The sequence below is a fragment of the Sparus aurata genome, chromosome 18 (genome assembly GCF_900880675.1).
Source record: "Sparus aurata chromosome 18, fSpaAur1.1, whole genome shotgun sequence".
In the NCBI taxonomy this organism is placed as follows: domain Eukaryota; kingdom Metazoa; phylum Chordata; class Actinopteri; order Spariformes; family Sparidae; genus Sparus; species Sparus aurata.
The window spans coordinates 30,894,576-31,432,010 of record NC_044204.1 but is presented as its reverse complement, the minus strand read 5'-3'; the positions used below and the strand labels follow the sequence as shown (position 1 = coordinate 31,432,010).

Genomic DNA, 537,435 nt, shown 5'->3' with positions numbered 1-537,435 from the left:
AACAACAAATTTATCAGTGCATTTATATGGAACTAAGCATTAGGAGCGGTCCACCTTAACTCTCGTCCAAAAACGTCTTTATCATAATATGAGCCACTCGAGCCAGTGACGTTTGGAAAAGTCTAGAAGAGCCGCGCAGTTAAATTATTCTGTCCCCATTCAAGTTAGCCGGACGCTAAACCGGAAGTTGGCCTGCTATGTCAGCGATTCCAGGTATTTTCAAACCCATAAATTCCAATGGCACGAAAGTCCCAATCCTAGCAGGTTTAAGTGGGATTTTTCACTAGTGGAAAAGAGGTATTATAAACTTAAAAATGCAACGAAGATCTGATTCAGGTTCTTATCCTCATAATTCCATAATTACTTTTTTTGCTTTTAAACACTTTGTTACTTTGAGCTTCGTCTTTGTCCCTGACACTCCGATAACAAGAGGAAACGTTTTTAAAAAAATGAGCTTACAAATTAAACAAATTTGTTCTGCAAAGCACTGATACATTTGTACACTTAAATATATATCTACAATCTATATCTACTATGTTTATGTAGGCTATGTATGCTGCCAAGCCAGAGACTGTCTGACTGGAGCAGAGAACACTGCACAAATCCAGGCGGCGTCAGGCAGGAAGTGCAGTGGAAGAAGTTTATTTCAGGCAAAAACGCAGAGAAACATCAGGGAAACAACAACAACAGCACGATGAGGGGGAACACAACAGATGACTCGACAAGGACTGAACCAAAATACCAACTAAACTAACGAGGGGACGAGGTGCAGGAGGAGTGAGGCGGGGAAACACAGATGAGGTGGAGTGAGTAGAGAACACCAGAACAGGGGAAAGAGCTGATAGGTGTGCTGAAGCGAAACCCAAATTGCCGTGTCTGACTTCCTGCCTGGCACTGACTGTCAGTGGAAGATGTCGTCCTCTGTCAGCAAACTCCGCACTGCTTTAACAAAGCCACAAGATTCATCCCTCCGCGCCGACTGACAGGACTCATAACTCTTGCGGCTACTAGAGGACTTTGTCACTTGATGTAAACACGTGTTGTTATTGAGCGTTCGCGGTAACGACCGAGTCGGGTTCAGGTTCAGAGTTTCCTTTGATGAACTGTGTTTTTTTATGAGGTCATATATCAACAGAATAATCTGGCACGGTCTGATTGAGCAGCTGTCTGGGGCAGGGAAGCGGGCTGTGATGTTTGAACATGAATAATAGCCATGCAAACCAGCACGGATACAGTAAGCGCCCATCTTGACGTCTGAGTAAATGCACCTGAAATTGGTTTAGTTCCGCGTGCTGAGCGCCTCGGACCGAAGTACAAAAAGACGTACGAGTGCTACTCGGGAGGAGACGTCTTTCTTTCCCGGTGACCGAAAGCACAGTAACAAAACTAACAGGGGCATTTGAAACGAACACGTCTGTTTAAAATGTAAATTATTAATCGGAATTCACGACGGACAGGCTCCTTTTTATTCGTATTCCGCCACGGTTGAAAGTGCGCTCGAGTGCACGGATTTTGAAAAATGTTTTCATAATTGATCAGTGACTCTTAAGCTGCAATACAAATTAGGTGCAGAATTAGTCAGGGTGAAAACGGAGCCAATTAACATACAGTTGATTGACCCCTTTGTGCTCCGGCTCCGTGAATCTTTACAGGTTAATTTGTCTGCTCTCAATTGTTATTGATGCGATAGGATCGGGGAAATGTTTCCACGAGTTAATGGGTCTGAGAGGGATTTTTTTTTTTTTTTTCTTCTGTTAAGTAAACAAGGCAGAAGCTCTTGTCAGCTGCCGGCGGTGTCCAGACAAAAGAGGCGATAACCTGCAGAGATCAACAAGAAATCTCCGACATGGAGGCATGATGAAACCGGCAGCAACCGCATCTTGTCTTTTTATAAATTGAAAAGGTTGACATTGTAGCCTCCTACTTAAGGTAACAGACCTGAGAGGTTGCCTTTCACCCCCCCCACACACACTGCACAATATATACCAGGTTGCTTCAGGGTAATGCAGATCCTCAGGGGTGAAAAGAGGCTGTTAACTAAAGCCACTCATCAGAGGGGAAACAGGGGGATAACCGACTGCAACAAGAGAACAAGAAACCGAGAGCAGTAAACGGGGAGGAGAGGATGATTCATGGTGCGGTATCAGGAAACTGCTTACGTGAGGTGGCACGGGATGTACCAGGCCCCTCTGAAGGTTGTAGATATATCGAAAAGGTGTTATATAGCATTCAGGCGATTCATTGTGTTTTATTTGGTCACCTGTGGGGTCATTTCAGTTCAACAGACTATTGCAGAAGTTACATTTCGTTAACGTTTTCCTCTCCGGATGTATCCAGAGGTCAAACAACCCACCCGTCTGAGCCTCGTTAATACTGTACACACACACGTTTCTTGCAGTAATCATCGCTGCATTTCGTAATTACGTATGTGGGACAAACTACATAACAGTTGCATGACTTAAACGTCAACTTCTAAGCATCTAACTCCATTGTACGATACAAACTTTACAGTAAATTGATCGATGTGTAAGTCTTAAAGTTAGAATCGTTAAGACCTCCTGTAAAGACGGATGAGTCTGTATGAGTCTCAGTTTTTGGTGTGATGGCGTTTAACTCCTAGACAACAGCACTGATGTGTTTCACGTGTCGTAACACAAAACTTTGCCGCAATTTCTTATTTAGGCATCTTACCGAAAATCCATTGAAAAAACCCTTTGAGACGCGAAAACCTGAGGTGCAAATATCCCTCAAGTCCAGCCAGATGCGTACGTAAAACATCAACCCAGACGTGGCTCTTTTGCTTGCGTAACATTGCCGTGCTCCCTAAAATCACACACTTGGGTGGCATTTCATTGTTAAACAACAAAAAGGCCACATTGGAAGAGTCTTTGTTGCGGCGACAGCACGATCTATGTGTGAAAATAACTGTTATCTTTCCAAAAAAGCAGGAGGAAGTCTGTCCCTACTGAAGATTAAAAGCTTTGAAAGAAACCGCTTAACATATTCTGTGCAGTACCTCGGTACGAGATAAAGATCTCTCAAGCACACCAGAAAATATTTCATTTTGATAAAGAGCCCGATTGCTTTGTGGGAAGCGCAACAAACAGTTATTGAGTTGTTTTCTTCACTGATCCCGTACTACATCATATCTCAAAAAGTTCAAGGGAGGTGAGATACAGTCGGCCCTTAAAAAGCGTCTTTTAAAAGGCCAACACTGAGCTGTGCACAGACCGAAGTAACAAAAGTTAACGAAGAGACCATCACTTCTTTCTCTCAATCAATGGAAGACAGCGATGATCAGGCGGTGAGCAACCACTTCTGCTGAACACACGCCTTAAATATTCTTTAAGTACTGAAGGGTCCGACCTTCATCCGTCTCGGCTTCATGTTACAGCGTTCTCACTCTGGCAGCCAAATAAGCCCACAGCTGGAAAGCAGCAGGGGATCCAACGGCACTGTAAACAACACAAGTTTGAGGTCTTTTATACTCACGACCTCTGGTATTTTAAAAACAGACGGGAAGAAACCCCTCAAGATGAACCGTCTCGCTAACGGTTCAGCGAAGGCACTCTCCAAAATGAAGGTACAGGAGGAGGAGTACACGTTTGTATCAGGAAGTGTACTTTCACAGAGGATAATGGGACTCCTGGGACCAGATTCATATATCATATAGTAGGGGTGTGCATCTCTCCCTCATAAGACGATTCGATACGCATCTAGATACATGAGCTACGATACGATTCAGGGACGATACATTTTAAATACGGAACGATAGGGAACAATTTGGTGCGATTCGATACGATACGATGCAATCTGACATTTAACGATTATAAATTAAAATAAGCAATTATATAAAAGTGGCATTGTTTACCTCACCATGTCTGGAAAGCCATCACTCTCAACCACACTGTGAGGTCGTAAGTCCTTCGCAATATAACGGGCTATAGATGCCGTGATGACCCAGGACCTCGCTGAGTTGTGGCTGGAAAAAGTCTTTAATAGCCACGTCGTTGTCTTGCGTGTTCTTGCTTGTGCTAGCTGTAACGTTACTAATGTTAGCATCCGCAGACTCGTCGTCGCCCGCATGGTTTCACTTAATAGCTGTTCTACAGACCTTATGACCAGCCTTTTGTACAAATGTCCCTCCTTCTTACAAAATCCAACGCTCTTCCAAACTTTAGATTTCAGATTAGCTGATGCATTGTAAACAGTGTTGGAGTTGTCGGACATGTTGTTGTTGTTGTTGTGGTTTTTCCCTCGGATACGCTAACGTTTTTCTTATGAGAATCTCGCGTTGAACTTTAACCTTTTACAAGAGTTGAGAGACGCTCTGCAGAATTAGCAGCAAAGCTAATGTAACTTTAGAATTTGGCCATCGAGTGGTTAATGGTAAATTTATATCGATACAGGGGTCCGCGTATCGATGTAGTCGCATCTTTAACATTAAAAGCGGTTACCGATTCGAACTGGTGAATCTTTACACCCCTGTCATATAGATTTAGTAAAATCTGTCTGAAAATTGAAATAATCGACAATTGATGGTGTCTGTTATCAGCGAAAACACATCACTTCCTCTATCCAGCTCAGGTTTAACAATTAACGTATGATCAGAATTGTATTTCAACCTGTTTCTCACTCCCAACGCGTCAAATACGGCAGCCTTGTCCCTATGCTTCAGAGTTTGACCCCTGACCCCTAGCTTCACTTGTTGGAGGTGTGGTGGTATAGATAAAAGTTCAAGTCGGGTAATCGGACTTTTCCCCAGGTGACCAGATTTGTATCCTGTATGAAACTAAGAGTCGAGATGGAGTCGTATTAAAAAGCTACGTTACAGCAACATACAGATATTAATAATCAGTATAAGTTATATAATAAGTTACTTGAGTAAAAGTAGTCATTTTGACCCAGAGTATGATCTTTTCCTGAACCTAACCAAATAGTTTTGGTGTTAAATCAAACCAAACTGCAAACAGTTTCACAATGTTCATAACAGTTCAAGAGTTTATCAGCAAGTTTTATCTGCAAAGTGAATGTATTGAACCATTCTCGTGCAAAATTGAAGAAAGAGGGGTCGGTAGAGCATCACAGGTTGAAGCAAAACGCCACTGAGCAACCTGTTGTATTCGACAGTACAAGAAGAGAGAACAAAGAGTCGGCAGATAAACTCAGTTCAGTTGGTCCATAGTGACTGACATATCAATTTTACGCTTATTAGCACATACACAGAAGTTTTTTAAAACATGGATAAATATGCTCAATATAGACAATTGACTTTTTCCAATGCCTGTAACCTTTGACGTCAAAATGCGCCAGAGAGCTGGGAACAGTAGGAAGCAGCATGGAAGCCAGTGGCAAAGATGAAGTGTGTCCTTTTTAAAAAGTAGTGCAATTTTATTATTTCCTTCAGTAACATAGTTTTGAAAGGTACGTTCTGGTTCAAATAGTACACAGAGTACGGTCGTAGCATTGTTTACCGCACTGCTAACAAGTTACAGCCCTGGTGTAGTTTATTTATTTTTTTTACGAGAGTGTGTGAGATTCTTTGCTCTCCTCATCAGTTTCCCCCCCTTTTCCCTCTTTATGAATATTTAAGAGAGGTTCAGACCAACAGCCGGGGGCACATGAGGAAGAGAGGGCGAGAGAGAGAATCATAACGTTACAGTTTGGGACAATGGGGAGAGGAATGCAAAAAAAAAAAAAAAGAATAGTGGGGTGAGGAGTGAAAGTGAAAAGTGATAGATTTGGTTGGTAAGATGTCGTCGTCTTCTCAACCCGACAGTTGGCACGTATAGTGTGCCAGGATCTGTGAACTGGAGTGGCGTTGATCACATGTTGGAGTTCCATTTTTAAACACATTTTTTGCCTCCCTGTAATCATGTAAGTCGTATTAATTTAGCATGTGGTGCCTTTATCAGAGAGTTGAGATGAGAGAGATGACAGGAAGGAAAAGACCAAAAACATTTGTGCTTGTTGAGTCGGTTTTTTGGACTGATATGTTTATTTTAGTCCCGGTGAGACTGTAGAGGTTTGTCCTAATACACTGAGCAGCCGACTGGAAGATACTACCGTTGCACACTTACTGACAAAAGGGGAAAAACACAAACACTATTCTCTTTAAATAAAAAAATAGGCATATAGCAATCTGAATAATTTGCTCCGAGAAAAACATCACATCAGAGTCGCCGTTCCTGTCAACAGACTAGATTGCCACTGACGAACGGCTGGAACAACTGGAAATCACTTTCCGCTGCACTATGAATTGATGAATTCCACCACCTGCATCTCTGCGGCGCAGCACTTTTGACTGCAGCAGCTCTGGAATAATGTAAGCAGTCGCTTCTATTTCTTCTCCTCCTCACATGGAGCTCCAGAGCTGGAGGGGTATGGATGGTAATTGGTTTGACTGGAGGTTTAGTCGGCGGCAGGGAGGGGTTTCTCCAGTGGTGCTAACCGCATCTCTCTCCTGCGACTCCGTCTTCATACATCACTGAGTCAAATTTGAATAATTCATCAGCGTGTTGTGGGTTTATTTTGTCAAAGCATCCCCCCGACGTGATGGAAGGCAGGGTTTGGGATGTGGGAGGAAATGGAAGCGGCAAACTCTCAGGGAATGATCAACACAGTTATTAGTTCTTGTCAGAAACTTGTCCAACATCCATCATGGCTAATTAGGTTTATGACATGCAAAGGCACAACATCTTATTTTGGAAATGAATGGCGAGGCAGAGCAAAACTGTAAATGAGAACAGGTTGTCCGGACCTCAAGAATTACCTCAGCTACACATTTCAGATTCTGTTTTTACTTTGGCTGCTGTCGCTGGATGTATAATTCAACCTGTTGTGTAATATGCATTATACTTCTGGGAGTTTTTGGTATCCGCAGATAAAGTACGATGCTTACTCTGAGAATCCTTCTAAAATCACCCAGTCTATACATTTAGGTCACTTCTATGGATGAGCTGTGCGGTGGTGCCCTGCAGCTGCTGTCTCCATTGTGGGATCCACCACCCACTCAAGAAACATTTTGGCATTTTCCTTTCAGAGGTGCTCATCCTTTGTTTCTTTGCCTCCTGACATGAATGTCTTTGTTAATGTACAAAAAATCACACCGTCCTAGTTCCCTGAATGTTTGCCATTTTGCCTGCATCATAATTAACGATGCCAGTTGCCAGGAAATAATAAGGATTGCAGTTATTATTTCTGCAAACTGCAAATCCAAGTTTGTCATAGGCCATGTAGGACAACCAGTCAGCCAACTCCGGCCGAGTTTGTGGTGACAGAACCAGCACTTAAAGGACACCTGGGGACATATCCAGCCGTCGTTCAGGCGACCAAAACTGGATATTTTCACGGGAGACCTTTGGGACCCTTCCGGCTGTCTTTGTGGCAACCAAACCAGGTATTTTAAGCCAAACCATTAAGTTTTCCTAAACCTAACCAGAGCATAAGCACCGCGTTGTGACGAGAGAGAGATTGAATCGAAGTGAATGCAAAGCTCTAACATATCTGTGGTTTTGCAGAAACGTACCACACTGAGACAAGTCTCTTGTCCCTCTGTAGCCTTTTTCACATTCGCACACAAACGAGAAGAACAAAACACTTCTCGATCTCGAAATTCCAAGAATTTTGCATCTGTATCTCTGCGTCTCTGCGACGCGGCTGGTGAGCCTCGGCCGATTTGGTGTAAAAATACAGCACTATTTTTAATTTCTCACTCCTCTTTGCCTCGATGAACTTTCGTGTCGGCTTCAATTTTTACGGCTCACAAAAAAAAAAAAAAACAACAAAAAAACTGCACCTTCCTTTCAGACCACAGAATCGCAAGATGCTCTGCCTCGATACGACTCTCAGGCAGGGTTTTGCTGGTTTGCGCTCGGCTGTCTTGGACTCGACAGTGTCCTGCTGAGACACCTGTGGGATCTTCCTTTCAAAAAGGCTGACATTCAGTCACGTCTCTCGGGCTCATGGCTGGCTCTCCGGGGGGAAGCTGAAGAGACAAAAGCCCAACGTGGCATGGATCCTAACAAAACCAGCCGCTGCAGATTGGCTCAGGCCTCCCTGCTGAGATCCCCTGATAAGGACACGGAGCTAACTGACAGCATCCTCCTTCTCACAGGGAAAGAGTGGAACTTCCTCCGAGCTGGGAAAAAGATAGACTTTTTAAAAAGACTCGAAATTGGAGACATCAAGTGGCTTTAGATACAGAGCGTGTCATTTTAATCAGAACAATGAAAACAATGATATAGTTTGATGACATTGTGAAAATGTGTGGGATAAAAGGGAGTTGTTGTCCTCAGTGTAAAACCACCACGCTGAAACCTGCACGCACATCATGATGGGTAAAGTTTTCCTTCTCTGAGGTATCATCTGATGTTTCCCCCCAAAATTATACATGCAGTCGACCAAATTAAATGCATTGTTAGCTTTAATAATATTACATATTTGACCATTTGAACAAAAAAGTTAGGATAATGTGAGTTATGCTGCTTCAAGGTTGGCAAAATCCTCTTATTCCCCCTCGTCTGACGGTATCTGTTCAGGCTCGTGAAGTGCTGGACACAGCATTTACTCCCAGCCTCTGTGTCTCTCTAGCAAATAGTTTATTGCCAAAGTTAAAGGGAGTGGCTTTGAGCTTTAGTGAGCAAAGTGGGGAATAGAGCTGAGCTGAGCAGGTGAGGGCTGAGTCTGGGGATTGTTTTAGTTGGTTGGCAGAGAAGACGAGTGGAGGGTAGAGACGGAGACCAGAGCAAACAGAGCACACGTAAGAAAAGAAGGATTAGTGGGACCCGGAAAGCAACAGGAATCAAATCTACAAAAATGGGGATAGAGACGCAGGCTGACTGGAGAGGTGGATGCGGGAGAGCTGAGTGTTTGAAGGAGTGTTGATGACAGGATCAGATGCAGCTGCACCAAACACACACACTCAGGGAAATGTGAAAACTAGGAGGTAGAAGTGGAGGATAATGTTGTGTTGGCTGTTCCAGCTCCTATTAAAGCTACAACGTATGTTCACCATCCTTTCTAGGGCATCTCTGGAAACAATAAAGCTCTGTGGGTTTTAACAATCTTTGGCTGCACAGCCTTATTTGTAATGACTGACCTTCCTGCAGTCATTGGGTCGGTAATTGTGACTGTCAGTGTTGCCAGATTGGGTAGTTTTCCGCCCAGTTGGGCAGTTTTGGGAGAGTTAAAATACGCTTTGGTGGGTCGACAGATTTTGGGCTAGTTTACAATGAGGAGGTTAAATGTTAAAGATGTTATTTCACTGATCATTCTTAAATCGATCACATTATTCATGCAAACACATCCAGTCACTCAACCAAAAGCTATTTATTATTCTCCTGAGAGGTGAGTTACCAGCCATCTGTGGCTTATAAACACACACACGAGCCAATCTGGCAGCTCCAGTGAGTGCGCTTTAAGGGATTAACTGAATTTCACACGTTTTCAACCACAAATTTTAGTCTGTTTCCATGAAATCCTCCACATTAAATGACTAAATACTTAAATCTTTTCAAATTGCACTCCATCACGTTCAGGCACATAAATGACTTTTTCAGGGGGTTGGTAAAGATCATGGTTTGAGCTAAAGTAACTCATTTGCCAGGAAAGCGAGGGGAGTTTTGTCGTCACGGTTGAAATAATAACTACAGAAATATGTTTTGTTGACCGACCCCGTCCGTCACACTACGTCCTCCTTTTCTCCCAACAAACAAGACTCATGATTCCTTCCAGCCACTCCAGTCTTTGTATCTTGAACATAAACACACGTCGCTTTTGGGGATTTTTGGCTGAAAACACTGATAGATGTTCATGTTTGCAAGACATCATGAATTGATTTTGCCACGCAGAACAAGAGAGCCGACGCTGCAGCCTTGTAATTCCCAAAGGGAAGAATTAAAAAAAAACACAGAAGAGCGCAGAATACATCATCATGATTGACAAGCGACCACATGCTTTCTGACCCTGCAGCCAATACACATTTAAAAAAAAAAAAAAAAAAGACGAGAGATGTTTACCTCCCATATGAGCCAGGTCTGGACTGCTGCCATGCCTTCTGTGATGGAGGAAGAGTCGAGAACATTTAGATGGTAATGCACGCAGATACTTTCCAATCAATGCCCAGGCTGGAGATACTTAAACTCTGCGTGGCATTGTTTTTGGATGTCCACCGGCTCTCTCGGTTGCGCCGTGATGAATGCAAACTGCGGCGTAAAATTGAATAAAAGCGAAACAACACAAACGAAAATTCAATAAGAGGAAATGAATGGGGCTTTTCTGCGAGACCAGGGAAGTGTATCTAATCCCTTAATTAGACAGAATGTCCACATAATGTTTTTCTTTTCTTTTTTTTTTCCTTTTTCTGCGATGGCCGTAGAGATGTAGGGAAGAGAAGAAAGAGGGATGGAGTGAAGTGGATAATTAAAATGAAGGAGGATACGGCGGGATGGACGACGCAGGTGCTCTCGGTTTTGACATTCAGCTGAGGGTTCTTAAGAGAAACCATAAAACTCACAATTCCTCCAAACGTATGTTCCCTGCCTTCGCTGATTAATAAAAGCAGTGATTTAAAGCTTTGTTGATATCATCTGTTCTGTTTGGGTCGTGTTACCGCTGCCAAAAAACCAAAGCTCTGCCTTTTTTTTCTCCGCTTCCTATCTCTGTCTCTGTCTGAGAGCAAAAGAAATAGAACTTTTTTTTTTTGGTACCACACCGAGCCAGAACTTCACAAATTAAACCTGCTGCAACAAAGTGCCGCTGCAGCAGAAAATACTTAATCTTAAATCACACTTTCTGCAGGACTTTGAGAAGAAGAGTGGGGGGGGGGATTGTGTGGACGGGGGAGCGAGGGGGGAAAGGAGGGTCACATAACGGGGATTCGCGTTTTTCGCTCGCTGGTGTTGCTACATTATACAATAAAACCAGCCGACGCTAATGGAATGATAGCAAACGACAAACCCGGGCAACACAATATTGCTCCTCCCTGTCTTAAGAGTGAGAAATCACACCAATAAACATGGTTAATGGCAGCGCAAGTAAAAAAAAAAAGAAAAAGAAACGTGTCTGGAAAAAAAGCTGGAGGTGCGCGGATGTTGGAGGAGGAAGAAGACAGTGAAGGAGGGAAGGCAACATATTGAACCAATAACTACACAAACGCCGGCGATGTCTCCCTCAGCGCCTGTTCCACCCCTAATTCTCTATGCCGTCTCCATGGCAACCGTTGGCTTTTGTAGCCCACCTCAACACGAACACGAGCGCCGAAGACAAACACACAGACACACAGACACACACACACACATATGCTTGTACATGGACACAAACCCATGTTGTGTTCCGCGCTGACAGGTGATTTCTGCTGCAGGTAAAAAGGGCAGAAGCCTTCAGTGGTGTTTGTGTTTCGGCAGCAGATATAAAAGATATCTCCAGTTTGACGACGAAAGACATTTTTATTTGATTTAATGAGACTCTGAGGTAGTCTTTTATCATTTCTCCTGCTGCTTGATCTCTGCGGGAAATATCTTCTCCTGTGCTCAATTACGAAAGCAGGAGGGGGAAAAAAAGGTTTGAAGCAAAATTATGCAACTGTTTTACCTTAAAAACGGCAGCTTTAAAGGACGGCCCCTCTTTCATCATCCACTCTGTGCACCAAACATGTCATCTTGCACCGGGTTGAGCGGGTACGCACTCAAAGTCCAAGTAGAATTAACTTTACGTAACAGCTCCATTCGATCTACCAAGCATCTCTTCTCAGATGTTACACACAAGCATGTTTTTAGCTCGCACAATATTGTAATAATGACTTGGAGTCGTGTGCAATCGCGAAATCTCAAATGGCAGCTCGTCTTTGGATTTATATGCGAGGGAATCCAAGACGTGTAGCGCGCTGGCTCAGAGTATCATCACTAGCCTCGTGGGGTGGAACAAGAGGAGCAGCGGTGAGATGTAATCTGGTAATAATTCTGTTACTGTTCGTCCACGTGCCACTCCAGCAATCACACTACAAACACCCCGAGGACGGGTACCCAATAAATATTTGCCCTCAGCAGTCATGAAACGGGACCTGCAGGGACCCAGAGGTGGATAGTAAATAAGGCAACATCCAGAGGTGACGCAGAGGTCGGCCTACTGATGTTTTTGTTTACATCTTTCATATTTTTTTGTCCGGTAAAATGTATTTAATGACTCGGCTTTAACTTTGCAGTAATTAGAGGCCAGTAAAACTCTGGAGTCAAAGTGTTTTTTTAATGTTTTGTTTGAATTTCTAGAGAAGCAAAATGAGCATAAAAGAGGGGGTTATAAAGAACGAAGCAGGAAACAGTTTTTGCTCTGTTGTCTCATCTTTTATAATCCCTATGGGATATGGGCTCTGGTATTATGATAATCATCCCGCTGACAGCTTTATTGCATTATCATTTCACTATGAACGCCTCGAGCCGAGACGGAGCCAAGAAGTCAATACCACAATGTAAAAATGATCAGTGTCATTTTACAGTAAATTCCTGGCTATCAATTGCAGTAAATTCACAGAAGTATGCTGTAATTATCTTACAGTAATATAGAGGAAAATCACAGTGAACGTATTGTGTTTCTACAGTAGCATAGAAACTGTTATAATACAGTGTTGTCATGTAAAATGACACTATGATACTGTAAGAAGCATCTGTTATTGTAAATATGCACATTTACAGTAACATTACAGCAGGGTTGTGTGTTTTTATGTTCACCCAACCATATAGCTTTTTAGCATGCTAGCCTTTTAGCATTCCTACCTTGCTGGACCACTTGTAGGCCTGTTAGCTTGTTGTTAGCCTGTTAGCATGTCTGCTTGTGTGCCTTGATGTAAAACTACTACTGTTAACAACGTTTTATTGCTCAATGTATGGTGCTGTACCCTTATTACATGCATTACATTACGGCAGCGTATTATAAAATTCCAAATAATTTCCCATCATGCATTGCAAAAGCATAGAAACAGTAGTTTACCGTCAGAACTGACTGCGGAAACCTGGCGTTTGTTAACAGTGCAGGTTCGACGCTAGGCTAAGATTTGATGTTAATTCAGCCTTGACTACTGTTCATTTGATGACAAATCAGCCTCTTTGGTTTTGCACTTTGTAACCTGTAGTCCTTTATTCACCCTAAAATACTTTAACAGCTGCCATACACACATTTAAGTGCTCTGTAAAACTCACTTTAAGGTTTAAACTGTCAGGTTTTAGTGGGACATGTAGCCACAAAGCTCTTCTTGGTCCATGAGATGGTTGCAGATACATCGAGTACACTATTTCTCATAAATCAAACGCTATCATTGACAGGTCACCCTATAATAAAAAATGTATACTGTATGTGTTGTGCTGTTTACAGGGGGCCTTGTAAACAATGTTGAAGGAGAATCTCAAGGTTGTTTGTGCCTGTGTTGATGTGGCTGTGAAGATCTTTGTAGATACAGTCTTCATGTGCGAGTGTTTTTCTGCGGGCCCGTGTTTACTGTATATTTTGTGAATCTGCGAAACATCGACGCGTCTGATGTTTACAGTCTCACTCTCACTGCTTCTATCGATCGACTGTGATGTGCAAACATTATGTCCTCCACGAGAGCTGCATGCACAGAGACTCAACTTACAGTTTATGCTTTACAGGTGGCGTGCAGAAGAAGTAAGAATCGCCACGCTGCTGCTGAACGTTGCAGGTTACGGGTGTGCAAATAAGCACAATGAGACATGACGGTAGTGAAAACACAGCATAATCACACACAAACACGCCACGAGAAGCAAACAGTACTTTTCCTGCATGATTTTACAGCCCAGCGGCATGTCTGCAACACCACACACTATTGAAAGTGACACTGGTGACTAAACAGATTGAAAAAAAAACGAAACCAGTCCAACGTGTGCATCGTCCAAATTAACATGGACCTACAGCAAATGCGCCAAGGCTGGTGCACACAATTAAAACACAAACGCTGTGGCAAAAGGAAGTTTTCCCTTTCCTGCTGCCCATTAACTCAGTGCTTACTCGCACAGATGAGCGAGCAGCGAGCGATCCACTTTATGTCACCTTAATTATCACCTGGAACTACACACAGCCTCTCGCACTGCAGGCGAAGTCTGCGCCGCTGCCATCTACGGCTGTGTGCCAAATAAACAGAAAACACAGACCCTGCAAAACACTGATATTGTGCACAGAGCCGGCATTAACTCATAAGTATCTGACTTATTATGGTGGTAGTTAAAAAAAAAAGCTGTCAGAAGAGTTAGAAGACAAGTTAAACGCTGAACTCAGTTTGAACTACATGAATTATTTCACCACTTAACACATTTTCAGTCGCGATCATTTGCAATGTTACGACATAATCTTTGGCTTATACCGCTATTTTATGTTATTAACATAATTCTGGTGTCAAACACAGTCCGGAACCAAAAACAACCCTGAAGCCAATTATCTTTTCTAGGTCATATCTGTAAAGTAAAGTGCATTTTTATGACATGATCTCTTGCTGCCTCCTGTTTCATGTTTTCAGGACTTTTCAGAAGACACACATTTTGTGTGAAGTCAGAATTTCCACAGCATTCTCATTATTTTCTGACCTCAATTAAAACTGAAAAGAAAAAAAAAAAACCTTGCCTGAATGTCTGAATTTCATTTATTAGTAACTTAATGCGGATAAGAAATTTTAAGATGGTGTCCTTGTATTTAATTCTTATGTTAACAGAATATAAATATTCACCAAAATGCACAGAAGTGGATAAGCTATTGGCAAAGTTAAGGCAAATATTAAGCAAAAATGTTTTTAATAGTTTAATACGCCGTTGCTTAATGAGCAAACTCCTTGTCACCTCACTCTGGATGCCAGATATTAAAAACATTTAACATAAATTTGACAATGTTGTGGTTTTGTGTTGTTTGTATGAGAATGAATGGAATCGAACACAATTCTGGCCTATCAAAAATTTAATTAAAATTGAAATTCACCTTTGTTTTCCAGAGACGTTTTCTGATTTTGACATAATAACCCTCCTCGTATTTTTCCTACACCCCCTGAAGTAGGCCTGGATATTTACTGCTGAAGGTATTTAAAGTAAAAAGAAACGGGTCAAAATAATTAATTAAAGTGGGCTTTTTAGCATTTTCAGTAAATTAGTGAGAATTTTTAAAAGCTATAAACATGTGTGATCAGGCAGCGAACAGTAATATCTAGTACATATTAAATCAATGTTTATCAGTCAAGTACAAACACTCAGGGGACAGAAACATGTTGCTGTTTCATCTGTGCTGCAGCTGCTGATTTTCATCGCCTCACGCTCTTATTTTGCTCATAATCGTGTTGCTCTGGGAGCAGCTTCACTCCGGTGTTTACTGTAAGACTGCGCTGTGTGTCAGACTGGAAAAGTGCTCAGCTGAATGCCAAATTTGGAGGTGGGCTGTTAACTTTGCATGACTTTGCAGACTAACCCTTGAAGCAGCAGTTTAACATTTCGGGGAAAGACTTTGTTTCGTGCAGAGAGTTAGATGAGGAGATGACTGGCACTCTTATATCTGTCTGTAGTACATGAAGCTATGGTCAGCAGCTGGAAGAATGACTGCCAGCAATGTACATTTCTGAATTTATTTGTTTTATCATTTATTTATTTGTTATATGTTTCTTTAGGTTTCCCTCAATTTCATGTTTTATGCTGTGCTTATGATCTGCTTAGGTTTAGACACAAAAAAACACTTTTATTACACTCAGGAAAATATCACGATCTGGCTTAAAATACATGTTTTGGTTGCCACAAACACAGCTGGAGATGTTCCTGAAGTCTCTTATGTCACCACAAACTCAGCTGTCGAGGTCTCCATAAAAATATCCCATGGTGTCACACTTACAAATGACCTGGCTGCCTTCTCGCCCGTAACTCCACCACCTCCTGATTTGACAGTGAGGTCATAAACATGTCATGTGCAAATGGCTTCCTGGGATTATGTGAGCCAGGCTAGCAGTTATCACCTGTTTTAAGTCTTTATGCCAAACTAAGCTAATCATCTCCTGGTTCTAGATTTATATTTGACAGACAGAAATCAGGGCCATATATATATCCACAGGATAATCGCAGATCAGGTGGCCTGATCATCAGATTAATATCAAGATTAATAGCGGATGGGATGCGGGTGTGTGAAAGCGATCCTCCAGCAGAAGTGCGTCCCCCGGTGCACATTTGCGCACCAGGCACAGCAGCTTAACTTAACTGATAATCTAAATCTGTCAACAGACTGACAGGATTGGTCAGAATCCAGTGTTAATTAATGTTCTGTGTTCTTCCACACACGGCGAGGGACACGCAAAGTCCAGATTCATACAGTTAAATTGTCAGGAGTAAAGCAGCTGTCCACCCGATGAATCCTGAGCTCCATCACAGCTGTCTAAAAAACATTTATTTCAGAAGCTAGAATCTTAGTTTTTGCATCCTCTGGAGAGTTTCATGTCTCCTCTCAAGTTTAGAACTACAGCTTTTAGTTTTGCTTGCCTTCTTAATAAACATAAACAACTGCTTCTATGTGCCTTTCCAGTTGATTTCTTAGTGGTTATTATGAATACATGTCGATAAATAACTTTGGTTTGGTTTAAAAGTATGACAGTTGGTCGGTTATTAGCCTCCTCAGCCCCAAACGCCGCCTATTACTCTTCTCCGGCAGCGAGAAAGCAAATAAACTTTTTTCCCAGGATGTGGAACTATTGCTTTTACAAGAAACAATGAAAAATTCACTCCATAAAACATCATACATAAAAGCATGAAAGCACTATTGATCTATGTTCTGCTGTTTCTTGTCTTTCTCAAGAGACTCACTGATCTTCAGTCAAGTCTGATGTATATTTTAAAATGTGATTATTTCTGTATTGTAACATAAAGTGTATATATTTTGGTGACTTAACTTGTCAAACAGCAACAAATAACCAAGCAGAAACTGCTCATTTGACACATACTTTAAAATAAGGCTACAGTGGACACTTCTCACCATCATCTGAAATTATCTTTGTTGAAAACAGATGCGTGACTCGACCTTGTCATTCACTTCTCGTGCAGAGATAGATGTTTCAAGCGCCTCTGACTCAACGCTCCGGCACTGAACGAGTTTTATTGCCTCCCTGGGCAGCGTGCAGCTGTGAATAAATATCCACTAATTGAGTCATTTTCTTAATTCCAACTGATTTGGAATCGCACTGGCTCCCGCCGACGTCCCGCCGTGTTGATGAGAAAATTATATTTGACCAGAGGAGTCAAACCCGCAGAGTACGAATGACACAGGCCTCCAATTAAACCGGATCATAATCCCATTCGCCTGCGCTCTCACCACGATACATACATTATCGAGATTGGAATGCTTTAATTCTCCCATACATTCCCAAAGCGTTAACGCCAAGCGAGCTGTAACCTTGAATGGTTGATAAGTAATTTTGTTTTGCCCTCAACCTACCTAAAGCCCAAACAGTGCGCTGGTTTTAATTGCAGAGCAGTCACAAGAGGAGCGGAGAAACAAAAGCTTTACAACATAATGAGAGATGTTCTGTAATTTGATCATCAAATGTCTAGACATGTAGTATAAACAAAAAAGAAGAAGAAGAGATAAAGGCGTACCGCTTATAATCAGATGAAAGGATTTCATCAAATCAGGCCCCCACAACAATGAACAACAAAGCTGTGCATCTTCAAAAGAACACAAGAACTGGAGATGACCCTCAAGTATAACAAATGCATAAATCTTCCTCCTCCCTCAGGCATCAGGTGCTCATGCCTGAGTCAACCGTGATGTTTTCGCTTATTTGAACATTTCATTTTTTACCTGAAATCTGCTGTCTGTTTGCAAATATAAAAAAATGTTTCCCCTTTCTTTTGTACTTACCAGAAACCCTCTAAATGGCCGCTCGTTCAGAGAATGCAGAGAAGCATAATTCTGCTTTATGTAAGCACGACCTGGAGGGCCTGGCAAATTCAGTGGTGGAATGGCGGGCAAAAAAAAGAGAGGTTGCTCGGGGCAGACAGTGATGGATGGGGGAGTGTCTGGACCCATCGGCTTAGTGTTAAGCATACGCTGCATCTCTCTGTCTCGTCGCGCTGCCCTTTAAGGAGCATCAGCAGGTGCTCCATAACTCGGTGGCATATTGGAGGGGAGGAAGGTGGGACACACAGCGCTGGTCAGCCCCGATAAAGGTCCGCGTCCTTGAGAGGTGGATAAAGAGTAAACAGCATGGGATGATCCTCGCCTTTGTCGTGTGGACATGGGAGCGTCTGTGCATGCTGGTGCGCAACCTCTGGGTGTGTTTGTGTTGTGCGACTGAAGGAGAAAGTGTCAGCGGAGGCTAATCAGGCTGCCACTCAACGTGGTCCAGATAGATGTGATCAGGGTGGGCTGCAGATTTTTTTTTAGATCTGACTGACACCATGTACAAAGATTTCTTGGTTCTTAGTTAGTGTGTGTAAATAATTTAAATTTGACACTTTGTATAAAGTCACAGGGTACAAACTCTTCTCTTTTGGAAGTTTAGTGCAGCGGAAAAAAGGCACGAAATAACTTCTCAGGGAGGAGAACGGAGAGACGTCCGATGGCCACCGAGGACCAGATGAACCTGGGGGTAATCGTCCAGGAAATGTTTCATCAACTCCTGCGCTCCCTTCCTCAGCAGATTTGCATCCCCTCCTGTTCGCCTCATCTTTCCAACTTTCTCTTTCCCTCCATCATTTGATGAATGACCCTGAACAGCTGTCACTGTAGCGACATTTAATGGCTTCTGCAATCACCGTGACACGTCTGCAGTAAACAGAGACCCGTTCCTGTCCCTCTGTCGTATAGAGAAAAACAACACAAACGTATAACCAAGTGGGTGAACAAAATGCACGAAACCCTGGGAAGTGTGCATTTCAACACATTTTGAATATATTATAGGGAGGGTGTTTCTTGAATATATCAGATGAAATGTATTTACAAATGTAGTACCTGTGGGGAAAATTCCTCATGATTTATTAAATACGTGAAAAGCAAGCAAGGCTGATTTATTTTTACATCACATTTTGAGATATTTTCAGTTAAAAGCAATAGACTGGAAAAAGTCAGGAAACTAAAGTAAGTAAACTCGAACTAAAGGCAATGTTGCTTTTTAGCTTTAATGTGAACGCCCAGTGTGGAGGATTCAGTGGCATCTAGTGGTGAGATTGGACATTGCAACCAACTGAACATCCCTCCTCTCACCCTCCCACTATAAATGCAAGAAATGTATATTCCGAGCCAGTGTTTGGTTTGTTCGTTCTGGGCTACTGTAGAAACATAACAGGCTCCACGAGCGGATCCTACTGGGATCCGGGCAGCGCAGTCCGAACCCGGCCGGTCCACTCTGTCTTTTCTTGACACGCTCTGGCAGCAAAGAGCGGCTCCAGAGGATGAGTGATCCCGAGAGGAGCAGCAGCAGAACCTCGAAGGAGGCGGAAGAGGTCGGTGTGTTTACTGGGAGAACTACAGCTCATAAATTGCCGTAACAGTGCTGCTACAAAAACAGACATAACAGGAACTGCGCTATTGCCGTCACTGCAATTGCAAGTTGGAAATGGATAGAGAGAACGCGACCAATCGGAGGCAGAGAAGGGCGGGTCCTGAAATAAAAGCGGTGGAGTCAATAATAATACGACCTGCATGATTTAGAGGTTCATGTTAAGGTAACAAAATCACAACAATTCTTAGTTTCAGGGGATTATACATGTTAGATGCCCTTAATTCCACACACTGGACCATTTGAAAGTAATAAGTAAGTAAAAAGGTTTTTACGTGACGTCAGTTTCACCAGAAGATTGTTATTACAAAGTGTCTCTCCGCATTCCACCGAAACCAAACTGGCTCCACACTGAGGGAAGGCCGAGGGACATAATGAGAAACAAAATGGTGCGCGTTTTTGCACTGATGACGATGAAAGCCAAGGGCTGCAAACTGTTTGTTTCTTTTGGCTGTTTTTCTGCATTAAATAAGCATAAATTTGGGAGGGCACACATTCGTCTGCTCCGATTCTGTTTTCATCCTTAAACTTGAGACGGAAAACACAACAGTGTTGCTCCTCAGACTGATGAGCAATGCCAGGAGTGGCTTCAAGCTGTAATTGAGCTTTGATTTTCTGAGTGTTTACCTCCTTGGTATTCACCTGCTCCCCATTCCTAATACTGAGGATATTTGTTAACATTAAAACGAATATACTGATAGAGACAGTTTGTGTGTTTTTTGCTCAAATTCATCCCCACACACTGCTGAAGTGTCATGTTTCCATGCCAGCGAGGGGGAGAAAAAAAAAAATCAATGCACACCTTGCAGAATATGATGAAATCATGACAGCATATAGATCTTTTCGACGCCTCAAGGCTTTCTGGAAAGCTAATAAAATTCTTTTTCATTTCAGTGCTGCTTTATTACCATGTGCTGTATTTCTTTTCAGGGCAGTCTTGGGTCTTGGTGAGCTTTGACACTGAATAACAGCACATAACCTCATGGAGCGCAAGTCATACTGACAACAATTGCTTATGTGTACATCACAACTAAATATGCTGGAGTTTATGGGTACATGAAGAGTCTCCCGTCTTGTGCTCGGCTGCTTTCTCACAGGATTTTATTGAGAATCGAATGGTACACATCCTGGGATTAAAAATAATCAGAGAGCTTTTGTTCAAGTTTGCTGCTAAAAATATCTTAGCTCCTTTGCAGCCCAGCCTCCAGGATTAAATGCTAGGAGCCCACTAATACATTCACATTTGTACGCGTCATATCACGTTCATATTACACATTTATTATCTGACTGTCGTATCAGAAGGTGGAGAGGACGGTGGTGGTGTTAAAGGCGAGAAGGCTGCCAAACCAGTGATCACAGTCCAAGACATATATATATTTTTTAATTTCCAGCAGTTTGTGTTGACCGAAGCAGGTATTTAAAGCTAAAACATAATGTTTTCCTAACCTTAACCAAGAGCATTTTTTTTGCTGGAGCAAAGGGTCTAAAACTGTTGTCAAGTCAGGTGTGCATCATCTGCAGAGATGGAGCTGAGAATAAGTGCACCTTGTTGAGACGGCACATTTTTCACTTGACTGTCACCTTTAAAATCACTAAATCAAGTGAGCAGCTTCAGTTTATGATGTCCCGGAGTTAAATGCAGGGTATACCGATATAGATACCTGTGTCAGCTGGTCAATGAGCCACAGGTCCACCGGTGTGCATCTGCACAGTGTGATGAATTGAGCAGTGACATCTGTCTGGGAATGTTGCGGTGCCATTTTGTCCCACAGCGTGCGGCTCATTGCTCAGTGGAGATGTGGAGTCTGGATGGGCGCAGCAGGAATGGCACCATCTGAGGCCAACAGGCCTCAGGGGCAGAAGGGACGTGTGGGACTCTGTTTAGGGTACATCTGGACAGCCGGCTGTCCTCTATCTGCTGGTGTAAGAGCCAGACTCAGCTGAAAGTCCAGCTGTCACTTCTGCTGCTGCGAAATGCCGGTTTCTCTTCCTCAAGCGCCGACATCTGAGTCAACTGAACTGTTCAAAACTCGAGAAAACTATTCCTCCTCTGTGTTTTGCTTAGCTGCAGTCATTCGGTTGGCGGTGCTCGGTTAAATGTTCCATAGCAAACCAATCGTTGCTGTTACTGCTAATCATAACCAAATGTTGTTTTTTTCACCTAAACCTTGCCAGTGTCAACACAGTGCTGTCACAACGTACAAGAGACAAAGTTGTTCACCATCGCCCTGTACCTATGTGTCTGGACATATGAGAACGCGCTTGCGTGCCAATAAATCTTACAAATTGAGCACCAAAACATAATTTCTCAATATCCCGAAAAACAGCACATATTTTCTTTCAGCAGGATGTCATAGTTTTCCTTCCAAGACTGTACACATCACTGTCTACAGAGTCCTTTTCTGAAATAACACCACTATGGTTTAAGTTTGATTAAGGTTTGGTATAAGGGACGATACAGCTTGAGTTAAAATTACTTCTTTGTTAAAGGTCCATTCTGCAGGATGGAGTGTGACCTAGCGATAATGTGCCCTTCGTCTCACCGTTCCTTATGACGGCTGAAGAAAACCGGCTGTCCATCTGGATTTCTGTAGAAACCTGGCATTGCAACACGACGGACTCCACGGAAGACGATCTGCTTCTTCTGTAGATCTCAAATGCCGATTGTAAAGTCACAAAAACCTAATAGTTATATATAATAATAAACAATAATCAATTCTTGCCAATGGATTGTCCTTCGTCCTGCACACGTTTAGGTTAACCCGGGGTTAAGGTTCAGGGAACAGTCACAACTACAGTCGTCACTCTACGCACTACAACCATCCTGGGAAAGAGATACACACCGACACAATTGTTTTCTTGCGTTATCGCTATTTTTTTTTTTCTTTTAAATAGCGTCGCCATCAAAGACCCAAATAAAACAGAATTGCTCATCTCCCATTCTTTGCACAAGCACAATTTCACCTCTCGAGCGATTTTCTCCCTGTTCCCCGACACAGTCCAAACGAAAATAACAAACGGGCCGCCGTGTATTTAATTTAATTGTGACTGAACGTTTCGAAGTGTCTGCATTAAACATACTGCTGCTGCTGCTGCTGCTGCGTCCTCTCAGGGGCTGAAGTCTCCTGACTGTGTTTCAAAAACAAAACACATCCTAAGGCCATGGAGGTGCTCTGAGATATCATTTCACATTACAGGGCAATCACTTTCTTTTGACCGAGTAAACTGCAATTTAGAAGGGAACTGTTTTATTTATTCAGCGTCCCACCTCTCTCATGAAATAAACACGACCTTCATCACTTTAAAGATGTGAACGAAAATCTCTGGTATGAAAAAAAAAGCTTTCTTGTTACGTCTAATTAAACACTGATTCAGACAGGTTTCATCCTCTGAAAAAAAAAAAAAAAAAAAGGCCCTGAAGATGATGTGTGCTTTAGTATTTGAACGACGGACAAAGTCCACTGACAAATTTAGGGCACAATGAGAGAGAAATCCATTATCCATCTTCCCTCCACGGGACATGCACTCAATTAAAGCAGGCCTTTCTCTTACATTCACAGAACTACAATGTAACATAAATCCCTCACATGTATTTCATCTTCATCCTATGACTCATTTTATCTTACGTAAGGAGCGCTTTCGCCACCAAAGAGAGGCTTACAGTGGGATTTTCAGCCAAGGTCCTGGTGCGAAGAACAACTGACTTTCACACTGAAAGTTTGCCATTAACTTTCCCTTTCAAAGCCACCCGCGGCACCTCGGGTCCAGAATTCCAATTAACGAGTCCTCGCTCTCGTCTGTGTGACTCCTGGGGGTTGTGGGGGGTGCATCCTGTGTAAAGAGATAGGAACGTTTGACCCCTCTGATCTGTACATGTGACAGAATAATGCCACCTTAGCTCCGGGGACGGACAAATGTAAATGGTGATAGTAAGCGCCTTTATCCTCCGACCATCCCCCACCATCTTCCTCCTTCTGTTTGCCCTCATCATTGGACTGGAGAAGGAGGAGTTTACCTTGTTAACTCCGTTGCGGGGTCACTGTTAGTTTTAAAATACAAGTGTTAAGTGTTTCAGGTGGTCACAATTGAAGTAAAATGTAATATTTTTTACTTCTGGCCAGTGGCGTGCGCAGACCTTTTGAAGGGCAGGGGCGAAAAGAAGGGCACTTTAGCGCGCGTTTTGGCTCCCAAGAGGGCACTTTAGCACGCGTTTTGGCTCCCAAGAGGGCACTTTAGCACGTGTTTTGGCTCCCAAGAGGGCAGTTTATCATGTTCTAACCAGCCAAGGGGCAGTTTAGTGTGTTTTGCCAACCAAGAGGGCACTTTGGCATACTTTTTTGGCTCTCAGGAGGGCACTTTAGCGCGCATTTTTCAACAATTGGGCCACTTGGGGGGGCGACCGCCCCCCCTGCCCCCCCTTGTGCACATCACTGCTTCTGGCATTGCAACATTGATTTATCATCACTCCTGTTTCAGGCGAACACATAAGACGCACCGTTACTTTGATTGAACGATGGGTTCTTTCAAACGTCGCTGGAAGCATTTTGGATAACGTAAATACACAACTCAACAATATATTTAAAGGAGAACTTCGGTCGATTTAAACATGCAGCTTCATTGCTCAAGCTACCCTTGACTTGCGAGTACCAAAGACGCGAACAAATTTGGTCCAGCCATTACAGAGCTCCGTGAACGGAGATTTAGCATTGAACGCTAACTGCATGGGGTCAGAACTTCACGCTGTGTTTTAAGCATCTTAACATGCTCTACATCTCACACCAGAAGTTACGCAACATCAGCAGACACCTTAGCACACAGCACTGTAGCGTGTATGACTCAAAATGAATAAAAAAAGTAGTTAAAATAGTGTGTTTGTGCAAGGAGCTACTTACCTGTTTGTTGACATCCGCGTCTTCCGGTAGCTAGACCAAACTAGCGTATCCACCGAGTGTGCACTTAACAGGCTTAACAGGCTATTGTAAGGCTCATGGCTCATGACAGGTTGTAACATGGACATGTACATTATGAACATACACACGAAAATGCTGGAATACGTTTCCGTCTCCGCCAGTGAGGGAGTAAGTGCACGCTCGATGGATTGACTAGTTTGGTCTAGCTACCGGAACACACGGATGTCAACAAACAGGTAAGTAGCTCCTTGCACAAACACACTATTTTAACTACTTTTTTATTCAGTTTGAGTCATACACGCAGGCATAACTTTTGGTGTGAGATGTGGAGCATGTTAAGATGCTTAAAACACAGCGTGAAGTTCTGACCCCATGCTGTTAGCGTTCAATGCTACATCTCCGTTCACGGAGCTCTGTAATGGCTGGACCAAATTTGTTCGCGTCTTCGGTACTCGCAAGTCAAGGGTAGCTTGAGCAATGAAGCTGCATGTTTAAATCGACCGAAGTTCTCCTTTAACAGAGATCTAGTCATATTTAGACAGATTAGGGCCAAATAGACATAGATACTTTAAGTCAGGGACTCTTTTTTAAGGAAAATCTGAGTAAAAGAAAGAAGTTTTGTTTTCTCTTAGTACTATTGTTCAATAATTAGGAGCTGGTCCATTTTTGTGATTGAATATGAGTCAAACCTTCGTGTAAATGCATAATTACGACGAAAGAGGCACTTTTAAGATTTACAGTAGTTTAGTTTTCGAGCAAGCTAATTTTCAATGGGGTGCAGGGGCACTTTGACGATAGCATCAAAATCGCTACCCTGGTGATACGACGAGTGAAGTTTCATGTTGTGTCGAGCCTTCTTAGTGTTTTAAAAATAGCGATTTTGATGCTAGCGTCAAAGTGCCTGTGCACCCCATTGAAAATTAGCTTGCCTGAAAACGAAACTACGGCAAATCTTAAAAGTGTCTCTTTCGTCGTAATTATGCAGGTTTGACTCATATTCAGTCTCAAATAAAGCCTTAATTGCTTTTTGGCGAGAGTTTCACTTTAAAAGCTTGAACAGTGAGAGACAAAAGAAAAGACGATGGAAGGATTTCATTTGTGTTTGTTTGTGGAAGGTAACATCAGATCTGTGCAATGAAGAGACCGTTTAAATCTGCCTCTAGTTTAATTAAAATGTTGCAGTTTTCATCACAATCCTCTAATTCAGTGCTTCAAATTACAAACAAACATTTACCGACGGAAACACAACCGCTGCGGACAAACACAGAAAGCAACCTGAATCAATCATAATTAAGGCGAAACAGACGCAGGAACAAGTCCAAAGAGGCAGCTCTATCCAAAATGTTGCTCAAAACTCAACTCATCATTCATTAATTATCACCCCCTGTTGTCATTAAACTACAAACATAACACTGTTTGGGGAACGGTTTCAGTTTCCCCCCCTTTTTGCATACAAAACAGTTTGCGTGCTAATACAGCGCCACGATTCTTGGTATTAACCGCAGTGTGATTAAGTGCAAAGTAACCCCAGTGAATATGTAGATGAGTGATTCATTAGAAAGACTGCTTTGTGCTCAGGTTTCTTCTTCATGGTCGTAGGGTCGGGGACAGGGAGAAAGGTGGGGGGTGGGGGGTTGCGCTGAGGGAAGAGGAGAAATCAATATCTCACCATTTCAGGTCTCCCTGGGCTTTTTTTAGTAACTCAATGCACAGGTGTTAATCACTGAGTCAATTGTTTCATTAATCAAGTGAGGAGTCCCTGAAGGTGGAGACAGGTATTACAGCTCTCTCTCTCTCTCACTCTCTCTCTCTGTCCTGTCCTCCTCCTGACAAGTAGATAACTATCCCTAAAAGAGAGAGGAGATAGAGGTGACTGTGCTACAGCGGAGCCAAATCTCACCGGGAGGTTGTCAGGCTGAGTTCCAATACCCCAAAGTCTCCCGTCCTGATCGGCTTGTTTCCTCAGCCGGCTGGTTTTTTTTTTGGGGGGGGGGGGGGGGGGGATGACAGCAGAGGAGTTGTGTTTTGACAGTCCCTGTCACGTCCTCAGTCTGCCGAAATCTTACGTAACAGAGCAGATGTGCAGACAAAGGCTTCCCATGAGACCACATTCGAAGGGTTTTTAACTGGATATATTTGAAACAAAGCTCGGGCCTCGTGTGTTTGGTGCATTAATTACTCACGGTAGATCGTTAGACGCGAATGCTTTTCTCATTTTGCGCGTCCTGCAACATCTTCCAACAGGTCAGTAACCTTCAATTAGCTTGCTAAATTAAAGCTTCTTGCTCAGTGAGTCATTTAATTATGATTTTGAGCAAATCATGAGCACGATAGCTTCAAGTGTAGATGTTTTTCTCTCTCCGAATGGCCGTTCACGTCATTTAAGAGCTAAAATTTCCCGTGATAATTACGTGCCTTCGAATTGTGTATCTTTCCCTGCAGACATCTTTTAAAGGTGCAATACGTAAGATCTGGAGAACTGTTGAATTAAAACTCTCAACAACTAGCGACAGCATATCAATCAGAGTAGCTGCTAACTGCTGCTAGCTATATTCTGTTTATAGGTCTACATCTAAAGCTACTGTTAGCTCAGTTAGCTGTGCACCTAGCTGGACTACCTGGGGAGTGTTGGTGTGAACACCTCTAGCACAGGAGTGGGGGACGGCTGGGAGACAAAGGTGGCAGGGCTAGCTGGTTAGCATGCTAACTTCAGTTGATATCTTTGTAAACACAACATGTCTTTGTCAAGACTTCTTTGACATATCATCCAAATCTGTCATTCTATTAGTAGTTTGAGTTATTTTTTATTTTGAAACTGAAATTCTTGCATATTGCACCTTTTAGACACAACAAAACACAATGCAACACAGAAATCTGGAAGGGATGGCATGAAGGAACACTAACAACATAACGCAGATTAATTACCGGTGGAACACGACAGACATTCACAATGGCGGGAAACACACAATGACAGGAAGTGAGGATCTCAAGACAAGATGAGAGGAATGTAACACAAAATAAAACAGGAAGTGAAAACCTGATCTATGAGGCAGGACGAGACATGACACAAGATGCTCCAAACTTCACTGAAAACTACATTTTCAGCTGCATAAAGTTTCACACATTGCATCTGTACTAGTGGGGATTTGGACCGCTATCGGCTTCCAGATTGAGATGCGATGTCCGAAAACATCTTGTCGGTCTGCATGTTGAACTCTTGTTTAAGGTGAGCACAGAAAAATGGCCTTAATCGCGCCATTCTGCACAATGATGGTTAAACATCCGTGTTACGAACTGGTTCTAGTAACTTGTAAATCCGACTTTTCTCCAGCAGAAAGGACGGATCAGTAAACTGTGGCACAACAGTAACTCAATCCGAACGGTACCGAACACAACAAGGCGTAAATTCTCAGGAGGAACGTTTAATTAGGGTTTGTTTTGTTTTTCTGAATCATAAAGAATGAGTCAGACTTCGCTCACAGATCTTATGTCAGCACTAAATCGTTGAATATTGATGAACGGGGCTGCTTGTCATTGAAGGGTTGGAGGCGCTGGTTGAAGGCGCTGGTCAGTGAACGGTCTGAATTTATAAGCAGTCGACTTCAATGGTGGAAAAAAGTCCTCTCATGCTGTAGTAATGCCTCATGAATATGACACTGTTGCGTTAAAGGCGCTTTTCGCTCTCGTTCAGCGCGACTGTGTGTCATCACCGAAAAAAAACGCATCTGGTCCCTCCGACAACTTATTTATGAAGCCGCGCTACACCGGCAGATGTGCCGGGCTCATATTTTACACTTCAAAGCTCATTGTTTCTCTGAAGCCTTGAAAGAAAATAATGAAGGAAAGGGGTCACGCTTTCATGATAGATGCTGGCGTGTACTGTAACACCAGATTGCCAAAAGAGGCGCATGAAAGTCCTGGAAAATAGAACGCATCCACACCCAGATTTATTTTAATACTGTCGGCATTCATCTGAGTTTATTAAGGTCTCTGCATCCTGCCTGACAGAATACCTCACAATGAGAACTTGAACATAAATTCCTTCGCGGATGTTCCTCGTGTCCTTGAAGCCTCCCTGACAGAACGATCTCCTACCTGCTCAAAAAGCACCGACCCTCCTCTCTGACCCCTCATGTACAATGTATACATACATGAACAGTGATGGGGACCGACTGGTAACGTGATGTATGTTTCTGGTAAAAAAAGCTGTAATTATAACGTCCACTCTGTTGCTTTGCATCGTTCCGCAGTGCAGAAACTTATTTTCTTTTTTATGTTTCCAGGCTTTGAGCGCAGTACCGTCAAGGCTATGGTGGCCTACAAAGAGCTGTATAATTCTGCACATTCTCCATTATTCAGAAGTTTTGATCGGCTCTCTTGTTTGAATTTCAACCACATCTGATCTGCAAGTAACGCGCATTGATTGATTTAGCTCAAGAGTTTGTCGGTGTCCCCCCCGGTAGCCTACAAAATGGCTTAAAATGCCTTTATTATCACGGTATAGTCATGTTAGATAATAAAGCATTAAAGGAGAACTTCGGTCGATTTAAACATGCAGCTTCATTGCTCAAGCTACCCTTGACTTGCCAGTACCGAAGACGCGAACAAATTTGGTCCAGCCATTACAGAGCTCCGTGAACGGAGACTTAGCATTGAACGCTAACAGCATGGGGTCAGAACTTTGCACTGTGTTTTAAGCGTCTTAACATGCTCCACATCTCACACCAAAAGTTATGCAACATCAGCAGACACCTTAGCACACAGCACTGTAGCGTGTATGACTCAAACTGAATAAAAAGTAGTTAAAACAGTGTGTTTGTGCAAGGAGCTACTCACCTGTTTGTTGACATCGGCTTCTTCCTCACTGGCGGAGATGGAAACGTATTCCAGCATTTTCGTGCTTATGTTCATAATGTATATGTCCATGTTACAGCCTGTCATGAGCCATGAGCCTTACAATAGCCTGTTAAGCCTGTTAAGTGCACACTCGATGGATATGCTAGTTTGGTCTAGCTACCGGAACACACGGATGTCAACAAAGTAAGTAGCTCCTTGCACAAACACACTGTTTTAACTACTTTTTTATTCATTTTGAGTCTCCATCATGAGACTCCATGCTGTTAGCGTTCAATGCTACATCTCTGTTCACGGAGCTCTGTAATGGCTGGACCAAATTTGTTCGCGTCTTCGGTACTGGCAAGTCAAGGGTAGCTTGAGCAATGAAGCTGCATGTTTAAATCGACCGAAGTTCTCCTTTAAGCCTTCAGGAGGGAGGTCAAAGACAGAGATTTGTTTTAACATAACAAAAAGGGGCGTTTTTGATTTTCGTGGAAAGAGAACGTCCTGGAGTTTTCTTGTAAATTCTTCGAAGGCTACATAGTCATGTTTTAATCAGCTTTTTATTAATTGACAGAAAAGGTGTCACATGTAATAAACTGGTGACAGTAACTGGTAATCTAAAACAGCCCTTTCTCAATCCAAACGCTTCACATACCTACACCTGGACGGTGTCTCCTCACTTATAAGTCTGACACGAAAGTGTCCCGAAGTGTCCTGAAGTGTCCCTCTGGTGCAGTAGAAGGGAAGAGAAAGAGGACCGGAGGTAATGTCCTGTTTGTGATCAGAATTCAAGAGGGATTAGGTTTTAAATTAAAATAAGTGAGTAAGTAATAACGTAGGTAAATGACGTACTTGTATAAGCTGTTGTAATCGAAAGCATGAAGCATTTTTTTGTGCCTAAACTTAACGAGCTGCGTCCGCCAAAAAGCCATAAACTGGACGTTGCATATTACGAATTCCTGCCAACTTGACCGCAGAGCACTTTGGATCCAAAAAAAGTCACTCGAGGGGTGGTGAGAGCGTCAGAGTTTGAGCTGGTGACATGTTGAAAGTTGTCGTTTAAAAGCTTAGAAAAGCCTGACATTACAAAGTTGTGAGACGGCCGTAGACCGCCGTACTCCAAAGGAACAATCAGAGTGTAAGGAGTGAGAGGACTGAGCAATGCGATTCTGTTTCTTATCCCTTCTGGCACAAAACCGCACAGAGAGTCTGAGAAGTGATGATTTTTGATCTGCCATAAGGAAGAGCTCTGCACAGATCTCAGAGACGAATCCTTCAGAGAGAGAGAGAGAGAGATGGCGGGCACAGCTATCAACGTCCTCGCTGGGACCCCAGGTAAGCGATGGGAGGAAGCCTACGGTGCATGCGCGGGAGACAAGTAAAGGTGAGATGCGAAGATTTTTTTTTTTTTTCCTCTCTCCTCGCCGAGATAATCATGTGAACAGATGAGCCCGGCTTGGACCCGTCTCCGAGGCTCGCCAGCAAAACAGAGCTGACAAATACGGCGACTGGGAGAGATGAGGGGAATGATTATGTGCATGGCGGAGAGAGAGAGAGAGAGAGACGGTGAAATCTCTTAATGTTCTTGGATGAGATGGCGAGTCACGCTTTCGAAACTGCATGCATATGTGTGTGTGTGTGTGTGTGTGTGTGTGTGCGTGCGACTAACAAGCCTAGCTGAGTGTCACCTCTGCCTTATCGGCCTGCCACTCATCCGCGCATCATTTGTGTGTTGTGTGCGCAGGCATACATGTTTTAGCATTCATACGCCTGTGTGTGTGTGTGTGTGTGTGTGTCTGTGTGCATACTTACTAATGTATGACCCCCACTCTCATACACACACTTCACCTCTCCACATAAGAAAGGTGTTTGAGGATGAGGCGTGAGCTGCCTTCTAAATAAACAGGGGAGAGACGCCTCTTGTTAGCGGCGTTGCTGTTGTCTGCCTTTCCGATTAAATTTAGGACGAGTAAGATCACTCCGCTCTGCTGTAGGCTTGACGGGCTGGACGCCTTTTCGAGTCTCATGCCCAGAGGAGGAAGAGGAGGAAGAGGAGGAGGAGGGGGAGGGGCATACAGGAAACAGGCTTTGACGGGTCTTTTTAGGTGGCTAATGGCTTCCGAGCCCTCAAATCCTGCTGAGATTATCACGTCGGATTCCGGTGGTGGTCCCAGCTTGGACGTTCGCCCCTGGGGAAAAAAACAGACGCAAAGGAGAAAGAGGACAAAAGAGGGAAAAGGAAGTTAAGATGGAATAACACCTGTATAAAAAATAACACCTCCGTCACATGGAGAGAAAAAAGAGGTAAAATCCCGCTCCGAGGCTTTCCTCTCATCCTTAAAGCCACGTCAGATTTATTTTTTTTCCATTCGCCATGGTTGGTAGGTCATTTAATAACCCTAAATTACATTTATAATTTGAATTAAAGTGACGGTGAAAGGAGTGTGTCCGAGAAAACAGCTTACCCGTGTAGCATATCACTGAAGGGAGGGAGGCCGTAGTCTTGTGGCGATCAGGCTGCATCAAGCCCTTCCCTCCCCCGTCCTCGGGCTCATCCAACAGCTTTGTTTACTGAACAGAAACTCGCCGGTTGATCGAATCTTGACCCAAAAACATCCAGAAACGCAAACTTTGATTGCAGCTGCGGTCGGGGGGGGGGGGGAAATGAAACGAAAGCAGAATGAAGTTCTGGGATGACGCAGCTGCAGCAGATATGATTCCCAATCTTTGATTTTATCGGTTGGTAAATGTCTTTTTTTTTTTTTTTTTTTGCCTACGGTTTTGAAATTCACTTTTTAGTCGTCCCAAATATCTGAGTGGCTTCTCCTCCTCCTCCTCCTCCTCTTCACTAGTTTGAGATGGATTAATAAAATGAAATGTGGTGCTGTTGCCGCGCTCTGCCATCTTTCTGCAGAATTGGCAGAATGTTAAAAAAGCTTCCCCTTTCATTAAGTGTGCAAATGGTTTCTCTGACAGCGAGTGTCCAAAAAATGCGAGGGGTCTATTAATAAGCGGTCGGAGAGAGAGGGCGTCCTCGGCGAAGGTGTTCACCTTAATGGTCATCTCTTTTTTTTTCAGGAATTTCCTCAATTCCTCGTTAAGGTTTTGCCCATTAAAAGTGCGTTTGTTTCACGTGTGAACTATCAAACGGATGACAAATACGTGGAGGTAATGAAACCGCTACATATCCGCACATAGAAAAGCTAGCGGTAGATGAGCGATTTGATAAACGCAGCCTCGGGCAAAACTAGGAGCCATTTGTTGTTGCCTGGAGCCACAGAACTGGATACCAAAAAAACATAATTTCATACGCCAGAGTGAGGAAACCAGCCGGAGAGACTGAATGAAATGTTTTTTTTAATGTTTTTTTTTATCATGTTCTGTAAAGGAGCAAAGGATTAGGAGCACAACACGTAGTGACAATATGTTCTGCTCCACATTGTGCAAGTTTTCTCACCACACAAGGAAAAAAAAAACAAACGGTTCCATTTTTCTCCAGGGTGGAAAATTAAGTGACCTTATTTTTCTCCTTCACTTCGCGTCCCAGCCTAAATGTTGTCTCTCCTGTACGACTACGCTATTGTGATGTAAATGAGATGCATATTTGGCTCATCCTGCTCTGCTCAAGTGGAAAGGTAAATATTTGCATTATGCTGGCTGGCAGGCTGGAGTGCGCGCCACATTGCATTATTCCATTAACCCGCGTCTTCAAGCACAACAGCAGTGTATCTGCGCTAATCGGCCTATAGCTCCATGCATACTAAGGTAGAGGCTTAGTGTGTGTGTGTGTGTGTGTGTGTGTGTGTGTGTGTGTGTGTGTGCTGGTCAATCTGCTCTTGTTATTTCAGTCTAACAGGAGCACTTCACAATACGGGACACGAAAAAGTAAGTAGTGACTAATGAACAGGTGAGGGGCGATCTATTAATTAACAGATCGTTCCATCGGTCCATTGTTATGCTAATTTCCAGGTTCATACTTTCATTTTGTGTGTCTACTAAAACATCTTTCCATGCTTTAATGTTCAAATAACACATTTTTTTTCTTGCTTGCTGCAGCACCTCAATTCTCCCTCAACGTTACACCACCGCCAAATCTGGACACAGCACTGGTTGAACCCATCTGAAGCCAAAAATGACTCGACTGACCGGCTTTGAAACGACCTGGATCTTCTGCAAGGTGGGGCCCATGGAGCGTGCGCACAGGAGACTTCCGCCGACCGCTGACTTCCAGTTTAGCGTCCGGCTAAACTGAATAGAAATAATATGACTTCATCTTGCAGCTCTTCTACGACACTTAAAAACAAGTTTCCACTGTTTTACAGATGCTTCTTTCACAATGCAAGTCTTTTTGGGAACCAGTGCATCATGTGATGTCGTAATTACACGGTTTGGCCACTAGGAGCTTGAAAGCCCAGCCTGCTCTGATTGGCTCTGATATCCCAATTTAGGGTCTGCATCCTTCGGAGGCCGTATTTAAAGGCTAATTACGTCAAAATGTCGCGTAAAGGCTGTCCCAATTCAAAGGTTCCTCCAAATGCTCCTTCTTTTCCCTCTTTTTAGAGGATGCACCGCTACTATACTTCGTGGCTTCCCATATTCCAAGAATCTTTGTGTGCACGAAAAAAAGAAAGAAAGAAAGAAAGAGAGAAAATGGCCACATTGCATGGCATAGATTGTCACTTTTGCAGGCCTGGGCAGCAGAAATCGTGACGTAAGGGCGGGAACATCCGATGACGCAACCAGGAATTGCTCCAAAGGCTTCGAAAAGTTGGCACGGTTAATAAGGTCTCTCTGAAGGACTCGCCTTCGTAGAACGCAAAGGCCGGGTCCTTTGAAGGATGCAGACCCTGAATTGGGATACAGCCATAGTGCACCTTCACAAGTTACTCCAGTTGTACCGCCTCAACTAAAGTGATACATATTAAGTAGTTACTAACCGATCCCTCGTTAATGCATGATTAACTAACCATTACTCAGCCTTTTTTTCACGATTTGGAAGAGGAAGTTTGTTCTCCAGCAACTCCTCATAGCAGCTTCTCATGAACTACTCATTATCGACAGACTAATCAGCAGATCGTTTCTAGCTTGTTCCTTAGTAACCACTCGTACTTCCGTGTACCCTACTTGCCAGTCAAACTCACAAGAAGTCCACTTTATTTCTGTGACGCTGAATATATTCAGTTGTTTTCCATTTTTCTGCTCCGTGTGCTTCTGTGTATATCTAAGCAGTAGTTCAATCTTCAGATGTATCAGTCCGTGCTGCGGGTCAATCAGGTGTAACAAATGAGCTCAGTGTTCTCGCCACAGTCGGCGCCGGAGCTCCTATTGATTTGATCGCGCCGGACGACGAGGTGAAGCTTCGCTCTGCACCGCCGCACCGCCGACATCACACTGTTTTGTTTTCAGGATGGACAATTAACCCCCCTCTCTCCGCGGCCCCATGTTTCAGCGAGTTGTTTTCAGGTCACAAACACTGTGGTTATCGATTCTGCAAAATGACACGAGCGCCGGACTGCACGGGGCATCTGGTGTGTTCGATCAGGCGTGCGTCTCTTCAGTGAGGATGCAAATCCTGATGCTGAGATGAACACATCAAGAGAGGGATGCAGATCAAATGAAGGTCTAACCGGCCGTCGAAATACGATAAACGCAGCGTGACGTTTGGATTGTTGATTTGGAAATGTTTTATTATATAAATGTGGTACAATCTGACAACTATTACAAGAAGGACTGTTTGTCTGCCTCATATATACGAGATCTGAGAGGCATTAATCTGCAGGCTGTGTTGAAGAACTCATCGGCTGCTGGAGAGACGCAGCATCAAGGCTCCTGCTGCACATCAAGGACATTGAAATTGATATTTTTTCGGACGTCATCGTCTCGCAGTGGTTTCCCTTGAAGTGACTGACTCCCTGTTTTTAAACAGCGATGAAGGGAAAAAAAGAAGAAGAAAAAAAAAAGTAGCATGACCAAAGAAAAAAAATCTGACTTGCTTAGTTGGCACCTGATCAAACCAAACCAGCAAAATAAATCACAACTTTATTTCACACTGTTTCACCTCAAACGCTCACCCGATCTGAATAAATAAATATTCCTAAAAAGGACACTACTTTGGTGAATAACATTTCACAGTGCCTGGAACCAGGAGGCACCCCAACCGAGAGGAACTGCGGGGAAAATTGAATTGGACTTGGCAAAAACCACGGCTGCTGAAGTGGCTGGTTTGCCTTTACTCACCGTGGCAGCGTGAGACCGCTCTCTGGCACCGCCGTCTTCTGAATGCAAGCCAAGTCCTCCTGTCTGCCACCGAGGTACAACAAGGTTGCAGCTGCGCAGCACTTTAAAGGGAATATTTAAATGCCTGCTGATAAATTGGGCCCTGTGGTGTGCAGTGTCTGTTTGTTCACTTGGTGTGTTTTGGTGACCTTGTCGGATGATCTGCACAGTCAGCGAGTTAGTCACGCACTCGGATCTCTCTGCAGTGAGACTTGTGTGTTGTTCCTGTCCAACTTTCCCCACTGAAGATGTAACTTAAATATACGCTACATGTACTCAAGGCGGGAGGGGGGCAGGGTCAATCGCTGCCCCTGGTGACCCCATGTTTTAAAAAAATACAGAGAAAGTGCTCTCTCGGATGCTAAAGTACCCGATAAAATCTTATTCGTGACAAAGGTGCTGCGATTACAATCCCACGATTAAAAGTTTCACCACAGATGCATGATTTTTCGTCCGTGCCCCTCAAACGCACCGAGTCTGCCGCTGCTCCGTCTCCAAATTGGATTGACCCAAAGGCACAATCAACCCTCGCAGAGGGCAGGAGATAATGGTCGTATCGATAGCGTAATTATTTGCCTGGCTTCATAGGCCAATTAATATCTTGACGCAGGGATTCAGGAGGCGAAGCTTTGTAACTCATCCCCGCCGCAAACAGGGCTGAGCGCAGATTACAGTATCACCTGAAACCAGAGGCGAGGCTGGAGAAAAAAAGCTTTGACTTTTCGCAGGGGGTGCACAAATGAGGTTCGGGTTGCATCTAGACAGAATAACATGGTAATCCACCTGAAATCCCTCAGGATCAGTTGCTGTCGAGGGAGACTGCACCCACCTATGTTTTTCCAACCCGGTGAGCCCGGAGTACTTTGCAGAGGAGATATTATTCAAATCAACTTGGGGAAGGTATATTCTCGCCGGTATTGCAGGTTTCTGTGTAGCTGGCAAAGGTGTTGTTGCCCGAGCGAGTCAGACTTACTCAGGCAACTTTTGTGGAAAGAATTTTTTTCGCAGCCTTTTATTTGTGTAATTTATCTTTTGCAGTTTTATGGGCTTTTTAAATGCGCTGCATCTTAAGCACACAGCAACACACAGTTAAAACTCCACCATCACCATTAACATGATTCCCGAACTGTACCTCAATACAACTCACAGCTGTCAATGACACTAAATAATTAATGCGGAACATATTACTTGGACTGTAGCCTGGCCTCATTACATCCCTTTGTGAGGCTCTTTTCATTTATGCGGCGGACTAATTCGTCAGGGAGCAGTTTGAGCATTTCTCCGTCCCCTGTAGCACAGTATCCCGTAGCAAAGGCCACTCTCTCTGCTGCAATCAAAAGGAAAATGTGCAGCATGAGCACATTCACTTAGGGCTCGCTAATCTTCAGCTCTGACTGTATTTTTTAAATTTTTTTTCCCAGCGTAAAACCACTGTGGGGACCGGGCGCATGTGTCAGTGCAGTTTCTTGAATGAGGAGGCGAAGTTGACGGCAAAGTGTTTAAGGCGATGGAGCGAGAATTCTCGGTCGGGATCTGAACCTTTTGCAGTTTTTTTCCCCCACCTCCCCTCGTTCCATTGTAACCCTGTTTAATATTTTAAAAAGAGTACTGTAGAAGCGGCTAAAGCGTGGAGCCGCACAGGGAGTCTTACTCGAACCGCTGCCGTGGGCCAGAGGTAAAGTTTAAAGGGATTTTAAAGGAGGAATTCCCTCAGCTGAGGGTGGAGCACTCTCATCCAGTTCACAATCTGAGAGGTTAACCCAATTAAAAAGGATCTTATAGGGGTCGCTTTGGAGAATACATACATAAAACATAGCTGAAAGTTTGAACTGAGTAAACTAACGCTTTTGTTTCCGCTTAAAGTTTAAAAATGTGTGGATTAGCAGAAAAAGAGCAGCCGGAGTACATTCCGGGAGTTTCCTATCTCAACACTGAGAGTTATCACAGAACCAGAGGATTAAAACAGGAGCCGTGATCTTCCGTCCAACCGGCACAATCTGACAGCCTTGATGTGAAACTCCCCGAAGCGCAACAGATTTGGCCCGTGCGATACACTGCTGATCATCACAACATGATAGCCATCGAGTAGAGGCAGCACTTTTTCCTCAATTCTCACTCACAAGTCAGTGTGCGAGGGGGAGTCGGGACTACGTGATGCATTAGTGTAAGATAAGGAAATGGTCAGGGAAGTATTCTGGAGAGTTGAGCTGACGACATCGAACAGTCAACGGTCAAATTGACGGCTTGATTGTAGGAAAGAGGCAACATGTCAGGATTTTAGTTCCTAACGTTCAAAGATGAAAATGAGAAGATCAGATTATGAGGTTTTTGAAGGTATCCCACATGAATCTGAGGCAGTCCATCAACGGATTACACTCCAACATTATAACTGACCTGCACACCTGTCAGCTTTCATTTGTGAATAGGACCACTACCTGCACTGCTAACTGAGCTAACTAGCTAAGGGCAGCCACAGTTTCCAGTAGTTAGCTGCTATGTTATAAACACCCTTATTGGGTATCAATTTGAAGAACGTTTGGAGGAGAAATCACCATCTTTTGACCGATTGACTCAAAATCATGGTCTGCTATACTGGTAGAATGACACACGTCTGTTATAATTAGATTAGGAAACATCTGCCATTTTTTTTCCCTTGGTAAGGGTCAGGGAAGCTCAAATTTTTTGTTGCCACATACACAACCGGAGACAAGCGTCCTTGTCTTTACTCTGCGGTTTAACTCGTTCTGTTGTCTTGTGAAATTTGTCACATTGTGAGCCCCAGTTTTTATAATTATGCTTATTTTGTGAAGACAAATAGACGATACAGGAGTGTGTAACAAACGGCACAGTTCCCTCTGTGTGGCTGCGTATGGTCTCTCTCTTCTTCCCATACGTTTTTGAAAATACAATGAGGATTTTGTGCGTTCAATTACACCTACAGTGTCTTTTTTTTTCTCCCCCCCCGGGGCCCGATGAGACATTTTGAATTTAAGCACATTTGGGGAAGTTAAACTGATGAATTAAAGGTTAAATTAAACACAGTCAACCCTGCTTAGCTCCTGGCCTCAGACCTCATTTTGCGCCGTGTGCCCTCACCGCCCTCACTCTCCAACTTTCCCGTTCCCGTTCACGTCGAAGGCTGACACATTTCTGACCCCAAACAAATAAACAAATCACAGATGAACAGTTTTCCGTTGTGTTCCTTTAAACATCTTAAGGGGTGCGCTATTAAAAAACCTGAATGCTTTTATTTTGTGGCTCTCTGCGAGCATATAGCAAGGCTTGCACTTTCTTTACAAAGCTGATAAATGTAAAATATTGCCCTCGTACCTGAAGGCGGCCGGGTTGCTTTGCATGGCTGCACTTTGTATCTCCGCTCATGACTGAAAGGTTGCGTTGCGTCGAGTAAAACCAAGAGCGGCTCCTGCTTATCTGCATGGGAGAGAAAGCAGAGAGCAAATTCCAGATTTTTTATGTCATGGGCCGGCCATAATGCCGTTTTGAACCTCTCGGAAGAAGTGGAAATGTTGCATCGAGGGTGCTGATGCTGTGCGGTCGTGCCAAATGCTGTCAGACGAATCCTCTACATAGATTTGCCAACATGTGCCAAGACCCAGAGCTTTGCCAGGACATACTGTCACCCAGAACTAATCTAGCACAGACAGGCATGGACAGGCCACAGTTTGAGCTAATTTACTCGCATCCAGTGCAAGCCTCACCGCTGTGTTGTTTTTTTTTTTTGTTGCTGACTCATAGTGAACGTAACCAACATTTCAACACCCAGTCAGAGCTGTTTTCCACCGATATCATGCGCATGAATATTATTATAAAGACACCTGGAAGGGAGGGGGATTTCATTTCCCTCTTAGAACAATATTTAATTTCCATATTTCCAGCTCTTGACCAGGATTCTGCGCAACTGCCAAACATGCCAGGATGCAAATTAAATGAAACAAATACGACACGACTGACGGAATACGACTCTCCTCTCTCTCTCTCTCAAACCTCGCAAACCTGAATCCCCCTCCTCTCCGGCGAGACTCAGCCCGCCGTGTGCTGTAATACCAATGGTTGCCATGTCCACAACCCCGGCCAGAGGGCTCAGCTGGGCTTTGTGTGAGGAAATGGACTGCCGGACCCTGCCAAAAAAAAAGCCCCCCTCAAAGTCATTTCTCCCAACTGTAGTCTTGGGGGATTCTTTGTTAATCCGCCATACCCATCATCTATAAATAAGTGGCACGCTCGTGGAGAGGGCAGTTTAGAGAGAGAGAGCGGTTTTCGAGGCCGGACGCTTACGAGGCCTATCATTCTTCATTTCCACTCGGCTGAGCAAAGCAAATTGGAGGAGGCCGGCAGGAACAGGTAGGGAGTCGCAGGAAGCCCGCGTGTCAGGTGTTGTCGAAAGAACTTTCCTCCCAGTTTCCAAAAACCCCCATCACCCTCTTTGTGGCGAATAAAAAAAAAAAAAAACTGTGCGGCAGCGCGAGTTTGCATTTCAGGAAAAAAGTGTTTCTTATTCCGAGGGTTTTTTTGTTGTTGTTTTTTTTAACCGTCTGCTCCTTCTTCACTGTTGATGAATTAATTTATTTTCGGGGGGCCAATTATGAACGCTGCAAACTTTATTCAGAGTAACTATTTTTTGTTTTTTCCCTCTTAACTTTAGGATGCCAGGGGCTGTTTGACTCCCCAGTCAAAGTCTGCAACTAAACAGCAATAAACCGCAGCTATGAGAGGGGAATGAGTTGTTTGTTTCACGTCACTGCCTTGCCAGATATTTGTTTAATAAATTGCCGAGGGGGTAAGGCGATTAAACAACCCCGATTCTCGTTGTGGCGTTAATTGCCAAGTTAGCTAATTAAAATGCACGGTGATTGGAGTGTACACTGTCCCGCAGGATGTAATGAAGCTGATATTATAAACACTTGATTGTGAGACTGATAGCGTAATATGCGCCATCTCATCTATCAGCATTAATGAGGTCCCGGAAATTAGACTTCCTGTCACCTTTTGTTACCGGCAGTCGTCTCTGAAAACCGTATCTGCCAGCCTCATTTCCTGTCGCTAATAACGCATTAAAAGGACTATCCTCCTTCAAGCGAGAACCACGGACCGTGTTTAGCAATGTAAAACTGCTTATTAGGCTTTTATTGCTGAGGGGCAATGGGGTTAAACGGGCAGGATTAGCAGACTGATTAAAAATATTAGTCGACTAAATTGAAACGTGGAAATGAGCTGAGGCGACGACGGCTGTGCTGTCTGACTTCCTGCCGTCGCTCTTCCGTTCAGATTCTCAGATGTTTATTCGTCGTTATCTCGTGGGCCGTTGTGAAACGGTATTTCGGGGTCTTTGTTCATCCTTCTGGACGCCGGAAGAACATTTTATCGACGTGCATTAATTCCTGACAAAGCGCAACGACGTGTCTGTAGCTGTGAGGAGTTTTTGAGCAGAGGTGTTTCCGTCAAGAGGTGGAAAGCATGACATCATGAAAGGAAACAGGAAGTTACGGCGCTAAAAGTCGTACTTACAGCACCCTAAAACATCCAACTAGAAACTGATTGTTGCTGTTTACATATAAACCACTCATACTTCAGTTGTCTTCACCCTAAAAGGTCGTGAAAGCCGTTCTCTCTCTCTCCAAACATTTAAGCCAGACGCTGATTCCTGCAAAGGTCCGGATTACATTTTATTCACCGCCACGTGTTTTACATTCGCCCACGACGGCTTAAATACTCTCTTTTTTTTTTTTTAACGGCTGTGAAGCGGCTCTGACCAGCTGGCGCGCTCTCTGCCTCCCCTTTTTGAGCGTCGCAGCACTATTAGGTCCGCTGACAGTTGTTTCGTGTCAGTCACATCAGCGAGACGCTGCAGATAATGTCCAATAGCTGTAAAAACAGATGTGCTCCGAGTGTTAACTCCTCACATACGGGCGAGTTTATCATCCGAGCACGCAGAACGGAGGACGATGTGAATTCGGAAAAGTATATTACTGCTATAAAGAGAAATGAATATTCAGTAAGAAAAAAAAAAAAAAAAAGCAGTGCAGGCTGCTGAGACTGTCTTGACTTTAATCTGATTGTGAGGCGCCAAAGATTTTTATTTTTTGTTGTCTGACTCTTTATTATTGGGAGTCGCTTTGTTTCGTTGATATTAAGGAAAGAGCATCAGAAGTAAATTTAATGACAGATGGAGGAAAAAAATAGAATCGCATTTAGTAGAGTGCATACCTCCGCCAAAGCCAAACAGTCACCTTTAATTGAACCTCGCCTGATCAAATATCAAACTCAGTAGTCTTGTATCACTCTAAATTTTCAATTTCTCACAGTGTTCCTCGATCCATCGCTTTGTCTGAATCCGTACTAAAAGTTAACGGGGTCTATTCATGGCATGAGATCCATCCGCCATCCCAGCTTCATGGAAATCTGTTCCGCAATTTTTACTGTCAACGGGCCGACCAACCAGCAAACAGACACGGGTGAAAACAAAACCTCCCAGGCGGAGGTAAATACAGGGGGAAAAGTAGAGCAAGGGAGCGTGAAGCAGAGACACAGAGACAGATATCTTCCTCAGGAGCGGTTGGAGACTAAACCAGAGCTGAAAGAAGAGTGAATACTGGGCTTATATTCAAAAACATGCATCTAAATAGATCATAATGTTGCTGGATGTGAATGTAGTCAATCGCTTGCCAACATGTTCACCATATCAACTTTATAATGTGACAAAAATACAAAAAAAAAAAAGTAACAAAATGAAGCTTTATGGAGATAGATTGTTGATAATGACTCTCAAATGCTGACTCCTCGTGTTGGCGTCAGTGTTCAGTATCAGTATCAGCTATATTTCTCCAGGAAGTTACAATATGCTGCTTAAGATTTCTAGTTTTAGTGCTGAAACATTTTAAAATCATTCCACTGATGTGTTGCTGCCAATCTCTAAATCACCAGAGGGCAGTCTGGCTTTAAACCACGATGTGACGTAAGCTTTGCAATCTCCCAATTAAGGTTGTGCCCACAGTTGCATTAAGCTCTGCAGTTGGAGACCTTGTCAAGGTTATTTAGATTAGATTTGTAGATAAACATTACATCATACAACCATCTTATAAGAGAATGATCACCTCAGAAAGGCGGTTAGTGTCACGTTAGCTTTCCGAAGTAAACTCCTTTATTTACTCTTTTCTGTAGAGATATCTATGTAGATTTTCACAATGATCTCACGAGACGTCCGCCGTGAAACGGATACCACAATGTAGAGCGATTCCTCAAACACCGTCTATATTTAATGGAGGTACACTCTCACATAACTGGCGACATGTAAGTGGAGCAGCTCCATGCTCTCATCGCTCCTCACATGTGAGTTTAAGTGCCTGCGGTCCCTGTTTTTCCCCTTACTCGGGAATGCCATGGGTGTCAAAGCAATCGAGCTTAGAGGCATAAAGTCCGCCGCTTCCCTCCTGCTGCCAGCCTGCTAGCCCACCACGCCGAAGCGCTGATCCAACCTGACACATGGGACTGCACAGTATGTCCTCCAATACCTTTAGGGTCCTTTTTATCCCCCTTTATAGGCCTAATTATCTCTCTTTCTCTGGAAAACAACCCAAAGACGGAACTTTTTGATTTTCTTGCCACGGGCTCGGTACACTTTTTTATAGCAACCAGCCTGTTTTATACAACTTTTGTGAAAACGACCAGCTGCCAGTTTATAAAATGCACCGTTTATGGGTTTTAATCCTGGTTCAGTCAGTTTACCTCTAAACCATCACAGTTATTCATTAAATGAATCAATCCAATTTCATGTAGAAACAACCTTTCAGTTGCAAGGTGGGATCTGTGATCACTTTTTGGCAGGTGAAATACAGCCTTTTATAAGTTGCATTGGCCCTTTAAAGGTATTCCAACAGGTAAAAATGAGTGAGTGGGCTATAATCTGTCGAATGTAACCACCAAAAGTGAAATCAAGTGAATATGTTGCAGAAACAATCTGTCAGTCACAAGGTAGGAGCTGTAATCACTTTTTGGCAGGTGAAATACAGCCTTTTATGAGTTGCATTGGCCCTTTAAAGGTATTTCAACAGGTAAACAGGACTGGATCGGTTATAATCTGTCACACAGACGCAGGTAAACTAATCGACAGTCATAAGGATAACTGCAATCGAGATCAATTCTTTATTTTATACATAACCCATCCGAAAATCACGTTAATAACAGTCAAGTTTCCAGATATCGGCCTAATCAATTACATTAGACATACAAACACATAATAACACTGTAATCAATACTGTTGCCTGTGATCACGTAAGTTTCATTCCCTGATTATGATATGAACTGCAAACACTTTGGCCACAATTGTGATTATCCGGTTACAAGAAACATTACAGACATACGTTTGCTATGACGATGGACAGAAAGTCATTTGTATGTGTAGTTATGACTGTTTCCAGATAAAAGCAGGCTTGCTACAACTGGCTGACTTTAGCGATGTAAGCTTTTGGGGAAAAAAGTGTTCGTACCAGGCTTTAACGTGTCTATTTCTGCTGTAAAGTTGGACATTTTAATACGGCGGCCCGTGAGGATCGACTCCCTTTTGTTCTTCGATTCACGTAGCAGCTAAGCTAAGCTAAGCTAACTGGCTTCTGGGTGTACCGTTGCTTGATTTTTAGTTAACGGTCACGCGAGTGCCGCGGAACAAACTCGCAGCATGAGGGAAATAAGTCTTGTTTCCTGTCATGCTTAACACGCGTGCTAGATTGTCTCGCAAATGGACGAGCGACAATACCAAAAGAGACGCTTGGGGAGCTTCATCTTCAGATTCTCAGAGATGAATTACCCGGGATTCCTCGACTTCAATAAGAAATGGATTGGTGCCACGAGAGAATGGAGTCCATCTACTCTGCAGATGGATATCTGTAATGTGGAAGCCTTTTTGCATGTTAAAGGATCCCCCCTCAGGCTCTCTGGAGTCAAATAGACGTCAGGGCTCAGTGTGCGCTCATGGTTTAAGCATGTCAGCAGCGACTACATGATCACTTGTGCTCGCTGCTTTAATGACACACCCCGTGTTGCACTAATAGCTCGTGTTCCTTGCCCTCCTCCATCCTCGTCCTCGGGGACTTAACAAATGGACCATCCGCTGTATTGGAAAAAGGGATTTCCCCTTGTGACTAATTCTGCAGATCCATTTTTTTTCCCCCCGGGTTTTTACTACCTTCTGCTTTCTGCCTCATTGGTTGATCCATGGTGGTCAATCTAACAGGAAATGTTTTCATGCTTGTGGCCTATAAACAACATGAAGTCGCGAAAAAAAAAAAAAGCATTGTGCGGGTTTTAAAATGACTTCCCTCCACCTTGTTGGCTCAGCACCTTCCGTTTGAATACACACACACGTCAATTTCTCATCTGGCGCTACGTGACGGGAAGCGTTCTCTGATGGTTTACATCTAATTTTCTGTCTGGAAGATCAATAGAGTCGCACACTTGGAGGGAAATAACCCGTGAATTGCTGTGGATACACACCTCTGGCGTTCCCGGCAGCAGGAAATGGATTACACATACATGCATGATAAAAATATTTCTGTGCAACGATGAATGGCCGTAGCTATCGCAGCGGCTGACAGCAGTCAGTGGTCTATAATGACTCCTCTATTGTGTGTCTGAAATGACTCATTCGGTATATTTATGGCTTTCGGATGACACTGTAAATAAGTTTGCACATTACGCAGTTCCTGTGAGTGAATGAGCCAGAGATGTGATTGCATAAAAAGCCATTTTTTCCCCCTGTTATTGTCTGCCGCGCACGCTTCCCAACACCGAAGGCCACGCGCACATTCACATGTAAACATCTGCGCGCACACTTAAGTTGTTATATTTTGTTTTCTGACAGCAGCCGAGGGAGATTAGCAGAGATGGACGGAGCCGCGACGACGAGCGCTTTGTGCGCACGCCTCTCTCCGGGATGAAGAATGACTGCGTTCTGTCTTCTTCTCCTTCCTCTCATTATGATACTCCACTCCATTCAATCGACGGCCGGCCATTCTATTTCCAAGTGTCGTGTTTAATGAACACACGGCTCATTCATTTACAGCCAGAGAAGGGAGGGAGGGAAGGAGGGGCGGTGGGAGACTGACGGAGAGGAAATCAGAAGAAATGAGAGAGCGTAAATGATGGTGGAGGGGAGGAATCAAAGAAAAAGAAGCAGAGTTAAAGGAGGGGGAGGAACATAATCTGCGTTGGGGGTTGGAGTGGAGCAGCGAGATCAGTGCTGTGTCCTCTCATGAGGGTCCTTAGGCTGGAGTCACTACATTTAAACTCACGAATTACAGAATTTCCACTATCTTCGCCCCGGCGCCCCAGGATGGGACTTGACAAATGTTTTTTTCCCCCCTTTGCCTGACCCCCCTCCCCCCCCTCCAACACCCCGCGGTTTCTAATACATATGTAAGCATGAAAAAGAAGACGCGGACGGAAGAACATGAGAAATGCATTTGCTGTCATGTACTGCCCATACAGTGATGGGGCCGGCAGTCAGACATGCCCATTAAAGATAAAACAGCAAACATACACACACACAGACACGGGCTGGAATGCAAAAACCCATCGAAAACCAAACAGGCATATTGTTTGTGCAAGCCGCCGCAGATGTGACACTTTGATTATCATATCACCCGCTGGTGGCTGGCGTGAGTCTTCAGAGGAACGCGCGTCTGGAGGGACGGCGCGTTCTTTACCCCTTTTTTGATTCGTCCGCACGAGCCATATTTTTCTGAGGACAACAGCAATACTTTCAAGGTAAGGATGTGCATCCCCGAGCTGAAAAGAGCCAAGTCAACAATCCCCTTGGAATGCATTAGAGACTCATCAACGTTAGCCTGCCTTAAAAAAAACACATTGGCTCAGCTCTTTCTTTTTTGCCCATCCCTCATGGCGAACGCGTTCTCATTAAACGGCTTCCATAACAAAAGGTGCGGCTGAAGAACAGGTGATGGCGAAATCTTCAGTCGCCTCGAGGGATTTGCGATGCTATGAGCAGAAGACGCCCGCAACTATTGATCCGGCTCAGGTTGGAGAGGAATGATAAATTCATTAGATTCAATTTTTGGCGCTTAATGAGAAGTAGCCTGAAGCTGTTTGAACACTGAAGCAACGCTAATGTGCGTTTCTGCAAACAATGGACATGTTGAAGACGCCTTTTATGTTTCTTTAAGTTCAATTTTATGTGCATGTGGTCTGGTTAGGTTTAGGCACAAACACCACGTGTTAGGGTTGGGAAAAGATGACGTTTTGATTCTACAAATGGCTAACAAATGTTGAAACGCCATCTCAAACAGCGGTCTCTGGCACCGTCCACCATCCACTCTACCTCCTGATATTTAAGTCAGCTCATATCAGACGTGCAACTCAAGTCAGTTTGTTCCTAGCAAAGAAACTTTGGTCCTTATGGACAGTATCCGGCCTTTAGAAAGCGAAAAAGATCAGGTATTAGTGTTTTGGTTGAGCCGGTTCTCTCGCCACAGTCAGGCCTGGAGAATGTCCAATGACTCGCTATGACGTGGCTGACACTCAAGAGTGTGAGACCACTTGGTATTTAAATCATTTAATGATACGCTGGGACATTTTCCAGCTCCAGATTTTTCAGCCAAAAACGTGATCTTTTCCTAACACTGTCACAGGAAACATGAAGCTGCACAAGTACACGGTCAACAATTACTCTGGTGATTGGGGTCCTCGCCTCGCTGACGAAAAGTAAGTGAGCGCGTCATGACACGAATTGTAGAAATGTCATTATGGGGGTGTGTGACATGTAAACAACTAAACGTATCTTGGAACTGCAGAAACATAAAGTGCCAAAAATGTGTTCTGGATGTTGGACTGAGAAAACTGAGTGTAAAACTGAAACGTGTGCAGTGCAGCACTGTAGCCCGACAGCGACCAAAGAAGGAATTTAACTCAAGGCATTTGTAATCTTGAAACATTTCACATCTTCTTTTCAGCCCCGTGAAATTGTCCATCCGCTCCGGCCTCGGGGGCATGAAAGGGCAAAAAAAGAGTGAGATAATTTTAACTCACTGAAGGTCGTTGGTTTTGTGGCCGAGGTCATTCACCGAATGGACCCCGTGGTGTTTTATTCCCCCCTTCCCTCTTACTCTCTCTCTCTCTCTCTCTGCGCCTCTCCTCTTTCTTGTCTTCCCCATCTTTACATTCTTATCTTCCCTTTCTTTCTCCCTCCTCCGCCTTCCTCCCCTCCTCTTCTCTCCCGGCTTTTTTTCCTCATACATTACTTCCCTTCAGCCTTTTTGGATATTTTCATATTATTCCCCTGGCCGGACCGCGATATCGCTCGGCTCTGTGTTGTGTGCTCGGTCAGGGGATCCAGCAGGACACAGTCAAAGAGGTTTTTAGAGATAAGATAGCAGAGGGAGGGGAAAAGAAGAGAGGAAAAATGATGATGACAATCCCCCCCCCCCCCCCAAATGCACACATGTATGAACACACACACACACACACACACACACACATAAAAAAACACACAGTTGGCATCTGTCTTTATTACACAACGAGAAATCCTTGGAGCGGACGACGGGGATACAGAGATAACAAGTCACCTGCACCTCTCCAAACCAGTGGAGCCGGTCCATTTGCGCCGTGCATCTCGTCTTCATTTATCCCCCCTGTCGTCACAAAGTTTACCCACGGGCTCGGCGGAACACATGGCAAGATACAGAGGTGTGTGACTCCCCTTCATATTTTTCCATTTCCACGTTTTCTTCAATCAAGGATTTCTGCCTGATAATCCCGAGGGGGGCCTCGTATTCTTCCAGCTTGCTTATTTGCCTCGCATGTTTCTGTGTTTCCTTCTCCGCCAGAAAGGGATCCGCAGAGGCTGACATCTTCTCAGCTTAACTGAATGCAGTATTCACCTTGGAGTTCAAATATTAAGGTTATTCTGCGTCAGGGTTTTTGACCTCTAGGGGAGCAGGAGGCAGACGCCGCACATTGTCGCCGCCCAGCAAAAAACAGGCATTACCAAATATAGGGGTTTTGCATTTCACGGATAAATAGAAGATGTTTTTTAGTACTCAACATGTAAGGCTTTAAGAGACACACAGTGTGTTTTGTTGAGCAATGATGAACACTAAAGTCCACGTGATGGTGGGTGAGTGTCTCGGGAACTGGTGGGTGTCACTGTGCAACGCCTGGTGTGAAGCTTCGGATGGCCGGGTGGGGAAATTAAATTGTGCAGAGTAAGCTGCCTTCCAAGCAATTTATCAGGAATGCTATGGGAAGGATTAGCCAGTGTGTCTCCAGTGCAGCTAATAGCGGTATAACTAGCTGCTGACTTGTTCACACTGTAATGAGTAGGCTTCCCTGATCGCTTGTTGTTCCAAGTCTGTATATTTAGGTCAGTTTTCATTAAGCTGTGGTTCTTTTTTACAGAGAGAGAGAGAGGAATGATTTTTGATTTTTATCTCTGTTTTGTTTTCTCCCCAAAGCCTTGATTATGCAACTGTTTATGAAAATGGGGACAGCGGGTGCTAAAATAAAAAAAACGCAAACTTGTGTGGCTCGGTGTTTGTGAACTTTTGCCTTGAGACAGAAAATGGAGCTAATCTGAGACTTCCCTTTTTTCCAAAACCAAGTGACCGTGAAAAAAAACAACAACACCTAAACTCCAGCAGCTCCAGTGGAGTCATTTAGCGGTCAACAGCTCCGAGAAGTGTAACTAGTGTACTTCACAAGTGCAGGATTAAGTTTGGTGATTCATGGCTGGGTGCGTTTTTTTTTTGCAAAGGAGCTTTGCAGGAGCTGTCTGGGGACCGGATGGAAACGGGGGAGGAGGGTCCTGGCTGATCCCATTGGGTATTTGTGGGAGCACTTCTGAGGCATCGTGGGAATCACTTTAGGTGTGCATGGGTCATTGGGTTTTGCGTGGGCCGTCCCGACTGATTGAAGTGGGAGGGAGACATGCCGGGTCCTGGCAGATTCCCTTTTTCAATGAATCGGCCTCTCATTCAAATTGTTGAGCTGGCGTTTGCAGTGGAGCGGAATATGCGTACGCATCTGTTTAAGGTCACCTGGAGACACTGTTTCGGATGTTTTTGTGGCGACCAAAATCGTCTATTTTTATGGGAAGTCAGACCATCTCCATCCGTTACCGTGGCAACCAAAACAGATTTTTCTTCCAGGCCGAACCGTGTATTTTTTTTTACAGGTGTTTTTTGTGCGTAAACCCAACCAGAGCATCAGCACAGCGTTGTAACAAAAGAGAATTCAACCTAAAGTTTTAACTTATCGGTAGTTTTGCAGAAACACGCTCAGCTAACACTTATTCTGGTGATTGGGTTGCAGGGCGGGTGAAGGGTGAAGGTGTTTGACTGTTGGTCTCAGACTTTTTGACCCTGACCCTACTGTAAATAAAGCGTTTTTAGTCACGTATACTCATTAGCGCACTTCCCTAGTGTGTATGTGTGTGTCCTTTTATAAGAAGCAACTTGCAGCTTGTTTCTTTCAGAACGACCGCGTGAAAATGTGTTTGTGGAAGTTTTGAATGGTGGTAAACGCTACAGTGCTGCGTTCTTAGGTGTCTGCTCATGCTGCATACCTTTTGGTGTGAGATTTGGAGCATGTTAAGATGCTTAAAACACAGTGTAAAGTTCTGACCCCATGCTGTTAGCTGTCAATGCTAACTCTCCGTTCAAGGAGCTCTGTAATGGTTGGACCAAAAGTGTTTGCGTTTTCGGTACTGGCTAGTCAAGGGTGGCTTGAGCGATAAAGCCGCATGTTGAAATCGACCGAAGTTCTCCTTTAATGTATTTAAGCATCCTTTGATTAGAACAAATTACTATTTGATGTCCATAGATTTGTTGCCATCTTACATTCATCAGTCACTTAAAAGCAAGGCCTCATTGATTCAGCTTTTCTCTCTGTGTAACCCTGACACGTATTGCTGATCGATGAATCGGCGACGCAGCTGAGATGATTTTTCACAAGGTTATCCACAACAAAGATGCTACAGTTCTGCGGAAATGTGCCCGCGAAGATAAGGGGAAACAGACATGTCAGAGAGTGCCTCTCCATCCAGAAGCGAGGCGCATGGGACGTTTTTCAGCGAATAAGTAGGGCAGCCCTAATTCTAATTTGACAGCCTCCTCTAATGCTTTTTTTTTTTCCTTCTTCTCAGACCCTCAGAAAGAGAGGAAGGAGAAGCCCGCAGAGAGACACATGCAGAGAGCAGATGACTGCGCTGTGGCCATGCACACATGTACACGCGTACGCATAAAACACATGCATGCATGAAAACAGCCGAGAGCGGTCCGACGGAATGTCTTGGTCATAACTCCTTTCCTCTCACTCACTGCACAGCGTGGGCAAAGACAGCTACCAGACCGACAGCGTGTCAGTCACACAGGCTCGCTTCCGGTTCATGTTGCCATAGTGGGATCGTATAAATGAACAACCGCGTGTGTGTGTGTGTGAGCGAACGAGTCCCTTTTGCAGCCTCTCCACAGGTGTTTCGTGGGCCATCACCATTTTATTCCTCCGCAAGCTGATTGAGCAGGCAGGAGGGCAGTAAAAACAGGATTTTCATCAGCTGTTTGTAGCCATGATTTCACAGGTGGAGGGACCCCACTCTCGGCCCTGAATGCATTAACCGCGGGCACAGATGGACGCCACGCAGCTTGGCGTGTGACAGTCGGCGCTGTCGTCCTACATCCAAAAGCCCATTTAACAGTTGAGGGGGAAAACACGGGGCGGATTATCCGCCAAGGATGCAGCATCTACTCATTACACACCACTTACCACAGCGGGTTCAAACAGCTCCATGCATACATCCACATTCACATCCGACAGCTGATTATTCCACGAGCAAAAGTTCCCGCCCGTTGAAGCGATGCAAGACTTTTTTTTCTCTCTCTCTCTCTTTCTCTCTTTCCAAAGTGACGTTGACCGCTTTCTTGTGAAACATCACACAGACATCGTGATTGAGTCATCGCCATCATGAGGGTCAACGGGAATCTTGAGTTGAAAAGCAGAACAGCTTCCGAAGCCAAACACGTCAGGTTTGTCTTATTTGTTCTTCCCGTCCGTACCCTCCTTTATTGTGCCATCAAAGGTGTCACTGTGCATGTATTTCTCTCATGTACAACACTCTAATTATGGACTCTCCAGGTGTTGTGTTGTTTTCTCACCGGCCAAGGTTTTGTCGAGCGTCGCGTGGAGGAGTTCTTCATGGTTTTACAGAGGAAGTTATTGTGTGTCTCTGCCTCGGTGAGAGGAGCACTACCAGAACAGGCCCTTTAAACTCTTCAGCTTCCTCAGCCGTCACCTGAAGGAGCTCTCCGACATGTAATAATACAAAACAAAACAACACAGAACCCACGATAGCTTATTATGTCGTGTGCCTTTGAGTGAGACTGTGCTTGTTTTTGGGACCAGACGGGCTCAGTACAGACTTTTACAGGCCTGTCCTGCCCCCATGTGGTAAGCAAGGAAAATACGGTTTCCCACAAACATTCAAATCACTTTCTGAGCAGTTTCTCCTCACTGTCATAATATCAACAGATTAATCTCTCCACTATGGTCATAATTATATTACAGTGATCTTGTCCAGAACATTTTCTCCTGTTGTGTGAAATTTCAGTCCGTTGTAAAAACACCTGATATGAAAAGATGCAAGTTTGACTCACTATTTTGTTTTCTAATTCAAAATAAGTTGTTTGAATCTTTTTCACGATCATGTCATTATTAAAAGTGTGCAGGGAGAGCACAAACACTGCATGTCGATTCATTACACACCAACATATATCACAGTAAAGACAAAAGGACCAAAAGGCTTGGATGGAAAGCTGATCCGAAAACAGAAACTCAGAAAAGAAGCAGAACGAAGGACAAACAAAACATGCAGAAAATAACCAAACACAAAGGTAACAGCAGTGACAGCAAACAGAAGGGGAAACACATGGATTAAATACACAGGTGATACTCAGGTACAGGTGATACTAATCAGGACAATCAGGACAGGAAGTAACACAGCATGAAGGGTGAGGATGCACCTTTCAAAATAAAACAGAAAAACGATGAAACTGAATCCAAACACCGTGACAGTCGAGATGAACATGTTTCAGTGTAATGATTTACTTCCTTCTCGCTCTCATGATGTCGACCGAGCGGCCTTTCCTCATATTTGAAATGATGATCCGTCGTTCTTTGTTGGTAAGTGACTGTGCAGTGTCCCTGATAGAAAACCTGCCATGATGAGTTCATATTTCAGGTTGTCAGCAGTCTTTTGAGGCATTTTTCTCCTCCCCCACCTGCAGCGGCTCATATTATATTCACCACATTTGATGCTGCACAAGGCTACAAGCTTTACACCCCAGACTGTCAGGCAAATCTGGCTTGTACAGGTCGTCTTACGGAGTCTTGCGACCTCCGACCCCGCAGCATCATGGTCATCGCTGTACGTAGTCTCGCTTCTTCTGCCCCAGAGCTAAAATGACCTTCCAGCTAACGCCTCGAGAACAGACTCACAGATATTCTCTGTCAGAGCCGCTGTAACTCGCTGTAACTAAAAAGTACTCTTCCAGTAAAACTCCTCTTTCATCTTCATTTCTCCTCCACGAGTGAACCTGGTTTTTAAACTGCTTTAATATTATTTTAATTGCTTGTTTTGAAAGCAACAAAATGTTAAATCCCAGAGAGAGATAGTTGATTGTTGGTTCTCATCCTTAGATACAGACACAGTTCTGACACTTTGACCCAAAGCATCAGTATTTGAAGATCTGGGGACAAAACCAGAAGGGATTTTCTAAGCCAAACCATGTTTTTTATTCTGTTTTTGTTCTGTCACAATAGTGTTTGATAACCATATTTGAGGCACCAGTGGAAAAAAATATTCTTCTATGGCCGATTTATCGACATTTTTGACTCCCTATTCCTTGGCATCAGCCCCATAAATTGCATATAGGTCGGTCTCTATCTTATTCTAGTTGCAGTAACCTTAATCCTTTTTGTTTCAAGACAGACGTTTTTACAAAAAATGAACAATAAATTAAACATGTTGGCTATTTTTTGACGCAGGCTGCAATATTCTTGCTGCACTGTTGATTTGTTTTTTAATCCTCTTTTGAAAATGCTTCTTTTGGACTGTGTTAGAAACGCCTTTATTGAGGACACATACAAAAGGTCCACAGCACACTCAAAATATCAGACAATACGTACAAATACAAATGGATCACAAACAATAACTCTAATATATATTTGGACTGAAATGACTTCTGTAAAGTTTTACATCCCATTATTTTGCTCATGTGCGTGTTGCTCTGTGCTTTCTTCATCTCATAATCTAGCTTGTGACATTACAATGGCCGAGAAGGCAGCAGGCTAGTTGTGTTCTTGATTGGTGCGCTCTCGTTTGAGTCACGCAGTTGAGCGGGTCGTGGGTCAGTTCAGCGGGTTAATTAGTCATATTTGTCACGCTGTCAGCCCCCCCGAGGACTGTGTACCAACTGCCACTGTTTACGTTCTAATGATTTTCCAACTCATTAATCACGAGGCTCAAAATTTTTTGTCGAATACGGAGCGGTGAAATGTTACATTGGCATTCTCCTCGCCTTCTGCCGGCAGTTCGGTAAATGCATTACAGTCGTAATAACGACAAGGTTTAACAGATCAAGGGCAAAGTAAAGTGCGAGCTTGAAGCCCCTCTTTTCTGCACTGTTACTACTGAAAAAGTGGAGATTCTTGGTCAATTAAAAGTTCATTTGAATGAGAAACAAGTTCTTAAGGGCTTTCAGTAAAAGTGTTTCACTTGAATTCCTTTTGAGGAAATACAGGAACATGCAGACTTATAACTTACTTACAAATCAGGCGGCAATAATGGATGTTTGGACATTTAAAATCTAATCTAATGTCGGCGCTCCGTCAGAAATGCTTTATTTATGGAGAACTAGTCACAAGTCAGTGTCCATCCATCCATTTACTTAATCATCCAAATCAAGAAGGTAACAATAAGTGAATGAAACCTGTTTTATAGTGATATACTTATTTATCCACTTGAAGGTGTACTATGTAAGAAAAAGTCGGAATTCAAACATAGCTCCAAACCTACAGGGGGCAGCAAAACCACCGACTGCTTCTCACTATACCTGCTGTTAGCAAGTAGCTCAGGTGAAGCCGTGAAGCTAAGTGGCCCCCTCGCTGACTGAAGTCTGGCCACACAGCAACCTCAACAGGCCTCAGTCAACCGGCCACCCAGTGAACACCAGACTGGGACTGAACAGTGCACGACTGAAGACTGTCGTGGTGCACAGCGGCTCCGATCAGGACTGAGACTCCGAGGACGGGCAGAAGGGTCAAGCAGCAGAGCACGGAGGGACAGGCGGGCATCAGCAATAACTGAAAAACGGCATGTCGAGAAGAAATACTTTCACATCTTACTCTGAGAATTGAGGGTTGAGGGTTTATTTCTAAGTTTCTTGTGGCAAATTCTCAGCTTTCTCCTCTGAAAGTCTGAAACTAAAGGGGACAATCAGACTACCGGCTCTTGCGGCACCAAACGGTGTTATAAGACGGACTGGGCTGGGGGCTAGCTGGTTAGCATGAGATTATTTATCGAATGTTTTCTTACAAATTGCTCCTTTAAGAGCTCCTTCCAGCAGTGTAGTAGTGCACGTTCAAACAGATAAGGAGCACACAGCAGAGACACTTCCTGACTTTCACTCCCTAGCATGAGTCAAGCTCCGAAAAAACACTTCTTTTCCCCATAATGCAACTTGATACCATCTTTCATCAGACTCTCTTCGCCTAACAAAAGCCCATGTCTTGGATCTTAACACCTGAGAGTGTATCTGGCTTCCTGTTATAGATAAGTAGTCTCTGATATTGAGATGATGTGTTATTTTATTTTCTCAGACTTCAGACTCACAGCGAGCATTATATCACTTTGTTCAGGCTGAATAATCTGACCTTCATGTGTATAATCGATGACGTGCCCATTTTGAGGTGGCTTTAAAGAAAAAAAACCTATCCCTCACATTTTGCCGTTTGGTTTGAAATATCATATTCACGCACGAGTCCTCGCGCTGAACAATGGCAGGAAGGTAGGCTGATGCACTGAGGAGCGAGAGGTGAGACATGACACGGATCTACCACAGGATGGCATTGTGATAAAGGAAATAAGCGTCGCCTCTCCTCCCTCTTGAGTGCTTCTTCGCTGACCTTCAGTGACTCACTCCCCTAAAGAATGCCGTTTTTTAAGGGGTCCATTTATGCCTAGCCTGTTAAATAGAGCTGTTAGTTTGAAAGAAAATCATCTACAGTAGCAGGAGCAGAGTGAATGCCAAACATTGGGTTCGTCCTTCCTTGTGCCTAACAGCAATTTGACGAACTTCCCTCTTAACAACTCCGCGCGGCTCGAAAACAAATGCGTCCTTTATGTCGCAGGCGTCTTAAAGGATCAGACGTTAACAGCTCCGCGAATGTCTCAGAGTTTTTCAAGGGTGCGCGGCACAAAACCTACGTTTTCTTAATTCTGGCCGACGACGGCTGCTGATGTTTGTGCTGCTGCCAAACGTCTGCATGAACTTTCTTGAGAACTCTGAGCCTGGAAACATGCAGTATCTTGACGAATGATGTTTCTGATGAAGGACTGTGAACGGATGATGCTTTCTAGTTTGTTTTTTTGTGCTTTGGCATGTTTTTCACAGGCTCGTTTTCATTTAGTGCAGAGTTACAACCGTTGCTTATTTGTTCCGTATTTCCTTCATGCTGTCAGTACATAAAGGGGTTTATTAGGGGAAATTCACACTGGCGTATACTTTTAATTCACATCCAGGGCTTTCTTTCATTGCTATATTTTCGTACCTGAGGTCTATCGAGTGCAACCAGTATTTTACTGTTGCTCACTGCAACTTTGTGGGTTTTTTTAGACACCTACTGTATCCTGTAGACTCGTAATCGAGCCCCCCTGACCGTATCAAAGAGGTATATGAAGCCATTCTGTATATTTACATCCATGCCAAGACATGCCCAGGCCACATAACCCCCCATTCTTGCAGCGGGAGGCGCCAAAAAGTCTTCTTAAAACAATCAAACAGTCATTTTCCATAATTAATGTGTCATTCTGTTTTAGTTTCCGGCCTTGTCATATTTAATTAAGGGTATCGAGTCTATCGACACATAAAAGCAATGACATCGTCTGACAATATGGTCGAACGCTGTCACAATGCAAATAATCCGGCCTACACTTGCAGGAGGGTGCTGTCATACATCCGGTTTAATCTTCAAGTTTAATGTGAGAAACCTTTTATATTTAATCAATAATTAAACTACACAATACTTGTAAATGTAACTACAGAGCCAGAACTCCGTTTAATGTTAACTGGAAGTATTTTTGCTCTAATTCAGTGAATGTAATGGCAATATTATACCTGAAAGTAACATTTTTAGTAAAAAAAGAAAATGTGGGAAAAAAAACATTTTCTGTAAAGAATGTTCTTGTTATTGTACTTTAGTCATAAATTCACAGGCTATTCATGTATTTTTATGGATTATTTGAATATAAGTCCATAAATTGTTTTTTTTTCTCCAGTTTGTGAAACCAAAACTTGTCATTTTTGAATTTTAGTGACTGTACGGAGGAAACAAAACACATAAGAAATGTTAATTTGTCAGCTTTACAGGTGCCTCGAGGCAGATTTTGTCGAGTCAGGTTAGCTGTTTCCCCTCGTTCCCGGTCTTTCTGCTCAGATATGGTAACCGGCTGCTCGCTGTAGCCTCGTGTTCGCACAGATATGGGAGTGGTAGCGTCTTTTTTTTTTTCTCCACGTAGCTCTCAGCAAGAAAAGCAAATAAGAGTGTTTACAAAAAATTTTAATTATTCCCTCAAGATACAACAGTTGCACCACAAAGCTCTTCGTCGGGAGAGAACTGAGCCTGGTAAATAATGTATTTCAGGGACGCGTGCAAAAAGAAGCGAGCTATTAAAACATTGAATTAATTGCCGGGGTTATTGTGTTGCAGCAAATTTCATCTTTTTCAGTAAATGAGGTTGGTGGGTGAAACCATCAGGAGTGAACTGAAAGGCTGACAGGTAGGTTATAATGGATTCTGTCCCCAAAGTGGGTGTGTGTGTGTCTTCTAGCACATCCTCATTCTGTGTGTGTGTGTGTGTGTGTGTGTGTGTTTCCATCCATTCCTCCAGACTTCTTCAGCGAATTGAACGAGGCAGAATAAATCACAGTGTGATCAAGATGTCATCTTCATGATAATGAAAACATGATGCCTCATAATAAGTTTTCTGATCAAAGGGAGCTGTCGGGGCTTAATAACTTGGCGCCAAGTGGCCGGAGAGTGTGTGGGGCTGTGGAGACAGACTCAGCAGACAGTGCCAGCAATAATCTATTATCTTCAGTCAGAGTTTACATTGTACGTCCAAAAAAAAGCTTCAGAATTCTATATTTTGCAGGTGACGTATTCCTCTACATAGTTATGAAGTGTATTCATAATCTGGGAAACGTTGTTGTTGTTTTGCTGGCAATTAAAATTCAGATCCAGCAGACAGATCATATTCTTTAATATCCAGTTTAATTAGACGCAACTGAGTTGGTTTCTCATTTGAAAACAAACAAAATGTCAAAACTAATTTATCTTTGAGCTACATAGATTTTTAAAGGAGCTAGAAGGAGTCTTTTCTGTGTTGATTCTGGCGCCCCCTGTGGACAAAAGCTGCACAGGCACCACCATTAAAAAAGAGGCGCCACTAATAGGAAACCTATTTTTAATATAAACACGTGGCTAGGCAAGATAAATAACTGTAATATGATGATGACTTTGTTTTAGTGATGTAACACCAGACTACAAGAGCGGCTGTAAGACTTTTTTATTCATCCTCAGCACTCCCAGAAAAATAGTTTTACATAATCTCTTTACATATGTTGTATCATTTTAGGACTATATAAGCATTAATAATAGCACTAATGAACACATTTATTGTTATATTATAAAACACTTATAAGCACTTGTATATCACAGTTTATAGAACCTTGATAAAAACGTTTTGAATTTCTTCTTTTTTGTATGTTATTTTTAAAAAATATTATAGTTCCATGTACGAAGGCTGAACCCTCACTGTAGCAACCAAGGTTCAATTCCAATGCGGAGCCCTTGTTGAATGTCTTGTAATCACAAGAAAGCTGTTAATAATTCACAACAAAGGATTTATTACCCTCCAAATGGACTTGTGAAGGTTTGGAAATGACATGTTATGTTATTTTGTTAATAAGCATCTTATAAGGACATTTAAGGGATACTTGCTGATTACAAGTATCTAAATATTAACCATTGCTGAAGTTCCTTGTAGTCATTTTAAGGCACAGTAACAAAGTACTGTTCAACAGGCTCGTCTCCAAAGTTGGCATGAAAAGCAACGGCAGGACAATTGTTCATTTTCCACGACAGCAGGACAGAAAGGAAAAAAACACAGACAGTAAATGAGTTCAGACCCTATTTTTAACATTCCAGGAAAGTTTTTTTTTGTATACAGTGTGCTGTAACTTCTGTAAATCTGTGTTTATAGCTTCACCTCCTTTATCAATTATTCAACAAAGAGGCTGTGTGCATTTCCATCGCTCCCTTTGTATCTATAACACTCCTCCGAGTTAGAAAAAAAAAAAAAAAAGAGGGCGTGCCTCCTGGAGTAACATCAATGTTGAGCCACAGTTTTTCCAACCCTGCAATTTACGCTATCCGTTTCATTTGATGCGAGATGACATTCATCTTTCCAGGATTGGTGCCTCCGTCGCTTTGATTCAGGCATTTAATGATTCATGAGATAGCAAGACAAACCTGGGAGGGTAGGGGAAAAAAAAAAAAAAAAACGGGTTCAGTGTTTTTGGGAAGTCAGAGCTGTGCTTGTTCTGGAGCCTTCGTGGAGAATAACAATAGCCTCGGTATGACTCGTATGAGATGCGGTGCAACACTCACTGACTTCGGAGCTTGTGGATAAGTCAGGGAGGCTTTAGATGACTAATTTCTGATACACACTTATGTACTGTGAGTGAAAAAATAAAGGCTTGTTCCGCCTTTGTTCTGAAACATTGACAGGTACAGAGGCCTGAGGCAGATTTCACCTGCCTGAGCAAGTCAGCTTGCCAGAAAAAATGTTGGCAATGTGCTGCAATACCCACATTTGTTGAAATTTGACATTCCTTTACGTTGCAGCCTTACGTTTCTTTAGGTTACATCTGCAATTTCATCGTGTGACACTTCTGAGCTATTAGTCTGATAGGAGTAGACAAAAAACACTTGGTTACGGCTAGAAATTAGCATGTTTTAGCGTATGGGGCTGTAAACGGTCCCTCCATCTCATTAGAAGTACTCTGTTGCGGGGTAACAATCATCTGACAATCATCTGCTTTGTTGCCACAAACATGGCTGGAAAATGTCTCTACGTGGGTGAAATTATTCAGTGGTTTATCTCCTGCAAATGTTGAAGTACCGTCCCAAACATCGGTCTCTTGCGCGGCAGCCGTCTCACTGGGCTCGTCTATCTGACACCATTGGGTCGGTGTTGTTCCAAGAACATCATAGTGAATGTTGTTCCAGTGACCATTATTTCTAATAAAGAGAGAAAGTCCACTCTTTGAGCAAGCTGCTTTCTCTTTATGGCTGGAGGACTCTCACCCAGGAGACCGACCAGGCTGTGTATCTCCATCAGAGGATTATTATTATACTGTTCACTTTATGTGCTTTTTTGGGGGGTTTCTTTTCAGATTTCTGTTGCTTTTAATTTGGATTAGGCAACAAAAATACTTGGGTTTGGTTTGGTAAACAAGGTTTTGGTTAAAGGACAGTATGTAGGAATTCAAAGGAGTCGAAATCTGCTGCTAGCTGCTGCTAACACACAGCTAGCTGCTGTTTTTGCCAGTAAGCTCAGTTGATCGTATAGCTAGTGGTTTATATTCTGTTGATGATTTTAATTAACGCTTTAAATAAAAATCTTGAATATAACACCTTTAAAACCTTTCACCCTTTCGCAATGTTTGACAGTCTTTTTTAAATTATGATGTCCCGGGAACAACACCAGCGCGCCGATATCAGATTGTGCGTCATATGACATGTACATTTACAAAGCCGACATCGTTTTCTGGCGACTTCACCGCCTTGACTCTCCCATTTTCCTCTCTTAACTAACAGAATCAGGCGGGTGAATGTTCAGATGAAGTGTCCCAGTGGTCGAAAACTGAAAACGGGACGAGTTGGCTTTTTTAATTTAATCGCGCTCCTCATCCAAATGTTTGTGTCACAGAAATTGGATAATAAACCAAAGGTTTTTTTATTTTTTATTTGATTTTTTTTTGTTTCTTCCACCATGGGCTACCTACACTGTATGTTTTGGCGCTGTAATGAGCTTCCAATTGGCCCATTTGTTTTTCGCCGCTGCTTTACCTGAACTAAAAAGCTCCCCAGACGTGTCGCGTTGTAGTGATGTCCTTCAATTTAAGCCTTAATGAAAGCTTTGTCCCACCGCTGTGAGGCTGTTCCTTGACAACACTTCACATCCCCCGCTCCAAGAAAAGTGCCAAACAAGATGCGCCGGTCTCCTTCGCTCTGAAACGAGCTCCCCTTCTGTGATGAAAAATGCTTCCTGTCTCTTTGCTTATTGCTGTGGCATTTAGGTGGCTCAGTGTGGTGATTTGAAGAGCCTGTAGTGTCAAAGCTATTTCTCCTGCTTTTGGCTTAATGCTCCGACTCAACAAACCTGACCATTGTCATTTCCCCCCATCGGCTTCATGGTGGCCGTGAAGAAAAGCCAAGAAGTGTAGGTAATAACCTTCAAGGAAAAGGGCTGTGATTGCACATCCATTTCACACTGAGGACCTCTCCCTTGCTTCCCCAAAGCTGTAAAATGCTATACGGGGTGAGGAGTGAGAATGGCAGTAAGGTGGACACAGTGGTTTTTCAGTGGCGGGGAGATAAAAGGGGAAGAGGATGGTGTGAGTTTTGAGTGCGGGGAGGCCTGGATGGCAGCTGCTGGAGCTGGTGTGAGTCATAAAAGCAAGGTCTTTCTACTGCTGAACCCACTACTTTGCACACTCAGGAATGCATTTTAGCTCAGGTATGATAGTGCTGACAGCGGACACAAACAGTCTAATCCTAATGGGTTGCTTGGGGGTTCTGTGTGCCCCCTAAACAGCAGCACTCTCCCTGCTGGGAGCGCTGAGTAGAAGCCCAATTCACCAATTTCATTCCCCCCCTTTTGCCAAAACCTGCGCCAAATGGATGATAACAAATGTTGAGTACCATCCTTGACCCGGCTGCTGAAAGGAATTGGATAAATAGGTTGTATTTGCAAAATAAGAAGATTCAGACTTTCAGGGGAAGCTGCGACCTCAACCGAGTGGGTTAGAATTTGAGTCATTTGATTTTGGAAAAAAAAAAACACATTTTGCAAGCTCTAATCATGTGTCCTTGTGTCAGTTATCTCTCGGAACATGCCAAATATTAAGTCATTAAGTCATTTTCGGAGTGTTTTTTTTTATAATTGAATCCAGATTTTTTAATTTCCTGTCAGCATTACAATATTTTTAAAGACTCAGTTTCACTCCTGTTTTACATATAGACTGCAAATAGCGGCCATTTCCCTCTCACGTCAAGCTCGGGCAAACTCAAATGTGGTACTTGGTACAAGTGTTTTGCAATGCAAAGTCCTTTAAATGTAGGACATCTGACAAATTGTTATCATCTCACTGCTTCCTGATTGTTTAGTAACGGTAGCTCAGAGACATCCGAGCGTAGTCCGAGGTAAAACAACGGGTTTGATAACCGATTAGCTTCCATGAGACGATGGCTAACGTTAGCATTCAGTCACATTCCAGCTAACGTTACTGTTTGGATGTGATACGATTAGGAAAGGTGTAATATGTAAAGTGAAACACACCAGTTGTTAATGGCAATGTTAGCTGACAGGTTGTTCAACGCCAGCATCAACTTACGAATGATCAAATATGTTGTTTTACCTTGAAATATGGCTGAACGTGCCTCCATATTTTCACTATCCACCCTCTTTTCTTAGTCGCGGATCAACTGGAAAGCTGTAAAATGAGAGCAATTTTCCAGATTAACTACGTTTATACGACTTGCAACCTGTAACGCGGCAGCGTTACATAATGCAAGCATTCAAGTTTCCCACCGTGAGCGTGACGTCGGAGGAAAATGGCCGCCACGTGAATAAGGTGCATCACAACGAACCATCAGCGTATCAGCAAAGCAGTATCATATTCAAAGGGGATTGTGTTTATCTCCATAGAATGTGTCCGCATCGCCCTCATTTATTCCTGAGGGGATTTTCCTTACCTGCGTTTGTTTAATTGTTGCTATGCCGTGACAAATAACATCTACATTTCTTCGCTTTGCTGCGCTGTTTCTGTGCGATTGTGCGGCAGCTTTAACATTTTCCCGTCTCACCCTAACCCTCCCCACGCAGAGCTGTTGACCTTGCAGAGCAATGCAATTTGATGGTAAATCGCTGTCATTTGGTCCGCCATGCTTCAAGGAGCCATCAGTGTTGTTATGTCTTGCCTCCGAGCTCCCACTGATCACCATATTGCAGTGGCGCATGACTAATTGGATGGCTGCAGCCAGAAGCGAAATTAAACGCGAGCGGATCCGTGTTGCAGAGCTGCAGTTTGAAGTGTTCTTTAAGGAGGTTAACGTACCTGTTTTTCTCTTGTTACGCGCCTTTCAGCTTTCATACTGTACTGAGAGATGTGTTTCGCCCGTGTGGCAAAGGGTATGGCATTGTGTTGAGGTGAAGACGTGTGCAGTTTTATATCCGGCCTCTAGATGTCACTGTTGGCTAGCCGCTAATCCGTTGCCATCCGGCGGGGCGTTTGTATGGATCACGCAGACTGTATCTCAGCAGATGGTGCTGATCATCACAGCTCGTATCATATTTATTCTTCTTTGTTGCTCCTTGTAAAATACCACCCTCCAGATAAATAAACATTACAATCGGCGGTACATGGTGTCTCAATGCAATTATTCCTAATTAAATAAAATAAGACACGGGTACTTGGCTTGACAGTCTGAACCTGCAATTAAGATGCAGCAACTCAGGTGTGTGGTCTTATGTATCGCCCTTGAGGGAGGCTGGTATAAGCCGCAAACAGACAGAAGGGTCCGTTCTCTCCTCAGCCGCACTTCTTCAGATGCCCCTTCACGTATCAGCGTAGATTGTTTTGTCTTCATCTTGTACCGAGACAATTAGTCAGTAATTCTGGAAAGCACTTCATCTTAATACGGTATCCCATGGAAATGAGAAAATCATGCTCGGCGGTGTCCACACTCTGTTGGAGATTGTTATCCATGATCCATCCCAGAGTGTTCACTTTCCCCGGCCTGATTAAAGGATCTCAGAGACAGCGATCACTGATAATTGCACATACTGTATCACGGCCCTCTGCCTGTCTGAAATATTCTCTCGCTTTGTCTCTCTCTCTCTCTCTCTCTCTCTCTCTCTTTCTCTCTTTGTTTCTCTCCCTTGATCTTGACCAAGTTTCGATTGAAAATGCAGCCAACAGCTGATCATCATGAGATGCTATACTGGGTGCCTTGTTGATTACCTCTGTAAACACATGCAATATCTCAACACTGAGGGAGATAGGGAGGCATTCCTTGCATTATCTCTATTAATAAGTGATGGATATGATAATGTTCTCAGAGTGACTCATACGCTTTCCCTCGTCAGAATTAGCTCTATGAGAATGTCAGGGTCAGAGTATTCTGTAACCGTGCTTTGTTTGCCCGGAAGAACCCTCTGGGACCACAGCATGCTAGCGAAGCCAATCAGCACTGTATAATTGAAATGGAGCAGCAGTAAATGACTGCAGATAGGAGCTGAGCTCCACTCCCACTGTAAGATCAGATAGCCAGGGCAATGGTATCTGCTGAAAACCAACTGGTGTACGACACACAGGCGGTCCCACTGGACCTTGCAGATAGGCCAGCATAGAATTGTACTGTATGTGCGCAGGAAGTGTGGTGAATGTGGGAGGAAACTGGCAGTGATGATATGAAAAACGGGGGGCTGGAGAGTTGATGGGGGCATTATTGAGATTTGTCTGTGTAGTCGTGGTTGGTTCTGGTTATTGCTTGTTTGGTCAGCGATGCGATGAGGAAGACCGTCACTGTGTGTAAGTGGTCAGTTAGTTCCTTCAGTCTTTAAAGCTGCCAAATGTTTTGATGTAGAAAAATGTCCTAATAACATGGAATAGGTAGAATGTAACCAAGTACATTTACTCAAGTACTGTACAGTGTTGAGCTATTTCCACACTACTTAAGTATTTCTATTTTTTCTGCTTCGTCACACTTCTTCCCTTCCACATCTTGGAAGAACATGTCGTACTTCTTGCAGATTCAGATTATTAATAATACAACTGAGAGATTCTGATACATTATTTTAGATTAAGCTACCTAACAGTATGTAAAGTAATTAAAACGAGCCCCAGCTTTAGAAGCGATGAACACCTTGATGCATCAAATGATTATAATCAAAAGATTCTGAATTGGGCGCACGTCTTGTCCTTGTGACAGATGCGCTGTGGTGTTGTCATTGTTTCTGAACTTTGTCCCTGCTTTGATTTTTATGTTTTGTCTTATTTTTGTGTAAAGCACTTTGAACTGCCACTGTGTATGAAATTACAGGGGCTGGAGACACAACATCTGACTGCTGAGTGTGTATTTACTAATTCACTTGTGTGGGGGGGGAAAAAAGAGGAAAACAGAAGGACACCGACTGTATTTTGACAATATGAGATGTTTAGTAAATATATATGGAGTGAAATCAGATTTCAGAAGGCAAAATGTTCGTGGATGTCAGTTGTAAATACTGAGATTATTACTGTAGGCTTGGGAATCTCCGACAGGGAGTTCAGATGTGTGTTAGCAGCCTCCATTGTGTCTTTCCTCTGTAAATCTATGCCAGACTAATAGTGCTTCCCACCAGGGAAATCTGCTTGTGTTTCCTGTCCCAGAGCTGCCCTCTTCCTCTCTCAGTCAAAACCAACAGCCTGCCGCTTCTCCATGCCGGAGAAAACAGAGGTGGAGTTCGCTGTGGCTCCGTCTGAAGATCCCGAAAATAGCCCAGGGTTCTGTGCCTGATCTGTCGAGTTTGACACGACGTGGGCAGAGGGGTGGCGTTCTGCAATTATTCAAGCTACACACAGTCACACACTAATGAAGAAATGCTTGAAACGTGAGGAAATTCCTGCTGGAATGGGAGCAAATTAACCAGCTGTTAACCGCTTTGATAGAAACGTTGTTAAGAAATCTGATTAAAATTGAGTTTTAGGAGGAGAAAAGTTTAGTAGCTTTGATTAGTTCGCCCCCCTGCCTTAAATGAAAACCCGCAGCAAGTTATTTATTGACGTGTGCGCAATAAAGATGAGTAATGTGAATAGTCTCCGGTGATTAGACCCTTAAACTGAGTCATTTTAAGGGGATAATGAAGCTCTGCGTGATATTCCCCTCATTGAGACAAAAGACTGGTGGTGGCGTTGATGGTGGATGAAGAGACTGGCTTATAGGGCTTCTGGTGAGCTCACACCTGAGCTGGAGGTAAATGAGGTGGAGGAGGGTTGGGACCATTTACACTGTAATGACAACCGTCAGCAGCATCGAGGAGAACAGATTAGTTTTTTAATATGAGGTTAAATATCGAACTGGATGGGTAATACCAAATTTCACCCCGTGCTGTCACCGTTGACACAACGAGAGCCTTTCAGTGACAGCAGCAGCGTAATCCATCATGTCAACTGTGTCACGTCATGTTTTTATTTCTCGCACAAAAATGAACTCAACTTTTCTTACTCTAAAGTTATCATAGAAATGAATAAAAGACTTCAGCTGAGTGAAACTGGAGGACAAACATGAAAGGAGAGACAGCTCAAGTAGCCCCTCGTACGAAAAACCTGCAAGTCAGTGAGCTTTCCACAACACATTCCTGCAAAAGTTTTATTACAAAAGCCTGTTATTGTGAGACATTTCTGTTAGGAAGTGTTGAGTTTGTAATAACAGTCGTCCTGCAATATCTTTAAAAGGGTGAACAGGGGAGCAGCGGAAACCTTCCAAACCCAAGCAACAATTATGATGGATTATGATGGAAGAAGGAGAGAGAAAAGTGAGTGATGAGCAGCAGAAAGATAGTCTTCCTGATTGAATTTAGGCTAAGCTATGTTTTCTGGTAACCTTGTAACCCAAAGCTCAGTTCTTTATTCGTGAGACGGGCATATTTCAGCTGCTCTTAGTATGATGTCGACGTAGCAAATAAAAAAACATAAACCACAACATTCGTAGTTGGAAAGAGCCACTGGGATTCTTCTGCTCAGGACTGTGGCCTCCAACATTCAGTGTACTTACCTCAAAGCCTATTATTTTGGACATCCAGAGATGAGGACATGACCCAAAGTCCCAGCTTTCGCTGTAAAGCCTGAAGCAGGAGAAAACTGGCTGAATTATTTGGCCCTTGCTGAACCTTTTACTGCCTCCCTTGTAGTCTTCCAAAAGATCATGGCTGTCAGACCCAATGCAAGCTGTCCTCAGCCGAATGTGTTGCATTACAATTGACACCCTCTTAGACAGTTGTTAGTTGGTAATTGTTCATAACTCTTCGGATCAGACTTATGTTTAGAGAACTTCATAGGTTAATGTCAGCCCTTGACCCCGGTAGCCACGGTTTCGGTGTAGCCGCCCAGCCGCTCAGCATTCTCAACAGGCCGTGGAGAGCTGTGTTTATGTTGACCAACCACGATCTTATATCGACGTGTTGGTGTTGCCTATAACATCGTAGTCAATGTTGCTCGGGGACAATCATTGAGGCTGACCAATCAAGTTTTTGTAATGCCAAAGCTTGGCGACTCGGGGGAAAGTTATCCTTTCTAACACATGTTTATTGTTGTGAAAGGTTCAGTTTGAACCCAAATCATGTTTTCCTAAACCTGACGGGGACATTTTGTGCTTAAACCCGACCAAGTATTTTGTTCGCCTAAACCTAACCAAACAGGGACTTCTCCTGAGTGATAGTTCCACACGTAACCCGCTCAGCCATGACAGCTTTCTGCAGATATGAACTTTTTTGGCTGTTTTGTCAGTAGATATGTTGCTCCTGGAGCTTGATTGGTGAAACAACAAACTTAAATGTTCCAGGAACAACAAGATGTCAGATGTGGGGAAGCAGTATCGCTGAACCACAATGACGCCATGAGTTGATTCCTAAGAAGCGCACATGGTCCCATTTCTGTATTCCCCAACAGTCATCGAGAGGCCGCCATGTTTGGGCTGGACTTTACTTTTTGACTAGGTCAGAATTGACCCTTTAGCTGAAAGGATCTTTCCAAACTTACCATATCTTAATTTTTGTGTTAGCAACCAGCAATTTGGCAGCATTCAAATCTGCTAGCGAGTCAGAGGAACCAACAGAGCCACTCTTCTCTGTCAGGGCACTCAAGACCTTTGTGGAGTTGACAGCTACCTTCTGTGTGACTGACAGCCACTTAATTTGCCTCGGGAACGGGGTCACAAGAGCAGCACATCCTTGTAGATTTGCTTTTACATACTTCTAGGTACCGGGTGCTTCCTGTGCTTAGGCGCTTGAGCTGACACATTATCAGAGGGTGTGCACTGACATTACCTAGGGCATCGCCGGTCCACAGCGCAGTCTGCTTCTGTAGACTTCATGTTGCTGCTCCGCATGCAGTCATAGCAACAGACTTAACAACAGCTTTCACCTCGCAGCCTGATGAGTGCTACTCATGACTTGGCGGTCAGAAAAGTGCCGAAGCAATGCATTTAGCCTCAAACTGACAGCCGGCCCTGACTCTACATCACTGGTAGTCACAGGTGCTGTAGTCACAGGAGGTAGAGCGGGTCGTTTAGTGATCGGGAGGTTGCTGATTTGAATCCCTGGCTCCCCCAGCTGCATGTCGGAAGTATCCTTGAGCAAGATACTGAACCAATAGCTCCTGATGCATTGTATGAATGTATGGGTGCTGGCTCTGTCGTCACGATGACCTGACCTGGGAATGTGTGATAAAGCAACGACCATTGACAAAACAATGATTGCATCCAAAATTCATGGAACAATTGATTATTTGGTTAACTGAAAACTAATGCTGCACTTCCCGTATTTATACTTAAAACACAGGATAAAACTGTCTTCTTATCTCTTGTTATCCGAAATAAATATTTAAAATCTAAGAGAAAATCAACAACCCGTTCGCCAGAATTGGTAAAGTAAGTTTCTGCGAAACCACCGATAAGTTACAAGTTTCTTTGGGATCAATTTTGTATTCTTCTCCCGTCACAACACTGTGCTTATGCTCTGGTTAGATTAAGGCACAAAAAAACACCTGGTTGGGGTGAGGAAAATATCATGTTTAAAATATCTGTTCCGGTCAACACAGACATGGCTGGAGATGTCAAAAATATCCAGTGTTTGTTGACACAAACACGGCTGGAGATTGTCCCGAGGCCTCCTTAAATACATCCGCACTTACAAATGCTGCAATGCAGACTTTCTGTAGAAATGTCAATATGGTAGGTAGACTATGACTCACACGAATTTGAAACAGGAACTACTAACAATTTATCCTGGCAACTGGGCTGAAATCCAACAGTGATGAAAAGACCTAAGAAGTCTTTGAAAGGACCCCTTTAGCTTCACAGCAGTTGTTTGTTTTTGGCATCGTTGCTACTCACTTGGTATCACTCATGATAATTAAATGCAGTTTGATCAAAAAAAAACTGATTCCTCCGTGTCATCTTCCCGTTCCATGGTGTAGCCGATCTCCCTCCAGCCCTCGGTGCAGTGCATGCTGTTTACTAAGATATCTAAAGCGATGCTGAGAGTCGGCTTCGGCACCGACTCTGTGAAGGAATTCTGAGTATGTATTTAATATTCCAGGAAGTCAACCTTAGAGTCTGGAGCAGTATAGCTATATATTATTCAGAAAGGAAGAGGAATATGTTAAGTATCAATCACTGGTAGACTTGAGTCATGCTGGTCCGGGATGGTGCAGGAACTCACCCGATGTGACTTCCACGAGGACTCCTACCCCCAGAAGAAAAGCGCTGTGGAGTTGTGTTATGGGCTCAGTTTCAACTACACTGGCTGAATTTGCTCTTAATCTACAGTATATTCTCTGCAGCTTCACACTAATGTTCTCTATTAATTGGACCCCTGTAGGATATTACTAAAGGAATATATGCCTGAGTCCATTACTACCATTTTCAGATAGAAATTGAGGGTGATTTAATGTAGTTCCAGTGTGTTCCAGTTTATCACAAATTAGACACTTTCTTACCAGTTCCCCGCTTCACATTCTCACTGCTGCATATATTCTAGTATCAGTTCATGACTGTGCACCAGTGTCTTCTACTTGTGGAGGAGCTGGAGGAGATTTTTTTCGAGGGCTAAGTGCCTTGTTCAGGGGCACATAGCCACCGGGTTTCTAAATGAGAGAAGAGTTGTGTGGTGCGGCGGCGTGCATGCCAAGTGCGGACATGCAAATGATGCAGAACAGGAAGAGAGGGACTGATGCTAATCGGCTGAAGTTAAAAAAATAATGCACACTCTGTCGAATTTGAGTGCTTAATGTAATTGGGTATTAGGAATTAAGTCAATGCTCTGTTTGTTTCTGCACGACCCACTTTGTATGTGAAAAATGCAATTTTCTCTTGTATTTTGAAGCCAGCCACTTTTCAATTGGGCGATGCTCCTAATGTATTGTCGCTGTCATCTCGGGGATTCCAGGTTTTCTCCGCAACAATTACATCCCGACTGAATTAGCATTTTAATTACAAGGTGATTTGGGCAATAGTGCCGAGCACTGAATGATTTCTAATTAAGGAGACTTCAGAAAATTATTCCTGAAATGTATGACTGGAGCTATTTCCAGGAACATAACTTTTCCCTAACAATGAATTTAAATTGGGGGCTTGGTCAGTCCTGTTTAAAATGTCAGCCTAAATCACATGCTTAAAAGAAGTACAAGCCCCCCTACAGGGACAATAAAAATCACCATGGATACCCCACGGAAAGCGGCGAACAGTTAGCAAATCTGCCTGTTGTTATCTTGATGAAGGTCACCGTCACCTGTAGGGACCGTCAAGTTAGAAATGAGTAATTACCAGTCCTTAAAAAGAAGTATCAGGTGGAAGTGTTGCGGGGTTACTGAGCCTTTGTGCATCTCCCCTGTAAGCAATTACAGCGTAATACCCGTCTTCAACCTTTTGAAGGGAACTGCGGAGAACGTCCTGTACCGCATTCATTTGCCGCCCGGCCCGAACAATGGGTCTCTCTCATGGTGGAGCCGATTACGGATGGAGAGCGAAGTTGTTTACTCCACGGTTTGTGCACATTAGCTGCCTTCCACTTATGCCTGTTTAAACCGAACATCCTGACCCCGGAGAGGAAAAACACGCGCATCATGTTGTGCGTCTGTTTATTCATCGTTTACAAAGTGCAGGTGCATTTTGAGTTGTGTGTCATTTTCTTGTCATCCTGCCTTCACTGGAATAATACCACTTTGAAATAATACCACTTAGATTTCGCTTAACAAATGGAACCCCGCAAAAGCTGGGGTTGGCGAGCAAAAGCAAGCTACATTTTGAAAGCATCCAACCGAAAAAAAAAAAAAAAAAAACCCTCCTCCTCTCTTCAGGCCTCCCGTCAGAGCCTCTCCTCCATAACACAAGCCTGACCACACAGGCTGTATTCACTCTGTGGCCATTTTTCTTCTGACATCATGCTCAGGGTGGGGTAGATTTTCTGCTGCCGTGTTTCAGGTTTCAAGTCACACCAACATAGGAAATGAAAATCTGACCATATTTGAAGGTAAAGCAACATGTTTGATAACTTATTAGCGGACATTAGCATTCAACCACTTCCTAGTCAACGTTACCATTTGATTACATCCAGTGTGTTTCAGCCAGTGAGCTCGGTGTGGACGAGGCGTTGGCCCGTCCGGTGTTTTCCGACGAGACGACTGGATGAGCTTATTAGAGGCCTGCACCAGCCACAGCGATTGGATTTGAATTGTTTCACTGCTGTCGGGATGTGAATAGATTTTCTACATAGATAACAAAACATGCTGGTAGAATAACGTACCAAGCCTTGACTCGAGGCCTAATAAACCCTTAAAGGAGCACGTCAGCATTGTGGAATCTATTTGTACTGTTTAGCTACTCTGAATATTGTCGTTTGCTCCATGTTTTTGTCAACAATTCACGCATTGACCTTTGTGAATATTTGCACTGTGAGCAAGGAGCTCTTGATTGTGTTTGCAGCTCTTGTTCTCCCTCAGGCCTCCGCGGATCCGACTGAGATTGCCTGAGAGGAATCGTGGAGTTAACAAAAGGTATAACAAAACTACAGAAACAGGGCGTAGGCGTCCCTTTTGATTGCGGCGCTGGTGGTGTTTGCCAGGAACGATACGAAACAAATCAACAACTCACACATCAGCGAGCCTCAGGACATGCATAAAATGCTTGATATCAGGATGTTTGCCAAATGTTAAACATCTGGGGAGCATATATTCCTGTATAAAAGTCGTAAAATATCTTTCACTAAATGCAAGTCTATAAAAGCTGAAGCCGCGGGCAAAGACTTGATGAATTCTCGTTTTTCGGGCTACACTGTTTGTGGAAACCCGGTTTGCATTCAAAGTGCCTGTGATATAGATTGATGCCTAAACAACGACTCATAAGTTATCAGTGAAAGCATAAAAGATTGAATTAATTAATTGTGGAGGCACATGGCTACCAGCACAAGAGTCAGTTTGTAGGTTGTATTTATGAGAAATGTGCAAGTACGGTGTTGAGTATGTGTAGTGAGCGTTGAGGTGTGTGTGTGTGTGTGTGTGTGTGTGTATGTGTGTGCGTGTGTGCAAAAAGGGAAAGGCAAAGCAGCTGCTCTCTGAACGAACATCTTGCACCAATCACCCATGCACTTTTACTGTCTCTCTCTCTTCACTGAGACAAAATATAGGTGTTCATCGCTTAGCAATTAAAATGTTTGCTCTCTGTGTAAAACAGAATCGCAGAGTTTCATGACTTTTGTAACTCACAAGTAGTGGATTCACCGTTATGTGAGCACTCCTCAGGTGTCAGATCTGTTCAGAGGCGGGAAGTAATCAAGTAGAAACACTTTGTTACTCTACTTTTTCAGGAATCTGGCTCCATACGTTTTAACACCAATGATTTGTGCTTTCTGCGCCTTACATCTTCAAAAGACTTGTTACTTTACTTTGAATGCATTTGAGAGGAATTATTGATTTTTCTTGCTCAGTTTGAGTTATTGCACGCCGCCTTCCCAACATCACAAGACTGATTCCGAAACCCGTTGGTGCACATCACGCACGGCAGACGAGGCAAGTAGAAATGACGTAACGAGATGTAACGAGGCAGAAACAAACGAAGAGCGAGACTGGAATGCCGGAGGAAAGGCGTAGCCTATCAGTGTCTCGTATCTGAAGAGACCCTGCACACGTCTGCTTGGATTTCTTTATGTTATAGACCCAAAATTAGACTCAACAATCAACAAATTTCCTTTAGAGGATTGTTTTCACTTTTATCATTTATTTCCTGTACTTACTTACTTGAGTAAAGAAGTTAAATCAGTACTTCTACTTTTACCAGGACTTCTACTCGAGTAAAGAAAGTGTGTACTTTTGCCCCTCTGCTTCTGTTCAAGCACACAAATCCCATAATTGATCAGTGACAGCAGCATTCAAAGGTAACAGTGGGGGGAAAAGACCATCTATATCCGGTTACATTTAACTGTGTGACGTCGTTGTCCCCATCATTATCAGTTCCTAAGGAATGCCAAGTAATAATGTTAATTTTTCTGACTGGTTTTTCTGACTTTTTCTGGTTATTTCCAAAACACCAATACAACTCATTTTATATGTCATTTTTAAACTCCATCTGTTCCATAATCCTGGACTTACAGTGCGTCTGATGCAGAGTCAGCTGGCGCAAGAACAAGCTTAAAGAGCTGAGTAGAGTAAAAGTGGAGGTCTCCATGCTTGATGTCATATCCGGGCTAATGGACTCTGCTGCTGCAAATCATGTAAGTGACATGGCAGCGCACTCAAGAGCTTCTACTGAACGCTGAGCGGTGACATGCTCCTCTCTGACACAGCTTTGTGATCTCTGTTGTCACGCGAGCGATGTTTTCAAGAGCCCTTCCCGCTGCACACTCGAGAAGCTTCCATGGTAACAGGTAAACCAACCTTCAGGGGGGAAGAGATTGCATGCTATTTTGCAGATTTCAAGGAAAAGACATTTTAATCTGCTTAGTTATCAGGGAAAATGATTTTGTCCTTGTTTACAAAGAACAAGGTTTACTCGTTTGTCGGTCTACAACACACGGTTGAACAACAAAATGCTGCTCACAAAACATCTTTTAAAATTTGAATGGATGAATGAATAATAAGCCAGGAAAAATAGAAGTATTTTTTATGGTTTACAGCAGAAGATGAATTTAGAAGTCTCACAATCTGGGGGAAAGAAGCTGCTCTGCAGTCTGGTGGTAAGGCAGTGGGGTGGACGGGTGAATATTCGGTTATCACCAACAGTAACTTAACATGACGTACAAACAGGAAGACGTAGGATCAACTTTCCAAGATTCAGTTAGAAGCGACAACAGCAACATCTTTCTGTCTGGAGATGTGTATCTCTGCAACACACGCTTGTTTGAGGGGGGAAACTGGGGTTGCAAGTAGTTGTCCATGGTTGCAAGATGTTTCTGCAGCCTATTAGGAGGCTGGGTGGGTGGGTTGGAGAGGGTCCATCCTGGGTGTGGTTTGGCTCAAGATGACTGGTGAAGGAGAAGCAAATTGGCATGGTTTCACTTGGAACAGCTAGACGTGCCAGTGGAAAAGCCCCATGTGTCCCGCATACCAATTTGTAATGTTTGTAGTCATGATGCTTTCTAATGCTTCTCTAGAAGTTGACCATGGGGTTGACCAATGTGTTATAACTATAACAGGTTCTCTGCGATGCTGCTAAAAGGTGTGTGTGTTGGTGAGTTGTGTTGTTGCCTATTTTTTTCCAAAATCACCAGCCAGCCCTTCGGTTAAGCTGACGATGAGCAGTAGTTTTTTTTCTTTGTGCACCACGACAAAGATTGTTGATTTCTTACCAATCCAGTTCAATCCAACTTTATTTGTTAAGCACTTTAAAGCAACCAAAGTTGACCAAAGTGCTGTACAAAAGAATAAATAAGACATCATAAATAAAAGACATAACAGCTCACAAGAGGCGCAAAATTACATTACTGTTGAAATACAACAGTAGATTAAAAGACATAAAACACAAGTAAAAATAATAGCCGCGCAATAAAAGCAATCAAAATAAGAAATTAAATCGAGTAAATAAAGTCGACATTTTACTAGGTGTCAAAGGCCCACGGAGAAAAGATGTGTTTTAAGAAGCGATTTAAAAACAGACAGAGAAGAGGCCTGTTTAACGTGCAGAGGCAGATCATTCCACAATTCCTGATATGAATTGTCATCGTTGTTTGTTGCTGTCGTCTACAAACTTCACCACAGAGTTCTCTCCATGTTTGAGGTCGCTGTCATGGGTGAACAGTGTGAACAGGAGGGGGCTGAGCACACAGCCCTGGGGGCCTCCGGAGTTGAGCACCGGAGAGGAGGAGGAGTGAGACGGCAATATCCGAACTGCCTGCGGTCTTTTTCCGTCTTTACAATGTGTTTCTTTGGTTACCTGAAATTAACTCATTGCGAAGTTATGAGAGCCACTGCTCGCTTTTCTCTCTCGCATCCACAGATTTGCAGCTTCATGTGAGGAAGAAATTAAACCTTTTGATGATATATTTATATAATTAATATTATAATACACATGCACATGTATGATACAAATGTTTATCCACTGACTAAAGTCTCTTGATTCTCATAAGCACAGACTGGTGCATGTTATATGCACACAGTATGTCTGACTCAGGTTCTGCGGTGGTAAAGAGCCTAAGTGGTGAGTTTGCCCTAAGTTTCTTATGAGCTCTGCCAGACTAGAGAAGAGCGTGGTGCTGCCTTGTAGTACAGTGGGGGGTCAATGAATAATTTACAAGAACTTTCTCTTTCATCTCTCAGGTCTAAACACAGCGCTCTTTGCCTACGACAGCCTCATATCTTTCTCAAGGCATGCGCGACTGTAATAGGAGAGGAATGACTCTGCATAACAAGTGCAAAGCATGCTGGGAGGTTCAGTGGAGACCTTTTGGCTCAAGTGCTAAATAGGGTGTGAATGGTAGATATAGGAAAAGGTTTAAATCAAACATACATTTTTTCTAGTGCTGCTGGAGTCCATCTGCAACCAACAGCTTTTAAATAGATATGGTGATAGCTTCAGATTTGTCTCGGCAAAATGGAAGGCAGTGGCGAGACACTGCTACTGATGCATCCAACAATAGACTTTCAGAGGTAATTAGCATTGCGACCTTATATTTTTTTCACGCAGGGTCTACTTTTTCAGGGCCATGGCCTGTCATCTCCAAATGGCAAAATGACTCTTGGGGAAAAAATAATGTCCCACATCCAGGGCAGCTGCATGCATGTAATTATAGAGCTGCAAGTGGATGTTGACTGTGTATGTTAGCTTCCAAAACACAGACAGTCATCAGGGTCATTACCAGAACATCGTTGACACTGGATTAACGTTGGATTAACGATAGCAACCTAGCACGATGTTATTTATGAGCTGCAGAATGAGTTTCTGCTTCACTGCTGCTGCATTCTTGTGTGTGTTGCTGTCTTGACCTGTTAAACGGAGATAGTGGAAATGATATACGATATAACACAAACAAACACCATCGTTGTGATTATGTTCTGCATTAAATTGATATAAAAACTTTCTATGAATTATTCTAAAATGTACTGTAATGTGCAGTAGCTTTTCTTCTGCTCTCTCTCTCTCATGGTCTCATTCCCAAATGCAATGCTTTGCTGCAGTTTTCTCGCTAAAAGAACCAGCAGGCCCGACCCAGCAGTGGATGCCTTTAGTCCAACATGGACAGATGGAAAGCTGAATGACCTAATTAAATGTTTGGAGCTGCTTTCAAGCAGCTGGACTCACACATAATATTTCAAACTACGACACAGAAACTGAAATGGTCAGCATGTTTCGAGAGGAGTGTTTCGTGGAACTGGATTTTCATTGACCCTTTAAAGTTATAAGGCAGAATCTGTAAAAGAACAACTAAAAACTATGTGTTCACTACAAGAAGTCCTATTTCCTCTGATGTTTCATGCTAATTCTTTATAGGTTATTTATCTGACAGTCTAATGGATGAATGCTTTCAAAAAGTAACTGCTGTTCTAATTAACTTACAGAGCTTGCTGTGTGTACTTCGAGCTAACATCTGTTCCATCATAAACAATCTGTTCAGGTAAGTTGCGCCCCAAAAAAACACGTTAGCAGCGTTGTATGCAATCCTAATGCATTGTTTAAAATCATTATGAAAATCAGTAAAGAGTGAACGAAGGTCGGCAATCAATCCTGCAGGAGAACAGACAAAGATAAGACACGAATCAGGACAAACAGAGACACTATGTTGTTTGAAGATCTGATTTACTTCAGCGTTTGCTATGTGGTTTTGGAGATACAGGCCAAAAGTACAATTTATGTGAATATAAGCTTGTGGACCAAAAAAGTTTAATCATTATCACCTGGTATAAAAAAACAAGATTAAACAAATATGCAACATTTATAGTTTTTAGCTTTAGACAAACAAGAATAACAACTAAAAAAACACTTCTTTTCACAGCAACATTTATCCGCTAAAATCTTTAATCAAACCCGTGAAACTGATTACTATTCTGTCAACAGCCCAATTTAACCTGTTAATTCTCCAATCCAGGTGTATGATAATTCATTTTCTCAGTTGCCAGTCGTTTCCCATTTGGCATTACAGCTGCAGGTGTGAGTGTTGTGCGTGTTTGTTCATTTACATGAGTCGCAAATGAACTTTTAGCACGTGTGGCACATGATGCCGGCGTGCTGCTCTTTTCTTTTTTGTATGTTTTTGCTTCAGGTGGAGCCGTTCTGCCCTCAGCCTGCATCTCTCACCTCTTCATCTTCACCATGGACTGAGATTTGCTGTCGGGGTGCTCCCCTCGCCTCCGAGTTGGGATGATTTCCCGCCGCAGAGCAGAGGCCCTGGGCTGACATGTCTGGGATGGTACAGAATAACGCTACAAGCCAACCTGCTGTCAGTTGTTTATGTGTATGTGGCAACAGGGTCCTCCTCTTCATGTTTTTTTAACCCTCTATGGATGGCAGTGTCTGCTGGTCGCTTAGATCCTGGCTAAAGTATTGTATCTCGATAAACGTTTAATGGATTGGCACTAAATTTTACACAGGCATTCATGGTCTCCAGTTAATACATCTGACCAGCAATGTGTTTCCGAACAACCACGAGGTTAACATTTTGGGTTTGTGGTGATATATCTCAACAACTAATGGATGGATTGCCAAAGCGCAGATGCAGTGAATCCTTTATAATGATTTTGGTGAACTTCTCACTTAGCAGATAAAAATGTATCTCTCTTCAGCTAACAGTTGTCTTTCAGTCATACAATGGAATATTGTTATATGTACAGTATTGCTTGGTGAACTTAATCCAAGGTTTATATAAATTGTTCAGAAATGATTTTCAGGTTAACTTTTCACCTTGATCTTGTGACAACGCTGTGCTCATGCTCTGGCTATGTGTAAGTACAAAAACACTTGATCCAGGTCAGGGAAAAACATGATATTTTGTCTTGAGATACCCGTTTTGGTTACCACAAACGCGGCTGGAGATGCCCCGAGGTCTCAATAGAAACACCCGGTTTATAAACACCCAGTGGTTCGATACTTACAAACGTTGAAACTGCTGTCACTGGCTTACAGCCCTCCCGCCTGAAGTTCCATCCCCATCAACTCCACTTCCCGATACGAAAGTCAGGCCGTAAACATGTAATGTGAGGGGCGTATGGCATGTTTTACAGAAAAGTCACTATGGTTTGTAGCCTGTGACATAAACAAATGTAAACGAGGCGGTGGTTTGCAGGAAAACTATCAACATTTCATCCCTGTGACTGGACTGTTTTCATCCAGCGATTTGAATTAGTCCAACATTTAGTCCATCAAACAGCTGACTGTCAATCTTATTTTAAATGAGCTGATCTACAGTACAGTACAGATCTCTCTGTATCACAGACTTCCTCTTCCACCATGTCTTCAGGCTCCATATTCTAATGATGACGAGGGAAATTATTTTAAAAAAAAAGAAAAAAAAAGAGATCAGTGGCCTCATTTACAGTTAGCTGCTCTTGCACCGGGGATCACATGCCACAAAATCACATGTGAGCGAGAGAGAGAAGACATATTTATAGGCAAAAAAAACAAGTGATGAGTCAGATCAACATTGTGTTTGTTCCCATAACTAACACACAATATTTTGGTTCGAGTTTGGTGTTCTCGATTGGAGAAGTGAGATTTTGTAAGAGAGGAAATGTTGCAACGCTGAGTTTTTGTCTGCAACCAGATCTGAGATTTAGATGTGTTTTCAGTAGTTTGGAGTACTTGATTTATATGGCGGAAGGCAAGCGCAAGGGAGGAAATAGTTCTCAATGCAGCCGTCACATCTTTCTTAAGTGCTATGGTGAAATGGTTCAGCATTGATCTGAGCACAACAAGAAGGTTAAATGATTACTTTCCTGGCGTCTATGGGGCAACCAGACAGCTGGACACATACTCAGTAAACAGTCCAAGTTCACGACTAATGCACTGGTACTCAGGATAAATAAAAGTATCCCATTGTTGCTGTCTCCGTGCAAAATTGCAACATACTCATGGTAAGATACACATTACAATTCTGTGAACACAAGACTGTGCTCAGTTTGATATTTTGCTGTCACTCTGGCACACAAGCTGCTAATCGCATTTGACTTTCTAAATACGCATTAACATATTCCTCTCCTCCCATCCAGAACTTGTATTATTTGCACCAGATAACTTCTAGTTTCGGAGAACGGGAGCCTGTAAATATGATCCAGGCTTGAAAATCAGTGACCTGAAAGAGTGAGTCAGACTCATTTATCAGAGGACCAGCTTGAGAAGTCTGCACCTGCACACTGTGGTCATAAACTTTTTTTTTTTTTTGAGCTCCAGTAACTTCATCCCCAATTTGGGATCCTATTCACTTTCCCCTCGGTGTTCACAGAAAGGCTATTCCTTTCAGTAGGGATAAAATACAGCAATGATTAACAGAAAATTGTGAAAAATGCCGCTATAACAATTTCACAGAGCCCCAAATTGGCTTGTTTTGTTCAACCAGTGTTTCAAAACCAAAAGATATTCAATTTACGTTAGGCCTATTATAAAAACAGTGGAAGCTGTATTTCTTTAGAGGCAGCAAAATGTGACATTTACCAATAAAAACAGTGCATCAATTTATATATTTTCTTTGTGTAATCCATACAGCAACAAAATATTGTCCGGCAGTGATGTTGCAGATGGCACCAAATGCGTTACTCCTCACCTCGCCTCACCTCACTTTCCCTAAATAGAATCACCATGTTGTCATGCTAACTAAAAACAGTCCCTCCCAGTGAGACAACTGGCAGTTAATTTGCATTATGGAGATATGTAAAATCAGCAAACTTGTTCATTTCTGTTATTATTTCAAGCCATAACTGTAACGTTTATAGATTTATAGTTGTGTTGCCTTGCTAGTGTCTTACTGCTAGTGTAGGATAAACTCAAGCTGTTCACAATTATGAATCTTGTATTTGATTTCCACCAACATTACACTCAATTAATGCCCTGAAATGCATCTAAATCGTACACACTGGGCTTTTAAATAAGTAAATAAATGTGTTTCCCAAAAAAGGCTGAACTATTCCTTTAATAATTACTTTTCAAATCTTCCGACGGCGGTATGACCTTGTTTTATTACACGAAAACATGTTCCTTAGTTATCCTGGGTCGCATGATGACATGACAACCAAGCAAACTGTGCTGATGACGACCGTGAGAGGTGAGTGAAGCTTCGAATGGAGCTTCAGATGATTTTCATCAGAATTAGGGGTGTCATGACATCCCGGTGTTGACAATTGCTGTGAAGTTAGAATATTAACTAATGATAACATGTTAATATTACACATCTTGTGAATAATCCAGTGCAGATGTTAGGCCTTGTGGATATTATGTTGGTCCGCTTATCTGGTTGCCTTTTCATTCTTCAATAGATGTCATTGTTCTTATCATATAATATTCTTATCACAGTTACAGACTCTCTCTACACCTCCCTATTATGAGCAGATATGTTTGTTCAGGGCTGATACCAGTTATAAGTAAACAAGGACTCCGATAGCAGACAATTGGAACTGATATTTATTTACAGCAAAAATAAAAATCTTAGTGTCAAAGTAGAGAATAACAAGAGATGAAATGTGACTGACTACAGTTTGCTCAAGTACTATGTACAATTCTGAGGTCCTTTACTTCAGTATTGCTGCTACTTCACACTTCTACTCCAAAAAAATGTATCTGAGCCAAAGTAGTGCATTTTGAATAGATTCAATTTATTGGCAATCGGACAAACCCCTCCTTCCTATACTCATATTTTCAGTATAATCTATTTGCAAAACAGTAACAAAACAGTAAAGCTAAAGATGAAATTGAATCATAGCTTTTTTTTCTTTTCTTTATGGTCAATATTGCAATAAAATAACTGTCGTTAAATTGTTTTGCCACCATAATGGTATAGTGAAAATCTGATATTGTGACATCCCTATTCTGTATTAAAGGTAAATCTAAAATAGTTGGAGATTAATATTAAGTCGATTGACTAATTAACATATTAATATATCTCATAATTAATCTTTTTACAACTTTATTCCCCTAAAATGTCCTTCTTGCATGTGCCAGCACACACACACACACACACACACACACACACACACACACAGAGCAGGGATATACTGTAAGAGGCATTTTATTATGTAACTAGGAAACGTAACAAAAACACCAGCTGTTATCATTACACACATAGACACAGAAAGCTTGTGTGTCCGGTAAACACTAACACACACACACACACACACACACACACACACACACAGTTTTGCCATGATGATATGGTATATTGCAAAATCTGACATTGTGACAGCCCTAGACACAATTCTGTATTAAATGTAGACAACTTTATTCCCCTAAAATGCCCCTCTTGCATATGCATACTTTTAGCCTTGTGCAACCACACACACACGCACACGCGCACACACACACACACACACACACACACACACACACACACACACACACACACACACACACTCGCAGGGAGTAGCCTGATGCCACGGATTCCCGCCCTGCCTCCTTCCTATCCTCGGTCTGCTTTCATAATTCACTCACAGATCTATTCTTACTACTCACTCAGTCCTAGCCGCTCGCTGCAGGCCCGTCACAGCAGAGGCTCCTCCCCCAGCGTCGCCACGCCGACCCTCCGACCGACAGCGAGCTCGACCAATAGCGACCGGAGTCCCCTTTCCCCGTGTCTCACGCGGGCCAATCAGAACGCGAGTGGGTAGAATCACCGTGGGCCTGGCATTCAGGTTTGGTTGCAAAGGTAAGCTCTGGATGGGATTTTTTTGTGAGTTCTCTTTGACATGTTATTTATTGTTCACGCTGTCATTTATTGTGTGGTGTTTTAAATCATGCGCTCGCGTCCGAACGTGTCTGTTTAAATAAACAATTCCCGCTAGCTAACAGTCGGTCCATATACAGCTAGCCTAGCTAAGTGTACAGCACTGCAAAGTATCCCAAGCAGAGAGAACAACGGTGATTTCCCTCTATTAGAACAATTGCTCATTAACGCTGATGAATTCCCTCATTGTCCGGTAAATAACAGTCCTGTCAGCGCACGTTGAAAGCTGTCAGAGCATCCCAGCTGCCAGGAATCTCTCTTTTTTTGACGGTTACTACTATGTTATTGCTAAGTTACACGGTTGTAACTTTGCTTTGTCTGCCTGTTTTTTCCCCAAACACAAAGCTTTGTCTGTGAGCGTTCAAACACACCGGTTTTATTATTCGTACCGAGCTGTCCAAAGCTGCCTCCGACATGTTTGTTTACATCTGTTTAACCGTTCACGATATACTGGCTCCACTGACTGTGACTCTGCTCCCACACATACTAATGCAGTTCAAGGAGGGAAACACGTGTTAAGGCAAACATTTGTCCAACTGAAACAGCTCGAGACGTTCTGATAGACGAACTAACCGTTGTTTACATCACCATCTTATCGTTTCAGAGAGTCTTTCACCGGCTGTGAGGAGGACTGACACACAGCTGAGCAGAGGAGACTTCAGGACGGAGAGCATATCCTACCACACCTCTGCTCGACTGTGGGATAAAAAAGGAAAAGAAAAAAAAAAACTCGGGAAACTCTTTGGAAGCGCTCAACTTTATTTTCCCTTTTCACCTTTCGAACGGAATGGATTTCGAGATGACCTAACCCGGATGGTTTGCAGCGCGAGTGTGTTTTTCTTCTTCTTTTTTTGAAAAGTGGAGTTCAGCAACTTTTGAAGAAGGAGGTCGCTTTAAAGTGGTTTCTGGAGGGGGGAAACTTAACTCACAGCCGAAATGGATCAAGCCAGCGGTGGGGAGGACCCCAATAAACCCTCTAAAAAGAAGTCCAACGAGGACGAGGGTAAAAACAAAAAGCTGGTAGGTATTGCAGTTGCAATGGAAAGTTGTCACATCCTGTGATCCCACAGGCAGGGGTTAATTTCGCTCTCACCCTCAGTCCGACCTAGAAAGTTGCACTACCTGACAGTTGCTGAAAGTTTCACTACCTTGCTTTCACTCTCTGTAGCTTAACAATTGCTTTATTAAGCTGATTGCACTGGAGACTTAGCCTTTCTAAGAGTTTTATGGTTTTTAAGTAAGTATAATCCTCACAATGGCTAAGTCAAACCAAGCCGAGCGGACTCCTGTGCAGTGTAGTAAACAGCATGTTGTGCAGGGTGAGGCTCAAATAGGTATTGATGTGTTGTTATTAGTATTTAATGCACCGGCCCCATACAGAGCAGCTAATAGCTGTTAAGAGTTGAGCAAAAGAGATAGTGTTTCACTTAGTGCTTTACCTTGGAAAGAGCTCAATGCATCATGGGACCTCCCCGTCAATGCATCTCCTGAAAGTTCTTTGAAGAGCACTCTTGTTGTGACAGTTGGACCTCGATATGTTTTTTTTACACACAAATGCAAGAAGTAGTTTAGTTACAGGATGACTTGTGGGAGGGGGTGATGTACGTGTGGTTTTTTTGGCGTGGTGTTTTATGAACCGCGTGAGTGTGTGGTTTGATAAAGCTGATCCTCTGTCAGCCGGAACAGTGTTATCAGCACAGTGAATGAAAAGAAGGACGGCGTCAATTAGATTGCAACTGTAAACTTCATCAACGTTTAGTCCATTTATAGCCTCTCTATTGGCTCGTCCTACTGGGATAGTTTACGGTGGAGTGAGGAGTGTCCTTATTGACAAAGTGGGCAACCCTGAGTCTGCAGCATCGGAGCTCTGGTGTCATTAAGCTACTCCTGCATGCCATTCATAGTCTGCAAATGAGATCATTAGATCAGGGGATGTGGTGGAGGTGTTGCTTCCGATTCTTTATGAAAGTCTTGATTTGTCACGGCTGACATCTCATGCTGTGTGCTAACAGGTTTTTTTTGCAAATGACAGCTTTTCTGTAATTGCGTAAACCATCACTCTTACTCCCAAATGCATCCAAAACCAGCAATTAAAGGCCTTATTTGGTAAACTGTAGCCACACTCCTGTCTTCCCCTGTCCTGGCTGGAATGTAGAACTATAAATCTAAACTATATTACTGAGTGCTTTGAGTGAATGTCACTGCTTTAACATCGTCAGCGACCGTAGACAGAAGTGGTTGAAAGTAATTTTCCGTGACCGCAGACAAAAAACTTTGGCTGCTGTTAATCATCGTTTCCGCCTTTTCCACAATTGTCGGCGTGGAAAGCTTGGCCGCCGTTAATCCGCCTGGCTGACGTCGCTTCTCAACAGCAGCAGTAATTGGTTGGCATCGGTGTTGCCTTTTTATTGTGCCTTCCACTTAACTGTGATCGTTTGCTCAGCGATGGGATCGATCATAAGTTGCAGCTTCTGCTACTAAACAAGGAGATTAAAATGAAAGGCACATTTTAGAACAGTGCTGTTTCCATTTTTGGAGAGCGCGAGCCAAGTTGGACTGACTGCTGACAGAAGCTGACCACTAATTACTTTATCAACACCTCAGTTGTTTACTTAGCTGGTGTTACTTGTTACTCTGGTATGCAGCTGAGACAGTACAGCTGCTGCGCTTCAGTTCAGGGGGAAACAAACTCGTAATCACTGGTCGTGTTCCAGCAAAATAAAAAGCGAGGGGAACGTGTAACCATAATAACTGCCAGACAGGAAATCCCAAAGTGGACTGCAAATGAAATGCACTCCCAGAACTAGTGGAGGGTGTTGTCTTGAGAAATCCTAACAGCCTGCGAGTCTTGAATGTCCTGCCTCACAAGTGTGATATTGTTTCCAGGGATGTCTGGATGACGTAAGCACTCAGCCGATCACTAGTGACAAGACTCTATAAGATCGCTGCTTTTTGTTCTGTGAAGTGTACTCAGAGCCAGGCCCGTCCCCTGTTGCTCAATCCTCTAAGCGGAGCAGTCAGATGCAAAGGAAGCCTGAGCTGTTGCAAAAAAAAAAAAAAAAAAAAAAGAATCTCATCATGGCTCAACACAGAGTTTGGGAGAGGAAGTCATTTTTCATCCCTGGGTGGAGCCATGACAGGTCCTCTTTCTGTTTATCCCTACGTTTAAGCTTCCACAATGTATACTGTAGCCCGTAGTTTCTATGCAGCCATGTTAATAAGATGTATACAAGCATGATAGAGTGCATAGTTTAATATTTGGACACTTAAAGATTGACTTGTATTTAACTTTACCATATATGGCGCTATAGGATTACATTCCTGAAGTGCAGGGTAGGTTAATGAGCATGTGGTCCAGACATAAGGATGGGATAATATCTGTCATGAGCAGGATTAATGTAGAGGTTCGTAGAAGTAACGCACGTATTTGCATGGCTAATCAGCAAAGTCAAATCAGCCTTTAGAGGAGAAACACTGAAAGCTGTGTGTTTGCTTAACAAGTCACTGGGCAGGATTACATCACAGCGACACCATTTGGGCTCTGGGCCTGGGATGTAGATACTCAACGCAGCCAAGGACATTAGAATAACACCCCAGTGTTCAGAGATAGAGCCGATTCAATACTTTCTCCGTTGTTAGTCGCTATACTTTGGGATAATATGTTGTGAAATGCAACATCCAGTAAAACAGGCGGATGGAATGAGGTTTTCTTAAAGGAATTCAGGAGAGCCAGTTTGACAGAAAAGGAGGAAAATCACCCCTCTGCATTCCAGAGAAAAAGATGACCTCACACAAAACAGCATGAGGGAAAAGTCATACTAATGCGCCTTTATAAACGCTATGTGACTTCCAATCACACACTGTGATGGAACAAAGTTATTTCACAGCCACAGTCTGAATGTAGAAAACAGACAGGCATTGTGCCTCCGTATATGATGCATGCTTTGATTGCTTTTGAAAAGTGTAGAGGACTTTCAGGTTTTACTTATCTGTTCATGAGAACACACTTTAGTCTATGACATGCAGTCTTGTGACATGCTCCGTTTGGTTGCTGATAACGAACACACTGTCCACAGGCCTACATGAAGTGAGAAGGAATGGTAAATTTAGAGAATCAGTCGTAAAGGTAGCAGTGACATAAAAGAATGACTCATTCTCTGAGCGGAGATTTGCGATGCATCGGTTATTTCCAAGAAAATGTTCCTTGGAAGAGATTTTCATGCGGGAGTACATTATATTTACTGAGAGCCTTAGCTTGCACGTCAGCAACTTTGTAAACTTTGATTGCTTTTCAGCAATCAGTGGTGCTGTTTAAAGTAATAAATGTTTGATGACCAAACATCTACAACTACGAGGCAGAAGGACACATCTCCGTCATCTGCACTTTGTTTGGTAGGTAATTTGATCCTTCAGTCAGTCAAGGGCCTGACTCATGTTTGTTTATTGCGGGCTGCGGTTGCCTGTGCTTTTGCTTTCTATTATCTGCGAGAATGGGGATACGGGTTATCAGTATTTCAAAAGTCAACTGTCAATGTATGAGTCAGAGGGAGAGGGAAGCTGGTCACGTTTCCAACATAACTGAGCTGAACGTCAACTCTGTCAACAACCCAAGCTTTGTTGCAACTACTCCAAAGATGGGTGGAATAGTTGCTCAGCACCTTTGAGATGCAAGAAGTTAAAGACCTTGTGTCATGTTGCCAATATTGACTCTAAACAGAAAAGCACCAGTTCCCACTTCACTTTACGGATGTTATTAAACATGGAATCCTCTGAGAGTTTGTTAAATTCGCTGTCAGTTTTTGCTATGCTAAATTATATTTCGTTAAGCATACTGTTCATATGTTCAGGCAGAATAACCGGGATATTTGGAAAAACAGACATTTTAAAAATTGGTTAAACAAATGTGGTGGAAATATAGTGAGTTTGTTGCAGCTTAGTATCGGCTCTGGTGGTTTAAGTCTGAGCATAATATGAAATCAAGGCAACACATTGAAAAGTCGTGAGACAAGGCACGGAAGTCATATTCAATGTTGGTCCGTGATCATGAGAGTTAAGAAAGTGGCCGAACCAGGTGCATGGCAGCAAGTTCTGGAAAAACAATAACAGGAACTGCAGTGGGATCATGACACGGATTTCTATTCGATACAAAAGCAGAACTGATGCTGTCATAAGTAATGAAAAATCCATGATAGGTAAGCACCTGAGTGGTACAGCACTGTATAATATGTACCTGTTCTGTGGCTCTGCTAGTGTCCGTCTACTGTTCAGGTGAGGTTTGTGCGTTTGAGTACGGTACAGGACTGTTCAGAGAGGTCCGTTCACTGTGCTGCTGCTGCTTACCTGCTTGCTACAGGTACAAGCCGGGTGCAGCTAATTGTTGTTATTGTACGCTGTCTTTTAACTGCTGTTTGGAGCTACTGTAGCCACAGTCTGTGAAGTTAATCTTAAAACTGTGTGGAAATGCTTTAGCTTAGAGGCAAAAAACAATGACAAAATGAAGAAATACTAATATGAGATTTTACAGAGCATTCTTGCCCCCCCAAAAAGTGCTATATATATCAAATCAAATAAGTTTTATTTACACGTCTTATATCCCATCACATTGCCTCAGTGGGCTTTACATCTGTACGAGACCCTCTGTCCTCTGACCCTCAATTTGATTGAGGAAAAAAAGCAAACTTTTAACGGGGAGAAAAATATGTAAGAAACCTCAGGAGGAGCCACAGAGGAGGGATTTATTTATTATTATTCCCTTCACGTCTATGCAGTTGAGTATTGTAACTTTGTAACTTGTGAGCTTGACCCCTTGGTTACTCTTAATTAATTTGTTTTCTTTTTCTGTTTTTGTTGTTGGTGAGATTGAGAGCTCTCTGGAATTGTGTTTAGCAAAGAGCGGGCTGATAAAAACAACATATAAACACCCTTTTTCTACAGTTAATGAAATACATTCATACAATAGGAAAAGCTGGCATAGTCTCAACACTGGCACATTGTCAATGTCCATTATTTTCTGTCAGGTGTTATTTGAGAGTGTTTGCAATTTGTAATTAACCCGTATTAATTAAATTGGGCCTTGTAATCATGCTCGTTATTTAGTCAGTCATTAAAGTGATTAAGGCTTCGGTAATGAATGGACAGTTCAGCCCGACTTGAGCTCTAATATTGTCTCTGATGTGAAACCTTGTGCATGGGAGCGTAATGGAAAGGCTTTACATTGCATTCTGTAGGCTACAGAGATATTGTACGTACAGATTTTTAGGTAATGTAAAGGGATTCACTATTTCTAAGTGAAATCATATCATTTGAAATATTGCAATGCCTCTTATAAAATGTTGTTTTCGAGAATAACACTACTTGGCAATTTCAGAAATACCTGAATGGCAGCTGAAAGTGTCAGTTCCAGTTTGACTTTGCATTGTGTAAAATGCAATGGACATCGACTAAACAAGTAAATTATAATACATTAATAAGATAATAAGTAGTATTTAAGGTGTTTTACCACTCTGACAGAGAGATTTTGATTTCCTGTGTATTTGTCTGGAACAAGTCTTAGCTTTTAAGATTTTTGCCCACATCACTCAGCTGTGGGACAAGCACAAAGGATATTTTTGTGTGGAAATGTAACCTTGTTACTCGTTTGTCAGTAATGGACCGTCGCAACAACCTTCCTGCTGTTGTGGGTATCACATGGTGAATCATATTAAATGGCTGACTGTGTCACTGCTTTTGGAAGCTGTGACGTTTGAAACATTTGCCACTTTAATACACGGATCCTCTGGGATCACTTCAGGTCATGTTAGCATGTATTTAGTACAAGTTGCCAGCTTGTCACACGAGTTGCCTATCGCGTATCTCTTGCTTGGTCAATCCTAAGTAGGTTTACAGTACGTTCTCTTCTTCCACGTGTGACATTTTTTTTTTTTTCCACTTTCACATTACGTGTTATAGAGTCTATATGACCTCGACTGCGTTGGGGAAGCGTGTGAGAAACGGCAGGAAAGAGACCACATGTGAATGTTTTAAAGGCATTCAGGAAGTTGAGGAGAGGAAGCTTGGAGAGGGGAAGCGGTGAAGAATGCTTTAGTCACACAGTGGAAGAAACTGACAGACTCACTGCTCTAATGTTACCATCTGACCGCTGACTTAAAAAATGGGGCAGTTATCTGTCTGCCTCAGTTACGCATTAAAAAAAGCCGGCTTGGGGCGTATCTTGTGCATCAAAGCACTCTAGTTTCCTCCGAGCAACAGTATTTATGAATCACCTTTGGGTTTGGTCACGCTTGCATGCAGCAGTTTGATGATTCATGCATTGCTGTGGCTGTGTTTTGACTCAGCAACTGCAGAAGCCGCTGCAGGCCTTGATGAAGGGCTTTCCCAGCTCTTTTACTTGTATTATATCGCGGGATTGCGAGTCGGGGGCTTTCTGCTATGTTTGCTGAGAAGAGGTGTTAGCGCGTGTGTCATCGCCTCTGCTTTGCACTAATTTTATATACATCAGCGAAAAAGTTAGAGATCAGGTTTTTGCAATTTTGTTTGACAGCTGCGTTCACACTGTTTTAGTCAGTGGCGGTTGCAAATATGAGACGGAACGTGTCGTTTGCTGTGATACATAATAAACTGTGTCACAGAGGCTTATGCTTGGATGCAAATCTTCCAAACGGCACAGGGGGGAGGTTTAAGCAAGCTATTTGTATATTTTGATTTGACTTTTTGAATAAACCTGTTCCTGCAATGCGGGACACTGTGAAAAGAGGTCAGTGCAGGACGACTCGCTGGCTGACAGTGTAGACTTGATGCACTGCCTGATTACCCCCGATACATGGGCTCGACACAGAGCTATCACGAGTCACATACCAGCAATAAAAGAAAAAGGCAATGAAAACATTGAGCAATGAAAGCTGTTTTTTTTTTATTGTAGCTAAAAAGAGTCATTTATAATAACTGTGACACAGAAGGTTAGATTCTTATAATACTCAAATGACATTTCTCTGTGACGTCATGATGAATTTAAGATCTTTATACTGGTATTTCGAACCTTTCCTTCTTAACTCTACTTTTACAATGGCTGCGTGTCATGCCAGCTCTCAGGGGAACACTACGAGGAATGTGCTTTCAACATAGACAGATAACCTGAGGGCAGCGCTGTGCTAGTCTGCAGTCACATGGTCAGGCTGTCCAGTGCGGAGCCATTCAAATCTTAGCTCGACTGGCTTTTGTGTGCTTCCCCCTTTCAATGGTTGCTGTTTTAGGAAACTGTAAACAGTACCAGCACTCTCCTGAAATAATAAGGCTACCACAGGCTCATGCCCTTTTAAAGGCTCTCTTCAGCTCTCGCAGAAATCGAGTGCATTCTTTTTTTTTTCTTTTTTTTTTCTTCCTTCTTAAATCAATTACATGGTCTGAACTGTTTCTGGAACGTATTGAAATGAATCACAAAGCCAAGACTATGCGTTACGACTGAGTCAACGCTGCATCTGTCAAGACTTAATTTATTTGTTTAGAGGAATAACTTGACATTCTGTGCTTGATTGAATTGTTCCTGATGTAATTTGCCGAGAGGACAAGTGTGCCATTATGGTGAATGTGCATGAGAGATTTTTTTGTGTGCGCTGGGATAAGAGGTTGTTTTTTTTTTTGTGTTGGTTAACAACACTCTATAGCCTGTGTGTTGTTGTAGCACTCAGAATCGTTCACTCATTTTGCTGACATGACCCAGACTGCAATTGTCCGAATCAGTTGGCCTGTACTTTACCCTGCCAGGTACCTTGTACAAAGTCCAATTCCAGCCCATGTGCGAACTGCAGAAGAATGGTTGGTTGAGTGTAGCTGCTTTGTACTCTTTTCTGCTTGCTTGTATACTGCTTTCCACTCTTTTGATTTTATTGCAGATACATCCAAACACACGTACTATTAATATCAACGTAAAAACAGCCATCCATATGACTGGCTCCTCCTCTCCCTCCTGCCACGCCTCACCTTAACCAAACGGAGTATTTCCAGTAGGTTGAGAACTAGGGCTGTACCTTTTTACTCCAATGAAGTTCTTATCAATTTGAATTGACGTCACATTTGTCCCATTATTCCAGCAGTTGAATGTTGCTATTTTAACAGCTGTATTAACTTGTTCCCTTTTGCCTCTCAAATGGTTTGGTATTGTTACTGTCCGCTCAGGACGGCTCAGCATAATTCTGTCCTCGATGTTTCGTAGCGAAACAACAAAACATTAACATTTGCTTAATTAATGATTGGTCAATAGGGCCACGGGTCAAGCTGGTAATGAAGTAATTAGATCACAAGGCATACTACAACAAACAGCCAAATGCTCGATGGACTGTACTTTTCAAACAGGTTGTTACAGTTGGAATATTAACTTTTCACCTCACGTTCGGAACAATTGTTTCAGATTTTGAATAAAAAGGGACAAATTCTCTTCCGGCAGGGTCTGGTGTACATGTAAAAACAGCTTGGACTTGATTCTCTTAGTTTTCCTTACATTTGTGTTGACTGACTTACAGAAATGATGTGTTGCGATGTGAATATCTCTATTTTAACTGCAGGTAAATGGGCTCGGTGCATATCTGATCCGTGGCAATCAAGCCTTTAAGGTGCCTGAGGAACACATTTCTTTGTTAACCAGTGGGGCAATAAGTGGTTATTTTGCTTTGTTAATAGTTGTTGATATGAATTATACAAAATCAATAATTTATTCACAAGGTACATCAGGCAGAGTAGCTCAGTGGTTAGCAGAGAAGATCCAGATTTGAAATACCGGCAAGTGCAGGGCAGAGAATACATTTCCCTCACGAGGATCAATAAAGAATAACTTACATCCTGAGCATGCAGCAGGCTTACCGAGTTATCTCTATGTAAGTAAAACTCTTTCAGCGCTTTCAAATGTGACACAGAAATAATAGATCTGTTGTGGATTTTACTTTGCAAAGTTATTCAGACAACTCGGTGGACGTCCTTCTTGGAACGGGCCCCGGAGCTGCGGAGATAAAGACATCAACTCAGAGTTTGAATAAAGATTAGACTGAAGGCTGTCGTGCAAATAAAACCAGATGTTTACTGTCATTTAACGTCCAGGAAGAATTATTTGCATAGTGTGAGAGTAAACACCGGCAGCGTGCATTTGCATTTCTAACTGGCTGCTGAAGTCAGTTTTATCAGCGAATATATTCTAAACAGATAAATGCTCTGCAGATATAGTTTGGATTGATGTCACATGAAATGCCAGGCGTAAATAAGGTCTCAGTGTGTCATTGGGTCTTTCTCTGCTCTGCTTGAAAAGGGTACCCTCAGTGCAAACATAAAGATTAATTTAATAGATTTTATCAAGAAGGATAAATGCTACTTTCCTTCGTTCATAAATCTTTTGCAGCAGTGTCGGCCGTGCGGCGCGCTACCTCTCCGAGTTCACAAAAGCAGCCATCGAGAGGAACTTGTAACAAGATTAATTCAGACAAATTGATTTGTTTGGACTGCGTCTAATTCAGTTACTCGCTTGGTATTTCGTGCTGTCTGATACCACTCCCTCCCCCGAAATTGAGCCATGATATTGGCAATGCTGTACTTCCTATCTGATTACAAGAGGATAAATTATGTCATTTTGATGTTTATGGCTTTAGCTAACAAACATTAGTGTCTAATCTAACTACAAGAAAGTGCCCCTGCCTCCTGGGCTGTCAGCCAGAAGTTTTTCTTGCACAGTGACTTGGTCGGAGCTCAGTTGTTCTTCAGTCCAAAAAAAAAAAAAATCAGCTTCCTTGTTAACATTATACACACGGTACACTGTAGAAGGTTTAATAACACCCGTCTGTGTTGTCAAATCTGCAATCTGATGAGGACTCCACACCTTTTACTAGTCAGACCTCTGGTGCACCCTATTGAAATATTTAGGAGCAGCAACCTTTTCTTTTTCCCTCTTGAATTCGTGTCGGATCTGTGATTTAGTAATAGATACAGACATTTATCAGCCGTCGCTCCTGCAGACTGTAAACATGCACCGTTATTGCCGCGCATCAGATTCGCTCGTAGTCATTTCTCCAATCCGTGCTGTGAGTTTTATGAATGACAATTCCCCTCTGCATTATGGTGAGCTGCCTTTTAAACGTGTCACCGAATTTTTTCTTCTTCTGCTGACTCGTAGCTGTCCCGCTCTTAAAAGACTCTGGGAGTTTTAAGGTGTTTGATCAGTACATGTGTCCCTGCGTCCTTTTTTTTTTTTTTTTTTTTTGCTTTATACCGTTACAACGCTTTAGGGCGCTTTCATGTTTACAAGCCGTGACGAATTGGTTTTCCGTGCAACTGTTCAGACAAAAACACTTGTCTCCCGTGTCGCGCGCTTTATCTCCACGTAATGAACTCCTTCGCTTTTTGAGTTTTGCTTTCACAATAGGCAAATTATCTTTAACTGCACTTGCACGATACAGTAAAAGCTACTAAAACAGATTATGCATCAGAAAGGCCACACTGCGATGTGGTATTGTCAGAATTACAATTGGAGTTATCCAGGCGGCTGTGCAGTGCTGATGTAGGCGTTTCTGAAAGTTTGTTTTATTTATAGGTCGTCACGCCTGACTGAGCCTGCAAAGTTCCTGTGTAATCAGTTTCATGTCCACATCGCATATTATGCATCGACACCATGTAATTTCTCTCCGGGACATGAATCAGCATCAGTGTACCTTTTTTTAAAATACAGACTGCATTGCTAATTAACAGACCATATATTTTAAGTTATACTGAAAAGTCTCAAGCTCTTCCGTAGCTTCCTTCTTTAGTCAAGGAAGCTGGGCTTTTATTGTGCTCGTAGCTCTTTATTCTATATGTTGTTGCTGGATTAAAAGAGCAGTAAACGAGTTAAATACTGCGTCTCAAAGCTCTGTGTCAGTCACAGTTCTGATGAGTTAATGATAGTATGTTACCAGATGGTTCTAAGCAGTGACTGTCAGGTACAAGCTTGTGTACGGGGAGTATGTGGAATTGTAATTAGGTAGTTTAGTGCGTCGAAGTTTGTGAAATAAATGAACATCTACACATTTCCCACTCTGAAAACCCAACCTGCCTGATGAAGTACTAATGTGTACTTAACAGTGTATGAAGCTAACTGTACAAATTGCAATATTTTTCCTGCTATTGTTTCTCCAAGAAATTAGACTTTAAGGATTTTAAAGGAGATGAGTATAAGATGACTGAATTTTCGTTTCTGGGCGGACTTATCCTTCAAACCAGTTATGAGTGCTCCCTACACTTACTAGTCTGTAGCTGAAGCGTGCAGCTGACGAAACAGGGACACAAGTTAGTTTCATAAAGTTGCCAGGAACTGTCGTGAGCACACTGCATTGGAGTCCTCACAGCCAACCGTGGCTGTCTCCCAGTAATCCTTTGTTATTATTAGAACTAATTAAAGTGAAACCTCATTTCCTTCTAAAGTCGTTTTACGGAGCCATCGTGGCTACTGACTTTATAGTGATAGTTCCAGTGAGCGAGTTAAAATGACATCATACAGATGGTCTAGTTAAACTGGTTGGGAATAACAGCGATTAAAAAAGCTGTGCTGTCGTAGCCAATTTATAAACAGACTTGGTCCTCTGTCCATCTTGGATGAAAATGTATTTGATGTGGCACCAGGTGGAATTTGGTAATAATACTGAGAGTAATTGGATAAGTCTCTACACGAGTTAATGTAATGTTAAGATTAATTGTAGTTGATACTATTATTATTTTTGTGTAAAACATGCATGCTCGTACTACTTTGGTAGTTTTTGTGTCCCAAAATTGACTCAAGTTGTGGGAAATTGCTTTGTGTTTTCATTTTTAGGGATCTGCATGGAGTCATAATCATATTTGATTAAAGAGGGACCCAGAGCTAATTTGATTAGGTTATTTAGAGGAATATGCATTTGGTAATAAACATTTATTATGATGAAAAAGTTTACTTTAATAAGCGGGAGAAGCCCGGAGGACATGTGAGCTTAATTGTTAGATGTTAAATTGCGTTGTTGCGTTGTTGCCGAGATAATGGGCAAGGAAAGGCCCTCAAGTCAAGGCAATTAACCAAACAGTGGTTTGATTGTTGTTAAATTGATTAGAAAATGTTTAAGGACTCCATTTGAAAATTAGCTATTGTTTCATGCCGTTTTAGGCTGCGTGAGGGTGCTGGGCTTAATGACACATACGCTCTGAGTCTGAAATGGGGAAAAAGTTGTTGCTCAGGTCAAATTCTTTGTGCTTCTGTTCTACAGATGTTATGACAACTTGTGTAGCTGCATTAAAGGCCACAAATGATGCTGGAACAAACACCTAGAGTCCCCAGGCAGAGCTGTCTATGCATAAAGCCGGATGAAAATGACTTATCCGTCATCTCGACTTGAAATAACAGCTTGGACAGCACATGAAGCCAGATCATAGAGACCGAAGCTTTGTTTGTCTGTGGTTCATAGCTTTATATTCCAACTGTTGATCAGTTGTTGCAGAGAAAACTGTGGCAGTTTGAGTGTCTGCTCAGCGTTGCCCACAGCGACAGCTGATGAAGATGCACAGAGGGAGGTGCAGGTTAGAGCCAGTCTGTTTGCTCGCCTCACCATCAGCGGTTTCCTGATTAGACTAGTGGAGAGATCTGCGGCTGGAGGCAAGCTTTATGGCCATCACCACCCCACATCTCCCTACTCATTAGTACTTCACAGCCTAGCGCCACAGCATATGGCAGTGTTGCTACTGCTTCCCATTTGAGGTGTGTTTCAAATGGCTGTCCCTCGCCGAGCCACAAGCCTTTGGCAGTCGACCGTCTCATTGTGTCTGAATGAAGATAAACATCTGTAGTAAAGAGACGCTCTGGTTTTTTTTTTTTTTTTTGTATGAGTTATCTGTCACATTTTGTGAGGATGCTAGGATTTGATTTGCGAGAAATTGAAAACTTGTTCGTGGAGAGTTTATTATAACAGTAAGTGGACAAAAAATGATTGGGTTGGACCGCTGTCACTACAAGATATGCTCTCGAGAACTCTTCAGCTCTTTTGAGAAAGGCAAAAAGCCGTGCCAGGCTGTAACATATTTGCTTTGTGTAAGTGTATTATTTCTGGGATGCGCAAAAACATAAAGCAAGCAGCACTAACTTGCATGCTTTCAATGGGTGTTGAACGTGATCACATCTGTGACTGCTGGATTACAGCTGCTTTATGATACGTCTCTTTTTGTGTATTTATTTTGTGTGTGTCTTAAAGCGTGTGCGCTCGGGGATGTTAACTCTTGAACACACACTTGCGCTTGATTTAATGAATTATTATTTGGGATCATCGAGTATTGTCACATCCTGCACATGTACAGTATCCAGGATATGCTCATTGCTCGTAGCCTCATAGGAAAAAAAAGACAACAGAGAGTGAAAATGTGGCCGTTCGAGCTGTAGTTCTAAGAGATACACAGCTGTCTCCTCTCTGTCGTGTGAATTTGTTAATTGGAAACCTTATTTGGATTCCGAGGGGAAAAAATGAGACAGTATCCGGGTGACACTGTGCATGTGAACTCGCTTCAGATGGGATACATACTGTGCGCTATGCGGTGCTGTCATTTTTCTGTTGGATCTTGTTTTTTCACACTGTGCCCTCCCTCCAACAGAACATACACATTAAAACATTGGCTGATGACATGGTAAGGTGCTTGGTTTAATTTTGGTGTGACTAGTTTTATCTATTTTTTTTTTTTACTTCATCTCATTTTTGTCAGAGCTGCATGGGACTTTGAACTGAAACATGTGGATGGATCAGACGTGCCAAAAGCAAGTACATTCGAATGACTAAACAGACAGAAAGCTGAAAATTAGGAAACATCTCGTGTTACTATACATCGAAAGAGTTTGTAATTCTGTGTAGCAACACAAATGTGAAGCTTTAATCGCCTTACTTGTTGTGGTAGCCCTCCATACTGCAGTGTAAATAAAAGATGATTTTTCATGTGCTATTATTTAGCACGACGAACATCCTACATTTTTCATCATGAGCAAATTTTAGCCCATAGCATCTCGACTTTTGTTAGCAGCTCATAGATCATTTAGTATGCAATTATCAGTAGCACTTCCGATTAGATGCCTGGGGCTTTTTTAATACCCTTAGTTAACAAATAGCCTGACTTTGACACTTACAAGCTCATGCAGTTTTGCATGAATTTTAAGATTTATAATCTACTGTCAGCATGCGACTGCGGCTATCAGGAAGTATCTGTTTTGTTTATCGGCACACGGTGCGTTTGATCCATCCAGTATTATTTCAGCAAACTGATGTTGGTGACATCATGTTTGTCTTTTCATTTCATTGTTATATGTTCATCCATCCAGCATGTCCTCTCCATTCCATTTTTACTAAAAATAACTAACAACGACTAGTTGCATGCAAATTAATAGAGTTTTTCTGCTTTCACACTAAACTTTACTAGACTGCATTTCATCAGAATGTTCATCAGCTGATGGATATAACAACAAAAGTCAACTGAACCTCACAGAAAGCACAAGTTGTAATTGTATGCCAAAGCTCTTATAATACATGAGCACAAACCAGGTAATCCAAAAGGTGTGATGGTAAGTAAAGTCCTGATGAGTGTCTTCTAGTATGTTAAAGATTGTGTCTGTATTTATTTTGAATATGAAATGATGAAAAAATAAAAATGTATTTAAAAAAAAAAAACGGTATTAGATTGTAATATGAATTAGCAGCCGGGGAAAGAGCACTGAAAAGCTAAAACAGATATTAATTCAAATTGTACTAAATAGACACATTTATTTTAAAAGTAACTAAGTAGATTACATGATGTTATTAATTACAGTAATTTGAGTTGCTGTTATTAGTTATTAGTGTCTAGCCTATCACAGTGTTCTATAGATAGCTTGAGGCATGTAATGAGACAATTCAGTCTGTTGACCACGTTTTACTAACTATCCCAAATTCCCATTATTGGCTTATCACAATGATCTCTCCTTCACCACCACCTTGTGGCCAAATATGTACGAAGAAAACTTTTATGCTCACCAGTGAAGCATATTGATTTTAACCCATTAGCGAAAAGGATTTTATAGTAACAAAATTGTTTCCTCTATTTGTCGGCGTTCCAAGAATACCGTTTACTGAGCATCATGACATCTCACCTATATGACGATAGACGTCTTGTCGTCCTGTTTTAAATGCACCCAGGCATAATAACATGCCTGCACTAGTCATGTAGTGGGTGTGCGCTGTACTTAACAATGCAATATTGTTTAAAGCTTCACCAGAGTTGGGTGTGATCAGGTGTGGTCACTTGAGACATGTTAGGTGCGGTCAGAGGTGCAACACATTGAACCTTTCAACCAACAGATATCAATGCAATCATGCCGTCCACCCGTGCAAAAATTTGGACTTTCGCTTTACTGGCTCGCAAGGATTTTGGCTGATATGAAGCTAAATCAGCAGATCGTCTTTATTTTATACACTATTTTGGTCAGCAGGCACGTCAAACGTGTTAACTGTAAATTGTGGTGAACAGTGTCCTCTGAAAGAAGAGGACAGAACAACTCTTTGACCCTGAGATCCAGGTTGCAGGCAGTTGAAACATATTTTCTCCTTTCTAAAAAAATCTGTTTCCTTCCAGGGTAAATCAGCATTCATGAGCTGTATACTTGACCTGTGCAATATTTAACAACTCAAATGCTCTGTTTTCTTTCAGCGTGATCGTATAACTAGTTTCAGGAAAACAGGGATGAAGAAGGAGAAGCCCCTCATACAGCACCCGACAGATCCCCTCACGACGCAGACCGAGCTGCCTGTTCCTCAGCCCCTCTTCGACGACCGCTCCATGAACCTCTCGGAAAAGGAGATCATCGACCTCTTCGAGAAGATGATGGTGAGCTTTGTATTTCTCTCGCATTGTTCCCCCCCTGCATGGGGTCATCTGTATTACTTCACAACTGTTTTATTACAGATGCCAAAAACTAATAAATAATCAGCATTCCATTATGAAAACTTCAACTGATTCATAAATCTTAAATGGAGAAGGCACACAAGTAGAGAACCAGAGCAGCTGTCGTGAATGTTGGTGGAGAGAAATTTGAAAAGGAAGAAGTTTAGTTTGAAAATCGCTTGTGTACCAGTATTACTCCCCACAGATCTCCATATCTGTCCATCGCCATGTCCTTGTTTAAATGCTGATGAAATCTCTTTTCTTAGTAAAACAAGCTTTGCCAGGCATGTCAAAAGAGATGGTAAAGAAATTACTGCTCATCAAAGCTCCACTTTTCTCTTTTGTTTTACGCACATCCTAAACTTGTTTGTGTCCTCCTAAATAATCCGTCCTGATAAAATTCTCCTACCAAGACGTCGTGATTTGCAGTTCTCGTGACTAAGCCTGCAGGTTGAATTTTACCGTAATTGATCACACGTACCACACACACACATGCATTCAATAATCCAAGTCCGAGTAACTCTAGTGTGCATGTCAGCATCTGCAAACAGAGCTCTGGCTGTGTGGGCTTTGTGTCATGGGAGTGGCTGATTCACATGCGACGGCTAGTGGTGCATTTTGGCATAGGTGTGGTTCGGTTTCTAAGCCTCATATCAAACCGGTTTGGAAATTTTCAAATTGGCCCAACCCTGGCTAAAGCCTCACAAATGAATACTTGGGAGAAAGCCCACAGAACTGATTACCCAGTCGCAGCCGCTGTTCCCCCTCATGTGGTAACGCAGGACCTCTTCTTTAGTTCGCTGTTGATAGAAAGTAAAAAAAATTTCGGAACATGTGCACTTCAATCCAAGTTTAACATAAAAGTTGTATGGAACAATTTCGTAAGCGTGTCCTTGACTTAAGATATATGCAGTTTTTGTACTGAATATAAATACGTTTGGCATTCAGATTCAGAAGCTTTTGTGAAGCAGAGCTCCACCTATGTGTTCCCTGGGCCACTGTCAGTAGACCACCAAACTTTGAAATTTACTTCGCACTCGTCTGTGAGGTCAAAGCTCTGTCACACTCGTGATTTTCTCCATTGAAATGCATTTTTGGCCTTATGTACTGCAGGATTGAAATCTAACAAAAAGCTTTCAGCCCATCTCTTTGAAGTGGGGAGCTGAATTACTCTAGCTTCATTGCATAGGTTGTGTGTACTATTGTGGATAATGTCTCTGAGCATGTGTGTGTGTGTGGTACGCTGCCTGCCTTTCCTTTTTCTCATACAATGGTCTTTATTGCCAGGGCCAGAGAAATGCGACCAGTGCTCCTGGTTTTCATCAGGCTACTGCTCGGTGTTTTTTTTTGCCTGGGTGCTCATCCCTGTCACTCAGTTCACCTCTCAATTACTATGTTTGTGCTCACAGCGGCGTGACATTAAACCCAGGCTTCAATTTGCTCAGTGACAGACGACACAGAAGGCATGTTTGCTGCTCTGACATTTGACAGGGCTTGACACTTTTGGTTGGGAAGTGTAATTAAAGTAATGAAATCAGAAAGAAAAGGGTTATTTACTTATGTGCTTTTGAAGCCACCGCTGTGCGCTCTCATGGACTGCAAACTTTTCTGTTTTGATTTAACAAACACGTAAAATGACAGAGGTGGGTAGTTTCTTTTGATGCTCGTGGCTTCTCTTTGCATCCGTCTGTCTTTTTTTTATCCCTCTGTTTCTTTATATGTTACACACACACACACACACACACACACACACACGTTTAGTGTAGTTATTCTCTTTGTCTTTCCAGACATTTGTTATTGATTGGTTTTATTGTGCTACATGTGACAGCCTTGGATGTCCAGCCCGTTTCAAATGAAAGGATGGCCCATGCCATATTATTTAGACCCCCTGCTGTGCGTTAATGAGGAGAAAATGAAAACATTTTTTCCTCTGGAAAGTGGTTTACACATCGCAACGCGTATCTCAAAGCCGAAATAGCATAGCCTATTACCGAGAGGTCATCAAAGGGATCTGGAAAAATATGGGCCGGAACACTGAGTTGCTGGGGGAGGAAATCAAAATGAACTTTTTATACATTTTTGAAGCTCACCATTGAGAGCAGAAGTATATTCATAAAACTACAGGGAAAGTAAAAAATGCATGAAAAAAAAACATTTACTGCCTTTCAAAGCGTGTTGTGTATGTTTTGACTCTGTGTCTCCTGTTGTTGGGTTTCCCAAGATGTGCACAGCTGGAACTCAGAGCCCCTCATCAAAATGCACAGCAGTAGATCCACTGATGAAATGTCCGGCATTTGCATGTAGCTAAGTAGGCAGCTGTGGCGCAGTGACTTGAATCCAAGAGGTTCAACCTAGGACCACAGTAGCTCGCAAAATATCGGCTGGACTAATTCCATCAGTTATTTGGTGAGCTGTGAAGCTCTTCATTTAGTGAATTCCCCTTTAATCAACTCTTTATTGTCTGTAAAAGGACCACTGAAGGAGAGCAGAGGTGTGATATCTGGTGAGGTCAGATACATGAGCTTGCACAGTCCATCCAGACATAAATCTCCCTGATGGTGTGATTTTGTGCCAGTACTGACAGCATATTGGCACTTAAAGTCATCTGTGCTGATGTGGTCGTTAGCAGTCATGGCATTGTTACCCAAACGAGGCTTTTACTTGTCCGTCAGCACGAAAACCTCCAACAGCGCGACATCCTCATTTAGGATCGACTGAACTGATTTGATTCCAGTGTCAGTTTGTCTCTGTTACCATTCCTTAGAGCGTCTTCTCGTTGCTACGAGAAATACTGAGTTTTGCTAGTGAAAGAAGAACGTCACATTGCAGTGCTGCTGTGGCTAGTTTGAGGTTTTATAATGCTTCTCTGCGCGCCATTGTCAGGATGAACACTCTGAGTAATAAGCTCCTATGTGATCCCTCAGCAGTTACACTCTGCACCAGGACATTAAAACCAGCCCACAGGAGAGTTACTGTGTGTGCCCTTGCACACACGGATCAGACTTGAGGGTAGTGGACACCATAATCGATTCGTCACAGCTGAATCAAAACATTTCACAACATTTTTTTATACGTCTTCTACTTTTCTTAGATCCACTTTTCCCCATAGCCTGGGCTCTCCGTATCCATTTCATCCTCAGACATATTTGATGGTAGCCATTAATTGCTCCTCTCTGTGATTTGGCGCCTGTGGCACTCTGGATCAGGCTGTATTTGCAGCCACAGTGTGCCGCAGGATTTTGGAATTTATGTTCATCTTATATTTTTTTATATAGAGGGTGGTCCCTGGGTAGAACGATGGTGACATGTTTTGTTGTTTTGGCTGTGTAGTTAGAACTCATTGGATTTAAAATCTAACAATGGCTATAAACTCAAACATGTTTACTTTGAGTTTAAATGTAAGACGCCTTACTTCTACATTAGATTAGTAACCACGTAGGAGTTGTAGCTATGGGAACACGATTACTAGGATAAATCAAAAGCTAAAATGAAGATAGCATTATTTAATATTTGGTTTCAAAGCCTCAGCTTTCTGAAAATTGAAGGTCCACAAACTGAAGCATTTGCCTGGTATCGTCCCTCACGTTGCACTGCCAGGCCTGTAATGCGGCCATTTTCACTTATGGCTTGTTTTCGGGTCTTTAGTGGGTGAAACAGCTGCTCAGTTGGATCGAGGGTGAACCCGACTTGGAGTGTGCTGAGCCAATAACTGTATGAACTGCGTCAAACACCCTCAAAGCTGAAAGTCATCTAATTAACCTCAGTCATTGTTTAATTTAAAATCCAATGTCCTGGAGGACAGGGTCGGAAGAATTGAAAACACCGAGACACTGTCAGTGCTGCTCATGGACTGCGCCATCTACGGTGTTGATAGTGGGATGAACAGTGTTCCTAGAACTCGTGTCCATTATGCTTGATTTCTGTTGCGGAGTGACATTATTTTAGCGTACAGGAAGACGAACGGTGAACGATCGGTGTTAGAAAAGAGCTTTTCAAGACAAACACGGGACAATAAGATCAAGAAGGTATTTCTTTGGAAATCCTCTGTCATTGATACAAGCTCAAATTTCTCATCATTTCAGATCCACCAGCAGCAAAGAGGAAGACATCCTGGGACTCTTTTCATGTAGCCTGTGAGGGCATAATTAATAAAAGAGCATTAATTTTGGAGACTAAACGTGGAGGGCTCATTCCTCCAGTTTGCCCCCTGACAAGCGTCCCGCAGGCCCCACCACTCCTACCCCTGCTGCAACATACCCACCCCGCCACATTTTGCCTCGTTTATTGAATGCCAATTAAGCAGATAAATTAGCAGGGTTCAGAGATTAATTAAAAAACCTGCTGCTTTTCTTGGGTGAAAGAAAAGAAAAAACTGCCAATTGTAAAACTTTCAGCCCCGTTTTTTTTTTTCCTCCTCCCTGTTCCACAAAAAAAAGGATGTTAATGGCTTTTTAGCTCTGAGGGTATTTACTAGAGGTAATGTAGTCGGAGGAATTTAGGTCACGGTGCCCCCGGATGGGATTCCTGCCGATGCTTCGCTGACAAATGAGGCAAAACAGTTTGAATCAGATTGCTTGTAGTCGGGTATACAAACCGTTGTATTACACCGTTCTTATTTAGGAGTGACGCGCTTAATTTATCGGACGGATTTGACATTAAATCGGATGGAGGACAACCACAGCTAAATTAGATCAGCCACGTCAGGACACATGGTTTGTCCTTACTCCCCAGCAGAGGGCAGCATGGCTCCACAACTTTCAGCTCTCGATCCCTAAAACCCTGAAGAGGATGTTTTTTCTCTCAGTTCATTCTAGCTGTCTCTTTGTGAGAGAGTGCTTCTGATAAACATCCCCCTCCATTCTAATCATCATGTCATTCCCTAGCTTTTAGTGCTCTGTCCGGCCTTCGCTTCATCCCCTGATGTCTCCCACATGAAAGACCTCTTTTGTGATGCAGAATTAAAGTAGCACGAAGATAATACTCCCAATAACACGCAGATACTGCCTATCCAGCCTATCTGATGTGATTGCATGGCCTCAATAGAAGCAGCGTGTTGTTTGATTTTGCTCTCTTGTTCAGAGTTGGGTTGTACAGTTTATATTGCTCTGGCCTTGCTACTTTTAGTTTCAAGGACTAATTATTACTGCTATTATTTCCTTTTGCCGCCCCTCGTGACTTTGTCAAAGAAACATAGATGGAAAGTGAACGTATTCAAGTGTAGAAGGACGGGGTCTCATGTAAATTGGTTATAGCGAAAATGAAGGTATAATTGTTGCTTGGTCTGAAATTTTACCTCTTATTAGTGAAAAAAATCATCGTATGAATAAACTGTTTTAAAGTTTTCAGTTGGAAATCACTTGGTTGTTATTTAACAACATTCCTTTTCTTTTAAAAAAAATAAATATTTATTATATATTATATAATTTTTAATACCCAGGTTGTGTGCACTTTTATTTTTTATAATGTTTGATTTTTCTATCTTAAATCTTAAAAGCGTATGTGGGAAAACTACACGGCAATAAAACTGGCTCTGATTCTTATTCTCAATCAAAGTTGCGCATCACTGTAAGCATTAATCCGACAGCTCAGGAAATAATCACAAGTTTTCCTTTCAAGATCCTCTTCTGTTTCGGTCTCCACCATTACATAACCTTTCTTCTCCCCGCTGTTCTTTATGTACGCAGGAGGACATGAACCTGAACGAGGAACGCAAAGCCCCTCTACGTGGAAAGGACTTGAGCACCAAACGCGAGATGGTGGTTCAGTACATCTCAGCCACTGCCAAATCTGTAAGTGAGAGCGCAAACCGGAGTGCTCTATCTTAATAGACTGAAGAGTATGTACTGAATAATTGTACGAGATGAAGTATCGTGACACTCCACACGACTCCAAATGAGTTTTAACCTGATCCTCCTGCTTTGTGGCTTGCTTTATCATCCGTTCTTGCACACCCTCACTTCTGTCACCGTCTCTCTCTCCACCCTTCATGCTTGAGTCACACATCTTTGATTGCAGTTTTGATTCATTTTCTTCATTGTTTTTATTTTATTTTTTTCTCAAATTATGCCGCAATCTGCCATTGCAGGCTATTAGATGTACATTTTAAGCCACTCACTCACTCAATGCTAGGTGTGGATGGTCAGTGCTTGTCCGGTCATGTGCTTGCATGCAAACTGTTGGTTGTCCAGTCGTGTCCTTGCATGGGAGTTTTTCTTTTTTAATGCCCAGTGGTGGCAGTGCCTTTGGTTGTTGGGTTCAAGAACATTACAGTAAAAAACACACAAGTACAAAGGTTGAGGAAAGTCAAACATTTCAGGTTATGTTCAACATGAGCTATATTATTGTCAGCTGCACCACACACTTTGTCTTTGTTCTGAGTGCTTGTCAAAACAACTGTTAACAACTACTTGGTCTGTTCATTATAAATAATAGGTTTAGGATTATGTCGCCCGTTCTTGCGGAGTAATCTGGATTTTGATCATCACTCTAATCCAAAGACATCAGTTTTATGACAGTAATCCGTGAATGTAAAATTAATTCTCTGATCCTCTTTTGGAGCAATGGCAAACCTTGTGAGCACCGAGGACCAGGAGAGAAAAGAATAAAAAAAAAAAAAAAAAAGGGACGGATTTCTGCTCCCATTGCTTCTCGAACCTGGTAGCTCTCTCTTGACATCATCATTTATTACCTTCCTCATTGTTATGGTAATTAACTGGCATTATTGATAATGATGATTATCCGAGATGATTGAATTCCTCACAGGGCCCATTATGCTTTGTGAGCACTGATACTTTATTCAAATGAATAACATAATCTGTGTAGTCAAAGGACAGAGGACAAAATGTGATGTCTGTCAGCACCCTGCTATCACTTTTAATAGGACTGAAGGAGGAGGATGGGTGGATGTCAGTGCATATGCAGATTCATGCAAGTGTGCATACGGTTACAGTAGGACGTCTTTACATGCACAGACGCTGTCAAACACTGAAATACAAGAGTGACCATGACGACAGATTAGCTTGATCTTAATAGTTTAGAGAGCTGATAATGAGAGAGACAGGAGCTGGGCATTTATGTTAGTGTTTTACAAGCCTTAGAATATACTTTACTTGAGCAGCAAAATGAAGCAACCTACACTGAACTGTATAATCCAGGGCTTTAATGGACCCTGTTCAGCTGCTTTGGAAATGAGTTAAGTTTGTTCATTAGCAGATACATTTACTTCACACCATATCTAACTTAATATATGATATTGAAATATAATAATATAATATATTGATTGAAATCTGAGTAACACTGAAGCATTCCAGCCTTTCCAGCTTGCAGCTTGTGAGGATGTTGTATAAACTGACTTACAGTGATCCTGCGCTCACGCTGTACAAATACATGACATTTGTTTAAGATTTAGATGCCCAAGTCAGTCTTAGTAGGACAGTGTCATGATTGCAGTCCAGTTTCTCACCCATATAATGTGAGCCTACACATGTATGAAAGAATTCCACCACCGAAATGGATTTCTCTTGCAGGGCTAGGCAGGTACTTTATCTGGGGCTAATGTTGCTTGTGGTTGCTGATGAGCATGCAGTGTGGACTAAATGAGAACATGTTGGTGATTAATGGAGTGGTGGTGCCTCTGCACATGTTGGGGTGTCTTTTTTTATTGTTGTTGAGGCGCCTTCATTGTTAAAGTGACTTTTTTTTTTACCAAAGATGTGTACTGCATCGTGTGGTGACAGTCTTGGGACTTGGGAAAGCCTTTATTCACCGTTGATCTCATTTTCTTGTTTGTTTTTCTTTCTAAATCATATGATAAGGTCCCACTAGAATTGTTGATATTAATCTTATAGGAGCATCCTGTTTTAAAGGCATGTTAAATTACAGCCAATGAATTACAAACAGGACATTTGTTCTCCCCAGCCCGACCACATAACACAAATTGGTGTACTTAAGTTAAAGTGAAGTATGCAGTTAAATTGCTTTGAGCTGGAAGTTTAAATCAGTAAATATTGGTGGGAGAAGAAATATAAGATGAGACATATCTTCCAGTATTCTGTGGCTGTTTTCGCAGACCTGCCCAATTGAGCATCATCTCAATTGCCCATCAAAAAACGAGCCTTTTTTTCTCTGCAGCAGAAATGGAAAGAGATGAAGCACCTTGAGTTCAATAGCTGTGCTGTAAGTGCTCGAGGTTTCCTTCGAAGTATTCGACTTTGTGTGTGGATTCATCATTTATGCAGTTATTTGGGCAATTTTTCTACTTGGAATTACATGATTGCTAATAGTAGAAAAGATTATTACTTGTTTACTCACGAAGATTACGCTAAATCTCTTATCCTCCCCGTCTTTTCAAGGGATAATTGTGCACTGACCTTGTTCGTTTAAATGTGAACTGTGTTTCAATAGACTCCAGCTCTGCTCTTGCAGGAGTGTGTCTGTGGACATCCTTGACCATCAGCTTTGCATGAACAGTCACCTTTCCCTCTCACCTCATTTCTTCTTCTGTGTTTCTATAAAAGTGTGCCAACATCATTAAAACTGCCCAAATTCCTTTTTGCACTAATACAATCACTTATTTCTCAGAGATGGACTTGGCTCCTGACAATTATTATTATTTTTTTCCCTGTTTCATTTCAAACGTGCTGTGTCTCAGATGCTGGGAGGATGTGACGGCAGGGTCTTTGAAGGGGGGATTGTCCAGTGTTAATTTGGCAGTTTTATTCAAATCTTGCTTTTTTTGTTTGATTTGACCATCAATGTGCCACCTCCTCCTTTTAATGGACCCTGACCCCCTTTGCTCTCATCATCCAGGCCCTTACTGATGAGTGCTTCAATTAGTATTTTCATTCAACAGCTACATTTGGTCTTGACCAGAAAATTCAGAGGGCCCAGACACACCCAATCCACATCAAAGAATAAATGGTGATGGAGGATGCCGCGCCATGCCGCCCATGTCTCGGGCCAAAAAAGCTGCACTTGAACACGCCGCAAAGACTGCAGTCGATAGCCTACTAGCTCATACGATGTGCGTCTCTGGGAGACAAAGTAATTCTCCACTTCCACAAGGTCGTGGTAGTCTGTATTTGCCGTTCAAAACTGTTAGCACAAAGCAGCTTTTTTTTTTTTTTACACCGTTCTCGCTAATATTGACACTTTTAATCAAGAACATGAATGATAACAAGTTGCAAATGACACTGGCAAAGAGGTGGAGGCACTCAGAGAAACTAAATGTTTCACTCCTTTGCGACTTCGATTATCAGCTTTGGTAAAACAATTTGTCTAATTCAGAATGTTACCTGATGAAAAAGAAGTTTCACGTCCTCTGGATGATCTGCTGCTTATGCTATTCTCTTTTTAGCTTGCCCGTTACGAACAGGACACACCGGAGGAAAAATAAATAACCCTTTCAGTGTAAAAGTTCCAAGAGTGAAATCTCACCGACGAACTCCACCGCCGATTCTCGATACTCAATCTGCCCAAAAGCTGCTGACAAGGGTGGCAGTGGTATGGCACACGCAGCAACAGATGCTCAATGAAGGCCCTGTAGTTTTGCTACTGTATTATGAGCCACAGCACAACTCAAATTCAAAATTTCAGTTAAGGTTGCAAATTAAAGGAGTTTTGCCCTTGTGGTGGTAAGAACAAGGTGTTACATTGGAAAAAAACAACTTGTTTGTGCTCGCCCCCCTCGAGTTCCTCCCTGACTACACCCTCAAGATAGTGTCTGTAACTTTGGTCAAGCTGCTCCTGAACAAAATTCAAAAATATGTATCCAATGTAGTAGGCACCAACATCTGTGGAAAATATCTAAGTTGCGAGTGAAGACAGTGTGGCTCATTTCAAGGTGTTGAGCCTGCAGTATTCAGATAAAATGTCCCCCAGAGCTAGACAGTGACACGCTGCATTCACTGGAGAGCAATGTGGATACACAGTGTGATTAGAAAGTCGCATGCGCCTGATCAGGTGGTGGCACGTGTAAAACGGACTTTATGGCTGTCATAAACTCTTGGGAGAGGAATGGAAAGGGGAAATCAAGCATCAAATGGCCACAGACTCGGAGAGTCTGAGAGTGACAATAAAAGAAATGGAAAGGGAGATTAGGGGAGATGAAAGGAGGGGGAGAGAAAAGGGGCGGGAGAGAAGAGAAGGAGGTAAAAGACAAAGGGGCTCAGTGCGTCCAGTAACAACTTCCTGCCATCGAAATGCATTTCCTCCAAAGCATGTCGCAGAGAAAGAAGAGCTCGGCGACGGTATAGAATACATTTCCTCGGCTGACGGATGCCTTCCCACAGTGAAACAAGCCCCATAGTTGCAGCCATAAAAAATACTAGTGCTACCTGCCACCTATTGACAGAGAACAAGGTTAAACTCCAAGAGTTGTGCCGCCTGCATGGGCTCAAGGTAGCTCCGCCACACAAAGTTGACAACTGAAGCCCGACATAAATGGCAGCAGATTGATATCAGCTCAGGGAGACCTTCTGCTGCCTCTTTGTCCGCACTAGCCACTGCTCCTTTTCAGGTCCGAGTCTTTACTAGTCAGTCTGTTAGAAGCACAGTTTGCCACAACATCTATACATGTTGATTCACCCGTTCCACAGTTGTTGCTGCCTTGCATTGATAATACCTTTGCCATGTACAACCCTCGTTCCAAAAAATGTCGGGGTAAAGGTGTATGTCACCAGTACGACCAGCACTGGAGTTAACCCAAACACAAAAGTCTAATAATGATAATAGATGAGCTTAGGTATCAAAAGTAATTTTCTGGTAATACATTTTTTTTTGCTTATTATCGGATCAAGCATATTTCTGGTTAACAGCATCAGTGTTTTATTCATCCAGTTGCAGATGAAATTAATTATTTTTCAGAAATGCGCTGCTTTGGCTCTGATGCAGCATGTCATCTGCAAAGTAACTTGTAAATAAAGTTATCAAAAACATTTAGTGGCGGCACTCGTACAGTTATTTGCCACTAAAATGTAATGGATTGGAAGTAAACCGTAGGGGGAAATGGAAATACTCAACTAAACTAAAATTGAAATAACTCAAAATTGTTACATTCCATCACTGACTGTTTTTAATGCAGTATGTGTCAAAAAGGATTAGCAAATTGTCGCCTTCTGTTGTATTGTGTGTTTTACACAGCGTCCAAACAGTCTTTGGAGTGGAGGTTGTACATGCTCCGAGACTTCCTTTGTTTTCTTTTTTGTTTTCATTTAGACACATTTTCATGTATCCCTCCTCTCAACAATTTGAACAATTGGAAAATGATAAGCTGCCAAACAGACATTATCTTCACTATGTGCTTATAATGATAAGGTTGTCTTGTTGGCTTTAAAGAAATTGTTGTTGTTGTTGTACAGTGTGTGCCATAATTGTGTGAAGGATGTTTGTGATGTCACACAAGTTACGCTAATGCACCAACCTGTAATTGAGACTATTCTCTGGCCTACTAATGATTGTGCTGTTTGTGTCTCTTTGCACATTAACCTTCTCCGCTGATCGCTGCATGCAGATAACTGGGAGCAAAGTTGCGGTAAGTAGCCCATTATTTATTTGGCTTCTCAAACTTGTTCCTTCTGTGTATCTGCCTTCATTCACCCCCCTGTTCACACACACACACACACACACACACACACACACACACACACACACACACACACACACACACACACACTCATATATCTATCTCTAAATCTTTTGGAAGAATGTCGTATTGCACGTTCCAAACTGTGCATGTGAGGTCATTTTTATGGCTTGGATTTTTATTTTTCGGGCTTGATATTGCTAATGGGCTGTAATTTGGAAAGGCTATAAATTGCCAACACGATTCCTGCATGTAAATGGTCGCACTTTCAAATGAGGGATTTTGAAATTATGCAGCCTGGAAATGAACTGGGAGGCCTTTTGTTGTTTTTTTTTTTTTTTTTTTTGCTGTTTCTCTTTTGAAACAGATTGCAGCCTAACACCTATTAGCATTTAGATATTGTAATACCAACAAAGAGCGATAGCTTTTGCACAAACACTCATCTGCAATCTAATCTGTTTATCAGAACATGTTGCATCTAAATGGCTTTAACTGTGAGTATGTTTATGAGAGGAAACACATACTGAGAATATGCAGTATATCACTTAATAAAAGCTTTGAGCACACACACATTATTATCTCGAGGAGGTTTTCGTGGCTATTTATTTGAATTTGTTGTCAACAACTCTGTGTTTGAAAGAAATTAAGGCACAAAACTGTTTTCTTACAAATGCATGTTCTTGTTTTTGTTGTTGATGTCATTTACCACCTCCCAGATAGTCTTAGCAACTTTAATTCATGCCATTAATGTGTCGGTTATAGTTTTATACTTTCTCCACATGGCAATATGCCGATTGCTTATTTTCTTTCTTAAGATCCCATAAAGTGGCACCCTGTTGCCTTTTTTGATATAAAGAATGGGCTTTGTTTTTTTTTTTTTTTTTTTCTTTTTTAGGTGCTTCTAGAAGAGTAAAAAGAGAAATTCTTTGTTATTGGTTTAGAGAGCGTCGATTGTCACTTTAAATGGTATTTCATTGCCTTTCTGAGAGCTTGGTAAGGATTAAGAGGACTGTAAAGCCTAACAGGAACACAGGCAAAGTAACGCAGGACAGTGTGACCTGGCCTCTGCGCTGCCCGTGCTCTCAGACAAACCTCTCTCTTTGAGGCATTTTACAGAGGCATTTTGTATCGATTGCGTTCTCTCCTTCTTTGTCAAACTGCTCTTTTGTGCTTGGTTATTTCAGTGGGAAGAGTGGGTTTTTTGACTTGGCCTGTATGGAGGTGGATGGAGTTGCTCTCAATCCACACATTGAACACATTGTGTTCAGTAAATGGAATATGACAGATTTACCCCAGCTTGTATTATGGCTGCTCATCCGAGATGTGGAGGCCTACTTTTAAAAGTTCTACAACCGTGACGCCTCAAGAGAAGTTTGCTCAAACTCAAGAGCATACTGAAGCATTTGACCTGAACTTTGTAACCCCTGTGTCAGTTTTGTAGATGTAGCTGTAGCTTACGGATGGGGCTAACATACTGAAAGCGATTGGCTGTCATTCTCAAAGAGGAAGAAAACAAGGAGAGCATTTAGCTGGGTTAGCTGATCGTGGTCTACAGTTAGCTCCCTGCTTGGCTGGCAGATTCCCATTTTCACGCTGTCAGCGTGCGTCGGTGGCATAGAGCGCTCTCAGATGTGCTTGAGGGAGAGTGTTGGTTAGGATTGTCTATAGGGAACATGCAACTGTAACTCCTCTGTCTCAGGCATGAAATCTCTCTGGCACTTTCCCCTCTCCCAGTAGAGAAAGAGGTGCGAATAGAGCACTGTGTGAATTGGCTCTAATCCAGTCTGACCAGCGTGTAAGTGTGCAACACTGCTAAGTCTCATATTTTCTCTCCACCTCCTTAAGCAAGATTGAGGGAAATAGGAGCAGCACACATACGCGGGTAATAACAGCAAGCCCTGCACGTAGCCTCGATCTGTGCAGACGGACCCGACAGCTCTTCCTTTGCTTTATTCTGCAGGCGCGTATTGACCACTGCGACGGCTTTATAGCGTCAGTCTCTGTAAAGATTGGCCTGATTTACGTCACAAGTCAAGGGCCACGTTGTAACAGCCCGTCAATGACTCCTGCAGCGTTTCTGTGAAAGTAGACTTCCGTCTCTCCGCGCTACCATTGACAGGCGCTGCAGCTCGGACGGAATGCTGCTGAGACTATGGGAGTGAGAGCGCACATGAGCGAGAAGCAGGGTGTGTGCTCGATGTGTTGAAAAGCAGCAATCTCCAGACCACAGGGAGGTAATCAATATCTGTATGACTGGACAGATGACTGTTTATTTCCATGGTAACACGCTGGTTAGCCCTGAGATGTCAGGCGGTGATGGTTAGTGCGGTTGTGTAAACATGTATACAACTCTGTGTATAGTTGTCAGTACTTGGATTTGAGCAAAGAGACAAAAACCCCTCAGACCTGAGAGAAAAGATCAGATGCGGCTGCGTTGTCTGTGCTCTAGCTCGTCTATAGTAATAGTTTTTTAGTTTTCTGCAGAATTATAAAAGGGCTGGTCTTTTCTTTTTAAAGTGGCTAAGGGCATTTTTTTAAGCATCAACCTTTTTTTCTCAAGTGGATGGTTGTGTGGGTGACGATGCCCCCTCAATTTAAAACTGCTGTGTGACAACGCAGAGTTCAGATTCGAAATGTGGAATGAGAAAAAGGAATCATCATTTATGAAATAGCATCTAAAATCTGGTATTTGTGTGTCATTGAATATCGTTTAGAATAACTACAAGGCCATTCACTTTTCATTGATTTAATCAGAGAAAAAGTGCTTTCTGTGGCCATATATTTGACAACATTTCAAATTAAAAGGTGTTTTTGTGTGTTTTGCTTTTGACAAGCATTGAGCCTTGAAACGCTTTCCCTAATTATCAAGTTGAACTTGAGGTATTTGTTTTCCTCTTGCCTGTGAGTCCTTTCACTTCACTTCACTTCACTTCAGTTCAGTTCCATCTAATTCAAGAGGCTCTATTGGCGTTACATTTCACATGTGCTGGCAAAGCACATCTAAGAAAGGAGATTTAGTGTACATGAATGTTAAATGTGGTACATGTATTTCTTTTTTAGTATTTAATTTTATTTTAGTATTTCTTTTTTTGATTTTTAGTAGTTCGACAGCTGCCAATTATATCTTACTTGTCAATGTATCAATTCGATTCTGAGCCAAAAATGACCAATTTCCATCCAAAGCATTGAAAGTCAATAAGCAACCTCCTTGTTTTGCTACTTTTTTTGACCAGCAGTCAAGAACCCAGAAAGAGAAGCAGGAAGATTCCTCACAGCTTATTTTCCCAACGAACCAAATGACCTTGATGTGTTTCTCTTGTTTGATTGGTTGATTTTAAATGTAGTCGAGGTGAATCACCTGTTCACTTGTTCTCTTCTATTTGTTACCACTGAGGAGCTACTAAATGTAGGATAACCAGTAAACTAGTAGTTATAGATAAGACCAGAGGATTGCGAAGCATCCAGATGGGAAATGAGGGAGACAGAAAGAGAGAGTTGCATGAATATGAGGACATGCAGACATCTGGCTCCTCTTTAACTCCAATCAAGTGCTCGTTCACTGTGCCAGGAGTGCTTACGAAGGACCTTTTGGAAAAAAAAAAGAAAAAGAAATATGGTGAGCCTGAAAGGAAATCAAGGCGCCCTCCCTCCTTCATGCCCCTCTTTACCTTTTAAAACCACATGCCTCAAAAGACTGTTTTGTTTCAAGCAAGCTATTAAACTGGGTGCTGAGGGGTGAGCAGATTTGATGTGGCACATGTCCTTGGTGCTTTAAAAGAACGGCAATGAAAAATTAATCAATAGCGTGTGCCTCCCATGCCCTGAGCCAGTGTTCACCATAGATTCTATCTTAAATTAAGATCAAGGAAACATGCTCTGGAGGGGACTGTTTGAATAAGATGTTTCTTTGATTGACTGAAAGCATCTTTCACAGTTCATCTGATGGACATAGAAAGTTGTCCAGAAGTGAGACGAGGAAGGATTTACGACCGCTGAATAGCTTATCCGAAATCTGTGACAGTCGGCTGTCTTTTTAAATAGACATCAAATCTATGCTGTTCTTTTACTCAGATGCGGTCATTTCTTTAGTGACAATCCTCGAGAATATCTTCTAGTTTCTTCCCTTTATTGAAAGGTTTGAAAGCATCGTGTGAAGGACAGTACCTACATGCTCTTGGTGGTAGAATACGTAGTTGGTACCAAAGACATGGGCGCCTGTACATCAGAACATTGCTGCAGCGCCACGGGTGATCTAAAACCCAACAGACTACCATGACATTTTATTCGCCTCTGTGTTATATAGTTTTGCGAACACAAGCTTTTGGTAGAGCTGAAACACCAATGCATGAGGCGATATATGTCAAAAGTTTTTTGGAAGGCTTTCAGCTTTTGAAAGGCTTGCGCTCCTTGACCCAGTCAATTTAGTTCTTTTCCAGAGTCTGCACTCTCAATCTCTACTAAGAAAGTAAAGTGTGAAAATTGAACTTGTTGTCTTACAGGCAGGACTGTCAAATTTAAACTTTTAAAATCATCATCACGATTCTCCTCCGTGGTCACATGACCCTCAACCAAACGTGCAGGTGCATTAGTTAAAGAAGGCTCATTATTGCTGCGCTGTATCATTAGGAGAAGTCTCAAAAATGACGAAAGCATGTGGCATAATCTTGTAGACAAGTCTCAAAATAAAGTTACTTGTATGATAAACTACATAATGATAAATAATGACATTTTACTGCATATACTATACTATTAAATGGCTAAAATTACATAACATCAGTCTGCATATCATGTCTTTTTGCAGCTTTCAAATTGCAAACTACTTTTAAATTATAATTTCTCATACCAATATTTCAAATTTACTGGATGTATTTGAAAGGCAAGATTCTTGAATCTGTGATTGTAAGTTACTTTTCGATTAATTTGTGCACATCTCTGACATTATCTTTTTTATACCACCCATTGGTATTTACAATAATAATGATAAGCTACCTCTGCTGTTGGAGTGTGTGGACAGTATGCTAGTGATAGCCAGTTGTGTGCATTTGGACGCACAACCAAAGCCAGAGGTACTGGTGTGGTGGATTGGACTTCTACCCTCGGGGTTGTTTCGTTTGACACCTGTATTTAGTTATTTTCTAACTGACATGAATCGGTTGTATGTTATCAGAGCAGCACTTCATATTGTGAGGAGCATCAGTTACACCACAGTTGCCAAGAGCTTACCCAGGATGACAGCACACACACAATTGCAATGTTTTATTTCACCGTGAGCCTTTTAAAATTTGGATTTGTTGACAGTTTTATGTAGGATTATTACACCTTTCTAAATATTCTGTGACCCCATATTGGATTTGGGAAAGCAATTCGAATAATGGTACTTCACAATTGAATTAAGCTGTGTTGTGCTGTAGCTTCTGTTTCTGTGTCTCACACGCAGCTTGAGATCTCTAATGCACACACATGAATTTAACGCGTGACAAAGTGTAAGTTGATGAAGGACAGATATTCCAGTACACTTAGTTAATGAGTTTGTTGATAGTGTAATAGCTTCAGTCGCATTCGTCATGTAATGTTGAACTTTACGGTCTACGCACGATTTATCAATTAATGTTGCTAGTTTGTGCTGAATGGCTTGTCTTCAGGCGTTCCATGGTTGGATTGACCTTTGCGGGCTGTGGAAGAAGCAAAGGTTTAGCTGTGACAGGGGGTGGGCTGTGTGGGAAGGATTAAGTCAACACCAGCTCCCACTGGGGATGAGAAAAAGAGGTTACTTCTCCATCAGCATTTGTCTTCTTTTTCCTCTTTTTTTTTTCTCTGTTTATATCTTTTCACTCCTTCCTTCCTTCCTTCTTCCCTTCAAACGTCTCCTGTCCGCGCAACATATGTCTTTTTCAAAGGCAGAAACAATCGTTTCTCTTCAATCAGAAGGGGAGAGCTAGATCTCGTTATTTTGAAGAGAACATGAAAGGCTGAAGTGGTCACAGTATGCTGATATTGGATTGAACAGTGGCTATGGCAGTGCTTTACAGTCTCTCTGTATTTGTGTTGGTGTCTGGACGCGCTTGTATGTCTTGCGTGTGCGGAGCAGCACTGTTTTTTTTATCCATGCCGCTCTAATAGAGGGAATTGGATGGCATATTACAGCTCGGATTAAGATATTGCACAGGAGAGATTGAGCATGATACAGTATTTTAGCAAAGGGGGAGGGAGGGGAAAAAATAGAAATCTTAGTTCTGTTGATTGCATATCTGTGAATTTTATGTACTGTATGCCCATCAGTGATGGAGCTTGTGAATACTGGCTATGCTCTCAGTTGTACAGCTCTCCCCCACAGCTCTGTCACACACTCAACGGCACTGTCGGCATGCTCAGCTCGACGGGAGGCTCCTGCAGGGCTGCATTAGGCTCCATAAACTTTATAGCATATTTTTACAACCCGCCTCTCTGTATGCGTCCACCATCGCATCCTATCGCATCTGCTTTAACTGTTCACACAGCTGTGAAATTCCGTGTATCCCCCATGTTTTATGGTCGCCCGCTCCTCCAGTCACTCCCGATTTCTTTATTTGCTTCTTTGGCTTTTTAATATCCTTCCCTACATGTGTGTATATTTAGTTTTATTTTGCTTGGGTTGATGAAGTTGTCTGATTTTTTCTAGTTGTAATCATGCAGAATGCTCGTAGTCATGCATTTCGGTTCATAACCTTGCCAGACTGCCTTCTCTTGTGCATTTGTGGTCCATCCAAAAAAATGCAGACTTCACACTGACAGTATGTGCACTTGGATTCCAATGTGGGTCCACATGCATCGACCCTGCTGATTTATGGTGTCTCTATCTCGCGACTGATCCAATGCAAGGACATTTGAGGACACAGAGGATGAAGAGAGGCAGCTGTTGACAAGGACCTGTGGTTAACATGGGTGGAGACCAAAGTTGTTGAAGCTGTCGGGTTTGGAGAGAGTCACATTGATGGCCTGTTTATAATCCCCCCTACTCTTGCAGTAAGCCCACCGGGCCCTGTGGGAGCGCCCTCACTGCTCAGCCAACTAGTCCACTCAGCACAACAGAGTGCTAACAAGGTAGAGTCTCTGCCTATCAGCCACTGTGCTTTCATAGCGCTGTCATACTTGGACGCACAAGAGTAAAGCCACATAATCGCCTCATCAACAGCCAGGTTCCCCCCCCGATTCCCCAGACAGCTCTCTGCTGTAATGATTGGTGACATGATCAAGGCCAGATCACTTGCTGTGTTATTGTCTGGCTTGCAGTTTCTTTTCTAAGGGTGCTCAGGAGAGATGGGCCACAGTTTTAAAATGTCAGCCTTCAAGCTGTATCGCTTTTTAGCTGTTTACCAGTGGCACACGGCTCATTGGTTGGCCCTTTTTCCCCCATGTGAATGAATGAATGAATGAATGGATGCCTGGATATGAATAAACTAGCATGTGCTCGATATAAAGGCTCAGGCTGCTGTGAGTTACTTGAAGCTCGGTCGGTAAAGCGTAGGTTAGCAGTGCCAGAGAATGAGGGTTTTACTCTGACTGAGTTGGCACCACCTCGCCTTCACGCATGCTGGCTACGATGGTAATAAACTGCCAAACTGGTCGAAGCTTTTCGCAAATTACACGGTCTCTCCTTTCCGTCCTCCTTTTGCTTTCTATTGTGCCCTGCCAAAACTTGTAGCTGTTTATTCAAGGAAAAGGGTAGTATTGAGTTGGTCCTCGGGGATGTTTCACAACAGTGCTGATGGCATTGGATCTTAGTTTTGCTTGGCACTGTTTGTTTTCGCTGTGCGTGTATCATTCTCAGTGCCATAAACACAGTAGCTGTCCATGCGTGGTCATGGTCCGCCTCTAGTCAGACAGAGGCGGGCGGCAACAGCTGCAGCTCTCCAGCCAGTGTTGTAGTACTGAAGGCCAGCACTTGGTGGCAGTGGGTGCCCATTGATTAGGCCAGTTGGTGCAGTGCATAGGGGCTGAAAAGCCACATTGTTGCTATGGAATTGACCTAATGGGTTTCTCTCAGCCCACGTAACACACCGCTATGTGTACCACTAATGCCATTTGTTAGACGTCTGATCTTTAAAGGGGGGAATAACTGTGGAATGGCTCAGCGGCATTCAAATTGGTCTGTCTTCTCCGATCAATACTTTCACCCTCCTACTGTAGACGGAGAGGGGAAAAAGAAGGATAAAGAACAGATTCATCATTATTATCTTTCCTGTGCACAGATTCTGAGTCTCTGACAGAGTGAAGACAGCCAGCCTCCACTGAGTCCACTCCCTTTTTTTTTTTTTTTTTTTCCTCCCCCTTTTAACGCTTCACTTGCACAATCATGTCCTGCAAGGAAGCACGTCGTACCTGCCCTGCTATCGACAGGACCCGTTGTATTGACCGCTCTTTTATGCAATCATACCTGAATTATTTATCAGACCGGCCCCACACTAATGAACAGCTGCAGTTCCATACCAACAACATATCAGTTATGCTTACAGAACCCCACCATTGACATCACTGCCTTTCCCCATGGTTCTCTCTGTATGTCACTCCTCAGTATTATGCCAGCGGACTGACATCGTATCCCTCAGAGATCTGAACATCAAATCTCTCTTCTGAACCCACCTCTCCACACGAGCCATATTTGCTTATTGACACGGCGAGCTCTTGACGTGACAGAGGTTCTCGGCCACATGTGTTCAGCTGAAACATGGCCTCCGCCGGGCATGGCTTTCATTTTCAGGCCAGGATGTCTTCCAGTGTAAATGTCGGCGACAGAGAGTGGCTAAGAGGCATGTCTTTGCTCCCCCACACATGCTGCACTCACTATTTCGTCTTCCTCCACCTTGTCATTCGGCTCAGGTGCCCTCACTAACATACCGCATCAATTTTTAATGCACAGCCATATGGTGGTCGTGTTTTTTCTTCTGGTACTGTACCAAATAAATATGAGTAAAATGAAGTAAAAAAAAAAAAAAAAAAAAAAGTTCATCCCTGCTGATATTTTCACATATGTCCTAAAGGCTTTTGGCTCTATCAATTTGTGGTCAAAATGCGTCGAGCACTTCTTGAATGGGGCCAATTACTTGATATTGGCCTGAGGCTGATTTGATGGCAGATGTATAGTGTTCCAAATGGTGATGTCCTTGATGTTTGCCATAGACCCAGCATGTGAGGTGACATCCAATCATGTTGAGATGGCTGACCTGCCTCTTTATGTCCTGAGTGGTCTTGAGAGATGATCTCTTTAATGCTGATTGGGTGGATGTCTTCTTCACACCTGAGATGCCAGCCTTGAATCGTACATAGTCTGCCAGTGGATGTGATAAAAACCACAAGACCTTACAATGCAGACCCCTGATGTGTATAATTACACAGTCATTTAATAAGACAAGCAGCAAATTCAGTGTCATGTGTGAGGTGTTTTTCTTCTTTCCTGTCAAGATTTCCCATGTTAGCTTTCCGTTGGCTGTCTCCCTGCTGCCGACGGGTGTTGTTTGCTAGATTGTTTGTGTGTCACCTCGCATGTCTCTGTGTGAGGAGGAGGAATTTGCTACCACAAAAGAATGAAATTGAGAGGGAAAAAAGTTCCTTCCAAGCCCTGTAAGTAGAACAAAAGAACAGAAAAAAAAAATCTTGATGTTATTATGCCGGCAACATCTTCTGAGCTTCTGATATAAATGAACTAAGGGTTCTAAAATTGTCATTTGAATTATGCCTTTCATCTCCCCATGGTTTTTAGTGAAGCAGTTCAGCCCAAGTCTCTAGTGAATGTTTTTTCTTCCCCTGTTTGCATTTCTGAACAAGCGCCATAACTGTAATGAATTCTATTATTTTAAAACCAATTACTGTTAGTTGGGAGCTTTCTCACCGCTGTTGTCATGCTCTCTGAGGAATAGTGCTGTTGCAGCGTCGACTGCACTCAAACCTGATGGTATTTCTTCCTATTTCCCTAACCACCCATACTAATGTAGTTTTCCGGTGTTGCCATACAGCACCTCCTCTATACAGTGTTATTTAACCAGGATTTGAGGAATCAGAGCAGTGAAGCCATGGAGGTTATGCCAATGTCTGTTGGTGGGTTGGTTTGACTGCAGGATTACACAAAAACTACTAAATGGTTTTCCACGAAACTTGGATGATAGATGGGTCTTGACCCAGAATAGACCTCATAAACTTTTGGTGTGGACACAGATAAAAGGTTAGGGTTTCTGACTTTGTTTAACATTGAGATATAGGGCTTCTTAGGGAATACTGTGTGGATCTTGATTAAAGTTTTAGCAGATTTAATGTATTATTTGACCTTATTTATTTGAGCCTTGGGTGAAGTATGTGCTCCATTGTAGCTTTCCACATAATTTAGTTGAACTATATTTTGAATTTATAGTATAATTTATAATTTGATTGCTCTAAAAGCCAACGCAGTCATTGAATGTGAAAGAATTCAAAATAAAGCATGCAAAACACAAGGCAAACTATGTTTCCTTGGCCATTGATGTCAGATTACAGGGTTCAAAACGAATGATTTACATACTTGTTGTCTTCATGGTCTTTTAAAGAATGTTTTAACTGTAATCAGCGTGGGTGCAAAGCCATGAAAGTCGGGGGAAGGACACATTTTAAGTAAGTAAGAAGTATGCTTAGATTGGATTATATAACTTGAAAAATGCTGTTCAAGCTGATTACACAATCAGTCATGTAAACCACAAATATGTTAAGATTTCAAATTAAACCAACGATCTTGTCCTCATTTGCATTTTGGCTGTATGTTTTAAATGATCATGTTGACAATATACAGTTAAAGATAATGTGTGTAAATAAAGTATACAGACAATGTACAGGACATTGATTGCTGTAGATATAAAGTAACCATCACATGATGATAAATACTAAAGATTTTGCTTTACAAAAATTAGATATCACACTGCATTTCTATCTAATATTCATATTGGTTATTAATCCAAAGCAGTAAGACTTGGACTGGGCGATATGGCATTATTCTTAGGCTACATCATGATGCACTACATTCTCAAATTTCGAGTTCGAATAGTCGACTATTGGTCCTTTTGCAAAATATTTACACAATGAGATTGATCACCATCAACAGTAATGTTGATCTGATGAATAATCTGGTAACGGCAAATTGTGCAATCTGGTAAATTGAGTAAATTGAGAAAATTATACCACTTTATTTTAAAGCAGCCGTTAAAACCAGGAAAAACAACAGTTATTCCATATCACAACATAACAATATTGATATTCTAAAATGATATAAAGACTCGTTATGCACTCAAAACACAAGCTCGTTATATTGCCCGGCCCTGGTAAGAGTGAAATGGTGAGACCATGAAAATAAAAAATACAAAAGCTCAAAGGACTTCAAAATGTTATGCCACTAGCTGGTAAAGATTAACATTTCTAACACATTAAATTAAGATATCTCAACTAACATCTAATCTCAGAAGTCTTTCTTCATTACTTTTAATTATCTGTTGGTTTGTTTAAATGTCATCCACAAAACAAAATGAGAAAGCAAACAAATTTTAAAAAGTTTCAAGGCTATCTTAAAAGAAAGCCACTGTGTTGTGAGTGGGGGTAGACATGGTACACAGCGCCTGCTCTGATTGGAATTTCTGAAAGGTTTTTTCATTCTTTCTCCGCTTTCCCTATTATATGTAATTAATGCTTCGTGGTTGAACAATGGAGTGTCATTTAAAATCATGTTAGACCCCACAGTGTTCTTTGTTCATAGTAATTATATTTATTCGTGATCACCAAAGACTTGTTCAGACACTATTACGAAGTTTCTCTTTGACACAGCTCTCCATTATTTTCTTTTCTAAGCAGAGGACTAATTGGATCCTGCCTCCATGGTTAGCCAGTGTTTGGAGGTGGACCTTTTTTGTTCGCTTTTTCTACATTTTGTCCTCTAATAGAGCCACTTACATTCACTTGAGTCACCTGTGTGCAACTTCAAGTTGCATGCTTGGAAGTTGGAAGTGGTGAACTCGAAAGAACTGCACACTGATTTCCTTACTGAATCAGAATAAATTAGCTTTAATAAGCATATAGCATATACACACACACACACACGCACGTAGACACACAAACGTAGACACACACATGTAGACACACAAACGTAGACACACACACACACAGACACAGCCACACACACAACCACACACGCACACAAACTGAAAGAGAGATGGAAAGAGTAAAAGAGAGAGATTAGACACGTTCACTCATTAAAAGCCAGCCACTCATTCTGCCCTAAAGATTGATTTATAGCTTATTTAATAAGCTGAAAGGTTACCTCAAAACAGATTTTCTCCTTAATTGACCAATTTAGTGCCGCTCGATAAGCATTCATGTCAAGCTGAGATGTTGTGGTATTTCTGTCTGCCTCTCCCTCCCCCTCTCCCTCTCATGCGTTACCACCGATATTACAGTGCCATGATTAGTTATTAGAGCAGGTATTAAATATTCAACATGTTGTATTTTGGATGTTTAACAGGGTGGGGTCCAAAACCTGGGCCCAATAGCTGCAGCATGAGTTAGCATCACTGAATGTTCTCCTAATTAGCTCACTTTGCCCAGCAGCTGTCTGCTATTAGGGTCCTTTGTTCCAGATGTTATCTCATTAGAATGGCATTGATCATCCTAATGACTCTGGGAGAGATTATTGGTCCACATTAGTGTGACCCGCTTGCTCCCTCTCTCCCTGAGGTCAAACCACAATAGCTTCGCCCATCCATATGTTCGGTTGACGTTTTAAGTATGGCGGCCATTTCCTCCAGACATGGTTGGTTGTATGTGGAATGCCGAGCAAATAGGAAGCGGGGCCGTCTCATAAGAGTGCTGCACGTTAGTCGCAAACAGGGTAATTTATGGACATTAAGCTCATTCTTAGTGTTTGTCAGTGGGCTAATGCTTAGTGTACACAGTTCTCTATCTGTGAATTGGCTCGAGTGTCATTCTGCTAATGGCTGCTTTTTTATAAATGGAGTGGACTTTGCTTAAACTACATGTTTTTGTTTGCCTCACATTGTATTCCAGTTTGAGAGAGTAAAGGCTATCAGTTTGCCTACCAGTTACCTTGTCTGTGAAAGCAAGGCTTTCTAAAGCAAGGATACTTTATTATGAATGATGATGTGTGCTTTTCTATTCAAACCAGCTAATAGAAATACAATTCAGTATTCAGTAAAGATAATATTGAGTGGTCTCATTCATATTATTCCACACCCAAGGCTGTCATATTGTGAACATCTGTGCTGTTTTTTGGGTCGGTTTGTGTATCTACATAAACGGGTGGATCGGCTGGCTTGTCCTTTCTGTGTGAATGTGGTGCTGATGCTGTGGTAGGAAGAGAAAGGGCATATAAGTCCTGATCTCACACTTTGGTCTGGGTTGCTTTGTAGCCTTGTAGACAGACGAGGCTTTGCCTGGGCATCGCTGACAGCTAAGAAGCAAGCAGTTCCCTCCCCTGCCACAACAAGCACAGAGCACAGAAGTACACAGAAATCTGTACGTCTCATCTCTTTGTTTCCCCTTTCCGCTGGGCACCAAGCTGGCCATCTCAGAGTTCTGTGAAGCAGCGGCTCTCCGTCGCCAGGATGAACTGACTGAGGGGGTTGTAAAAAATTTTGTGAGGGGGCAATCTCTTTAATGAAATAGAACTAGGGCTGTCTCGAATACCATTTTTTGGGGGGCCTCGAACATCAAACAAACAAACAAAACCCTGAAGTATTCCAATACTGATTTTGATGTTGACTATCGTGGAAATGGTAGAGGCATTCAGGTCAGTCTTAGATTTAACCATGCAACACCCTCAAGAAGACTAAATAACAGCACCATAAGGGTGTGTGCTCGCGTGGCTCTTTTCTCTGGCATAAAAGCGTTGACAGGGTGCTGTGGAGCACTTGGGATGAAGTGTGACCAACACATTTATTTAGACATTTATTAATCAGAGCACTCACATAAGAACTTAGCACTAGCAGAGCACTAAATATTGCTTGAATTTATAAACAATTCTCTGTCAAAACCAGCAAGGAGAGGCCCATAGAAACAGCTGTTAGTCTCACTCAGTGCTGTCCATGGCTTTAATTAACAGGACTTGGACATGTAGCCTCTGGGAGGGCAGACTGTAATGATCTGATGTGACGTCACTACAAAGTCTCAGAGACTGGGAGAGAGAGCGCTGGGACAGGGTGGAGAGAAAGACAGATGGATAGAGTAAAAGGTTGAAGGTTGAGGGTAGGATGGCATAGGGACAGCAAAGGAAAGGAGTGTTTGGGGGAAGTAATAGAAAGAGAGTTCAAGACAGGGAGAAGCGAAGTGTCTTATTAAACTCTCCAACCTGTCCCTCCCTCTCTCTAGTCAGCAGTGTAACTAATCCTGACTTGACCAATTCCCTCAGACTGCCTCCCCTTCCCTGTAAACCCGCCTTGGACACCGTAATGTGGCTCTGCGCTCAGCTACTTTTCCGACTCGAGTCTTAAATCTCGTTTTTGTCCTGCTGCACGAATACCTATTGTATTAACTTGGCACCTCTGTTTTGTACTCAAATGTGTAGTAAAACAATCGTGCTTAATTGCATCCATCTCGGCGGTTCAGTCTCCAGGTTTTCAGGCTCCACGGCCTAATGAAAACGGAGAGGCATCAGTTTAATTATAATGTACTCGCCTCTTATCGAGGAGAGATTGTTTTTATTTGGAGCCCTAATGAATTTCTCATCAGTTTGTTATTAACATTGTGCTATCAGGGGCTCAAGTGGGGAAGCAGCCAATTACATGGCTTTGTTCTCCCTGATGGACAAGCATTTGTGCCTCTGTTGAGGGAGAAATAACTCGTGAAAAAAGGCAATGGGAACTAAAAAACATACTAGCTACATCTTCCCTGCCATCTACTGCCAGCCAATTTTCTGCTTCAGGTAAAGTGTAACGTGTATGTGCCATTTCTTGCGAGGTCTTTTCTACCTAGGGCGGCTAGGTGTGCTTCTCTTGTAACAACTGGCTCATCAATTGCTCAGAGTTTTTGAGCTGATGGGTGGCAGATGCGATAATAGCTTAATCTATAGAAAGAGCATCAGAGAAACACTGCCGATGTTATGGATGGAGTCTCTCTAGTCGGCCGTATGTAACATGACATTCGCAAATTCGACCCATGCTCCTCTCTCCAACCAATTTCAAATTGAGCCATTAAAAACATTGATTCAGTTTAGCCGCTGTTATAAGTGGAATAAGCCGGAGTGCTGAGTGTTCATACGGTGGAATGGGGTGACTCTACAATTTGACATTTTTTACCCATGACCCTGGCTGTACATAGCATGGGCTCCGTTAACCTAAAACCCATTTGGAAGTAATCTAATGGGATATGAAGGGAGCATAATGATGTGTGGGGCCTTGTTATTTGCCTTTGTTCACAAAACACTTCCCTAGTTTATTGCATTTTACGCTTGGAGGGCTTGATCACTAGTATTATGGCTTTGTAAATGGGAGTCAATAAATTACCCTCTGATTAAAGACGATGCCCTCACTTTAGGTGTGAGAGCCATTCGCTATGCATGGTTAGCATGACTCTTTTTGTGTGTGCTAGTTTAATCACTTTAATTCCTCTTTCATTTTTAGCTCCACTCACCTCCATAACTCTCTGACTTGTCCCTGACAGTTGAACATGGAGCACAATGTTTTTTTTGTCGTTGTTATGCTGAATTCTGGAAAACTTTTAGTTGAAGAGAGGGGCTTTCACACCCATTTAAATGCATCTATCAACAAATACTTTACATACTTCACGGCTAAGACAGTTTAGAAAATATGTCTCCTTCTGAACTGGGCATGTGTGACCGAAAGCTTGCCTTTGCCCCTCTGTTTTATTTCTTCTATTTACTTTTCGCAAAGATAATTTGCCGGACAAGATGAAAAAACAAGTTTAAAGAAAAAATTCTGAGGCCAAATCTTTTGAAAATGGCATTCATATTCAATATATGAATTAGAGAAAAGAGGGAACAAACTGAACTACAGTGGTTATGTTGTTCTGTGACTTGAGTTTAAGTAAAATCAACCCTGCCCTGAATTGTTGTTCTATGTTTTTTAATTTAGATGTGTAATTTGGAATGTAACGTAACAGAGTAAAATGTTTCAAACTAGTTCTCAGGCACCAAAGACTGTGGAAGAGATTTCTCTGACATGATGTGTATCAACTCTTTTTACATGTTGAAAATGAACACACCTTCCTCAATTAATCCTTTTCCAACTTTATTTGGTTAACACAAACAATTTAAAGATTTTATTTACTCAAGAAGTCAAAATTACAGAAAATGATTTTTCTTGGCCTTGTTATTAAGTATATGCCTGTTAATTACTGCTGGTCTCTTTATCTCAATGTGTAAATGCAGCTCTTCACTCACAACATGAAGTGGAGTTGTGGGTTTTGGAAGAACAAGGATGCGGTAAAAACCGAGACAGATCTGTCCAGGTCTGTTGACAGGAGCTGTATGCAAAGCAACAAGGGAAAAAGATTGTACTTTGTTTCTGCTGACCCCTTTGCTCCAGGAAAATCTGCTAACCGGTTTGTTTCATGCACCTTCAAAATCTCAGTCACACTTGATTGATACACTGTGGAATAGCCTCGAGCTTCATTTTCACTTGAAAAACCATACAAGTCCCCAAAAAGGCACAGATGACTCACAGGCCATTATGGGACTGAAGAACCACAAGCTATGCACAAAATAATAATCAGTTTCACCCCCAACCTCGCCGCCACCCCTGCCTCATTCTTTATGTTCCATTAATGAATGAGAAAATAAGATATCAAAGCAAAAATAAATTAAATTTCATGTGGCAGACATTACTTATTGATTATATCTGGGGCTCATTTGGAATATGTTATTAGTCAGTAATGGCTGCATAAACAGTCTGCTGTTGCTTATTGAAATACATGAGAATAATCATACTAGAATGAAACTTTTGGACTGCGCTTGATGATAGACATTTGAGACCAAGAGGTGTTCTGCACACGTCTCACTAGGCTTACTAGCATTTGAGTTATTTGATAATGATAATTAAAGTAGCAAGGAACGTTTATTTATTTGTTGATTCTGGCGGCCCCTGTGGACAAAAGCGGTATGAGCAGGACCGCCCTGTGTCTAAAGAAGTTCTGGTTAGCGTGAATTTATTTTTGACGGATGCATAGCAACAAGGTGATCTATCTATTTGCAGCGATGTAAAACAAAAAACTGTAATACGGCGATGGGGAAACAAAGTCAACTTTCTTACAGTGCTGTGAACCTCCAGACAATTGAATTACTTATCCAAGCTGGATAAGTCTCGATTTCGACCCAATGACAGGCATTAAGAATAAATATGATAATAATAAAGGAATCTTCACGTTGATGGTTTCATTTGCTTATGTAAGTCATATAAGGCTTCAGTATTAAATTGAGACTGTTGTACTAAGCCCTTAGAAACACCTTGTAGTGCATCTAACTGAGGGGTTGTCTTGCCACTATAGTTATATAGGAAGATGGTTTTGATGCAAACTGCATTTGTGTGCAGTGCAGGTGTACTATCCTTAGTCGAGACTCCTCTGCCAGGTTTAGGTCCTACCCCCTCAGTCTGGATTAGTCCCACTGCTGGAGGAGGATGAGTGGAGCGAGTCAGGAGGATAATGAGGGCATAGGGTGGGCCCAGGGGCAGCCAGCAGGGCCCAGGTAGGTGGATCTGCCTGTGGTGCTAAGCTTCTTAACTCACTCCATCCTCACCGGCATCCTCTAACTGGTATAACATCACACATCGCCTTCTTGACAATGTGTATAAGGCAGCACAGGTGCCGCGACAGATGTACCTGTAATCCAACGGGCCACATGATAATCAACATCAGAGCCTGAGTGGACTAAAGCTCGAGGGAGTTGTGTGATGATGAAGCATGTTTTATTAAGTTTCATTAAGGGGGATTTGCATGTTACCCAAAAACACTCGTGGTAGTCCTGAGTCCACAGAATAATCTGAGCTAATTTGAATTTCATATAAGCCAACGATGCCTTCAAAAAAAATTAAGCGGCTTCAACATCATCCTCTGCCCTCGCCTTTTTTTTCCCACATACTCCTTTTTTCTTGCCAAGCTCTACTATTTTCTCTGAAAGATATGGTTGAGTGCTGTTTTACGGGCCACACCGCACACTTCATCAATACAAAACCTACCTTGATTTTGCGCTTACAACAGTGCCTCAGCCTATTGAATATACTGCTCATTCAAAAAATAGGATTTGTGACTTGGCAGTATCTTTGGCTCGAGATTTAAAAATGAATACATTTCGATATGGGCCTAATCAGGATACTCTAGCATGAAAACAGCAACGACGTATGCATGTCATAATGTGCAAACGTGCGAGATGACTGCAGCTGAAGAGGCCAGCTTTGTGAAGCATGTGCCTATACCATCAAAACTAACGTGTTGAAAGCCATTAAATGACACTCAACTTAATCATTGTTTTACATTATACGATTAGGACCAAAGGCTGCTGTCGCTTGGCTCGTGGCCACAAGTTGACGGGTACTAAATTATGTTGGAAGACTTCTTCATTAATGCCTCTGCAGCCAAGAAAAAAAAAAAAATCGCACCTCTGACTCATATCAAAGAGATGTCAGACATAATTGATACCTCAGACGTCTGAGTATGCAGTCTCAAACTTTTAGTTAATATGTGTCCTGATTTCTCCGAGTGCGGTGACTTAACTTTCAAGTTTGTCGAGTTATTGGGGGAATTCATTAAGCGGGAGGCAAAGGTACGAGCGGCAGAGTTGTCTCCACGTCGCAGTGCACCATCTTGTGATGTTGTGACAGATGTCACAGGACAGATTGATGCTGCGTGTAAATGCTTTTTATACGTTACGGCGCAGGTACAGAGATGTTTGTTGTCATCCGTTGCTATGCTCTCAGCTCGGAAAAGAAAGTGTCTACCAGACGTTGTTTATTTGCTGTCAACATCCCCCACCTAGCATTAGACCTTTGTTAACGGATACAGATTGAGTCTTGCTCGTCAAATTATATGCCAGGCAACACTCCTCCCGACAGACAACCACACCTCTCTGTCCCCTTACCGCTGCCTCTCTCCCGCCGTCTCTTGCTCTCACTCCGGTGCTTGGCTGGAGATGTTTTTTTTTTTTTTTTGGACCACGTATGTTTAGGTTGGATGGTAGCGAGGAAGAAAGAGAAAAAACAAAAAAGGAGCAAAAACAATATTGGAGAGGAGAGGAAGAGAGAAACTGCTTCCCAAAAGTGTATCAATATGCATATGTTTGGGCGTGTTTGTTTGTGTTGCTGTGAGCGCAGTTGTGCTCCAGGTACAGAGTAGATGCCTGTCATTCTTCTGCTCTAGTCCCGCCTCTATAAATAGAAGTCTCTGTGCGCTGCAACTCCTGAGGGGCTTTGTACTCTTCTCCCTTTTTTTTTTTTTTTTTTCCTCCTGTTCATTTTCATCTCCTGCTTCTCCTCTAGTCCTGCGCCTCTGTTTATCTGTCTTTACATTTATCAAACCGCCAAATTAGGACGTAGCATCATTACTAAAGATGAATTTGCTCCGGCGAAGATAACCCACATGTACAGTACACAGACGTGGTTATTGCTGTGTGGCATCTCATCCGTCATCCTGCTATTTTATCTTCTTCATTTTATTGTTTTATCTTTGGTTTTAATCCATTTAGATTACAGACTTAATCATGATGACAGAAATGTATTGATTATTCTGTATTATTTTTTACATTAGCCCATAGTCACGCAGTAGTTACAATCTTTAGAAGCAATTAACGACAAATTGGAGACATTTTTTCCCAGACTTCAATCTGGTGACTGTCTTTTTGGATTGTTGCCAATTTTTAGCATATTCTTTCAGCCAGTATTGAGTATTATATGTCATTTTATTTGGGGGAACCTCCCTGTTTTTTCTGTTTCAGAGTCTACACAAGCTACCAGCTAAACCTCTGTCAAAACGGGCTGACTTGTGATCAAAAACAAATTCACACACTGTGATTCTGCACACTCTCTAAGGTTACATAGGGCAGACACAAAAGATATCTGGGTGGAGTGTCTGAGAAGATTTACCATTTTTGTCACTGCACCAATTGAAATGATTTTGAAGGTGATTGATGATGATGATTTTAGTTAAAGTATCTACAGCGGTCTGAAATGGAAACGTGCATGTCCTGAAGTTTAAAAAGCTGCTAACAAGGAAACACACATCTTTATTTATCTGGTATCGACTAATTGATCAGCAGACTAATAATTTCAGCACTAGCTGAGAGTGGCTTATGATTAACCATCCGGCGCAAACATTTCAAGAAGCCAGACAGCAGCGCTTCTTCTTCCTCTCATTCTTCAGATATCCCTGCTTGTTTATCCCCTGTACGGGCATGAGTGAGACGCAGAGAATGGCAGCTTTTTCTTGTAAATGTCACTCACAGGTAGACAACATCAGGCATTAAGGTTCCACACCTCGTCACTGCAGAGTGTGACAGTTTGATAGGTGAAGATTTTTACATTTTGAATTAAGTAGAAGCTAACCGAGCCAGACAGAGAAACCGAGGTCTCTGTTTCAAGTGCTGCTGAGGAGTCTGTCGCTGTCGAGAGCCTGGCATTGCACATGGTGTGCAGATGTTTTGGTAACAGCATCTAAAGTGTGACCCAACTGTCTCCACAATCCCACACGTTTAGCTAATGAAGCGGTATGTTTTACATGAAATATTCTTAATACTTGGCTTCAGGAGTTGCCATTTTGCCATTTTAATATGGCGCTTTATCAAAAAACATTTAATATAGATACATTTGTTTGGATTTGTTTGGATGGAAACTGCTGACGACGACACTGACGTCAACCAGTCACGTCTGACAGACGCAGGTGTTAAATCTGCGGCTGGTGTTTGAGAGACGGCGAAGTGGGAGTTTAACAATTCTGCCCTTTTTAATCATCAAACATTTCAGTGACAGAAAAATGAAAAACAAACAATGTTGAATTTAAGATGTAAACATAATGTTCACTTTGAGTGCTCTGCTAGAGCACCTTCAAACAACAACACAAAATAAAAAGATCACAAGCGCAATAATATTATTCTTGTCATTACTTTTCTTATATCATTGTTGTGCTTAGAATAAATATATAAATATATTGATCTGTATACAGAAATAATCATGTCAAAAACTTACAAGATTAAAACAAAAAAAAATACAAATAAAGTCAACAAACAGACAAATTCTAAGAAAAGTAATCACAGACCTTATGTTTGAAATGTTTAATGAACATACCTTCAAAAGTTTTCGTCTTCTTCTTGTTTAAAAAAGACAACGTGATTGGAGTTCTGAAATATGTTTACTGGTTTGCGCAAGAAATGTTTTTAAGCAACCCAGCATCAGGTCTCAATTAGCGACAGTGAGTTCAAATTAACTAAACCGTGGCCATGCTCAGTTACAACATCAGTATTAAATACCCCGCTAAATTGAAAACATGCGGTGACGCAGAATTTTGTAGCCATGATGGTAATTTGCGGTAGGCTCAGTAAATCAACCCCCAAATCTAAATAATGACATTTGCCAAGTGCTTGCCTTCCAAATAATTACCATCAAGTGGGACGTGACGGCAGGAGGCTCCAAGGGCTGATGGGAGCTCATCAGGGAGGCCAGTCATTTACTCCAATCGACACAAAGACAGTCTGCTCTCCCTCAGGTCCTCCTACCCACACCCTGAGATGCTGACTGTGGGGTATTGCTAATTAACTCAATGAAGATGAGGTTTCTGCCACAGTTGTCTTAAGCAGTGCTCAGGTGTGCCTGCACTCTTATCTGGCTAAATGCCAGTTTGGCTTTTTTTCCACTCTCCTCATTGTCTTGTAGTTAATAGTGTCTTACTCTTTGGCACGCTGTTTGCCGATTTATGCATTTTTATGACTTCCTTGTTCGCTGAAATACAAATAACCACTTTTAGATAGCGTATACCAAAAATCTACAACGTAACTGACTGAGAGTGTTGAGGAATGCTCGTTCTCGTATTTAGACGCAGCTGCTTTTATACCGCTCTGAACTTTGTCTCCGGCATTTCTATGATAACATATTACTTTCTTTATTGCTGCTTATTATTCACTCGAGGGGAACTTGTGGTGAGATTTTTTTTTCTTTCGTTAAGCTAATTGCATTTGTAAGGACTCAAAGTAGCTGTGACTTGACCATGGAGGAGGGAGGCACAGAAGGTAATTACTGAGAGGAGTGCTTTTGTTCTATGAGGAGAAGACAATGGAGACACCATCAATAAGGACAAACTTCCCCCCCATCCTCTTGCCACACACTCTGTAATGAAGACCTTTGCTATTGGCTTAGATGGATGAGGGCAGCTCTGAGAGAGCGAGTGAGCAAGAGGCAGGTAGATGTTTGTTTAGGGCTAGCTCATGGTGGATATATTGGAATCGGAGTGGGCCTGTCGGATAGAAAGGCGCATTAAGACCAGGGTGATTAAGGAACAGAGTTGATGGAAAACGAAGTACTATTGACAAGGCTTTGTCTTCCCCTGGTCTCCCCTGTGCCCACATTGATGCCCCTGTCTGGTCTCCTCCAGGCTAAGCTACCCGACTGGATTCACAAAACTTAAGAGGGATTGATTGTTCTGCAGCAATTTTCTATGCAAGCTCGGGCCAGCAGATTGATTTTGCAGGTTTCAGGAATGGTGGTCTTGTGTTTATATTACTGTTAATCATTACTCCCCTGGCACTGATGAGTAGGACCATTGCTTGCAATTAATACCCTGGGTGAAAACCAGCAAATAGTTGATATATTTTCATTTTTGAATACCATAAGGCCATATGTGCCTGCGCACACTCAACATCACCAGTTTCTTGTTGCTGCACACATCGAACCAGACCTGCAGCGCCTTCTCAAAGACAAGTGCTCAAACACATCTCCATCCGCTTCCCCGTTCATTTTTTTGGTGTTTAGCAAACACACGGAGAACAACTGTTACACGTACATGTATAAACTCATTATGTACTTTATCCAGCGCACACACTCAGACACACACAAACGCGCATACATGCACAAACCTTAAAATTCACCCAGAGAGGCTCCTGTGTGGAATACAGAGCCAATGCTCCTGACTTGAAAGCCTCTCCACTGCCTCAGATGTGACATCAGCTCGTTCTGTCTCTTGTTCTCCCCCTCCTTCCCCCCAACTCCCTTCCTCTTTCCTATCCTCTTTCATCAGCTGAGCCCATCTTTTGACACTTCAGAAGGTGTTCCTCACATGCCTGTCACCTCTCCCCTCCTCCACCAACGCTTTCTTCCCAGCTCTCTATCGAGAGCATGCGTCTCTGTCTGAAACTTATGTACTTTGTAGAGTTAACGCTTTGGCGTTTGCATCACCTTGAAGTTGGTAAGTGGTACTGAGCGGAGAGACCGATCTTTAGTGTTTAAAGAGAGAAGAGCTCTGAAACGTTCTGTGTTAGTGTGGCATGGTGAGCTGGCAAACATAACACTGAAGGAGGGGGGGAGGAAGGTAACTGTTTCACCTTTATACCTGCGCTTCCTTACAACTTTGAACAACAGACTCTGAAGAAGGCGGAAGGTTAGGCACTTCTGTTTCTCCTTGGTGTAAAAAAAAGAAGAAAAAAAACCAACCTTCGACTATGCCCTGCAAGTCTTTCTTTCTCAGTGCATTCCTTTTGCGGCCACCTTTATGTATGAAGCCACCACCATACCATTTGAAAATGTCCTTTTGCAGATTGAGAGCAAATGATAGAAAGAGTAAAGATATCTCATCGGGAGATCTTTTGCAGGCGTGTTGCGTTAGCTTTACTTAAATACATTTATTAATAATGTAAGTTTTCTGTGCTTGAGCCATAATGTTTTCCCTGCTGAGACACAGTGTACCGCTATGTAAACACATTGCTGTGTGGGCTGAGCTGTGTCGACTCCCACATGCCTGCTTAGGAAGTGCTTGGCTCGGGCTCAGAGGGAGCACGTTACCTACATTGATATATTGCTGCTGTGCGGTGCTCGGGGATGTGCCTGAATGTGTGTGGGTTTTTCTTACATGATACATACGAGTATGTTTGACATGTGGTCATAAGGAAGAAGTGGTACAAAATTGTTCTATGTATGTATATATGCGTAACTGTATGGGTTGTGGGTTTAAAGACACTAGAGTAGGGTTCTGAGCAGCATACCCTCCTCAGGTTAAGATTTTGTTTAGCCCTTCATGAAATTGTTGCTTTATGACATTCGGCTTCGAGGATGAATAGTCGTGTCATCCTGCTGTATTTAAGAGGAGACACTTCAACTGAAAACATTTTTTTCATGCACTGGTCAACTTTGAAATGCTTTGGGCTATTTTGCTTCTAAGATATGTTTTCTTTCTGACTGCTGGAAGGAAAATATTAAGGATACACATTTAGATTTTTATTCTGGAAAAGGACACTTATCTAATAGACTCTATTGCCTATTTAAACATTAAATATCAGAAAGCTTGTAATATAAAATATAGTTGTCTTAATGTAGCCAAGTAAATAACTGGGGAAAGTTTCATGTTATATATATTTTTTAAATGTTCTGAAGTGGATTCTCTACACTGAACCATAATTCTCCACTTCTGTAGCACTAACATACGCCAAACGTACCAGTTTTATAACTGTGTATGTTCTTAAGGAGCTCACAGAGGAGTTTGTTCATATATCATTCCTCACAACATTTCCAACATGGCAAACATAGATTTTTGAAAGTATTTTCCCAAGAAAATCTTTGTCTTTAATATGTCAACAAAACAGAACAAGAATGTTGTTTTTTTTTTTTTGCCTGCCTTTATTCCATGTTTAGTTATTTTAAACATTTAAACATACAATTTCACAAAATATGTTGACTCAGTGTAAGTAATCAACTAGTTTCATGCTGATATCTCTTCTTTTAAAATGATTATTAGGGATAATTATTAATTGTGATAAATAATAAGATCCAACTTTCATTAGACCACCTCGGGGCACCGTCCTTGAAGAAGGGAAAAGATTGCCAACTCACCAAATCAGTCTCAGGAAAAAGGTGCTAAACTGTTTGTAACTCTAATTAATAATTAACTTAATAACCAGCTGTAATGGTCATAGGATACTGGAGTCCTTGACAGAGTGGATTCACTCTTGTAAATATAAAATAGACAGCATGAAGGTTCAGAAGTATTTTTTTTTAACACAAAGATAAAACACAATCTAACTAACATGTACTCTATACAGGTGTTTGTGTGTGTGTGTGTGTGTGTGTTTCTGGAAGAACAAAAGCAAAATGGTGGCTAGGGTTCACAGCACCACTCCGCACGTCATGGACAAAGGAAGACTACAAACAAAATGGCTGATCAAAAGGGACTATGAGATGGCTGATCGATGGACTAGATGGCGGATCACCACTAGTTTCATTGATAGGAGAGAACAAAGAACAAAGCCGGTGATCACGTCATGTGCTCACTGATATCACATGTGGGTGTGATATGCTCCAGGCTGAAAGAGTGTGTGTGCATGTGTGTGATGTGATGTGATGCCACGTCAGAGAAGGTGGTTACTTGCATGCAAAGACTCCGAGTCTGTGCGAAGCGTAATTCAACTGACGTCAAAGTACAAACGACCTGACCTGAGATCACACTAACACCCCAACAGTGAAGAAACCCATAGATCGAACACATGTGTATAACATCAACCAGGGAATCTGAATTTAGTTCAGAGTCCATTTTTATCAAATCCACAATGAACGACTTCATCTGTGGCTCCCAACAATGTACATCTCACTGCCAGCTTGAATACTACTCAGTTTTTTTTTTTACAAATCCGATATATTAGGACAACATTAGCAGAATTTGCAATCATACGGTGTCACACTTTTATGTGAACACGTACGCTTTGAAAGACCTTTACTGTAAAAGAGCACAAGCTTCTCCTTGGGAATATGTCATGGGTAGGTGAAGAAAAAGAAAATGTGAGGAAGCCTTGATAATACTCCGTGTTATCAGCTCATTGTAATAACAGATCATGTCAGCAACGAAAGTCCCTCTGAACATTTTCCTCTGCGTTTTACTATCCAGCCCTCACCTAAAGAGACATCAGCGGCTCTAGTGGCCTTTCAGCACCGTTTCCTTCATAGTCAGACTCGATGTAGCAGAAGCAGGGTTCCATTTCCATGGTATTATCCTCTCCCCATGTAAAACCATGGCTCCTATTGAGGCCTAATCCCCAGCATGGGGAGAGAAGGGCAGGCATTTTAGATTTATTAGTTTTTTTCTCACAAAGCTAAAGAAAGCCCTAGGAATGCAGTTCATGCCACGCTGAGATCAGTATGTGCGCAATGCACACAGACAAAATGGGATTTTGGCTGGTCGAGTTAGAGAGCAAGGATAGAGAGGGGGGAAAAAGTAATGCTGCGACTTGAAAAACATTCCATTCTGGAAAGCCTTACTTCATTATCAAGTGAATTTATTATTCCCTGGAGTAATGCTAACATTAAATGAGGCTTTTTTAATATGCTGGTCAGACACGCTGCTTCTGGCCATTTGAGCTTTGGAGGAAATAGACACAGTGGAGTAAGCAAAGCAGCTCAGAATTTGGCTTGGGATTTTCTGCCCGTCTGAATTTAGTTATTCCTCTGAAGAAGACGGAGTGCTGTTTGGTGTTTTTCCGTTTTATGATTATTGTCTGTTGCTCTTTGTTTTGTTCCGTGACCAATGGCCCGGTGCCATCTTTCTCGGGGTTCAATAAACACTTCCTTGAATGACATTATTCTTAGGCATCAAGCCAGACCAGGGCTGGGGAATCACGCTTTTATTAGAAAACATGAATCTTGTCACTGGGACGCCTAAGGAATATTGATGGTGGCTGCAGTTTGGATGGCATTTGCAGATAAAGTGGAGCTTAATATTCAAAATTATCATAGTGGTATCTATGACATTCTTCAAGTAGCGCAAAGTCCTTATCGATCGGGTGCCGGTTTCAGAAAACGAAAGAATTAATTAAAGCCACAGATCGATTTTTAAGATAACACATTTTGTGCTGCCTCTCTGATGCCACTTCTACTTGGATATGATGGATGTTAAAAGGGTGGTTGTAAGAATATTCAGGCCCACATGGATGGGTAAGTTGGGACAAAAGTTTGGTGCTTTGAAGTTGGCTTGTTTTATTTATTTTTTTGTTACCGTGTCACTTGGCTAAACTCTATTGTATCATGGAAATTAATTCAATGGAGCCTTTCACAAATTAGATTCAGAGTACTTTGAATAATGCCATTATCTATTACCGCTTATCCTTGGGAGCCGATCCCAGCTGACAGCGGGCGAGAGGCGTGATGCACCCTGTCAGTTCATCACAGGGCTGACACGTAGTGACAAATAACCATTCACGGTCAACAAACATTTACTTACGGCCATTTCGGAGTCGAACCAAACCTTTGGACTCTTTCTGCAAACCATGGGTACATTTAAAATTGTCGGTTTCATACGCGTTAACCTATCTACAGTGTGTGTCATTTCACGTTTTCATCAAATGCTCGAGACAGCAGTCCAGTGAGGGACCACTGCTTGAGGTGGCATTCTTTTTAGAAACTTAGCCCTTCATGTTGGTATGTTAAGGCACTGCCTGCATGCCGCTACACCAGGCCAATAAAACTGTGGTTATCTCTAACAGCCCAGTCTCATTCCCACCTCGTCACATAATGACATGCGTCGACTCCAATGCCACGACAGCTGAACTAGCATTCCCCCCCCCCAAAGAGCCCGAAAATGCTGTAACAGCTCTTCAAAATTTAATGTTTCAAAAAATACTGCAAATGATTGCAAATATTTGATAATATCTAATATTGGTCCACGTCCATATTGAAGTAGATGTCGAGACATTTTCAAGCCTTGTAAGAGGCAACAAAACAGGATATTTTGGGGGCAGGAAAATTTCCAGCTGTTTTAGTGGCAACAAAAGAGAGGAAGCCAGATTATAATCATTTCGTAACCCGTACCAAGATGTTTTTATGCCTTAACGTAAGAACTTTTTGTCATGTCCATGGTTTGCTGAAACATATGTTACCAACATTGATTCTGGCCACTGGGTTGTTGGACCATGGGAGGAAGCCAGAGCGCCCAGAGCATACCCACCACAACACGAGAACATGCATGCGCCACACAGAATGGCTCCAGCGCGGCCTTGAATAATCTTCCTTCCTAAAATGAAGCCATTTTGTATTCCACCACTTTGTATATCAGACAGGAGAAGAGTGCTCTTGTCGCTCATTGTCATTTCCTTGATTCTCACCCCTGCAGTTAAACTTGTTATTAAACTATACTCTTCTTGAAACATTTCTTTTTCCCTCTTAATCTGTCATTGATGGGTCTTCGCCGGTCCTTTCATGTGCTATAACTGACAAACCTCGCTTTTGAACACCCTTAATCTCTCTTTGATGAATTAGTTTGTCTTCTCCCGGCACCGTAATAGACACATCAAGTTCTCAAACAAAAAGCAGTTTCCCCTGTGCCACAATCGAGTCAGTTAAATAGACATCATTTCCCTCTGACAAGTTAATGCTTTGTTTTCCTGTTTATGGGGCGTCATGTGGGCACAATGAGTAAATTATTGTCGCTGCTGTCAGAGGTATTAAATTTCCAAAAGTTCTCTGTTAGTAGCATTTGCCTAATTTTGTGAGTGGCTCGGCCTGTCTGTGGGGTCTGATACTGCCAGCTCTTGTTTATGGGACTGCTTTCCCGAATTAGAACAAATTAAGATCCTCATTATTTTATTTGCTGGATGCAGGGTTTTTAATGGTCTTTCAACAAATTAAATAACCTCAGGGCATGGACAGGATTAATTAGATAATAAGAATCACATCTCTTTTCATCTTTTTTTTTTTTTAAATAGATTATGTCCTGATGGTTCCAGGGATGAAATGGGCCTTTGTTTTAACTGCGGATCAGAGTGGGGAAGCGCTGCGGCAGAAGATGTACTAATTATTTACCGCGAACCAGGAGAGCTTGGTTTTTTTAATGGAACTATTGGGCATTGGCCATCTGGTCGTATCGCTAATTTAAATGAAATGAAATTCAAAGAGATCTAGGTTATAAATTGTTTAACCAAGTGGCGATATGTTAAATGAATTATATGAGTTTAATAAATGTGTTGGTTTTGTTATATATCATGAAATATTGCAGACAGGATTATTATGAGGTGAAAGTGGAAAGATATTCATCATTGGGACTGAAATTTCTACTCTGAAGACGTGAAAACGCTATTGTTGTCTAGAAAATGATAACAAACGTGACAGTTAACAGCAGTTAACAACAATTACAGCTCTCCTGCAGTTCGTCAGTGTCTTGTGTAATTGCCTCTTACAGCCACTGTGGCTTGACTTCTTTAGGGCATCATCAATGAACCTCTCAGTGTGTGGTAATGGGATGTTATCCAAATCCTGTAGAAGGGCCTGATGAAGTTAAAGGCATTGGCAGGCGGAGGGTCAGATCTCCTGGTAGCTGCTCACTTCTGCTCGTCTCATAAAGCAGGATTACAAAATCACGCTTGATAAAAGGACGCAGTGAAGCAGCTCCTCAGTCCTCGTTACATGTAAGGGGAGGTTGTACATTTCTCTTTACTATAAATTAACATGTTTATCCTTTTGTGTTGTTTATACCCTGCTTGATAACATTATTTTGAGGCCGACGATTACTTTGCATTGATTATTTTAAATCTCTTGTTACTGAGCGGCAGACATATATGCCAATACGTACATATCAATAATGGCATTTAGTTTTTCTTTGTAAAGCACTTTCTAACCTTACATATGAGATTTTTCAGCACGATTAGATAGCTATTCTGCTGTGAAACATCTCATGTTGTAGAAATAGACATAACTGGGCAAATCTTTAAGCGAAAATGAAAAATAAATAGATAAAACTGCACTTAAAATGACAGAATTGTTATCAGAAAATATCTCACTCGCTCTATTTTAAAAACCTCTAAACTAGGCTGGCACGGTATTGGAAAAATGTTGACCTTGAATGCAGACACAGAGAAAAACCTTTAAAATGTTGCTACACTTGACATTGACCATCCTGCGATGTGCACTCATTGCGATGTCGATTCTGAAACGAAGTATTGTGCAGCCCTACTCTAAACTGATTTTTTTGTATTTAGCTTAAGACTAGGACATGTTTTCTTTGTTCGTATTATCAAAGCTGAATATCCGAGAATGCTAAACATACTACAACGACCTGCACAGGTACAGAAAAACTGTGTGTGCCTACTTACTAAACAGATTTCACTCTTGACTGCTGCCGATATTTCTTCCACAAAGCCTGCGTGATAAACACTGCCGCAACTTGAAAATGACATTGACATTCAGATTATTATATTATTTGTAATTCAGAACTATTTGCACATTTTTTCAGATTCCGTTGCGATAAAACTTTAAATTGAATCGTTTCAGAGACACCAACAGCGCACACAGGGGAAAGCGACTGTTCTTTCCACGTCCTCGCGCTGATGCTACTTTGATCGTCTCTGAGTAGTTGTCATGCGCACGTGTACGTCTGTTAGTCACGTCGTTGCAGAAAGCCTCACTTAAAAGGGGTTTGTTCGACTCAAAGTTTTGACAAACAGAGAAACAATTAAGAAATGAGAGAAAAATAAAAGAGTTTGGGGAGAAAGTTGGGGTCATTCATCGGTGGAGTGGTGTGCTCCAGTAGGCAGGGGAATTAAAGTGCTTCATGTGTGCAGCAATACAATTAACAGCAGCCACAGCCAATCCTATTAGGCAAGTGTCAGAGAATTAGTTTGGGGTCAGGTCAGGGGGATAGGAAAATGTCCCTGACCTGCATTTATTAGATCTTTTAGCATAGTTCTGAGCAGGCTCAAAGCGGCACGTATCCATCACAAGCAGTCGTTAGAGATAAACCCATTACGTGTAAGTTATTAAGGCTTGGTAGAAAATTACAGCGCTCTCTCTCTTTCGTGCTGAGCCGTACTGAGTTGTTTCATGAGGGGTGCTGAACACTCCATTGAGGAAAGCTGATTAACAGATACAGTGCTGTTGTGTCTGGTTCAATCACACAATTATGCCGGTTGCCGCTGCTGAAATGCATCTCTGTGGGTCTCTTCATTCCTGTCATTTTCTTTTCCTATACAACAATTCTCTTTCTGTTTATTTTCCCTGCCCTTTCACACAAACTTAATCGGCTTCATCTCAATTTTCTCCTCTCACATCTTTCCTTTTTCTTCCTTTATCTGTCTCATCCCACTCTTGATCTCGTGTCACTCCCCTCATTTCCTGTCCATCGCTTTTGTCTCCCTTGCTTTGAGCAAACTACCGTATACCACCAAAGGCTCCGTTCATCAACATTTATCTCACTCTCAGATGATGAGATAGTCCCGAGGGGGGCGATCACTCGTGGCAGATAATCAGTAAATCATGCACGGAATCGGTTTCTCATACAAGGAAGGGAGCTTTGGGTTGGCCTACATGGTTTTTGTCAAGTGATGCGGCTGATTAGGTACTTGAGGTTCTAAAGTTAAAAATTTCCTCTGAAAGAGAAGTCTGAAACATAGTCAACCCAGTCGCCGGGATTGGATGTTAGCTGTTAACCTTTCTGCAAACCGCCATATCACGTTCACATAAAGTGCTTATTAGCTGACTTCAGGAGGGAGAGGTGACAGTGGTGTTGGTACCACAGCCAACAAGATTGCCAAACGGCTGACTGCAGTTTGAGTCACACCTGGGGATATCAAATGTCTTTGTGACATCAAAAGCGGGCGTTTTTAAGGAGACCCACAGACATCCAGCTGTTTTTTGTGGCAACCAAAAGTTGATATTTTTCACTTCATCTGTAATTGTGGTGATCAAAACAAGTATTTTAAGCCAAACCATGATGTTTTCCTAACCCTAACCTGCGCATAAGCACAGAGTTGTGACAAGAGAGAAAGAGAATATTCTACCTAAACAACTGTGAAGTTGTAACATCAAGAAATATTCTGACGTACCTGTGGTTTGGCAGAAGTTTACTTAACATTAATTCTGTTGATTGGGTTGGAAATAGTCTGACATATTAAGATTTTGCCCATCATAATGCCTGGTGAAAATAATTATTGATGGTCTCATACCGTTGATGTGAAATACGGATGCTCTTGGTTTATGATTAACAGCGTTCTCCCTGAAATGATTTCAAGCTCATTAACACAGATAATAGTTGACTCAAATTTCTCCCACAGGGGAAACGGCTGGTATGGACTGTACTGTATCTACTCATGAAATATCATCATTAGAAGATGGGGTCGTCAATACAGAATACTAACCAGAAAACAGGACCTAATACTCTTTGGGTCTCTCCAAAAAAACTGAAAATAACAGTTTAGTTGATATCATCCACTCAAACAGAACAAGAGAGTGATCTGTTCCTGGAACAGGACAATGAGTAATCTGAACTGTCAGTACTTGGAAAGTCATTTGCCATTTGCTTTCTGGAGCGAGGATACAAACGAGAGGACATCGCCAATTCTGCCAAAATTTCACGCCAACACTTTCCCCCAAGTGCGCACCTCCATTCATCTGACTGCCTCGTGATTTCAATGCCAGCTCGTTTGAACCGAGAAAGCGTCTCGAGTAAGTGGCAAAAGTCTCGTCAATTTTGCCTTTATATTTTTCCGACATCTCACTACCCAAGAGAGTGGAATGAATGCATGCATACTGCTAGGTGCCGTGTCTAGAAGCACTGTTAAAGGCGCCTCTTTGAGTTGAGGATATTGTATGGATGAAATTAAGTCGTCTCTATTTCTTCTTTATATGCTAGTATATTCCCTTTGACTGCCTAATGGAGTGAAGGCATATCAAAAGCCTCATCAAAGCAGTAGACTGAGTGCTGCATTTATGGGGTGTTCAAGCGCTTCAAGAGCTGTGGTTTAGCATGATCTAATGACTGGAATGATGCTCACTCAAAGTCATCGTAGCCTCTCAAGATAGAGAAAACACTTCACATTTGTTGCTGGAACAAAAATGGTTGATTCATGTGGAAGACTGCTTTAAATGAGGGAAAAAGGAGTGCATGTGTAGTGCACGTATGCATGTGTGTGCTTGATTAGACGGGGCGAGGTAAACATGAGGGTGAAAGTTTGATAGTTGCGCAGGAGTTTGGAATAAAACCCTTGAGAGCTGCTGCTGATGTGGCTGTAACCCTGACAGGGAGAGGAAGCAGCCTTGCAACTCTTGTTAATGGCCTCTTCACTGTGAGGACTTAGTTATTAATCGCATCACAGTAAAATACCCTCTTTATAAACCCTCTTCTTCCTTTATGTGGCCAGGGATGCAAGGAATACACCGCTGTCAAGTTGTGGGATTGTATAAAAATAAGTATTTCACCGCTGGGAAGACGGTCTTTACATAAAACTGGGTTGTCCATTCAGTATAAAGATGCAGATAACTTTAAACTGATGCTATATGACAAAAAAACCAAAACCTATAACAACCAGAATGCACTGGTTCCCACCAGACTAATAAACAAGTACTGCTAGTTGGGCAGCACATAGTTTTAGCTCGTCCATTTTAAAAGAGAAAACAATAAGGGTGCCGGCTGGTAACATAATATTATCAGAGATGAAAAAAGTTAACTAAAATGTGTTTCTGAAATGGTTTTACCTTCATTGGGATGATGATTCAAAAGTTTCATATATGTCCTAGATAGCAAAACTTTACCAGACCCGTTCATCTGGCCCACATGCCGGTGGAATGACGGCACATGGGCGGTCCACTCTTGTTTGCCATATCTGAGCCACGAGGAGGCCAAACCATGGCCACGTGTCAGCCATGGGCGAAGGGGACCAACATAACCAATCCGGCCCAAGTGTGGGCGATCCAGCACACGAGAATAGAAATGAACGGCGGTACAGATTTAGGTCAGTTCTGGTTTATTTGGATCGCTCTTGGCTTAACGGTGTCTGGTGTGGGCCGGATCTGGGCTTCAACAATTCCAGTCTTATCTGGGATTGTGCAGCCTTAATGTGTGCGGTGTGCTCTAGTCAGTAGATGCTTTTGCAGCCACGTCCCTTATTTACTCAATCTTATATTTAAATCCCTGTAGGATGTGAAACCACATTTGTACCTGATATATTTGCCTCCTTCGTTCTTCTTATTGATCAGTCCTTTTAAGATAATTAATATGTATTCTCTCACGTTGTCCATTTTTAAGATTGCAAAAAAATTGTGTTATTACTTGCGTTGCCATCTCCTCTAAGGAGCATTTAAATACACAGCAAGCTTTTCCATCGCGGCAGAACGTGTTGCTGTTGAATGAGCTTGTACCGGTGGCTATGCATTGACATGCAGTTCGTTTGAGCTGGGAGGAACGCTGCAGGCAAGAGTTAATTTCTTAAAATTAAACTAAGCATATTGGTACAGAGGTTTATGGTAATCTGACCAGTATGTCTCTGAGGCATTACAGAAAATTTCCTGCGCTTCTAGGGGAATATTAAATAGCTGGTTGTTTGTTATTAACTGGATTACTTTGCTGTGTGATGGAGGAACAGTGGGTGGATTTGAAGGGGTTGGGGGGGCTCTGCTAAAGTTGCTTTAAGTTTTTCCTATCAACCTCACAGAGAGCGTAATGACTATATCAAAGAGCTTCGAGCTGAGCTCTGCACCAACATGTCACAATCTTGACAAATCACCTAGGATACATTTTTTCGTTTCTTTTTATTTTCACTTTGTGGCGCTTCTGCTTCATTAGACACCGCACAAAAAGTGACAAATATAGCAAGGAGAAAAGAGGGTGACATTTGATAAAGGTTGTGAACTACTCCCACAGCCACAGTGGCACACGTGTAATTCACACCCTAATTCGCAGAACATTATGAATGCAGCAGATTTTCTCAAATCAATTTTTGCTGTAATATATTATCAATAGCTGGAGCTTAAGATGGTGGGCTTTTTTTTTTATGGCCACCAGTGTTTCAAAGGTTTAGTATTCTTCTGATGTGCTTATACAGCACATAAAGTCACCATATTAAGTTCGAACCATGTGAAACGGCCATTCTCGAACTTAAAAGTCCACTTGTAACTATCAAGTCTTTAAAAGTGCCACAGTCTTTGCCTGATGCAGTACCTTGGAAAGCGACACATGGCACGTGGCCTAATGACATGGCTTAAGTCTTTGTGCAGGGGCAGCTGAAGATGAGAATTAATGGCGGCGCTCAAGTGACGACCTTTATTCCTCCATTATAATTTCTCCCCTGGCAGCACTGTATGAAAGGTGGCTTAGCACAAGGTGAGATACCTTTTAAGAGGTAAGACACTTTTAATGAGCCTAGCAGAGTCACGCCCAAACGTGTTTTCCTTCTCTGTTGTCCTTTAGGTCCTCATTACATTTGCAAAACAAATAGATAGCTTTGTATGTAAATTTCAGCGTGTAATCAGGGTTTTTCTCATATAATGTTTGTATTCGGTGAGAAAAAAGTTAGGGAGCCAGGGTGTGGGAATAACCCCAGATGCACATGGATACCTTTTTTACTTATAGAGGAGCAAAGTAAAAGACAGACAAAAACGTTTTTTTATTTACTGTGGGCTGCTGTTGCATTTAGCAAATTTAGTATGATATATTTGTTATAAAAATACCTGTAAAAATTAGGTGTGTCCTGTGTGGCCTACATGCACTGGCCTGTGACACCCGTAACGTGACTTTTTTCGGCACAAATCCATGAGCGGTTACAGCCTCAGCACCAATGGCGGCTGATTCAACTGTATAAAGATCTCAGAGGTTCATGGTTACTGACAGTGGAGCACCAGTGCAGCAGTTTGATGCAAAAAAAACAAAATGGTTTAGTTGAATGCTACATCTGTAAACAGAGCAACTCTAGGAAGCCATCCTTGTTTCTTTCTTTACTGACCACCCAGCGCAGTCTCCTGAGCATTGAAATATTCATCATCTTTTCTTCACAGATCCTCTGCTTTTTTAGTGTTAAAAGGCCTGCAAATAGCACATCCACGTCGTCTCGTTCACCCTCTCTCCTGCAAAGGGAAGTGAGGAGGCAGCCGCCCGGAAAGATTCCAAGTGTTTGTCCATAAGAGTGGTTAACACAAACAAGTTGACATGCATGCACCAGACAAGACACAAGCTGTTTCATTTGTCCATCAGCCTGCATGCGTATTTCATTCTGCCGGACAACTAGAGGGACTTAAATAGTTTCATTTTTTTGTGCAGACCTTTATCAGAATCCTTCACTTGTAGGAGTTATGGCTGTGTGTGTCCCGCCCGACACAGATTGAGGGATATGGCTGGAAATGAATAAATAATAGATAAAGAAACAAAGTTGTTTTTTCCTTCTACCCTTGTTCAGGGGAGCCGTGAGTCGCACAAATACATCGTCTTGTCAGCTTTGCATCAGAGAAAGAGGGAGCAGGAAGGGACGAGACATTTTTGGCAACTTTCGTGTGCAAGTGATGCGCAGATTTTTCCGGAAGCGTGTGTGTGGATACACCTTGTTATCAGGCTGAGGGTTGCTGAAGCCATGTTGACTCCTTTGTCTTCCTGTTCCCCCTCCTACCTCAGGCTACGTTAAAACGAAGGCCTTAATTGATTCGATGGTTGTTCACTCCCACATGCGTGAAGAAAAGATGCAGCATCGAGCCGGCGCTCGGAGACGGGCGGGGGGTTGGGGGGGGAAACAGTAAGAAAAAGAAGAAGTCACAGAAGGGGCACCAATTTGAAGTGTTCCCAAGTGATACTTTGGTTACTTAGGGATAGAAACTGTGTGGGTGATTTGATCGTGTATGCCATGAAAGGTTGCTGGGGAAAAGCAGTGCGGGCCATGTAGCCAGGTCGAGATTTATTCCCATTCAGAGGACCATTATTGTTGACCTTGCCTTGCCTGGGAAAGCCAGAGTAAACAGAGGCCTAATAAATCAACTTTAACAAGCCCGGTAGTCCTGGCTGTTGGAGCAGCCATGCAGCTCCGACACGCAGGGCTGGATTAATCCACACTGCCTGCTCTCCACAGAGGATACCTGTAGAGTCTGATTTGGCTGATAGTTTGTATGCAGACACACAGGGACGTTTAATTGCTCCACTGAATGCATCTCCCAAGCCAATATGTTTGCATTCACACTCAGGGCTGTGTTTGTGCGAGAGATACAGAGCAGTCAAAAGAGGGGATGCATAATCACACTCTTGTGCAGGATTTCCAGACTACACTAGAAATTTCATTACATGCTTACCTGGTGTTCCAGTGCAGGCAATATTTGTCGAGCAGATTGACTTGGCTGCCTGTTTGATTCCTCGTCAATTTCATATCCCCTCCACGTCAAGGGAGATCATCAATGATTCATACTTTACACGGCAGCTCCCTGCAATGTAAATGCATTCATAAAAAAAAAAAAAGATTCTTATATCCTTACGTTATGGCTGAGTGATAAAACTGTTAACCAGCCACGGTTGTGTTTTTGTCTGGAGCCTCCGATGATTGTTTGATTAGAGCATTTTCTTTTTTCCTTTAGCGCATGACACATACAAATTACAGTAATTAAATCGCAACATGGTGTTTCAGTAAGGCCCCTCCCCCCCCCCCCAAACACAGACACACTTCTACACACACATTTCCATGCCACCCCTTTCTCCAAACTGCACCCTCCCTCACCCCAGGTCTCCTGTTCTTCGCCTCAGGGGTGTAAAATGTGAGCGGGTGCTGAATAGTAATTTCTGAGTGCAGCTTTTGGGCTGGGTTACGAGTGGATGTATGCAGAATTGGCACCGCCAGTCAGTCAATAAATCAGTCTGTTTAGCTGACAGGTGGTCGAGAGAGGATCCCTGCTTCCATGTATAAAGACATTCGGAGCCTCAAAGCAGCATATTCTTTTCAACCGATGCGGACGTAAACGAGTTAACGTATGTACATGTGACAGACTTACTCGCGTCAACGCCTTACTGTGGAGAGTCGCTCGCTCTTTTCATACGTTGGGTAAAATTGCACATATAAGTACGCGTGTGTGACAGTAGGTGCGTGTGTGTGTGTGTGTGTGTCTGTGTGTAGGCAAGTGAATGCAGGAGAGTTATTCTCCCAGTGTCATATTTTTGGCATGGTTGTGTTGTGTCCCAGGCTGCTGCACAGTTGGTGAATATCAATGCAGTGTGGCGTAGTGACGGGGACTGGAGCTGACATGTTGTCACACTGTGATGAAAAGCACTCTGAGATGATGTGGCGGGAGTGTTCCTCCTGTCCGCAGAGAGATGGCAAGCTGGCTGTGGCATTTGTGTATCCGTTTGTGCTTCCATGCCTGCGCGAAGGGTATGTGTGTGTGCGGACTTATTGGTTATTCTCCGGGTGCACTTGCGATTGTGTACGCCTTTTGCCTGCCGTTGGTACCCGGATCGCTTTACACGCAAAGGACGTGGTTTTGCTTCTGTTTCGTTGGCGACTAGCTGAGCTGCAAACCAGCCAGGATGGGGACCATCACGGTTATTGAGTCAGTGTCGCCAAGTTAAAGATTGACCTGGCTTTTTGTTTTGTGGCTGCAAAGTTTTTAACCGTAATGGGTTACATGAAAGGTGACGTGATATACTATCTCTGGAACTGGCTCTTTCTTTTAAGAGTTTGGTCTCCACTCTCCATTCTGTAAGATCCAGGTGGAATTTTGACTCCGAGTTTGAGATATTGGCAAAACAGATGTGTCTCAGAGTGGTAATGAGAATCTGGACATCTGGAATAAAAGCCCCCCTACATAAAAGTCTGTATTTCCATTTCATTCGCAGCACGTACCGTGGCACATGTTTGCATGTTGTGTGCACCCAGAAATGCCACTGTGCATCAGATGAAACATTTTCAAAGGATCCCTCTCTATCCCTCGCCAGTGTTCCTAGATTTCACAAACACTCCATCACATCTCAATGAACCTGGTGTACCATCCTGCCTCGACAGCCCTGGGGAGCTGACATGTGGAGGGAAAAGAGTCACTTCTCCCTGGCTGCAGCTGCAAAATCTGTGCAAACTCTAGAGGGGCCTGTTCAGGCCTCTTGTATCCTGTTTTGGGCAAAGGTTCAGCTCTCACTTGGGCTCGGGCCTGTTAAAAGCTTTGCTTAATGCATATGTCTTTGTCTCAGTGGACCTTCATAGATAGATAAGAGACAGGCCCAACCTGGTCACCGCCTGAACTCTGTCAGTTTAATTATTGAACAGGGGAGCATGAAGAACACGAGTGCGCAAAAGGGCCTGCGCGGCACTAAATCAGTGACTTCTTTGTCTTTAACTCACAACGCTCAAACAAACACACACACAGAGATACATATCACTCGCTCTATTATGTTTCCCTCTGGGGTACTCACGTATACGTAAATTCAAGTAAGATTGAAAGGGCAGCCGTACTGAAGGTACCTGGTAAAAAAAAAGAAAAAGAAGAACAAAGCAGAGGAATCTCATTCTCTCACATACACCTACGTGTGTTATTGAAGAAGCCAGGCGCCAAGAGAAGAGTTAGTCTTAATGCTTGTGTTGTGAGATTTATATTACATGTAACCTTGAGGAATGCAGAGGTATGAGACAAGAGATGCTCTGTGGAATCCACCTTATTTAATCTCCCGGTGTATTTCTCTTTGCTACGGTGTTAAGTGCTTGTGCTTTAGTGTTTGGAAGAAAATTGGTTTCCGTAAAGTTGTGCTAGTGAAAGAGATTGAGTTTTTGGAGTACTTTTCTTTGTTGATGTTATGTGTGTGTGTGGATGTATGTATGTGCGGTGTTTATATGCTTGTATTTTTACTTGTTTATGTGGAGGCATGAGTGGCCCTCCATGGCTGCCTGTCCTCCAGTGTTGGCAGCGTGTTACTGAATATGCAACACCATCAATCAGGGAGTTTTCTGCCGTCTCCTCCGTCCTAATTGCACCCCTAACCCTGTCTCTCTTCACTTGCAGCCTTTGGTCGCAGCGTAGCATTTCATTTCCACAGAGGAGTCCTTTTTGATACAATAGTCTCATTGAAGTACTCCTCTCCAGATGTTCTCTCCATAGATAAATCTGCTATTCAGATCTCTATAATTGATTGTAATATGCAGAATTAATGCCTAGGGTTATAAAGAGAATTCTTGGAAACGTTTTTTTTTTTTTTCACTTTCCTTTTGAAATTCAAAACAAGAAAGCACCACAATGCACTTTTTTCTCCTGCCCAGGCACAGCATACAAGTGCAGTGCAGCGGTGCCTATTTGCATATTCTCTAGCTGGTTCTGGGCAAAACAACTTGGGTATTGTTACAGACGTAATTAGGAAGATGATCAAACAGGCTTTTTTTTTTTTTTTTTTTGCGACGTTCACTCCCTCACCCTCTCTCATGCCGTTTGGAGGAGCGCTGATACGGTCGCCGAATTTCCAGCGCGAGTTAAAATTTTCATCGCGAAGAGTGGCTGCTAATGACGTTTTTCATGCACAGCAGTGTCGAATGCGTGTGATGAATTTAGGAGTGTGCGCTGTTGTCAAGTTCAGAAAGAGACAGAGTCACAGCGACAGACGAGACAGACAGAGAGAAAGAGCGAGAGAGACAGACCGATAGAGTGACACAGAGCGAGGGTGAGTTGTGAGCTCATTTGGAATTCCAGTGTGTTGGTAATAATAAGGGAACCTCGGCAGCCCTTGTTGAATTATAGATCACACCAGCATGATTGGATGAGGTTAGGCCATTGTAACACCAACTTAATAATTTACAGATTGTATTACTACAGTAATAATTGCATGGGGAAGGTAAGCATTTTTCCAGTCCACCCACATATACTGTATGACAGAACAGGAGCGATGTACATTATTGCATGTTTAAAACTCTTATAAAGACAAATCTTGACAAAATTGTCCATTTCGTCTATTCTGTCTGCTTTAAGAATAAAATATGTGACATTTCTGAATTTAATGTCTCAAAATGACTAGACCTTTTGTTGTGTATTTTCTTGAGCTGTGTACTTACATTATCCAAATGTTTCAAACCAATAGATATCCACGAGTTCACTCAAAGGTAATTTGCTTGTTGCAAAACTTCAAGGAGAGAATCAGATTATATGTCAAGTCAGCGAACGTGACTAAACATAATGTAGATAAAACTTTAAAACACTGGTCCGTCGGGGAACATTTCTGCCTGAGTCACAACAGACAGATTGTCACTAGCAATGGTGGTTGTTTGAAGAGGATTTTAGTTGAAAACACTCAGAAAATAACTACAACTATCAACAGAATGTGGAGAAATAACAGTTTTGATGTTATGACGTCTTTGTATTCTGTCGCAGAGATATTACTGAAGTTAGCCTTGCATTTCCATTTATCCAAGCTCTCAGAATAAACCGCTAGATGCACTGCTAACTGTGCTAACTAGCTAATAGTAGCTACAGTTAACAGCACTTCCTGTTTGTTCTGGTAATACGCTGCCCCCTATAGGTGCTGCGAATTGAAATGAATTCATCAGGACGGTAATTCTTACATTTTGCACCTTTTTGTTTTGTTTTGATTCATGGATACCTCGTGTCAGAAATACATTCTTTGCGTTCAAAGCTGCAGATATTTAGAGTTTTTCTTTTCGAGTGATATGTTTTTAACTGATAGCCACTGTATTCTAGGGGTTGCTGTAGCTCAGCAGATGAGATAAGGTTGGCCCGGTTTTGTAATGACTTCCAGCAGGAAATGGAGTGTCACCGCATGGACTGAGAGTGCACCTCTCTGCCCCCAAATTTCTCGCCAAGCCGAGTCCTCGTTTCGACCTTGTGTAGAGAACGGGCATCAGGTCACTCATTGTCAGCGTCAGCCTCAATGTCAGCCTACCTGCTTCATCAGTTCAGCTCACTTGCTGGCAGCTGTATCTGCACAGACATGTGGACATACACACTCTCACACACACACGTAATCATTAGCTCATATCTGCTTCTTGTTCTTATTATTTCCACATTTGTCTTCATCTTTTTCCCTTTTTTTTTTTTTTTTTTTTTCACTTCTCCGAGAGTCTGACTGGATACATGACTTTCTGACACACTGCCCGTGTATTCGTGCCACATGTCACTGTGTCCTCACACGGCCATGCTTCAGTCCATTCTGTCATCAGTGCCTGTGTTTATAGAGAAAGGATGTCCCAGCTTTCAGTCCGCCTGATATGCGGAGGCACTGCCTTTCCGGAGACAAACGTGGCGAGGAGCAGACTTCACGATGATGGCGAAGGAAATGAGAATATATAGTGTTAGAGGACACAGGGATTGGTGGTGATAGGACCATGGAACAACCTCATTAACTTCACCCCCTGTTGTTGGCAGTAGGTGAAAATCAAGTCAGGCAGGCACACATATCTCCTAGTTGGCCACTTTTTCCCCCCTCGACAGACTGCCTTTTCTTTTACCCTAATAAAAGTTGACAGACAGTTAAGTATCCTCACTGCACATGTGTGTGTGTGCATGGAAGCCTGCCTCCATGTGCTGCCATGATTTGCCTGTAGATTGCAGAGGCAGGACTTTCTCGGGAGATGGTGAAGTTACAGATAACGTGGGATGAATGTCTCTGGAAGACTTTAGAATAATAGATAGGCCTGTCATGAGCAACTACCTTGTGTTGGACAATATATTGCCCGTGACACAGTTGCAAAAATGAATGAGATTAATGATATTATTACTGTTGCTGCTGCCGTAATGATAATATGATACCATAATAATGATGAAAATAGTGTAAATGGTAAAGATTATAAATGTGATTTGTTTTTTTTCTCACTGGTTGACTACTTTATAGTTTTAATACATGCGACAGTGTATAGGTAACGGTTATTCACTCTCGTCATCTTTGCTCAATCCCAGCTATCCTCACCGAAACTGGGAGAGGGAGCCAAGATGGCGTCCATGTAACACGTCTGTTGTGACGTCTCCTAGAAATTCAACTGCAAACTAGGGATTTCATGTTGCTACAATCCCAAAGTTTGACTTTTACGCACTTCTCAGTAGCCCAGACCTGTGTATGTGATCATGTGATCATTTGACTAGCTAACATTTCAATTGATTGGTTCATCCTTAAGGAATGTATGCCTGGTCTTGCATATTTGTTACAGGTGATCGCAGTGCAGAGAATTGGGTTTTACATTTTCGAATATTTCCTTTTTTGCAGCGAGAATGAATCTCGTTGCATCTCGGAATCATTTCCCTCCCCACCCCGTTTGGAAGCGGCCGCGTGGGTGTTAAATAATTTGTGAATGATGACGTTTTTATTATCGCCTTGTTTTTTGCTAAAGTGCTCGTACCTAAATTACTTCTGCTGGCTCGTCAACATGAAAAACAACAGAAATTCCTTCCATAAAACCAGATATTTGTAACAGCGTAAAAAAGTGGGATTTATGTTTCCTTGGTTTGACCTTTTGTCAGCAGACCCTTGTGCAATGCTTTGTTTTTGTGAAGTCTGCAGTTAGCGACGACAACACGACTCTAGGCTACAGTTTTTAATGTCTTTATTTATGTTCATCAATGAAGAAGAAATGAAAACAATAGGCTTTTTAAAGCAACTTATTTCCTAGGCCCAGTGGTTATACAGCCTATTTGTGACTGTCTGTTTCATTAGGTTTTAAGGACGCAGAGCCAGTAACAAAATAATGAGTGCTCCTTTTGCAGATGACTACAAATAAGAAAAGAAAATCCAAAATAATGTAATTGCTATGAAAGAAAGCCGTAATTGGCCAGTCAGGTTTAGAGGAACTAATGGAGGGCAACTGAGGCAAAATTAAGCAGATGCTGTTTTTCCAGATTGTTCTTTTTTTTTTTTTTTGGTTACTTTCTTTGTGGAAAAGAGGGAATAATCAGCCACTGTGCTTTGTTACTGTGAACACACACCCGACTGCCTTGAACATTTGTATCACAGTTAAAGTAAAATACATTCATTTTACTTGGAAGTATGCTCATTGTGACATTGTTACTGCCACCATCAATAACCTTTATTATGTTAAGGTTTTAAGAAGTGATTTCACACTCTGTTGCTGCGCTCTATTGTCAGAGTTAACCATCTTTGTCGAACCAACAACACGTGTAGCCTTCGTTTCTATTAAAAGTAAAGAACTCATTTACGTGATGATTAAAACTAATGAAATTACTTCACGGTGGTCAGCTCATTGTGTGGTCATCTTGACAGCGGAAAGTTGTGTTTGAGCAAAGCTGTGACATAAATTTGCAATGAGGTTTTTTTTATCTGTGCGGGAAATTATCATTTAAATCTGTGCAATCTGCTACCTCGTCATCCCTCTCTGATGGGGGTCTGTGAACCATTTTCTTTCAGCCTTGCAGAGGAACCCTCCTCTGCCCCACGACTCTTTTAATTGGGATGCCACGGTTGAAATTGGAGTGGCTGGGACCCACGGGGACTCCTATTTCTATCTTACCCCGCACACTTTCAACTTGCAAGTTAACGAACACGCCAGACCGTTATGTTTAGACACACAGCGTGACTCAAGCACCACGTATCTCTCGTTTAACACCTTCACCTCTATTTTCCTTAAAGTAACCCACGCATCCTACCTGGCAGCATTTTTAAATGTGGATATATTGAAGTCCAAGTACTGCAGGTTTGACGTCTGGTGCTCATATTAAATGGTACTTGTGCTGCTGTGCTCTGTCAGTGTGCTTTTGCGCACATTTGCACCTCTGAATAATATCCTGATGCTGCTCACGCTTTCTGAAAGTGGACTGTGCTTTCAGGAAGGTATATTGAGTTTGCTGGGAGGTTTAGAATTAAAAATGAGAGGAACCCCGGAGGTTGCATATTGCATATGCTGTCTGCAAGAAAAAGGTAAAAAAAAAAGAGAAGAAATGTTTCTTTTTTTATTTTATTTTCATTTCTTTTGCAACAGTTTTTTTTTTTCCCAGACACAGAATTTAGTTTGGATACGTCTGAATTCTTTGGTCTTCTCTCTAATAAGGAATAGAACAAATGCCCTCTCTCACTTTTATGCCCATTCAATTTTGCCCCGTCCTGCTTTCATAGGAATAATTCTGTCTTTTGTTCTAGCTCTTCCCATCTCTGTTACTTAAACACACACACACACACACACACACACACACACACACACACACACACACCCACACACACACACACACACACACACACACAAGAGAATGCCAATTATACAGTCTCATTGAACATTTGCCAATTTCCTCTGCCTTTACTCATTTTACGTTTCACCCCATCTTTTTAATCATCACACTGTTGAGGATCGCAGAGTTATAACTTTCTCTCTCTGCAGGACAGAATATCATTTCGCCTTAGATGTGTGTGGGGGTGGTGGTTCTGTGCTACTGGTCTCAGCATCTCAGCAGCACCTTTAAAGCTTCGGCGGTCCCCGAGAGCGCTCAGAAAAAGAGAAGATGTTGGCAAGCTCAGGCATCCTGCCAGCTTGTCCATCTTTCTCTACATGGGCTGCTGCTGCTCGGGGTCACTGTTCAGGTCAGGTTTAGAATCTGTCAGCAGGGCTAGTTTTCCTTTCACTGTTGGGTGCACACACACATACACAGACTGTGGAGAATATAACAAACACCCAACAGTATAAGAATATCTAAAGCTATTAAGACGCAGGGCCACATTATTTTTTTAGATACGTGTCTTTTGTCTTTTTCTAGTGCTGTCATTCTGGTCCAGTTTCAAGAATATCTTCTCTCGGTTTTGATAGACCACTTCATGATCTACAAAACAAAACCTTCCATTTATTGATTCTTCTCATCATTTGGTAGTCTTTGTCGAGTGCTACAATTTATGTTGGTATTCATGAGTTCACCCTTTAATCTGGGAGGCAGTATACTCTTTGATAATGCGAGTATTATGAAGACACGGTTTTCATCGCAAAAAAAGCCTCACAGTTCTGTTAAAAACATGTAGAGCAATCAGTGGCCGTGATGTTTCCCCAACACAATCGCCAGAATAAATATGGGCAATGTGCATTTTTACAAACCACAATTTAATTTAGGTTCAGGAACAAAACCACTTGGCTAGATACTTATCATGTTTCACCTTGATGTACCTGTTATGGTTGACACGAACACAGCGCGCACCCAACAGTGACAGGAAAACTAGTCCCACTTAATTAAATATATCCTTTTTGTCACTATAAACACTGCTGGAGATATTCCAACGTCTGATTGCAGCCTCCTCGCCTAGCTGTACTGTAGCTTCACCATCACCACCTCCACCTCCTGACGTGAACGTCAGGACACTGACATGTGAAATGAGTGTGATATGACACGTACTGTAGAAAAGTCAAATGTGCAAATGTGAACGCATTAGGGGTTTGAGGAAACGCTACTAACTTTTTATTCTTGCCACTGTGCTGCGTTTCCCTTGGCGCCTGCCTTCAGAATTATACTTTGGTACTGCTGATTCAATTTGGGGATTAATTGAATATTTGATCGAAGAATTAATTGACGACGTTTTGATAATTATTTGAACCTTAACAGCAATTTATGAAGACATGATACAACATTAAAGTTGTGTATCTTTGTGTTTTCGATCTTTTGAAACTGCAAGGGCTCTTCGCAGGTTTTTAATTGGCATTAATTGGATGACTGCTGTTAATGGATCATTTGGCTCAAAATCTACTTGGAAAGCAGCTCACTTAAGATTTCGCTAAAAGCACACCGTTTTAAGTAGAAGTATGGTGAGAGATAACTTACAGGACTGTGGTTCCTGTTTTCCACTTTCTATTTATTTTTGGCTTCACAATGAAACTGTTTCAAAGGTGTTAATTTATTGTATTTATTTATCGCATGGTTAATCCTGAGTTTGTCGTTGTACGAGCTGTCTCGTGTGGCTGCAGCTTACAGTTTCCTAAATACAGAATATTGTCATCGCTTTTAAGACGGATATTCTTGCCACATCTTTGCATGTGTGTATGACTGATGTGTGTGAGCCTGCGGTTCAGGTAATGACTTTCTTGCCTCATGTTGCTTCAATAAAGAACATATTAAAGTTGTCATTATCAGACCTTCTGAAGCTGGAGACATATAATAGTAATTGACATTCATTGCCATGATTTGCCGCTGTAGTTGTGCTTTAGCCCTCTAAATGTTAATATCCCTTTTGATGCTGTGTTTATTTTGTCCGTCCATTGTACATATGCACACACACTCACACACACACACACACACACACACACACACACACACGTACATATATGTGTGTGATGTACACTTGCACACCTGCGTGCACCCAGACAAAATGATCATTTTCAGCTTTTCTGCTCCGGCTAAACTCCCTCAGAATCGTAATGCTCGGTGAGGCTCCGGGTTCTTCTTTCTCCCCCGTCACTACTTCTCTCACTTCCCCATACCTCAGAGGCGCGTTTCTGACACGAGATGGAGCCGCCGCTTCCCTCCGTTCCCCCTTTGATAGAGGTGTGGGGTCTAATGAAAGTGAAGCAATGGGGACTGGGAAGAAGCTGAGGGACTGTGTAAACCGCGGGGGTCTGGGTCTGGAATTGGATAGTTAGAAGGTTGCCACAGTGCATTAGTGCAGAGGACATGGAGTGGGAATGTCGGGAATGGCTTTTTTCACCAGTGATTGGGTCCCCTGTCACAAAGCCTGCTGGTTTAAATGATGCCTGATTAATTGAATGAGCCACACACTCCGCGTTGACGACAATGATAAGGGCTCCATACAGAACACAGAGTCGCATGTATAATTTTCCCTACGATTGCAGCATGAATCTTTTCAAGACAGTTTAGATTATCCAGCGAAACCACAGTGCAATCGTTTGTTGGTGTTTCATAGGCTCCAAATTCTGAGCTTAGTAATTGCACTCATAGTGAAGGAATAGTAGAAAAGCTCCCACATGTGGTTGTGTTTTTCAGAGACCGTGGGATGTGCTACTCTGCAGGTCAATCAAGACCTCTTACCTCGCTTTATATGCTTGACATATCGGTATGATGAAACAGGATGTCAACACAGTAGGCAAGCCTCGAGCACTACAGTCGACTGCAGTACATCTGAGAGATTAACCAGGTATTCAGATGTATTAGAAACTATTTCAAAGGATTATAATGTTTCAGCCTCACCTAAAGTGTGACATCAAATACAGTTTCTTCACTTAGGGAGGGTAAGCGGATTTAGGCTCTCTCTTCTTTCAATTTGTCTTGAATGCTGTTGAAAAGGCCCAGGACGGACTGGCGTCAAGGCGTGCAGAAAGGATCGATCCCTCCTCCTTAGAAGCCGACAAACGCAGGGCCCCACGCCTTTATGCCGATGCATTAGAAGATTAAAAGTAATGTCTGGATGTGGCAGTCGCTTCCTAATTGATCCTAAGCCTCCTCCTCCCACACACAATCTCTGCTCCCCTCTCTGCCATCAGATGAGGTGCTGCACTGTATCGATCCCTGACGCCAATTTCTTGATTGCAAATTCTGATGTGAAGAATCCGGCCTAATGCCATAATCATACACTTGTGATTATGGGGGAGTCTCTTCTAATCAAAGATCCAGGCTGCCGTGCCAGAAGGCAGCGCGGGGAAGCAATCAGTAAGTGATCGTTAAAGGAGACACTCTGAAAATATCCAGCAACCTTCCGAGTCGTTCTTTCCGCCGCTGCTCGGGTTCTAGCGAAACGCAAGACCTTAGCTGTGATTACCCCATGCTAGGTGGATGAAAAGCCAGAGCTGTTCAGTGTCAATTGGAGTGAATCTACATGTCAAAACACAGACGTTATCGTGGGATCCTGAAATGCCTCGATCGAGGAAGTTGTAGCTCATTTATGGTTCTGTGAAGCACACAACTTTGTGCACAGTCAGAACTATTTGCGATATACAGTTCACCTTATTTTGGAGGTTCGGAGACCTATAGGCTAATTGATGACACTGGCTTGTAGTTATTTATAAAGATGAGCTGATTTCACTGTGCAGCGATGACATATCCAGGCATCTACTTTAATAGCGTATCAGAAGTTCAGCCGAGGTCACTGGTAAAAGCTGACAGGGTGAAATATGTTGTTTCCCCCATTGACATCAGCTGCTGCCCCAAGTAGCTAATTAGCTTAGTAAAGTGGTTGTGTGCAGTGGGAGGTTGAACATGGATGCTTCCTCCAGAGCTCACTTTTTAATAAGCTGATTCTTCTTTTTAACAGAACGGAGAGACCCCTCGCATCCAGCTGACCTCCGTACTTAACATGTGTTGAAAGTCAGGGCAGTGGACTAGAAAGCCAGACTTTGAAAAAAAAGGGAGGGACTCTGAGAGGGAGGGAGGAAGTGTCTTGTGTGTGTGAGGGAGGGAGAGAGAGCAAAAAGAAATTAAAAAGATCTCCTCCTTGGATACACTACACCCCCTTAAATGATGATGTTTTGCACCCCGCCGCCTCGAAAAAACTATTTTCCTTGTACAGTTTGCACCAACCGAGGAAATCAAGATGCAGCACCACGCCGTGCCAGGCGAGATTTTTCACCTTTTAAATGCAATCTTCAGGCACTTATTGTTCCTTGCCTCACTCCTCTCTGCAGTATGTCAGTGTGGTAAATAATGCTAATAATTTCAGGATGTTCACCTTGACAGGAAACTGGCTGTTTTCTTTCAACAGCTCATTCAAAGACTCATGCGTCGCATTGTTTTTTGATGTGCAGCAATGAGGTACTTCGGCTGCTATTGTTTAACCTATGGGGAATAGCGCTTGATGTTGCCTCCTGTCTTCACAGAGATGGAGATGAAATCGGTGCAGATGTGCACATACCTTTTCGATGGTATTGATAGGTTAGCTTTCCCTGTTTGTTGATAGTTTCGGCGCGGCTCGTGTTTTCCATGCAGTTCTGCAGGAAATTGAGCTCTTCCTCCAGCAGTGCGAGCTGAAAGACATAATGTGATCTGAAAGAGTCATATCGAGCAGTCAGGTATCAAGGCAGCCCTGATTCAAGTTGCCAAATGATTGAACGAATGAGTTTAATGTCACTTGATTTGGTCCTTGACATTTGACTGTGCTATTATCAAAACCATCATAGCCACAATAGAGCCTACGTCAATTTCCATTCAGTCGTTTAGAATTGATTATGATGAAGGATATCATCATTTTTCATGGGTTTATATTATGTTTGGAAGGCACTAACATTTACATCAGAATGTGCTGAATTTGAAAAATGCTCTAAATGAGCTGTACTTGAGACACAGATTGCCAAAGGAAAAATATTTTCCCCTTCAACAACATAAATGTGTACAATATAACTACAATGAAAACATATTTCCCCCTCTGATAATGTGCCTGTCTGCTCTGATAGCTCATTCTAAATAATGGTTTTTCGGCAAGTAGTCAAAAAGCAGCACGAAGATCATCAATTGGGCAAAAATGTGTCCTTCGGAAAGTAATTCAAGCAGCAGGCATCACAGTAAATGCTGTTGATAAATGACTGTTAATAATCAAAAATAAACTGAAAGCAATCATACGCCAAATGTTTTTTTTGTTTTTTTTTTCTTATTTTGGAAAATGATTGTACATCAACATTTAAATCCCAGCCGCACTGTCCTTGTTTCATATAATCTTTCCTCTCCCGTCTCCCAGCCTGATGTTCTCTCAGCCTGCCTGCAGAGGGTAGTCACTGACTGCATTAGGAACCACACGCCGAAACCCTCATTTCATATACACTCAAGCTTACATATTTACGCATGTATACAGGTGCACGAGAAAGCTATCACACACACACACACACACACACACACACACGCCGTAACACAGGAACTGCCTCTGTCATTACACCGTATTATGGACTCAATCTAAGCAGTACATCTGTATCTGATTAGGCGTAAGGTGGTTGAGGGAGGAAAGGAAATTGCCAGATGTGGACGGCTTTTTTTTTTTTTTTTTTTTTTTTTTTAAACAGATAAACCCCAGTTCCCAAACAGGTGGAGCTGGTGCAGCCCTGTGCCAGGTTGCAACAAACCATACACTTACCAGGGTTGCCTAGATGAAACGAATGGGATTTTATGTAAACTGCTTGTCAGCTGAGATACACACTGATCCTTTTTTCCACGGGGCTGGGGGGTTCTGGGAGTAGATACAGTATGGTCTGTTGCTTGTGTGTGCTCGTATGTGTATGTGCTATATCTATGTGTAATAATGTCTATTTATTCGGTCTCGTGAGCCGGTATGGGAGAAGAGGGGAATAAATACATAGCTGTACACATGCTTGTCATAGGAACACTCTCATACGCTGTTGAATATGATGTGGAAGCTTTAATAATGGATGTGAGCAGCAGCTGGAAAGGTGGAAAGGCATTGATTTATGCCCACAGGTTTCCTGGGATTTTTATAGGATTGGCTAAATGTCATTACACTGCAGGTGGGGAGGTGATGAACTGTAATAAACTTTGATGTGGATGGGTGTGTGTCTCCTGTCATTGGCTCATAAACCGGAACACTGTGACAAGTCTCAAAAGATCTACTACCCTCCTACCACCTGTCATCTTTTCAAAAGCATACAGTACACACAGTAATCTGAATGTGCGCAAGTTCAAACACATACGAATGCACACACACACATATGAAGACAAGAGGAAGTGTAGGAAAATAATACAACAACCTGACTGACTGTTTTCCCTTCATGACATAGTGTGTGTGAACAGTATGGTCTGCCTGTATAGTAAATAGTGGTGAGTAAAAGCAGAGATCTACTACATCCTTTCACATGTCAAGACGTATTGATCTCCCAGTGTCCATGAATTTGTTCAAACATACAGTACGGCAACAGATTGATTCCCCTTATTAATGTGCAGACATTTGAAGGATTCATTTGAACTCTATACTGTTAAAAATCAATTGCTTAAAAAATAATAATAAAAGAAATAGAACCCAGATTCTTTTTGTAACGATTGCGCCATCAATGAGCTACTCCTACTTACAAAGAAGCAGCAGCGCTGGTTGAATTTATTCAATTAGGCTCCATAATGTTTTCGTTCATTTTCAACTCATTTTAAAGAGATGAGTGCTACAGTGGAAAAGCAGTTTTTTTTTTTTTAATTCATATGCAACATTGTGTTTGATGATGTGAAAGGACTAGCTGTTTAAGTATCTGTTGATGCCTTAAGTGTCTCACAATTGCCAGGTTGTTTGCATTTTGCCTCCAATAGTAAATTAATTTTTGATTTATCCTTGTGCTGAATATGGTTTGAGGATGCTAGGAGACACTGAGCGAATTAAATCATAAGAAACAGAGATGCTGTCGGGTATAGAACACCAGACACCAACGCAAAGATGGCCACATTGCATCCCATAATATACAGTACCGCTAATTCAAATCGAGTGCATTTCAGGGCATACAAATCAGTGGAAGAAAAATATGTTATTGTGTTGGATACAGTGTTCTCTGTCTTAATAGCCATGCATTTTGTATGAATCTAAAAGAGCCGACTCAACATAGAACGTGCAGGCAACAAAAATAAATCAGGGCACTTCACCGGGATTTTCTCAAACAAATGGTTTCTAAAAATGACTCCACAGTGGTACAGAAAATGAAACAACACCAGGATTAGAACACATACACTGCTCTTCAAGAATACCTTTGTATCTGCCTTCTAAGATAGTAAAATGTTTTCTACTTCATCCATTTTGTCGTTTACTGGATTTTAAAACCATTTTTGATTATTTAAAAAAAAACATGGATGATGGAAGGTAGGAGCTGCGGTATGATTGATGGGTTAATCGCAGTATCTGTAATAATAATGGATGTAAATAAAAGTTCCATGAAATTTAATTTATGCTGTAAAATGATAGTCAGGCGTTGTGTTAATTAGAACTGGGTTTAAGTTCTCGATGCTATTAAGGTATCGACCAAAATAACTCAGTGCCAAGTCATATGAAAACTTCTAAGGTGAAATGATACCTGCACTTAAACTTGTTTGTACCCAGATGTATGAAAAAAAACAAAACTTTTATGGTTCTTCAGTTTAATGCAACGTGTGATTGGCGCACTATGGCAAGCATGGTGGATTTGATGGAGCTGATTGATTTAAACACTTACAAAATATATTACTGTGAAAATCATTTGAATGGGGAGGAGTGGCGGTGGCATTTCATTCAAATGTTGGTTATCGAATGAATTAAGGTTGTTGCTACTGATATCATAATTTTTTGTTTGAACGGTACCCATGGCTAGTGTTTGTAAATGCCATCTGTGTCTCAGTGGTGTGTGCATGAATGGCTTTTTTAAACACCTGATCAGGCATTATGTATTTGTGTGTGTGTATCAACATGATAGCAGCAGTTATACGTTACTTAATGGGGTCTAAATTGTAGCTTCATTGGCTTTACTGTTAAAAGTAAAGTTGTTTTTGGTCTTTCGCCACTCGTCCGGCTTATTCCCCTTTCTTCCTTTTCTTTTTTTTTGTCTGGCATTAAACAAATGAATCTTTATGTCATCCAGTATTAAACAGCCATTAATTCCACCCCCTACCTCTCTGATCTCAAATGAGCAAATCTGTCCTTGTTTCCTATCAACAAACAACTGCAGTGGATGCACCTTGAAGGTCAAATCTTCTCTAATTAATTGGCCTGGATGTTTCTGATAGTGTGTTGTCCAGGGTAGGGATCTTGCAAAGTGCGACATTAATATTCACACACTTGTTTATCTGCCATTGTATTGTTTTTCTTCCTCTGGTTGTTATTGTCATCACATTCAGATGGAGCCAAAGCTGGAACACCTCATAGGATGGTTGTCAATTACTTCATTGTTTCAGTGTGGCTGTCTCCATTAAGGAGTCCAGGTGCATTCGCGGGATGCCACTTGGGAAGCAGCATTCACTTCACTCATGCCTGCACTGAGCCCTCTGACTGGGGGGAATCGAGTAAAGCTCCCTCAGATCCTGGGGATTCAAGGAAGTCTTCATTAAAAATGCCAAATGTTGTCGATACCAAGCACAAAGCGCAGAGAGAGGATGGCGGGGTCCTTGACTTTTGATTGAGGTATGCACTCGATGATAAATTACATAAGCCTTTTCAAATCATCTTGCATGTTGGATAATGATAGCTTTTCAGCGAAAGCACACACCGACGTAACCGCTCCCACAATTCTCCGAGACGCTTAAAGAAGTTCACACCCCGTTGCTCATGTGCATTCGTCGTATTTTACCAAACAGGGCCAATTGTGTGCATTTACAATGCGATAAACCTCATTATGTCTGCCCACTAACCAGTTGCGCATTATCTGAAATGGTTTATGGGGCTTATACAGGCCAATTTACCACAGCGCTTGGTTCCATTGTTAGTCCATGAATGTGATGCTTGTCTTAGCCTGACTGAGCTAATGTTACTCCTGCTCAGAATGAGGATGCACTCTTCCCTCAGAGTCTTTGTATTGAGGTGATTAAACCCCAGGGATTTTGCGTCCACGGCGGGACATTATTGCCGTCACTGGTGCATGGCAAGTTGAATGCACCTTTTTGCATGGTAATCATCCAAGTCTTGCACCCGTGTTACAAAGGAGGAGAATACTCGACTGAGGAACTTGAGAATTAAAAGCGAGGCTACGGCGAGGCAAGTTGGTTAAAGCCGAAGCCTATCTATACTTCTTTGGATTGTGTTATGAAATTATTAAACACAATCAATATGAAGTGTTGCATAAGGTTGAATTAAATATGGATAAGACTGTGAAATTAGACACAGCTCAGAGGTTAGAACAGCTGCTTCGAGCCCTTGCTTCTGCTTGTGCACGTTGAGTGGTGACAAATTGATTCTATTGGTTTTATGGCAGATGTGCTCAGAGTGGGGTCAAACAGAAATGTATTCTGTGAGGTTTAGCCAAAAGAACAACCTGGAATATCAAAGCTGCATAATCATCCACTGATCACGGTATCTGGAACAAATTGTAGAACCGATGTTTTCCGAATGATGTGGAATTAGATTTGATAATCTAGTGTACCGATTCACATCTGCACTGACAGCTGAGCCTATACTCTTGTTTATCTCTGTGCTCTGTTCCCACTGCTACCAACCATCTCTCCAAACAAAAAATTCCATTATTGTGACAACTCTCTGAGGTGTTTGTAGATGCAGTGACAGGCGAGTCATACTCACTCACCGCATTTCTCTTGAAACCTAATCTCCAGCATGGCCTTGCTCACCCACTGATAGGCAGATAGTGGTGGGAAAGGCTGCTGATACACTGGCTGTCACCAGCTCCACTTGGAATATGTCTCCTCTCATTAGTATTGACTCTGTGCTTTAGGTTTTATAGTATCTCGCAAGTGACCCGTGAAAGAGGAAGCTAAGGCAGGGCCATGACGCTCAGTAGCCCCTGATTGCGTCAGGAACACGTCTGTCATCACTCCACCAGCTAATGCTAGCTCTAAGTGGTGTTGCTCCACATAAAGCCATGTGTATAGGCAGAAGGACTCAGGGGCTATTTAATATTTGTGGTTATTGATCGCGGCCCCCGTAATGTAATTTCACCGTCCTTTTTCCTCTTAGCAAATATTGGGGTTAAAAGGAGACCGTCACCCATCGTAAATCCTCTTCCTTTTCCCATCTGTTTCCTCTTCATTGCTCTCTCTCTCTCTGTTTCTTTCTCTCTCTTGCTGTCTCCCATTGCCCATTGGGCATGGGCCCGGAGCAGTAAAGTCCTCTGGCTGATGGAATTTTATGGTTGGCATCTTGGCAGACTCCTTCATTTCACTTTTTTCCTTGTCAGTCTTCAGGCAGCCCAGAAAACTGTCTGTATGGAAAAATCATTAAATCCTGTCCCTGTCACCGGGCAAATTTAGATAACTAATTTTCAGATCAAATTATAAATCTTTTAACTTGGCCGGCCGGGGTGGCTGGCTGTCTGGCAGAGAGCAGCCTACTGAGCAGAAGTTTGAGCAATCTTAGCCTACTCATCAGTCTCTTGGAGGAGGCATATCAGTCTGCGGCGGCTGGCAAGGGCAGTGGAACCAGACAGAGTTACGGTCAGTTAAACCAAATGGAATGAGATGAAACGCTGAGTGATTCTGGGGCAAGTAATATGTTCATGTTCTATTACACACTGGCATGATTCTCAGTCAGATACCAGTAGCTCGTGCTGCTCATCTGGAATGTTTTGTCGAAAGAGTTGTGAGTGTGTGTGTGTTGCAAGACACATCACTGAAAAAATTCACTTCTACCTCAGTCAACTCATATTCAACTAAATCGGACACCTCAGATACAATTTGATAAATGGTGCTGAACTTCAGTATTTCAACAGATCATGGCCGTGTGTGGTAGAATACTTCTGTTGTACCAAATTTAATAAATGTTTTACATTTGAAGTTTCAAGGATTTTTTAAATGAGCTTTGAATGTCTTGGTCACATTTTATGACATCATCCTATAAAGCATCCTCAAATAAAATCGTCAACTGGAATAAAGCGAATCATGGGATTAAATGAGTTAGTCGTTTTTTTCTAGTAAAGAAAAGTAAAATTTCTATAATAAATAAAACTGAACCAAACTGGTGATTTCTTCAACATCTTTCAGAGTGTCAAGCCAATCTAGATACAAAATAAGAGGTTTATTTTTTAGCTTTCAAGGGACGAGAGGCCGACTGATTTTTGGGCTGATACTGATATAAGGAAGTAAAAATTCCAATAATGATATATCAGCCGATATTCACACATTTTCTTGCAACTATCCCGTAAATCTGTTGTTCAAACAAACAGGCAACACTTTGTTGTATGAAATGACACAGTTGCCGTGAAATAATAAACATACTTTGAATTGAACAATTATTTCAAGTATCTTTATCTGCATTAAAAATCTTTTAAAAAAATAGCTTTTTAATATTGCCTCATTTTGGGCAACATATATGCTGATAGCGATATATTTATAATAAACCAATTCACAGTTCGGACACTAGTAACAACTTAAATAATTTAGCTGTAATAATGTGAGAGCCAGAATACATTTTATTATGGTTAATACTAGTGCAAGACTCTCCTGCTATTACAGGTGCATGCCTCTCTTTGTGTGTGGCAAGGGGATCCTCAGTGAAAATGTTATTTTAAGGCTAGACACCAACAAATATGAATTGAAGCTGATTATTACATAAAAAGCATGTTGTGAACTGTGGAAATGAGTGCATCTAATTTTTTTGTTATTTGAAACATTCCATCACGCGTGTCGGACACAATCGTATGCAGCCGTCCCTGGAATCTAGTTCTAAAAAATAGTATAATAAGAAGAATAAGGGTAGTATAATTTTATCTACACATAAACATGCAGGTGTGTGTTAAGGTGTCTGTGTTGGTACATCTGTGCCATGCTAAAGAGCTTTCACCTGATGTAATCTTCCCTCGTCGTGTGTGCTTTTATTACATTAGGGAAAAGCCGTCGAGTATTCTGATCAAGCTCGCTCTGATGCCATCATCCTGAGACAGAATCTGTATTGGAGAAATTACCATTTCACTAAAACTGTAGACGTTGCACAATTACTGACACTGGTGATGATTCACCTCGTCACACCCCCAACCTCACATTCTTTACTCCCCCCCCCCCCTCAACCACGTATTGTTGTCTGGTTTTTTACGTGACATACAGCTTGTAGTATTAGAAATCATTCGAGCATGTTTTTTTCCCCTTCGCGATGCCTGCGTAGAGGTACTGCCATGGGGAGCTCTTCAAATGAACTTCCTCTGGAGCAGCAGTGGGTTTATCCATGAGAAAGCACACATCACACGCGCACACGTGTGCACAATCACACTGAATGCACACATGTACTGCAGGAATTTCTGCCTGCCTCCGCTTTGAAGCAGCCATGCCAGAGCTGCCTGTGTGTTACTAAATCCCATTCTCAAAGAGCATTTTACCCCCCACGTCTGAGAGGCCCTTGGCATTGGCAGGGAACACACACACGCACACACACACACACACACGCACACAAAGGCACATACACAAACACAATCTACATGCCTGATGCAATGTTCAGTCACTTGAGCAAACAGACACATTTGGGTACATGAAACAGCATTGCAGTGTGTCGTCTCTTATTAGTGAAGCCGTACTTTAACACGCAGTTCCTCTTCATGGGTTGTTTACTATATAGAACAGGAGGGAAGGTTTTACTTTTGGATTGTTGCACTGCTGAACTATTGTTTGTGTATTGCCTCATTTTGATTCCCCCCCCCCTCCCCCTCCCCTTTTCCTCTTGCTCTTCGAAGAACTATGTATGACAGCATGAGCTCTCACACTGAAGGCCCATCTGAACCTGTGGTTTTGAGAGAGAAAGCGTTGAGGATCAGAGAGACAGGGGTATGGCTGGATAGATGGAGGGATGAAGGAAGGCAGTGGCCCCATGAGGCACCTGGAGCTGTGGTTTTACTGAGAAATATGGTGTGTGTGCATCTGAAATCCTGCCGGCTAGCCTTTGGCATAGTCTGCTGTGTTTGTTATGTACAGACCCTGTGTGAAAAATCACCTTAGCCCACTGAAAGAAGCCCAATCTTTTGGGCCAATGCTTGTCAACATAGCTTTTTGAACCCATTACTTCCATTCCATGAGAAGAGTGCAAATTGAAGTTGTAGATTGCGATGGCAAATGGAAATTTTTGTGCGTGAGATATTTTGAAGGATGATATGCATACCCCATGAGTTTTGGCACGCATTTCATCTTTCCCGATCTCAATGTATAAACTATATGTCTAAGCTGTCTACATTCCTTGCTTCACACGTTCCGCCTCATTTCCAAGTCTTCAAGGCAATGCAGAAATCCCATGGCAGCGAACCTTTAGGCTTTCAGATATTTTCAATAGCTGTACCCTCCCCCCTTCCAGTATCACACTTGCCCCTGTTGGTGGAGTGGAATTTGAATAAACTAAGAGAAAGCAGCCTCTATGTGTCCTGAGCACACTTTGGGCGGCATCTTCCACAACGTAGCCGCAGTGAGTCTACAGAGATGGAGCGAAGACATAGAAGAAGAGATGTCATTACCAAGCCATACCCCGGGGTTTAGCAGTTCACTGCAGAGGTTAACTGGTCTGGCTGCTCGGCGCCAGTTGGCATGGCTACCATTTCCCAGGGTATTTTTTGGGCCAACTCTTGGTATTCTCACTAGATTTCCTGCAATTGTCATTCAAAAGGTGGCCAACGGAGGCACCCCACTGTGCTGAATCGAGTGGTGAAGAAGCTCCGCGTGCGTCCATCTGTTGATGTCTACTCTCAAGAGACTGTGATATCCTTATTTCCTTCCTAAGCATGAAAGATCACTTGAAGCGAACGGGTGGTTGTGAAAAAAACAAGGGACTCTGTTGGAGGAAAAAAAGGTCTAGAAATAATATTACATTCTTACAGCAATAATAATAAAAGTCCCCATCTCTCTTTTATGACTCTCCAATAAGTGAGTTGTTTCTGCATCTTGGTACTGAATAGAGAATAAGGAGGGAAGGCAGCACACAAAGCAGGCAGGCAGGGGCCCTGGTCTTTGATGAATGTCTCTATCTCCAGGCATTAGGTGTTCTATTTTTCATAGCAGGCCCTTCGGCCATGCTGGAGAGAGCTTGGGCCTCACATGCGCATTCGTGCAAGGCGCCACAATCCTCAGAGATGGTGACTAATCCAGGCCTACTGTCTGGGGGCGAGAGTGGCCGCTACCAGCGCAGCCGAAAGGTCACACCTGTCATAGGTGAGGAAAAAAAGAGGCCAGAAAAGGAAGCCAGCGCTGTAGTGACCTCTGCTTGAAAGGGTACAGCTTCACAGTGTCTCAGATAGTTTGGCGAACGTGAAGCGAACACATTGACACGTAAGGATGCGCCTTATCCTTATATCCCATGCCACAGATGCTCACTACTTATGTCCCCATATGACACGTTGCACAGGTATTTAAGGAATGTAAGTGTTTAATACACCCAAAGTCGTATATTGTGTTCCCTCTATTGGTGATTTTTAGTGTGTTGGAGGGCACAACTTCTTTTATTGTTCATTTTTAATATTGATATAGTTTGGGGACATTGTCTTTGCAATATCTCTTTAATTAATCTTTTGCTAATGGACTTTTGCATAGTTCACTTATTAATAATCTTCTTTTACTCAGTGCAATCTAAATTGTCCCCTGTGCCAAAGCACCTGAAGAGCTGTAATTGTTCGGTTCTTATTAATCTTAATATTTGTGCTGGTTTTGGTAATCTTTGAATAACATTTCCCAGAACACTGATGTGTTACTGTCTGTCTCGGGCTTCGTATCTCTGCGGGCGACCGTCTCACTGACTATCCATTTATCTTTCATGTAAATGTATGTCTGGTCTGTGGTGTGAACTTAATATCTTCTCGGCCAGATAACGAAATACATGTTCTCTTCGTCTCATTAAAGCTGCAGAGGCCGCCGTTGCTGCTCCCTGTAATGCTGCACTGTTGACATTATACCAATGTTCCTGGTGCATTGGAGGCACCACTGCACCTCCACATCAGCTAGGCAGCATGCCACGGCTGGGGCATCGGCCTCAATTCAACAGGCAAATTAATCTTGCTTTGTTGGAGTAGTCAAGCCCAACCTGGGAGAGAGTTCGTTTAGCCGTTGCACTGCTGATGCAAGTGCTTTCTCCCAAGTTTGGAGCCTTCATTTACGGGCAGTTAAAGATCTCTCCATCTGTTATTAGGCAGGGCCTGGACACAGACGCTTTGATGAATAGGTATTTCTACAGCTATTGAATGGGCCGCAGCCTCTCGATGGAGACAAAGTAATAGTGTGGATATTAGAAGAAAGTGTTTTTGTTTCCTGAGACCCTCGATGTGAATGCATCCAATAATGCCTGATTACAAGGGGAGCCCCTTTAGGTTTGAGACAAACACATAAACGGACGAAATCATATTGCTCTCACTTTCTCTCTAAATCTATTTTGATATTTTTTCTATTTACATGCACACAAACACAAAAAAAGACACAGACGTGCACATACATACACATGCTTCAAACCTCCTTCACACACACACACACACACACACGCGCGCACAAACACTGTGTTTTTCTTTCAGTACAGATCACCTCTCTCACCCTTATCTGTTAGCTGTGCTGTCTCTGTGATGAGAAGATAATCTCTCAGTATGGGTTTTTCATGGGAAGATATTTCATAGATCATGTTTTTCTTCTGATGGGGTAGCACCAGACAATTTGAAATCCTATTTATCTAGCTAACAGGGAAGAGGAGAGGAAATGTATCTGTGGTTATTAGAGATGAGACGACCCCAATACAGACATGAGAAGGAGATCAAAGCTGACCGCCCTGGAAATAATAACTAAATCCAATGTACCCGGCCCACTGCTTTGAGGTTCAGGAAATGCAGAGCCTTTTCTTGTGATTTTGTGCATGCGTGCATGTGTGTATGTGTTGCTGTTCCTGTGTGCACGTTCATGTGTGTTTACCTGGTCCGAGCTCAGTCTACTCCCATTTACAATCCTGTCCAAGTTGAGGGTCAGCACTGTAAACACAAACACCAACACAGATACCGACACGCGCGCTCACCAGCCATTCTGCTTCTGGCAAGGCCCATCACCATTCTCCCAGTCCTGCCATTGTCGTAAATCATGCTTGTCCCCTCCATCAGAATGTGCCCACAGAACCTGTGTAGGGATTGGACATCATTAACGTCCCTGCCAAATCACGTTTACCTGAGCCCAGTTTTTGTCCTCCCAGTTTTTTCCTCTTTATTATTTATTACACATTCTTGGCAGTTTGTTCTCGGGTTTGAAAGGATGACCAAGGAATGATGGGCGTTGTGTCTTGAGTGTTGTACTGATATGATTGCTTACTATTTCAGGAGCAGAGGTTAAGTAAGGAGGGTTAAAGATTTGATCAGCTCTCCTGGCCTGCCTACTTAAACTTAGGGGCAGTGGAGTTAAATTCGTATGCAAGTATTCAGAGAATGAGCAGGGCTTCCAGACTAACATTTATCACCACCCAAAAACTATTTTAACTGTCCCGGAGTAAATGTAAATGGTCCCAAAATCAACATAATTTACAGTAAATTTGATGTGTTGTCACGTCAAACTGCAGTTTTTCAGTCATATTTTTCATAGGTCTCGCAGTGAGTAGCCAGTCATCGCTAGTGACCATACTAACATCATGAGAAGACACACTCTGCTGCAGCCAACGCTCGATTATAGTTTTGGACCCACATACAAACATTCCTTTCATATCAGAGGTGTCCTGGGGCAGATCTCTGTTCATCGGAAAGACATTTTCTATAATTGCCATGATAGCATCAAGGTGGCGCAGTGGTTGGCGCACTGTTGCCTCACAGCAAGAAGTTCCCTGGTTTGGATCCAGCTGGGGCAGGACCTTTCTGTGCAGAGTTTGCATGTTCTCGCCGGGCCTCCGGGTACTTCGATTTCAATCAAAAACATGCACATTAGGTTGATGCTCTCCAGTCAGTGCCCTTGACCGAGGCACTGGGTGCGTATGCTGCCCTTTGCTTCCTCGGGATGGGTTAAATGTACAAGGTCCACCATGTTGTGCATTATAGAATATATAACATAAATAAAGATTTTTCTTCTTCTTACACCTGTGCCAAGGAATCAGGAAAGCCAGTATACTGTCCTCTGATTCAGCATCCACAAGGTCAGTTAGGCAAGAAGTGAAAGAGAAGGATGTACCTACACTTATAGAAGGAGGGTTGAAGTGCATCACCTTTGCTATATATCACACAGGTCCCCTCCTTTAACAGGCTGTATACTGTAGGTGAAGCTAGATGCTCCCCCTGTGGCACCAATAAAACAACAAGGCTTTGACCTTTAGTCATGCAAGGGTTTGGTTCACCACGCTAGCATCCTTCCAGCAGAGCCTTATTGACCTCACAGGCAGCCCAACAAAAGGCCAGCAACAAGAAAACTGAAGTCACTAACAGGAGGTAAACCAAGCTGGAACCAATCTGTTACACACCTCAGTTAATCATATGAGCCACATGCATTAATCACAGCTGTTTGAGTGACCCTAGGAGAGGGGTCTTCAACATATTTCAGGCCAACGTTCGCCTTAGCTGAGCAGGTACCCCCTTCCACATAAATTGTATAAAGATTCTGTTGTATATTAAAGTGGTCCTACAATAACGAAGGGAGCTTCCAGTGCCATGTATTAAAAAGTCGGTATCAGTTGTAGCATGGCTAATGTTGTGCAACCTCTATACAGGGTTCGTACCCATTTTTCAAGGTCAAATTCAAGCACTTTTCAAGCACTTTTAAGGGTCATTTTTAAGATTTTCCAGCACCTTACTGCTGGGGTAAAATAGGTATCTAAACGAATATATATACTTGTGATTTTTTTCTTCACTTTTTATCACAATTATGTACATTGTATTATGCTGTAAACATCTAAAATGATATTCTATAATAGCAAAAACTTCAGAAATTAATTATCCAGTCTGATCCCAATTTTGTAAAAGACACAGAGTTATAATGTCAAGCACTTTTAAGCACTTAAACTAAAATCCAAGCGCTTTTCAGACCTTGAAAACACAACATTGAAATTCAAGCACTTTCAAGGATTTCAAGCACCCGTACGAACCCTGTCTATAGCTGGTAGAGGAGGGCATGTCAGAGTCTCTTGCTCAATCCACCGTGGCTCAGAAGAATGTCTGTACACTCGGGATAACTATAACGATTACTGCGGAATATATTTAAATGAAACGTAGTAAGCTGACTTTTTTGTCGTAGCATACGGTTAGGTTAGCTTGCTCACGTGATTGCACATAAAATCAAGGGTAGACCAAATTCAGTATTGTATAAATGTTTTTCTTTTTTCTTTTTTTACAAATCCATCATTGCTGTGATTTGTTGGATTCATGTTTGTGTATCAAAAAATACAAAGTTCCAAACATTATCAAACAATAATTTGGTGTCACCCCAGCAGAAACTCCTCCAGGGGTCCCGGACCCTCGTTAAAGACCCAGGCAGTAGAACTTTTTGTTGCAACAATATGGTGCATGAAAAGTCAGTGATTCATATATACTCTTATAAGATGTTGATCTTGTGGAGTGCCTTAAAGAATCTAGGGCGAGAGTGACTTACCGCGCAGGTGAAGCAGGCCACTAGACTCCACTTGATGTTTTCAGATTCAGATGAGGGCCAGACATAGCTGTGAACTTTGGCGAAGGTGGCAGAGGCAGAACACAAAACTGGGCTTCGTCATCCTGAAGGCTGACAGCAGCATGCTCTATGCAGACAGTCAAGGCAGAGAGTGACCAGCTGCCATCGTGACGCTTCTTCAGTAGGTGCAGCGTTGCATCGGGGGGAAGACAAAGCCAATCTTTAACCACCCGTACTTGACTTGTTTCTCTTTTTATTGCTGAAATAAAGATAGCGGGTTATAAAGCCATTTTCAAGGGGGTTGCAGAGCCTGCTATGATTTGACGATTTAGTCAATGGGAATTTTAGATTTTGTGGATTTTCCGCGGAGGTAAGCAGGCAATCCTAAACAGCCTAATAAGAAGACTGCGTCTGTAAGAAAAAAACACTTTACCACTTTAACAAAAAAACACTTTACCACTTTAACACCTTAAACAAAACCACTAACTGGACCACAGAGAAGACGGTATGTAAAATTAACTGAACGTGATATCATGTATGCACCGTGTTTCAGTGTGTGTGTGTGTAAACCATTCAGAAATATCCAAAGCGTGTGAGGTAACCCCCTGTGTAATATCTCCTGTTCTAATCACTCTCAATCCCTTCATAGCGTTCTATTAGCTCTCAGGCTTAGTCGTGCATCCACAGAATGGCTAGACAAACTTACACCCACTTCTCCCGCCGGTTGAGGGTTTCTACTCGTGATCACATAATCTCTGGCAACTTTTTAAGTCAACAAAAGGTAATTGAAGTGTTGTTTATTCTAGGCACTGGGGTTGTTATTCAGCTGAGTCGCAGGGGAAAAAAGGAGAAAAGCAGAATACCGGACTAACCTGGACCTTTTGCCCCCATCGCTTGTTTGCCCTATGTATGATTTATCAAGGTTAGTCCCTTATGGAGAGGGTCGGCGAAGAAGGACGGAGGAGCATAAAAAAAAGGACATACATTAGAAAGCAGCATCAGGGCTGTTGCTCATTTATTTATTGTTTCAACAATATCTTCAAACCTTTTTTTTTTTTTTTTTGTGCAACTTTTAGCAAGTAGTTGCAGCTCTTGGCTTCATACCCGAGCTCCCAGAGCTGGAAACAAGAGCACAGAGTACATAGTTCATTAGGCCTTCACAGTACGATCAATGCAGCAGAGACCGCGGTGAAAACCTAAATGAGATCCTGTGTGACTTTACCTGCTTAACAGCTCACTTGATAACCCTCCCTTCGCCACGATACTGAGGAGTTCATGACGGAGAAATGAGTGCCAAGATGGCTCGACACGACTTTCAAGTTTCCCCTCTGTCATTATTTGTCACTTTGATATAACTACGGAAATTATGAGTACTTTCTCACCTCATCTACATATAAAATACCTCATGTCTTTGTGCTTTCGGGGAACTTTTGGGACAATATTGAGCCACCCGCTGACCTTGAATTGATTGGTGAGTGGTTGGAGTGTAGTGCATTATCTTGAAAGCAGCGCGGGTGAGTCTGTGCGAGGGCTTATTTTTAGGTTGAGTCAGTGGAGGAGAAAAAAAATCCATAAGTCTCCTTAATGATCTTATTGTCGGAACTCCAACTCACAAAAAACCTGTCCATCAGCCGGCTGTCAGTCTGTTGCAGAGTTTTCTTGTTTATCACGTCGAAACATATTTTCTTACACGTTATGTGTTTACAGTAAATCGTAGTCATTCTCGTATTCCACTGCTGCATATAAACCTTTGACTTAAGCCATCTTTCAGCGGGTAGTGTGCACTCAATTTTACTCACTCTACTTTTCTCACTCTCTTCTACCTGACTTTCAGCGAGCTGGCTGACATCTGCTCCTATCTTTATAGAGGTGTCATTGAAATTCAGCGCAGACACGAGTCCTGCAAAGCACAAGGAGAACTGCTTAGAAGAATATTCTGCACCACACACAAACTTGTTCAAACACAGGCACACAGGCTGGCACATGCGAACCATATTAATATATGTGCATGTACACACACACACACACACAACATTGAGTGCTTCATTGCATTCTGACTTTGTGGCATCGGTGGCTTTTAGCTACAAACACGTATCACAGTATTAAAACAAGTGCAATGAAGTTAACTAATATTCCAGTCCAAGTGTGACACCAACAGTGTGTATGTACTGTATCTTTGTGCTTTAGGGCGTGTGTTACTTGCATTGGGATGCGAAAAAGTGTTTTTTGGTTCTGTCCAAGTTGCTACAGCTCTGTGAGAATCAATAGGGCAAGGCCAAAGCTATGACCCAAGCGGCTAGAGACATTAAGGTTCCACGGCCTAAATTCTTCCCTCTTAAAGCAGCAGCTGAAGTTGGAGCTCCAGAACCTATGCTTCAGTTAGTATTACATTGACAAAGTTTGTCTTGAACTTGTCCAGTGTTAACTGTAAATGGCTGCCCACTATTCCTACAGCAATTATGTTACAGTGTTAGGCCTCATCTGCTGAACCCCTGTTCACCAATCTGCACAAACCGGAACAATCTAGTTCATTCTCTTTCATATTTAAAAGCGCATTGGAGCTTCACATAACTCATACTTCCGTATTTACATGCTCAAGTTGAGTTGCAAAATCTATGTGGAGCACTGTGTTGTAGACCAAAATGGGTGATTGGCAACTACCCATTGAAATGAAAGCAAATTGCATGACTCTTCTCTGGTACGTGTCGCCTTGGTCAATGAATGAAGCATCAAAACCAAAATTTGCACTAATATCAACGTAGCATGATCTTGAAAGCTAATGGCAGCCATCCAGGACATATTCTTTATTTATTCAACGGAGCACGAATGATGCATGGTTCACTGGAGAAGAGTGTTGCAGTATGAACATTTCTGGCCAAGGATTTTAAACAGGGAATCCTGTAAACATTAGTTTTGGCTACACATAGCTGAATAAATCATTTAGAGACCTCATGTGAAAACCTTGGAACGACAGTAACCTACACCATAAATAATGAAGACGTAAGTGTCAACACACCATTAATGGTGCCCCGCCCTACTGTGCTAAACAGAGCAGTGTCAATGTCGACATGGTGCTCTCATTTATACGAGTCAAACTGGGCGTGTTCACGTTTTCTTGCCTCGTAACGACCCAATAACAACTGTTGAATAACTGTTCCTTTATCATACGAACAGCTGTATTTGCAAATGGGTGGGCTATTAAGAGCTACTTTCTGAATCACAGACTGAAATGTGCATGCTGTTCTTATTCCTCACACACTGTTCTACAAAAAAAACTCACTCTTTAACTACATCTTAAAGCAGACTGTTGACGGTTTCGGGGGAACATTTTTTAATGATTTGTCGGACAAAAACTCACTGAGTTTTAAAAAGCTGTTTGACGAAATTTCTATTTTATACCACTGAAGGGACTGGAAGGTTATCTTGATGGAGAATTTGAATGATTGGCTCCTGCAGGAATAATTACCTGTACCAAGAAGTCCTCTCTGTTTTACTTTGAGTGCTGCTCAAATATATTTTTCCTGAATGGAGCTCTTTGATCTGCAGTATTCACTTGGCATGCCTTTTGTGGCTCCTTCCCCCTCTTTCTCATGTCCCTATATTTGTGGCTGTTTTGATGGATTATCCGAAACTTGTTTATCGTTAATAGATTAACTTGTATTTTTCTTTTCTGCTGGGTGGTGTCCTTGTCTTTACTAGACTTTTCCTCCTACCTGATTTCTCTCGAATATGCTGGAACTGGATGGCACTTGGTGCACTGTGGTGCTCAAAGCAACAAATACATACATTTGAAAAACTCAACCATAATGCCTATTCCCAGAAATCATGGCCAGGTTACTCAAGATAATCCAAAAACCTTGTTGTCATGGAGGATGAGGGTAGCTTGCCAAGCTAATTAAGCCAGCTGAGGATAAAGCTCAGCTGAGAAGGATGCCATCAGTGTTCACTTCCTGCACTGCAACAAGCGAAAACCCCTCATCCGTTAGTAGATAGGCATCTCCTTCTCCGCAGTGAAACCATGTAGTCCTTCTCAGTTTGACAGGGTTCCTATGGTTCAGTTTGCTGCGCTTGATTTGACTAGACTTTTGGAGTGTCCATTTGACTCAGCCAGGAAGCAGACTTTTGATTTCCCCCTCACTTCGGCGCTCCATGACTGAATTTTTCTATCGTTGTGAACATCTTTCAGCCACCACCAAAAGCACTGATAATGTTACATTGCAGTTCAACTCTCAGTGTGATTACAGCCAAGAGGGATTGCTTGGTTGGCCTGCCCTCCACCTCGCCGTCACAGCCAGTAGGGCGGACATGTATAGTGCATATGTGTGGTTGTTTTTTTTCTCAAAGCCTGAACTCTCTGGCACGGGTCAGGCTAAAGTTAAAAGTGTGAAAAGGGAAAGGACGAGGTGAGCCGTTTCAAAGAGGTTGTTGTTTGTCTGGTAAGGGTCAAGGTGGAAGTCTCACAAACAGGTTAACCTTGAACTGACTTTGGATTTGGATTTAAGCGGTGAGAGGTTTCAACAGAAGTGCTGAAGGGTGAAGAGAATTCATTTTAATTCTTATTTTTACCACAAGCAGTTTCCATACAACAAAAACGACGATAGTAATTTGTTTGTTGAAGGATCGTAATGATCACATTGAACGCTTTTGTCTCTTGCACCGTGAAAAACACACAGTTTGTCTGATGATCACTTTTCATCATTTGTAATGCGGTCTTAGACAAAAAACAAAAAAACAAATGCCTTTTTATTCAGCTGTCCGGATGCAGTTATTGCTGATGGGGCTGAGGGAAGGCATTTTAGCTCTGTGCTCATTATTTTTCATTGAATCTGTTGATGTCTAAAGTCATGCAAGACTCCTTCTGTAAGCACAGATGCATCCTGTATTCATCACTGCATGACAAGTAAATTCTAGATGACAAACGGAGGGGGGGGGGGGGGGGGGGGGGCTTGTTCCTTTCTGTTTTGCTTGAAAGTTTAAAACCCATTTGTAAGAACATGGCCTTTTTTTAATAAAAAAAAAAAAACATATCCTTGTATAAATTCTAGTTCTGAATAAATAAATCTCATATCTATTCAACCCATGCTTGAGCTGCCCCATATAATTTTTTTATGCCTGACCTTTCTGTGTATTTATGTATACACACACACACACACATACTCATATAGTCACCACACATGACTATAGAAGCTGCATAATTAAATTAACAATAAACCAAATCCAACCCACATTTTGGACATAAAGAGGGAACGGAATCGTTTAATATCCTCAGGTTTGTGGTTGTTCTGCCTTTGGACCTTGGGGATCAAGACACACACACACACACACACACACACACACACACACACACACACACACACACACACACACACACACACACACACACACACACACACACCGTGATGCCTTGGCCAGTGCCCAGTGTGTCTTACAAAGTAAACCCCGCAGTGTTACTTTCAAGCTGTTTCCAGCCTAATAGCTCATTGTTTGTGTTTCGTGTTTTCTTCACAGTCTGCCTCTCTGTTGTGGTCGTTTTGTGTCGTGTCTGGGCACAAGATGTAATGCCACAACGCCCCGATTATTGAGAGAATGTTGTAGGCCCTAATTGTGTCTGTGTTATCAGCGAGTTGTAGTTGTGCAGGCATGTGAGAGTAAATCTGACTTTGGATTTTGTTTTTCCGACCACGACAGGCGGACGACAGAGGGAGAAAATAAATACAGAAAGAAGAAAAAGCCCCCAGAGCGTCCGCATGCACGCACACTTTTTCATAGCTGTCACCCAGGGTTTAAAAAACACCTCAGTATGGACGGCGTGAGAGACAGCGACGGACAGATAGGAAAAAGACTGGGAAAAAAAGGCGGAGTAAAGAGACTGAATTGGACAGAAAGGGGTGAAATGCTCGGCCACATGGTCTGGTGGGAAATCCCCCACTGAGCTGGGAGCGCTGCGCCCTGGTGGCTAGATGAAATGTCTTATCTGCCGGCGGCAGGACTCTGTCCTTTAAGTAGGGCTAGGGAAAACTCATTGTCCAGCCAACCAGCATCTCAACTGATCCGTGTTCCCTTTGACCTTTAGCACCGCTGCCACCGACACATGCCAAACTCTAGATTGTGTTAAATGTGAGATTGCTCATTTATACACCATCTCCGGCGTGCGCGCCTGTGTGTTTGTTGCGTGCAAACCCTTATTTCCTCGCGCAGGGTTGTTGTTGTTCATAGGTCATGTGTGCATCATAAGGGAAAAGGCTGAGACGTGTGACATTTGGATCTACCTGTCTGGAGACTGTCTTTTACTCATTCTCGTGGTATCTTTCCCCTCAACTAATCTTCCAACCTTTAATGAGCAGGAAATTAAGTTGTAACGTGGCTATCATACAGCATGATATGCACTAATTGCTCAGATTGTATCTGTATTATTTTCACAAAGAACAGTAGGGTGCTCGAGTAATTTTCATTAATTACGCACAAAGAAGGAATAATTAGATTTTTCATTACTCCATAACTTTTTGTCTATGATGTTTTGGGGAGTGTGGGGTGGAGGCTGCGGTGCGTGTTTGGATTCATTACCTCCCAAGAACCATTTTGAAGACGTTGTTGAGATCACTTCTCCCGTAAGAACGGCCTCGCATGCCTTCCGTTGTTGTTCTGGCACAATTGAATCATCAGGTGTTGAGGATGTTTTTTCTTGCATGTCACCTTGAGTTATCATGAAAGGATGCAGGAGTACAAAACCATTTTCATTCAGAGCGGTTAAACAAGCAGCGGTTTAACGTCACTCCTTTTTCTTTTTTTTCTTTTTTTAAGTATCATGAAAACTGAATGCCAAATTACGTCTTTCTTTCTTTTCACATTTCAATTTGCGAGCTGCAATGATTAGTCGAATACTCAATAGAAAGATGAGTACCAACTATTTAATTAAATGAATCATCTGTGAACTAAGTTCTCAAGCAAAAATGTGAAACGTTTTTTTTTCCAGCTTCTTAAATGTGAGGATTTGCTTCTTTGCGTAGTCATTTTTTTTTTTATCGTAAATGAAGAGACTTTGGGTCTTGGAGTGTTGGTTGGACGAAAAAAGCGACATGAAGATGTCACACTGGGCGCTGGGAGATGGTGGTGACCATTTTTGGACATTGAAAATAATCATCAGTTGAATTAATAAAGAAAAATAATTGCTAGTTGCAGCCCAAGTTCTATTAAAGTCTTAGTTGTCACATTTTTGCTTATCCTGCCAGTGATGCCTCAGAATGAGCTTGTGCAAAAAGCATCACGCTGTGCTGCGATGAGTCACGCTATTCAAATGAATACACCGCTGTCACGATTTGCACACATTTACTTTGGACGACTCTCATACTGACCATCTAAAAACTGTAGCATGCTAATCTCAAGTGCTTCTGTTCTGGCGTCGCTCGCCAATTACACCTCTTCATCGCATAAAAATGCTGGGCGATAAGAGAGTTCAGAAGATTTTTGTTGTATGAGAGAAAAGAGGGAGACAGGTAGGGAGGCAGACTGGACTGAAGAAGCAGCAGCAGTCAGCTATCTCCCAGCTCTAGCTTCCAGGCCAGACACGTAGCCGCCATGTGGTTTTTCCAGTAAGCTGACAAAGAAGCTGAATAATGTATCTATCAGTCTGCCTGAGTGTGTCGAGCGCTGGGCACTGAGTAAGCTGCCAGCTTGTTATAGGCTCATTACAGGTGAAGATGACATGTGGAGGTGCAGCCGCCGTGGCATTGTCTCCCTGCCCTGCCCTCGATAGGAGGCACAGTACTCTGTCACTCCCCCATGGCATGGAAAAAGGGAGACAGCGGTGATAGAGGAGGAGGGAATGAGCCTCAATGCTCCCCTAACCCCCCAAAATGAAATTGACAGACTCGCTGAAGTAATTGCTCCCAGCACCATTTTCTTTGGCAGGAAATACTGTTATCGACAAATAGGGGATTCAATAAGCGGCAGGAGATGAGGCTCTAGGCTGTGGTCAAAAGGCTGTGTCTGTCCTCTACTGTTGAGGTTGCAGTGTCTCTCGACGCTCTATCTCTTCGTCCTGCACTTTCTCCTTTCTCTCTCGTATCTAACCTCCACTTTTTCATCCGCCTCACAGACCCTGTGCTTCCTCGCGTCTTACTACCTCATCACGCGTTAGCCACGCAACATCTCCCTCCCTTCATCCCTCCATCTTCCCCCGCTTCCGTCCTCCGGGGCCTCTTTTAGACCATTTTCTTCTGTTGACCATTTTTGAGAGCCTGAAGGGGAAAACTCTATCAGCCAGTAGCCAGCAGGTATCGCTCCCCCCCCCCCTCCCTCCCTCTAATCCTCTGATTGTTTCTCTGCTGCCAGTGCGGTGGTGTAATGTTGATATTATCCCAAAGGATTCCATTGATTTGGGCTAGGGTCATGAAAAAGCAGTTTATGGTCAGTGTCTTTGGTTTCCAGAGGTCAGGGCACGCTGTGAAACCAGAGCTCTAGCTTTTCTGGACATAGTGGTATGCCTGCTGGGAACTACTTAGAGAGGTAGGGAGATAAATAAAAAGTTCTCTCTCAATGCCCTTTGTATAATTGAGAAAGCAATGTTCTGGAAACGCAGCTGCCTAATCAGCCATATCCAAAAATGGATTCACACAGATGTAAATTTGAAACTGTGAGTGCCTCTTTCCAATATCCTCTTTCTTATTTATGTCTGATGTCTTTTTCCAAAGTGCATGTATTTACTGTTGAATGTTAAAGTTTTGCCAGTGTTTTCAAAGTTTCAGTTAATTAATGTTCTTACTCACGCTTACAAGTTGTCCTTGACAAAGCCGCTGAGCACATTTCATTAAGCCCCAACACCTCCGAAGTCAAGCCTCGGCCAGACAGCAGCTGATTGGTCTTCAGACTTGCATGAAACCCTCCACTGTGGCTTTAATACATCTCACCTGCCATTATCTTTCAAGCTTTACTCAGCACAGTGCTGACATATAGCCTCTCCACTGTCTACCTAACTCGGATGTTTTAGCGTTTGTTATTCATATAAACTGATCCGCTGCAGAGGCAGCGTTGTGTTTTGAAAAGCGTAGCCTTCTCTCCAGCAGAAAGAGTCGGTGATTTGACTGCTGTGGCGAGTGCAACAATAAAGAATGATATTTTCAGGGGACAGGCAGAATATTACACTGTCCCCAAACATGGCTCAGACTGAAAAAATTACCAATTATTTAACCTTTTTCCTCCTACCTTTTGGAGGACCAGAGACCCTTACATGTCCTCTATATTCTTCCTGCATTCCTAGCGTGATCAGACTGGACACATGCGATGCACTGTCACAGTCGGCTGTTAAGGGTTTACAGTTCAATATTAGTTGAATTGTCTTTCTACAACACAGGGCTGTACAAGGAAATGCAAGTTGTGGTCCCCTTATCTGACACAGAAAAACTTTTTTTTTCCTTGTTGTGAGGATGGGTCAAAGATTACCACAGCCTGAGAAAAGAAGCTGCTCTGTAGTCTGGTGGTACGGCAGCAGATACTTCTGTATCTCTTGCCACATCGGCTTCGTGGGTGTTGTCTTTAAGTATCCTTTGGGCTTCGTGCAGACGCCTCGATTCACGGATATCACTGATGCTCAGTAGATGAGTAACAGTGATCTTCCACTGCAGAGCCTTCCTCCCCTGGCCTGTGCACAACCATGTCAGTTTGTGAAGTATGCAGTCAGAATGCCAGAATGAAATATTTCTTGTCGCAGGTCTTTGGTAGGTCCCCATCAAGGGAGTTTCAAAAGGAATGATTTTGCAGCTGCCTTATGTTCCAGATACAGTTGAGGTTCAAGTTCAGTGTCTAGACCAGGAGTCTGTGATATCTATGTCTATGGAGTCTATGATTTTGATATTGACAATAGGGTCGGTTAGCCTCTAATTATGTCCAATGTTTGTACACCAGTTATTAGGCCTCTAATCTTTCCTTTTTCCTTTTAAAGAAACTCTTAGAAACTCACTTGTTGAGCAGTCCAGCGCAGTTACCCCGCCTGGTGTTTGAGAGTGGGCACTGATTTTGGTTCAGCATGTCATAATGTGCACGTCATGTTGTTGGCACACTATTAAACGTATTGCTTTACAGTATAAATCCTATATAGTGGTTGGCAATAGTATGCTAAGCCTCTTTCAGTGACATTATACAATGACTTTCTTATATGGGAATGCAATTTCTTGAGTGGCTGTATGAGAGACATCACAGTAGCTTTAATTCCCTTCAATTCTAAAAGCCTCTGGTAATGACAAAGTTAAGCTATGGACAGGAACCGTCTTCTGTAGCTACATTTTTAGTATCATTGTTATGTATCTTATTAGTTCATTTGACATGGCTTGTGTTCACTGATCAACAGAACGTTGTTTTTAGTGTCAGACTAAAATGCAAATCTCTTTTCACCAGCCAGATATTAAAAAAGGCACCCTTAAAATAGCCCCAGCGGAGTGCAGACCCGAGACAATAATTTCATCATGCATAGATTAGCTGATTATCACATCATGACATTAATTTTGAATATTTTCATATATCTCTTTTAGGCATCTGTATGAGTAAGCCTTGGAAGCGTGCCTTGGTTGAACATACTCTATTTGAGAGCCCTATTCAGTGAGACAACGGAAGATTAAAAAATGCTAATTACTTGAGTTAACAAAGTAGATTATGGCTTCACGATTTAGACAAAGAAATTGTGCATTCTGCAGACACAGAGTAACACACACACACACACACACTACACAGTACATTTTTCAAAAGTGAGTCAAACTGAATTACATGAATTTTTATTGAAATGCTGATTTCAAGAGTCTGTTTAAGAAAATAAGCGGCGCCACTCAGAGATTAAAAACTCATTGATATTTTTTTTTTGGGGTACTTAAACAAGCAGGGAAACGTAATTGTTATGGTTGTAGATGCTATAAAGACAGCTCTACATCACTGTCTCGGTTGAACCTTACCAACTCAAAGTCCTGACATTTCACCATGGGATTTTAAGTACCTGGAGTGTCTGTTTTTCTCCTCGTCTCTGTCTAATTGAGCGTGGTTTTATCATTTTCATTATTTTTTATTTTCAGTCCCGTCTTTCACAGTCAATAACAAAAAAAAAAACACGTGAAAATTGAGTTTGACAGAAATGTGCAACAAAGAGTCCCGTGGTAGGTAATAGGTGAGAAATCTAGATAGTAATGAGGAGGATTCTCCCCTCTCCCCGTGGCCTAATAACAACCTTCAGTCAGATAAAAGCTGAGCCAGTCACTCCTCCACATTCATCCAACAGCGCTAGAGAAAAAAAGATGAATAAGTGTTCGTATAGATCAAGCTGAGAACGACAGAGCGGAGAAAAGTGTTTTTTATTACAAAGTCAAACTATAGTTTGGAAAACAAGACAATTATGTGAAAGTACACCTTCAGATTGAATTTGCCTTGAGATTTTAGCGCGAGCACAATAATAACAGAAGAGATGAGAGTGTTCAAAGTCATGACAGAGAATGATGATAATAAAAAAAAGGGTTCATCTTAGCATAAAAAACATGAATAGTTTAATTCAATCTTGCGTGTTGAATGGCATAAGTAGATACTTGTTTACATGTTTTTATTGTTACCCACAAAATGGGCCACTCACAAAGATAAAAAGACAAGGTACTAAACTGCATGTGCTCATTTTTCCACTTTGAATAGTTAAAAAAAACAGTTTTGATACTGGTTCATACTGGAAAAAGGCACCAATTCTGCTTGGTTTTGGCATCAATCTCCTCTGCGGGTTACCGAACATGATTCTACATCCGCCTTTATCAAATAAATTCTTCTTGTCATTATGGAGACAATCAAACTATGAACTCAGTTAACACTTAAAGCAAAGACTTATTGGTAGCTTGCTGTTTATAGACTGCTGCTGTTCTGCAAAGAAAAACAAAAAAAAACAAAAAAACAGGGTCTCTTTCATGTCGACTGTGCATTGTGGGAGAGCAGCAGGCCTCTCTTTTCTCCAGATAAATGAGCTAGCTTATTACTTTCCAAACTGCCTATTAGCACAGCTCACTTAGTGGGGAACCAGCAGTCCAGGGATGAACACAGTTAAGATGATGCTGTCTAGCAGTCTGGTTCAGGCATATGTGATAATGTGTCTGCATGTGTGTTTTGTGATCTCGTTTTGTTTGGTACCTTGACTCAACCCCCACCTGCGATTTGTAGCTCATTTTCACAACACAACCTGAGAATTATAAATTTAACCAAAAACTTGATCTTGTTGGAAAAGAGCTAATGTAATGTCGGACCCACAGTTGATTCAATCAATCCATAACTTTTTTTTTTTTTAAATCAGGCTGTCGTTCAACGTAACGTCCATCGCTGCCTTTGCTATGTGTTGGGAGAGCGTGTGTGTAAATGTGCGTTTTTTTCCTGCCGGGGTGTAAGTGTGTGTATTCCTGCCGATAGGTAGTCTCATTGTGTAAGCATCAGTGTAGCAACACGTCCCTGGAGTCCTCTGCGGAGATTATACACAAGAATCCATTTACTTCAAACAGGAGGGGCTGCAGATAGCAAGTAGAGCCGGTGTTCGACTCTCGGCGAGTGCAGTCTGTCATTAGAGTATTGGCTGATTGAAAAGAGGAGAAATTGGCATACACGTGGCTATACACTCAATCATCCTCCTTTTCAGAAATGTAGACGTGTTTATAAGCTTTTATCAATAGCACCTTTGTGAGAATCCAAATTTAAGTCAAAGCAACTTTCAACAACTTCACCGACTGAGATCTGAAGATACGTCTTTGTGGTTTTGTCGAGTCTGTTCTTACCAATCTGATTCAAAAAATAAAAATGAAGGTTTATTCAGATTTTTTGGGGCCTTTTCTCCATTCATTAACCTTTCTACAGTATGCATCTAGGAGGCCCTATAATGCAAATGATACACTGGAGTTTTTTTGCTGAGGCTATAACGATGATCATAATCTAATAACTGTCCTGTTGGTATTTTGTTTTTCAGGGTGGACTAAGAAACAGCAAGCATGAGTGTACACTTTCATCCCAGGAATATGTCCACGAGCTACGTTCTGGCATCACAGAAGAAAAGCTGCTCAACTGTCTGGAGTCCCTCCGAGTTTCTCTTACTAGCAACCCTGTCAGGTTAGTAACTCACGCTTTTATTTTTCTCTCACGCTGTAAACTGGGCCTTGTTGTGGGAGTTTTAACACAAAGAGGTCTCATTTCTTTACGCAAAACTGTAAAAAAAAGACTATAAAGTGTTGTGATGCTGAAACTGTCCCACAATAATTAGAATAAACATCACTCCACTAAGTTTTCTTATGGCCATTGCTGTCTAGAGGAAACACAACAGATTTGCACAGGCCGATCTGCTGTGCTATAATCTCACCAGTGATCACAGTTAAGCTTAATATAGTTTTATCAGTCTTCTGAAAAAAAAAATCAAAAAGCAAGAATGTATCGCAGGGCTGTGCGAGTGTACCTAATACATTGACAACTAAATATGCATGCACTGGAAATATCTTAATGATGAGCGAAAATTGATTTTACTCTTGACAATTCATACAGTTTACTCCGTTGTCTATAAAATATGGCTTATCCAATGTTATCTTTCAGTAGAGCAGGGGGGGCGTCTTCTGTAAAACATCTGTTTCTAATTAGATGTATGCAGAGAAAACTCAGTGGGCCTGTTCCATGTGGATTGATCTGCTAGGTTAGAAAAGGAAGACAAGAAAGACGCACAACAACGAGCACTGTGAATGGCCTAGCTGACCTAACGAGCACAAGCTTACAGTCACCACTCTGTCCTTTACTCTCTGATAGATACGTCTAGTTTTAGTCTAGTAATCAGAAAACCAGCCATTCTGAGACCTTATTAAGCTTGTGGCTGCTCGTCATATGTGCAGCTGCCTCTAATCTCCCAAACTAAAGATGGCAGGCGCCTGAGCTTCTTCTCTTTATTCTGTTAAAAGCATACATAAAACTGTAGTCAGAGGTTATTCGATTTTTTTGTGTGATTCTCAACTCTGTCCCGTTGAGCCATGATTGGTTCTTTAGTCATTCATTACGAGGCCTCACTGAATTTGGGAGCCTTGTCTGTGCTTGTTACCCAAATTCTCTACCTTCTCTCCTGTAAATGGGATCTTCAATTTTAATTTGGTCCCACTAGTACAACGGAACTCTTAGTGACAGCGGATCCTTTAAATTATTTACCAGCCCACTGTTGAGGGGATGTTTCTTAATGTGAATCAATGAATGGTGCATATTAAATGGTCATCGGATAAGTGGAATAGTTTTTTATGTTCACCTTGGATACAGAGAAAGGACCGCCAGCATGGCCCCAAGGGTGCTTTTATTTAATCTGTGTGCTGCTACAACCATTACCGCTGCATCCGGCCTTAACCAAGTTAAGAAAAACACAAAGAGTAATGTGTTTTAGCTATAATCCTGCACATTCATTCCAACAACAGATGGTCACCACATCCATTCACATATGGAAATTGATACATTGGATATTTTCATTGATAGTCACCCTCTTCTTCCAGTAAACTTGGGAGAGGAGTTAACCCTAACCCAACCAAGGGGATCAAACTGACATTGGTTTTATTCAATTTGCAAAGTTTACAAAGAGATTCAGCCCTTAAAAGGTTTGCCGGTTGAATCAACCCCAAACCAGCACTGGCACCTGCCCAGAACAAGCACTTGGTTTGCTTTGGTCAAAAGGGTGTAAGTCAGATCCAGTTAGGGTTTCTTGCCCAGGTCCATCATCTTTTCCAAATGTGGTGACTTCTGTCTCCAACAAACCAAGATGGCAACAGCTGTAATGTCAGAATAGAGGCCTGAAATCGGTAGTCTACAGATCAATATGTGGTTTGACTTGGTTTCACATAAAGTATGTTATGTAGTTTAAATAATAGCAAAGTGAGTTTCCCTTGGAAGATTGCAGCGCTGTAAGATCTCAATCTCTGTGGGGAACCAAGTCAGCCTCTTCCTACAGAAAGGCCACCTGTTGCTGGGGGGATGTACATAAGGCCAGGCTTACTCTGTGGGTGTTTTCAAATAGCTGAGCCTTTGGCCAGGATGTAAAGGAGCTTCATGGAGGAATTATCTCCAACTGATGACCAGGTCCATCCGGGGAGAAAGCCAGTTTTGGGTGTGTGTGCTCAGCATGGCCGTGGGAGTGTAACACAGGTTCCCCTTGCTCGTCTTTTTACGCTTGTCAGTATTTCTGTCTTGGGAAAGGCACTGATTGTTTTCTTGAAGCACGGATAAGGTTACTCATAATTAATACAGTATGAATGCACCTAATTGTCATGGATCACAACACACAGGAAACCCGCATTTGGTTTGCGACTGTTCTGACTCCACTATGTTAATGTAACCTTTGTACGGTATGTTATCGTATACTGAAAATAACCATGGAGCAGAGGACAGAACGGTGCATTCATGCCTGCTTTTACAAATGGATAATTTGTGGATATGCTACCATTTATTTTACTTTCCTAGTTATACCTCATAGTGTCTAACACTGAGCAGCATTTCTCATTATAGAGACAGACTCCCATTCCAACAGAAATGGCGGAGTGTAGCCGAGAGCTGATTACTTTCTAGTTTTCTCACAGCTGAAAAGGCTAGACAAACTTTGTTTAAGACTGCCGTGCCTGTGTTCAAACGATCTGGTGGTAAAGAGCAGAATTTTAATGTTGGGGTCTGTATTTATCAACCATTTTAGCGTTGGAAGAATCTGTTTCTGAATCGACCGGAATCCTCAGAGGAACGGATATCTGCTGTTCCTCAACTCTTACATGGCTTTGAAGTAAAATGAAAAATATCTTTTTTTTTAATGTGACTTCTTAATCTAGTGTGGCGTCCCCGTATGGCTAGGGGATGAAGGGAGTAACAAAGTTAAATAATAAACTGGGTGTAAATGAGGGGAAGGAAACTCAAAACTCAAAAACGGTAACTTATTTAAACCAGTAAAAACACTAATTAGCCAAGATGCTATTGTCTTTAAGAAAAACCGTCGGTCGTAGCTCATGCGCTCAGGCTCTCTGCATGTCACGGTCGCCCCAGCCCACTGGCATCCGTGGCAACTTATACTGGTTTGCCTAAGTGGCAAGCAGCCTCGGGTGTGGCGCTCCACACACCGATGATCAGGATGAGGGTGTCACCTGAATGGGGCGGAGAAAACACAACACAAAACACACCCACAGCACTGGAGCCGTAACATCTAGAGTGTTAAAATATTGTACAAAATCTGCCAAAATGGGATGGCGGAGCACTGTAGGAGAGCTGCAGAGCTTGTCGGCAGGATGCAAACACAAAGACAGATGTTATGACAGAAGATACGATTTATTATTCTTGAAGGATAAAACACTTCTGAAAATGTTAACTCATCTTTCCTCTCGTGGAGGTTACATCAAGGGCAATACAATGTTCACGATTGTTTACATTAAAGAAAGACATTTTATCGCTCACAAGATTTGACCCGATTAACACCACATCCACCGGCAGACAAAGAAGCAACTTTAAAGATTTACAGAGATGCAGTTTTTTTTTTTTTTTTTTGACAGACAAGAATAGATCAGTGTTGGTCCTGATCAGATCCTGGTGCCAAGCAGGAAAAGTTCAAATATTTTTAAGCTGATTCTTGTGCAAATATCTACTTAATCATGAGCTAATTATACAATCATCGTTTCAAATAATTTTGATATGATCAGTTAAAGCACAGCAATGTGTGACAAGTAGGCCATTTAATCACATACAAATGGTGCTCGATAGCTTACATGATTAATGCAGCTATATTACTCCTGTCTCTAATGCCCTCTTGTATGTGGTCCAACCTCTCTGTATCTATCCACCTCTGTATGTCTCATGCATTGATGACTCGAGAAACATGTGTCATACTTGATATAACATCTAAATTTAGACCTTAACACACTGAAGCAATTATTATATTCATTGTAGAGGATTACATTTTGTGGTCTGTGCCGAGTAAAACTTTTTGACATTCACCTCATGATTTCAATCAAAACCAGTGCTTTGTGTTGTGAAACACTTTATTCTATACAATGAAATGAAAGTCTCCCCATCAAAGTGTTGTTGTTCTTCACAGTGAGTGCTTACCATTGCTTTTTGTTTTTCCTCTGATGTTTGGGCAGCCTGCTAATTTGCTCCCAGAGGCCTGTGTTTGTCTAATAGTTTAATTGGCTAGGCTGTGCACCTGTTTGGCAGCACAGGTGGCCACAGGGCCATTGTGCTGAGGGCCTTATCTCCCAGGCAGTTCCACACAGGTGTGTGGCATGCAGCCTTTGCAGATCCACCCACAGATGGCATCGCCTGGAGCATCCGCCGCTTACTCTGTTTCCACTATCTTCTTCTCGGCTGCCATGTTTTCCACTTCTCTCTCTGTCAAAAATTTCCCCAGCCAATTATTTATCCCCTACTTCATTCTCTCCCTTTTAATTTTTTCATTTGGATACTCTCTTCTTAATTTAGAAGTGTCAGATTGACTAGCCACTTTTCATTAATTTCTTAATCCACTGACGTGAGTAAGATGCCAATTTACAGGAAAATTACAACCCTCTTATTTTTCCATTAAGTGGGAGAGAAATCCTGCTGTGTCTCAGTCCGGCATTCTTAGTCACTGTCATTTCTCAGTTTATTTCCTCTCCGTCTCGCACATGTGAAAACTGTGATTAGATCCATGAAAAAAAAAATACATCAAGGAATTAAATCTCTCGATAGGCAACACATATTTTTCTTTATTTTTTTCTTTTGTGTCATGTACTTTTAAAATTTTGCCTTTACAAGATCTGGCATACCCTCCTTTCACACTTAGTTTGATCATTTCACTCAGATTCATTTCAGCTCTGCAGCAGTGAGGTTAAAGCTCGCTTCCTCTGATCTAACTCAGCTGCTGCTCCATCAACTGACTTTCTCATATAAAAATAGGAGAGTGGTTTTAGTGGGTTTGGGCAGCGGAGCACACATCCACGTCCCCAGCTCCGGCGTTCCCTGTGTTCAGCCTACAGCATTACACTATGACTCCGTCAAATCCCGACAGTGACTTCCATATTAGATCTGCAAGCTCTCAGATCCCTAAGACACATTTAAGCAAAATTGAACTGGGCTCCTAACTTTTCATTATGTGAAATCTTCACGGTGCGAGTCAGACATTTTCTCGAGGGCATTTTCTTGTGGGGGTCTTTTTTTTTTTGTGCAGGCGGGAGACATTTGCTGACACCAGAGTTTCTCTCTGTGTCTGGGTACTCAAGGTGCGGGTTGTTGTGATGATCTTGCTGCTCCGCCACACAGGGTGTCTCTGAGTCTTGAATCAGTCTCACCAGCTTTTCTCAGCTGAATGCTTTCGAGCCGAGCAGCAAGGGTTGCATGGAACACTAGTAATGGGCTTTTTACGAGCTTTGAAGTTACTATGCCCGCTAACAGAAAGCTGCTCGTCCCATTGACTGTCTGTCCTAATGCCCAGCTTGATAAAGCATTGAGGAAAACACGCCGAGAAACACTCGAATGTCTGCCAAGTACGGCGGTGGTTCTCGTTGTATAATGCTGGAGCAAAAATCCCTCGAAGAACTCAAAATCCTTCATTTTATAATCTATGATTCTAATAGTCAAGAGAGCGTTTATGTGACCACCACTGTTATTTATCGACCGTCTAACTACAGTCTCATCCTGCTCTCGTTTATTTGAATTGTGAAATGCCTAGTTAAAGGTGAAAAGGTTTTACTGAACTTGATTGCCGTTACGTTTTAATTGTACTCATAGAATTAAAACCAAGGCAAAAAGGTGCCAAAAAGCCACTCCCTCGGCACAAATTTTCTTTTATTAGCAGCACTAGCTGGTCTTCATATAATCTCAGCTCTTCCTCCCTCGGCCTCCTCAGTCCACTGCGTTCACGTCAGCGAGTAACGGCAGCACAAAGCCAGTCCATCTGTCCGACTGTTAGAACAAATGTGAGAACCTAAACGTCTCGCAGGCTGTATACGGTATACACCCCTGACAGCTCCGGCCAGAAATCTTGTCTGGCACAGGCGTAAAGTGTGAGTAGTGGCAATGAGCTAATACCGCACTGATGAATGGCACTCGTGTGAGGATTTAGGTACAGTAGACATCAATGGGCCGGCTCTGTCCGACAGAGATTCTTCACAGAGATGAATAACCGTTTCAACTCTGTCATTTTTGATGTGGAAATAGCTCCCTATCTCTGTGAATCATCCATAATTGATCCTCTTGATTCACTTTGTTACCCTGGACAGTGCTTTTGTAAGCTCAATCAGACTCCTTGTCGATTCGGGAATTTTAAATATAGCTTAAGAAAAAAAACAGATGTCCTCAGTGGAGTTCAAGGGGGACAGGCTACCTCAGGACACATGACAGTCTGACGTCTTTGAAATTTCTGGATCAAGCACCGTCTCTTCCCCATCCCATCACTTTGTAGAGTAATGGAAAAATAGCAATTTGACTTTCTTTTTTTTTTTGCTACCATGGCGATTGAGATTTAACATCTTCAAGGAAGGAATGAGGAAGGAAGGAAGGAGGAGAGACACAAGATATCCAAAAATCTAACCTGTCAGGTTCCGTAAAATACAACCCCAGAGAAGTAAAGTGAAGGTGGAAGCTTTCCAGTGGGGTAATTTTCTTTCCACTACGCTGGTGGAATCTAGTCTCTGGACTCCCAGTGTTATTACAACCCAAGTTCACCCTCCAGGCCTCAGACTGGTTTGCCCTGTCACTTGTCAAGGAGAAATAAGACAGGAACGATTTGGAAATTACATGACCATGTTGCAGAAGTCTGAAGGCAACGATTTTCCTGCTCCTGAGCTTTTTTTTTTAAAGCAACAGAAGTCATTCACTCATTAGTGAATCCACAATTATTGTTGTCAGGATGGTGCAATCAGTCTTGTTTTATGGCATCCAGAGAGTTTTATTCGACTGTTAAATTTGGCACAAATGTTACGACACTGTCTTCAACAGACGTGACCAGCAGTTAGAAATGAGCAAGTTAACTACTTTTTACCCTTGCGGCTGACTTCAACATCGACGTTCGTCCTATTCTTCCTCAGAGGCAGTGAAAACGATTTTGAAGACATAAATGTCCTCAGTGTCTGGGTATATTTTAAGAGTGATGCCTATTTCATTTTATGACACCATCTGTTAACCTCCGAGATACCCATATCGGCTGCGGCCCCAAAGTGATACATACATAATTCAGAAATATCTGTTTCTGAATTTTTTGAAGGACGAATTTTGGGGCGACTGTGGCTCAGGAGGTAGAGGGGGCCCATCCACTAATCAGAAGGTCGTTGGTTTTGATCCTCCGCTACTCCAGCCTGTGTGAAGTGTCTTTGGGCAAGAAAAGAATCCCAAATGGCTGTTTGTGTGAATGGCTGATTGCGACATGTGTTATAAAGTGCTTTGAGTAATTGGCAGACTCAAGCAACTGTATATAAATGCTGTCCAATTACCGTGGTGCCTCTGGACACAATGCAGTAAACTGCATTTCTGGGTGTTTACATGCATTAAACAGTACAGCTTGACAACATTTGCTAAAGTATATCCAACCTGCTGGTAATATATATATATATTTTTTTCTCTTATATGCGGCATATCCCAGAATCCCACATGACTTGAGCCCGTATCTGAGCCGGAAATCTGTCCCATCTGGTCCAAGCTGACAGAGTGACACGTTTTTGTTCCCAGTCTTGAGCTGGGGAATAAAAGCATTTATCAACTCTCCCAACCTTCTGAAGTCGCCTCGCCTGCTCCAGGATCTGGGAAAGCTGCAAAGCTGTCCGAATGTGTTAGTTGTTCTCAGCAGATATCAAATGATAACACAAACTTATGCACACATCCTGGGAGGCGTACACTGACACTCTGCAAGGGGTTTTATACATCTACTGTATAAGGTGACAGCGACTTGAACTAAATGGCAACTTTATGGCTTTGAAAATAGAATCCGTTCCTTCAAAGAAGTGCTTGCCACTGCATTTCCTTCTCCTCCCTGAAAGATGAAACTCATCTCTGCACGAGCCTGAGGAATGTGCAGATACATCACATCAAACGTGATGATCCTCACTGTGATCTTCCGCACGACACATACAGATTTTTACGGTGCACTGAACGGGTACATTAATTGGTCTAATCAACCCGCAATCCACCAGTAGTGCTGCTGGTTTCTGTATACCACCACACAGCAGCAGTGAGGGTTGTTATGTTAGGAATCCTTGGTGGCGTTCAGGGGATAATTAGAAATTTCCAGAGTGTTTTGCACTCCGCGGGGGGTCATTTCAAAGTGACTGGGGAGCATGGTGTGCTGTCAGCCGGCTGCACCTCCTCGCTGATTCAGTTCTGATAGAGACCTGCACTCCCCAGTCTCTCGCACACGTACAGATTACCGCCTCCATTGAGTTTTGTTTTGCATCACCGTGCATACAGACACACAAGGAGACACACACGGCCACCTTCAGTTCCACCAGGAGAGGCTGAACATTTATGTCGTAGGCTCTTTCTTAGAGCCCCGGTTTGGAATCAAGCTGAGAATCGAACGCCATTAGGAGTTCAGAGTGCTCCTTTTGAGAACTGCACCGCTGCTGTTCCTATGCCTGCTTGTCTATGCCAGCAATCACATTCTTGTAGTGCTGACACCAGGAATATTGTCATCAGACTGGGGTACTGGCTTTAGTACCAATATCCCATTTCAGGACCGTTTTAATTTGAACAGTTCCTTTGCGGTGGCTCAGTTCATATTTTACATTACATGTGTATTATAATGAAATATCAGCTGAAGAGAACACATTTCCTGAAGTAAAGTAAAAAGGCAAATTGGTTCCATGCTGTGATGCATTATATGTACGAACTGTGCCAGCCAGAGAGCTGAGATCATATCAGGAGAGCGAAGTGGAGCGTCTAAGCTTCTGCGCATGTTACCTGGAGTTACATGCGACAGACACGAGCCTCCCCTTGTTCCCTGTGAGGGACAGCACAGGTCACTGACTTTGGTTCTATGTTTGTGTAAATGCTGGATGCACAGTGTGTCGGTCATACTTGGTGCGTTTTAAGCATTTTTGGGGGGAACCTTGGTTCTACCATATCCATCAACTATAGATAGAATAGATTCTGAATATTTGAAATGGTTTTAATTCAAATGTTCTGCCATATCAAAAAGCAAATAATCCCGGGGTGTTTTTGCTCTCCTCTCTGACAGCCAGTTGACACAGGCAGCGTTGCGGTTCCCACAGAGCACAACAATTATTGACAATGAAAATAATGGAGTGTTTTCAAATCAGATAAATCAAAGCTGCAAAGGACACGTCAGAAAAAAGAACAAAACTGTCGCCCTTAATTGCTCCTTAAGGAGTTACTCATTGTTGAGATGCAATGAACAGAAAAAAAGTACAGTTCATATTTTTATCTATTATCTGCCATCTGATATGCCCCGTGCTTTATAGTTATTTCAGCCGGCCATTAAATTGATCAGAGTATAATGTAGCTCCATGTTTGGCATGGTAAATCACAGAGCAGACACTGCTGGTGCTCGGTTTCAAGCTATAATGTTCAGAGCTATTTGTTGCGCGGGGCTCTGGGCCTCGATTTGGAGTCCCGCAGCACTGAATAGGTGAGTAGTCCCACAGAGGGACAGTTGTACGGCCTTGCCTGTAATACAATATGAAAGATATTGCACTTGCACAGAAGCTTTCAATAACAAAGCTCCCCACCTAGCCATGATGGAATAATAAAACTCCTCTATAGACTGAAATCAAGGCGCGTACGAGCCATCTGAACACGAGACCGGCGATCAGTCAAACAGAAAGGTTGAGAGAGTGTCTGCCTCTCACTTTTTTCTCTCGTCGCTGTTGAGTCACTTGCTGTGGCTGGTGATGCGCAGTAATCTTTTCATCATGTACTAACATTTCCCTTGCCAAGTATTTGCAGAACTCGACACACACGCTACACGTTTTTTTTTTCTCCCCACACCCTCTGCTTTGAATATCTGCCCTCACATTTAGCAATGCATCAGTTTCTACATACATTACGCCATCACTCCTTGTGCTCCCTTTATCCTTGACACTTCCTTGGCACTAGGGTCACCGATCTGTCCACTCAATCATGTATGTGTGTGACAGGGCAAGTAAAAAGAAAAGTATCATGTGACTGTATGGTTAGTATAGCGACTGAATGGTTGTTGCCGCTCATTTTGTACCTGAAAAGAAGAAAACCTTGAGGTGCAGTTTGAAGTGAGCTGCGCCTGAACGATGGGCCGAGGAGGTGATTGAGTTTTTTAAAAGGTTCACTTCTGTTTACCTTGAAAACACTGCAAATATATAAACAGGTTGATATAAAGTGCACACTTGCCAATATACATACACATCTGCTATTGTGGCGCTGTCGCCTCACAGCAACGTGGCCTTGGCCATGTGGGAGGGTTCTGTTTGGCGTTAGCATGTTCTCCAGCCTTTTTCTCCCTCGGTGTCTATGTGTATGTATGTGTTTGCGTTGTGATAGGCTGCTGACCTGCCCCCCCGGTGCCCCCTGCCTCTCACAAAATGCATGATGGGATGGGCTCGAGTTCCCCTGTGACCCCGAAAAGGATAAGCAGTGTAGATATTGGACGGATGGATGAATATTTGCTCATGCATAACTACATTTGTTATGTCAGCGCATGTCAGAAAGTCAATAACGCCTTTTGGTCTTATGGGGATCAAATGCCATTTCACAGAAAAGACGGATTGGCACCTCACTGCTCGGCATTTCGACTTTGTTACAATAAAGACACGTCCGCGACATAATGGACACTCGGCGAGCACACATCTTGCTAGTGAACATGTTTGTTTATATCTAAACTCTTGTTTCTGGGGCTTAACTGTGAGGCTTCCTGTGCATACATTTTTATAGCAGTTAGCATGACTACAACATAATTGCATCATGCCATTAGAAATACAGCAAAATACAAAGAAATTGCTTCCCTAAGACCGACCATGAATTTTTCATTTTGCCCGCGGGATTTACATGACTGCAGAAAGTAACACAATTTGGTGCCACTTAACTAGAGGATTATAGCCATCAATATTAGATGAACAAGTTCTCCCACAAGTTAATGAAATCTCTGGATGTATGCCCACATTAGGAGAAAGAGGCTGATAAGAAAGAGATCCGATCTCTTGTTTTCTTTACCGTTGAATTGCTACATCGCGCCCCCCCGAGGAACAAGTCCGTTGTGTTTGACCAAACACGAGCGGGTAGCCACCTTTTTAATTGCTGCCCTACTTCCTGAGCAACACAGGTTATCTGATTAGGATACCCCCCGGCAATACTGTAAGCTTGTAACCTTCAGCGAAGCCAATACTGGTAGGCCAGTTAAGACGGGTTGTAACATTATTTTTGCTACACGTAGGAGTCACTGTTGTTGTGTTGTTAGTACTGCTTTTTTGTCTGTTGATAGTTGTAATAGTATGCTGTCCACTGAGGCACGAGTCTCTCCAAAGAACAGAGACAAGGGACTTCATAGCCTCAGGACAAGCACTGTAGAAGTACCATCTTTCATTTTCTTTGTGGTAACTTTGGGGACATTTAGAAGGCAAGCTGCAGAGGACCTGAGGGTATACGTGAGGGGACAGAAAATGATAGACAGTCTGGGATGTAAGGGAGGAGTCAAAACATTTAGTGCCTTCAGAACCTTGAGGACGACCGCATTATGTTGCAAACTGCAGCAAGACATACATTTTTGATGAAAAAATATCCAGCACAGACAATCCCAATCTGTCTGTTCAGTTTTCCGTCCAACAATAATAGAGGGAAGGTAAACACGGAGCAGGCATTAGGCTTTTTTCCCGCCAACATCTGTTGCAAAATATTCTAATTTGCCTTCTGTTTTAATGAGTGCAACTTCTCTGTCGAAGGTGTTTATTAGTTAAGCTCTCAGGGTTGTTTTGTGAATAATTCCTGTATCTGTGATGTTTCCCTACAGGAGTGAATGTGTTTGTTCTAGATTAATCTTCTTCAAGTTTTTTTGCTCTCTCTTCATGTGATGTTTGATAAAGCGAGTATCAGAACCATTCAAAACATTCTGACTCACTAGGTATCGCTATATCGAGAATATTACACTCGTCTGTTTTTTTTTCTTTCTTTTTTTTTTTCCCATGTTGCAGCATCGGTTTTATTTCATTAGAAAACATTCCAATATTCGCCAATGTGGTTATCAGATGATATATAAAAGAGCCGGAATATTTAACAGTTAGACAAACATATTTAATGTTTAAAATGACATTAATGCAGTGAAACAGTAAACTGGAATGTAATAATAATAAATGACCCTCGAGTGTGTATGCACAGTATGTAAGCTCATTTCCAAACATACCAGATGTTCAGTTCCTCTTATTTTCCTGCAGAGCCGCTCCATTAATTGATTCAATGCTTTATCTCTATGCTAAATGAAGAGTTTTGGGGTTTTGGACTGTTGCTTGGACAAAAGAAAAAAATAACAATATAAAGATGCCACTTGAGGCTCTGGTAAACTGGTAAATTTAACATATTTTGATATTTTAAAACCTTAATGATTAATCAACTAATCATGACAATAGTCAGCATATTTAAGTACACACTGGAGGCAAAGAGACAAAGAAAAAGAACTCAACGAGAGTCAGCATCTAGTCATAATTACTACATTTATAGAAAAGAAGATATTTGTGCAAATGCATCACTTTAATAAAAATGATTAGAGGTTTGATTAAAGCATAAATACACACTCTTTAAAAGGTAGAGTGAAACATTTCATGTACAAATACTATACATTTCCACCTTCTTTGCTGCGGTAACCTGATTACTTGCACAGCATGACATGGTAATTATGTGGAACCTCCACTTGTTCTTATTGCAGAGGACAAAGCATTTTTCTTTCTCCGGTGTTGTTCACACACACACACACACACACACACACACACACACACAAAACACACATACATACACCTTGGTGCATGCCGCATTCCCGAAATCTCATATTGCAGTTGCACTGTGTAATAAACCAAATTTTTTCTTCACAAATATTGGTTCCGTTTCCAGCTCTCTGAAGACTGACATTTACCATCATTACTAAGGAGCATAAACAAAGACTGTGGATTTACTGAGTAGTGCTCCCTCAGTCATGTCGCCTCCTCTCCCTCTTTGTTGTCCCAGTCTCTAATTTACTTGTACCACCTCTGTATCACAAATACATATAACTGCACTGTTATTCTGCAGTAAACTGAGCCAGTTTGTTCTTTCTTCTTTAATGGCCTTAAATATGTGCTGGAAGGAAGCATTCGAGCTGCACGGTTCATTGTCAGCAGACATTTATAGATGTGCAACATTATGATGTTTTGTTTTTTATTAAGAAAACAGATCATCATTATACACAACACTAAATATCAATAACTTATAAATTGGTTTTGCTCGTGCTAATGAAATTTGAGCGATGGAAGGTGGTGGGGGGGCCTCATAGTGGGTGCTAATTTTGTCACCGATCACACAAATACCTCACCTCAACTTTGCCACTTGCCTCCGGCTAATGCATCTCGTCCCTAATTGAGGGTCTCTTCCAACTCACTGAGTCAATACAAATGACTTTAATACTCAAACCATTATTATTTCAAATCATTGTCAAAACGGCGGGATAAATCATTGACTTGTGCCCCGTTAATGTCAGAAAATTGCTCCATGCATTTTGCGTTATTGACAGTTAGCGCCCTGAAAACAAGTGACACTAATGACATAATCTGCCTGTGACCACACGGTCCCTCCCAGCCTCCTCCCGCCTCTCTCTCTCTCTCTCTCTCTCTCTCTCTCTCCCCCTCTTCCTCGCGCTTAGACAAACGGGCTCATCTGTACTGGATCATTTGCCGTCTCCTGATACGCTGCGGTTTATAGCCAATTATCTCTCGCGATCCATTATCGATTACAGTGTTATCTTTCTTGCATTGCTTAATCTTTTGGCACAGGAACATAGCAGCTCACTGGGGGGCCTCGATACAAACTGCTTAGCGATGGGAACACTAGTTAAGATGGATGGCTGTTCATTTGCTTGTAGATGGGTACAGTTTAAATCCAAACTCATTCCGACTGTATTCAGCGGTGGGGAGGGAAGGGTGGTTTTTGATTTGCAGCGCTCCCTGTTAGGAATTAAAAACTACAACAGTCAATTTATCCAAGTGAGTGTTTAAACTCTTGATATTAGTCTGAATGACTGATTTCCTCTGAGCTTAATGCAATATTGTTTGTGTTTGCCTCCGTCTGTGAATCAACATGGCTCACAATAAACCAGCAGGGCAATAATAATTCTGACTGAATATTGGGTGACTGATTTTTTTGGTTTGTCTGCTCTCTCTTCTCTCTAGTTGGGTTAATAACTTCGGTCATGAGGGTCTCGGCCTTCTCCTGGATGCTTTGGAGAAGCACCTGGACAAGAAGCAGTGAGTGATCTTCTATGACATCCAACCATTGTGCTTTTTTTTTTTCTTTTTTTTTATCGTACCACGTTCTGTGTATGCATTCACAATGTCCTTCTCCTATGTTTTCTGTTTTTCAGGCAGGAGAATATTGACAAACGGAACCAGCATAAACTCATCCAGTGCTTGAAAGCTTTCATGAACAACAAGGTTTGTATGAGCGAGCGATGACACACAACTTATTGATCATGTATTGAACTCCACGTCAACGGAAGCATGGAACGGCCGTGCTTGCAATTATTTGGCTTTAATGCTTTGTTTGAGATCACAAGTTAACGATTCTGTTGCATGGAGAAAACTAGACAATCGACTTGTTATCACGAGAAAAAAAAAGGTTGTTTCCTCTTATTAGTTATAGTGTCATATCTAGGTTCTGTTATAGATTTCTTATTAATCCTGGATGACCTTACGTAATTCAAAGAAAGCTGCCGCCCTGAAGATGTAATTATGGTAAAATTCGCTAAAGTTAATGTCTAGTATTCTGTATCACTCACTAAGGAGCACAAAATAAGGAAAGAGGCCTCTCTTTGTACACTTAAATGTGTCTAATAATAGCTCAGGTGGCCAGAATACCAAACCTGATTTGAATGTGGACGCTTGACAAGCGCAGGATAATGAGACAGTAAAGTGAGGCTAATTTTACCATCTCGAGCCCACAGCCTCGGATCTTTTAATTATCCTTTTTGGGATGGTCTGGCTCATTTCTCAAAAGTGGCACACATTTCAAGGATAGATGGACTATTGATATTCCTTCTCTTAGACTTATTCCCCACACGTGGTCATCTCTGCCCATTCTTTCAGATGTGGGAGACTAAAAGGTACAGGAGACTATAAGTATTTGTCCCTGTAGTCCTGTCCTGAATTGAATTAATTCATCATCCTCTCCATTCTTTTTTTTTTTTTTTTCCCATGGCCTCGTTGTCCCTCCTTAAAGGAAAATTAGGGCTAACTAGAATTTACGTACATTAGCGCTTCTTTGTGTAATTCATTTTTTACCTGAAGTGAATGCAAATGCTCTCATTATTTATACCCAATGGCCCTTTTTCTCCTCCCCACCTCCTGCCTGTCATGGCTCACAGTATGGACTGCAAAGGATCCTGGGAGATGAGCGGAGCCTGTTGCTGTTGGCACGAGCCATTGACCCCAAACAGACCAACATGATGACAGAGATCGTCAAGATTCTCTCTGCCTTCTGTATTATCGGAGAGGAAAACATGTAAGTTGTCTAATTGTCCAATCACATTTGTCAACACACCTTCTCCTGTCATCCAAAATGTTACGGGGACGTCAAGAGTTTCAGTACGTATATAGACATACTGTCAGTAAGAAAAAGATTTTGCCACAGTCGAAGGTTCAACAGTTCAACCTAAAATCAGAAGCACATTTTTCCTCTATCCACTTTGATTGTTTTGGTGTGAGTTCAAACATAAAACCTCTCACCACAAGGTCTGTGGGTTAGCTTCCTAACAGGGTCATAATATAAGGAAAGAAACATTGTTGTTGAGATTTTCAAATTAGTGTTTTTTTGGAGCTTTGAGCACCACAAGCCGGGTGCGAGTAGACCCGACGTATCTGCAGCCGATACCTCTAAATAGTCAGTAGCTCACACAAAAAACACACGGATAAATAGCACTACAGGTAAAAGGAAAAATTTCCTGTGGGGTGAACTGTGCAAGGGTTTTGAAATATCTCAGATTTAAGTGATGGATGTTTAAAAACCTAAAACTACACGCAGTCTTCTTCTCCCTCTTACCTAAGTGTAGGGAGCACGCTTCCCTAACCTCCATTCAAAGTTATAAGTGAGTTTGCTGCATTCAGAGTTGTGCGAGGGACATATTTCCCAATCTTCCTCAGTAAATCACAGCTGATATGGAAACAGCACAACACCATTTCAAAATCCTGAGTGACGGAAAAAAAAAAGAAAAGAAATAATAACGATGAGAGAGATACGGTCCATCTCCGGTGTGTTTGCATGCTCCGTAATGTTTCTGAAACAGGTAGAGGGAAGGAGACGGCTGCTTCTTGTAAACACCATGATATCACTACTTTTTTTTTAGAAATCATCTCCCGTGGCGTGTCCTCAGACGGAGATTTGACTGCGTGCATGCATGTTTACCCCCCCTGTGAAACACACACTGCATTTACAGATGAACTCGGAAGGTATATAGAAACCTTTTTGGGGTCACATGGTCAGATGATGCAGTTCAGTCTCTTTAATGTGTTGAGCTACTCAGTGTAGTTTGCCATGGACACACAACCCAGCTGACAGCTTATAAATTGGATTTAGGGGAGCGTTTTTTATTGTTTCCCAAAGGGCCAGACTAGAATAACAATGGCACTTCAAAGTCAGTCTGTATGCAGTGGTGGAAACAAACAAACCCACAAATTCTGCTGGAGAAGCTGAGTTCAGCAGTGTGTCTCATATCTCTGACCATCCGAACGGGCCTTTATGCCTGTAGTTCTCTGACTCTGTACAGTGTGTCTGGCGGCAAGTGTTATGATAGATGTTAATTAGCAAAATGCGTGTGAATCCTGTAATTACCGCCGATTTCATCCTGCTTGTTTTTGAAAATGTTTTACTTCTATTCATTAAAAAAAAATCACAATTGTGTTCAGTCACAACCTAAAACATATATACAACCATTAAACAGACATTTACTCTGCAAGCATACAGCAAACCTACATATTAAGTATGCTTTCTATAGGGCTGTAACAATTAGTAGTTTAATTGATTGGTCTATCAATAATCAATTAATCATCTCAGTAATTTTTCAAGCTTAATTTCCGAAATGTCTTTAAAGGTGCAATGTGTAAGAATTGGTACCCTCTCGTAGTCATACACACAGGGGGCAACCTACCAGCTGAGTCACTGCTAACTGCTGCTAACTATAGATGCTGTTAGCTAGTTAGCTTTGTGAGCCGTGCAGCTAGTTAGCGATCTGGACTGGGAGCTGGCAGTGGTATTGTGGAACAGGACATGCCGGGGCTCACTGGTTAACTTGCTAACTTCAATAGATATGACTGATATGATGTCCTAAATCTAATTTCTTCACATTCTGTTGATAATTTTAGCTACTTACGTTCGAGCTCAGGACAGTTGCGATTTTAAATTGAAATTTGTGAATTAATCGATAAATCTTGGAAATAATCGGAATACAAATCAGTAATAAACATAGTCGTCAGTTGCAGCTCTTTATTTCTATTACAAAACTAACCGTTTCAATTATTGTACAAAATATTGCAATGTGATTTGCAATACTTAGAGCACTGTAGGGCCTGTTGGCAATTTTAATTAAGAGCATAAATCACTGCTAATTCATGTTGTGATGCTTTGCATAATTGCATGAGGTGTTTTCCCCCTTAATTTGGGTCAAACACGTTAACAATGCCAACATTACAACTGGTGGCAGAACCCGCAGCAGCCTCCAATGTTGGCACAGATGGAAATGAATCACTTAATGTGCTAAATTACAGCTTTACAAGGTTAAACAAATTTCAAGTACTTTTGGGGAATTCAAAACAGACAACCAATCCCAATCGTTTTGATTTAAAGTTTTGTCTTGAATCTATTATTGCTCAGTCAGCTCAGTTCGATTTCATCATGACTTTTGCTAAATAGATGCAGTTGAATCAGTGCCTAATCAATGCGGCGCCTCATATGAATGTTGTCTATTACAGTCACCGCTTGAACACTCAGACAGACTTCTGCTGCTCGCACCCAAACACACACGGCTATATTTAACTACATACACTGAGTATAGATAATAAAAAATCTTGTTGCCTCTCTCTCAGTCTGTGTCTGTCTCTCCATCCTCAAAGTCTTCCAGAGTAGGTTGAAGTAAACACGGAAATCTCTGCCATGATCACAGGCCTGCATTAAAATGTACGTATCCTGTAGAAATGACAGCCAAAGGAGCTGAGGCGTCACTTTCTCTCGCTCAGAAAAAAAACTTCTCTGCCAACCAATGTTGTGACGCTGGCTCATGTTCAACACCCACTTCAGCTGACAGCGTCAAAAGGCAACACGACAAGTTAAGCAGATCTATCTCGCCTGTTTTGAAGCGCCGTCTGAACTGGCTTTAAAGCTGCTCAGTATGCAGCTCCCGATGCCTGTCTGTGACTCTGTAACCCCTATCACAGAGCATGGCCGTTCCATTTATCTCTGTTTCAGGCTTACTCGACACATATAGTCCCGTTGGTCAGACGCATGATTTCCTTGCTTACAAAACCCTGGAAGGGTTTTGGTTTGATACAAGGTAGTAAAAATGGCAAATGGAAGCCCATGTGGCGTGTGTACATACCCGCTCGCATGTGCATAAATTGACCGATTTCTACAGCCGACATTACGTGTGACTATTTGTTTCTCAATTATATTATTTGAACAGCAGGAGGGACTTGTGTGACAGGCTGAGAGCTCTTTTGTATCCACCAGGTTGAGGACAGGGGAGTTAATCTGTTCAATTTTTTAATTGATGAAGGCACAATAGAAAATGTGGTCCTGCAGTGACACCGAGACCAACTGTTAGCAATTATTATGTACTCACTGAGTAGATAACTAACAGAAATAATTTACATAAGTGCTTTTAAGACATGCATTTACTTTTATGGCAGTCCCGTTCGTGTTTGTGAGTTCAGCAGCGCAGAATTTCTGTTTCGTTCACGATTTAAAGGCTGGAATTGTCCAAAGCGCTATTTAGCCGAGCAGCCTTGAGCCCTTATAAGTACTCTAATTTTCTTACCTTCTCAATAAGTGTGTTTGCGCATTAGTCTGGCAGTCCCTGTAATAATTTGCACCCTTTCTCACCCAGCCAAATACACTCTGCCTCAATTGCTTTGACTACAGAACACATTTGCAGTAAAAACCCTGTTTTTTGTCTCCCATCACCTTAGTAACAAGCACAATCAAGTTAAAATTGGGTACTACTGCAATAATAGGCCAGATTGCATACAAAGAGGTGGAAAGCGGTCGCATTTGTCAGGGTCGCCAAAGACTGGCCGAGCAAATGTCCACACCGGCACACACGCGGGAAGATAAGATACATGGTGTTTGAGCTGAAAATTGTGAGTAAATGTCCTGTCAGTGAGGTGATAAAAGTGTTTGTTGACTTTTGTGTTGTGCCCTGCTCCCTGTCGTCTGTTTTCTTCCAGCCTGGATAAGATTCTGGCTGCCATGACAATTGCTGCAGAGAGGAACAATAAAGAGAGATTTGCTTCAATTGTTGAAGGGCTGGAGAACCACGAGGCCCAGCAGCTCCAGGTTTGGAATCACACACCAAAAAAAGCTTTTTTAACATCACAAGTTAATATTCCTCCTGTATTCACCACTGCCTTTTTATTAGATTATTTCTGTTGGAGTACAAAAGTGACTTTTAATGGTTCATAGCCAAAACAGTAACCTCTGTATCACCGCTCTGAATGCTCTATTATTCCGTGATACAGTTCGTTTTCAGGATGGCTTTATTAGTCATACACACAATGACTCTCACTACCCAACCTTACAAAAGAAGCCTGTGAACAAAAGCAGGAATTCTGCCATGTACAGTGGGGAGAAAAGCTGACGCAGCCACACGGATTCTGTTTCGACGCGAGGACCACGTGCGGTGCCAGATGTGACTGAAATTGGCAGTTGTGTCACTCTGAGGCCTTTTCTTCCTCAGCCTGAGCTGTCTTCACACATGTGTTCTTCTGTGCTTCTCTTCCCTGTCTTTGGTTCACTTGTCAACCCCACTGCACCTCATGCACATGATGGGATGTGATCGCCGGTCTATTGAAATGCACCCGGAGCTCCGCCGCCACTGCTTTAATCAAAAACACCTGCCTCCGCCGAGCTACCCAATTCTTTTTTTTCCTTTGTGAACATCAGGAAAATGATAATAAAATAGCAGAGAGGTTAACTTCCTGCGAGCTTTTTAGTCTTCCTTCACTCTTTCTCACATTTTCTGCTCCTTTCACTACCAGGATCGTTTTTCTCACATTTTACAAATACCTCCGCTCGTTTTTTTGTTTTTTTTTGTTTTCTTTTTCCCAGGCTGCTGTCAAGTCGCGTCTCAGAGGACTCGTGAAAGGGCGACTCAAGCGTCATACCTCTCTTAATTGTCACTGCTATTCTTCAGCAGCAGGGAAAACTATATAACAGCCATAAACGCACAGCTTACGACAGGTTTTTGCGAAACCAAAAGCAGGGAATTAGTTAAGGAATTACCCGTTTTAACTGCAGGGATTGTGAAGTCATGAAGGAAAAGTCATGAAGGAAACTGATGAGGCGGGTGCTGGAAGCCAAAGTAGATATTCTTTTATTAGGAGGCTGTTGTTTTTCCTTTAAATTTTGCCATTAATGAAATGAAGCTCTGCTAATTGTGAAGTAAATTAAAATGCTCTGCTGATACAGGGGGTTCGAGGAAATTAATAGACTTTTCATCCAAAACCGGTGATGGGCTCTTGAAGTAGACTTTGCTAATGTGATTAAAATGTGTTTTGCTGTAGCTGAGGCTACACTCGTCTCTCGTGCGCGAGAGAAACTCCGCATTTCAACTTTAAAACCACCCCAGCAGTGCCACTTTTAATTACGATGTTTGGTAACAACCCTATGGTGCCACTGCAGCTCTCTAAACCTAGCGCTGATAACGCCCGCCACCCCGACGCGGACGCTTCCCACTCCACAAAACATGACTGAGGTATGTTTGAGGTGCTTGATGTAAGTATCAATTTATATGCCGGAGAAGAGAAAGAATTTTTCATGAGCTCCGTGGCTTTCTTCACTCACATAAATTCTGTGAAGATTCGGTGGAGGTTCTTTTATGTGTCTGGCCTCTGGTGGCTACAGTAAAATGTCATGTTTCAATGCACAGATCTTGCTTCGAGGCCCTCGAGCTTTTTTTTTTTTTTGGCACGGAAAAGTCTGCGGTGTTTCTGGTGCCTTGCGCCAGCGTCTCAGACTCGATGGTGGTGCATCCTTTACTGCAACGAGCCTGTGTTTTTCCCATGGGAGTATACAGCACAGCATCTTATTTCTGTATTGCATACAAACATGCATCTTCCCCATCACCTAGCTAACAAAGAGTGTTTGCTGTGCTGCTGCAACACCTTTAAAGGTGCACTATAGTTTTGGGGAAGAAATTTTGATCAGGAGAGAAAATCTTCATTGACTGATTTGTTAGGCCTGAACAAACAACGTGGACAAACTCTCTCCTTTTTCATGACTAATACACAATATGACCTTCAACATTATTCAGCGAGACTCATGCATATGTTTGGCTTGAATCTCATCGCAGAAGCATCACTTACAACGATGAAATACCGTCTTTTATTTCTAGTTTGTCTGTTGTTGTCAAGACCGTTTTCACCAAATAGATGTTCCAGCTGGTAAATCAAGGTCAGCGCGTGGAAGCTCTTTGCGCGTGTCAAAAAAAGACGCCTCATCTAATCACTTTATTTAGCATCCGTGCCAATAGTCAGGTTGGAATCTCGTATCTGAATGGTTTCAATAAGGTTGAAGAAATTGATTTAAAATGTCCTTCCACAGACAGATCTGTATTTTCTTGTGTTGAAATAAAAAACAAAGAAGGTAAAGAACGGAATAATAAAGCAGGAGACTGCACAGAATCAGCATGGGTGGCTCTTATTAACAAGACATACGAGCCAACAGACCGGGGTCAAGGTTTCAGAAGACAATGTTTCACGGCGTCCATGGGAATCCTTCAGCCTGCTATCGATCGTCTGTCCAAGGAAAACCGTCTTATCCATTGCTTGCTCCCCTGAAACACCTTACTCCTCATTATAATTCATCAGCGATTTCCTCTTAACCCCCTCCTCCAGCCAACACTCGCTCAGGAACACAGAGACACACTCTTGGAGGATTTTTCTTTACCAATAAATCCATTAATAATGCACATCTGGTCAATAGACACACCGGACCTGCACTTTCTACCGACTCTCTGCTGGGCCTCTCACTCTCTGTGCCTTTTCTCCCCTCATCCATGCAATCTTCTTTTCTGTAGTTTTGGTTTGTTTGAAATATTAGGAGCAAATAAGCACTCCTCAACACGTATTTAGACAAAACTTAAAATCATAAGAAAAACATAATCTTGTTATGTTTTGAGAGAGTAATATCTGTTTGTCTCATTTCTCATTGCCTTTTCTCCCTTTTTCTTTGTCCTTCTACTCCACAGGTCGCTTGCATGCAGCTGATCAACGCCCTGGTCACCTCCCCCGACGACCTGGACTTCCGGATACATCTACGCAACGAGTTCTTAAGATGTGGCCTCAAGAAGATCCTACCTGTGAGTTATCAAACCTTCAGACAGCACGTGATACTGACACTGATAGATCGTTCTTCCTGTGTCGGCCAATACATTTTAAGCCAGTTCATTCAAACCTCTGGAATGAATTCCAACTCCACCTAGAAGATTGGTAGCGTTGTAGAACAAAAAAAAACATCAGGGACTGAACTTTTGCTGGTTAAATGTCCGACCTTGAATGAAGGCACAATAATTTCCAACCATGCCAGAAATTACAAATTTATGTTAAACACGTACTCCACCAATGTTAGGCTTTTGTAGCTCAAGAGGAAGCTGCATGTTATTTGATAAACTGCCTTTAGCTATGTCACTCAGTGGCTAAGTTGCATTGTGGGTAATGTAGGTGCCAGGTTTTGAAAACGAAGAACGTTGCATAGAGTAAAAAAAAAAGCTGACATCTCCGTTTCTGCTGTGTCGATTTGGGCCATCACTTTATAAACTGTCCATAATGAGTCCAACAGTGTAATAGGAGTGCGATGCTAGATCCGTGGACTGCTTTCTCAAAACCTGGCGCCCCCCATTACCCACGATGCAACTGAGCCACTGAGTGACATCACTGGAGGCAATTAATCAGAGGACATGCAGCTTCATCCGGAGTCACTAAAGTGTTATGCTGTTTGCACATAAGAAGCAGTGCTCTCCATGACCTGTTAACACACTTTCATGTGTATAATTGGTGGAGTCACCCTTTAAATAATCAGGAAAGTTTCATCCCCTGCAGAGGAGTTGATATAGTTAACGACTTCGCGTCACAGTAGCTGGACTGGTTCACACGTGGCACAAATGACACGCATTAGGATAGGTTTCATTATAATTAGCTTAAGTTTTCGAGGTCTGACTAGCAATAGTTGTCGTAGTCGCATGTGTCAAGTGTGATGCAGTGCTAGCCCCTCATCACGCAGGTCGTCCTGGCATCATTATCAGCGGGCCCTACACATCTTCACATGAGGCGAAGCCAAATGAGCTCCAACTCATCACTCAAGCTCTCATTTGTAGCGAGAGGGGTGAACGTGTCACAGAGCCAGTTGTTAATAAGTCATCCCAGCTGCTCCTGTTGATTATTACTGTCATTACTTTAATTATCTTCAATTCTGCCCCCCGATATGAAAGAGTCTCTGTGTACAGTCATTTATGAATGCCACGTTCACCGCTTTTTAATGCCGACATTCAAACTGACACTCTTTCATCTAATTATGAGTTATGCTCAGGAGCCGGCGGAGGCTGCTGGCAAAGAAAAAGTGAACTCCGCTGAAAAAGAAAGCCCGATTTGTTTTGTTCTCATAGTCCTTGACACATGTATTTGGCCCTCCTCTTCGTCTCCCCCCCCCACCCTCCCTAACTTTCTTTTCCTTTTTTTTTTTTTTTTTTTGCGGTGGCTTTGTGCACCTCCCTCCGATCCAGCGTTCCTTAAGACAGATGGTGCACCCAAAAAACAGTGCAAGGTGATTGATACCTGCAGAAATTGGGTTACATTTGGCCCTGTCTCAGTCTGTAAACTCCGCTGCCGGTGATTCATAGAGAAGTGGTAAAGAGCACTGCCGTAGCCCCTCGTGGCTGGAACAGGTGTGCAGGAATAGGAACTGTCTGGAATACTTATTGAGAGAGTTCACGGTGTCTCAGTTCCCAGTTCTCTGTACATCTGGAACACGGAAACTAAGATTCTAGTATTACAGTTTTTCTTTTGTTTTCTTTTTTACAAAAGGCCTGATTAACAGTGATACATAAAACGTTTGATGAGATTCTTGAGCAAAAAAATTGTTACAAAAAGTAATTCTTGTCAGTGCTACCACTGTTAAAACTAATGATCACCACTGCAAGATGACCTTTTGAATAACTTCGTATTTTCTAGGAGCTAAAAGAGACAGAGGAGCTCGACATCCAGCTGAAGGTGTTCAACGAGAACAAGGAGGAGGACTCCATCGAGCTCTCCCATCGCCTGGATGACATCCGCGCCGAGATGGAATATCCTTTTGTCATCCCTCTGTGTGAATATACAGATGAATAGGCCGTGCGGAGCTGGCAGTGGGGAGATGAGGGTATATTGTGGGTTTGGTCAAGCTTTACAGGGTAAAGCCCCTCGTGGCTCGATTCATTAGAGAAGGCTTTGAGGAGCCAGAGCACAATATCCAGCTCCATCTCTGACCAGGTATACTAGGTAAATAAGCCTTTCATCTTAACCCGCCGCCTCTCTCGCCCTTCTTTTGTTTACTCTTCTCCTCCTCTCAGCTGCTCTTCACTTTTTGTCCTTTGTCAGTGAGCACTGGGTTAAGTAGGACTGTTGTAAGACTGAAGAGGAGGATATCAAACAGACATATGCTTGCCTCTTCTCAGCACTTACAATGCACAGTAGACAATTAAACATTTTATGTAGAGTCATATTATATTGTGCGGTCCGGGTTTCTTCTGTTTAAGCATCGCCGTGCCTTCTCAGAAATGCGAGTTCCCTCCTCCGAAGCTCTCTGCCAGTGTCCATTTAACTCCAAACGTGCAGAGTACAAGTTAATAAAGGTGAGCTGTAATTTAGTCCAGAGTTGGAAACTTCTTCAAGAATCCCCGAAGAGATCCTTTTAATAATTCACAAATCTTCTCTCAGGCTGTGTATGAATGGCTGACATTGCGAGGCAGGCAAACCAGACGCTGACATTGTTATGCAGATGTTCGTTCCCACAACCTTTTTCTTCCTCCAAATCCCACAGTTCTAGTGCTGGCACAAAGTGCGCCTGTGAGTGACAGTTTCTGTTGACACATGTAGGTGAGTGGAGGAGGTTGTGTGTTGTGTGTGTGTGTGTGAGGGAATGTATGTGTGTGTGTGTGTGTGTGTGTGTGTGGAGAGAAGATGGCAGGGGAAAAAAAGAAAAAGTGCACCTGGATTAATGATGTGCTTGAGCAGGTTCACAAATGAGAAGGCCCAATGTTTGTTTCCAAGGACAATGTGCTATTGATCCGCGAGCTCTGAGCATGATCCGAATGCCTGGGCTACCCTCTGTCCCTTCGGCTGCATATAGCACACACACACACACACACACACACATGCACACACGCGCAGGCGCGCTCAGGTAGTACTACCTACTACTACCAGAGCATTGCATATGTGTCTTGTTTCTCCCAGCAGTTTCATGAATATTAACCTGAAGAGGCTCGTCTCCTCTGTGTCCGGCCCAGGTCCAGGTGCCGAGGAGGTGACTCCAGGCCACTAATACATATTAATGAGCTGTGGAATGGTGATTGATTGACCCCACCACTGACTGGGCTACGTCACACTTGACTGCCACTCATGTTTATTCATTATTTGGAGAGGGAGTGTAAAGAGAGGGAGAGATGGAGAGCGAGAACGAGGGCGTAGAGGAGAGGGGGGTGGGGGGGGGGGTGTCATCCAATGGATTGGCATTCTACATTAGGTTTATGTCTGCAGCTTAGTGATAGATGGAGCTAGTTGGATACTTTCCCAGTCTGAGCTCCTTCTCATGTCCTCTCAAATGCTGCTGTGGTGAGGCTATAATTGAATCTCTCAGGATTGGTAATTCTCCCAGGCTTCATACTCGGTTAATACAAGGGAGGGAAATGATACTGTAGAGAAGCCAGTATTCCCATCCCTCCCTCTCTCTCTCTCTCTCTCTCTCTCTCTTTCTCTCTCTAAAAATTTGATACGGGACAGGAGTTTAATTACAGACATTGTTGAAATTAATAGGAAAAGTGTCAAACAGTATTTAAAAGAATTGATCTCCTCCAAGTGCAGCGGCTGCAGATTGTTTTGTGTGGATGATAGTATGGGAAATGGAGAATGCAGTCAAGTGCTGTTTTGTTTTTTTTGTTTTTCTTAACAGAGGGGATAAATGATCTGAATTATTGATAGTCTCTTACAGAGTCATCCTCCATTAGCCGTTGATGAAACCTGACAGATTATATTAGGAAACAAATAAAGCATTGACAGAATCTCCAGATTAACCTCTGGAAACGTGTCAATTGGACCCCTTCTAATCTCCCACGAGTTTTCGGATGCATAACATCAGTGAATCCGTCAAACTAGCTATTATGACGTGTTAGTTTGTCAGTAATGTCACTGTTGCGGCGTTTGTTCTTAATTTGTCTAACATTCTGGCTGAATCCTCGAGCTCAGTCACCCAAAAAAATCAGGCAAAAAAAAAGATCTGTGTTTGCATGTGCATTTAACTGAGATTTTCTGTTCTGAAAGCAGAAGGGGTGGAGAATCGCAACATATGCTGCCACACTGCTGAAAATGTCACTTCACGGTTTTGCAGTCAGTATGTTGCGCTAAGTAAATATTTTAGCACACGTCAAGATCCACACTTCATCTTATGGTGACAATCAGGTTTTTCAGCTCCGCGAGTTTAACGGGGGCACTGTCTCCTTAGTCGTCTTCTTTTTTTTCTTTCCTTTTCTGCACGTGTGCACATATCTGAGAGGCTTATTTCACTTTTTCAAACGGGATGAGTCTCCGTGGGGAAATCCTCCTTTTCTCAACCAAACAAATTAAATAGGCTCCAAATCATTCATTTTCCTGGCTTCTGTGCTTCTTTGAGCTACACTTTTAGGAAGCTATTAGAAGTTTGAGAAAACACAAATTTAATTATTTCTACATTAACCCTTTACTGCACATCTCCTCTCCTCTCCTCTCTCCTCCGCTTCACTTTTTGTCCTTTCTCTGTGAGCACTGGGTTGAGCTGGACCCAGTGGCTAACATTTGTGCTTGTTTAAAAGATATAAATCACCAACAATCTTCTTTTCATCAAATAGTGATCAATACATGTATGAGGTGTATGATATTTCAGCTTAGAAGAATTCAGAGGGAGACAGTCTGATTTAACATCTGTTTTAGATGTCAAAGCCATCACGACTTCCTCCTGAGGAAAGCAAACATAAGACACTTAATCAATACCCCTTGCAAATTTAATAACATGAATTTTCACTCCTGAGTACACGTCAGTTTCAATCTGAGCGCTGGATTTCAGCCATATTTCTGCACTGAGAATGATCGGCTCCCCCGTCGTTCTTTTCCTCAAACATTCAAACCGGCGAGTTTTTTCATGTGATTAATTTCCACTATTCTGAACGGTTCGGAGTGACAGGTAAACCAGAGGGAGCGTTCTTTTAATGCCAATCCCCCTCCTCAAGTTAGCTGTTTACACTGTCTCGGCTCCCCCGAGAGAAAACGGATAAGAGGAATCCCATCTCCGTTTGCTTTTGCACAATGATGCCTGTCTGAAAATGTGAAGTGAGAGAGAATAAGATGTTAGATTTGTAAAGAAAAAAAAAAAAAAAACAAGGACTAATGGGATTTTGAATGTTTACAGGAAGCTGAATACACCTGGATAATGAACACAATTGTAACCTTCACTGTTAATTTCAGGCCAAACAACTGGGAAACCTAAAAACTAACGCCATCACGAAGTTGTTTTCCTTAATGTTGCTCCCGCACTGATATGAATGAGGTGTACCATCTCCTGTCCAATATGGTGAAAGACACCGGCTCAGAGACGTACTTCCTGTCGATTCTTCAGCACCTGCTGCTCATCAGGAACGATTATTACATCAGGTGAGTTCTGTCTCATTTTTACATTCAACTGACTCATAACGCTCATCTCTTAAATCACCCAGAGCTTGTTTTGTTCGTTACTTACTGGAAGTGGTCATCGCCTCTGTGGGTCTGTTTGTTTGGCTTGAACAAACACATCTTCCAAACTAAAAACGAGGTGGAAATGTTACCCTTCCAAAAACTGTGAGACCTATTGATTTTTGAAAGTCAAACTTCAACTACCGTCATGTTGCTGTAACTTAAGTGTCTGTGAAAGCCAAAGTCTTAGCTTTCCCCTCTCTCTACCCGAATTCAACTTCATCTTCCACTCTCTAAACTGAACATAAGATACGCAGAACATCATAAAATAACAACATGCAAAAGAGAATGCAGGCCCAGAAGGGCGTGGCCAGCTTGTGATTGACGGGTTCGCGACGACAGTGTTCCCACAAGCTCTCAAAACGTCCTCCCCAGCTCCACCATCTCGTCCCAAATATGTCACATCTGGCTCCGTAAATCCAAACACATAGCTATAGTTCAAGATAAGTAGGAAGCGTTAAAGGCTATCACTGCACTGCATCTTGTCTCAAAAGCTCGTTGCACTTTTGACCACGCCCATGTTAGCGTGGTGCAGTCGTGCAGTTTGAGGCGCTGCAGTGCAACAGCTGCGAAAAGAGCAGGAGTCTAAGTGCAATCAATCTTTTCTTGTAACCCCCCTCCCTTTGTCTCCAAACACTGGGAGTGACAACACAAAAATGATTAGAGTCGGGATAATATCCTGTAGTTTGGATGTATTAAGTCATTTTCAACTGTTAGCTCTCTACTTTGCCTTTGCAGAGCAAATATGTCAGTCACTGGGCAGGAAGGCCGCCAATCCTCTGAATGGAGTGACACTGATGAATTCACTGCTGTGTCAGACCTTTTTTGCAGAAATAAGACTTAAAAAAAAAGAAAAAAGGAAAGTTGGAAGACGAAGGGAGGATGAGAGGAGGAAGATGAATTTACCATAGACAAGTTGCTGTTCCCTTGGAGTTATGAATAATGCATTCCTCATCTATTCGTAGGAAGTGAGAAATAGAATTCACATTAACAGGCTGGTGCAGCCGCGTCCACCTCGGCCCCAGTGTCCATGTTCCTTTCTGTAAGCCAGCAATAAGAAGGGATCAGCACCAGCGCTCCATGAAAAAAAAAAAAAAAAACTGATGGTCGTTTTAAAGATATGTTTTTGAGATATATTTTTCCCCCCTCCAACCTCCATCAGAAATGCAAGGACAAACCCACACACGTGCGCACACAAACATTAACAAGAGAAATTCATTCTGACTGAGGCTTTTTTCCCCCATACATCACGGCTGTGTGACATAGGATGTTGGAAGATGCAGTGCTGTTGTACATGCAGCTATTTCCAATAAAGGCCATCCATCTTTTTTTCAGCCTTTGCCCTCACAGTTGCAGCCTTTTCATGCAGTGGTCCAAATTGGCTGTAAAAGTCGAGTGTGTATTTAATATTTTGTTTGCTAAACAGAAATAGACGAGTCAGAGAGTGCGTTTTAGCGACGCGTGGCTCGAGTTAACGTGTCTTCATACCTAAATAACAGAACAGTTTGCCAGTGACCATCCTCCAAACAAACAAACAAACAAACGTATATTACTATTGAAGCATCCCAGCTTCAGGCATCCGGACAAACCAGATCATCCTCCCCCAAAAGACAACTGCCTTGGTCAGTCAAAATATACAAAATCTTTACAGTTTATGAGGTTAACGTCTGGGTCCGGTTAGAACGGCATCTGGGTCTGAACACAAACATCAGTCTGCCAATTAGTGATCTCAGGGGGGATGGAGAAGGAAGGCAGGTTAAGCACGGTGACGCACTTTGGTCATTTTGTCCCCCCTCAAAAATCGCCTAATGGTGGCCTGACTTCCTGCTTTGCTCCTGTCATAACTACCATCGGTGCTAATTAGAGGTTGCAGCCTAACAGTGAACGTAGAAATTAGTCCTAATAAGCTGCCGGCTCAGGCGACCTGTACAGCGGCGTTTTTTGGGTGAGGACAGGCTGCTTCAGTTAAAATCATGAACCGCTGGCAGTCATAGGTATGTTGTATAAATGAGGGACAGACATTGGCTCTGTGATCAAAGGATTACATGTGTGCTCATAATACTCTATCTCAAGTAAAGGATTAAGTTATTTTAGCACCCTTGGTACCTTGATGTGTGTGTGTCAAATGATAATCTACATTAAATGATAATTAAGTAAATAATATAATTAGTATTCTAATAACTCTAAGAGGGTCTGCAGTGGGCAAACTGTTGAAGCGTTCTGTCTACTGTCATTCCTCCTAACACAACATTAGTTGTTGCTCTCCCCTCCGGGGCTTGGTTTATTTTTGATAATTAATCTCTCACTGCAAGCCTAATGAATGGGAGCACATCAAACCCACCCAGTAAATATAGAGCAGATCTGCTCATTTGGAGCCTGGTGATATGGGGATTACACTGGTTATGTGGAGCAGAGCTGGATCAAGTGGCTGGGGCTGTGCAGAACTGCAAGCTATCATTGGAAGAAATGAAGGTGCCAAAGTAAAAGAAGAGGTGGGGAATGATGCAGGGGACATATGCTAGCTTCTGGAGCCCAGCCCTGCCCACTGTGGAGGGGCCTGACAGTTCTGGGTCACTCTCTCCGTCTCTAGTTATCTCCACCCGGCCCCTATCTGCTCGGTGGTGGCGGAGGATGGAGGACGAAGGGAAAATAGGGCGGCTTATTGAGATAATAATGTGGTGTACATCGGTGACAGTTGTAAGCCGAGTGCCACAGTGCTTAAGCCATGCAGGGCGATGCGTGAGCTTTCACTCGCTCGTTCCAATCATGAGTGGGCGAATCCGCCAGCTCGAGCTTAATGTATGGCATTTCATGCTTTCAAAAACAGTGCACCTAAATGCTGATTTATTCTTATTTGCTTTGGCTCAGAATTTTGTGTTCTTTCATATTTCTGTTCATAACGTGATACGGCCTGTCCACCCACAAGGTACCAGCAGAACACAGCCACATCCAAGAGTTAGAGCTAAAGCCTCGGAAATAAACTTCACTACGTTTTAAATAATGATATCTTTAAATGGCAAGATCTCCCTTTTTATCTCGACACGATCTCGGATTATGTTTTTTTTTTTTTTTTTATGTTTTCAGTATTACACAAAAATTAACCCTCCTGACCGCAGACACTTTGTTCCCAGCTCTGCCTGCTCACATCAGTTACTACATCTTAGATACATTAGCGCTCCCTCTCCTTCGGGCTTTCATGCGGAGCCGTCTGACGGGCAGGCTTTGATCAGACTTTGAGGTCCTTATCTGCATCAAAGTTGTCATAAAATCTCCTCCGAATCTCTGAATTTCAATTACGATGATAGGAATCTATTGGACGAGTTCAAGAAGCTAAAAGGGCGTTTAACTACAGCGTGTATGCTGCACAGGAATTTGCGGGACCTCCGTGTGTTAATTGTTTCATCCTCTCGATCCAAAGTTATATTCCCGTTCTATAATTTTACAGTGATACAATGTTTTCTGAAATAAGAACAACATTTCTGTAACTTAAAGGAACATCAGCTGCCACTGGAAGCATCTGTGAACGGTTGTACTGTTTACACAGTACAGTATACCTACTCTGTTTCCAGTAGAAGACTGTTGATGAAAGATGAAAAGATGAGAGGAGTTGATGTGATTATTGGTTCAGAAGGCTGTCCCCGTCTCAGCTGCTGGTACTGCGTTCCTCCTTTTAGGAATGTATTATTCCACTCCACCTCCACTCCAGATTTTACAGCGCTCCACCTGAATCGTCCAGATGTTCATCTAAACTGTGACAATTAATTGGTCACACCCGCGCGCACTTTCGCCTGGAGTCGCACTTGTGATTGTTCTTTTACATTTTGTTTAAGGGCGTTTTTTGTGAGCATCATTAAGGGTCTGTTATCTCAGCTCAAAATCTCAATTTCCAATTTACAACAAACGGAACCGGAGTCTTTGGAGGATTTGATTACATTTTTTAAGTCTTTTCAGTTGTGAATTTCAACATCAACTTCTGCTTTTGTCAAGCTTAGACAGAAAAATAAAGAATGATTTCTCAGTTTGGGGGCTCAGCTTCAGCTGGCATTGTATTTGCTAAATGTCACTTGCAATTAAAGTTGATAATGTTACTGAGAAAAGGTCACACACCAACCTGTGTGGCGGAATGCGACTCTCAGGCTGATTCAGACACCGTGCTCGACAGCACCGAGGACTCAGTCACACTCCTAACTGGCTGACATGTTTTTCCTCGGTCATTGTGCTTTCAATTACACACATTACAGTGATTAGATTTACATTTCAGTTTTTATGGTTGCTCTAATTGGCAAAGATGATTGCAAATTAGGCAAGAGGGCAAGCACAGCCTCGGTTTACCGTCTGTCACCTTGAAATGGACGGACCGACTTGGGTTCCGTGTGCCCGTTAATCTGTTAATTTCATGATCGGGGTGAAACAAGTGATCAAATTTAATAGGGTGCCTATTTTCTCCAGCAGCACCCTTTTTGACATGGCATTTTGTGACCTCCAGCTTGGATAAGGGAATAATTTGTGGTTAATTAGCCTTGTAGAGTTTGTGTCACTCATATCTTGCTGTGGCTTGTCTAATTGTTCTGTTTTATGTTTTCCGACCCCTCAGGCCTCAGTATTACAAGGTGATAGAAGAATGCGTGTCTCAGGTGGTCCTGCATCGCAATGGGATGGACCCCGACTTTGGCTACAGCAAAAGATTGGACGTGGACTTCACTCATCTGATTGGTACTTTGTATTTACTCACTCATTAATTCAACCAAGGTGTTGGCTTAATTTTAAAATGTCTAATACCAGCCTTTAATACCCGTATGCGATAAAATCATCAAATCAGCTCCTCACTCCCTTTAAATCATGTGCCGCAGGAGGTATCGCACTGATGTTGCTAAAAATGCTTTGATAGCTCGCAGTCATTCTCATTATCCTTCCAGATCCCCCCCTGGGATTCTCTCTGACAAACAACTGCAGAGGCTTGACATATAAGATGGGGGTCATCTAATTATTGACGAATAATGCATATACGTGGCAAAATGAATCCGGCTAATTCATCATTTTTAAACGTCTCTTTCTGCAGTTTGAATATTTTTTTCAGCCGTGTTCCTGGAATCATCGGTAAAAAACAACAACATCCATTTGCGCCGCATTACTAATGGAGAATGTTTTTTCAAACCGCGAAAAGAAATAAATAACACTACTTTCCCTCTCTCTGTTGTGTCAGTAACAGTTCTGTGACTTGCCAACAAAGGGTCATTAAAAGTTTTTTAAACCTATCCCCGCAGGACTGCTGTAGAATTAAATAAGTTTTCTCACTTACTTTACTGAGACTTAATCAAAAACAAACAACAAAAAAAAAAAAAATAATCCAATGATGTGTTTTGTTAAATTCACATAAAAGACATGCGAAAATGAGATGGCACAACCGCATGTGGTTTTGAAAGGTGCCTTTGCAGCGTTCCTTGTTTGTTTTTTTGTTTTTTCCTCTTTCTTTTTCTTCTTTCTCTTTTTTCACGTTCACATTAGGGTGTTGTTTCCAAATGACAAATGTAATTTCTCCGAGGAAACAGATGTGTTGCGTTATGTGCGATCTAACAGTAATTTACACTGAAAACTTGCTCATACATTGTCCCTCAAATAATTCATCTAGCGCAATTAAAAAACATGTTTTTTTTTTCTTTAATTACAGTCGAATAAACCTGAGCTGAAACACGCAAACGTTTTGGAAACTTTAATTGAAAGAAAGTAGAATTGGTTATAAAAACAGATTTAGTCCTGTAGTTTAAGCTTTGACTGACCCGTCTCTTTTCAAGTCAGATACCTTTAGGAACAGATAACAATTTACAGTTTTGAGGCGAGGAAGCAAAGGTGAGGAGCACATCTACATGAGCCACGAGTTGCACAGTGCGACTGACTTCACTGTCTGTCAGGCGTTATTTCAGCATATCGTGAAAAACTCTTCTATGTCCCCTCTCTTCTTTTTTTCCCCTCATCCCCGAGGTCAACACAGCGGTTGCATCACTCGCCAAAACTGCCCGTTTTAAGATTTTCTTCTCGTTTTTTATCCCGAGGCATTTTCCCCGACAAGTTTATTCCGTTAATTTTATTATTTATATAGTTTTGTTTTCAAACATCCTTTCAAAGTGCACACTATGCAGTTTTGGAAAATGAATTCAGAAACTCAGAAAGGTAATATTGGCTATTAATAAGGCAGTAATACAAATACAGGAATATTTATTTTTCCCATAACTGAATAAACAAGCTGTTCTCTGCGGATAAGAAAGTCCCCAGAATCTTGTTTAAAGCAAGAAAGGTGGCAGGGTCCGCCGAATATAAACAAAGTAAAACAATATGAAAGTGTGGCGTCCTTTAAGGTCAGTTGGTGTATTCGGTTTATTCAGTACCTCGTTTGTGAAAGTATGAAAATCAAAATGTCTTCCCAAAAACTTCATATTGCACGCTTCAATGGAAAGAACATATATATAGTTCACAAAAAAGATTAAGTATCCCATTAAATGATACATAGAATGATTCTTTAAATCAGTCGTGCCCCAAACTATTTCCTCTTGCAGGGCCAACAATTGTCCTTCGCGGAGACATTCACGGCCCAGAAGCATCAAACAACGCAAACAAATCATCCTGGGCGTTTCTAGCAAGCGTCATGTTAAAATCCGCTCACAAATGGCCAATAAAAAAGCGATTATTACATATTAGTTGCGACAAATTATTGCATAGATTCTCATAAGGTGAGAATTGCACACACAATCTAAGATAATTTGAAGATCATCCTAAATTGTAAACATCTTTTGAGCCTAAACAGATTGTTAAAGAAATGTTGCTAATCACACACGCTCTAATATACTCTGATAAACTCAGCTCTGATAATAAAACAGCCAGACTTGCTTTTGTGAAGTATCTCATGTCCGTGACTGTCTTGTCTTGCAGATCAGTGTGTGGATAAAGCCAAAGTTGAAGAGATGGAGCAGAAGGCTGCGGAGTACTCCAAAAAGGTGAGGCATTAATCACTCCGGCAGGCCCCGTCGGTTGGCCGGCTCCCATCAGGAAAGTTTTTTCCTCCCCACACCGAGCTCCAAGGCAAACAATTGATTTTCCATGCCCTGATCAATACCTGGCTGTGACGCTACATGATCCGTATCAGCATTACAAGAATCAATGCCGATGTTCTGATGTATACTTATTTGTGCACAGTGCCGGCGCGGATTTAACTCATGTGAAGGCTATTTTAACACAGTTCCGCATTTTAAGCCGTCCCTATAATTGTCTCTCTTTATCTTACGTGTCATTTTAATTAAATTGATTCGTTATTTGCTTAATTTTCCAGTCGTACTTTTATTGTTTGAGAGATCTAAACTTGCTGCCAATTTAAAACCTTACTTTCAGCGTATTACGTATGATATTTAAATGTCCCCTCGAGGAGCCTGACTACCACGGTCTGAGGACACCAAGGGGGTCCTGGATGTGTTTTCTCCTTAAGAGTCCTGTCCCACCAGCCCGCCAAGCACCCCGCTGGGCCGTTGATATCATCGTAGCGACATGGCTTGGTTTCTGCAAAGGTTAGATCCATCAACATACATGAAAGCCAGGCCTGAAACGAAGACAAAGGACATCGGGGCTCTAGGGCCACCGGAGCTATGAATAGAAATCGGCCAGAGAGTGTAAGACGGCGTGTTTTGGTGTCTGCTGATGTGCCCTGTGGCCACTCTCTGGAGACGCCGTGCCGCTCACCAACCTGCGTGTGTGTTTGTTTGTACAAGTGTTTGTTAGGTGCACGCAGACAAACTCCTGTCTCTTCTCTTGCAGTTTGATGAGGAGTTCAGCGCGCGGCAGGAGGCCCAGGCCGAGTCTCAAAAGAAGGAAGAGAGAATCAAAGAGCTGGAGGGGAAGATCCAGACCCTGGAGTCCCAGGTAAATCCATAAAGACAAATCCCGCTACTCTGCAAAATAGTGTTACATTCCCCCGGAGAACTTTTATATTGTGTGTTTTCCAAAAACGTATGAAAAAGAAGGTATTGAAAAAAAAAAAGAAAAAGAAGCCCTTTAATCAGTTTTTTAAAGTGAAAAACATTTCATACAGAATAAAAAAGTCTTTGCCTTAAGATCATAGCATCAAGAAGTAATGGCACCCACTAGAAAAAGGGCTGATTTGGTCAGATGGATACCTTTCCACCCCACTTACAGATGTGCTGCTGCTGAAAGTGGGAGTTCTCATCGATGCAAGAACGTTTGATTTAATAAAGGGTCAATCTCCTTCTTAAGTTGTAGCTCTTTTTATGGGGGAATTGCTCTATTGAAGCTTTCCCTATGTAATTCTATCATCGCGGAGATGGATTGCATTTCTTTTCCTGGCCTGCACATCATTTCTTTCCAGGCAAAACCGTCCATTTTGAGCAGAGAAAATGACTGCTATTTCCCCCTTAACCCAATTTCAAACACTTTAGTACTGTCTTGGGAGTAAAGGGCAGTTTGCCTTCCTGCTTAGGGAATTTAATAGAGGCCTGGATTGAAAGATGGTAAAGCTGCATTTACATCAAAGATTGCTTTTTCTTTCAAACATTCATCTCTGGTTGCTCGGAGCGTGTTGGCACTCCCGGTCTGTCGGACTGCACCAGCGTTTGTGGTCCAAGCATCACCGGGCGTTCTCTCAGCTGCTTCAGTCCTCCAGCTATCATTCTAAAGTCCAGAACAAATGCTGCCATTTAGCGCAAGCTTTGGCCGTTGTCCTGGACAAAGTCACACAGAGTTTTTCCTCCTTAAAAACTTTGTTTGTGTGTAGGTCTCACTCCTGCACTTCATTGTTCTGTGTCACCACACATTACCTGCTTTTCTTCCCAAACTGTTTACTATCCGCCTGGTTTAATGACGCCATCAGAAGCTGAAGCTCATCTCGGCCCGTTTGCACTTTTCCTCCCTTGCAGTCTCCTTCCAGCTCCTGTCACGCATCAGGCTGCATTACCTCAGCTTGCCCTCCTTCCCCTTGTCTTTAGCGTTTTATGTTGTATTTCCAACTGTTTTCCTCCCTATAACACACGTCCCTCCCACCCTCCCCTGGCAGGTCTCTGTCTTTTGAAGAATGACTGGCTGTGTGCATTAACAGGTAGTGTAGAGCGGAGGCGCCCCCTGAGAGTCAAGCTCTCTCCTCCTCTGTTTGTCTGAATGCTCCTTCAGAGTGCAGTTACTGCTGGAGAGCAGCACATCAATAGGCATTAACATCAGCAGGGAAACGTGTAATTTGTTTGGGGCATAGTTGCCTGAATGTGGCCGTCAGGACTTCGGCATATCCCCCATGCATCCTGACAGGACATACAGTAAATACAGTACATTAAGTACATGCACTATAGGGCTACACTTACTGCTGAGCATGAATTAACTCGGAATGTGACTCCTGTTTAAGCTTCGGTTAATTTTCACTGGCCTTGAATATTAATTGTAATTTTAATTAGAGATGATTTTCGGGGCTCCCAGGGCTCAAGTTCTTAAAGAAATCTCGAAGTATGCAAAAAGCAATTCAGAGTTATCTCCTTTTTTTTTTCAAGCAGGTATTCACATTGACCATTCAATTGGTACCCCGAGCAAATGAACAAAACAACAGAGTCATCCTCTCAGTCGATTGTGATTCCGCTACTTGAGGGCGACTCGGCTGAAAGAGTGTGTTTTGCAACCTAATCCGCATTTGACACGGCGCTGTAGAAAGCCATTAACTGTGCGAGTGCAGAACCTTTGAATCATTGTGAGGACACGCATTCAGTTTGTCCATCAAAGATGCTGCGCGCTGTCGCCGCCGTTTCGCTGAATATGAATGGAGTGGGAGCTAACCCTAAGACCTTTCATCTGCGAGACAGAATATCCCGTCAGATATCAAAACATGTGCGCGCCCGAGACACCTCTCTTCACCTTGTTTGCGAACCGACGCATCTAATGAGAGTCTTTCGCCGGGGGAACTTTGGCATTGTAACAAGCAGCCCTGTTTGATGTGTCTGTTTGATTATCCCCCAATTGAGTTGAGTGGAGGTTCTGCCTGTAAACATCGACAAAAGGACACAGAAATCACAACAAGTGGAGATCATCCACCCTTCCCCAGACCTTTCCTTGCACACATTCAGGGTAAAAGAAAAAAAAAAGAAAACGGAAGCTTTTCATTGAATCGGCTCTGTATGTGATGAATAATGTAGCAGTGGAGCGGTGGTACATTGGAGCACTCTGCGCCATCCCATTAATAGGTTTTAACAACTTGGCGGTCTTGTAGCTGACCCAGCTTGTCCCCAGGAGGAGCTGGAGGTGTAGCGGACCACTTTCTCTCCCTTTTACTGACAGGCTGCCTTCCGCCCCGGCTGATTACAGAATTTGACACAACTGATAATGAATGCGAAACTCACAGTTTTCGTCGTTCTTATAATGTGTTCCTGCTGTCGTGAGATAGAGCCGATTTTCAGTTGTCAAGCCTTAAAAAATGCACTGGTGAATTCACTGTCGTCCTCTACATGTATCCTTACATTAACAGCTCCACAGAAAATGGTGGTCAAACGAGCTGGAAGCAAAGCATTCTGTCATACACCTGCTAAAATTCTCTTTGGCTTGTTGTCAAAACTCAAAGAATCAAACTTTTTACTCCCTAAGGATGAGAGATCGAATATAGCTTCCCTCTGCTTTAAATATTGCTCTTTACTACCATTTTCAAAAAAAAAAAAAGAAAAAAAAAGAAAAAGATTCCTGCGAAATGAAAGTTCTTTTTCAAGTCACCCCATTAAAAAGTTTCCATCTTCCTTTCCATTATCCACATTAAATATTTAGTTCTCTAAAGTCCATAGTAAGATGTGTTCTGTAGGAATGACTCCGGAAAAAGAAATATTACGTTTCAGTTGCTGTGGAATATGTTACCATCCTCCCTCTTTCAGTGAGGTCGCACAGAGTGAATATCAAAGCAAAATGGGTACATTTAGAAAAAAAAAAAAACACAGATCGCAGAGTGAAATCAATGCCCATCACACATCTAAGAGTGTTAAGTTGAAATGTATTTTGCAACAAAGAATAAAAAAAAAAAAAAAGAAAAGAAAAATGGAAATGGAAGAAGGGTTTTGAAGGTGTACCAACTGTCAGAGATGCTGCGCCTTGTTCCTTTCATGCTGCAGTCAGTGCCTTGCTCTGATGTTCTTTTGAAGATAGATTACATCTTGTTTTAGGTGTAGAAGTACAGTACACTCTGCCTTTTGCACATCAAATAGCTCATTCAGACAAAATGGGGATATAACACTGTACTACCAATGCCATTAACTGTGTACGGGACATCCTCTCTCCCTCTGCTCGCCTCTTTTTTCCAGCTCTTTTGTGTTTCGGTGTGTGTATTGCAACTGTTCTTGTGCACTAGTGTTCTTCTTCTTCTCTGTCTATCTAACCCACCCCCATTTGTGCCTCTCTGTTGCCCTTTGTGTTTGTTGTGTATTCCTGTGGTGTGTGCGTGCGTGCGTGCGTGTGTGTGTGTGTGTGTGTCTGTGTGTTGTACCTGCACAGTTAACTATTGAAAAAGACAAGCTCAAAGAGGCTCAGAGACTCATCAGGGAATCTGAAGCCAAGGTGGGTGTCCTCTCTGCATGCTCGGCCCTCGACATAATCTCACATTTAATAACCTGAGAATCTGAGTTATGCGTTAACGGAACTGGATCGTGGTTTCCTTCAAATCATTGGTTGGAATAGATTATGAAACTGATCATGGACTGATCCTTTGTCCTCTCTGCATGTGTTCCCACCCCCACTTCATATTGTTCAATTGTAAAGCTGTGTTCTCAAATTACCTCTAAATTCAAAAAATTAAGTTCAAGTTAGGTTTGATGTGAACTGTCATGCAGTGCCTCTTCATTTGCACGAAAAGATCTCAAACTAAAACTTATTTTGTATTTAGCAGAAATTTACCCTGATATCATTTGGTCGAATGTATTGTACAACCCGTACAGCCAGAATAAATGTTGGCAATGTACGCTTCTGCAAAGCGCGGATATGTTGAAACATCACATTTCTTTAAGTTAAACCTTACATTTAATGTTGTGTCAGCGCTGTGATTAAGATCCTGTTAAGTTTAGGCACACAAAAAGAAAAAAAAAAAAAAAAAAGGTTAGGAAAAGATCACGTTTCTGCTTAAAATGTTTGTTTTCTTCAGCACCAAAATGGCTACAGATGCTCTGAGATTTGGTCAAAAACACCCGGTTGCCACACGCACGCAGTCTTTAACCGCAGTGACTGGCTTGGCATGATTCTTGGCTTAATTTACAGGAGGGATGAAGATACAGAGAGCGTCTCTCTCTCTCCGTCTGCAGAACATACTGTATGTGATTGACAGCAGATAGGACGGGGAGAGCGAGGGCAGATTGTCCACAACTCTCAGACAGATAAAAAATATATATATATATATATATATATATATATATAAGTATAAACGTTCACTGCCAACATTTTATCCTGGCAACTGGTTTTGTCTCTTGTAATTACTAATCAACTGAAGTAGATACCATGGTTGCAGAAGACACTCATTTAAGACCTTTATTCCATTAAGCTTGTTAACAGTTGGAAGCTGTGTTAAACTCTATAGTGGTTTTTTCTAACTACACACATTTCCTGCTTGTTTAATGCAATTTTCATAAGTAAACACACAGTGATTAAATTCCTCCATCAGAGATGAGATTGGGGCATAGATTTAATCACATTGCATTCAGAGTTAATTACCTGCCATGCTGACCTCCCCATTGAGTCCAGAAGACTATGAATCCAAATTGGATAGGTTAGATTTCATATTAGCCCCATCTTTTAGTTTAGACAGGAGTCCAGATGGGTTCTGCAGTAGTCACATCAGCTGAAAAAAAATAAATAAAATAAAGTCAAGGGGACTTGGTGAGAAACATGATCTTAAAACATGCTGGATGATAATATACATTTTAGAAATTAAGGAGAAAATAAATGAGAAAAAAAGAGAAAATAATAAGAAAGGGACCTTTGTAAGAAAATTTACAATATCTGTTCTTTCTGTTTGTCTGCATGGATCTACATATACATCATGCACATACAGAACATGCCCACGTACACCAAGAAATCTAAATGCAGAGCGTTACATCTCATGTCGTCCCATATGATTTGATTATGAAATAGCCGTTATCATTTCATTCAAAATGCACAATCTACGTTGCTGTTTTTAGATATTTGTTTTGGTATCCAAGGAGGAGGAAGTCAGTGGCTATGGTATTAGATCCCAAGGGTTCTGTGAAAAACTGGGCTTATTATTGGGCTTATTATTATTGGGGGTATCAGAGAGTGAGGTAGAGCGAGAGATAAAGACTCGGAGGGCCCTTCAGTATGGAAACAACCGCGCTCTAATTTAGCAGCTAATTTGCTTCCATTCCCTCATATTAATCTTAAAAGCGGAAACGGGCCACAGAGGGCTTCGGAGATTGACAGACATGTAATCATCGGATGTGAGTTTCCACTGAGGGGCTCCGGGCGATCCGTGGAAAGAAGCTCCTCGCAGAACACCTTTTTAATTTTGGCCCTAATAAACAATCTGCCAATGCCATTATGTAATGAAACACAACGTAATGTCTTTAAGTATGAAGCCAATCACATTCACGCACACAATCAAGTGACTGAAGGGAGAAAAAAAAGGGGCATCGTGGGGAATTGGTTTTGGAAATGAGAAGTGCAAGTGGAAATGCTTTTTTTGGTAAGAGCCGACGTCTAATCAGCTTCAAAGATCAAACCCCCGTCTCGGCTTCTGTGTCTGTAATTGTTGTATTTGCATACGTTTTTTGTTCTCTCTTGAACATTTTTCAATTGGCGTTATCGTTGACTATCACAGACTACCTGTGTACGTGGCATGTGTTGTAGTGCAGACATGTCAAAGGACTGAAAGAGGAGTTTGTCTTATCAGGCTCAGGTCTAATTACAACCCTGTCTGCTGTGTAATAGCCTGCCATTGTGAGGGCTCGTGACGAGAGGATGGAAAAGAAACATTCTTATCTTTTGTATATTAAAACAGTAGTCGATCACAGGTTTACTCCAACATTTTGCGTTGCATTTACATACATATCCATGTGGGTTAATATTCCTGAGGCAAGAGGCTGACCTTGCCAATTGACAGCTCTTTATTTAAAGCAGCATTGTCCTACGGTACAAAAACAGTTATTGTTCTAAAATCAACATCACCTGCTAAGTATGTCTTCTACCCATGATGGAAATGTCTAAAAAACACTGCAGCAGAGCTTGCTGTCTGTGGATGATGCTTGTGTTTCATTTGATAATTACAGATTCAAGATTTCTGTGCGATTTTTGCATCCTGTTGAGATATTACCACATGAAGAAAACATTTTCTTTTACATAAATCAGAGTTTAAATCAAACATTTCCGGATAAATTTCGCATGACGTGAACGTGAGCTGTACAAGTCATGGTCTCATATATAATGTACACAGCCGTTGTGTCAGGTCACATTAGTGGGACATATCCTCACGCTGCATTTAGATATGCTTTAGGGAGCCATTGCTTTTTACAAAAGGCACCAGTTTCCTTGTTTATGAAGATATGTTTATTTTTGTTTTCGCCTCAGTCGATTCTGAAACAGGCATAGTACGAAATAAATGCAGAGACAATTTTACATTATATCCCAGCTGCTACTACTCTTTGTTTTTTCTTTCTGTCACTGCTATAAGTTACAGTAAATAAAGAAAAAAAACATGAATCATCGTCGATTGATTGAAGCGTAGTAGCAAGAGTATAAGTTCAACTTTAAAAATTCATGTTTCTCTGAATAAATGAAAGAAATAAATAATGTTTCGATGTGGAAAGTGTAAAACTGTCACTAGACACAATTCTGTGCATTGCTGGTGCAGTTCAGCACATGCATGTCTGTTTTTCTCAACTGGCAGCTCCACAAGGACTCACATTTAAAAGGCTTTTAAAATCACGAAGTAAGTAATGAAATGAGACGACACAGCACTGATTAATATGAAAAATATCAGATCAAATGATTATGATATAAAGATTTTTTCAAAGCTCATCGCGAGTCAAAACGATCCTGCAGTCGTGCAGCGAGTAAAACAGATTTTAGCGACGGACCTTCTCTTCTCGAAATGAAACAAACAAACAAACAAACAAACAATAAAAATCAAGATAACATGATTTGGGAATAAACAACATAAAAATGAAAAATCAACAATAAACAGAAACACTAATCAATCGTTGGGCAATGATCGATAAAAACAGGTCTCGAGGAGCCTTGGTTGATGTGAGGCGTTATTAATATGCAAACCCTCTACCTTACAGATTGCAGCGGGTCCAACCGCGCCCGGAGCACCACCTCCACCACCCTTACCAGGCGGTGCAGCAGCTCCCCCTCCTCCTCCACCGCCTCCTCCCCCACCTCCACCTGGTGGCTGTCCTCCCCCTCCTCCCCCCCCTCCTCCGCTCCCTGGCCACGCTTGCATCCCACCGCCCCCACCACCTCCCCCAGGTGGGGGACCTCCACCTCCCCCACCACCCCCTGGTTGTGGGCCCCCACCTCCTCCACCTTTCTTCGGGGGGCCAGGTGGGCCTCCGCCACCTCCTGCACTCCCTGTCATCAAGCTGCCTTATGGACTGGAGCCTAAGAAGGTCTACAAGCCAGACACTGTGATGAAGAGGGTCAACTGGACCAAGGTATGGCAGCCTGAGCCTTTACTCACTGTAACACAATGTTTCGTCTCATGTTAACTAAACATTATGGCGGCTGTAGACTGCGGTGGAGAAAATAATGCGCTCTTCACATAGAATATTATTAGAATATTATTGTTATGACAGTCTTTTTAGTGTAAACATTTAGCTTTGGATTTGAAGGATTTTTTAAGAAAACCAAAAAGAGGATTCAGAGTTGGAGTTTCTTATCCAGAAGGGCTTCTATACTAACGCCCTCTAAATGTAGTCAAGCAACAATGGAGTCATTGGACACTATTGCGCACTCAGCATCCATTTGAAAGGATTTAGCAGTGAGCATTTTTCATCTCTCGAATGTCCTTGGGTTTGCCCATTCTTTGCATAATTGAATGAAGACTGGGTTGTGTGCTATGCCATCACATTTGAGTACAGTTTCAATAGGTTGTTTTTGTGCGTGCGGGCTCTTTCTTTTGACATAGCTAATTCATCCATCGCCTCGGGAGCTCTTAGCATTAATTTGTGGTTCTTTTTGCCAATGCCTGTATAACCTTGTGTTTTTCAGTCTTCAATTACTGACAGCCACCCAAACATCAGACGATTTCTTTTGACACCATTATGTTTAATGTTTTTCATAAAATCAAGCTATAAAGTAAAAACAAATATTTCAATATGCTGTGGGCTGTTATGTAGATACCTGTTAATGCATTTTGAGCTTTCTAGGTTGTCTCTCCTGTTCTCATCAACATGATCTCTCAGGAAAAAAAAAACACCTGGAGATCATTTCATCGCCTCAGGCAAATAATGACACCTCAAGGATGAAGTGATTAGGACTTGCTGATCAACATTCCAGATCGCTGTGACCTCACAAAATATGGTTTAAGCCATAATTCAATAATTCATATGCCAATAATGATATAATGAAGTGATGATATTTTAGGTTAAAGGTCGGCCTCACTGTGACATCATAATGTTGTGCAAAAAAACCACTTTCCTGGCCATCATTCAACACTATGACTCCATGAGTGAATTTTTGGCTTCTTTGCAGCAACATCCATATTTAAAGCATCGCAGTCCACCACTGCTCATCTGTTATAGTGAACCTGAGCTTCAGGGGATTGTCATTACACAATGTAATGAAGCTCTCTATCAGTCCTCGATACTCCTCTGTAAAAATAGTCTTATAGCGAATAAGACATGTTTCTCGTTGGAATCACATATTTCAAAAATTCCCTTTCCCGCCAAAGAAAAAAAAAATGTATACCTCTTACTGAATTCTTTCAAAATGTCAAACTGGACAGACATACAATAGAATGTGGGAACTCTAGGTTTTTAAAGGAACAGAAAGGGGATCATTTGGTATCATTATTTATGCGACAAAAGGTCAACCGAATGACACACGTGAATTAGAGAGAGAAATGTGGAAATGCACGGCAGCGCTGGCGTTTGCATTGTAAGCAGCGTGTTACGTACACCACCTCAAGGACTCTTTGAAATGCCACATATGCAAGTGCTTCACACTGTGTGGGAGTTTCCTGGGCAGTAAGAAATGTTATTGATATTGGGATCCAGCAGTAAGGAACATATTTGTTTGTGCCTTGATATTGATAATATTATCAGTCATTTTTTCTCGTGCATTATCCATGTGGTTGTACAAGTGTGGTTTGCGCCCAAAACTGCCCATTGTGTGCCGAGCGTACAGACACGGGTTCATGTGCAAGGAGCATTAACCTCGCCTCCACAGGAAGTGTAGTTTGATGATGCAAATGAAATTCATAACAACCTGAGGAGAAGACCTCTGTCCCTTGCGTTGATTAGGTGGGACAAGAGTCTTTTGTTTTGTTTTTTCCCACGTGCAGCAGAGAGAATCATGAGAGGGCCGACTATGATTTTGGTCGTATAAAAAAGGAAGGGGGAAGAAAATATACTTACATGCACTCTGTACGATACCCCGCACGTCTGACAGGTTCGCTGGGAGAAAAAATTGCTTTACGTAATTGTGAACAATGGACTTTCACATGGGAGAGTGCTGCAGGTCCATCTGTAGACAGCTGATGACTACATACCTTCAGACCTTCAATTTAGCATGTATACATGGCGCAACTTTTGACTAGATTGACATATTGAGAGGTGGCTTTAAAATGAGTACACATATTTCAAGCAACGGATGCAGTGGCAGAGCATTCTTAGTTGACGGTACAGTACAATGCACCCATATGGAAGTAAATGAGCTCAGGGCTTCACGGGGAAATTCCAGCTTTGTTTCAGTGCTGAATGCATTTTAAATCAGCTCGGTTTATTTCCCCCCCCCCCCCTTGCATGTGCTTCTAAATTCAGTGTGTCACTGATTCCCAGACAAAATTATTAGCGAAGATTAAGTATGGTACGGTCCAAACACACGCAGACACACACACACACACACACACACACACACTCAGACAATTGTTTATTATATGTGCATCCCCCCTTGAAAGAAAAAAAAGAATAATTCCTATAATCGTACTGTGTTTATTAAGCACATCTGTAACTGTATGTTGATGGCAGAACAAAAAGGCAGCACGGGAGCAACGGGATGAAGAAAAGATGAAGACATTTGCGCGTTAGTTCAAATGACAGATGACATCATTATTTTGGGAGTCACGCGCCAGGCTGGATGTTAAGGGGAGAACATTTGAAATAATTGGAATTGCCCTAAAAAATCAACAAGACACTTCAGCTACATATTCAGCCCATTGTCGTTCCTCACTGTGTTTGTCATTTTTTAAGCTTGCTGTTCTTTAAATATTTTTGAGGTGCCTGGAGACTATTTTGCTGATGTGTTTTATCACAAGTGCCCCACGTTCTTGACTTGGTCAGTGGTCGTAAGAGACTGGAACTCTACACATGCACCTGGTGCTAGAAGAGTCTATTCATTGTTCACCTGCAAGACTTCCAGATTGATTTCCTTCAGGCAGCCAAGCGGTGGATCTAAAGCGTCATCATTTGATAGCTGAAAAGAACGTAAAGATGAGGTATTGTAGCGTTCAGGTGAGATCGGGACCTGACTGGTATTTGTCATACTTCCAAAATAGCTATGCAAGTAGTGATAAACAATTTTTTAAATGGTCCGGAGCTCTAGAGTCTAGATTGTCCTTTTTCAAAAGGGACGTGAGTTCCAGCCTGTAGAGAGCTGTTTACTGTGGTGAGCAAACGTCTGCTAAACGACTGAAAACATATTTTAAAAAGGTTGCAGGGAATGGATCGAGGGGAGAGGCGGATGATCTAATTTGTCTCATAACATCAGCACGCTCACTGTATCACACTATGTGGGGATGTTTAAATGTGGCTCCATGCAGAGGTGGACTTACATCAAAGTCAGAATGCATATCAAACTGGCTTTCTGACGATACTTACACTGATTGGAAGTACTAGATTGGACATTTGGAAATGTATCGTTGCAGAATTTGGCAAAAAAATGTCAGTGGTTTTTAGGAAATAGCTTTGTTTAAGAAGCTGTAGGGCGATTAGTCGGTTGGTTAATGAATGAAAGAATTTCATTTTGGATTGTTATTTTGGTTTTTAATACAATTTGAGAGGAAAAGTTTCCTGGCTTGTTTCTCTTTTAATCCAGGAGCACATACTTGTACCGCGGATGTCTCCTTCAGTCGAGTTCTTCTCCATCTCCTCGTAACTTCGTGAGCGCATTTTAATTGCCGTGATTTTCTCGATGAATCTAGGATTTTGGCAGGAAAGAGTTTTTGGTTCCCGGTTAAAAAACTGCTAAATGATAATCACAGTTAGCGTCAGAGGACGATGATGAGGCTGGCGGCATAGAACAAAATTGGTTGATGAGTTCTTTAGTGGAGCCGCGGTTGTTGTCGCTGATGTGCTGTTCTCTAAAAGTTCTGCTTGATTCGCCGTGTTGGAAATAAAAGGGAGTTAGTAACATGAGCTGAAGCTGTATGTGCTGCATTCATTTTTATATCATTATTATTGTTATTATTATTATTATTATTATTATGCTACATCACAATTTGCAGCCTCACCACTTTCTCTGAATAAAGCTTCCTCGGACACGAGACAGGCCGCTTCCCTTTCTACGACTGAGTGGATCGTACGAGGGGAAATAAGAGCACAGCGGCACTTTGTTATCTACACTCAACACCAACACTAGCTCATGTTGAACGTTTCATAAGCCTCCCATTAAAGCACCTATTGTGACCATTATAGGTCCGTGTGACGCTGCTACACTTATCCCTGTTTCTATATGGCCTTGGGAAAGATTGGCCAGCATCGGCTGGAACTCTCTGTCTGTATTGCATAAGTGTTTCACTTAAACCTCTTTCGAAATGTAATTACTGTGGTTTTGAGGAGGCAGATGGCAGCGGTGCAATAGGCTAACTGCTAGTCCAGGCCTCCGGTTAAAAATAAGCCACAACAGTGTCAAACGGAGAGCTCTCACCGTAGCACTTACGTGCAGCACAATGTACAGCAGACGGAGAGTAGTGTCACATTATCGGCCTGCAGTGTTTGCAACATTTTAGGTGAGGCTTGTTGTCTGAATCTCGCTCTGCACTCCTACACTCCGTCGTCTGCGGAGCAGGAGCGAAAGAGTAAGGGGTGAACAAGCGCCCCCGTGGCCTGCCGTCGCCTCGGCGTGCGTGGGCGCTTTGCTGTTTCAAGTCTGGGTAGAAGGGGTGCACGAACAGGGTTGCTGAGCGAATTGAAATTCACGTATTTCATTCATCTGAAGAGAGGTCAACAAGAGCTTGAAAGTCAGGGTCTATCCGCACATCATCATTCGAAGTGGTCAGATTTATGCGAGTCCGTCATCGCTTTGAATCCCTTGGTCTTTTTCGTTTTTTTGTTCGCCCCTCGAAGTGCTACGGATGCACGCGCAAGGGCGTGTGTGTGTCCACGTACAGAACAAAACACACACACGCGCACAAACCGCATCTCCAGTGAGGAGAACTTTTTGAGTGGCAGGTTGGTGGAATGGCGGTCTCTGATTGTGGTGATAATGGAATCCTTGTGTCATTGCAGATAGTGCCTCAGGAAATGGCAGAGAATTGCTTCTGGATCAAAGTCAAAGAAGAGAAGTTTGAGAATCCTGACCTATTTGCTCAGCTCTCCCTCTGCTTCTCGTCGCAGAGCAAAGGTAAGTGGGCGTCATCTCTCTTCACCCCCCTCCTTAATTAATCTACACACACACATGCTTCATTTAGCCTCTCCGGCAATAGATGCCGAGCCACTTTCATCTTGTGACACTTAAAGAAACCATTTTTTCTCATTGAAATGTTAATTATTTTAAAACCAAGCACTTTTTCTCCCCACTGCATTTGAACCCCATCTATGCATGCTCTCAAGTCAGATCTCTGTGCCAATTAGGGATACCAAGGCTTGCTGCAGCGTTTGTGTCTTTGAGAGAGCTCGGAACGCGATGGTGGCTGCTCATTGTATTTGTTGTTGTTTTTGGTTTTTTTTACGCGTTGAGCAGTTTCAGATCAGTGTTTTTTGTGTGTGTGTGTGTGTATGTGCGCCTGGGTGTGCTCCAACTTGAACTTGTACACATATGTGAGAACCAAAGGCAGATATGCTTGGTTTGCCGCTTGCCTTTTTCCAGTCCAGTAGACCAATCGTCCATCAGGGAAAGATGGGAGGCTTCTGTGAAGGAAGCTCTGGGAGTTTTTCTTGTCCTGGCCAGTTTGTTTCTCAGATACACAACCAGGCTACCTAACTTGCTGATGAATAACACAAGCAGTACAGAGCAAGTTTGGGTTTTTCACAGAAGAGGGAGTGTGAAGGCACTTGATGTATTCCTCCCATGACAATTTGAGTGTTTTTCCACTTCTTTGACAGTGTGTGTATGTGTGTGTGTGTGTGTGTGTCTATGTGAGTACTAGACCCCTCTTATTCAAGTAGCAGTGGGAGGGGAGAAGTCAGAGGCCTGTCAAGTGCAGAACAGTCAAATCTTAGCTCTGTCAGGGTGTGTGGACATAACTATGCGGAGTCCTCCAACTTTTCCCATATACCCACCGTCTGTTTGGACACCAGTCAGCCCCCAAGCTGCCTCTCGCTACATCTTTCTCACAGCCTCCGGGTCTACAAACTAGGTTGATCTCCTTTTTTTTTTTTTTTTTTTTTTTTGCTCTGTGAAATAAATAGCAATTTTGCCTCGGCTGCCGCAAGGTGATTTGCCGGCATAATACAGATGGAGGCAGAACGCGGGGCAGGAAAGAAGAGTTGTTGCAAGGATTAATGAAGTGTCAGCGACGGGCCTTTTGTCTTTCACCAGAGGATATCTGCCAGACGCTATCATTTCTGACACATGCTCTGTGGCATTTCTGAAGTAATTTAGAGTCAGACCTCTTTGACACCTCGGCGAAACCTATTTAATGATACTGATTTTCATTTTTTTTTTAATCGTAATGTGCTAGAGAGGGAAATATTGTTCCATACGTTTAATGACAATTCAGCATTTGATGGTGATAAATCAGTACAGTGTTTGCAACCTCCACCTGTGTCCGTTTGTTGTTCGGTCAGTTTGTCAGCGGGATAACAGAAAAGCAACAGAACAGATTTCCACGACACTTCACAATTCAAGAAGCACTGCACAAAGAAAAGCCACAAGAAAAGTAAGAAAACAGTGAACACGGATGTTTTTTGTTTGTAAGAAGTCAACAAAAACTGCCACCGGAACACGTATTAATTCTCTCAAAAACATGTCCCTCGATCGCACTTAAATGTTACTCTCTAGGTGAGTGTGTCTTACATTAAGTGTAATGGGATATAATTAATGAGAAGTCACGCCAGGTTTTCTAACATTGCAAGCGAGAGGCGTTTTTACACATTTTCATTGGATCTCGATGACAAAGATCAGGCATATTAAGGTAACCGGTATCTATCCTAGATCGGGTGAGGTTGAATTATGGTCAAGCAGTAATGGGTGGTTTAACATTCAGCGTGACAGCTGGCTATCAACTTTTATGTTCGATTTAACGTTTTTTTGGAACGTTAAAGGATGTAAACACTTCCCGGTAGAAACCTAAAATGAAAGTATGAACCTTAGGATAAGCATAATGTGGGGCCTTTAAAGTGAAATACAACTTAACACTGGGAGTTCTCGCAGACACATGGTTTTAATTCAGCTTTAAATGTCCCTTTTAAATTCTTTATTAAATTCACTTTCTCACCCACTGGGGTCTCAAAAAAAGGAGCTCTATAGATAGTCCACATTCCCGCTGGCAGGGTAAGAATTCATGATCCAGCATTTCCCTTGGGAGTTACCTTTGCTGGATCCCTATCAATTACCCCTGCAGCGACTCCACTGAATCAGCTCTTTTTCCCTCTATTGTTGAAACAGAACATGATGTGCTCATGAATGAAAAATGCTGTTTAATGTTTGATATCTACCCACCCCCCCCCCCGCTCGTCAGTGATGTTGAAAGTCAACGAGAAGGGCTTTGATGTAGATGGTTTTTGCAGGGGAAAAAAAAAGAAAAGAAAAAGGTGCTAGATGGTATCCTCCTAAAATGAGATAGTTGTTCATTTGTTTTCCTCTTTTTTTCGCTCTCCTCCGTTTCATGATTCATGTAGTATAGTCTCTTTTAAACGCTTGCCGTCTGAGGGGTTTGTAACAGTAAGTGCGCTTGAACATTAAACGTTTTGTACAAAAAAAAAAAAAAAAAAAAGATCCCCCGGCCTCATTTCCCCGCTTTTTAAATCTGACCTATATGGGCGGCGAGTCTCCCTCCATCTCAAAGTCAAGTTGTTTAACTGGTGTTGGTGTTGTTTAAAAGCCGTGTTCCAGCTTCAGGTGGAGAGACTCGCAAGATTAATTCCTGAGGTCTTGTACTCTCATTGTAACCTCTCAGTGTAACCGCGGACCATAAATCCTTCGTGCTGATTTGACAAACAAGTCACTGGTGAAAACTGACTTCATTTGTCTGGGATATTGCCGCCGTTTTCTTGTAGCAAGCACACACACGCGGTCATACACACTTGTTGTTTTTTTTCCTGTGCTTCTTTGTGGTACCTCCATCTTCGCCACATCTCAGACGTGGATATTTATAAGTAGAGCACACTTTGGGGGACTAGTGTATCGTGAAAGATGAGGCAAGCAGGTGTAAATGCCTTCCCTGCAGAGCTGCCCTCAGAAAATGGTGCAAAAAGGCTTCTGTTAACTTCACGTTCCTTGGGATTCTTGCTTGTTACTTGCATTGTTGAAGAACAACACTTAGGCAGTAAAAGACAAAAAAAAAAAGAGAAAGAATCACTTTAACAGCCCCCAATTTTCAGATGCTTATTGCGCTCAGAGGCCTCTAAAACAACTGAGAATGCAGGACTGTCATCTCCCCCGCTGCTTTTATGAGTCTCACTGTTTAATGAGTTTCTCCAAGAAAAGGAAATGATAATCAAGAGGGATTTCAAGCTCGGCTTCAATCTTCTAAAAGTGGCTTTTCAGTTTTTTTTTCTTTGTCATTTATTATAAGATGGTTCTTCGGCCTGATTGAAAATTCAACACATAAGTCAGTTATTAGGTACCCCGAAGGCCAAAGACATGTCGCTGATTAAGTCATTCTGGCAACATCAAATTGTGTCTGACTTCAGGACGGCACAGGAGAGCACATGTTTTAAAAAAAGGAACCGATTCAACCAGGCGATTTAAATCACAAATCAAAGACACAGGAAATGTCCTTCATAACTTTTTACTGTATCAATCCAACAATGTTCATTACATCGGATAAATGTCAAAGGGGCTCTGCAAAATACAGCTTTGATCTACATGGTAATAGTTTAACCTTAGTTTTTGTCAAATAAGCAGACATGTAACATATACCGTTTACATTTTGGATATAAACATTCAAGCAGCGGTGGGAAGACTGCTGAAAACTTGAGTATGCATGCAGTGGCATTACTGAAATATTACTCAATTATTATTTGAGTATTAGTTACTTTTTTAACCCAACCGCTGCTCAGTTCTGGTCAGTGGTCGTGGTCACATCTGCAAACTCGGGCCGGTTGTAGAGTTTTTGTGTTGTTGGTTCGTATGTCACGCTTTTTCAGAGAGCAATTTGGGATCAGATGCTGATGATGGTTCAGATAATTATTCAAATTTTACTAAGTAACTGAGTATATTACATGGTGTATTGCATACTTAGAAAATATGAATACATTATTTGTTTTGTTTGAAAATAGAAATAGAATATTTATATATATTCAATTAGACATTGGCAGACAGGAATGATGGCCATGTCTATGAAACTAAAGCCAAGTTCATAAAAAAATAACAAAATCAAAAAAAAAATGTAAAAAAAAAATCTACCTGAATTATTCTTAACATTTTTGGTCTTTCCACCGAAGAATAAGGAAGCTAAAGTAATTAAATTGTATTTATTTTGCTCAAAATCTGAAACACCAACGGAAAATACTGCAGTTTTTGGTCATTATAAACTGGTAGTTAGAAGATTAGAGTAATTTAAACAATTTTCCTATTCAGAATAATTAGCTGATATAGCAATAAAGGTCACAGTTATTCATCCTTCTCATTCAAGATAATGAGTTGTTGAAGCCCTATTGTAAAAAAAAAAAATGACAATGAGGCTTTTTAGCTTCATCTAAAGAGCAGCTCAGCGATTAATCTATCTCAGCTGCTAGTGCGGTTCTAAAGCTTTTATACTGTGAGCATTAATCAACTTTGCAATTTTAATGTTTTTTTTTATTATACAATACGCAGCCTCCTGACCTAGTGTGGGAAAAAAAATAAAAAAATTAACACCTTCTCCTGTGAGATGAAAATGTGTTACGGCTGCACCTCAGTCGCTCATGCCAAGGCAGGTGTTTCACCTTTGGCACCATCGAGTGCTTTGTAATCGGAAAATTGTTAGCGCCCACGCACAGAGCTGTGCAATCTGTTATCAGCAACACACATCTCTATTTGCCATCACTAACCTCTCCGGTTTTTCACATCTTTTCAACTTGTGTACGAGACATTAAATGTGCCCTCGAAGATCAACCCACGTCACGGAGTTATTTTATTTCCCATTAGAAATAGTTTTCCCCCCCTTTGCTTTCTTTTCTCGTCCTTTCCCCCCTTTTCTGCCTCCGCTCAGCTGTATCGGCTTTTTTCCTGTCTTTCTTTAGCCTCCTCTCCATTGACTTGGCTCCTTTTTTTTTGTTCTTTTACCCTCATCTCCCCTCAGTTCGCTTTATCAATCAGTGGGTTGTGCCTTTGTACGGCTCTTTGGGATCAAATCAGATTCACTTCGGGATTGAATGTGTGTAGCCATGGCCTGCTGCATTTGAAAGGCAATTCATTCAGCTGGAACTTTGCAGTTCAATTTGAAACAAGATTGATGTTGGCAAACTTCACACCCCCTTTCTTCTAAAATGTTTCCTCCATTGCACACACCAATTGCTGACGGACAAAGGGCATATGCCACTTTGTAATGGTGATGTCTGGGCTTTTCAGTAGTAACAACAAAACAAAAGAGGAGAGGTTACTCCACAACAACTGAAATCTCTGCGTAGACCGTACTGTATATTACAATATACAAGAAACCTTGGAAAATATTCTGTAAATATCAAACCGCTACTTTTGATGGAAAAGGTGAATCCATGTTGGTCACAGTTTTTGCCGCTCGACCTCCCTCAGTCAAAACAATAAAAAACAAAAGACGTAGCTTGACTTTGTGAGGTAGCGAGGGATCATGGTTGTTGTTGTACTCACTGTTAAAAAAAACATAGTTGCGGATAAAAATGTATCAGACTCGTTGCATCTCATCCTCTCTCTCTGACATACCATCTGATGTTTCGTAAATAAAATGGAATGAATATTTATCTTTTCTTTTTGTTTAAAACACTTGCGGTAATTTAATTACACAGCTCTACAAAACAAATAGCAAAGATCAAGTTGTTTTCGGTTATTTTATTTTGAAAATGTTACGTATTGTAGAGTATCTTTGTGTAGGCGAGTGAATTAGTACATATTATGGTTTGATAGTCAATAACACGGAGAGGGAGAGAACTAATGAAGATATATGTGCATCCTTAAGGAGGAATTAGAGGCTGTAGTCCACCGCCCTGAACGGGGTCATTCAGACTATCTTTCCCAGCATGCCTCTGTGTTAATGATGGAAGCTAATGAATGTGCTCAGCCAAGTGCTTGTGGTGAATAAGGCTGCGAAAGAAAGAAGCATAAATATTGGTGGAGTGAAAGATAGATTTATTTGATCTTTTCACATGTTTTGTGTACTTTTACACATTTTATTTTATTTGGTTATTACACCATGATATTCTGTAAAAAAAAAAAAAAAAAAAGAGAAAGATAGAAAAAAGAAAGAAAAGAAAAGAAAACATCATACTTGCGTTTTACCTGTAAAGGTCAGCCCCTGACAATTTAACCTGGTTAAAACCTTGCTACAAGTAATGGCTGCAGTCTTCTTTCCCTTCATCTCGTTGGATTTGATCAAATCCCTCAGGAGTTCTCCTCACTCTGACACCACTTTCCTCTACCTCGGTCGCTACATCTCCACCCCACACACACAATCTTCCCACTGAGCCAGTGTAGTGTGCACACCAGCGGATTCTCAATCCCTGCTACAAAGCCCCAGCAGCAGGGTGGTAATGACCCTGCCACAACGGCAGTAATGATGGAATCAGTGGGGGGTTTAGCTGGCTCCCTGACTCTCCCTAATAAGTCCCCTAATAACTCTGTTAACATCAGGGCTGACCCGGCCACCAGATCAAACACACTCACGCATGGTTGGCCACCTCGCATGACACTCGGTAACCTCTCAGTCGGGCAAGAAAACTGTTGCTGACCGGCACACTCTGTGTACACGGGGGCCCTAGAGTGCATGTTCAGTGCGAGTCTATGGACGCGAGTTTTGGCCCGCAGAACGCAGCAACAACTGTGGCAACAATAAATGTCACTCAGAATATTTTAATCCTGTTAAGCTGTATTCATTCGCTAACAATACGTCTTGTTGATAGAAACCTCTGGAAAGCTTGTTGTTCTTAAAAAAAAAGAAAAAACATCCCAAGACTGCTGTTGGAGCTCTGCCTACTCAGATAGTCACAATGTAATAAAGGCTTTTGTCTAATGAGTTTAAGCTCAACTCAAGACACTGCAGCCCGCTGTGGAATAGTCTGCCTTGTAATAATAGCCTGTGTACAATGATAAGCTTTGATATGCTCTATGTCAAAGTGTTGGGAAGTCAGGCTTGATGGTTTGCCACGGTCCCCTGGAGAACAAGGCTGTTTATTAGCGATTCTGTTAATTGAGAGGAGGGAGCATCCGCCAAGGCAGCTTCCTCTGCATCTTTCTCTTCTCCTGACATCGCTCCCTTTCTTTCCCTCTTATCTCGCAGTTCTCCGCTCGCTCTCTGAAATCATGTCTTTGGACATGACGGTGTCCATCTGGCGTCGGGGGCCAGCCGAGTAAAAAAAAAATAAAATAAATAAAAAATACACCCACTCACTTTCTCAGGCTCATTGTTTAGCAGCTGCAGTCTCACGCAAACAAGATCGCGATTGGCATTTCACCACGTAGTCATTTTGTAAACTGTCATCATTGTCTGCGAGCGTTGAAATGCTCCCCCCTTGACTTGTTTTGATGACCCGGGACCTTTCCTCACACCAGTAAAGCGTGCATTCTGGATTTAAATGTCCCATTATTGGTTGTAGCTAACCAGAGAGGAAATTATCCCATTTTGAAAGAGAAAGGTTTCAAATGGTACCATTTTCCTCATTTTAGATGGAGGGCCATTAATTGCTGGCACAGGCAGGAGACATTTGTCTCAATAAAACACAAAACAGCCTGATGTTCATTTCTCTCTGTTTGGGGCAGCCAGCCCACTGCGAATATCTCAGGGTCAGCCCTTTTCCTTGCTCATCCCTGCACATTTTTAATATATCACATATGAATGGAAATTAGGCCCTTAAATATTAATGACAAGTAATTGGTTTATTGTAGGAGACTATATTATGTGCGTGTGCATCTGTGTCTGCGAGAGGGAGAGCGAGCGAGCGAGCAGGCGAGGGAGATTTCCTCTCATTCCTGCTTCATATTGCCTTGCTGTGATGTCCCACTGATTTTAATCTTCTCTTCTCAGATGAGAGCCATTCTGAGTATCACAGTGCACTTTAACTTTAGCCCTCTGAATATTAGCTTTCTTTGATACCTGCCGCTTACAGCCTCCCGAGTCTACACCCTGCTAACTTTTATGTGTCTTCAGGTACACTGTAATGTACCTGTAAATCTATCTCTTCAAAAATAAATATTCCCAACGCATCTAGATATTTTGATTTCTTTTCTCTCCGCGGATAATCAGAGCTAACGCATTTGGGATTTGTCATCTGTAATCTAGCTCTCTTCTGGCCCCGAAAGGTATTTGTGTAATTTTATGTTGTAATTAGAGCTGCAACGATTAGTTGATTAGTTGATTGGTTAATCAATCAGACGATTGCACGGAAATTTGTAGCCAACTGTTTTGATCATCTGTTAATGCTTTCAGTAATTTTTCTAACAGATGTCAAACATGTGATGGTTCCAGTTTCTATAATTAAAAGATTTGCTGCTTTTTTTGATATTAAGCGTTTTTGGGTTTTGGACTATTAATTGGAGAAAGAAGCGATTTTTAGATGTTACTTAATTTTTTTTTTTCTCCACGTTTTATAGACTGAATGATTGTTTTTTTAATTGTGAAACTAATCTGCAGATTAATCAGTGATAGACTGAACAAACGTACTTCACCATGGAGATCCCTGTGCACTAGGAACAGACTAAAAATAACAATTCTTTGAGTTTGTTATGATTGCACAGGCATCTTCTTGGTAAAGTAAGTTTGTTCTGTCATGAACTGTTCTGTCAACAATACTTAGACAGCCCATATACCTAGGTCCAAGTGTGCGCACATACCGAATACAGATGAGGCTGGAACAAGGACACCAAGACCAAAAACAACAGAAGTCTGTAAAGTGACTATACTCAAACAAAAGCACGCTGAGCACCCGAGAAAAGTTTGACGTCTCTGGGCGTCGTCCCCAATTCACCAGTTACAGACATGATTTCTTTTGATGGTTAAATGCTACACATCCGTTTATTTTGGGGTCTTGCGCATTGAGATTGCGATTTCAAGTGGAGACGCCTTCCCCTCGCCCATTTCCATGACGTGGCATTTACCAAAATGACTGTTTTTGTTATATCACGCATTATAACAACGATCCTCCACCCACCAGCCCAGAGGTTATTAACCTGCATCAGTCTTAATATATTCAAACGTGATATTTAGCTTTTAAAACAGGATGTGTTCGGTTTGCGAGTGTGCCCCGCAGTAGTAAGAATCCAGCGTGCCTGCCTAATTGAGTGATAGGCTGCTTATTAACACTGGGACTTGCGTTTAAAAAGAGGACGATGTCAGCGCTGTCACCGGAGCTTTTCACATGGAAAAGCCCCAGTGGAGCTTCATTAACTCACCCCCATGATCCCAGACAGCAGAATATGGAGTGCATATCTAATCCAGCTCAGAAGTATGAGTACGAGAGCGGCGGATTTTATTGGGAATACTTGATGTGCAATGGTTCAGTGTTTTTTTTGTTTTTTTTTCCGTGTGGATGTGCTGCTGCACTGGTTTGCAGTGAAAGGTTCTGTGGAAGTTGTTGCTTTTTAAGTTTTCAAAGACAAACTCTTTATAGAGAATCGTAGAAAAAAAAATATATATATATATCCTCAGTTGTCTGTAGTCATCACAAGAAATTGAAATCTTCTATCTATCTCTGTTTTGCTCTGATTTATTTATACATTTCCATAGTGGCAGCGTTTGTGCAGAGTGATTCAGTGACACTAAACTTTCTCTTAGCAACTTAAACAGCTTTGCTTTCGCTCTTTGTGCCAGGTATTAATTTCAGGGGCGGATAGCTTTTGTTCTACTTAAGTTCTTTTCTTTCTTTTTTTTTTTTTTTAATTCTCTGATAGGCCTGTAGACACAGTTTGTTTTTCAAGCTGTTTAAACTCAACCACCCGCTGCATTTCATAATCTCCTCTTAAATGAGATCGAACACAAACTCTGTCGGCCACGCAGTTAACAGAATTCATCAGCCGTAATTGCAAATGTTTCACTAGTATCTCAATTTTGCACTTGTTGTCTGACTCCGACATCTTCCAAATGTGCTGTTGGAATCCGGCTCCATGTCGACTTGTGATTTCCATACAGATAAAAGGAAAAAAAAAAAAAGTGCACACAAGTCCCGTTTCTCTGCTGGCTAGCACAATGCCTGCCGCTGCAGAGTAGCCCGCTGAGTTTGTTACATGGCATTAAGTTTAATTTGTCTTTGAGCCTCTTTGGTGGAATTGGTTTGCGACTACTAGTGGGCCAGGGGGTTGACACTCCACAGCCAATCTGGCTGGAAAGGGACAGCGAGGAGACGGAGGAGCGCTAGGGGGGGGGGGGAAGAGCGGCCGTGATGTCACGCAGGATGGGTAAACAATCAGAGTTGTGCGTGTTCAAGATGGTGCCTCCTTGAATATAAACAATCATGACTTCTAACGCCACAGCGAGATAAATTACTGCACAGACAGAAAAAGGTTGAGATGAAGGGAAGGGAGAGTAAGGTAGACAGAGCAGGCTGATTACAGATTGTGATCCACAGTGAACCGAAAAAGGAAAAGGAAAAAAAAAAAAAGAAACAAAAACACAGCAACCAAAAAACAGACACTTAAGGGAAATTGCTCAAGCTGGGACCACCAGAACTTATACTTACAGATTTTTTTGACTGTTTTTAGTCTTGAGTATGTAGAGTATGAGTACAATTTTTTCATTTGTGGCTTTTTTTGCATGATTGGATTGGAAATAAAACATTAGTAAAATACAAATGAAACATATTAGCTTTTATGCTAATGCAGCTATTCCCATGTGTTACTGGCTGTCCTATATATTTTAGTTATGTTATATGATGTCTATCTGCAAACAGGCGACACGAGGCAGATCTTTTTATGTTTTTGTTGAGGTGCCACATTAATGTCAATCCCAGTTCAGCCATTTCAATGTCATTAACAGCACCGACAGCAGTACAGCTGCAATGATTGATCAAGTAATTGATAATTTGTCAACCATAGATCAAATCACCAAATATTTGATTTTTATTTTGTTTAAATAACAGCTGAATAATCAGTTTTAGTATTGTTTTTTTTTACAGGAAAAAGTGAAGTCAACATTCTCAGATTCTCGCTTCTTTAATGCAAATGTTCCATTTTCTTTGCGCCTCTATGGCATCAAGCAGAATCCCTTTAGGCTTGTGGACAAAACAAGACATCACTGATGGACATTTTCACCATTTTCTGGCATTTTATAGACCAAACAACCAATCAATTAATTAAGAAAACAACGGATTAATTCATAATGAAAATTATCTGTAGTCGCAGCCTTAAACAGCAGTTTACATATTGTGGGGAATAAATAATGAATAGGGGACATTTTAATTAATTGTAATGCAAATACAGAACTTCAAATCACCTTAACGAATCACACAATGAGAACGGAAGGTCCAGAAATGCACAAGAAAATGAATGTTGAGTTATATCCAGTGCGTTTCCTCTGGCCCTCCAGTAGACTGAGCACCATCTCTCCATGGCGAGCCCATAAACTGTCCATTGCACTTTCCCTTCAGGACACACATATCGGCGAAGTTTAGCCTTTGCTTTTCACCTTTTATTTATTTCCCCTTCCTTGTGCTCGCCTCTCCGTCCTTCCACCCTCTTCCTTTATGTACTCTTCACCGCCTTTACCTTTGTCATCTCCCTCGGACTTCAACTCAGAATCTTCCCTTTTTTTCCTTCTTATCATTGTCTTGCTACAAGATCCACAGCGTACGTATTTTTCATCTGTCTGTATTTCATTGTCTGTATCAATGTTGCTCTCTTTCTGTTTGTCGTCTGAGCGCCAGAGTATGAATCGACTTGTTTCTTTGAAAAGAAAAATAAATTAGAGTTTGTCCTTACCTTTAGATTCCCTGTCCTGGTTTCTTTCTTCAACAAGAAAAAAATACTTTTTTCAAAACCTTCTGATAATGAATACATTAATCTGACAGGCATGTATGGTTATTTTTGGACAGCTTTGTTTTTACTTCCCATATGTGATACCTCCTTTTGTCTCTCTACCTGAAGCCTCCGCTGATGGAGATGAATAGTGAAATGATCATTTACAATTTGACGTGTTTAATCGAGAGAACAAGGCATACAGGTGCTGCTCTCAGCAGGTAAAATTATAGATAAATCACATGGCTGTGGGTTTTTTTTTTTTTTTTTAATTGTTGCAGTTCCAAAGCCTTGAGGGGGAGGACTTTCTCTGAACTGGAGGATTTGCAGATTGTTTCCCTCTTTGTTCTCTGCTTCTGACCATGTTTTATTAAACACACGGTATACTGTTGAACGACTGCAGGAAAAAAAAAAAAGAAATCTAAAGCTGCGCTGTGATAAATGTGCAGGGGATGGAAAGAGTCTGCTGTAAGTGTGAATGATCATTTTAATGTTGTTTCTGGCTTGTTGTTTTGCCTTTGGTTCGATCTTTTAGCACATAAACAAACACGAAAAAATTCACAAACTCTGAGGGTGCCAGGGCCCGCTCAGACTCAGCCGCGTTAAGCTGTAGGTCTTTCAGTGGTGTTGCACTGTTATTGCACTTTTGCCTCACCCACACAAGCAAGTAAATGGGAACTGCATCAGTAACACTTCAGGACAGGGCCAGGCTCATGGGAATTTTGCATTTGCTTTTTACTGTATATATAAGCACACTGAATCTGTCTGTAACGCTGCACGAAAAATCATGCACATTTCCCCCCCTAAAAAAACATTTGCTCAGTTGACATTAAAATCCTCAGTGTGTAGGCAGACCACTGAACAACGCACTCCAGCTGGTATCATCTCCACATTCTGCCTTGACCTTTGACCCCAGTTACTCATCGCTAGATGAGGTCTGACGGATGTCAAGTCCGTGTCTTAATGTTTCACTGCATGGGAAGCGCGGGTCCAGCTGTGGTTGGAGATTGTTAAGTAGGGGAGGGAGGTGATGTTTTTAAAGACTAGACAGATTACTTTGACCGCATGGATTTGCATTAAGGTGTTTCTGCTCTGCTGGCCTTTCTTTTCACCTTTCTAACTCCCTTCCAATCCATCTCTGGCTGAGGTAAAACAGCTTATTAACCTTTCTGAGGCCACGGGCGTCCCCGGGATGGAAAGACACCGCAGACGTACTGTGTAAGACAAATTAACCTTAGAGGATTGATACGCCTTGATTTTTAATTTTAATCACACTAAGCAGCGAAACGCATTGGATATTTTATGTCTGATGCGGATGTGAAGAACATATTACACTTCTTATTACGGTTCAGCCACACGGAAATAGAGACTTCCGCTGGAGGAACAGCAGTGTGAATGCAGTGTGTGGGCGTGTTGTCACTCTACACTTCTGTACGGATTGCATCGTAATCGTGATTTGCGTCCTTATTATTTTCTTATTCATATTCTGGAAACCAAATGAATCTGGCAGTTAAAGATGTCTGTCTGTATCTCTGTATTTTTATTTTTACTCACATCTCCTGTATTTCCTGCGAGCGATGCCCCCCTCTTACTAGCCACTCCGCTTTTGTGTTTAATGAAAACCTTACAATAACACACCGGCCACACACCTTTTACACACATTCAGCCTCATTTCCATACCGATTGGTGCACGCGGCAAGGTATTTCATTCTGGAGGCGATTCAGTTTCCTCTCCCGATTGATCTGGAGCTAATTTCTTCCAAGGAAATGCTTTGCATCTTTCACAGATCTCCTACTCCGACTTATCCATAATTGACTATCTATAATCGGTTGTGCGAAACCTCCCTGCGATGCAATTAGAGGTCCCGCAGTGAGGTGAAAGCTAGTGAAAGACAGGTGGGTAAAGGTCACCTTGTAGCCCATTACTCTGCCCCTGACATAAGTGGTCCACCCTGCAGGGGGGCACTTCCAGGGCAAGAGACAAGCAGCATTACAGTATTCTCCTTCAATGCTCCCCAAAGTAGAAAACAAAAATAGTAGCAAATTTAGTTGTTGTTAATGCGTCCTTTACTCTCCCTAGCTTTAATGGATACTGTAAATAGCAGACTGTAATGAGCACTGATAAGAGGCAGACACGCGGGCCAGTGAAAATACTCTGGGGTTAATTGCTTGAGTTGTCACGCTTTCAGTTTGCCTTACTCTATTGGCATTAGCCAAAGCTAGCTCAGTGACGGAAGCGAAGGCCTGTGCCAGGATGTGATGAGCTAGCAGTGTAGTGGATGACTAAGCAGGGCACGCCGGCCACTCGAGCTCATGATTCCCCTCTCCACATCTGAGGCTGGGTCTGTTCATTAAAGGTGCGGGAGACGGTTCGACCTCAGGCGAGTCTCGGATGACCCCGCTCGCTGTAAATGCTTCATTAGCCTTGATTTCCCCATTCTGGACTGCCTCACTTAATCTACGCTCCTAGTCGCTCCACCTAAGTTGTGTACATAGTTTGTTTGTGTTTGCGTATGTGCTGGTGCGTGCACGTATTTGTATGTGTGTTAATGAGGGCTCCTGGTGGTGTGTAATTAACACAACAGCAAATGTCCCCAAAGGGTAAGATTAACGTTGAACACATTAGACACAATGGAGCCCGGGAGAGACTTTTTTTTTTTTTTTTTTCTTCTTCTTCTTTGGCAATTAAATGTTTTGTGTGTGTGTCTGTGTAAGTCAGACCATAACTCATGTTGGCATAACTGTATTGCCGCTACTTCTGTCTCTCAGACACACACACACACACACGTACGTACACATGAACACACGCTCACACAAAGCCAGCGGTCCCTCTGGATTTGCGGGCTCCTCGCATGCAGGCTGGCAGGATTCTGTCTGCCTTTCTCTCCCGACCGCCTCCTCCACACAACCTGGTCCAACAAAGATAAACACATGCTGGGTAGATTATTAGAGAAGTACCAAGGGCTCCACAGCGGAGCAGCCAGTGCACCATTGTGCTCCGAACGTGGTGGTACCTTGTAGAATCCGATGCAGGCAACCCCCAGGGTGTTCCGATACATACTTAGACACAGGTGGGCGCTGATACCAGCATGAGAGCTAACACGGACTTCATTGACATTTCATTGTCACGAAAAACTCGCGGCACATTGTTTTCACTAATGGCATCGCTGGTGGTTCAGATGCTCTCGCAATGGAAATTTGACAGTTTACAGGTATATATGATACAGATAAGGAGAGCAGTACGCACACTATTTTATTTTTATCTTGTGCTGACAAAACACACCTTGTACTGCTGAGGGATGTCTGTGAAGTTGAGGTAAACTGGTTTTATATTTCAGACAGCACAATGAATTGACAGAGGTCACGCTGAGTGTGTGAATGGCCTTCACCGACTGAGGCGCTTTTGGGCCAGGGAGCGTCTACAGCAGGTCTCAGCCAAATTTCAAAAAGACGCTAATACGCCTTCATCCATCTACTTGTGAGTCTATTGCCAGGGCAACAATTTATTACCAGGAGATGTTTTTTTTTTTCTATTTCAACCCATGCTTGTTTGTGTAACACACTCTCGTAATGGTCGGCGCCTGGCAAGTTTGCTTCACAGCAGCAGGAAACGGTTTATTAATGGTGAGTGATAACCTTGTTGAGTTTAGACCGCGCTGTGTGACACTGACACTGTTTGACGCTGTGTTTTACTGTTGTTCCTGAGTCACACAGCGGTTCTGGGAGAGAGGGAGTATTTAGGTTAAAGGATTTACGGCTACCTGTCATAAAACATCATTTTATTTCATCTTCTATCTTCTGTCCATCTGATGTGACATAGTTCGCAGGATTTCCCGTCTTTTGTTAATTATTTTTAGTTATGATACTACTACTGGCTGTTCTATGTTGTATTTCACTGCTTTTCGAATTAAACTGTACGCATGTGCTGTGGCAAAACAGCTGTGTTGGGATTCCATCCTCACGCCAATAAAGCTTTATTGAATGGAGTAGAGAGGGAGTAGACGCGAGAGCGAGGGAGGGTGTGTGAAAAAAGTGAGCGCGGGAGAAGGAGAAAAAAAAACGTATATATACAGGGGTGAGAAGACAGACGTAGACAGTGCACACACGAAAGAGATGTTTTAAGAAGTAGTATTATTTGAGATGAAGGGAGTGATAGAGGGAGAAGGATGTGATAAGTACACCAGTGGAGGCTGTTATTGCTGCTAAGGAAAATGATAACGTTTCTCAGCAGAGGATTTGTGCATACAGCACCACACTTCCACCGACTTTATTGGATCAGGAGAAAGCCGTGAGATTTCTAAATTATCTTCCTTCGCTGGCAACAAGACATTACTCTCTTATTACTTTGGTATTTTGTTGGTTTCATAGAAATGTGTCGAGGGGGGGGAAACAGTTGGATGTTCAAATTAGCCGCGGGTTAATTGACAGTGGTGACACCTATGGGTTCAGAAGTAAGTGTGAGGACACGCACGTTCTCCTGACAGTTGTGTTGCACACGCAGGGACATAAACACACACTTGGAGGTACACACATCGGCCTCGGCAGGCGTCTCGCGCTAATATTGTTGTTCCGTCGCTTGTAATTAAGAAAAACACGGTGTCAAACCAACAATCAACATTGGTTCAGTGGTGTCAGAATTTTTCCTCCACCGAATGTGGCTTGATGTCAGTGTCCTCTGGCACGAAGAAAATAAGCGCCAATTAATGTGACACAGTCTCACCAGGAAATATGAATAGCTCTTTTGCCAGCAGTACCAACAATTCAAGGTCTCCAAAGCAGGTAATCGCTGATCAGAGATGCCAGGTCAAGGGTATATCGCTGCCTTCCAACAATTTTCACTGAACAAGCTGCCAAACCTGGAGGAGCGATGTTCCTGCTCTATAGCGCTACACCGAGTCAGCGCAGACAAACTGTCACCTGCGACATGCGAACTTGTCATTTCGCTGCTCTTTGGGGAAAAAAAAAAGAAAAGAGAAGCACTGTAAATATGCAAAGAGAGGTGTTGGTGTTGATTCAGCCCAGTAGGAGAGGTGATAAGATGTGAGCACATTTCCAAATAAATGATGGCAAACACCTATCACAGGTATCACACGCCAACTTGTTTTTATTTTCACATTTTCGGGGGATCAGCCAAGTATTTATGCCGATAATTTATGTTAACACCCCTAGAAGAAGCCGGCATTTACCCCGGAGAAGCCGGCAGATGTGTGGTTGACTTTATTTGACTGATTGCCACTGCTTTTTCTCCCAAAATTGGAATTGATGGATTTTCTGTCGACCACAAATTTAATGGACTGATCAATCTTTTAAAACTAATTGATATGGACACATATGAGTTTATGACATAATTATAACAACATAATATTTTTTTCGGAACTGACTTACGGAAAATTGAGTTTTGCTCATTGAGATAGAACATAGCGTAGACATACAGCAATGCACTAATAGCCATGTAGTTTCTCATTGGCGCTGACCAATGCTTTTTTTTATAAGCATTTAAACAGCCAGTAAATATCGAGTAATAATCAAATTAAGCGTAAAGGTGAACTGTGTAGTTTTTGGGGCAAAAAATGTAATCAGAAGAGAAATATCTTCATTGATTTTTTTTTTCCTTTTCTTATGCCTAAACAAGCTAAATAAACAAGCTCTTTGTTTTCGCCACTGAATAACCTTCAAGGACACATTTTCTCACTGTTTGACTTTGTTTACATGTGGCGGACCCTGCCACCTCTCTAGCTACAAACAGTGTACTGGGGGGCTAATTTTCCTCTGAGGACATCTTGTTTATTCAGTTAAGGCACACGGAATTATTTTGCATTATCACCTCATTAATTTTGTAAACGTAAAAATTCAGAATTTCTTCTCAAAAACGACATAGTGCCCCTTTAACAATTTCCACCTGTTCTGTAACAAAACCTCATTTTCTCTCTAATAAGTAGCTTGAGTCTGCGTTGTCATCGACTTGTTCTTTGAAAACACTCAAATGTTGTCTCTGTGTGTACATGAAACATAAATTAGATGAAGGTAGCCTGAGGAAATAAAATGACTTGTTGTTAGACCCCAACAATTTAGGTTGTGTTGCAGTCCATGACTCTGGTGATGAGATGTCTCACCATTTCATGTCTTTGCTCATGTAAACTTTAAGTGAAGGGTGCTAATCGTGTGCATGCCGCATTCCTTGTTTTGCTTGTAAGAATGATTTATTCACATATGTTACCTGTCATCATTCCACATGAGGTGCAGCTCTCAGAGAGTTTTTTTTCTGCCATTAGGGGGCACTGTGATACAGGCCAACAACTGCAGCCTCTCAGACGCCTGAATCTGTTGGTAGCACACAGCCTATCACAGCCTCATTGGGGTATTAGAAATCATAGACATACCTAATATAAGCCAACACAACATATCCAGCATCAGAATTTCATCAGATCACGCAGTGAGGGGTTTCTGTTGTGACAGGGACCGATCTGGATGTTTGAACCGCGCCGACCCAGGATCGATGTGAACTCATTTTGTGAAGGAATGAATGACAGTATTAACTTTCACATGTTTCATTTCTCAGAGGAGTAACTGTATTTCAATGCCGCGGTCAATCCGTTATTTATTTTTTTTTCAATCCGGTAATGGTTCGTGTCAAAACCAGTTGAACCTTTTCCTTAAGGAGCCTGTGTCCTCAGGACCGCGAGTTTAGTGTTGGATGTCATTGAGAAGATTGAATGTGTTTGAATGTTCGCTGCTTTGCTTTATGTGTGGAGACAGCTGAGAGGAACAGTTGAAGGGGAGGCCAAACTCTTCCTCCTAGAATATAAGAACTGTCTGTGTCTTGAAACGTTGATTTGATATATACAGAGGTAGGTAAAGAGAACCACTGTATATCATCAGCCATACAGGAGAGTTTCTATAAGATGAATTCTTCTGGAAAATAACATTTTGTTGCACATTACAAAGCTTTGTGTAGGTGTTGGTGTGATATGTAGCTCACCTGATTGATTTTCAGAGGCGATTTTTATGTGATTCTCATGGATGTGGAGCTTTTGCACATTGGTAGCTATCAATCAAACCATTGGAACTGAACCGTGCATCCGTTGTCTGTTTTAAACTATATTGGTTATAGAGCCCATGGTATGTGAACCCCCTTGGAAAGACAGTCCTTGAATATTTCATAACAAGCCAAGTGAAAATATATTCATAGCACCAGGTGCATTAACAATTGATACCATCCAAAACAATCCAACAGGGGCCATGCCTTGTTGATATCAGTGTCTTTTAAGTCATATTGAATCAGCTTTTTTCAGTCACTATTGGAATCTGAATTAACAATAAGAGCATTGCTTCCATATTTATCTACAACTGATCCTATGCCCTTCCTGTGATAATCAAAGGTTATGTATTGGCACCTATTATTATCTTATGTGTATTATTATCATAAATGCTCATTTTAGATTTTCCTGCTTTTAGACGGCTCACCTCACCTGGAGGCTAGTACTCATTTAGCTTGACCTTTTCCCCGGTCCTTGCAGTCAGGCAGGCATGCGACAAGTCCACATGCATCTACCATCTACACATATAATTGCCCTCCTTCATCACACACGCATCAGATATTATAATAACTGCATAATCATTTCACAGTGTTGCTATTTATCAGCCTCACTTGTCGTTCTCGCGCAATCAATTAAACCTAATGTCTCAAAGGTTGGAGACGTATAGAGACGATATTCACACATGTCAACAAGTTGAGTGGTGTTCTGCGGTACTTATTTATTTAGATTATATAATGTTAATGAGAATGAGAATGAAGATGATGGTGTACAGCCAGTGAGAGCTGCAAGTAAGAATTGTTTCATTATCAATTCATCTGCCGATCAGCTTCACAATTCATTATTATCCTAATTAGACTGTAAAATGTGAACAGTGCTCATGACAACTTGTGAGGTCTTCAATTCTTTGGTCCAACCAACAGTCTAACAGTCAGTAATCGTAAATGACAATAACATTGAATAAATGAATAAAAAAATCCTACATCTCAAGAGCTGGAACCAGCTAATGTTGACATTTTTGCTTGTAAAATTACTGAAACAATGATTTGAAAATGATTTCCAAGACAGTTGGAAATGTATTGAGTTTCGGTCAGCTGATTGATTAAAGGACACATCTTTGCAGCTCTACAGTTCAGTTCGAGCGCATGTGTGCTCGCTTGTACATGGAAAAAAAAAATGGGATTCCACGAGTAGTGCATTCGCATCGTCTGAGATGAAGCATGCGCCACCATTCTTTGTTTTTGTGTTTTTTATATATGAAATGTGCATTCAGTAATTCAGTTAATGAGGTAAATAGCCCACTTGAAAAAACAAATATTGCTTCAGATATGCCTGTGCTTGATGTTTGATGAAACCTGATGTTTTATTGTGCCAAACCTTCCATGTAATAGACCAAGAACTCTCAACCCTGCAGAAGTTATGGTGCGTGATATATCTGCTGGTGTGGCATGATAGCGCAGCTAGCGTGGCCTTTGTTTTCACTGCAGGATCACAAACACTTATTCGTGATTAGAAGTCATGCAACTGTGTCATATTACATGCACAGATTTCAAGTTCTCTCCCAACTCATGCAGCCATTTCAAAGAGGATCCTACAGAAGATCACCGGTCCGTCTCAGACACTGCTCAGCTGCATCCTGGTTGACTGTGTGAGGCTTTTACTTCCCCTCATGATTTCTGATGTGTTCTTTGTCGAGACACGCGCCTTCTTATTTATCAAACACGCACACCAAGCCAGGAAGCGCAAGGTGGCTGCTATCTGAGGCACACCTCTCTTGTGATCAGTGAAGTGCACCTTTCTTGTTTTCCTGCATATGTATTTCAGAGGGAACACACGGATGATGGGTGTGGGGATACGATGAGTGTGGGTTAGTTGAAGTTCACACAATTAAATATTAGGAGGGGACTTGTCTACATCTTCAGATCGGCTGGAAATTCTTGGAGGTACATCAAAGGGAGACTGTACTGAGGAAGAGAACATGTGACTAACCTTTATCATTGAGTAATGATGACTGGAGTTTATGGGTGGGATCTACAGCTAGGCTTATTTGAGGATAACACCAATATCTAGAGTCTAGAAACAAGCTTTTAGTTGATGAATAACACAACACAAACGGAGAATGGAGACTTGTGGCTGTGCAGACTTTGACTTTTGTCGAGTTGTTTCTGCACTGTGTCCTTGTGTTCTTTTGAAAACAGAGACATTGGATGCTGTTACCCTGGGACATAACTTTATTATTTATCTGCCAGCTGCTCTGTCAACATGTGCTGAATTAAGATGATAGTTTAATTTCACACGACTCAAAGATGCACGCATGTTGTGAATTGCAATTATAGTTGCCATTCTCGTGGAGGAGGAAGGCAAGCCGGTATTTCAAATGAAATCCCTCTATAAAAACTCTATAAATTCTTACGTGTTAGTTTATTACATGTCCACATGAATAGGTAAACAGTAATTGTAGTGTGGACAATGTGATACAAAACTGTTACAATTGATGGTCCATAAGAGAAATTCATATGTTAGCTTGAGAAAAAGGGATGCGCTGATAGCCGGGCTACCAACCCAGAGAAAAGGAGGTCAGATCCCAACACAAACAGAGGGAAGCGTGATGTCATGTTCTCCGCTGTATCTTTATACAACAATCAGCTGTTTAATGATGTTTAAAAGATCATATATTTAACCTCCAAAACATAGTATATCCATGTTTTTTAAAACTAGTTCATGTGAATTGTCTCCTTTACTGGAGTTCTAAACCATGTGGAAAGTCATTTTTGTCTCATTTTTCAAAACAACATGTCTCTTCTGACCTGTTACCAGGGTTCAGTACCCCGGGAAAGATGAACTCCAAAGGTGTGGATCATATTACAATATGGTTACTAAGGCTTCTGGTGGGATTTCCAATTAAGATGCAATCTGTTATCTGTTCAGACAACTAATAAGCACAACAAAGCCATGGAGGGGACCCCCTGGAATTCATATCAGACCACTTGAAATAACCATCAAGCCCTCCTATCTGATGCACTGCCAATACCTGCTCACTTTCCCAATTAAAACCCCAGGCAGGTTGTTCTCCTGTTAATAAGGAATGTATTAGGGCTACTGTCATCGTGACATATAATGGGTCCACGCCAGCTATCTGTGTGGGCTGAGAGCATTTCATGTTGTTTCGCCGGCCTCCTTTTTTTTTTTTTTTTTCCTTTCTTATCTGAAATCAATGCGTGTGTGCCTGCATACATGTGTGCACAAACACAACTGCATGCTATTAGAGGGTATTGTGGGTCAGCGCGGATGTGTTCTTCTGTGATAATTAGGACTCTGCTGTGCCCAATCAGACGCGCCGAGCGCCGGTGAAAGCACAGCATTGATAACCTTCATTTCATAATAAAGCCAATTACAACATGAAGAGGACAGGGAGAAAAAAGAGTGAAACAAAGATGAAAATAAGTTGCAAAGGGAAGAGGACAAGGACTTGCTACACTGCATTTTTTTGGGCCTTGTCACTGAATGTGACCAGAGCCTTCAAACACATAGTTGGAACTAAATCTTTCTCTTGCTGTTGCTTTGATTTGGTCTAAGGGTGTGTATGTGTGTGTGTGTGTGTGTGTGTGTGTGTTTGTGTTAGGGGGTTGAGTGAACGCATCCCAGTTTTGAAGCAATAATTATCATCTTTTTTGAAAACTTACAATGTTCAATTTCTGTGGGAGCTGTGTAAAAGAGGTGTTGATTAACCCCCGTTACATTACATTTTTTGAGGCTGAAAATTGTTGTTTTTGTACTTGATGGCATTATGCTGAGAGATATCTGGCATTCCAAAGAAAGCAGCACAATTAGTAGGGCTGTGCAACATATCAATATTATATCTTTATCGTGATGTGGGATCAAACATCATCTTAGATTTTGGATATGGCATAATTGTTGCTGTTTCCTGGTTTTAAAGGCTTCATTACAGTATGGTGGTCTCATTGTTGAGCTGTTCTAAAACTTAATGTTAACAGTTTCTGAAACCATAGTTACGTCCAAACATGTGTACCAAACCTGACATATCATGTTCACATTGTATGCTTAATATCAACCTGTCGCATCAGGAGGTGGAGGGGAAGGCGGAATGTGTCATTACGAGCCAACAAGGCTGCCAGATGGCCCACAGCAGTTTGAGTCACACCACTGGATATTTTCAAGGAAATCTGGAGATATTTCCAACCGTTTTGGTGGCATCAAAACCGGCTGGTTTTTTCACAGGAAGTCAGATGTGTCCATCCTCGAGCGTGGTGACCAAAACAGGTACTTTATGCCAAACCATGATTTTTCCCTAACCATTAACCTAAACAAGACATAAGCAGTGTTGTGACAAAAGAGCAAATCAAAAATGCAACGCAAACAACCAGAAAGATGCACCATCCAGTTTTAACCCACTGTAACTGTGGTTTTGCAGAAACATACTAACATACAAACATTTATTCTGGTGATCGGGTATGAAAAATGTCATTGTGTCAATGTTCATCCCAACATAATGACGTTGAGGTATTCGGTCTAAAATAATGTTTGATGATATGTATGTTTTTTTTCCCTTTGTCCATTCCTAGCATTTATTAAGTGCTTTTGACCTTAAAGATCTAGCTTTGTTCATACAGCCACTATAGAGGTCCGTGCTTAACTGGAAATATTCATATGGGGCTCTAAAAAAAAAAATAGAAAATGATCATCTAGGTGTAGTTTTTTTTGAATTGGTACCCTCTGCCTGTGAAGTCGTGGTTGCCTCTGTGTGTTCTCGGCCGTGAGTGTAGCATACGTGTGGATTTCTCCTTCACCAGGGGAACTTGCTGGCTCTGCAGGGGGAGATATGAGAATTTCTAGCTCCGTTGAAGGTTGATAGCCCCCCACACACACATCCCCACAAAGATTAAGCTCTACAAGCAATACTCTCCTCAGGGCATATGACGGTGGGTGGAAAATATGTCTCTTCTTCGGCATGATACCGACCCATCATGGACAAAGACACAACCACTCGTTAGCCCGCACAGGCACAGGCATGATTGCGTACGCACGTATACAGGCCATGCTGAGACAGGCAGGAGTCTGGGTCTAGATTTTTGTTTTTGTTTCGATGCAGAGTGAGCGAGGCTGAAGTAGATGCTGTAGTTTAATTAGGCTCCGCGTGCGCCCACTGAGAATTGCTCCTGAATTTGACACTGTTTTTCAAATGTCACCAGCGAGTGCTTTACTTCACTCTCTGCCTCTAAATGACTTCAGTCATTATTCAGATCGTGTCACATTCATGCTGTTTTATTTTCTCCTGTCTTTGGTTTCTTTGGAAAGGCGTTGTAATTAATGATGGCTGCAGTATGATGTTATGTGAGAAATTGTCCAGAATGACCTGTCAGCTGAGCAATTTCCAGATACGCGGTAAGCAAATGTGAGCAAATGAAAACAAAATGGCTGATAGCCACTGATTGACAACCAAAGTGATATCTGCAGCAATTTGTCATTAATTTTGTACTTGTATCACGCAGCTGCCAATCTGCAGGCATTTTGAATAGCAGCTGTGCACTCTGACAACATAACACTGGGATACAAGTAGAGTGCATGAGAGCCATGTTGTCAGACTTGTATTATTTTTATGTTTTAAAGCAAACTATATTTAGTCCCATCAACTTGTCAGTGCCTGCGTGTGTGTTTCCCTACCTATTTTCATCGCAAAGCATTTTAACAAAGATATCAACACGGGCCCCACTGGCTGCTAGCCTTGGACCCATTAAGGCTGAGCTAATATTAATTTCCGTCAGACCATAAAACTAAAATAAAATCAATTGATACCTAACTGGGGAATTTCCTCTGCTCGTGTTGTTTTCTTTAAAAAAAAAAAAAAAAAAAAAAAATGAATATATAAGAAAAGATATCCAAAATAATAATAGGTCTCACATTGTATAATTGATTACTGCAGCCATTCAACACTGCAGGAGCCCCTTCTTTTTGTACACCAACATGAAGCCACTTCTTTGGCTGAGCTCTTTGACTGTCTTCTAGCTAAATGACACAAACCTGTTTTTTTTTTTTTTTTTGCTTTTTTTTTTGTATTGGTACAAAAGGTATTCCACCAAAGGCCTGTTACTTCTCTCTGTGAGCAATTGTGTGTTTTCATGCTCTTCCTACGTCTTCAATTGAGTCTCTGTTTGAATCCCCCGATGCCCTGTGAGTCTGGACACTCGCATCAGTTGGGCAGCGCTCTGCCCGTGCCTTCAACCCTCATCTCTGAACACAGAAGCCTCCGCTGTGATCAGCGGAGTCCACCTAGGATAATTTATCAACTTTTATGGTGCTCTCTACCGGATGTAATCCTCTTGCAGCGCTGCAAATGGTTTCGGTTTTACAAGGTGGGACCCTCCCACTGTGCGAGCAGAGGAAACATCCAGTGTATAAAAGTCTCATATCGTGTGTACCCCTGATATAGACTCCCTCCAGCCATTACAAGTCAAATGCCTTTATATGAAATTGTTCGACTTCTTCGGGAGGTATTGTGGAGGCACATTGTGGTGTTTGTGCTGAATCATTAAAAGGATATATTATCTACCAACTATTCAGCTCAATGTCTTGACCTTTTTATTCCATATAGAAAGGGCCGCTTTTCTGATTTTTTTTTTTTTTTTTTCTGCGGTTTATTCGTTCAACATACTTTTCTTCTCTTTTACACAGAGATGTCTTTATACACAGTTCTTCTCCACCATGATGGTAAAGTAAAAGTGCATCTTGCTTGGCCATTTTACATTTTGCAGCAGTTGTGTTTACCAGAACGACCTGTTCTGTTCTGTCGTCCGAAATAACTGACATATCTTTCAGGCTCTTATCAGTGATAAACTATCTTGTATGCAATTTCTATTTGTTCTGGCAGTTGACCGCAGAGCTGATAAGAAAAAAAAAAGAAACTCTACCTTTTACCCCCAGTAAAATACTTGTTTTGTGGAATTTGAATGCATACATATGGAAGAAGAACAGTGTTGTGAGGAATGACGACGTTTGACTATTTAAATTGAACCGGGCTTTAGCTATTCAATTATTTATTCCTTTTTGTTGTTGTTTGTAATGGAAAATGGCAAAGGTTTGTCAGAGTAGGCTTGTAGCTGCCGGTGAGGTGTACAGTTTTCTGTCCTTGTGACTCGGCCTCAGCACTGGCAGCTATGCGACACTGTCATGACCTATTCTCAGTCAGAGGTTTGTGTGTCGTGGTGTTATTGTGAGAAGGCAGGGATTGAGGCATTTCTTTTATTTATTTCTTTTTTTTTCTTTGCCACAGTGTGTTTGTACACTGGGTTACCAATGTCATTTGGCATACCTGTTTGAATATGTGTTGTGGTCTTTTGTGAAAACCAGTTGGTGTTTTTTCATAGCGAGGACATTTGTGAAAGTCCATGCATCTCCTCGAATTTAGGGCTATGTTTTTTAGAGGTACTGTAGGGTTATGAATAAGGCTGCAACGGTTATTCTAATAATCAGTCAGTTGAAACAAAGTAATTGTCAGCTATTATGACCATTTATTGTAGACTTGGATGATCAAAATATTGTCCTGCCCAGGCTTCATGATACACACTTTTCGTTGTTGGGCTGGAGGGTCAGATTTTCCTTACAATATATATTTATACTGTTTTATCTTATTTGATTTGTATTTTGTTTGATTAATTGTATTTATTGATAGTTTCAATCTTAAGGCAAACGTGTCAAAGATCTTCTGATTGTAGCTTCTTAAATGTAAGAATTTAATGCTTTTCTTTGTCTTTTATGATAATAAATGACGTCTCTTTGGGCTGAGGACTGTAAGAAAACGACTTTTTACGACTATTTATAGAGGAGATAGTTAATAGGTGTATCATGAAAACAATTGGCAGGCAATAATATAATAATAATCATAAGTGCAGCCTTTTCAATAAATCTGGTAGATTGGGGTTACGGTCAGGGGAATAGAGAGTTAATGTTGCCAGTGGAAGTAGCCTTGTGCGGATTGAGCTACAGGGTTTTCTATGTGTTTGTGTGTGTGTGTGTGTGTGTGTGTGTGTGTGTGTGTGTGTGTGTGTGTGTGTGTGTGTGTGTGTGTGTGTGTGTGTGTGTGTGCATGTGTATGTGCAGCTTGCGTCCTCTGTAGTTTGTGTGTGCTGGTCCGCAGTCTATCCAGGCTTTGTAGTGATGGCCGCCGTGGAAGGTATAGCAGAGCCCTATGGGCATTCTCCATCCATTTGGATTGTTTTCATTGCACCTCCATGGCAGAGCACAGGACTTTGTTGAAATTTTAATGGATCTTTGACCTAGATTTGGTTCGAGTGTGTGTGCGCGCGTGTGTGAATGTGCGTCTGATGTGTGTCAGTCTTACCACTGCCAGCTGAAGAAACACGTTAGTGGGGGAAGGGGGGAGTTTAGCAGAAATGTGGTGCTAGCAAGAATTTCTGTCAAACAAATTTCTTGTCTGCGCGAGGCTTCATTTGCTCCTAAAGGAAATAATGAAGACACCGAAAGGATCCCTGCTGATGAACATGCATGTGGTTGCACTTTCAAATTTCAGCGCCGAGCTGTGTATAATAATTTGCCCCGCATTTATGCATTTATGAAAGAATCACCCGTGGGGTTTTGGGGTGTACTGCAAAAGCCGCTTTGTCTGAAGACGCAATGGGCTGAAAAGTCAGACAGACAGAAACAGAAAAATGGAAGACTCATCACTGACAATCATGTCATGGCTTAGTGTATGCACTGACAGGGTAAAAAACTGAATTATAGCTTTCTTCGTTTCAATTTGGCAGCTTGGTGTTCTGCCCCAGCCACTTTGTTTTGTTGCTAGTAGAGAAAAGACACCTCTTAAGCAAAGTGAAGCATCTTCCGGGAATAAAAGAATGAATGGCCCACTCTAGTGTAATCATCTTCCAACGACATAAAAAATGAAAGTCTGCCATCAAGCCTTTTCTCGGTATGATTTGGAAACGTACGATTGAGGCCATTTGAGCATCAATTGAAGCTTTTTGATAACAACCTTCAGCTCTTACCTGACAGATTCAGACCACTCTATAAGATGAAAAGAAACAGATATGTTAATTAAATGATGACTACCTTTAAGACTTCCATTCACTACAGCAGACCACATGTTGATAACTGATGATTATTCGATACTCAAGACTAAAACTTCCTAAAGCCTTTTTCTATAGGATTCAACAAAGTCCCTGCACTTCTCTGAGGATTATCTCTGCCTCATAGGTAATCAAATGCGTGCCCTAGTTTTATATTTTGAGTCCAAGTAGAAGTCCCTTCCTTGTATCATCACATACCATGTCAAAGGTCAGAATGCCTCTGTAACAAACAAACCTACCAGTTAATTAGTGGAGTTGCCAGCCAGATACGCCGCTGCATGGTGGATGCAGACCCTTGACTGGAACCGGGAGTAAAATTAAACCAGGAATGGGGTGGTAGAAGAGGATTCCTCATTGGGTGATTAAAAGTAACCTTTAGAGCTATGGAGAAGCTGTTAGCCATGCCCTTTCTTTTCCCTGCAAATGCCATCTTAGAACTCTGGTCTAATGATGCTACAATAGTTTCAAGGCAATTACACTGCTTCTAAATTGATCCCAAAGCATTGGACTTGTGAGTGGGAGAAAAAAAAAAAAAAAAAAAAAGGAGCGAGAAAGAGAAAGAGGGAGAGGGAGAGTACCAAGGTGTTGCCAATCCAGCAACAAGGTAGACAAGTGAAGAAGCAAGTGGTCTGAATGATTTAGAGCCATTAGTCGTCCAGATTGATAGTCAGGAGCTCATTTTTTTAGCTCTGCACTATTACTATTTCTTCAATACCATTTATTTTCTCATGCTAGCAACAGTGGGATGGATCAGTCGTGCTAGCAGGCAAGCTAAAAGCAGCTCTGCCCTCCTCTGCCTTCCCTATTAGTGTGGACAGGGCATATTCTATGGCTGCCTCCGGGTACTGCAGCAACAGGGAATGCTGCAACCAGTGTGAGACTTGTTTTGCCATAGCCCTAGTCTTTGTAACCAAGGGAATTCTTTGAGGCGCTGCCAATCATTTCACAAGAGCCTGCGTGGGAGGACAAAACGTATACTTAGAGACTTCAACTGAGAAGGAAAAACACATACTGTATATAGCATTGAGTAGATATCCTTTTAGAATGACTGTGATAGAGTGGAGGAGAGTAATGCTTTAATGTCTCTTAGGGGCAATTTGGCTTGCAGACAGCGGTCAATAGTAAATACAATTGATACAAATGATACTGCTGGTGTACATCAAAAACAGGCTTTGTTAAATATCCCATTCTTTCTCTATCTCAGTCGTGGTCACATCTTCATTTAACACCTTCCTACCCATTCACGTTTAATTGAGGTGTTGTAGAAATAGTATCCCACCGACATCCTTGCAGACTTGCAGAAAATCTTAGCCGTGTTCCCTGCAGATTTCTGGAGGCAATGTTGAGAGAATGTAGGATGCTGTGGCTACTGCTGCAGGCCATTTTGGTCCCTGTATCAGCTTTGGCAACCCATTGTTAGGGTACATTAATTGCCGTGAATCCACGCATGAAACAGCATGATTTCATGCATGTAATACCTCTTGAATTATCAGTATTGTACAAGAGTGGACAATATCTCATGCATACCTAAAGCACAATACATAAATTAGTTCAAGAACTGAAGGATTTCCATCACCGTCGTCCCTGAGTTATTAAGCGTGTTCATGTTTTCTTTATAGTTGTCTGCAATTAAAGTGACTAACTAATAACTGTCCCTTCACGGCACAGAGCACATGCACGCAGTTGAATTGCAAATATTGCAATCATCATTAACAAAGAATTAGCTTTTCATGACTTCATCAAGTTCAACTCAAGTGGTGGTTTGCCCCTTCCTTTAGACTGATGTATAATGTGTTATTAATGATGAGTTAATTAAGAAAAGACATCAATTAAACATTCGTGCTGTAGCTGGCAAAACAGTCCTGCCAGCACAAGTTCATTAAAAAAGTTAATTTTAAATACAGACATTATTGCACATCAGCCACTGGGTGGCTGAAGGTATTTGATCCTTAAAATAACAATGTGAGGCAGCACAGTGAACAAGGATTGGCATACTTGGGGGGATAAACAATGAAATTATGACATTTTACATGTTGGGAACATAATAGCTATCAGAAAAAAAAAAAAAGAAAGAAAAATACTTACAGGCTGGTGTTGACACAGTAAACATCATTCCTTATTTTTTGGACATTTTCAGGGTTGCTTTCATATCTATAATGATTGTACCTCCTTGTATACATTATTGTAGTTCAGTTATCTGATGTAGGAAACTCCATCATGATCATTTCAGACCTTAGACAACAAACTCTGACGTGTTTCGGCCTTTGTCAGGGAGTCAAACAGCTCTTGAGGAACAAAGGTTATCTTTATAGTGGTGATCCCACCTGTAGGATTCCCCGACCTGAACCTGAACGTTTGTTCCTTGAGAGCTGTTTAAATCCCTGACAAGGGGCTCGATGCCAAAATGTGTCAGCTTGTTTTTAAGTTCTAACATGAATCGTTTTCAAGAGTGCCTTGAGTTTTCTTGTGTTGTTGTTGTTGTTTTTTTTTTAATTAGGGGAAGATTTTATTTTGAAAATAAAGACGAATCTGTGAGCTTATGTTTCATTTGCTCTGGCAGATGCGTCTGGTCCCCCCTCCTGTTCAGACAGATTTCCCTCCGTCCTGGTTTGGGACGGGCCAATCACAACCGTTTATCTAATATGGGGAAGATTTGATACGTTGACTTTTTATAAAGTCTGTGGTTTGATATGACAGTCTGTGCATCAATAGGGTTTTGCGCATGAGTAGCAACGAGACCTGATTTAAAAAGTTTGTTCTGACTTTCGTAAAGCAGGGGCACTGCTGCACTGCCTGCGTTTCAGTTTAGAGAGTGACCATGTTAACTGGTGACTTTTGACCAATGTGTCCGTGGTTACCATTGATTGGAATCCACTGTAGCTTGCTAGTAGTTATAGTCTTGTGATTCTCTCTGTTAGTAGGAAACTACGATTTAGCGGGAGCTAACAAGCTTTCATTTCATCCGTGCTTTGAGCTGTGTGTGTATCTGCTGCCCTCGCAACTAACTGAGCACCATGTCACAATATTGATTAATTACTTTAGACTTTATCAGGAGATATGGGCCACAGATCACACCAGTGCTGTTTAATGTTTACAAGTTGGAATTGTCCTGTGAGCAAGGTGTCCAAAGTTCTTACTGCTTACTGAATGAGCCAGGTGAACAGGTGGCTTTTCTATTTGTATTTGACTTCAAAAACATCCTGTTTTTGAAAAGGATGGAAGGAAAGTGCTTTAACTGTAACTGTGCTACATTGGACTACTTCGTTGTTCAAGGTTGTTTTAAGTCACAAAGAAATAATAGCAATGACTATGTAAACAAATCATCAGTAAAGCTATAAAAGATACCCATTCATCTGTCTTTTTAATGATGAGGAAAAAAAAAATATCTATAAAGACGCGCTTCAGTCCTGATGTAACAAAAGATAATATCCTTGCAGCCTAGTGAAGGACCCAAAGCCCAACTATTACATATATATTACAACATGTGTGAAGACAGCTATTTTATCTGCCGACTTACATCTTTTATTCATTTGTGTTAGAGCAGGTTCTGTGCAAATTCGAGATTTTAATGCGGCTGAAGTTGATGACAATGCAGTGTGTTTAGAGCTCATGAAGTAGGGCAGTATAGCAGACAGAAATAAAAGGACAAACGGGCCAAAGTACGTGTGAAATTCACTCCGGGAGACAGCAGGCTTTATAGTGAACTGCCTGTGTTCTCTTCTCTCACCTTAGGGAGTCCTAAGGCTCATAATCACAGTCCAGCATGAGTAGGCAGATGGCCTGCAGTTTTGCTGTGACCTCACCAAATCTGCCAATGCATCAACCGTGTCTGTTTTCTGTGGAAAAACCCTGAAAAAGTTTCTTGGATGCGGCGGTCTTGGATCAGTTCTCACTTCAAGTCTAAAGTTGGGGCTTAAGTGTCAAGGAAAGTAATTTCCCTTTTTCACATCTTCCTCAAATCTCTCAGTCTGTCTTACAAGTGAAGTTTGAAAGTGGAGAAGATGGAGAGCAGGTGTACGGTGATTGGGATCAGTGTAGCAGAAAGCTATGGGATTCAAGGGACCTGGCCTGACAGTTACAGTATGCTCCTCTCCTCCCGACTACCTGCCAGGCCCCAGCTGAGGCCATCTGTTTGGGTGATGCCGTGTGCCCAGATATACAGTATGTTTGATGGATTATATGGCTGCTGGAGGGTGGGGGGGTGGGGGTAGAGACTGCTTTTACAGACAAAATAAATGCAGCAATGATACACATGGCACAACGGTTACATTTAAGTTATTGTCAAGTGAATCCAGATTGACAATTCCAGATAATAACCTGATACACTCTATAATACATACAAATAGAATATAATATATATTATTTCTAAAACCTGAAATTGTTTACCAATCGTTGAAGGGAGGTTGTATTAAAGCAGGGAGACCATGTGTGTCATTTTCATTTAGATTTCTACATTTTGATTACTTTGTCATTTTAAACTGGCGACGGACATGTTTTCTGCTTGAACCTATCATCGTAAATGTTGATTGCACAATGTAATGGATTTAGAAGGAATTTAAACCATCAGTATTGACAATGGTTCCCTAAAAACCTCAGTGTCACTATACCATGTTGTGTGCCACAGACACGTGGTCACACAGGCAACAGGAAGGTTAACTGGCCATCCATTTCCACACATTACATGTTGCCTTGATTACTTTTTCCCCCAATGTTTAACTCTCAATTGTGTGAAGAAAGATGTGAATAAACAACTTTGGTAAGAGTCCACTTAATATATATATAAAAAACCAAAATGCACTATGAAAAACAGCCTTGTCTGATTGTTAACTGACTGACTAACTTGCTGTCATGGTCTTTTTATGGAAACTCTTAGTTGCTGTTTATAAAGACTTTGTGCACTCTGCATTTCCCATGAACTCTGTTTCCCATGCAAATTAAAAAGAAAAAAGAAAAAAAAAAAAAAACACTGTGCGGTTCCCAACAAATATCCCATATGAGTTGAGTTTTATTAAACTATGATTCATCGTGTTTGGTTTTAACCCTGATTGATGTCCAGGGGATGGGCTTGGGCCAGTTGTGATGACTAAGCCTTGAAGCACAATCAGCCGTATTATACACATGCTTTCTGTTGTTAACCAAAAATGTGTCACCGCTAAAACAGGCAGCTCGGCGATGAGGCAGTTTCCTTTTTGATTTGAACTTCTTTTCCAGCTTTCACTGCCACACAGTTTGATGAGTCACATGCTTGATCACCCTCGAAGACCCAGTTCTCTTCCAGCCCAACAGACGTAAGAACTTGCATCAAGTAAATACAGTTGTGTTCAACATGTAAGCCACACATCGACTTTCTATTTGCTTTTCACTTTAGTAACCCGCAGCGTGCTCAGGATGGCCATCTGAAGTTAAGTTTTAGATATGCCGTTCACTGCCCCCTATTGCCTGGTGCTGTTCAACAATTTCATGTAATTGGTTGTGGGTTGCACATTTTGGTTTATTTCTACAGTATGTTTACTTCTTTTTTTGAGGAACTTGAAAGTCGTGTCTGCTCCCACTGTCACTTGCAAGCTCCATCTGGTGTGGATGCCATTAAATGAGCAGACCTAGTGTCGCAGTGAGGATATTGGTGTTTGCTCACAGAGCTGCAGTCAACATCAGTCTGAGAACATGCCGGAGTTGATTTTGTTGGGGAAAACTTTTGTCTTTATTATCCTTATATGAATTTAAGGACATTTCCAAGCAATTTCAAGCTGTTTTATGTACCTTGGATACATATTTTATATTAAAATGTGCCCATAATTGGCAAATACAATTATTCATCTGCTCATTCCACTCGGGTTGTTTGAATGTTGGAGTAGAATTTTTATGAGGAACTTCAATTTCAGCATCTGTGACTGACTGTGCAGATGAAATCAGTGATAATCAGATTTTTATTTCACATATGTTCTACTGTATGTATGTATGTATTTATAATTACCAAGGCATGCAATTAAGTTTGTTTCCATGTATTGAAGCAACATATGTGTTATATGGAATCCATTATGAAGAAGGATTTAAAGAACTGTTATCATATATCAAAAATAGTGCTACATGTTTTGCTCCGTAAGCACAGATGTAATGTGTTTACAGAGCTACTGTAAAAAGCCTTTAAATTTGGGCCAACTAGTTCAAAAAAATGCTGGGAACTCATTTGTTTGCAATTCACACATGAAAGAAAATGCCCAATTTGCAAGATTGCTCGAGCTGATGTGAAACTCAATTACTGGACCCCACTTCATGCTCGCTTGATCAATCAAAGGCAACTTCCCCAGATGTACTGCAGTGTGTATAGACCTGCAGGCATGCCAACACATGGGCGTTCATGTACATACAGTACAGTCCAAACATAGACACGCATGTAAATAGACCACCACTACGCATCCCCACCATTTTCATTTGACATCAAAAGGAGGTTGTTGATCAAACCCCCTACATTCAAAATCGACATTTGCATATATTCAGGGTGCTTTGATGAGTAGTGTTCCTCTGTAACAGACAGAACATAGTTCTTAGTTGCTTCCCCTCTTTGAATAGTTCCGTTGCATTATCTCTTCCCTTTTGGTCTGCATAGCTTTTTATTTGGCAGCGAGTGTTGTCGTAGCTCAGCCTTGTGACACAGAGGGAGCTTCTGGGGGCCTCTGAACTCAAAGGAGAGATTCCTTGCCTTCATCTGGCGGTTGGGGGTGGGAGGGTGGGGCTCGGCCGTTTCAGAGCCTCCCATTGCATTATATGCCCCAGATAGCTGCATTCATATCCCCACTCCCTATCTAACCTCCCACGTACACACTCTCACACTCATAGCCTGGGCTCACAGCCACCTTTTCCCACTTTTTTTTCACCATGTCCTCCCAGTTTAATCATCTGGGAAAATATTTATTCATGGGCTATCGTCATCGCTTCCCTTGGATGTGTTGAAGAAGTTGTCTTTTATTTGAGCTGTCAGTTTAAGTCTTCTGCCTTCAAGGTGAACCATACGGTCTGAGGGGGAAATTCCTTGCTGGAGCTGGAGTTTATAAACCGAAATACATTCAGCGCCCTACCTAAGTGCTGGGATAGTGGAATGTTTTTCATTGTCTTGGCTCGACTCCAGCGTACTGGATTTCAAATGAAACCAAGACTATGAGGTTTAAGCGCTCGCTTTCAGCTTCAGGGTGTTTGGGGTTGGTGCACAATGTGGGTCTCATACTCTTGTTGAACCCTCAGGGCTTGTTTTATAGAGTGCTACCAAGTTCATGAGGTGTTAGTACAGTACAGTAAAAAATAAGTGCATTAACCTGTAAGTCATTGTTACATTTCAAATCCGATGTGATGGAATACACCTGCCCCAACACCATAATCATGTATTCTCAATTTTCACAAGGATATCAAATTTTTCAAAAAAGATTTAGATAATATACAGCATATGATCTACTTCCGAGTGTGTGTTCACTGTGAGTCTTATCTGTCTCTATACTCAAGAAATGATTAAATCTAATCGAAAAGTATTACTAGAATCCAATTTTCACATGATGTTGTTTGTTTAGATACATAAAGGTAGCTTGACTTCAGGGTTAAACACACGTTGTTGTACAGAGGAAGTCTACAAATGTAATGCTAATCCACTGCAGATGTCTTGTAGCAAAGGAGGTGACTGCAGCTCAGTGTTGGCTCACAATTCTGTAAAACCTGGTTTTGTTTTAACTGCTACTGCTAATAAGGAACGTCTCGGTATGCAAGGCCATGTTTTTGGTGGATGAAGTCAAAGATCGTACCTTGAGCATTTTAAGTTGTTCGTCAGTTGAAATTGGTTTGGTTACATCAGTTTGTTTGTTCAATTTCCTGTTTAATCGACTGTTAAAACGTAGAGATAAAGGACAAATTAGATAATTACTTATGTATGAGCCAGTAACACACATTTTACTGATTGTGACTTCATATTCATACCAAAACAAAAATGCTTTGCCAAATGTAAAGGTAATTCACTCATTGTCATACTAAACCATTGACACTTTGTAGGGCTGATCAATATGCAAAAGAAATCATTGTGCGATCATTTTTGTAGATATCGTGGTTGCAGTATGAGTCACAGTTTTGGTCGGAAAGGGCAATTTTTGCATTTAGTAAACACAGAAAAAAATAAAAAGTAGAAATACAAAGATGACTATTGTGAGATTTTTGCTGTACCAAACAAACATGCTCTCTTAGATCTGAAGAATTTGATGTGTTGGCCGGGGCATCTCTTTAGCACCACAGTGATCCATTTATAACGGAATGCTGTGAAACATTTTACCTTTTCCAAAAAAAATGTCCAGCTCCTCTTTTTTTTTTGGTTTTCTATTGCACATGGCTGTATTGCGATTTTGGATAACATACTGGTTAATCTTTCAGCCGTACTTTGTTGCTCCATGTGTGAATTTGTTTTCATTTTGTTTTGCTGCGTTTATCAAATATAGCTAACGTCCGAGCGCGTTGGCATCTGAATGGTTACAGCCAATGCAATTGTCGTCGGTCCAGCTCCAGGTAGTTACCTTTGTTACCTTGTCATAACCCACCCACCTGCCAGCTTCTACCTGTCAGTATTCCAAGAGGTAAAAACAGTAATTAAAATCTTGAAATAAATGGATAAATCCAAAAATGATATGGCTAACCTTATATTTATTGTAAAAACTGTCATATTTTTTTTGAATTCCTTTTATCACCTTGCACTATGGTTGTCTACACTGCTGCTGGTATTCTATCCAGCCAGGTAGTTAATTGCATTCTCCCTGCAGCCCAGATGAAAACATGTCCCTGGGTTGATACTCAGTGCGAAGTCCATCAGAACCATCAAACATATTTTTTCCCTCCGAATCATCTTTGTAGTATTTAATGTTTTTTTTTCTCTTCTCTCTCCAAAGAAGCACAGTTCCTACAACTGGGACAAAAGTTGTGGATTTCACCGCCTTATGCTGTTTTTAATCCCGTGAATAAGTATGCCTAGAGCAGCACTGTCACATTCATAGAGCGGCATTTTAAAGAGATCTGCCCCAGTGTGCTCTGTGATCAGCACTGCATTGTGCATATCCGACATGTCCTTAAAGTGCTCCGAGCGCTGCGATCTGACTTATTTTCTTGAGTGACTTCTCCCCCATCAAAATCGTCTTACCCTAGTAACATGCTTAGTGTTGCTTGCCCACAGAAATAGCATCCGAAACAAGGTTGCTGCCAAACGCTTAAGTCTTTTTAGGGGCTTGAAATGACATTCTCATTTTCAAAGTCAATCCACTGTCATGTGGCAGATTTGTCACAAGAAAACGCAGAATGCCTGCGCCATGAACACAGTTTATCGATTTAAAGGCGGTTTGGTTAAGCTCTCGATGGTAGTGCTCGTAAACAAGTTTGATACTCATCTCAGAGAGGTCTTAAATCTTCCATGTATCAAGCCATTTCTGTATGTCAGTGCAAGGATGGATGGAACTGACACACATTGGTTCTGCTGGAGGTCATACACAAGTAAGCACAGTATAACCACTTCTCTTTCAGTGAGCACAGAAAATACTTTACACAACGCCTGCTCAGCATCTGTAACATATCTTTTTTGGAGAAATTGGGGGCTACGTCCTTAAAGCATACTCGCTGCCTAGTGCAGGGTCACACGCTATTAACAGTGAAGAGCAAACACATGCCGCTGCAGGGGTGGGTTTGCAGTCAAGTTTCAAACTTTTTTGATCTTGAGCTGCAGACGTTTCAGTGAAGCGCTCATGTACATCTCCAGATAGCCCCAATTTATCAAACCTCACCGGAACGTGTCAGACTTCATTCAGTTTAGCTGCACAATGAAAACTCATCATTTACCGATCAATAAATCTGCACGGCTGAAGTCAGTTGTAGGGCTGATGAAATATGAATTATGATTTTGCTGAGACCTTCTTTTTTTTGCAGACATCCATCATTGTCAACAAAATGAGTCCAGCAAATATTCAATTAAGACCTCAGGGCTCCATTCCTCATTCATTATTCCGGGGTTAATTTGCAACTGTAGATTTGTCTTTTGTCACTTTGAGGCTAAGAAAGGATGGCTAAGAAATTACTCTCACTCCTCATCTTCCAGCAGTCAACGGTAGGGGTCCTTCACACTGTTTCTTAGCTAGTGCTTGAGAAATTGATTGCATGCAAGTTCCTGTGAGGATGACATCTTTATGTGCTGTTTAGCACTATCTCATCACCTCCGGGTTGTCACCTTCAGCTTGTTTTGAGAGGAGATACGCTACTTCATGTTCGCATTATTCTGCTCCAGGTGTTCTACATCTTCATCATATGCTCCAAGTAGTGCTGCTCTCAAGCATAAAAGTTGTGTGGCATCCTTCAAAAAAGACAGAAGGCACACAAGAAATTTAACATGCCTAATTATAGATTAAACAGTGATTTAAACCATTCTATCCTTCTATCCTTAAATCTTTAAACCAAGCTATCCTTATTTCTGTCGATGCATGCCAGGCTGATACACAAGCAACACATTGGAAAGTTAAATCCTAAATGGAAGCGGAACTGAAGCCTCGAGCTTTGTCAGCTGGAGGGTGTTGCTCACCATCTGAGACTGGTTTTAGTAGAGCATAGTGACTTGTCAATGGTGCTTCATAGCCTTTACAAGCTAATGTCTACTGTTCTCAGCTCCTTGTGGCCCTAAAATGGATACATAAAAAATCTAATTAAAAAAGTTGAAAGTTATTTAGTAAAGTGATTTATTCTTTTCCTTCTTCTGTCTTATTTTACATTTCATATACCGATGTGATGGTGAGGTCACTCACATTACCTTTTTCTAGCTAGTTCTTCATTTAGTTGTTGCCAGTCTCCTTACTTAGACTTTATACCATGTTTGTAATATAATTCCATATATATGGTTGTGTGATAGCACATAGGTAAGTAGTGACTGAATTACCCTGCTGAACTTAAGAAAACTAAAAACTAAAGTAATTAACTGAGAATAACCTTAAACTGACAGCTTTGTTTTTCAGTTGTCTTTCAGGGCCTCCACCTGTCAGTTGTTTGAATTTCGTAACTGTGGTATCGAAATGAGGGATAAACGCACTTGTCATTGCCAGATTTACCTTTTTCGTCATTAGGCTTGCTGGTGTGTGTTTGTCTATATGCGCGTGTCTGGTTGTGCACTCATTTGAAATTAGACCTCATCCTTTTGTGACTCTGAGTTCAACATTAAGCACACCTGCGTATTTACACAAACATTCAAGTTTTCCAAACGGCACATTTTGTGGTTTCATATAAGCATATAGAAAAAAAAGTCAAAGCACCTTAATATGCCATTTCTGATGTGCGGGACAAACTGTATGAGTTGGGATTCGTATGCCAACTGCACATTATTAAGTTACTTTCCTTTTTAACCAAAGGCTTTTTTCATGTTGATTCCAATAAGTTTCCAGGTGTTCCAGGAGAAGCAGTAGCTGTGGCAGCAATAGATTTTTTATTTTTTATTTTTTACCAAGTCTGCAATTTTTTACCCACGGTGCCATCTCACATAGAAATACTCTTGACTGCAGAATTTTTTGCCTTGCCTAAGGCTACCATGCCGGCCGGTCCAGCTCATTGATTGCCTTTTCATCGAGGGGGCGGGGGTGTGTGGTGAGGAAGAGGTGAATGTCGCGCTGAGTGGCAAGTGGTAGGGGAGCAGTGGGAGAGCCATTGGCTGACAGGATGAAAGTTAAACACTGGCCCACGGTCTTGTCTCACAGCTGAAGTCAGCTTGTTGCCTTGGGGCAGGGGCCCAGTTTATTGACCAAGCTGGTAGCCCTCACCTGCCCAATCCCTGCCTGCTGCACATGGATTTTCCTTGGGCCCTGCCAAGTCTTAAGAGATGTCCATGTTATTGATTTAAATGTTCACCCTTGTAGCCAGCGCACAGCTATTCTTCTTTTCAAATCCACCATGTGGTGTTCAGCTGTGGCTTTAAGGTTTCTTGAAGCTGAAGCTGCCAGTTTCTAGTATCTCTCCTCTTATCCAAAGCCAGAGGGACCACCAGTCCCAGCGATCCTTTTTCCGTGGTTAGTCATACTGACATTAATCCCTGTCCAGTGAGGAGGAAAGGTCACCCCTAATTGAGCTTCTAACTGCAGATACGTTAACAACTCTCACAGGCCATCTGGTGGTGTTAAAATTGACTGTGTGTATGTCATTCACATATTGTGAAATTATCTTCTCCACTGCTGGTGTGTGGGTATAATTACCACTAATGGTTAGATTTACCCGTTACTCTGGGCTCCCTTCAAAAGGTTCAGGAACCCACAGCTGGGCCAAAGTTAATAAGAGCAATCTCGGTCACGGTGTTGCTAAAGGCTTCCAGTTGTCAATACATGTTAATACATGGATCACAAGAGGGGGATTGACATGTCAAGGGAACTTAAATGCCTGTCCATTCATCCATCCATGCATGCATGTATCTGTCCATCTAGGCACCCATCCATGTATCCATGGATGGTAGCCTCTATACAGGTTACAGCCAGGGCACCCACACTGAAAACCTAACTTGCTGGTCTTATGACTTTTGTCAATAAATCCTCGAAAAAAAGATGCTAGCCAATGAGTTTGGGTTCAAATTTCAATTGATTTCCAGTTGAAACTAGAATGGCACTCTTGGAGTGCATATCTCCACCATAGCCCAACATCCCCCTTTAAAGCAATCTCATCCAATATCAAATAGAATGAATTTAAATATGCTTGGTCTGGATTTGTATATCTAGAGCCACATCAAATTGAACCAACCAACCAAGAAACCAACCAACCAACCAACCAACCATCAACCAACCAACCAACCAACCATCAACCAACCAACCATCAACCAACCAACCAACCAACCAACGAAAAAGGACACAAATGTCCCAGTCTTGTTTAATCAGTTACTAAACCAAAGAATTGCTCTTTTAGATACATACACAAATAATTATTGTAGCCTACTTCAAAATCATAATTGAAATGTTAAAAGATGGTCCAGCAGCACAATGTGCAAAGTTTTGTAACACAATACCATTTTTAGTCATCATGTACATGTGACTATTTCCTGTTTTCAACTGAAATATAATATTGTATAGCTGTCTAATGGAGAATTTCATCAAAGTCTAGAGTCCGTATTTATTACCTCTGGACAGACAGTGATGGAACAACAGTCTGGTCCCATTGATGAATCTGCATTGTCATCTTATTAATACCCTCACATGGCCAGGGCGGCTGCCATGGATTTTCCATCTAAATGGATTAAGCTTTCATTTCTTAAGCCCAACCGCCAAAAAAGAAGAGGTTAGGAACGAAGAAAACATGAGATAAAGGGCTCTGCCTACACACAATCACTCACTTACTCTCAGCCCACTTAAGATTGACCCCCCACCTTATGTGGGGCTCCTATAAACAGATCAGCTTGTTTTGAGTAAGGCCCATGCATATATATGAGGGCTTAGTGTCCTTTGTGTATCTCTTATACTTAATATTTATTTCATTTTTTGGGGGTAACAGAAACAAGTCATGAACAAAAAAAAAAAAATGGTTTGAAAGCCTTTAACTGACACTTGAGCTCAGAGATATAGTTTATTTCTGACAAAAGCAACATTGATAAAGTGAAAATAGAAACATTTTTGAATATATACACTTTATATTTTCAGTATGATTTCTTTCTTCTTGGATTGTGTGACCTGACTATAACCTGTGCGTTAAGTTGCCCATCGTCTGTTTACGCACTCGATTGGGCTACGGACCGAACAAAAAGTACTCCTCCACATTCATCACAGTAAAAGTGTGACTGAGACTGAAGTGTGGTCGGCCGTGTGTCTGCCACGCTGCAGGTGGGGAATAGCATACGCACAGCCCACACACACACACATTCACACAAGAGGTTTTCAGCTTGACCTCTACAATGTCACGTGTTGCCAAGATGCATCTTGGCGATTGTCCTGCACTGAAGGGATTTGCGGGGAGAAGAAGAGGGATGGGAATGGGGGATACAGATAGGTTGGCGGAGTCAGCCCTGGATTTATGTGTCTGTTACAGAGCCATTTATGAGGAGACAGTTGCCCCTTTTCCTTGCTTGTTTGCTACAGAAGCTGCTGTGCAAATATTAGCTGTCCGGCTGCACCTGCTGCCATTGTGGGACTCCCCCCCCCCACCTCCTTCTTTCTTGGTTTCCCACCCTGTATCGCTATACACTTCATTTGTCAAACACACAAAGGAAGACAGACACACAATAGGGGGACATTTTAGCATTGCCTTGGCCCTGTGTTGGTGTGCTGACACGGGGTAAACAGTGATACGACCTCCCATCCCCCGGGGATTGTGCCTCTCTCCTTTAATCCGGAGTAGCGGGCACCGTAGCGAGGGTCTGGTCAGTCACAGGCCGCGGTGTTCACAAGGAGCTGACCACTGCGGGCAAACCCCTGCCAACATCATCTGCATGTGTATTTATAGTTCACAGAAGACAACAGTGTCAGAGTCGGAGGCCGTTTAGATGGCAGTATGTATTTATGTCGATGGGAGTATTAATCTCATTGTCCGCTTAGCCAAAGAGTTTTTTGTTCACCCTCAATCAACTTTAAATCCTCTTATTTTCCCCCTCTCTCATCAATATTTATTTTTCATTGTTGCTTAAATTATGCTGGCCACACATTCGCCACTTCTTTCAAAAAACTTTTTAAAAAATGCTTTAGACAACCACAGAAATTGAGACACTGAGTCACCTTTTGTTTAGTCGTTATCATGTTGTTCATTTGTGCATTCTACAAATATGATTAATTTCACTACTATTTGTTAAATTGATGAAACAGAAGCAGATTTTTGTTAATTGTAAGGTGCTTTATGACAAACCTTGCAGAGAAAATGTTGTAATTAATTATTGCTCAAATCTATTAATGTCTTCAGAAATTAACTCAGCATTAAAACAAACCAAATGAATCATGGATATTAACTAAACCTAAGAAACAATAAGTATTTTGAACAATAATGCATGTATTACTAAGCTATGATTAAGATTATTTTAATTCTCTCCAAACAATTTTAACTGTAAAAGCTGTTGTTAAGAGCACACATGGAAGTCGCAGGTCTACTAGAACTGTAAATTATCAAAAGATAAAGAAGCAACATGCTTTGTAGTTTGAAGCTGAAGACATTGGTCAACCTTGAAAACTTCTGTTCTTTGAAATGCCCGTTTCCTATCAGACGTTCCTCATTTATTATGTACTTGCATGTAATTTTTTGGAAGAATCTGAGGACCGGTGACATTGACAGTCAACCAGCCCAGGTCAGTTTGAACCAAATTGAGCGACGTTGCTCTATTTCTATGTTCTTGCCAGTGGGGCTAAAGCGTAACAGTGCCGTAATATTCCTGAATGCTGTTCAGCAAGTGTGTCTTAAAATATGTTATGCAATCAAAATGCAACCCAAAGTGTTTATAGCCCTCTTTGTTCCCTTCAGTCTCACTATGTGAGGCTGCCCCCAGCATGCCCTCTCTTCTTTTAACTTATTGCTTTCCGCTCATGTATGTGTGCACGCCTGCACACACAAACACCCCTATCTTCACAACCACACGCAGAGGGGGGTCCCTGGAGTTGGCCACAATTACTGTGTGTATCGTTGCTTACTCATTATGTCTGACAGGCCACACAACTTCTGCTCTCCTGCTGTCTCCTGTGCATTGCCTCCTACATCAACGCCCCTGTAAAGACACACACACAATAACACACTGGTCGGGGGGGGGGGGGGGGGGGGCAGTGTCCACTCATGCAGGGCTTCAGAAAACCTTCACAGGGTGTCAATTTGCCTTTTGCTCCCCCAAACTCACAATGCTAAGGCCTTTTTTTAGAATCTCAGAGTGTTGAATGCAGAACATGTAGTTTTTGTGTTTCAGTTATACAAAGCATTAACCGGATAAGTCTGCCTCCCCTTTACCGTAACACTCTGGTCGGGCAGGCTGCCTTTTCCTTTCGATCGGTAAAAAAAAGTGGTAAACAAAGCTTGCTCTTTCATCTCAACAATGAATACATAGAACTAGTTGTTGTCCATATCTATCACAATATCCACATTATATCCAGGTTTGCCTTACTTCTCTCACCGCTGTTGCAACAGATGTTTTGACCGTTTTCGCCGGATGCATCTGCGTGCATCCAACAAACGTTTTGATCTCTGTGTTAAATTGCCGTTTGTTTACAGCATGTGCGATCACTTGGCTCGCCCCGTTTCTTGTCGTAATGGCCTCTTTTTGTAGCATGGACGGATAACAAGGCCATAACAATGGGTTAAAAGGCCATCAGTGCCGTGTACAGACAGGTGTTCTTTTGATGATCATTGTTGAAGGATGAGCCCGATCCGCATTTGTAAAAAAGAATAATCATCATTTTAATGACACGGCTCTCCACGTCTTACCAAAAACACGACACAAACACGGCTCTCCAAGCCCAAATGTGTAAGCGGACAAGACAATTATTATTATTTTTTTTTTGGAGTGCTGGATCTGCTGTATTTAAAGGGGCACCATGTAGTCTTGGAGCAAAAATTCAAACTCAGAATTTGAATATTTACAGTATTAATGAGGTTAAAATACAAACTCGTAAATATTCGTTTTTTCCATAACTGAATAAACAAGCTGTTCTCGGGAAAATAAGGTTGCCAGAACACTGTTCAAAGCTAGGAAGGTGGCAGGATCCGCCAAATATAAACAAAGTAAAACAGGACGGAATTGTGTTGTCATTGTGTTTATTGAGTTTATTCAGTCATGAAAATGAAGACAGCTTGTTTATGCAGGCACACATGAATTAGTCAATGAATATCTCTTTCTTCTGATTAAAATCCCCTCCACAAAACTACGCAGCGCACCTTTAAGTACACTGCATTCTTCACCCATTTGGCCTTTGTGCCTCGATGAACACGAAGAGGCATAACTTTAGAATTTTCTCATCATTACAGTGGAAACAATAGTTAGCAGATATTTTTCCACATTCAGGCCGCTAAATATCAGTTTTAAACGGCTGCTGCAGTCGGCCGTTTGATCATTGTGGATTACAAGTGCAGTATTGCCGCTGCTTGCAACATATCGCCCGAAGCTAACCCCAACACGCTTTTGTCAAACAAGGGGAAAATGCAAACAGGGAGGCAAGACTCCAATTAATTGGTCATAGATATGCAGCTACATGAAACCATTAATGGGGAGCAAATAGCTTAACTTTGTTTCTAATGTAATATAAACTTTAATTAATAAAGTGTGTGATGAAGTGGAGACTTATCAAACAAGCCCTGTGTCCATTAAAGGCCCTAAACCCTCACAAGGCAGGTTTATTAAACCCAGTATCAGAACGTGTTTACGAGCCCCATGGAGAGAAAACAGGGAGAAATGCCGAGACATGAAGAAAAAGAAATGAGTTTGTGTAATTAGTGAAAATTAAGAGCTTTTAATCCAGGAGGAGGGATAGTAGGAAGGGAAGTCGGGAGGGTGAGGGAGTTAAGAGGGAGGTATTGGCATGGTGAGATGGGTGGGAGGGACTGTGGATCGAGTGCTTAGCTCACTTTTGTTTGCCCCTGAAGAAATGAGCAAGGACCCAAAAGCACACACCTAATAAAGATACTCATAATAAAAATATGGTTATTTTTGTAAGGGGCTTTGAAAGCACAGCCTTCTTCACCTACAGGACCTCTTTGTCTCCAAAAAAACAAAAACAAAAAAAAGAATCACGTAGTCTCATTTTTTGCACCCGTGGATTCAGAATCAGTTTAATTATATAATTATAATTATGCAAGTGATTTGAGCAGCGATTTTGTGGACTAGATTTGGCTTATGTTTGGATAAAACGTTCTATTATGTGCTAAAAACCACTATGAATTTCCTATATATTTATTCAATGCCAGTTGCCTATAATGTGTCTAGTCCACTCATCCCCACCTTTATCTCAGCAGACGGTTTCTCAGACTCTGTATCATCAACAGAAATGTTATTTCCAGTTCCATCTAAGGGTGGCATTTCTCTGCCCCATTTCATGACACACATCAAGACAACTTCCACTGACAGTTTCTGCTTCACTAGCCCTGACCTTCTAAAATGAATCCAGATGTTTTAAGTGATGGACAGAAGAAGTGGAGACGAGAGGGGGGGGGGGTGGGCGGTCATGTTTTGGAGACAGGGTGATAGTGTTGCATCGGATGGAAAAGTTCAATCATCCTCCCCCTGCAGGATTTGCGCTGCTACAGAGCAGAAATCTAATATTTCTTCAGCGGGGCTGGCGTTACATACATGAGCTAAATAGGCTCTTCAGGTTCAGGCCCTGCCAGTCAATGAGGCAAAACAATCGCTCCGATGGATTCAGACCATTCAAGGTTTAGATGTAGGACAGCAGTTTTCACACCTAAGTGGAAAAAAAAAAAAAACTTCAGTAATTTCCGAACATCGTCTCAGGTAAGGACCCCCTGCCGTTTACAGCAGAGGCATGAGACATTTTAGTGTGCTTTTCTTATTGCCAGGAGCCCGGCAAAATTGTTCATGCCTGTGAGCTCACTTAACCTCACCCTCCCGTGGAGTCTTTCCGGCTCAAAACTGCTCTTAATAGATGTTATAAGTTCTTCTGGCCATGCCTTTGTCTTCGCAGAGGATTTACAACTCTCATTTAAAAGCAGATTTTTCATCATCAGCTGAATATATAATCGCTTTGATGAAATGGAACATACTCGAGAGAAGCCTGCTTACATGCACTACTTGCTTTTGTGTAACATAACGTGTTCCTCTTCTTTAATGCCGTACATGCGCCAGAAAGAACCCCCCCCCCCCTAAAAAAAAGGTACCCACACACTCGTTTTATGTGTGTTTCAGTCGGGCGCAAAGCAACAGACGGATAGTAAACATGGAGTTGACTGCCGACAAGTATTCCATCCTGCATCTGAGAAGCGAAGCCAGCGCAGGCTCCTGTTGAATTCGTGCCCAGGCTTTCTAAGTGCAAAGCGTTTAGATTGTCGTGTTATGATTGTCCTGCCCTTAAAGTAACTGGAAGCGGGATCGGGATGTTTGTTTTGAATGAGGATTCTCAAGAGAGAGAATAGATTATACAACACAAGTGAGGTGTGTGTGTGTGCATGTGTGTGTGTGTGTTAGTGTATTTGTGAGTAAGCTATATTATTTGTTTTTTTCCCTAATATTTTGTGGAATAACGATGAAAATCCAGCTGCATGTCTTTTTCCGGAGATCAGTGGTTCCGCTGGGCTGACTTGCCAGAGAGATATGCAGAACACCACATTCCCGTCTAATCTGTTCAACTCGGAGGACAGAGTCGCTCAGTTAAAAATGCGTGATTTATTCTGCCGCTGTCTGAAATACATTTTTAGACAATAAAAACTAAAGTTCATGTCCAGAAGTCAGTTTGATGTGATGTATCGCAATTGGGTGAATAATGCATTTTGAATTTTTTTTCACTCTGGCCTTCCCTCTGAAGGACCAGCTTTTAAAATTGTGACTTGAAATTGTGAGTTTTTGCTCAGTGACCGGAGCTACTATGCATAAATGAAAGTGTGTTCATACACCAAAATAAAGTTGGCTTCATTAAGGAGCGAAATTAATGACAACTGTCAAGGCTGGTGCTGTGGTGATCTGGGGCCATGCTACAAGCTACAGGGTCTGTCATGACTCAAGGCTGCCTTTGCAAGTGACAGAGATGAGGATATATGTAATGTATCCACTACCTTCCACCATGTGCTTTGTTCTCCTGGGAAATAAAGTCGGTGTGGGCTTCCACTGCTGCTTTTAAATCGGCGGACTCCCATAAGGCTGAAACCCATGAATGGCCACTGGGAATACAGTGTGAGCTTCCAGCTCTGATAAGAAGACAGCTACCTACAACAGAGGAAGAGGATGGACAGAGAGGATGGGGTTAGGAGACAGCGTGGAGGGGAGGAAGTGTAAGTTAACGCCATGTAGGGGATTGTTTTAGGACGGAAAGGGAAGAGGAGTAACTGCATGCTCTGTTTTGGATAGTTGAGGAGCTGATTAAAAATAAGGACAGCATGGCATGGTTAATGGCATAAACACGAACACAAACCAGACTTTCTTTTTTTTTTAGTATGTTCACACTTGCACACACAGGCAAACAGTTTAAACCTGAGGGGATACGGAGACCACTCATCCTCCATCTGATGAAATTGGTATGCAGAAAAGATGCTCTGTCCTTCAGTGGTGGCCTACTTTGAAAGTAAAATAGCAACTATTGGAAAAATAGAATGCCAATACAGTACTTAATATGCGTGCATATCAGGCTAGTGCAATGCTGCGGAGGCACACCTGAGAGGAATATGAAACTTCGGGCCAGGTGCTTGGTTCCCCGAGAGAGCGGGGACCGCAGGGTTTGGAGAACAGAGGGAGTGTTTGAAGTCCTGGAGGACGGCGCTGATTGTGGGTGGTATGGAAAGTCATAAGCCTGAAAAACACATGCTGCCACCTGGTTGTCTGAAATAGGCTGCCACGCAATTATCTGGGTCCTGAAGTGCATCTGCAGCTCGGAGGTATTGCGGATTTATTTTCTGGGCGCGTGTTTCTTGTTAACAGTCCTCTTTTGAAGATCTCGTGAAAGAGCATGGACTTGTGCATTTCGTAGATTGAAAAGGTAGTGGAATCGGTACGTTTCACTGAACCCGTCTGGAAAAGGCAGGCTCTCATATGTTCATACTTGTATTTTGTTTCCATTCCTTTTTTTTTTTTTTTTGGAGTCTCAACTCTGAAAAAGATTTGCCTGCATATTTCACAGTTAATGCCAAAAAGATAATGACACAATTTATGATAATAATTAGAAGAAGAAGAAGAAGAAGAAGAAGAAGAAGAAGAAGAAAAAAGGGGGGTGCACAGTATGGAGAAACATATTGGACAGTTATCACGATTAGACTCTGATTCACAATTAGCAGGAATGATCATTTTGCACCACAATTAAAATTTTCGCTAAAGAAATTATACATACATAGATTTAATTAATTAATTAATTAATACATAATAATGATTAAAAACATAAAAAAAAAAAGATACAGAGTGCTTTCATGATGGGACCCTTGTCAAAAGATTTCACAACTGCAATGAGGCAAATTAAATTACACAATTAAAATAATACAAAATACATTTAAATTAGGTTTCCAATGATAAGATAAGACCACTAGTAATAACACTACAATTATTTGAGACGTTTATTTGTCCAAGCATTAATACTAAGCTGTGTTTATATTATATTTATACAGATTTTTTTTTTGTTTGCATTGATATGCATATGATATTGCACATGTGGTATATTTGTATATAAATCCCATCTTTTTTGTTTTACCATCGGTTGATTTATATATTAAATATAAACAACAGTGCCAATCTGTTACTTACTATTCTATATAGAAATCAAAATAACAGGTCGGAGACAAGACTAGTTCATCATGTATGTCAACCTCAACTATTTTGATTCGGAGGATTTTATACTTCCCTCTGACATTTTGATAAATCCTTTTTGTTTAAAATGTGATTTGGTCAGATTGTCACTCTTAATTGTCTGTTTCATCTTTTTTTGTTTTTTTCCGCCTGTGACAGTCACAGTGGAGGGGAGGTCGACACTGTGTCTTTGTTCATCTTGCAGGTGAGCCGACCCCACCAGACCCAACTGCTGTTACAGATATCAGCTCATGGGTTGAAAAAAAAACGAGACATGAGCTACTTGCTAGCTGTCTATCAAAATGAAGAAAATGCCTCCGCAGTGCACATGTGTGGTTTTCTGCACATGCATGTGAATCCATCGAATGATTTACATACAGACAATAAATACACGGACAATCTTGCATTACATTAGTTACGAATAGCCGACAGGAGACTACTGTATATCCCCTTTCAAGATGATCCTTTTCTCCCTTGCCTCCACCTACCTCCAGCGGAAGGCTTATCCTGTGCTGTAGGATCTGTGAACCTCCGCTTCCCTCCAGTCCCAGCACTGCTGCCTGGATCAGTGTAACTTTAGGGGAAGATATGGTTGGAAGGAGAAGAGGGAGGAAGGAACAAAAAAAATGTAATCGCGGTACACTTTCTTTTCACGTGATGGTGGATCAGTGGCATTTTCCAGTTCTAAAGGCGTTTATCCTTTTGTCCGTTTGACTTCGGAAATGTCTCTCTGAAGTCTGTCCTGTTTCTCAACAGCGACTTTTAAATACATAAAAAGGCAGAGAGAGCACGGAATGGACGTGAAGAAGTCCTACAGCCCCGGCACTATGAAGTACTCGTTAGTGTATGTTTTGCTACGGTATGTGTTGATTCGCATCGACGCATTTCTCAGGTGGAGCCCATCAGTTCAGAGGCTGGTGCTTAAGAGAATGGCAGCAATAACCATTCAGAGCACCAAATTGCTTAAGTGATGTACTTACATGTCAAAGCAGCACAAACTCAGCTTTTTTAGAGCCGTAATGGCTGTGTTTTCACTGTTGTGGTTCACCAGAGTGGTATCCTGAAAGCAAATCAAACGTAGAAAGATTGTTTGTTTGGAGATTTCAGACTGCAGAGTACAGTAGAGGACTGTACAGTGCGGCATGTAGAATTTCCTGGCAGCTTTCCCGTCTTAGACAGTGATGTGCTTCTGTGGGGAAGTCTGATATCGTGCTCACACATGCTCCCAACAAATCTTTTTTTTTTGTTTTGTTTTGTTTTTTTGTTTTTTTTTGCAGCGTATTGAATGCTGCATCTGCTATGCCGTGTACAGTATAGCAAGCATTTAAGAAATAAAAAAAAGCACCGTGGAGTAAACAGATTGTGCGTATTATCGTCTGCATGCATGTATTTTCCCCACATTTCTTGCATTTTAACCCAATTCTGTCTTCTTGGCAGCTGGAGACGTGCCATTATGAATTTGTTTTTTTCTCATCTGCGATATGTCTTGGCAGGATTCAGCAATTTTTCTTCTTTAACATGTGTGCACTTAGCTTTATATGTCAGAGGCAAATCGGAACATCCATAAAATTTCACTTGACAGCTGACACTTGGCCGGAGATAAACATCTGGTGCTAGCACAACCTGTGTTTATCTGTCGTTTATGGCTATTAAGGAGGGAACGACAGGTTTTTTTTTTGGGGGGGGGGAACTTTGAGAATTCCCATTGATTTTTTTTTCGTCTTTGTTGTCCATCCATGTGTGCATTCTTATAAGGACTTCTGCACATATACGGAATGTGTGTATATACTATTTGTGTGTTTGTAGAGGTTGTTTCGATCCATCAGAGAGGGAATTGTAACAGCGAGTGAAAAAGTCTGAGGGCTCATGTCAAGATCAAGGCCTGTGTGTGTGTGTGTGTGTGTGTGTGTGTGTGTGTGTGTGTGTGAGAGAGAGAGAGGGAGAGAGAGTGTTGGCTGACTGGGCCAAATAAGCGAGAACACACGTTCCAGGCATCATCTTCTGCCATTGGACATGTATTTGCCCCCATGCAGTTTTGCTTCATGTGGCGGCACCTACTGAAACTCTCAGAGTGTCAGAAGCCTCTGTACTTGCGTTTGATCGGCACACCACAGCGACTTCTGCACCATACATGTTTCACGCCATGACTTTACACAACTATTATGAAGCATCAGTGGAGGCTGTACTAACTTTCTGGACATCGTTAGGCCCGAGTATCATCCTACACTCCATCATAATCATCAATACGATTGCCATTTTTGATCCTCTGTCAAATCATACATCATCATCCATACACTGCGACGTGATCGATTTGATTGATGTGTTTTTTCAAACGCTGTCTCAGAAGAGGGGATACCTGACTGACTTTGCATTCCCCTCATGTTTAATTTGAATATCTTCATTGATCACAGCCTTGCTATACAAGAAACTGGGTGTCTCAATGTTATAGCACCTTTCTTTTTCTCATAGCATCAAAAGGGTAGCTGTGTACCACAGGGACTTGAAAAGATTATTTCAATACAACTCTTTTGTTACAGCTCGCTAATATTCTCTGTGTTGCCTTCTGTCTTAATGGTTTGCCAACCTTATTGCCAGAATAAATGTTGGCGACGTACGTTTGTACAAGCCATGGATATGTTGAAACTTCACATTTCCTTATGTAGCAGCTTTGTCTTTCTTTAGGTTTTCAATTTTCAATTTTATGTTGTGACAACGCTGTGCTTATGCCAACATTTCATTCTGGCACCTGGCCTGTGTTTGCAGTTAAAAAGAAATGGGAACAAAAAAAATAAATAAATACAAATAAGGATTCTGGGCAACTCGCTAAAAAAAAAGAAAAAAAGAAAAGCCAATTTGTTTTTGGTGTAATTGAGGTGGCCAGCTGTAATGCCATCATTACAGCCAATAGTGTATCGTAGGTTTAAGGTAGTAACAGCTAAAAAGTCTGGGTCAGCAGTATGAGCTTTTATTGGAGCCATCCACTCGCTCACAGGCTACACTTTACAAGGAAAACTTCACTAAGTGACTGACTCAGTGCCTCAGCATCCTTTTTACTGCCAACAGGTTAATGCAGTATCCCATCCAAGTCATCCAGACAGCAGGGCAGCAGCAGGACTCATAAACACATCATAATCAGCCCACTAAGAGGTGGCTTGCACTTAAATGGTTTGTGCCCCAAACATCATGGATACCCCTAATTCCACTGTAGCACAAGTCAAGAATCCAATTACCGTCCTGCCACTGGAGTCATGAGTGCCAGAGACAAAAGGCTGCTTTACATGCAGGGCTCTGACCTCCTGCGTTCTCCTACAGCACAAAAGCAAGTCCATCATTATCACTCATTAAGCTTCAATAACCGGTTTTTATTCTCCCTGACTAAACAAAGGATAATTAATCAAGATTTGGACCCTGTAGTGTACAGCATGTAGCTGCACTGTAGTGTGCCAAATTCAAAATAATTACAGGTTAGCTGCCTTTCATGTCATAAAAAAAATATATAAATAATAATAATAAACAAAAAAAAAGAATATATATATATATATATATATATATATATATATATATATATAAAGAGAGTAGACATGTTAAGTGCACATGAGGGGTGTCCATTTTTATAATTCTCATGTGTGTTCATACTTACAATCATGTTCTCCCTCATCAAAGTCCCTTTTTGTAGTGTTTCTCCCCACAATTATGTCTTCTATGTCTCCATAAGTCGCCAGTGGTTTCACTGAAAGTAGTCATTTCATAGGAAGCGGTTACTATGCACTTAAAGGCCACAGTGTTTGTGAGTGAGTAGGTTGGGATGCAGACAACTGTTTTCTCTTTTTCAATCTCTTTTTAGTTATATTTTGCCAGCCTCTCTCTCCTTTCTCTCTCCTTGTCTTCAGCTCTCATGCCTTTGCTTTACTGTTCCTGACCACAGGGATATTACGCCCACGTACGGCACATCAGTACTCAACACCTGCCATTTTAATCAGGCGAGACATGTGAATGCAGTATAGACAATGTTTATTACAGCAGATGATATGTGATAATACAGTCTTGACAGAAAGTCATTGGCACTCAGACAAGATAAATCCACCCGTGGAGTCCAGACACCGGTGGTGGTGATGTTGGGCTGATGGCTCCGCTGAGACAGAGACAGGCTGATGGAATGATGGAAGCTGGTGTAGCTGCCACAGCTCGTGGTATTCGAGGGTGGAGGGGTCGTGTGAAACAGCAGCACGAGTTGACTATTTAAAAAGACAATGCCTGGGGTGAGCGAATGACAAGATGGTATGGTAAATAAGCTAAAGAATACTCTTCCTGGCTGAACTTTTGGTAGCGCTCCATTATTTTATCAACATCCATTGGTGTATAAAATCTATCCCTAATGTAATAATTGTAATAATAATTTTCCTCTGTTAAAGCAGAACACAATATAACATTGACTCAATATAATAATTGTTTGGCTGTATACATAAAGGGTGACGCAGATTAAAAGAAAGAAGGAGAGATAGACGCCCCTTGTAAACATGGAGGCAGGTGAGCAGCTCAACAGCTACTGTGATTTTTGGATTTAAATGCAGTTCACGACTGAGTGCCTCTCTATACGCACATATTCTCCTCGCCTCGCTTTTAGCTCCATCCCCAGGTGTCGCATGGTGCATCTTTAATCAGGGCATGTCCGCCTTGTCACCTCCATGTCACCAGAACATGCTTCTCTGCGGTTGTGTGAAGAATAGTCATCAGGAGGTGACATGATGGAGGCTGTTACAGCCTCAATCACATCGCAGGACCAATCCCCGCTTTTTATTTCATGTATGAGTGTTGGTGTGTATTTGCGCGTGTGTGGATAGGCAGTGCATGCATTTTAGGGGCATACATAGCGCCGGCTGTCTTTTATGTGAGTGGGGACTTCAAATTTACTGTAAATAGCTGTCCCCATGTTGATTGCCAAGGATAAACCTATTGCTGCTAACAAGCGTGGAGTCAAGCTGCCAGAATGAGAACAAGTCATTTCCCCCTCCTCTTGTCCTCGTCTCTCAGCAAACCTTGACATTTTCCAGCGCAGAAATGTGAAGTATTTCTTAAGTCCTTTCACGCCTCAGTTGACAAATTGGATCAACCTATCGGTTAACCTTCACAAGAAGAAGAGATAATACTTGAGCACATTTCTTAAAAATAAAACATAAACATGTTCGTCTTTTTTCTTTTTTGACAACCTTTCATGCCCCACTGTCCTCAGCCGCCAGCTTAGACACACCTGCACGTCTGAGTTTTCAAAAAAGTAATGGTGGCTACAAAGAGTAGAAAGCATAACCTTGATAATAAAGCATATTCTTAATGTCTTTACTGTATTATTTTCTCGCTGTACAATGGGGTGCCAGTCACTATGGGCTCATCATTAGTGTTAGTCATACAGTCAGACAATACAGGGATTTAAAATAAGTATATTCATGACGACAAGGCCGTAACAAAAACACCAGCTTATACAGTGAAAAACAAAGTGAACAAACAGTTATGATATTAAATGTCTAGAGACAGAATACAAAAAATCAAAACAAAACCGATTTTTGCTTATTTAGCGTCCCATTTTCATCCTGAAGTAGTGAAAAAAAAAAACAACACAACCAAGGGGAGCGGGGCTACCCATGAAAGGGAGAAAAAGGGGAGATGGGATAACTGCTTTGATAAAAGATGGAGGGAGGGCAAATTATTCTCTGTCAGCTGACAAATGTACAAAATGAAACCCTGTCGAACGCTCTCCAAAGTAGGACAGTTACTGCACAGACAAAACCCAAGCCGTTTTCTCTGCGGCAGACTGTGTGAATGACGTTCAGAGCAAGTATACTCCTATTTTAACAACAAAACCAAACAAAAAAACAAAAGAAAACATAAAACTATCGAAATTTAAGAATTGATCATTGTCATGAGGCTTGTTTGCAGAACAATACCATCTCTCCACTGGAGAGATTTGTTGTTTTCTTTTTTTCTGTTGCCAGCCTTACGTAAAAGACAAACAATAGAATGAAAGTAACAACAAAACAAACCCCTGATGTGAGAAGACTTGTTACGCCGCTTGTAAAACCATATTCTTCGTACCATACACTCAGTGCCACATGTTTCTTCTTTAATTTATAAGTCGTGCAGAGCCTGCCTGCTGATTCCTGTTACTTCCAGTCTTCCATCCCTAAACTGGTCTAAACCTGTCCTGGACCGATCTACCTCTGATAGTACAGGGGCGAAGATGATATCAGTTCTCTCATGTAACTCCCAACAGGAGAGAGCGCAGACGTGTTTCATAACATCTCCTTTAATGGTGTCCAGAAGTGCAGGTGCGCACCATACAATCTACACTGTTTTTGCCTCTTTCAGTATACTCCAGAGTACCTCACTGGGCTTGGTCCTGTCTAGTATGGTGGTGGGAGAGGTAATAGAGACTGCTGGGGCATCAGTAATCCTGTCAGCTGTCCAAGGAACAGCCTTAGCTTCAAATCTCTGTTCTTCATCCCCTCGTAGTCACACGGGCCGGGCTCCGGCGTTGTCTACTGAATGCTTAAGGTTGGATGCCATGGTGGGGTCTTAACAGACGCCAGGGGCAGCCGTTTGGACCATCAGCCTAGTGCCTTCCCACCAGCGCTCAAGCGCATTGGGTCACAGCGAGCAGCCTTGGCACCACCAGAGAATGGTTTCCTAGAACTGATTGGCTGTCAGGCTCAATCCATTCGCTGCCCCCAGGAGCATGTCTCCATGACCAATTTAAGAGGCAGAGTCAGAGCCTTCCCACACTCCCTGCCTCTGAGAGAAAGAACAACAGTCATGTGTAGATGTGGGCAGATTAGATATATACTTGTTAAAAGGCAGTACAAAGCCTCAGGTCATCGACAATGCTCAGAGTTATTGATTTGAGGAGTTTTTTATTTTTTATATTTGCTCAGCATTGTAATGTTTTCTCTTTTACTTTGCAGTCCATTTTGGAATCAAAACCAATTTATGACCTGAGAGGCACCGCTGGCCGTTTGCTCCTCCCTTCATAGATATAAATCCTTAGAGTATCATATAAATGCTCATATTTACCAAAAAAAAACAAAAAAAAAGTCTGTGGACACTTCAAGTTCGATTTAGACAGCGAGCAGATTTCCCGAAGCGCCGCATTCTCGACAGTTATATGTAGTTTTAATAGTTTTAAGACCCTCTTAATCACAGCCATACACTTAAAGTTAAACACATCATGTAGAATCATTATATCACTGCTGTGATTCTCCAGTTTTTGGGGAAACTGACCATATCTGTCGCAAATCGTTTGCCGGAGTCGCTCTCCTCTCGTCTTGGAATGGTAACAGGGAACGGGGTCACTGAGGGAGATCTGTGTTGTCTCAATTAGAAGAGGAGGCGTTTTTCTCACTGGGCCCTGCTCCAGGCCCAGCTGTGTACCTTCCACCGTGGGCTGAGCCTCTCCCTGCATACTGAAAACATTACTGGCCACAGGTCGGAGTGTCACTCAGCGGGACTCCTGCTCCCATAACCCACACCTTTTATTTTTGAGAACTTGAATAACTGGAACCAGATGGTTTTAGAACGGGAGGACAGATAGAAAAAAAACAAAAAAAAAACTAGTTATGCCTGGTTGAACGGGTGGATACATATATTTTGGAAGTGTGTTTTTTCGACACGCATGAGTGTGCACGCACTCACGCACACTATCCACAGTTTCCATCATCATTATCATTATCAGCCACTTCCCCCCACTCCCTGTTATCATTAGGCGTGATGATGATTGCATGGTTGATAGCTCCACCTCCCCAAACTGCAGCTCCACTGTAATGGTTCACCTTGAGCTGAGGACTATTTCTAAAAAAAAAAAAACAGCTTCAACAGTCTTGTTATGTCAAGGTTAAAGCCTGGGAACGGGAACAAAAACTCATCCACAAATAACTTGAATATGTGCTCTTGCTGCTAAGAGAGACACTTAATCATTTGACAGGCGTGCATTTATTTAGTATAGGAAACAAAATAGAAAATGTATATCCGCTCGGATACGAAGTATTCTTATGAGGCTCTCGTAGTCATCATTGCATATGTTGCATTTATACTGGTACTTGCATTCTGATGTAGTATAGACAATCAATGCAGGTTTGCCAAGCTGAAAGTAAAGAGAATGATTTCATCTCTCTGAGTCAAAGGGAGAGGGATTGCCTTTTTGCGAGTGGGAGCATGCTTCTGAGATCCAAGAAGCAGGGGGAGTGGATAGAGAGGTGTGTATCCACACAGCAAATTGGCTTCGGGGTTGAGAAAGAGACCTCTGTTTAGCCTTCGTCAATGGGAGAAATTGGTCACAGCTGGATTTCACTGGTCAATTGGTACGTTCAGATCTTGAGCGTGCTCTCTATTTTTGAAGGTCTCACTCATTATTCCAGCTATGGCTGGGCCAGCCACTTCTTTGCCCTCCCACAAGCCTCTACCTCGCCAGTAGACATCCAGCATTACCTTTGTTCGCTATGTTTTGCCCCGAATACCTTGATATTTTCTTGTGCTCATTCGCCCATTCGAGTCCATTTTCGCATCTGTTTTGTTTCTCTGTGATTGTGCGTGTATGGATATGCATGTGTGTATGTGGAAACGCATATTAACTATAAGCCACAGAATCACGGAGGGTTTTCCCTCAGACAAGTGTGTGTCACTCCTCTAAGCAGGTTACTTGAGAGAAGGGCGTTTTTAAAAGTCTGCCTCTGTTCATGGCCCAGTAATTTGTATTTCCAACTGTGTGTCTGTGGTTTGAAGTTTAGTTTCCATGCGTCCGTGTTTGTGCTGTCAGACGTCTGCTGTAGTTTACTGTTACATCGTGTTGCTTTCAGCTGTTCAGATATCTATTTAAGTAACTGCTCTAACTAAATAATGGGGGACTTTTATTGCGAGGAATTTATTGGGAATTAGCTGAATTAGCTGAGCTTTGTTAGCGATTATGCTTCGATACTACGGAGGTGAAAAGAGGTTTACAGCCGCACCTTTAACTATAAAGACGAGCACATCATCAGTTAGATACACGCATTCACACAGGCAGCCCTGTTGTGATAGAAGTGCAAAAAACCCAAACCGAGTCAAGCCGAGCCAACACATACAGTATGTATGGAAGAACCCCATATCTCTAACCCATCTATTTATTTATATATATAGCCACTTTTTCTTGTGAAAATTGGTATTTCTGTAGATCTGTGGCACGGCCGGTGACTCTTCCTCAGAATCCATCTCCTTTAGACAGTCTGGCAGCTCTCCAGCAGCTCAATCTTCAGTATGAGTCCCTGAGATGGAGGACAGGGCACATGTTTTCAGGCAGATTGCACATTTGAGAGAATAAATTGCCTCGTAGAGGACCAGACACTACATTGTCTGTTCCACTCTGTGTTCCTTTGCCTTTACTGTAAATATGTTTGTTGAAGACCTGTCATCTGCAGTTTCTTTTATTTCTTTTCAAGGCCTGCTCATTTTACTGTGTGAAGCCTGGTGGCGGGACTCAGCCGGATTGGTCTGTGTCCGGAAGTGAACATGTGGTAGTGTTTAGCTTCGTAATGCCCTGGGTTTTATGGACGTCTTGAGGGAGATATCACATGGAAGGCAACCAGGAGAGTGATTCTGGGCCAGTAAACAGACTCGATGTCCAAGTGTTGGAGAACTCTTGTTATCACAGAGCTTCCCAAGGGTATACCTCAGTCCAAGGCCCACAGAGAAGGCTTAACATGGATGCCAAGTCATCTCTAATAAGCCAAATCTGTTCTCTCTCAGACATTCATGTATTTTTTCAATGGAACCTCTATCAATTTGGTGACTCCTTTTGGCATGAAGCAAGCTCTAACACCCCCTCAGTTAATGGAATGTGTAACAGATATACTCACCAGAGACTTCTCTGTTGGCTCCAGTGAATCCTTCATGTGTTTTATTAAAACATGATTTTGAAACACTTCCTCCTTGACATGCTTCTCAATGCTCCTCACCCCAGTAAGTTAAATATTACAACAAAACAGTGCAAAATACTAACTATTTATAATTCATTGGTACATTTCTGTTCTTAAAGTTGCATGGTCAATATCAAGTCAAAGCATTTGACCCTATTATTTCCCTGAGAAGACCATCTGGCCCAAGAAGTTTAGCACTACATAATACAGTGGGTTGAGAGAACAAAGAGCGGTTCATATTTCAACAGATTTTGTCCTGTCTTTAAAGTTTTTCCAGGATAAAAAACACACTCCTCTCACCCCTTCATCCAAACATCAATCAATAAATGACTTCACTGCAGACAATAATATTAGCAATAACATGTCTCTCTGTGACGTCGCCATTGCACACAATGGCAACCAGGAAACCAGCAAGCTGCCAAAAAAATCCCCCCCAAAAAACCCATCACAAATGGCTTGTTACTGAGAAATTGCTTGAGAGCTTTGATTAACAAATATAAATCTGTGCAGGAGGAATGGCATTGTTGTCAGAGCATTACATATTAGCCCCTGGGCAACTAGAAAAACACGTTTAAATTTTGGCATAGAATTGGATCAGCTGTTACAGACAGAAACTGTTGGACAGGTTAAGCCTTCTTGGCAGAAAAACAGTGAGATGGACGCACATTCCCAATGTCACAAAAACTAGTTTAACTCGACCAAACTACGATGCCAAGCGGAGGACGGGCTTTTCAGTTACCTGACAACATTTGTGTTTTGAAAACATTTCTAAAACTTCCTTTACTGCTGTGGACAACCATCTGGTTGAAATATGCTGCCATTAGTCCACACACCTGGTACTGCTACTAGTGTGTCAGCTTAGATGTGCGCAAGCCCTCCAGGGCCTATCAGTCCACATGCAGTGCTTGGAGGAAACGTGACATGTGGCATAATTGAGTCAGGCAGCAAATACTGTAGCAGGAATCAGCCAACTGATGCCACTACTGAGTGCCCAGCGGGGGAGCTCTGAACTGTATAGGATGGTATCATAAAGGAATGTGCCTGTGCCACAGATTATTAAAGGCACTGTTTTTCTGTTTAATTCAAGATAGCATGGGGCCGTGGGAGTAAGGGCGAAGACGGCAGAGGCCCTGACGAATGGGCCGAGAGCACCCTGCTGAGAGTGTAAGGTACCCTAGGTGAGGCATTGAAGTGGCGTAAGAGAAAATAAAGGAGGTTTAAGAGAACAGTTCAGCACTAAAATTCACCCAAATTTCCCCCCTCTCACTTTAATTTGCCCTCTGTCTGTGGGCTATTCTCTAAGGGAGATCATTGTTTCCTCATGTTTTATTTTTGCTGGTTCTCCAGTTTCTTTGTTCAAGGCTGCACATGAGGAAATCCAGCATGATTTCTTGGGCTTCACTGGTTCCCAACTCAGTGTATGTATGTGAGTCAGGATATTGTAGCATTGATGTTGTGCTCATTGGACTTTTTTATGAAGTAATTCATATTTATTCTGTCTGTCTTATTTGGTGGGTTTGAAGAAACCGTGATGGAAAATAGCTGACATAGAATGTGAAGAAAAAAACAAAACAAACGTGTATTTTTCAGTCTTGAAAAACCACAAGGCTTAGAATAAGCCTAACCTGGGAAATTGGATTCATATTTGTTTCATTTGAAAACAGACACATTCATTGACTTTACAATAAGCAGTTGAGGACCTGTGTTGAGTTCAATTTTTCACTTGTTTCATCTCCCGAGCTGCCAAATAAACCTCGAGGTTATCTTGACAGGGTAAAGGCCAGTGTAACTGAACCTTGACTTGGTCTTGGTCATGTCAAAACAGATGTATTGTTGTATTGTATTGCCTCGGCTATAGTAGATCAATGCAAAAATAGGTATTGGTCCAATAATGAATTTATTGGAATAGTAATGACTGCTTGTAAGTCATAATCCTGTCAAAGATTGAACAAAAACCATGGAAGTGGCAAGAGAAATCATGCATGCGGGGGTTTGCTTGTCTTGTGAGGTAGCTGGATACGTGCAAACCCATCATCATCTGATCTTCTGAATCTGCCATCTTGCCAGGTTTCGAACTATGTGCTTGTGTCTGAGCAAGAAGTTGTTCAAACCAGTAAGCGTCCTGTGATTCTTCAGCATCCTTTCAGCTGAGATTAAGTATCTGTCCTTTGAAAATAACAATGGTTGTTGTTATCATGCACGTGCAGCAGTTATAGCGAAACTGAGAAGTATTTGTATTTTTTTTAATGGAGAAAAGAACTGATGGCTTTTCTTGACGGTAAATATGTTTTTTCTTCTCTGGACAGGCTACGGCAAGAGTTTGATTTTCCAACGGCCCTCCGCTGGTGGTAGTCTCCTCCTACTGTTGATCTGATTGGTTAACGTTAGCCTGTAATAGACAGATAGACAGCCGGTTTCTTCCAGTCACCTGCCAAATATTTCCTTTTTGAATGTGCCTGTTCCTAAGGAAGACTTTCTTGGCCGGGTTGTGTCCTGCTAAAATACCTCTGCTTCAGATACATTTTCCGAAACATCCTTAAAGTTAATCCATTTGTAACATCTAAAGTCCTGCCTCTCAGCGTGTTGCCTCTGTATACAAAAAAAGAAAAGTTCAAGCCACTGAAGTGGCTGAAGGCTGAAGTGCATCTGTGGTCCACTGAGTATGAAGGTGATGCAGCCTATTGTGCCCATTAGACATAAAGTTAGAGTGCATAGTCTTGTCAGCCTCTGTGGAACATCCTCTGATGTTGACAGAAAATCAAACCATAATACTCTACGTAGCATTGGCACTCGCTTAGATCCTTTTTAGCGCTATTTAATATAGTAAACAACTACATCCCCAATGTCATGTGTTGACAGCAAGCACTGGAGTTAGGCAGGTGCCTTCAGCGTTCCTTCTTCTGGCTGCCCAGGAGATGTTCCCTCTTTGATAGTTTCTTCAAATATGCAAGCCAGCGCTGAGGGAGCAGATTGTTTGTTCTAGATTTCCTGGGAGACTCCCACCTTGGGCTTCAACAGAGGAGTCGTGATGATTAGCAACAGAGTATGCTGCTTCTCCCAGAAGCCATCGGGAGAAAAGGGAAGGGTCTAAGGAATCTTGCTGCTTTCTCATTGTGTAAATACTCTTCCCCCTCCTCCACAGTAATGTAACTCCAGTTTAAAATATTGACCTTTTGTTCAGTGCATGGACACCTAGTGCTTGATGTTATTGAAGTGTAAGTGAAGAGTAATACATGCTGACATGTGGCGTTTCCCCCAGAGAGACTCGGTAATGTCTCCATTATGAAAACAAAGGTCTTGTCATTCTTGGACCAATTTGGCTTTTGTGTTCAGTCGTGTAACAGAGACTTAATGCCATTTTCTGGGATTGTGGGGGGTAACACAATTATCTCCCTGGCTCCAGCAAGTTGACAGACAGGGCCTGAGGGAAGAAGCTGTGCTTATCAACCATCTTCCCACTGTCACAGTGACAGAAATGTTGGCACACGCAAACAAATGAAGGGCGGGAAGTCATCCGCAGGACTGTGCTCCGATGCCACAGCTCATGATATTGCACATTATGTAGTTCCAGCGTGATGTAGAAGGGGGGGGGGCTGTCATCAATCACATGAGCCTTTCAAAAAAGCTAGTGTCACACCACATGTGCAGCACATGTTCTGTGAAAGCAAGCTGTATTGTTACCGTTTAGCTTATCTTAGCAAGGAGATGCTTGTGACAATTACGGTTCATTAACACCTTGCTTAAGACAAATGGTGGCTGTCCGTTTTACACAGTGATACATAAAATCAGTTGTATTATTTCAAGTTACTGTGCTGAACGTAGGACACATCATTAAATTAGACAGTTAAGTAGCGTACCAAGTATTTCTGCAGTGGGAGCTCAAATAGTTAGTTTGTTTTTTTTGCCTTTTAATAAGAGAAAAGTTTCCGGTATGGAAACTATGTTTCTTAATTGGATTATACCATCTGTTGCCGTCTTACCCATCTTAGCCTGTCAGCTTAGGTTTTAATATGCATAAAAGTACTTGCATTTTAATGTATGTAAATTATTTATTTCATTTTTTTGTTGGAAAGGACAAAAACATATCTTTGAAAATCATTTAATTCGTGTTTTCATGCAGTGTTGATAACAGTCGGTGCCACATTGCGATGAAATGGAATGCTTTACAGTTCCGTTGCACTGCATATCATCTTTCAAATGTCAACACAGTTATTCTGAAAATATTGTTTGTTTCCTTTTGTTCCTGCAGTTAGAAAAGACGTGAAAGACGAGACTGACGACAGAATGCAACAATTCAAGAAAAAGGCGAAAGAGCTTCGCATCCTGGACTCCAAAACAGCGCAGAATCTCTGTAAGTTTCCACAGTTATATTTGTATTGTATTTTACAGCCAATATCCTCATGTTGAACACCATTAGTTCACATAGTACTATATCATTTTTAACCGTGACCACATTTTCTATGACATTCCAGTTTTTTTTTTTCACATTCCACAAACAGCTTAACAAAGCGGGAAACAAACAGTAGAAAGCCCCCAACAGTGATAGTGTTTTATTGTACCGGGCCTTTGGGGGAATGTTTCCTCAGCCGTTGTTTGCAGTCACCACAAGTGCATATAGATTGCATCCAAGCTCCCTGTCTGTGTTCATGTGTAAAGTAAATTCCTATCAGAACCGAGGGCTAGAGCTACATGTAGGTGTTTCAAATCCCCATGAGCGTAGCTGGACTAAATGCTCAGATGATGCTAGTGTGGACAATTTTCCTCGCCCTCCGAGCTTTCGTCTTTTTTTGGGGGGGGGGGGGTTGGGGAGCCTTCAGGTTAGATTTAAATGATCTCCAAAAACCTCTGGCTTAGAATTTCACTAACAGCTCAACCCCCATTCTCTCTCTTCCATATGAACCTCCTTGATCTCGAATCCAAAAAAATGCGTTTGTGAATTTGTTACACATAAACTGAGTGACTGCTGGAAATCTTGTGCTGCTTGGTGGGTAGAGCGATATCTTTTTTTTTTTTTTTTTTTTTTTTTCCTACATCTTTGGGATTTCATCTGTACCCTTGATATACCTTCCCTCAGAGATACAATGTATTGTAGATGACAACATCTCATGAAATATGCATGTAAAATGCTAATATTACATGCAAACCCTTACGCCATGTTTCTTTTACCTTTCTTCCTTAAAGAACATGTAGGAAGGGGGTAAGCAGTGACATACTGTAGACCGGGATAAGTATGTTTTTCCGGTTGCTAAATTCTTGTAAGTTCTGGATGAGAATGTCAAAAATAAGCTGAAGGATGCGCGTACATCACAGCTACATTAACAGCTGCACTCAACCAGTTCTCTTCCCGGGTGCTGGGGATTTCTTGCACTGGTGCATTCCGGCCTCGTATCCTTACATCTTCCATGAACAGAGAACAGATGAATGAGTTCATCACGCAAAATTATCAAGGTCTGATGTCAGGAAGGGGGCATGTGGCAAGAACATAAGGATGACAGACAGAAGTGTCTGCGCGTGTGTGTCTTCCTATGTGTGTGTGTTTGTGTTTGTGTGTGCCCGCAATTGAGTACGTGCCAGTGTGGGCATGTCGTTGCACTTGTTTATGGGCTGTGACAATGTTGATTGGTGTCAGCGCCATCTTTGATTTCAGCCCTCAGCAGATGGGCTTTGAATTTGCAGGAAGCAGCGATGAGTGTAGAAAATCTCACCTCCAGAATGGCAATTGGTGGGAGGCACCGTCCCACACAGCCACACGGCTCCCCCGAGTCGCCTTGACACGTGCACTCCAGCATCATAGATCACATTCACTGCCTGCTGCGGAAACCTCTAAGCTCCCTTTTCAATTTTGATGTGCCTTCGTATTGAAGGTTCAGTGACTGGGGTGGGTAGTGGGACAACATGAATGATTGTGATGCCAGTGCCACTTTATGTATTTTAGTATAACGATTATGCATACCACTGAAATGTCTGATAAATTGTGCCCTTTTTGTCTGTCTAAAAAAACTAAAACTTTCTTGACTCGTTGCTTAGCCCTGAATAAAGAGAAGTGCTGTTGTTGAAACGAGATAAGAGCGAAGACTACTTTTCGCTGTGAATAAAAAGAAAAACTATCAAGTTGCGTTTTGAAGGGAACCTGAGGTGCAAGTAGACTTGAATCAAATGAAACGAACAGAAATAATGTAGTGTACAACGCAGCTGAGAGACAGGGACACGTTTTGTTAATCCACTATACAGAGGAGCATAGAACTGAGCACAGCACGATTAAATCAGAGTGGCCTGTTGTATTTCAGACATTGACAATCATAAAAGAGAAAAAATGCATTCAATTCATCAACAATCAGCATTCAGTTCTAGGTTTGAGAAGTGTTGGTGCTGCGACAGGAGCTGAAGCCAGATTGGACATTTTTCATTGTTTTACACTGTATTGTTTAGGCACGAGGCATTTTTTTTCTCTTTCTGCGATCTTTAATAATCAATCATTTTGACATGCTGTAGGCTTTAAATGTTTGACAACTTCATAAAAAAGGGACATTCATAAGAAGCTGAACCAGCACTGTGATAGAAAACTTCATCAGAAAGTTTCAAGATGATTAAAGCTGAAAAAGAATGAGCGAGTATAAACCAAGAAGAAAAGTAAAACAAATAAACACAAATACTTTTTTCATGCTAGTGTGTGTTTAGTATTGTTAATTTTATTAAATTGCGGTTATTGAAGAACGTAATCTAAGAATTTTATCGAAGCAAACTTAAGTTCTGGCAGATCTACAATGTCGGTGCAAATATTAAATACGTTTCTTTGGTAACAGTTTATAATAACCATTGTTATTTAGATGGTAAATTTATAGTCAATTACACATTTTTGATAGTTATGTCACTGTTGACAAACGATGCAATGCTTTATAAAGCATTTATTAAGCAATTATTTATTGTTAAGTTACCACTGATGTTAACAATTCTTCATATCTGGTCTTTATAAACTTGTAATAACTTAGTGCATACATACAGGTAAACTCTTACTGAGTTACTTACTAAACTGTTTTTAAACAAATATCGTAGGTAACCGGCTCATCCTCAGCTTTGGCAAACATGTCAGAGCTGCTAAATTTGGGGAACTTCGCTGTGCCTCACAGCCTGTGTGTACAGTATCAACTGTTAAATGTATTTTTTCACCACAATCTAAAGAATGTCATCCTAATGTGGAAAAAATCATCGATTAATGATGGAATGTTGCCTGGACAGAAAAACTTTCTCTTCAGCTCTGCAGTTCTGAGTCACCAGGGTCTTGACACAGTGAAGCACGACAGGTTATGGTCATGATTTGTCGGGACTAAGCAGCAAAAGAAAATAAAACTCTGTGTAATAAATAGACTGTAAAAGGAAGAACTCAAGGATGCTACCTCTCCGTTTGTTGCACATCAAATACAGACATCAGGTCCCTCTGCTGCAGCAGTACAGCAGCTGTTGAGCAACTCTCCTCCAACTCATTACCAAACCTCCACCTGTGACTTCCACCTGGATACACCATCAGCTCCAATTTCCACTGTGGGCAGCCCACCTGGAGAGTGAAACACCCACTAGGATGTCCCCTGAGGCGTATCCAGTGTTCTTCTTTGTATCCACCCAAACAAAACTGTGGAGCTTCACCAGATGTCAACATGACTTCCTGTTAAAAGAACAACTATTAATTGATGAAAATAATAATAATAATAATAATAATAATAATAATAACAATGGTATTATTTTTGCACCACTGGTAAATCTTGATGATTTCCCAACCCAATTGTTGTTAGGGTCACTCAGACTATCCTGTTGAGGGGCAGAAAGTGTATTAGTTTTGCCAAGTGTCAGGTTAAGTCTGTGGTCATTTTGTCTGAGGAGCGATGAGTGCTGAAATGTCTCTTTGAACCCCGCGGTCTAATAAAAAAAAAAAAAAAAAAAAAAAAAGGGGGAAATGACTCTTTTCTCTCTTCATCACAACAGCAATTTTCCTGGGCTCGTTCCGCCTGCCTTATGAAGAGATCCGGGACATTGTGCTGGAGGTAGACGAGGAAAGACTGAGCGAATCACTCATCCAGGTAAGACTGATGTTCAGCGTGGTGTGTTAGTTCTTTTACTCACACACACACACACACACACACACACACATGCACTTATTTTTACCCTCTGAAAAATGTGCTCAGCATGGTGTGTGTGTGAGTGACAGAGACCTTCTCTACACGCTCACGTGAAAAAAATTATTTTTATATTTCAGTGTCTGGTGGGTAGCTTGGCGACCCCATTTTAAACCTGGAATGGTCTGTTTTTGGCACAAATCAGAATCCTCATTCTCATGTGGACCGTAGAGACCCTCCATTCATCTTCCAATAATGGATGATGAAGGACAAGGCTTGGCAAAGTCTCTCCAACTCCACCCTCCTTTCCTCTTTCCTTTGTCTTAAACAATAATTGATGAGCTTCCTAAAGGCTACTTGTTTTTGCTGCTATTTTATTTGGTTTTTTTTTCTCTGTCTCAGAAAGCATTAATTGAAAGCTGGGCGGGTGCAGCTGAGGTGACAATGCATGGCTGGGCAGCCTGAGCCTCCGTTGCACTAATATGTCTTGCACTGTCCTTGTGTTCAGCACTAAAACAGTCCTGTTGTTTTTTTTTTGTCTCTGTTTTATTTCAGAAGTAGGAGGGGTAAACCCCAGGAGTGAAAAACAAATACAAGATGTCATTTCAGTATAATCTTGGCAGTGATACACTGTGTTGTGTGCAAGATTCTTATTTATTTTATTTATTTGCTTCCATCCAGTTGTGGGCATCATTCAAGTGCAGCTTTCAAGCTGAAAACAACTACAAAGAACTTTTACTTTGTGTTGATTTGGAAGGCACCGGTGGACAAAAGCGCCAAGAGGACTACCGCCTTGTGCCATAAAGGTCTTGATCTGGCTAGCACATGTATTTATTTTGAAAGCGAGTGCAAGTAAGATGCCACTTATGGTAAATACTAACCCTTTTTTTTTGCAGGATGAATAGACAGGATGTAGTTTATCATCACACAAATGTTACGCTATGAGCCTGCTGTAATCCTATACCAGCTTAAATTCATATTTTGATATTAAACCACATCTCGCAATGTATTTCATGAACAAAATATACATGTATACAAAATGTAAGTCAGGCTCTTCCAGTCTACATGCCATAAATGATTGAATCTGTTTTAACCAGGAAGTTGACTCAGTGTTAGGCATTAAGATAACTATAGAATCAGCCAGCTTCTTTCTTTTGGTCTTGGTTGCTTTTGTAGATCATAAAGAAGCATCAGTTTTAAATTGAGACTGCTTCATAACCAGTTCAACATTCCTCATGGTATGTTTAAGTCCCGAAGTCTTTCCTGCCTTGGGGAAAAAAACACATTGCCTTCCTGCTGATTTATTGTATGTCCTTTACCCTCATGGCTTATCAACAGACACTTGCACAGGAGCTCGTCCGCTTCCTCCCCGCTGCTCGGATCCAAGACACTAGTAAAAGGGGGTGAGGCAATATATATTTAGATGGGGCCTATCTAGAGTGCCACCCTGCAGGACCATTATTTTGAGCTCTGATAACCTTTAATTGGCTGGCAATCCTGCAGAAAGTACAGAGTGTACGTCATAAGATGGCAGATCCCCCTCCGCTTTGTGAAGGAGAAAGGAAGTTAAGGTGTTGACCTTTTCCAACCTGCTACCTTTCTGTAGCTGCCAGCAGGGCAGCTGTGTCCCCAACGCCCCCCACCACCAGGGCCTGATAGCACACAGCACCAGGCAAATGGTTGGACTGGTTGTTATATTCCAATAGGGTTCCATGGAAAATAACCACTATATGCACCACATACAAGAGCGACCATTACACTGACCTTGACAAGCTACCAACGCCAAGTTGGGTTTTTATTCATACTGTGGGGATTTACTACAGGGATTTACCATCGTATGACCAGATCTCTGATCTACGTCATATTTTAATGGAGAAAATATTATGTGGTTTACCCTCTGATACCCTGTGGCTAATCTGCTGATGCCCTAGGGTGGTTTCCTGATGGATAAGTAATAAAGTAATTGCTAACTGTTGGTAACTGTTACATTAGCTGCTGTAAGCTTAGTTAGCTGTGCAGTTAGAAGTCCTATTCGCTGACGCTCCCCCGCTTGGCCTGATAGCCATCTCAACCCGGTGGTCCAAAACTCCTCTGCAAACATTCCCCCGGTGCTCTGAGCTCCTAGTGCGAGCAGAGTCAGCCGAATAGAATCGCTAGCTGCACGGCTAAGTGAGGTAACTAGGTAACGGCAGCTACAATTAACAGCAGTTAGTTACTCATACAACAAGAAAAGTGCAGCTCAAGATGCAGAACAAGCTTAATTGGTCCCCTTTAAAACAAATGCATGTAAATCTGTGTTTTCAGGGATGTCAGACGTGGTAAAGTGACACAAATATAGGTTTTGTTTCCACAGACGAGCACCTCTTTGTGGGTGTTTCTGTCGTCTCACTTGACACTTCCCTTTCCCCTTTGTAACAAATGTGTAGCAAGACAAAGAGCCTGGAGAAGAAAAAAAAAGGAGGCTCAACGAGGCTCATGAGAGCAAGTGTGTGAGTCAGCATAAGCATCTGGGAGCTGAGCTAATGTCACAAAATCCAGGGGGAGGCGAGGGGACCGACTGAGTTAACTTATCTGCGCAGACGGTGCCCACATCTGGCAAGTGTGTCACTGCTGGTTAGATAACGATGCAAAAGACAGAGTATAGCCTGGACTGGACAATTAGGACAACTCTCGAGGAAAAATATTTATTCACTCGCAGTGTGCCGTGACACCATGTTTCTTTCCCTGTGTGTAGTATTTTCCTCCAGTGTTGTCAATTTACCTCCCGTATTAGTATTGTATTAGTGAAAGTAATACTCATTTGCATCGCTGTTTGAAGCTCTTAAAGTCAGCATCATTTCTTTCTTCATGTATAGCTCTAATCATCACAAGTTTATAATGTCTTTATAATCACTGACGGCTTTAGATCAAGAGATAAACAGATTCATATTCAAAGCTTCTCAGAAACGTCTGGGTTGCAATGCACGGCGTACTCTCATCTTTTGAATTTGCCCATAATCAGGTAATAACATTGATTTATGCCTCATCCTGATGTCAGCATCCGTGTAAGGTTAAGTATTTTAAATCTGTCTGGGACTCGCTGCAGCAAAACCTTATTGATGTACACCACATCTTTTTGTTTTTATTTTATTTATCCGATTATTTGACACGGATAATACATGTAGGAATTGTTACATCTAATGAAAATGCAGCTGATGTAATGTATGTTGGACTACTAGCTGTGGCAGTCCTCCTCCCTGGTTAAGTTTTTGAGGAATGCAATACACGATACAGCCCTCTCAAAAAGACTAAAACGAACAATAAAACAGACACAGACAAGCAGGCACTAAAGATTTAATTACTTTAAACAACCAAAAACATGATTTAATTGGAAGTTGTTCTATTGTAAGACTCTCAAACGCTTTACGTTGAATTCTGTCTCTGATTAGTTTGAACCCGTAGACAGAACATGTAATGTACCATTATGCTAATTGTTGTGTAGTGTTAAAACATGTTGTGCTGGGATAAGGAGGTCCTGCCAAGTTGAAAATATGCCAGCTCGTCTATATTACTGAATTTGCTCTCATTTTATCATGAATACGGTTCTTTTTTTCTTTTTTTTTTCTGCCTCTTTCTCAGCAGTATCAGTCAAGGAACTAGTTTCCGTGTTCATTATTCTTTCTTTCTATGAAATCTTTCAAAGGAGGTGATGTGTAATCAGACTTTCCACGCCACACAGTTGCTAGGATGACATTCGCCTCTCGAGAAGAAAAAAAAAAGCGATAAACTCAGCCCTGGTGTTTGACGGACAGAGCGGTTTGCCTCTTTGGTTTTCACAACGGCATAAAACAAATTCTTGTTTTATGAATATACACAACATTGCGAGTCACCATTTGGTAAGAAAAGTAAAACCAACACTAGGGTCTTTTTTTTTATTTGTATGAAAGTTGTATACTTAGCGAGTCTTCCCGGCGAAATGAGAGTCAGACGATCATAGAACAAAATCATGCAGAACCGAGCTCACAAATTAAACAAGGAAGCGAGTGACACATGGCCGAGAAACACAGCGAGAGCCATACAGAAGCACTGGAGGGGAGCAGAGAGACTTCCTGCTGGGTGACACAGTCCTGAGTGTGGGCTCCATCTGCACAGTGCTCATCTACACTCATTATGCTGATTAATCACTCTACACCACCCACTTTCAGCCACATGCCAATCACCATTTATCCACATGGACAACTGCACACACATACAGAGTAGGAAGATGTGTCTGCATGGCTCGGGCAACGATAAAGGAAATGCAAAGCGACCATCTTGCTAATGCTTAAATGAGTGGGTGATTGCATCTAAAATTAAAGTAAATAGTGTTTATCATAGAGCTGCAATAGTGAAGGGAAAGAAAAGACAGTATGAAAGAAATGTATTCGGTTAAAGAGTGTATGGAAGATGAAACCGCTACTGCCTGTGATGCATTTCTAGCTGTTAGTTACTCTCCACAGTTTTGATAGCTCGGTGCCACCTGTTGTTTTGGCGATTAATAATTAAAACATGTAAAATAGGCTTTGCTGAGCAATAATAGCTTGTAAGTGGAACATGGCAAATTTGATATTGATGGAGACGCTAAGTAGTTTCTGATTGAAGACATATTGCCACAGTTTGAGTTTATATTCCGGTTATTTCCTGTTTTAGTTTGTAGGTTCTTTCACGTTTTTATATTAACCCTGTGTTGGTCCCCTCTCTTTCTGTTACTTGCATTTTGGATTTTGAAAATTCAGGTGGGATCTCAAAGCTCGCTTGTTTGTTTTTCAAACAGCCTGCCTCTGTCTGTCACTTAGCATTTTTATCAATTTAACAAATTGTTAGGCTTTAATGCACACTTCAACCTTGAGAAAAGTGATATACTGTACTGTACCTGGCACTTCCACAAAGCTCCCTGGTATTCATGAGCTCAGATAAACAATGACTCAATTTTAACCGGTCTTGTAGCACTTGATACAAGGAGAAAATAAAACACCACGAAGACCAGCTCAATTTAAAATCGCGCCTGGGCATTATTTTTGCAAAGGCGAGTGACAGGCAAGCGGGCGATTGATAAATGGAGGGAATCGTGGAAATAGAAGGAATCAAGGAAGCAAGAGGTGTTCATAATGCATCTAAAACTCTGTAACTCAATCTTATTATCTTCTTTCTCCGTCGACATGTCTAATGTAATGATTTGTCAGCAGAATGTGGCAGAGCGTTGGCCTTGAAGTACCCCTACAATGTGTCACCGTGGCAGAGTGGATAGATAGGAGTTGATTGGCTCTCCTTATTCTGCATTAGGGCCCATCAACGCCTCAGAGATGATGTACACATCCCTGAATGTCGGCAGACAGTTCAGGCCCTCACCATTCATCCAGGCTTCATATGAATCCGTGCAATTCCACACTTATTTCCATCTCTGTATACCCGGCACACAAACATACGTACAGTACATGCAAATGGAACGGCGGTGTCAGTTATCCCATCTGTCTTCTAGTCGCCCTGCACAATCCTGTCATTTATCATCCAACCTCTAAATGTGTCTAATGTCCCCACACACACACACACACACACACACACACACACACACACCACACACGTGCACATGTTTGCATACATTATCCCTGTCTTCATCTCATTTGTCTGCAATATTCATAGTGCTGGTGGACAGAGGGCACTTTTGTATATCAGGTCAGCTTCATCAAATTCAAAAAGACATCGGAGCCAACCCACTATCATACCTTGTATAACAATGAGATGAAGAGGACAATGAAAGACAATAATGAACGTCGGCTCGGTGAAAACAGATTGAGCCCAGAACAGCTTGGCAAAGGTCTGCTTTTAAAGGGCTGACAGCTTGTCAAAGCAAGCCATTACTATTGTTGGCTGGCAACAGAAGCAGCGAGGGAAGGTTCTGGAGACCTTGTTTGTGAGTGAAACAGTCAGGCACGTGCACTCTGGTCTGCAAGGTCCCGGTCGCTCCGTGTTTGGCACCTTAGGATGTCAACCCCCCCGGGGAGCTTTTCAGTAGCACCTTTGCAAAGAACGTATTATACCTCACGCGCATTGTTCAGATTATGACGTGGCTATGCCCGTGACCTTGCAGTTGTTGACTTGAGTTGGCTCTCCTTTGGTGTTTGTAATTTCACCAAAAGTCCCTCACAGCCTCTTTACCCCAAGGGAAAGGCTTAACTGGCAGAATAATGGTAGTTGGTCCCATGCCCTCACAGCTCCTGCCAATGGAACACAAACAGGGCAAACAATGGTCAGATTATTAATAAGCACTTGTAAACTTGCATAGTTTATGGTGTAATCGACTGATACACATTAACAGGGTTGCTCATAATAGTTGACTGGTAAGGTTAGTACGATGTAATAGGCTGAAAGCATGATTGTAATGAAATGTACTCATTACCGTATTACTTTTATTTTTTATCACTGCAGTGTCATTCATTTTATATGATTTCTAAAGGCAGCCCGCAGCGGTTTGTTTCTTGTTATGTAGAGCGGAGTCCGTGTTTTGTATTTGTCAGTGCTTCACATTCAGTTCATCTGCACATTTCTGCAAAAACACAGTTTATTGTACGTGCACAGAATGATGATAAAAGGTTATTAAAAGCGACAGAAGCGCTAAACTATCATCAATAGGAACATTTGGCAGTAGTAATTTCAATAATATGAAATATTTTGTCGATTATCATGTAGTGATACGTAATTTAACATCACTGTGCTCAGAGTGATTTCTTTTCACTAATTGTTTAGGAGATTTGTCATAAAAATGGCTATTAGTTCTGTAACTGTGATACCAAAGACCTTGGTCAAACATCAACAGTATTTATTTTGTTGCCATATCCTTTTCAAGAGGCTAAAAGCTGATGTTAAGCTTACTCATCGTATATAGAAAAGCACTTCATTGTGGCAGTAGTCCCTGGAAAATTGTTAAATAAGTTTAAGTGGCTGACAGTGTTGTTGTTGTATTACACATGCTTTGCAATCTCCTGGAGGAACTGTGTCCAAATGCATCGTTAGGAAGATTTCTTACTTACAGTCGGAGGGATTAAGTGGTATTGGTTTCCAGGAATTTAGATTAATGCTCAGCAAGTGTGGTCTCCAAGCTCTCCAAGCGTCTTCTTTTGTCTTACCACTTTATTCGTATTTTTATTGGACAGCAATTCTGCTGGACTACCTTGTGTTCCCTTGTTGCCTAATTGGCACATCTTGGGGAATTGTTCTTCGTGATTACAGTTTATAAAATTCTTAAATTTCCTACAATACGTGCATCTCCCTCTTGTAATGTCCCCTCGAGGCAAATATTAGCTTTTTAAGGTCTAATCAGCTTTTCTACCTCCATCGAGCAGGCCTCGGTTCCTCATGCAGCAGTTTAGCCGTCGCAGAGTCCCCGCGATGTCCAATTATGGCCCATTTCTAATTTAACCATGTCACATCAGAGCTCATCACGGTGTTGACCTCAGTGGATCAGAGCTAATGTGTGAACGCAGAGGGCTGTTTTTAGTGTCGGAAAACTTCAGCTGTGCACCGAAGTTTAAAACTTACATCAAGATATACGCAGCACAGTTCCTCATATTCAGACATCTGCTGCGCCGGTACATATCTTGGTATAAAATTACCCACATCCAGCCCATGCCTTCGGGCTTGTCAGGATCCTCTTTTGTTAAGTTTTTTGGGAGCAAGGTTTTCCACTTCACCTAACCTACTATATCTATTTAAAGTGTGTGACTGGGGGACTGCGATGCGTGTCGATGCACGACTATTTAAACTATGTATGTATATGGTCTTGTAACTCGGTTTTTGAAGGTCGGTTATTGTAACTAAAGCTTGCACCCTTATACTGTCAGTGTGCTCCACAAAATCATATGTTTGAAATCTATGCAGTAACAAGCAAACAGAGAGATGGAGAAGAGAAGTAAATTAGCGCTAACATGAAGAGACGCATAGACCCTAACAAACAGAACAGTTTTGTATTTTGGTGGCTGGTGCAGAGTGTTTTTTTTTTCCCCCCAACCTCTATCCCAAACACGCCATGTGACCTAGCTGCTTGAAACGAGGGAGTCATCACTAAATGTTTAAACACACCCCGTTTTTTTTGGTGTGTGTGGTAAGCTAACTCTCGTCAGCGGATGATACGGCCCTTGGGGCTTGTTTTGTGGAATATCAGAGTGGCTTCTTAAAGTTTAATGTCTGCCACTGTATTTTATATTACTCCATCTCCTTTTCAAAAGGAAATGCTAATGACTGTAACACTGCACCGCTGCTATTCATTTGTAATTAGCATCGCCCTACGTTGTGTGCAAACGTGCCCGTACGAATATCAAAGTAGTGTCCAGCATCTCTTGTATTTAAGCTCAGCATGCCTCAATGAGTTAATGTGTGCTCATCATTTCCCAGCGCTCATTGGGTGACATATCAGGGCTTTTAAGCAAACAGTGGGAAGTGTTTGTATTCATTTTTATGATTTAGGATGAGCAAGAGACTGTGACACACATTAAAGCGGTTTTTAGTCATCCTGATTCGCCATGAAAATGTGTCAAAATCAGAATGATACAGGTATAATGCTGCAAAAGTAATGTGGTTAAATAGGAATTACTGTCACGGCATTCTTGCACATTTGTATAGTGACATTAAACCATATGTAAGGATTCACTGCATTTAGGTGTCACACCAACATGTGTTTACATATTAAATGTGCAATATGTACGAGTCGGCCATCTGTTTGATTCATACTCAAATCAAATATAGTGCAGTGCAGTTAGTGAGTCTTGGGGACCAGGGGAGTGTTAATGGTAACACCATGGACAAACGACAGAGCTAGCTGGTAACCATATTAACAGATATCACTGCAACACGATATCAACATGTTAAAAAAAAAATAGTAGTAGTATTGCTTGAAAAAAGTATTTGCGTGTATTTGTGTGTTCTATCTGAATACAGGCACTTATTCTAGCCGCAGCGACCAACTTCTTGTTTCCTACGGCCACAGCACCACAACTTACTTCATTTTTCAAGTGTTTTTCCTCCTTCCAAAATTAATAATTGCAGACATTTTGTAGTGTACGTCTACATTCCCCTGCCTGGGAATTGAAATGTGCTGTCGTCGTACGCACACCAATGTAAATCGCTTTCCTTTCTGGTTATGTGGCTGTGTTTTATTTAATATCAGTCCCTGCTATGGAGTGATGACACTTAACAACGTCAGAGAGCTGAAGAATTTGACAGAAAAAAGATGGAATTCTGCTGTGACTACTTAGCTGTAGCACATAAACATCATGCCTTATACATAAACTTTATATATTTCTCTGCCCGATTGGCTGTAACTTGTTTAAGAGGCACCTTCAGGAAATGCACACATGGATATTCTCTCCAATTATTTTTTGACATATGCATTTTAGAAAAGATAGTAATTTTCTTACTTTTTTAAACCGTAGCATTTTATATAACATGTCGCATGAAATCCATATACACACTGACTCGGCTGTCTCGCTGTAAACACCGGCGCTGTCAGCTTTTGGCTTTGCACTACTTCTCTTCACCTCGCCATGGCAACAACCTTTCCGCCAGGTCTCACAGGAGTCTTTCGCACTAGCCTTGCTTGTTATTATTGTTTATCTCTCTTGTCAATCACCCAGATCACCGCGATGCTCATCCATATGCATGGCCTCATCATTACACGTGGCTGCCCGTTGGCTGCAGGGTCTGGCAGTGCCCATGCCAGCCTTTGTTCTCCGCTGTAACAACAGGTGATTGTAGCAGCCTGGCACATTGTCGGGGCATCATTTGCATGGTGTAAAAGTGCACATGTGGGGCAAGGCGATAAGTATGGCTGTGCATTGGGCCTGTTGGATTAGAGCTTAAGCAGGAGAAACGGGGTCCCCCTTGGGCTTAATTGTGGTGTATTTTGGCACACTGCACACAACTCTCTTCTGCATCAAATGCTAATTTAACAATGAAATGTGAAATACATTATGCTGATTTGTCGGGGCTGGAAAAAATAAGACAGGAGAGGAGGTGAAGTATTGAATAAACAAAGTAAAGGCAGGGGAAAGAGCGGCGAGGTTTGGCTTGGTGCAATATCAAATGTGCTTCAGAAATTGATGGCTAGGACCCAGGGTACTACATGTACTTTTCACTGATCATCACCGCGCTGCTGATCTCTCACCACAGGCTACAGGCCAGGTACTCTGTCCTCGGGTTGAATATTGATTAAAAGCACACGCATTCACACACGCACGCAGGCGCGCACACGCTTGAAGTTCCAGCACAATACAGCACAACGGTTACATTTTGATTAGGTTGGAGTCCGTGCGGCTTCTCCTCAGGCGCACTGGTATGCTTTTTTTTTTTTTTTTGCTTTTTTCCTTAACCGGTAAAAAAATTAGTTTTTCTGTTTTCGCTCTCCAATTCAGCGTCTTTGTTTCGGTGACAGATGGCACATCACTCAGAGAACGCCGTCAGACAGCAGACTCCACAAACAAATTAATTTCTATTACTGTTTTGCATGCTAGCTTTCTTCTCGTTTTGATTGACAGTCTCATCATATACCGACGCTGTATTAGGGTGACTGTATGGGACACTGCGAGAGGAGAATATTCACAAATGAGAGATAATTTCAGTGCGGTGCAGTAAAGTTCACCCCACCCCCCCCCTTCTTTCTTTTTTTTTTCTTTTTTTCCCCCCCACATTGACGAGCTTGTTTTTACAGCAAAAGTTCTTCGTGTCGATTGTCCTCGCGTCAGGTATAGCAGTCTTACTGAAGTTGAGATCATTAAAGAGTACCTGCATTCATATTTTAAAGCGTTTTCTTCCCTTCAGTTAACATATAAACATTAGATTAATCCAAGTCCTGAGGGCTCGCAGCAGATTCAGGTGGGTGTGGAAGGAGCTTTCAGAAACATTTTGTTTATCTCCTGCTGTCTGTTTTTTATTATTTGCTTGTTCCTTTTTCTGCCTCCGCTCCTCGTCTCTGTTCTTGTCTCGTTCATTACCTGAATTCTATCTCTCTGTTCATCTCCTTTTTTCTTTCTTTTTCCTTAATGCGAACCCCTTTCATTTGCCTGGTTAATTTCCCTCTTAATCCTGCTTCACACCTTTCATGGCGAACGTAAAGTGCTCAGGTGTGCACGTTTAAGAAATTCCTCCATATTTCCCTCTAAAAGACAGATTTAATGTCACAGTAAGTCTGTCAGGTTTCCCAGCCCCAGCCCTCAAATTAATCCCTCCCCTCTCTATCTTTCTCTCTCTCTCTCTCTCTCAACCTTTCTTCCTCCCTCTCACTGCATTTGTGTCTTTCTCTCAGACTGCATTTCTCATTTAGTTTAATGCGATTTCAGAATCTGTCACACTGAGTTTGCTGCCTGTCAGCCTGTCACTGTAGCTTTGCTCACAGTGAGATTTGAGGTGTTTGTGTGGTTTGGCAGGGTGTAGATTGTGTAAGACTAGGACAGCCTGCGTGACTGATGCTCATTGTTTACCATATTTACCTGTGAGACGAGATTTGCTGTTTGTTGTTTGCTCTTTGTTTTTTTCTCTCTCGTAAGTTCCCCTTTAATTACCGAGGTTAAACGTTGAAAACACGCTTATATTAGCGAACATTTAATGAGATAAAGCGTTCGGTGTACCTGTAAGTGCTCCTCGTATTATTTGAAATATAGAACAATGTTTGTTTGTTTTCTGTGAAATTAAAAATATTCAGAAAAAGAAACATTTGGAAGCTACCGCACTCCGTTTTACCGAGCATTATCTGTCAAGAATGTCCCCGTTCTCGTAAACAAAAAAACACAACTTTATAGCCTTTGTTCCACATATTCAGTTTCCAGTTCTGTGGTGGTAACCTTTTGTTTGAGATGGATGCTGTCTACACCCACAAACTATTGTGCAAAATTACTTTTTATTTTATTTTTTCCTCTTTTGACTCTAAAGCTTAGTTTTGAAAAAAAAAAGAAACCCAAAAAAATATATAAAGAAATGAACTGAAGAAGCAGCTTTTGAAATTTCACATAATGTGTTTTTTGGAACTGTCAGGCGTCGTCGGTTTGAGAAGCAAGGCTCGCGGAACGCTGAGAAGTCTTCTTGTCTGTCTATTATTTTGTTATTGATTCAAAACGAAGCCTTCAGTGATTCGCCATGAGTCAGGTAGGGGAGCCCGCTGAGGTGTCACAGCGGGTAGACGGCAGTCCTGTGTTGCTCTTCATCACAAAAGAACGGGCAAAATACCACATGTTTGTCTGTCTCCCAAAAAAATTGAGGAGAAAATCAATTAAAAGGAGAAAATCGCATCTGTCAAGCACGTGGCAGACGCGGCCCCCTCTCTTCTGTCTTTCTTGTAGACCTCCAAAAAGACGCAGCGGAGAGGAACACGGTTTACTCAGATCGTCTTTGAGACATCAGGCGATTCTCCCTCGTTTCTCCTTTGTTTAACCCAGCTTAATAAAGACTTTATTGCTCTGAGAAAAGCCATATCGATTGACGTGTCTCAGATTACATCTTAAGGTTTCTTGGTTTTTCTTTATCATTTTGACATTACTGCGGGGAATATGCTTCTCTGTGCTCTAAGTGTATTTCACAAGGTAGAGGTCATAAAGTAGGTGCGGTGGATGTTGCAACTCAGTAAAAGGAAGGAAGGCGCGCACTCGAAAAGTTACAATTAAACTTGGCTGAACCCAGATTTCTGGCACAATATGATATTTACACGTATAGTATTTAGTACACACTTTTACTGACTCTCGTTGTATTGTGAACTAAGCTTTTTGAACCTGTTCTTTTTTCAATCTACACCACATCAGCACCTGCTGATTTAACCAGCATGCAGTGCTGTAAACTTTGTGGTTACGTTCACGCCTAATACATGCCTAATACCCTCCTTTTGAAACTGTATTAAGTTGGCATGGGTTCTCGGCGGCTGCTAAACTGTGAACCTTGATTTACTGGGAGCCAGTTGACAGCAGCAGAGATCAAAGTATGGAAGTGAAAGCCCTACAGATACTGTCATCCTCTACAAATGTTTAGTGAACCGTAACGTGTATCTCATTACTTTTACACTCTCCTTTACCCTGGCAACCGCTTCCAGTCCTCAAGCACAAACCTTTCACAGCTTGGGTAGCAGGAGTGAGATTATTTCACCAGTATTTAGTCATTTTTGTGCAGTGGACAGGTTTTTAAAAAAACAAAAACCAGTACAGTTCTAAGTTAATCTGCGGGAGAAACACTGGTAACAATATTGTCCTTGTCTTGACCCGCAAATTTAAATCTATAATAAACTGATTGGGTATTGTGTGCAATGATATCTTAATCTGTTTCCGAACAGGATAACAACCGGAACTGATTATCTGCACATTAATGTCACAGTGATTCTTTAGATTGAGATTTAACACATTTTGACAGGCGTGCGTTCACGTAAATTGTGCTAGCTCGCGTGTTATTGGACCGCTGCCGCCCCCTTACAGTGATTAATTGATTCTGATTCGTCAAACTGAGCGCATAGCATGGTTGATGGACAACCAGAATGCATACTGAATAACTGCATCCGAAAGAAGGCAGTTTTTTTGGGGGAGCCAAAGTATCATATTCAAACAGTTATACAGTGTTAAACCTGCAGGAGTCAACAAAGGAACGGTACATCTAGAAATGAAGACCATACAAGCTGGGGCATTTGATATGTTACATGTTTATTGTTTGCACCTTTTAGACTTAGATTTAGAATTTGGGTGATGCCAGTCAGTAACGCTCATACTGACACATAAAGTCATTAAACATAATTTGTGTACCTTTTTGGTTAAACTAAAATCTGTGTTTATGTTGCCTGTTACTTGTACAATCAGTCAGGCCAGTCCATAAAAGTCCATTTATAACATTTCCCTGAAAAAAAACAAAAAAACAAAAAACAAAACAACAAAAACTATGGCAGCAGGGCAGTGACACATCATAATTTTCTACAAATTTACAACATACATTTACACTGATGATTGAATATATCCACTTTGATAACACATTCCGCCCAAAGTGTGTCTCGATTTTTGACAAGGCAATACTAAGCGTGATTTATGAGGTTTTTAACCTGAACAACCACATTTTCCTGCCCCTGATTTGTCGGCAGATTGCCGTACTCTGGCACGTGTGCCGATATGCGGCGCCTTCATCTTCACCCAAGGCGGTAAATGAATGTGTAGTGTTGCTAGCATTCTCCCAGTAATCTCTCCTCGACTGCTGTGTGTGTCTGGTGGCCTGTGGTGAGGAGTCTGGCCCAGCGTCATCACCCAGTCTCCCACATTGTCACACATATGGTGCTGCCTTTGTGTCAATTGTGCTCTACGGGGTTTCTAATAATTAACAAGATGACAGACAAATGCAGTGACAAGTACAAGGTGGATTTGATTTTCCGTGACACAGTCTTCTGTAGTGTTTTACAATAATTTCACCTCGTTCAAAGCAATAAATCCACTCCAGATGTAATTACAAACTTCTCCGAACCCAATGAATGGTCTGATTTATGTCTGTATGTACGTTTGTATACTTACTGCAGACGACTGACAAGCACTCAGAGCACGACTTCACTGTAGAAGGAAACATGAATTGCTAAAAAGACTCTCCGAAGGACACTTAATTTCTATACTCTGCCAGACCAGACTCAACTCAAATGGAAGGGCACCTTAGGGGACTTAATGTATGTACCCTGTATTGTTTGTCTTTGCTCAGGAAGCTTTGCCATGAAATCTGCCGGAATAATCAGATTTGCCACTGTATTCAGAATCAATGACACATTGTCAAGGAGACCTTTACTAATAATCCAGCTACTGATGTCTTTTACTGTGTACATATCACTCTGACTAGGATCAGTCTATGTACATGACAGAAACCCCCCAACTATTAGGAATATTTAATACAAAAAAAAGCTTATTATCAAGTTTTCAGGAGCAGACATTTGCCTCTCCGTTAGAAGATAAAAAAAGTGACTAAAACTGGCATTTATCAAGGAAAATTAAACAACGCCTCACAGTTGGGAGAATAATAATTTGCCTTTTCTGTATAAAAAGTAATGAGTACAGAGTTCATTTATTTAAGGGCTCAAGAGAGTGATATTAGCTTTGTATATTGTATAAAACACCACACAGAGTATTCATTGTTCTGAACCGAAAGAGGACAAAAAGGACGTCCATGTGCGCAGTCATCATTTGACTATATACGATATAAATCCGCCCTTACAAATCCAATTACACAAATATGTTTTTTATATTTACATCATCAACAATCCTTTCTGCCTCTGCTGATATGATCAAAAGCCTTCATTATCATGGCACCATTGCTTGCCAGGGACCCTAATTGGAGCTTGCGAAAGCAAGCAACATTTGATATAATGGCTCCCTCCCAAACAGGAATGCCAGGCCTGCATTATGACTTTCTTTTTATATTGCTGAATTCCCCGAGGGAAGGACAGAGATGTCATCATTAGCGGGCAGAAGACTTTGGCCATAGCTGCTGAGGTCTGTGGAGTGGTCAGCCAGGCATCGTGACCCAATAGCGGTGTCTACTCTGTGTTTCCCCTGTCGAGGTTCCCATCTGGTCACGTGACCCCGTGCCAGGCTGCTCCCGCTGAATACATTTGGGGAGCTAATGAGAAAGGAAGCTTTGTGAAGACCCGGAAAAGGGCACCTCTTCCTCTTCTACTCCTCTGAGAAAAAGAAGGGGGGAAAAGTCGGCGTGGTCAATTTTATTAACTTGGCTGACCTTCACACAAACAATTAACATTTACAGAAAACACAGCCCCTCCCATTATCTTTCTCATCTCCATCTTAATCTTCAACCTCACCACCAGCAGCTGTTTTTTTGTGTGTTTTTTTTTACTTCTTAACAAAGGGAAATTTAACAGACAAGAAGCAAATTAGTGGCAAACACGTTGCATGTATTTTTAAGACAGATGCGGTAGAAGGTCGGCTATCTAAAGGTGCTTCGGTAATTGGCTAAGGGCCGCCGGTGTCACAGTAAAAAAGCCAACTGTGAGCAGTGATTATGTGACCTTATCTGCTCGTCCTCCTACCAGACCGTCGGCAAACCTCTGCGCAGGTCCAGGTCTAATGAAGAAAAGTGTATGGAATAGAAAATGCCTTGTTTGATAGTGTCAGAACCTGAAGGAAGCTTCGCATATAATCTGTATCCATTCACAACTGTACATGCACAAACCTTTTCTTCCATGGCTCTGTAAAAGTGCATCAAAGGTCGCACACTAGTAAAATGTTTGTACACCCTGATACGAATAAACATCCATGTGGCTAACCGGGTTTGTTGATGAGCAACGCAGTCAGTAGCCTTGCTCTCATGGACTCTTTCTTTCTGCTGCTACTGCGTGTTGTACCCTGTCATCCTTGTCTGCAACGTGATTTTTATCCTGACATGGACAGAAAAAGAAAAAAAAAAAAAACGAGATTTGCATTAACAGTAGCTCTTTGTGTGTTTGTGTGTTTTGTGTGTGCTCTCCCATTTGTAGAACCTGATAAAGAACCTGCCAGAGCAGAAAGAGCTGAGTGCGCTAGCGGAACTAAAGGGTGAATATGAAGAGCTAGTGGAGTCGGAGCAGTTTGGCATTGTGGTGAGTATAATTTCCTGGTGACTACTGGATCGGCCCAAGAGAACACACGGTATGCACATTCATACTCCCGGCCTGCTACTGTCAAACACTTGCAAGCATGCACAGTTGAGAAATTCAATTTTTATTCATTACTCACTCGTTCCGTCCCTGCATACCTCACACAGACTCTCACAAATAACACTGTGCTTTTACGCCTTGTCTGCCTTCCTCCAGCAGTGCTTCACACACATCTTTTTTGCAGCGGGTCCGATGGATTTGGACAGCAGTTTGGCAAGAGACCAGGAAATTAAAAATAAATGTATAAATACAGACTGCATTAAAAGAAGTTGGCGTAGACTCTGGGTCTCAAAAGTGAAGCCAATATGGAAGTGCCTTTAACCTGCGTGCGTTTGCATAGCCGGCAACTCCACTGCTTCCAGAAAGATGTCAGATCGCATGTAAAGCTTATGAGAAAACCCCACTTCTCACTTGATTTATGACCTCACTGAACAGTTTTCTAACGAGTTTAGGGTCCCAATCGTTAGTTTCAAGTCTTCTTTAATCCAGCACGGTGTTCATTTTGTAAATCACGGTCCCATTTAAAATAATTAGACGCTAAAGCAGGGTATGACTCAGGGCGTGGCTAAGTCAGTGCCGCGGCGACCTGTTTGTTAGGATAGCAGTATGCATACATGGCAGTGTGTACATGTAAATTGCCGCGAACATGCGCCGGGGTGTTTATTACCTCTTCACACTTGACCCTCTCACAGTGTGTTTTCAGTTTTTCAGATCAGTTCTCTAATCGAAAAAGTCGACTATTCTCTTTTTCTGGCAAGTAAATTTTGATTCAAGCCTCTTTTTCTCTCGCCCCAAATTTCGCAATTAATTTCACAGTTAACGTGAATTACACATGCATCTTTTAGCCACGCTGCCATGGCCTCACCTGGCTGGTGAGAGGCGGCTGTGGCTAGAAGGTAGAGCTGTTAATGGGAAGTTGGCTGGCTTGCTTTCGTGGCTCCCTTGGACGCACAACGAAGTATCCTTGACCAAGATATCTTTTGACATCATGGGTGACATCACGGTGGCTACTTCCACTTCTTTTAAACACACTGCGTGTATAACTTTGAAGCAGCTGCAGTAATGTTTAATTAAAACATCTATCAAAGGGCATATTTAACAAAAACGTCACAATTTGATAACCCGAACTCTAAAATGATAGGATCTATGATTTAACAAGGAAAAAAAAAAAAGAAACACTTTCGACTCGGGCAGAGAAAAGTTCAGTCATTTTTGATGAGGATTCGGCATCAAGAATCCAGCGAATGCCATATTTTTGACATCAACTGTCAATGTTGTCTCATGACAAAATCATGGCCTAAGGCTATGAATCCTGTCTGAAATAAAGTTCTTTGAAAAGCATGCGGCTGTAGTCAGCCAGCTCGGTGATGCAGCCCAATCCTCTAATCCTATTGACAATGATTAGCACAAGTTCTATCTCTTCCAGAAATTGGATAAATAGTGCTTTTGTGTTGGAGTATAGCCCTTAGAAAAGAAAGTATATTTTCTTTAGTCATCGTCATTGAATTTGGGATGCACAGCACAAATATGTAATGATGAACAAATAATTAGGGCTGCAATTATGTGGGTAAACATTGAAAGCCGGATCTTCATTTTTGACCTTATCTAATGATGTAATTGACCTAATTAAGGTTTAAAGACATCCTGAAGAGGAACTCGTGTGTTACAGTCAGCAACATCTGTTTTGATCCAGGAACCTGTTTTACTGCACCTGATCGAACTCTGATCTCGAGACGCCTCGACCTACTGTTCCTCACTGTGATCCACCGACAGTAGTATTACCTTACTGTAAATCAGTCGTAGAAGAAAGGGGAGTACATCATCACGCTGTTCTGACCTTTTCCACTTAGTTAAAGCGGTAATTACTTTTCATAATTAACTGCTCTCGCCATCCATTTACCAAGTGAATACCAAGTGCTTTCGTCAACTGTAAAGGGAAGTGCTGTCTTTAAACTTAACTTCACAACGCGATCATAGAGGTACATTACGCAGTTTTACAGAAGAGATGTTCAATTAGACCCAAGGGTTGCAAATGTGCTCCATCTCCCTATGCTATTCTCTTTATTCATTGAAGGCCTTTTTTTGCATATGTCTTTTAGGAGATGTAATGAAGCAGGGGGTGGCAGTTTCCCCTCGTGAGCTCACCAATTTTGTGATCATATACCTCCCCGCTGATGAACCAGCTCCTCAATGCAGAGCTATTTAGCTCCCCTGGGAAATAAGCCACGTTCAAGCTTCTCTCTGCCAAAGCTGTCACCTGCGTGCTCGCTCTCATTGTGATTTCTCCTTATTGTATACAAATCAATTCAAGTGAAGGAGAGGGGGTCGTGCGTGTCTGTATGCATATGCGTGCGCGCCAGGAATCGAGGTGGGTGGGAATATTGGCGCAGGGTGGAGGGGCAGAGGGGGGTGGTGGTGTAGTTTGACGGACAACTTGCCCATACACATGAATAATTTTGAGCAGTAATGAAACATTATGGGCTGGATCTGAAGGTTGCCTTCAAGCACCGGATTATGCAGCAATCTGTAGAATTTGTCTGCGCTCGCTGCTTCGCCACATATCTTACAGCCAAAACCCTATTTGTTTTAATTCCCTCCCATTTTCATAGCTATTTCTTCTCTCGTCTTCGTCTGGCTTCAGCGATTCCACTCCCAAGCCCACAAGTATTGATTGAGGCTGTTATATTATTTATGACAAATCTGTTTAATGGGGGGGATTCCTTTGTCCATATGAAAGTCAGGAGGGATGCAGGAAAGAGGGTAGTCGCACTCGCTAAAGAGGGTGGTTGATTTTCAGCTCATTAAAACCAGCCGGAGCGGTAATTACACTGGAGATTCAACATGACCGTGGTGGCAAGGTGGGGTAACTTAACAGGGACCCTCTCTCGCATCATGAAAAGCTGTTGTAGGTACTCGCATGATAAAACAGAATGAAATGAAAAAACATATCGAGACTGTGAGGAGCAGCATGATTAAGAACCTTGATACTCACATCTACAAAGCTTTTTTTTTTTTGTGCCTCTATGCAAATAAGCTGCAAGTTGCTTGTAAACAAGTGTCGCGCTTTACTTAATACACAAGTTCCTAATGCCGGATTACAAACTAAACACTTTGCATATTGTAAGCGAAGTGGCATACACAACTTTCTAACTGTATTTCAAATAGTGTCAGTTCTGCAGGGGAGAACGGTGCATCTCTTAAAAACGGTGCACGTGTGTTGTGTTTAAAACAAAATAAGAACCAAAAAAAAATGAGTCAGTGTCTTTTTTGGTTATTGCAAATAAGCCAGCCAGCTTACCTGATCTTCACAGATATATATATATATATATATATATATATATATATAGATAAATTGAAAGTAAGTGCACCAAGAAGAACTACAATATTACGAAAAAATAAATCCGCAATGCATTGTGTAACTGATTGCTACAGGGTCTTGGCTATTTGTTTATATGCCATACAGTGACTTCGACTGTTATTTTGTATCCTTAGATGAGTTCAGTCAAACTCCTACGACCGCGTCTCAACGGCATTCTGTTCAAGCTGACGTTCGAGGAGCAGGTGAACAACATCCGGCCAGACATCATGAATGTGACGTTCGCCTGCGAAGAGGTGAAGAAGAGCGAAGGCTTCAGCAAACTCCTGGAGCTGGTGCTGCTGGTCGGCAATTACATGAACGCCGGCTCGAGGAACGCCCAGACGTTTGGCTTCAATATCAACTTCCTCTGCAAGGTAACAACGCATTGAAGATCTTCTGTGTCTCTTCATCTGTGTCGTGAAACAGAAACTGTCACCAACACAAAAAACGTGGATTCAGAAAGGGCTGATTTACATATTTTAATGAATCGGCATCAATATTCTCTAAAGTTTATGCATCACAATTGAATCAATGTAATCTTTTGAAAGTAATCACTGAGAGGCAGGCGTATCACTCCCAGTGAGACCTGTCCTGCCTTCACTAAATGTTGCTCTCAGATAATAGATACATGCTCACAACAATCTGCTGTATGAGGAAAATGGAGGTTGAACAGATGTGAACAGATGTCACGGCAAGTCCTTCATTCCATGCAGACCTCAAAGGGACTCAGTGGAAGACTGCAGGTCTTCAAAAAAAAAAAAAAAAAAAAAATCTGCAGAGCCTAATCAGCAATCAAATGAAAACATGTTTCAATACAACAAATAACAGAACCGCGATGAGGCGTGGAGCGCAGTGGAACTCGAGCCAGAAAAGAGGCAGCATCTGTGTCCACTGCCAGGTAAAATCACAGCATGCAGAGATGTGAGGGAGAAGACTGGCAGACGTGCACACACAGCTAAACTGAGCACAGCCAAGCTCTTGAAGCAGACTGGTTCGACCACACACACACACACACACACACACACACACACACACACACACACACACACACACACACACACACACAGGCTCTCTGTCTCTTGCTCAGTGATACGTGACGTTTTTCTACATTGTGTTGTGAGAGGAAGAGGCCTTAAGCTGAGGTGGTGACTGTCAGACCCACTGCAGACGGAGCTGTGGGGTTAGTCATGTCATGATGAAAACAGGGCTTTAAACTTGGGGGTTTTAAAATGGCACTCAAACCGAAAGAGCAGGGCGGCTCTAAACATAGCAAATGGTGAGTGTTTCAAAAACTAAGCCTTAAAAACTGGTGTCAGAGTAGACCAGAGCATGATTTTCTGCAGTATTGGTTAAGTATTTAGTTATTATTCCTCTAACTCCACTTACTTTTTTCTTTTTTTTTTCAGGGAAAGATTTCTTTGACAAATATAGTAAAAAAAATAACTTGAAAGTAGTATTATTGATTAATGTGATTGCTCTTAAATCTCCACTGAGATTGTTTTAGAAAAACAAAAACAAAAAGTTTTGTACTTTGTTTTTTCTCCTCATCTCACACAACATTTTACCTGGTAATTGTTTTCACTCAGTTGGTGTGCGACAGTTTAATGTGTAAATTGCCGTCATAACGTTTACTCTGGTAGGCCAATCTTGAAAAAAAAGAGAGTTTTTAATCCCAGGGAGGGAATAAAAAAAGCCCTAAAAACCAGAAAGGGAGGGCCCTTTTCTGACTCATGGCCACAATGCTTTAAAGAAATGTTCAACTTTTGTTCATGCCAACTGCTTACAAGATAAAGATCCATCAAAAAACATTAACAGCTCGTAAATCACCAGCATGTGATCAAATTAGAATTTTGCTGAGAGCCAAAACTTCACTTTGTTGTCTAGCCCCTTTAAAGTATCTTTGGCATTATGTGTGGCTGTGTAACAGTTTTAATCGCTTATCTATCTGATGGTAAAACTGATGAAAAGAAAAAAAAATATATTGGGCAGCCTTCAGAGTGCTTAGAGAGGTGCTGAGACAGGGGCAAATTCCTCCTCCTTCCAGCATTGCCTAAGTTTGGCAGTCAAGCTGCGGGGATGAAACCAAAATAAGTTTCAAAATTCATCTATTAAGCAGCCTGTGTGAGATTCTATGACACTTTTGGTTTTGGTGTCATTATTCTCAAACTCTCTGCTGTGCTCTAGCAGTGCTACAACTGTTAGGTTAGGTAGACAAAAACAGATCTGTTCCAAATGATTGTGTTAAAAAAAGGATCGGTCAGTTACTGTAAAAAAAAAAAAAAAAAAAAATGGGGATTTTCAAGATGTAGAAGGCCAAAAGCCAGCGCCTTACAAGCATATTTGAAGCCAGGTGTGAATGGAGCTTTAGCAGGGCGAATCCAGTGTGCCTTCTGTATTCCTGCAAGCTCACTGGATGAGTGTGGAGTGTCGGTGTAGAGTCTGGTAATGCCTCAGGGGGCTGATTGGACCATTATAGATGGACAAGGAAAAAAGTCTGCTTTCTCACTTTAGTCAATCAAGTAAATGGACCCCTGGGTGGCAGGTCTAGGGTACCTAATGGGCTCATCAGGGAGGAGGGAGGTTGATGATGGGAATGAGCAGCAAGGGGAGAGCATAGGCTGACCCACCTACAGCCCACCGCCACAGCCCCCTCGTCCTGCCAAGGACACGTCAAACCTCCTGGGAGGCAGCTTGGTCACATGCATCCAGCACACTGAGCATTCACACGGGTTTTTGCAAGGACGACGGTGAAGTGTGGATTTCATGTCCCTATAGATCAATGTGAGAGGCACGTGTGAAAATGACATGAAGGGAAAGTTTTCGATTTTTCAAAAAGTACCTGCATCGTAAAAATAAAAAAAAATAAAAAAACAGGCTTAAAATGCATAATAATAAGCAAGATGATGAAGAGTGTCGAAGAGACTGTTACCATATTGGAACATATTGGGCAAGTGTATAAAACCATCTGCTGTATTACTCAAAAACAAAGAAATATTGTTCCTCCTGGGTTTTGTCCCGCCTTACTGGGGGGAAAACGCTTTCAGCGGCTATGCTTAATTATTAAACACCGCATGGCAATGATTTGTGTCCAATTTAGGTTGAACAGAACAGAGTATCTATTAGTCACTTGACTTGTTTAACAGGGAGTCACCCACCTAACATTAGTGTGACCTTGTGTCCTGCTTTCAAAATAAAACGTTTCCCCTCAGCTTAAAGGATGGTTACAGTTTTATGAAACAATTTGTTCAACGTTTCTTTGTCGTTATGGAACATATTCTCTGCAGTGGACTTGTGTGCTTGTGTTTCCCACGTCTTATAATCACCGTAGCGGTATGCAAAATGCAATCTGAAGAGTCAAACTGATTTATCAAGAGCAGACAATCCTTCTTTGTTTGTGTGCAGCTATATTCCCATCGCCACTTCATCTGGTATTAGTTAATTGTTGTGTTATTTATGTATTTTCAATCGAGACAGTGGAAGCACGTTTTGTTTGCAATATACCTCGCCTCTGTGAATGCTAAATGCATTGGAATGTGCAGCGCTAACTACTGAGGGATTTAGAATAATACTACCTCAAGGCGATTTACGTTATGAAAGATTGAATGATATCGCAATTCGGAATATGATTTCAGCCGCACGGTAATGAAGCAGCAACTTTTCCATCTGCTTCAAATGAACAAATGTGTTTGAAGGAGAGTAGCATTTATACACGCTCCATCCAGTCGCACCATTAAAACATAATCGGATAAGACAAATTGTAAGTGACTTGAGTAAAAAAAAAAAAAAAAAAAAAGGTAGTGTTAAATAAAATATTTAATGTAAAACTCCAGGTAGTCTAAGCTCCTCAGTGAGAGCATTACAAAGCTCAGGAGCTCTGGCTTTTTTTCAGTTTTGACTTTTAGCCCAAACTTTTAAAATTGCCGGGACAAGGGACCAACTGTGATTAAAAATGACCCCAGACTGTGACACAGACCAGCTCACGGCAGGCTGTGCAGAGATACTCCACAGCCCCTGGCACAGTTCTCACGATACCTGAAAGCTGCTTTGACTGAAGTTCCTGATTTATGGAGGACTCCCCCCTGCCCTTACAGAGCCCCTCAGCAAAATGCATTTAAAAGATACGGTAAATATGCGTTTGCCGGATAAACTGGTCTCCTTGGAAATGATCTATTATGAAACATTCATATTTGATAAACATCTCAAGCATCTTACAAATATGTGCATTGAATATATATCATAACATGGCATTATAATGTTTGATATCCATGTGTTTGTTTCTTATTGCTCTGTCCAGCCCGGTCTTACTCCCAAGGCAGCGCGGTCAGTGGGTCTATACGTCTAAGTATGAAGCTGTAATTAACACCCAAGGGTCATTTGTGGAAGCGCCCATCTAGTGCTGAAGTATAAACAGCAAGAAAAGTCTGTCCCAGAAGGTGGTAGGATGGGTCATAGCAGAGACTTTCCCCCAGGATAGTGGGGTTCTAGTCCCATGTGTGACCGAGCGTTAACATGCGTTTGTTCTTAAGTTATCTTACACAAATCACATACCGTAATTAATGTAAATAACATGACTGAATTTATGAAAGAAATGTAGTAATTTAAACCTGGAGCATGATCTTTTCCTAAACCTGCCCAAGTCGTTGTGGTTCCTTAACCTATCCAAACTGTGACCATTTCACATATTTAATAATGGCAGTCAAAAAGTCACGATACGTCGTAATATGTGGACTGGTTTAGAGTTTAAACAGATTTTATACAACTGTGTGCAACGTCAATAAAGGCACTGAGGAGTTAGGAGTGAGAGCGGGGTGCTCTGTCACTCAGACTGCTGTCATCTTTATATCTGCTTTCATATACTGTGTTATGTCGATCCTCGTGCGCGTGAAAAGTCTTAAAACGTTAAAGCCCAACAGGAGCTCCTCTCTCCCACAGAAAACACTGCAAATGTTCCTGAAATGCCTCGTCTGTAGTCCTGCCTTTCGGTGACTCAATGACATCACACTTCATCAACAAGTCGCACATTCAATCAAGTACTGATTTAGCGATGTTTGTTCTGTTGATGTCAGCAGTGCTGGCTGAGGCATGTGTGAGCCGACCAATCAGGGGAGGCGGGGTATTAGGGAAGGGGGGGGGCCTTAAAGAGACAGGAGTTAAAAGCAGAGCGTTTCAGACAGAGGAGGAACAGAGTGCCACAGCAACGTACAGTATGAGGCAACTGATGTTTGAGCACTAAAGCATGTAAAACTCTTTCTATTAATATGTCTAAATAAGAGCATAATATTTGTGTTTTAAGACTCACAGTTAAGAATAATGGCCCGGTTGTTTTGACTGTCTATACAACCGTCGTAAAAGCTTGAAACTCTTTTTAAAGGGAGCATATCAGTTTGAAACGGTTTTGATAGATGTCTTTTGTCCCTACACATCTGAAAGATGTGTGAAGATTACACACTTCTCTAAAGTTAACGGCAAACTACTGATGGTTAGAGACCAGTGAATGATTCTATTAATGTAAAGTACACGGCACATTTTAGTTTCTCATCAGGCACTAAATTATATCAAATTAAACAAACTGCTATGAGTGTTTTTGTGGGTCACATTATATCTTTAAAGCGCAATTTTCAACTTTCAAAATAAACCAAAAAAGCTCCCTAGACTTTTGTTCAGAATTGAAATTATAAAAGCACACATTATTTAGAGTTGTACACATTCAAATATTAAAAATGTAATATAAAAAAGTTTGGGTTAAGCGGTTGGAGTGGTGTGTTTATAAATTAGTGAATATGCATGCTTTGTGAACTGTGTGGTCAAGTTCATTAGTTCAGCGATATTCACCTCACAAACGCTAATATGCTTCCAATTTCGCCTGATAATTTCAATTGCTCCCTTATTACCTGAATCCACATGACTTCTCCACTTACACCCACTGCACTCGATAAAACTCCACAGTATGCCCATTCTCTTGCCCTGTATGGGCACCGGAATAGCTCAGGTTAAATATACTACACTAAATCATTAAAGCATCGTATCAGCAAGGCTGTGGACCTTCGACTACAATCCAGAGATACACACACTGCACCGCTGTTCCACATTATTCCGAATTATTGTTTCAGTAAATCTCCTGTTTGTTAACACTCACAAGTCCCTGAATGATTTTTTTTTACTTCTCCCAGTTTACCCTCTCTTTATTACACATTACTAATATTAGTTAGCAGATGAAATCAGCATACAGCAGATGCACTTTTTTTTTGTTTGGTAATGACAGTTTGGGGTATAACAATAAACAAATTAAAATTTAAAATCCATGAAATTAAATTGTGATTACCCAACGTGAGCAAGTGATTGATCCTCATCTAATGAAAGTGTGTGTGTGTGCGTGTGTGTGTGTGTGTGTGTGTGTGTCTGACTGCCTGTTGTTGCTTCAATTCACAATTGCTTGAATGTGTGTGTGTCTGTGCGCGTCTGTGTGTAACAGAGAGAGGATGCACACACATGTGTTCGCATGTGCACATGTGTGGGCTTGTCCAACTGCCGGCTGTTTACAGTGCGGATATTATCGGTATGACTACACAGAGGTGGGTTGTGCTAATTAGTTTTCCCAGCATGCCGTTCGAACAGCATGGCAATCACGGTGGGGAATGAATATGGAACAAGTTCCCTATGCACTGATGTGGAGACGACTCTGGCTTCTGTGTATGAACACAGGCACACACACTTGCATACACTTGGCAAACACAGTACAGTACCTGTATTCAAACTTTCCTGCCTCACTGTTTTATTCTCTCGGGTGTGGTATTATTTTATGTGTGTGTGTTTGTGTGTGGAACTGTATATGTGTGCATGCGTTAGTTTCTGTGGAAGCATTTTTTTATTTTATCTCCTGCTCATGTACTGTCCCCCAATCCAGGCTCGCATTTGATGGAGCTTGACTGAACAGCTAACTGTTACCTAATACATTCAGTACCTTATTACCTTGATGGCCATGTTCCCTCTTAAATGGCATAAATAGACTTTTGACTCGCGTGCCATCAGGTAGACGCAGACGGATTTGGTTGTGCGCTGAGAATAGGTAAGGTGGATTAACCCATTAAGTATTTTTAAAATGACTTTATTTTGACAGTCAGTGTAGATTTAGACAGGAAACATGGTGTGACAGAGGGTCGGGACATACCCTGGTATATACACCTTGGCCATCTTGGCTGTGTGGTACTATCAAAAAGTGAACGATTGATGAAAACTCTGGATTGATCCATTAATTTTTTTCTTTTTATTAAATATTTCATTGTATGTTTCTTGGTTTTCTTTTTTTCAGCTCCGGGACACCAAATCCATCGGTCAGAATACAACGCTTCTTCATTTCCTGGCTGAAAAGTGTGAAGAGAATCACAAAATCATTTTGAAGTTTCCAGATGAGCTGGAGCACGTGGAGAGCGCCAGCAGAGGTATGTCTGCGTCTCTTGAGGGTATCTGAAACATAGTACACGCATTTAACATCCATCATCTTTGGCAAATGAATAAAAACCACTGAAAGATATTGTAAATTCATTGCGATTTCTGACCTGCTCTATATTCGTTAACTTATTTTAGTTTATTTCCACCACATCCTCACCCTTCACTCCTCTGTTCCATCCCTTGACAACAGCAAGCACTCCCTCCTTGTGACAGGAATAGAGTTGTTTTTCTGACCACACTGTCATTCAGCCTGTCAATAAACTAATTCCACTCCTAATTCTATTCTCAAGCATTTGGTGGAATCCCTGGAGGCTTATTTACTTTGTTAGTCTCGTAATTGGTTATTTAATCTAATTCAACTAATTATGCACTTGACTGAGACTGCCAGCCATTGTGTAAGTGGACTGAATAGTCTTTGTGCACTGTGTATATTTAGATGTCTATATGCACACATTTTTTGAATTATATCAACTTTGTCATTTCATGGAAAAGAAGGAAAATGCCAGTTAATTGACTGAGACCACTAAATAAAATGTCTCTTGCACAAAACCCTCAGGAACTATTTAAGGGGCGGGGATGCAGACAGCGGTTTTATTCTAGGCACAACATCGCTTCTCTTGTTTGATTGATCATCACATACAATTAAGCAGGGTTTTCACTCGGATACTGTAACAATGAAGCAGCTTCCTGTTTATATTTTGAGATTAATTGAGACTGCTGGGCTTAATTAGACGAAGAGTTACCAATTTTGAATAAGCCAGTGATCTTATTTTTTTTGAAAAAACAAAACAAAAAAAATATATCTTTTACAATCCTTGTCTACTTTTGCACCATTAAGAAACTTTTTTCATGTTTTATCACATATGTTTCCCTGTCATTTTAGCATGTTAAAGCTAACGCTAGATCTCTGCCTCTGAAAATAAATTTAATTAGATTTACTTTGAGGCTCAAAAGAACATAGTGATCAAAGGCTGTGCACTGGCCGGCGTCTTTGGAAAGCTTTTGTTGCCTGTGGAACAATAGACACGGCTGAATCGCTTCTCACTATCTCCCGATCCTTCTCAAGAGCTTTTGGTCTCCCTTTATGTAAACGTAGATAAAGCTGCCTTTTCTAATTAGAAACAAACATATCATATACAAAACATAAAGCAGAATAGAGCCCTAAAAAGAATCACAATGTTGTCTGGGCCCTCCTGAGGTGGGAAATCTCATGTAAACAAACCTGTGTGAAGCCCATCGCCCGGGCATGTGATTTCTGATTGTTGATTGTCAGAGGCTGAGGAGTTGACATAAAGAGACACTGACAGCAGTGTGTGGGGGATTCAAATGCAATCAAATGGCCATCTACAATGTTTGGAAGTTGCACAATTAATATCATCGATAAGTGCAATCAGGCCGGGATAATTTCCCCTGGAAATCATAATTTTGCACGCCTTGATTGGCCGCTTCAGACCTTCACTCCACCAGTGCACATTTCTGGGAGAAACTGGATTGCTACCTTTGCTATTGTCTGCTTTTTATTTCACCAATTTCAGCACCATTCAAAATTGTGGATGTTTTTGTATAGCAGACCTATACATTCTTAAATTAAAGATGATTGCAGGGTATTGTTAAACTGCATCATTGATTATTTCATTGTTTTCTTAACAGAAGCTTTTTCTAGCACGTGTGAATTGATGCAGATGTCTATTAGCACCTTTATTTTGCATCTGTTGATATCATAGGCATCACTGGAAAGTTTATATCCTGTAATGTAATACAAGTTCTCGCTTGACTAGAATACTTTCTTACTCTTTTTTATCGTGATGTCTTTCATACCTTAAATGTGAAGCAGGGAGCGCTTTTGTCATTACATTAAGAGAGGTTCTGTCATTACCGCTTCATTTGAATGACTCTCTGAACCTTTTTAAACCCAAACGTTACCCAAGAACAGATGATTGTGTATCGTATTACCTCAGAAATCAGTAGGCCTGCTATCTGTTGCAAAAATGAGTGAGAATGGAAGCAAGAGGTTAACTTTAACTAAGTCTGGCACATGGAGATCTTCCCCTGGGAGGCTCTTCCTCTCTCCTAGGATTCAGGCATTATCAAAGCCTACCTGCATCAAGGTCAGGTTTGATTTAAATTCACTTGATTATGTAAGGAGGCAGGGGCAGCAGGCTGCTGATGTTCCGGATAAGACCTGGACAAAGGGAAGGCCCATGCTTTTACAGTAATGTTTATAAAATACCTCCATTTTGGTAGTAATTGTTTTACCAGTTCAAAATCTTAGATCCAAATGAAATGCATACCCAATTAAAAAACAAAACAAAGTTTGTTTTTATTTTACTTTACTTTAGCAATTAAACTGGTTATTAGATTTGCTGATTTGAGGTGTTTTTTTGTTTTTTGTTTTTTTTTTGTCAAATTGTTATTCAGCCCAAAGACGGGGACATTTTATGAACAAACATATTAACAATTAACAATAACAATTCATTGTAGGTGCTAATTAACTTTATGTCTGATCAGTGTTATTTTACTCTGTGCAGTTATGGGCTCAAGAGTCTTTAATTTTTTAATAATGTTTTTGTGGCACGGGAGCCTTCAGCACCCAAATTTTCTCACCACGCTAAGATTGAAAATGCTTGAAAGGCCCTTTGAAATCCAGCTTGCCAGCATCAGTGAGGTCAGGAAATCACAAAATAAAAAGGATTGTTTGTTTAGTTGATGTGAACTTTATTTCTCTAGGATAATTTGCCTGCAATCAACCAGTCCTTTGTTGCTGTTAGTGGAGGTGTTTCAGGTTTTTCTGCTTAAAATGATAACAAGAGACAAACTGTCTGACAAATGAAATCCACGATCTATTGTGCAGTGATACTGCTGTATTGTCAGCTGCTACTGACAATGTCTGAGTGTCTGTCTTGACTGGAAAATAATGTTATGCGGTGCAATGAGCTCCTGCTGCACTTCCCTTTCTTTGATCTGGTCTTGTTGGCAGTGGCACTTTCCTCCCACCTCCATAACCTCAATCAGGTTATTATTTATCCCTTGCTTTGTCGGTTTAATTATTTTCTGACAGCAGCATATATAAAGAAATAAAAATAAAAAAAATAGTTTGCTGATGAGCTAGGGATCAAGTGATTATTTGTTGGTGCATTGACAAAGCATTTTATTTTCTGTGATGACTTCTGCAAGGCAGTATCTTTGATCATGGCCTTAATGCAAATGTATAATTGTATAAATTACATGTATCTATATTATGCAATTCTAGACCCACAAGCAAATTTAAAACTTGTGTATGTCCATTATTAAAACAAACTACAGTGTATTTACATACAGTAAATAACTACCCAGCCTTTATTTAGTTTCTGAGCGCTTTCTCTCTTAATATTGCTGTTTTTATCCTTCAAGTGAACAGAGATTTGAAGAACCAAACCAAAACGTATATATATATATATATATGCAGTAAAATACATTTCCTTTAAAATTACATAAAGCTATGTCCTTGTTCCTGTAAAATTGTATGTCGTGAGGCATGAGCAAATTCCAGTGCCTACCTTAGGTCACAGAGCACCTTTATGAAATCAAATCGGTTGAAATAAGATTAAACATACTTGTGTCTGGATAAAAAAGATGTTATGTTTTTAATTTCAGAATTATCCGTTCTCTGTCCATCAAGTGTTACTTTCCAGAAAGAAAAAAGCAATCCCATAAATGCTTGGCCTGCCTTTCCCTTAGGTCAGTGAAAGTGAAAGAAATGCTGCTCTGTTTTTTAGTTTTTTTCTTAACTTTCAAAGGCATTGATTGAAGAATGCTGGTAAACTCGTTACAACCTGAAGAACAGGCAAGGACAGGATCTCGACAGTATTTTTCACCTACATAAGTACAGCAGTAGTGCTTTTCTACTGACAGTCAAGAGCTGCTAAAGAGACACCACTGCCATTCACCAACCCTAAATCTTCTCTTAAAGTGGTACAGTTTGTGGGGAGATGTATCACTTATTGCTCATTCAATTACATGTGCTGTCACAGTACGATCTCGCTCCTTGATACTGGGCACTCTATCAAGTTGAGTCAGGGCACCATCGTGGCTAATGTCTAACCATTAAAACATTTCCAAATCAATATTTATGTTATTGAAAACATATGATATAATATAGTGCTGAATCAGTTGGGTTGTTGGGTATCTAACACTGTCAGTCTGTATGTTATTCGAGAACCTTTTATCCAATCAACTTCACAAGTGGCAGGTTTGTTGCTGAGGACTCAAATATCCTGTATTTGTGTATCAAATGTGCAAGCTAAATGAACAGTAAACGCCGCAATGTGCATCAATGAGGGCGTCATTTCAGCGATTTGCCCTCGTGACTGCACAGTAACGCCGGGCTCACACGTGATCCCTTTCACATGATCTCATGGGGAAGCAGACATAAACAAAATGGAGGTTAGCGTGGTGCGATAACTAGCTGTAGTAATGGTGTGTGAGTGAGAAAAACACAAATTATTAAAATTTTCTGGCAATTGTTTTGTCCGTTAGCTAACATTATTCTCAACTATTGAATGTTTACTGTTGCTTAGTAGCACCGTTAGCTGCTTCAGGATCCCTTTCTCATTGGTTGTTCAGGTCCAGCTTGGAAAATACCGATGTAATCATCCAGATTTTAGATCATAAATATCAAGAATGTTTGTTGTTATCGGAGCTGCCCTGATGAGTCTGACAGTAGCTTAGGAGGCTTAAGACTGGATTAGTTAGTTAGTTAGTTAGTTAGTTAGTTAGTTAGTTAGTTAGTTAGAAAGTAGCAGGGAAACTAATGAAACATCCTATTTCCAAATGTTTGTAGTAATCTCTTGGTTGCATACAAGCAAAAGTGTTCACTTTATTATTGACAGCCATGCAGATGCAAACATTTATTCCTGTGCATTATTCATTTATACACGATGCAGGTTGGCCTTTGGAAGACATCAGAGTTGTTCATTACTGAATTAAATTTGTTTACTTCCCCTACCAAGAGACCAGTTCTGCTTTTATTATTGGCTTTGTATCCAAACTACCACCATATTTCATTGTGAGCTTCATCTCTGTCTGTGCAGAGAATTGGTAGCCTCTCCTGCCACCATGTCATCTTGGATCTCTACTGATAAATCACTCTGGGTGATGAAGGATTTGAAGGAAGTCTGGATAGCTCAAAGGGGCTCAGACCTCCTCATCGAAAATGCTTCTTTTTCTTTTTTTTTCTTTTTTTCGTATCACTATTGCCCCCCAAAAAATTACCATTCACATCACCAGCACAGACAACACTACCCACTGCAGTTAGAAATAGATATAGATATAGATAGAGATGTACATCCTTCATCGGCTTTCATTGATTGTTTTTGAAGTTGAACTGAATGTTCACAATCCTGATCCATGATGTTAGTCAGTCATTCACTAGTTGTATGTATCCTTAAATGGGCACAGGAGTAAATATTGCCACTGGAACTTTTGTACCAATCAGGTTTGAGAATTACAGACAATTTTCTCTACACTATGATTGCTCAATAATATTGTCTTTGACACTATATACTGTATATATCACACACTGATTCCTTCTCTTCTATCACATTTGCTGCGTCAGTCAACAAATTAGAGGCAGTTGGTTCTTGAAAACCCTTTCAATCATTGATTAGTTTTTGTCTTGCACCAGACAAACCTCTAATCCAATATCTTTTCAATCCTGTACTTTGCACTCGTTTGTATTGTTTTGGAATTGTCCTTGCTCCTTGAATTTTTACCTTTGCCAAGGATGTTAAGTTTTCACCCTTGTCCGTTTGTTTGTTGGCTGGTTGAAGGATTACACAGAAGGATTACACAAAAGCTACAGAACAGATTTCCTCAAAACTTGGATGGATGATGGGTCTCGACCCCCGAATGAACGCCATTAATTTTGGTCGATTCCAAATAACAAGATTAATACAACATTGCAGGATAGGGGCGTTTTTCAACATTGTATTACATTTCTTAGGGAACAATGCATGGTAATTGATTAAAATAGAATACAAAAGCTGGGAGCTGCCGTGCCTTGATGTAGGTATGGGCTATTCACGTTTAGTGCTTGAGTCCTTGTTCTTCTAGGGTGACGCATCACTGATTAAGACTGACACAATAGTGGTCGTATCCAGCATGTACTGTTCATTCTGTACACTGAATATGCATTCATTCATAATTATACCATTGGAGATTGAGACTATAATCATTTGAAATGCAGTCATACAGTCCACTATTTTTATACCCCTGACCTCATCTTAATGGCAGCGCCAAAGCCTTGAGAGAAGTGTCATTGGCCAATTTCCCTTGTTAAATCCCCCCCCCCCCCCCCCTTCTCCAGAGATGAGTATGTAGGGTCTGACAATGGGAACTAAGCCTGTGTGGTGATTCCACTCAATCAGTGGCGCACTGACAATCTGTCTTGACAATCCGGGAAAAGAGGAAATATGACACAAATGTTCTCATAAATCTATTTAGTATAAGGCATAGCCAAGGGCAAAGTACTTTGGAGCCTGTGAGAGAGAAAATGGAGAATGAGGGGAGAAAAAAAAAAAAAAAGATGAACTCCGAGGATATTAATACCGCTGTGAATATATCTATTATCCACATTCATTTCAAGGCACTGCAGCATAATAAAGCAGTGCCCATTTCCCATTTAAACTCCTAGCAGTACTTGGCTCTGTATTACGTAGACAAAATGCCTTTCTGGATGGGGTGTAACACAGAGGGGATCATTTGTCTTTTGGTTTCAATGGAGTTGGAGGGAATCATGGGGTTGAGAAGTTATTCCCTTTTGCCAGCCCAGGGACGGTATCTTACTAAACTCAGCTGGAGAAGCTGAGGGAGAGAATGGACATAATTCAAGCCAAACGCATCAGTACTCCTGCAAGGGATGCACATGTGTGTGTTATTTGCTGAAGAGATGTGTTCATCTTTAAATCACCCTCAAGATTTATATGTGAAGCTGACACTTGATCATTCGTTTCACAGCTGACATGCGTTGACACCTAATTAAAAAAAAAAAAAAAGAAAACCTGCCTGTTTGACGTACATAATCTTTCACAATGTCATCTGATTGTTTGGTAACCTTCAGATTGTTTCCTTATGGTGCCATATTTTTCCAATATTTTCCCCTCAAATGCTGGTCATATTTTAAAATACAGCATATTCTGTCACTATGCTGGTCAAACAGACAAACACATTCATTGAGGCTGTACTTCCAATGGTGTTTTTCAATAGGTTTCTCATGGGTGAAATGTGCTCATGCAAAAATGCAGTCTCTATGGCAACATAGAGCTATACGGACCTATGTTGTGAAAGGACACAGAGAGCAGATCAACTGAAAGCGCTACTGTCTCCGGAAAGGTGTAATTATAACTTTTAAGTTAATCCAATTGTGGACTGTGTTGATTCCAATGACATGATGTCCACTTTTCGGATATTGGAGTTTTTCATAAATTAAGGGGGTCATCTACTGATCACAGGATTGACGGTCCGAACCCCATCCCCCCCTGCTGTCCTTGGGCAAGTCACCACCGTGGGTTGCTCCTCTGCCACTGGGGATGCACGAGACCTTGTATTCCTAATTGCCAGTCCCAAGGCCAAGTAAATGGAGAGGGGTGCCTATATCAAATCAAATATGACGATCATTAGAAAAAAAATCCATCCATATCCGTTGGGAGAGGCCAGTGAGGCATTAACACCTTCTTATTTACATAAATCACCATATACGAAATGACAAAGTAGCCTTCAAAGATAATCATTAAGTGTATTCCTGTGTACACAGAAAGGCATATTTACCTGCTTCTGAGCCTTATCTGTTGCCAGGTCTTTCTCCCTTGCGAGTAAGAACAGTAATAATCGGAAGTAGTGAGAAAGTGAGTCGTGATATCACCCACATCCCCTGATCTCCAGCGCTGTCTCTGCTTTAGCTCCCTGAATTAGCAGCTTTCATTATGGCTGTCATATGCAGCCGCTTGAAAAATTGGGAGTGTCACAACGATGACTACCAATAACACCAACAACAGACCATTTCAACCTTTGGAAAAAAGAAATCTATTTCACACTCAGTGAAGTTTCTCTTCTAAGATTTGTAGTCGAACTTTTCCATTCTGCCTTAGATGTAATTGAATGACAATCTGATTTAGGTGCATATTATTATTCTCTATGGGAATTCCATTTGCCATTTAATCGTGAGAATTAATAGGGTGTGGTGTAAGGCTCACAGATGCGCAGTATTTCAAGTTAAGTGCAATTTATAAAGTAGGAAATTGGATGTAGGTAAACCTAAAGACAGATTTCTAAATTTGGACGTGCAGTTTCCGTCTGTTGTTGCACATGTAAAGTTATTCGTCTGGCAGCTGAGAAGCTTGTCATGCCTATGGGAATCACGAGCAAGACAAAACCCTTCTCCAGAGTTCACATAACTTCAGAACTTGGCGGAGATTCGCTCACCAGCAGTACATTGACCCAGATCGCACATCTAAGACAACAGTTGGAGTGGCTTTGTCTCTGTATGTACTTGAGAGGCCCAGCCAAAGCCTGGGTTTAAACCCCTTTGAAAATCTGTGGAGAGACCTGAAGATTGCAGCTCACTGATGCTTCCCAGCCAGTCTGACTGAGATTAAGAGCGTCTGCAAGGAAGACGAAGAGGAAAAGCACAAATCCATGATGACTTGAAACTACAGACACTGGTTTTAAATCTCCCACAACACTGAAGAAACAAAAAAAACATCCTTAAATTAGATGCAACGCGGATTAAACAAATCAGTCAGAACATTGCAGGAACATACTGTCCAGCATCACTTGCAAACATTATAGGGGTGATTGATCTTATATTTTTTATATCAGGAATGATCTTCAGGTCATCCGCGATCTACATTTCAAGTATATAGTCGAAAATGTGGTGTGTAATGTCCTCCTGCTTCTGATTCCAAGCGAGACATAACATCACTGACTAACAGATTTGCACTACATGAACAAAACGGTAAGGTGATGAAGCCAACCAGGTGGCCGTGCTGAGTTACTGCGCATGACTGTTTCTTGGGTGACGGATTGTAAATAACTCAACAAGAGTAACAGCTAGCAACCTGGCGGGTAAGGACCTTGTGACAAAAGCAAGGTTGTATTTAAAGGTATATAAAGAAATCCAAGACCACCTCAAGTCTTGCTATGTTCTACAGGGCGTTTCAAATTTGGGAAAAAAAGATCAGGATTTAGATTGTAGATCATGTTTGTGATCATATCTACTACAACTCCTATTCACTCTCTTCACCTTTATTACAATCCACACTGACCTGACTTCTATGCCAAAGTTTTAAACTCCAACTTTCAGGAGTTTAAATTTTGAAAATCTGCTAGTTCACTCAGGCAATACACTTGTGTCTGAAAATTTTGATTGATGTTGGAAAAGAAGAAAAATTCCAGCGGATGGGATATGTCTTAACATCTGAACACTGCTTTGCTAATTAATTGGCATGTTTGTTGTAAAATCTATCTACTGATAGTGTTGTGATGTGTTTCTGGCTGTCACACTGTTGGTCAAATATAAAAAAGTTTGAAGTGCTGTTAATGATGGTGAGTTTGTTTGTGTTTTAACGGCATGCTTGTGCGAGGTCGGCACCTTCCCATCTATCATTTGGTGTGTTTCAGTGCCTAAGCACCAAGCAAACTCCTCGGAAGCTTTTCGTGTTTGAGAACTCATCATTTATACATCAAAGGAATTTGGCAAAGGGTGCTTGTATTATTGAAGGCACAGCCTTCAGTAATGCACAAATAATGACAGTCTTTGGAGTCCAGAGACCCAGATTTTCACTCGATTTGACTGGACATTATGTGCACTACTGCACATGCAGATTTACATGATAAGAGGCTTTTTTTTTTTTTTTACAACATAGTAAGCCAAAGCCAAGAATAATTCCATTATTTGCAGGTTTTAATAATCACCCTCACACCAAGACATCATTTTGAGGAAGGGAAATGGAAGACAGAACTCTGATGGCTGACACACTGGCAGAATTTTAAGTTTCTTAACCGCTAAATCAAAAGTACTGAACTCACATCTCTATATTAAAAATGTTTCGTATATCCGCCAGTATAAAACATCAAGTACGATGTAACGCTGTCACTGTGCCTAGAAATGGAAACTATTTTCTCACTGGTTGTTTAAGGTATACTCATCCATGGACCCTGAAAGTGATAGAGCAGGATCAGCGAGGCCAGCAGTTTAAATGGACAGTCTGTCATGAAGAATATTAGGAACAGGAAACAGACCTGTCTAGCTCCACCAGCTCAGGATGAGTGATGAGCTCTAGAGAGTTTTCTTTTTTCTTTTTTTCTTTTTTTTTCTCCTTCTTTACTCACTTCATGGTGGATGAGTAGTTCATTGAGAGACCAAAACAACAATTCTCTCTCCCTCTCTTTCTTCTTCTTCTTCTTTTTTTTTTTTTTCATTCCGTCCACCTGTCTTTCCGTCCACCTCTGATTTCTTACATCACCACTTTGGCCAGCCAGTATGAATGTAGACAGAGATAGACACATGCAGGGAGGCCAGCAGCCCTGCTTAGCATCAGGCTCCAGTCCGTGACAGCAGATTTCAATGAGAACTGACAATGGGACCAGGAATGAGAATAATGCTGTTTGCCAGCCTAGAAATTCAGCCTGTCACAGTGGACCATTTCCCATGCTGGGAGTGTTCCATGAGCTGAGGTGAACAAGGAAGCTCCATTTCAAATGCAGCTCTGTTTATTTTTTTTTTTTTTCCTGCACTGACTCGTAACTACAACCCTAAAATAAAATACTTGCTTAATTTTCAAAATGTATCAACAGCCGATTGTGAAACTGGCCTCTTAAACGTCAGTTATCTGAATTCATAGTGTTTTACGTGTACTCATATATGTTTAATGACATACAGTGAGTGAACTGAGGACCCAGAAGGAGCTAGTCTCGAGGGAGCAAGAGTATCTGGCCAGTGTGCATCGACAGTGGAGGGAATGTCACCTAATGAACCAGTGGCACATGGGAGCCAGGAATTTGTTTACTTCTCAAGCCACCAGGTTACCAATTGCAGGTCCAGTCTTCTCTTAAAATGCACGTCACAGTGTGAGCATGGTAACATCCAGGGTTTGGTAACTGTCAAAAAGAAGGTCTTTTTGCTCACTTTAAGAATAGCTCAAGGACCACATTCTGTTCAGGGCGGTGTTTTTTTTCTGTGTCACTGAGCAGTGAGAAAAGGATAAAGTTGTTGTCAGTTGATAACAATTCTGTAGCAATTTCTTTTCCAACATTGTACCATCTTACCCCGTTTCCAATACCTGGTTTTTTAAGTTATAACCTGGATTATTTCTCAGTTTGTTGATTTAAATCTGCTGGGAGCATACTATAGAACCAAGACTGTTGATCGCCGATGAATCGCCGATACCACATGATACCAAGGGCGTTGTACTGTTGGCTCACAGACCTCCGTAAAGCAGCCGTCAGAATTCTTACGCAGACATAAATCAAATAATATTTTCGGACCCGACTGAGTTTTTCAAATGATTAATTCACACGTATAATAAAGTTTTTTAAGGAAAAGAGACACATTCATGCTTAACCTTCTGACGAGCTCTGCGGATGTATTATTTTAGAAAAAGGTTTTGAATGTTGGCTCTCAAAAGTTTTCGAGTGCCCCTCATTCACCGAGGATGTCAGACAGTCAGCTTGGATTCACAACAGTTACAATGGATTTCAGTAGCACACCGGATTCACTGCAAAAAAAAACCCCAAAAATACATCAAAACATTAATTCAAACTTCTCAGAGCACTCGTGCAGCAAAATCCATTTCTCTGCCTTTGATCGGCATTTGAAGCATAACTTGCTAAATGCACCACTTCCAGCAGAGCGACAGACCTATGAGGAGGCGATAGCACAGCACAGGAATAGCGCCGGTAACTACGTTGTGGGAAAAAAAAAAAAAATAAATCTACGAGTGCTTTTTCAGATAACCACCTGCCTCGTACTGCATTCACAGGAAACAGGTGGCACTTGAATACACCGTTACAGCCATGTCTGTCTTTTTCAGAGATATGGAAATGATGTGTTGATAGACATTTACATGTTCATTAGGCTGACAATGCAACTCTGTGTTTATTGATTTATTTATGAGTCGAACGACGAATTTATTCAGAATAATCGCGGCACATCCGAGGCTGGAACGGTGCCTGTCGCCGGTGTAACCCTGTGGCTGTTTGCATCAAACTATCAGCGTTGTTTGGGAAAAACTCCTCTTCTAACAAAGTCAGCCAGATGGTACTGTACTCTTCAGTGTCTCATATCTCCAGCGATCACACCAGCACACAATCCCAGCGTTTGACATCCGCATTCACTTAGGACATTCTCACAGCGCTTGATTTGCAGCATGCATTGTGCATCGGTAAAGCTTGTAACGTGAGGTCAGATCAAATGCCTCTGACCTGTCTGAACAATTGTTGAGCGACGAAGCTACTGCGGTCTTGAACGGCGGCGGTCACCGACAGGACATTTTTTACCAAATGTTTGGGGACTTTAAAGATGTTTTCACAGGCGATGTTTGATGGCGCGTCTGTCAGGGGATTCTGATAAGTAAGCTAATGATGAGGATTGTTGTACAAATGAGCAGGAAATTGAGTTTTCTCTGAGGTGATCCCTGCACCCTCCAGATAAGGCCCTGTTGAGATGTTACAATAACAAGTGCAGGGATCTTTTTAATATTGACTGACTGGGAGAGCATAATCTGCAGCACAAAATGCCCATCCTGTTCAGGATTTATGCTGTGTGTTTGTTGTGCGACGGCTTAGTGGTGAGATCTATATTAAAAAAAAAAGACTGCGCTTGCCAAATAGGTATCATACCATCATCGTTAATTTTAGCATCAACCCAAACTCCTCCAGCTTCTGAGTTCTCCCAGACCACTTGTGTTAATGCTTTCCAAATCCAAAAGCTGTGGCATATGAAATTTAATTTTTGTTATCCAGGGACGTCTGACTTGGTTTTTGTCTGCGAGCTGATTAAAAAGTCATGGAAGTGACCAAAGACTTCAAAAAGAGGACTAGCCAACATTTTTTTTCTTTCATCATTTTTTTTTAAAAATTCACTTCTCAGTTATGATCCAAATGTAATCCTGAAAATAACTTCACATAACAGGAACAACACAGCAAAGCAACAACAGCAAAAAAAAAAAAAAAAGTAATATTCATCGACTGTAATCAAGCAAAACTGTGCAGGGAAATAAGATGCCTTGCAGTCCACCCAAACATTAATTATTGTAGGAATGGGAGTTTGAGTAAAGGCTGGTAAACATCTAGGCCGGAGAGCCAAGTATTGACTGTGTAGGAGGAAAGTAAGATATTTAAATCACCTCAGATTTGGAGTGATCCTTTGCCCATGCCGTGAAAGTGAAGACTTAACGCTCTTGTATCAGCGTCATGTAGGCAGAGAGGTGCTTTAAGTGTCTCTCAAAGATTAGCCATGGTGTGGCTGTGTGTTGGTGTTGCTTTACATTTGGGAGTTATCCTCTTATGATATTATTCTCTCAAGAGCGAGGCCTCCTGCACAGCTAATTGCTAGCAATGGAAGCATAAAAAAAAAAAAAAAAAAGAAAAGGTGGAATTTTAAGTTTTCTGTCAGACATTAATGGAGAAATGCTCTCCAAACCTACACAGACTTTTGTCACGGCTGCGTGTGTTTCTGAATTTTAATTATGCCACGGCTTGTTTGTGTTTTTTTCATATTGATCAGCAGAAAGGGAGTTAAGAATTCTCATCTATCGTGCCAATCGCAGCTCTGCTCGTCCACCTTGCTCTACGCACACAAATCGCACCATGCCACGGAGGAAAATACACTTCATCCCGGGCATGCTATTTACCCAGAAAGACAACAGATCATTTACTGACTAGGTGGTCATTGTGTTACAGTGCCGCTGTTTTTCTCCACTCTCCTTCCCACAGCCTCTGCCTCTATTGACCACTGTTTGAGAAAAACGTGTCTGTGTTTCAAATGCTGTCATAAGAATCCGGCCAAGCTTTCGCCAGCCCCCTGCACATCAGTGGGGGTGGGAATTGATTTTGGATACCAAATTGGGTCATTTTTATCATGGGCTGTCATCAATATATAATTTAAAAGCATGGCCTGAGGCGAGCATCGCAGGGCTGTTCATTGGAGTTTTACTAGGCTCTGGGGAGTAGGCTCCCCTGTGCCCCTTTCAGTTATTGCATGCGACTACGTGTGAAGATTCCACCGTCGCTCGTGATTTATACCCCCCAGAGGAGCAAAGACATAGCAGTACACAGGCATTCACTGCTGGTGTTGCAACATTTATATGGCACTTGAAGGTTCTCTGCAGGGTCTGCCAAGACCGCGCTTATCTATATCCGTCATGATGATCATGTTCCAGGTGTTCCTTCTCGACATGCAGCACTTGTTGTTTGCCCTTCATGCCATCCGGTGAAATTACGCGCCGGCGTATTTTAGAATAATCAAAGCCATATGGCTGTGAACTCTTACAACTGTATGTACAGCGGTATCACACCGTCCCTCGCAAGTGTTTACGGTGATGTGGCTCTGCGTCTGGGGGAGGTTTAGCGAGATCCACCTGTTTTTTTTTTTTCTGATCTAGTCGTGTTTTGTAATATAGGCTGAAAGCAGGTTTGTTTAGTACACGCTAGAATAAACCCAACTTTTCATCAGAAGCTGCTTCCTTTGTGTAGAGCGGACCATATTGTGTTTGTTTGCCTCTGTGGTGTAAATCAGACTGATCTCCTCTTCTGTTGTCCTCGGGCTTTTCTGTAATGAGTTTAATTCAGCAGCTAGCCCTTTATTTCCAAAATAAATCTAACAGGTCCTGACGATGACCTTTCTCTTACAGGTTGATGATTTGCATTTTCCACCTTCTTTTTTTTTTTTTTTCTCAGCCTCTGTGATATGGAGTCACACTGTGTGATCCATATTCAAATATTATTTAAATCAGCTGCACCGCATTTGCATGTGAAATTGAGGATTTGAAGCCAGGTCGCCTGCATACTGATCAGAGGGACAACCTTCATTGGAGTGAGGGTTGATATCGCAAATAAATGGGACAGGGTATTAATAATTGTCATGAAAGGAGTGTTCTATATTGCGCACCGGCCATAAAAGTGTTTTTTTCCTCGCACGTAATGAATCTGATATCCTTCTCAACCCCTTTTGCTTTCAGCTCAGGAAATGATTAATTCTCTCTTCAAGTAGAGAGACCCCGCCACGGTGTCCCCTCACAGGACAGAACTACCCTCAAGATGGCGGCTTGTCCACGCACCAAAAAAACCTTTCATATTAAAAACAAAAAAAACAGCGGGAAAGAATGTAGACGCACAGAGATAGTGCTGTCTTATGGCAGTACTCATGCGTGTTTGAAATTGCCCATTTACTCAGAGAGATAAATATTGCTAAAAAAAAAAAAACACTGTTGAAGTTAATGCACCACAGATATTTATTAAACATGTGTTGCTAAATAGCACTTGTTGATATTTGATGATGATACACAATGACATAATTTAGTTGATATTAGTTGAGTTAATTGAGTTTTCTGGGAAGCCGCTAATATTACTTTTGAGTGAAACGTGCGTACCAGTAATCACCAATGTGTGCAGCACTAAACGACACATTTGCTTATTTCTTTATTTTTCTCTCTCTCTTTTTTTTTATTTATTTTTTTTTTTAAATGAAGGGAGATATAGAGGAACGCATGAAGAACTTCAAATGTGCCAGTGTGTAATCCAGATTTAATTTATAAATTTGCACCTTTATATTGATGTTTCATGAAGTTTGTTCAAGATAATTGCAGGGACCAAAATAACTGAGCCAATGAACACATTCATTACATTTCAGATCAACATCGACTATTCCCTTGGAAGCAGGAGGATAAATGCGAGAAATACCGACAGTACTCTGCATCTCCTGTTAATCTTTCACAAAAAACAAGTGAGGCTAATGCTAGCTAGCGACGTTAGCAGAATCATGGAGTAATATGTCGGTCCCAGTGAGTCAGTTTAAGCTTCTTGTTAACAATTACTTCCTTTTAAATGCATTTATACATAGTAACTATTAGAACATACTGTAGAGGAACAACAGGGGACTGATACTTGTTCTTGCTGAAACTGCTCAGCACTGTTTATAGTATTTTTATATATAACTAACAGAAGAGTCAAAGGCTGACAATCTTAAAGCCATCCCAACATACTGCAGTTCACTCGCCTTCATCGTTATTTCCATTCTATTTTGACATTTCGGAGTTTATCATGTTTTTGTTGTGACCGTGATTCAAATGTTTTTTTTTTTTTTTGCCAAGAAAAACACGTGTGCCCGTTTGATGGTCAAACACAATCCAGGTGCCTTGGCGTTTCTAGTTTCCCTCTCCTTTACCTTGACATGGCATACCAGCTGAGACCTGCTCCTTACAGAAAGGTCTGTTTTTATTCCGCCGACTGAAGCAGAGGTAAGGCGGGACGAAATCGATTGTTGCCGGCCAAATTGAACCTGTGTCGAGCTGCAGGCAGCCACGAGATAAAGCCTCTGACGCTGTCTGCTGTGTTTATCATCAGGTGGCCTTTTCTGTGTGTGCTATGCTGGGATTTTGATGTGTTAAGTCATAATAGGGGAGCCACCATTCTTTGGAGGGGCTGCCAATAAAATCGCAGACAGAGGGGATTATGTTTCATGTCAGCCCATTATTGTTTTCAGTACAGTTTTTTTTTTTTTTTTTTGTATTTTCCACCTGGAGAGGCCTTTGCCTTGATTTTGCTGCTTTCTATCCTGTTTTGCCTTGTTTCATGTTTTGTTTGGATAGAAGAGGCAAAGTTTTCAATGTGACGCTCTTTAAACAGCTTACATTTAATTTATTGTGGGCTTCTACTTGTCCTCAGTAGGTTTCCCCAGTCATTTTGCCAACCACAGCTTGTCTTGAAGTTGCGAGGCTTAGGTCAACAGATGATGTCATTTCCATTATAGGCTACTTCCCTACTCTCAGTAGCCTTTGTGTAATATATATCCAAAATTGCAATTGTGCTGTCTTCCTTTGAAACTGTAAAAAAGAGAAAAAAAAAAAAAAGGATCATCCACATCTTCAACAGCATGTTTGGCTCTGTGGACTGTAGCTCGGTGCAGCAGTTTGACGTCATGAGTGCAACAAAAGCAAGCTGCGCTCTTTCTCCTTCTCCTTCTCCTCTGTGTTTATCGACATACTGTACCGTCACCCACTGTCTCTGAATGTGTTAGTTATATTTGACGGGTGCCAGAGTGTGTTCTGGCGCTCGGAGTCAGTTATCATCTCAGACTTCCCGAGAGAGTCGTTCTGTTAGCTAGCTGCTAGCTGGATTTATAGTTAAACCTACTGATTTCCATGTACACAACTATTAATCCTGTTTTATGACTGCCGTGTGAGCCGAGACAGCTGTCGATCTAATGTTAGACCAGTTCACTCCAACATAAAGTCAGGTTCTGCACCCATATTGACTGTCAGTTACATCCACCAGTTTTATCACACGGAATAGATTGGCCCTATCCATAGGGCAGCATTGAAGACAGCAGCAAACTACTTATATTGCCAATGACTACGTCCTCTGCCAAGTCTTTCCTCTCCACCAACACTGTGTGAGTGTGCTGCCTGCGAGTGTAAGACCTTGGCAGAGGATGCTCGCACAGTGTGTTTGGTCTGTCTTGGACTTGAATATGCCCAGAGAGAGAAGCCTCCCCCAGCTTGTGTGACCCTGGCTTGTGGTTTGGTCTTAAGAAACTGTGTTCCAGGATAGCCTGTCTTAGCAAGAGTTCATGTTGTGTGCTACCATGTACCCATTGGAGTGTGCTATCTCCGCTGCACGAGTCTTTATCTGGGATGACCAGCTAAATACTGCCCACCTGTTCCCAGAGAAGGTGGGCAATAGCCTCGAAGCTAATCAGGCAGGCCATTAGCAGGAAATGACAATGACTCCAGTAATTTTATGGGCACATTTAAAGCTTTCTTCGTAGAGGAAGGCAATGATAATCCCCTCTTTCCGCCCTTGGGCTATGTTCCCAAGCTGACTTAATCAAGTGCAGAAAAGAATCATACCCGTGCTTCTCAAGCATGCAGCATCGAGCTCCGGGATGTGTTTAGATGCTAGCTACCACTTGCTGTATTGTACTGACATACGCAAAGCTGAACCTCTCTTTGTCCTTTTAAAATCTTTGGAGGAGAATATTCACTTATTGGAGCCACTGCTTGCAGTTACAAAACAAATGTCACTGTGGATATGAAGCTGGATGGATGTTTTCATCCGTTCCCACGCATGCCCCTGATTGTCTGTCAGGTTTTATAGCTTCCAACCTGTCCCACTTTACCATGAAGTGCTGACCACCTGCAGTCAACAACAGAAGAAAAAAGCCACATGCAGGTATTTTGGAACACTGAAGGCATAACCACTGTGTAATTTCCCTGTATGTCCATATTTTCCTACAGTAAAAGAAAAGTCGCAATAATAATGTTCCACACTCAGAGGCTTCAGCTTTGCCCCTATTCTTGGCATTGATGCACCCCTTTTTTGTCCTTACTGTCCTGAGCAGACACTACAATCGGCATCCAACTAAGTCCACATAGGTGTCCAAATACGCTTGTACAGTATTGCAAATAAATTAGTGTTATCTAGCACTGTCCTCGTGTGAAGTGAGGAAAGGTTTTCATAGAGAAATAGGCCTACATTGAATGACCTGCTAATCCAATGACTACCTAAACAATAAGAAGGAAAAAGATCTATGGCCACATTAATTCATCCTCGCAGAGATCCTCAATCCACAATGTTATTTATTCTCAAACCACACTGGATCTAATACCAACAATTCAAATCAGATAATATTGAGAAGCAACATTGTAAACGAGGTGTAAAACCAGGAAGTCTTTAAGTTAGCCCCCAGAAAACAACTGTCTCTCCATTGACTGAAACCATTTTGTTATAATGATTTACCCCCCCGACATGTTTTCCAAACACATTCCTGGCAATTTGAAGGTTAACATTTCATTTTCTCGGTGACCTATATTCATGGAGAAGTACAGTACATTCAGGGCACTGGCAGGCAAAGCCTAAAGCTGTTGGTTATTACAATGAGCTGATTGGCTGCAAGCTACAAACCCCCCTAAGTGATGGCTAAATGGGAGCACACAATGAAGCTGCCTTTGGCTACAAGATAACAGCACAAACACCCCCGGTACTGTAAGTCTTTTGCAGTTCTACTTCCCTAATGTGTTTTGGCAGCTGTATGGCACTTAGCACCTGAAACAGTCGACTCCTGACTGACCGCAGGCTTTGGAGGCCTCCCCTCTCCACAGGGTGCTGAGGTTGTTGAAATGGTCTCTGTTTTAGTTCTTTTAAAGAAGTGCTCTGGTAGTTTTTTATAGGAAAAAGCAAAAAAAAAAAAGAATAATAATAAATGTCCAAAACCTTTTAGAGCATAGTTTTGATGTGTGAGGCAGACTGACAGCTATACTTTTTTTTCTTTAATGCATGTTTTAGTTTTTAGGAGGGAGCTGATCATGAACAGCATGACTGGGTGTAGATAGAGTCGCTGAACCCTTATGTAGTGTAACGGCAGTCAACTTGACCATTGTGGTTGTGTTTGTGGTGCGAATAGAGTGTTGAAGTAATAAGTCCTAAAACTTGGAAACCAGTTAGCATGTGTCTTAAAAATGGCAGTCACTAACAAGTACAAAAATGAGACTACAGAAGTTGTGGGGGACATTAAATGTCATCATGCCTAAAATGAGACTCATGTTGTCACTAGTCCATCTTTAGAAGCAAAGTTTAGCGGCAAAAAACTCTAACTTTACAACCTGTAGATGTATTAATTTATAGAAAATTAGTGTACTAATTGACACGCAATGGTGGTGATGTTTAAGTCATGCGAGGCAGTGTACTCTGTGTATGGCCTAACATCAGCTTTTTTACTTGTAGAGAATTCAAATATGCTCGAAAATCATGAAAGTGGTGTTTATCTATGAAAATGATCTTTCTGAACAAACGTGTAAGAATCGGAAACTTTTTGCTACTGAGATTATTTTCAGCAATAATCCAAAGTGCACTCTGTTGACTGATTTGTTGCGTTACACAATCACTGTGCTGAAGCACAGTGTATTATACTGTATCTTACAACATAATGTTTGTTCTCCAATGACACACATTGCACCGAATGGGAAACGCTTGATAAATAATTGATTGTTAAGAAGTGTTTAATGTCACTCAATCCTTTAACAATTTATGGTACGTCTTATGTCCTGAACTGGATATATCTGAAATACTTTGGTGAGTTATGAGATTTTTTTTTTAACTTGATATTTTCTCATCTGATTGTGCCACCCTGTGTGTCAGCGCTTGTCATTACTAAGCCCTTCTGTTGGCCTAGGGACGATGTAGACTGCCATGTGTCCCCTCCAGTTCACATGGAGTCACCAGCTGCCTCTTTTCACTTCTCAGTGAGATGCAGTAAATGGACTGCACTATTCTACCTCTAAGGACAAAGTGCAAGTGTCTCATTCACCCATTCACAAACCGACGGTGTGTTTGGGGTTCGGTGCCTTGCTCGAGGACACTTTGACATGTGGAAAGGGTGGAACCCGGTACGGCCATAAGCATCTGAGGGCGTATAAAATCCCACCCCTCTTGGAGACACACAGACCAACTGGTCAAAGTGGATCGTGCAGCAACGGAATCCCTCACTGGCTTCCCACCAACAACCCTGCCAGTTGCATTTAGTGAAGCGCCAAGTCAGTCTAGCAGTATTAGACACAAATGATTGTAGTGTTGAGTTTAGATATTGTCGATCACTTCCAGGGGGCATCGTGGGTGGCGGGGCTATTTCTCCTGCCACCTGGGCGCAGACAGCAACTGTATTTTAAAACAAAGATATGAAATTGAAATCGAACATCCTTTTTTTTTTTCTATTTCAATCTCGGTTTGTACGTGTATCACAGCTTTCTCTGCCAAAGTGCCTTTCAGCGTGATGTTTTTTTTTTTTTTTCATACATTGATTAATGCGAGAGCCTGATTGTCTCAAACTCTCTCAGTAAAAGCCAATCAATTCCTCTGATTTTCACCCATCTATGTTTCTATGTTTCGTGACACGCCACATACATCACAGTCCCGGCTTCGCTCCTTGCTCCGACGCTATATCAAGCTACTCTGTATGGGGGGGATGAGTAAAAACAAGAAAATCAGCCAGTTAATTCATCTCCCAGCTCGAAAGTCTCATTACACTACTGATGAGTCTAAGGATTGCCTGAGGTGGAAGTGAGGCTGTGTTTATGGCTCTGCAATCGTGCGTACCGAGTCCCCTTGTCTCATGTGGATGGAAAACAAAAGACATGCCGACACTCCAGCCAAATTAATACTGAACACATCCTTGTTTAAATACTTCATGATTGTACACTTATTTAAACATATGTCTCTGAAGAGATGTGGTGTCCTGTGAAGTCTTTATATGGCGGCTGCTAAATGAAGACAGATATGGTTGGTGGGAGAATTGATCTGACCTTTCTCGCTGCGTAAGGAATATGAATCTCTGCTCATCTAATATATTAGTGTGCCATAGGGACGCAGGCAATCCTAATACAGGCAGATACATGTAGGTCACAGCACAAGCTACAAGCAGAAGTGGAACAAATGCATGTAATCTATATGCATGCTCTGTGGCAGTTTTAGAAACTATCTAGGCATCTATTGTTTCAACCGGTTGAATCAATGTGTGTTTTTTTTTTTTTTTTTTTCTAAAGGTAAATTGAAAGAAAACGGGCTCGAAGGGGCTCTGTGTAACAATTTAAATAAATCGGTCACCTTTTTATCGGCCATTTGTAAGCAGATTGTAACACAATGTCGTTAGCTGACAGTCCAACGGATGTGACAGAATTTCAGAATCTCCACAGAGCCCCTTTAAACACGCATTGTAACACTTCTGCCACTAGGGGCCTCTGGATCAAAACAATGAAAAATAAAGTCGTGGATTGATGATGTCATGAAGTAGTGTAGGACGAACATGAGAGGGGTGTCACCGGTGAAAATCTATCTAATGTGACATATGACAATTTTATTCGCATTTGCCGACTTCCTTCCTCAATTCGTGACGTATTATCTGATGTTTTCTTCGGAAGAAAACTGGTTCCCATAAAACGCACTGTCACTTTGACTAGCATCGGGATTTCTCCGGGTTTGAGCATTGTCGAAAACATTTAGGAAAATGTCGTTGAGAGTTGAGTTTTCATAACAAGGTCACAGGTCGACTCGTGTTGATTGGTGAAGGTGTTGCTGGATTGGGACAGTAATCTGAAAAGTTTGAAATAAGAAAAGAAATCACATTTCCCAACACATATTTTGGATGCAGGTGTTGCAGGCTCACACAGCTGCTGTTAAATGGTTGATTCCCAGAAATGCACCTAAACATTTTGAAATTACAGGCCATGCTGACATATTCTCGATTTAAAATAAGCAATGAATGAGTGGAATAATTCTCCTGTCAGTTGGCATTTAAAAGAGAAAATACTAAATATAAGTTGTTGGGGTTTTTTTGCAGTCACAAAAGAAACTCATTATTATTACATCAATGTGCATATTACCCAGTACTGGTGTCTCTGTTTGCTACCATAAATGCACATGTATGACTTTCTAAGGCTGTGGTGATGGTTGTAACACACATTTGCTGCCTTGGTATTAGGGACTGTGACTTTAACTAGATAATTCAAAATGCATTCTTCCTGCCACTGCCAAATACCTTTTACCCACTTTCCCCATCTTCCAGTCAATGAGCCTATTTAATGCCTTTATTTACCTTCCCATCCTCTGCGCCGCTTCTGTTGTTAGGGAACCACCATAACCAGTCATCTGCGCTAGAAGATAAAACCAATATGCTGAGGGGATGTGACCCACCATCTGACAGATGCCTCTTCAGTATGACTGCTCAGCTTAAAGCCAATCAAAAGAGCCTGGCTGTCTTTTCTCCTTCAGTGAATACATAATTTCCATCTAAATCTCATCAATAATCAGGCATGGCGATGGCAGCAATTGGCATGATTGCCAGAGTTCACAGAGCAATGCTTGAAAAATGTAAAGGACCGCTGTCTCGAAGGATGGATGGTGTAAATCAAACACGGAGAGATTAAGGGCCCACATTCCTCATTGGTGGTGTGGTCTGTTGGGACTCATGAGGTGAGGTGTACTGTCAGCACCATAGACTGGAATGTTCCTTTAAGTGTAAGTCAAACCTGTATTATAAAAAAAAAAGAAAAACATAGTTAGTGCCAACTCTGTGAAATCACTTTGTATTGGCAGAGCAGTTATTTTGCTTTCAGTATCGGAGCCGCATTGTCTGTTGAAAACAAGGCATACATTTGAAAGGGATAGGTTTCAACATTTTTTTATTCACTTTTTTGTAAAGAGCTAGATAAAAAGATCATTATCAATATCACCCACATATCAGTCTGTTCGATGTGGAGCGGGAACCAGGAGATGGTTAGTTTAAAGACTGGAAATGGTGAAAAAACAGACTAGTTGTCCAAAGGCAGAAAAAGAGTAGTGTCTTATGTGTTTTTCATTTGCTTGTTTTGTTCTTTTCATTGATAAAAAAGTATGATTTCAGAGCTGCTAGTTGTCTTCTTCTTTTATTTGTAATGACATGTTCTTTATTTAACTTCGGACGGAGCCAGGCTGCCAGTTTCCCTGTTTCTAGATTGTTATGCTAAGCCGGGCTAATGGTCTTCTGGCTCCAGTATTGTATTGGAACGACATACAGCATGTGAGGTATCAGTCTTCCCATCTAAATCTATAAACACATTTCCCCAAATGTTGAACTATTTCCTTTTGCTTCAGAATAAAATCAGCCGCAGTTCAAAATCAACACCAGAGCAAAATTGCTGATACAGACCTCCAGTGACAAAACCAAACATATGGTTAACCCCAGATAACCCCAGAATCCTGGGAAATCTTTTTTTTTTTTTTTTAGATAAAAGGAGGTCTTTACCCAGATGTATTCATGCCGTTTTCCGGACGAAAAGCAGGGAATGCGTTTGTACTGTGCATGGAGGCTCTTTTGTGAGAGTCATATGTGACTGGGGGAGCAAATATCTCTACATTGCTTCATCAACAAAAGTAAGAGAGCGAGGCAAACACAGTCCTTGAGTCATCACCCGCCCTCACACTCCTCTAATGAGTCATGCACCACCACACATGTGCAGACGGTTAAGCATTAAAAATCTAATTTCTGAAAATATGCTCAGCAGTCCAGGGGATAATTTGAACAGACCCATATTTTTGCTAAATAAAATAGCTCCTCATTATTCATTTATAAATACGTCTATGGGAGTTCAATGGCATTTACCTCTCCGCTTTAAGGTAGAACTAATTCTAATATATGCATCAGTTTACCTTGCCAAGAGCACGGCTAGAAATTATATTTGACACATTGCATGCTGGCAGCATTGTGACAAATGATAATCGTGTAGTTTTTTTAATATCGTATTTAAATATGCACATTGTAATTTGGCATTAATGGATTGTATCACTTAAATAATGAGGCAGTTTTCAGTCGGTTTATTTCTTTACATCAGACCACCATATTGCATTCATAATTTATGGAAGCATTCTCACAGCTTATTTCCATCATCACAAGAAAGATATCTCCCCAAAAAACACCCCATTTTTCATTTACTGTAGCTGAGGTGTATTTCAATTTCTTTCTGTCAAGTTCTGGGAAAGCATTCGTATTCAGGCAGTGCATAGACGGAGTCAAACTCATCTGTCTCACTGAGGGGGGAAAAAAAAAAGATGTTTAAAATTAACTTCAGTAGGATTTGTGCACATATTGCCATAAAAAAGAGTTTCCCTCCTGTCTGGCAACAGTACCTCTCACAGAGGGAGCTCTTGAGCTACAAATGGGAGCGTAACAGAAACCCAAATGACGGGAGGGGAAACAGAGAGAGTCTGAGGAAAGAAGAGAACAAAGAGTTACTAAGATACAGGATGAGGGCGAGACAGGAAAAACTAGCAGGATGGTTTTTGGAGGGAAGGAAGAAAAAGGTGAGACGTACAGTCGGGGAATGAACGTTATCACACTCCCAGACAGTTGACCTTGATGTGTTCGATGAGAACTCACCATCAGTTCTGGGCTTTTATTCTTCCCTCTGAATTGAAATCCATGTCAAACGATGTTGCTTTTGAAACATTATATTACTAAAGGTTAAGATAGCAGTAATCAGGGCTGTGCTACAAGAAGAAATGTATCTGTAACCTTAAAGATTTTAGTGTGCTGAATCTTCTGTCTTATTTCGTAGACATCATAAATGATTGTATCATTATTTAGTATTATTCTTTTACACGATGCTTGTTGTTCAACTTTATAATTCCTCTCTTAATAATTCATGTTCCGTTCATGGAGATATGTGCTCGATGAATCATGTTCGGCACTTTTCATGTACACAAATCTTCTCCACTAACAAGGCGAACAGGGATATTTGATAAGCCTGCGGATAAGTGAATATTAATCGATGAAACAAATACGGTGGTTTCTGGGATTTTGAATTTTAAGTGACTCTAAGGTAAAGAGAATCAAAAACACATGCTCGAGCAGTGGCTCTAGTTTCTGGTTTCCTTTGTACAAACACTGTGGTCAACTTCACATCGGGTTTGATGGATTGAAGAGGAGGGGACAAGTTTTCATGGTGGAAAAAAAGAAGGCGTCAAAAAGGCTGGAGTCCTCCTCTCATCAACCTTGTTTTCCAGCTGGCAGTTGTGGCAACATCAAACAGACAAAATTAGCCTCAAGCTGGTAAACTTAGCAGAGCATCTAACAAACTGAAATGCCAAAACCGAGCTAAAAGGAGCACATTTGACTTGCAATCATCAGGTGGCCGCAAACACCACTTCGCATGAACGCTGATGTTGGTCTGTGTCTGCTAGAGGCACAAATTGATAATTGCTCGCCGCTGAGTTTACCTCAGCAACTGTAAAAGGTAATAATCTGTCAGATGCTGTGATTACAGCTCATTCTGATGTCTCAAGTGGCAAAACAAATCTGTTAATGCAGTCCGAGAAAGCATTTTAACAAGGTTTACCTAGTGTCATATGTCTCAATAAACTTTGAAAACGTCACATTTAGATACTGTTGAATTAGGGGCAATAATGCAACATGTGTCACTCTCAAGTGTGTCCTAAAAACAAGGAGTGAGGCATTATTATGAATCATGAATTGTGATCATGTGGACTCGACACATCTTCTGTTGCTCCTGCAAAGATCTACATGGCACAATACACTACCGTGTTTTAGCTGCTTACCTCATTCTTATTTATATGAATTCAACATATCTTTTTTTTTTAATTTGTTTTTAAAAATGACCTTTCGATTGCCGTTGAACTTCAAGATATGTGCTACAACCCTGATTCCACAAAAGTCGGGATGTTGTGTAAAACAATAGAACAATTTAATGTTTTACTTAATCAACTTAACCACAGCTCGTTTCACACTATTTGGGAAAGGGGCAAGAAAAGACTGGGAGAGTTGTGGACATGCTTCTGAAATACCTGTTTGGAACAGTCCACAGGTAAACAGGTTCACTGCTAACAGATGATAGTATCATGACTGGGTACAAAAGGGGCGTCCTTCAAAAGCTCGGTCATTCACAAGAAGGGACGGGTCGACATTCACCGCTTAGTACTTGGTTATTGGACTATTATACTATTATTGTTCTCAGTATTATAGGATTTAGAAAGGGATTGAAACACAGATGAAGGTGACAGCATGACAAAGATGTTTAGATCTAAGCCTTTAATTTCAGAGCGATTACACTTATATACATATCTCAGATGGGATTCCAAAGTGTGTCAGATTGAATTGGTCATGTTGTGAGGCAGAACTGCTCCGTGCTCAGGTATCTGCATGTGTGTGTGTGTGTGTGTGTGTGTGTGTGTGTGTGTGTGTGTCCTTGGGCCTGCTTACACCTTTATAATGGCTGCTTTCAGCGACTGCATATTAATTGATGCTGTTATACTTAATCGGAAATATTCAAAAGTCAGGATTTCATTTTTTTTTTCCAGTATTGCTCTTGAGCACATACAGACTAATATTTTTTCACATCCACATTCTTTTTTGACTCCTTTAACTATATATTTTTTTTTTCCCATTTCTCGGCATTTTTCAGAACCCCGGCGAGTCAATAAGTCATGTAAGGTTTTGGGTCTCTCCGATCTAGAAATGTCAAGTGAAGTGTGTCCCTTGGAGGTGTCAGGTGAAATAGCCTCGGCTATGCGATAAGGTGCAACTTTGAAGTTGTGAATGAGGTTAGAGGCATGAGTCAACCTCTGCAGGCTATTATGAGCGCCACACCCCCATCGCTGAGCATCTCTCCTGTCTATTGCACACACACACACACACACACACACACACCGTGTTCTCTCACTCCCCCAGAATCTCCTCGTTCCTCTGAATGCACCGCTTCAGAGTATTTAACACCACAAGTCTGTTGCTTACCCATATCATTACATTTGTATTTAGTTATTCCGTCAAAGTTGACGACTGCACGACAGCGGTCATTAATTGATTATTAATTGGATGCAGTTGTATGAGTCGTTCAGTCACTTAGCAGTCATTAGCAAACGGTAATTAATTAGTCGGTGCACTAGCAAACGTGGCTTTCATAAAGATATCAGATAGTACACATCTCTTAATTTACCTGGATGGGGAAAGAGCTGTGGGTTTTTTTTAGCTTTTTTATTCAAACAGATCCTCCAGCTCTGTCTACTTCACTCGACAGCTCACTCATTTCAACGAGCCGGCAAGCGCTGACAATAATATTGCGTGAACATGCATCAAAATAGACAACACGCACTTGGCACCTCGGGCTGTGGTCACTCATACTGGATCCCATCGGTATCTTTCATGTGCAGAGTGCCTTGTCTCTTTTTTTTTTTTTTTTTTTACGAAAAAAAATAGTCTCCACAACCGGCGAGCGACACCTAACTCTTACCTCTCCTTTGTTTGTGTGACACCACAAACGTGTCATAACAACATCACAGAAAAATATGTCTTGGCAAGGAGAAATGACCATCTTCAAGTAAGTGCAAGACGAGCATTTAGATGGTCGACTGTCAGGAGAGGGGAGGTAAACCATTGTGCCCCTGTGAGTTCCTTATTCGTTTTATTGCAGAGGGCACAGACTCACACATAGCGCCGGCACATCGCCCTGACTGATTTCCTCAGCACTTCCTGGGGGATTGTCATCACCTCAGGTCAATGTCTAAACTTTCCCATGCATCAAAATATATTGTAATTGACTCCATTTGTAATTCCTCCAGAGATCTGGCACCGGGCTGGAGCTCTGATGGCTGCCGAAAGCAATAAAGTCTCACAGACATGACCCCCATTGTAAACAAGGGCTTCCTTCCAGAGTGTGAGTTACAGTAAAGTGCGGGTTTCTTCGCTGTCTGGCTTCACTTTTCGCCCCTTTTGGCTCCAGCCCGTACTTTCCCTCAAATGTTGTAATTTCAAAATCGTGTTATTATTAGTTCTCGTGGCATGTTTTATTCTTCTTGGGTCAATGCCCATGTGCTTCACTCCTTTCCATTAGATTGTGCAGTTTTAGAATATTGGATAACCCACTATAATATGATGGACTTTTTTTTATTTTTTAAAGATAGGATTTTAGAGATACTTGCGTTGGCTGGGAAGGAGGCACAGTAAATACTGCATTACACTGCATTATAGATATAGCGCAGTGAGCTGTAGCTGTAATAATGAATGGTACAGCAATTAATACAATAGCAGCGCTGATGTGCTGTTAGTAATGTATTCTGTTGTGGTATAAAATAATGTAACATATGGGACTTCACCGGCTCTCACTTAAGTTTCCTATCATTACATTAAATATAATAATCCCCCCCCCCCACAATATTAATTGCTTCTTGATTTATTGAAATAGGCTGTAGTCTGTGATCATAGCTCCAGTAGGCATTTTGCAGATTAACCATTACATATTTTAACCCTATGGTTTTGCTCCTGGGGAGGGGAGGGGAGGGCATCAGCTCTAATCAGAGCCCCAAATCCTTCATTATGATAACAGTCCTTTTACGCGGAGGGCTTCAGGAAAATGCAAATTAAAAGAGGAAATAGAGCAAAAGTAACAAGGATTTACCCTTTTTATGTGCACACAATTAGCGCAACATTGATGGGAAATTACATTTGTGATTGTTTGCGTGGATTCCTGTCCACTGAGTAAAATTAATGACATTGTCTGTTCACTGGTATGATGCAACAATGTAATTCTTCCATATGTGTGTAATTATTTATAGGCAAACATTAGTAGTGCATTTAATTATTTACACATAGATAAGTGACTTGAATATATATATATTTATTTTTCCCTAATAAAGCCCTGCACGAAAGAAAAAAAACAAAACAAGAAAAAACTGATAAAATGCACCATAATGTTTACAATTAATACAACGCCACAAGGTTTACTTCGTCTCCTGTGTTTGTGCTGTCCATTAAATTTCCTCATTTGCCACCTTCTCCTGCCTGCTGTTTTGAACATCTCGTGATGCAAGGTAATCAGGAAGAACAATGTGACTGCTTTGTCACAGCAACAATATTACTTTCACTCCTGCAACCGGAGCCGCTTTGATTCCTGCTGAAAGGGGAACACACAGAGTTGTGTTTATCCTTTTGTCTCGTTCCTCTGCTGTACTCCAGTCTGCCTCCCACTTCATTTCCTATTCACTTTCAGGTGCCACCAACAGCTTAATGAAAAAAAGACAAAGCACGTGTCTTTGGGTGGGGGGTGAAAAATTGTCATTTTTTTAAGAGTCATTTTAAAAAGGGTAAGGGGGTATTAGAAATAACTAATTTTTACAAAATCTTCTTACATGGTCGTACAATCCATCACTGTCTCGATATCATCCCTGCTAATCAATAACCAGTTTTAGCCTGATGTGATGAATATGCCCCTTGGCAGACATTATGTGCGGCCGGTCATGCGTGGAGACCCCTCAAGGTCGCCACGTCTTTACCCACGACATGTTGTATATGCAAAGAGGCCGCGAGAGGAGGTGCGGGGGAAAGATAACAAGCTATGGTAAGATTACTTCTTCAAGGCTCTTAAAGGTTTTAACATCTTTAATCTCCAAAGCTCAAAAGAGTTTTTAGAAGTGATTGAAGTGCTGATGTTGTCGTGGACACGCACCCCTCAGACAAAACAGACTAATTTATCTGTAGACAAACAGTTAATCGAAGGAAGAAACAGACTTATTTAGATAAAAACGGTATGTCCATTTGTTTGTTGTTGGAATTTCTAGTCACGCTTACTTATGTGGCAATTTCGATCAGTCAGTCAGTTTGATGGTCCGCCACTTCAGTCCAGACTGAAAGATCTCAACAGCTTTTGATGTGTTTTGCAAAGACTCTAATAGTAGAACAGACATTCATGTTTTCTCATGTTAAAGTCACCAGATTCCTGCGCTGTTCACATTACACACAGGTGACTTCCTGTCTTGTAATCGGGAACAGTGGACGACCAGCAACAGGGTGTAAGGCATTACATGATCTCTCACTGCCCGATGAGTCTGTCTCGTCTCCAAACTACATTTTGTCAAAAAAGCATATGCCAGACGTGAGACTTACCACGGGACAGGATTGTTTCATCCAAAATGGGTCGGTCGATTCAGTCATTAAGGTAACATTAAGGTAATAACACAACAGGCGCACCGGACCTTTGCCGTTTAATCGCAGTTCGATTAAGTTTAGGCACTAATACTACTTGGTTAGGTTTAGGAAAACATTGTGGCAAGCCTTAAAAAGACTACATTACTTATGTAATCTCAGTTCCATAACGTGTGATGCAACTTAACACTGTTCGTAAGTTGAAATAACTTCCTGTTGACTTTTGGTCTCACACTGTACGTGGACAGCGGTCTCCTAATCGAAAGCCATGTGCTTGTTTTCGGTCTAAACACGATTTGTGGTGAATGAATAAGCACGGTTAAAGTCCCGTTGTGTGAGCTCAGCAGTAGTTTGGTTTGGCATCAATGTCAAGGAATAAATCAGGATCTCAATAGCCCAACCAACCTTCTCCACACCCTCCTCCCCTCATCCTTAACAGCTCAAAGTAACATTCATGTGGAAAACAACATTTTCATTTAGTTACAACATGTTCAAACTATTGAACTATAAAGAAAAACTGAAACACGTCTAGATATTTATACATATATTATAAGCATCTTTTGACCTTCTTTGTTTATGAACATCCTCTGCGTGTCTGTTTGTCCTTCTCTCCTCCTCATCTCCCCTCCCACACACACTCAAACATACGCTAAATTGACTTAGGTGATGAATGCACTTATGAACGACCTTCTCCTTTACTTTTATGTTGCATTTGTCTTTGTTTTCACAAGTGTTTACATTATTTAAAACTTGATCTTTTATTCCACGTCGGCAGCAACGTTCAAAATAAATCTCAATTCCCTTTGTAACCTTTGGCGCCGTCGCAAGAGCACTGGATGAAAGATTGGTATTATTTGTCTATAAATCAAGATGAAAATTGCCCCCCTTCCACAAATGACTGCATATAAAGTTGACATCTTCACATTATAGCAGTTGATTTGGTGTCGTGAGCCACACAGTATTTTTCCTTGGCAGTTTATTTGAAGGAAACGGGGGCGAAGCTTAATGAAATACTTTTTGTCTGTCTTCTGTTCATAGCTGTGAGTAATGCGTGAGGAGGGGTTGCGGTGTTACAGCGCTCATATCAATAACCGAAGGATGTTGACCACGGAGGTTTTTTTAAGCTGTTTTTTTACTTCATGACACATTTTTTTTTATTATTTCGCTTGACGAGAACGTAGCCGACTAAAGCACACAAGGACGACAACGACACGTTACCTGAGAAAAGACTGTGTGCATGTGCTGGCTTTAGAAACCTGGAGAGAGAGATATATTTTCTTTTTTTTTTATTCTGTGTCATTGAAAGACACTGGAAGGCCTCGCTGAGAGCAGTCATTAGAATAATTTTACATGTTTCAGAAATCCTTTCGGTCTGTAACGGCGGAATATACAACCCCCTCCATCCCTTCTGTTTCTCCTCTGATCCACTTGAAATGTGTACTGAGAAGATACCACTGCTGCCGTGTTTTGTACCCGGCAAAAAAGCAGCTCTCTTTTCTTTTCTTTTCTTTTTTTTTTTTTGAGGTAATTTTACTAATGATATCCCAGAAGAGTCCGCGCTAGATTCAGCAGACACTAGATTATTAGAGCAAAGAAGGGATTTGCTCTTATGTATTTTCTAAAAAAGCACAAACATATCCATACCATTGAAATGTATTTATAGGATAAGATTGCTTTCTGTGATAATCAAAACGTTAGCGCACTTCAGCTGCTACATATTTGTGTGCCAGCTTGTCTCAACGATAAGTAATTCCCATGTAAAGAACGGGTCTGGATTGTAGTCCCATGGCTTCACTCTGATCCTGTAAATGGCTCCCCTGAAACACCATCGCAGTTCGCTTGAGCCACTCTTTCTTGGCTACCATGGTTACTATGATCAGTCTTACAGCCAAATTATTACTCAGTACTCTCACCCGTGCCACAAGCAGCTATCGAAATCCACAATGGATGACGAAGACCTTCCAGGGGCTCGACACATGCATGCCAATGTAATGTTTTTCCTCTCTTGCGTCCGTCTGCCCCACCTACCGCGCTGTTCATTTTCTTTTTTTTTCCTTTTTCACCATTAGTAAGGCTGAGATCATAGTGACAAGATCGTGTGTGTGTGTGTGTCTCAGAGGCCCCATCAGTGGAGAAACAAGCTATGTGATAGTGTGGTTTTCTCACTGTCACCCCCGGGAGTGGGCTCTGTGAGAAAGGAGGGATTGTGAAAACTCCCAGTCACTGGATCCGTCCCAGCCAGTCAGCTAGCTGCAAAGTCTAATAATTACACTGACCTCAGCCTCCGTCTTATTGTATTGCTTCTAGACTTGATAGTTTGTGTGCGTCTGCGAATGTGTCTCTGTGTTTGTTTGTGCTTTTCCAACTGGAAGTGCACTTCAGATCTGTGTCGAGGTTGAAGGTTGTTTCGTTGTGCTGGGAGAGCATGCGATCCGCAGTCTTGCCATCCAGTCTTATTGTCAGAAAATGAGAAAAAAAGAACAAGTCCTAGCTATGGAATTAATGTAAAGTGCGACAAGGCTGACCCTTGTTTTACTAAGGCTACATCTCTTGACAGCTTGTCCATTACCCTCTTCTCACTCCATCGGCTCTTCGAATACAGTCTGGTGAATGGACTAACCTTGCAGATGTGACGGTTGCAGGGGTAAAATATATAGATGTAGAAGAGATCTGTCCTTTTATGGGGGTCTTATGTTGACATCAGTCTCTGTCTCTCTGAAGCACAACAAACTGACAAGCTGCAAAATTAATATAGGCCAGTTACGATGCATGCATACTTACGGTTTTTTGTCTTCATGTTTGCAAAAGGAGTTGTAAGTTGTACGATCGCCGTCCCGTGTGCTTATCTGTTTACGCTGAGCCGACGCATTGGAACTCAAGGCTGGCACATAAACACTCCCAGCCTGTGACCCTTCCATAGGAACAGCCCGCAAACTTCAAGCTTTCAAGAAGCGTTTCCCTTGTGTGTCGTAGTGTTAAAGAGGGAAAATTGACCTACTTATTTTCCCTCGATAGCAATCGTCTTTCGCCAGGAGAAACTTTGTTTACTCTGCTATGACTACTCACCCTCACAATGCAGCACAATGTTACCTTGGAACATAAAGTTTGACAAAATAGTTAATAAGGATTTGGCGATGACATTTTTATTTTTTTATTTTTTTCACATTCCCAGTTTTGTTCCTGAAAGGCCTAGGGCTTTAGGTGTGAAAGATTCTGAAAAGCTATTTAAATTGTTAAAACTAGTACATTGCCCGTAGGAAGTATGTATTCCTATAGAAAAGTGGGAAGTTAAGTAGCTTTTTCATGGATGGCCAAATGAGGCTGTGTTTGAAGGTGGGACGTCAGGGACATTTAGGTTTGTTGTGAAATGTGTAGATTGATAACTATTGTGTTTTCATATATTTTGGCTTTTAGCAAGGACACTGAAGGGAATTGAACCCCATTCCACTAATGTGAAAGTACCACTACTGGTGCCTTTTGCTTTTTTAGCCATTGGGAAAAAGCCAAAACATTAGCTAGCTGCTTGCAATCCCGACGGATGAACAACGTTAGCAATGCACCAGACATGCTAGCAAGAAGATAAACCAAGCAAAATGCGATCATGCAACTAATATGAAAAACCGCACGGTAAAAACTTCATCATAAACACCAGAATAAACTACTGAACAGAAGCCTAACATAGATAGACAAATATAAGCCTAACATACTAGCAAGATAGGAACTTGAAGCACGTAACCATGTATTAGCCTTAGCTAGCATTGGCAATGGATTAATAATGTGAGCAAATAGTAAACGAAGTAGCAGCTAGCTACACACGAACATCCACAGGAACATCCACAGATTCCGATTCCAGTTTGTTGTCCTGGCGTATCTCTCGCATACCAGTGTTCTGTGCAAGTATCCGATTCCGATTGCACACCCTGCAACCACGCAGCGGCCATGTTGAAGATCTCAGGTAGAGATATGTGAGGCGCACATACAGACAGACACTAAGACAGACAGAGCGTTCTTGTTTTAAAAGCTAGAGAAGGCTATTGCTTAATGCACTCAATATTGCAATGGAATGACAAATCCTGTGAGACTAAATAAGAGAAATGCTGCAAACTGCATCCTGACTCACGGTTCTGACCAAATAGGAGAGCACACACACACATGAACACGTAAATACACGAACATACACACACTTATTTGGAAAAGTTACTGGAAGTTGCATAATTATCCAGGGAAGATATGGAACATTGAGAGGACAAAAACAAAGAGCACCATGACCTTCTGGTGTTTTTCCAGACTACCACTGTGCAACTGCACAACCAGATGTGCAGACTTTACAGAGGTGTAAAGATGCTTGGTCAGTCCAGAAATAAACAGAACCCACTACCTGCGAGCCTCGTCTCCGTGTGATTCTTCTGAGAGTTTTACTCCACAGCAATGGCTACAATTCAAATACTCATTATAAGAAGGGTTATCGTGAAAGAGGTCGTGGAGCAAGTTTTAGAGACCAACTTTCTGCATGAAACTTTTCATTTCATGTTTTGTTTTCTGTTTTTTTTTCTTTCATCCTTGAGACCAGCTACGTATATGTGTGTGTCCAAGATTGTGTCAGTGTGTGCGTCAATAAAACTAAACCCTGAACAGCAACCTAAACACGGTACCATCCATCCATGCTCCTGTCCCGTCTGATCCCCTAAGACGCTGCTTTCTGTTTGAAGTCTCCACTTGAAAGGCCTGATCTGAATACTGTGGATTCCACAGCAACTCTGCAAACAGTGATTACAGACTGATTAATGAGCCACGCACACAAACTGTGCACACACAGCTACACACGCTTGCTTTCTAGGCCACACACAAATGGATTATGCAGGAGTCAGTATGTCACAACATACAGTCCAACTCAGCCGTAGCTTATTGAGAACCTTCACGAAGTTCCCAGCCAGCTGTGTTGTTTCATGTCACTGAGCCTGGCGTGAGTCTTAACTGAAAATGAATGTATCTTTCTTGTTTCGTTTTCTTCGACAGTGTCTGCGGAGATCCTGAAGAGCAGTTTGACCACCATGGAACGTCACATCGTGAGGCTTGAGAACGACATCGAGAACTTCCCCAAAATGGACGACCAACAAGATAAGTTTGTGGAAAAGATGTCGATATCCTTTTTTGCCGCGTGCATTCGTGCACATAAATTTGCTCCTCAAAAGGCGTATGTACTCTAGCGTATTAGGATATCGTATCTACTATTTTGTCGACAGAAGTGTGTGCTGTTTGTGTCCTGCCTGGCAGAGGTAAGCAGTTTAAGTCACTTGGTGTGATAGGTGGCACCCAAGGGAACTCGGGAATGGATCTGGCTGCCTTGCTGTGAGATGTTGATCGGATCTCCCTCTTCACTCCTCCCTGGGTCCCGAGAGTGAAATCGCGCCTGTGGCTATTTTTACTGCGCTCTGCCACCGCTGCTGGTCCCCTGGGGGACTCTAATAGGGGCTCTAGCCCCTCACACCAACTTATCGCATATCCCTGATTTCATCTCTTGACCGGCCACGGGCCTCTCCACACAACCATCCATGCACTATCTTCTCTCATGGCACCTCTCCTCTTTCGATAACAGAGTGTTTCACTTAAACCCAAGCATCTCTGCTCCCAAATTGAATTAGCCATGTCTCTGCACTTCCTTGAATGCCCTGTCTGAGAGGAAAGGTCCTCACTGTATAGGTTTGATCAATGGTGGAAATCACTCAATACCTTGAGGCTAGGGTGCCTTTCATGGAAGGAAAGGAAAAAAAAACAGTAAAGCAGTCGGCAGCGTCGTCTTTGTTTGTCTCCAGCATTATTTCGAAAAGAAAGGATTACTCAAGAGTAATTGAACAAGTGAGTAGGTGTTTGCATATGCCAGCCGCTCACACGCAAGACAGCATTTAACCTGATTTTTGCTTCCTTTTGTCTGAGATTTATTAAGGCTGACTTTGCACATTGGGTGGTATAAGAGTAATAGCCTCCTAACACATTAACAATCTGCTCCCAGTCAAAGAAGGGCACTTAAATTTGTGTAATTAAAAAAACTGAAGCAGAGACCTCCCAGGTGGCGGCATCAGCGGCATCGGCGGCATCGGCGGCTCGGAGGCAGAGCAGGCAGGCAAGAAAGCTACTCTGCCCCCCGATGTCAGTATCGATTCCCAGGTTCCTTCGGGAACTAGAGGCTTGAGTGAGAGGAAATGGAGAAGTGTAGATATACTGCAGCATGGCTCTCCCTCACTGTCTGGAGTTCCTCCCCAGAGTGTGGCAGAGAGAAGGCTGGCCGGCCATGACCCGAAACACCCCACTTCCTCCTCTCTGCCCATTCTCCTCATCCCACCTGATCGAGTTTTGGTGCCGGGAAGGAGGCGTGGGAGGATTTAATGAGATCTATTTTTGTTCTCGCCGTATTTAAAAGTTGCCATCAGTAGGGAAGCTCAAGCATGACCAGCATATATATTTCATTCTCCATCTGTGTTGTGTTCCACTTCGGGGTGTTTTTCAGAACGCCTAGTGATATAGTAATTTCCTTTCACCTCATTTTACAAGGGGCAGGATTGCTATTAGTTTTACGTATTTAATCATCGACTTTCACCGGTCTTTTTCTTTGGAGGCACAGGAAGTCGGAAGATGATAAGTGGGTGCTCGCTTGTCCTCTCAGTCAGGAGTGTTTTACTCCCTCTGTGCAGATTGTTGTATTCGGTGTAGATGATTTTGTCCCATGTAGTAGAAAACGTGTTGTTTTCTCCTTCCGAGTTGTTTTTGTCTTGATGTTCGAGCTGCATTATAACAGGACAGATATGTTTGCAATCCCATTTTGCTCACCGCCTTCAGAGTCGCGGCGGGTCTCATTGTTATAGTCGGACATTTCTGTATCTGTGTCTCAATTTAACCCACTTTTCTGAAGTCTGTCACCCAGGACAACGTCGTCCCTCTAAAGATATTAGATTCTGTTTTTCGTGCAAGAGAGAGCCCAGGCTGTGCTTCATCTGCTGAGGTTTTCAGTAGCTTTAGTAGCTTAGGTAAGAATCTAATCTGCGTTGCACAGCTAAGTGTTGAAACAATGACAGTGTGAAATACAGTGCTATATTCTGGGTTGACATTTCCTTTGGTACACATAAGATAGCAGAGTCAAGGCAAACATACCTTTTTAAACTTTTCCCTGGGATGAAGAAAAAAAGAAAAGGATGTTGGTTCCTTGAAGCGTGACAGATGGAAGAACAACAACAGCTAAAAGTCATGCATTTGATGCTCGAGCAACCCTGAAAAAGTTAAGTGAAGCTCTGTTGTCTTGACTGTTGGGCACTGTGATGAATGAGTCAGTCTGCGTTTGTGTGCGCGTGTTTGTTTGTGTGTGTGTGTGTGGGGGGGTGTGTGTGTTCCTGAGAGAGAGAGACGGAGAGAGAGAGAGAGAGAGAGAGAGAGAGAGAGAGAGACTAATTTACAGTGCAAGTAGGTGAGTGCATGTGCCTCTGTTTCACTGTGACTCTCGTCAGCTTTTTACGAAGATTAATTTTAGTCGGCCATGGTCACTGCAAGGTATTTTAAATGCAATATGTGCCCCGAAGCAGCGTAGCTTTAATTAAACATTCACCAATAAATTAGGTTTTTGTTTTTTTGTTTTTTGTTTTTGTTGTCAACGTGCATGATTAGTGCTCCTTATCCGTTTAGACTAAAGAAAAAAAAAATAAAATCATGTTTTACTCGTTAACACAAGTCTGATAAATCTCCGGCACATGTCGTCTGCTGTGCTTACTTTTCAGAGGAAATCATTCAGTTGAATAATAAAAGAAAGACATGCCAAGAGCCAGTGGTTGCAGGAAGAAAAGGAAGGAAGGAAGGAAGGAAAAAGAAAGAAAGAAAGAAAGAAAGAAAGAAGAAGGAAAGACAGAAAGAAAGAAAGAAAGAAAGAAAGAAAGAAAGAAAGAAAGAAAGAAAGAAAGAAAGGAGAGCTTAGTGGAAGCACTTCATTTGGCTTTATTGATACATTTTTCTCTTTCCATTACTGTAATGTATGCAAATGACTGAATGGGGTGTTTGTTCAGCAGTTTAGTGATCTCTATCTGTCAGAAGTAATGGGAGCCCACAAAGGCTGTAGAGTTGAGGCACAAGCCCCCAGAGAGCCCTATTTCACCAGAGAGGCTATGGCTACCACACGCACACACTCACCATCACACACACACACACACACACACACACTTGCAGTTCCTGCTGGATATGATAGAGTAGAGCTGGAGGCTTGGAGCGGAACTCTGCATACTGGAATATTAATGGTAGTGAGGTGGCTCGATGGATATGATGAGAGACCGGACTGAACCTTGATGGGTGCCTGGACGTGTCCAATATGTCTCCCCCCCGCTGTATTTAATGCCTTAACCCAACCCACTGGTATTTAGCTTAACCTCTTATTTCCCAGAAGGCCAGAGTCATAGCCCATCATTCTCCCCCATCTTCACACACTGAGTGACAAGGAGCTGCCTTCTGGGGCCGGTTTCATTAATATATATAAGACTGCGCTAACATATATCGCCAGTCTTAATTTTTCCTCTCAGAATACTCAATTTCAAATGGAACAGTCTCACAAAAGTAATGCCTAGCTTCAAGGTTAGCGACCATATACCTCAAAAGGAGGCCTTTTATGCTGTTTCTGTTCTTTTCCGTTCCTTCTGTGTGTCATATACTGGAGGTTCTTGAAAGTTACCGTGCCAAAAGCCGAACTAGTGTGAATGAAATAATGAACCTGAAAATAAGCGTAATGTAAGAGTGGCTTTCTCATTGAAAAGTTTTCCCTCAAGTTAACAATTTCAGTACACCCTTGTTTTTTTCTTTTGGAAATCTTTTTAAACAAATTTGATTGACTACCTATTTTTTTTTCTTTCTTTTTTTAATAAATAATTCAGAGTGCGCTTTTGTTACACAGGCATTGAGATCTCCAGTAAAAATGTCCTTGCAGCTCTTGAATTCTTCCGCAAGGCTAAGCTAAGGTGAATGGACCTGAGTGGCTCGCTCCATGTATTTAGCCTAATTTACCCAGAATCCCTCGCTAGCGTCCTTCCTTTAAGATCCTCGAGGACTGGCTCGCATTGTCCAGCTGAGGAGCTCAGATACCACCATACATGTGGCTTTGTTGTATTATCGCTCCTGATTATTTGAGGCACTTCAGATTTGTAGACTATCGTAATGGCATGTCCCTTGACGGTTTCCTGCCAATGATAAGAAGCAGCTGTTCGAGCAGCCACTCAAATCCACGGTAGTTATTGATACCAGTTGGCGAATGGGAAGCTTCAAGTCCTGGGATCCTGCAAAGCCCACACAGTTTGCCAGCCTCTCACACCGACTTAGTCTGCCCACACAGGGTCAGCGCAGACACACTTTCTCCTGGCCCCAGGGCTAGCCCGTAATAGCACCTTTGTGGTATAAAAATCGACAGATGCATTTATACAGGTACCACCTTTTTGTTGTTCGCAGAGACTTCAGCCTGATTTAGTTCACACTTCAAAGGAAGAGGTTCTCTACAATGTGTTTATGGATGGCCTTTGTCAAACGGCAACAGTCGGAGACTCCGTTAGCTTCAGGCTCGGTTTGTGTACAGGTGTACAGCGGCTTCCTCTATCGGCACCAGGGACTTAAGGTTAAATAAACGGTTGTTAGCGAAAAACAATTGTTCTATTTAGCGAGCTGCCGCGTTTAAGCCGAGGAAACACCCCCCCCCCCTGTTAGAAGCCTGTTTTGTCTGGAGAGGCACAGTTGTTGTTCGGAGCAGTTATCCCACTTTAGTGCACCTTTATGTGTTTGAATGAGAACTGAGTCAGATTATTTACAGAATCATCGTGTTTATTTCTTCGCATTGGTATATAAGAAAACTAGGTTAAAAGATGCTGGTGGCACTTTCAGCAGTGCCTCACAATTTTTTAAAGCCAAAAAATACACAAACAGCCACCTCCCTTGCCACACACACACACACACACACACACACACACACATATAAGCTGCCTCTCTTAATCACCACCTCCCCCACCCCCCAACCCCAACCAGAGTGTTTTCCTACGCTAATGAAATTCACTGTAAACTGTGTGGCCAATTAACTGAAGCACAGATAAACCGCGGAGCCTTTTAATTATCCAAAATTCAGTGGAAACCGCTGTAAATAAGTAGAGGTGCTTAAACATTCTCCCCTCGCCTGAATTCTGTTTCGCTCACCTCGATGTGAATGTCCAGACTCGGATGCAGCGGCAGAAAATTGCAATCACCGGAGCAAAATAGTAATCTTTCATGTTGCATTCCGCATGTCAAAGGAGATATTAGGATTTTAATTAACACATTTTTAATAGGTGAGTGTGTGAAAAAAGAAAAAAGAAAAAAAAAAAATGGTTGCTAAAATTAAACATTGTTATTCCAATTATGATTACTGTGAAGAAAAGGCACACAAATGTACATGTAAAAAAGGTTTGTGGTGATTATGTCACCGTCTTAGCGAGCAAGGATTTTTTTTTTTACTTTTTTTTTTTTTGATTATTTACTCAATGCTGTCTCATTACCTTTGACTACAAATATAAAAATGCAGCACATTTATATTGCGTTTTTAATTACCTTAAGTAAGGCATGAACTGGCATTGTCACAGGGGGAGTCAATTAAATCGTGTTCTAAAAGTACAAACACCATGAAAAGCATTTGTATTTATAGCTTGTGTGTAACCCACTGCACCTACAGTATATCTTGCAGTACTGTTGTCATACCGCTCTGCCAATATCCATACAGAACAGCACCCTCCCTGTTCCAATGCAGTGTACGGAACCTAATTTCTTTTTGTCTTTTATTGATGTTGAGGTACTTTCCCAGTAAATCCACCTTTTTTTTTTATTTTGTTTATAAAATATACGAGGACAGCCCCCCATCGCAATCAAGTGAATGGATTTCTTGGTATTATCAGCAAACAAGCAGTTTTTATTTGTATTGTTGACGTTGTTCTTCCTGGTTTATAGATAGATAGATAGATAGATAGATAGATAGATAGATAGATAGATAGATAGATAGATAGATAGATGCTGCTGCTATCAAAACACAAGATACCTGCGCAGAAACTGAAACTGAACTCTGTTTTCGGGTGTTTATGTACTATAACTGGCTGGACACACTGCCTGCATGTTATAGTTCTAATTAAACATACCGTTTAATTGAGTAAACGTGTGCATTTCTCTGGGTTTGAACGTTAGTGGAAGTCCAAGACTCATCAGACTATATAACAAAAGTAGACACATTAATGAGGATCCTTACATATTATGCATTTAAACAATTAATTGGTTGGTTATGAAATTAGCAGAAAATCAGATAATTGACTAATCCTTTTAAACTTGACATGTCATCGTGTAAAATACAACCACACAATACCAAACAAGTTAGAACAAAGTTAACAGAGTCTCAGAACAAACATTACTGATTTGTATAGATTTGAAAATGCGGTGCTTAAACCTTGTGACGCTCGAAGGCGAGAAGATGAAAACATTTACCGAAATGCCGTTTCAGCACATAATGCCTCCACAGTTGATACATTCAAACTACAACAGTGCACACAGATGTTTGAATTTGGCTCTGACAGCTCTGCCTCATGAGACACACGTCAGCCATAAATTCAACTGTGATGAAGCCCGAAAAAAAAAAAAAAAAAAAAAAATCAAGTTATGAGTTTTTTACAATGTACACCAAAAAAATACGTCCCCGTGTTCACTGCCAGACAGAAGACCATTTCGATGCCCTCTGGTCATATGAGTGAATTCCCTAGTAGTTTGCCAATCAGTATCTTGTTAGGCTGTGACACTCGGCCTGACGTGGCAGCTCCATTAACCAGTAGAGTAAGCTTGCTGACAGGCTTCGTGGACTGTAGCTCCCAGGGGCAGGAGGGGAGATGTGGCGTCGGAGCACATGGGGGGTGCACCCATGATGTAAGCTAGATGTACCCCTTTGCTCCTGTCACATTCTACTGATAAAGCCTCTATACAGTCCTGAAGGGAAGTGCGAGATCTGTTGTGTTGTCCTTTTGAGACTCAGGGTTGCTTCCCTGCTGGCTAAATGCTTCCTTATACACCCACTGTATACATTGTTATGCTTCTTGTCAATGGTTATTATACAGTGTGTAGTGTGAAGAAGGTGAAGAGCCAGGCTTTGGGGTAGTGACAAAAAATATATATTTTTTTTCGGTAATCTGTTTTATCTTCATGTCTTCATGTGTTGCTTAGCTGCTGTAAAGCTTTGCCCCTATTGGCTGAGGTCTCCAGTGATTATTTCTGCTCTACAGAAAGTCGGGCTAAGGACCCAGTGGCAGCAGCACCAATCTGCACCTCATTACTTCCCCAAAAGGCCTGAGCTTAGTGCAGGGTAATAGACAGAGGCCCAGCCGCCCTCATTTGTCATGGGCTCCTGGGTTTGATGCAAAGCCCCCCTTGAGCACTTGTTGCTGAGCTCTAATCCTGCAGTAGACACCAGCCACGCTTCTCTGCTTAGCCATCCCCACTCTCCACCGTCATGGCTCATGATTTCACTTTCATTTGATGTTTTAATGAAATCCCTGAGACTCAGTTGAATGGCAGGCCCATTGTTGGCAAATTATTCTATCAAACGCGAATGGAAGGGAAACGTGACTGGAGTTATTTGTCTAGTAAATATGAGCCACAGAGGGTTTACGGTGTTTTTCAGCATTCGATTCCACAATAGAAGATGAGTTCAGTGACACAGGTCGACTCACAGGGAAATGTGCGGAGGCGAAGTAGCACGTAGAGAGCTGTTTTCGCCGTCGCGATGGCCCCTCGCAATATCTATTCACCGAATTTCTGTATTAACAAATAGTGGTAATGCGGCTACTTAAGCAAAAAGTTGACTGTAAATCGGGCTGGATGAAATGTACTTAATGCTAGTGGATGATGTACAGAGAAGACATTATACAATGGCTGACATTTATTCCTGTGCAGAACAGTATATTACCTCGTATCGCCCTTTATTGTGCCTCATCGCAAAAAAAGTGCTATGAGGCAGTGCCCGAAAAAAGCTGCGAAAAGGTCCTTGATGAAAAGGCCCGAGTGTCATTAGCTGAAGTTGCTGTGTGTGCCAGTTGAAAGCCTCTCTAAAATGTAAATCAAACTAATGCCCAAACACTTCCTCTCCTTTCTCCACAGTAATGTTATTCCTTTGTTGCCGATGCTGTCGAGGGAATGCGGTGTTGTTCTGCTGTTTGCTATTGGGCTCGCCGTTGATTGCTAACTGCGCTCCGTGGTGGCTATCCGTCCTCTCCACTGACAGGACCGAGGGATCATTGTGTCTGCATGACTGCGGGCCATCTCTCCTGCCGCATGCTCATATACGTGGCCCCACAAGCGATTAGCCGAACTTATTGACTGCAATTGCGCGCTTTGGAGCAATTAGGCGCTTCATTATGCAAATAAAGTGCACTAATTGCCTCACATTTGCTAATTGATTATAAGATACGGTATATGGTCGACATTAGGGTCGACTCCTTCAAAAAGATTTGGCCTTCACCAGCTTAAGCCGTGCACTTTGAGAATAAATCAGCAGCAGCAAATAGCACAGCGCGCCATTTACCCAGCATGTCACTGTGCACTCGGCTCTGCAAATTCGAGACACAATAGAAAAGTCGGAGGAGAAAGAGATCTCTAATTAAAATGAATCTGTGACAGTCAGAAACACTAACAGTTACAAACGGCAATCTGATGGTAGTCAACAGGGGATTCTCCATTAATTGGCAAAATGAGGCTCATCAATCACGCAGAGGGGGAATGCTGCACAGACAGTATCCTGTCAGAGTCACCCACTGTGGGGGGAGCAGCATGACGTGTGTCTCAGGGACAGAGTCATGTTGAGAGGGAACAGTTTCTTCTCTCCCTCTCTCTCTCTCTCTCTCTCTCTGCCTCCGTCTCCCTCACCCCCGACTCTGTTTCCCACCACATGTGGCTCTCAGTAGACATCTCTCCAACTCAATCTGACAGGCTTTGTTTTTCCTTGTCGCATTTCAAATGGGGATTGGCTGGCATTCTCTGCCAGTCAAGGCCGAGACAGAATTGTCAAAACACACTGTTGAATTTCGGCTTTTGGAGGATATTCTTTGCTGATGACATGTGCTGAGAGGCTTGTAACTCCATACTCCCTTCTCTCCATTCAAGCACTCCCGGAAAATACTGGTACCGCTGATCTTCTATTCAGGAGACCTTGATCCTTTTATTGGATTTGAAATCACTTTTTTTTTTTTTTTTCCTTCTTCTCCAGTACTGACAACCAGCGCTGAAGTCTTAATTAGAAGGGACTTTTTTTGCAGTTCCTCTATGATATGAAACAGTCCAAAATCAGCACGGTATGGAAGTAATCAATGAACTTTGTATGAACCTAACAACAATCGTGAGATCCTGCGTTTTTTTTTTTTTTTTTTTTCACGCTGGGCAATGTTCTCCCATGATTGAGCAAGCCAAACAAATGCCAGGGCACATAACATAGCACCTCTTCCTACAGGTCAATAAATATACCCGGGAAGCAATTGACTGTTTTGTCAATTGAACCAATCAATGGGCTGCTTCTAGGCTCCATGTAACTCGCTTGGTTAGGAGCAATCACAGGCAAAGCGAGAGTTGAAATAGTTAATGATCTATTTTGTATGTCTGCTTCGTCTGTGCATCTCATTTGTTACCTCATGTATCTCTATGGTTCAGAAGACCATGGCTGACATGCCACAGAGAGTATAATGTTACCTGATATGTGCAGACACACACTCCCACGGTCGCACATTGTTTGCGTTGTACGTTGATCATTACCTCTTTCCAGTGCATCAAACCAGTAATATGTCAGGCGTGTCACGGCAAATGGGGTATTCAGAACTATCTTTATAGCCGTCGCCGGCAGGGCTAATATACTGCGAGTCAAAACAACAGTCATGCCTGTGTGAGTTTTTATTGACAATTAACCTCCAATTAGCAGCGAGGATGGATAGGGTGACCTCTAGAAGTGCTAGTGGTTGTGTTGACGATGGCTTCTCCATGAACATGATTACATGAGATGAGCCAGTTTGCTGTGAAGAGGGACCTCGGGCTGCTGCAGCGATGTGAGGCATTTACCACAATGCTGTTAGCTGCAATGGAAGTGAACACGGAAATAAAACACTTTCAAGTCTCAGGAAAAAAAACATGTTTTTCATCCTCCTTTTTTTTTTCTTTTTTTTTTTTTTCTCACTGTCGCACACACACAGACACACACACACACACACAGACTGTATAGTATTAATGGGTCTAAGTCCGGTCCTTTAACAGCACCCGGGACGTGTGAGAGACATCTGCACCTGAGCCAGCAGCTGACCTTGAATTGACTTTCTGTGATGAAGACTTATGGTTGATCCCTGGGCTTTTTGCCTTGATGCCTTGCAGCTTCCCATCCTAACTTAAGAACATGGGTAAGAACCGTGGAGACCATATATCTCTTTCTCTGTTGCTCTCCCAATTCTTTTATTATTTTTGTGTGACTTTCAAGGGTTGTGAGAACGTGCAGTCGATCGAAAACTGAATGAACTTGTTGTTGTGCTTCCACATTTTGTTGTGCTTACAAAATGACTTGACAGTAAGTACACATGTAAAAACACATAAGTGACATTTGCTATTTATCCAAAAACCCTTGTAGACTGCAGTAGACTTAGAAATCAAAGTCACTTCTATGCTTTCGCACTGGCTCGGCTGTCTGCGTGAAATCATACATTTTGAATGACAGAAATGTATGTTGCAATAAATAGACTCTCGTCTTCTCACTTGGGCTGTCTTGTTGTTGGCTTGATATTCCATCTGGCAAAAACGAAGTACAGTTATCTCTTTTCTCTAACTGCGAGTGCACTTTTCACTTTGGTGTGCACTGACAGGGTTTACATTCTATATTCTGAAGCAGAATAAATCTGAAATCCAAATTATGTTTTCATTTTAAACATGTCAACATGACTACAGGTGGAAAGAGGTGCCTTTTGGTGTACAGGTTTTTCTTTTCTTAGACTAGTACTTAAATGCCATTACAGAACATATACAGTACACACAGCTAAAATACCCCCATGTTTTACATAGATATTCTTTTGCGTATCTATGCAATTTAATTTTGTGCAAGAAGAAATCACTTTCATGCAGTTCTGCAGGTCAAACTGCCATTTGTTTTCTGCATTGACACTGTTAGGTGACTTCCAGTTAGAGCCTATCCGAGTCTTGGATGAGCAGGATGAATTCATCATTCATCTTTTAGTTTGAATCAAATCAATCAGTTAAAAGTTAGATGACTTCATTGGTTATAGTTGTAGTATTTTGTTCCCAATAGCAACAATAATCATCTGATTAAGCTTCAGCTCCAGTTCACACCTCTGGTGAGATTTGTCTTCATGGCAACTGCCGCTGAGGCTGATGGGTAATATAGTATTTAGAGCCAGCTCACCAAACAATGATATGCTAATTTACAGTTGGTGAAAAATGCATTTGTTTGCAGCTCCTCCTACTTCACACCTCTACACCAGAACTGCAGTGTGATAATGAGACTGTTTGTCAAAATATGGTTTGCATGTTTTTATCATAGTTGTTTCTATTCTTTCTATTTTTAGATTTTTCAAACGCGTGCATACCCTTTCCCTCGCAAGCCCGCGGTGCAGATACGTTTCAACAAACTAACAAAGGTGCCAACTGTAACGCACATTCAGGCACATTTCTGTCCAACCGTGTCCTGCTGTTGCAAGTTGCAGAGGCACAGGTGTGAAAACACACATCCAGAGGTGTAGGTAGGAACAATCGTTAACTGGAGGGACACGTTGGGCTTGCTGCTGCCACAGCCCAGTGGTGACGAGGTGTTGTTGCACAGCAACACCGTGCTGTCGCCATCATCGTAAAACACAACCTGTTGGAGGTGCACGTTTTGTTTGTAAAAACTGAGTCAAATAAGATCTCCAGCACAGAGGAGCGGATCATGGCACCAATGTAAAATGAAGAGTAACTTGAGCAATTTGAATGACTGACTGCAGTTTTTATGCGCTCTGTGGGCTGAATGTGCTCTTGGGGCATGTTTGTGATGGATAGTACAGCAGGGGTTATGATGCCTCAGGCTTGTTTGATCCAGTGGTCATATTCTCAAACCTTTGTGAGCAAGGTCATGATGCTCCATCTGAAATGTAATTCTATTTGCATTTGCTCCATTGCCCTACTCCTACAGTTTCTATGTAGAAATTCCGATTTTTAAAGACTGGGTAAAATGAAATTGTAAGTATTATGTGACTCTCTGACACTTTTTAAATTCTTCCTTCGATGCCTAAAGTGACAGTTGCTAAGGGGTGACAGCGTATATATGTTGTCCCTGTACCACGTGGCTCATCTTTAATTCAGTTGCAAATGGAGACAGACTTGGAAAACACTTGAATTAGCGACATTTGCCACAACCATGCTTTCAAAGATGCATCTTTTTATAATTACATCATGCACAAAATCACGATGCTTTTCTCCGCTCGAAAAAAAAAGCCTGTAATCGACCACTTGAACCTTTAAACTGCTTGGTCCACCCTCACCATCGCTCTGTAACCTTCTAGTATAATTGTTTAATTTTTCCCTTTTCTGTCCGGCCGGCGCAGAAAACAGCACGGTTCAGTCTCGATAGGTTTGTTGCCATTAACATTTGCTATTAACCATTTTTTTTTGCCTTCGAATCTATTCTTCTGTCGCTTAGGTAAGTCTGCAGCTCCTGCAGCAGCGCACAAGCTCACGTGCTCAGAAATTCGGAAAGTGCACAATTTTCCAAGGGAGGGTTTCGAGAGCGCCATTAAAAATAATAATAATTTTAATTCTCGGTCTAATTTTAGCATTGCCACAGCTTGGATTGCCATGGTTACGAATGAAGCTTCCGCGCTTCAGAACATTCAGGTCGACCCCAGTTTAAGCCCCCCCAGCAATATTACCATCATGAATATTAATTACAGGACTGTTTGTTGCTCTTTGTAAAAGTCTTATTTTTTTGTATTTTCTTTTACTCAAAATGACCCTCACTCTATACTACTCAGCGTAGGAAGCTTAAAGTGGAATAATGAGCATTGATATTCAGCAATTACCTGTTGTTCTATGTATGTTTTTTGTTGTTGCACTTTTAAAAAGAAATGGTTTTGATTGAAAATAACAATAGGGCATGGTGAACATGGTTGCCTGTGTTCGACTAAATGGTTCCTTTGGTTCAGAGTGAAAGAGATCTCGCGGCTGTCTCACTTTATATTTAGCCGGTGTGTGTTTCCTTGTATGTTCATCACAACTGTAAAGTAATATTTGTCATCAGGCTCGCAGATATTAGCCAGGAAGATAGTCAGGGGGGTTACGCAGAGTTTGTGCTATCAGGGAGTGACAGTCATTGTGTTTGTGTGTGTCTGTGTGAGAGTGTAGTGGTGGTGGGGGGGGTGTAAGAATGTGTATACATGAGATAGCTGCGAGGCAGTGCAGAATGATAGCCCGTGAATGAGGCGTTTTCCATTGAAGTGATTAAAATGATTGAGGACAGTGGCGAACTCATTCATCTCTGAGCAAGGTGATGAGGGACATTCTGTATGTGTGAGTGTCGGGAGGGAAAAGTGCCTCGGTGCATCCACGTATATGTGAGAGTCTCTCTGTGTGTGTGTGTGTGTGTGTGTGTGTGTGTGTGTGTGTGTGTGTGTGTGTGTGTATGTGTCACAGATGTAGAACAAGTTGTGAAATGGGACTGGCGTGGGGGCGGCCAGAGAGATGTGGAGCGATGCCCACAGGAGGGCCGTGTCTTTTCGCCGTACATCCGAACAGACAGCCAAATATTTATCATCACCCCGCCGCAGCCCACATTCTACATTTTAATTCGACCTTCATCAGAACAAAGTAAAACATAAAAAAAATAAAATAAAAAAATCCTCATTGCCAACCTCGGCGCTCGTTGTTTCGTTTTGCCGTTTCGTTTTTTTGCACGTCTGTATTTGTTTCCTCTAAAACGGTAACACAGAGAACAGGGGTAGCAGTAGCTGAAATGGAGGGAATTCCTTGAGGTTTCGGTGGATGTGATTAAGCTGGACTCTAATCAGTTTGTCTCCTCTGTTCAGCAGATTCTCTTTAATTACCTCAGCGAGGGGAGAGAGTGGGTGGTGCAGGTTGTCTGGCGCACGTGCCATATGTTTTTTTTTTGGTTTTGTTTTTGTTTTATTTCAGTTGCAGTAGGTGATAGGTAGTGGGTGCAGTAGTTATTCTCGATTAACATTTCTGTTCTATCTCTACTTGACACAAAGGTTAAACCGCACCCTGTACTTTAAAACCTAGGTAGAGCTAGCCTCAACGTCCTTGTTGGCTACACATAACCGCTCTCGGAGCCCATTAAGTGTATGTCTAAACCCACTTAGCATTGGCAGCCTTGTGAACGTGTTGATTTGAGGTCTCCGGGTTCATGTTTCCCTCCTCTTTCCCCCCCCTTTCACTCTCCCTCTGCCTCTCCCATCAGCCGCTCTAATCTCCTGAATGCCATCCACACTCACCGTTCATCCCCTGCCTTCAGGATTGGTTTCACACAGTGATCCCCTCACTGACCAGACAGACGACTCAACAATTAACCTCCGAGGCTGACCTGAAATATCTCAGACCTTCTCCCTTCAGCATCCTTATTGGCCTCTAATAGATTTCTAACAGGTAGAAAAAGAAAAAAAAGAAGAAAAAAAAAAGAAGTGGATTGAATTTCACCTGTCCAACCCTTAGGCTGCGCGCAGGAAAACTGTTCAGTTTGTTGTCGTTTTTTTTTTTTTCTCTCTCTCTTTTAATTCCGTGCTAAATACCACAGTCGTGACTGCGGTACGGGGCGCTGTCTGAGCTGAATGTGTAATCATAGGGCCAGGCTGGTGATACATAGTGCCAATGTGTTAATGACGGCATTAGACTTCGTGGCATTCTTCGCAGAATTATTCCACCAATTGCTTCTCCATTTCCATCCTGTTAAAGCCCTCCATTTTGGATATCGGGCTAATAGCCAGAAAGCACTCTGCTGGAGCCAGTTTGACTGCAAACTGTATTCCCCACGAAGAAGATTAGTCCCCGTGTTATTTAATGTCACTTTAGCCATTATTGCAGGATTTGCAGGCGGTGCAGTGTCTGTTCCCTACCTTTCTGGTCATCATCCCACACAGGGCTCGTGATGTGTCCTACTGCGCCGTGGACGCAGGTTGTCAATCCGCTGATCCCCATCTCTCCGTTCTTTTCACCGAAGCTCTTTCTGTCTTTCTTTCACGTCACCTTTTTGTGTGAGCGCTTTCTGCCTTTGTGTGCCTCCGTGTGCATACGGTCTTTCCGTCGGTAGTTAAAGGGAATGCATGCGTAATGATTCATAAGGCAGCCAGTAGGATTTATCCACTAATAGATCTCCTGGGAGATAACCTAATCCCCCAACAATATCTCCTTATCATATTACAGGTGAACTACGTACAGAATGGGCTTCTCTATCCACAAATGAATACTAAGCCCTATACTTACCTTTAAGCTTATTAGATTTGATCTGAAACAGAGCAGTATCAAGTATTCTCCCCGATGCAAGGGCTGATCAGAGATAATAATCCTGTCTGAGATTAGTTTTAATTTCACAGTCTACCAATTGCCGTGACTTTATGTAAAACAATGTATGGTTTTTTGTTTTGTTTTTTTGTTTTCCCGAAGCTGTAACATTTCAAAAAAGATTCATGAAAGAGCTCACATAGAGCTCATTACAATCACAGAAGTAGATCCCGGAACTGGAGACTTACCACATACTCCAGGACAGTAAATACACTGTGTAATCTGTTCATTGAGTGCTTTTGTCATCCACAGAGATCACACGAGGGAGCTTGTCAGTGGCAAATGAAAGTTAGACTTCTTTTCAAGGTGCGGATTGGAGATTAGTCGTAGGGCTCATCTCCATCTTTCTGTCCGCTTTCACAGAGATGATACGATTTGCAAAAAGATGAGGCGCCCCCCGTTTTCTCTCTCTCTCTCTCTCTCTCTCACCCATCTATTACTTCCTTGTCCTCACTCTCTCATGTTACCCATCCCCTTTCTTCTCTTTATCCCTTTCTCTCAGATTGACTAAGCTCCAAAGTGGGTTGCTAACTCTTTTCAGGATTCCAAGAGGAAGAGATTATATAAGTGAGTAGATATTCTGAACAGAGCTCAGAGTGGCTTTGTGTTGCCACACAGACTCTGGGGACCAGTCACTAGAATTTTTGGTCGGGCTGCTCGAGTACAGCGAAAAATTCCAATCACGATTGTTTTGGCCAGTACTGAGATCCCGATTATTATTATTACAACCGTCCCTTTAACTGAGGGAAATATAATTTGGCTCAAAAAAGAGGCGTAAGAGTGATTGTCTGATAACTTACGTAACATATGATACAATCTTTTTATCGTATGATGTGTATTATAATGTGTTTCTTGAGGAGGTTTGTGAAATGTGAAATAGAATTGCTGAAATATGACAACTCATCCTCCAAACGCCATTTACCGTAACTGCAGGAAGAAGACGTGTATCAAAATCCAAGCAGTGGCCTTTTTTTTTTTTTTTTGCAAACCTGACCATCGTGGGGAAAGGAAACAGGAGGGGCACTGGATTTATAACGCACGACAAAGCCAGAGCACCGTTGTGAAAGAAAAAGCTTCAGAACAGGCGTTACAAGCCAAAATCAGAATGAAAATAAGGATTGAAATTAATCGCCTAGCCCTAATACTTTATGTTACTCTCCATCTGAGAATTTTCTCATGTCAACTCTTCGAGATTAGCGGTGCTACTTGTTGACACAAATAGGAGACTAAGATATTGCAGTTGTAAATTCAAGACAATTCAAAATTTAACACAATAATGAATTGCTGAATTAAAAGTCTCAGGGAGTTGTTGCAGAAGATCATCATTACATTGTAACTTCCTTAAAAAGAACATTATGTACAGGATTCAATCTGCGCACCAGACTGATGCAATGATCATAATGTGTTTTACTTCATCTCTTACAAACAATCAAGCTCTCCATCCAAAGCCCTTCATCATGCTCCCGTACGATATGTGTTACGGCCTACATTCCCTTTGTTGTGTTGACGCGGCTACCGTCTCATCTAGACGTCGGTCTCGCTAATTGGCCCTGAGTAGAGGGAGGGACCGTACCCTCCTCTGCTGTTCTGCACTCATCTGGAGTTCATTTATTTAAGTCTGCACGTGTTACTCAATAGTGTTCAAAAATCACTAGCCAATAGGGGAAGGGAGACATCACGGTCAATTAGGCGCTTAATGAGAGATCACAGATGGATTAACGTATTTTCTCTGAGATTGACTTTTTTTCAGTCTATTATCACGGCATATTGTAGTGGAGACACATGATACCCCTCAAAGCTGCGAGAGAGGAAGTACAAACCGCGTCTTTTGTCTTTTAAGGTCAACATGACATACAGTTCATTTGGAAAGTAAAGACATAGTTATTTAATGTGTAAACTATATGTATATTATGACATTCAGGACTGCAAGTTTAGGATGTAATTTTTAATTTGAAAGCGCTGTGAAACCCTGAGCAAAGGTTCCCCTGTGGAATCTGGAACTGGACGGTTACACCGTTTCAGGTCTCTGAAAATTAACAAATAATCCGAGAAGCACAACCTGCTCTTTAGATGATGCTCACTGCTTATATGCATGACTTTTTTAGGGGTCACAAGCCAAAAATGGTAAGGAACCACCGGGTTAGAGAGGAGGACTTAAATTACAGAAATATTCATGTAGGAAACCCTGTGTGCTTCTATCTCTGTACATTGTTTGACACAGTCAGCAGGGGAATCTACACGCTTCTACCTGCAGAGTCCCTCCAGCTGCATGGGATTACAGCGTATAAACAGGTGCTGTGCTTTCAGCCATGTTTATTTACAGAGCACACCACCAGTTCCTATCCGTCTCACTTGTAATAGTCTTTAATTTAGGACATTGAATCTAGGTTTCCTTTGAAATGCAGCTTTGGAATTGTGCCAGCGTCATCTCGCGCTGCTTAATTCCCTGTTTCACGTTCTCAGATAATGACAGGATTCTGTATTGACTGTCGAAACTGCTCTTATTTCAGCTCTTGTTTCATTACACGGAGTCGGCGTGCGTTCGATAGGTCGCTACACAAGTTTGATTCATGATTGTTCCCCCACTGCTTGCTATTAGTGCAGCATCAAAGCTAGACTTGGTAAACACATTTGCATTTTAATGACTGATATAGATTGTTCTCCTGCTCGATACCACCATCAACACACAGCCCGCCCCCCGCCCACGTAGACAGAGGGTGGGCTGTGTTTAGTCTAGTTTAAACACCTCACACCAATGTGACTCACGTGCAGTGCTGCAAGTGACAGCAAGAATGCATGATCGCACAAGGATGCTTTTATTTTGAAGGGGCAGCATGGTGGCCTACCAACTCCGCCAGGTTTCAGGGAACAACAGGCCAAGAATGTGAAAGTCTGGATCTGGTAATTAAGAAAATAACTGGGTTAATGTGTCCACATTGTGGAATGGCGCAGTCGCTGTTAATGAAGAGAGGCTGAGTGGTTGAAAACGACATCTCACGGCACAAATGGATGCCATCAGGACAGCAATCAGCCAATGACGAGAGAGTGTGCGTGAGGAGGAAGCTCACTCTTGTTTCCCCAACTCACGTTTTCTTCCCGTGCCACCTGCAGAGGATGGTGCTACCCATTAAGTAGAGTTTGCCTCTGTGGGCATGTAATCTGATGCAAATTAGAGCGACAGACTGCCAAATGAGTGCAGCGATGGTGCTATGGAGCGGTTGTCGCAGGTAACACAGCCAACATACCTGTAATGCCGAGGTGTTGCACGCGTGTTACGCCGATACCTCGCCTGGTAAGAGATTCGGTGAAACTGACGAGTCCCTACTCTGATTTTCAATGTCACTGAGTGCCAGTTTCCAAGAAAAGACTCCGCACCGCAGCAATGAACGGATGCCGTGTTTGCAAAGGAGGTGTTCGGGGCCTCGGTGTTTGGCGTTTCCACCAACACCACTATCACCGTTAACTGTTAGAGAGAGCCTCTCCAAATATGTGCTCGGAGAACAGTCCATGAAAGCTTCCTCCTCGAGGCGCAAGACAAAAAAGACAAATAAGTAAGTTAAATGTCTATTTGCTCTTCCCTTGTCTACCCTTCCTTCTCACACTCCTTTTGTCCGGGTTGTGATGACATTTATGTCTTGCAGTATTTTTGAAGGAGGACGGTTTCTGTATCAGAGCCGAGATAATGTGAGCAAATGTTTTCAGCAGTGGTTCATTCACTGCTCAGATCCTGTTCTTTGATGTGTACAAAGCCTCCCAAACCCCTTTTTTTTTCCCTATGTCACCCATCGACAGCCAATCCAGCCAATAACAATGATTTTCACCGATAGCGCTATGTTTCCATAGAGAGAAGAAAATATAATTGGCTGAAGAAAGTGAAGTTTAAATGCAGGGGTTCTTGTTTCAATAAAAGAACTGCCTCTTTTTTTTTGTTACATTACTGACAGAACTGTTGTCACTTCACAATAGTAGACAGGCTGGAGGCTCTAATTTATCTGTTTCGCTGTGTTTTCCTTCCCACACTAGAAGGGGAAGGAGGCTATAACAGGGCCCAGCTCCACAGGGGAGAGTTGTGTTTAGTGGTGGCATTGATTTTATAAAAGGTTGCGCAGTGGGGAAGCTAGGTAGGCCTGTCAACCCTCGCTCTCACCAAAGCACGTCACTCCGTCAAGCTAATTGTGCCCCCTCTGTAATCTCAAAACCCAAAGGCAGACACAGTATGCAAACATATGTCCACAATTTCCCACTTTTAAACGCGTGGCTATCATCCTTTCACGTGAAAAAGCCAATTTTCTAACAACAAACTGTTGTTAATGCTTCATAAATGTTCTGCTGCTGTCTGTGGAATGTTCTTTGGGAACACTTTACTTATATTAGGGTTAGATATTACCTATTAATTACTTACTTATTAGCATGCATATATGTTGCATATTGGCTCTGTATGAGTTATTATAAAGCGTCTGTTAATGACTTATTCTGCTTGACCATATTCTACTACTTTTTATTGAAGGCCATATTGATAAAAACATTTTTGTCAATAAATAATCAACGGTAGTGTCAAACCATTAGGAATGTTAGCTAGCTAGCTATTATCAATGTAAGCATTAGCTCGTGTTAGCAAAGTTAACGTTCGGTAGCTAGGGCTTGCGATGCCCCACCACTTGAGGGGTAGATGATTGGAACAATTGGTGTTGAGGCATGAATGCAGTGGAAGAGGGGAGGTGGAATGCCGCATTTGTTGACTGAATGTTATCAGTAAAACGTTTTACTGAGCATTTTCCCTCAATAACCTCAATAATGCATCAGCAAAACCTGTGTGAGTTAATAAGGGTTAAATCAAGAGTGCATTGTAATAATAACAAACTTTATATATCTAGCACTGTTCAAATCAGAGTTTACAAAGTGCTTTCGACAATCATGCGAAAGCAGGAAACTCAGTCAAGCCAAACACAAGAAAGTCTATTCTGAGCCGAGTTAAAACAAGAAGGCAGAACACAAAATGTAAAAACACAAAAAGTCTAACTGAGTTGTTACAAGTTAAATGAATAAAAGTAATATAACAGGCAAAATCACAGAAAAAGAACAGAGCGAGGAGAAAGAGAAGAATCACTAAATGAATAAAATAGAAATAGATTAATTAAAAAAAAGTGAATGCAAAAATGTTTTACTTAGTTTGCTCCTTAGTTATGAGAAAGACCTCACTTTAGAATGAAGAACGTTGGTTATTGGAGACTATTAACAGTTTTGTGTTGTGTTACGTAAGGGATAATGCCCGACGAGGTGTCCATAAACAGAAGTTAATGGACACCTCGAAGGGCATTATCCCGCTTATACCATGGTCACTTGCCAAAGAAAAGATTCGGACCATTAATTTACATTTTCATGCGTTTTACACTCAAAATATAAAGTTTTTCACAAGCCATAACTTAGTTTCCCTGGTAACGCCTGAGGGTTTGACTAATACCTGGAACAATCATTACTCTCCCGTAAGATTCTTATGCAACGGAAGCGTTGTTCACTCCTCCAGTAAATAGGACGGACCATAGATACGACTTGGCAACTGGAGATATTCTAGTCCGCTCAGCGATGAGCCAGAAAGCTAACGCTATGCTAGCAGGATTCAAAGTCAATAACATTGCATACAGTTGACAAACAGTAAATATAATTTGACAGTATGCTAGCTAACACGATTAGCTAACTAACCAGTCATGTCATTGTCCCCAAATCAATAGCAAGATTTTCACGAACAAATGACCGGCCGTGTGTAACGTTACTGTGGCCGCAGCCTGAAGTAGAGAGTTGAACAGCGTATTCGCGTAGCAGTTAGTTTAGAGGGGAAGTGAACTTTCTGCAGCTTGTGTGTTACAGTCGCCACCCTGTGGCGCTCAGAGGATAAGACACTGAAGGACTGACGGACTGCACTCAGTGCTGGAAATAACATATTAAGATTTGATACGCCAGCTAGCGCATTAATTTACAGCGGTGAACAGTCAATTTGACTGGAACTACTTAGTAGATGTCCATATATCAGGGGTTAATGGACACCCTGCAGCCAATCAGAATCGAGTATTCCCCCAGACCATGGTATAAATAAGAGTATACTGGCATGCTGAGCGGAGCAAGATTTCGATTCATGCAAAAGCTTCCTTTGTTACTGTCAGTTAGCAGTTATTAGGAGGTTATCAGGGAAAGCTCTCAATCAATGACCTTGTAGTTATAGAATACGGAGAATACGCAGAATAAGTTGTTAAGTATTAAAGTGCTGTACAATGACCGTCAACAGCCAGTGTGCTAGAAATATGTGTGCTAGTAAGCAACTTGTTAATGATTCATGTGTCTTCCCCAGTAGAAAGGGCTGTGGTTGTTTGTTCTTTGAAAACGAGAATCAGCTGTCAGGTGGGCAGTGTTCAGTTCAGCCTTTTCTCACCAATTTTTCTCCTCAAAGCGGCAATCGACACGGTGCTCTGCAAGTAGAATGAACGCGGTCGAGGTGAGCGTTAAGGTCGCGAGACAGACAGAATGACAGATTTGCATACTTTGTTTGACGGCTACTTCTGTGCGGTTCCTCGGCTCTCTGCCGGTCAGCGCCGGGAGGACTGAGAAAGTAACGGGCTACAGAGAGCAGAAATAAGATATGAGAGGGGTCAGAGAGATGAAGACAATAAGGGAGAGGAGAGACTCGGCGAGTAGGAGATGAACTGACAATGAATGTACTTTTATTTTTTACAGGTTGGAGGACACGCGCACACATAGCTAGAGGCAGTTCATCAAGTGCCTGTCAGTTCTCTCTCCCTCCGTCTTCTTCTGTTTTAAGAGGGGAGTCTTGTCAGGGTCAGGTGTGGAGATAACCCAACTTGGACTAAAAAACATCCACCACCGCCGCTCCACTGAACTCAGAACTTTTTTAGTTGCTGCTCCCAGTTGTAGCTGAGCTGCACCGTCAGATCTATTTGCAAAGACTGAGGTGAAAATGCGGTTTATGATGCCTTCACGACGGGATGATTCGGAGACTTTGTGTATCCTTTTTTCATTTTTTTTTGCCCTGTGTTGCTGTTTATATGCATGCGTGTGTTTGCATAAACACGTCCGACAAACACATGGAAGACAGCTGCTACACACATCTATTATTCCACAAACAAATGAATTGGAAGTGCCAGTTTTCTGTCACTCATTAGGCGCTAATCATTGGCAAATCCACTTGCCTTCCAGCGAGTACATCTTACTGTATCCCCCTGTCAGCTTCTCTTTTTTTTCCCCCTCTCATGACACCCAGCTTTTTTTTTGTGTGTGTGTGTGTTTTTCTTTTTTTTTTTTTTCTGACTGGCGAGTCACGCAAAAGCTTCCAGCCCCCCCACCCCCCCTGCCGAGCCACATGACAAAAAAACTCTTGGGGAGATCATTTCATCTTACTCTTGATTGCCAGATAATTATCAGTTAATTATTTAGAGCCTTAAATTAATTTGCTAAAAATAGTCTCTGTGCCTCTGTGTTGCCATTGGAGACGGCTCCATTATTCCTTCCTCCCCAGCCTGCATCTCTCCTTCTCTAGCCGGCTTTGACAGCTACTACTGCCACTCATGTTTGACTGTAATCTAATAAAGTAGGACATTGTCCTTTTGTATTTAAAGCAACCCAATTTAGGTCTAATGCTTCAACGCTGTTTGTTTGGATTGCTCTGCCTTGTGTTCGCCCGTGCCTTTCTCTGCCAGTTGTGAGCTGGCTGCAATTTACAACATGTCAGTCACGGAGCGCTGCGGTCCAACACCAGTGAACTGAGCTTATGATTGCAGATGGAAGAGTTGAGAGTGAATTCAGCCAGCACAGATGATGCACTTTTCACGAGTGTGATGAGTATCATCGGAGTAAAACGTGTTAATATTCGTACTCATGATAAAGAATCCTCATCGGGTAGCTGACTGAAGTTTATCCGTTCAAGTTTATAAAAAACAATGTACACAACGATTCCACACATGGTTCTCTGAGCCTTTTGATCAGAAGCATTAATCTGAAGTTTAATTCTGAGGCGGTTCTGCAAATAGTTTTCTAATAAATAATAAATTGAGCAACTTTTGATCAACCCGTATCAATGTCAGGCATAAAATAAGTACTCTCAGATATCGCTACCCACTTCCAGTTAAAGCTCGGCCCGATTATACAGATTCAACTGCAGACGGTTTGCTCGGCTGAACAAGTGTACTGTTTTTTTTTACAACCCTGTTTCCAAAAAGGTCAGGAAGTTGTGTATAATGTAAATTCAGACGGACTGCGATCATTTGCAAACAAACTGTGTTTCTGAACATCGCTCCATACTCGCTTGTGATGGACTGAGCCAATCATGGATGCCCCTTTCGTAACGCAGCCATGGTGCCGTCACCTGTTAACAATGGACCTGTTCACCTGTGGAACGTTCCAAACGGGAGTTTTTGGAACTCAACTTGTTTTTTACAACTCCCCCAGTCTTTCGGAACATGTTGCTGTCAGCATATATAAGCATACATGTGCAACAATCGCTGAAGTTGATGATGTGAAACATATATCACATATCTTTTCTTTATCCATGTGTTGCAGAGCACACACATTCCAAACTGTTTTGGAACTGGTGCTGTTTAAGTCCAGATATATAAGGCAAACTTTGTTTAGTAACATCCACTCTCCTCTGCCCGCGAGTGGTTTTTGTCCAGCGATAACTTTACCTGTGCTCTACAACACTCTTTAGTGGATAGCATCTTCTTTTTTACTTCTAACTCCACTCTTTGGACACTTCATTAGGCTGAAAGTGTTCTGAACAAAGAAATGTGCTGTAAGTGGTCTTATAATGGGATTCATTGGCTTAAAGAATCGAAATTTACCCCTTCTTTTTTTTTTTTTCCCTTGCCTCGCTCACACACACACACACACACACGAGCGTGCGCTGACACACACAAACACACACGCACTGAACCAGGGGCCAAACAGTCTGACCTGCTGAATGGGTTTGTGCTGTGGTAATGATAAGGCTATTGAATGGAGCTGTACTCTGTCACGCTAGCTGCTGGGCCAGTGGTCGCACTGAAGGAATCGGATCAATATGGTCTCTCTCTCCCTCTTTCTCCCTCCCTGTCCCTCTCTCTGCGTCTCCGTGTCTGTCTCTTTTCCAGCCCGTCTTTTATCAATCCCTCCGCCGTTCTTTCTTCATCTCAGCCTTTTTAGCACTGTGGCGCAATTACGTAAATCTTCGCAAATCCAACGTGAATCTTCGCTGCTGCTGTTTTGTGCGGGGAATTGAGAGCTCTCAGTGTCGGTAAATCAGAGCCGCTGCCCTAAACGGCCTTTCCTTTAGCACAAAGGTTGATTATCATCATTTAAATAAATAAGTGAAATAATGGCGATATCGATTTTCATTTCATTTGAGCGTTTTTTAATGATCTGTGCATGAAAACACGCTAGCCGACCACCTAGATGTCGGATTACTTTCGTTTTCTCACACTCACATATCCGATTGATTTGAATAAATCAGTCTTTTGTTGAGGATGGTGGAAATAATATTCTCCGTATCTAGCTGCGAACCCTTGCCCCCTCATGCCCGTATTAGAACAACGCTTGATTTGATTGTTTGTCGAGTTATTTACAGCATGCCAATGCAATTTACATAATATCAAGAAATACAAGTATAGTCTGCATTCTGTTCCATTGAGCAGCGCTGTGGACTGCAACAGTCCAGCATGGAGGTTTGAGATTCCACCGGCGTTGAGAACATCCCCCGGCAGTCTGGAGGCTCACATCAAAGGCAGCCCAACATGATGTCCATTTGCAAAACCGCACTGACTGTCTTGATTACCAGGCTGTTCAGAAGGCATGCGTTAAGTGGCCACCTAAGAGCTCCCATTTCCAGCTTTATGCACGGTGATCACACGAAGAAGATGTAATCTGGACATGGTGCGCGCAAACCCGGGTCAAATAGCACTTAAATAATTCCCAGGCATTCGTTGAAAGCTTGCCCCGGAGTGGCAGATTGTAAGGAAAATGTTTACCGCGTTACGATAATTCGGGCATTTGTGATTCGTCAGTCATGGAGAAGTACTTTGCTCTAATCTGTTTCTCGAAGCATTTTCTAAGGATTGTTTTACTCTTCTTGAAACCCAAACCGAGAGTGGAATGAAAAGCTGTAGTCGTGAGCCTTATTTTAAGATTGTATGTGTAATGTTTCGGCTTTACCACATTTTAATGACGAGTGAATGTAAGAAAGAACAGCTCCGACGCAGGCGTTGGAAAAAAAAAACCCAAAAGCAGCAGGTTAGTGCCATGTTTGTGTTTGTTTTTATATCCTGAATGGCGTTTTATGTTCATCCTGCCCTCAACACCATAAACTCAATCCAATGTGAGCTGACAACTGATAAAAAAAAAACAAAAAAAAAAACTCAAATACATTTAGGGCAGCAACAGAAAGACAATGTCCTGATTGACGATTAACTCAAAATCTGCACAGAACGTTCAACGCATTTCCACTTTAACATCTCACCAAGTACGGCCATAATACACCTACAGTATTTATGATCTGGTGGGAAACAGGAAGGGCAATGAGTGTGCATGTCCGTGTGAGAGTGAGTTTGCAAACCCCTTTGTCGGAGGCAGATAAGGACGGTTAAAACAAAGAGACAGAAACACAGCACGAAACATAAAAAGTGTGGACCGGCAATTGTGATTCATCACTGTCACCATTGCGTAGAGCAACATAGACATGGCATGTGCAGGGAAACGAGTCTATACTGTGCGTCCCACACAGTCTTTGTACTCCCTCAGCAAGCAAAGCCAGACAAGTCTTTTAAATTGATCCTACTGCAAAAGAAATATCCAACTTTCCTCCGCTATAGGAGGACAGCAGCGTGATGTGTTTGTATTTTCATATATTATCTAGGAATGAGACAAGCCAGGTCAGAAAAGTAGGGCAATGTAAATGAGACACAATGCAGCGTCAACAGCCTGAATTGTGTCTGGCGTTAAAGCTGGCAGTGTTGATAAAGCTGTACTGTATATTACAGGGAGGCATGATATGGATTTTTTTTTTTTGTCAGCCAATATATGGCTGACAATTATATATCATTTTTTTATCTTTAAAATAAGTTCCTCGTCTGTGTTTTTTTATGTACGCCTGAGGATAGGAAAGGCTAAGATGTCGTGTGAAAGGGTGGATTAATCCAGAAGATTTGTGGAACACATATTGCGTAATAATCGAGTCGTCCTTCTCAGAAAGTTGGGGATGCGTCGGCAGCTACGGCAACATGTTTGGCTCTCAAATCTACATCGTATGGCCCGGCCATCTTCTTCCTCCTCCTCCTCCTTATTCTATTTCTACTTATTCTACTACTTCTACTTCTACTTCTGCTTCTACTTCTACTTCTTGGTGGATTGCAAACCAACTTTTGATATACAAACCTACCGTTAAGTTCAGTGAAAGCATTTTGGCTTAAAGAAGACGACTATGCTAATTTCCAGGTCAATAATTTTATTTTGGGTTACTACTAGACCGGGTTCACAGACAGGAGCAGTGTATACTTTGGCAGAGAGGAGCTCACGTTGGCGCAGCTCTGAGCTTTTTAACTTTCAAGGCCTTTTACATGCACATGAACCCATATAACATACTGAAATGAAGAAGCATTAGTGGATAAAGAGCCAGTAATATAGATTTCCCTAATATGATGCCAGTATTTTATCGGTGTATCATGCAGCCTTTGTATGTTCTTTCAGTATTCAAAGGTGTGCAGTTAATGCGTCTAAACACGACTTAACACATCAATTAAAAGCACGTTTGACTGTGAGAGGAAAATATTAAATGTATTCTCCTACCACATTCAATCAGCTCTCCTTGTGCTGATGGAGAGGGGGGTAGTTGGATTCATTGAAGACCAAATCGATGAATGCACAACACCGGGTTACACCAGCATCAAAGATTAATTATTAAAGATTTTCCGAATAATACATCTCAGAACATGTACTTATCTGCACTCCACAGTGTATAAAACAGCCATCCAATTAGATTCTCATTGGATGTTAAGCTGTGCAACATTGTTTACAAGCTTGCACCTGTCTGTGAAATGACAGCCGCGAGTTTCCGCCTGTGTTTTATTTATTTATTTATTTTTTTTTGCACATACTTGTCTCTTCAAGGGGCATCTCGCGAGCCATTGTAACGCTGAGGCACGGATTGATGTTTTTACCGATTAGATCAGCGTCGGGGGGGGAAGCAAAAGACTTGACCTTTCACAGTTTGACAAGTATGAACATTGTAAACACAGTGGATTTGCACTGTCATGTTTCCACTCTGTGAAAAATTACGCAGAGACGCGCCGGCCTCGGGGCGTCGATGTGGCATGTGAGCGCTTTGGATGAGGATGAAGGGATGACAGCAACCATAAAAGGTTATCGAAAAAAGCAAAAAAACGCGTGTGTGTTTGCATGCGTGTCAGTAATCTTAATGGGGACATGTTGTGTTCACATACACTCACTCACCAGCACCATTATAGTGGACACCAAATCATTTTTTTTTTTCTTTTTCCCAGCACTCTCTCCCCTTTTTTTAATAGCCTATCCATGATTCAACAGGTCATTCCCTTGGACCTAATCCCCTCATATCTAATTTATACGGTCTCTTTTCTTTTATCAGATGTAGTCATTACACCCACCAGTCCCGCCCCTCGTCGGGTTGTTCCAACACCAGCTGGGCGCTGTAAGTGGAGGGCTTTGAATGCTTAAGCAGACGCAACCTTCCTTCGCTACACGTATAAATATTTCAGACACAGACGGGCAGAATAAATTGACAGTAAAATTGACTTAAAACCCGGCCTTTAATTTCAAGAGAAAAAGGATGTAGGAGCTGTAGGGGAGATGATGGAGAGGAGTGCTGGGGGAGAAAAGGTTATGACCCCCGTGTCAAGTGGCAGTATAATTCACAGAGGCTGTGATGTGTGAAAAAGCAGCCCTCACAGTCATTAAATATATATGTATATGCTGTCTGTGTGTTTCAATAAGACTGATGCGCAATATTCACATTGTAAATATGTATGTATATATAAAAGATATAGTTAAAATGTATGTAACGTACGACAGGTCTTTAAGATTCTGACTGCAAAGCGACTTGAGGAAGAGTCGGAGCTTTTAGTGAGACGCTGAGAACATTGAAGGTGAAGAGGTGAAGGCAGAGTCTGATCACTGCAGCAGCACGCTGAAGTATTACATTAATTACATTTTGTGAAGGGGAGGGAGATGGCATCGAATAATCACCACCCTGTTGGCACCTTCTGTAATCCAACAGAGAGACAGAGGGAGAGGCGAGGGGGAAAGAGTGTGTGTGTGTGTGTGTGTGTGTGTGTGTGTGTGTGTGTGTGTGTGTGTGTGTGTGTGTGTGTGTGTGCGTGCGAGCGCGCACAGTGACAAAGACGGATCAACGGGATAGAGTTTTGCGATGGCACACCGTTGATTTTCATCCAAGGTGTTGTTTTGATTACTTTGGACAAAGTCCAGCAATTTTCAGAGAGCATTGTTTCACCAAGGCATTCAGTTTGGTAGAGATTTAATTATTTGCACCATGTGAAATGAACCTGACTCGAATGCTTTATTCTTGCGCACAACAAACAGGCTCCCATTTCACATGAGCTGAGATTTGAGGAAGCCTAAAAAACCCATTCTCTCTTGTTCTCTTAAGTATTTTGTCTTTTTTTTTTTTGTATCCAGGGAGATGTTTAATCACTTAGAAAATTAAGGTTGGCTGTATTTTGCAAAGACATTTGACAGCTATTGCGTCTGTAAGGGATGATCCTGCAGTTTCCCTCATTGAGCACGGCTGCCGCAGGACTCTGGACACAAAACAATGTTGGCCAGTCTATTGGTCAGTCAGTGTGTCTGCCCACTTTCATCCGGAATGAAATATCTCAACAAATATTGGATGGATGGCAATGAAAGTCGATGCAGCCATTCATGTTTTCCACCAAACATTCATGGTTCCAAGGCGGTCAGTTCTAAAGACTTGGTGGTTCCCTGTCACTTCCTGGAGCCCCAAAATGAGGTTGACAATTTTGGATTTGAGTGAATTGTTTTGTGAACTAGTGGGTGATTGACTTTTTATTAATCTAATTTGCAAAAATCAACCTGTTAACATTTCCATTGTGAGAATATTAAGTTGCTAACATGACTATTTAGCTACACTTTAGGTTTTGGGGTTTTTTTTGCGCTGTTAGCATACAGTAGGTGATAGACTTTTGTTTCCCATCAATCGATAGTTTAACTGTGTGTGTGTGTGTGTGTGTGTGTGGTCATTTCTTATTTCACTATCGTAACTCCTTTACTCAGAAACTATCTTGTCTGCTCTACTTGCTGTGCCTTTAGTTCACTTTCAGTGTGGCAGTGTTTCCTGCACAATGCAACAATGTCCAATGTAAACATGTGTGATGCAACTTTTCACTTTTGTTGTAGTGCTAGCTAGTCAGTGTGTTCAAGGGCGCAGGATTCAAAGAGTTAGTAGTTCAGTACCCTAAGCCCATGTACGTTACGACATCAAGAGACACTGTAGCTAAACACATGGAAAAGCACTTTGCGCTTAAAGTCAAGGACAGACTAGTCTTTCCTCAGGTAACTGATTTTCATTTGGTCGCCCATTGCTGTAACTTCCAAGAGAGTGCCAGAGACGGAGGAAGGAATGGTGAACAACACTGAACATTCCTGCCTGAGTCATGAAGATAACATTTCAGCTGGCAGTGTTGGTTGCTTACCAGTGATGACTGCATCTCCCACGATCTCACGCTACTTGCGTATTTTCTTGTGTTTTGACTGAGATGCCATTTATGAACATTTATCATAAATTCTCCGTAAACGAAATCAAAGCCTTCCGTTCAGTACATTCAGATACGTGTCAGTGATTTGGAACTGTACACATATAGTATACTGCCTCTTTTAAAATTTTGGCAACGCCTCCCTTCTTCCAGCGCTCCATCTCACCCCCCCCCCCCCCCCCCCCCCCCCCCCCGCGCAACCCTCCGTCCACCTCAGCACGAGGTCACATCCCAATTTCCCAGAACTGGCTGCTCTGCTAATTCCCTCTGAGAGCCCCGGTGTCCGTGCCATGGCCCAAACTCAGGACGCTGTCAGCCTCTTTCCCGCTCGCCCTGCAGACCTACCTCTGCCTGTATCACTACACACAACAGAACAGTCCTGTCGTCCTCACTTAGGAACGTGGCTTACTGTGTGGAGAAGAATACCATAGTGTTGGCCAACAGTGGAAAAGATCACTGTTGACTCAGCAACACAGTTTTAATGAAGCTTTGCATTTGTCCTCACTTAGTCTCCTTTATCATTCTATCTGTATGGAGTTGAGAAAAAGTGATGCTAGCAAAAAAAACTTTTTAAATAAAAGAAAACAAACTTTTAAAGTAAAAAATAAAAAGATTTAAATAAAAGAAGAAGGCGGCCAACACAAAGAATTTTAGATTTTATTATAAAAAAAAAGTCAAATAAGAGCTGTTGCATTCATACATACATAGATTTGAGTTGCTAGAATTACTTTGTATATCCAATATTCTGTGTTCTCTCGCTGTCTCACTCGGTGCCCTGCCACTGCACTCCATTCCTTCATCCCTCTCTCATCCCGCTCTCGCTCTCAACATGATGGGTTGTGTCCAGTCAGTGGGCAGCTTTGGTGTAATTTGGCCCACAGGGGCTGTTGGCAGGAGGTGTGGGGATAAAGGGAGCAGGGATGGTGGGGTTTGGAGAAAAGCAGGCTTAGTGTGGGGCCTTGGATGGAGGGGCCAGCATGCACGGGAAAAAAGCATTAAATAAACATTAATGCAACTAGGTTACAGGAGATTTATTAAGGAGGCTTTTCGGGCCCCCACTGTAGGGTTTTATGCAGCACTTTAATAACTCTCTCATGCACACAGGTAAACAAACCAGGTAATTTATTGCCATCCTCATAGGTGGCCATTGTGAAGACTGTTTTAACTCTGTTTTTTGGCTCATAAATGGATTTCTCTCCTCTTTCTCTGGGTTTTTTTTATCGTGGAATTGAATGGAGTCTTGCTACAAAAAAGCTTCTTCTGCTCCTTTTTTTTTTATTTTTTCATTTTGCACATCTAGGGTAAGTCTGACTTGGATATGATTTTGATGTCACTTTGTGGTGTTAAAAATGAGCGCCCTTAATCGCAGCTTACTGATGTTAAATGTACCCTCTCTGGCACGTCAAACACACAGATAAAAAGTGACTGATTAAACACAGTAATGAGGACACTGTGGCAGGACAAAGAACTAATTCTAGATTTTTACAAGGACAGGCTGGGTTTTGGCAACAACAGGAGATTTGAGAGAGAGAGAGAATTACAAAAACATGAACTGGCAGAGCGCTGCCATTGACATCACATTTCACATCTGACATTGTCTTTGTAAATCAGCACTGTCAGATATGACGCTGTCAGAAACTGGAGTTGTGTGAGCCAAGCCTTAGTGTGATATGTTCAGTGAACTAAAATTGTTTATCCGAGCACTGTGACAGCTTCAGTTACTGAGTGTGTTTACGTGCCCTCTAGTATCCCGATGATGATCCCGTTTTTTTTTTTTGGAGTCTTCTGTTTATGTTTGGCACCTGTAAAAACGTCATCTCCTGGTTTCAGAAATCTGGATAAGTCCTCATCCCAGTTTTGAGACAACTGGATATGCCACCTGGAGTACTTCAGTGGAGACCAGGATGATGTGGCATGTAATGAAATGTGTGTTTGTGAGCGCACAGAGCAGCAGTCGAGACGGTGAGAGATCAAGACACACCTGCGGCTAGATGATCACAAACCCGGTTAGCGTTATGATCATGTATACGGGGGCTTGATTAAAAACACCTTTTTTTCACGTTCCAAGTAAACACCATAACCAAAAATGATCAAAAATCGGGTAGCTCTTAAAAAATACAGTATACTGACGTCCACTTAAACGCACTCCTTGAAATCTTACTGTACACCAAAGAATCTTTGTCGGTCTGCATGTATCTCGGGAACCATTCCTCCGATCTACTTCACATTTGGCTGGTTGCCATCTGGGGCACTCGACACACTGAATGTTAATAAATGTTGAGTAAACAGCGAACACCGCTCTGTGCCCGAATGGTGACGTGGCTTCAGTTCTCTGTCTTCGTGGTTCTACAGACTAAAGCGCTCTGACGTGACCTCATGGGGAAGCAGACGTAAACAAATTAGAGGTTAGCTTGGTGTATCGAGGAAAGACAAAAGCAGGAGGTTAAGTATGATGAGCGGGGTGACACGGTCAACGCGTGTTTTCTATTTTTTTCAGTGAGACGTGGAGCTGAGATTTTACGTTTCTGTCCACAGTAGTATGCTAGCAAACGTTAGCCTCGAGGGCTACAGTGTTTGCCGTTGCTTGGCAGCACCATCGGCTGCTCTGGGATGCTTGTGTCGTAGGTTTTCGGGGTCCAGCTCAGAAAGTACGGATACACTGATCCAGATTTTGAACTGTAAATATCAAACCTGTTTGATATGAGCAGTTCCGGAGGCTTAAGACTGGATCTCTTCACTCTTCACATTACCAGATAACCTGTGCCAAACAGTGTGTGTGCTGAACAGCTACTGCAGTAGTACTTAAAAAAAAAAGCCATTCCTGTGCAGAAGTTAAAGGAAGACAAGGCGCAGAACTATAAAATGCCTGTATTTGCAAAATTAAGTGTTCTAATCTGGTCATTAGCATAAAATCCAGTAAGCACTCCACAGATATCTTTTTGTAGCATCCGCGCTTGCAACATTAAGCCCTGCAGCCTTGGTGCAATTGTCTTTCTCTGCGTTGGTGAGGTTCAGCGCACAGGAAGTGCAGGCGGTAGCACATCTCCGAGGACGGCTAGAGGAGAAGAGCAGAGACTGACAAACAGAGTCGGGGCGACCAAAGGCTGCACGATGCTTTACCTTGAGACCCATCGCCTCTGCTCCCTGCTCTGCTTCAAGCCCGAGCGACGTGAATAACAGACACGGCTCAGACAGCAGACTTGTGAAAGTTCACTCCGAGTAGGAGAGAGAGAAACAGGAGTTCTTGTTTGAGTGAGAGAATTTAATGGAGAGAATATCAAGGGGAAATGTAGAAAGAGAATAATAAAGGGGAATGTGTTGAAAGAAAGAGAACGTGGTAGACAGGAAGAAAGGAGAAAGAAGTAGAAAAAAAGAGGATTTATCTTTGGAGAAGGAGAGACAATAAAGACTACAATAACTGTGAGAAAGGAAGGGAAAGAAAAGAATAACGGACAGTCTGACAGAGAGACAGAACATGGGTGTGTGAGTGTGTGCTCACGACTATATATATATATATATACGTGTGTGTGGGGGTTTGGGTGTGTTCTTCCTGTTCGTTCTGCGTCTGCATGTGTGTTTGATGAAGGCTCTACCGTACCGGTTGTGTTGCTGCAGGATAATGTGTGTCAGGCTCCATCAATATGACACGTCTTTGATGTGGAAATACAAGGAGCAAAAGCCCAGCCAGCCTCAGTCCGGTCCCCAGCGGGACACATCTACCACTGTGCATGTGCATACATGTGTGTTTGAGTGTGTGTGACTGGGAGAGAATGAGAGAGAGAGAGACAGAGAGCGAGATGGGGAGAAACAGAAAATACAGAGAGCCACAAGCCACAACAAGCACCGAAAGTAACCACTGCCTCAATGTTTTTTAACTACCCGTCTACGAGGGAGGCAACAGTTTGTGGCCCGAACATTTCCTGCGCTAAAGGCACCGCGGACTCTGCTGCTAAGCGGAAACAATATTGCGCCTAAGTGCCGATAATGAGTAGAAAAATAACATGTCTTTTCACTACTAGATTGACGAGTTGATATTTGGCTTGCCGCTTTTTTTTTTTTTTGGCATGAACCTGTTGATGATCCTTGTGCCCATTGTTCGGTTCAGTGTTATGAATATGGATGCTTTTCATGATTTCACAATTATCTCTTTATCCTTTGGAGTCCGTTTTTCCATTCTGACCAATTAGGCATTGTTGCAAGGGTGCATTTCAAATGAAGCTCAGTCTAGCACTCAGAACCGGCTGCGATCGTGTTTTTTTTTGGGGGGGGGGGCGAGGCACTGAAGTTCTCTTTCACTAATAAATGACACTGCACCATATGGCGTTGTTCATGGCAGATTGGTCCCCAGAAAGGGATTTTTTTTTTTTTTTTTATATATATCTGTACAGGGATCATTTTGAGACGTTGAGATTTTCGAGACACAAATACTGTACAGCTCTGTCTGGAGTTTGGACGTTTGAAAAGATATCTTTCTTTGGCTAACTTTTACTTTTACATCCATCCGCCGGCCCCCCGAGTCTTCGCACACAAGTGCAGTGAGGGGGAGGCGGACAAAAAAGAAGAGATAAAGGCAGCCTGACAGAAGCAAGGGGGGGATAAATCAGGTCCAGGCAGAGGAGGAGATAGAGACAGGGAAGAGGAAAGACAGAAAGATGAGTCCATCCATCGAGCCCTCGTGTGTGGGCTCGCTGCTAACCTGGACTGCGCCATCGCTGCTGCGTTTTGGTAAACACTAGCTTCCAGGGAGGAAATCCAACCAGCCTACCCTTTTCAGTGCTTTTATTCCCCCCCCCCCCCGCCCTCCACCAGCGACATGAAAAGGCCCTTCACACACATGCACTGCGTATGTACAGAAAGAGCGCAGATACATCACTCACATGCACTCACATGTGAATGTTTTATTTATATACACATGTGGAACAACAGTGCGCGTTCATAACGTGCATAGGGACACAGAGAAATCCCCGGACCTCAACATGGAAGTCCAACAAGATGACAGAACAAACACACAGGACACAAACGGCATTGTGGAAGAAAAAAAAACAGCGGCGTTCACACGATCGCTCGCAAAGAACATCTTGATTGAACTGTTTAGCCCTCGACAGTCGCAGACCACCAGCCTGTGTATGTTGCCAAGGCGACTGCTTATGGGCACTAATTGCTTATAACTGTACTGATGACGCAGAGAGCAAGAAGCTGCAGCCTTAGCAGTTCGCAAAATCATGTCGAGGCAAAGTACAATTTGGATCAGACCTCTCTGTGTCGCAGCACCAAGTTAGTTATTAATTTAACACGGGGAACACATCAGAATAAGATGCACAGATCAGACACAATTAATTAGAAGAATACATTTGTGTTCATCCTGATTTATGGTTATTATTAAAAACATTATGTCATGTCTGGCTGTACGAATCCCTCCACTGAACAGCCATTCAGAATTACACACATGGAACCACAGATACTAAATGGAAAAATTGCATTTACATACATTTGCACAGAAGTAAAATATTATGTATTTAAAAGGGTATAAGTGCATTTACTGTGTATTGAAAAGGCGCCTAAGTGTGCATGAGTCCAAAACACAGACATTAGCTGAGTTTCCATCAGCTTGCTTTTGCATGCAAGTAAAAGAATAGATAAGATTGATGAAAACAGCAAACTTTCAATTTCAATTTTTGCTCACTTGAGTTGTTTCTTTGCCTTTATGCACTTAATTGCCGATGAATAGTAAATGGCCAAGGCGAAAAGTTTGGATTCTTATTCTTCATTTTCGCTGGGGATCATTGTCGGCTGGCAAACAGCTAATTTTGTTTTGATTTATGATTTGCTACTTCTATTTTCTTGTAGTCTGTTTATTCCAGCCATGCATAACTAACCTGCACTGCCAGCTTCTGGTACAACGACTCGCTGCATAGCCTAGTTGATCCACACCGGTCGATTTTTCTGTGTTTCTTTTTTGGGGGAGATTTCAAAAGTTTGCCTACAGTTTGCTCTGACAGTAAGATTGGAACATGTATTTTTAAACTAGAGGAAATATATTGTTTTCTGTTCTTGGTCTGGCTATTTTTTAAGAAGTAAGTTTTTCCTGTGCAATAAGGAATTGTTAGTGAAACAATTACAGGTGTGTTCCCTTTGTTTTTGTCCTGAGCTAAAGTGGTAGCAAATCCAGTCAAAGCTTCAACTTGTTTTTTTTTAATCTTTCTGATCCTCTGGCTGCTCAAGTTTGTTGCTCTGTTGAACATACTTTAAGCAAGTCGGCACGTCTCCGGATCTCAGAAATGACTGGTATTACAGTGTTATCATAACCAATAGAACTGATGGACAGAGCTATTGGAATAAAACCAAAGTTGTTTTAATGTAATTCCACATTATAGTGATTATCTTTGAGCCATTCCGGATATTATGGCTATAAAAACTACAGCCTCTAAAAAAAGGATGATCAAAATGATTGAAGACACAGCAGGTGGACGCCGGTGCCGATGCACTGAGACAGCTGCTGGTGGCGCTTACACCGTCGGATCTTTTCCTCCTCGTCTTTGTCTGCAGGCATGCAAACAAGTTGTACAATGCGTGCGTCCCGCGTGGAGTCGCATCCTCCTCATCCCCACCCAGCGCATGTGAGTCTCGGGGAGTGTCCAGGCGCAGTCTCCATGAGGTCAGTGGCTGCTGCGATAATGCTTAACTGATGCCGGCTGTCAATAGCCATTCACCAGGAGAAAAGTGCTCCGCCTGTTCAGTAAATTACACAGTGCAACGTGAGCTGTGAGGTTCAAAACAACCTGACCCCACTGTTGTTGGGAGAAACAATAGAACAATGACTGCAATCAGCTTTTCCAGCAACCATCTGTGTCATGCCGCTGACTACAAAACACCTTTCCATTACTCCGGGGCTGCAGCTATTAGCTCACCGTGCCATCGACTCCAAAGTGAGTTGGAGAGGTTATTGTAATGGCACATTATATTGTCTCTGACCCTTCTTCATCCAGTGTTTTGTTTTGCCGACCTTGACCGAGGTGGGCTTTTTGAACGCTATGAAGCTACTGAAGTGATCATTTCTCACAGTGCCCTGTTTTTTTTTTCCCCACAGGTGAACATATTTGCGAGGTGTCATAATGGTGCTCATTACAGTAGCTTCTAAATATGTTTTATCCATCCATGTGTGAGACATGTTTTTCAAAATGTTTCCCTTAACCCCTTCCTTCTCACGGCTTCTGCAAGCATGCCCGGGAGCAGTACGAAAAACTGTCCACGATGCACAAGAACATGCAAAAGCTCTACGAGAGCATCGGCAGCTACTTCTCCTTTGACCCCCAAGTAGTCAGCGTGGAGGATTTTTTCGGAGAACTGGCCAACTTCCGCATCCTCTTCATGGTGAGTATAGAGTTTATGCCGCTGTGTGCATGTACATGAAGAGTCTCGTCTTTACTGTTTCTTCAAAGTAGACACATATACACACACACACACACGCACGCACAGGGACTGACAGAAGCCACCACCCACACATGCACACACACTGCACACACTTTCGCTCGCTCACACACATCGGGTGTTCAAAGACACCCAATGTGTTACGAAACAAGAACAGAAGTTATGTGTTAATCACGCGCGCGTTTTCATCAAACTTTCAGTGCGTTCTGCTCGGTGGTGAGAGCGAGCGCAAACATTATAGCGTTACAATCACAGGTTTTAACTAAACCCCCCATCGACTCGTAAAAAAGAAAAAAAGAATGCCCTTAGCTTTCAAACTCCACACCTCCAGTTCTTAACTCTGGCTGGCTGTAAAAAAAGAATACCAAAAAAAAAAAAACGTGGCCCCGAGGTGAGTTAACCCTGAAAATGTTGCTTTGACACTATCAGGGTTATTTTCCTCGCACAGTTAGGTAAGACACATTTTATTCAGCCATTCGGCCGCTAGTTTCAGTTCCGGGGGTGATCTTCACTTTTCCACATCATAAAAATGCCGGAAAGTTTTTAGGTTTGTTAGAGTGCAACATTTCCTCCTGGCCACTTATTTTGGTCTTTGTATTCCCTCGGTTGGCCCTGACACGCTTTCAATCTTTCTTTTAAGTTCTTGCACTGTTCCTCTGCAAAGAATGAAACCGAGCTCACCCGCTGTGCGATTTCCTTCCATATGTCATCTTTTAGTAGGTCATAATGCCACTGTGTCTGCCAGAGATGTTTCTTCCATTATCGCCGACATAACCTCCTTTTTTTTTTCCTTTTTTTTTTTTTTTTTGGTCAGGGAACTCTTCACTTTCATCAGCACCATCTTGGTCTCAGTAACACTAAGTCCCCCTATTTCATAATGTATGAATGGTATATCGATATGTTATAAGTTACCCTTCTTCTGGGTAAAAATGGTGCTCGAGAAGTGTTTTTTTTTTTTTTTAATTGGCGCTGTTACTCAAAGTATTTTGGGTCCAGTCAACATGCTGGTTCTGGCATGTGCTTTAAATCTCAAAAGATAGCATATGCAAATATATTCACAACATTTCCCAATTGAGACACTTTGTTTTTTCTTAAAACACATCCAGTGAATACGGTAAACGTGTTCATTATGTTATAGATTTTATGGACAGCAATTTCAGAAGGCTTTGCACTACAGCGGGGGGCAACCTTAAACACAAACAAACTTTTTTAACTCCCCAGACTCCCAAAGAAAATCACTCAATTTTGTGAGCTGTTGCGTTGGGAGAAACTTTATCAACTTTGTGAAACGCTGTCTATGTCAAATTCTCAGTTACGTGGGCCTTCTTGTGAATTTGGCATATGTTTACATTAAGTACCTTATTCCTTTGTGTAAAAAACCTCTGTGTGCATCTGATCACAAGTAGTCACTCTGTCTCTCCCTGCATCACACCCCTGGTTGCTGCATCCATGCCTACATACAGTACACTGTTCTGTAAATCCAAATGGGGCAACAGAAAATGAGTCATGGCATTTACCTGAGCACACAGCGTCAGACGCTTAAATCTGCAGAACCTAACTTATCTTTTTAAGACAGGATACTTGTGAACTTTTCCCTCTTTTATAAGTAGTGACTGGGGGCTGTGAGAAGAAGCCAAAGTTATAAAACAGATTAGAATATATTATATCAGAATATATTATTTGAAAGTAGAAATGCTGAGAATAGGGGAATGCGTAATGTCAGTGTCTTGCTGATAAAAGAGGCTCGGGCAAGCTTCTTAACCTGTTAAACGGGAGTTTCATTAGTTTGCGGCTGCGTGTGTGTGTGTGTGTGTGTGTGTGCATGCAATGTCACCGCGGGGCATTGCAGATCTTACTGGATTTTGTTGCCGTTAATGAGCCTAGAGAGGAGGTTAAGATTTTAAGACTTAATGAAAGAGCGCTTTACTTCCCACCTGAGAGTATGAAATAATTTTGTGTACGTCTGGAAAAAAAAAAAGTTTGTGTAGAATGTGTAATATTTCCTTCAGCTGAAATTAAAGTGCATTTTCAATGGACAAAAAGGAAGCTAAACACTCTATTCCGTATGTTGACCCTCACATTCTAATATGTTAAAAAGAAATATGTGTCCATCACAGAAGAAAGAGCATACGCGAGTGAGAAGAGTGAGAAGAGTGAGAGTAAAAAAATTAAAAATTCCTTCTGCCTCATGCTGGCGTTATGATTGCAGTGATAGCGGCAAATAAAGCACACAGGTCAAAGCAGATGAGTCGTTGAGGAGTTGAGTTCGAAATGAATGGCGGAGAAAACATCGCGGCAGAACAAAGCGAGCGTTTCTTTAATTCCCGGAAAAACACATCTTAAACCGTGTCAAGAGTCCTTGCTTTTTCCACCTTCTGCAGTCGATCCATCTTTCTTTTGCCCCCATCCTCCCCCCCCCCAAAAAAAAATCCCGGTGTCAGGACGATGACATGGTGTCCAGGAGGCACGCTCGCAGTCTTCACAATCCATTAACGTGAATGACAAAGTCTCCTTGTCTGAATCCTTCTCCCCCTCTCTACTCTGATCCCCATCTGAAACCGACTTTTCATTCCCGCTGATCAAAGTGCACCAGCACACAACGCAACGCTCCCCCAAGGATTCCAGAGTTGCATATCTCTAAAAGAGGCATCCACCCAAGAAAATAAATTATTCTCTCAAGCAAATAGCTGCGTATGAATATTTTATTACTGATTTAAACTTTCCTGCTATGGATAAGGGGGAGGAGAGTGAGTGGGATAAAGTGTTGTGGTGTGGTTGAAAATCGGCAGGGGGGGGGGGGGGGGCTGGTTATAAGTTAATGTATTCATATAAAAACAATCCTTTAATCACCACATTCTTCAGATATTATTTATAGTTTTTGGCTCTTCGGTTTGCTGACAGGAAGGCTAATCCCATCTGCTTGCAGAGCGCAAGGAATCAATGCTTGTTTCCACTCGAATGTTGTTTTTATTTTCTTACCCTGTGAAAACAACTGAGCTGGCTCCTTCGCAGCTTCCTCCTCAGCTTTTTCTTGTCAGGGAAGGTTTTTTGTTTTGGTTTTTTTTTTTGAGGGGGGGGGGAAGATGTCTGCTAGTTATTTATCTTTGACGAAGTCGACCCACATTAACCGTCGCTGATTTCGTTCCGAATGGCAAATCTTAGCGAAACGCTCCGGCGCTCTGGCAGCTAATAATTTAAAAGAAGAGCCCTGAATTTAACTTCTTGATATGCGCAGTGTGCCGCAGACTTTTTATTTCAATATTGTGACATTGAGTTGTTTGTCTCAGACAAAACATCTTCGCTAACTTCCCTCTGTTGCGTCGCCCTTTGTAATGCATTCACAGCACAAAGCATCTGCAGTATTAAAGAATTCCATTGCAATACAGTCACCCTAAATTGCTTTTACTAAAAAGCAAGGGCTTAATGCACCCGACCGACATGAGGCATTTGAGTAAACGCATTGACAGACAGTCCTCACAGAACTGAATGTAACTGATAAGAGAATCCATTAACTCTATTTTCCTTCTGTTTCATTCTCTTTCTCTCCCTCACTCCCATCCCATTCTCTTTTCTTTTTCTGTTTTTTTTTTTTCTCTTTCCCGTGGCCAATGAAATATTATTTGATTTCAGCACATGGAGTCAGTATTCGAAGAGTCCAACAATTTGTTAATTTAATGCTGCTGCCATATTCTGAAATAGAGTATGAGTGAAATGCAATCGCAGGGCCTGTATGTGTAATCCTGACCAGGAGCATGAGGGGGATGAGGATTCTTTTTTTTTTCTTTTTTTTTCTCCCATTAATGAGTTATCAAAGCGCAGCAGATGGGCTGGGATGAGCTAACAGTCTTCCTTGTTAATTGAGTGACTTTCTAATAAGACCAAAAGACCCAGACCGGGTTCGCAAAGTAGCGAGATAGAGCATCTTTGAGATTAAAACGATGATTCGGTGTGTGCGAGTCTGTTTGTGTGTGGGCGCATCCGTCCACTTCTGAGCCCATTTGATATTTCTAAAGCTCGCTAATTCCTTCACAATATGACAATAATTATCATAATCACGCTGATAATGTTGAAGACGATGCCCCCCCGACGGTGCCACCCCACCCTCCCGCTGAATCAATGTTTTTCTCCCTGCATTTTTATCTTTTCTTTTTTTTTTACTCACTCTAGGTCGAGAGTCATAAAAACTCATTGCAGCACGTTCTGGAGGTCACCTATCAATGTGGGAATACATCCATACCACAGAGCAGAAGTCTCACAATCTGTAACCTATAACTTCTTGAAGCCATTTCCCCCTCACGTCCTGGCACACGGCGTAACAGATGGCTAATAAACACATTTGCTGCTTAAAGCCCAGGCGCTGTAGTGTTTGTAAAATTCAAATGGGATGTAGATGTGACACTCTGCGTGAGATCGCTGGTGCAACTGAGCAGTTGGAGAATACTCACTGCTCCCTCACTGGACTGGCAAACTTGTATGCATGGGAGGGGTGCCATGCTGTGGGAGATGTATTGTGTTGTGCAGGGTCAAGGAAGAACAGCAAACACATTTCATGAATTATTGAAAGAACAGACCTGGAAAGGGGAAAAAAATGCTGCCTGGCCCTTGTCGGTAGATTGGACCTGTGGGCTGCACGGCATTCAGTTTCCCAGCCAGTAATAGATGGAGGACTACTTATAATCTCCGTCTTAGACACACTGGAGAACACGAGTTTGACATACTCTGACTACATCTCATGGCCTCTACCAGCCTGAAAACAAGGACGGGGGCTTGTCACTAGTGCTGTTGACAAAGTACTATTGTGAGAGAACACACATCTGTTCTGTCTTTTTGAGGCTCCAAATTGAACATTTGCATATCTCCCTGAGCAATATGTGAACAGTACCTGCGCCACATTTTCCCACTTTACACCAGAGGGATTCAGGGCACAGAGCCAGTCATAAACATGGCCTCCTGACTGCGCGGTTTCAATGTATTATTTAAGGTTCTGTAGGTAGAGTCAAGGCCACGGAGGATGGTCTATCATGGGAGATAATCACAGGGGGAAAAAAAATCTTTTGACCTTTGGGTTAGTTTGAAGTGTTGCTCCACTTCTGATGTGAGTCTTTCTTGTTATTTTTTTCTACTTTTTTTTTTCTGAAGCTCTGTGACCGAGTTTAATCTTTATTTATCATATTGCAGATCTTTTTTTCTTTTTTTTCTTTTTTTTAAATTGGCTTATTTTGTTTGCGAACAACATCCTCCCTTTTGTGCCTTATTGCATTAAAGTAATTGGTAGCATTTAGTTAAAAATATATTTTTTTGAGGGGGTTCGTTACAACTTTTTAGAAAATAGCATCCTCATTGACTAGGAATTATTAATAATAGAAACACCCGTTACCACCCGACTGTGGCTGGGCAATAAAGACACATAAACAAGTGTAATTCACTGAAGAAGACCATGAGATGTGTTTGAAACCTCCAGAAGACCTATAAATGATTTTTCTGTTGACGAATGAAACCGTTATTCAAAAGTAATAGTATTTGATTGTTGCTATAATAACATAAATTGTCTCATGTTTTAAAACCAAAGACGTTAATAAACGCCACTTCAGCTCAATTTAAGTTCCCTGTCAGTAAGATTCAATGTGTATTATACATAGGTTGCTTTAGATAGATAGATAGATAGATAGATAGATAGATAGATAGATAGATATATAGATAGATAGATAGATAGATAGATAGATAGATAGATAGATAGATATGGTGCAAGTATTGTTCACATACTGCAGTTTATGTACACTAATAATGTTTTAAACCACAAATATGCAGTGGATAGAACCATTGTGAGCCAAACATCAGGAGGTCGCAATCTTTCGGCAATCAGAAACGCGCAATTAGGTGTCTACAATCAGCACGAGTGCTCACATTGCATTTTATTTATATTATTCAAGTTACATAGTTGTTTTTAGTTTGTTTGGTTTGGATTTCCACCCATGGTTGTGTGTGGTGGCCAAAAATAACTTCTTTACACGGTCAACATTCTAAATTTCATACTATGATCTCGAGTAAATAAGAGTACTCAAGAGACAGAATGAGATGCATGGATTTTTTTCTAAAAATGTAGCTGAGACAGTTGAGAGAAACCAGATCTTTTGTCTTTTTTTCCACTGAGATTTAAATCGGCTTTTTCTGCACTGAATATTTTTTTTAAAACGCCCCCCACGAGGATTGTTTATCTCTTGTATGTCCTCCTACAATATACAGAGTTGGCAAGAAAATGAGACCTGATACAAATCGGTTGTTGCCAACGGCAAAATAAGGCGCCGTCAAAGAGAACGGTGCGGGCAACGGGGAGAAACAGGAGATCTGTGAAACATATTTGTTGCTATGGTAATTAGCGGTGCTGTGTGATTAGAGCAACATAAGCACGTTGCATAATCATGTTTACAGTCAGAATTAGTTGTTTGTTTAAAATAAGTTTCGCCGGCAGGATTTTATTTGTAATCTGCATAACTTATCTCCCGACTCTACTATGCTGTAGATGCTGAGAAATGCGGCGATATTGCTTCCAAAATGAATTGAGTCCTGTCAGTGGATGAGGACGGAAATCAATTGGATACGTGCTGCCGGAGCTGCTCGTCACTTAAACTAAATGCGCTAGTTAACCGTTTCTTTACTGCGGCTGAGCACGGCTCTCATCCACTCTAATTCAAAACAGCAGCAAAGTGCACACAGTCAATAGCCCTTATAGAGTGTAGCTGTATCGTTTACACAACCTTGATGTGGTGATAAAATGTAGGTTGATTTGAGAGTGTTCATCGACTTCTGGCTGCTGACGAGGCAAAACATCTCTTGCTACATTTTCATAAGACAAAAACTTCTCCATTACCTCCTTCTCTCTCTCTCTCTCTCTCTCTCTCTTCCTCTCTTTCTCTCTCCCCCTCGCTCGCCCGCTCGCTCTGTCTCGTTGCCCTTGTCATCCAACAAGGAGACAGTGACAATAAGGGCCCGTGTCCTTGGACATGGAGCAAAGCTCTACTATTGACTGGCATGATGAGCTGCTCTTTCCTTGTTCCTTCCCCACAATCCCTGTAATCCTTCTGTCTTAGCTGCCAACACGGCACACACATCAGGACCACAGGGGCATTAGATGGTGGGGCTACTGTCGCCACTTATTATATCAGTGCACAGACAGGGCCATGCCTTCACTTACTACCACGCACACACATATGCATACATAAAAGGGGGGAACACCGCTGATGAGAAGAAGCGCAGAGATTGCCCATGGACTCCAGCGCCGGCACGCAGGCTCATATGCATGTATACACATATGGTATGACCTCTCGCACACTAACACCTATGATGGCTCCTGTCAAGGGCTGCGCCACAGGCCCGGGATGAGAGAACATTCTGTTGTCTCCAAAGGTCACACGGTTGCATCTTACTCTCTGTTGGCACAAGAACAAACTGACACATTTGTAAAGGCTGAATCTCCACCGTTGATTATCTCTCTTTCTCTGACTCCTTCCTGACATTTCGGCCGGTCACGAAGGAGGAGGAGGAGGAGGAGGAGAAGGATGATATCTGTTTCCACCTCCTCGGAGACTGACAATATAAGGGAGACATAGCATGAAAAAAAAAAAAAAAAAACGGTAGCAGCAGTTTGCCACAGGAACAGGAAATATACTGGCATGGCACATATGTGTGCCGATCATCTCGCCTTTCATATATATTTATATTTATAAAGTGCCGCGTTGATGTATTGGTGATAACGAATCAGCTGTGCATCATTGAAAATATGTAAAACAGTGCAGAAGCCTTAAAAAGCCCATACACAAGGCATGATGCATTGTTTTTTCCAGCAGCTTATCTCCTAACTATCAAACCCTTCTCTGAATAAGAATTTGCTGATGGCATGCTGCCGCGTCTGAACACTATACAGTAGCGACGGCAGTAAAAAGAGTGGTGGTGGCAGGAGCTACTTTCTGATTTTATCTGTGTGTGTGTCTATCTGTGTGTCTGTTTCTGTGTGCTTGCGCGTGCGCGCGTGTGTGTGTGTGTGTGCGCGCGTGCCTCATCAGGAAGCAGTGAAGGAGAACCACAAGAAGAGGGAGATGGAGGAGAAGATCAAGAGAGCCAAGCTGGCGAAGGAGAAAGCAGAGCGCGAGAAGCAGGAGCGCCAGCAGAAGAAGAAGCAGCTGATTGACATGAACAAAGGTATGCCACTTCTCCCCGCGCCACCACAGAGGCAGAGACGCGCAGGCAGGTGGGGAGTTGGGAGGAGGAGAACAGGAGGGTGGAGAAGGGGGTTTCAGGGAATTGTGTTTCACACAGATTTGAACTCTGAAGGAAAGAGGATAATGTGTAGGAGTGGGGGGAGTCATCTTTTCGTTTCTTTTTTTCTCGGTCGGCTGTGAAAGAATCTCATACGTACTCCCATAGCCGGTGCTCTGCTACCAAACAACAGGCAGATTATGCTACTTTTAGCTTGTTTTTTTTTTTGTCCGCGGTATATTTTTCTCACGTAGACAGAAACATTCTCTCCTGTAGTAACATGCACGTATATTTCTAAACAGGTAACGCATTTAAAGCTGGTATTTTACACTTTTGGGTGTCCTCCAGTAAATGTGTACATGCTTTAATGATCAAAAAAGCAAAGCATTTTTGTCATACTGTCCATTCGTGCAGCTCTATTCCTCTGGCTATCCTTCGTCTGAACTTGCAATCTTTTTTTTCAGAGCCGATACAGATACTGATTGTTAGTAATCGAGAAGAATGAGAACCGATACTGGCTCTTGGTTTTACGTTTTCTACTACTCTATATTCATCTCACACATTTAGTTACTTTGAAGAATTAGATGAATTAGTGTTGACAGGCTGTCACATGGGACCTATAACCAATCGGATAGAGCTATAGCAATATACAATATGGGACCTTTAAAGTAATAAATATCAGTGTTGAGACATTGAGTGAGACCACAGAGCGACAGATGAACGATGGTCCATCGGAGCCATAGCAGTGTATTTTTAAGTTAATTACTTTGGCAATCAGACACAAAAATACAGAGACCAATGACTGGAAAATGCTAAACCTTTGCCCCCTACAAACAGTCTGCTCCATTAACTCCTTTAAGACCTCCCTGCTGAAAAAGCCTGCCCTGATTGGTCAGCTTTCACAAGCCTGAGTAGGCCACACCCACTGTATTTCTGATATACACTGCCTGTGTTTTTGAAACCACAGCCACGATGAGGACATTGCTGCGGGCAGTAAATGTAGAGTCGTGCCATCAGTTTCAGAACACAGACTGTGAGCATTTTGTGATTCTTCACAGCATTTATGGTAAATAGCAATTAGACCTGCTTTATAATCAAAAATAGAAATGGTAATTTGACTTTTATACAAACGGGATTCTTAAAGTCAGAAATATCTATGTTGTAATTTGGCAGTGGAGCCAGCTATTGAACAGCATTAATCAGTGAACACAAATACTTTGTTTGCTCCCTCATAGACTCAGCAGTGGCACAAAAAAATAGGTCATATCTGATAGGTGGCTGAGGTTGACTTATGAAAGAGGCTGAAAGTTGCTCTGTAGGTTCCAGTTCTAACACGATCCTGCTGCTGTTATTCGTTTATCACTGATCATGTGCGAGCAATGCGACAGAAAACGATTACTCCACCAGTCTGAGACTGTTTACAGGCAGCCTGCTATATTTATTGTCGTGAATCACTGGAATCACTCTATTGTCCCCCAGCGATGCCAGTAAACCGTGTATTGATTAGTGTGAGTTGCAGTCGTTCAGACATGAAAAATTAGAGCGCCAGAGCCGTATTCCTGCATCTAGTTATGCCAATGACATTGTGAAGGAATTTCAAGGCTGAAGGGGCTTTTGCGAGCAGTCAGTGCGGCCTTTTGTCCATTTTTCTGACAAACAGACTGGGATTTCCACAATTCACCAGCTTCTAAATGTCAGCGCCAGCCAAGGACCTCTCTGTAGCTCAGCCACGTTGGGAAATGTGACAAGACAGTCTTCAGTATGCCACGAGCTCTCCAAGATAATTGATGCATGCTTCATTTTTTTTTTTTTCCTGAGAAGTGACCTCTTTGAAAGCTTCACTTTTAATAATCCAACATGGCTGCGCTGAAGGAGGCTGTCTACCCCTCTCTCTCAGTCTGGCTAACCAGATGGAGAAGGGCTTGAGAAAGTAGGTATGATATTAAATATTTCTGCCAGAGCAGATTTTGATCTTGGTTTCTGAATGCCGTAATATGACTCGCATAAATAAAACATGAGGATGACATGGGGAGCGTCGCCTGCAGCCTTGGAGATAGCGGGGATTGTCCTCCACACCAACACCTAGCTCATTGGACTGTCGCGATCACACTGACCTTGGCAGTTATGAAATACGCACTTTTAAATTCAAACGCTGTGGAAGCTAGTCTGCTTTTCCGCCTGTCAAGGTTCTTACCTGCATTGACTACACATTTTCATTAAACCTTGAATAGCTCCGTTTTGTGTACTAACTTTTCTCTCTATGTGAAATGAAATCAGAGAAAGGACAATCAAACGCGGAGCTCTTTAAATGGATCCCGTGAATGGGAACGAATCTGAGCCAGAAGCAGGTTGGAGGTTACAGCAGCTCGCTGTTCCACTCCTTGTGTTCTCTCACAGTTTCTCTCTTTAAGCTGTTTGGTTGGAACACACATAGCAGGAGAGTCAGTGTTTTCTCGTCGCACATCTTCCTCCTTTTCTGCCTCTACTCCTCTCCGGTTTGACAGCCTTGGCTTGAGAGTCTTGGCTTCCATTCTGCTCTAAAATTCTATGTGTGCTTCAGATATTTTTCGAGGAGTTAGTTATTTGAGGAGACTTTGCGCATCAATTTTTCATGTCAAGCATCCACCGTGTTCTCTGTGAAGGTTGATGAAACTAAGGTAGTGTACCCCGCAAATTCCTCTTACCATTAATTAATCACGGCCAAAACAGTTTTCACATTAATCTAGGTTTTGAGAAGGTTAGAGGCTAATTGGAGCGCTGCAATAAAGTTGATTTGCCTGTTCTTGTCCTTATTTTTTTATCATAATTGTAGATAGATAGATAGATAGATAGATAGATAGATAGATAGATAGATAGATAGATAGATAGATAGATAGATAGATAGATAGACAGATAGATAGATAGACTGTTCACTTAAATATTGTACGTTTAGCTTTAGAAAATCCATTAGTGTGAACAGATGGGGTAAACATATGGCCATTGTATTATGAGAATTAATATACAGGTCAATAATTTACGTTTTATGGATTTACTGATTTACTCATTATCTTGCTTGGAAGACCATTTGATGGATCATACTATTGTGTTTAATGCAATTTCAAGAGGCTATTTTTGAGAAAGGATAGATTTTATGTCATTCCACAAATTGCGATCTAATCCTCTCCGCTTGCAAATGATTAACAATGAAATGCATATTTAATGAGAGTTTAATTCATTTAGCTTTTGCCAGGATGGCACCAGGGTGGGTGGGCGATGGGGGAGGGGAAACAGAAAGAATGCTTTTAGGAAACTGGTGCGAGAGAAAGAGAGAGGGAGAGAGAGACAGAGAGACAAATGATTTTCCTCCCATTTCCCAGTTGATAAAACTTGAGATTAAACTGAAAGTGCACTGGCGTGCAGACTTCTTCAACAAGCATGATTGATAGATGAGACAAGTGCAGAGCTAAACGTGTTTTCCGTGTGAAGTATTAGAAATCCTAATGTAGGAAATTGCTTATGAAATCATTACCCGGTCACCCCATTTGTTTTAATTTGCTCTAAGTGGATTTCCATATTCTCTTGAACTGACCAGATGTTCAACATTTACTAAATCACTTTACTTCCCTGGAAATAACTGTTGAACACTGTCGAATAAAGCCAAACTAATGCCTCCGTCTAAAGCAGAGGAAGATGGCTCATCACAGCAGGATATTTTTTATTGCTGCGTATGAAACAATGTCACGAGCAGCATGCCGAGTGTGTCAAGAGCCGGGGCATGGTAGAGCATCTGGACTTCGTTTCTGTGAGGCATTTGTGAAGAGTAGCGGGCCCCTCTGGCCGCCTGCTTGGCTGGCATCACCGGGGTCAGTGCCCCCGTCTGGGGAAAGTGTCTGCACCCACATGTCAACCGAGTACCCCAGTCATATCCACTAAGCTTTGAACAGAGCCGGGGAGGGCACATGCCGCTTTGAGCACAATGCAGCTTGGCATAAGGCACATAGGAATAAACAAACAACCAGGAAAAAATACAAGTTATTTGAACATTTTATTTAGTCCAGGCATTTTCTCCCAGGTACCACAGAGAAACTGTGAAGAACTTTGAGTTTAGCATGTTTGCCGTCAACTTTTCTCCAGCCTACTTTATACGATACAGTTTTCAGTGTGTGAAAAAAGTAGTCGTAAGGTTGTGTAACAGCCTCCTTCGCCGCACGAACCCCTGAAAAACATTTTTATCCCCAACCCGAGGAATATCAAGTTCAGAAGCATATTGGTTGTAGCCGCGAGTTTTACGGCTCCTTTTTATAGCCGTACCAACTGTCTGCTATGTTACCTGACGACACGCATCGAATGTGATCCAACTGGACTCATTAAGCGTTAAGACTAACTAATTTTCTTAACTAACCATTAGGTCCCAATAATAAAATTATCTGAGTGGAAAACAAACTTTCTGTATTATCACTTATTAAGACAGTCCTAGACCGTATTACTTAAACCGTAAAAACAAATTCAGAGGCTCCACAGATGCTGTTTTTATGATTAAGTTTTACTTGCGAAGCGATCATTTTTTAACTACGCGAATTAGAGCCCACTCAGCCGCTTCAACCCGTCCTCGCAGCAGCTTGCAGACACCAGCAGAATGCAGACCTATGCACTGTGTTGCTCTGTGGGAATATTATAGTGGAGCAATAGGTTTCATCAAGGTGTTTTTGTTAATAAAAACCATGCCCACATTATTATCTCCTTGAATGGAGTTGTCTTTGCTCTCTGAAAGTTGCATCCACCACCTGCTCATTATGTCTAAAAACGACTGTGCCTATTAGCAGAAAAGCCGAGGTCTTATTATGGTAAACCTGCTTTTAGTATGTATATTGTTCAGTGGAAATTAATCGTTAAGCTGTGTTTCCACATCCACTTCACACATCGTGTGCCCTCCTTTTCCTCTCCAAACGCATATTTTTGTGCTGGTGATAGTCGTCTAGGCACATTTCCCTTTCAGCGAGGCCTGCTAGAATGAGGTCTCCGTGTCTCTGTGATTCTCTGCAGAGAGCAGTTGGCATGTTGACAATGATGGGCCTGCAGCTTCTATTTATGCATCCTTCTTGTCAACCTTTCACACTTTGACGATGAACTAGTGCATGTTTACATAAATAAAAGTGGGCTCCGCTCAAAAAAACACACACGTTCAATTGACTAAACTCAAGCAAAATAGTTAGATTTTCGTGCCTTCTGATCTTTTTTTTGCACATGTCAGTATTTTCTATATGCCTGAGCCTTACTCTGACATAGAGTGACTTCTAAATATCGACAAAAGATGAACCGCATCTACTCAAATTATGATTCATTCTTCGAGGCTGACATTGTTGTCGATTCTATAAAGCTAGCTCTGGCATAAATTTTTAATATGATACGTGTCCAGGGTATGATTTCTGTTTCGCCTGTGTTTCTTTCCTGTTTGTGCATTTTTTGGTCTTTTGTTTACTGAAGCACGTTGTCCAAACTCAAGTATCTATCAGTGCTGCACGCTAAACTAAATTGACATATTTCTATGCAGCCGGCTGACTGGTTGTGGCTGGCAGAGTCCTGTCAGGTTTGACAGTGGCAGAGATGTGGATTGATGGCTTTGTGTGACACTGACAGCTGCCGGTAGGGCAGCGCATACCTGCGTCGCAGCCATGCCAGCTAGGTGATCTTAGACAAGCGCTGACAGGCGGCGGCGGGGCGGACAGGTTAGCTCTCTAAGTTTGCATAGTGTCTGCACAGCACAGTCGACATGGCAAACAATATTACCAGGGGAGATAGCTTGTAGAGGCGTGAAGGTCAGAAACCCGAGTAGATAAAAGAAATGTTTCTGAGAGAGATTCTCACCATTCCTCAGCTTAGATTGGGAAATGAAGGCGGTATTAGGCAGCTATAGAATATAACGGACAAGGACAGACCTTTCCAGAATGTAATGATGATATATGGTGCAATACCTCTGAATCTGCTGCCTGTTTATTCCCTGAAGTGTCATTTCTTTGTCACGCCACTGATGGCTGCCATGTCTGGTGATATATTTGTAGTTTCTGATGAGTTATAAAAATGAAGGATCTTTCACTACATCTGCATACGGATGTCACAGCAGCGTGATGCCAAACTCAAAGCAAAATTGCTTTTTTTCCCGCCGCTCTTGCCTTTGAGCTGTGTCGATTCCGATTGCAGGAAGTGCCTGGCGTGCTCTGAAACTCCTCAGGTATGGATTGGTGGATTCCATCATTACCTTGAAAGACAGGAACAAGGGCACCGGGATTATCTGCTGTCATACATCCATTCTAATAAATAACAGCATATTAGATTGTGCCGTATCTCCAGTCGAAATCGGAATTCCGCCTAAGGTGATGATGACACGCAGAATATGGCTGACTGCTTCAGCTCAGGTCTACATGAGCAGACAGCATGAATAGAAACCTGTAGAGAAAGAGATTTATTCACACTCAAACGACAGGCGAGGATTAAATATATGTGATAGGCTGCAAAATGACATTTTTGTAATTGAAGGTGATACAATGAATTTTTTTGCCGATACTCACGCTAACAGATTATAACATTTCCATAAATAAATGTCAGCAGGAGGAAAATGAGCCTGGCTTCATAGGAGGCCTCTTAATATTCTATGATAAATACCATAGTTCATTAGCAATTAAAGGCAACACCAGGGAATAGTCCCGTATTTTTTTGTCTGTCTGCCTCATGAATTAAATTGTCAAGATGAATATTTGTTGTTGCTTTATTTTGTGGCACACCTTTTGTATCGAGAGAAAGACAAAGAGCACGTGTAAGAGGGCACCTTGAAGCTTTTAATCACTTTTTATCTTTACCTTAATTCCTCTAAGGTCACAATCAAGGAAGTGAGACATGCATCAGATATCTGTCTTTCCTGTTTCCTCGCTTTTGTTCCCTCTGTGTCTCGCTCTTTCTCTGTGTGTGTGTGTGCGTGTGTGTGTGTGTGTCTCTCTCACACACACACACACACACACACACAAACAGTCGCCACACTCACCCCTCCGTGTTCTTTTCCTCCCTCCCAGTGCTTTCGTTAATGTTCTTCTTCTCCTTGGTGAAATCAGCTCAGGCTCAGTTGAATCTCATTAATTTGTGGGTGGTTCAAGTGTCTGATCATTTCCCCTCCCAGATCTGGACCTCACTAGTCACTTTACAGTCAATCAAACCTAATTACCCTCACTACAAAGACCATCAAATCCCATTGTCAAATCCATTTAGCTTCCCCAGACAACACCGCCTTTCACTGATGCAAACAGCCCATGTGTGGGTTGGTTCAGATGTTATCTTGATCTGGATTCCAAAACTCGGTATCCGCCGTCCAAATGGGCCACCCGTGTAAAATGAGTAGTCTACACTTCCCCGGATGGATGAAACCCAAAATATTTACAGCATCTCAGTACAACTGCACATGCCAAAGCCTCTTTGACATCCCTTTTTTCACATCAGCTGATTCATTCAAGTGGCCCGAGAATGAACTTATATGCATGGCAAACAAAGGCAAGCATGATCAGAGCCGGTGTAGTTGGCATGGCACTTAATAGATCGGGGCTGTTCTTTTCCATGTGCCAGAACAGCGCGGTAAAGGACTGGTGTTAGCTTGTTAAACGTGTTGGAGGTTTGAGGTTTAGCCCAACTGCAGTAAAATTGGCTGTTTCCTGCACCTCCTCATCTAACCAGCTCCCGCTGACTGCATCCTCTTTGACGCTTCCTACCCTGCAATATTTAAAACCAATCTCCTGTTAAAAAAATTGTCCTTGAAGTGGATGAGTCACAAACAGTCCTCCACCATCCTTGAGGATAAATGCTGTAAGGGGCAGCCTTTCATCAGAGTTACAGATTATTGTTGCCAACTGTAGCTGCCATTAGCTAGTTGCGCCTAGCGGTCCTATTGGTTGACTCGAGCCTGCCCAGAGTTGGAGCTTGGAGCGCCACAGAAGTGTCGGCGAATGCCGGCAGGGAGTGACACTGGAATGGACACAAGAACCAAAGCGAGTTGGCAACCGAACCAGTTTCAGTAGCAACAAACCCCGGCTGAAATCACGTGACGGGGGATGACTATCACTATTTCTTTTTCTTTTTTATTGGTGGAAATGGGCTTCCATATAGATGTTTTTGATATAATGTCAAAACTGTTCTTTACTCACAATTCAGGTTACAATTCAATTACAGTTCTTACACATTGCACTCTTGAAAACATTTCAACATGTTAATTAGGACCTGAAATGGTTCAGATTCCATTAAAGCCTCCATGTTTGCTTTGTAAATGTCTGACTTTAGCGACTCTTTGTGGTAGTATTAAAAAAAAGCAACGCTAAGGTAGACAGCAGTGCACGCTGATGTCACCACTCCCTTCTGAGGATCCAGCCTGAACAAACTAGAATTGAAGTGAAAATCATCAACAAAGACTGCACCAATTTTCACAGGGATTATTTTGTCATTTCTATTTTTCTTTTTTCTTTCTTTTTTTTTTCTTTTTTTTTTACAAATGGCCACAGAAGCATTTTGAAACAATCTATAAATCTATCAAAAATTGCTCACTGGAGCTTTTTATTTTTATAATAATAGATTTCACAACTGCTCTGATTTCATCGAGGGCAGATCAGAAAACACTGACTGACTGATTAAAACGAGGTCAAAAAAAAACGAGATGGGGAGAGAGACAGGCATGATTGAAGCTCAACACCAAACCAGAACAACTCTTATATTACACAGGTGCTGCGGTACCACTCAAAGTTGAACCATTATTGAGCCTTGTAAAAATCTCTAGTTTCTATCTGGTAGGCTGTAGGACCACACGTTGGATCAGTCCGACCCTGACATGGGTGCCAGCAGGGCTTGCAGAAGCCGTGACCCCACGTGGCTCAGAGAAAGTGTGTCAACTTAACATCTGTCAGTGCTGAGTTTGAGCCCTCCCTCGTGTGTTGGTGGTGTTACTGGGCAAACTAGCCAGAAGCAGTGGATAGATGGTGATGGCAATATGGTAACCGGGGGGGGGCCCGCAGGCGGTAGAAGTGAATTATAGCAGAGGAAGCAGAGTGTGGTGACTGCTACGTTACAAGCACAACACGCCCCCCCCCCCTTACCCCTTCCCATCTCCCAACCTCCCCTCCCTACTGTTTCTCACTTGGGGCCTGGCAGCATCCATCCAGATGGAGGGTTTATTTTTGTTTTTGTTTGTTTACTTATTCATGCATCCAGCTATTCGGGGCATCGCAGGGGCTTTCGTTCCACCACAGAATGCAAATCGCCACGGCGGCTAATCCACTTTCATCTCTCCCTTGTCGACATCCAACTTCTTTCCACGTTTCCCCCCAGTCTCTTGCAGTCAGGACATCTCTCTTTCTTTCAGGGTAGGGGGGGATCAGGCCCGCAGTGACCAGGGCAGCACTGGCTCCTACACTTGTCTCTTCTTCATGCATGTCAGACACGATACACCTCCAGCCGCCCACCTCCCCCCCCCCATCTTCAAGCCACTCTGCCCCCCTCACCACATTTTCCCTTCCTTCCCTGACCCTGGCGCCACACAGGGGCTCGTAGCGAGAGGAAAGTAGTATCTACACTGCCATTCCCCGTGGAATGGAGGGTTGCGGGAGCATCCCTAATTGAGTTAGGAAGGACATGAGTGGGTTTGCTCCATCAAGTTGTTACAGTAAAACAATCCAGTTTAATCAGCAGGCGAATCTGTCTTTTTTATGAGCCATCTTGCCCTTCCGTTCCCCTTCTTCTTCCTCCTCTCTTTTTCCACTCACTAGTAAACACGCACACACAGACACACACAGACACACACACACACACCTACAAATTAAAGGCCGGAGCCTGTCTGAAAAGTTTCTTGGGTCATTGTGTCAAAGCTTTTGTCAGGGTTGGGTGGTTGGACTGCGGGGAGACGGAGAAAGAGGAGAAAGAGTGAAAAACAAAGGGAAGACATCTAACAGGTGCATGACTGCTGTCCTTCGGGCACTTGTGTTCTCTGTGCTCTCTGTGGCAGTAATGGTCTCTGTCTGCCCGGGTCTTAGGAGCTGCTGGGACTGCAGGTAAAGGGGGGGGCCGAAGAGGGTGGGGGGGTGGGGGGGTGGACTCCACTCAAAGCCAGACAGTAAGAGAGTAGACAGCAGAGCGGTAAGAGGAGGAGGCGGGGGTGTGGAGTAATGCAGGTGCTTGTGTACGTCTAGGTGGCTGAGCCTGAATTCAGATGCGAAAGTAGCACAAAACCAGGTGCAAGCCAGCGAAAGCAGAGAGCAGACGAGATTAAAAGAAAAGTGCGGTTGCTGCTTCTCCACCTGGCCATAAAGCAGCACCCGCCCCTCCCTCCACCGAGGCCTTTGTTTCACGGCTAATGGTCCAGGTTAATTGCACAGGTGACTCTCTGTGGGGGAACAGATGGGCTCAAATGTGTTCAAAAACAATCCGCAGCAAGCCGAAAAAAAAAAAAAAAAAAACAACCCAGGAAAGACTTGCTCCTCTCCTCTTTATTCCTCCTTTTCTTCCTCATCTTCTCTTAGGGTGACTCGGGTGAGGTTAAACTCTCACCGTGTTTCTCTCACGCGGTGATTTCAATTCATCAAGCACAAGGCCTGTGAGCTCTCATTAGATCTCATTACAGTGCAAATTAGACTCAGGGACTGGCTACTGGAAGGATAGTGGATAGTAGCGGGTACTAGACATCTCTCCCATGCCCGATGCTCCTCATGTCGAACACTTTAATTTGGTTAGAGAGGGGAGTGCTGTGCTTTTATAAATTCAGAGGATATGTAGCTGTGATTTATCAGAATGTGCGACTATGATAAATGTCATTATTGCGTGCGCTCACGCCGTTATTTATCTTTTCAATTAACATGCCACTGTTGCTACCAATTACACTTGTAGCGTATAGGATGTCATAATTTGCCATCATACCAGAGGCCCGCACATACCAGACAGAAGCTTTTTTAAAATTCGAAGAATTATTTGTCTCTCTTTTCCCCCATGAATCACGAAGGCTGCATGTGAGCCATCAGAAATTGAGTTCTCAATCGACCCACTCTGTTTTTTTTTTTCCCCAGCACAACATGCAGGAGATGACAGATAGCAAATTGAATTTATGAACAGGCTTTGTTGGCACTGCTGCATAATTATAGGAATGCCATGCCTTTGGTGTTTAAAAAGAGAGTCCCAGCATTCCGTTCAGATACATGCGAGGTTTTCTGCTCGGATGATTGAGTGAAAAGCTTTGTCATGCTCTGGAGGCAACAGCTGCGCTTTCACTTTGCAGTTATATACATATTTTGAGTGTCGGCGATGACTGATTTTAATTGGCAGGAATAAACAAATTAGATGTCATTTTTTGCATAATGCAAGCTTAATTGTTTGATTCTTAATTGGTCTTTAAGATAAGGAATGAGAGTTTGTTTGGATGCATTCCATGACGCGTCGTTTTTTTTTCTTCTCCAAAACACTTGGCTGGATTCCTGCGTGTCCTCTAACCGATCTTGCCACGAGCAGCCATGAGTATAGGTCATCCTGCTGACATAAGTTGGAGTACGCTCTCTGTCTGCCTCCCTTCAACTATCCATCCTCCGCTGCCTCGGTCTGTCGGGCTTACACTCACTTGTCAGCCAAGAAATCTTCCCCATAAATTTAGATTAGTTAAGTGGAGCTCTTGCAAAATATCCAACATGCATTCCTATCTCTAAAAAAAAAAAAAAAGAAAAATTGTGCAGGCAGGTTTTTTCCCGTGTATGTGAGGGGTCTGCGTGCCTGCGCTTGCCTACCGCAGTGTATGTTTTAGAAATAATTAAATGTCACAGGGCTCAGGCCGTCAAGTAGCCAGGAAGGTGTTTTACGACCTCGTGTCTCGCCTCGCTCCGCTAGTCCCTCTCAATAACCCACTCCACCACACGCACTGCTGCACCCACAGAAACCCTCTTCACTTTTTCTCCCTAGCTGCCTCCCGTGCTCGTTCTCTCCTCTTACTCCTTGTGTTCTGCCACCTCCCTCGTTCTGTGCTTCACATCTTCCTCCCCCGGCAGTGGCACTTTTACTACCTGTGCTTATTCTTTCCCCTCGCTTTCCTCCGTCGCAACTGTTGAAACTCGAGTTTGTGCTCTGCTGCTTGTATTCTTGAACAGCACATCCCTGCTGCTTTCTTCTACTTTTTTTAATCTCGGGACTTTTTTTTCTCCCTTTACATTTTTTTTGGGGGGGGAAACTAATCAGGTGTGTGAAGTCTTTTATGCCAGTCCTGCTGAGAGCACATTAGTCTTGTTACCTCCCCCCCCCCCTCCTAATTAGAAAATGTGATAGTGCTGCTTGTAAATATATTGCAGACTGAGCCAATCTCCAGGGCTCGCTGTTACATTTGGCACAGCCTGTGGGTGCAGGTACCACCTGATACTCAGGTAAAGGAGGGGAAGGAAGGCAGGGGGGATCAAAGGGAGAGATATGGAACAGGTACACCATCTCTCTCTAGGAGGTAGAGTTTCACAGAGCTTTATTTCTGCACTTAAAGGTTTAACTGTTTAAGAAAGTACCTAAAAGTGCAAAAGCCAAAACCATGTTCCACACCTCCACACGCTTTAATAAGATCATTAAAGGACCCCGGGGCTGTCTTTTGAGGTGGCCACCAAGGTGTTTCATCACTGGAAGGGTTTGTCAATGTCTTGGGTCTTAGCCCATCTTAACCCATTTAGAAAGCAATTTCCTGTGAGCGGAGGGGATCTTTCCTCTTGAGAAAGATCTTTGGGCATAAAAGGTTAGCTTTTCTGTAATTCCCCAGCATGCAATCTACCACTGCTGCTAATGAGAAGCGGATGAATATTTGCCCTAGGTTTAACAGCTCAAAATAAGACAAGAGTGAATTGCAGGAACGTGGCAGAAATGTCTGCTAAAGTGGGCAATGTTATTATAAGTAATGAAGAAAGTTTGCTCTGAGGATTACAGGAATAAGTGTAGTCAAATAGTATTCAGCTCTCTTTTTCCTCACTAAAGGCTTACCTTGTCTTTGCAGTTTTGTCGAATGTATTCACATATAAATACTTATATATGTTAATAAGTTCATCGTCTGAAGGCTCATTTGTGCTCGTTTCTTGCTGAGGGTAAGGGCTGCTCAAGGTTTAAGCCGTGGCTCAATAGGACACAGTTAATTGAGCGCTCTGGGTTGACTGGGGAGTGTGTTTCCCATTTTAGTCATTTTGGTTCTTTGTGTCTGCAGTCCTCCCCCTGAACCCGAGTCAGACTACAGCTCCCAAGTTCTGGCCATTACAAATGATGAATTGTGCTACAGTTAAGCTAGAAGTAGGACAAATTGATCAAAGTGTCAGGTGCCCCCTGTGATGTCTAGGTCTCCATGAAGAAGGCAGTGAAGAAGGAGCTGTCAAAAAGTTTCTTGTGCCAAGGTGGTTGTAGATAAATGTTTACCTGCCACTTAACACGCTCTGCCTTCCGTCAGACTCACAATGTGTCCTTGCTAGCCTACATACGACGAAGGAGTAGCTAAAGATCTTGGGAGTTGATACAGTTATAGCAGCTGCAAGTTGTTCACCATATTGTTCTCCGGGTCCACTGCAGACAAAACCCATGCCCCCCCCCTTTTAAACCAATGAGCTTGCTATCTGAGGTGTAGTGCTGCAATTTGAGATAAGCACTACTTGGCTCGGCTTTGGTTTTGTTCTGATAAAGCTGGTCTAATTAAGCTTGATTTAATCGGGATTGCTTTTAAGCACAGCACACAGCCAGAACAGATACTTTGATTTCAAAGTAGCCCTTGGGAAGGACTTGAGGAAGAAAGAGAAGGAATGAGATAGAGAGCAAAATTAGTGAGTACGAGTGAAGAGTTGCTTTTTTTGAAAATTTGCATGAGACATGTTTCTATTCTTGGTCTTCTTTTACTTGCATGAATGATTGCAGGTCGGGTGGTTTATTGCTGGAGGAGAAGGGGGGAAAAACATATGCGGCCCTGACTTTTCCTCTGGTAAAGGCGGAATATGTGCCGTTCCCTCAAATTAATAGTGTAGCATTCGGTGTCACCGTGTTTTGTTCATAAATTCAATTTGCTCGACTGTCGTCTCTTTGAGATCGCGCAAGAACAAAAGATTGATCACCCCGGTGTCGGGGAAAAGTGCAGCGCGATGAAAGTAGCAGTTGTCGCCACTTATTTTCTGAATGTTTCCCTTCAGCTCCGGCTGTAAGCACAGTAGAGGAAACAAGATGCCTGGACCCAGATGGTAAACATCGGGGAAGAGCTAGTTCACTCATGTACGCAAAAAGAATTGATGGCCAAGTTTCCAGCTCTACAATAAGTCACTCTAATGATCCTATTTTAAAATTATGTCTGTTCTGGACCAGCATGATGAAAAGGGTGCCCCTCTGACTCATTAGTATCGGGGCGTAGAGATAGATGACCCAGATATAGAACCTAAGCTTATTTTTGAACCCCCCCGTTTCCATTGAGCGGTAAGCTGCATGCGCGCAGTGTGGGCACGACTTGTCATGCCGTTGGCCTCGTAGCACTTTAAGTGTCTCCTACCTGTCTCCTCAGCCATGCCGACTGCCTCGAGTTCTCTAGTTTCATGGATCCACACGACAGCCAGAACGGTGGGCAGGGGGAATGTTTTTCGAAGGCCGGTCCTGGTGTCATTGACTGAACAATGATAGAGCGCCCGGGTATTGAGCGGCTCCACACTAAATCTTTGTAAAGAGCACTTAGCTCCCCTGCGTTAGCCACAGAAAGAATATCTGTCAATGACCATCAGTGGACGCTTTCATCCTGAGGCTCCTCTGCCTGTATTAGTTGCTAAGCTCTAAGTGTATTTTTCCTCCTCGCAGCTTTTCAGTGGAAGAAAACAGACGGGCCTGAGTGACAGGCCTCCGTCTCCACACTGATGTAAAAGACTTGTTTATATCTCAATCAGAATCACGGCTCTTTCGCTGCGGTGTAAGGTGATTGTTCAGGCACCTGCAAATGGAGGGCATTCGCTTTTTCCACACCTGAATGCCGATAAATTAGACCTTGAGGTAGCCGCGAACAAGTGCGTGCATCTGCTTATGCACACTCATGCATGTGTAGCGATGCGTTGATAAATTGATAGGTCGAGCAATTTTGATAAAGGATTAATCGTTCAAGAAATGATGATAAACATTTGCCGGTTCCATCTTCTTACCTGACTTTGGGTTCTGGGAAGTTGTGATGAGCGTTTTCACAATTTTTTGGACATTTTATTGAGCAATCATTCGATTTATCGATTAAAAAAAATCGGCAGATTAATCAGGAATGAAAATGATTGTCAGTTGCAGCCCGACATGTGTTATCATGTGCTTCATCCTGCCTGTATTCTGTGCTTTCTTACAGAGGGTGATGAGACCGGTGTGATGGACAGCCTCATGGAAGCCCTGCAGTCCGGAGCAGCCTTCCGCGATCGGCGAAAACGGACACCACGCAACGGTAATGCAGCAACAAGGATTCCATGTTCTACTTTATAATTGTTGTTGTTTCTGTCCTCCCGTTCTGTATCTGGCCACTTTCTCCTGTCTATCACACAGAAGCAGCTTTGCTCTCTGGTTTGTCTTTCATTAGTGTGTTCTCCTGTTGTTTTGACCTTTTGACTCGACGCATTTCAAAGATTCACGACTGATACACACATAAAACATGTACGATACATACGGGAACATATGCGTATACAGACCAGGTGTCTTAGAAAACAAGCAGACGGGTGGCTTAGCACAGGTCATTAGCGATTTATTGTCCCTTAGCCATTCATGAAGCACTTATTATAATGTAGCCACGCTGGCTGCGGTTGGACTGAGGCTGATTTAGTGTAATCCTGGTGTTAAAACATTCTGTTCTGCCATGATGAATGGCCGGTGCCCAGGGGAGTACCACCTAGTGGGGGTGCCAGGGTCAATTGATATGCAAGTCAGAGTTCTGCAGAAGAGCCACAGGTGCTGCCATCTCCACACTGGCAATCATGGTAGAAAAAAAACAGGAGGGGGTGAAAAAAAAAAAATCGCACCAAAGCTTGATTGGATGATTCTGCTATAGACAGGCACACACTGCAAAGCAAGCAGTAAAACGCACGTTATTAAGACAGAGGAGATAAATTAATGTCTCAACCATATTTTTAGATTGCTGTTGAGCAACGAGAGGTTGCGGAGTTCTAGTAATTAACTTTAATATCAGCAAAAAGATTGCTATTTACGCTCACTCCCGCTTACAGATTAACTTGCTTTGATTCTATTATCGAGTGTTTAGGTTAAATATTAACAGAATGATTTTAGTGGAGGGTAAATGCTGTTGCTGATACCGAGAATATCGGTAGTAACACATAAGTCGTGTCCTCGGCGGCTCTGCCTGTATCACACCCATTCGTACGCTCAGCAGGACAGAAAAAAACATACACGCACGAATACTTTATCCTTGCTTCAACACCTATAACGCGGCTCATCAACAAACATCACCAGCTCCAATCTTCACCTGCACCTTGTCCATTCCATGTTTCTGTGTTTGGGTTTAATGGAGGGTTTTTTCCATACTCTGGGAGCGGTTCATTCCTGCCAAATATCTGAAACCTCTGATGCCTTTTTCTCTTTTCCTGTGTCTCCTCCCATCCCTTCTTTTCTTATCTCTTCGTTTTTGTTTTTTTTTTCCTTTTCTTCATTTGTTGTTTTATCACCAACATTGTTACAGGTGATCAAAGTCCTTCCAGTCCAGGCTCTCGGTGGCCGGGTGCTAACTATGGTAACAGAACTCTAGGTGTGTGCATTTAACTACCTTTTTTTAACCCAGACCCAGCACCACCCTGCCCTCCCGCTGCACTTCCTCTGGCTGCATAACTCACACGACCTTCTTGTCAGAGCACTCAAACTGAGCTGGTCTACAACATGCAGAGTCCCGCGCTGAGTAACTGCATTTGACGTAGCAGAGAATGAAATGTCAAAGGTATAATATGTAAGATTTAATGTACAGTAGACAAAAACCTCTTGATGACATAGCTCCTCGCTGCGTAAAGAAACTGCGGTTCGTAGATAAATCAAAGCTAATTTTGCAAAATGTGTAATTGGACTTGTTAAAATGATCTTGAACTTAGATTTCGCAGTGGTCTGTGAATTGACTAACTGATGTGCACTAGCAAGGCTTTGACAAACCACCAGGTTATGAGTTTCACACGAAGATATTGTAATTCATACTGCTGTCGTCTATATTAAAGTATATTTAAAGCACGATGCAAATTGAAAGCAATATGCCATTTAAAGTGTGCTTTCTATAAATGGTCATAAGGACATAAATCCAGAGACTAAATGCATTTCTTAGAATAACAGCAGATGAACGTAATTCACAAAGAATTATGGGAGGATGAGTAGATGTCAACACTAGTGAAGGTCACATCAAATTGTAGGTGTCTGGAGTCTGTATTAACAAAAGCCTGTTTACAGAAAAAATACATTAATGGAGGAGAACTTGCAGCAGATTTCATCACCTGGAATAGATTCTTTTGGCTATGTTAAGACATCCTGCAGTAGAGGAGAAAAAAAAAATATGGATTGAGAGACTGTAATGGACATTAATGCTTGTACTGCTGACTGATAGGATGAATCTTACATTGAATACCTTTAATATGCAACGCAGTTGGATACGCCAGTATTTAAGTCGCCCTGGTGTTGGCCATTAATAAAAATGCAATCCCAATAGCGATCACGCTACTTGAAGGTTTTTGATTCGCTCAGTGTTATTCCTGTAATGTAGAACAGCTCCAGTTATCATCCGATTGTCGTGCTCTTCCTTAGTTAATGCTGTCACAGCATGATGTCACTTCCTGTTTTGTGGCGGTGTTGCAGACGTGTTCTGCTGGAAGAGTCTGTAGACCCTCATGCTTTGGCTTTTCCCAATGGTTTTATGTGTCACATCCTGTTTCCCTATATGTTCCTAAGTGTCACCCTGATGTGCACCAGCACCCCAGATGTCTCTTGCTGAACATTTCTTGCCTTTTATGTAATGCGTAAGACTACTTCGAGGCACCTTTGGCTGAAAATAAATTGCCTGCGTCCTGTGTGTGTCTCCTACACTATAATATGTTCGATCTGTTTTTGTTGCATGTCCAAGTACCTTACATCATGCTGGTGTGTTCATAGATGAGAGTGTGTCAAGAGTGTGTACGGTGTGATGCTAAAACTTTTTTTTTTTTTTTCACCTGCAAGTATTGTCTACCTCAAAAGTATTGGTCAGTTATTTTTGTACGTTATGTAACTCTGAGAAATAAGAAAAGTTCACTTGTGAATATTTTTTAGTATATAATCAACAGAGGGCTCTTAAAGTATTTTAAAGTAAGCCAAGAGCAGGCCTTGGCAAGCTGACACCTGGCTATGAAGACTGTCTTTAAAGATGTGGAATGTTACCTCTTTGGTGGGAAGAAGCTGTTGCGAGAACTTGAGGTGTGAAAGTACCAGTTAAAAATAGTTTGGCTCACCTCTAAGCACAAAAACAGCTCTGAAATCAGAGTCCTCGACAGGAGTTGGATGGCTTTTCCACAGCTGTCCAGAGTGGGCATACAGAGTGACGATCGGTAGGTGTGACACTCATCTATCTCCAGAATAGCATTGCTTTGTTCTATATTCAATGAATTTGAGGGATAAGAAATGTTCTGACTCACTGGGCTTTTGTGGTAAACAACAGTCTGAAGTGTCAGAAAACCACGGTTGTACAAGGGGAGGAACAATTAGGTTGATTGATGCTTGGACGGTTCGCCTGAGGATGCAAGGTTCTAACACTCAAGGAAGTCTTTTTCATTTTTATAAGCGTGGTCAGTGAGGGAGTGGAAAAGCAACAGTAGAGTAAGGTGCACCTTTTTTCAAGTTTGTACCTGCTCTTTTATCCCATCTGTTGTTTTCTGAATGGAAGGGGCGGCTGAGAATTGGAGAATGTTGATTTTGTTGAACTCATTCCGTCCCGTCTGTTTGCCTCCTGTTGGCTTCATCGGGCTGTGACCTTTAGTGTGAACTTGGTGGCTTGCAGCCAAATTTGAAATGGTTGGGATGAGAGTCAGCAACTCTCACACATTTTGGGTACACTGAGCCTGGAGGTAAAGCTCCCACTTTACCAGTCGAAGGTCCAACTCTCACCTATGGTCACGAACCCTTGATCGCGTTTGCAAAACAGGTTCGGTAAGAATAGTGAGTTGCCCTTGCTTGCTGGGTTCCTCCTAAGGGAATCAGCCCACACTGGAAACACACGTTTTTTGTGCTAACACGGTTGTGGTGGGCTACGATGCTTCCCGATCACCTTCCTTATCTTTTGATGTATATTTGGCATGTCCAAGCGGCAGGAGATCCAGACGAGGAACATGATGGTGGGTTGTGCCTTGTTTCCTTACTTGCTGCCTGTGCTTTGGGTCCAATGCAACCTGAACCCTACTAAGAACCACTGAAAATGGTTTTCCAGCCGCGCACTAAATGACTTGTCATGGGATCATTGTAAAATGAAATAGTGTTTGTCTCTGGTTATGAAAATGCTTGATATTTAATCAAATATTCTGTATATCAGTGACCTATTTTTTTTATTTTCTTGTGATATTGCTTTGGTCTTGTGATGGCTGTCTCTCCTGCATGGCATTGTGCATCAGACCTTTTCTCAGCATACTTTTCTCCTCGTGGGTACCACTGCTATTCTACCAGAATGTATTATGCACTGACAACTCCGTGTTTGTTGATATGGAACCCCGGACTGTGGTTTGATAAACAGCTGCATGGATTCATCACTCTGAGGTGATGAGAGGGGAAAATCCTTTTGACATGCTGGCTCCAAGGATTTTTTTTTTTTCCCAAATGGAATCTGGAAATGAGTTCAGCTGCTTTAGAGCATAGGAGGGAATGTGCCTCATCTCATGGAAGAGGGCAAACAGAAATCTTTAGGCACAGTCTGAGGGAGAATTTTTAAAAGCACTTTCTGTACGGAAAAACAATTGAATTCCCACTGACGGACGATTTGGGGACGAGAAGCGGCCAGCCGCTGAAAGCTGCGTTTGGGTTGTTATTTCCGTGTATGTAGTGGTAACTATCAACATTTTAGGCAGTGTTTAAAGACTGATGGTGTAATTCTGGGTCAGTATAGCCACATTAATGTTTATGTACTGTTGCTGTGTACATATTTGCGTTTCTCTCTGACTCGGGGACTGACAGCATTTCAGTCCTCCGAAATTTACTGCGAGGGAACGTTCTCCGAGCGGTTCTATCAGACAGTGTGCCAAATCTATTCATTCCTGCTTGTCATGTCTGTTGTAATCTCATGCTTTAAAGCTTGATTAACCTCCTGTCATCCTCAAACGAGCAGCGTGTACCAGAGAGAGTCTCTCAGAGTCACACAAGAATCTTCACTTGCGTCAAAGGAGTTCATTTAAACCCAGCATGTAGTTTTTTTGTTTTTTTTTTATGGTCGTCCCTCAGTCTACACTACACTCCAGCAGACTACCTCAAGTGTCAGGGCTGAACACAATTCTAGGCGCCGCCAGTCACAATTACACCCAATTCCAGAAGCATTTCCTATTTCCTTGTCTCCACTTTGTGTAAGATGGAAAACCTAACCCGGGAGGCCATACTCATGTGTTATGCAATTACGGCAGCCAGTCCTAATTCAGCACAGAGAAAGTGGATGAATTGATGGAGACCAGAAAAGCCACATTTCTGTAGTGGGCTCAGTCTCACTTCAGGGAGATAATATACAAAGTGTGTTGTGGTGTTGAATCTGGTTGATTTTTTAAAAAGACAACAACAATTTTTGGTTTTTTGTTTTATCTTCACAAACTGTACTTCGAAATTAACTTCTACTTGAAGGATAAAAACAAGGTTTGAGTTGGCCCTACTCCTTTTCCATCTCCTATTCCCTCACTGGTGAGGCAGTTACCTGGGTATCTGGCAGGAGATTGGTGGGTAGAGAGCTGGAGCCTCTCATACATCCTGGCTCATTGATTTTCGGTCAGGGATGAAAGCCACAGACTCAGTAGGTCTTTCATACTGGGGGGCATCCCAAAAGACACATCAATCAGATTTCAAAGAGAACCAAGCCAATCTTATTTATTTACTGCCTTTTCAAAGTCATTACAATCCCAAACCAGGGCCTCTCTCCTTTCCACTCTCTGCCCCACTCCCCCACTTCACCTTCACAGGTCAGTCCATCAAAAGTTCCATCCTGTGTTCTCTGTAGTAAGCCTCTTAAGGACTTATTTGACATTGAACAGGGAGGGATCATCTCATGCCCATTAAAAAATACAGATGCGGTGATATAATGCTTGTCAGGGTTAAGGAATTTCAGCCCGACTATCTTATCCCCCGAAGCTTAGCAGTTAATTCAGTTGGTCAGGGCAGAGAGTGGGCCCCCTGTATGTTTAATGAAGATTAAATTACCTATTTTCTCTCATGAAATTTTAAAGGTAGAAAGGAGATGAATCTGCAAAGAGGCGAATGAAAAGACCAAAGGGGAGTGTCTTTAAGAAGGAGATGCTGGCAGTGATTAAGAATGTCCTCTTCTTCTCCTATATCCCCCAACCTCATTCGTGACATAAATTATCCCTTTAATACTTATTACTTCTTTGTTTGACATTCACATCAACCTGATGTAGACAACCGCAATATGTTCAGCCAGACAGCTGTTTTGTCATCTTCCCCACGATCTGCGGGGAAAGTCAGCCATTTGTTTCTTAAATTACATCACAGGAAGTGATAGTGATCGTAATTCCCTTAGCAATTAATTTGCTCACACATGTGTTGTAGCCATCGCTTTATCTCTCTCTGGTTGTCTCTCAACCTCTATCGGTTGTTCTCCTGCACTGTTTCACACACACACACACACACACACACACACACACACACACACACACACACAAATGCAAGCTTGTGACACATATCAGATAGGGACTGTTGCTGTAGGGTGTCTCGGAGTTGAGGGCAAAAGCCGTTTGCCTCCACAAGCTCCTGGCCTCCACTTCAGTTGATAGATGTTATTCATTGGGACGGCCCTAGAGGCAAACCTACAGGAAGTGGATCTAACATGATTTGGGGACGAAGAGACCCAGAGGGTGTCGGTGCCTCTTGCTATAGCTCGGATGGCTTAGTAGATGTGAGATATCAATAGAGTAGATGAGAGCAGAGCTCTGTTGAGACGTGCTGCTTGAAATCTATCACCTGCTTCCCATAGATAAGGATATTTATCAACAGCCAAAAGGAAAGGCAGATGGGAGGGAACTGAGGCATGGACAGCCACTCCATTTAAGATTTGACATCATAGGGCATAGACAAAGCCTTTGTCCCTCCCATTGACCCATAGAGCCTTTCTCTGGACCTGATCATTTTTCATCCACAGCAGAAACCCATCATGGAAATATAGATGAAGATTTTATGTACCATTTGAGTACCCTTGGCGCATAACTGATTCGTTGCTTGACTCTGCCAAGAGAGGACGTAAAGTAAGTGAGGTGTGACATGGAGCCATTTTGAGAGGATAAATCAAATCTTAATAAAAGGCAGTCTCTCCGAGTGGACACCAGGGGTCTCTCGCCCCTGCCCCAGCTGTTAAGTACCCCCTAAACCAGTCGCTGTTTAAATTATACTGAAGTTATCTACTTGAGTACAGGGTATCAACAGGGGACTATCTGCATGCCCTTTTGATGCAATTATGCCCTTTTACAACTCCCTTTCTGATAAAACTAGCTCCCAATGGTGATGCTTACTTTCTCTTTCCCTTTCTTTTTTTCTGTTTTTGAAATAAAGTCAATGACCTAGTGCTATAATGGACCGAGAGCTCTCAACACCTATGTCCAATATTGTCTCACTTTATTGGCACAGGGCCTCATTGATGTAAAAAGTACTCAGCCCTCCCGCCTAGTGGACCGTCAACGAATAACTGCACAGCAAAAACGTCTACTAACTTATCATATTCAATAATATCCTAGAGCGTTTGCAGTGGGCTGCTTTCTTTTTTCCTGCTCGCTCTCCAAACAATATTGGCTTTCAAGTATGTGGGCAGTTATGAAAGGTCACCCTAAGTGTAAATTGTCAATAGTGGATCAATTTTGGAGGGCAAATAAGCTTTGGAGGCCCCATAATGGAAGGTTTCATCTTATTTTTACCCTGGGCCCATTCACACAATAAGATTGATATCGTTCATTGTTTGATGAATTCCTAATAGACCTATAAACTTGCAGAGCTTAAAGCCAAAGGAATGCCTGTGGAAGCCAAATAGAGGGGAGGCAGTCGGACCATCCCACTATCTGAAAAATTGCCCTCATATAATTCCAATGGAATCTCGCCCAAGCCATCATGCTTAGTGTTGAAGGATGGGCAACTTGTGTCGGTTGAATTAAACCTTATTTATCGCTCATTAGGCGTACAGCGGGGCCAACTGATGATCGGCTAGAGAACAAATAATGTGCTGTGGAATAGGATGCCATCCTGTATGGTTATGTGTTCCACTGCAAATAAGAGGCAGTGCCCGAGTCAAATGCTTCTTCCTCTGCTGTCACACTCATGCCTTTATTTCTAACCTGCTTAATATGATGTGGCTATTACTAAAGTATAAGATATTATGTCCGGGCTGTTGTTTGCATTTGTGGTGTCAGCCACCATCTACAATCTGTCAGCCACAATGAGGTGGAATTAATATTTTACTTTCCCATTACGAGGGCTTGATGTCGGTAATAGAGAGGTAAAGGAAAGGCAGACTGGGCGATGAGTGATAATAGTAATACCCAGTGATACAGATAAAGTGAGAATGTGGTGAAGAATGTTAAATGTTCCATTCAACAGGAAATGTGAATAAAGGTGATGCAAGGATATTACACCATAAGGATATTAAAGAAATCACAATGTATGTGATGCTCTGAGCTTGAACTGACTGACCGGATCTTGCGACATCGCTCGCATTGCTTTCCTGACTTGTATCACACCTAACTTAGAAGTGTTACATGGTGAAATCAACATGTTTTCCGAAGGTGTTAATTAAGACATGCTTTCCTTTTCTGGAGTGCGAGGAAATTCCATCCATGTAGTAATTTGCGTATGCTAATGTTGAGATTAATTGAAGATTGATAAAGAACAAAAGCATAGTTTTTTTGTTTTTTTTTACCATAATGAATAATGCAAAATTAGTTGACATGAATGTTGCAGCAAGTGAAAGTAACACCAGTTTCAACACCTTACATTATTTCATGTTATTTAAAACACTGAAGGATAATCTGCATGGCACCACTGTACAGATTGAAAAGCCCATTGAGGCAATGTGGCTGTGACTTTGGGATATATAAATGAAAATTAGTTTGTAAAACAGACATTAAAGCTAAGTGATTAAAGTAACCTGGCTGTGTCCTGCAACCAATCATGACTTTTACACCACAATCTGGGTGAATACTAAATTCTGATTGGCTGGAGGGTGTCCATAATAAGTACTGGGCAACTCATAAAAAGGTAAACAAACGCTATGTTTCATTTAAAAAAGCTGACTGTCCCTCTGAACGGGCCGCACCAAGCAATCCTTCTATATCCAATCAGCTATTCGACAAACAACTTCTGGCTGCAGTCATTTGTTCGTAATGTGTTTTATTGATCCAGGGACAGTGACATAGCTGGTTAGCTAGAAAGTTCTGTAAGCAATGTTATTAACAAGAAATCTTGCTAGCACACGGTTAGCTTTTTTGGATAGCAGCTATGCCAAAGGGTTAAATGAGCTAAGCGGACTAGTCTATCTCCGCTAATCTGAGGTCCTTCATTTTTACTGGAATGGTGAACAACGTTTCCATCACATAAGTACCTTATGGGATTGTAATGATTGTTTCAGTAGGTAGTCAACCTCTCAGGTGTTGAAACGGAGGTACCGCTTGTAAAATATATATTATTTTTATATTATATATACATTTTGAAAGTAGAGTACATAAAGATATATGTTAATGGTCTTCTAAAGTGACCATGGTATAAGGGGGATAATGCCCTTCAAGGTGTCTGTCTCCAGGTCTTCCACTGATTATGATATTGATAAATGGTCACCATGTCAGGCTTTTACCCTCACATGATTTATATAATGTCATACAATCAATGTGCAAAACAACAACATAAATCTTTCAATCTTCAAGATTTCTTCACATTCAAGCCTGACTGACTCTTTTGATCTGATGTGGAAATCAAAGGCAACAACAATCAAGTTAAAAAGGTTGATTATTTCTGACACTATGTTAGAAAACTGCAAACCCTTCAATTAACACCAAGAAAACTAATTTCTCACAAATCTGATCGCAGCAGTTAACCTCACACACCCTCAGAAGGATGTGCACAATTTCACAGCCCAGGTGTTCCGTTTACTTAATGTGAATATCCGCTGTTAGCCATCTTTTTGACTGTCTGAACAACACAAATCAAAATATTATTAGAAGGCATGTATTGCTTTTCAGGCACTGACTTAAACGCTCGTCTCTCAGGGTCGAAAATAAATCTGTAGTTTTCTTCCTGACAGTCGCTATTGCAATCTGTGAAAATGTGCAGTCCAGATTTTCAAGACCCGTGTCCCGATACACGTTCACAGATAAATGCAGTGTGATTTGACTCACAACGGAGAAAAATATGTTTAGTATGTTTGTCAGATTATTTGTAGGAGAGGGAGACGGATGACAAGTTGACATAATCAAGGACTGAAAAAAAAGTATGGTAGTCGTGCTGACATGCTTTGTGGTGAAAAGAGGTGCGTGTGTGACCGGGTGAAGGTAGAAGACAGAGGCATGGAGCTCAGTGAAATGGAACGTGTGGGTGTATGATTGACAGACATATTAATAGCAGTAGCAATAAAGAGTTAAAGAGGGCAGATAGACTGAGGGTTAAACCAAGGTAAAAAGCAGAATACCTCTCCACACACACACACACACACACACACACACACTGGGCGTGCAATCAGCAAGAATGCTCCCTACACTCAGGCACTCCCCCTCCAGTCAAGCATGATTGTGCTTGACATGGTTCCATCACTAATGCTGACTGATGCCCATTTGCCAGGCTCTTCACATTTATTTATTTATCTGTTTATTTGCGTCAAGTTTTATTTATTGATGGGCCTCAAGGATATGATGGCAAATCTCCATTTGCTCACACGGGGAAGTAAGATGCGGGAGGCTATAAGGGTGTGCAACATTTACACACGAGTGAACAAAAGACGGAGGGAGGACAGAGTTCACCTTTTTTATTTTGATTCCAGCAGTTGAAATAGCTATTCCTCTCTGGTAATGGAAAAGTGATATGGCCCATTTAGTTACTTAGCACTAATCCCAATGGTTTAGCCGCTTCTCTGTTTTTTCTTCCCTTTTATCTCTTTGTCTTTTCTTCACTCGTTCTTTTGACTTCTATTTGGTTAGAGCCTGATGGAAGGATTTGAACGGGGTCAAATTACTCCCTTGCCTGTATGAGTTTTGCCCAGCTTCAGCTGCACTCTCTGCCACATTAAGTGCATGCAGCGCTTTGCCGTTGTAGTTGACCACCAAATACCCACGAGGGTTTTAAATGCGTGCTCTATTTAATGCCGTGTGTTCACATAACCTCCTATTCTGCCCTAAATCGATGTTTTAACTTTTTAGGATGCGGTCTCCTGTTTCGTTATGGCTTTACAGTTGTTCTTTTCTCATCGTAGCATTTAATAAGATGTCCCCCTCGCTTGTGATTGTTACATAGGATGATGCAATTAGAGCGTAATGAGTGTAAGTGTAATTGTTGTTTATTTTCACAATGACATATTTGCTGTTGTAAGCTACAGGGGGAACAGCGATGCTTAATTACCCACAAGTGTACAATTTGAGATCATTAGCTTTAGAAGCCAATATCTCTGGCCAGAGGTCTGCCAGAGGACCTCTGGTCCACTCTTGTAATGTGGTGGTGTGAGGAATGCCAAGTCGAAAACCGCTGAAGGGTAATTTTTTTGAACATCCTAAATCTTAAGTTTCCCCTCCACGCTGTCCACGTCATTACATTTTTTGGATATCAGTTGACTCAATTTAAGATTTTGATTAACTTTTCAGTGGTAAGTCTTAGGTCAGCTCTGGCAAAATATACATGGAGATTTTTCAGCTTATCTTAAAGTTATAATGACATGAAAAAGTGGGTTAAAGGGAACTAAAAAGATTTTGGTTTTCTTCAAAGCGTGGATCATTTGTCTGAGTTCAGACATTTGTCACTTTTGGGAAGTCTTAGTAGGTGAGGATAGGAAGGACGGAGAATCTGATGCAATTGTATCCCTCTATTTGGGCTGAAGAGGAAAGAAATCACTTGCAACCCTACACATTCTACCCCCATGCCCAAAATAGTGTCTGGAGCTCGCAAAAGCTCCGTCTCCAGCAGGAGCTGATTGACATCTGTGCTCTTATGGAGACAGGGCTCCCACCCAACTGCATCTGCGTGTTTATTTGAATTCATCCAAAACAGCTAAACTCTTCTCTGCTGAGGAGGAGGGGAGGGGGAGAAAATAAACAAGAAGGGAACACAACAGCTTGGTATTATTCATGAATTCCATAAACGACAATGTTACTCCCCTTAGAGATGACTAATATGTCAAGTTTAAAAATAGGACGGTGTGCCACAGTTAAGACCCTGTGCCTCCAGTGGATGAGTATTAAGCAGATAGACGGTAAAGTGTTGAGATTTGTGATATGCTGATGCATAATTATGTCTGACTCAACTGTCTGCTTATTTGTGGGTATATGTGTAAACTATATGTGAATTGCATTTTTCTATGTGTGCAGTTTTACTGTATGTAAACCAATTTGGATTTCCATGTAAAGTCCATAACCTTAAGTTAAATTGGGCAGAATGAGGGCCTGGGAAGTAGCCGAACAGTATGGGGGTCATGCATTAGTGGAAAGCCAGTGGAGGTTGCTGAGTTTGTAACATCCTCACCCTGCAGGCATTGCCAGCAAAGTAAAGGATGAGGCTGCACACTGCATTACCTCAACTATTATTATTTTTTTTTCCTTCTACTCTAGATGAGTTTCTTCCAGTAGCTCAGGTCACTGTTGCCCCGGGGCGGATTATGGCAGATGGGAGCTGTGATGTTTCTTAAGATTTCCGACAAGTGAGGATGGGAGTGTGTGTCTGGGTGTGTGTCCATACGTTTGATCTTTTTTTTGTGTGTGTGTGCGGGTGTGTGTGTGTCTGTGCGTGTGTGTGTGTATGTTGTTTTGTTTGTGTGTGATTCTGCTTGGCGCCTATTTGTGGGAATGTTAACTGAAGCTTAGCGTTCCTTGGCAGGCCAGCGGTTGACCTGATTTCTGTGTCACAGCGTGACTCACGCAGGTTAGCTTTTTAAGGAGACAGTGAGGTCAGCGTGAATACTAAAGCCGCAGACATGTCGCCTGAATCTCATTCCATCCAGACACGGACTCCGGCTGCAGCATAGCTGAATATGCACGGACAGTCACACGCACAACATACATATGTCTTCATATTCTGCGTCGGCTATATATGGCATTCCATTGTAAATATTCAGCCACAATACATTGATTAGTGAGAGAGCATGTAAAATCGTTTATGATCTGCATTATTAAAGTCTCCTACACGGTAGGGCTCCTTCTTCCCCCTCCAACTGATATCACCATTAATATGTTTACGGCGGTGGCAACAGTCTGTCTGAGAAATTGATTTTTCTTTTGCCAATTGTAAAACTTTTATGACAGTCAATATGGCTGAAGAAGCAGCCCCTCCATTATTTTACTGGATCTGCTGCTAGCTGAATAGATGGTTCCTGCTTATAAACCTTGAATAATTGAACAGGGAAATCAGTCAATGAGAGCGGGAGAGGCACAAGGTCTTGATGGCTTGATGGCCAAGATGACAGCTTGTGAAAGAAAAAGACAGCAGACTGATTAGCCAATGTGTCATGTTGCTTCATCGCTGTCTGTATACTGTGCTCTCTCATCTCTTTTTCGCCCTCTTCCTCTCACCCATCCCCTTCCTAGTCTATCCCTCTCCCTCACTTCCTCCTTTTCTTCCCTTTCCTCCTGTGTTACTCGAATTCCTTCCTTATCAACCTCACTTTGCCCCATTCCTCACTTTCCCCCCTCTTCAGCCTAATGCCCTGTTTTCTTTTAATGCTTTATTTTTACTCACATCCTGTCTCCATCCATCCCAATGACCCTGTGTCACTCCAGGCAGAATTATTACTCTTGGATGGAACATCGGCTCAGTGGCGCCGTACTCTGCTCTCTCCGCATTATCCATTTATGGAGTATCCCCTTTTGTGGTGAGCCATCTTCCTATAGTCCAGTAATGATAGGAGTCTTGGCGACCCCGTGCATTTGCACTGTAATATAAGACATTCTCATTAGCCCGAGGATTGTGCGCTCTCTCATGTCCATTACATTAATTGCTACACATCACTGCCTGCCATGCCCGTCAGTGTTCGGTTACATCGCTGGCATCATTTGCCCTGCATCACCTTACTGGCCCAGAATTGCTTTGCCCAGAAAGGTGAGAAAGGTAATTGAAAAACGCTATGCAGAGAATTCGAGAAGATGTTTTTAGTCAAAAAATTCTCAAGGAGATAATCTTACCAGTTTGTTTGTGTTTTGTTACATGAGTGGATGCCAATGAAAAAGAAATGTTTTCAGATCAAATAAATTGAAGCCAAGTGCCCTTCCACCCCCGCACCATCCCTCTGTTGTCAGTCATCTCTTCTCATAATAGGGAAGCAGGCCGCTACCATAATTGCTTTGATGGTCCAGCCTGAACAAATCACTTCTGGGCATAAAGAGAAGCCTTGGAGATGGCAGCCAGAGAGAAAAGGTGCGAATGAATTAAAGCACTTTGCGTTCCTCTGGGGCATGTGGCCCAGATTTTTCTTCAGAAAAAAAAAAATATATATATAAAAATAAGGAGAGGAAGGAGTGTGGGGGTGGGGTGCGCCTCTCTCCCTTCAAGAATAAATGGCAGTAGAAGCAATAATACACATGGAGCCTCCATTATGCCAAAATGGAGAGCTTTTTCAGGGACGACACAATGGCACTGACATAGTTAACTGGCAGGTGGAGAAAGGAGGATTTCACTGGAAATAATCTGATTTTGAACGGGGCTCCCATCTATGGGAGAACCTCTGGTCAAGCCTTTTGTGGAAGAACAAAAGTTTGGGCCTTTGGAAGCAAAGCTTTGAATGTTTCAGTAGAGCTGGGTGAATGGGACGAGTGAATGGCCCCCAGTGCTGCCGACTGCACAGGCCGACGTCAGACAGGAGCTTGTGTAGCGCCACTCAGCTTCCTCTGGACCTGACAATGACAGAGTCAGGCCCTTTTTCTTTTTTCTTCTTTCTTCTTTTTCTTTTTTTTTTTAACCTTGAACCAAACAGAAAAGCTTTACTTAATAATCTTATCCGTCACTTCTACTGTTGGAATTGTATTCATGGTGAGTCTGCCAATCAGAATCATCTGCAGATAGCCTTTGAATGCAGCAGCATGATCTTAGGATATCATGTCACAACTATCCAGCTGTACTAATCTCTCTGTATAAAGAAACTGCAGTCTTATACATCCTGACTCGCGGTTTGATCTGCAGAAAGGCAGAGGTGACAGAGGGTTGGAGATACAGCTGATATGGCTGGAAAGACAGATATTGAGTGAGCTTAGTGTAACATCACTGCTCCTATCTCAAAAAGCGGCGCAACTTTATTCTAAAATTGCATTTTGCTGCCAAACTGAAGTCTGGTGGCAGTTAGACAAAACTTTTAGTCTGCTGTAAAGAACTGACGTGCACACGATTCAGATATGTTCATTATTCTATTCAGAAGCAGACGGGGTGTCTGAGCGGGAATCTGCCGTTCTCAGAAAAAGTTCAATTATGACTACAAGCTGCACAGGTTGAGTTGTCATGACTATGACACAAAAGCAGTGGGGCCATTTTACTAATCCTCCTCCAATCTCACCAAACCTTCAGGGGTCACAAGCCCCCAAATCAAGGCTCCATGGGTGTCTGGAACATCACTCTTTCCCAATAGCCTTGCCTTTTTTTCCCATGCAGGCGAAGGCACGCCCCTTGTTAGTTCCACCCTGATCCATTTGCTTCTCTCAGTCACCCCACCAGCCCAGCCCGCATCCTCCAATTCCTCGCTATCAAAAACCAAATCTTTGACCCCCTTTTCCGCGGGTGAGGCTTTTGTTTGTGTTTGACAGCCGATTCAATCCATCAGAACTCCAGGTGCAGTTCTGTTGCAAAGGAATCATTTGTCCGCATAAACGCAGACGGCTGATCAGCATCAGACACTTATAACTTTGGATATATGAAAAAAGGACAAACGTTAAACCTGTCAAATATTCGCATGTCATCTGCTTAAAGGGACATTTAGAAACAAAAATAATGAAAGTGGTGTATTTTCCCCCCAAAAGGAACATTTTGACAGAAGTCAACTTCAATGCCTTATTCTCTCCTTTCATGGATTTCTTTTATGTCTGTCTTGATGATCACCCTCCACATCACCCTATAAGGATGGAGCCGTGGTTATAATTACTTTTCATATAATCATTTTGCTGCTTTATTGTCGTCAAGAGCGCAGTTTTCCTTGTCAACTTGAGTTAAGCACATTCATCTTATGCACTCATTTGAAGAGTGTTCTTTAACAGAAATGAGGTTGAATACATCCACACGCAACAAAGACCAACCGTTATCAGCGCCGACTAGCTAATTAAGGAGTCTCTACGACTTGTTACTCGCCAAGGAGTGTGCAGTGGGTCCGTCGCCATGTATCCGACCATGTGTTTCAGGGAAATGTCTAAGGCATTACATCTGCCCTCCCTCCATCCATAATTAACCTCCCCCCCCATTCATAATTCAGATGTGTTCTTCACACGTCTTCTGGTGATATGACATTATTTTGCAGTGGCTAAACAGACACCGCGGCGCCCCTGGTGCACGGGCATGTGTGCGTCTGCGTGACACACTTTTTCACTGTCGAGGCTCCGCCCCAGCCGCAAGTGCACATCGGAAGCCGCCGCAACTTCATTTTCTCTGTTATTATACAGTTCAGGAGTGAGAGTACAAGTTCATCCTTTAAGTAGAATATTTACTTTTTTTTTTTCAGTTTTCACATGAAAGGACGGCACACCACCATGCCATCAATTCAATTCCTCAGTGATAAAGTTCACATTTGTAGCCGCTCAATTCAATTGTGTAGTTTAAATGGTACGGCCGTGTGTTCCAAAGAAAATTAATGTGCATATAAGTATTTATAGCGAGACCTCATAACGCGGGTTTTCATTGCATATTATGAGTAATTTGTTTGCCTTCTCAAGGGCAGAAGTGTAGGACGGAGAGCCACGGAGAGTGAAAAAAGGAAAAGGTTGTGATAGGGAAAAGGAAGAAAAGAAATGCATGATGGCATCAGGAAGGACGCGGAAATGTCATGAGAGAGAGAGAGAAAGAGAGAGGAGCAGAGACTTCGAAAGGGAGCGATGGGGAGAAGGGGAGTGGGCATCCCATTGCCAAAGCGGCACTCAATATTGTGTCCAGTCCTGAAGGATGTGACATATTTCTCCAGTCTTTGTTGGCTGTTTTAATCAGCTTACATATGTCCTGGATGAAAATTGAATTTGTCTGGAAGAGAGGAAGATACTATTGGCTCTACCACTGCCTCTTGATTATGTGTGCGCGTGTGCGCGTGTGTGTGTCTGTGACTGCTCGCGGGTGTCTGTCTGCGTGTATCTGAGCGTGCGTGCGAGCATTGTCCGCACCAGAGCCAACCAATTCATAACAGCATTGGATTGTGTTTCTCCCATATATCATTGTCAATGCAGCTCACCTCTGCAGCGCCAGCTTATTTAATGGCCGAGACCTAAACTCAAGAGCGCACAAAAGACCCCCACTTCCCTCCCTTTTCTGCCCATTTGCCCTCTGGCATTTGGGAGTGTTTTTGCGTTGGTTACACCTGTGAAACAGACGTGTGTGTGTGTCTGTGTCTGTGTCTGTGTGTGCCGTTGTTTATTTTTCTCCTGTGTATTTTTTTTTTTTTTTTTACAGTGCTGTTGAAGTATGTCAGTTTACAGAGTGAAAGCCACCTGTGATTCAACACATGACACATATCTCACCATATGCTTCCTTACTGTGCCGCTGAGACAGCTGGAGATTGCAACCCGACTTCATACTGTCTTTAAGACGACTATCATATATGAAGGCGCACTCCATTAATACGTCCGTCTACTCAGGGGTTTGAACAGTCTGTCTGGCACAGCAAGACTTTTCCTCTGAGGAGTTCATCCCTCAACAGATCGCCACTTTATGGATAGCATCTTTTTTTTTTTTCCTTTTTCTTTTTTTTTTTTTATTATTTTGAGCCAGTGCAATCTTTTTTTCTGCAGCCGTGATTGATCACAAATATCACACGGTATGTTCCTGACTTGCAGCAGAGATTTTAAATAGGAAAGTGTTGCGCCTTTGAACTGTGGAGTGTAGTGGAGTGAGTCAAGCATTCTGCGAGAAGCAAGGCCGAGATTATTCACTGTTCCCTATGATGCACTCTTGCCCTGTCTTTTGTTCATTGAAGTAGGCCATGTCAAGGAAATAAAAGGGGCAGCAGAAGATACAGCGTGGATACAGACATCCTGCGGGGAAAACTTGCTGCTTTGGTTGTAAAGAAATATAGAAACCCCTTTTATGAAAGACTATTTTCATATTCTCAAGCATTCAAGTATCCCGATACTGCAGACGCAGTGTTGCCCGTACTGCGGGTTCCTACTGCTTCCAATTCAACACAACCTCCAGAGTAGGTCACAGTTGCTCACAAATAACTAAATACAGTACCTGCTCTTTTTAGGTCACTTCATTTGCATGGGGGGGGGGGGGGGTGAGGTTATAAGGCATTCTTGATTCAGATGCAAATGGGACAGTTATCAGCAGCCAGGACCTGATGAATAATGGGATGTACAAAACGCACGGCCCTGCATAAGGAAATGAAAGAGCGCCTCTTTTCTGCCCCACTGATTTCATTATAGACACTATTATTGGCTTAGAATGGCAACATCTATTATCTAGAGTCAGAATGTGACCATTTTTTTTTTTTCCTTTCTTCCTCTCTATTTTTTTTTTTTTTTTCTGATGCGGACAGTCTTTTACTCCTGTCAAACCTCATCAAATATTGCTGCCCCAGATAGGGCAACAGGCACAATGTGCAGAGTGGGAGCCTTCAGGCGGCAGTCAGATATAGGAACTGTTAATGTGTCTTTAGCCTTGAGACGGAGCTCTGCCCTGATGACTGGAACTCGCAGTCTTTAGCACGACCAGTTTCTAAATATACACGTTTAATGCCTCCTCAGGATCTGGTTATATGCAGGAGTTGTATGAAGGATTTTGTGGTTTGTCTCCTTGGTCACTGGAAGCAGATTGTACCACTTAAGGCTGTAATATTTAAGAATTTGTAGAGGGCAAAATATTCGCTAACCAGCCATTACCTCTGTAGCTCAGTCGTGCAGCTCGCGGTTGGAACTGTTAACTCGGAGCACCAGGCGAGCGTTTGTGTTCGCGCCGCTAGCAAGAGAGCTTTGGACCGCTGGGGCTAGCCTGTTAGCATGCAAACTTCAGTAGATATCTACGCAACGCAATATATAGACGTCATCATGTCAAAGCTGTTTCACATTCACAGAGAAATACAGAATTTTAGACAACGTAACGTCGTGTTTCATTCAAACGTCGGGCATTAAACCTCCAGGAAAACATTAGGTAGTGAGGGGAGGAACTGAGTAAACTTAACTTAATTTGAATAAAACTTTAAAACATTATCTCATCCATGATCATCCCAGATGTTGGTTAACAATTAAGACTACAACTGACCCCACGCTGCGGCAAAAAATGACACACTCTGTGTTTAAATCTCTAATTATTTTTTAGCTGTTATCTATCTTATCATTGCTGTTATGCAGCTTGTATGGTAAAAAAAAATATAGCAATATAGTGAAACTGGACCACAAATGTTGAGCTGGGCCAGACAGTTTCCTGGAGACAATACCTTTAGAGGTGAATAAATGTTTTTAAGCTGCCTCGTTGATGGAGGACATTTCATTCTGTTAGACAGCCGAACAGCAATGACAAGACGCAACATGACATTAAATGCATTGCTCAATAAATATATCCTGTCTGAAGCGCGGTGCTGTACCTGCCAAACTGAATTGCCCCCTGAATTGCCTGTAATATGGGGACACAAAAAAAAAAAAAAAAAAAAAAGTGAAAAGTAGATCATTTGGAGTGGAGGATCTAAGAATAGAAGAGAGCCTGTGGCAGAGGGCAGAGGGAACGAGAAGGCAGACGGATCGGCTGTGAATAAGACTCACTGACAATGTGATAATACTTTAACTAACCTCCCGGGATGTGTAATGTGTTTCTTTACCTTAGCTAATGTTGCCCTCTGACACTCTCGCCGAGTTCTCAAACATTTTCACCGCGTCCTCGTTTTAAAGTGAATAAACACAAATTAGGCGTGGCAGTTGTGTCACTGAATGCCAAGGTGTGTATTTCGGTTGCACTTTAAGCCGTGCGTCACATGACAGAGGTTATTAATAAGCACAGAGACGAGACTCATATGTGTTCATACCTGCCTTTTTCTTGCTATGAGAGAACATATTTCTGTTATATACAAAACGATATAAGCGAAGTCGTTTCTTCCTGGTCTTCAGAGGAGTATTACCCTCATGTATTCGAACATAAATGAGCAGAGCCTGAAAGGGAGGCTCTACAAAAATTCACATTCTGCCTCACGCTTCTTTTTCAAGATGCTTCCAATCTGCCTTTTCACATGCAGTACTATAAAAAAAACAACAAAAAAAAACAAATTCATAATTTGCGTGCTGGTCGGAGAATTTCTAAGAAACAGACAAAAGGCAGACCTTGGACGGTCTTTCCTTTCCCATATCCCGAGTGACTTCCCCAGAAGCACATGATTACAATACACCTCCAGTGTAATCCCTAAATTACCCAGCGCGATCGCTATCTTGTCCTGCAAAAATTGAGTAAGCTGGCAAGGTGGCAGAGGAACAAAGTGGATAACAATATCTTTGCCAGCCGCGGCATAGGACAGACACTTTTATCGGAGGGCCCCTGCATGTTGTGAAGTTAAGCAAATTGGTTCTGCTTTCACTGAAGCACAGTGTAGTTTAGGTACCTTATAAAAGGGTTTACGACGCCTCTTGCCAGCCGAGCAGAAACATTCTTTTCTTCACAAAAATATCTGGCTTTGGTTAGATTATGTCTGTTTCTATTCCTGTGCTTGGTGTGTTGGGGCTCAATTCGCCAGGCCCTTCACCTCTCAGAGCTTAGCCTTAATCTGCATTAAACGGAGGCCCGGAAAAAGACAGGAGTGATTATCACGACGTTATGTGCTCAGAAGCCTTTATTTAATAATTTGTTTTAATGTCTCCGACTGTGTTCAGTATGTCATCAGGATGACAGAGTCAGAGGTTAGCTTTTTTTTTTTTTTTTTTTTTTTTTTTTAAGAGGATAAACAAATAATCTGTGAGAATGGAGGGAGACAACGGCTACATTTGGAATCTCGAGAATTCCCCATTTAATTGTGTTTTATTCCTGTTCTTTACAGTCAAAACGCCGGCAGATTTGGCCGGCTTTGTAGGACAGCAGCTTGATGTAAATGGGTTATAATTCAGTGGGAGAGAAAAAAAAAACAGAGCTGTTAACAGGATCATCACAGGGGAGACACAAAGGGCTTCAATTAACTGATCACCTTTTATAATTTCACACAAACAGATGATGCATCATGAAGCATTTTCTTGCTCCCCGCGACGCTCGCGCCTCTTCATTTGCTCAGAAAACATTGGGCTTTTAGCCGATTAACTGCATTTCCTTGAAGTAGCCTTGTTCTCCTCACTTCCTCGCCTGTTTGCTTGTCACATTCAAGAAACCTTCAGGCACCTTCTCCTCAGCGCACACATGTACAGACACACACACCTCCTCCTCCTCCTCCTCCTCCTCCTCCTCCTCGTCCTCCTCTGGTCCTGTATGCAGTCCAAGTGATTGGATGAATAAGTTGTGCCATCCCATATGGTGGGCTGTCCTGCTGGATCTGATCACAGGAGTGAATGAAGGAGCCCATGAGTCACCACCGGTTTGTTCTGCCGCACTTGTCACGCTCTGCTGTCGCATACTTCCCTCTCTCCCTCCGTCCATCCTGCCAGCCAACAGACGCCGTGCCTTTTAAACTCTCTCGCCCTGTCGTTCACTGTCTCCCTCCCTCATGCACATCATAACTGCAATCTCTCCCATGCACCCACGCCTCCCCCCCCCCCCCCCTTCCCACCTCGTGCTCGCCCTCCTTCCTCTTCTTCTGTCTCTCTCCTTCCCTTTCTTCTCCGTCTCGCGACCTCCCCCGGATGAGGTAAAGCCCCGCGCCCTGTTCCCTGACAGCCCTAAACGTCAGCGCCTTCCCCAAGCTCCGCACTTCCTTCGCAGTCAGCGCCAACATCATTGTCATTTATAAACATTTTATGCCAGCTCTGTAGGGTAATGGCTAATTTCTCCCACCACACGGCTCTTCATTAAAAGTTTATTTTCTGTCAAAATGCATCCCAATCAAATTAGCTGCAGCTACTTGGACAACTTTGGTTTACCTCGGCATGTGTCTAACTTGCTCACTCTGATGCGTCCGTGGTTTTATTTTTAATCAGCGCAGATGTTCGTGTATTTGCTTGAAAAGAGCTAGTTTGATTCCAGTCAACATTATCTGGTTGAATAAGCGATAAAGCGCTCGGAGATGTCTTGATTTAAGGAGGTAATAGACGAGATTGAGGTGACGATTTTCAGGGACACGTATTGAAATTTTCCCTTCCAACAACTCCCATTATTCCCCGGGATCGGGACACCTCACCGGTCATTACTGTGACGGATGTTACCCCACCGCCACTCATCAAAGACCACGAAAGAGTGGGCTGCGTTTAATTAACTGAGGACAAATAAAAAAAAAATAAAAAAATCAAAAGGAGATATTTAATAAAGGACATGCCGGTCTTGATAATATCAGACATTAGATTTATTTAGCTAATGCTTTAATCCAGAGTGACTGAACGCTAAAGAACTTGCAAGAATCACGCGCGCAGATAGATTTATCAGATAAGCACACGGCTCAAAGTGCTATCAGCCACCAAAGACTGAAACGAACAACAAGTGAGAAGTACAAGTTTGATAAGTTGGAAAAAAAGGTGATTTAGACGCGCTCGAATGCAGCTTTACACGCAAAATTATACCTATGCACACAAACAAAATCTGAAATCCCAGACAGAAATGATTGACGGAAGGGTGGATAAACGCGGGGCGGCCCGGTGAGTTTCATCGATATGAGTATAGGGTGTCGGTGATGTCAGCTACAGGAGGGCCAGCGCTCAAACTACCTGCACGCCACTTGTGTTGTTCAATATTTGGGGGAAATCGATGCATATCCAGCTCATCGCTCCGCGCATGTTAAAAGCGGCTCCCTCATCCAGACTCCCATTCAACACTGTTTCCCAATAACATTTTAAAGCCCTTTCATGTGTGGAGATTTCTTTTCTCTTCCTCGATGCCTTGCACCCTCCCCTCCCCTCTTCTCCATAACACTCTCTAGTTTTCTTGCTTTTATTTATGTTCCTTTCTTCTTGAGTATTATTTTTTCTGAAAAGGAAAATCAATACGCTCCCTTTTTCAGCCGTGAGAAACAGCTGAGAAAGTAAATACTTACGATAAGTCTGCAGTGGTGTTTTCTGTTCAGTTTCCAAGTTTTTTTTAGTTTTTTTTTTTCATCTGAGTTAGTGAAAGTGTGAGTGCGCTCGTGCTTTTTCCTTTTTTTCTAATTACCTACTTTTGTCATGTCACCACAAATAAACCGCCGGGTGCCGGAGTGGCTGATACCGGGAGCATATCATCGGCATGGAGCGACTGCACCGGAGATTGTGTTAGCGGTGTCTAAATTACTGCTCTCTGAGGTACTGGCTGCTTTACCATCATTAGCACGGCCATTACATAGATTGGTGAAGGAAGGGTGCTGAGGCTCTGGCAGGAGACCAGCTGAGTGTTCCTCAGGCTGGCAGGGTCATTCAGGAAGTGTAGTCTCACGCAAACACACACATACAAGCACACACACACACACACACACAAAACGCCCTCCCACTCATTCTCCGGTGAGACCTGGCTGCAGCCTCCAGAAAAGCTGGAGATTAGGTGTGTGTGTTTGTGTCCGCTCACTCTTCCTGTAATTGCGAGGACCAGGTATCCTCATGGCGATCGAAGGAGACGAGGAATAGGAAGATATTTGGCCATAACTTCTGCCAAGCTACTGTGGGAGGCCGTGAGCTATGATGATTTTAGGTGGCAGGATTGTTTATGAAAGATTTGAATGCAAAATACAGTCGGTCCTCACAGACGTGGAACAATATGGGTCCGTGTGTGTGTGTGAGGAAGAGAAGGGGAAGGAGGGCAGTGAAGGGAGGTCGGAGTTATTAGTCCAAAATCTCGCCTAGGGCGCCAAATGCCAGGCCCGGAGGCAGTGAGCAATCATTCCAGTAAGACGGCTGCCACTTCTATCAAGTAACTCAACCTTTCATGAAAGAGACCCACTCTTCCTGTCGTCTTCTGTTACACAACCATACACTCAGCGGTAATGTGACCTCTGCCTATAACGTTACTTAGTTAAGGGAAGGTAAAGGAAGCGTTAATTGAGGCCGCGTTCCATCCAGAGCGCCGGGATGGCATTTCACTCGAGCCGGGCCGGGTTGTGAGCGATGGCTTCGAGAGTTTGTGTGCGTAAGTGTCGGAGAGGGGGAGATAAAATAAGGCACGGCTCTGTGTTTAGTCGATTACAGGGTGGATATGGGAGTGAGCCAGCTGAAATCCATGCAAAGCTGCATCAAGAACAAGGTTGGAGTGGAGAGGGTTCACCTTGCCAATAACATGACATTTTCCACCAGCAATAATGCAGGCTTAATTCGGCTCTGAAGAGCATCTGGTGCAAATTGGACATAGTTGCTCTTTAGCATCGCTCTATGAAGGATAGGCCCTCTATTTTTACCTCTCTCCAGCGTGATAATGGTGTCGAAGCCTGTTGGCATGATGGATCTGTATTTACGTGACATTAACAGAATGTGGATTTACGTTAAAAAGGTATGCGACGAGAATTTCCACGAAAGGAGACTGGAGCGCGATGTTGCGCACACGTGTGCATGTGTACATGCACCTGACTCTGTTGTTTGCGACCATGCGTGTGTGTGTGTGTGTGTGTGTGTGTGTGTGTGTGTGTGTGTGTGTGTGTGTGTGTGTGTGTGCGGGCCTGTGTGTGCGTGCATGTGATACCTGGGTGTGTGTCGTCGGGGGCCACTGAGGAGGAGCATGTTAACCAGAGAAGCAGCCGGTCCACCAGATGTTCCAATTCCCACTAGGCTTGTCACAAGTGGACCTTTACTTCTCTCCCTGCAGTACACACACACACACACACACACACACACACACACACACACACACACAGGATTTCTTCAGCAGACTATACATAGTACATGCCCGGCAACACAGAAGGGAAAGCTACTTTATGCTGTTGCCACTGTAGATTTGCATACAATGAGGCTCTTGTTCAAAGGGTGCTACAGTGAAGAACATGTAAACCCACCTGCCCTGAACGATAAGCCTTTTTTCCTTCTCACCGACAGTATTTTTGATGGTGTCCTTAGCAAATCGAAAGCGTTTCTTCACAGCGCTCGAGTGTGTATTGTAAATGTGATTTGATTGAGTATTCTCAAAGCCAAAAGCGTTCTTCACATACTCACATTATGGGCGGAATGTGGCGTATTTTCAGTGAGAAACTTTCTCTTATGAAGCTGTGCACACAGAGCAGCACTTCTGACAATCAATGCCAGTCCCCTTGTGCTATTTCTCAATGCCACTAGTTTATTTGCTCCAATGCTATTGGCATAGTAGACGCATTCTCATCTTCATATACTATGGTTGGGTGCCTTTCATGGTGCCATGATCCTAGGTAGAGGATGTGGCCATTTGGAAATGTCATGAGAAAGGTCGAGACCATCATTGCGGCCCAGTTCAACAGGCTGATTTATGAGGTTGGAGCAAATGAAATATAGTAAGGGGCTAGTGGAACAAGCAGGCCCCTATAGGCACCCCAAAGGTCACCCAACTTAATTTCAATTAGGCCTAGGGGAGGCCAGGAAAATATGTCGCCGGTGGAAAGAGTGCTGAGGAAATGGATTTACTTGTAATGACATTGTGTTTATGGGGATTAAGATAAGGCTAATCAGTTGACGAAGGTGGCTACGCCAGTACAGTATTGATTGAAGAGTTTAGGAAAGAGATGCCAAAAAAAAATAATCATTCCGCTGATTCCCACCCAGCAGCGCGAGTGACGTTGTTTATTATTTACGGAGGGAGAAAAGTGCAAGTCTCAGTGCTTCCTCCTCTCCCTATCAATCACTCTGAATTGTGCCTGCACTGAATCCCATCAATTACTGCTTTCTGTTTGACACATGCAACGCCAGTTCTGATTAGCCGACAATTCTCGGGAAATAGCGGCATTGTAAAGAACAAACGGCTTGACATTTTAAATATTTAAGTCAAAGTTTACCACCAAACCCAGGTCCCTTCAACCCACCTCCCTATCACTGCATTTGTGTCACAGCAGCCCCCACCCTCTGCAAAACGCTTCAAAATGAGTCACAAATTGCCAGCAAATGATTTCCTGCTCAGGGAGAATAACAGGGTCCCCACTCTGCCTTTGATTCAGGCTCTTTTTTCATCCCCTCTTTGTTTACCCATGCTGTCTAGCTGCCGCTCTTCTGGAATCCCTATTGATAGCTGTCTGACAGGGGGGCTAAGTAGCCCAGAGGGGGTAGTGCGGTGTGCAGTTTGCGGTGGCACACAGTATGAATGTGTTAAAATCCGTGTTGTTTTATCTTAATGGCTGATTTTTTTTTTTTTTACCGTCTCGTGCGCGCCACCACATTTCGCCTGAATCAGCGTTGTGCCCGCGTACATGCCGGAAAAAAAACTCACCAGGTGTGTGCGTAGATCTGTCTGTCTGAGTTTGGTGCACGTCGCTTTGTGTGAAGGCATGCGTTTGTCTGTGTGTGTGTGTGTGTGTCTTGTGAGGATGATGTGGCATGGAGGTCACTTCTGTCAGATCCAACATCCAGGCCCATGCTGTGATGTGAAGGGCACTGTCAAGAGACAACCACAAGGCAGCACAGGTACAGCTGCCCCCAGTGCTCTTTTTCCCTCTGTGGCACACACACACACACACACACACAAGCGCATCGACGGGCGCACACAGGCGAACACACCCGGCCCTCCTGTAAACTGACACACAGTGGTGGGAAAGCCCCCCTAGGGCGAAAAAGCCCCGGGATTGTACAGTCTCTTCAAAACAAATGCTACCGCCTACTTGTTGACTGTCTGTTGCTGGTGAGTAGCTGCGTGATGCTTCATGTAACTGGGAAGACGGGAGCTTTGACACATTTGCGGCTTAACTGGGAGGATAGCGGCTCATACAGATCATGTTTAGAGCCCGGCGCTGAACTTTGGAAGAGAAAAGGTTAGAAAAACAGCAGCGACCTGTGGGTGGATGAGACGGAAATGCAAAGACATACGTACACTGCAAGTGTGAACGGTTGACCTCTTTAGAATCCAGTTGTTTGTCAGACTTGAGAAGCTGCCAAAAAAAAAGACGTTATAATGTAAAAATAAAAATAAAAAAAAACGCCTGCAAAATAAAAGTTGTTTTTCTTTACGTCTGTGAGTGGAATAACAAATGAGAGGGTCGGAGAGGTTCTCTTACATAGAATAAAAGGCTTTTAATGCTGAGAACAGAACAGACCGTTTTGCTTTGTTTTGTTTTTTTATATATAGATGAACTAGAATCCAAACTTAATTGAAGATAAAACAGACTGATCTCTTTCAACTGGCAGTAGACAAACTTTTTGTTTTAATGTATCAATAAATGCTGATGGCACAATGTAATGGCCATGGGGCTTCAGTGACGCCATCGGTGTTTAGATTGATTCCCTTAAAACTCTGCTTTCGCAGTGCAGTTTTGTCTGCCAACGGGCACAAAGATGAAGGCTGACAGGCAATACAGTCAGGCTGGCAGCCTGGCACCATCTCCATTATAGACTAAATGAATGAATAAACTCACATTGTGCACCGCGTCGTTTGTAGTCGATCCTCCGAGGAAGATTGAAACGATCCACTTTCATCTTTATGAAAGCGGCACCAACAATAATGTGGCTTGAAAATGCCAGGGTGGCTGGGTGGGGATGTGGGGGCTGTCTGTGTCCGCTTTGAATTAAAAAAATAAAACAACAAACTCTGTACTTTGCAATCATGCATTAATTCAGGAGTTAATTATATAGTCAGAGTTCAATCAGCTTGTTTAAGTGTGTCAGAAGGAAGCATGAACAAAATTGTGGTGGGCCAATCCAGAGGAACAATAGAGGAAGAGTGATCAGTATAAGCAGCCACATCTGAAAATATATATAATACACACTCATGTCCTTGGGGACACGCTGGCGTTGGCATATGGAATGTGATGTGAGTGATATATGAGGGAATGAGTCTTCTATTTCCTCGTAGGGCTGTGCCAATACAGATACCATCATCAGAAAACACCTCCAATACAGCCTCAAATGCCGGGTCGGTCTTTGCCCTTCAAGCAAATATCAGAAAACCAAAATAAAGTTCCATAGTATTCATTCTCTGTATTTATCTGTTAAATGTCTAACCTGAGCCAGGCCATAAAGAAACAACAGTCATCATATAACCAATTAGAATGTATAGATAGATAGATAGATAGATAGATAGATAGATAGATAGATAGGTATAGATATTCAACACGATGGTATTGGATCAGTATTATTGGAATTGTTTTCAGTGAGGAAAGACTCTGAACATCTCTACCTCTTCACATATAAACCACAGAAAGCTGGCCCTGGACTGAGAAATGCAGCTAGTATAGGTTTAAGGGCAGAAGAATGGCTGTGTAGGTGTGTGTCTTGGCGCCTGCTGCGGTGTGTGTCGACAAATCTATCTCTCGCTCCGCATTTTCGTCACTCTCTGTCTGTGGCTGTTCTCAGGCTGTACCCCTCCAGTGTACACTATGTCCACACTGCGGGAGCGAAGCTCTGAAACTTTAATGCTAATTGATCCCAGTGAAGAAGTGTGGACACAGGTGTGTTGCCGCAGGCCCTGGCTCTGACATGGATGCCAAGGGATTCTGGGTAACCGTGGGGCTTATAGGGCCAGAGCAGAAAGTGCCACAAACCAGGGCACAGGTGACCTACTTCTATTCTAATCAGCACAGGTTTGATGTGCACAGTGTAGGTGTGTGTGCATGTGTCTGCATGTGCGTGTGTGTGTGTATGTGCACCACTCAGAGGCAAAAGTATAATGGGCCTTTTCAGCCAACTAGTACCAGACAGGAAGGGGCCCCAGGAAGTAAGTCTGAAACTAAAAGTTAATTCAGTGCGTTTATGTCTGCGTTTAAACTTCACCTCGAGAACAATAAAGATTAGGAACATTAGACTAGCAGAAACAAAAGCTACCGAAACAACAGTAAGACGGTTCCTCTTCCCAAAATGTGCCTTTAAAAGCTCCTGTGGTGGAAAAGGACCGCGAGATAAGATATGAGAGAGCTCACAGTGTAATGCTCCTGTATGTGCGTGCGCACGTTTCAGTCATGTACTATATGTGTGTTAGCTCTTCAACAAGTATGGTAATGGTGAGCCTTTGAGCCCCAGGAAAACCCACATCTAAATCAGACTCAAGCTGCTGTGTAACTCCCAGATTTTCGCTCTAAGTTTGCAGTCCTGATTGTGTTGGTGCGGGTGGGCGGGCTGCATGTGTCTGTGAGCGTGTGCGTTGGTCTGGATGGAAAAGAGACTTAGCGCTGCCAAGACGCAGGTGTGCGGATTAGGTGTGATCCCTTCTCATATTCTCAGTAGTATATCTTATTTGATGGCTTTCCTGCCATGTAAATCTTATCAAAAACTAGCTAACAATAGCACCGCGTTGACAGACGCCCAAGCATCTGGCGAGCCAACGCTCTGAATGTTCAAACTGCTGTGAACAACCTGTCTTCAGAAAGAGAGAAAAGAAGTAGTAAGGAAACGCGGAGGCGGGGGTGGGGGAGTTTGTGTGTGCTTGCGTGTAGGTATTTGTGTTTTTTGTGTGTTCGTTCGTGAAAGAGACGAGAGGGAAAGAAGAGGAAGAGGGGGGGAGGAAAGCGCATGTTGATAGCCTCATAAATCATGAAACAGATAGTGCTGTATCTTAACCAGTGTTGAGCCAGGTGATGGCATGATGATGATCTGAACGCGCCTCTGAGTCTCCTGTTTCAGCTACCTCCATTGCTCGCTCACTCTGCTCGAAGATAGAGAAGGATAGGAAGAAGGAGAGAGGGAGAGAAATAACTTTGGCCGGTACAGGGCCCCATTAAATTGTGATGAGTGGCCTCGGTGAGGGGCTCTGTGTACAGCACTTTATTCAGGAACGATCACTTATTTATAGGTGTTGGAATTGTGTTGTTTGCTTGTTTTATTGAAAACCTTGTGGGTAAAGTGGCGGCGGGCCGCCTGGCATGTGAGCGCCACGTCTCTGGAGGGCATCCCTGCAGAAAAATCTTCCTCCTTGATGAATAAGTGAAGGGGACAGATGCATTTTTCATTCACACAGAATCCATTGTCGCTTGAGATGTCTGGTCGGTGGTGTGTGTGTAGTCAACCTGCAGGCGGTAAAAAAAAAAAACACATAAAAACCCACCTCGTAGACACAAACGCACAAACGCAGGATGTATATTCACCAAAATCACACATGCATGCAAGAACACACCCACATGCGCCGTCGAAGCTGTGGCTACCATGGAGCTCTGATAGACAATGACTGTCAGATGGTGTTAAGAAAGATAGATTAATTAGTGTTTACACTACCACAAGGCTCCAAGTGAGGTTATCAGTCACGGCACACACACATCGAGCACCTGTTTAGAGAGGTGAGTTGAATTAAATCATCTTTCTCTTGAAGTTTATTTTTTTTCAGATTTGACAGTAAAGTTAATTTCTTGTGAGAAGGAAATAACAAAAAAAAAAAAAAAAGAAGATGTTTGCAATGATTTGATTTAAAAGTTACAGAAGTGTTTTCACTTCTGCTGCTATTCTAGACCTTCTGTCTATATGTTCTGGTCTACCAACTCCACTTTAAGCCTTGTACGCCAAAACTCACGCTGACAGTCGCACAGGCGAGGCACAAGCAAAAACATGAAGGTAGCAAAGTGTAGCCCATCACAGGAAGGGGTTGTGGTGTTTTGTGTACATGAGGGAGCATCTCTCAGTATGAATGATTTATATTAAAAGAGAAAAGTGAAAAGTCTTTTCTGGAAGCACACCCACCCTGTACCCGACACACACACACACACACACCCTTCCCCCAAGCGAACAGAGGGGAGCATCTTCAGATGGCCAAATGGGTCTGATGGTGATGGCGTGGAGGAAGAGAGCGAGGCTGCTCGCTTGCGAAGCCTTCTATGATCTCCTCCACCACTCTCAATGCGCGCTGGGACACATCAAAAAGGGAATTAATAAATAACACACAACACCATGTTTTATTAACGTGGGTAAGGCATCAGTGGCGAGGGGTCCTAGAGATTCCTGAGATTCGATGGCGGCTCGGATTGTAGCTGGGAAAATCTCGTAGCAGCCGTCTAACAAGTTGCCGTTTCTTATTTTTGATTTTCTGTTTTTTCGAGGAAGTCCTCATCGAGCTCGGTCATCAGAGACAAAAAAGTAAACTGCGGTCTGAACTGTATCCCTGACTTCTACATCTGAACCACGTCGACTTGTAAATAGATTACATAATGATCACTGTGTGTTACAGCATGTTTGTGAGAATCAGATGAAGCAATGGTTATTTATTAATGCAGTGTGAACAGCTTAAACTCCCGGCTGTACTCTTGCATCTGTCATTTTGTCTTACTCACTCTATATATGTACAGTATGCATATACGTATTGATTCATTACGCAATTTGAAAACTCAGTCGTCAACACCTGCCATGAATATGCACAGTGCCGGGTGATTATTTTACTGCTACTAAGACATAAGGAAATTGACTACTTACATTATTAATTAATCTGTTTTGTTTCGTTTTTCATTGAAGCTGTACGAAGCGTTTCAGCTGATTCCTCGGGGTTCCCGCGGGGTTTTAAAAAGTCTTGAAAGCATTGAATTTATGAATTTGGAAATAATACCTTAAAAAGACTTGAAAAAGTCTTGAATTTTGATATCTGGGTCTTAAATGTTGTGCTGTATGTAACTTCTCCGTATCCAATTTCTCGTCAAAAGTTTCATTTGTCAACCACTATTATTTTGATCAAATAACGTAAATAAAGAGCGGCGAAACCATAGACTGTATGGGCGGAACCAATAATTACGAACGCAACGCAGCCCCGGAGAAATTGCTCAGAGCACGTCACTGAAGATCTACTTCCATCACCGCCGTGTTTCCTCCAGCTAACGTTTGCCAGCTAGTTGCTCCTGCTGCCGCTCCTGCTACGACCGCAGCTAACGTTAGGGGCCGTCCAGACGGGTGAAAACGATCTTTTTTTCTCCGTCTTCCTCCTCGGAATCGTTTCAAGAATATTTGCGTCCTCACAGATCCACTGAAAACGACCGAAAACGCTGTAGTTCATATTCCAGGCCTATAGGTGGCGCTTGACAGTCACCAAAAACGGAGAAGAAGACAAGGAGCATGCGCAGAAAGCTTGCGCGCTGTAAACACATAGACATATGTGTAAACAGACAGTAGACGGAGAAACCGAACACAAGAAGAAGATGAAAATGGCTAGTTCAAGGAAACCAGAATCGTTTGTGTGGACCGGTAATGAGGTCGAACTGCTGCTGCGACTCGCACTCAACTACAAGACGAGTAAGTTGCAAGAAAGGCTCAATATCTTCTGCGCACGAACACAAGCATGTAGTCCGCCATTGCTGTTGTTGTTATGAGACGTCGCGGGGTTCAGAGGTCCGAGGCTAGAGGTCGAGGGGTGGGGCGATGGCGTCAACGTTTCGGAAAGTATGCGGATTCGCCGTCCACATGAAAACGGGAGGGCTGCGTTTTTGGATTTTTCCACCCTGAGACCCGGTTTCAAAAAAGTGCATTTTCAGGATCCGTGTGGACGGTCGGCCAAAACGATGCAATACATAGCGTTTTCGTCTGAAAGCAGAGGTGTTGTCGACTCTTCACACCATCGCCAAACACCAGTCCTACAATGGAAACGAAGGTAATAGCCGATGGGGCGCGAGGTGACACCCCCTCATCCCTTACATACCCACAGATTTCTTTCTTTCTTTCTTTATTTATTTATTTAATTTAACCAGTAAATCACATTAAGACATCTCTTTTGAGTACTGTGGACGTCTTTTGTTTGTTGAATAAATGAACACTCTGAAATTCAAGGATTTCATTCTTCTTTGCCGGTAGGGCCGTGAAATAGGCAGAGAAATGGGTATTAATTTTTTATATGAATGGTCTTAAAAAGTCTTAAATTTAACTTGAAGAAACCTGTAGGAACCCTGCTTCCTGTCCATTTTTGATCCCCTCCATCCTCTAGAAGTTAAGCACCTGCGCGACTCCTCTGTTGTTTTTTCGAGGCAGTTCTCTTTGCCTCTTTCTTGTCCTCGGTTGTATAAAACCAGGAGTGTTAGAATTGTAGGTAAACAGGAGGATCATGATCTGCGGTCTGAGCAGGTAGGACAACCTCTGCATGGAGTTCTCTGTCCTGATTGGATGAGAAAAAAATGTCTTTTCTCCTTTTTCTTCATGAACAGGGGGAGGAAAGACATGAGTTACTGACCAAGCACTCTTGGATCAAAACTTGCATCTTATTATTGCTAATTTGGAGTAACACTCCAAAAATAATCTAAATATTCAATTTGTAATTATGTCAGGAAACAGTGAGCAGCTGCAAATCTGCAAAATCGTGAAGCTGGAGCAATCAAACGTTTAGCAAATGACTCAGATGATTTGATTGTCAGGATTGTCTATCGATCGCATCATCAATTTATCTACTAATTGTTTCAGCACTACAATGCAGTGTAACAGTAAGAAAAGAGAGTGATGGACAGTGCTTCCCTGCGTTGTTTACCCGGATTGACAAACATGCTGCGGATTCTTATAAAAAGAATCACCTCTGGGTGCTGATCTTCTTTACCAACTCTGCGGTTTTGACAGGAATCCAACACTATTCCTAGAGATGCTACTTTAGCTATATTTTTGTTTACAGCGAGGGGGTTGTACTGCTTCCTTAACATGGCACAAACAGGTGTTTGTTTCGGTAACCCCCCTCTTGGAGCGAATGCAGGGTGTTTTTATAGCCCGGCTTGTTTTATAAGTATTAATACTGTCGAGCGAGATGCCGAGATTCGGCTTGTCAGGTATTATCTCCACATCGCAAATGGATTTAACGTATGTGTGCGTGCGTTTGTGTGACTGTAAGTGCGCGCACGTTCGTGTGTGTTTGCGCGTCTTATTGTGCGCATGTGCTGCCAAACTTATTTGTGTTCCTGAGTGTGTGTCTGAGCTTTATGCACCTGCGAAGCGGGTGTTTGTGTGTCATCTCGAGCGCACTGTGAAGGTGTCATTGTGGAGCCGAGGCCCTGTAAGCTGTCAGACTGTGAGAGATGCTGCACCTCTAAAGGGCATGCTTTCTGGGCCTTTCCTGTCTATTATAAGCCCTGCAACACTCATCAAGGCTGTTGCAGTGCACCCCCATGTCCCTCAAGCAGCCACGGAGAAAAGCCACCTTTCTAACTAGGAGAGCCCTTGCCTCTAAAACTCACATACCCTTGTCTTCCCATTTTGACATGATAAACGCAAGCAGCAGTAATGAGGCGTCGGGTTGTCAGGGCCTCCATTTTGTTTTTCTCAAATCTGAGTAGACGCTAAGAATCCTACCCGCTCTCCATCTTGAGACACCCGGCCCCCTATCCACTCCGAGCCCCAGCTCCATGCCAGTGTCGGGGGTTAACACCTCGTGGCATCCTCGCATCATCTTTTTATTCGCGCCCTTTAATTCACACTCCAAGCCAATCTTGAATCCCGCGTCGGGAATGACTCATAACACACAGGCTTTTATGATAAAACTCATGAGTGCTAGAACTGAAGGTGGTGCTAGCGCTGCAGCTAAGATAGACTGCACCGACGCTAGCCAAAGATTGAGACGTGTCGCTATCTCGCCATCTGTAACAGTCACGCCTGGCGTCGTCAGAAACAGATCGCCTTGATACCAGCCACATCAAATCTCCAGTTTGCCAAGCAAATAGAATAAAACAATCTATCGATCTTGCCCCACCTCCCCGTGTATCAACACAATCCATCTGTGTTTATCAGGCTATCTGGCTTCCTATCTTTTGTTGTCTGCAGGCAGGCATTCTTTTCTTTTCTTCCTTTTATTCTCTTCCTTCCTCCACCCACATTTGTTTGGTGATCCATCAGCCTATTTACCTTATCATGCTGCCAAACCATCCATTTACGCTCCCATCTGTCTGTCAAACTATATCTTAGCTTCCATTTGTCTAACTATCTCTCTGTTTACTCGTTCACCTGTCAATCATGTGGCTTGCCTTGGCTGCCGCAGGTACCAGCACTCATCTGGCTGATACTGTCTCTGACCCCGTTGGCTAAGATTATTGGATAATGTAATTAGATTCCTATCACTTCATCTAAAGTTTTTACATTGTGTTAACCACAGCGCTATGTAATTATAGTTATACAGTTATGCCTGATGACACAAGCCTATATATATATATATCGACGGGGGTTGAAATATCTCGATAATAGAAGGGTGACCTAGACTGATGTGCAGTGCGGAGTGTTGTTTGCTAGTTAAGATGTCAAAAATTCAAGTTTAGACTGTGTTCTGCACACAACATGTGATCTAGATAGCTCCCTGCACAGAATCCAAAAGGAAGCAGGTCACCGCTTTGGCTCGGTCCAGTTCAGATCCGGCCTCAGCGGAGCAAGCCAGGCACTGATGTCCATGTAGTCAGGGGGTCTGGCCTCCCACAGAGGCCCAATCAGTCTTATAGGGTCAGTGACTGGCCCCCCTAGGCAGCAGAGTGCCTTGGCCTGATGGATTACTCTCTCTCCTGGCTCAGGCCTGTGAATACGCGGGCCTCGGCTACAGGCCCCATCTGTGCTCTCCATGGCTTCTGCATGCCTTGTGGTCATAGTCTCAGGCTGCTGGTGGAGCCCCAAATCAAAATCTTCAGTGTTGTGTGTATATTCCGACACCGCACAGAGCCCTCGAACAGGGCTCTCGTAGTGATGATCTTATCAAGTTATCACACACATCTTATTGACTTATCAAAATATGTAACGCCATTATTTCTGCCGAGCCCAATACAGCCTGTTGTTAGAGACCGTTTTATTTTCGTTTTATTGCATTTATGTTTTATTCAGGATAATTAAATTTTTGTTTCATATTCCAATTCCAGTGTCTGAATATTATTATTAAAGAGACATTTTGAAGCTCTTTTAATTTAAAATAAAGTGTCTTGTAATGGGGTGATCTATGACGACTGCACTATGTACTTTAGTGAGTGGGTCGGATCACAGCGTTACATATATGTTTCCTTCAACACATAACATTGTTATTATGTAGTTAGCTCTGTTTGTAGTTGGCACCGAATTGTTACAGACCTGGGATTTATATTTACGACAGTGCTGTTGTATTCAGAAGCTGTAGAGGACGCTAAAAGCCAACATCTACATAACAGTGCCTTAAACGTTAAGTGCTCTTTGAGTGGCTTTTTTAGTGCTATTAACTTATTGTTACATTATTGACTTAAAGTAGTATTAAAATAACTATACTATCATTTATTGGAGTAATATTTCAGCAAGACCATTGCAGGCCGAACCTCCACATTTAAAATGCTTGAGAGAAAAGTATACTACTGTTTTGATGCCCTCAATCCAGGTTGCATTCGCTGCTTTTTCTTTCCCTCATGATTTTTTTTTTTTTTTTTTATATATTTCCTGTCGATCACACAAGGCTGGTGATGTACAGATTCATTATGAGGTTTAAATGCAGTGGAAATGCTCCACTTGCTGTGCTGTACACAATGTACTGCACCATCCTAACACCCCTGGACTTCTGAGCTCCGCTGTACGCTCCAGCGCTGTTCCAGAGTGAGGAGATAATATCAAAGTAAAGTAAACTCAAACTGCAGGCAAACAGGTGGGCGACGCCGAGCAGTTTTTGGGGAGTTTACTCTCGAGGATATTTGTTTTCTTTTATGGTTATACTTAGGTTGAAGCCTGCCTCCTGAAACTTGACTGCTGTGAGGACAATCATGAATGGGAGTTTTGCCTCAGGCACTGATCGATCGCAAAAGTGTTTTCATATAACTGTTCATTTGGGCCGTGTGTGCCTCTGCTGCATCCCAGAATGCCGAGAGGCATTGTTCCGTGACTGAGGAATCAAGTCCAGCGGAGATATTTAAGGAGATTTCTGAACCTGAGGGGCCCAATGAGCGAGCGGTGCTGGCAGTAGTGCGTCGGGCTTGTTGTTTTCAATCAGGAATGTAGCATATGTTAGCCAAGCTTCAAAAAGAGCATTGTTTTATTGTTTTACATTACCACATAGAGCTCGAAGTGCATATACGAGACCTCAGGTTTACGCACAAAAGCCACCCACAAACTTTCCTTCTCTCCTGCAGTTTTGTCCCTGGTAGAAACCTGTCAAAGCTCACCCACCGAGGAGATGAACTGGTACTTTTCATCCCTCCTAAGAGAAGCATTTCAATATGAAACTCTGCAGTGATTTCCTTCCTCTCCTGAAACATATTTTGTGCCAAGCAGTCAGGAGGCATTACTCTCAGGCCGAGCTCCTTTTCAGCGCGGTTGTTGAGCGGTAGTGAATGTGCGCACATTATGTGCCGAGTGTATGTGGAAGCATGATAGAGAAATAGGCTGCATTTAGGCACAGTGTTTGACAATAAAAGCACTACAAGGAGAGATGGGGGAGAGAGGAAAAAAAAAAAAGGGTAATCACGGCTGTAGCAAGAAAATCGTCCCTAACTCCAGTTTTTTGAGTGACGGTGCACGGCCCACTTTTTTGTCAAAGGGACTTTTTGGAAAGTAAATGGAATCCGGTGATGGAGAGTCGTGAGAGGCTGCTGGGGGAAAGAATGGCTGCATTCACCATCGGGGTCAGTCGCCAGCACTGCCGAGCATGCACGTCACACTACCCGCCGAGATAGAGTGGCGATAGAAGCACGGGAAGATTAACCACATCCCCGCGCTGTCAAACCTGATTGCATGTGTTATGACCACCGTGCTCTCTGCGAACCTCTCCTCGTTACGGTTTATCTCAACAGACTGTCAGTTAAACTCACTCTGCCTCTGACACTGTACACAAACTGTCAAGCAGGAACGTCACCTTTGTACGCGCGCAGGCCTAATCTGAAAACTGTGAGATTCAGTGTCCATTCTCGAGTTAAGAGTTTTCGCTGCTTGTGTTTAGATTGCTTTCCGTGCTTCCTGGGTGTTTAGAAATCACAAGTGGTGGGCCTTGTTGTAGTAAACATTGGAGGTAATGTCTGTAATAAGAGGGGATTAGAATGGGAACGGCAGAAGAGGGCAAGAGAAGGAAATTGAAAAAGAGAAAAAAGGCGAGACAGAAGGGAGAGATGGCGTGTATTAGCTGTGTGCGAGTGGGAGAATTTCAGTATCTTGCCTCAGCGTGTTTATCCCGGCCTGTCTAAGGCATTTCCCTCTCTCATGCCAGTCCGATCGCCTCTGCCTGCTCCGGCATGCTGAGAAAACACACCAAAACACATCAAGCACCAGATTGCAGCCCCCCTTCGCTCTCAGATCCCCTGACATTTGTACACTCCCCTCATTGAGGTGCCCACAGGTAATACACAATGCGGTGTTTTGACTCTGAGGATCACAGATGTGTCCTCTATCAGTCATGTTCAGTAGACTCTGATTGAAAGTAACATGTTTACCACCCGGGGAGTTTTTGAAAGTCACTCTAGGACGTATAAGTAATCAAAAAGTGAAAATGTAGGTGAGGTGAGAGAAACTGAATATAGCAATATGGTAAATTACATTAAAAAAAATATGCTTTGAAGAAAATAAAGTGGTGTTCAATGACGGAGAACTAATCTGCTCAGATTTAAAAATTCCTATGAAGTCAAAATCGCCTTTTAAGTGTTTTTTTCACACATGTCGTGCTCTATATCTCACCTAGATGATAGTATAAGGCCCAATAGTGGCAAAAAAGCCATTCTGTAGGTCATTTTAATGGTATTATATGTTGTTTTTTTATTCCAGGAAAAGCTGTGTTGTTTTATGAGTAAAGCTCAGGACCGGACCTCACGGCTTACTGTACAACAGCATAACTTTTCTATAAAAAACCTCAATTTTTATAACTGTATTCAGTGATTCAGGTGAAACTGGGTCATGTTTTATGGAGAAAACATTTTGCTGGTTTCCAGTCTGCTGGCCTCGGGCTGTACTGCCTTGAGCCACTCTGAACAGATAACCCGACTTGTTGCAAAAGTAACTGCTAACAAATGTTCTGATAACCAATTGCTTCTTAATGCACACCTCCTGACGGGGGCTGTGGGCGGCCTCCAAGAGCGATGATGAACGGTAGTTACAGCCCTGAGGTGATTAATGGAGTTTCCTGGTTGACGGATGCTGATAGCTTTGTTGTTAAAGTGAGCGCTAACTGCCGTTAAATGTAACGTTAGCTGTCATTAGCTACGGTTAGCTCGGTTACAAAACTTGCACTGCGTGTCTGCACAGTGTTAACACCTTTTGTGAGTGAAAATGCACTCCATAATGCCTTAAAATATTTAAAACAGATGAAAATTAGATTTAAAAATGTCCAATCCAAAATTCATGCCAAAAGGAATTGATTTTGAAAAAACCTTTTACGATGCAACCATTGCGTAGTTCAACAACAGCTGCTTGGTTTCCTATGTTCATTTTGATTTTAACCTACTCAGACCTCCGTGTTTTTGTCACCTGAAGGAGGATGGCATTTTGTTTTGTTTGCTTTTTGTTTTGGTTTTTATTAGATTTTCAGTAACAGAGAAAGACACCAAACAATAAGCCAAGCATGTAGAGTGCAGTAGCTGAAAGACAACGTGTTTTGCCTGTAGCCCTTTAATCCCCCACCATGCCTCAGTGTGTATATCGTTCAGCTAGTTGTTATAAATCAATGACTGACTTGTAGCATCAGATAAAAAAGGGGTCACTGACGCTCTTTTCTTCTCCGACCCGCCATCCCGTCGCCCTTCCCCCCGTTCCTTTTCTCCAGCTCTCCACTACTGAACTCATCTTTTCTTCCCCCCTTTGCACTATCCCCCTCCCCCCCCCCCCCCCCCCCCCCCCTCCCCTCCCTCTCCTCCCCTGCTCCACGTTTGGGGTGATTACTCTTACCGGTGAACGAGGGGCTGTGTTTGCCGCGACTGTAGTTTTGCGATACCCGGCCCATAACTTTCAGCAGGAAGAAATAGCTTCTCTCCCTCTGCATCCCATTTATACACCATATCTTGTTCCTGTGTAGGGAGTTCCATTACTCTGTAGCTTGGAGGCTGGCAGAGGGGAAAGCGGAAAGAGGGGGGGGGGGCAGAGAGGGAGGTGGAGGAGATGAAAAGAGGTGATAGAAGGTTGCGGCTGTTGCTGTTGCTGTTGATGCAGACGCTCTCCCCCTCCGACACAGAAGCAAACACAACGTGCGGAAGTGCAGCGAGCAGAGATCTAATCACCTTTATTATGTTTTATCTCATCAAAATATGAAGTGCGGAGCGACGCCGGCGAGAGAATTAGACAAAGGCGGTGACACGTCAGAGAAATCCATGCTCACTTGTTTAGCAGAAAAAAAGACAGCGAGCGCTTCAGAGTAGCTGCAGCTCCAGTCCTGCCTCGTGATGCATCCTGTTTCTGGATGCTATTTACACACATGATTGGTGATTATGTGAACCTGACCTCGTTATCGTGGCCTTGATGAATATGCCCACCGTGTTTAGATGTAGGCCTCGAGTCTGATTATACCCAGACGATCTTCATCTAACATGGCATAATCCCTCCAAAAAAAAAAAAAAAAGGCTTCCTGTTTATACTGGCCACCGAGAGGTAATTCCTCAACGTACGCTTAAAGCGTTTGATAGATGACTGGCAGCTTTTTCCCTTTTTCTTGCGGATCACAGAGCCTTATCATGATGTAATTCCACGTAATTAGCCGAAGATGACAGTAACACAAAAGTCATTATGATATTTAATCTCTTTTGGGTGGGGGGGGGGGGGGGAATCCACCGGGGAAAGTGCGGCTCCGTCGTCTATCATAACGCAAAGCGACATCTCACTGGAGGCCCTCCAAACAAGTCGGGAGAAGGTTGGAGTTTACTGCGCCGGCTTAAGGCCTCTGCTTTAGCTGTTTAGTAATCTTGGCGTCCTCCCCTCCTCCCATTACCCTTGTCTTATTCAGAGCCTCTCCCTTGTGGCAGGGATCATCATGATATACACGCAAGGATACGCTTGTGTGTGTTAGAAACAGAGGGGGTGTGTGTGCGCGCAATTTCCTCAAAGCGGTGCACTGTGCCGTTTCCCCGTGGCCCCGCTTGAACACTTAAGCAACAATGTATTTCCTCCTGTGTGTGTTTGTGTGTGTGTGTGGAAGAGATAGTGTGTGAATTTGTGCGCGTGTGTGTGTGTGTGTGTCAGTGACTCCCCCCCCTCCATCTGCACACCCTCATCGAAATCCTCGGTGCATTTAGTAACAATTTTAGAGAAACGTTGCCAGCCAGCATTTAATTAAGTTCTGGTATGCCAGCATCTCCCCGCTGTAACGTGGAATTACCTGCTTTTTCTTTTTGTCAAATCTCTTCTCCCTGTTCCTCGTGCTCCTCTGTGTCGCGCCTACTGTAACTTGGAAAGACGCCGCCTCTGGGAGAAGCAGGTAAAGAAGCCATCAAAAAAAACAAATGCACGTAGAAAAGAGTCGCAATCAGCGCTCCGAAGAAAAACCCGTAGAGTTTGTCTTTTGTGTGGATCTCTCCTCCTATCCCCCCAGTCTCACTTTGGTTCCCCTTCTCTGCCTGTCTGTGTGTGTGTGTGCTTGAAGAATTCAATTCAGTAGAGGCTAGTAGTAATGTTTCTCTCCCAGTAGAAATGGCTGCTGTTTGTTCAATTGTTGTGATAGATTGATGTGGGGTGGGAAAGGATGGGCTTTTATGCACCTGAAGATAGGAACAGAAAAGTCTTTATGAGAAGCCAATAGCTCTCCGCTCAAGGATCTTCTGATGGGAGATGCGTTTTGCTGGAAATTCCTCCCGTTTTTTCCGGCGAAGTCTTCGACGAAAGCTTTCCCATGTAAACAGGCAATTGGGGCAAGACGCAATTACGCCCAAAGGGACGCTTTCTTTTTCTTGTCATTCCGTGAAAAGGCAGCCTACTCTTTGACACTGTTCCTGTAGGGATTCACACCAGGGATCTGCATTGTTTTCACTTTACACAGCATATAAAATGGCTGCCGCTTAAGACAAGAAAGCCAACAAGTGTGTGCTCTTGTTAAGTGCACAGTGCTCATGTTAGTATCCATACACCTGTACTGTGAATCAATACCAAGGTCAACCATAAGTACATGTATTGGTGAGGAGAGCTGATAGGAGGGTGGAGGCAGGAGCCCTGTTTGGTAGGAACACAACGGACCGATTATACAAACCACAGACACATTTGAAAGACATTCTTGACAAATAATGGTTACTTACTCATATCAGATTATTTTTCTCCTTTTAAAAGAGAACTGTCACAGTCACGTGTTAAGACTCAAAGTGTAAAACTTTACCTACGCCTCGATTTCAATTCTCCGTGGTCAAGTTTAATAATATGTAATATGCAACGACAGGCTAGACTTTCAAAATAAAGTCTACACGGTCAAGTTATCAATAAGAAATACATGTGTGGTTCGACTTTCAAAATAAAGGCCTTGTGGTCAAGTGTTCAATAATATGTAACATGCAACATCAAGTTAGACTTTCAAAATAAAGGTTCAGTAGTGTGCAATAATAGGCAATACACAACGCCTGGTTAGACTTTCAAAATAAAGGCTCTGTGGTCAGGTTTACAATGAGACGTTATACACAGCTTCAGGTTAGACGTTCAAAATAAAGCTTGCTGACAAACCGTTTACATAGTATGTAGAATTTTACATTAGCGATGTTGTATAATTTAAGACTCCTAAACTACTTTGTTGGGTTTAGGAGAAGATCATACTCAGGGTTAAAGTAACTCCACTCAGGTAACTTAAGTGACCTAAGTTATGTCACTTTCTTACTTTCTTACATAAATTATAAACAGATCATTCTTGACTCTTGGTCACAAAACGGGACATGAACTCCAAATAAGTCCTGTGAATGACCCTCCCAACCACCCAGTGACTTAACTACTGCGGTAGAGGGGCGCATCAAGGAGTGACGCTAGAGAGGCAACTACAGCGCCAAACTTAGAAGCGTAGGTTCAGTGACCAGGCTGCTGTATTTGACATGTTAGGAATGAGACCAGACTGGTCCATGCAACCGAAGAAGTAATAGTAGAATCTTTACAATGTGAGAAAATGCAAAGCATCATCAAAATGATCTATGTTGCTGTAAAGACTGTGAGTTGTGATAGAAAGATAGAGTTTTTTTTTATCATCACACAAAGCCCTTGTTCCATTGAACATGAGAAACCGTTTTTAAAGGTTGGTTTTAATGGTGGTTATTCTGTGTATAGTGTTTATATCGTGATTGAATTGTGTACGTTGTCGTGCTCGACTGGAAGAAATAGTGCAGTCCTGATTCAGTCCCTCCAGCAGTTGTGATTTTTATAGGTCTGTTTGTGGATTGCTCCCATTTGTCTTCTATGATTTAACTTGTTTTTTCCAATTTATGTATTTATTTATTTTTTTTGTTTCGTCTTCCCTTTGATCCTTCCCCGCCGTCTTTTTTCCCATCCTATTTACAGTAATAGATGTAACCCAAGATGACCCCACATTAGAGACAAAGCGCCTCTATTCTCCCAGCTCGGATTTTAATGCTCCTCTGATAGACTGAGGGGTAAAGGGGACTGCTTGCAGAGAAATGAGGTCGCAGCAATTGGGCTTGCAAATGACTGACAAGGACGGATTTTGTTTGAGCTGCTTTTTTTTTTTTTTTTTTTTTGGAATTCTGTCCTCGTTTTTTTTTGCGTACTATTGATGAGTTTGAAAGGAGGGAGGTTGTGTAAGTCCTGTTTACAGACTGAAGCACCTGTGGACGTGGAAATGAGTGCATGGCTAAGCGGTGATGATGTTTTTCGGACACGCTGCTCGAACATGTTAGCTTTAACGATCGCCTAATGCGTATGGATGTATGTTAAACTGAAAGAAGAAGAAGAAGAAGAAGAAGAGGATGCAGAGCCTTTTCCTTCCTCTCTCCATTCTCTCCTTGCCTCTTTCTCCATATCTCCTCCTGTGCACCATCTGCATTGTGCTTTGTGTCCAATCTGAAGGAGTGCTCTCTGTTCTCCACTGTGAGGCTGGGAAACTGTGTCTGTGTGTGTGTGTGTGTGTGTGTGTGTGTGTGTCACATTTTTGTGTATGTGTTCCCAGCCATCACAGTCACTCTCAGCTCATTACCTGACATGATGGATGGAGAGGGTGCCATTAAACAACGCCCAGCCCGGGACGCCTGGCACCCTACAGCTGGCACTGAGTAATGGGCATAGTGGCGGCGGCACGCTTGGAAACACCGGGGAGTCCTGTGTGGGTGTGCCTGCAGTCATCTCCGTGGCTATGCTTCCTGGTTCTGTCCGGCCTCCACCTGCCACCTGGCTGCCCGGTGGATGCCATGGGCATTTCTGGGCAGACATGGTTGGATAGCATGGGAGGCAGTGTTTGTATGACTCTGTCACAGAACTGGCAAGTGAGGGAAAAAAAAAAAACTCAAAAGCGATACTGGCTCTGCTTCCTGACATCAGACGCCGCAGTAAAACGCCGAGTGCCACCGATCCCCAGGTGTTTGAGCCACTTTAAACTTCGGATTTACCTTTATCTGCATTCCTATTAGAAGGTTTTGACAAAAGTTGGGCGCCCTGACGTCTCGGCTCTCGCAGAACCCTCCCGATTGACTGTAGAACACAAACAAGTTGTTCTTTGTCCCTCTGCGACCTGGATGTAATGTACATGCCGTCTTATCATTCTCCTGCCTCCCCTTTGTTTTTCCCGTTTGTGTGTGCGCCCGCATGTGCGCATTTACTTTGTCTCCTGTGCGATGCTGCATCTGATGCGAGAATAGTCGAGGGGCTCTTGAGTGGAAGCCTGGATCAGGAGCTGAATGGAGTTACTATGACACCAGACACAAGCACCTCAACTCCAGCAGCTTCTTCTGTTTCTCCGTCCTCCCCTGCTGCTCGACTCTCAATCAGCCTGGATTTGCTTCATGTTGTTTCTTCTCCCCTCTCTCCGTCTCCTTTCTCTGCCTCGCTTGGTTTCCCTATACAGCCTTTCATTTAGTCGAGCTCTTGCGTGCCAGTATGGATCAATGTAACAACACATTTTTCTTGTTCTTTCTCAGTCTCACTTTTTTTTTTCTGCTTCTTTGTCGTCTCTTTCTCATCCGAACAGACAACCGCCGTGCAGTCCTGGAAAGGTCTCGTTCGCGCCACAACGCAAATCACCAACCTCGATGATCAGCCGCGCCTACCACAAGACGCTAGATAAGTGCCAAAGAGGCCTGCGAGGTGGAGACCAGGAAGACAACTGACGGAGGGGTGGACCACCCCTAACACACATGAGAAATTACTCATACACACATACACGTACACACACACATACACAGCATCACGTAAGGAACAAAAAAAAAAAAGCCTAAAGGATCCACACAGAGCTGGAGAGTCTACAGAACACCATACACAGACATTTTCAAATTGTTGGTTCGACGCCTTACATATTTATTCAATACTTCCTTGTCACACTCGACGTTCATGTCCTGTCTAGATGGTTCATAAAAAGCAAAAAAAAAAAAATAATAATAATAATAATCACATGTTTAAGGCTGCTGCAGTTTGAAACGAAAAGGTTTTTTCCTGACTTGATTCAGAGCCTTCTACTCGTCAGCACACCACAGTTCACACGCAGGTCCGATTTTTACATGAAACAGCATGGAGCGTGTCGGAGAACAGACATTCTGCCGAGATGGACTGCGCCATAGTGAATGCACGTCATCCTGGAAAACACACCATACACAGTGTATACAACAAAGGGGAAGCAGGGCCAGCTCGCCCTTAAACGGTGTTGGCGAGCCCAAGACCTGCTGAACGGCGAACTCTTAACGAAAGAGGGGAAGAGGGAGTGGTTGCTTAAAGAATGTTTGGCTTTTTGTGCCTCCTCCCCTCCTTCGGTCAACATCAAGAGTCCACACGGATCATTTTTAATTTCATTTCACATCCCACAAAAGCCACGAGAGCCGAGGCCTCTGTCGGCGCCGATATTTCACAGCATGTGACTCATGGATCTTAAAACTGTAATCTCCATTTTGACAGGATGTTTTGTTTGTATTTTTTTTTTTTAGTTTTTCTCGGTTGTGTAATATCTAACCAATGCCTCGGGGGTGCTGATCTCTGTCCCAAGGTCGCTTCTGCTGTTAACATGAGAGACTGACACATTTCTAAATGCATATAACTGCCTAGAGGAGCGAACATGACCCGCTGACCTTTCCTGCGGTCACACAGGTTTTCAGTGGGGGAGGCTCGATTATACAAGGGTATGAGAATGTTTTTAATATTAATCGGTTTCATTGTTTGTGTCTTGTTCTATATGAAGGCGCCCCTGAAAAAAAAGTCGAGAAAATCGCATCTGTTTTGGAGATTAGCTGGAAAAGTTCGCTTCGTATTCCCACAGCAGGTTTTTTCGATTGATTTTTTTCAAATAACAAATAAATAAATAAAAAAAAATACAAGGTCTGCAGGATAACCAAGACATTCAGTGTTACCGGAGCACATTTTGTTCCAACAGACGTGTGTATTAAATATAAACAGGGCTAAGCAGCTTTAAAAAAATCCACAGCTGAGATTCCAATGGATACATTTATATTATAGAACAAAAAATGTTTTTTTTAGGCTTATCTGAACCACAGGAGATATTTTATTCATTCATTTAAAAATAAAAAAAATAAAAAACGTTTGGGAAAGAAGCAATCTGCTGAGGGAATCCAGTGAATCAGACACTAAAACCTATTAAAAGATTCTGCTTCCTGGTGGGATCTGCCGAAATACTTAACATCGTTTTCCCAATAACACTTCTCGGATGAAGCATTCTGCATCCACACAAACACCTGACCGCTCGGTGTTCCTGTACAAAATAGTTGCAGCCCCTCTGTTCAGATTCGCTCCTCCCGTTGGGTCCCGGCGTCGCACAGCTTCTTCACGTGAACGATTTATTCATATATTCATGCCCGGGGCGGCCCTGTCCCCACACTGCCCCTTAACTGTAAGCAGATGCCACTAAAAAACAACAGTTGAATCCACAAAGAGAGCGGGCACGGCCGGAATAATCGACTGAGGGGGCACAGAAGACAAGATGACGCTTGTCTTAGCAAGTGAGTCTCGGAGCGCCTTCAAATTCCCCAGCACTAATGTCGTAAGTGACTCTCTCACCAAAACACAAGTCACCTTTCGTAATACCATAACTCCGCTTTAGGCCTTTGTGTGTTTGTGTGTGGGGCGAGTGTGTGCTTGTGCTTGTGTGTGTTAGTGTGTGTGCGCCATGCCAGCTCAGTAATCGGAACAGGAACCCGGGCAAAATAGGATTCCGTGTGCTTGACTCCTGGGCTGAATAGATGGAGATTTTTCATTTAAACAATCTGCCAGTGCAGCTTGTGATGTGTCTGTTTCATGATGCCTCCCTCTCCCAGCTTGCATGCCTCCGAAAAATGCAATTTTACACATCATCTCGGCTCAAGGTGCATCCACAATGCTCCGAGAAGTCTGAATATTTAAGAAGACAATAACGCTCCTCTGAATATAAGGTTTTTTTTCGAGCAGTCGCACAGAGAGAGCGCAGAGAATGAGGTTTCCGCATAAGGGATTCTGCACAGATAGGAGTTTTTAAGGATGCGTTGTGTACAGCAGATAGAGACGTGCCATCAAAGGCAGTGATTTCCTCTTTCTAATCGCGACTGATCCTTTCGTCCTCGGCGCCACCACGCCTGTACAGTTCAAAGTACTTAACAGGACCCCTTTTTTAAAAATACGAGTTCTCCATCAACGCCAACGTCTCCCGTGATGCTCGGTGTGTTTTTTCACCTGCTGATTGGATACCGTACGCGCCAAAAACATCCAGTGGTTTGTCGATGATAATTCCAATGTCTATTTTTCCTTATGGCTAATTTGATTTAATTCATTATTTAATCGATACTTTGTTTTTGTTCACATGTGCCAACAGAACACACAGTTCTCACCATACAATGACAGAAAGTTCCTGTTTTTTTTTATTTTTGTTTTGTATATCAAAGGGAGTACAGGTCTCTTTTTGTCAGAGTATAGAAAAGATTGTACAGACGTAAGAACTTCTTGTTTTTTTTTTTTTTGTAATTCTAGCCATCGTTTAATGAACAGTGATCCCGTTAAGAACTGTCATTCCAAGTAGGAGATTTTGATGTGATTACAAAATGATAGTCATGTGGTATTTGTTCTCTGAAACATTCAAACATCTTTTGGAAGATGTCATTCATTTGACGTTAAAAAAAAAAAAAAGAAACTAACACAAAAAAACTTTTGTCATGATGCCATCGTAGAACGTGGTGAGCTAAAAGCTACGGTGTTCGCCATTGTAGAAGTTCCAGATCGCCCATCTTTTCCAGGCAACACTGATCGGTCGTGGTTTCTGAGGGTTTTGTTTAGTTATTTCCCGTTTTATTTTGAAGGTCTCTCCTCATGCGTCATGTTTTGCTTTTCCCTCGTATTTCATTTGTCTGCTCCGTTTCCCCATCGTCAGCCGTGTGGCTCCTGTGTTCCTCGTGTTCCCTGTGCTTCTTTGTTTGTACTTCATTTACTTTTTGTTTTTTATTTTTTGATTTTGTTGCTTGGACTTTGTATTTTGGTATTTTGGATTTCACTTTTCAATGTGGACATCAGCTTTTTGTTTTCACCTGCCTGCCTTTGTTTTTTTTCTTTTTTTTTTTTGGTTTATTTAATAGGGACAGATACAGATCATGTGGGTTGTACAACAATCCAACAGAAAGCATCATTTTTGCATGTCTTGTGTTTGGATCCCTTTTAACCTGGACAGTACGAACAGAGCAATACCAACACAGCAAAAAAAAAAAAATCTCTGGTGGAGGAGTTCAAGGAGTTCCGCTACACTTTTGAGTGTTTGCAGTCAGCCGTCAAAAGCTCTTTAGCAATTAGAACGCAGGTTTAAAAAGGGCAGAGAGAAGTGAAAAGCAAAACCTGACACATGAGGAGAGAACAAAATCAAACAGGAACTAACTAAACCAAAAAACTCAAACCATGACATGATCACCTCAGACATTATGAATAGAATAAATGCACTGTAAAACTTTAAATGGCTGAAAACGTTTAAAAAAAAGTTCTAATATTTTTTCTTAATATAAGCAACTACAGCGACGACAACTCTCAGTTGTAAGGGAAAACTTCTACAATGACAACATTCCTCATCGTCCCTGTAAAAAGTGATTGTCGTATTTCTCCCTCATTCCATCGTTTAGGATAATCAGACTGATGTGTTTTTTATAGGGAATAGCCGGAGAGTCTCAGGTCGAAGCGCCTGAGCTGTTCCATCATCTTAGCGTGAGAAGAAAAAAAAAAAAAAACAGCCCGCGTGTTGCTCGGGCCCATCATCCCATTTGTCTTTTAGATTGTGACTAACAAACCCCGAAAACCCCTATGATATGACTTGTGCTCATGGTAATTGTGAAAAGAACGAGGAGGCAGGGGTATGAAGGATTTATCAGAAACTGTCAAGGTGCCATTATGGTGGTGATTGGTGGTAATTCAAAAAGAAAAAAAAGTTTGTAACTCACACTCACTGACTGTGCACTTTACCTCACACGATCTACTGCTCAGGCGGAGAGAGAGAGAAAAAAAAAAAAGAGAGTTGTTTGAAATGTTTGATTACGACTTCGCCACTAACAGAGTGAACTATTTGCAAAGTATTTCTCTCGGCAAACAGTTCCAGCTGCCACATATCCACTTCTTTTCCCGCTTCGTTAGCGCTTGCTATTGATTTTTCTAGGAAGGCCGATCGTGGCTGAATCAACAAGCGGGCGCTCATAGCTGTTGACAAACCCTGTCCGACCGTGATGTGTAAGCTGCCATATCCCTGCCTACCTTCCCTCGTTGTCATCGAGTATGTTTTATTGTCTTAAGAAACATTTATATTTGTAACATTTTAAGTTTATTTGTATCTTTAAGAACATGAAAAAAACAAAATGGTTATGCACACTGTCCTTCCATAGGCTATGTAATGGATTATGATACTAAATAATAACCACTTTGTTATATAAACTGATTTCTGAAAGATACCGTTTGTCTCTTTGTCCTTCTTTCATTCACACGTCAGAAGTACTGAAACGTTTTTCTTATCAAAGGGTCCTTTTCACCTTTTTTGTTTTTTCACCACTCGGGGTCTTAAAAATTACATCCTCCGTGTACTTTGTGGCGGCGCAGAAGATACCTGCCCCGCGCTGACTTATGGACAGGGATTACAGAGAGCTCTAGGTGTTAGCGCATGATGAATGGGACAGCTCCTACCTATAAAAGCAACATATTTGGACCTTGGTGTCCCCGCTGCTTTATCTTCCGCAGTGTCAAAGGCAAAGTGATAATGCTGTCATGTCCAACGGCAGCTTAGGGAAATTACAACAGAGTTAGAGAATACATACACAGAAAGAAATTGCCCTTTTTAATCATTTTTTTTTCCCCCCAGACCTTAAAATCTCCCCGGTGACCGCGCGTTTCGGAGGACAAGGTGAGGAGAAATCCAATAATTTTGTTGTGATTTGATCGCGAAGGATTTGACACGATAACCAGGGAAAGGTTGTTTTTTTTTCCGTGGGTTTCATCTGGTGTCAAAAAAACCAAAACAGTCGTGCCTGATTCCATTACAGTCGACCTGAGTTTAAAATTAATAATAAATGTGAGACCAGATTTTATTTTAGTGAAGCGAACGTGGGAAAACTCAACCGTGTGTTCCATGTGTGCGAGCACTCATCGACTCGCCCCTCTCCACGCTCGTGTGTTCCTCCCCTGTCTGGCTGCCTCGGTCCCAGGAGTGAGTGTCAAATGGCATCGCGGAGCTGTTCCTGTCCCAGCCCCTTAGCATTAACCCTCCCCTCCCAAACACGCTCAAATCCGACCTTGTGTTCTTTCCTGCATGTGCCATGTCCCGCTTCCCTGCTGCGGCGTGACATCATAAAATAAAGGTTGACGTGCTGGGGGGGGGAGGAAGCAAACCCGCGACCACGACGGCCCTCGCCGTGTGTGTGTGCGCGCAAACGACGCGTTCAGAAACACACAAAGCTATCCTTCGGAAAAAAAAAAAAAAAAAATCTTGGTACTGATCTTCTCAGAGTCTCTCCTCCTCCCAGTGTGCAGCCAGACAGATGGAGATTCATCTCTCAACAAGCTGTGATCTGTGTTTAGAGATGTGTGCTGCCGAACACAAGTCTAATTAGGTTTATTGTTGATCTTGGGAGGTTAATTTGTACTTGGCTGCAAGTAAACATGCTGAAAGAGGCCAACCCTAGCTTCCCTTACGAGGCGGCAGCTAAAAAAGAAGAAGGCGGCTTTTTTTTTTTTCTTTTTACCTGCTTGACTTTCCAGGTGATTCAGAAAGATTACACCCCCGCGCTATATTTGTCTGGTCTGGTTTAATTGCGCTCCGTAGCGAGAGGGGGTGAGAGATCCGTCTTGGTTGGGATGGTGGAGCTAGGACTGAGATACGGACAGTGTGTTTGTCTAATGAGCTGAGGGGTACAGTGTGTGTGTGTGTGTGTGTGCGCGCGGCAGGTATTCTTTATTTACTTCACCCTCCCTCCTTCTTTATGTTTACGACCTCCAGGTGAGTAGCCTTGCCAGAGTCTGAGAAATGAGCGAGGCCCACACAAGTTCTCTTTTTCCTCTCCCCACCCTCCTTCTTCACACACAGCGGTGGTTCTAACGCGCCTGGTGACAGAGCAGTTGTCAGCGGGAGTACAACGTAATTATGTTTCATTTTGCATTCCCACCTACTTGAGAGTACGCAAACACGGAGGATGAGACAAAGCAGACGGCAGCGGTTCCCTCCTTACCTGAGCTAATTCTGTCGGAGGAGAGATCTTATTCGCCTTTGCTCGCTTGATAAATGCGCGTACGTGTTTGTCGGCGGTGGGATTTTCTCGTCCTAATGTTCTGCAGGTGTTCCCGCAACAAACGGTCCCAGTGTCGTCTGTGTTTAAGTGTGTCAAACAGTCTGACCGTCTGGTGCAGGGGTCCTCAAACTCACCTCACAAATAACAAAATAGCATTTGATCAATTTATTTCCAATCACACCTGTCACATGAAATTGTCCGTCTGAGACAATCCGGTCAACTTCAGGCTATAAGCTCTAAATCTCTCATCAACAGAGTTAGGTAATGTCCAGAAGATGAGCTATTCCAGACGGAGTGGAGATGGGTCACTCCTCTTTCTCCTATTGGATCGAGGGACCCTCAATCCAACAAAGTGACCAATTAGAAGAAGTAGGTAGGTGCGGGCAAAGGGACTTTAAAAAGGCCTGCACGGGCAGAGAAAGTGGGGTGGTAATTGGTAGATTTCCTAAGGTCGAAGTTTTGAGAGGATTTCTGACAGAGCAGAGGGCAAAGCATTGGGCATTACTTTGCCTTAGATTTGAGTATACCAGAGAGCGGCCGCCCTGGTTCAGACGTAGGCTTGAGATCTGTTTCATTAAAGATTGCTCTATCATTCCACCCAGCCTTGCCTCCGCAAATTCTTTAATTAACAAACAACATGCCGACACCTTTGCTGAAGACAGCCCAGAAACTACAATACAACGAGGAAATTATCGGAGTATGACTACTGACTACCTGTTGATGCAATCTTTTTTTTTAATTGGAATTTCTGGAGAAATAAATGTAACATTGTCAATATTTTGGTATCAAATGAATGAAAGTGCTTTAATGGAAGAACACAAACAGATGTAGCTGTTTGGAGAAAAGAAAATTGTCTGAAAATGAGAAAAAAATCAAATCTAACACAAAAACAACCCGTGTGGCCGTTCAGGTGTTGATTTCTGAGTTAACTGCGTGTACCTGAATGCACCATGTGGGTCAAACAAACAAAAGCAGAGATAAATGTACGAACAAATTAATAAATAACACATTTTTGGTGACGTGGAGACTCTTTTTCTTTACGTGATTTACTCGACAAATACAAAACAATATAAAGAGAAACAAATGACTTTGCAGTAGCGCGAACAAGACGCATTCAAGAGCAGACGGCATGTTCTCTGGCTCGACACCAATGCATGAAGCGCCAACACACAGTGCTCTCTTCAGCAGTTAACATCACGCTAACATCACATTCATCTGCGGACAGGGTCGCTGGAAATGATCTCCAGCACCAAAGTTAAAAGAGAGCCAGATCGTCACAATGCTGCTAGTTTCTCCCCTTGTGGCTAAATCTGGTACTGCAGAAAAAATAAATCCCGTATGCAACATGGTTTTCAACTAGGAACGCATCGATATGGAGATTCTGGGTTGATTCGATACTTAAAATAACCATACGGCCGATACCGATAACGACATTTTTAGATGTCGTTTTTTATTATTAATTGTTCTCACATTTTTGTGTCAAGGGAGCAAAAACATTCATTCCCCCCTCCCATATTACACGGTGTGTGCATGAGCATAACATTCAGTGATATAACATTTGTATAACAACGTTTAGTTGAACCTTCTTTCCCATGAGAAAGGTTCTTCTTCCGACAAAATAAAAAATGGCCTCAAAAGCCTTTTAGCATGCCGTTCCACTACCTACTCAAGGAGGGGAATTTTTCAAAAATATAAATTGCTGTAATTCGGTTTAAATGTGGAAAGAGCCATGAGTAGCCTCTCCATCCGCTGTGCGTCGACTGCTGCTCATGCTCTTTGTTTAAGATGCTCATCAAAGTAGCCGCCTTTATATCTGAGACCCAGTGAGGTCAAGATGCACTCACTCTGACGAATGGATGGAATCTTGTATCTTTATATTTTGCAAAATGCAAGTCGTCCAGTTTTGTACCGTACTAAAACTCCGACACGGACGACGTTTTCTTTTCCGTTTAATTGAAAGCGGGGTGTCTGATACCTGTTCCTGGAACATCACATTTAATGACAGCTTCAGTGCCGACAGTTAAAGTCCAAAAAGCAAGTAACAAAAGGGAGGGCAGCCAAAAGAAAGGAAGGAATATAACAAAGTAACACAAAAACTCAAGACAATCCAGGAAACCACGGGGAACAAATGGGGCGCACAGGGAGCACACGGGGACTGGAGAACAGGCACAGACGAGGGGTGGACGAAAACAGATGAACCAACGAGACCGGACTGAAATGCAATCTAAACCACCGAGGGGACGAGATGCAGCTGGAGAGACGGCGCTAACTAGACAGATGTGAGACAGGTGTGTGGGGGGGGGGAATCAGCCCGGGGTGGAGCACAGGAGGGAAGCAGCACACTGGGAACACAGGTGAGCAGGAAGTAGAAAGTCAGAGGATACGCAAGAACAAATGAATCCGAAAAGGGGCCCAAATGAGATCATCATCACCGGCCACAGACAAAGATGAGGCCTAATAATTGCCTGTGTTGTTTGATCAATATGTCTAAACAAAAATAACTTCAGTTTTTTTATTTTTTCTGTTTGATCAACTTGATTAGTCGTCTCCGCACTACACTCCTCCGTGCGCAGACATCTGACCACGACACGTTGGTTTTTACTCCTCTCTTGTGTACTGACTCACTCAGGCATCCTCCTCGGACATCCAAACCGATGATCTTGACTCTCTATCATGTTTTATTTTTTCCCTCTCTACCCTGGAGTCAGTGGAAGTCACTTGTCACCGCGTTGGTCCAGTCGGCCCTGCCAGAGTGTAACTTCTTACAAATCAATATGTTGTGTTTTTTTTGTTTTTTTTTTCACTACATGAAATTTTAAAATGACCCCGACAGCAGATGTGTCTTCTTTGTCGCTGTACTTGAAATGATGGCTAGTCACACCGTGTCCAATAATGTTATTTGACACTGACTGATGGTGGTATTAACCTAACTCGGGAAATTGAATGCTGACAGATTTTCTGCAGGAGCCTGAGCTTCGGTGTTGGTCGAATTAAAAATCCTGCATGCTTGCTATTGATCACTGGTACTGCTGCATTCAATACTGCCTCACCCCCTCACACCTCCAGGAGACATTGCTCCCAGCAGGGAGAGGGTCAGCTCAGAGGAGACTTCAACCTGTCAGAAAAAATTCACATCTCGCCCCTCATGCCTCCCTTCACCATCCAACCCCTCTCTGTCTCCCACGTCTGCCGTGCTCCCTCCCTGACACCCATCACTCCTCTTTTCCTCTGCTACCCTCCTCCTCTTGCCATTTGATTCAGATCACTGAGTTAGCCCCCGTCTCCTTTGTCTGAGGCTCCATTTTGCCTGGCAGATGGACAGGAGGAGATGGACTCACATCGAAAGGGGGAGAGTGTATGTGTGTGTGTCTGTGTGTATGTGTGTGTGTGTTCATGAGATGGAAGGAGAGAAAAGAAAGGGGAGCCAAAAAAAAAAAAAAAGGAGAGAGGCTGAAACTTTTCTGGGAGGTAAAAAATGTCAAACAGCAATGAAGTGAGGAGACTTTTATCTGTCAGACCTGCGTGAGGTCCTGCCTCTCAGACTGCTGAGTGACAAGACTGCAGTTTAAAGACAAGCCGAGATGCGAAAGCGAGGGCGACAGAATGAGTTTACCTCTCGTTCGCTTAGCTTGTCATACAGTATCCGCCTCATCTGTACATGCCCTAATTTTACCTCAGCCAAATGTGCGATATCAAAGGAAGCCTTTTTTTTTTTTTTTTTTTCTTAAACCATTTTTCAAAATCAAAAATTAACCGCCTGGGACGAGAACGAGGCCGACAAAACTTTGACTTCAAAAGTAGTTAACGTTAAGGAAGATTAGTAATCAAGTGTGTTGGCTTTTTTTCTGGTTGCATGATCTTTTTTTTCCAAGTCTCACAACATGGCCCAAAAGTGGTTACAAATGGCTGACTCACTGTATACTCACTGACATGCCCTACATTACTCTACTACTAAGCTCATGCTCTTAGCCCGTGGCAGTGCCTCCACACACGGCGCAGATGCAGGGCCTAAGAATAGAGGAGGGATTGATGGATGTAGAAAGAGAGGAAGGGAGCTTGGTAATTGGGTAAGTGCCCTTCTGGATGTGGAAGCCTGAATAAAAAGTTTTTTTTTTTTGTTTTTTTTTTTTTTCATAAAAAGCCCTCTTAGGATCATTTCACTCAAAAGTACATAAAAGCTCTTTCAAAGTTTCTCTGTGTTCTTTGCCCTCAACTGAAATAGTCCCTGCGGAGAATGCAGAAACACACAAACACTCACGCACTCTCTCCTGAAAGACGAGGATAAAAGGGTTGACCCCGCCAATACAAACTAACATGCAAGCACACGAATATACACACACACACACACACACATGAACACAAATACACACACAAAAAAACAGAAACACTCATAAAAAATAGAGGGCATTCCATTCAGGCCTCCGAATAGATTTTTTTTTCTCTCTCTCTCTCTCCAGTTCTGCGTCTTAACTCCAGATTATTAATAATGCTCTAGTTGAAACATAACAAGTCATTTTGCGCTGAAAGGTTTAAGTGTGCCGGCAGGAAAAAAAAAAAAAAAATGAAAAAACTGGAGACTTTTCATCATTTCGTCGCCGCGCCCCGGCGGCGAATAATGACCGGGCGAGCTTCTGGAATGGCCATCAGAGATAAAGGCGAAAGAGGGAAACGCATGATTTCACTCAGGAGAGACTTTTGTCACTCGGCTGCGGAGGAGTGCGAGCGGAGAGAGACGGGATGAGCGGGAGCTGCTGTAACCTGGAGACAAACCCGGGCGACACGATGTCAAACACAACAGTGCAGTGTCAGCGTTGAGCTAGCTTAACAAGCTGACAGACAGCTCGCAAGTGAACTATTCTACCGTCTCCTGTAAGGATGCAGATGGTGACTTTTCTCATATAAATGAATCTGGTGATTTCTTTTAATGAATCTTTTAACACCATATCCAGGCAGCATAAAAACCCACAGATGTGGAGCATCAGGAAATAGAAGTGGACGTTGGGTGCGTCCCATGCTGTGTAGCATGAAGCACGCAAAGCATGTTTTAGATGTTAGAGTTTTATTGCCTTCCACAGCATCCTTCAGACGTTGACCAATAGGAGAAGAGAAAGAAGAACAATGTCGGTGCTGCTGGATGGAGCTGTGAAACAAATGAAACGGTCACCATCGTTTTTTCTTTCTCTTATAGGTCTAGCTGAACAAAGGTTTTCTTGGTCCAGACAATATTTGTCTGGACCGACTTCATTTCTCTCCCACATAAACATAAAGAAATATTACTTGTAACATAAAGTAAGGTATTAGATCCCAAGTTGGCCGTTGAGGGGATCTCCAAGCAACTTACAAACACTGTCGCTACATGAGCTAGCACCGGCAACGTCGCCTGCTGAGGGGTTGTCTCGTCACTCGGCAGCGGCCTCACCTTCCTGCCCGCCTCTGGAATCCACCTGCTGCTCATCTGTCCAGACTCCTCCTCCTCTTCATTTGCTTCCATTTTTGTATAATATACTCCATTATCACAAGGAATTTTGCATAGCATCGGCGTCTGTAAAAAAAATGTTTTGGGGTGATACATTTGTGCCCAAAATATCTTGCAGCATCAGGGAAAGGTCACACGGCGTCCTCATCGGACAAGCGACCATATGGGTCTGAAATGAAAGCGGCTTATTCAGACACGTACTCACATTGTTATCTGCGTCATTGTTACGTTTGGTAGCAGCTTCTAGACGCCGTGGTAATCATTACAGCTGAACAGAAGGAAGAAGAGTAGTGATACTAAGAGTGGAAAGTCCGTGTTCGGAGGCGTGACGGTTGGATTAAACAGGCACGGGACATCCAGGAGACTGGTGTTTGTGTCCAGCGTGAAATCCAGAAGTCAACAGTGAGTCCGTCTTACGTGAGGTAAGGTAACTTAGGTTTGTTTGTATAAGAAGTTACAGATATAACACAGTGATTTTTTTTTTTTGTCTACCTAAACCTAACCAACTAGTTTTTTAGTGCCCAAACAAAAACCCAACTGCGATTCTACGCCAAAGACCTGATACAGGATTTGCCACATCCAGTTGCAAAGATGTCTGTGTAGTTGAACCCTCAGGCTGAGTTCAAACCAGCAAACTGAGTTCCATGCAAACCAAAGCTGATGTAAAGAAGCATTTTACTTACATTTTACGGCATTTATCAGATGCTTTTGTCCAAATCGACTTGCAGTAATTCATACACACAATGACACACTTTTGGCGGCGGCTGCCATGCGAGGTGCCGACCAACAGCAGGAGCAGTTTTGGGATTCAGTATCTTGCCCAAGGACACTTTGGCATGCAGACCAGGGGAATCAAACCAGCAACCTCCCCGATAACAAGACCCCTGATCCACAACCGCCCGCTCGATACCAAACAATTATTACAGATAAACACGGCCGTGGTTTCACGTTCCCGCGTTCCTCCGGCTGTAACACACCGAGTTGGTTTCTCTGATGAACCCTCGTGTCTCGGCTGACGCGCTCACTCATGCGCCGAGCGACAAATGAATCTGAGTCATGTACACACTTCTTCTGACCCCCACTGTGACCAAATCTGCGCACAGCGTGTCGGCACTCAGGTGACACTGCCAACACCCCCCCCACACACTGAGACGATGTATGACAACATATCTTCCCCTCTCGCCGTCGTCCTCTGCGCCCGGCCCACTGCGGCGGCACGCTCCCCGCATGCGTCCCGTCACCTGCCCGCGCCCACATCCCGGCGCCGCGACTGTCAGTGTCACGGCATTGTGCTGCGTGTTCAAAACTCTCAGCGGCGCGTCCTTCCGGGGAGTGGAGGGAGTAACACAAGGTGACTGTTGATATTAGGATGTAGCATTTGCTACGCTGTGGCGCTTCCCTCATTGGTATTTCATGTAGAGCGCCGTCGCATTCGTCACGTTTCATAAACTTCCTTATTATTCACTGGCGGGGAGTAATTTTGCTCCGCCGCTCGCAGTTGTGAAAGTCAGATAGCGGGAGAGAGGGAGGGATGACACTCTGAAATCCTCCTAATAATCATTTCCCTCTCCCTCATACATGAACTTGTTTACCAGAAGAGCAGGTGGTTGAGTGCCACTCGTGTCTCTGCGCAGCCCAAACAAGCGTTCACCTCCGCGACTCCGAGAGGTCGATCATCTGCGAATCCCCAGTACGTCCGTCCGGGGGTCTGGGGATAATCAGCTGGCTTTCTGGAGCTTTGGCAAACAGAGTCGTCAGAGGAGTGACACATACTGTCACGCCTAAGGGGAACGTGGACACGCCGAGGAGAGTAATTCATCAGTGGGTTCACGAACCGAGCAGTGTCCCTCAGGTCCCGCTGTTGCCCCCCGGAAGACACAAGGAGCCGAGGATCTGCTCCCGCCGATGCCGATGGCGCCGATGAATTGCTTAAGTGCGCACCATATGCAGCAGGCAGCTCTCCACGCACACGTCCTTGTATATCTTTGTTTAGTTGCCGAACGTGCCCATAAAGACCAGCATAGCAGTGAGGGTTTTACGCCAAGCAGGTGGCCATGTTGTACTCGGCCAGAAAGCATAAAAAACAGGCTGCCCCCGGCAGCTGCCTGGCCGTAAAACACATTTATACCATGATGTCCGTGGCCGTCCCTAAAGTGTGCTTTGGGCTACGGGGCCAGAAAAAGTGGAACCTGGTACATCAGATAAACTCGAGGCAAAAAAAAAAACAACAACAAACTTTGACCTTTGTAACAGAAGAGTTACTTTCCTGTTCTTGCTGAAGCTGTCAAAGTTCACTCCATATACCGTCTGTACAGTAAAGAAAGTCTACAGTAAGAGAAAGTCGTCTTCAAACTTTCTGTGTGGCTTTTCTCCCACCACCCACACCCACCCCCCCTCTCTTCCACTTTCAGAGGGTTTCTTTGTTCCTGGACCCCGGGCCTCCTCCCTTTCTCACTCTGTTCTAGAGTAAAGTGCCAGTGAAGTTGTCCCTAAGGCGGCGGACGCGCTGGAGCATTAAGTGTGCCACGAGGTAGACTGGCGTATTAATGGAGTCCGGTTAGAGCGGCTGACCTGTGAAGCAGTACGGTCAGCTGCTAGGTGAGCGTGCCGCCGTTGTAAATCCCAAACAGGCGTCCCCTGTCTCTCTCTCTTTCTCTTCTCCGTCACGCCTATCAGCCACCACTTCCCCTCCGTGCTGCAGCACCCGCACCGCCGCTAACAGAATGTCAAGTCAAGCTTTGTTACCGAGGCCTGACAGAGTGGTCAATAGGGTTTTTTGGATGTTCCGGGTTAAGGCTGTAATTGGCGCTGTTTTCACCCTCCGCTCAGCCCCCTAATGACAAATAATTAATAATTTCAGTTTTAAGGATTACGTTCACGTTCCCAGCCGGGGACGAGATGCTGCTGGGGTAGATTTATGACCCAGCATGAAGCCGGTGACTCATGTTATCCCCCCCGCTGGGATGCTATGATCCCGCCATACCTTGAGTTTGCGGTCCCGTGACACTTTTTGACCCTTAAACAGACGATGTATGTGTCGAGTTCATCAAGAGTCTTAATGCGCAAGAAATAAACATTGAAATGAAACTAATCTGTTAATCGTTTAATTGCTGTGACATTTCCAGATATTCATAGCCGTCCTTTCCCAGTGGAGGACGCTGCATATAATCAGTCTGAAGAAAATTAGTCACCAAATATTTTGATATTGATTGATTGGCTTGATTGGATTCGAGCCTCTTTTAAAAGTGAGAGTTTTCGGGTTCCTTTACTCTTCTATGATAGTAAGCAGAACATATTTGGGACATTTAAGGACGTCATCTTTAGCTTTGGGAGACAAAGATGGAGGGGTTTTTTCACCCTTTTCTGACATTTTATAGACAAAACAACTACTTGATTAATTGTGAAAATCCACAGGTGATCGATCGATGGACGTAATTGTTGGTTACAGCCCTCAACTAAAAACAGTGAGATGACTGTAGTGGAGGAGAAAGAACAATATTCTGTGTGTCAGTCGTTTTTTTAAAGACAACACATCTTTATGATAGTAAACGCGGAGTGTGTTGGTCAAAAAGAAGCGATCTGAGGCCTCCCCTCGCGGTTCAGGGAGCTGCGACGTGCGCTTTTCATCATTTCTTCAGACCCTTTCGACTAAACAATTAATCGTGGAAATAATCAGACGCTTGATTGATGCTGAACGTCATCTTTAATCGCGGCCCAGATGCGGGTCTCTCTTCAGCCAAAGCACTTTGCTTGTGCCGAGGCGAGACGATCACACAGAATTATGGGTGTAAATACGCCTTTGTAGTTCTGTCACGGCGTCGTCTTGACGGACAGTCTCAGGTCACCTCTATACATGTTATGTATCGGTCCCTGTGCCCATGTCTAAACCCACCTTGCAGAATTTGCCTTCAATAATGTATAAAAGAGGGCGCAGACTTTGCATGTATTGTCAGTCGGAGGACATGATCCCTGACATCTGGAGCCCGCACGGGACTCACGCTGAATGATAATGGCCTCTCCCACTTTTGATAAATTATTAAATCGAAATTGTTTCGCAAACAAAACATATTTGTTAACACAATGAAATCTGGGGGTGAAAGCTGGAGCTTTATCAATATTTAATTCTCACTGTAGACAACAATATAGCCTTTGGCCAGTTTCTGGTACATAATTAATGAAAGGGCAGCAGAACTAACAATACATATAAAACCAACCCCTGCTGTCATATCTCTGCAGGTTTTAACACTGCAAACAAGCGTCGCTGCTTTGATTTCGGCACTCGAGCGTTTACGTTCGACGCATGCTGATGAGGTGAGATTTCAACCCCCCTCCCCCCCAAAAAACGAGAAACATACATTTTAAAAATGACAGAAATGTGGAAAGATTTATTAGCGCTCCAGCGAGGCATTAATATTCATGGCCTGGTTGTCATCATTCATTCTAAACCATCTATTGTTCTATTGTTGATCTCATGATAATCGCTCCATATTTAGGCTTTTTGATTGATTGGATATCAATGTCAGACTGCAGTTATGGAGATATGCCTGTGATTGGGCTGATTAATATTTGATTTCCTGTTGAAAGGTTGCCCCCCCCAACCCAACCCCACCCACCACCACCACCATCACCACCTCCCCTGCTCTCTTTTCCTCTCTTTCCTTCCGTCTGTGGCACCGAAGTGAGAGGATGGGAAGCCGGCACATTGAATATCAAGTGGCTGATTGGGGCTGTCACAGTGGACCCCAGTGGAGCCTGGTTGCCAGATGTGCTTGTCCATTGGTGTCAACAGCAGGATTTGTCTCTCGGGTTTGCGAGGGTTTGTCGGGGCGGACAGGCGGCGTGGAGGAGGTTGCCGAGCAGAGTGCTGTCCCCTCACTAGGGCCTGCCACTCACGCTGTCTTTTTCTCTATTCATCACTGTCAGTGGACTGCTGAGGCCGGTGTCTGATGACTATACCTAGCCTACGATGGCATCTCTCGTGCCACATGTTCCACCTGAAATGAATCCCCTGTAACACATGCCTTTGACTGACGCTCTCCAACGAGTTATCGCGTGATGACACCGCAAACATCGGCTCAGTTTGCCACGGAGATTGCGGTCCGTCCCACATGTTTTCGTCCCAGAGGAGCGCCCGGGTCGATGAGTGCATATAGCTCAGGAATTAAAGGAAGGACGTTTTTTGTGCTATTGATTGTGTTTGTTCCAGAATGCTATTCAAATGTGGCGCAGTGTGAGAGACATACATAATAAGATTTAGCACTGAGAGGGGTGAAGGTGAGAGCCTTGAGCTTTTCTTTTTTTTTCCTTCCCTCCTCTTTTCCTTGTCCTATAACTCCGCTTTACCTGTGGGTAATGAATAGAAGCTGCTCTGTTATGAAGCGAGGAGGAGCGGTTTGCTGCCGCATTTGAGGGGCACCTTCCTACATTTGGTTGTGTGTTTCAGACCTTGGAGAGCTCATTTAAACCCTACTTTATTGTTTCCAGCAGCAGCAGCAGCAGCGGCAGCAGCACCTCGGCGCTCCTGAGTGGTGCTTGTTGCTATGGAGGACGCAAGAAAGTGACGTGGCCGCGCACTCAGGATACGGAGAGGGAGGCGTGCGTGTGCGGTGGGCACGTGTGCGTGTGTTTATGTATACGTTTTGTGAAGGTGTGTTAAGTGTTTGCGCTGTGTGTTAAATCATCCCTGCGCCAAGGTTTCTGCATTGTGCTTGTGTGTGTGCGTTTGTGTGTGTTTGGAGGCAGCCAGCAGAGCGAGGGGAGGGGGGAACATCTGCACACAGTGGCACAGGCCTTCTGCCTTTACACACGGCTCCTGCCGAGCAACGCTTCACGGCCTAGCAGGCTGTGACCTCCCAGAGGCTCCAGGGGAGCTCTTCCTCTTAAAAGCCAGCTGTGCCTCATACTTTATGCCCGCCAAATATTCCACAGTCCAGCTGTTCACCTGAGAAGCATGGAGCACAGACCTCTCACTTCCTCCATTTTATATTTTTGGAGAGGCATTGTGCGGGTGTAAGAGAGCATGGAGCACGGCACCTGTGATACCTTTGTTGTCGCTGCCAAAGCAACAAAGTTGGCCTCCCAATTTGCGTTCAGAACTTCACTTCAGGTTTCTAAGAAACACGTATTATTATATTGAACGCCGCTCGACCTTCTTCTTTTGAAACAGGTACAAGATGTAGAATATTTTCTCATTTCCCATGGGCTCTTATTTTTTTTTAGCAGTGCGTGACCTCAGTCTAATATTTGAATGATTAATCAACTCTCACTATGTTCTTTTAAAAAAAAAAAAAAGCTTTTCCCCTTCCCGTTGTGATGGATGTGGTTGTGCGTGTGATGGAGAGAGTCGGCGGGTGCAGTGAACAGCGTGGTGTTGAAGCGCGTCAGGTAACACCTCAGATCTACTTCAGAGGCGGATTTTAGGGGCGCACTCGGAGCTCATCTCATTTAGCCTCTGATAACAAAAACGAAGCTCGAGAACAGCAGAAGTGTCGTTTGCTGAAGGTCTGCTTGTTATTGTAGAGATTATCTTCACTGAATCATCTTATTCGTGTCCTTCAGTTAAATGTGTGCTCGTGTCTGACTCCCGTGGAACAGCAACAACAACAATCATTATAAAACTTTACGTTTTTTCTGTATAAGTGCCTCTCAAGTCACCCAAGGACACTTTACAGATCCAGGGAAGATGACACGGTCGTAATCAATACGCGATAAAGATTAAAGAACAGTGGAAGGAAAGGGTTCATACTAAGGTAAAGAAATCACAGCTATTCCTTATTTTGGCTGATTTTAAATTAATGAAGACATTATTCTAAATGATGTCATTAAAGCCCCCTAAATCCCCACACACCGAACCTTTAAAGTAAGCAACAAAGGCGCACCGGCTCAGACCCCGAGGGAGAGCGCTCGATTCATGAACGACTTTTTGTTTCCCAGCCACACGAGGATCGCATGATACGGTCATTTGTGGACGTGTGACGGCGTCTCGTGAATAATCCATCAAGGCTTTTAATGATGCCAATCATTCTTATTATGTGAATCAATGTGATGAATAAGACATATCTGCAGTCAAAAAATATTTGAAATGGCGTGTTGACTGACAGCTTTATATTGATGGGGAGGGTTTTTGCGTGGGTGTTGGGCTGATTTTTTTATTTAAAAAAAAAAATAATTGTAAGAGCACCATGACTTGAAATGAATAAAGCATCTGGGTCCTTGTTGCATGTATGTGAAGGAGGTAACGTAAAACTTAATTCCACAGTCAGATACCCGCCGATAAGAAAATGACACTCACTGATGTTTGCGCATGAGGGAGAACGACTGACATGAGTTCCCGTGAAGTCAAAAAGTTGTTGTGTTTATATGGTTTTGTCACATATATCTCGTTTCCATGTCCGTCCCAAACACCAGTATTTAGTGTATTTTTAAATGGTATTTTAGAGTTTGCAACTTCCTGGAAAAATCATTAAAAATGTTAATGATTCAGCACTCAGGGACGTGAATTAAGTATTTATCCAGTAAACACTTTATTTAGTTTGTGATGCTGCCATGGAACATGGCCAGAGGAGTGTGCTGCTCTGGACCGGACCTCACGGATCACTCTGCAAGAACACAGCACTGGAGCTTTATTCAGTGATTTGGGTGTAAAACTGGGTCATGTTATATTGCTTTTCCTGCTCCCCTGCATGCTCTGGATGGATACTGTAGCTTCACTTGTTGCTAAAGTAACTGCTAACAAATAACCAGCAGCTTCTCAAGGAACACATCCGAGACCAACGATGGAGGACAGTCACAGAACCGAGGTGATTGCAGAATACTGACAGCTTTGTTGCTTAAGCAAGCACGAACTAGTGCTAAAAGTTAGCTGCTGTTAGCTCGAAAGTAGTCCGTACAGACTTGACCCTGGGTTTTCCGGGCTCCTTGTGAGAAAACCACCTCAGTACTGTATTCCCTGTCGGCGTCCGACTTGTGGGAGGTTGTTTTGTCCAGTCCCGGTCCAACCGTGTTCACTGGGAGGGTCCAGTCTTTGGAGAAGCAGGATCGGCAAATCGGCGGTCAGGGTGTGGGGCGAGGCGTCATGTGCATTCCGCACTAGTGGCTGCTGCCCGTTTTTACAGGAAGCACGTAACTGTGCTGAAGCGAATACAACTCCATTGGCTTGTTTCCAACAGTGTTCAAAGTCAGACAGATTTTCATCAGCAGAGGTGCTTGTTGAATGAAGGCAACAACTCCCATGATCCCACGCTACTTCACGACATCGCAAACACATTTCGTTGTTTTCACTGTTTGGATTGAGCCCTGCAGCAGGCAGAAATTACACGCTGTGCATTTAGGACACCCGTGTACGAATAGTTCCTGCTTTTGAAGGCAGAACCGTTTGTGCTGAAATAAGTTTCATTCACATCAAGGAGCAGAGTATCGCCGGTATATGAATATACTGTAGAGGAGAGGAACACTTTACATGCAGCTGTAGTATTTCAACACTTGAAGGGCCCGTGTCAAGTGTCTCCTTCAAAAAATGCCTATGGGGCACTAAGCACTGTACGTCAGTCATGAACAGAGTCGGGACTGCGGGACACGGTGAAAAATTTGTTATAACAAGCTGCTGCCGGCTCTGTCTGTGAAGCGAAGCGAATAAGAAGTGAGGAATAAGCAAAAGTACACGCCCGGTACATGTCTACCGCCGAGCAATTACAGGCCCGATAGGCGAAAGATGGGCGACATACTTTCGAGACTAGCAGCGTTAGGGTGTGCCGTATGCTGTACCTCTTGGATCCGCTGCAAGCAACTGAGCAACATCGAGGTGCATTCAAGCCAGTAAATTAGGAGCTCACCTTTTGTGCGCCTGCAGAGCCGAGTAGAAACGTGACATTGAATCAGCTGATAAATACACAGTTGTGGGTGAGAAAATAAACTAACCTTGAAAGAGGAAAATACGGGCTTGTTGCAACCTTGGAAATATACATGTACAGTATGATAAACCGAGAAACATGCGGAAAAAACATGCACACAGTATCTGCCCCTTTCTCCGGGCCTGTGTGATCAAACAGTGTTGCCCTTTGGTCCTTTTTTGGACTTCTTATTACTTACTCTGATTGGCTAATTAGGATGGAACAATGTGCTCAAACGCTCAATCAGAAATTAAGCAGCGTAATGGAGCAAGACTGAGGTTGGTAAGACGGCGAGGTTAGCAGTCAGCTCGGGTGTGACGCCTCACTTTCATCTGAGGGCGACGGAAAGAGTAAGACGAGGAAAGAAAAACCCTCACAGTCATCCAGTTATCCGTGAGATGGGACGTGAAGAGCTCCAACCTCACAGTGATTGATGACTTACATGGCAATGATATATAGGGCGCCCCCATCCCTGTCCTATAATTTATGAGCAAGCTCGTTTAATTTGTCTGCGGCTTAATTTGGCCCGTATATATATGACGTATGAACGTGTTCGGCGCTTGATGGCATATACTGTCTAGCAGCGGTGGCTGACTGAGACTAACATGTCCTTTGGCGTAGACACCTTCGCCGTCATCTGTCCAATCTACATGACCTGACAATTAAGCTAATAAGTGAAAATGGCACCTTCCCAATGCAATTTTAATGAGCACCATGTTGAGTGGAGGATTCTGTGCATGAGGAATCGTTAATGGGGGACCGCTTCTGATTCCCCAGCTGAGGGGCGAAATGGAAAATGCTCTTGAACTACAAGCCCACCGTAATTGGTCCGTGGTCTTGACTGCGGTCCTTCAGCGTCAGTCGGGGTGCTGTTGTGAATTTGTAACGTCTACATGCTGTTACAGGTTTAACACCATTATAAATGCACTGAGGAACAAACACTTTGGGTGTTGTCTTTGTCTGATCTCTGTCACCAAGCATGCAAATTCAAGTGTCCAAGTGCCCTCCACTTATGGACTTGTGGTTCTCCCCCATCCACCCGACCCCGGTGCCCCCATGATCCAACAAAGCGCAGATCTCTTGGATGTCCCTGTGGTTCATAAAACACAATAAACAGAATAATTCCCCTTTCAGTTCACTATAAAATGTATCGCCACTTTCTGCATGCTGGTGCCCCACCACATACAGCTGGTGCCCCCCCCTTTTTTTCTCGCCCCTGGCCCTCAGACATCCTGTTGTCCGCCACTGGTGCCATCTCATATCGCATGTACATCATTTGCAACTTTTCCCTCAAAACGTTGTTGTCGTCTTAGCTCGCTCCCCGTCCGTTTTTGCAGTTAGCAGTCACCTTCCTTCTCGCCACACTTGCACGACTCCTTTCTTTTTTTTTCTTCGAGGCAGCCGTCTGTAGTATGAAAGCCGTCACTGGAATGGAGGAGCTCTCACCTGTTCCGCCGTTGTCAGTGGAGGCACCAGAACAGGAGGACTCCGCTTTCCGCATGTTCATGAGCAGTGTTGGGTAAAAAAGATCACTGCATTAAAAAAGTAACTTGTTGAAAAGTAATGAGTTAGAGTACTTTAGAGGTACCAACAATTAAGGTTAATCCCCTTTGGGAGTTGTTGTGCATGTCAGTTTTGTTGTCCAGGCGGTGCTTAGCCAACCTTTGAATGTGTTCACTAGCTCTACCGTCATTTTGTAGCCTTCTTTACGGCCCACAGTCTGCAGTCTGATAATAGACTCAGTCTCAGCCAGGCTCTTTATTTTGCTAACAATCTGACAGCAAACTGGGCAGAGGCACACAGGCACAGCTGTTTCACTGAGAACAATGCACCACAGGCTCTTATAGTCTAGTATAACGTTTAAAAATGCAACTAATGAACCCGTAAACGCAAACTTTGTCAATGTTAAAACGGCCGTTATTGAGGGAAAGAAGAGAAACATCAATATAACAGGTCATATAACAAGCCGGGTCACATCGTCACAGGTATCGTTATTGCAAAAATAAACCTGCAGTATTTCGGTATTTCAAGGTATTGCGGGCCACCTCGATCCGTGAGCATCTCCACTTGATATTACGAGAGGTGTGTTTTCCTCAACAGCCTTAATCTCCCTGCCACAGTGAGCTGGGAGGGCTTTGCGTTGTTGCCACACTTGGAAGTTTGTGAGGCTGCCATCGTATGTAAAGGCTCACTAATAGACCCCAGTGGGGCGTCATTCCTATTCCGCTCATGATGAAGACATTCTCCCTCTCTTTCTCTCTCTCTCTTTCTCTCTCCCTCTTTCACTTCTTTCGTGCCTCTCTCTCTCCCTCCCTCGCTCTCAGACTTGATATTTTTCTCTTGGCGATTCTCTGCTCTGCCTGTGGGCCTGTGAAATGTCTCTGTCTGAGGAGAAGGCCCCCTCGTCCCTCTGGAAGCCATTAGAGAACCTTTATGAATATGTGCTGAAAGGGCGCTTTTTTTTTTCCAGGGGTGGGGACTCAGTGGGTGGTTAGTTGAGGGGGATTTATGTGCAATGTTATCATTTGCCTTAGATGCTCTTGTGAACCACCTACGTACGTTGGATTTCTGTTTGTCTTTTTCTGAGCGCCGGTCCTTTTTCAGTGCCACTCCTGTTCCCTTTTTTTTTTTTTTTTCTCGAGGTGCTGGTGCTGCTGAGTGACACTTGTGTTCAAGTGAAGTGCCTCTGTGGATGTTTTTTTTTTTTTACTGTACTGTACGAGCTGCATTGCCTGGTAGTATTGTTAAAAATGGCTGTCCTTCACAGGTAATGGCTTTTCCTTTTCAGACTTTTACTGATATCTTCCTTTCTTATCTACTTTACCAGCTCTTTTTTTTATTATTTGGAGATGGTAGTACAGAAAGTGTAACTTGGGGCGCAAACAGAGAGAGTGCATTGTGTTTGGTAAGTGCGGCTCAATATAAGTGCATTTTAGAAGAAGGGAAAAGATGCAACAGGGCTCAATTTTCGCTGCTTTTATGCGTTCTGTCCCCATGAAATAAATATCACACATGTTAAAAGCTTGTTCGTAAAATTGAGCCATAGTTAAATATTCAGGATGCTCTTGGAGAGATAGTAGCCGGGATGTACTAAGTGCACCACTTTACTTGTGGCATCTAGTTTTAAATCCTATTGGTTTGACTCTGTACGCCTGTGGCTGTTTGTGTCTTTATACGTATAGTGTGGCTTTTTAGCAAGATCAGCCTACGGCGCGATTCCACCCCCCCCTCCTCTTGTTGATCTGTGCTCTTTGGTAACAGCATCTCATCCTCTACGCTTGTGAATGCAGGCCTTTAAAATGAAGAGAGAATGAGAGAGGAGGGCTGGTGGTGGCGGCGGCGGCGGTGCTTGCCCTCTGCTTCTTTAGCTCATTAATTGCGGAGAGGGCAACTGTTTTGAGTCCTACCTGATGGTTTGGGCTGCAGGCCTGCCCGGGTCAGAAGAGAGCTCCAGCGCTCATGAATCATGCTGCCGGGGAATAGGAGCCAAGCTGAGCTCGGCGTGAGGGGGGGGTAAGCATTTCCACAAAGGCCTCTTTTGCAGCGCAGAGGTGCTTTGGAGGTCCTGCAGGCTCAAACAATCAATCAGAGACCATTCTATCATAATTACACCCAGGGAGTCGTGGTGCCGCGCCGTCCACACCTTGCAGCACGTACACCGTCTCCTACATCCCTCCCTCCACCTTTTTTTTTTTTTTTTTTTGTCGTGAGGCGGTTGGTCTGATGCTCCTTTCCACTCCTCCCTTCGAGCAAACCTCCATTATCGTCTTTTTCCCCTCTTCTTCCCCCATTATTCCCCGGTCATCCATTGTCCTCTGATTTTGATCTCACGGGGGCAGTGTTCTGTTGTCGCCGGGTGCAGCTCACGCACACAAACACACTTGGAGCATGCATGCGCGCCCGCACCATGTTGGCGACTGGTAGGTGGAGTGACGGCATCTGTGGGGGAGAAAGAGGTATGTAGGGCACAGTGTGTGGATAAAGTAATGATTTCTCCTTCACACCTCCCTTGCTAATTAGTGAGGGCTGCCTGCTGCCTTGAGGAGGGGGGGGGGGTGCGGTGTCTAGGGAGCCCTGCTATTTGTCTTGAAGAATTACCGACAAGGAATTCACGTCACTCCTTAATCCCGCAGATACCGGATGGAATTCAGCGTTTACCCGACCGCAGCCACCTGTCAATTCGATTTAATGATTATAATGATCTTTTTTTTTTCTTTTTTTTAAGCCTCCCCCCCCCCCACTCCTCTCTGCAGCCACACAACAGGGATGTGGCATAAGCTGCAGCCCACTTCACCTTCCCCTCCGAGTGTCTCCATGCTGCAGCATCCTCCAAACAGATGCGTCCACCATATTCCCCCATCATTTCGCATTTGTACCCTCGGCGTCTCTCCACTCTCGCTCACAACTGTTGTTTCCTCCCGCCCCATACATTTTGGAGAGCTGTCAGCACAGCGCGACATCACTTAGCCCCGTGTCAAACCGCGAGAACGGATAGCAGCAGCGTGTAAATATGACATACATTTCACACGAAAGAGAGCTTTTAAATTTATGGCCCTTTTTTTTTTTTTTTTTTTTGGTTTTATCATTTTGTTGATGTAACTTGCCAAGGAGAAAAAAATGTAGAAGAGCTCTGGGATGGAGAGATACTTTTAGATTTGTAGTGTGTTGCAGCCGGAGCGAATACAAAAAAAAAAAACAACAACAAAAAAAGGCGAGGTGGGTGTGTGGTATCTTAAAGATATATGTGATAGGTATTTGTGTGGGAATCCCATTAACATTATTTAGCCTGAGGTGGATCTCATCTCCATAGCAGCTGCATCTGACGAGCCCTGCCATGGCTGGAGAAAGAAGCCAATCATTAATGTCAGCCAGAAGAAAAAAGAAGTATTATGTTTCCCTGGAAGTAGCGCTCAGTAATGATGTCCATTTCCCTGCATTCTGTACTTTCCCCTACTGGGCTGATAAAGATGAAACTTTAATGGTCTCACTGGGTATATTGTTCTCATGTATTCCCAGATAGTAATGTGACACAGCAAAGGGAAAAAAAAAAACTGTAATTCAGACAGGACACGGGGTAAGTGGGGGGGGGTTCGACCGAAATACAAAACTACAGCGACGTCTGGATGTGGATATGTAGAAAGTATTAAAAACAACGCGCGGTAAGAGAGAATATGTGTGAAAACATCAGCTTCATACAGTGTTTCTTTGCTCTGGGAGGCCTTTTTGGAGTACGTGACATCGATTTCACGTGTTCTCTTTCGTCAGTCCAGGCTCCCCCCTTTCTTTGCATTCTTTCCGGGTACTATAAGATGTATGTGCGTCTGTTGTGTACGTTGTAAGCATGCGAACCCTTTTTGTGTCGTCTCGTCTCTCGCCGTTTCGTGGCTTCATTAAGTCGAATTCCTCTCACCTGGTGTGTCGTTATCTGGGTCGTGTGAATGCCTCCGATCGACTGTGGCAACCATATGGTCGGTGTTTGTTCGGAGGCCTGATGATGACCTAATTCAGTTCAATTCAATTCAATTCCAAAAACTTTATTTGTCCCCTGGGGGCAATTAAAAGGCACGTGGAGTAGACACAAACAGGTCAGCACATTGGTCAGTGGTCAAAAACATGTTGGCTTTTTTTTGTCTGCCGTGATAATAAAGCCTTTTTAATTCTTTCTTCTTCATTTTTTGATATTTTCTTTTTTGAAGTGCCTGGATTTCTTTGGTATCGCCCTTTAATCCCGTTTTTCCGAGAGCACCCGACACAAGTTTTGACTGCACTGTGTTGAACAGAGCAACCAGTCGTTTTTCAATACCTGTGCAGGTGTCGTGATTTGACAGTAACCCTTTAAGACTTTAACGGTGTTGCTTGTGACTCGGTGTTGTGCTCCTCTTTCTGCCGTTTCAAACACACATTGAGTAAATAATGTATTTCGCTGCGTTTATACGCTCGGTAAGAATTTTCAGCCGCAGTCGATAGAAACCAATTCACTCTGATACAACCGTGAATGAATCCCCGGCTTTGTGAAAGTTGTAATGTTGTCGAAACTGTTTTCGAGAGTGCTAAAAAAAAAGACAAAAAAAAAACTTCACGGTCATTTAAGGAGCTGCATCTTGTGGTGCTGGTAATTACTAATTACATAAGATTCTACTAGGAGGTGTTTCTATTAGTTGTGTCTCCCTCATTTAAATCAGTAAAGGTACACTCAACACCACTCAGCAGTACAATTCACCGGTGAGAGGACGCACACACTTCAAGATGAATTAAAAGCTTTTTGAAAAACAGTTTCATGAAAAAACCTTTGTGGAGGATGCTGAGTTTTAAGTACCCGACCAGATTAGTTTTAACTCGATTTTGCTAATGAATGCAACCGAGTGGATCTTGTTGAAGGTCTAATTTGTAAGGAAGTTGGCTTTTGAGTCTCATGCTGTGTCTCAATTCTGTTGTGCATCCTTCGAAGGACCCGGCCTTTGAGGTCTTCGAAGGCGAGTCCTTCGGAGAGACCTTGTTAACCTCGTCAGACGTTGTTAAATGGGACGGTCTAGCCTTTGGAGCATTTTCCTGGTTGGGTCACCAGATGTTACGATTTCTGCCGCCCAAGCCTGCGCAAGTGACGATCTACGCCACGCGATGTCGCCATTTTCTCTCTTTCTTTCTTCTTTTTCGGGCGTGCAAAGAATCTTGGGATATGTGAGGCCACGTAGGATAGCAGCCGTGCGTCCTCCAATATGAGCGAAAAGAAGGCTGCATTTGGAGGAGCCTTCGGATTGGGACAGCCTTCGCGCAGCCTAGTGACGTAATGGGCCTTCAAATGCCCCTACGAAGGATGCAGACCCTGAAGGGAGACAAAGCATCATTCACAACTCTACAAACACTGACACTTTGGAATTGCGGGTACACAGGCAGCAGCTTTGTCAGCTGATTGCATCGGGTCGCCCTCGACAAACTAGCAGCGTGAGTCTTTTCTCTTATTCGTAGCCTCTCTCTAAAAGGGCCCAAAGCACAAGTGTGTTTTGTGTCGGATTGGATTAGAATGTCTATTGTGTTTTTATTCATTGTCACTCATTGTTGGAGCCGAGTTTCAGGTCCCTCTGGATTGATTGCAGCAGATTCAGATCACCTGGGCACAGTCAGAAAAGAACGGCTCCTAATTGTTAAGTGAAGGCAGCTCGGCCAATCAGACTGTGAGGACGCCCTGTTGTGAAGGCTTAAGAGAGGCGGGTTAATGGCGCCCAGCTCAGCCTGATTCTGTCCCCGACACACTGCAGACCTCATCCGAGCAGTCAGACACTCTGGTCCGCTCGGGCCCTGATGAGGTTTCTTCGCTGCCCCTGTTCTTTTCGAGCTGTGGGAAGTTTTGAGCAGTCTGCAGCCCAGTTGAGTCATCAGCAAAGGTCACCGTTCAACTAGGTTACCTGCATCAGGGCCGTTTGTGCCAGAGTTTTGCTTCACCTCGCAGTAGCCTGGCGCCTGCAGGTTGTCTTGTGTGTTTTGTCTTTCCGCTGAATCCCTTGATATCCAAGCCCCTGCCGTACACCTCATTTCACCGGGGACTGAGGAGGTGCTAAAAGAAGCGTATTTCAGTTTCATTATCCCCCAAAGAGGCATTGTTTCGTTTCCCCTGAAGATATTTTATTTTTACTATTATCCAAGTATGGTAGTGACCGTCGGTATTCCCCATAGATATATATTTCTTTTGTTTATCTTTCTATGTGGCTTGGGGCTGGTTTGCAGGCATTTCCCTGCCAGTACCACCACAATTTAAGATGTTGTGTTTCTGTTACTGTTTAGAGTGAGACGTGGAGCGGGTCCTCTTCCACAGTGTCTGCCGTGTTGCACGGCTGTGTTTCGACAGTAGCAGTTAGAACACTACTCCTTTTTTTTTTTTTTACGTGACAGCATTTCACAAAACACAACTTCATAGAAAACACAAAAACATGTCAGACACAACACTTTTAGATTATGGAAAAAGGTCGGCTAACCCTTCTGTTTTTGTGATTGGACATACAATAACTTAATCAGTATAATTTGTTATTGTATTCTCCTCAGCAGTCCTGAGTCCTAATTCACTCAAGCATGCTCTAATGACCCCACTACATATTTTAAAGGGATAGCTCAGGGGTTTTTTTTTGCAGTGGGATGATATAAGGGATTTATCCACAGTCATAGTTTCTGAAATGTCGCGTTTTTCTACAATGTCGTTGACTGCAAACCATCACGACTTGTAAACGCGGTCATACACTGAAGTTCTGCAGTGCCTTTCTCCCAGTTGCTAAAAAGTTTCCCTCTGTGTTTGTGAAAGTCACACTTACCTAAAGTCCGCCGCGCTGTGCCAAGATAACGGAGCAAAGTTCCACACGGGGCGTGTTGTCACGCATAGACCCTACTCCCCGTAATGCAGCAGTGAGGCAACGGTGTTTAAATGCCCCTGTGCCAGCGCCACATAAAATGGATGACACAGGCCTGGGCTAAGAGGCTTTGCCAAAGCTGTGGCTTACCAGTCTCACAGGTGTTAATGTGCACTCTGTCTGCCACCCGCACTGACAAGATTGGGAATCGCGCTCACTTTCTACAGCCACAGCGTCTGGCACAAAAGTTACCACCTCCCGCCCATCCTACTTTTCCCAAAAAAAAAACTGTTTTTTCTTTTTCTTTTTTCTTTTTTCATTTTTTTTAGGTTATGCGAGAGACATGCGCATCTCAATGACAGACGTTGCATTAGCGGCTGGTGGCAATCATCTCTGCGCCACGCTGGGTGAGTCTGACGAGTTAGTCTGGTGCTATGCAATGAGGGAGCAGAGCAATTCATTGGGTTTGTTTTTGTTTTTTTTCATTTGTTTCTGTCTGACTATGAAAAAAAGGGAGAGGAGGACGGAGATTTATTCCTGTGCCCATGGTAACAGTACAATGAATAATTCCTTTGAGATCATGCCTGAAAATAAAAAAAATAAAATAAAAAAAGCATCGAAGGACCGCGGGGACTTACGGGCACTCTGAGTTTCTGATTGAGGGGTTTGAAAGGAATCCACACATGGACTACAATCTTCAATTTCTCTCCGACCATAAGAAACACCTCCTTCACACAGAGTGGAGCTGAACCCAAGAGGAAAGCCTGTGATTATTAGTATTTCTCTTAATAAACTCTGAAATTACTTAATCAAACAATTGCACAGCTTGGACCGAGTCTTCTTCAGGTACCACCATCATCTCCTTTCAATCGCTCTCTCCCTCTCTTGCTCACTCTCTCTCTCTCTCTGTCTCTACCAGAGTGTAAATTGCTTGTGGGCTTTTTTTCCTTCATTCTGAGAAGATGCTTGTAAACACAATTCACAATGTTAGCATCCTCTGGGCCGTGGCTTGTCTTGTGTGCATAATGTGAGGTTTTGAAGGAAAGTGAAAAGCCCTGGTCTAGCGTAGAAGCAGCGGATGATAACAGGCTTTTTTCTTTCTTTCTTTTTTTTTTTTTTTTTTGGTGTGACACGGCAACCAAAGATCCAGCTTTTTATTTTAATTCAAAAATGATCCTCTTTTCTGTCAGAGGGAAAAAAAAAAACGCTTTCCTTCTCCTGAAAACATGGACCGAGGGACTTGCATCACGCTTGCATCACACCAAGCTACGAACAGACTGTCCAGTGTTGTCTAATTTATTTGTATCAATTGCAGCACTGTCGGAAAACAAAACTGAAAAGAGGCGGTAATTTTCATGTCATGGTCTATCCAACATTAATTATCTTATTGGCAATTTGAGATTGTGTAAATGTCATGGCAATTTACCAATCTAAAATAAAACGTGATTTAAATGGACTTTCTCGCATGTTCACTTCTTGTGTTTCTGCCTTTACCGACACATCTCAGTGCATGTTGGGGTGCTTATTCAAATGCTGCTAAGTCTCTCAGTGCTGCCTATGGATAGTGAGCTTTAAGTGGGTGAAGAGTGAAATCCCCCCTGTGTCTTAGTGGAATTGTGGGCCTGAGCAGACTGGATTTCAGCTCAATAGAAGCTGTAATTAGTTGTAATTTACGGGGCAACTCCTCCCCAGCGACCCCGCTGTGCAGAATCCCCTGGCCACTTGGAAAGATCATGTTTTCTTGCACAGTGCACGGCACTCAAATGAACCACAACACCGCCATAATGGCTTGCTCCCCACTGATTTGCCCACCTTGTGTAAGGTAGCTGAAAGTCACTTCCTGTGATGCTCAGCGGAGCGTACACGCTGCTATTTCCATCTATTAAGATGTGAAGGAGCAAAGGGCGCCCGAAAAGCCGCCGCGAACACATCAATGACAAAAAGCGGTGGGAGCGCCTGGTAAAGTTGGCGGTGATGTGAAGACGTTGCTGCTTGATGTGTTTGGCTGCAGCTGACGATGTGTTTTTTAGATCTAATGATGCATTTGCATGTAATTCTCTGCGCTTGTTATTGTTCTGAAATCAGTCCAGATGCAATTTGAGCGCATCAATTTGGAGTCCAATGTTACTCAAGCAACTAATGGACTCTCAGGCAAAATGAAAATTGCTTCCTAATGATCTGACTAAGCTTGATGGGTGAATCTAAATTGATTAGTGTGCTAACATGAATGTAATACGGAATTAGCCTTTTGAGAAGTGTGATCATATTTTTCTGCTGCTTGCTGACCATATTACATTTTAGCATCTTACTAATAGCTTTTGCTCTGAACTGTATGCACTCAAAAATCTTTTTTTCCCCCTCCCTCTTCCCCTCATTGTGTTGATCAGAAAATATATGATGCCTCCATAAATACATGTCGTCACGGCTGTAATGGAGTGAAAGTGTTACGAATAGGCACATGAGTGTTTTCTGTGGCTAATGTAACTCAGTAAGCCGTTCTCTCGCCGCTCGGTCTTCAGGATTTAAAAGCAACAATTCACAAGTTGGAGGGAATCAGCAATCGTAATGGGGACATAAAATGAAAAGACAATGCTGGTGTGTTTCACGCAAGGCGGTGGGTTGTTTTTTTTTTTTTCTTCATATCAGAATATTTTAAAGTGATTTACGTGACACTTTTCACTGCAATGTCATTTAGTTGCTTAATAAAGCTTGGTAATGACTTTAATCTTCCGTATTTGGTTGAGATATATAAAACCACTGAATAAGTTCATAAAAATATTATTATTATTATCATTGAAAGCCTACTTCCATTATTTGAGGTCTTTTTTTAGTTATTCAATCATGTTAATTGCGCGGAGCTTTCAAAAGGCTTTTATTTCAGCTGTTTTTGTTTTATTGCACTCTCGTGGATGAATCTGGATATGCTCTCAACACACGGCCTCTGTCGCGAGTTCACCCTCAAAAATTGGGTTGAAGCTTTTATGTTATTGCTACAGAAATTGTCTTGTATTGGCTCAAGGACCACGTAGTTCTCGAGGATCAAATAAGGTTACAAACAAGAATACGATGCAAAACAAGTGGAGATGTTGTGCTTCTTTTGCTTTTTTTTTGTATTTTTCATTTGCATGACTTTAACAACCGTATAAAGAACTCGAGCGAATCGGAAAACTTACCAAGGGGCTGTGGGCCTGCAGAGCAACATTATAGTTTATTTCAAGCAGCCACTGGTCTTCAGTTTATATCAGTATGATATTAAATGAGACATATTATGCTTTTTGCTTACTTCAGTGTGTTGTGTAGGTTCCCGTGCATGTAAAAGGTTTTGACAGTTAAAAGGCCTGAAGTCTGAGCCGACCAAAGCTCCTCTCTCCCACAGAAAACACTGCTCCTGAAGTGCTCGCCTTTTTTAATTCTGTGACTTCTTGACTTCACCGTGTTACACATGTTGCACAATCTATGCCTGTATTAAATGTAGAAGTGAAGCTAACTTGAGGCTGAAAACGTGACGGAGCTGACCGTGTTGGCTCAGGCGTGTGTGAGCCGACCAATCAGAGCAGACTGCGTATTCAAACCTGAAATTGAGCAAAAAATGTGTCCTTTTTAAAACAAACCTGCATAGACCGGATCTCACAGAAGCTCGGTCGTCTATTACAGTGAGTGTTTTTATTCCACAGTCACTCTGCGGTCGGAGGAGACTGATCTGAAAACTCCCATGTTGCTGCTGAAAAATATCTGACAGCGATGTGAATATTTGGACTTGTGCCTGCTTGTTCCAAAAGGTTCTTATTGTGATAAAGTATGCAAAGCTTCAAACCTCACTGTGAAAATTCATGATTTTTTTTCTCTCTCACTCAATCAAAAAATAGCTGTAACTGCTGCTGACTGTATAACATATCAGAGTTTAGTTATTCAAGAGATAAATTACATCTCCGACACATTTTAATATCACAAATATCTTCCATCTGACCTTTAAACAACCCCAGGATCCCCCTGCTGGAGTCCTGTCTCCTCCAACTCGGCCCTTCTGCTGATGATCCTGTCCAGATGGTTTGTCCCTCGTCGTCACCAGAAAGGAAGGGACATGAAGGAGGTAGGGAGAGTGTGAGTAAAGCCAAGAAAAGCACAACACGGACCACCACAATGGGTTTGACCTAGATGTTACATGAGGGCCTCCTTCTTGGTATGAAGGACTGAGGGAACACTTGAATGCTGGCGCGAGCTGGCAGCTGGAGCAGAGCACGACAAGAGCCCATCACCCCGACTCGCATCCTCCTCCCCTTCGCCTGCTCATCCTCCGCTCCGCTCTCGACCCTTTACAGCGGCTCACCTCGCTGAGGATGAATAATGAATGTGACTAGACACATGGGTCAGAGGTGACGTGTCTGTGAGGGAGCAAATTCCTCCTTGATTAGTACATAAAAAGCCAGGCCCATCTGCCTCTTCTCCGGGATTTGACAGAGGTCCGGGCAGGAATGCCAGGAGCCAAGGGACGTCGGGGCAGAGACGAAGCCTGGGCGTCAGCGGGGGGGCGGGAGGGGTGGAAGTCCTCTGCACCGAGCAAGGAGAGACCCACAGCGGGGGGGCGGGGGCGGGCTCACTTTATCATCACCTCACATCACGCAGACTCCGCAGCATTGTAATGTGCAAAGCTTGAACTTGCCTTTAGGCATGTTAGTCTTAGTGCAGTGTATACAAATCAGGCTATCAAGCTTTAAATGGCAAGAACGGCGATATAACTGTTTTGTATGAACTCGTAAAACTTGAAAGTAATGGGAATTGTTCGAGGCCATCAATGCACAGGAATACATCTCTTTTTATAATCTACTCATTAATATTTGAACACAGATGTATAATATTTCCATTCTTCATGGATGGATTTGAAAAATGCTCTCCCCTGTTCTGTTGTTGCATTGCGGTAAGCAATGACTCACGCAGCACTTTCACATAAGTTTCACCCTGCTGTCCTGAGTACCGGCGTGGAAGTTCCCCTCATTCAGCCAGCGGCTCTTCGTCGGCTCGGTTTATAACAGGCCAAAAAAAAAAAACAAGCTGACCGCACACTACCTGTGAAGAGTCTGCTAAATTACCCGCACAAGGGTCTTTTGCAAAGTTCAAGGCCATGTGCAACACCACCAAGAAGCTCTCCAAGCTCCCATGGGAGGCATCATTGATCTTATTACTCTTTTATAGAAGGATTAACAATGTGAGCTCCTCTGTAGAGCTGTCCACTCATTTACGCCGACAGTTCAGGGCACGGGGAGGTAAATTACCATACTGCATCCCATAGTAACAATGCAATACACATACTCATGCCCTGAACGAGGCCAGAGATAAGCAAACATGTGGAGAGAGGAAAACACGGAGCAGGTTCACCTCGTGCGGAGGGAAGGAACGTACCCTTCGGCGGTGGTTATAATTAATATGCTAAATTGAATTGCAATAATCGACTAGGGGACTAGCCTTGTGCTCTAGAGGTAGGATGATTAAAATGTTAGGCTTCAGTGAAGGGGTGATTGGGACCCTGGTGAATTAAGGATTGGATTTGATGGGAGACAATGCACCTTCTATTTTTCATTAATTAGCCTGAGATCCATAAAACCCGTGAAAGACTTCAATTGTGTATTACTCCAGCCTCTCAATTACATCCATTCATTAGCTCTGAATGGCCTCCTCCAAAGCATTATAGCGCATGCATATGAGAATAAAAGACTGAACGAAAGATTGAGTAGACTACCCTAATGCCACTGGGTCCCTTTATTATACGGGGGGGGGGGGGAGTTTATGAAAAATGTTAAGATCCTTCGTCAAATGTCAAAAGGATGAATGTGCCATGGCCAACATCCAAAACAATACGCATTTGTGTGGGATGTCAAGTCATAAGTTTCTATTTATAACCTCTGCCGTCACATCCACACACAGACATCAGTCCGTATCAGCTTACCAAGCTGCAGGACCACCGATGTCTTTCCCAAAGCAATCGCCAGAATCAATGTTAGCTAGGTATGTGTCTGCAAAACCACAGAGAAGTTAAAGTTTTTATGTTTGTTTTAGGTGCAATTTTCTTTTCTTCTTTTGTCCCAATGCTGCGCTTATGCTCTGATAATGTTTAAGCACAAAAACCACTTGGGTGTTGTTGGGAGAGCATCATGGTTTTCGCTTAAAACACCTGGTTTGGTCACCACAGTCGTGGCTGGCCCAACTTCCGTGAACAATATCCGCTTTGGGTCGCCAATAACACGGCTGGAAAGGTCTCCTTGAAAACATCTGGTCTTGTAGCCACAAACACAGCTGGACGTGGCCCGACTTCCATCGACGCACGTCCAGTATTGGTCAATCAACATCCATTTTCACGAGGCACTGGATCTTTTCAACGAGCGGCTTCTCCGAGCACACACATTCAGAGCAGCCTCTTTTTTTTTTTTTCTCCATGTAATCATCTAAGACAAAGACCTCATCATGGCTGTAGATGAAGATATCCTTTTTATAATTACAAGCCTGCGAAAACAAGTTTTTACCGCAACCGCACAAGTGGATATTCGGAAATCAGCGGGATGCTCCTGAGATTTCAAACGCTGTTCGTGCAGGCTGCATATGCAAGGAGCTTTTAAATGAATAAAAAAAGACTGAGTGCACTGAGTCCTGTTGTAGCTGTCTGTGGATGCAACTCTCTATTGGCATCCAACAATCTGTGATTAAAATCTCCTTTGACATTTCTTTGTTGCTGTGTCTTTGCCTTGCTCCGACTCAAGAATGGTTTGGTTTTTCCCCCACAGCCCGAAAAAAAAAAAGAAGCAGCCAAGCCAGAGGATTTACTACATTTTGTTTTGATGCGTACATTTCCTTAAGAAGATTACAAAAAACCAAAAAAAAGTGTTGTCATATATCCTGTTTGCAGCTCGTCTCCCTCTCTGCGCGTCTCTCTCGGTGTGCTGTGCGACTGCCTGTGGGTGCATATATACACAGAGATAGGGAGAGGTGTAGTGACAGCATGAGAGAGAGGTGCACGGTTGTGTAATGAAACCCATAATTACAGGGTGAGAGACGGGTATTGTTCGTGCGATTGACAAGTCCCTTTCAGTCACAAGTGCAGTTTTCTGTCAGAGGCCTGTTTTTCTGTCTTTTATTTTTTCCTCCCAGAAGGCCACGGCACCTTCTGCTGCCGCGCGAGGAGCACAAAGGCATCACTCTCTCCTGGATGGGGAGTGTGCTCAGAGATAATGCATGATTTGCATTTAATTCTTGGATATGACAGGCTCCCTTATAGTACGGAGCAGCTCCGGGCCTAATTTACATTGTGTCCTTATCAGGTGCCATAAAGCTTTGTTAAGGTACAAACATTGGGAGACTATGACATTTATCTGCGTGATGTGGTAGTGATACGGTTAGCCAGTGTACATGTGTATAGTGACAATAAAAACAGGCTGTTGAGGATATTGTGGTAAAGGTGCACCTGTGTACAACTTGTTTGAATGCAGCCGGTGTCTGTGTGGATGCTTTCCCCTCTTTATGTTTACATCTGTGCCGACTGAGCTATAAAAGTGAAGAGCTACTTCCTCTTTCCGCCTGAAAAGATGAAAATGTGTTTCCAAATGTCAGATCCATTTCCTCATTCATTCTTTTTTTCTTTTTCTTTTTTTTTTTATCTTTCTCAAGAACAGTCTGCATGTAAGGCGTCATTCATGTAATGATATCTCTGAGTATCTGCTTTCACACCTGCTTCTTCGCACACTCCTCACCTCCTTCCAATATTTGTAAAAAGGGAACAAAAAAAAAAAATCATGTACAGGGAGCGCAATATTGTTCAAACTGCCTTCTGGTCCTTCAGCCCCCTCCTGACAGTGTAAGCAATTTTATCGAACATGATTCTTTCTTCTTCTTTTTTTTTTCATCCGACTAGTCTCCCAGAACAAAAGTTCCGGACGGAAGCGTCTAGAATGTCACGTATCAGGTCAGTGCGTCCGGATGTGTGATTCCTCGGATGTTACACGTTTTTTAATTCCTCCTTACATGCCACTAGAGAACGGTGGGAGCAATTGGCTGCCCATAATTGAGCCATATTGTTGCTGAGCTGAGGATTCTTATGGGAGCTGGGCGGACGACGGAGGAAAACACAAGCCTGACCCTGGAGACAGACAGGCGCAATCTGCTGTACATACCCTCAAGCTCGTACCCTCCGTTCTCCCATATCAATGAACTCCCTCCACTCTCCCAGCTCGCTGCAGTCGCTGCTTGGCTCTCCTCCGCCTGATTGTGGTACATGCAGACATTATTAACCCGTTGCAGGTGTCAGGTCTGGGCTGGTATCATCCTCCCCCGATGAGTGATTAAACACATATGGAGCGTATCGGCATTCCCAACGAGACCCCAGCAGCCAGCCCTGGGATATGTACTCAGACTCGATTGCCGGGGCTCACCTGCCACCTGCACCTTTTTAAAAATTAATTTGTCACATATCGGAGGCCAGGAAACTGCCCGGCTGTGTGCCACCTCCACTCGAGCCCAGTGGCTTGAACACTATCAGGGGGGACGTGTCAGAAATGGCACCATTTGGATTACATGTGATATATGTCACTGTTTTATTGTGACACGAAGACGATCCCTGAAGCAATGATGTGCTGTTAGGTGTTATCTTCCTGATTTCTCCTTCACACCAGAGCTGCCTGAGCGTGTTAACCGTGTTTCCTTTGTATGACATGTTACAGCAAATTAATTCCATCGGGACCCGCGAGCTAGTTTTCCCCAGAAATTCCCCTTTTCCCCTTCTCTAAAGTTCAAGCACAGGAATACCTACGGTCTGAAATGACCTTGTCCATTAGTACTGAAACTCTGGCACAGACAAGACTGGAAATGCGCAAAGGTCACCCTAAAACCATCTGGTTTTGTCCCCACAAACACAGCAGGAAACGTCCCATGGTGTCCTTCAAAACATTTGGGTTTGTTACCACAAACGCAACAGGAAATGACCCGACTTCCTTGTGAAATGCATCTGGTTTTGGTTGCCACAGTATCCAGTGTTGTCACTTTTTACTAATTCTGAAATAATGTGGTACCTCGCCAGAATGCAGACTCAAAGTGCGCCCACCCGCTAACCATGTTTCCTTTGCATGACATGTCCATTTGTTATGTCCTGTCAGCGGAGCGTTGGAGTAAATTAATTCCCTCTGGACCTGAACTTTGCTCTCCCTTGCATTCACTTTTCACTTTCTCTCCTTTTACTAGAGTTAAAGCGCAGTCCTGTCCGGGGTCAGAAGAGAAACGGCTCCTCTATTAGGACTGAAACTCTGTGCAGGAGTTAGATGGAGGACAGTTTGGTGGTGGCGAGAGCTTTGGTGCAACAAGAATTCCCACAGGAATCACAATTTGCAGGCAGCATTCCCCGGCCCCTTCACACTTTAATAACTCAATAGATTACCTGCCGCACTTTCCAAGGACATTAAACTAAGTCCTCCTCCGGATCGATGTGAAAGGGCTTTTTGGATATCAACGCTCAATACTGCACACTTCATTTCCCACACCACAGAGGCCCCCACATTTAATTATACCTCCTGAAAATGGTTTTAATTCCAACTTTGCACAGTTACGTAAAGTAGATGTCAATAAGTGGAGACAGAAACACGTCACTGTAAAGACAAAACGTCTATTCCCCCAAATCAGGAGCTGAGAAATGCAGTAGAGAGGATTAGAAAAACTCGGTAACACAATCCGAGCTGACATTTAAAACCTATATTAGGTAAATGGCTCAAACATTTCTTTATAGGCGATGTATTTCATTAGAAACAGACTGGCTTAAGTAGAGAATGTGAGAAATGGGCACTTATATTTCAGACAGGTGGCAGGTAGGGAGGAGTTATGGGCGGCCACTTGCTTTGTCAAAGGCAAAAAGGTCTTTGGAAGGTCTTTTTCAAGTGTGACACTCATTGCTGCAGACTATTTACTCACGCCTGTGCTTTTATTTATCGCGCGGTTCCACACCATGAATTATCTAATGTCTTATGGACTGTAAATTTCCCTAATGCAGTTCTGCGCCCTTCCTCTACACTTACCTACAAACATACGTGCGTGTGCGCACAAGCACACACCACAATCATAATACCCCTGAAGTCACCCTTTTGTAGGACTACTCCCTCAGCTTTATTGAGTATTGAGGCGACAAAGTGCCCACATTTGCCTGCGAGGAGGGGGGGGAAACGTGATGAAAGCATCTGCCATAACAACCCCTCGTGTCCTTTTGAGGCCCTTGTGAAAGCCGTAAAAGCCGCTGTCACCGATCAATCAGGGAGAGTACCACAATATTGTTTACTAGCTCAGCTCATTAAGCAATGTAGCAGAACATGCTAACTTAATTTAAAGTGAGATTTATTGTGGCCTGGGCAGGAGGGGAACCATTGTCCCGCAGCTCAACCCTGTACCACTGTGGATCCGGGCTAAATTACAACTAAGAGCCGCTGATGAATTGCGCTGTCCTCATCTAACCTGCTTACCGGTTTCCAGATAGGCAATAATGAAGAATCATTTGACACTGGAATGGAGCACGCTAAAGTTATTTGCCATCGCGCCATCAAGGCTGGCTGTTAAAACACAGTAGCTAAGTTTATAAGTGGAAGTCAATTGGTAACGTGTAGAGACGCGGACGAGGCCGACTGCACTCGAAACTTCATTTTACGGCGCCGTGAGGAGGGGGGGGAGGTAAAAGCAGTAACGCTTGGAACTGATTGCTTTTTGATTTTCGACTGCTTCTTTAAAATTAGAGTTTATGAAATTGGTACTTTCTCGAGATCAAAATAGACAATAAAGAGCAGATTTGTTTTCACGGAGCAATATAAAAGCCTCTGTGCTGCATAATTAGCTTGAGCATTATGAAGATGTTTAAAAATAAAAGAAGTACGGGCAGGCTGGCAACTCAACCACACACACACAGGCACGGCATCACATCTGTGGAAGTGACACCGGCACACTGACAGGCCTCCCACTGAGGACGAGGTCACACTGAAGCCCAGCGATCAGGACTCTCACTGGGGCGCTTTGGGCTGCTTCCCAGGCACTGGTTCCAGGGGCATCTCTCTAGCAGAGTGCCTCCGGGGAGTAGTCACACTTTTAAAAGACGGAAATTAAGTGGAAAAATGTCTGCTCACTCACTGATGTAATTATCTGTCCTGGATTAACATCTGTTCGCAAACCTGAGTGCCAAGTCCACTTCAGCATGTGCCAGTGCCGCGTGGCGGTGGCGGGGTATGTGTACCTGTGTCTATTTCCAAACGCTGTGTATCTTGGCACCAGCTGCGGCAACTTTTCACTCTGACATCCTCCACCCATTCAACATCTGCGTATTTATGTGAACATCTTGGCTGCGGTCATTGAGAATACCAACGTTGTGACACAACCTAATCAGTTTTTCCAGTTTTAGCCGCGACACTGGAGCGCAGGTTTTCTTCAGATGCAAATTATTGTACAAATTGCTTTTAAATTGCAACTCCTCCCTTCTTTTTTTTTAGAAAGTAGAACAAAAAATGAAATAAAGTATCATATTTGCTCTCAGCAGTCAGCCATATTTACTGCTTTGGTATTTTCTGCCTACTCTCCTTTTATTATAGAATTAATCCAAGCAGGGACGAGTCCTCACAGATTATCCCTTCCTGTTGGTGGGAAGCCTCTAGAAAGCTCATTAGCATGCTTCATTTATCTATATCATGTGTGTCAAAGTGAGTGTCAGGGTGGGCGTTTACCTGGTGGCTTATTCCCACCTTAACAGCTCTGTTGCAACAGAGCTCAGGTGGCCTGTGTGTACTACAGAACCCGCTTGATATTCAGCCTGCAAACCTGGGCTAATCCATTATGCATTGGCATTGTTATACTCCTTTTTACTCCCCCCCCCCTCCTTATTAAGAAGGACCAACTTTCCCCGGCGCTGCTCTAAGCGTGAGCTAAATGAAGGATTCCATCTGAGCTGTGGTTATTGACATGCAATAACCAAAGGATTACACCTGTCTAGCTGTGGAAATGTCATCCAATATAAGAGGGGGACGGTATGTATTTGGGTGACCCTCTCGGGTATACATGGCGAGTATTCCCAAGAATGCTCAGCCCACGGGGGAGCAAATTATAATTGAACTATACCATGGAAAAGAGAATTTGCATCTCATCTTGTTAACTGGGGCCTAATTATCTTTACTCTTTAGTTATTGGAGCAGAGGGGATAGAGCGCTGTGTCCTCTCTATTAGATCAACTGTCTGGGGAGTTTTTTAGCTATAGGTTAATGAACTGCAGAATATCAGGCAGAATGCAATCACAGCTCAGCCAATATCACCGAGGATATGATGTTTCTGAGCATGTGCATCACGGCCGGGGGAGAGCGGGCTCTCGGGGGAGCGTACCCCTGCAGTTTGCAGAGATGCATAATTGGCAACAATGCCATGGTGGTTCTCTCCTAGTCAATGCTCGATATTTCAAATCATCTGCCCTTGTTGCCACACAAACGGCTTTGGCTGGGGGATATTATCAAGTGCGCTCATTACGATGCATGACATGTTTTACAGAGCTCAGTTAGTATAAGATTTGCGTAGCCTTTGGCTTGTCAAATGATTCTGTAATTGATTAGATTAATACTGATCAGTGCTAACATGGAGCACAGGGTGGACTGATGTCAGCGTGGAGCAGATAATTGGATATAGTGAGCCGGCGTGAATGCATTATCAGTGATTAAATGGTTTGAAAACCGCTATTAAAGTAATTGAACAGTCACACATAGTGAGGAAGCAATCACTGATTTGATTTTTTGGGGGGGAATTGTGATGGATAATTATATAAACATATACATAACCTTCTCATTAAAAGAAGGCCTTGTCTCATATGTAACTTACTACAATGCCCTATATTCTTGGTAATGTGTGTGTGATCCAATTTGAAATGTGTCGTCAATCAATAAAAAGGGTTTTGCAAGTCAAGAAAGAAGCGTTTTTTTTCATGAAGATATCGTATCATTATGTACTTGTGTGAAAGTCATCTGTGAACCTCACTTGTCCAATATACATCACCACCACCACCAACATGGCACAGAACGTCTTGAAAAAGGTGAAAATAGGTGTTAAATGCTTCGAGGTGAAGAGTGTTCGTCAGTTCTGTCGGCTACAAGGTTTCAATTATGAGATTTGGTGAATGTCAAAGAAGACGGCGTCACTAATGAGACCGTGAAAATGATTACAAAGACTTCACCCCCAACAGTCTTGCATTAGTTTAGTTTCAAGACAATCTGCGACTTTCTCGAGTTTGACCAAGTATTTTTTTTAAATTCACAGACATCACGTGTGTTCATGGCACAATTCAAACAGAATAAAACTTAAACAAATAATTTTGTCTTTCTCCTTTCACTAACATACACATGTTAGGACTCAACGAGAAGGGGCATGGCGCCAGCTCTCTATTGGGAATCAGGTGTATTTTCCATTTCAGGTTTGATTTTGTTTCCACAAAACACCTTGTCAAACCCCACAAAGGCACAAAAGCATCGATGAGACTTCATGCTCCTGCTATAGAACCACATATATGCTTTACAGAGAAAAAACATTTTAGACAGCGGACCGTGGTGATGCTGCGGTTGACATATTTATAGATTTAGCCATTCATCAGGGGGAGCAGAAGACGGAAACTTTTGCACACATGTTCAGCCCGTTAGGTTGAACCATTTCAGTCTCAGTCTGACTGAGCCCGTTCACTTTCTGTCAGCGGCAGCAGTGACAACATAGCCGAGGACGGATTTTAAAAAACACTGTCAAAACTCTCTTTTTCCCTGCCTGGCTTAATTACCACAGCTGACTTGCACTGGCCTTAAGTATGCTTGTTGGCGGGTGTTAGTCTTATTTCACCAATCTCTCCAAACCCAGCTTTGCTGTGATGACAACTAGAAGGTGTATGGCCACAGCTCAATTTCATGCCCCCTCTTCTTGGATTTATTATCCAGAAGGTGATTAGCACCTATGCCACGAGGAGCTGAGTCCATTGAAATAAGCTGATTGTCCATCCTTTGCCAATGTTCTGACTGAATGTGGATGGATTTATCTCTCACAGCACTGTGGTCCTAAGCTTTACTGGTTGGAGTGGACGGACTAAAATGGCTGCTGCTTGAAGGCCTCCCGCTGCGTCTTCTTTTGCTGGCAGGCTGAAGCCTTGGGCATGATAGCGAACCACCCCTTGTTGTTCTGTGGGCTCACTCTGCACTGGCAACATGAGGCCATGTGTGTAGAAAAAAAGTAAAAAGGGAAACCTTTCAGCTTTAACATGCTGAGGTATCTTATCCTCCCTTCCAAAGCACAGTATTTGGGATACTTTCCCCGACATCAGTTATGTGCACAGAAGGCTCAAATAGCAGCAGTGGATTTATCACAAAAGACCATTAGAGTGTGTGATTCATGTATCATATTGTAACACTTGGTATATTTGTGGTCAGTAAGCTAGGGTGCTAGCTTTAGCTCTACTTTGAAAACACTGCAGTTTGAACAGTTGTGCAGTTGCTCAAGACCCACTTATCTGACTTTAATGTTAAAAACCCACACTATTTTACTTTTTATTATACTGTCTTTTGTTGCAGCACCTTCATTCACCCTTTGTCCGAAAGGCTCTGCTCTGATTGGTCAGCGCTCACAGGCCTGAGCAGGCACCACCCACCGTGCTTTACGCAGATAAACAAGATTATTTGCTGACTTTACGGTCACTTCATAACTGTGAGAATCTTACAGGACTCCTGACTGCTAGTTTGATGCCTAGCTTCTGTATACACATCTATTTCTCCATGAACTGAGCATCCTGAAACGTCACTTTCGACGGCGTGAGACCTTTTTATATAATTTGTGTTGAGCTCATATTTGTTTTGTCATATATTTATACTTTCTTCAATTCATGGTGCTGCAGTGATTTTAAGTTTCATAACGAAACAAAGCCTTGAGGCAGATATTTTGGATTTGAGTATTTTTTATTGCTGAAGTTTTTGAAGTTATCATTTCAGCCCCAGACTGATTGTTGATTAGTTTAAGTCGAGGTAGATGCTTCCTCTGCAAAATCGTTCATCCAGTCTACTTAACAGTTTGAGAATTTGCAGCCGAGGACCCGAGGAAGTGCAATTTGGACACAGGACAACTTTAATGAGGTTTTTCTTTTCGTATTAAACAGTGAACGCCACTCAACGTGGTTCCAGCACAAACGATAACAAAAATAGCAGCGCAAGGGTTTAGAATGTACTCAGAGGAAAACAAAATGGAACCAGATTAAAAAAGATATTAAGAAATGAGATTGAATAGAACGAAAGATCTGCGTGCAATGTGCAAACATTTCCCGACGTATACATACAGTGTATAGACCAACACAGACAAGTACAAATGTAATCATCCAGATTATGAATCCTAAATCTCGAACATGTTTGATATCAGGACGGCTCGGATGAGCGCGTAAACAGTTCGCGAGGCTTAAGAGTGGATCTGTAAACCCCTCACATTACCAGATAATCTGTGCCGATAAGCAAGTTCTGAAAAGACGCAGCGCTGGTACGTGAGGGGAGGGTTAAATTGAATGAATGAGCTTAAGTAAGAAGGTTAATATGTATTGAAGCAACCAGTTTAGCTCTACGAGTGAGATACAATGCCATGGTTATGTCTGCATGTGAGGGAGGACAATTGTCCAAGAAAGTCAGTACACGCGATCTGTCAAGTCACAGATGCCCTGAAGTTCTGTGACAGAACCATTCATTAGTATTTCTGATCGAGAGTCCGTATAATTTTCCGTGTAGCAGCAGGTCCAGCGCTTCTGTTGTTTTCATTTATTTTGCTCATCAGACTGAATCTCTGAGGACTCGATGCCATCTTATGGCCGTCTCCTCTCCAGCTGGTCCACAGGTGGCTAAGTACACTTTGCTCTTATTTGTCTGGCCTGCCTGTTCAATATTAGCCCGCTCTCCATCCGCGGAACGGCCCCTGATATTGTTATGAGAGGGGAGCATGAAATCAAGAAGAGCAAAAAGGCATTTGGCTGGCATTTCCCACCTTGGCTAAATCCAGCTCCTGGTGCCTGAGCCAGACTGTTTCGTTTCTGTGCGAGCATTGATGATGACACTGTTCCAGGTCTCCACCTGTGTCCTCCTCCTCTGATCAGTGCGGTGGCCATGCTGGGAAGGGATAAGCAACAGCAGGACGCTCTCATCTTTCCCTAGTCTTTCCGCGCTGATAAGCATGGAGAGATTATCAGGATTGTAAGGTGTTAGAATCTCAATCTTTTATGCTTGACCTAAGATCGATGTACATATGTCTCTTTGACTCTAGTATTTCCGTTCTGGCTGTGCATCACAGAACCTTTTTATTTTTGAATAAAAAAAAAAAAATACTTTACACAATGCACAGAATGATTTTCAGCAAATTAATACATTGAATTAACAAAGGTATCTTGTTTTTGTTCCTCCAATGGATTCCTGTTTAATGAATTGTGAATTACTGGCATTGTCCATCAGCACAGTGCTGTGAGAAGGTGAACTATGTTATTAGTTATTATTTTAAAGTGCTTCAGCTCATGTCATTTTATCTTTTAGGATGCTCACCTAACCTCCATCCCTTTCTTTTTATGTCTTAAATAGGCACTGTACAGTTTTGGAGAAGAACCTCAAACTCAGGAATCTAATATTTACAACGTTTATGAGGTAATAACACAAACAGGCAAAACTACATTTTCTGTCTGTTAATTTCCCCACAGCGTACGTCCACTTTATCCTCGCGCACGTATTTGGTTAAGCAGATTTTGCGGAACGAGAATAGACGCAGCCGTGTGAAAATAAGTAGTTGGGGTGAATATGCATTTATTGTTTTAAGATTACAGATATGAAAAGAGCTGTGCGTCTCTTCCGCACAGCGGTTACCTGTCATTAAGAAGGGCTGCCCTGTCATCGTGACTTAAAATCGCCTCCTCCTCCCTCTGAGCCTCCGACACAGACACAGCCTCACACTCTCCCTCCCTCCCCCGGCTGTCTACACATGATAAGGGTTGGCTGCTTCTGAGCTCAGTTCGACACCTATATACCCACATGTAATTTATATATCTATATGCGGGAACTGTTAATTGATGTCGAGGAAAAGCTAAGGCATAATTATTTAGAAAATAAGACGAACGGCACACACCACTGGAAAGTGTTTCTCTTTGTGAGGGTTCTCAGGAAGCGGTGATTTAATTGGGCTTGTTGTGAAAGCGGAGCTGCAAATGAGGCTTAAGTTGGTGTTACTTGAACTTTGTGCACGGCGACAAGATGTGACGTGTTCAGCGTGCAACTGAATTAGTCCTCCAAAGTAAATATAGTCCTGAATGCAAACATTTCAAGAAGAGTGCCATGATTAATACATCGTATGTAGGTTACTGCTTACCCTTATACCCAAACATAGAATAAGAAAAGGAAAATACAATAATTTGTGGTAATCAGAAACAAGATATTTAATAATACTTGGAATGTTAAATGATGACGATCTGATTTCAAAAGATGAAGCAATGAAACACTTTGCATTAAAACAACACGAGTAAGTGAGAAGCATGTGTTGTATAGTGCCTGCCATAAAATGTCTGTAAATGTCCACAATGATTGTCACAAAATGAAAATATTAGTGACTTCCTTTTTAAAGCCATGCATTTCACTCCAGCATATACAGCACAGTGGAACAGTTTTCATACATTTCCTGTTCATGTTCAAGCGTTTTCTCAAATCTGCTTCATTTGCAACTTGCGTGGACCCTCCGGCTGTGTTAGCAGCTCCTAGCTAGCTCGCTTACAGCTTTGCCATCTAAGCGCAGTCACCTACAAAACACAAACGTGCAGGTTTTTTTTTTTTCTTCAAAGCGTTCAATCAGCACATGATGACGCTGCGAGAAGCAGAATGCACGACGCCCGTGACCTTGGTTGCATGACATGAGCACAGCGAGTGAAGCCACGTTTACTCGAGGAGCCGGGCGGACGTCTGATGGTCCGTCCGTCTGTCTGTCTGTCTGTCTGTCTTATCAGAATGCCAATTACAACTTTTTACTGCAGCGATATCAAGCACCGATAAACATAATTGTCGGGCCCGCGGCTTGGCACAACATTAAGAAGGAGACGCAGCGAGGAGTCCGTGTTGTAGATGAGCACGGGCGGATGGATGGACGGATGAGAGGATACAGAAAAAGATGGAGGCATGGCGTGCTCTAGGGGGGTGGGGGGACTCTGCAGTACCTGGTCCAAATAATGGGAAAGGCCAGCTGGGGCTTTTGGCAAACATATTTAGGACCTAGTGGCAGACCCTGAGCCCCCGAACTAATCCTGTTGCAGGTGATTATATGGAGAGAATTTGAGAAATAGGAGGACTACACCCCCTGATCCCTTTCCCCTGCACTTCCTGTTTACTGCCGTGGAGGATCTTTGGAGGGCGACATATGTTTAAACACACAATTTCAAAATGGTTTACGGATCCATTCGTGTTTAACAAATATGAATAATGCAACATCGGTTTTTTTGTCATGATGCTACATTTGTCAGATTTCAGAGAAAAACGCTTTAAAATCCTGATTAGAATTTTTCGCATGAATGCGGCTGAGGAGGATGTTAAGTTTCATGGCCGATGTCGAAGCACAAACACAAATGTTATTTCTCAGCGGTTCTCCTGTTGTCATGGCCAAATCATTATGTCGCATAAAAGAATCGGGGGAAAGCGTTGCAACAACTATTTACCATCCGGCGCCTCACCTTGATGCTGAAAAGGACTGGCAGCATTAGACGCACGTGTTTTCAAACCTGCTGTTTTTTTGGGGTTTTTATTTTTTTTTCAAGCGCCCACGCGCTGAAATCATCACCTGCCGTCTCAATCCATGTCTGTTCAAATTAGGCAATCAGGAGAGGACTGAAAGAGTCACATTTTTTTCCCCTGGTTTTGTCGGGAGCGATTGACCTACTTTGGGTCAAAAGGACTTCAAATTGCAATGTGAGCACTTGGGATGTTTAATTTAGATTTATTTAGATGCAGGTGTGCGGATGCATGGGGAAAATATAAGCTCTTCATTTTCACGCCTGCCTTCTTAGCCGTGTCTTCAATTATACAATCCAAACAGTGATGTAGACCCCAGAGAAAACACGGCAGAGTCACCCGTCACAAAGGGGTGGAAAAGCAGGTGCCGGTGCTCGTTCTCCAAAATTCACACCTGCATGAAGGAGAAGATGCCACACATAATGACATCTCTTTCAAATGTTTGCATAAAAAAACACACACACACACACACACCACACAGATGATAAACAGTTCGATTATGAGACAATGTGACGCAGCTCCTTCAAACAGGATACATCCATCGTTGAGATTTCCGTGTGGAACTATATCAAGTTTGGACCGGCAATTACAAGTAATTAGCAGAAACTATGGGATTAGAAAGTCTTTTTTTTGTGTGTGTTGCAGTACTTTCTAACAAAATCAAGGCATGCCATTTAAACCCCAGGGGGCCCTAAAATTACTTCTTTTCAGGTTACCTAAAGATATTCAAAAGGCAAATGACAAAATGGTCTCTTTTTTTTTTTTTGCTTGCTGCTATTCTGTTTCTCTCTGTTGCAAGTTGAGTGGCAGGTACGGCTTGTGACAAACAGGGCTTGTAACATGCTCTAAATCTGTCAGGGCTGATTGCACTGGCCTCATTTGACTAACGGCTACATTGAGGGAAAGAGCGAGGGAGAGAGAGAGAGAGAGAGGGGAAAAAAAACAAAAAAACAACATTTAGACACCATGCCCAGTTGATGATGAGATTAAGAGCCAAAAATGTGTGATTAAATCTCGTTGGCCTCCCACAGCCATATGGGCTTTCACTGGATTGTACAGTAGCCTTTTATACATAGGGTCCCTAATCCTGCAGTGGATTACATACAGTATATGTGCAGCGTGGAGGTTTCAGTGCACAGAGCTGCAGTGATGGTATCTGACGGTACAAATATGGTGGATTCGTCATTACCGATAATAACATAATGTCCTGCAGAAGCTTATTTTTCGATCCCTAGCAGCTGAAAAAAAGTGATCTATTGCATTTGATCGATTATATAACTTTTTGTCTGACCAGCAGCCATGTGTTAAAATGTAGGCACTACAGCATCTTCCATAATGCTCCACGCAGATAATGTATGTGTTTTTGTTCCACTCCTTTTCAGCTTTCATCTGGTTTTCTTCTTTTGCTCAGCCGTCCTGTAGTTTTGTTTTATGCTATAAAACGACGGTAATGTCATCACGATCCAGAATCTGGAGACGGTTAAGTTGCTATGAGGAGCTGTTGACACAAGGTGAGTTAAAATAGCATTAGCAGCTCATACTTCTTCATTCTATACATGCTTTTCTTTTTATTTACAAGGACATGGGGCAATACGGTATGATGAAAAATATCATATTCAGCAGGATGGCACTGACCTTGAATCTGAGTTTAACAAAGCAAAGTAAAAAAATTTCCCTTTTTAAGTGCCGGAATATCCACAATAACAAATAAATATATAGTAAATGTATTTATTTTTGTCACTCTCATATTATCAAAAAAGTAAATGTTAAGGAATCTTAATCCCTGAATCAATTTCTATGAAATGGCATTGGTGTGATTTTAATCCATCTCAATATTATGGTAGATAAGACATGAGTTGTCCTCCAGGAAGCCCTTCCAGTGCCCTTTTTATTTTTTTCGCCCCCGCCCGTCAAACATCTGGCAGGCGCCATCACACACGAGGTCTTATTGCGATTTCCCTCCAATTTCAGCTTTATCTCAGCATTTACTGGCAATTTAATTAAAAAATCTTTATTTAGAGACATAAAATTAACAGATAGAGGGAAATAAAATCCCCCCAAAAATAAATTGTGGAGTATACCCGGCGGGTTCGCCCCCTGCCACGTTTATAGACACAGTGCCACATATCATCCTGGAAGTAGCTTAAACAGCTATACTCGCTCAAAAGCTAGCTGTCACTCCGCTCAGCAAAAATAATCTCCTCCGGACCTCAGCCGAGCGAAAACTCCCTGCCGAAGCATTTTACTCTCAGTGCTATTAGAGGATTTTAGTTATGTGACTGTTTGACTAAAATCTTTTGGCTCTTCTTCTGTTTTTTTATCTCCCTTTTGTCTCATCTGCCAAACCCCCCTCTCAAGTCGTGTTTTACTAATTCAGTCAAACATGGGCAGTCTGAAGGAACATAATGAGATTTACAAATATCTCCCCGATCAGATTTGACCAGGAATGCGGCGTTGTCGTCCTCCCTGGACGGGTGAATGACATAAGCTCAAAAAGGTAAGGCGCGCGCAATCTGTGACATGCGCTGTCTGTTTTGTTGATGTTTATTGTTTTTTACGCGGCTTTCCAATTCACTTTTATGTCCACTCATGTCGAGGCTGCGTTTTGCCCTCATTTTCTGCCTCGCTGGGAACTGCGAGATGGGTGAGTAGATTTCTTACTATCCGATGATGTGATGGCCACACGAAGAGATTGATAATGATGGATGAGATTGCGTCCCACTCGACCCCCGCGGTATTTGATGCTTTTTAGGGAAGGAGAAAGAGAGTGAGGAGCATCCAGTAGACGCGCAGGGCCTCTCGTAACAAGACAAAGTGGGGAAATGTGGGGGGATTTATATAAAAAGGATTAGTCTTGGCTGGTAATACATTTGGTCATTTTGCTTCATGAGGATTCTAAAATTAAAGCTTCATATGACATCTCATGGATTCAGAATTCATTCTGAGGCATTTATTTCAGTCTCGGGCCTTTTCTCTGCAGCCCCTCTGTCCCTCCCTCTCTTTCTCCATCAGAGCCAAAGGGTCAGTGATTAAATGGTGTGTTCTGTAGGGTGCTGCAGCCAGGTGGTGTGCAACGCATCTGTTGTGTTAGCAACAGACACGGTCGTACCCAGTGAGAACCATCCGATGGAGCAGGGGGGCCGATGATGGTCTCCGGCGCCGTGTTCCCATTTATTTATTGTCATCTGTTGGACACGTAGTCGTACAGTTCTTCACGAAACACAAACTGGTTTAATTGCTACAACCTCCACCGGCTTCCCACACCTTCCACTCTTTGACATCCATCCATGATAACGTTACTGCCCGTAAAGACTTTACAAAAACATCTATCCGGTCTGTCATATATATATATTGCAGCCAGTCCATCATACCATGAGTTGATTATTAAACCTAAAATATCCCCTTTTATTTAAATCAAATTTAGTATATTGTGCTTTTGACTCCACCATGTTTACTTTGTGGATTTCAAATTTTGCAAACAAGGCGGAGTTGGTTGATAGAATAGGATGCATCATTGCGAGTTAAGATATTTGAGTAGTTGCAATTTATAGTTACATAACATGAACCAAATGAAAAATTCAACCTTCTCCGTCACTCACGGGTCGCCTATCCAAGCCTGTTGACGATTTGCTGTATGCTAATGGACTGCGGAGCTAACGTTAAAGGGAACTTAACGACAACAACACGTTCATCCCACAGAGCCCCTTTAAGCTACTGCAAATGTTAATGCCTCAATGATAAAAGTCCAAAAACACATCTGAAGAATTAGTCTTTTTAATCGATCAGTCAATGAGCAGGAACGTAATCGGCAAATACTTTCACGGCACGATTTGCAAGATAGCCGATTGTTGAGTCTTCGTAGACACTCTGGGTTGGTGGCTTAGTGTCTGATGACCTCGGAATGAGACTAAACACATGAGCGCATTATGCATGACACATACTCCCAACTACCAACAATAAACACCTTCCACCACTGCAAAAACAAATGAGCGCCGTCATTCTGAAACGCATTGGCCGGTCTCCTACTGTTCTGGATTCCATCAAATGGTTAAACCTGACCTTACTCCACACTACACCACTCATTTATTTCGATACTGTCGAGTGTATGATGTATAGCAGGTATCTAATCAAACATACGTTTCTATTTACATCGTTTTCAACCGAAATGATTGCAACCCAGTGTAGCTATGGTATTTTATTTTGCAGTTATGATGCTGATTTTAGCATTCGGCACTTAAACTCCTCTTTAAAAACACTCTTCACTGAGCTCGTCTTCCAGGTTTCACCATAACTGAATGATTCACTTGAACCCTCACAGACTGACACTGCCCTGACAGCGCTGTATGAAGACCTTTGATTTACCGTGGAGCATGCATCCTCTCAAGATGTATTTATGGTTTAGGTGCATGTATGTCAGCAGGCGTTTTTATTCATCGTGTATTTTGTGTTTTTTTTTTTCTTGCCACACGAGATTGAGACATTACCCGATATCACATGCCCCCCCGCGTTTATGGAGACGCTATAGGGTGGAACGTGTGAATGATTTATGTCGCGGTCTATTCCTCAGACAAACATTTCCATTACTGCAACGTTGATGCATGTTGATTGAAGGAAATATAGAGCATGATAGCCCATATCACCTGTTTTTATCTAAAAGCCTTGTTGGAGATGACATATTGTCTCTCTCCTCCGCCGAACGGTGTACAAGATATTTTTCCTTAACATTATTTCATGCCTCAGTCAAACATCTTTAGATATCCACCAATGAGAGGTGACATATAATTAGTTGGATGTGATAAAAAAGGGCCGTTAACTGGTGAAGACGTACCTCTATACCATTGTCAAATGAATTGTGATAATGAAATCTGATTTTTATTGGCATATATTTAATACTACTTCCTCCCACTGCGTTTGATCTGTAACTCACCAGGCTGAAGAAAGAAGAAAAACAGTCTCTCTCTCTCTTCTTCTTCTTCTTTTTTTTTTTTTAGATTTAATGGGAAATTGAGCTGGAGAAGTCCCAAATTGGACCACATGAAAGCACAAAGCAGATCTTTTGTAGCTACTGTACCTTGTGTAGAAGTTATTTTTTAATGCCCTGGAGTGTGTCATTATGGCTAATTTCGCAGCCATATTTTAATGAGAAATTCCTACAAACACTGTTGCTTTTTTTCAGAGCATGAAGCTGTTGCACGTCTAAACACTATATGTGCTAAGGTGCCAAACGGCGTTTCCTTTCGCCTGTAGGTATAACCTACAATTTTCCTTCTTGTCTCCATAACTGGCAACATAATGGTAGAGATGCTCCCTGCTTCAGCTCTGTGTATCTCTAAGCGTGCAGCTGCCGCCACCCTGCAAGCTCCAAATAATCCTGCATCCTGGCACAGCACTATAGCCTAAAATAATGGGTAGCACATTATCTTAGCTAACAACATATTTCCTTGTCAAGGGCAATTTGGCAATAGGCTTGATGTTTAAGGACTCATAATCATTGGAATAGCATCAGCTAAACACCCCTTCACGATTGTGCGAGCACGCACAGGCACACACACACGTACACTACAGCACACAGCGTGGTTTGTGATTGATTAGCACAGTGGCACTGGTACAATAGCTCGGAGGGGGTGCAATCCTTAAATAGAAGGTTTGAAGGAAGAGCAAGGCAAGCCAAGAATTCTGATCAGCTGCAAGAAAACTGCTCTGGCTGGTGTTCAAGTGCTAACACACAATCCGCAGAAGTGAAAGAAAAAACATATTTTTTTTTTTTTTCCCGCTGCACAGAAGTTCGTATCTTACCTGACAATGTCTGTATGGACAGCAGTTGTGTTAAATGGTGGGGGTTATAAGTCAATATTATGCTGCTTACTGATTTATCAATACTCTCTGTGATCAATACTTTTCCATTACTTTATAAAGGAAAGAGGGTGAATAATGTGCATCAAGCCATTTGTGCTTCGAATGATAAAAAGCAGGTTTATGTCAAAAGAGATATTGTATATTTTTTTATATACAAATACAGACCGAGTTTTCTTGAATATTGAAAACATGTACAAACAGTTTCTGGATTTGGCAGCTCACCGTTTTATCGCAAATTCAAGAGAGAGACGGAGAGATTCGGTTTGAGAAATAGACTTGTACTCCTTCTCTGGAGAATCCACAGGATTAGGCAGACAGGAGAGAAATCACAAGTGTGATGCCGACAGTATAAGAAGTTAATAACGACGGGTTTAGAACATTGGATAACCGGTGTTACCTTGACTCGAGGTTGATGCTGTCACATTATTAGTGGGATAAGAGGGGGCATTCAGATGAGAAAGAGTAATTCCCACACAAACATTTCATCTCTGTGTTGATTGCTTGATTAAAAAAAAGGGTTCGGTGTTTCGCTCAGGAAAGGGCTTCTCCCATGACACGACGCTGTGCCGGAGGTGCGTCTGCAATCACACGCAACAGCTCACCAAATCAAGATCACCGTCAGCGAGCAAAGTCTTACAACATCTATTTACAATGACACAAAGGAAGACATTTTTCAACTGGGTGATGGAGGAGCAGCCGCAGTTTTGCTCAGGTGGTCCAAAAAACACAAGACGATTTACTAATTAGCGCCAGTCCCTTAGAGCAATCGGTCAAACAGTATGGATTCAAGGGGAGTTCACAGAATAACAAGAAAAACTTACCTCTCAATGTGATGTTTACTCTGGCAGCTAACCTGTCGATAGCTCATAAGGCTGTGTGATAACAGGCAGGATTTAAAGCGGGACTCTGAAGGGATTTAAAGAGTTTCTGGACACTTTTAGAACAATGCTTCGACATTTTGTTTATATTATGTACGAGCACAAAGATTCACATGCACGTGTGTGAGCATATCGGCAGCACGACTGACATCGTGCCAGTTATTTTGGTACTTTGATGCTTACACTACCGGAAATATCACCCACGATTGTTTCCCCGGTAACATCTGCAAGAGACTCATGGACGGCGTAAGACGTGACGTTATGTGGCACTGCACCAACCAAAGCAGTGGAGAAGAAGACTGCTAGCAAGTGAAAAAAACATGTGAGCAATGCACAGTATGAAATATACATGTACTCATGATGTAAACATAACTTTTGTTTCTTTACAAGAAAACTCCACAGGGCAATTTTCAGATGGCTTCCATTCCCTCCACGCTTACTTTCATAAATCTAAAGAGTGGAGTAGAAAATATTACCTGTCCGAGTGCGGCCAACATCATTTTGTTTCTCCAAGATTCACCAAATGTTCTTACCAACGCATCGACCTTCCTCCGAAGCCTGTTAAACGTGAAAGATAATGCATATTTGGAAATCCAGCGCGTGTGGACACAGCAACGCGGCAACTCAGTACACGGTGATTTTACAGAAAACTGCTTGGACAAGTGGAAAATCACATATCTTCTCCCGGCGACTCCCTCTCCTCCCCTCAGTCATCCACCATTAGGCCGGCACAGTAGCAAAACCTGTTGGCAGTCTGAGCCGCGTTGCTACCTGCTGAAATGTAACTAAGACAAAGCTCCTTTATCTGCCCTGCTAGTCTGCTGTCCTCAGCACACAATTTACCATTCAGTCATTTAGCAGATGCTCTTATCCAGACTGAGGCATAATGAGCACATTCAAATACGGAGGCGGCTGAGTCGGCCTCGTATTTTTCCAGCGTGTCCTCCCAACTTTGTCAGATGTGAAGGACGCAGGTCACCGGCGGTGGAGGTCACAGGAGACCTGTCTGGATGGCAGCAGACTGGAGAGATTACTTACTTTACGACTCCCACTTTGGATTTCTCTCCCCCCCCCCCCTCGTCCCGTCTCCCTGCGTCTCGCTCGCTCCCGTTCTCACTGGATTTCTCATTTCCTATGTTTTTTCTACCTGCATGCCACATTACATTTTGAAGGTGAATCCCATAAATACTGAAATTACTTTGGAGGATAAATTACTCAGGAGGGGCAGTTTTTGTGTGTGTGTGTGTGTGTGTGTGTGGCCTGATTACCATTGCATGGAGCCCCCCCTTTGCTTCATTCTGCATCGACAGTGTCTACCACCCGAGATTCTCATAACAACTTCATACATTCTGACGAGGCTAACGCTCTATCTTCTTTAAAGAAATATTGGCTTAAACAAAGGACAAATGAAGGAACAGAGAAATGTGCTGATTTATCTAATCCTTTTTGAAATGTATATCATTTTCAGATTTCCTCCCCGCGTCCCACATTTGTAATTCCGTCTCGATTTTTTTTTTTTTTTTTTTTTATCTATGAAAACAGGCCTGCGAAATTAATCTCCTGAAGACTCTTGACAGGGTCACGTCCAGACCCGCAGACATCCCCAGCAGGTGCTCGCTCTGCGCCTCTCCATGCAACTGTGTGTGTGCAGAGTGTGTCTGTGTGCATGTACAGTTTGTGTGTGTGTGTGTGTGTGTGTGTGTGTGTGTGTGTGTGTGTGTGTGTGTGTCTTTAAATATGTATGAAAGTGTTAACCACCGTTAGTTTTCCAGCACTGAATTTCGCAGTCACTTCACTTTGCTTTCACCTTAACCTTGTTATTTTTTCCTGCATGTGGAAATTGGCTGGTTGGTTTAAATTTTATAAATGCGGCGAAGCAGTAAATGTAGTTTTAAGCTAATCACAGGATATAATCAATATGTTAACCAGTAAACTCACAGGTTTTTTTTTTTCTAATGTGCTCTGGAGGCTTTCCACCAACACCAAGCTTTGCACTGACAAAGTGAGCCATATTTTCTGTCTTTAATCCAAAAATATCTTAACTATCTGAACAATGATTCCGACAGAATGTTACACAATAAGCACACGCAGCCTACTGGCATTAATTGAAGCAGTTGCCAAGCCAAACAATTACCAAGGCTGTCTTCTGAATAAAGCTCAGACACACTTAACACAATCTGTGCCTGGTGGCCAAAAAAAAAAAAAAACGACCTGAGTAAGATTTGATATTGTCTAACATTTTATGTATTCTCCGCCTTCCTTCACATCCATGATGACATGTCAACAAGCGCCCACGTATGACAAGCACTCCATCTTGTGTGGGCGCGCTGAGAGTGTCAGAAGAATATCAAGCTACACCACCAACCTCCCCGACCACCCCCCACCCGTTCCCCGCTCGCCATCCATCCCCTTGAGTGACGGTGTCCCTGCGATTCAAGCAGACAATAAAGTTCCAGTTTTATAATAGAGCTGGAGCAGAGAGATTTGAGGCGGGGGTGGGAGGCGGGGGGGGGGGGACAACCTAGCGAAAAGGTGAGATATCACAGTGTTGCCGTACTGTAACAGCGGTGCAGTGTCATGTCCTATTTTAGTTTGAGAACAAGGCTTCAGAAGCTCCGGTAGCTGAGATGTCTAGCAATGCTCGCTGGTGCTCATTATGCCGTCCTCCGCGGTTGAGTCAAAAAACATGTGAGTGGGTGTGGCATATTGGGAGCATTTTAAAATTCAGCTGACTGCTCTGAACAGTCAACAAACAAACAAACAAACAAAGAAAAAAATGCAAAATCTGAATCCAGGTTTCTTTTGCAAACATCTTTTATGGATCAGCAACCTCACCAATCCCTGTTGCGAACGGCATATTTGACCTATTTCGAATTAAGACTGTCACCTGAGCGTCGAGACGGGTTTTTACAGTGATGAGTGAAAAGAATCTGGATGGAAATTCATTCAGTTAGGCATAATTAAAATGGTTGACTTTGAAACACAGATGGAGTCAACGCAGTGTAAACATTCCTATCCCCCCGCGCCCGTCATTTGTCAATCAGGACTTCTAACCGGAGAGTCTTTATGATTTATTTAAAGGAATTTGCTTGAGCCAGTGCGAGTTGCAAGGTTTTTTCAGCCAACCCACACATACACACACACACACAACACACACATATCCACCAACACCACCCCACACCCCCTACACACAGCCTCTCCACAGGCATGCCAGTACTGAGCGGTGCTTTCACCATACAGAGCAAAGGAGGGCCAAGCGGCAACTAGGGCAGCGGGGGCACAACCTGTTAGGGAACTCTGCTGCCAAGCCTCGAATAACATTTGGAGGTAGCCTTGACTGAAAGTGACTTTCAAAGTTTATCTCGCTATTTTGCAAAAAAAAAAAAAAAAAAGAAAACCTGCGTCCCGATGAAGAGTGCATGAAAAGCTCTTCAAGGTTCTTCTTTTGCAGATTTTTCTTTTATCTGAGCGGTCTAACACAGGTTTCGGTTCAAAAGTGAAACTCGGATGATATCATCTGTGAAATATATCAGTCTAGTTTAACATTTGTTAAAATGTTCTTATAAGAATTCAATTTAGAAGCTCAATGCATCCCAAACAATGGACTGTGCCAACCTAAGCTAAGAGGTCTGTGTAGGTGTCTAATAGCCAGTGGTGGAATAAACTACTCGGATCTTTTACAGAAGTGAAAGTGTCAATACCTCCAGTGTCGAAGTAAAAGTCCTGCATTCAGAATAACATAACGAAAAAGTTTAAAAGTATTGCATCCAGTGTATTTAAAGATATCATCTGTATTAATTCTGCATTGCAATGTCTGAAAACAGCTAGATTGTGAGTCAGGCTGATAATCAGGAGCGCTGATAAATTCACCTTTTACATCTCAAACATTTAAAAGTCATCTCTAAGCTGTTGATTCTCCAGAGGGTCCGGCTCTGATCCAGACTCTCTAGCTGGCTCGAAAAGTGTGGAACAAGCACAAAGTGAAGAAAGACACAAATAAAGTACATCGAAATTGTATTTAAGTACATGACTTTGGTAAATGTACAGTGTTTACTGTCTTAGTTTAGCATATAAGCAGGCTAACATACGCTAGCACCAACCCAGTCTGTTAGCTAAGTATGTTTCTGCAACATCACAGATGAATTCAAACTGAATCTTTCTTTGTATCGCAGCTTTGTGTTCTGTTTAGGTCGGGTTGCTATTTTTATGTTCTGGTTAGATTTATGCACAAAAACAGACAGAAATGTTCCGTGGTGTCCTAACGTGATAGGCCATGTTTGGAATAAATGTCATCCTGGTGACTGGGCTGCCAACACTGTGGTACACGGGAGGCTTTTCGAAAATTGTATTAGTTTTGCAGATATCTTGCCGTAAATCGAAGTAATGGACGAATCTTTTTGGATGCGTTCAGGTTTGATAGTACATGAAAGTTCAGGGGAATCGCCAGTGTCGATTAGGATCCATCCAAACATCACATTCATGGTCCTCAGAGGATGAAGACAAAACAGGGAAAACAGGAACATTGTGGCTTAAACAATAAAATAAAAAGAAATAATGAAAGACTGAATCATAATTTTGTGGTTTATTCAATTCAGTTTGTCCTAATATGGCTTTCTCCATCTCCACTGTGCCTCTGTGGATGTCCCATATTACCTCTACAGTTCATCAAGTGTACAAATTACTGCATTTGTAAGTCTTTTTTCCCCCCCCTCTCCCTGTGGGCTCACCCGGAGAACGTGTGTTGAGTCTATCTGATTTCACTTGGAATTGCATTGGCCAGAAAACCGCCGCCAAGTCATCAATCAACCTCAATTCCCTGGAAGTTTGATTGAATTTCATCATTTCCTTCAGTCTGAGAGGTCCTGGAGGTCGATAAGCCTGATATTTTGTGCGAGAGCGTTAGTCAAATGAGTGCTACAAGAACAATCTGAGAGAGGGGAATGAACTCAAATCTTTGATTTCCTGCAATCGTCTCGGGATCTGAGTCGCGTGGAGCGACGCACACCTGTCTTGTTTCTTAATGATGTGGAAGAACGATACACGAGAAAAACAGTAAATGCAGAGCAGACACGTCATTTGGACAATACAGAAGAAAACAACCCACTCCGAATGCTCTGTAACTGGGAAATAAACACGTCCACAATTACATAGGGCTTCACAAATGTATTCTGAATGTCAATTTATCAACATGCCACGAAGTCTACATGAAATCACGGCGGAATATGTTTTCATTTTATAGCGGAGCTCGCGAAACGGCATTAGATAAACACAGGTGGTGTTTCATTTAAACATAATTTGCTTTTCAGATGATTTCGCCACAAATGTTCACGCCTTCCACTCGAACACGACGGAGGCGTTGCTAGATGTGTTGTCATGATATCTCAAAGTCACCCTCGCCTTCCTGTGTATGACAACAGTAACTGTACCGTGTGACATTACTTTGGAAATGGTAGTTGTTTTTTTTGGCATTGTATTGTTTGTCAATTTCGCTACGACGAATGTTTCCGATGTCCCCCCCCCCCCCCCCGTCTTCCTTCTAGCGATCTTTGATTGTGCACCACAAGGCTGAGGGAGTGGAAAGAGCAAACCAAAACCTATATTAATAGAAACATAATCTCCTCTTTCATCTTTAATTTTTCACCGTCACATCAGAGCAATGTAGCACTCATCATCCTCTTAATTAGCTGTCAAAGTATGGCCGAGAGGAGTTCCAGAAAAGATGCTTCCCTTGACGCAGGACAATAGAGAAAATGGGGGACGGCTGGTTTTCTAGGATATTTCACCAGTGTTTTCCTTTATACTCTCTTTTTTAAGGCCACGGTTCTCTTGGGTGCTAGCTGTATCTATCCTGACTGGAAATGGAAGGGGTGAGAGGAAAAAGGTGAGGACACGAAAATTCATCATATGTGACAGACGTCTGGTCATGTCCCAGTGCCAACAGTCTCTTCTCCAGATATTACTTGTTCCTGCGGCCATGCTCAGGCAGACAAAAGACCTACATATCGCTGAATGTTATGCTACGATTAATTTAAAACGGTTGCAGATGAAATGTAACTAAATGTCAAGGTGCCCCCTGCAAGCAGCCGACACAAACGTAAGCGAACATATTCCGTCTCATGGATAAAGTCGCCTGTGTGTGTGTGTTAACATGGAGCGAGTGCCCTGGTTTGCACACAAACGCCTGTATCTCTAATTCTGATTGATTTGTCTGGTTTCAGATGATATGACGGATCCAAATTAATCTCCCATCTGGATCACATTGCAAAAACAACAGGGTCATAGACTACAATCAGGACGGATTCGTATATATTTATATAGAAGTGCTACAAAGGGTCCTAATTTTAGTCCTCAGCCGGTATTTGTAAGATTTTAAATGATGACTCCTTCAGTTTGGATTAAGACGCAGAATCAGCTTATGCTTTTATGGCATTACAAACAGACGGCGACACGGGACTAGATTTTTCCTCTCCCGTCGCATTTGCATAAAAATACCCTTTCTTGAGGCAAAGCAATGACTTCGATTTTGCTGTGATGAGACGGAAAGAGTACCTGAAATTTAAAGAAACCACACTTTTAACAGAGTAAAATGTTTTTTAAGAAAATATTCTCAACCTACATAAAGGTAAGTTGGTGAAAATGTCCTGTAAATAGAGGTTTCTCTGTTACATTTTATATCAGGTGATAAATGATGCTACTGTTATAGTAAAGAACACAGATGCGTTTAATGTCAATCTGACAACGCCGGTGGAACATCATTCCACCGAGCCCTGATGTTCAAAACCAACTTCTGGCCATGCAAACAGGTTTTGCCACCTGTGTGTACCACTGACAATCTATTCCAAATACACATTTATAAATAAGGCATTTTGTCTGAATAGCTCCATTACAGTTAACTCAACATGAGACCAAAACTCAATCCAACACAAGAGATCACCGATAATTAAAATGAGCTTCAGTATGGACACCGTGGCAGAAATAACTGCCACTTAAACATCAGAATAAAACGTCAGAAACAACGGACAGCACACAGAGATGGATCAAAAAATATAAACTTCCACAGCGTTTTAGCATTTACTTTATTTCTGTCTGTCGGCATCCTCACCAGGTGGTGCATTAAATCCCTTTTAGCTGTGCCGAGGCACAATAATGAGTGACAGAACGACGAGCATTTTTTAATTTTTTTTTCAAAATAAAGAAAACGGCATTTATTCATAGTAGAAATGCGTATGAATATATAACAACTTACTCCCATCACGCGGGAACCCGACAGGATTCCTGAAAAAAAATGTCAGCCTCTAGTAACAAAGGATAAATGAAATGTCTAAGAATGTCCATTAAAAACACGCTGTTAGCTCCACTGTAATAATGCAACTGAGAAATATCTTACACTTCAGTCCATTGTGTGTTTCTTCCCTGTTGCGTCCGTCTTTCATAGCGTATGCTTGAACATCTCTGCGGCTGCTTAGTTAAATAGTCAAATAAGCAAATCAGATTGAACATTTTACAGCATCTTGGATTCAAATGAATGTTTTTGTGCTTTTTGATGTACTTCAATCAAATGCTCTCATTTCTTCAAGCAGCTTTTCTCAACAAATGTATCCAAAGGTCCAAATCTTTTAAGGGTTATTCTTAACTGGAATGTTGCTAGACTAGAAAAAACAATTTGGACACGTGGAACCGTCTGTACGTTTATATCTGCGTTTGCTTTGAAACTTGAACAAACAGTTATAATTTGAGACCGCTGACAAACGAGATTTCAAATTCAAGTTCAAAAAACGTTATTTGTCCCCGGGGGGCCAATTTAAGGCACGTGTAGTGCACACAAACAAGTCAGCACGTTAAAGCAAGTCAGTACTTGCAAAAGGTACGTATGAATCAAGTAAAGATAGAATAAGATAGGTTAAATAAGATTTTCACAGTATTTACAGGAGGTGCGCAGTAGCACTGTGGTAGGTTGGGTTGTGCATGAAGAAGCAGCAGTTAGTTAGTGCAAATGTGCAAAAGTGAGAAATGCAATAGAGAGGGAGGGGAAATGGGAAGTGCAATGACCTTCAACAAGTCACTCACTGTCCACTTAGTGTTCAGCCGTGTTTGCATGTCTGTAGCACTGTCGTATGGAATATTCATCACTTATTAAATCGCACATAAAACGCTCATAGAACGTAT

General features: G+C 42.4%; 1 protein-coding gene across 3 annotated transcripts; it reads left to right on the top strand.

Annotated features, from left to right (window-relative positions):
• Positions 1-82,042: 82,042 nt before the first annotated feature.
• diaph2 (diaphanous-related formin 2) lies at positions 82,043-477,413 on the top strand. Of its 3 annotated transcripts, XM_030396391.1 has the most exons (31): positions 82,043-82,222; positions 82,905-83,320; positions 96,917-96,949; positions 98,993-99,169; positions 104,911-105,015; positions 110,736-110,756; positions 187,719-187,858; positions 202,102-202,176; positions 202,293-202,362; positions 203,292-203,428; positions 207,361-207,469; positions 210,381-210,491; positions 212,359-212,471; positions 215,947-216,063; positions 220,736-220,854; positions 223,066-223,130; positions 223,942-224,046; positions 227,647-227,709; positions 231,438-231,809; positions 236,823-236,937; positions 300,549-300,650; positions 304,277-304,371; positions 320,900-321,001; positions 324,551-324,790; positions 331,726-331,855; positions 367,591-367,715; positions 405,174-405,338; positions 413,456-413,591; positions 428,992-429,084; positions 430,327-430,377; positions 474,300-477,413. In XM_030396391.1, the coding sequence occupies exons 2-31, from the start codon at positions 83,237-83,239 to the stop codon at positions 474,362-474,364; spliced, it is 3,435 nt and encodes a 1,144-aa protein (XP_030252251.1). In that variant the 5' UTR covers positions 82,043-82,222; positions 82,905-83,236; the 3' UTR covers positions 474,365-477,413. The 3 variants fall into 3 exon arrangements, with proteins under 3 accessions (XP_030252251.1, XP_030252252.1, XP_030252253.1); XM_030396392.1 differs by lacking the exon at positions 227,647-227,709 and having other exon boundaries at positions 82,045-82,222; positions 430,327-430,392; XM_030396393.1 differs by lacking the exon at positions 430,327-430,377 and having other exon boundaries at positions 82,045-82,222.
• The last annotated feature ends 60,022 nt before the right edge of the window (positions 477,414-537,435 follow it).

Coding starts and splice junctions, on each gene's coding strand:
- diaph2 (XM_030396391.1), top strand. CDS start 83,237: ATGGATCAAGCCAGCGGTGGGGAGGACCCCAATAAACCCTCTAAAAAG. Junction 324,791..331,725: donor ATATCAACTTCCTCTGCAAG/GTAACAACGCAT, acceptor TCTTTTTTTCAG/CTCCGGGACACCAAATCCAT. Junction 331,856..367,590: donor CGTGGAGAGCGCCAGCAGAG/GTATGTCTGCGT, acceptor TTTCTTCGACAG/TGTCTGCGGAGATCCTGAAG.